Source organism: Giraffa tippelskirchi, chromosome 6 (assembly GCF_054371585.1).
Source record: "Giraffa tippelskirchi isolate mGirTip1 chromosome 6, T2T-mGirTip1v1.2.pri, whole genome shotgun sequence".
Lineage (NCBI taxonomy): Eukaryota > Metazoa > Chordata > Mammalia > Artiodactyla > Giraffidae > Giraffa > Giraffa tippelskirchi.
The window spans coordinates 99,839,565-100,331,405 of record NC_137280.1 but is presented as its reverse complement, the minus strand read 5'-3'; the positions used below and the strand labels follow the sequence as shown (position 1 = coordinate 100,331,405).

Here is a 491,841-nt window from a genome sequence, read left to right as displayed (position 1 = left end):
GTCCTCTTTCTGCCCAATAAGATTCAGAACTAAGCACACAGGGGCCCAAGGAATGAAAGTATCATCACCCACTCCCCACCCCCAACACACATACACACTCATATTTTGCATTTTGAACAATATTCTTATAGCAGTCTCCAAATTGTGATCACTTATTTTATTTATGAGAGCCAGTTTACCTTTTTCAATTAGTTCACACAATTTTATTTAGATTTCACATTCCATCTATTCCTAGAGCTCCAATTGGCTTCAAAAGACAAATAGTTGCCCCTTCAGTTTTATTGGTATGGCAATGCTATCCTCTTCCTTCTTCACTAAATATTATGATTCTTCAGCTCTGGAATTAACTTACCGAGACATTCTTTCTTTGGCCCAATATTACAAAATGGTTGGAGCCTTAGAATAATGTATTGCCCTGTGGTTTGTTTTTATAGAGAGAAAGACTATACTCCTAAATTTCTTGAAGATACTAATTTGTTACTAGATACAAACCAACATCAAAAATATCTGAATGATTTAAACTCTGTCTCAGAAGATTCATTCCTGCTATTCCCTTCTAATAGCAGCAAAGCGCGCGCGCGCACACACACACACACACACACACACACACACACACACACACACACACACGTTAAACTACTGGATTCCTAGAATACAGTAGGTGTGACTTGAAAACCACAGAGACAGTAACATACTTGTAAACATGTCTAAGTTTCAGAATTGCAGAATCCTAGTCACTCTTATGTCACTGCAAACTATTAAAGTCAGTGTTCCATCAGGACAGGAACAACACATTCTAACTCAATTATTCCTCTCTAAAAAAAATTGTGCTATTTTCAGGAGAAGAAAAAGATAAACGAAGGAATTTCCTTAGACCAATACCAATGTTCTCAAGTATTTTGTTCTTGGGATCCCTTTACCATCTTAACATTTAATCAGGACTCCAAATATTTGTCATATGATAAGTTAAAAATTAGAAATTGTTGCAATTTTAACTGGTATATAAATAACAAACCTATTATATGTTAAGATGAATAAATATTTTATGAACATAAATATATTTTCCAAACCAAATAAAAATCACAGAGAGTGGCAGAAAATAAAAGCTCTTCCCTCCCCATGCTGATACTTTATTGAAATCTATCAAACCAGACTTTCAAGACTATTGAAAGACTTGTGTCATTTTTACTCACTATGGACTTCTAAAAATCCACTGCTGGATACAATAGCCTTAAATTGAATTATAAACTGTACTTTTTATAAACTCACTCATTCAAGATACTATACAATGGGTTGGAAAAGGTGATATCTAACTTGGTTCTTATAAAATATCCTGAAATTTAATAAAAATAGGCATGAGAAAAAAGACAAGATCCCCTAATCTCTCCTCTTATGTTTATTCCGTAATGATAGTGTGACTATAAAGAAAAACATCATATATATATTCATTGTATATACCTGTATTTACATGCATACATATGTATCATATTTGTATTGATCAGTATGCATAATATTTATATATCAATACTTAAGAAAGTAGCACAATAAATCCTGTAAATGTTTTGAAATCCATTTGTCTTTTTATTATTCAAAAAATGAGCTTTAAAACTTAATAGAAATGGATATAGTGGGTAAAATAAAGTGTATTCTTTAGATTAACTTCACCTGTTTTTACTTTTTAAAATGTGGGTTCTAGAGAAGTTTTAATTGTATATGTGGATCATACTATATTTCTTTTCAACAGCAGTGATCTGTAGGACAGGAAAAGAAACCAAGTAATTTACAGAGTTTGAAAATTAAACCAGAGGAAAGATGGCATGTACATTTTAACTTTTTTAAGATAGTAAATTTTAAGTTGAAGTTTTTTAGTATTTTAGGAGAGTAGCTAAAGGAGAGAATTGAAATAAAAAATCTTTTTAGAATAAATTCAGATTGGTGATTAGAAGCTCTCTGAAGATCTTGAAGCTCACTGCCTAATCACAGACAACTACAGGAAAAAAACAAATCCGCACATCACAAACAGTGCTTCTTTATTTGTAAAAGCTTGATTGGAGTTTTGCTTATGTCTAGGAAACTGTCATTCGAGCCCAGGAGGGATCGGAGATAGGCAAGTGTTAATTCTGAAATGGTCACCTCTTAATCCTTTCTTAAGTGACAGCCATAGTTTCATTGTCTTCTCAGAGTACATTGATGATTCAAGCAGGTGGATCATGTCTTAGATAAAGCTTTAGGAAAAAAAAAACTGAATGTATGCTGATCTTAAACAAAATGTTTTCTTTAAACTTTTTATTATGGAGAATATCAAATCTACCCAGAGATAATCACCCAGTCCCAGTAATCATCAATACTTGGTCATTTAGTCCCTTCCTTCCCCCACACCCTACCCACTGCCATCCACTTAGCACCACTTTCAATCTGATATTATTTGAATTCTAGACATCATACTAGTAAATCTATAAATACCTCAGTATATATTTCTGAAAACTAAGAACTTCTCTTAAAAAACATAGTCACAATACCATTTATCATACACAAAAAATAAATTAATAATTCCTTAGTAGCATTAATTATTGTCAGTATAAAAATATTAACTATAACATTTTCACATTGATTAGCTAAGTGCAGATCAATAGTAGCTTTAAAACTTACAGTTTTATAATGTACTCTAAAAAATTACCTTTTCATGTTTCAGTATATGAGCTTCTATCATCCCCTTATGTGCTGATTTCTGGGAAATAAAAATATAAATGGTTACCTTACTACGTCTCTATGTTTATAATCTTCATTGGCAATGTCAGTACTATTTTACAATGCAATCTGTCCCTTAGAAACAAACTGAATTACATTATGATTATTAACCACTAGATGCCAGAATTGCTTCATGCAAATGAAATCAGCTTAGTCTTGATCTGTCAGGAAAAAAATGATAACATTCTAAATATCACAGTAAAATACTAAATCAAAGTGTCTTTGCTTACACCTTGTAACAGAAGCATGCATTGAACCAGATATTTAAATATTTACCTCTAACTTTTGTAACTGATCAGACTATGTTGCTGTTCAGTTGCTCAGTTGTGTTGGACTCTTTGTGACCCCATGGACTGTCCCTCACCATCTCCGGAAGTTTGCCCAAGTTCATGTCAATTGCCTCAGTGATGCCATCCAGCCATCTCAGCCTCTGAAAGTAAAAGTTGCTGAGTCGTGTCCAACTCTTTGCGACCCCATGGACTATACAGTCTATGGTCTGATGCCCACTTCAAAAAGATTGAGACAGAAGGAGAAGAGGGTGTCAGAGGATGAGATGGCTGGATGGCATCCTCCTTTTAAACTCACTTGAACCTTTGTCTGTTATTTTAAAGTTTTCACTAATTCTTTCCAATCAATTAAAACCTTCAGAACAGTCTGCTGAAGGGCTCTAAGTGTACCAGACTTGGTTTCAGGGTGGTTGACATAATGTCGTTCCAAAGCCAGGGACACACCCCTGTGAGAATTCTGCTCCAGTGTGAATCCAGATGGTCCCTTAGGTCCTAACAGCTTCAGCTCAGAGAAGGAGGCAAATGATTCGTGTGTTACAATAGTCAAATACGGACATGCTTGAAACTGTTAAAGGATTTGGAGAAGACAGAGAATCAGTTTTGTACCTTTTGCCTGTAAACTATTATAACTTACGAAATTTGTTATCATTTTTTCAAAATCTACTATTGAGGTGCTTCATAGAGATTTCTAATTAGGTGATTCACAAGTGTATATATTGAAACACTATTCTTTAAATCAGAATAGTAATCCTATCAGACATTTTTAGCCAGAAATATTGTACATTGACCTACATTTCTGTATTCTTTCTTCTGATCTGGCTATATTTTAATATGCATTTATTATGTTTATTTGTCTTCAGTGATAGCAAGTTTCCATACAAAGTTGTCAATTTTCATCCCGCTTTTCCAAATAAAATTTTTCTTAAACTATTCTTAGAATGTATTACTTTATTCTTTAATAAAAAAACTTAGTCCTTGGTCGATATTTCCCAGAAAATCATCTACCCTAAAAATCATGTATCTTCAAAATTAAAGTGAGTATGAGAAAATTACTTCACTGACTTCGGGAAATAACAAATAAATAGCTAGAGGAATCTCAATAAATATGAAGTTAAACTCATATAACAAACTTACCCAGTGCTTCTACTTATTTCAAGTGAGGAAGCGGTGCAGACACTATGGAAAGAAGGAAAGGACACTCTTTTTCTTCTGTTTCAAAGTCATGGGGTGATTTCAACAATGTTTTAAATGCTTTCCCTGAGTCTACTTTTGTTTCCCCTCTATTTTTTCCCCCATGAGAGCTACAGTGGTCCTTGCAAAACATAAATAAAAACCAAATCACCACTTAACACCTTCACTGTCACTCAGAATAAAAGAAATTCTTTTCAAATGTCTTCAGACATTTGAACATACAGCGTCAGAATATACACTGTCCAATAGAGTAGAACTAGTTACATGTATCTACTGAACATTTGAAATGTAGTTAGCTTGAACCGAGATGTGCTCTAAGTGTAAAAAATACAATAGACTTGGAAAACAGAACTTTAAAAAAAAATGTAAATTTTCACAGTAAAAATTTAATACTGATTACTTGTTGCCATGATAATATATTGTATATATTAAGTTGAATGAAATGTGTTATTAGAATTAATTTCACTTCTAAAAATTGTAGCTATATGAAAAATTTAATTGTGTTTATAGCTCACATTATAATTCTACTGAACAACACTGGCTTAAATAATCAGTAAGTCACCAACTCCGTCCAATTTTCAACTTATATTGGTCTCTTTGCTGTTCTAACATTTACCACATGTATCTCAGGCCTTTGTGTTGACTATTCTGTCTTCCTGGACAGTCTTCTCTTGGATATACCTGTAGTTAATTTCCTCACTTTGTTTTGTTCTCTGCTAAACTTATCAGAAAGAACTTCACTGACCAATACATTTAAAAAGGTCTCATCTGACACAAGTGCACATCCACTATCTCTATTTTTTTCAAAATAATTATCACCTGGCATATTACATGTAGAGGGGTTGTGTGTGTGTATAATCTCTCCTTAGTAGAATATAATACCCATGAATTCAAGGGCTTTGAGTGTTTTATTTACTGTTTCTCTAGAATAGTGTCTAGCTTATTGTAGACACTAAATAAATATTTGTTAAATAAAAAGTGGAACATCGTTAAAAATAAGCAAGGTGATATCGAAGAGATTTTATTATGAAGGGTTAGAAAATGAGAACAAACATTTCCTGAGTGCCTAAATGAACTAGATGCTGTGCTAAGAACTTACATATAATATCTTAATAAATCCCCACAGAAATGTACTTACATTCAGATGAGAAATCTGAAGCTCAGATAATTTAAATAATTTTCCCAAGGTCACTTAGCCAGTATGGAACATCATTTCAATTCTTTTCATTTTATTTCAGTATCTAAAAATGAATTCTCTGGCTCCCAGACTGAATTAGATGCTCTTGTCAATACCTTTTGAGTACTCCACACTTTCCCTTCATATCAATTGTCATCAGGGTAATTCATTTTGTATTGTGGTATTTAATATCTGTCTTCTTCATGGCACTATAAACTTCAGATAGGTGACAGTTAGTATCTTGTGACATTTCCGTGTCTAGAGCCTCCAATCTTGTCTCATGTTTCGTTTCGTACACATAGATATTGAATAAATGAAGTTCACTTTATCCCAAAATAGTGTAAAAGTTAACGAGTAATTTATCTGTGCCTGATGAGAATTAATGATTTTTTAGATCAACTACATGAACTGCATCCAGTGGAAGGATGACCAGCTGGATATCCTGGTGTGTTGGACCTGGACTCTTTGTTCTTCACAATGGACCACAGGTAGAGGGGCACTAAATATTATGAATTTCCTCTTGAAATGTGCTGTCCAACATGGCAACCCCATAATCACATGGAGCTACTTAAATCAATATTAATAATAAATAAAATTGAAAATTCCTTTGCCCAACCATTTTAGCCAACTGCTCATTGGCATTTGGTTGCCTTATTGGACAGCACAGATGAAGAAAATTCCATTGTAGGAGAGTTCTATTGAACAGCACTGCTTTAGAAAGCTTAAAATGTCTTTGGGAAGATGTAGTTTTAAATCAGAAGGGGCCTGTTTGTTTGATTAGTTTCGTATTCTAACTAACATTAAACTTCGAGAAAGAGTTCAGTAATCTGTATTCCCAAGTGTTTCTGGGAAAGACCTAGACATGGAAAAGGAGCTTCATTGTCCAGCAGATGAAACATTTAGTCAGACGTGCTCCTGCACAGCCAGTGACTGGTGTGGAAAGAACCACCCCTCCAAGGGCTCCAAGCAGGCCTACTGTTCCAAGGACGCTGCCAGCACCTTGCTGGATCCAGCCCTATGTCTAATGCCATTCAATACCATCCTTTTGCATTTGATGTACAAAACAGAAGACTTAAATTTGGAGAAGAGGAAAGGGCTTGGGATGCCAAATATACCTCAGACTGTAGTTAGATTCACAATTTCTAGAGAGAAAGCTTTTAAATATTCCCTTCTTCCAAATGTCAGTTATCTTCAGGTGATTTCTTCATAATATAACTTTTAAGCGATTTTGGCCAATAGTAGTTAATCTTTTTTGAGATTCTGTTGCTGGAGATTTTCCCTCCCTAATTGGAGAGGTAAAACATTTTCTGTCATTGCTTTAGTAGAGAAAATGCTTTATAGACACGAATAAACATTCTATTTTCTCTTTTATTTTCTGGTTAAGTTCCGGGGTGGGGGGATAAGAATTTTCTTAGTTTCAATCTTCTGGGTGATGGCTCTGTTATTTGTTCACATTTCTCCATCATTTGCCAATCCTTCTCAGCTAGTCTCTACCAAGACAGCAAATGAGTTCTAGCCATGAAACCAAAGGAGAGCTGAGGAGTGGACCACTAGGCAGTCTCACATGCCTCAACTATACAGGTGGGGAAGATGGAATGTTTATTGTCTTTGGGGATTAAGCCCCCACTCACTGTGACCTCCCCTAGCCTTTCAGGGTAGGTATTTCTAGTCCCTCAGAGATTTTCTTAGGAGTGACAATGGTGCTTCTGTGTATGGCTGGGGAGTAGCTTTGAAAGTGGTGAAGGATGCAGGTAGGGGCTGGCGAGTTGGTAAGGCTGGGTGGAGAGGTGCTAGGGTGGGACAGATGGTTTCCTGAGCAGTGAGCGGGATAAGGAGAGAGTAGACACGAAGTGGCAGCCGCGAGACTCAAGCGAAAAAGACCGAAAAACGCGAAGACCTGAGCCTGGGCGGACCTGGGCGGGGCAGAATGGGGAAGGGTCACGCCGGGACTTACCCGGCTGCGGGCCGGGGGAGACGAGGGGGGAGGGAGATGCGGGCGCTCGCCCGGAGATCTGGGACCCGAGCTCAGCCGATGAGGTCAGTGGAGCCGACGCGCTGGGAGGGGGGCGACGGAGCCCCCGGACGCGGGTGTGTTGCGAGGCCGGCGGAGGGGCGGGACGGGACGGGAAATGGGACGGAGAACTAGGACCGGGGGAGGAGGCACGAGGGGGCGTTGGCGCTGAAAGCTGGAGGCGGCCCGACCAGGATCGTTTCCTTCCGGAGAGGAGGCCGGCTCTGGACCGAGGCGCGGGCGGGGGGCGTCCAAGGGCGGGTAACGGGGAAATACCGCGGCCCGGCCCGCGCTTCCCTACGGCTGGCAGTGGTGGTGCTCGTGGCTCCTCCTCCGGGCCAGTCCGAAGCTTGGCGGCGGGGGGGTGGGGGGGAGCGAGGGCGGGGGTTCGGGAAGGAGGGAGAGGGAGGGACCAGGAGCGCCAGTGACAGGGTGGCAGCCTAGGAGCGGACGCGTTGCCGCCGCCGCCGCTCCACCTCCTCGTCCTCCTGCAGCTCCTCTCGCTGCCGCCGCCGCCGCCTCCTCCGGGAGAAGTTTCACTCCCGACCCTCGCTTGGAACCCGGACCCGGAGCGGAGCGGGGAGCTCGGCGGGCAGCTGCAACGCGCCGCCCGCTAGGCGCCGGGAGCGCTCCGACCCCGAACGGGCGTCGGAACCCGGGCAGCCGGCAGCTGCCGGGGCTGGGGGCGTGGAGGCGGAGGAGGGGTGGGTGTGAACCGGGAGACCCTCGCGCAGCGCCGCAGCCACTCAGCCAGCATCCGCGCCCCGGGCAGCCGCGATGGCCGTGCGCTCCCGCCGCCCGTGGATGAGCGTGGCACTGGGGCTGGTGCTGGGCTTCACCGCTGCGTCCTGGCTCATCGCCCCCAGAGTGGCCGAGCTAAGCGAGAGGAAGAGACGCGGTTCCAGCCTTTGCTCCTACTACGGCCGCTCGGCCGCTGGCCCCGGCGCACAGCAGCCGCTCCCCGAGCCTCATGCCCGGCAGTGGCCAGAGCAGTCGCCGCCCCCAGCGCGCCAGGAGCTCCGGGGGCCGCAGCTGCCTGAAGCAGCGCCCGGAGTAACCAGTTTTCGGAGCAGCCCTTGGCAGCAGCCACCTCCGCTGCAGCAACGGCGGCGAGGACGCGAGCCTGAAGGCGCGACGGGGCTCCCCGGAGCCCCGGTGGCTGAAGGGGAACCAGAGGAAGAGGATGGGGGCGCGGCTAGGCAACGGAGAGGCGGCCGGCCGGGGAGTAGCCACAACGGCAGCGGGGACGGGGGCGCCGCTGCCTCTAGCTCACGACCCCGCGATTTCCTGTATGTGGGGGTGATGACCGCGCAGAAGTACCTGGGTAGCCGCGCGCTGGCAGCGCAGCGGACTTGGGCGCGCTTCATTCCCGGCCGCGTGGAGTTCTTTTCCAGCCAGCAGCCCCCCAACGCTGGAGTTGGCCAGCCCCCGCCACCCCTGCCTGTCATCGCACTGCCTGGGGTGGACGACTCCTACCCTCCCCAGAAAAAGTCCTTCATGATGATCAAGTACATGCACGACCACTACCTGGACAAGTATGAGTGGTTCATGCGCGCCGACGACGATGTCTACATTAAAGGTGACCTCCCAGCGCCGGCTGTCCCGCCTCCCCGCCTCCTTTCTCTGCAGCCAGCCCCAATCCCTGCCCAGCCCCGATCCCTGCCCAGCCCCTGTCTTGCTTCTCTGCCAGCACGTGCTCCGGGCTCCTGCAGCCCCCAGCCGGTCGCCCCCACCTCTCGCCTCCGCCCACCATTCCAACTCCGCTCCTCCTCCTCTGCTGCGGGTATGGACCCTCCCCAGACCTGCCTGGCTTTTTTTTCCGCCTTCCTCACTCTTGCTGCTCTGGTTTCCGCCCATCGCTTGCTGCTACTTCTTACCCTGTAGGAAGGTGAGGAAAGGGACCTCGGGGTTAAACCTGAGGCTATTCCCATTCTACCCTGCCAGGTGGTGATAGTTTCCCACGTTGGCCCAGAGGGGCGTGTCCTCCGTGGAGAAAAGGAGGATGGAGAGAGAATGCCGCGAGAGCCAGATGGGCGATCGATGATCTTCATTATTCCCTTACCCTTTTGTTTTAACTAAATCTAGCTTAGTTTCGGAACTGGTGAGATCGAGGAACCATCCTTGTTGTCTCAAACCCTTTCCTGTGCGTTTCCTTCCCTTTCGCACCACCCGCCGCTCAGTGGGAGTCCTTGGGCACCCCAACCACTCCAGCGGGCAGCTCCTTCCAGCCACCACAGTGGAGCAGCAAGCCTTTCCCTACCCCTTGGCAACAGCTCAGTAAACCCCAGAGGGGATGACTGTATTGACAGGAATTAGTTGTGGGGGAAAAGGGGATGGCGCACGCGAATTATCCAGACCCTGGGAGCTCCAGTCTGTACCAGCACTCACTAATGTGGATCCCTTCCCGTCTGTCTCGGTGGTTGCTGCGTTAAGCAGAGGCTGAAGTCCTTCCCCAAACCACGCGCAGCCCCAGCACGAACAAACTTTGTCAGTTTTAAAAGAGGCGCCGTCCTTCACCCTGAGTGTGAGTGGCTCTGGCCAGAGATTGCTAAACTCAGCGCAAGAATGTTCCTTAGAGCAGTAGGAAATCTTTCCAGCCCTGTTCTTTGCAGCGAGGTACACAAGGGACGTAGCAGGCTTGCATTGAAGGAGGTGTTTCTTTCCACATTTGCTAGCTTCTTGGTCAAAGTGGGGCAGCCCTTACTCAGTTTACCCCACTCTGCTTGCAGCCTCATTGCTTTCTACTGATTCAGGCAGCATCATTTACATAACTCTTTTAGCAAACAAATAACAGACAGACACATTTTGGCACAAGGACTGAATGTAGAGTTAATAACTAGAGATTTCCTGGGTTTGGGTTGAGAGGAATGAAATCCTTAGGGCTGGTTGGCAGAGGAAATATTGATAATTAGATATGAAAATAAAGAACTGAATAATTTGATACAAAAATTTAAAAGTAATTGCGTTCCTGGTGAACCCACTGTCTCATAGGTAGACACGATATATGTAGATATCTTTATCTGTAGTGGACAGATCCACTATCTCACAGTCTCCATGTCTTTTGTGCCTCATTAAAATCACAAAGGTTTCCTGGCAGAAGTTTGCCACACTCTGCAATTTCCAAAATGCATTACCACCATCCATATAATATCTTTTAAGGAAAGACTGCCCTTCAGAACACTGAAATGCCATATTCTTTCCATTTCTATTAACAATGAAATGCATCTTGTATCAAGAACCCAATACTAGCTAAAACTCATTGAGCTCCAAGGGGGCGTGGCATAGGATCAAGATAATGACTGCAGATTCTGTGTTCATCAAAAATGATGGTAGAAATGCTGATTCGGAAAATAAAGGCGGCAACTACTTATTCCAGTGTATCACTTGGTAGAGTACCCAATGCTTTGGAACTGTTTTAGCTACAGAACCTTATTTTAAGATTCTTTTTCTTGATGAGCTTATAAACTTATAAACCAATTGTATTATATACATTTTAACAAATGTTAATTTTTTTCCAAAAGGGTGCTTTCCAAAGTTCCAAAGTGTTATATTTCAAGAGAAGTTTGATATTCTCACTCTCTCCCAGACTCCCTTTCTCTCTCTCTCTCTCTATATATATATATATGTGTGTGTATGTACATGTGTACACACAAACATCTACATTTTTTGGGTTGTTTATGGCTTGAGTTTAATTAAGGATGAAACAGTAAACTAAATCAATTACCAGGAAAAAATAATTACTGGGTGTCAATGATCTTTCTATCAGTGCTAAATATTGATATTTAATATTATGTTTCTGAGAATTTTATCACTACTTCATACATGTTAAAAAAAAACCTGTCTTTATTCTCAGCATTACTTAAGCTTTAAAAAAATCCGATGACTGTTAGACTTACTAAGGTTTTTCATTGACTAGAAGGTTGATAAAATCTAATTTTAATTTAATACCTATGAATTAGTATTTTTTAAATAATGAAATATTCAAAGAGGTTTTTCTTCTTTTCAATTGTATGAGACTTGTCAAGAGTTTATGCACAATATTGGGAGCTCTTTCCCTTACTTGGTGTGTTATAAACGATTATGAAATTAGGAAAAGGAGTGATTGTTGGTTTTTTTTTTGTAGGTGATAAGTTGGAAGAGTTTCTTAGATCACTGAATAGCAGCAAACCCCTCTACCTGGGCCAGACTGGCCTGGGGAATATTGAAGAACTTGGAAAGCTGGGGCTGGAGCCTGGGGAGAACTTCTGCATGGGAGGACCTGGCATGATCTTCAGTCGTGAGGTTCTCAGGAGAATGGTGCCACATATCGGTGAATGCCTCAGAGAAATGTACACGACTCATGAAGACGTGGAAGTAGGAAGATGTGTTCGACGTTTCGGTGGGACTCAGTGTGTCTGGTCTTATGAGGTAAGACTTGAGCTGTGCTGAAAATGTTCCCATTTTACAGGTAGGTGACAATTTACAGTCTGGGTCAGTGTTTCTATTTATTTATTCTCTCTGTATCTTTGTATCTGCTTGAAAATGATAGCAACAGCCAGTGATGGACACAAGGGCTATTGTGGGAGAGGCTGTTCTTAGAGCTAAGGTGTGTCTGAGGTTTTCTCATTAGTGTGACCTGTAACTTTAAGCAGCATCTTACACGTATAGTGATATCTCTTGAAGAGGCTATTTCCTGTTTATTTGCTTTATTGGTGTTTAAATACATTTCCTGTCTCTAACAGGAGGACTAATTTTAGGCTCTTGGGCTATAGCTTTAGCATTTTGTTCTTTGTTGTCATTTTGGTTAGGTATGTGATTGCATCTCTTTGTTTGCAAATAATTCAACTCTGAAGTTTCTTGGAAGATGCTTATATGGAATTTTAACATGCAGTGTTTTTAAAGCATAGAAAAAATTAACTTATAATGTTATATCACTTTTAATAGATTTATTCACAACATTTTAAAAGGCATGACTATCTGGTAAAACAGTTCTGAAGATGATAAGTAACTGCTTAATATTATGGCTGGTTCTTTAAAATTTTTTGTCTACCTTTATTCCATTTTTCTCAGTAGCAGCCGTTATTTAAATAATCTGAGTTTATCAACTGTTGCCTCACTGTAGTAATTAGTTTTACAAAATAATCTGAGTTTTTTTTTCTTCAGAAATTGGTTTTGACATGAAAAGCAGTTGTATTTAAAACAGGTTTCCTGAAAGTTAATATGAGTAAAAATTACTTAACACTTAAATAATGTATTGCAATTTTCAGTATACTTTGGTTTTCAAGTGTTTGGAGTTAAATATATTTTATCTACCCAGTGCACACTTCTGTAAATTATAACTTAACTCATGTAGGTATCTTTTCAAATTTTTCATGCTTTCTTAGTATAGAAGAAACATTTTATGAGAACATGTTCCCTTTGAAGTCATTATACCTCAAGATTACACAGTTCAATTCAATTTTCTTTTAGAAGTGTAATCCTACTTTCCTTAATTTAGCTTTTTTTTTTAATGATTCATGATATCTATACTATGGGAAGTATTTCTTATATTTATTACAGAGAGTAAATATTAATAACTAGTTACTTGTAATATGCACTATGCAAATTTAAAATTAGTATATACCTCATTCCTTGTATTGATAGAAATAGTAATTTTCTTTATAAAACTGGCTAATGACTACTTTTATAATAAAGATATAGGTAAGTACATTATAGATGAAAAATAGGTAATTTGGAATAAATTCAATGAAAAAGATTTGTCTCCATTTAATATAAAACTAGCTGGAAGGTGAGATGAATATTTAACATGAAAATCTCAAGTGATTTTTGTTTACATGAAAATATCATTTTGTAGATGTTGACTCTGTATGGATGAGTAAAAAAATCATCCACATTTTAAATAAAAGATGGAAATTATTGTGTTTCATCTGATACTGTATTGCCTTACTATCACATAGACAGTTTTAAAAAACCTTTTGTTTCATGTCCTTCCACTTAAGTTTTCACTGATTCTGCTATGAAGGTGCCATCCTCACAAAGCAGTCTACCCATTCATGGTCCAAGACAGTAAAGTATGCTCAGGTGACATACATGCTCAAGAATTGACTTAATATTTTATTTATAATATGGGTGTTTGTTCGCTTAAAAGGGAATTATCATAGATCTTTACCCTCTCTATTGGAATAAGTGGCATCTTGGGTATTTTCATTAATTGACATAAGAGAAGAGACAGAGGGGATGCCAAACCTTGTAGGATGTAACTTCGTGATCACCATATTTACATTAACGTTTGGTAATACATTTGAATTTTAGACTGACAATTGTCCATCACTAAGTTCAGAATCTATTTTAAAAAATAGTTTCTACATTTTTTTCCTAGCTTTACAAAGCATTATTTTCTAAAGAAATAATTGTTTCAGAATGTTGACTTGATGTTTTGCTAAACAATTGTATAGAATTTACTTTATTTTTGGATTTCAATGTTTAAAGGAGCAATTTAAACAACATTTATTTTAGAGCTAGCATAGATTTAATCCTAACTCTGACCCTAACCCAAACCACAGCTCTGTCTTATTTAAAGGAATGATGGAAACTGTATTATCAAGGAATATATTAAACAGTATCTGTTAATAAATTTAATAATGATAAGTATACAATTAAGTTATATCTAGGTATTTTAACATTAGGGTGTATTCTACATTAATAGATACCTGAGTAGGTAGACTGGGGCACAGCAAAATTAGGGCTTTCCAGTTTGGATTTTAGATTACTTGAAATGTCCAACTATGCTACTGTTCACATTATATTAAAAATTTAATTTATTCCATTCTGGGTTGTCATTCACATAAAGGTGAGATTTCACATCCAGTCACAGAATAAACTATGAAATTGCTTCATACTTTTGTTTCCATATTTCTTTTAAAAGAACCGTCTGCAAAAAAAATTTTCTTAAAATTCTGAATTTTCTCTGCTGAACTTTTGATGGATTTCAGAATTTTGTTTGACCTTTCCTCCTCATAAAAGTTCTTGCGAAGTTCAGAGGACTGTTAAAGAAACATGTTCACACTTTCTGAGTCTGAATAAATTGAACATGATGGAATGTTATCTTTTTTATAATATTTATTTATTTTTGGCTGTGCTGGGCCTTTTTGCTATGGGCTTTCCTCTAGTTGTGGAGAGTGGGGGCTACTTTCTAGCTGCAGTGTACAGGCTTCTCACTGCGGTGGACTTCAGTAGTTGAGGCTCTTGGGCTCCAGAGCACAGGTTCAATAGTTGTGGCACTCTGGCTTAGTTGCTCAGCGGCTTGTGGGATCACCCCTGACCAGGGATCGAACCCGTGTCTCCTGCATTGGCAGGCGGACTCCTCACCACTGAGCCACCAGGGAAGCCTGAATATTTTAAAAATGATAAACAGGCTTGCAGATCTTGTAGGAAGAGAATTGAGACAAAATATTAAAATTATAGATTGTATAGCATGTAGCTATTCTTGACTATAAATTACATTTTTTGAAACTCTAGGAATCTTCTAGTATTCTTTACTGTTAGATTGAAGTCTACTTTGTCTGTATTATAGATACAATTAAGCATAATACTGCAAGGGGGAAGAGAGAAAAGGAGTCGGGTGGGGGGAGAGATGGAGGTATAAACTTGAATTTGGATTTGAGTCACTAGTGTACCACTCATTAGTTTCATTGTCTTTTTAAATTACTTCTCTGAGTCTTGTTTAATTCAGTTGAAAGTTGATATTGTAATGGTGTCTGCCTCATAAATTAAGTGAATTGATGACATGATCCATGTATAGTTCTATATAGTTTTTACAGTATATATCTGGCACGTAGTAAATTGTCAATAGATATTAGTTATTATTGTCATAATGCTGAACAGATCATATACCATATTACATATAACACAATTCATCAATTTTATTCATTTAATAATTGTTAGTCATAAGTGATTCAATTATATCAAAAAAGTCAGACTGGAAATAAATGAAATTTTTTTCATTGAAGAATTCGAGTTTGAGGTTTTTTGTCAAAGAACAAGAATCCAGTAAGTTTCTATAATATTTTAGAAGTATAAAGAATCCAATATTAGTAAAACATAAAACATGGAAGACTTTAAGACACGCACTACAAATATTTGCTTCAGTCTTTGAACATCATATTAAATAACTAATCTTAAGGAGATGGTGGAAAATATTATTTAACAAGTGATATTTAGTAAATGTATTTAAGGAATCCCATACAGACTAGACTCTATCTACATTATAAAAAAATGACTGTGTGGCTTTCTAGGTTAACCTCCTTTTCTGAGTTTCTTTGGAATTTTCAGTAGGAAAGGAAGTCAGTATCTCATTCTGCAGTAGGTTCACAGGACCCGCCCAGGAACTTATCTCTCAAGGCAACTAGAACCCCATCCTGGGGCTTCCCAGGTATTTCAGGAACGGACATATAGCTTCGGTTCTTCCTCACCGTCTGGTCCTGGTGGTCTGGGAAAATGTCTTGCTTGTTGGTCCTTTGATCTGTTTCTTCCTCTGTCATCTCTACCTACTTTTTCTTTCTTCTGTCATTAACGATATATAAAATAAATTACAAATACATTTTGATATGCACTGCTCCTCATCAGGTTCTCAGTAAATTAAAGTGCTCATGATAGGCCAACCTTGATATTCCAAGACATCACTCATAGAGCCCAGGAATGTCTAGGCGTCTTCTGAATAGAGAGGCCTTTGGTTGCTGACAGATCTTAGACTGGTTCTCTCCATACTTGAGACCATTGGAGAGTCAGAATTGAGATTCTTACTTTCCCACTTGGAGTTAGAAACATCTAGTATTCAAGGCGGAGAAGGCAATGGCATCCCACTCCAGTACTCTTGCCTGGGAAACCCCATGGACGGAGGAGCCTGGTAGGCTGCAGCCCATGGGGTTGCGAAGAGTCGGACACAACTGAGCGACTTCACTTTCACTTTTCACTTTCATGCGCTGGAGGAGGAAATGGCAACCCACTCCAGTGTTCTTGCCTGGAGAACCCCAGGGACGGAGGAGCCTGGTGGGCTGCCGTCTATGGGGTCGCACAGAGTCAGACACAACTGACGCGACTTAGCAGCAGCAGCAGCAGCAGTTTTCAAGGACGTGTGGCAGATGTTCATAATCAACAGATTTCATGAGTTGCCGTTATACTTATTTATACCTCAAATTGTGTAAGTATAGATGACTAACTGAAGCATGATCGTGAAAAATTATTCTATGCTTTACACTCTATGAGTGTTAGATTTATTGGCATCTGCTCTCGGCTAAGTTCACATTTTTGGTTGAGCTCTATCTTGGCTACTGTTTTCTGGTTATCTGGGCTGCAATCTGGCAGTTTAGGAGGCTGCATATGGCTCTTGAACGTTGTTTGGCATGTAAGTTGTTTTAAGGTTTTTTAAAATTTTGGTTTTTGATGCCCTTAGCAGAGGCAGGCAGTCTTGTGTCCCTTCACGTCTTATTGTTGTGCACCAACCTCCCCTTGCATGCTTATTTAACTGCCTGGCCCAGATAAGTGTAAGAGTGTTATACTTTGAATCATTAATCCACATGCTGAAAATTTCATTAAAATATTCTCCAGGATATGAAGAAATTTTCTAGTGAAAATGAGATGTTTATTTTAAATAGTATACAGAAGAATTAATTTTTTCAAACTTGGCCTTTTAGAGTTGTATATCATCTAATATAGTTATACTTTCTGTGTTATAGGAATTTTTCGGTAAATAACTAGAAAGTTCTCACTGTTGAAAATTTCTTTATACAATTCGTAGTCCTTCTGTGTCTTACTAGAGTTGGAAGTTCCTTTTCTTTGGTTCTGGTTTTAGTAAGATCACTTATATTAAAGCATTAAAATAATTTAATTTCCATAATTCTTCTCCCTGTGAGGGAGTTTTGCATTTCATCTATCTAAGAGTCATTTTCAGAACAGTGTGTATTTATCTTTTTAATGTTTGCTGTTAAATGGAGCCAAAGAATATGTATCTTGATTTTGTCTAATTAAATGTTGTTTCAAGCCAGGCAGAGCTCCATGTTGATAGTAATATTTCTCTGTGGTTTAAAAAACCATTTCTTATGACTAAACAGATTTTTATTATATTTCTTAAAGAGTTAATTTCATACCAAAGTGTTTTATGTCTTATCTTGGCCCCCTAAAGGCTATAAACACCCTAGAAAATTCCATTATTTCACAAAAGGATATATTTTGGCAGTGTTTCCCTGGGCTTCTAATACCAGAGAGCTAAACTATAAAAAATTTAAGTGTATATAAGTTCTTTGTAACATAACCATTAAGGTTAAAATATGTGCCCCTTTCTTATAGGGCTGTTACACATCCTTCTTAGCTTCTTTCTCTTACTTATGAGCTTCCTTTTTCTATAATGCTAATTTTACTGTATCATGAACACGGTTTATGCCCCCAAAGTATATTAATATCTATGGAAAAGTATGGGATTTTATCTTAAATTCAGTCTTTCAAAAATCATTTCTTGGTTCTGATTCAGTCATATTTAGTTTTTAACTTCACTAAAAGCAGTAAGCTTCTCACACCTACTCTTCCCACCCCCATTCCACTTGTCAGATGAAATCATCACACATTGATTTTATGAAATCTCTTTCTGCCCCACTGTTTTCTTCATTGTACAAAATAAAATTACATTCTGAGTTGAAGGAGAAACTTGGTATAGATTTTCCGTGTTTTGTAGCCTTAGGTAGTTCATTTTCATTGTTAACTGGTGCCTTACCACCTGAATTATGAAAAATGTGTGCTTTTTAACAGTTATAGAAAATGCTAAGCTGGGAAGATGCTTCCATGCAATTTGAAATTAGCTCCATGATAACATAAGTTCTCATATTAGTTTAAAACCTTTGAATACTCTTCCTTCTTAATCAATCAAAAGTATTCTAACTTCCTAAAAAAAATCCAAGTCAATTTTCTGCTTGCACTTCCTTTGTATTGGTTTCCAAAAAGCTATGTGAGAAACATTTATTTCAATCTCTTTTCTATCTAGTGAATTGATGAATTAGGGTTCAACATACAAAGAAATGTAATCTGTCATATAACTGTACTGCACTTTACTTTGACTATAGCATGTTACTTCTTTTGCTCAAAATATATCAAGATTAACTTTTAATAAGGTGTTTAAGCTAAACATAAACTTTATTAAAATTTAAAAAATCAGTGTCTTGAATCATAAAGTCATTATTATATTACTGAACAATAGGAAAACATGTGAACTGAAAAGTTGAAGGGTTGCAGTTTCTCAGAATTCTAATGAGCTCTTCATTTACTGTCCTAATAAACAGTACTCTAGTTAAGGCTTAAGCACAAATAAATCAGTTTGAATCATGACAGACATTTAATGTTACCTTGTCTTTGAAAGGTGTTAGACATTTATAGTACAGTAAGCCTGATACATATTTCTAAATGAACTGAATCAAAGTAATATGTTTATTTTTAAAATTCAGCAGGCATTATTTTGGAACTAATGAATGAAATAGATATCTTGATTTTTTGAGATTTTAAAATCTTCACTCACCATTAATTATTTTGAAAGCCATGTCCTTCATTCTTCACAGTCGGTTTCTTTTCATATCCCTTTCTGTTTCTTTCATTTTTATTGTAGACCTATTTATTTATAGAGTACCAGTACCTTCAAAAATTGATGGTTTAAAGAAATATACAGATTAATAAACATAACATATAATAAAATAAGGGGGAAAAGGAAGATGTATAGAAAATACTTTTTTTCAAAAAGGAAAAATGCACGTTGAACTCCTTTTTTCATGGCATTAAAGAGAATACTAGTTTGACATTATCGGAGAAGGCAATGGCACCCCACTCCAGTACTCTTGCCTGGAAAATCCCATGGATGGAGGAGCCTGGTAGGCTACAGTCCATGGGGTCGCTATGAGTCGGACACGACTGAGCGACTTCACTTTCACTTTTCACTTTCATGCACTGGAGGAGGAAATGGCAACCCACTCCAGCATTCTTGCCTGGAGAATCCCAGAGACGGGGGAGCCTGGTGGGCTGCCGTCTATGGGGTCGCACAGAGTCGAACACGACTGAAGCGACTTAGCAGCAGCAACAGCAGTTTGACATTATATTAATACCTAAAAGAAGTCTTCCCTGTGGAGCAGACAGGGGCTATGAGGGATCATATACTCAGCACCACTTCTTTGATAAGTAGAATAGTATGATTGGCTTGGATGTTTCTTATGAATTCCCTCAATATAAACCTGGACTGGAGCACAGAAGGGCGATTCTTCAGGAGGAATTCTACTTGGAGATAATACAAGTACACCATTCTTTGATAATTTGCTTGACTTTATTTTAAAATACAGAATAGCCTTCAGAGAGCCCTCCATGGGTATTTCTTCTTACTTGAATGATCTATATTAGGTTGACCAACAGGAAGTTTGATTTATGCACATTGTTTGGTGGGAACCCAGAGTACAGCCACTGTGTCCTTGATTAAGGGAAGCTCTTTGTTTGTGCTTTGCTCATTAAGAGGAAGGTAGAGATGCCAGCTACAAATGGAGGAATAAAACCAGATCATGGACAGACAGTGGACCTCACCTGAGCCCAGGGTCAGGCCCAAGAGAATTCCTAACAACTCAGCCTAGAGTTTACCTAGCTTTTGAGCTGATTATTAGAAATGTCTTTATTTCATGAATTTAATAAGTATTATATATTATATAAGTTATATAATTATATGTATTTTAAATTTATTATATCAATTTTAATTTTAACATAAATTTTACATGCATAGATTAAGATTTAAAGATCCACATTTTAATGATGAAATGGCATATTATAATAATCTAATACTCTATTATACAAAAATAAATCTTAAATGAAATAATGATACTTAATATTCATGATGAGTATCTTAAAATGTGAAAAATATATAAGGTTATAATAAATTGGTGTTCTGCCTTAGAATTCAGTTATCTTACATCTTAAAAGCTAGCTCATTTCATTTGCTCAAATAGATCTATTGAGCACTTTTTATCAGCAGTGGGCACACACACCTTCCTTGTCTTTAAGGAGCTCCCAGGGAGGAAGAATCAGTCTTCTAACCAATCTCTGCTTTCATATGTGATATAGAGTTGGGTTTCCATCTCTGTCATCCTTCTCAGTCTTTTTCCTTCTAAATCATAAGCGCTCCAGTTGTGTCCAACAGTGGTACTTGTCTTGGAACTAGAATCAAATGATTCTTATTTTAATTTTCTTAAGTGAGCATCATCCTCTCTTGTTTGTATTACAATCTGCTGAAGAGGAGAAAGCTAAAGACATATTTAGCAATTTTATTGCATATTAATATATCTTAGATCTGTTATATGGGCTTCTCTAGCTCAGTTGGTAAAGAATCCGCCTGCAATGCAGGAGACCCCGGTTCGATTCCTGGGTCGGGAAGATCTGCTGGAGAAGGAATAGGCTACCCACTCCAGTATTCTTGGGCTTCCCTTGTGGCTCAGCTGGTAAAGAATCCAATTGCGGTGCAGGAGACCTGGCTTGGGAAGATCCCCTGGAGAAGGGAAAGGCTACCCTCTCATATTCTGGCCTGGAGAATTCCATTAACTGTATAAACCATGGGATTACAAAGAGTCGGACATGACTGAGTGAAGCACAGATCACTGGAATTTTGTTTTTTAATTAAGTCTGGAGCTAAAGTACCTGGCTTCAAACCCCAGCTCCACCGTTCACCAACTGTGTGACCTTAGTCAGATTATTTAACTTCTCAGTGCCTTAGTTTCCTCGTCTGTCGAGTTGATACAACAGTACTTACCTCACACCTCTGAGGTGAAGATTAAATGAGTTAATGTATATAACAGCACTCAGAATAATACCTGACAGTGGTAAGCATTCTGTAACTGTTAGCTATTTTTGCAGAACTAGAATAGCATGCAATAGTGCCAACTTTACAGAGCCATTGCAAAGAATGAAGAGATCAATGTATTAGAAGCTGTTAGAAAAATGCTTGACATATGCTAATTCCTGGATAACAACTATCATTAATATTTTCCAACTTACAATGTTAATATGCCTTTTTCCCCTCATGGGAAGGAAATCATGTTGCTTGAAAAGTTTTATTGCAATTGCCTTTTGAAAGATGGACCTGGCTGTAGTAGGGAGGGTGCTGGTTCAGTGGTACTTTATCCTGACTGCATGATGGGAGTTCTCTGGGGTCTTTGAAAAAATTCTGATGCTGGAACACATCCCTGACTCATTATATCAGAATCTTTTACAAGTGAGTCCAGTAGCATGGATAGTGTTAAAAACTTGTGATTCTCATGTGGCTTATTAATTTTCTGTTTTCAAATATACAATCTATCTTTAACTATTCCTTGACAGTTATATTTTTTCCTTTTTGTTATATTTCCCTTTTGGGAAAAATCAGAGAAGAAGAATCAGCAATTCTGCATTTTTTTCTAGTCTGCTTCTTGTCTGTTCCAAGTGAATATATGAATATATAAAATGAAAACAATTGTATGTTTTCTCATGGTCTTATTTTCATGGTTCATATATTACTCTTTTTGTTTTAGAAAAACACAAGATTTAAAACATTTTAAAAAAATACATTGTTTATCCATGCAAGGCTTAAGGTGTTACTGTTTTTATTTATTGCATTTGAATACTATATAGTAATAGAGCTCTTAAAATATAGATGAAAGGTTTCCATTGAATTATTTGCTTTAACAATGACTTTTTGAATTGGAGCTTGGCAGGGAAAAAGTTATCAGTGATCTATTTCATTGAGTACAGAAACCATAACTTAAAGGGATGACTTTAATTTAAGCCTGTCATTCTCAACTATTTCCTTGTCCACTGCTATAGCTGACTGCTATTATGGAGGAAAGTATAGGGTCCACAGGGGGCTTCTCAGATGGTGCAGTGGTAAACAATCCGCCTGCCAATGCAAGAGACACTTGCATTGGAGACTCAAGTTTGATTCCTGGGTCAGGATGATCCCCTGGAGTAGAAAATGGCAACATGCTCCACTATTCTTGCTTAGAAAACTCCATGGACAGAGGAGCCTGGTCTGCTACAGCTCATGCAGTCAGAGAGTCAGACTCGACAGAGCACAGCCCAATAGCGGCAGCCTAGGGAATACAGGAATGTAAGGGAAGAAGTCTCCAAAGAGAATAGAAAGATGCAGTGCTTCCTCCAAATGAGAAGTCATGTATAGGGACATTGCCAAGTAAGTGTGGATGTATGGGAAGTCAAGGGCAGAAGAATAGCATGGTAGAGAGTAGTGTGTTTGATTCAACCATATCTAGTGGCAGGACACATGAGACTCCAAAGCTGTTGGTAGAACTTGATTGTGAAAGGCCCTGTATGACATCCTCAAAAGTTTAGAGTATACCTTGTAGATGAGTGATTCTTAGAATTAGTGGGATTGATATAATTGATTTAGACTCAGTTGGTAGGGAGACCATGAATGCTGCTAAGTCGCTTCAGTCGTGTCCGACTCTGTGCGACCCCATAGATGGCAGCCCACCAGGCTCCGCCGTCCCTGGGATTCTCCAGGCAAGAATACTGGAGTGGGTTGCCATTTCCTTCTCCAGTGCATGAAAGGGAAAAGTGAAAGTGAAGTCGCTCAGTCATGTCTGACTCTTAGCGACCCCATGGGCTGTAGCCTACCCGGCTCCTCCGTCCATGGGATTTTCCAGGCAAGAGGACTGGAGTGGGGTGCCATTGCCTTTTCCGGAGACCATGAATAGTATGTTAAAAATCTTTCTGGGTGATTCTAATGAGCAGTCAGAGTGAAAAATCGGTTCCATAATGGAGAGCTTTGAAGAATTCTTCATATGTAGCCATGATCAGTTTACCCCTTAGTGGCCAGAGCACGGAAGGATAGATTGGAGGCTCTTGTATCCAAGGACAGTGAAACAAGACGGTTAGGAGGCTATTGCCCCATACCCAAGTGAGAGATGAGTCTTAGTCAAAGAGTCAAAGTGGAAGTGAAGGTGAAGAGATGAAATTGAGAGGTGGTGAGGGAAGAGAATTGACAGAGTAGGGGATTGGTTAGATGTACGTGGGGAATGGGGTTTAAGGTGACTCCTAGGTTTTGGTCTCAGGTGAGAGCAATATCTCTAGAGGGAGGGAGTAATGGAAGAAGGTAGTTTTCAGTGATTGGTTTCTCTGAGGCATGGGCAAAGGAGAAATGACTTCTATTTTGGGTACACTGAGTCTCACTCATCATTCATTTATTTAGCAAATACTTAAAAAGTAAGGCCCACATAACTTGAACAACTTTCCCAGATTATACAGGCAGGAGTATTGCTCGTATTATCAGACTATATAAATGCCTTTTTTAAAAACAAGCTTCACTCATAGATTAAGCAGTTATTGTTTAAAAAAGAAGAATCAAACCACAGTCATAGGATGAAACAGTTTAGTTTTTTTAAATTTAGTTTGTTAAGGTTAGTGATGTATCTTAAAATTATTTAAAATGTAAATTGTAGTTAGTGCTCTGAACAAGTAATATTATAAAATGGCTCAAAAAAAACACAAAACCTAAAAGCATAAAAATACATACAGTGAAAAATCTTTCAAATTCTGTTTTCCATCTGCCTGAAGATACCCTCCACCTATTAAGTATCCACTCTTTTCTTCTAGAGTTTGTCTTGGGTGTCAGACAACTGTGTATATACTGTATTCCTCCCAGTCACTAATTTTTGTGTGTCACAAGAGGTAGCCTATAGAAATATTGTTCTGAATGCTGCTTTTTCAGTAAAGAATTTTTTTAGAGTTATTCTTCTAAAATCATTTTATAAGGTTTCTGTTTGAAATGGCTTTAGTTCAGTGTTCCATAGCTCTTAGATACATGTCTTCCTTTGTCAAACTGGAGTTTCAGATTTATGAACATATAATTGTTTTGTGTCTTAATTGATTGCACTGTAGGTGCTTCTGCTACAGGTAGATTTAGAGCAGGATAATTTTAGATTATTACGTAGCATATAAATCCATCATACCCATATAATTGCTTACATTAAGATTCATGTCTTTACTCCAAGGTTTTTTAAAATTCTGCACTTCTCATATTTAATCTATAGCTTTCTTGCTTTCCCTGTTTTAAATTAAATATTCTTAAAGATTTACAAAGTTGTAGTCAATCACATTATAGAAGAATATCTCCTAACTTTGGAAAGCCTATAGAGAGACCCACCACAGTCAAAGAACCTTTGTTAATCAGTAGTTGTTCTTCTGACAATATATTTTTAATAGTGTTTGTGAATATTTATTTTCATTGGTTATAAATGTGTAACTGATGATTACTTTTTCTAGTGTGTATATTTGTTACACATACATTACTGTAATATATATTCAATTGAGTAAATTTTTTACATATGGACTGTTTAACACTTAGTCAATTGTAAAAATAATTTCAAGTCCATTTTAACTGATGTTTTTTCATTTAAAGAACATTTAACAGTATACCATAAATTAGTGTTTTGAAACCTAAGCAATATAATAAATGGTATTGTATTAATTTAAATATATATTTATTATAATTATGAATTATGCAATTAAAAAAGTCATGAAGCAAACCCTATAAATGTAGACATTTATAATGAGGTCCTATAAGTCCCTAATTTAAATAAAGTTTATTTTTCTATCCTTTTTCTTACCTAACTTCTAATTTTCTTAATCTTAACTAAAATTTAACTTTCTGTCCTTTGTTTACCTAATATTTCTATGTTTTCTAGAGTTCATAGTGTTCAGAGTGTGTTATCAGATTTTATTCTCCCTCAGTTCATTTTTAGAATGATTTCTAAGCTTACAAAGCTTGACCTAATAATCTGGACACATTATGAAATTTGATTATACTTTTCTTGTAAAACTTAATTGCCAGATTAAGAGAGAAAATATGACATTTCTGTTTGACATTTTTAATAAAGGGTCACATGGAGTGGGCTTTGTATTCATAGATGCAAATAGAATCCTAGCAAGCACTTTCAAAATACTCAAGGCTTGTAAAACTTAGATCTCAGTTGAATTAGACTAAAGTTCCGTTATGTCAAATACATCATTTTGAAGAATTACTTGAAACAGTTGATAATGGGTGTACTTGATTTTTACCAAATTTGACAGACAGTTGTAAAATGTGTATGAAAATAGCAGAAGATCTGTTCATTGCTTTCCAGGTGTTACTGTTTAGCAATTATCAGTTTTATGTAAAGTATGTAAGTAATAATACTGACAGTTCCTCCTTATGTAAAACATTTGTCCTTTTATTTTTTAAAGAGCTCCCACTTTCATCTTATTCTTTGTCCAAAGGTAGATTTGTGATTGAAAACACTATGTGAAAAAATATTTGAGGGGATTTGAGTGATGAATTTCTTTTTTGGTTTTCTGTTTCACTATCCTAGTTGTAAATTTTAGTTTAAATATATGTATTGATGTGATATAAACACAGACAGCCTCCACAATTCCTGTGTAAGCTAAATCAAGAATGATGTTAGTGGCATATTATTCTTATCACCATTTTATATACATTTGTTAGTTACAGATTTTGTAATATTAGAAAACTGTGAACACATTTTTGGGTTGGAATATTTGCCATATTTTTTTTTTTCTGTAGAATAGAACCAATGTGGCTTGGCCAAATTAATCTAGATTGGGTAAATAGATTTTCTTTTATTTTAAAAATTGATTAGTAGTGCTGGCATCATGTTATAGTGCTGTTTGATCAGATTATTTTTTTTATGCTATCCTTACTCTTGAAGTAAATTTGGATGCATCTCTGGATCTTTTAATAGTTAAGCTATATTGCTTGTGGAGAAAATGGAAGTCAAAAAAAGGACTTACTGTAGTGTAAAAAGCAGTGCAGACAGTGTGATCAAATGCTGGCCTGAAGCTTGGTGTGGTTTTATTAATTTCTACTCCATCTCATGAATATATGCTAGGAAATGTCTGAAATGTTTAGTATTTTATGATGTTTATGATAAGTAATAATCTGAGCTTTTTAACTTTTCTAGGTCTATAATATAATCAAATTAACCACCAAATTGATTTATATTTATATGAGCCATGAAAATAAATTATTGATCACTAGTTATGTAGCAAGCATTATACTGGCTGTAAGGGGGATTAAGTGACATGAAGTTTGCCTTGTCTCATGCTAGAAGTGGACAACAGGCTCAGCGCAATTCAGTAACTTGCCCAAGGTCACACAACTAGAGAGCTGTCAGAGTTTAGCTTCAAACTCTGTTTTATTTGATTCCCAAGACCATATTTTTCTTGAAATGTTCCATTCACCTTCTGCCTAAGGATTCAAAGAATGGCATTTCATTTTTATTTTGAATCTATGATGTCAGATAGGAATTGACAAGTTCAAGTATATTCAATATGAGGAAATTGGACAGAAAAGAGGTAGGCTGCAAAGGTCAGACAGTAAAGACCCTGAATGGGGAGGTACTGCCCTCAGTCTTAGCATTCTCTCCACTAGACATGCTTACCTGTTAGAGATAAAGAGCCTCTTAATCTTTCTGGTGGAGAAGGCAATAGCAACCCACTCCAGTACTCTAGATGTGAAGAGTGAATGAAATGGACCAAAATTGTTCAAGTTCTTCCAGTCCTTAGCATTTATGTTTACAAGAAAAATATCTAAGATTAAAGTTTTCATTCTCAATAGAAACAGAAAATTGTATATTTTACTCTACCTCAGGGCAAGAGTAAAAATGTAGGCTGTCAGTTTTATCTAAATTGTTTTCTCAGCTTTACCGTTTAGAAATGAAGTGCACATGGGCACATATATTACACTGCTGCTGCAGCTGCTGCTAAGTCGCTTCAGTCGTGTCCGACTCTGTGCGACCCCATAGACAGCAGCCCACCAGGCTCCGCCGTCCCTGGGATTCTCCAGGCAAGAACACTGGAGTGGGTTGCCATTTCCTTCTCCAGTGCATGAAAGTGAAAGTGAAGTCGCTCAGTCGTGTCCGACTCTTCGCGACCCCATGGACTGCAGCCTACCAGGCTCCTCCCTCCATGGGATTTTCCAGGCAAGAGTACTGGAGTGGGTTGCCAGTGCCTTCTCCATATATTACACTAGAATTTCAATTATTGGGGTGTATTCCGAGAGCTCATTTTATCTTAAAAATATTTCTTGTTCTGATAATTAGTTTATATTAGAATGAATATTTCTCATTTACTTCTCAAAAAAGCACACACATAGAGGTAATATCTCAGAAATGGTGAAATATATTTTTTTCAAAAAGAGTGAAGACTTTGTAAAAACCCTTATTGTTTCTGATATTTTTAATATGACTATTTCATAATTATTAGTTTCTAAGAGTGACTTTTACATGGACTTACATGGAATAAATTCTCATGAAAAGCCCTATGTGTAAATGGAGTTATTAACATACTTATTAGAATTAGAGTGAGCTGATTTGTGTTGAGGGCCAGTCGTACACTTAGCTGTAGACATAATACGAAAATAAAGATGGTGCTTCAGATAACACTTTTAGAAAGTTACAGCTACTTCTTGAGTTTAAACAAAATGATAAGTTTTACAGTAGAAATATCATGATATTAGACCATATCCTAGACAGCATATTAAAAAGCAGAGACATTACTTTGCCAACAAAGGTCCATCTAGTCAAGGCTATGGTTTTTCCAGTGGTCATGTACGGATGTGAGAGTTGGACTATAAAGAAAGATGAGCCCTGAAGAACTGATGCTTTTGAACTGTGGTGTTGGAGAAGACTCTTGAGAGTCCCTTGGACTGCAAGGAGATCCAACCAGTTCATCCTAAAGGAGATCAGTCCTGAATACTCATTGGAAGGACTGATGCTGAAGCTGAAACTCCAATACTTTGGCCACCTAATGCAAAGAGCTGACTCATTGGAAAAGACCCTGATGCTGGGAAAGATTGAGGGCAGGAGGAGAAGGGGACAAGAGAGGATGAGATGGTTGGATGGCATCACTGACTCAATGGACCTGAGTCTGAGTAAACTCCAGGAGTTGATGATGGACAGAGAGGCCTGGCGTGCTGCAGTCTGTGGGGTCGCAAAGAATCGGACATGACTGAGCAACTGAACTGAACTGAACTGAGACCATATCTGAATAAGTGTGTTTAAAGCACTTAACCATATATAAGAGTCCATGAATTATTCTTCCCTTGAAGAATTTAGGGTGTGGCTGGGAAAAAGGATAGTGAAGTTGATAATATTAATAGTGTGGAAATGAGCATGGAATTGATGAGTTGTATATAGATGAGCACTGTAAATGTTTAAAAGGCGCATCAATGAGGTCTATGCCATTTTGGCAGGAAGGCTTCATGGAAAAGTTGATCTTAACTTTAAAGAGTAGGTGGGTCAGTTTCCTCAGCATAGGTGAGCCAAGGTGGGCTGTGCCTGATGCTCTCTGGGTACTGTGTGGGCATTCTGGACCCCCTGAGGTCAAAGCTGTAGAAGAGGAGGTCATAGCATGAAAGAAGAAAATAGAGATATCTACCCACATAAGGCTGATTGTGTCAAGGCTGATTGTGAGAGCTGAACTGTTGCAAAAAAGCAGTACATAAGACTACAGACGAGAGCTGACAGATGGACCCTGAAAAGTATGAATGACAATCTTCTTCTCCCACTGGAAATTGAGGATCTCTTCTGGTTTCTCAGTTAAAGTCTTGGAATTCTGGGAAACCTTAAGCCATTGGATAAATTTAATGTACTCTGAAAACTCCTTTATTCAAATTCCTGTGCAATGTGCCTCAATCTTTCCAATCCAGTTCATTTTGAAATACTTTCATTTCAGCCTCCATAATCTTATTAAAATCTACCTCTAACCCTATTTTTTAGGGTCATATATCATGCTAAATAATTTTTTTTCATTTTTATTAATTCACTGAAAACAGCTTCTGATTTGTGCAGCTTTGTAAATAAAATGTGTATTTGTGAAAAGTATATCTAGCCTAAAAATGTGGCTACATTCTTATTTATTAATGCTGTTCTAGAACTATTTGTGCCTGTGGGTGAACTGACTTCTTAGTCTTGCTTTGTGGGTATCAGCTGATTAGCATGGTTGATTTCTTCCAGCATAGCTGTAAATGAGGCTTTTTAAAAAAGATACTCATTAGTTGTTGTCTCAGATTTTCATTAAGGAAATCATTGTGCTTAATTATACTCAGGCTTCTAATTTTTTACTTTTTAAAATTGTTTTTTACAAACCTGTTTATAAGGAAACAAATACTTACCAGTTTAATGCTATAAATATTGGGGTAGATCTGTAAAAGCCATTTTACAAGTTATTGTATCAGATAAGAATATGTTTGGCTAAAAAAAACAAAACTTGGCCACAGTGGCTTTTGTTTGTCAATTTTCCAGATATGTAGGTGAGTAGGCCATGACTAAGTAGATACTAAATGATCCATCATGGTCCCATGCTTTTACTGTCTTTCTGGTCTGCTTTTGCTAGGAGTGTTGACTCTGTTCCCCTGCGTATGGATTTCACACATCTAAAAGAGACTAACCCTAACCAGGTAGGAAGGGGGAATACTTTCTACTGGCTTGAGCTTAGTCCTCTTTCTCAGGGATTGAAGTCTCCGTAGACCTCTGCCTCCATATACCTGATTAGAATTATTTGTGACTGCAGGAGAGGTGGGTAAATTGAATACTTCTAGCTTCCATAGCCCAAGGAAAGAAAAGCAGAAGGGGCCTTAGGAATAGGTGTTAATAAATCTAACCTAGTATATTAGGGTTCTCCAGGGAAACAGAACCAACAGTATGTATGTCTGTCTATCCACCTATCTATCCATCTCTCTGTAGAGAGACAGAGAGATTTTAGGAATTGGTTCACATGATGTGGGAGCTGGTAAGTCCAAAATCTGTAGGAAAGTCTGATAGGCTGGAAATTCTGGAAGGGGTTGATGTTACAGCTCATATCTGAAAAGAGTCTGGAGGCAGGATGCCTTGATCTTCGGGGGACTCTTATTTTTGTCTCTGAAAGCCTTCAACTGATTGGATGAGGCCTACCCACACTGTGAAGTGTAATTTGCTTTACTCAGAGTTCACTGATTTAAATGTTAATCACATCTAAAAATACCTTTGTAACAATATCATAGACTGTTTGACCAAACAGCTGGGCATCATAGCCTTGCCAAGCTGACACATAAAATTAGCCATCATACCTACATTACTTACTAAGGTTTGATAATATCCAGTGGTTTAGAACATTTGCACACTCAAATCCTGCCTTACCCTCAGTGGATTGACATTTTTCATGTTGTAGTTCATGTGTATCAAATACAATAATTTTTTGTGTATTGTAGAAAATTGCCTATGCTAATCTGAAATGGATTTCAAAGACTACTGTTTATTTAAATACGAGAAATCTTAATTAAAAAAGATCTATGGAGATTTCTTAGGCTCTTGTGTATTTTAAGATGGTAAATGACAGATCATTTTAAGCAATAAGATTATTTTTGCCTAAATGACCAGGGAATGTAGAAGAGATAGTGGAATGTTGACTATCTTGGACGTGAAGAGACCTAGGTATTTATTAGGTATTTATAATATCTCTAACATCAGTTACTTTATCTCCTTGTCTTCCTGAATCACCTATAAAAGAGGACTAATAATAGATTTCATACCTTTTCTATTGGATTGTGACAGTTACATGAGATAATGGATCTAAAAATGCTTTATGAACCACAGAGTGATAAAAATATATTGAGACACTAAGATATAAAGATAAATGTCTCATAACAACCTCCTCTGTGATTGGAGGGTAGCATGGCTGATGAGTTGTCAAATGAAGGTTAGAGCTGAATGCAGACTCAGAAATGGTCTGGTCCAAACTGATGGGATAAACTTTAGCCTAGAGGGCCTCAAAAGAACATTCATTCCATGAGATTATGATTCTTCGGAAAGCAATAGGAGGCCATTCCCTGGCAGAATGAGGAATGTTTCAAAATTAACATCAGGCTGTTAGATTTGGTAGCATGACAGCTGTTTCAATCCATGCTTCTACTGCTCTCTCCTTTGGAAATACACAATTATTCAACTAATGCTGGAAAAATATAATTCAAGAAATATTTCATTTTAAGAACAAAATTCTGTAGCTAAATATTAATTTAAAAAACTAAATAGAGGAGGGAATCACAGAAGAGTTTATCTAATGTTGTATTAATGAAGAGCAGCTGTTAAATAGTCTTGAATGTTGTTACTTAATTTTTCTTATATGTAGAATAGTTAGGTACAAGTTAAAGTCATTGACAATTTCTTAATTCAGTGAGCCATCATTTCAAGCATATCAAAATCAAGTAAACTTCAAAAATAGGTGATAATAAATCTATCTATGCAATGGGATTTATGTAACTCTAACTAAATTTATCATTAATCTCTGACTTCTGTCATATAATTTTAAATGTCATTGGGAGAATGATTTTTGAATATGTTTTATATGTGATATGAACTTATTTATAAGATTTATAAGGTGCACCTAGCAATTTGATTCCTTTAAAAGTATTGATTTTGGACTTCTTAAACACTAGCTTTTAACACTTTTTCTTGAGGTTCATATGAAATGTACACTTAAAGTATCAAAGTTGATTTCAAGTATTCAATATTGGTTATTTGTAATGTAGCCTTTGTCCTGGTGATTTCACTTTCATCCGTTTATCCTAAAGAAAGCAGAGATGTCTTTAGATTTGTGAATGATACTTAATAAGTGAGAAAACATATAGAGGTAATGATGAAACTACTGAGCACCCTATGACAGAATTACAGTCATTAAAAATGATTTCCTACGTTCACTATATGAAACTGAAAAATACTTATGACATAATGCTATGTGAAAAAAATAGGCTAACAATGGAGTATAAGTCATTACCTCAATTCAACATATAAATTATATATTGCAATATAATTAGGACTTCAGGGACAGTACATTGCATGCTTTTATTCTTCACAAGAATATATTAAAATTAAAATACTGTGAGTACTCTGCTTAATGAAATTTAGAGTGATTTTTCATGTGGGGAAATGAATAAACAAATATGATATGTTTATTGCTGGGTAATGGGCATATAGTCAATATAGAAGAATTTAATGCAATATGCACTATCATATATTCTTCAGTAATTAAGTTCCGTGATTACAATAGTCTTTGAGGAAGATAGCCAAAGCACAGTATGTGGAAAATTCTAGAGGAGTAACTGGATTTGAAAAGGTAGATGGGAAGCTTTTGTTATTCATCTAGAATGGGTTGTTCATTGGTACTTAACTGTGAAAAAAGACTCAGTTTTAGTTCTTGGAAAACATAAAATTAAACTTAGGTATTTTACTTTGTTTTCAAAAAGTAATACATCTTTTTATTTCCAATAAATTTCTGATCTAAATGAGAGCAGAGAAGTGATGGGAAAACAGGTTGCTTTAAGAGGTTTAGCTTTGACAACTGGAAAGAGTTTCACTGTTAACAACCTACTTGGGAACATCATGGTACAAACTTAGGAGCACATAGTTTAAAGGTGGTGCTTAGAAATACAGAAAGAAATTCTTACTCATAATAAGAATTAGACCCTCACATTACATGAATCATACTGGGTTGGGCTATAAAAAGAAGACAAACTCCTAAAAAGAGCTATTTTAATTACTGTGCCAAGAAGTACATTTCTAGTAAAGATAGAATTTTCCTTGGTTGCAACATGTTTTTTTCTTGTGCAGTTCCCTCTTTTTTATTGTAAGAAAATTTTAATTTGAATATTCAAATTCCTTTTTCTGTGGTAGACTTTCTAAAATACTCTGAACAGTCCCTTTAATGTTTAAATAATCTCTTTCTGATCATAGCCATGAAAGAAGTTGTCTTATTATGTATCACTTTTCCTCCTAGGAGTCACATATAGTCCTATGAGATATATGAAATAAGATTTTTGTGTATTTTTGGCAATCTATATCCATTCTGTGTCCCTAAATTAGATTCACTGCACAGCCTTACCTCAGCACATTCATATTGCTTGCCGAATAAATAAGGGCAGACATTATTCTTGAGGCTACTTTGTCGTTCATCCAATTAAAAGGTGGGTTCTTAACAATCTATCACTTGGACAAATATTAATTTGGCAGAGTGTGCATTTTCATAGTTCATTCATGCACATCAAGGATAACAAAGGGAAATTCTCCATAAGCAGAATTGCCTGAATGAAAAGGTAGAATGCATGAAAAAGAAAACCTAAAATTGTTGGGCTTAGAAATGAGATGGGAATGTTCTTTCGATTTATGTATTTATTTATTTTACTGAGTTCTGAGTTGATCACATGGAAATACCGTATTTTTAAAGTTAAGTGTAAAAACACAGCATTTTCAGTTCTCAAATTCTAATCTGATGTGGACACATTCAGGTGCTAACTTATATAGCTTATAAATTACTGACCACTGTTTAGACAGTATTCATCTGTAAGGTTGGTGCAGGAAAGTATCCTCTTGAATGCTTTTTAAAAGCATATTGCTGCAGAGAAGTTTCTGACTACATGGATCTGGGAGTAGGAAACAACTTCTTTATTTGTTGATTCAGAAGACAATTTTGGAAAAAAAGATAAAGGTTAAAAAAAATCAGGATTTCAAAGCTTCAGTAAAATAATAATAATTAAAAGATAATCTGTATTCAAAAAAGATGATCTATATCTGGATTCTTTTTAACTATCAATTGAATAATACATATGTTCTTATGTAAAATTTTGGGAAAATTTGATCAACTTCATAAAATTCTTTAAAGCATAAGAGATAAAACACTTCTAAACTAAACCCACATTTGGAGAAAATTAACTTGCCTCTGATTGACTTTTGGTTTTATGAAAATGTTAGTCGCTTAATCGTGTCCAACTGTTTGTGACCCCATGGAGTGTAGCCTGCCAGGCTCTTCTGTCCAGGCAAGAATACTAGAGTGAGTAACCATTTCCTTCTCCAGGGGATCTTCCCAACTCAGGGATCAAACCCTGGTGTCCTCTGTTGCAGGTAGCTTCTTTACCACTGAGCAACCAGGGCAGCCCCTTTTGGTTCTGTATTCTCTACAAAAGGGTCAAGAACTTCTGAATGGCATATCAGCCAGGATTCTTGGTTGAAAGAGGAAGTACCTCCTCTGGATAGACAGAAGGGGACTTATTAAAGTATCTTGGGCATTTTACAAAATTCTGGCATACTCTGAGAAGCAGGTTGAGGCTAGGGTGCCAGGGACAGGCCCAGAGTTATGCTCCATTTGCTGTCTCGTGTGATGTTGTTTCCTTCTGTGGCTAAGCATACACCGGACCTGACTTACCAGACCCTGCCCTTGGATCCACAGCTATCTTCCCTTGCAGGGAAACAACCTGCATTGCTTATGCTTCTTCATGTCACCAGCTTACTGAATCATGTGGGGTGATGGGAAAATCCCTGGTGGATTTCTGGACCCTAGCTCTAAGGAAGGTTGTGAATGTGGCTATGTTCCATTCCTTGCTTCTTGGATAGGCTAAGATGGAGGATTCCTCAAACACAAGAAAGGAATATAGGCAATCAGAACCCATATATAAAATATATATGGCCTGCAAGGTCCTCACCTTTCAGCTCCATAGCTTTCTTTCTTCCACCCTTACCTTGACCCATACACCATGCATTCTGGCCATCAACTCTTCAGCACCCCTTAGAATTTTCTGACACTGTGGTTTTCCTACATTGTTCCCTGAGTCTGAAATTTTCCTTTTTATGTAGATTGTCCTTCAAGGGCTGCCTCAGTAACCACCTCATACACAAAATCTTCCTTTTTTCCTTAGAAAGAAGTGCTGTCACTTTGAGTTCACTCTCTTGCTTCCAGTCTTATTCTCTTTTTGGTTTCTGTCTTATTCCCTTGAGTGGAAAGCTCCTCCAGATGGCGAAGCTTCAAGTCATGTTGATCATTAGGTGGTATTCACTGGTACATTCTTTTGACTCTAGTCAAAAGAGTTTTTAATGTGACTCTTTAAGACTCTAATTTTGTAATAGTTGAATAAGAATTTACAATTTTACTTATTTCCTCCAAGCACTGTTTTGCATACAGCTTCAGGTATTTTCTCTACATGTAATTTGAAAAATAAAAAGTAAAACAAACCCAGAAATTAACATGTTTTGAATTTTTCTCCCTAAATACTAGTGTGTAATGTAAGTTGCTTTGGATTAAAACCAAGTCTGCCTGCCTGCTTGTTTAAATGTAGGTTCAGTGATAGTGGTAGGCTATCATAGAAGGAATTTTTCAGATTAAAAACAAAAGACAAACACAAACTGGGAATATTGCTAGATGAAGGCTTGAAATATGAATAGTCTTAATTTATAAAATGATGCTTTGAATTGATGCCATGTAGTGGACTTCATTACAGTGCTTGTGGATTTCCATTTGAGACATGAATAATCTTCAGCGGTATGATACACTGAAAATGATACACTGAAAACAAGGTGCTCATACTGTTTTAATGCAGAGCCCATAATATCAATTAATGTGGGAAATCTTTTTATAAGTACTGCCTCACAATGAGATGATAAAGTCTAAGTATACAAAGATGTGAAGATAAAGCATATCTGAAGTTCTGATTATTCTGTTTCCTATCATAGGGGCTGATATTATTCCCATTCACTGGGGACCTTTTTCTGTTATCTGATTTATAGAAGTATTAAAGAAAGATCTTGCTACATTATCTTAGATTCTAAGTAGTTTATGCTAATCAAATTATGATACCATTGAAAGGATTCTTTAAAGGCTCAACATCAAATAGAAATGTTCTAAATTCCTTTTGCCAGTTTGGGTTACTTTAGTCTTTGGGGACATAGGGAATATATTCTCACTGCCTGCAGCATCACACATAGTCTGTGGACAAGGTATGTGTAGTTGCTCAGTTGTGTCCGACTCTTTGTGACCCCATGGACTGTAGCCCACCAGGCTCCTTGTCTTGAGGCAAGAATACTGGAGTAGGTTGCCATTTCCTTCTCCAGGGGATCTTCCCAACCCAGGGATCGAACCTGGGTCTCCGGCATTTCAGGCAGATTCTTTAGGCAAGCCCCCACCTTAAGACCATTTTCTAGATCTAAAAGAATGTGGGAGTGGCATGTTGCTTGCTTTTTAAAAGAGAAAATGATATCTTTGTTTACTACCAATATAAGATGAGCTTCTGATCATTGAATTATTTAAGATGTGAGGAATCTTTTGATTCTTCTCCCTCATTCTTTTCACTTTTAGTGATAACTTACATGTGAATCAGAACATAAAATTTTTCAGAGAAAGTAGTTGTCAAAAATACATCATTAGACTTTTGCAAAAAAAATTTTATGCATATAGTCTTTAGCCATTATGTTAACTTTTACCAAAATACATTGAGAACAAATCTACACATAAGTAATTCTATGTAGATGCTTAAAAATGGAAAAATATGCTGGGGAGACTGGAATTACCTGAAGCTGACCTTGTTCATCTTTTTATAAATTCTACTTTAAAAATTTCACTTTTATAGATTTAATAATATGAAATATCTAGCAATCATTAAGTATTCATTAAACCCTGCATTAGGTGTTTTAACAAAAAGAATGAAGTAAGAGACATAGCATTGTGTCTTTTTATTCTCTACCAAAACAGAGTGGGGTTAGTAATTGTGTTAAAAATTTTCTTCCAGTTTGTAATTACCAGAAAGTATTATACTAAATCATATTACAAAACTATAAAAAATTTTCACTTTTACTTAAAAAAAAATGAGGTAGGACATATCTGTACATGTATACTATATATGTATTTATTATACACACTGTACAGATTAATGTGAAATTATATGTGTATGGATGAATATGTATGTATATTTTATGTTATGTATATTCCATATATATTCATTTAACTAAATAGTAATTACAGGTAAATATGTCTATATACAGCTTTCCCCAATGGCTCAGCAGTGAAGAATCTACCTGCATTGCAGGAGATGCAGGTTTGATCCCTGGGAAGATGTGGGAAGATCCCCTGGAGGAGGGCATGGCAGCCCACTCCAGTATACTTGCCTGGAGAATCCCATGGACAGAGGAGCCTGGCAGGCTACAGTCCATGAGTTCATAAAGAGTTGGATACAACTGAAGCAACAGAGAACACATATCCATCTATCTATCTATAGACATATATTTATGTCTGTAATTGTATATATGTTCACAGACACACACACATACACACACACAGAGCTTTAGTAGTAGACTGATTTATACCAGTGTCTTGATTATGATTTTTATACCATGATTCTTACTGAAACTTTCCTATACACTTTTGAAAACATCACTTTTGATGTTTTCATCAAAGCAAGCAAGGCCCACTTAAATTCTAATAAGGTGAATTCTAGCTCATATAACCCATCTAATATGTGAATATTACCAGAGATTAACACTTATTGAAATGAAAAGAGCAGTTTATTTATTTAAATGAGTACATTATTCTCTTAAAAATGTCTCTAAAATTTCTATTGTTATTTGTAAATTATATTTGTAGTTTTCTATCACTTTTCTAAAATAAGTTTACTCCATATTCTTGAGTACAAATTTTATTCTGGTACAAAAATAAAATCAAATAATAATTACTTAAAATTTTTCCCCAACAGAGATTATCCTAATTAACTGGAATAATGGAAAAAAACTTACATTTATTTAGCTAGGCACAGTGCCTAGCATATTTCATATTATTTTGTTTAGTTTTTTTGTAACCCTAAATGTATGTGTTTTTATCTCCATTTACAAATAATGAAAATTGATGCTTGCTGGTTAAATAATCTTACTAAAATCGGACTTCAAGGCCTTTACTCTTAGCATTTCTCCTTCCCAGATTGTGGTGCAAATACACATTTTGTTTTGAATTTTTAAAAGTATCTTTTATGTAATGATGGATTTTGGAGGAAGAACTTATGTGTAAGCCTCTCTTTACTTATGGCATGTTGCAAATAGTGTTGATAACAGTTTATGAGATTAGCTTCCTTTGATCTTTATCTTGCTTCCAATAAAAAGGTTCCATAGAGATATTTTTTTTTTTGACCTTATGGAATCAAGAGTTGATTTTTTTGAGTCTGAAAGTTCTTCATGGAAGTTATTCTGTGTTTTAATTTTGATTATAATAAAAAATATATAGCAGAACATGAATGGATTCTGGAAGGTTTGAATGATATGTTATAATAGAATGTTGGTGGTGGTGGTTTAGTTGTTAAGTCATGTCCAACTCTTGCAACCACATGAACTGGAGCCCACCAGGCTCATCTGTCCATGGGATTTTCCATGCAAGAATACTGGAGTGGGTTGCCATTTCCTTCTCCAAATAGAATCTTAAAGGATGTTATTATGCAGGATGAGTCTGTGGATTTTATACATAGTGATATGTTTGGGAAAGACTAGAGATCTCTTCAAGAAAATTAGAGATACCAAAGGAACATTTCATGCAAAGATAGGCTCGATAAAGGACAGAAATGGTATGGACCTAACAGAAGCAGAAGATATTAAGAAGAGGTGGCAAGAATACACAGAAGAACTGTACAAAAAAGATCTTCACGACCCAGATAATCACGATGGTGTGATCACTCACCTAGAGCCAGACATCCTGGAATGTGAAGTCAAGTGGGCCTTAGAAAGCATCACTATGAACAAAGCTAGTGGAGGTGATGGAATTCCAGTTGAGCTATTTCAAATCCTGAAAGGTGATGGTGTGAAAGTGCTGCACTCGATATGCCAGCAAATTTGGAAAACTCAGCAGTGGCCACAGGATTGGAAGAGGTCAGTCTTCGTTCCAATCCCAAAGAAAGGCAATGCCAAAGAATGCTCAAACTACCGCACAATTACACTCATCTCACATGCTAGAAAAGTAATGCTCAAAATTCTCCAAGCCAGGCTTCAGCAATACGTGAACCGTGAACTTCCAGATGTTCAAGCTGGTTTTAGGAAAGGCAGAGGAACCAGAGATCAAATTGCCAATATCCGCTGGATCATCGAAAAAGCAAGAGAGTTCCAGAAAAACATCTATTTCTGCTTTATTGACTATGCCAAAGCCTTTGACTGTGTGGATCACAATAAACTGTGGAAAATTCTGAAAGAGATGGGAATACCAGACCATCTGACCTGTCTCTTGAGAAACCTGTATGCAGGTCAGGAAGCAACAGTTAGAACTGGACATGGAACAACAGACTGGTTCCAAATAGGAAAAGGAGTACGTCAAGGCTGTATATTGTCACCCTGCTTATTTACTTATATGCAGAGTACATCATGAGAAACACTGGGCTGGAAGAAACACAAGCCGGAATCAAGATTGCCGGGAGAAATATCAATAACCTCAGATATGTGGATGACACCACCCTTATGGCAGAAAGTGAAGAAGAACTAAAGAGCCTCTTGATGAAGGTGAAAGAGGAGAGTGAAAAAGTTGGCTTAAAGCTCAACGTTCAGAAAACTAAGATCATGGCATCTGGTCCCATCACTTCATGGGAAATAGATGGAGAAACAGTGGAATTGTCAGACTTTATTTTTGGGGGCTCCAAAATCACTGCTGATGGTGATTGCAGCCATGAAATTAAAAGATGCTTACTCCTTGGAAGGAAGGTTATGGCCAACCTAGATAGCATGTTTAAAAGCAGAGACATTACTTTGCCAACAAAAGTCCGTCTAGTCAAGGCTATGGTTTTTCCAGTGGTCATGTATGGATGTGAGATTTGGACGGTGAAGAAAGCTGAGCGCCGCAGAATTGATGCTTTTGAACTGTGGTGTTGGAGAAGACTCTTGAGAGTCCCTTGGACTGCAAGGAGATCCAATCAATCCATCCTATAGGAGATCAATCCTGGGTGTTCATTGGAAGGTCTGATGTTGAAGCTGAAACTCCAATACTTTGGCCACCTCATGCGAAGGATTGACTCATTGGAAAAGACCCTAATGCTGGGTAGGATTGGGGGCGGAAGGAGAAGGGGATGACAGAGGATGAGATGGTCGGATGGCATAACCGACTCGATGGACATGGGTTTGGGTGGCCTCCGGGAGTTGGTGATGGACAGAGAGGCCTGGCGTGCTGCAGTTAATGGGGTCGCAAAGAGTCAGACACGACTGAGTGACTGAACTGAAATGAACTGATATGTTTGTACATATTTAGGTACAATAGAAATAAGCAGTTCAAGTCAACAACCATGATCCTTAAGAATTTTTTTCCTTTCACAGTGTTTTATACATAAACTTTGATGGAGAGTTGATTTGAATACTCCAAATGGCTTGAAGACAGGGTCCAGGTCTTTTTCAGAGCTCTAGAGAATAGATGCTTTCAATAAATTTGTGAATAATTGTGAGGAGAAATGAGCAGTGACCCTGCAAGAGACTGACCCAGACTTGCCCATGAGTGTCCAGGAGTCTCCGGCGGAGGCGTGGGTCATCTAACATGACCTGGTGACTGTCCACCAGGTGTGGCCTGGTGTAGGGTTGGGGGCTCTGACTGTGGCAGTTCATGCAAGGGACATTTTGAAGGAGGTTGTCATTATCTTCATTACCCCCACTATAGTTTGGCCTCAGGTCAAACGACAGGGAGGGAACACAGCCCTGCCCATCAACAGAAAATTGGATTAAAGATTTACTGAGCATGAGACCCAGTTTCCCCTTCAGTCAGTCTCTCCCACTGGGAAGCTTCCATAAGCCTCTTATCTTTATCCATTAGAAGGTAGACAGAATGAAAACCACAATCACAGAAAACTAATCAAACTGATCACATGGACCACAGCCTTGTCTAATTCAATGAAACCATGAGCCATGCCACGTAGGGCCACCCAAGACGGACGGGTCATGGTGGAGAGTTCTGACAAAACATTGTCCACTGGAGAAGGGAATGGCAAGCCACTTCAGTATTCTTGCTTTGAGAACCCCATGAACAGTATGAAAAGGCAAAAAGATAGGACACTGAAAGATGAACTCCCTAGGTCGGTAGGTGCCCAATATGCTACTGGGGAGCAGTGGAGAAATAACTCCAGAAAGAATGAAGAGACGGAGCCGAAGCAAAAACAACACCCAGTTGTAGATGTGACGGGTGATGGAAGTAAAGTCCGATGCGGTAAAGAACCATATTGCAAAGGAACCTGGAACATTAGGTTGATGAATCAAAGTAAATTGGAAGTGATCAAACAGGAGATGGCAAGAGTGAACATCGACATTTTAGGAATCAGTAAACTAAAATGGACTGGAATGGTTGAATTTAACTCAGATAACCATTATATCTACTACTGTGGGCAAGAATCCCTTAGAAGAAATGGAGTAGCCCTCATAGTCAACAAGAGTCTGAAATGCAGTACTTGGGTGCAATCTCAACAACGACAGAATGATCTCTGTTCGTTTCTGAGGGAAACCGTTGAATATCACAGTAATCCAAGTCCATGCCCCAACCAGTAATGCTGAAGAAGCTGAAGTTGAACAGTTCTATGAAGACCTACAAGACTAGAACTAACACCCCCAAAAGATGTCCTTTTCTTTATGGGGGACTGGAATTCAAAGGTAGGAAGTCAAGAGCTACCTGGAGTAACAGGCAAGTTTGGCCTTGGGGTACAGAATGAAGCAGGGCAAAGGCTAACAGAGTTTTGCCAAGAGAATGCACTGGTCATAGCAAACACCCTCCTCCAACAACACAAGAGAAGACTCTACACATGGACATCACCAGATGGTCGACACCGAAATGAGATTGATTATATTCTTTGCAGCCAAAGATGTAGAAGCTCTATATAGTCAGCAAAAACAAGACTAGGAGCTGACAGTGGCTCAGATCATGAACTCCTAATTGCCAAATTCAGACTTAAATTGAAGAAAGTGGGGAAACCCACTAGACCATTCAGGTATGACCTTAATCAAATCCCTTATGATATACAGTGGAAGTGACAAATAGATTCAAGGGATTAGATCTGATAGACAGAGTGCCTGATGAACTATGGATGGAGGTTCGTAACATAGTACAGGAGGCAGTGATCAAGACCATCCACAAGAGAAAGAAATGCAAAAGGCAAAATGGTTGTCTGAGGAGGCCACACAAATAGCTGAGAAGAGAAGAGAAGCTAAAGGCAAAGGAGAAAAGGAAGAATATACCTATTTGAATGCAGAGTTCCAAAGAATAGCAAGGAGAGATAAGAAAGCCTTCCGCAGTGATCAATGCAGAAAAATAGAGGAAAACAATAGAATTGGAAATCTCTTCAAGAAATCTCTTTCTTGAAGAGATCTCTTCAAGAAAATTAGAGATACCAAGGGAACACTTCATGCAAAAATGGGCACAATAAAGGACAGAAGTGGTATGGACCTAACAGAAGCAGAAGATATTAAAAAGAGGCAGCAAGAATATACCGAACTATACAAAAAAGATCTTCATGACCCAGTTAACCATGATGGTGTGATCACTCACCTAGAGCCAGACATCCTGGGTGTGAAGTCAAGTGGGCCTTAGGAAGCTTCAATATGAATGAAGCTAGTGGAGGTTATGGTATTCCAGTTGAGCTATTTCAAATCCAAAAGATGATGCTGTGAAAATGCTCCACTGAATATGCCAGCAAATTTGGAAAACTCAGCAGTGGCCATAGGACTGGAAAAGGTCAGTTTTCATTCCAATCCCAAAGAAAGGCAATGCCAAAGAATGTTCAAACTACTGCACACTTATACTCTTCTCACACTCTAGCAAAGTACTGCTCAAAATCCTTCAAGCCAGTCTTCAACAGTATGTGTACCATGAACCTCCAGATGTTCAAACTGGATTTAGAAAAGGCAGAGGAACCGGAGATCAAATTGCCAACTTCCGGTGAATCATAGACAAAGCAAGAGAGTTCCAGAAAAACATGTACTTCTGCTTTATTGACTATGCCAAGGCCTTTGACTGTGTGGATCACAGCAAACTGTGGAAAATTCTTCAAGAGATGGGAAATACCAGACCACCTGACCTGCCTCCTTAGAAATCTGTATTTGGGTCAAGAAGCGACAGTTAGAACTGTACATGTATCAACAGACTGGTTCCAAATCGGGAAAGGAGTACATCAAGGCTGTATATTGTCACCCTGCTTACTTAAGTTATATATCAGAGTATATCATGTGAAATGCCGGGCTGGATGAAGCACAAGCTGGAATCGAGATTGCCAGGAGAAATAGCAATAACCTCAGGTATACAGATGACACCATCCTTATGGCAGAATACGAAGAAGAACTAAAGAGCCTCTTGATGAAAGTGAAAGAAGAGAGTGAAAAAGTTGGCTTAAAGCTCAACATTCAGAAAACTGAGATCATGGCATCTGGTCCCATCACTTCATGGCAAATAGATGGGGAAAAAATGGAAACAGTGAGAAACTTTATTTTTTTGGACTCCAAAATCACTGCAGATGGTGACTGAAGCCTCCTTTGAAGAAAAGCTATGACCAACCTAGACAGCTTATTAAAAAGCAGAGACATTACTTTGCCAACAAAGATCTGTCTAGTCAAAGCTATGGTTTTTCCAGTAGTCATGTATGGATGTGAGAGTTGGACTGTAAAGAAAGCTCAGCACTGAAGAATTGATGCTTTTGAACTGTGGCGCTGGAGAAGACTCTTGAGAGTCCCTTGGACTGCAAGGAGATCCAAATCAGTCCTGAATATTCATTGGCAGGACCGATGTTGAAGCTGAAACTCCAATACTTTGGCCATCAGATGCGAAGAACTGACTCTGCAAAGGCCCCTGATGCTGGGAAGAATTCAGTGTGGGAGGAGAAGGGGACAACAGAGGATGAGATGGTTGGATGGCATGACCTAGTCAATGGACATGAGTTTGTGTAAGCTCCAGGAGTTGGTGATGGACAGAGAAGCTTGGTGTGCTTCAGTGCATAGGGTCACAAAGAGTCGGATATGACTGAGTGACTGAACTGATATATAGTGTAAATATAAATAGTATGAAATGTGCTATTAAAGAGACACTGGTCATCATACACATAGAACATAGAACTCTTATAGTAATGACATCAACTAGAAATCTCATGAATTAGATGAATGCTAACATGAATTGCATGGAGCTGGGGAGCACACAAGTATGAGTTATAATAAAGTTGCTTTCTATTAATATCTTTCTTCTATTCAGTGCTACCTCTCTTTTATAGTGATATCTCTTCAGAAGTTCTTATGAAATTTAGAGTGTTCAATTAGAAAGCAATAGTCAGGAAATTACCCCGTTTCCCCTGTGCTTCAACACTAAGTCTACAGCATCCCCTCCTATGGTGCTTGGAAAGGGGTTAGTTGAAATTTAATCTGAGGAAGAGTCAGCACCTTTAACCTAGAGATCTCCTTTCTTGGACTAGGTAGCCCAACTGGATACTCATGGTATTATAATTAGCTGGTGGTGGTGAGGAGGAGAGAGAAGACTAGTTAGTTGTTCCAGGCTGGTGATGTAAGATAACAAGGAAGAGATCCATTTTAATTTCCTTAAATAGAGTTATAAACTGTGTGCCAGATGGCCTTATAAATCACCTGTGTTAGAGGGTCTTCAAGTCACTCATTTGGGACAACGAAATTGGTTTAGTATTTTAAATTGTTGGCTAGAACATATGTTTGTAACTATGTGATCTAATTTTAAAGATCAATACACTTGCAGAAGTGTTACATTAAAACAAAGTTATCCTGCTTGTAGATGAAAATTCCAAGGTCTATGGTTTTTCTCTATAGTTTGTTTTACATTACAAAAGTAATGCATGCTTCTTATAAAGTAGAATTACTAACAGGTAAGTGGAACAAAGTCAGTCCCCTTTCTCTATATCTTTCACAATATGTGTTCGTATTTTAAACAATGGATTTTTAATTGAAAAACAAATGGCACAGCAAGGATGATGTTGTCATTTTCTTATAAAATGCTGATGTCAAATGATAATTTTTGTATACTAATATTTCCTGGTAAGATGTTTATTAGATTTTTAAAATTTCTTTAAATTTGTCTTCCCAAATTAACTGGATTGGAAACTAACATGAAAGGAGCCCACAGGTTGGACCGGTTGTGCTTCAGTAACAACAGAGGTCTGTTTAAATATCTCATTACTCCACTTTTCAAAGTCCCTGAATCATTCTGAAGCCTTCTGTGATCTACTGCCTTGGGTTTAGTAGGTAAAGATGGGCATTCAGACACTCGGTGGGACAGGAGGAATGCGGAACATGGTGCATTCACCTACTGGGAGAAAACAAAAACCAAAATCACTGGTCTGTTCTTTTCAGACGGGCTTGCTGCTGCCGCCGCTAAGTCGCCTCAGTCGTGTCCGACTCTGTGCGACCCCATAGACGGCAGCCCACCAGGCTCCCCTGTCCCTGGGAGTCTCCAGGCAAGAACACTGGAGTGGGTTGCCATTTCCTTCTCCAATGCATGAAAGTGAAAAGTGAAAGTGAAGTTGCTCAGTCGTGTCCTCCATGGGATTTTCCAGGCAAGAGTACTGGAGTGGGGTGCCATTGCCTTCTCCTTCAGATGGGCTTGAGCACCCCAAGAAAAGCCAGAGGAGAAATATGGCACAGTTTCCTGAAGTATCAACTCTGCTTCAAGTTTTGAGGGCAAAAAGTTATAATAAAATAGATGAGGTGTTAAGGAATAAAGTTAAATGCCTAATTTGTAGGAATTTTAAAATTTTAGCAGTAAGACAGGAGAAATTCTTTTTAAGCATTGAGCTTACATATCTCTGAGGTTATGTGTCCTGTCTGTTTGGGAAAATTTGAGTAACTCTGCTATATGATGAGGATGTAGAGAAAGAGAGGAGATTCATAGATTTTTCATTTCGGGTAATATGGGAGAAGAGATGAGTAGATAAAAATTGAGGATTTCTCACAGTGTGTAATAAAGTACCTTGCTCATGGTAGGACATGTAAAACTACTTGTGGGTTTTTTAATTTAGTTTCTCTTCTTATTAAGAAGCAATGATGCTGGTATTGAGCACTAGCTCCCAAACTTTGCTAGTAAGTTTTTCTTTAAAACTCTTCAACTGGCTGGTACTTTTTCTTCTTCTTTTTTTTTTCAATCCTGTGGATTTGAGAGGCTCTGACTTTCTCTGAGAAAAAAAGAACAAGACTTTGAGAGAAGTGAAACTATAAAAATATTATTGGAGCCACAAAACTTATTTTTAACAGTCTTCCCACACTTAGCAGTGACTTGAATAGCAACAGAGAAGCCCAGCTTGACTTGGTGAAATATAACACGGTGAGGGTACTTCACTCTGATGAATATTCCTATATTATTCACCAGCTGTTGCTTTTGCTTTTAACCACGTCTGTGTTTACGTATGTTGGCTGATTTTAAGTAAAATGATTGAAGTAAATTATTTCTTTTAGAAAAAACAATGTTTCTAGAAATTTTTATTTCTCATTTCATATCTACATCCTATAGAATGGTTCTGGGGACAGGTTAGGGGATTTTGGTAAGCATATTTCTAGAAGAGATTTCTCTAGATTGAGGCAATTATTATCCAAGATTAGGTCAAGATAAAATATTAGGTTATAGGGTTAAAACTGAAATTTTTAACCTAATAATATAAACACAACTATAAATTTACGTGAACTTGCTGTTTATGTTAGAATTTGCATTAATGTGTACCTTCTCCACTTTTAATTTAGAAAGATGTATTTAAGTTAGATACCTGCAGTTTTTGATTTGATATAACTGTGAGTTACATTAAATATACTATCTTGGTTTTAAGTTGCTTTTTATTATTTAATCTTTGGTATCAATATGAGTATATTTAAGTGATACATGTCTATATAAATAAATATGATTGGGTAGAAAAATTATTATGATAATTAATATAATTCTTTTGTGATTTCATTTCAGCACTTTTTGAGAGTTAATATTATTTCTCAGGTTTTTTTTCTAATCTGTAAATTCAAATGTGCTATGTTAGTGCAAGAACTGACATATAAAGTTTTCAATGTGACTGGCATTTTTGAAAAACAATTGGAAGGGAATAAATAAAAGCAGTGAAATCTATATTGCTTTAATTAATAGATATTTTAGAATAACATAGATAGTTTGAGAATAATGTTTAGAACATGGCTTCGTTCAAGAATAGTTAAATTAATACATATACACAGGTGTTCTGAAGATATTTTTAATCCTATCAATTTTCTTTTACCAAATCTAGTAATTTTGTGTAATCTTCAGCCGCTAACAGCTCAACAGTGTCATTCTTCTTTCTGAACTGCTACACAACCTTTCTCCTAGTGTTCATTGATGCTGTTTTAATCTTCATCTTGGTGCTAATATATTATGTCCATATTGAATCTAACTCTTTTCTGCTACCTTTATTTAGCTCATGATAATGAGGAGAACCCTATTTGGCTCCAGTGAAGGAGTAAACATGGTTGTCAATAGGCTCATACTGCCTGGTAGGACACAGTTATAATGTGCCGAGGTGTCTAGGTTCCTATTCATCTTAACATAAATACTTGTGCCCTTTCAATTTGGGATATTTTTCCACTATTGTGTCTTTGATGCATTCCTCCACTATACTTTTTCCCATTTTCCCCTGAAATTAATGCTTGTTATTCAGATCTTTTACCTGTTGAATCGATTCTCTGTTTTATCTTTCTTTCATGTTTTCCTCTTTCTTAGGTTTACATCTTGGGCAATATATTCGAATTTATCTTCCAGACCTACTATTGATCTTAAAGTGACTGTTGTGTAACTTTCTGAGTTTTTAATGTTCTCAAGTGGTTTCTTTTCAGAGCATCCAGTTATTTTTATGGGCATGACGTCCTTCTTGAGCATTTGCATGTTATTAGTTTATGTGTTTTTCTTTTATAGCTTGAAATAACCCTTTTATTCCTGTTTTTTTTTTTTTTTGCTCATGTTGTTGATTTTACTTGGAAAACAGGCGAATTTTTGGTTGTCTGCCATATTTGAGTGAAAACTTTGGTTGATTATTCTAATTAGGCTGTGTGGATTTCTTTCTAATGTCTCACTGGCCTCTCTCCTACTGGGCCTTTCTCTGGAGTAGACCATCTCCCTGGGACCCACGTGTGTGTATGAGAGAGATGAACTGACTGATGAGTATTACTCTGAGTGAGTGGGCAGGCAAGTGGATGACCTCCAAGCCTGCATGAGAAAGCTGTCCTCCGGATTACTTGATTTTTGGAACTTAAATGCTTTTGTTGAATCATTTTTGTTATTCATTAAATTTTACTTTATTGCAGGTTCTACATTCATGGAAATCCTACTTATTAACAATTTCAGTCAATTATTTTTAACCTGCAAAGCAGGGTTGAAAGTAAACAAAGAAAGGTACTGTGATTTCAAAATTTCTGTCAAAGAAACCTTAGAGAAAAATCAAGAACTTTATTTCTTACCTTCATAAAGCACTTCATTGATTTATGTGTTTCCCTGTTTTTCTAACCAGATTGCTTTCTTATTTCTTTACCCATAGATTTTAAAAAAGGATAAAATAATGAAAAGAGATATAGTTAGAAGTAGGTGCTCTGCTGGAGACCAAAAGTAAATAGAGGATGGAACTATAGAATTTGAATAAGTTATATAATTTCCAAGTTAAACTGTTTTCAATGCCTTCTTTCCAAAGAAAATAGAGAAGTAATTTCTTCTAGAGAGAGATTATTTTTGAATGGACAAAGAAACATACAAAGATTAATCCCTGAAAGAATGAAAGACAGAATTTGATATTTCCCTACTAGCCTAAACAAGTGAATTGCTGCCCTAGTTTGTTAGCCAAACATAGCAAAGTCCAATTTATCATTCAAAGGTCAGCTTGAATCTTGCCCCTTTTAATGAAGTCTTCCTGGACAAACCCCAGCTAAATGTGTTCTTTAATCAGTTTACATAATCACATCTTTGTTTCCCTCTCTCATGAGACTTATGATATTTTGCTTCATATGCAGATTTGTGTGCTAACATTGTAGTTAGTGTTAGCTGTCAATCTTGTTTGTGAAAAATATTTTATTTTTTATTGTCTTTGTATATTTCCAGGATATTTTTGCCTCATAGACATGTAAATAATACTAAGTGATTGGAACTATTCCAATCTTACCATTTTCCAATAATAATTTCTTACTTTTTTCTAAGCAAAATCATTGTTCATATGTGCAGAATATTGCTGCCTTTTGATGCAGTCTCTTCATATTTCCTAAGTTTATCTATGGAATTATAATTAATATTTTGATTATGGTTTACATCTTAAAATATGGATGTTACAAATAAAAATTTGAACAAAATCACTCTTTTCTCTGTTTTTGCACATTCATATTTATTATAACTCAGTAAAGCAAAAAAACTACTAATTTGCATATAAAAGGATGTGAGCTGTGTCATTTTCAATATGGATAAATAGAGAAAAATAACAATAAACATATATTTATGATCTGCAATAGTTGAGCTCATTGTTATTCAGCTTGAATGTGAAGCTTAAAGAGGCAAGATTTTAAATATAAGTGGTTTCCGTAGATAGCATTTTTAGGTTTATTTGCATTAAGATTTCTATGTCACCAGCATGGGAGAGATGCTGAGAGCTATACTAAATTTGAAAATTGTCTTCAGTCACAGTTGTACTTTCATGTACTTTTTGTTACAATTTAAGGTATTGTTTTTCCTTTTATTATACTTGATGTAAATCTTTTTTTAAAACATCTTGACAAGCATCTTAAAACTTCTGTTATTTTTTTTTTTCCTACATTGCTACAGAATTGAGCCTTGTTGAATATTTAAGCATTTCTTGTGCTGGTAATATTGTTTAAACAAACCTTAGAAAATCCCTAATCCTGAAAACGCTGAATAGAATTGGTTTTATGACAGTAGGCCACCATTTGATGAAATTAAAATGGCTTTTCTGGGACCCCATTAATGCCTAACTTTTTTCTGTTCCCAGAGCTCTGAGCACATCTTTCCAACAAGGTCATTATACTGCCTTGATTGGTTTTATAGTCCTCTTTATCTACTTGACTTTGTCCACAGGAGGATAGTTAGGGCTTGGCATATAGCAGAGATATAGAGAATAAATGAATGAAACTTGATTTTGTGAACACTGGAGGACCTTTGAAGGTTATTAACCAAAAGTAACATGGTAAAAATGTGTCTCCAAAATATTTATTTTCAAAAATTTATTTGCCTTTTAAAATGCCATTGATCTTGTTATTTTATTACTGAATACATTTTTTAATAAATAAAAAATTCAAAGGTTTATTTTTTCATGGAATGGCTCAAGTAAATTTATTTTTAATTTTAAAAGATGGCTGTAGTGAGTTGAGCAAGGATTTGGACACTATTTAAATACATGAGAAAATGGAAATTATAAAAAGGGTGATTTTAACTCCAGCTCTGGTTTTAGATTTATTTGTTTTAATGTTTTAAAACTCTTGATGTAAAATCTGTAATAATTTAGGTAAATGTGTAGTTGCATCAGCATTGTTTTAGTAATTCCATTGTCTTATATACTGTCACTTTTTTTTAAACAATGAGCTTGTTTCATTGTTTAAGAAATAAACTAATTTTTACTTTTCCTGAAGTCTATTTGGTAGATTTTATGAAACATTTTATATGTACTCTACTTTCAGTGTTAGCATGATTAAGGAAGAGTGTAAGAAAGGACTGCCCTTGTAGTAATTTTACTTTGGGTCTAGTGTTCTGAGTTATCAAATTGTAACTTATCTTCTAAGATATTCTAAATACTGTGTCTACCAGTGGTTATGCTCAAACCAGTAGAAAATTTCTGCAGCATGTTGTGAGCTGAAATTCTTCCCAGAGTGACTTGAATTGGAATGTTGGTGATTGCGGCAAGTCTGACTGGCTTTTCACCATAAATGGTACAGACGTGAGTTTTCAGAAAATGGGCAATGGAAATTACAGCTAATGCATGGAATACACCAAAAGGGGTAATTGCTTGCTTCCTTCCCTCTTTAAATTTAGTACTTCTGACATTACTAAAATTGCTCAAAATGCTTCCTTTCCTAATTGTAACATATAAAGTCAGTAAAAGCAGGAGAGGTGTGTAATAGTGATAAAAGGGTTTGAACTGAGAGAGAATAACATATGTGTTCACATTGGCCCATTATCTCTACAGTACTTTCATGTGAAACCATAGCAATATAGGGAAAATTTCTCCTCAGGATTGTCTGCAGTTCCCAAGTTGAACCCTTTCATTTGAGAATAAAATTTTAGATTACTTACCCCTTTTAAGGAAAAGTAGTCAGTGGTCATCACCTCCTCATCTAATATCTGAGCAAACTCTACACAATATGCGCTTAGCCCTGGGATGTTACTCTGATACCAGGGAAGCCGTTCTCTGACACACCAAAGCTCTAAACTGCTCCAGGCTTTCTCATCTCTCTGTGTTCCTAATTTTAAACACCACCTCAGAGAGCCCTTTCTCTGATAACAACATTTTCTTTCAGAATAATCATTCAACTCTTCCCTACTTTTCTTTCCACTAGCCATTTTACTGCCTTCCATCCTTTCATACCACCTGTGAGATAATGTCAGAATCTGCCTGCAATGCAGGAGACCTGGATTCAGTCCCTGGGTCGGGAAGATCCCCTGCAGAAGGGAATGACTACCCACTCCAGTATTCTTGCCTGGAAAATTCCATGGACAGAGGAGCCTGGTGGGCTATGAGTCCATGGGGTCCCAAAGAGTCGGACATGTCAGAGCCACTAATACTTTCTTAAGTATGAAAGGTGTTTTATATATATATATATATATATATATATATATATATATATATATATATATATATGTACACACACACAGACAGAGAGAGAGAGAGTGTGTGTGTTATCCCCATAGCATAGTCTACAGTTTCACTAACTCTTTGCTTTATCATAACTCCCTTTAAGCCCAAACTTTCTTACAAAATTACAACCTGATGTCAACTTATACAATGACTGTACTTTCCGTAATCAACATACTTTAACAAAGAAATTTTCAATAGCCATTCAAACCTCCTCTTATTTCTCATGTCATTTGCTAGAGAAGACCCTGTTTCTTCTATGCAAAAGAAAATGAAAGGCATCATAGGATAACACAGCTTCCCTCAACCCAAATCAGGAAGGGTTTTATGCATCTGCAGTCATCCTTTCAATTTTCCCCTCAGTTACAGAAGAGAGGTTCTTGCCATGTCATGCCAGTCTCTTCATCTGGGATTTGTTTTCTGTATCACCAGCTCTCTCAGGAAATTTCCCTTGTCAGATAAACTCTCTTCTCTTTCCCAAGCTAGCTGTTTCATCTCACTAGGGGTCACAAAAAGAATCACTGTTAAGCAAGCCTCAGCCTCAAACCTGCAGGATTGAAAGCCTGACTCTCAACACCATCCTCTGCTCGTGATCCCCTGGTCTCAGTGAGTAGCGCAGCTCCAAGCCAATTGCATAGAAACGTGGGTCATTCGTGAGCTTTCGTCTCGCACTTCCTGAATTCAGTCTGTCACCAAGTCTTATTGCTCTTGCTTCCTAAAGGTCTCCAGAATATCTACTTCTTCCCATGTCCCCTCCCTAAACACCCTCACCTAGGCTAGCATTACCTGCTACCAGAGAGATTCCAAAAATCTCCTAATTCTTCAAGACTGTTCTCCAATAGGAAGGTGTGTTTATCTTTTCTGAATATAATTATGACCCATTTCTCTTCTGCTTAACACTCTTTAGTTACTTTGAATAACGAACAAAATAAAAAGCAAAGTCCTTACTGTAGCTGTAAGATCCTACCTGGACTGGCCCCTGCCTGCATTTGCAGCCCTGCCTTTTTCTGACTGCTTCCCAATTTCCGGTCACACCAGCTTTCTCTCTCTGGCCCAGCAAAGGGATCCTGTTTCCTCCTCTTCGATGGTGACATCAGGTGTCATCGACTCAGGCTTTTTGTAGATGTTAACTCAGTGGTAGAATTCTGGCCTCAAGGGTTGCATTCAAAATAAGACTTCAGAAGTAAGAGAGGAGTTCTCTAGAATCATCTCAATGATCTAGAAGGATAAATTGACTCCGAGAGGTTAGAGCTCATGGATTGTGAACTAGATGATAGCCACGTTGAGTGATAGTAGCCGTCCTGGAGCAGCTGGTTCTGGTGAGATTTATGGTACATGTTGTGCTGCTGGAGTTCTGCCAGCCTCAAAGTGGTTTCTAGGAAACTCAGGTGGTTGCTGCAGAGTTCTAGCTTCATTGGTGAGGCCAGGATGACCAGAGTTGTCCATTGCTTATAATCCTCCCGGTGAAACTAGGATGTGGTATAGAGAGATGATCTCTGTGCTAAATGGTTAGAACGTTATTGATTATTAAAGGAAAATATGATCTTATTTTATTTCTCGAACTAGGGAAGTGGCTTATAGCTACTGCAAATAATTTACATTTCTATAGCATTTAGTGTTTATAAAACTATGTTTAGCTGCTACCTTGGTTTATATCTCAGCGCTTAAAGTGGGCACAGCACCATTTTCCAAATTCTTTTGGTATAGAGAAGGAAGCTAAAAGAAAGGTGTTCGATTCAACATGACTCATAAGTTTCAAAGCCAGAACGAGCAACCACACTTCATTTCTGTGCTGCACATAGTGGGGTTTGTATAAAATTCAACACTATTTCAATCACAGTGTGTACTATTAACATATTAGTGAAATGTAATGCAGTGGGAAAATAACTAGCAGATGACATTGAGGAGTCAATTTTCGGCTGCTTTTCACAATGCAGCCCTCTATTCAGCAGTTAAGTTGACCTATTTTTAGTTGGGTTTGGGACGGAGCCCAGAGCAGCACTGAGCAGTCTCTACAACCTTCTGCTTGGTGTTACTTGCCCTTAGTCATCAATTGAAAGTCTCTGATGTTTTCTGACTCAGAAAATACACATTTTCATTTTCTTCTATAGCATTGGCTCAGCTGATCTTGAGTCCTATAGAATATCAGGATTTTCTAAATTTTCTTTGAGAATTAAAAAAAAAAAACTAACAAGAAATTCTGCATATGTGTGTGTTTGTGTGTGTGTCCTGTAATTCACTTGCAATGAACTACTTCTGAGTCATGGTGGAGCTTCATTTTTCTATCCTCACCTCTCAGAATGTGGGTGCCAGTCAGCAGCAGATAAAATGGGTTATCTCCCCTTCAGGCCCACCTCATGGACAACAGAAAAGTCTATGCTGGGTAGGAATGAGAAAATCATTCCGTTTCTCCCTCAGGAGCCAGACTTTCTGTGTGGGCTGGAAGCTGCTTCAAGAGAAGAGAATCTGATGTGCCTTTTGGCATGTGATTCTAGAGTGACTGACTGCAGGTCTGATTTGACTCTGTGTGTATTTGTGTAGGAGGAGGGGTGAGTCCTTTTATAAGGTGAAATTCCCAGTAAGTACTGCCACCATGGACTTCCTTTTTGGCTCAGCTGGTAAAGAATCTGCCTGCAATGCGGGAGACCAGGTTCGATCCCTGGGTTGGGAAGATCCCCTGGAGGAGGGAAAGGCTACCCACTCCAGTATTCTGGCCTGGAGAATTCCATGGACTGTATACTGTATAAACTATATACTGTATAATTCATGGTATCGCAAAGAGTTGGACACGACTGAGCTACTTTCATTTCATTTCACTGCCACCATAACCTCCCTGGTCCCAACAATCAGGCTCTTGCCTATCTTGGGGAGGAGGTCAGTGAAGGTGCTAGTGATCCAGGAAAGAGAATAAGTATAACCTTGCTAGAAGCTGGGGGCTAGTGTAGCCCCAGTGTGCATCCATACACGGCTTGGGCAATTCTCATAGCTCCTAATCCATCCCTGACAATATCAGGTGTCTCTTTTCTGTTTCGGATCCCACATGGAAACAGTGCATGGGCTCCAATACTCCTTATTTTTACAGACACTATTTAACAATCTGCTGCTGCTGCTAAGTCACTTCAGTCGTGTCTGACTCTGTGCGACCCCATGAGATGGCAGCCCACCAGGCTCTCCCGTCCCTGGGATTCTCCAGGCAAGAGCACTGGAGTGGGTTGCCATTTCCTTCTCCAATGCATGAAAGTGAAAAGTGAAAGTGAAGTTGCTCAGTCGTGTCCGACCCTTAGCTCCTCCGTCAATGGGATTTTCCAGGCAAGAATACTGGAGTGGGGTGCCACTGCCTTCTCCAATTTAACAATCTAGGAATGAGTTATTTGGTATGATTTTTTCCCCCCGTGTATAGCAAATAGTAGGTACAGAATCTTAATCACTTTAGAAATAATCTTAATGACTAACATAAGATAGGTTATTAGTAATTCTGATATATTTAAAATTCAAATGAATATGAACAGTCTTTATTCCTCCCTGTACAAACTAACTCTTCAGCTATAAAGCTGCTCACACTGTAAACATTTCTTTACTTTTCTTTCTTGTTTTTTTTTTAACTTTTAGAGATGTGATTGAAAACACAAAATATTCTTAACCTTAACCTTTCTTCTCACACCCCCCAAATATTTTTTCTGTCATTCAAACGTGGATATGTTTTTGAAGTATGTTTAGTCTGCCATCAAAAATAAAGGTTGAACCACTTAGAGGGTTTCATTTCTACCAATTTAAACTTTTGATTTTTGTAATTGAGAAAAGGTTTACATGTCTCATGAGAATGCTGTGTTGGTATCTACCTTATTACCAGTCTAAACACAGTGAGCTGTGATTGTCCATCTCATCAGCATCAGGGGCTGTACATAGGCTTTTGTTTTGCCATCAGGACTCTAATCTTTGAGTGTTTTCTTGACTGTAGTTTGAAAGATAGATGTCAGTGCTGGTGGCTGTGCAGTGCCAGGAGGGGTGTGTGTGTGGGTGGGTGGGTGGGTGGTGAGGGGCTGAAGAGTGCTAGGTACTAGAAATTGTCAGGCTGTTCGGCCCCACACACATTAGGAGCCATCTCTGCTGATATCTACTTCTGTTGCAACTATATCATTTTAGCTAAAATTAATAGTTCTGATCTTATTGAAGATTTAGGTGACTGGGATTGTAATTATTCTTTTGGCAATTCATAATGTTAAGTTCATAATAGGAGATTTTTAAAAATGTGCTTTGTTGACTGGCTCTTATCTCCAGCACCTATATCCATATCTGTGTGGGTTCACAGTAAGCACTCAGTAAATAACTTTTCAATGAGTGAGTGAATGAATGAGCTGGTCTTCAAGACAAAGTGAAATACTAATACTCTGGAACTAATCCCTTTGCATCTAGCGTGCTAATTGATTTAGGTCATTGTCTTCTAAAATTTAATTTCAATGTGATATTTTTATAAATATATTATAGGCATTAGCATGCTTATTTTTATTAATGTAATCAGTTCATTTCAGTTGCTCAGTCATGTCCATCTCTTTGTGACCCCATGGACTACAGCGCGCCATGCTTCCCTGTCCACTACCAACTCCTGGAGCTTGCTCAGACTCGTGTCCATTGAGTTGGTGATGCCATCCAACCATTAATGTAATAATTTTTATAAATATAAGCATTGAAGGAAGCTTGATGTGCTGCAATCCATGGGGTCACAAAGAGTCATACAGGTCAATGACTGAACAATGACAAAACAAGCATTAACGTAAGCTTTGCATGTTAAACTTACTTGTTAAAAATTTCAGTGCCTGTTATATGCCAAGAAGAGTTTTAGGTGCAAAAGATTTCAAGATGAAGAAAACCAAATCTCAGCACTCTTGGAATTTGCATTTTAGTTCAGAAAGACAGACAGTGAACCAACAAATAAATTATTCTGTGTCAAGTGCTGCTGAGTGCTACAAAGAAAAATCAAAGAAAGCTCTCTCTGACATAACATGTAAGCAGAGACTAAAGCAAGTGTGATAGTGATCCCTGTGAATATATAAAGAAAGAAAGTTCTAGGCAGAGAAAGTACAGAGGCTTTGTGGCGGCCATGGGCTTGGTATACTCAGAGGCTTAACAAGCAGGCCATTAAGACAAGCGAGATGTGAGCAAGGCTAAGAATAGTAGTATGGAATCAGTAAAATCTTGGGGTATAAGCAGACCATTGCAGGCTTGGAATCCATTGTAAGGATGTTGCTTTTCCTTTGAGTGAACAGGGAAGCCAGTGAAGGCTTGCTGAAAGACTTAGTGACTGGAATCATCAAGAAGAGACAGTAGGACCTTCTCTGTCACCTTTGTGGGTGATTGACTAATGAGGCCACCACATTCTTGTATCCCTTTAGTATCTGCAGTATTGCTGTATTTGCCCAGGACAATATACTTATAATCAGAGGTAGGCCATGTGAGATCCATAGGTAAGGCAGGTGATGTTCCTCATGCCTTCAAGCTCTCAGCCCACGTTTATTTAAAATGGTTTTCCTTTAATTTTTTTTTTAATTCCAAGCTTCAACATTGCTTTGAATTCTCTGGGTATGAGTATTAGCAAAAGCTTAGGTTTAAGAGGAGTTTCCATTTTAGGAGTAAGAGGCAAGAGATGGGGCAGTGGTGTGGATGCATGTTATATCTGATACCCGTGTAATGAGTATCAGAAGTCTGGTTTTCAGGTCAGTTTCTGATAAACACATTTACCTTTGGGCAAATGGTGTTACTGCTTTAATACTTAAATTCATCATCTTAGGGCCTTCCCTGGTGCCCCAGTGGTTAAGACTTGGTCTAATATAGGGGAGAAGAAAGCTGAGCGCCGAAGAATCGATGCTTTTGAACTGTGGTATTGGAGAAGACTCTTAAGAGTCCCTTGGACTGCAAGGAGAGCCAACCAGTCCATCCTAAAGGAAATTGGTCCTGGTGCTCACTGGAAGGACTGATGTTGAAGCTGAAACTCCAATACTTTGGCCACCTCATGTGAAGAGTTGACTCATTGGAAAAGACCCTGATGCTGGGAAGGATTGGGGGCAGGAGGAGAAGAGGATGACGATGAGATGGCTGGATGGCATCACCGACTCGATGGACATGAGTTTAGGTAGACTCCAGGAGTTGGTGATGGACAGGGAGGCTTGGCGTGCTGCGATTCATGGGGTCGCAAAGAGTCAGATGTGACTGAGTGACTGAACTGAACTGAACTGAATACAGGGGCTACAGGTTTGATCCCTGGTGAGAGAGCTAAGATCTCACATACTTTGTGGCCAAAAATTATCAAAACATAAAACAGAAGCAATATAGTAACATTCAGTAAATACTTTAAAATTGTTCCACATCAAAAAACAAATCTTTGAAAAATATTGATCATCTTAAGATAAGCAGAATTTGGCTAGATCTGTTCCAGGGATTTTGATAGGCCAGAGGCTTAGCTTGAGTTTCTTAAACAAAATAAACTTAGGCTGGGTAGCTTAAACATTTGTTGTTGTTCAGTCGCTAAGTTGTGTCCTAGTCTTTACAACCCCATGGACTGCAGCCCACTGGGCTCCTCTGTCTATAGGGTTTTCCAGGCAAGAATACTGGAGTGGGTTGCCATTTCCTTCTCCAGGGGATCTTCCAGACCAGGGATTGAACCTGTGTCTCCTGCACTGGCAGGTGGATTCTTTACCCCCGAGCCACCAGGGAAGCCCAGCTTAAACAGCTGACGTTTATTTTTCATGGTTCCGGAGGCTCGCAGTCCAAAATAAAGGTCTAGGCCACTTTGGTTCCAGCTGAGAATTCCTGTCCATGTCTGTCCCTGTAAGGGCACTAATTCCATCACGTGGGCTCCACTCTCATGACCTAATTACCCTCCCAGTACCAATGAATTGAGGCTTCAACGTATGATTTGAGGGACACAATAGTCAGTGCTTTAAAAACAGCTAGTTTAAAATCTGTGACACCATCACATGTTATTTCATTGTAGTCAAGAATTTTCATGTTACCTGCAGCTCATCTAAAGTTTGTTTTAACTGTCAGTACTGACAGTTATATAAATATTGTGTGCACTTGCTTTATGGAAGTCTTGATTTTAGTTATCATATGCTATTTTGGTGCTAAAGTGGGCCTTGCTGTTGTTCCATTTAAACACATTGTAAATCAATACTTTGCTTCTGAGAGTAGTTGAAGAAAAATTTTCTCTCTACTGTTTTTCATTGAAGCGAAATAATTGACAGTTTTCAAAAAGAAACCTGGAATAGTTGGGAGGTTACTAATTCCAACATAAAATTGATAAAGGGTAATTTTCCACATTTGCCAGACATTTTCTTCTACAATAATTATTGTTGCAGCAGTAAGAAAGGAAGTGTAGGGAAGTCCCTTTTGGGGTCACCAGAGGCTTTGTTTTATATTATAAAACACTTGTTCATCACCCATTGTCACTTGTAAAACCTGCTGGTAGAAATACGTATCATTTAGTGAGATCAGAGTCTTAAATTCCAGTTTAAAAGCTATTTAGTGAGCAGTAGTTGACTGAGGAAGTCTTGTTATGCTCCATGAGTTATGGATTCTATTCATCAGAAACATATTTTGATAGGGGGAGATCTCTCTACACACGTGTGAAAATTAATGGTACAAGCTGTTGTGGAATATTTTTCTTCTACTTAATCTGTTCATCCAAGTAAATTTATCTTTGGAAATTATCCAGTGCCTTGTATCTAAAGGATATATATGGTGAGTAAGAGTAATCAAGGCCTCATTTCTTAGTGTACGATTCAACAGGTTGACAGGTCATCTGTTCAACTTGCTGCCCTGGAGTGGCTTGCCTCCTGGCTTTCCAACCTGCTTGTCCGATAGCCTTATCTTTCTTGAACTTCTGTGTGTTCATCGGAAAATGGAGCAATCATAAAACCCATGCCTTGGGCTGTTAGAAGCATTAAATTGGATAATAAGATATAAACAAAGCAATATAATTTTAATAATAGATATTTTGGGGGGGACTTAGCACATTTTAAAGAAATCGAAACAGAAGAACTCCCAGGATATACCCATCAAATCAGTTTAGAGTTTATGAAGCCTGCAAATTCAGCAGAAATTCTTTACTAAATTGGAGATTTTCAGTTCCATAAAAATGTCTGGTTTTATTCAGTGGCTTCTTGAAGGAGAGCCTGTAACTTGCTATTGAGGATCAGTTTTCTTGAAATGTGTTTAGCTCTGGCCTTAAAAACAGAAAGAAAAAAGGCAATAAGAGGTAACAATAAGAAGGGAGCTGCATCTGACTATTTTCTCTCTTGGTGCCCAGTTGCCTGTCTCACACTGGGCATGCTGTGAGTAATTTTATACTTAAAGTCAAAGGACTCCTTGTGTAGGATCTCAACGTGTCTAGTGTTACTTGAGTCGAAAGCAATTTAAGAAGGAGGTAAATGAATGATTCTGACCATCTTCTATTTATATGACCAATTTAGAGTGACAAGGTTGTAATGGAAAAAACACTCATCTTATAATCAAAGGACCTATGTTTAAAATCAGACTTCATTCCTCTACTGCTCTCTGTGTTTTAATCTGTAGAATAAAAATGTTATATTTCTCTTACTGATTCTCCAGTTTAATGTACTTCACCATTATTAAGTACCCCCTATATGTCAATATGAAACTTAATCCAGTTATTTGAGGTTGGCTTGATTCAAACATCGGTTTGCAGACATATCAAAAATCTAACTTAAACTCCTTTGAAGTTGTGGTCATTGGGGTGTTGCTCTGACCCATGATGTGTCACCATTGGTGTAACAAAATGGTTCTTCTATATATAGGAAGAGGAAATGGCTTAAATCTAGCTTAAAATAGGGGGGCTTACTTATTTCAATTTTCTTTATTTTTCAGAACTGAAAATCAATTACCTTTTGTTAAAATTGTTCAAAATGTAAATATTTAACATCATAGAGTCTTTCACATTACAATACTTTAAAAGTGCAATTTATAGCAATTCTCAAAATTGGGGATTGGATTTTAGGTGCTGAAGAATTAATAAAAGATAAATGAATAAGCCATAAAAAGCAAAATTTTTTTCTATAGCTATTTGTAATCTGTATATTCCTTCCTTAGAATTCCCTTCATTTCATTTTTTCATTAAAAAGGGAAGGGAAATGGAAAATTACCTCTCTCTTCAGATAATTGTATTTATCTAAATGAGATTGGCTGCATAAAATCAAGTTGATTGCAAAGAAGCTACCTGACTTGGGTACCGGTGACCTGGGGAGGACAGAAATGGATCGAGCTCCTGGAAGTCTTCAACATAATCAATAGGATAATGTTTGGTTTTATAGTAGAACTAGAAAGTGATTCCTGGGCACACTGAACTCAAGTGTGGAGATATCTGGCTCAGATAGGATTAGTGAACACAGCAAATCCTAAGAGAATTCCAAGCAAAAACTTGTCCTTTAATGCATATGGGTGGATGGGAAGAGAAGAACACTTTGGGGCATGAAGTACAGTTCAGAAAGTATGAGTTTAGGAAGGATGAGAATGAGGCTGATTCTACAGAATAGTGTATAACTTCCCAGGCCACATTTGTGTAGGGTGAGAAAAAGAGTCTGAAGGGAGATGAAATCAGTAAATGGCGTTTTTTCCCAGTCTGAAGAGTTAACATTTGATCCAAGAGAAATCAACTAATATGAATGAAAACTATTTTCAAATGATCCTGCTTGATAAAAAATGTTTATATGACATTTAAGTTATAGATGTGCACATATATGTGTACCTTGTTTTCTTTTAAATATCTTTTGAAGATAATAAAACAAATTTATTTTTGTCGAAATTAAAAATAACTTTGTTCTTTCTCTGACTAAATATGGCATTTATTTAAAAGGTCTAATATTTACCACTGTCTGCTACTATTTGGTTCCATAAAACCCTCCTAATTATCTGAGAAAGCCAAATGTGATCTGGGCTTTCTTGGCAAAAGGATATTGACTTTCATTAACACTGAATTGCAGTACAGACCTTTAGGCCTTTATCTGCATCTCATTAACTGGCATGTGATTTGGGAGAGTGGCTATTAATTATACAGAAGACGATGAGTGAATAGAAAGGATCATTCAAAGGCAAACCATGCTTAAACCTGACTGTGTCTTCAAGTGTTACTCACTTCATCTGACAGGCATTAATTTGCCTAAGTATTTGGAATCAGCCAGAGTAAGGGTTTTTAAAGGACACGTCTAGAAGCAGCATTAATGTCAAGTTTTTTTCATTTAATTAAATTTACTGCAAAGTCATTTTTCTTGAGTTTGCATGAATGCTTCAAGTGGCAAGAAAAGAGCATATATGATATAATAGGAGTCAATCCCGAGAAGCTGCCGATTAGTTTTTATGAACTAAAGGCTTCTTCCCTCATCATAAAGTAGAATGGTGTACTCTTCTAAAATCTATCACAAGTTAAAATAAAGTGTTTCCTTAGTATAAAGATAAAAGAAGAGGCAATCTTCACACCTATTGTTAAGATGTCAGCCAGTTGATTGTGTCATATTAAATATAAACTGTACTGGAAATCTGCATTCTGTTTTCCTTTCTCTTAGAGTAGCATCTTCTCATAATATATTTTTATAAACCCATCATGTATGCGTGCTAAGGTGCTTCAGTCGTGTCCGGCTCTTTGCGACACTATGGACTGTAGCCCACCAGGCTCCTCTGTCCATGGGGATTCTCCAGGCAAGAATACCGGAGTGGGTTGCTATGCCCTCCTCCAGGTGATCTTCTCAACCCCAGGCATCGAACCCAGGTCTCTTTTGTCTCCTGTATTGTCCGACAGGTTCTTTACGCTAGCGCCACCTGGGAAGCCCTATAAACCCATCATAAGTATCGATTAAAATGACTGTGCAATAAGCTCTGTGGATTCTCTGTTTTCAGTTTTGATTGTGCAGCTGATGTTTTTAAAATGTGGCCATGTGCTCTCAAGTTTGGCCTCTTTTTAAAGTTAAACACTTGTATTTGATTTTTGTATGCAAAATCCATATCATTTCCAATATTAAAATGATATGCCTTAATGTCATGTGGCAAACTTATATTGAATATTGTGTGCAAAATGCTTTGTGATATATTAAATTATTCATATATGTATGTGTGTGTATATATATATATGTATGTATGTATGCATATTAAATCATTTTGGTGGGTGGTTGAAATTTGGGACAGTTAGCATTTACCTTGGAAAGGCAGGGTAAGGAAGAGAGCATTTTCCCACCCTACTCATGGTGTGGATGGAATGTTTAGTAATCTTATCTGACCACTTGGTTTCTCATTGGTTTCTTATAAGTTGAGATGTAACTATGTCTGTAAATGGCAAATATTTCTCACACTTTGAGCAAAAGCAAAAGGGAATGAATAATTTTGATTGTAGATTTTTGTTAAATGATAAGCATTCTGGACAATAAGATCTTGAAGCAAATAGGCCAGAGTGTATTTAAACACTCTTCTTGAGATTTTCCAGGCTATATAATTCAGGCTGCTGATAGTCTATCTGCATCTGAAATATACGTTAATGCAGATTTCTTGACCCCATTCCAGACTTAACTGAGTCAGAATCTCTAAGAAGTGGAGCTAGGAAATCTACATTTAAACCACTTCTTCGGTAATATTTAACCACTGATTTAAGTTATCTTTTTAGCATTTGGGGGGTTAAGAATTTATTTCTCTGAAAAATGTTGATACTTAGTGGATATCACATTACAGTTTAATCAGTGTTGTTATGTATTGGTATACATTTTACAGAATTATTGTATCTTTCAAAAGATCGGAGAAGAGTGGGTCAGTGAAAGTAAATTGATGCTGTTGTGACAGATGTTTTCCTATTTCTTATAAAATAATACTTCAAAAAATTTACTTTGTATGGGTACACAAAACACACATGTGTTATTAACAGGTGGCATAGCCAGGGTTAAATAAGTTGGTACAAATTTGGGACCAGATTTCTGGAGTTGGTATAAATACCACTATATTTAAAGTAATTGGTACTACTTCTTTTATCAAGGTAATGATTTACTCATTAATGTTTAATGCTTAAACATTACTTAATGTAATTAAATGGATCATGTTTTATGATGCATATTTTCTTCAACTAAGCATTAGATAATTGTAGTTAAGTCATTAAGTATGCTGATTGCATGCTAGCCACATTTTCTTGCTCTTTATAGACATTTAATTTGAAATACTATAAGAAAAACTATCAAGTTTTTTTTGTTTTTTTTTTTTACCTATGACTGAACTCAGGCCTAACAGAAACTTTATCCTAAAGCATTTAATTCATTTCTCTTTACACAGAAGATGTGCAGTTTCAAAGCATGATGTAAGTGGATTTGCAAGATTCTTTGGAGTAGAAAATGTATCCTCCTCCCCAATTTTAAATTATTTTATTCAGCAGTGGAATCCTTTTGATAAGGTATTCTTAGTGCTTTGTCTATGATAGCTAATGGTCAGCCAGCATTATAAGCTTGAACAAAATGTTCTATTTTAATTAATTCATTAAGACAGTTTCTGTTGAATCAAGGGGAAAAAAAGAACTTACAACAAACCAATTAGTGAAGCATTATGCATGTGTTTATCTGTTGAATAAATAAAATGAAAACTGCATTTCTTTCAGTTTCTCCAATACTCAGAGCTGTTTTCTGTCCTTGGTTCTTGTGGCTCTGCCTATGCAAAGGCCCCCACGTTTGCAAAGCTCCCTTCTTCTCATCCTTTAGATTCCCACTTAAAGGTCATTGTCTCAGTCTGGCCTCATTTGACTACTGTATTTAAAGTAGATCTTCAGTTATAACCCTTTGTTTGCTTCTTTCTTAAGACTTGTTACATTTGTAATTGTTTTATTTGTCTGTAGACTCATTGATTGTCTTTTTCCACTGGGCTGTAAGCAGCTTGAGATTAGAGAAAATAGTTCTCTTTTAAACATTTGGATCGCCTGAGCCTAGCAGAAGGACTGGCACATAAGATGTACCCAATATATATATTTGACTTCAGGGTTGGATGGATAGTGGATGAGTAGCTGAATGAAAAGTGCTCTTGGGTTGAAAATGTTTATAGAGAGAGATCTTAAATGGCATGCTAACATGAAATACTACTTACATTTGATTGGTGTTGAGGAATGGAGAAAACTTCAGAGTAATTTTATATTTATCTAAGCTATTTAAGTGGAATTGGGCTAATAGAGCTGTAGCTTTTTGTGGCTTGTGTCATTTTTCCTGAGATCCTGTGCTTTATTACTGTGACTTGGTTGATACTGCAGATGAAATTTTCTTTGTATGGTGGTGGACATGCTTTTTCTCTGTTTTGTAAAAGAGACTTGACTTATGGGTATAATATGATTAATAATGCCACCAGCTACCCTAGGCTATAAAGCCACTCTGTAAAAAGTCATGCTGTGATTTGAATTTGGTAAATGTCTAAACTTGATGATACATAGGATGGCATTGGAGAAAAAAGAGAATTGATGTATGCAACTCTAAATTATTATTGGCATTTATCAGTGTAAATGCCTCTACTATGCCAGATAAATATATGAATTTGGCAGTTCTTTTCCATGAAGTGGAAAAGGCAATGGCACCCCACTCCAGTACTCTTGCCTGGAAAATCCCATGGACGGAGGAGCCTGGTCGGCTACAGTCCATGGGGTCGCTAAGAGTCGGACACGCCTGAGCGACTTCACTTTCACTTTTCCCTTTCATGCACTGGAGAAGGAAATGGCAACCCACTCCAGTATTCTTGCCTGGAGAATCCTAGGGATGATGGAGCCTGGTGAGCTGCCGTCTATGGGGTCACACAGAGTCGGACACAACTGAAGCGACTTAGCATTTCCAAGAAAGAAAAAGAAACTTTATTGCAGTAAGTACCTATAAAATGTATACTTAGCACATTCCTTTGTGTTCTCTTTAAAAATGCATGAAAGCATTTAGAGGAAAATAGACTTTTAAAATTGAAAGATAATGTAATGAACAGACCCCAGAGATTGAAAAAGAGAAGTTTTCAAAATTACTCTTTCTTCTAATGTATTCTAAGATAAAAGGAGCTCTGCATGTGTTTTAGTTTTAACAATAAGGTAAGAAACTGCATTTTAGGTTTGGCATCATTTTACTGAGAAAGATAGTAGATAATATGTTATTTAATTAGACAATATATAAGTTGTATTAAGGCATGCTGTTTTAAAGATATCCAAAGATAATAATAACTTATGAAGTTGGTTCTTAATTTTATTTTCACATGCTATTCTTTCAGCTTTATACATCTTCAACCATTGATTAATAAGGACTAGCATGAGAATACTATACACTATAAATGTAATTGTTTATTATATTATATTATCAGGCTCTGAGCTAGATAAGTTCTTTAATGTATCTATCTTCCCAGCAACTCTGCAAGTTAGTATTATTACTTCTGTTTTACAGATGAGAAAACTGTGACTTAGAGAAGTTATTGGTCTAAAGCCAGATCACTAAAAAATTGCTGAGTCAAGTTATTCTGCTTTCAAACCCGCAATTATTTATGATGTATTGCATTGCTTCTAGAAAATAGCTTCAGCAACTTAAAATGATATTCAGAGATATTATTAATGTAGCTTATGTTTTCCATTAGTCGTTGATAAGAAGTGACCAGGTACTAAATGAGAATTAGGAACAGTCTAAAATTGTGCATGAAATCTGTCCCCAAGGACTTTATTTCGGTAAGGAGAGACTGCCACTAGTGGCTATAAATTTCTGTACATGCTTGGGTTCTACTGGGAATTTAGCCGCACTGTTGCTTCAATTCTAGCTAATTCAAACTGCGAAAGTACTGCCTCCCCTAGAGCAACTCTCAGTGTGCCTTCTTAAGCAACAATGACTAAATCATTCCGGCAAGAGACAGATTTTCCCTTATGAATCAGATTGGAATTTTGACTGTATTAAAGTAGGTAATTTACAAAAATAAATTCGATATTGCCTGCTACCTATGGAGTAAATCTCAATTAGATTGACTTAAAAATACATCATCAGTTTCTAAATGTAAAAACATTCCAAATTGTCTCTAGATTACCACTCTGAGCCCTCAAATCTGAAAGGCCAATTATCTTCCTCCTTATGCCCTAAATTTGCCCTGGTGGTTATTGACACTCATTCTTTCCTGTAGGGTTCTCTGTGCTTGGAGTGTTTTTGCTGCTTTGGCAAATCTTACTTGTATTTCATGTCTGGCTCAAGTCAACTTCCTTGGCAAAGGCATTCTCAACTATTCCCATTACCTATTAATCATCCTTTCCCAGAACTCTTTTAGCCCATATTGTTTCACAGTTCTTTGTTCCCTAACCTTTTGTATCCTCATTCATCTCTATACTCAGTGTGTGACGATATTTTCAAATAGATTGTAAACATCTGATAATCAGGGATCATATCATACATTTTGTTTGTTTCTGTAACACCCAGCTGGGACTTTGGACACAACTGACTTTTATTTAATGCATGTGGGTTCAATTAATAAATCCATTTATTAGGCGAGGGCTTGTAATTTCTAGTGATGACCAGCTGTAATTATTTAACTCCTTTCAAGGTGAAACTTTATTAGACTAGGACTAGTTCATCAGCACTGAGCATTTCAGTTGGGAAAGATTTTACTTTTGACAATAAAGGAGAAATTCTAAGCAGAAGTACTTACTTGCTACCATTGTCAATTGCCTGTGAGAAAGGGACCAGAGCACAAACATTTTTAGCTGTGAAGAATCTGCAAGGAAAGAATTTGCATGTACACTTGGTTTGATTTTTTAATTTTGAAGATTCACAAAAGCAAAATTGTTTCCGTTTAAAAATGAGAAATCTCATGTTGAAAAACATTAAAGGCCTAATTGAACATAGGATGTGTTCATAACATCATCATTGCTAGCGTGAGGACTGTCATATTGTTCCATTCAGTCAAATTGTCTCTCCAACAGTGTCATCATGGCCTATATGTGTTTGTGTTTGTTTTTGCTTTTAACTAGATAATAAAACTTAAATGTGTCTAATTTCCTGTAATAACCGACTGTCAGGGTACCATCTGTAAACTTGTATATTTTCGTATTTTTACAATCCTGTTATGATCTGAGTAACAAAATCCATACATGATATATATACACCATAGAGCAATAATTCCAATATTTAGCTTTAGGAATTAACCACTAAAGCTGTGTGTTGCGTAGGAGATGGGGAGAAGAGTTCCTCAGTGTCTGGGCTGAGACAGTATCCTAAAAACATGTGCCTGTGATCTCTCTTTCAGTTGGAGTGACCTCTAACCACACATTCATTGCCTCTTCCTAAAAGTGAGAAAAAATCCTATGCATATTTGTTGTTTTGTGGTTAGTATTTTAGTCCATGTTCACCTTTAAAATAACAACATAAAAGTATTTTTTCTTTTAAATTCAAAATTTGTTAAGAGCTCTAGTGGTACCTAAGAAAAGCATCCTAAGAAAATCCCAGTGTCTAAAGAGATGTCAGAGTTCTAGAAAGATAAAAGGATGAAAAATCATGCAAGAGAGAGGAGATGACTTGAGGACACTTAACCTCTGTCCCTGGAATGTTTCCCTCCCCACTTTCTATTTCTAGTATTCCAGGATGTGGTGAAACAAACCCAGTTTAGTCCTCTCAGCCTGTGTATATATAGAAGGAGGTATCTTGATTTTTTTCATAACCTAAAGTTCATGACCTTATTAGCTCATTAAAACTCTTCATGTCTGTTTCAAGAGCTCTGTTCTGGGAAATCTGCACCATGAAAGCACCCTCTAGCCTATGTCTGCAGTTGTGTGTGTGTGTGTGTGTGTGTGTGTATCTGTTTATCTTAGATGAATCTGGGAAAATGCCGCTCGATTGAACTCTTAAAGGATATTTCTCCTCCACTCAAAACCTGACCTGTGACAGGCAAGAGGTAAGTAGGGAATCTCTCCTGTGTTCTTCTCCCAGTGCAGCTCCTGGGTTTGGCCATCATACGTACTCTTGGATACCTGTGTACTCCCATCACCTGTCTTAGTTATGTGCGGTGTGTCTTCTCATGCCCATCATCTCTGTCCTATAGTCTGGTCTCGCCTACTCTGCCCTTTTCTCCCATGTACCACCCTGTTCCTTCTTGTGTAGCTTTTAGCTCATTGACTGGATCTTGTGAGGGGTCACCCATCCCTTCTCATCTCATGATGAGTCTTATGCCTTCTGTTACTCTCACACTGTAGTTCTAACTCTCTTACATGATGCTTCCTGCCCCTCCATCTCCTTTGAGGGCTCTTTCATTACATGCCTCTCTTGTGAGTTCTTTTTCCATTCTTGTGTTTGTGCTCCCGCCTGTACCAACCTTTGGAGAAGGAAATGACAACCCACCCCAGTGTTCTTGCCTGAAGAATTCCACGGACAGAGGAGCCTAGCAGGCTACAGTCCATTGGGGTCGCAAAGAGTTGGATATGACTGAGTGACTATCACTATACCAACCATGTCTTATCAGGACTTTAGTCCTGTTAAGGCATATCGTTGATTCATATGTTACTCAGTGCAAGATTGTCAGCTTTCTGAAAAGAGCTCATTCCTATTTTATTTCTTCAAATTTTATGACACTTTTTATGAAGAATTTTAAAGAGAATCTAGAATCCTATCATACTTCCAGCTTAAAGACCTCTAACTGCACATTCAAGTGAACTGAGCGAATTTTGCCAATTTTTATACACCTCTGAATTATATTCCTGTATGACTAGCTGTTTTCTGAAAGATAAAACTCTTGTTCCTATTCAAATGAATATAAAGTGTTTCTTTTTCAACGTTTGCTAAATTTTTGAGGTTAATTTAAAATGTAGCTTAGTTTCTTTAGGATCTCACAATTTTTATTACTATTTTTCTCTCTATCTCTCAAATGCCCATGGCTGTTTGGTATGATTTCTGTTAGAAATTTTCAGCAGTCTGTATTGTCATTTTGTAAAATCTCTCTTCCATTTTTAGAGGCAGTGCTTTGATTAAAGGCTTCATTACCTCTCCCAGAGGATTGATGAGCTGCATCCTCACAGTCCTTCCCCTTTCCACACAATTGCTTGCACAGTAATCTTTCTAAAATGTGTCACTCTGGGTAAGGTGTTTTCATGCTGAGGGCTCTTCAATGTCTCCCTATTGACAAAAAACCCAGCTTTCCAGCAAGATCTACCCTTGTTTGCCTTCTCAATAAAATTTACCCTACTTGCTGTAAAACTCAAACCACTTGTGTTTTCTCTTAGAATGATATGCTATTACACAACACTATGACTTTTTCCATGCTGGTTCTTCAGTCTGGAATGCTTTTATTTTGTCTATTTGGCAAATTCCGATCTGCCCCACATTCTTCATAGACTGACCACCCCTGGAACTTTCTGTCATTGTAAAAATAACTCCTTAGCACAAGTACCTAGATATGACATGTTAGAAATACATTTCATCAAATGTATTTGGAAGAAAATGGGATTTCTTGGGCATGTAACTTCTTTCCAGTAGTTCTTCATGGGAAGGGGTGCCTTTTGAATTCTTGGTGCCTTTTATACTGATCTGGTTTCACTCCTGCCTGGACCTCCTTCTGATTCACATACAGGGGATGGAATGTGCCAGTCCGGGTGTGCAGATGATTACCACAGGATGGAGAAACTAACTAGCCCTTATGTGGACTGACTCTGGTTTGGAAATGCTGTCACTCTTAGTAAGGATTGAACCGTCAGAGAAACAGTAATTCCAAATGAAATGCTTAAAATGTGTTTATGCTCTCTCTTACCCTTCAGTGCTCTTGATATCATTATTTTGCTCATCTTTGAATGGTATTCTGAAGCACCAGAATCTTTTAAATTATCTCTGGTGAGATAAAAGTACCATGGTTGAGAATAAAAAGCAAAAGCCCCTGTGTACTTGTGGTTCTTCAGAGCTGTTGAGCTGGGTCAGTTGGTGCACCTCATGATTTCAGAGAAATTGCCAGGTGCCCCTGGAAACAAAGCTGAACAGGTTTCCTTCACTGGGGGTCCAGGTGAACAGCACAGCAGATGGTGAAGGAGTCACAGCTGTTCTTACAGATTTCATGCCACTGTGGAGTTGCCTATGTTCTTTTTGTAGAAAAGATCTAAATTTATAATTTGTACTGGAAAATAGGTTTCTGGCATAAAATAAGAGTGTACAGAAGTCATGTCAGGCATGATGATATTTAAAATCTAGTAAGACTGTTGCTTTCATTGTTTCTGATATTTTAGCATCTACTCAGAACTTTAGGGGCTTCCCAGGTGGCACTACTGGTAAAGAACCTGCCTGCCAGTGCAGGAGACAGAAGAGTGTGCTCCCTGGGTCAGGAAGACCCCCTGGAGGAGAATATGACAACCCACTCCAGTGTTCTTGCCTGGAGAAACCCCATGGACAGAGGAGCCTCGTGGGTTACAGTCCATAGGGTCATAAAGAGTCTGACACGACTGAGCAACTTAGTATGCACACAGAACTTCAGGTTTCAATCTGTATACAATTATTACTTAAAAATGGTTACTTTAAAATTTATATGACAAAATGACTTCTCTTTGACCCTAGATTTCTAAAGGAAGCAGAAAGCTGAAAAATGTAAGCAAAGCATTGATTATAAGTTGATTGTCAAGTTCTTTAATGTGAAGACAGTATTTTAATACAATAATGAATTATTAATTACTTCATATGTAACAAAGTTATTTCTTTTCAAATGTGTCTCTGATGGTCAAATTTAAATTTTAAATAGAAAGCACTTTCTCTAATCTGATGATTTGATGATTGTGTTTTGTTTTATAAAGCAGTTTTGGCAGAGACTATATGCCATTCTATGCATATTTAAATAGAATTTTCCTTTGAAACTTTCCATATGTTCTGCATAGTGAGGCATCAGTGTAATGAAGAAATTACTTTTGAACCACCTTTCTTGTGATATTTCTCTTTGGTGACAATGATGATAACAGTGATGATGATGACAAGGTGATAGTTATTGTGTGAAATTTGAGCTCACATTTTATGCATATCAGTGTCCCACGTATTTTGTGTAGGGCTATTACAGTAATTGAATGAGATAGTTTCTGAGGTGGTTGCCATCATTTTCTTCTTTGGGCAGGTAAGGAGACTGAAGCATGGGGGGTTGAAGTGACTTACCTAGGTTAGTAAGTGGCTGTAGTTAAGAGCTGTATTCCAGCTGGTCTGACCCAATTTACCATTCTGTGCATAAAAAAAAAAAGATAAAATGAAAGCTTCTCTGATTGAAATTAGGGGCACAACCTAGATCCAGTTGCATAGCATCTGCCCTGCATCTGTAGGTTCAATTCAGTAGTTTGAATCAATAGACTTGTCTAAGCTCTTTGTTTTGGAAGTTAAGACACTACCTAATTATCTCTTCAGGTAGGCCTAGTGACTGTCATATGCTTTCACTGGGTCACATACTGGTAGTCAGTTAGGAGTAGGATCTCATGACTGCAAATTAAGCATTGTTTCTGCTATATGATTTGCTCTAAGATTTCATTTGACTCTATTGCAACTTGTTATGTGATGCATAAGGCATTTATTAATTCAACATCTAGCAAATATTTGTCCATTTACCTACAGTGCAACAGGGTCATCTCTTTAATCCTGAAAGTTGACTTAGACACTTAATAAGGCTGATTAGTAGTTAAGACAGGGACTGAATTCACTGGCTCAGATGCCTGAAGCCATTATAGTAGCTCTCCTCTCCTCGGTTTGTGCAAGAAGGTCCCCAAGAGACGTGTGTCAGGACTGAAACAGTTGGCTGCAGTTTCATCTTGTTCAAGAATGTCTGCTGTTTCATTTGCTCTCTTTTTGATACAATAGTTGGTTTGAAAACACCTCTGTCTTAGAACCCCCACAGTTGTCAGAAATGAGCCCTGAAAGTCTCACAAAGAAGGAAGATGTGATCAGTCAGTTTGGAACTAGAATCCATCTTTTATAAACTGGAAGTTGTAGAGATAGGCAGAAAATTCCCAAGGAAGAAGTCTGAAACTTGGCCACCCAGAGCGCTACCTTCAGCAGTTTGAAGAGCCAAATGAACCCTTTTCCTCCACCATCAACAGATGTGGTGTCTTTTAAACTTATCTCCTCCTCTTGGTGGAGAAGGCAATGGCACCCCACTCCAGTACTCTCACCTGGAAAATCCCATGGACGGAGGAGCCTGGTGGGCTGCAGTCCATGGGGTCGCTAAGAGTTGGACATGCTGAGAGACTTCACTTTCACTTTTCCTTTCATGCATTGGAGAAGGAAATGGCAACCCACTCCAGGGTTCTTGCCTGGAGAATCCCAGGGACTGGGGAGCCTGGTGGGCTGCTGTCTATGGGGTCGCACAGAGTCGGACACAACTGAAGCAACTTAGCAGCAGCAGCCTCCTCTTGGACTCAGAGTATGTTCTCACAGTCAACTTCGTTCAGTAACCATCTCATCTTTAATGAACATTCCAAACTCTTACACATTGTATTTGGATGCAGTACTGATTGATCTTACCAGTAATCTGTTACCAATTCAGGTATTTCTGCTATTAAAGCTGTACACCTGAAACTAGCACAACATTGTAAATCAACTGTACTCCAGTGAAATTAAGGGGAAAAAAAAAACAACAACAAGCCGAGGTGACCATCCAGTGAGCAAATACCCATGAAGCTTCCAGAGCCTAAGCAGGCCAAATTCTAGCTGATTGCCTCACATCCTTGGAAACCAGGGATTCCTAAAGTTGAACCTAAATAAAAACCCATTTCACACACAAAAAAGTCACCCTGCTTACCTGCCAACTGAGCCACAAGGGAAGCTCAAGAATACTGGAGTGGGTAACCTATCCCTTCTCCAGCAGATCTTCCCGACCCAGAAATCGAGCTGGGGTTGCCTGCAATGCAGGTGGATTCTTTACCAACTGAGCTATGAGGGAAGTATTCTTGGGCTTCCCTTGTGGCTCAGCTGGTAAGGAATCCGCCTGCAATGCGGGAAACTGGGCTTTGATCCCTGGGTTGGGAAGATCCCCTGGAGAAGAGAAAGGCTACCCACTGTAGTATTCTCGTGGAGAATTCCATGGACTGTATAGTCTGTGGGATCGCAAAGAGTTGGATACAACTGAGCGACTTTCCCCTTTCACTTTCACTTACCTGCCAGGAAGGGCGAGATTCAAGAATTTACACTTACTTTAGAAGTGTAGTCATCATTTAACTTGTCAGGACTTTCTATAGGATGACTCATGTATTTCCATATGTATTTATATGAGTATATTGCTGAGATATTAGGTAACTAGGGTTAAAAATATTGAAAAATCTTTATGGATTGTCTTACTCATTCTAAAACATAATCATCTTTTAATAAATAAGAGTATAATTGAAAAATAAATAAATTCTCAATGTTTAGAGTGACATGCTCCAATTTCTGTAATATGGAGCATAATGTTTCCCTCTGAATTATTTGAGGAACATTAAGGACAGCACTAAAAAAAAAAAAAAGGAGAATCTGTAATCAACCCTGAACATTCATTGGAAGGACTGATGCTAAAGTTGAAGCTCCAGTACTGTGGCCAACTGATTTGAAGAGCCGACTCACTGTAAAAGACCCTGATGCTGGGAAATATTGAGGGCAGGAGGAGAAGGGGGTGACAGAGGATGAGATGTTTGGATTACCAATTCAATGGACATGAGTTTGAGCAAACTCAGCAAGATAGTGAAGGACAGGGAAGCCTGGTGTGCTGCACTCCATGGGGTCGCAAAAAGTTTGACACGCTTAAGCAACAGCACGACAAAAGCCTGTAAATTATAAAAAGTAAAATAAGGAAATATATAGTGATTTGAGGTCTGTAATAATTTCTGTTGTTTTCATATAAAACACCCCCGTGATTGTACTCAAATATTTGCTGTGACACATGTCTGCTTAAAATCACAGAGAATTTCCTTGGAACTTTAGATTCAAATGTTATGAAAGAGGGGTTGAATGAAGAGTATCTGAGGATCTTACCTTTTTTTTGAAATTATATCCTGTAGCAATATTTAATATCGATTTTTTCTGATTTAAAGATTTACATGTACATAAAAGTCTTCACACACAGGTCTTTGATTTTAATGGTGGGCTTTCAGGCGATGTATGTAATACTTTGCAGATGGAAGACTATAGCAGATTTTTAGGAACTGGCTACTTCAGGGGTTTTTAACCTCATGATGAAGAAATCTCTATCATTACATGAAAAGGATTTGTTAAAAAGAAGAGCAGAGTAAATCACTTTTTCTTATGATAGTCTCTAGGGATAGTTCCCTTGAGCAGTACATAAAAATATATATATATAAAAATTTCATCTTTGATTTGTTGAGAAAGCAACTTTCTTGCGTATTAGACATAGGTAAATTAGGTATAAGATATTTTATATAAGTAAGATTTTCTTGTTTATTTTAGTTTTGCTTTTTTGTTTCTCATTAGTCTAGTATTTTAATCTATATCATTTAATTGAGTAGCTACTATGAAAGTCACTGGTGATTTTATATATATAAATGTATATATATATATCACCTTTATAATCTGCAAAGGAACTACTTAGGGTAGAATTTATTAACCCTGATTTACTTACAAAAAAGCCAAAGTTCAGACAATTTTAAGTGAAGTAATATGTTCCAGAAGTCATGCAGGAAATGACGCTGTTGCAATCCAAACCCCAAGTCCCTTCACCCCAGATGTTGCACCGTTTTCCTGGTATCACACCAACCTCTAAGGACAAAATGAATCAAAAGAAAAAAAAAGCATTTTCAAGGGGAGATTGTATTTTGACCTACTGATTAACAAACAAAATGATAAAGTCTAATCAAGCTTTTAAGGACAGTGCTTTTATTTGGACACAGATTTCTTGGGACTAAGTGCCTTTGTGAGCCCTTCCTGCTCACTCCTGTGGCAGCTCCAGGTAAAGGGGTCCTTTGTGTACATAACACGGTGGTGGTGGTTTAGTCGCTAAGTCATGTCGGACTCTTGCGATCCCATGGACTGTAACCTGCCAGGCTCCTCTGTCCATGGGATTCTCCAAGCAATACTGGAGTGGGTTGCCATTTCCTTCTCCATGTGTACATACATAATATGTCTTTATTAAGTAAATTAAGTGCACATTTGTCTAATGTCACCCAAAGCTGGTTTAATTTATCTGTAAGAGAGTTAACAATGTAGGCTGAGAATAAATACATTATGCTGATGGTGCATCAAGATCTAGAAAAAGAATGCAGTGAACATACCTTTAAAGCTGGTATCTGCATTTCTATGGTAATAATCCCCCTTAAGTAAATATTCTTTTACTTTGTGGGGAAATAAAAGATTGAAAAGTACCATTTTTTATGACCATAAAACTGTCAAAGATTAATAATGATGAGATCATCTGTATTACAGTTTTAATTTAAAAAAAACATTTTAACAACATATGTGGAAATATCACACCATTTCCTTGATTTTGATGTGCTTAGTATTACCATTGTATGTATGAGTAAAAACAAAACAATTTACTTCAGGAGAAAAAAAAATAAAGGAGAGGTGGATTTCTAAGTGGGGATTATAGAAAGGCAGTCCTGAAAGAAATCCATCAAAACTTTCTTTCACCAGATTTCCCTAGTCCTTTTTCTTTTTCAGTTTTTGTTATATTTGTTTCTAGTTTAAACACAATTTTCTGTAAACGTGTTAAGTACTTACAGGAGTTTATAGTGCTATAAATTGAATATTAACATCATTTATTTTTGGATATTCCTAAAGTTCCAAGCTTGGGGTTCTGATTATAATATTGCCTTAATTGTTGTTTTTTGCTTTTGAAAAGAAAATGATCAAAATTATGCTTCTGATGAAATAGTTAATATTTATGCTGTGTCTTTGATCTCCAAACATAATAGTATCTAATATAAAATATTTATTTTAGTCATATCTAAGTTATTTAAAATATATCTTACCAATGGAGGTCGTACTAATGTGAGTTTTTTAATACCTTTATTCATATTCTTCTCTTAAGATAGGTATATTGAAAGCTCCTTGAGTTTTAAGAGTTAATTCATCTTTATATCTCCACAGAAATTAGTACAGTTTCTAAAATGCAGCAGGCTTTCAAATGTCTTATTATATTGAACATTAATTGTAAGAGTTTTCAAAGTAGCTGTATATTTATATCTTTGAAAATGTACATATACATATGTGAAAATTCTTTGTGAATTCTCTTGTGAATTCTAATGTGCCTACTTTCAGTACTGTAGTTCTTGTCTTTTACAACTTTCAAAACCAGAGGGAATTGAGCTTCATGTCTTCCTCATCTGAGTGCATTCTCCACTGGACCAAATTTAGAGGGTTTTTTTGTTTGTTTGTGTGTTTTGAGTAGTAATGTTGAGATATGTCAAAAGACTGGGTTAAATTTTTTAGTTTCTTTGCTGTTTTGATGTGGCTTCTTTGACTTTAATATGATAGATTTGAACGAGAGACTACATGTACGTAGAAAGAAATCATACGGAATTGCATCTATGTTACTTGTAACCATTGTGTGTATGTGTGTGCTCAGTCACTCAGTCACGTCTGATTCTTTGTGACCCCATGGGACTGTAGCCCACCAGGCTTCTCTGTCCATGGAATTGTCTTGGCAAGAATACTGGAGCAGGTTGCCATTTCCTACTCCAGGGGATCTTCCCAACTCACGGATCAACCCCAAGTCTCCTGCACCTCCTGTGTCTCCTGCATTGGCAGGCAGTCTTTACCATACCTAGGAATCCCCAGTTGTGACCATTGGTTGCATTTGTGCTAAGTCACTTCAGATGACTCTGTGAGACCCTGTGCACTGTAGCCCACCAGAATCCTCTGTCCTTGAGATTCTCCAGGCAAGAATGCTGGAGTGGATTGCCGTGTCCTCTTCCAGGGGTACTTCCTGACCCAGGGATCAAACCCATGTCTCTTACGTCTTCTACATTGGCAGACAGGTTCTTTTTACCATTAGACCACATTATTTTGAATTAAACTAAGGAAAAGAGGATTGTTCATATACAGAGGAAATGAAGATATGGAAAGTTGGAGGGAAGTTACAAATTATTACCAATTATGATAGGTATTGTCTCTGGGTGCTAAATAGTAGTTTAAAATAGTAAGAGATCCTTGGGTGCAATGTCAGTATATTTAAGGACAATCTTTAACCCAGCAATTTGACTCCTTGATATTTATTTTCAGGAGAAAACACATTGGCGGGTAATGTGAATGAAAGTATTTCTTGAAGCACTATTTGTAATAATGAAAAAACTGGAAACAGTCTATATGTCAATTACTGGGGTGTAAGTAAAAAAAAATCATGATATGTTGATAAAATGTAACATGATACAGGCACTGAAAAGTATACTGTCTGTTATTTATATTCATTATCCTAGAAAGATCTTTCTGATAATGCTATAGAAAAAAAGCACATGATAAAACATGTTTGGAATTGTTTCATTTATAAAACATATGTATGTATATATACAGGTCATCCTAAAGATAAGCTCATAATACTGATGGGATTTTCCTATGAGCACTGAGTATTTTGTCTTTTTGAATGCTTTTATGAATTTTCTACAGTAATTATATATTATCTTAGTTTACCTAAGTATATGAAAGTCTATCTGGCAGAAGAAAAAATACTATGTTTGATAATTTATTTTTTAAGCTTGAAATTATGGTTAACTTCCCAACTACAACTGTATTTATTTACTTATATATTTACTGACCTAAGAGGTCAGAATTGTCCATTTGTATCACACTGTCATTAGCAAAATTATTGTTAGTTTAGTAGTAAGCAGTGTAAACCAGAAAGTAATATGGAAAATATTACATTAGAAAGTTAATTCCTTCCATGGCAGTCCAGTGGTTAAGACTTTACCTTCCAGTGCAGGAGTTGCAGATTCCATCCCTGGTCAGCGAGCTAAGATCCCACATGCGTTGTGGCCAAAAAAACCAAAACAAAAACAGAAGCAATATTGTAACAAATTCAGTAAAGACTTTAAAAATGGTTCCACATCAAAAAAATCTTAAAAAAAAAGTTAAAATCATAAATGAGAATTAAAATGGACTTAAGGTTTAGATCTATGTTTCTTATATACTCTTCACTGGATGATATTATGTAGTATTTCAGTGGTTCAGTTCATAAAAAATGGTTCAATTAGAGTGCGAGTCTTGCTTGACTTTTAATAGAATTTGAGTGCCATGTATATTTTAAATTTTACCGATGTAAGTACTATCTTTTAGTAATCGTCTATAATTTGCTTTGTAAGTCTTCTTTTAGGTTCTTTATAATACACTATATACTTAATTCATTTATATGATAGGGAGTCAGTTTTCAATGATTCTTCTTTTTATGTATTTCTATATTTAACTATATTCTTCTGATATAAAAGCACCGCCCCACACCACCACCACCCCCACCATGATGACCTCTACACTAGAATGGTTGGCTTTGTTTTCTTTATAGACACAAATATTTTAAAACATAAGACAAAGACATAGTTTATCTCTTTCATCTATTTATTACATGTAGATGTGAGCATATTGCTTTAATCATCTTTTCTCCTTTGGAAAATAGAATAATGTCTTAAAAGCAGTTATATAATTTGATCAAAATTAGTATCTGGTATTATTAGCCCAGTGTGTAGTTTTTTTTGAACAATTCAGATCTATGGTTTAGAAAAAAAAAAATGGGAGAGAGACAGTTACTGTATAAAATAGAGTGCCTTTCATTCACTCGTTCCAATTTATTTTAGTAGTTTCATCAAATTCAAATGTAAATTAAACATTCCATCTCTAGGCTTTAGAAAATTTATATTAATTTAACTAAAGCAAAGTGTCAGAGGCAGCACTTAGCAAGTTCTATAAACATTAATAGAGTTAAATTTGATTTGAAGTGTATATACTTTTAGCTTTTGATTTAAATGTGAAGTTCAATTCACTTCCTAATGCTTCCTTATCTAATAGAAGCTAAAATGGTACCTGCTTCACAAAGTACTTTTAAGAATTAAATTAACCAATGTAGATAAAGGGATTGGCACAGTACCTGGCATACAATAAATGCTTAATAAATGGTAGCATTTATCAATAGTTAATGTTCATTATAATTTTCTGGTTGGGATTTGAATTTTATTTTTAATCTCTAACCAGTTTGTAACTTTTCATACTATATGGAAGCATATTCTTTTTTAAAATAAAAATTTAACTTTTAAGGTATACTTTGAAAAAGACTTGTTATACATCCACTGAGTTAAAAAGTAAAATTTAGTGGGTACCCTTTGTGTATTTTAAATTGTGTTTTTGCCTTACTTCTCTTCTCTGTTTCCTGAATGGAAAGACGAAATCTCTATGTGTTCAGGGTTTCATTCAGTCCTAAAGAGACCTTTAGTGCTGTGCTACATTGTCATTATTTTAAATTTATACTCACTGAGACTGTAATTAAATCTATATTTTGCCTAGTATTCCTTGTCCTCCTAGAACTATATTTGTCAATATTATAAATGTAAGCAATGCAATATATTAATTATTATGAAAGAAATTAGTTTATTATTTGCTCCATTTTTAGAAGCATATCAACATTCTACTCTGTACACTTAGATTAAGCTTAACTATTCTTTTGATCTCTGAGAAAGATGAAGTCTTTTCAGTTTTCTCTGATGTGGGCTGTGAATGACCGAGTTCAACACATATTTATTGAGCACCAACTGTATACTCTAACCATGAAAATTGCCTTAGGGTGCTTAGGTACATACAAACTCATTTCAGTGCAGTTTATGAAATGTAAGACCAAATCATGCATAAAATGCTAGGAAAATAAAGTCAGAAAAACACCTGATCTAGCTTCCAGGAAGTGAATCCAGCCCAAACAACTCTTCAGAAAGTAGAATGATAATTATATTCCTAATTATTCTTCTGAATTATCACTAAACCCTCAGTCATCAGTAAAGATTCACTTATGATCATGATAATTTCCTGAATATTAAGCAAAACATCCTAATGCACTTTAGTTAAAAAAAAATTAAGTATGATAAGTAAGAAGGGTTGTCTGCCTGACGATTAACTAGAAAGTGCATTAGAAGCCTCATTTTTAAAGAATTCTTCCTAATGAAGCATTCACACTTTATTTGATTGAGACTGTCTTTTAGTTCTTAATATATTGCTGAGTGTTTAAATACCAGCTTGATTGGTTTATTGCCACTTTCTGAATTATAAAAATTTTCTTATTAATGAATTTTCCTTGATTAAAGGAAATTGGAAAATAGATATAAAAACTGAAGCAATGTTTTTCACTTATAAGTATTTAAATTGCTAAAAATTTGCTTTTATTAAAGGTATATGTTATTCAAAGTTTGCTGGTTGTATTAGAACTTGATGTTTAACAAAATAAAAATATTAAAATAAAGAATGCAGAAAACATAAAGATTTATGCACTACTCTAGAATTCAGTTTGTGGTGGAAGGGATTCAGTTCATCTATCTTTTCATAAAGCTCTCTGGGTCATACACAGAGGACTCAATTTTATGTTATCTGTAGAGCGATTTGAAAAATAGAGGGATCTCTTTAATACAAGACTAATATCAAACAGCATCCCAATTAATGATGTTGAGAATGTAAAATCCTGTCCCTATTATGTGAAGTGGATATAAAATACTTTTATTGTAATAAACTTTTTTTTAAAAACTAATTGGACCTTAATATAGATTCTGTATAATTAGTGATAGGAAATGTTTCTTGATATCAGTTCCCTTATAGCCTTGGTGAGGGGTAATGTCTTAATTGAAATATACTGAGTTTCTAGCAAAGATATATATCACTTATGTTTAAAGGAATGACTTCTCAAGGAAAGTAATAATCTCATTCATAGATATTAGAGATTCAATGCTATTACCTGGCTTAGAAGATTACCATGTTAACTCCCTTTTCTCCTCCTGTCTTGGTCGTATGTGTAAGCTAGCATATTTGTGTTATATATGCTGCTGCTGCTAAGTCGCTTCAGTCGTGTCCGACTCTGTGCGACCCCATACACAGCAGCCCACCAGGCTCCGCCAGCCCTAGGATTCTCCAGGCAAGAATACTGGAGTGGGTTGCCATTTCCTTCTCCAGTGCATGAAAGGGAAAAGTGAAAGTGAAGTCGCTCAGTTGTGTCCGACTCTTAGCGACCCCATGGACTGTGGCCTACCAGGCTCCTCCATCCATGGGATTTTCCAGGCAAGAGTACTGGAGTGGGGTGCCATTGCCTTCTCCGTTATATATGAGTTGACCATAAGTTATACCTAAATGACTTTCAGTTGTTAAAGATGTGGAAAGAGTTGCTAACTCTAGTAGCTGCATCTGTGGCTCTGAAGTCATTTAATGTCAACTAAAGATTCCAATCCCAAAGAAAGGCAATGCCAAATAATGCTCAAACTACCACACAATTGCACTCATCTCACTCGCTAGTAAAGTAATGCTCAAAATTCTCCAAGCCAGGCTTCAGCAATAGGTGAATGGTGAACTTCTATGTTCAAGCTGGTTTTAGAAAAGGCAGAGGAACCAGAGATCAAATTGCCAACATCCGCTGGATCATCAAAAGAGCAAGAGAGTTCTAGAAAAACATCTATTTCTGTTTTGACTATGCCAAAGCTTTTGACTGTGTGGATCACCATAAACTGTGGAAAATTCTGAAAGAGATGGGAATACCAGACCACCTGACCTGCCTCTTGAGAAACCTGTATGCAGGTCAGGAAGCAACAGTTAGAACTGGACATGGAACAACAGACTGGTTCCAAATAGGAAAAGGAGTACATCAAGGCTGTATATTGTCACCCTGCTTATTTAACTTATATGCAGAGTACATCATGAGGAACGCTGGGCTGGAAGAAGCACAAGCTAGAATCAAGATTGCCAGGAGAAATATCAATAACCTCCGATATGCAGATGATACCACCCTTATGGCAGAAAGTGAAGAAGAACTAAAGAGCCTCTTGCTGGAAGTGAAAGAGGAGAGTGAAAAAGTTGGCTTAAAGCTCAACATTCAGAAAACTAAGATCATGGCATCTGGTCCCATCACTTCATGGGAAATAGATGGGGTAACAGTGGAAACAGTGTCAGACTTTGCATTTTTGGGCTCCAAAATCACTGCTGATGGTGATTGCAGCCATGAAATTAAAAGACGCTTACTCCTTGGAAGAAAGGTATGACCAACCTAGACAGCATACTAAAAAGCAGAGATGTTACCTTGTCAACAAAGGTCCGTCTAGTCAAGGCTATGGTTTTTCCAGTGGTCGTGTATGGATGTGAGAGTTGGACTGTGAAGAAAGCTGAGCACCGAAAAATTGATGCTTTTGAACTGTGGTGTTGGAGAAGACTCTTGAGAGTCCCTTGGACTGCAAGGAAATCCAACCAGTCCATCCTAAAGGAGATCAGTCCTGGGTGTTCTTTGGAAGGACTGATGTTGAAGCTGAAACTCCAATATTTTGGCCACCTGACGCGAAGTGATGACTCATTGGAAAAGAACCTGATGCCGGGAAAGATTGAAGGCAGAAGGAGAAGGGGACGACGGAGGATGAGATGGTTGGATGGCATCACCGACTCAATGGACATGAGTTTGGGTAAACTCCGGGGGTTGGTGATGGACAGGGAGGCCTGGCGTGCTGTGGTTCATAGGGTCGCAAAGAGTCGGACACAACTGAGCGACTGAACTGAACTGGAAGATGTCATAACTTCCTGTTTCAGATCATTCTCAAATGTCTTCCCTTTATACTTGTGCTATAGTTTATAATTAGCAGTTTGATTTTTTTTTTTAAATAATCTCTGTGTGTGTTTTAGTGAACCAGGAAGTGCAATAAAATTTTATAAAACATTTAGAGACACAGGATGACATTTGCTTCAAAATGACATTTGGATTCAGGGCTAAAAACAGGTTACTGTTCTTGTCCAGGGACATGTACTCTCCTGATAATGGCATATTGTTTCCTGAATTTGGATGAGTAATAACACCACAGCCATTTTACGTGTAAGTGAGTCTAAATCTCTTTGATTCTTTTAATCCTTTTCCCTCATTCAGGAGAGGAGTACAGGGGATGAAAACATTACTGATGGAAGGCTTACTTTAATATTCATCTAAAAGATTATCATTATTTTCCATTACCTTCCTTACAAGATGGCTTTCAGAAGCAGACCTATTTTTAAATAATGTTTGAGAATCAGGCAGTGGTAAGGGTTTCCATGAGGCCCCGTTCCCTTTCATGACTGTAGCCCTCCAGGGTCCGCTGTCCATGGAATTCTCCAGGCAGGAATACTGGGTTGCCATTCCTTTCTCCAGGGTATCTTCCTGACCCATGGATCGAACCCTGGTCTCCTGCGTTGCAGGCAGATTCTTTACCATTTGAGCCGTCAGGGAAATCCATTCACTTTCATAGTATTGTCTAGAAGTATTCTTTTTCTGTGTTGTTGTTAGTCACTGTTGGCCTCTGCTGTTTCAGAGTACATGAATTCATATACCATTATCCCTCAGTGTCCTTGCAGGGCATTGGTTCCAGAACCCTCGCAGATACCAAAATGAGTGGATGTTCAAGTCCCTATGTAACTGGCAAACCTATGTAGACCCTCTCAAAACCACCTCTGGATTACATATGATACCTAATACAATGTAAATGTTATGTGAATAGTTGCCAGATAATTCCAGTTTTGCTTTTTGGAACTTTCTGTATTTTTTTTCCCAATACTTTCGATCCATGTTTGGTTGAATCTGTGGTTGTGGAACCTGCAGATATAGAAGACTGGAGGGTTGACTGTGTTTTAGAAAGAGGATGGACAGCAATGGGCTCTGCATTTCCTGTATCGCCTTGTGTCATGCTTTGCCTGCTCTATCCTCAGAGTGTGTCTATAATCTCAGCATATAAGTAATGGTCTGGTTGCTGACTCTCCTTTCATGGTGTTGGGCAAAAATTATCATCTTTCCATTTACTCTCCAAAGCTATAACTTTGACTTGAAAGAGTCCTTTTCTGACAAGAGGAAAAAAGTTAAATATTAGCGTTTTAAGAACATGTATAAAAGTTTCAAAGGAAGAATCTAGCAAATAATGCATATAAAGCCAGAATGAAAAGCAGTATCTGTTAGCAGTTACTGTCTTATACCAACTGTACAAATAATAACGCTATTTTACTCCTCTTCATATTTTGATTTTGAAAGAGAAAAATGCATATTTGCTATATTTGTTTCATTTTCCTTTAAAATCCAGAGCAACATTTTTATTTACAGCTAGTTTAGAGTATAATTACGATAAACTTTAAGGATGACTCAGCAGAAATTTTTATTAGTTTTGTTCACTGCTATATCTCCAACATCTAGAACAGAACCTGTCACATTGTAAACACTCAATGTTACTGAATGAATGAATACATTATATATTTTCTACTAGAAGTGTCACTTGTGTATCAGTTAACTTTTATGAAATCATTTGGCTAAAGTTGAAGATTTAGCCATTTGGAGATACTTACTTCTCAAGAGAGAATTCTGATCTTGGCAATAATTACATTATTTTAATTACTCATTAAGACTTTTGAAAATGTGAAAGTATGTAAATGCTGCTATAGAATTTAAAGCTGGGAGGACTTTACAAACTGTTCTTCTGTACCAGTGTCATCCAAGGGGCATACCTCCTGGAAGGGCAATTTGGAACATTTCTGCCTGAAATGTTTCATTACTGGCTGTACTACTTCACAGAGCTGCATTCCAGTGAGGGAAGCCTCCAAACAAAAGGAAGTGCACATTAAGAGATTTTGAAATACAATAAAATCTGCTTGAAATCTTTGGTAATCCTGATACTTTCTAACAATTTGGCCCCAAAGCTTCATACTTTAGAAGCCACTCCCAAAAAGTGTATCATTGAAAGAAGAAAGCATCAAGCTTACCGATTACTTCCTCACAGATTTTACTGGATTTCATAACAAATAGCATGACTCTGAAGAAAACTGCTATATGTTTTATATAAATAATTACTGTTTATGAGATATGTACAGAACTATTCATGATTTAGAAAGCAGTTATTAATTTTAAAACTGCTGCTGCTGCTAACTGCTAAGTCGCTTCAGTCGTGTCCGACTCTGTGCAACCCCATAGACGGCAGCCCACCAGGCTCCGCCGTCCCTGGGATTCTCCAGGCAAGAATACTGGAGTGGGTTGCCATTTCCTTCTCCAGTGTATGAAAGGGAAAAGTGAAAGTAAAGTCGCTCAGTCATGTCCGACTCCTAGCGACCCCATGGGTCTGCAGCCTACCGGGCTCCTCCACCCATGGGGTTTTCCAGGCAAGAGTACTGGAGTGGGGTGCCATTGCCTTCTCCGATTTTAAAACTAGCAAACCATTAAAGTGAATCAAGTTAACTTGGATTACAAACACTCTGACAACTAGGTTTCCCAGTTTGCAGATACAAACTCTTTTCTCTCTTACGTCAGGTTTTGTAAAATTGATGTGTTGTAGTGGAAAATAGTATAGAGAGAAAGCAACAGTCAAGAAAAGTGATTTTGAGTAGTGTTCTTTGCTTAGATTCTTTATATTAACTTGACAGGCAGTGGTTAAAAAAGTGCCATTGTCTCAGCTCTGCCACTTGCTAACTTTGTGACTTTGGACAAATTACTTAATTTTTTGGTGCCTCAGTTTATCATCCATAAAATGGGAATAATCATGGTGCCAACTTTATAGTATTGTTTTTGTGATTCAGTGACTCAATATAGGTAAAGATCCTTGAGCAGGATTCAGCAAACTTTCCTGCAAAAGAAGAGATAGTAAACATTTCAGGCTCGTGCACCTCCTCAGCTCCACTGTTCTGATGTGCAAGCATCATAGATTATCCATAAATAAATAGATTATCCATAAATAAATGAATGTGAGTATGTTGCAGTGAAAATGTATTTACCAAAAGAGGCAGTCCAGAAGTCATAGTCTACTGACTCCTTGTCTAAAATTTTGCTTAGTATATGATCAACTTGCAAAATTATTATCTTCCACCTTTTGAGACTCTTCATCAATTAACTTATCATGGACACAAAGAGTTGCCCAGTGTATAAAGAAAAGAAAGTGTACTTGAAGATCTAATTTTTTTAAAACAAAAACACAAAATTATTATTGTGTGAAAGAATGTCTGAAGATTTCTGGCAGGAAACCTCAAATTCGTTGAAGGACATGATTAGAAAATATTTTTTAAAAATCTAAATGAAATTGTCTTAGGGACGCTTAGTGATTTTCTACAAGTCAAGAAGCTGGGAAACAGCAGGAATAGGGGCTGAGTTGGTGTGTGTACACTTGTGTGTGTGTGTACACACCTGCACTCACCCACTGCTTTCTCATCCTGTGGCCTTTCTATCAGCTAGTCTAAAGTATGATTGGATTCAGAATATTTACCTCTTGGCCAAATAGAAATGTAATATGAAGCAATGTGTATGTTTGAAGATGGGAAGGTAATATGTTTTCAACTCAGACTTTTGATTTTAGAGACCTTAATCTTTACTATCTGGTTGTAACTGACTTAGTATTAGAAATATTATGCCAGTCTCTTTTCCATTGAAGTTGGATTAATCTAATCAAACTCCATTGATTATGCAGTAGTGGTTTTCACTTATATTCATTTATATCTGGACTCAGTTTTTCCTTCATGAATTCATTTAGTAATAACTTACTGAGCACCTTCTCTTGGTTAGGATATGAGAACAACAGAATGAATAACAAAAAGCCCATAGTCCCAGCGATTAAGATGTTAACAGTAGAGTAAGAACAGTAGAGAAACAATAACGTGACTATATTTTGATTGACAAAGGCACCATAGCGAGACATCAGAGGGCTGGGATTATGCAGAGAAATGGCACACGATGTATAACATGACCTTCCCAAGGAGACCACACCTAAATAAGACCTAGTGGAGAGGTTATTGTTATCAGGTTTAAGGATGCCAGGAAAGGCATTTCAGACAGGTGGAACACCAAGGTTAAAGATCACGGAGGGACACCAAGTGAACTCATTAGGGGTGAGTTACGTGAGAAAGGACTGACAGGTTGCGCATCTCTGTATAATTACAGCGATGGTGACTAAAGTAAGTAAGTTGAGCAATAGCATCATTGTATTTGTTCTTAGGAAAACATCTAGTGGCAGGTGAGGAGTTAATTGGAAGAAAGAACTGTCTGGAGCTTGAGACAAATTAAGGGTTTTGTAGTGGTATCCATGTGAGAGACGATGTCAGCTTGGACATCTGAAAAACATTTACAAGGTAGAGATAAAAGATTTGAAGACAAATTCAAAGTGGAAAGGAAGAGTATAGATGGAATCAGGATGACCTTGAGATTTCTGGCTTTTATACCAGTGTATGCTTGGCATCTCAAGTATGAAATTTCAACATACATTAATTACCCTTTGTGTTCTTATTACAAAATAATGATAGTGCTGATGTGTTTGAGATTTTGTTCCTTAGATAATGTAACAGTAATAAAGGTAACAATAGATGAGGCATTGAGAGCCAATCGACAATCTTCCAAGTTTTTTAAAAAGTCAAGTCTTAACCAATTTCTGCCATAATGAAATCAATTGTGTTGCTATTGCTACAGCCATGAAGTTCAGACTCTATAAGTAATGTAACTTTGAAGCAGCCATGGGTAATGCAAAAACATGCTTGCATGGGTAGTCTGTCACTGGAAGAAGGAGTAGAAAGCAGAGAAGGAAGGGGAGAGGGGAAGGGGAAGAGTCTTGTTCTGGATTGGAAATCAGGAAGGTAGGTAACCCTTAGCCCTTAGATTAAAAAAGAATCCAAGGAACAGTGTTGTCCCTGGGATTTTTAGCAGAGATAAAGTTGCCTCTTGCAGTTCGCTAGGTAGCTGCATTGTGGTAAGTGCCCTCTCTATTTAGAGTGTATGGATAGACCCATCTTATAGTACACGCTACTCTTTGTTCTCCATTTAATTCTGTCTGAGGAACACTGGATACAGACAATCGTGGATGAAGAGAGTCTCATGTATTAATTGTTTTGTAGTTTTCCTCTGAAGTCTTCTTTTCTGGGTGCTCCTTTAGCAGTTCAAACCAGCCGTGTGATGATGTAAGTCAGCTTGCTGAAACTGACGACCTGTAAGCCTTCTCTTCCAGACTCTTACACGCTTTTGCTAAGACACATACTTTTTTTTTGTTTGTTTATCTTTCAGGCACAACAACAATAAAAGCAGATTAAAATCTGACTAGAGTTCAATAGTACATTACCTTGGCCTCACAACTAAATGATTTCCTTGATTAAGCCAATATGGTTTTCAGAAGGAATAAGAATATCTCTCCTACTCACATTTCTTTTTTAATAACATTTGCTTTTATGTAAACTTCAGAAACAGGAAATCACTGAGTTACTGCTATTTTTAATTATGAAAAGAAGATGAAGTAAACTACAAGTACAAGATAAGATACAGAATGGAAATAATTGGCACTCTTCGGAACATAAAGACTACCTTGAGTTGTTGAATACATTTCATAGTCTTTAGATTTTCAAAGGAAATGTATTTTTATATCATCCAGCCAAAAATGCAGGAAAGCATTCTTGATGTTTGTTATTGGCAGTATCAAAAGCAAAATAGATAGATTGCGATCAGGAGTCCTGTCCCATCAGTCACTCCTGTGTTTTATAGCTGGAGTGACTGTTTGTAGTCACTTTTACCCTTTGTGGCTTTGGCTTTTCAATCTCTGATCTGCCTAAAGGTTTTGTTCAAAAGAACCAAGTCATTTCTAATTGCAGCATGCTGGTCTATTTGTAGCAATTTCCTAGCAAATCCCCAGTCATGCCATGTTATGTCAAATTGTGCCCTAAATCTATAGTTCTATGTTTAATTCCCACACATATTCTTTATTACTATTATTAGAGATAAGTTAACAACAAAGGTTTGTTCAGTATATTTGAATTTTGGAGTTCACTGTTTTCAGTGTTTTGAAAAGCAAACTTTTCTTCAGTGTTCTGACACTCAGACTGTCCTAAATGCCTTATAAATATTACCACTTAATTTTCACCCCAAGTATAAGAAGTGGGTACTAGTATATGGTGCTTCAGATTAGAAAATTGAGCTCAGAAAGTTGAACTGACTTGCTAAAGTTTATGTTGCAACTAATATGTATTGGAATCAGGATTCTAGTTTTAGTCATTCATTATGACTGTAGCATCTGATATCCACTACATTCTGTCTTGTAAGAATGATCTGGTTCCATAGCATTTGTATATGTTAAAAAACGTAGTACATGTTCATAGAGGTTGCCTTTATTCCTTTTAGTAAGTGAATACGCACTAAGAGATTTCCATTGCATTCAATAACCCCCTCTCAATTCACATGTCAGAAAACCCTGGATTTATGTGTTTGGGCATTTCGTTTCTTTTTTTGTTTTTCTTTTGTTTCTTCTTTCTCTCTGCTTGCTTCCTTTCACCTCCCATCCCTCTCTCAACTTACAGATAAAGAGCACAGGGCTTGGAACCAACCAGACCTCATTTCAAGACCTGGTCTGTCTTTTGTTCACCACCTTGTTTTGAGAAAGATACTAAATTTCCTCAAGACTCAGTTTTCCCGTCTTAAAAAGAAAGTAATAATCCTTGTCAGAGTAATTTCTATTTAAATGATTTTGTATCTGGGAAGTTCTTAACCATGGTAACTGTTGTTATTATGATTAAATGTTGTTATTATTATCCATATTAATATTTTAGGTCACATTGGAGGCTAACTCTCAAAGCTGATGTCATTGATCACTCAGTGTAGCCCAGTTTCTTTGTCACCTCTCTAGAGCTGATGGGATAGTTTGCTCCTAAGATCTTTTGAGAGGCTGTGTTATTTCAGACACCATCTGTGAATGTCTTAACAAACTGTACAAGAAGCCAGTGGGACCGGATGGTGGTTTTGCCTCTTACAACCCTGGAGTTGTTTGGATATGTGGGATGTGTTTACTTACATCTTCCTACATTTTAAAATGTTGTAGAACTAAATGCCAGCAACAGTTTCTGTCTCCCAACTAGCATACTGGATTTTTAAATTTGATTTCCTCGTTCATTTTTAGATCTTGTCTTAAAAGTACACAGCCAGGTCCTGTCTCGATGAACATTATAGATGAATTTCATGTGGTCAAGTTTCTGAAGAAGAAGACTTCTGAACCAGATTGGGCGTTTCAAAGAATTTCTTATTATCTTAATGACAAACACATAGAAGTCCTGAGGTCTGCCCTCCCCGATGCACACACACGCTCACACATGCACACACATGTTCTTATATCATTGGCTTTACTTTTCTCTATAGCATTTATCCTGTCTGTAACCGTCTTATTTCCTTGTTTATGGTGTTTCCCCTCCATACTCAAAGACTAATAAGAGTACAGCTCTTATATGACGTGTTTTCAATATCCCTAGTGCAAAGCACAGCTGCTGAATTTATGAGTTTTTTGAACTAATGAATGAAACTATGTGACGTGCCAATGCCTGGCTCATAACCATGCCCCTGTAAATGTTTGTTCGTTTCTCTTTCTTGAATCGTCTTTGCATGAACTTCTGATGTTTGAAGTCCGCCAATGGATGCATTTCTCAGATGACTCAAAGCATATTTAAGAATTTATAGCTCTTTTGTTTCACTCTTGAGGATGACTTAAAAAAAAAAAGAACAAGTTAAAGAAAACCAGACCACCGTTTGCACTTACATTGTAAAATCAGTTATTTGAAAACATATGCTATATATATGACGAATATATAACACCCATCTCATCTTCTCTCAGACAATAAAGTTCTAGGGGCAGTACTCCTCCTTGTTTAAATTGATTTTTCTTAAGCTAGCTTTTTTTCCATAAAAATTCATATCCGTGCATGGATTTAAAAAGTCAAACAGTAACTGTACAATGACATGAAAGTCTCTTTGCCACCTCAGACCCTTTGGCTTCATGCCCAGAAATGATCAAGTATTTGATTTGCAGTAACTTAACAGTAAAATATTTGGAAACATTTTTAACTCTTATGCCAGCATCAACGTGTGTGAATGAATGAATACTACATTCACTGTTATAACCGTTGGTTATTTTTCCCCACTTAAAAGTATGCATCTTTAAGATGTTACTAGACTACTACACGAGGATTTACTTCTTTTTAAAAACCAACTGTGAGGTGTTTCATTGTGTGGACATAATTTCATTTATTGATTCAGTCTGTAAACGAACATTAAGATAGTTTTAGCCTTTGCTTTAAAAACAATGCTGAAGTGTTACTAAAATACTTTTATATACACATTTAAATATATCTACTGGGTGAATTTTTGAAGCAAAATGTTAGGTCAAAGGATATGTGCTTTCTCAGTGATAATAGACCTTGCCAAATTTTATTGCAAGTCAGTTGCCACAATTTATGTTCCTTCCATGAGTTTCTTCTGAAAGCACCTTTCATGCCAGCTACTCACCAATATTGTTTATGATCAGTCTTTTTGAATTTTGTTAGTCTGACTAGTGAGAAGTGGCAGGTCCCTCTTCAGCTGTTTTAACTTGCATTTTTTAATTATGTAAGAGGCTTTTCTTACTCATTTGTAGGAACCCTTCATTCGGTAAGAAAACTGGTCCTTTGCCATATGTGGCAAAATTATTTTTTCAGTTCGTTGTTGGCCTTTTAAAAAGTTTCTATAATATTCTTCATGAACGATTTTTAAAAATACATAGGTATTAAATTTTTCTAAGGTATCTGCTCTGATATCCCCTTCTCAGTGGTCTCTCAAGGCACCCATTAATAGCACTTAGCATAGTATATTCCATCTTTTCTGATTATTCATCTAATTTCTGTCTTGCTTGTTGGACTATAAACCCTACAAGGTCAGGCACTGTCTTTTTGCAACTCCCTGTCGTGCCTATCACATAAAATAGCGCCTGCCTACTATTAAGAGTCTCTATGGAAATGTTTGTTGAGGGAATAAAGGAGGGAGGTAATAAGTAATAACATAATTCATTAACCTCAAGTATGTGAGTATGTTCAGAGTGTCTATTTATCACAGGCTCAAGTCTCATTGGCATATAAATGTATCTTTAAAAAGAAAAAAAAATTATCCTCAATCCAGTTTATGTCAGTACAAATCTTTGAAAACTATATTTGAAATCATTTCATATTTGCTCTAAGAGCTACTGGTTTTTGTAAGGCTGTGGCTTATTTTGTTGTCATTTCTCTCTTACACAGAATCACTTTGTTCATTCAGAAACCTAAAATCTTTCGCCTGCCAAGAAATTTGTGATGAATTTCAGCATTATGTCTCACTAGCAGCTAACTTTGAATAGTGGTGAAAAATATTTTTCATAAAGATGATCACTGTATTCAAAGAACTCATGACTTTTTAAAAGAAGAGACACTTAGTTTTCTAAGATAATGATGAAGAATAATAAATATTTTACCTTCCGTTGCTTTTTGGGAGAGATAAGGGCATGCTTCCTGGAAAAAATCTCTTTTTCCATCTTAAGAGATGGAAACTAAGGTTTAAAAGCATCTTAGGATTTTGATGTAAACTTTTGAAAGTCTGCACTATAAAATAACACTTTTACTAACAGGTCCAAATAACTAGGTAAATAGAGTGAGGATGCATAATCTTTATTTGCCTGTCTGTAATTTAAGAGTTAATGACTAGAATTATCTCTGATTTTAAATTTCAAGTCAACCAAAACTTATACTTGATTTTAAAAATTCACATTATTTCTGCTAGTTTAAAAGATCTTTCTAACATGGATTTATATTCAGATGTATTATGCCTACTACCTTTTAATTATATATTCATTGTATTCATTATGTATTCATATTCCCTGTCACCCTCCCCCCCTCCTGCTCTTCCTCCCCAAACTAAGTGACCTACAGCCTGACAGTTATTTTACAGACTATAGTAAAAGCAAGGCACACTTCTGGGGTTCTTTTTGATGTGTGTGCTTAAAATTTAGGCAAAGGGCTCCACCTCTCAACCCTCAGTTTCCTTGGAGGTTGAATTCATTTTTACAGCAAAGAAAAGGCTATCTGAGAAATAGTCTTGATTCAAAACATTTTAGACTTAGGGTTTCGTTGGAATTCATTTTTTTTTAATTCTCCTTTTTCCTTTAAAGACATTCGGTAAGTGGGCCACTGAAGAAATTGCCAAATGATGGAGATGTTGACAATAACACATTAGGCAATGTCCTCTTGTGCCTGTGGCAGAGATGTGTACGAGGGTCCAGTGAAGGGCCTGGGATGGGAACCAAGATAAACAGGACCTCACTGAGTATGTCTTTACCTCCTTCCTTTGTTCCACAAGAAGAGTACTAAGTGAACATTCTGTGAGAATTGATGTGTTTCTTCTAGTAAGAGGGTAGGGTAATAGGTATAGAGTAATTTAAAAACTTGTGTATTAGCTGTTTTCCATAGTGATTTCATAAAAATTAATAGCATATTATTTTTAAAAGATCCTTATGCTCATAAAACGGAGAAGTCACTGGCAACCCACTCCAGTACTCTTGCCTGGAAAATCCCATGGACGGAGGAGCCTGGTGGGCTGCAGTCCATGGTGTTGCTAAGAGTCGGACACAGCTGAGCGACTTCACTTTCACTTTTCCTTTCCATGCATTGGAGAAGGAAATGGCAACCCACTCCAGTTTTCTTGCCTGGAGAATCCCAGGGACGGCAGAGCCTGGTGGGCCGCCGTCTATGGGGTCACACAGAGTTGGACACGACTGAAGTGGCTTAGCAGCAGCAGCATGCACGTAAAAAATATCATCTCTGAATATGCACTGACCAATAGCTTTCTGTGTTTTTCGGTTAGGGGACTACAAATGTCTGTATGCCTGCAACTGACAAAGATTTAACCCACACAGCCATAATCCTATGTAAACCAAAAAGGGCCCCCCCCCAAAAAAAAAGGTAGCTCAAACAGTTAAAATTCTGCCGTGTTGCCTTTATGTTATTGATGTGTAAGCCAATCCTCATATTTACATTTGAATTACTCTCTATACTCTTGTTCTATTCTTTTTAACCCATGACTTAATAGCAATGAAAGATGACATTCTATTGCCTATATATGAAGGTAGGGCAAGGTGGTTTCCTTCTATGTCTCTTAACTGTTGTCTCTTAAGAGAACCATTATGGGTCTCTGCCTTTTATAGCCCAGGGTTCAGGACAAATTCTACAAAGCCTTCGTAGTCAGGGGATAGACTTTATCGAGACGGTATCCCTAGTCAGGGATCAACAAGAGAAGAGCAAGTGCGGGGCCCTCGCTTCCTCCTGTTTGTTGTTGTTGTTCAGTCACTCAGTCATGTCTTTCTCTTTAAGACCTCAGGGACTGCAACACGCCCAGCTTCCCTGTCCTTTACTACGTCCTGAAGTTTGCTCAAACTCACGTCCATTGAGTTGATGATGCCATCCAACCATCTCACCCTCCGTCACCCTCTTCTGCTCCTGCCATCAGTCTTTCCCAGTATCAGGGTCCTTTCCAATGAGTTGGCTCTTTGCATCAGTGGCCAGAGTATTGGAGTTTCAGCATCAGGCCTTCCTGTGAATATTCAGGGTTGATTTCCTTTCGGATTGATGGGTTTTATCTCCTTACAGTCCACAGGACTCTGAAGAGTCTTCTCCAGTACCACAGTTCTAAAGCATCAATTCTTCGGTGCTCAGCCTTCTTTATGGTCCACCTCTCACATCTGTACCTGATTACTGGAAAGACCGTAGCTTTGACTATACGGACCTTTGTTGGCAAAGTGATGTCTCTGCTTTTGCTTTCCATAGAGAAATGTGTCAAGGCTGGGTGCTTCTGGGGACATTGTTTAGAGGAGGATACACAGGCTGATGGGTGCCAGGGAGCCTGAATTTAGGATACCAGCCGTTTAAAAATCTGGAAATGCCAGCCGCCCTGTGTTGCAGACGTTTCATCCTCTAAGATATTCCAATTCTCTCTGTAGTAGAGACAAGTCATGGGAAGCTGAGCCGCCTGGTCCCTCCTGTCAGGAGACAGGGGAACTCCCATCACAGCCAACTCAGTGTCTAAGCAGCCAGGATATTCTCAGAGTCATTTTCAGACAATCCTGAGCCTCATACTGTAATGCAGGGGCCCCTGAGAGCAGATTAGAGTCTAAAGAGACAAATTTTAATAGTTGGAACCTTGACATATATTGTGTTTTCCTTCTTTCTTTCTCTATCTCTTTCTCTCTCCCTTCCCTCCCTTCCTCCCTCCCTTCCTTCTTTCTTTCTCTCTTGGTAGGTTTTTTTTTTATTTTTTATTAATACATAGCCACCTTTCCAGTGTAACTGATGTGCTCCCAAATTGTTTTATAAACACTTTCATTTCTTTGTTTTTGAATTACTGTTTCTGATTCCTCTTTGTCTAAATTTCCTGTGTCCAGTCTCAGTTTCCTCTTGTCCCTTTGCACAGGAATGTTATCTGGATGTCTCAGATAACTTCCTACTCAAACTGATTTGGTCTAAGCTGTCCTGTATCAACTGATCTCAGCTGTGTGTATTGTGAGAAGCCGTGCCCTGCTTTCTGATGTTGTTATGGGATCGTTGCCCATTGAATTATTAGGACTCCAGATGGGAGGTCCATGACAGTCCAGGTTGTTGTTTTCAAAACTGTAACGTGGTTAGCAGCATGATTACTCAGGTCATGAGTTTTTCATAAGGAACATGCCATGTGATAATCAACTTTGCTGGTATGTAAAGGGGATGTGTGATGTCTTCGTTTCCTTTGGATGGGCCTGCATGCCTGCTGAGTCGTTTCAGTCATGTCCAACTCTTTGCAACCCTGTGAACTGTAGCTCACCGGGCTCCTCTGTCCATGGGATTCTCCAGGTAAGAATACTAGAGTGGGTTGCCATGCCCTCCTCCAGGGGATCTTCCGAACCCAGGGACCAAACCCGAGTCTCTTATGTCTTCTGCATTGGCAGCTGGGTTCTTTACCGCTAGTACCACCTGGGAAGCCCCATGGATGGGCACATGGCTTTAAAAGAGCCATATACTATGGTTCCTGGTGGGGGTTAGTGTGGTTAGAGTGACCTTTCACCCTCTCATCTGGTAGATGATTACCCTTAATGGTGAACTGATTATTAAGGAAAAATTTGCAGGAAGCCTTATCTCAGGGACCTTGTTGTAGTGGGGTGGCTCAGGTTAGATTTGGCCAAGGGCAGGGTAACACTGGGCCCTGTGGGTGGCCGTCTTGCTCCTGGGCAAAGTGGGGGAAAAAGATTCCATTCCCTTCTGTCCTTGGCTCATGTGCTCAGGAGGCAAAACAGAGAAGGGTGAGCCAGACAGGATAAAACAATATTTTATTAAAAAATAATCCCAAAGAATAAAAGGAGAAGAATTTTACAGTTCTTCTGTGGGCAACTTGAGATGTTGTGGTCCAGTTTTCCTGAACTTTTTATAAGGAGGAAAATTAAATGTCCCATGGTAGGGCTGGTTTATGAGCCTAATGCGCATGCATGCTAAGTTGCTTCAGTTGTGTCCAACTCTTTGTGTCCCTATGGACTTTGGCCCACCAGGCTTCTCTGTCCATGGGATTCTCCAGGTAAGAATACTGGAGAGGGTTGCCATGCCCTCCTCCAGGGGATCTTCCTGACCCAGGGATTGAACCTGCAACTCCTGCATTGCAGGCAGATTCTTTACTGCTAAATCACCAGGGAAATCCATATGTACCTTAAAGCACCCAAAAGTTACTTCTGACCTATACGGATTTTTTTTTGAAATACCATCCTTTAAGATGTCATGAATCAATTTTTATTTATTTATTTATTTTTTCCTGCTGGGAAATGTTTATTTGCCACTAAATCACCCAGGCATGCTACAATTACAAGAAAGGCACAGGTCATTTTTCCTTTCCATACTTCAATGTCGACAGCATCTCCTCAATCATAAGTATTACAAAAGAAGGTAAAAAAAAAAAAAAAAATCACATTTTACAGATCTTAGACTTGTCTTTAGCATTAGCTCAAATCTTACCATCTTCTAAAAACAGTTCTCCTGTCAAACTCATCAGCTAAAAGTTCTATCCAAGCAGTGAGAAGATGGCCTTTGCTAGCCCGTGGCAATTCTTTTCTGATTTGTCTTAGCTAGTTAGTGCTGAACAGCAGAATGAGGCTTGAACTGCAGGGGTGGGGGTGAAGGGGGAGCAAGAGTTAATTTCCCCCAGTACAAGATGACAGCTGAAGCTTGATGGGAGAGCTGAACTGGAGAGACTTGAGGGAAGGGTCCAGGCCCTGTATTCAGTCAGAGTCACTGCTGGAAGAGGAGGAGGAGGAATGCTTGCCATGCTTATGGTGTTTCTGCTTCTTTTTATGAGCTTTCTTCATTTTTTTGTGCACCTTCTTGTCAATCACTATTCCTGGTCCTACTATACCAGGAACCAATGGATTCACAGGACACATGCCAGGGCCAGGTGGTGGGTATGGAGGGGGGTAGGGACCTGAGGGCTGGCATCCTGGATATCCTGGCTGTGACACAGTATGACAGGGCCCACCAGGGGGAAAGGCTGGATTCCCCTGGGGTGCTCCTAGGGGAGTGGGAAAGGGGCCTGGAGGAAAGGGAGGGTTGGCAGGTGGTGGATGGGCAGGATTGCAACCTCCAGGATACCCAGTGTTAGGGGGGTGTGGAAATGGTCCTGGCTGCCTGGCATTGGGATTCCACATGTTCAGATGTTTCCTTTAGCCCAGGAATGGAGAAAGAAGGAAACTGGGATATCTAGATGTCCGGTCACTCTTACACCACCGCCTGGGCGGACTTGTGCTTCTTAGCCTCCCTCACTGCCTGGTAACCCGGAATCAATTTTTATATCTTTTATTTTTTTAGGATGATTTATTCCTTTACTTGTTGGAAAATAGATGTTAAAGAATTAGTATTTTTGATAACTTAGTATAGAATTTCATATTTACCTCATGTTTAAATCAGAAAAGCATTGATGCACGAGTTTTACCGGTAGTCAGTATAGCTATGATGCTCACTGTTGAAAAGTAGTGACTTCAGAGTTATGGTGACAATTACTGTGGTCATTTTAGTGCTGAGATTTGAGATTCAGAAAACTTATTTCCTTTATTAAAATTGATATATAGGAAATTCAGTAAATTTTTAATAAGCTAGAGTACATTTTATAAACATCTTATTCTTGGTCCACACTGCATAGAAAAGTTACTGTGTGAGAGATGTTCGCTTTTTTTTTTCCTTCAGCCTTTATTGAGGTCTTAAATGATGAATGAAATTTTAAGATTTTTAAAGTATGCATATATATATATATACACACACATTGTAAAAGGATTTCCTCCTCGATCACCTCCCATATTTATCTGTGTGTGTGTGTGTGTGTGTGTAGGAGAACATTTAAGTTTTACTCTCTTAGCAAATTTCCATTATAAAATACATATCATTAACTATAGTTACCATATAATACATTAAATCATCATAACTTGTTAATCATATAGCTAGAAGTTTACCAGCCTTTCCTTATTTCCCCTGTCCCCCACCTCCAACAATCCCTTTTCTACTCTGTTTCCAAGAATTTAGCATTTTTTCTAAAAAGGATTCCGCATATAAGTGATACTATGCAGTATTTTTCTTCCTCTGTCTGACTTATCTCACTTAGCATAATGTCCTCAAGTTCCATCCATGTTGTCACAGATAGCAGGATGTTCTTTCTGAAAAATAGTCAGAAATATTCATGGCTGAATGATATTCCATTTTATACATACCATATTTATTTTTGTCCACTTATATTGGTTCCAAGTCTTAGCTGTAGTGAATCATGCTTTTTAATGAACATGCGAGTACAGATATCTCTTTGAGATTCTGTTTTTATTTCTGTTAGGTACATTGCCAGAACTGGGATTCCTGTATCATATAATAGTTCTATTTTTAATTTTTTGAGGAACCTCCATACTGCTTTCTGTAGAGGTTGCACCAATTTACATTCTCATCAACAGTGCCAAAAAGTTCCTTTTGCTCCACATCCTCACCAACACTTATTATCTCTTGTGTTGTAAAGGATAGTCATTCTTAGGGGTATAAGGTCATACCTCAAGTGGTTTTGATTTACACACTCCTGATTAATAATGTGGAGCACAATTTTATGTACCTGTTGACTATATTTAATGTTTTCTTTGGGAAAATGTCTATTTAATAATCTTCCCATTTAAAAATTAGATTGTTTAGTTCTTTGCTCTTGTGTTTTGTGAATTCTTCATGTATTTTGACTAGTAAAGCATGTCATGCGGGAGTTACAGGTTCAATCGCTGGGTCAGGAAGATCCCCTGGAGGAGGGCAAGTAAGTTAACATGATTTGCAGTTTCTCCCATTCCATAGGCTGTCTTTGCATTGTGTTCATGGTTTCCTTTGCTGTGCAGCTTTTTAGTTTGACATAGTGCCACTTACTTATTTTTACTTTTGTTGTCTTTACTTTTGACATCAAATCCAAAAAAATCATTGCTAAGACTGATGTCAAGGATCTTAAGTTTTCTTCTAGGAGTTTTACAGTGATAGGTTTTACATTTAAGTTTTTAATCCATTTGGAGTTGATTTTTGTGGGTAATGTAAGAGAGGGGTGTAGATTCATTGTTTTGCATGTGGCTGTCCAGTTTTCAGAACATTTTTAATTGAAATTTTAGAATTGACCCAAATCTCTCATGTAATATGGATATTTATTCATTTAAAGACTAGTTTGATGGGATAGCCTTTTTGTTTTCTTTTTGTTTTTCCTTTGAGAATGTTATTTATTTGAGATATGTACTAGGAATATGTTTTGAAACATGTGAAGCTATTGAGAAGTTAAGCATTTTCTGAATATATGTGATCTTTAAACTTGCTTTATACTGTAAACTTTGAAATGCTAGAATGTAGGAAGGAATTTGCCTCTTGTTTGTTTTTGGATTCTCCATATAGTGACCAATCAACTACTTTTCTTAAATTAAACTATCCTTTTTTCTTATCTGATCCGTAGTATGAGATTGATTGTGGCTAATAGTGAATAATGCAACATCTTTTATTAAATAAACTTATATTTTGCAATATTTAAAATTTTTATATCTTTGAATGTCAGTGATATAGTTCTATATACTTGGAAAATTTTAATTCCTCTAGAGTAGATAAGTAAATAGGAACTTGATCTTTATTAATGACTAAATGATAAAGTAAAAAAGTGACTAAAATATAGAAGCTAGAGTTACCCAGCTATTTCTGTTTTTCCTATTTTTTTATTTGTTAATAACATCTGCTTGAACAGGGAAGAGATAGGATGAGGAAAACATATGAGATTTGATTAGGATGAGAATGTGAAGACCTAAATATATTTCAGTTTTCAAATTGGTATTTGTGGATTGAGGAAGTTCTGAGTTATTTATTTGCAAATCTCTAAAAATCAATCATTTTCAATATGAATATTTTATTTTAAAGTGATTTGAATACTGTTTAGGAGATGGGGAAATAAAATTTATGATACTAGAAGATAATAACATAGGACTTGAATATACTTGTCACTTTAAAATTATATTTATGCATGTTTTAATTTATTTTCTTTGTAACCTAATATCCTTACAATCTCAATCTTATTTTGTATGTAGCATTTTTTTATGATATATGAGTAACTTTATGCCATTATGTCAAGTATTGGATTAGGTGAATATTATTTCAATGTTATCTGAAGATGATGGTTTGTGTGTATATTTAAAATTAGTAATTTGAGAATTCTATTTCAACAGCACATGTTAAAACTCTATATAAACCTTTTAAAAGATAACTATAGAGTCTGGTTTTGCAAAAATCACCATCATTTAGATTAATAAATTAGCCAAGACTTTTAAAAGTTATAGTTTAAAAGAAGCTATTATTATTATTGATAAAAGTTAATTTTTAAAAGGTCACTTCTGTAGTAAATATTTCTGTATATGACTCAACACAGTACTGAATTTCAATTTCATTTTACATTAACATTCTGGAGATATGGAGCTTTAAAAACCTGTGATGTTTTAAAATTAATTATTTCTTTCTAACTGAATTTTTAATCTATAGATATTTCTGGTAAGATTTCAAATTAAAGTGCTAGAAAAGAGCCTAACAATCTTTATTATATCTGTTTAGAGCTACAGTCAGATAATAATGAATAACTTCTGCCCTAAGAACTTTGGCACTCTCAACTGCAAATTGGAAATGTGATCAGCTCTAAAGCTTTCTATTGAAGGAGGGAGGTATTGCACATGTAATTCCCCAAATAATTTATTTTTGGCTATAGAATACATTAAGTCATACCTTTTTTCTTTTTCATTTATCCTCATTATACTATCAACAGCACATACTCATCTCCTCCCTTGCCTCTTTAGAGTATTCCTAAAGGTAACAGAAATCCCAGAGGATCAGGCATGGAACTTGGTCTGCTTGGCAAATTGTACTTAAAAAGATAAAATAAAAAAACACATGATTACACACAGTGGTGTGTGTGGAAAATGTGTGCCAAAAATAATCTAAGTATTGCAGGAAGTAGGTGGGTATTTGGGATACTGGGGGTTTTAGAGTGGTCAGTGAACTCATGCTCTTGGATTTTATACTTGATTATCACCTTCAGGACTGAGCTCAAAAAGGCAGAAAACAAAGAGGAACATTTTCCAAACAGTGGAAATTTGGGTTAAGATGTCGAGTTAGGACTGTGCATAAAATGTTTGTCTGGATGAGGACGAGGTCATGTAGTGTGACACAAGGTGATAGAGATGGAGCGGTGTTAGGCTGCAGAGTTGGTTCTCTGGCTTCTGAAAGTCTCTGGGTTGAGGGCAACAAGTGCTAAAGAACCAGTTGTGTCATGAATCAGAAGGCGGTAAGCTTCATGAGGCTCTGGGCTGGGGTCATGTGTTTGAAAATGTTTTATGAGGTTAACAGTTTATGCTACAGATTTTGACAATATTTAAACTGTTAATAAAGTTTTGTATTTTCTAAAATACTGTATTGAATTACCCAAAAGATAGATGAAGCACAGGTGTGGCACATCAGCAAAATATCCTCAAAAAATCTTATAGAAGACTTTGATATCTTTAAGAAAGGCATTGCAGTATTCATTAGTGGAAAAAAAATCAGAGCTTTATACTTTAAAATTTTATTATTGTCATTTAAGTTGCATATAGGAAGGGTTTATATTTTTATTGTTTGAGGCCTCTAAGAATTTATCTAATCCTGTGTAGATATAATCAGTAAGGAGGGGTCCCTAACCTATAGTGTTGGATGACCTGTGTGGCTCAGCTGATAAAGAATCCATCTGCAATGCAGGAGACCACGGTTCGATTCCTGAGTGGGGAAGATCCCCTGGAGAAGGGAAAGGCTACCCACTCTAGCATTCTGGCCTGGAGAATTTAAAAATGATCCCTTTAAAGAAAAAGAATCAGACTCAGTAGGTCTGGAGTGGAGCCAGTCTGCCTTTCTAACAAGCTCACAGGTGATACCAATGATGTGTCCTTGGATTACACTTTGAGTAATCAAATGGAATTTTCAACAAGTTAGTTTCTTAATGCAGTCATGTAAGGATGTGAGAGTTGGACCAAAAAGAAGGCTGAGCACTGAAGAATTTATGGTTTTGAACTGTGGTGTTGGAGAAGACTCTTGAGAGTCCCTTGGACTACAGAGATCAAGCCAGTCAATCCTAAAGGAGATCAACCCTCAGTACTCATTGGAAGGACTGATGCTGAAGCTGAAACTCCAGTACTTTGACCACCTGATGCAAAGAACTGACTCATTGGAAGGGACTCTGATGCTGGGAAAGACTGAGGGCAGGAGGAGAAGGGGGCCATAGAGGATAAGATGGTTGGATGACATCATCAACTCAGTGGACATTAGTTTGAGCAAACTTTGAGAGATGGTAAAGAATTGGGAAGCCTGGTGCGCTGCAGTCCATGGGGTTGCAAAGAGTTGGACGCAACTAAGTGACTGAACAAGTTTCTTAATGTGCAGTGCATGGAAAACAATATACACCTTGTTGCTGGTGTTAATTTGTATTGAAAATACTGTCCTAAGATTCTATCCAGGTACCTTTAAATACTGTCAAAAATTCAGCATTCTCTTATGTTTTTCCTTTATGTCGTTTGTTTATTTAGTTACTAATCTGTTGTGAAGGGCAAAAAGTTGTAAAAGATGTTATCATCACCCTTAAGAAATTTCCGTTTAAAAGGGAAGATAAAGACACAATCAGGAAATTAGGCCGTGCATAGATTGTATGATAGATCCTGTGTGTAGAGTGAGTCGATAAAGCTGAGTGGCATACCTGATGTTTTTGTGTATCCACCATTTCATAAGTGTTAATGACAATTCAAGGAGAAGAGCCCTCGAGTGCCTGAAGCATAGAGATCACACTGAGGATTACTTAGACATGAGGCCAGAATGGTGTCTTTGACCTAGGATTTCTGCTTGCATTTTATTTAGTAGGCAATGGACACCATTCAGTAAAGGCTCTTGAGGTTGTAGAGGAGATTGGGGAGGAGGGCTGGTATGGGAAAGATGATCAAGAGATACATCAGAATGGGGTGTGGTATAGGTGAAGTTGGCGAGGACCTGAAGAGAGCTGGGTCTTAGGAGGCTACTGTAACCAACTGATCATGATAAGGAGGAACAGGATGAGGGCAAGAGCCAGGAAAATTGAAAGACACTGAGATAACCCAGATTTACCTTTTTTTTTTTTTTTAAACTACTTGCTTTATGGTATTTGAAGTCCTTTGAGGGAAAGCATAGCGTTGGCAGTATCTTTGTTTGCGGAGATGCAGATACAGAGGTTTGAGTGTGAAAGGTCTGCATTTAGGGTGCTGCCTGCCTCCAGATACTCTGGAGTTTAGTGGCTGTGCCACATTTGGATTCCTGCTGCTTGTTTTTCCCCAGTCAGAAACTGAGACTCCCTAACAAGCTAGTCTCTCGGTTGCCTCAGGCTTTCTTGAGTCATTAACGTCCCCCACTGCTTCTCCAGCAGGTCTTTTAGTGTCTGCAGGCACTGACTGGGGTGGTGGTAAGGATGGAGGTTCATCCTGATGGCAGGGGAAAGCAATGAAAGTGAAAATGTTGCTTCGCTGAACTGATCTCCTGAGAAGTCCTTATTATCTTTATTTTCTCCAATAAGAAATTTGACAGGCTCTCACAAAGTCTCTTTTCAAGGAAATCTCACCCCATATTCCTTTCTCTTGACCAGTGTTTACACTTACTTATTGTTTTCTTCAGACATCTTGAATGCTAAGGTTCTGAAACAAATTTTTTAAATGTCTCTAAACAATCTTTTGTTGCAAAATATAAAGCTTACTAAAACATAGCTTTGGAACCTATTTAAATACAAAATTAAACAGGGACATTAAGTGGATTTAACACAGGAAATTCAGAAAGTAACAAAAGTAACAAAAACAGCTTTGTTTCCACTTCCAGTATTGCCAGAAGAGGAGAAAATCAACCCTAACCCTCTTCAAGCCTCTTGAACAAGGAAACTTACTCTTGGGAGAATGGGGCTGAAGGACATGCAATTCCTTTGTAGTAACTGCTGTGTTTCCTGGGAAGTGGCCTGGGGGTTACAGCTGGGTGCCCGCTGCCTGGTCATCTCATGTGGGAATTGCCATTGAAGACTGCAGAGATGCTCTTTTTAGGTTCTCTTATTTTTAATTTTTTAATAGCAAACTTCTCCTACCTCAGCTGTTTTGCTTTCCTCCTTAAAGAGAGAATATGATTTGATATATGTTTAAATAAGTCATATTAACTCAGTAGAAAGCAGGTCCTTATTTGCTGGATGAATCGCTATGTCTCTTGCCTAGATAGACTTCTCCTGGTGTTTTAATGAGCATCCAGAAATGTTGCTTTTTACATTGAAAGCATCCATCTATTTCCAACTATTTAACATACTTGATAAATAATGAAATGTAATTGAGATAATAAACACTTCTGTAGTACTCTGCTTCTGGTTCAGCCTGTACTTTTCACAGGATGCTGTAACTCTGTCTCTTGAAGTGAACATATTCTTGTTATGAAAGACTTTGTGGTGATTCTGCTAGGTCAAACAGATTTCTTAGAGTTTGGTTATTTAGAAAAATGATTTGACATCCTAACTACCAGCCAGCCTTGTTGAATTTTTGTGGCTCTAGCCTAATATTTCGTCTAGAAAATATTTTTTTTTCAAAATATGTCATGTTGTCATTTAAATAACAGTCTCTACATCTGCTTATTAAAAAGCAGAGACATTACTTTGCCAACAAAAGTCTGTCTAGTCAAAGCTTTGGTTTTTCCAGTAGTCATGTGTGGATGTGAGAGTTGGACTATAAAGAAAGCTGAGCGCAGAAGAATTGATGCTTTTGAACTGTGGTGTTGGAGAAGACTCTGGAAGAGTCCCTTGGACATCAAGGAGATCCAACCAGTCCATCCTAAAGGAGATCAGTCCTGGGTGTTCATTGGAAGGACTTATGTTGAAGCTGAAACTCCAATACTTTGGCCACCTGATGCTAAGAACTGACTCATTTGAAAAAACCCCTGATGCTCGGAAAGATTGAAGTCGTGGGGAGAAGGGGGCGACAGAGGATGAGATGGCTGAATGGCATCAGTGACTCAATGGACATGAGTTTGAGTAAGCTCCAGGAGTTGGTGATGGACAGGGAAACCTGGCAAGCTATAGTCCATGGGATTGCAAAGAGTCAGACATGACTGAGCTACTGAACTGAACAGAACTTAGCATCTGCTTATTTGAGGAGTTCTTACAGCTACCATCAACATGGCAATATTATTAGACTGTAACATACATTCTAGAACAACTCATTTTGCCCTTGTCTGTCTTTTCCCTTGCCTCCTCTTGTGATCTTTATTTCCATGAATGGCAACATCAGCTTCTCCATCACTAAGCCAAGAAAACTGGGCATCCTTTGCCTTCCAGAACGCATTCATCTCCCTCAGTTATTACCTGATTGATCTTATCTCCCAAATATCTCTTATTTCCATCACTTCTCCACTCAATTCTTTCTTCCCACTTGGATCCTCTTTTCCTTAGTTCAAATCCCTCTCTCTTCTCACTTAGATTATTGCAATTTCTATCTAATTAATCTATTTCCAGACTGGCCAGTCTTTCTGTAGATTTATCCCACAGATGACAACCTGGTTCATGTTTTCCTGGTAGAACTCATTTTGGTTTTTGAAACTAAAGCATCATAGAATATTTTCATTTGATCTTTGGATTGGAAAAGTTTGTACGATTTTAATTTAGTAAAGATGCCTTAAGTTGAGTACCAGCTAAAAGTTTGTGCATCTTTGATATCACTGAAATGAGAAGCTATGATACTCTTCACAAAGCTTTGTGGTTTCACAATCATATTGTTCTATCTGGAAATATAATAATAGTCTGTAGGTATTTAAAATATGCTTTAGAAAGTCTGTAGTTATTTAAAATATGCTTTAGAAAAATGTTAAGGATTTGGGTTGATTTATTTATTATGCATTATAATTCTTTCCACTTGAAATAATGGAAAATAAGCTCCAATGAATGCTTTACTGAAGAATATCAGAACATCTTATTTTCATGGGTTATTGATGTTAAGAATGAGATGCATATACTTTCTCCACACTGTTGTCTTAGAGATCTTACTAAAACACAAATTTGATCCCCCCTATTAAATTTTTTCCAGTTCCCCCACATCTTACTGATTAAAGTTCATAATCTGCTCACTTGAAGAAAGCCTTCTGTACCTCCTTGAGACTTTCACATTGCCTTTCTGGTGGTCTTTTTCCACCCACAACCACATGTGTCTGAATCACCTGAGATGCATATTAAAATTTTTAATTCCCAGACTGTTTGCCAGATCTGCAGAATTAGAGACTCTGGGAGTGAGGCCTAGGAATCTGGACTCCACCCCAAGTTCATAAACATGAAATCACTGACTTTCATCCAAGGAGTAAATAACTTTGGCTGATGAAGTGCTTGTGTTGTTCCCCTGGGAATCCCTTTGCCTCTTCTGCTGATCCCCGCCCAGAGATGCTACATGTCTGCGCTCCGATCTGTCCTTGTACAGACTTTTATCTACTTTCCTCCACACCATAACATTTTCAGTTATTTACAGGTTTTTCCTTCTCAGCTTTCTTGTAGGCTCACAAGAAAAGGAGAAGGAGCTGTGTTTCATTCAGTGTCCCCAGAATTTGGTGTGCAGTGAATATCCGTAAAGAAGTGACTGTCAAATATTAATAGATAAATAAAATCGTATAATTGGATTTATAAGATAATAATCCTTGGAGGCAGGATATTTGTTTATTTGTTGCTATATTTATATTTATGTATTGCACTTTTGTTTTCTTTATTACTTGCTTAAGATGATGGGTTTAATCACAAGAATCTTGTCCTGATTCACTCTCCAATAAGTATATATTACCATCTACATAATCTTATTAATAGCTCAGGAATCATGGCTAAGTATGGGCTTCCCTAGTAGCCCACTGGTAAAAAAATCTGCCTGCAAAGCAAAAGATGCAGAAGACTCGGGTTTGATCCCTAGGTTGGAAAAATCCGCTGGGGAAGAAAATGGCAACCCATTCCAATATGCTTGCCTGGAAAATTCCATGGACAGAAGAGCCTGGTGGGCTACAGTCCACGAGGTTGCAAAGAGTCGGACACGCTGAGCAACTGAACACACACACATGACTAAGCGCTGTCCTAAGAAATTCTTGGTTTCGATGCCTATAGATGTAGTAATGCTATCTTTTCTACCACCACCGATAATGTGCCCCCAATAGTAATAGTACTTAATGAACAATATTGGAGCTTTTCATTACTATTATTTTGAGTCATAACTGAAATCCTGTTCTAACTACAACAGTGCAACCTGATTTTTTTCTTCATCTTGCTAAATATGAGAAGAGAATAAATGAAAAAAAAATTGTTTCTCTTGATGGTTTCCATGGTAATGGAGCCTTCTATGTGTTTAACCAGCAAAGAATGCTATCACAACCTGTTTTCTCTCTCTTTCTCACACACACACACACAATATATATGTATATACACATGCACACACACATTATCACATATATAACATACACTGTAAAAATTTATTCTGTCAAAATTTGTCAAAACTAGAATCAATGTTAATATTTCTTTTTGCTTCAGTTAATTTGCCTTACCAATGCTGTTTCCCTTTTCAGAAAAGGGTAAAACAGTATCTAAATTCATGTTACGATAAATATTTAGAAAGTAAGAAAGGAGCAAATGTGTCATATTTTCAAAATATACTACAACTTCATAAAAGTTATGAAGACTTTCACTTCTCTAATTATTGAGGTTTTTAATGAAATTAGAAAGTAGAAGTTTTTATTGCTATTGTTTACTTATTCTCTTGCCAGTATGCATTTTGTTTGTTCATTATCTTACCAACATGCATTTTGTGTAATTGTGTTCCATCTCTCAGAAGAGACACACGGAGTATGGTGGTAATTAACACATTATTCTTTATAGGTATGAATGATTTAGCTCATTTGATGGGGAAGTAGGTTAAATTTCTTCTGTCCTCTAAGCGCTGAATTTGCTTTTGGAAATACCTCCCCTCATTATGGGACCTGGATAGATTTGGTAATTTGGTTTATAGTTTTAATGTAGAAAACAATTTTAATTCTGTACCTGTGAAATTAGTGAATATCTATTTCTACCTATACTAGCTTATTATTGGCAGTTATTTGAATTGATTATGGCTACTAAAGATCTATTCTGCCTTCTTTTTTTGTTGTTGTTGGCTGCTCAAAAAGGTCTTTAACTTGGAAGACCAGTAAGCTTGCTAGAATAGCTCTGTTTTCACCATTCTGAGCCATGTCCTCTTGGAGAATGATGTGTTCTTTTAGTTTCTCCTAGTAATTTTTCTTAAATGGTAAATGCAGAATTATTCTGTTCTATTATTTTGGTTTTCTTTGGAAAGACGAAAAAAGTAACCACTAGTTTGTTATCTGTTATCTGTGAGCCTGTTTCTTTTTTTGTTACATTCACTAGTTTGTTGTATTTTTTTAGATTCCACATATAAGTGGTATCGTGTTATATTTGTCATTCTCTGACTTACTTAGCATAATACCCTCCAAATCCATTCATGTTATTACTAATGGCAAAATTTCATTTTTTTATGACAGAATAGTATTCCACTGTTTGTGTGTGCATCTATATGTATATACATATAGATATATAAGTGTGTGTGTGTGTGTGTGTATATATGTGTATATATATATATATATATATATATCAGTCTCATCTTGTTGATCCATTCATCTGGTGATAGACAGCTTGCTTCCATATCTTGATAATTGTAAATAATGCTGCTATGAACATTATGCTGCATGTGTCTTCTCAAATTAGTGTTTTCTTTTTTTTTTTCTTCAGATATATACCCAGGAGTGGAATTGATAGGTCGTATGGTAGCTGTATATTTAGTTTTTTGACAAACCTCCAATCTGTATATAGTGGATATACCTGTTTACATTCCCAGTAACAGTGTTTTGAAGTCACATAATGATGGACTTAAACTTGAGATACGTTAAACTTGACTTGAGGTAGACTCATAAACTTGAGACACTGGAAGCCAGAAACAGTGACTAGAATATCCCTGAATATTCCTGAAGAATACTTATCAAAATCCTTGAAAGACTTCATAATACCTCCTAGGATGTTCCAGGTTAGAATAATTTTCTCCAGGGCATACTCTTAGATAATGGGAGCCTCAACTCCCCCTTCAGATATGGGAAAGCCTCAACATATGAACTGCATAGTCTCTGAGTTTTTTACTTTATGTTTCAATTTTTAAATTTTCCCTACTCTGCAGAAAAACAACAACAAAAAAAAGAGGTTGTAGTTGTTACCACTGCTGGTGAACCCAGTTATATGGAATTTAGTAAATACCAAGAGGTTTTGGGTGTATACATTACTTCTACGGAAATTGTACAGTCCGCAAGGGACCCCAGTCATTCCTTTGATTCTGACTGTGCTGTGACTTAATTTCTCTGTAAGTCTGGTTCCCACTGTGTCTCACAATAGCTATCATGAAGCTAAATATAGTACAATAATAGTAATAAGTGCAAAATATAATGGAAAATAAATTTGGGAAATGAATAAAGAGTGTTTATGAGAATTTCATCAGCTGTTTAAAACCATTGTGTTTAACATACAAAGGGGAAGGGCCCAACCAAAGGTAAATGAGAGCTAATCATTGTGTCTTCTGCCTCCAATTTGCAAGTTTTCAATAAAACATATATAAGCAGTGACTATAGGACGTTGAAGTCTAAAACTATCTTCACAGGATATTAAAGACCATCCTAAGAACAGTGTGGTAGAAATTAACACCCAGGTTGTAATGTAACACCCTCCACTCCCCGCAACTCCGTTTTTTATCTTCTGTGTTATTAAAATGTGCAAAGAGGGAAAATGAGTCAGGCAATTTAACCTAACATAGGTGGATACTCTTGTTGTCTAAATATGCAGCATTAAAGTACACGCTATTTGAATCCAATGAAGCAAAACTTGTTAAAAAAAATGAAACTTGATGGCATGAATGACTATGATGCCTCAGAGTATCACATTTTCCTAATGTCAGGTATTATAAGCACCTCTCAAAAATTTTGAACAGTTTATTCCACATAAAATAACTAACCAGTATAGATGCTTTTCCTGGGTCCCACTTATACCTCCTGTGTACTCATCCAGTGCCACCCCCATCCTTCCCTGTAATGAGCGAGCCATAAGATACTGCAAACTGCCCTTGCTCCATGGAGGGCTCCCTCACTGCCTGTCTGGTAACTGTGTAATTGTATAACCCCAACCTCCAGGGAGATGTTAGTTCTTTCCACATTAGGAATAACATCATCAAGATTTTTTTTTTTCCTCGCTTTTCCAGCAGAGAGAGAATCCAATTTAAATGAGTTTGAAACAATTTCAAAATGACAGCAGTTCGCCTAAATATTTTTAATATGAAAGCCCAGTGGGTCTCTAATTTATTAAGCCTATACTTGGTTAGTGTAAGGGAAATGTCTTGAGTGCTTTGAACGTGCAAGCGGTTAGTTTGGGGAGGCTGCACTGTAAGAGAGAAGACTATGTATGAACCTGAAGCAGATTCCCTGCCTCATGCACCGTATGGCAGTCTCATAGCTGCATCGAGTCTCCATTTTAACTTCAGTCATGAGACAGTATAAGACAGTCTTAATCACACCATATTTTACAAAATGTATTTTTGCTGATTTCTTATAGACCATACAGAGAGTTAAGTTTTTTCTACATGCCTAGAAAAGTGGCGAGAGATTAGATGGTCTTTCTTACCATGGATAGCATGAAAGAAAATTAGATATAACATTGAAGAATCTGCAGTTTGAGACTGGCAAATTCTGACTGGTCCCTACCATTGCTCTGTCAACTACTATATATAAACTTGATTGACAGGGGAATTCAAAAGGTAACTGATATTATTTAGCACAGAAATAGCCTTCCAACCACAGCTCCTGTCCTCCCTGCAAAATGAAATATGTAAGACCTCGGTAGGAATTCACTGGGCAAGTTAATGATGTTGACAATAGTAAAAAGTATTTTACAGAGGTAAGATACCTTACATATTCACCACACAATTTAATCTTTGGTAAACACCATGAAGTCGGCTGGACAGCTATTATTTTAATTCCAGTTTGAAGAATAAGTTATCAGAAGTTCAGATCAGCACAGGATCAAAACTGAGAGTCGCAGCACTGTGATTGAATTCGTTTTATGATTCTGCAGTCATTCATTGGTTCAGCAGATGTCCGAGTCATTAATTTATGATCTGAAGCAAGTTTCACAGTGAAAAGGAAAACCAAGACTTTATCATTTGGGAAAAAATTTGATAAATACAAATTTTCTTCAGTCTATATTACTCATTCCTGTGTCATATTAGGGACCTTTATGGATGGGTCCTCTAAATATCCTTCCTGGCTGGCTGGCCCCTTGATTTGGCTTTGCATGAGAGAAAATAACAGAAGGATCCTAATTTGGTTTGGTGGAGTGATCAGTGAAGTCTTTCTAAAGAAGTAACCTTTAGGTTGAAAGCTGGTGAAGTAAGCCATGTGAAAAGTGCAGGGAAGTGTGCTCCAAGCAAAAGAAGCAACATGCCAAAGAGAACCTGCCTGAGAAAGGTGACCACTCTAGCTGTAGTGAAGGAAGCAAGGGAAATGGGGCCTCAGACAAGCTGGAGAGCCAAGAGGAGCCAGATTGCGTGGGCCCTTTTGGATCACCAAAAAGCTTTGTCTTTTAATGAAAGAAGCTGAGGAGTTATTAAGGCAGAAAAGTGGTATGTTCTGATTTAAGATCATCTGGGCTGCCAGGTTGAGAATGGACTGAAAAGGAAGCAAGGAGAGATCGGTTTCACGGTCACTCGTAGCACCATGCGGCATCTAGGTGAGAGATGGTGGTGCCTCTCGGGACCAGGGTAGTGAGGAGGAAGTGAACAGATGTGCAGGAAATCTGCTCACGGGACCACGTTGTCTCAAACCAAGGAAGGTTACTGTTCATCTTCCTTTTTTTTTGAAGGTTACTGTTCAAAATTTTTTCCTTAATTTTTTTCCCTGTAACCCCTGCATTACAGCCCTCCTTTTCTTGAACTTTCCATATTACTCTGAATTCCCTAGCAGTTTCCTATAGCATCTATAAATAGGAATTACTGTGTATCTGTAGTATTTCCTCTTAATTACCATTTTGAAAAACATCACATTTATTGGATAAGCATTAAAATATGAGTAATGAAGTGATTAAAATATCAACTGCTTTCACTATAATTAAATACTGCAGTAAAGGAGGATAATCATTTTTTAAATAAATTGCCTGCTGAAAACACTGGTGAGCAGGATTTCCTTCAATAGAATTCATTGCATTGTATCAGCAAAAAAAATATGATGGATTTATCAGGTGGGATCTATAAATAGAAGTGATATATTTTAGTGGTATTGTGTAAATGGATTTATGCCTCCTAATTTCTGGGCCTAATTTGCTAATTTGCATTCTTACAGGAAAATCATGTTTAACAACCATAGTCCAGAACTAATTCTTAGAAAATGGAATTTTGCTGCCCTTAAAATTGTATGTAACTTTTTGGGCATTTTGTACTAGGTTGTGTTTTTACAATTATGTTATTATAAGAAATTATAATTTAAAAATTACCTCCCTTCTGAAAGTTGGCAGATTAGTCTATTTAAATTTGTATTAAAGCATGTGAATGAACCAAAATGCTTATAATATTTTATTCTGTTATCACAGTTAAAAAAATACTACCTAGTTCACTTGTTTTGTTTAGTTTGTGAGAAGAAAATATTATTCTTCCCAAGGGCTTTATGTATACCAGTCTAACTTAAAGTAATGGACAGTGGGATGGTTAGTGTTCTCTTTTCCTGCACTTATGGCCTTAATCACTGAGAAATCCCTACCTCATATGACTTACCCTTGCAGCCCTTTAAGGAAATATGTGCCCAAAGTACCATGGTAAATTCAGCCTTTGGGATTCTCTTGCACCTGGTACTTCTGGATAAGTGGGGAGGAATTTTACGCTGGCGCTGACACTCTGCTTTGCATCAAACTGAGTGATTTTTATAACGTGAGTCTGATGAACACAGAACAGATTAAGGACCTAGTCTTTCATTTGGTGTCTAGAAAAGTCTAAACCCTAGACCAGTTTGGAGCAGAGAATATAGTTAGAAGAATAGCCATGGCTCTGCTGGTTATTAGCTGGTCATTAAAATGAATGTGATACTAGCAGAGGCCCTAAACCTCTCTGAACATTTATTTTATCTGCAAAATAAATGTGATCATAGGATTAATGTAAGGATTACATTAAATATGGCATGCAGCAAAATTCTAGATGTGTAGCAGTTTGCAATAATTAAAGATGACGATGTTGGTGGTGGTGGTGGTGGTGATGATTTGCTATTTACTTGAGCATCCAACATGTTGCCTGGTACATAGTAGCTGTTTAATAATTATTTTAAGTGAAACCCAATCTAAGTCTCTGTAATAAAAATTATAACGTATTGTCTCACATTACTGAAACATCCAGGGGTGGTACTAGTTCCTGATTCATTCAGGAAAGGTGCTGAGAAAAATCAATCAGTTTTCTCTCATGTCACTTTCTGTGATTTTGTCTCTTGATGTTTCTGTCTGTTTCTGTCTCTGCTTTTCTCTCTGCCTCTTTGTTTCTGTCTCTGTTGCTCTCTCTCTGCCTTTTCTTTCTCCTTACAACTGCCTCCCTTTATCATTTCTCCCATTGTCTCTTTCTTCCTGCCTCGATCTCTACCTCTACACGTTCTCTCTTTTCTCTCTCTCCCCTCGCCCTCTTTTCCCCACCTCTACTCTACCTCGTGTCTCTTCTCTTTCCCTCCTTCTCGCTGTCCCTCAAGGTGCGTCTCTTTGTCACCTCCTCTATTCTCTCTCCCTCCCACCTACTTTCCTGTTTGTTGGTTATAATTCTTGGCAGCCTCTGGTGTCAGGATGGCCTCCGGCAGTTTGTATGAAAATCAGTGCTTGTGATCCCATAGAAACAAGAATAGCACTTCTTCCATATCTCCAGCAAAAATCCATTTACCCCAGTCCCCCAGGAGTAAGTAAAATTCTGTTTTTCCCATATCTGTATCCAGGAGCTTTGTTTCACCCAGATGTGTTAGACTCAAAATGGATTCTGTGTGACAATAATAAACACTATAGTTTTAGGTATTTACTGTGTAGCAGACCCTGTGCTGCCTATCTATTATAATCTTGTATCCTCATAACATCTTTGAATGTTTATAACCATACTATCCCCATACAAAAAATGAGATTGAGGTTTAGAGAAAAATTAAGTAATGCAATCTCAAAAATGACAGAATGATCTCTGTTCGTTTCCAAGGCAAACCATTCGATACCATGGTAATCCAAGTCTACGCCCCGACCAGTAACACTGGAGAAGCTGAAGTTGAATGGTTCTGTGAAGACCTACAAGACCTACTAGAACTAACACCCAAAAAAGATGTTCTTTTCATTATAGGGGACTGGAATGCAAAGTAGGAAGTCAAGAAACACCAGGAGTAACAGGCAAGTTTGCCCTTGGAGTACAGAATGAAGCAGGGTAAAGGTTAATAGAGTTTTTCCAAGAGAACGCACTGGTCATAGCAAGCACCCTCTCCCAACAACACAAGAGAAGACTCTACACATGGACATCACCAGATGGTCAACACCGAAATCAGATTGATTATATTCTTTGCAGCCAAAAATAGAGAAGCTCTTTATAGTCAGCAAAAATAAGACCGGGAGCTGACTGTGGCTCAGAACATAAACAACTTATTGCCAAATTCAGACTGAAATTGAGGAAAGTAGGGGAAACACCTAGACCATTCAGGTATGACCTAAATCAAATCCCTTACGATTATACAGTGAAAGTGACAAATAGATTCAAGGGATTAGATCTGATAGACAGAGTGCCTGAAGAACTATGGACAGAGGTTTGTGACATTGTACAAGAGGCAGTGATCAAAAACATCCCCAAGAAAAAGAAATGCAAAATGGCAAAATGGTTGTCTGACAAGGCCTTACAACTAGCTGAGAAAAGAAGAGAAGCTAAAGGCAAAGGAGAAAGGAAAGATATACCCATTTGAATGCACAGTTCCAAAGAATAGCAAGTAGAGGTAAGAAAGCATTACTCAGTGATCTTCTGCTGCTGCTGAGTCGCTTCAGTCGTGTCCGACTCTGTATGACCCCATAGACGGCAGCCTACCAGGCTCGGCCGTCCCTAGGATTCTCCAGGCAAGAACACTGGAGTGGGTTGCCATTTCCTTCTCCAACGCATGAAAGTGAAAAGTGAAAGTGAAGTCACTCAGTCTCGTCCGACTCTCGTGACCCTATGGACTGCAGCCAACTAGGCTCCTCCATCCATGGGATTTTCCAGGCAAGAGTACTGGAGTGGGTTGCCATTGCCTTCTCCGTACTCAGCGATCAGTGCAAAGAAATAAAGGAAAACAATAGAATGTGAAAGACTAGAGATCTCTTCAAGAAAATTAGAGATACCAAGGGAACATTTCATGCAAAGATGGGCTCAATAAAGGGAAGAAATGGTATGGACCTAACAGAAGCAGAAGATATTAAGAGGTGGCAAAAATACACAGAAGAACTATACAAAAAAGATCTTCATGGCCCAGATAACCATGATGGTGTGATCACTCACCTAGAGCCAGATATCCTGCAATGTGAAGTCAAGTGGACCTTAGGAAGCATCGCTACAAACAAAGCTAGTGGAGGTGATGGAATTCCAGTTGAGCTATTTCAAATCCTAAAAGATGATGCTATGAAAGTGTTGCACTCAATATGCCAGCAAATCTGGAAAACACAGCAGTGGCCACAGGACTGGAAAAGGTCAGTTTTCATTCCAATCCCAAAGAAAGGCAATGCCAAAGAATGCTCAAACTACCGCACAATTGCACTCATCTCACACGCTAGTAAAGTAATGCTCAAAATTCTCCAAGTCAGCCTTCAACAATACATGAACCTTGAACTTCCAGATGTTCAAGTTGGATTTAGAAAAGACACAGGAACCAGAGATAAATTGCGAACATCTTCTGTATCATCAAAAAAGCAAGAAAGTTCCAGAAAAACATCTATTTCTGCTTTATTGACTATGCCAAAGCCTTTGACTGTGTGGATCACAATAAACTGTGGAAAATTCTGAAAGAGATGGGAATACCAGACCACCTGACCTGCCTCTTGAGAAACCTGTATGCCGGTCAGGAAGCAACAGTTAGAACTGGACATGGACCAACAGACTGGTTCCAAATAGGAAAAGGAGTATGCCAAGGCTGTATATTGTCACCCTGCTTATTTAACTTATATGCAGAGTGCATCATGAGAAACGCTGGGCTGGATGAAGCACAAGCTGGAATCAAGATTGCTGGGAGAAATGTCAATAACCTCAGATATGCGGGTGACACCACCCTTATGGCAGAAAGCTAAGAAGAACTAAAGAGCCTCTTGCAGAAAGTGAAAGAGGAGAGTGAAAAAGTTGGCTTAAAGCTCAACATTCAGAAAACTAAGATCATGGTATCTGGTCCCGTCACTTCATGGTGAATAGATGGGGAAACAGTGGAAACAGTGGCTGACTTGATTTTTCGGGGCTCCAAAATCACTGCAGATGGTGACTAAACCCATGAAATTAAAAGACGCTTACTCCGTGGAAGGAAAGTTATTAGACAGCATATTAAAAAGCAGAGACATTACCTTGTCAACAAAGGTCCATCTAGTCAATGCTATGTTTTTTCCAATAGTCATGTATGGATGTGAGTGTTGGACTATAAAGAAAGCTGAGCATTGAAGAATTGTTGCTTTTGAACTGTAGTGTTGGAGAAAACTCTTGAGAGTCCCTTGGACTGCAAGGAGATCCAACCAGTCCATCCTAAAGGAAATCAGTTCTGAATATTCATTGGAACGACTTATGCTGAAGCTGAAACTCCAATACTTTGGCCATCTGATGCGAAGAACTGACTCATTTGAGAAGTCCCTGATGCTGGGAAAGATTGAAGGTGGGAGAAGGGGACGACAGAGGATGAGATGGTTGGATGGTGTCACCGACTCAGTGGACATGAGTTTGAGTAAAGTCCCGGAGTTGGTGATGGACCAGGAGGCCTGGCATTCTGCAGGCCATGGGGTCTCAATGAGTTGGACATGACTAGCAACTCTACTGAACTGAACTGAAGTATTTTAACCGGGATATATTAAACAAGCAACTGAGATGACATTAGAAAATAGACAATCTGGCCTAAGGTCTTGTGCTCCGAATTCTACCCATGTCAAAGCCTCACAAGGCATTTAAATTCTCTGGGTCTTCCTTTCTTCATCTATAAGACAAGATGTTTGATTTAGATATTTATACTATTTAGTGCTTATAATACTAATGTTGCAGTTGATCTGAAGTATAGTGTAATTGTACTTAATCATGTTCTGCTTCTCCCCAGTAGCTCTTATTTCCCTTTCTTTTCTTTTTTTGTAACAATGCCTGGGGTATTATTTAACGCATTGTTTTAGATCATCCAGACTTCCCAGTAATACAGTCTCTTCTTGCTGTCAGAGAGCACATTTGCATCCATTGCCATTTTGCACACAGAGGAATCATGCCCCACTTCTCTCTTTCCTTCAGGAATAGAGGCTTGAAGCCCCACTTCCCCTTCTCAACAACATGCCAAGTCATATCTTTGTTGGAGAGCTGAAAAACATAAGAAGTAGTGTATTAGTCCTCTTTCCTCCGAATATTATAAATGAACACTATTACAGGCACAAACGTTTGCATCTGTCCTGTGCTTAATGTTTTTCCTAAATTACTTTTCTGATTTTTTTTTCTCCTTTTTCTGCTTACTTTCCAGAGATCCTCTAATTTACTCTCTAGTTTGATCTTTTTTATTATTTTGGATACTTTAACAACATTTGAATTTTCTCTCTTAAAATATCTTTATCATTGCTGATCTTTTGTTCTAGTCAACTGAAAAGGGAAACTTTAAATGTCATAGTTTTCCATTTCTGTGACATTTAGCTTTTTGTGCATTGCAGGTTTAGAAGAGTAATTTTTTTAAGACTTTATTTTACTTTTTTTAGAACAGTTTATGGTGCTTAGCAAAATTGAGGGGAAGGTAGCAGAGATTTCCCGTATCATCACTGCCTCTACATGCCCTGTGCATCGCAGACTGAGTGGTATATTTGCTACAGTTGGTGAACCTATATTGACACATTGTAATCATATACCGCAATCACCCAAAAGTCCATAATTTGCATTAGGGTTTACTTTTGGTGTTGCACATTTCTGTGGGTTTGGATAACTATAAAATGACATGTATCTACTGTTATAGAAGGAGAAGGGGGCAACAGAGGATGAGACAGTTGGGTGGCATCACCGACTCAATGGACTTGAGTTTGAGCAAGCTCCAGGAGATAGTGAAGGACAGGGAAGCCTGGCATGCTGCAGTCCATGGGGTCCCACAGAGTCAGACATGACTAAGTGACTGAACAACAACTGTTACAGTATCACACATAGTGCTTCCTCGCCCCCCAGATCCTCTGTGCTCCACCTATGTGTCTCTCCCTGTCCTCTCCAGCTGATCTTTTTACTCTCTGTATAGTTTTCAGAAGAGTTTTTTAATTTCCTCTAGCAACGGATTCAGCCTTGTTTAAATTTCCTTTATCAGGAAGTCCAAAAAAGTTATTTTAATTGTTAAAACTGCATTTCGGGGTTAATTCCCCCCAGAGGAGGCTGTGTCACAACTCTGATTCAAATACTCCTGCTTTTGTCATAGTTTAAAAAGAAAAATTTCAATGCTGCTCTTTATTATTATTTAGTTTTCTGAAAATGTTAATTCAATTGTGGTCTTTAAATAGTTTTTGAAAAGTGTTATATTAGTAATAATTATACATTTTAAATTCTAAAACCCACCTTTGAAATATTGTTAAGCTCATATCTGGCCAGGCTCTTTAATCAGAGTAGTTCTGTGTGGCTCTTGAGGATTCTATCTTACTCTCTGGAGTTGCTATTGAAGAATGCCTGTGAGCCCAGGCTCTTTGAATTTGCCTTTGAAGATTCAAAGATGGTCTGAGGATGGTAGTTAAGGCTCATTAGCATATTAGTTTCTTATAAAACATTTTGCTATGCAGAAAATGAAAAATTTTGCCTGATTGCTTGGAAATAGTTTTGATTTTCTTAATTTTAATAGCTAAATCAAATCTTTTACGAATATACAGTGAAAGTGACAAGTAGACTCAAGGGAATAGATCTGATAGACAGAGTGCCTGAAGAACTATGGATGGAGGTTCGTGACATTGTACAGAAGTCTGCGATCAAGACTATCCCAAGAAAAAGAAATGTAAAAAGGCAAAATGGTTTTCTGACGAGGTCTTACAAATAGCTGAGAAAAGAAAAGAAGCTAAAAGCAAAGGAGAAAAAGAAAGATATACCTATTTGAATGCAGAGTTCCAAAGAATAGCAAGGAGAGATAAGGAAGCCTTCCTCAGTGATCAATGCAAAGAAATAGAGGAAAGCAACAGAATGGGAAAGACTAGAGATCTCTTCAAGAAAATTAGAGATACCAAGGGAACATTTCATGCAAAGATGGACTCAATAAAGGACAGAAATGGTATGGACCTAACAGAAGCAGAAGATATTAAGAAGAGGTGGCAAGAATACATAGAAGAACTATACAAAAAAGATCTTCATGGCCCAGATAACCATGATGGTGTGATCACTCACCTAGAGCCAGACATCCTGCAATGTGAAGTTAAGTGGGCCTTAGGAAACATCACTATGAACAAAGCTAGTGGAGGTGATGGAATTCCAGTTGAGCTATTTCAAATCCTAAAAGATGATGCTGTGAAAGTGTTGCACTCGATATGCCAGCAAATCTGGAAAACACAGCAGTGGCCACAGGACTGGAAAAGGTCCCTTTTCATTCCAATCCCAAAGAAAGGCAATGCCAAAGAATGTTCAAACTACTACACAATTTCATTCATCTCATACTCTAGCAAAGTAATACTCAAAATTCTCCAAGCCAGGCTGTAGCAGAACATGAACCTTGAACTTCCAGATGTTCAAGTTGGATTTAGAAAAGGCAGAGGAACCAGAGATCAAATTGCCAATATCCTCTGGATCATCGAAAAAGCAAGAGAGTTCCAGAAAAACATCTATTTCTGCTTTATTGACTATGCCAAAAGCTTTGACTGTGTGGATCACAATAAACTGTGGAAAATTCTGAAAGAGATGGGAATACCAGACCATCTGACCTGTCTCTTGAGAAACCTGTATGCAGGTCAGGAAGCAACAGTTAAAACTGGACATGGAACAACAGACTGGTTCCAAATAGGAAAAGGAGTACGTCAAGGCTGTATATTGTCACCCTGCTTATTTAACTTACATGCAGAGTACATCATGAGAAACGCTGGGCTGGAAGAAGCACAAGCTGGAATCAAGATTGCCGGGAGAAATATCAATAACCTCAGATATGCAGATGACACCACCCTTATGGCAGAAAGTGAAGAAGAACTAAAGAGCCTCTTGCTGGAAGTGAAAGAGGAGAGTGAAAAAGTTGGCTTAAAGCTCAACATTCAGAAAAGTAAGATCATGGCATCTGGTCCCATCACTTCATGGCAAATAGATGGGGAAACAGTGAAAACAGTGTCAGACTTTATTTTTTTGGGCTCCAAAATCACTGCTGATGGTGATTGCAGCCACAAAATTAAAAGACACTTACTCCTTGGAATGAAGGTTATGGCCAACCTAGATAGCATATTTAAAAGCAGAGACATTACTTTGCCAACAAAGGTCTGTCTAGTCAAGGTTATGGTTTTTCCAGTGGTCATGTATGGATGTGAGAGTTGGACGGTGAAGAAAGCTGAGCGCCGCAGAATTGATGCTTTTGAACTGTGGTGTTGGAGAAGACTCTTGAGAGTCCCTTGGACTGCAAGGAGATCCAATCAGTCCATCCTAAAGGAGATCAGTCCTGGGTGTTCATTGGAAGGTCTGATGCTGAAGCTGAAACTCCAATACTTTGGGCACCTCATGTGAAGGGTTGACTCATTGGAAAAGACCCTAATGCTGGGTAGGATTGAGGGCAGGAGGAGAAGGGGACGACAGAGGGTGAGATGGTTGGATGGCATCGCTGACTCGATGGACATGGGTTTGGGTAAACTCTGGGAGTTGGTGATGGACAGGGAGGCCTGGTGTGCTGCGATTCATGGGGTCACAAAGGGTCGGACAGGACTGAGCGACTGAACTGAACTGAACTGATTGAGAGAAATTTATTTGAACAGAAGTATGCCCACGCCAAACATTCTGATATGTTACAAAAACAGGCTAGGGACTTTTAGGGGGAAGAAAATGATCTTTGACTAAGATGTACCTTAATAAATTTGCAATTTAAAAAATAAGAGAATTTAGGCATTCAGTGAAACACTTAGTAAATTCCAAGTGAATGCAGACTTGTGTTTCACCCATGACTGACCCCTGTTCCTCTACTACTTATTGTCTATAAATTCAGTTATATAACTACGTATGCATGGGTTTGGAATGTGTCTGTTGCATCTCTGTAGTCTGTCCTTTTCTCTATAGTTATGGTCTCTTATGTGAGCTATTTGCAAATTGTTTTTCCCCATGTATCAGAGATGTGTGACACTTTTAAACAGTAAGAGAGTGGTTCCCTCCTAAAATAGTTATTGTTTGAAAAATAATATTCCTAGCACCTGCACTCTATGTATTCCATTTCTAATAATGTAATAATATTTTGTTAGTGCTTATTTGTGTGATAGAGGGTTAAAATGCAAGCCTTGACTGAAACTCATTATCAAGGCAGATCTTGCCTAGGCTCCCCTCAGGGAGAAACTGGCTCTGAGTCAACATCTCCTAGATCCAAAATGAGAGGAGTGCAGGATTTAGCTCCTACCTGAGCCGAGTGACAGAGTCTTCAAGGAGAAGATTTGCCGGAGAGAGCTCTGCAGTGTCTTCTGGTCCCCCACCTTCTAAGGGGTGCTTCTCCCTTCACCTTGGGTTAAGAAAGGGAAGATTTAAGGAAACTACTCCGAGGGCATGAAATGAGTCCCCTGAAACTTCGAGACAGAGTAAACTACTGTCTAAAAGACGCCTGAGAAATCAAAGTTGAATACAAATGAAAGAGAGGTGGGTGCTATGGTAACACCTGTACTCCTAAAGTTGTTGGAGATTCCCAAGGTGAATCTTAAATAATTCTTACTGAAGGTTGGATTCTCCAGGAAGCAGGCAATAGGATGGAGTTAGTGAAAAAGGATTTATTACAGAGTTAACACATGTGAAAAGAAAAGGAAAGGGGCAGGATGGATTGATGGAACCAGGAAAGTCATCAGTCAGCCATGCAGACCTGATGAAGTCTCAGCCAGTCCAGTAGGAGCTCTGAGCAGAGTGTACTTGAGAAGCATCTCACGTTGGGTGGAAATGGCCAGGCCCTTGTACCAAAGCCTTGTTCAGTCATACACTGGGTACCACTCTGAAAAAATGGTGCCCTTGGCTTAAAAGCCAGGCAGACCCAGGTGAAGCTGACAGGTGGACGCCAATCATGCTGCTCATACTTAGGCTTCCAGTGCTTTCTTGGAGGGGAATCTGAATGGGGCATCTCCATTTGTAAAAATCCCTAGTATTTCCATTTGTAGTTATAAAGTCCTCCGTGTACTTTTAGTCATGAAACAGTCTCATTTAAGTAATTAAATCTTATCAATCTAGTGTAATAATTCAGAATTCTGAATTTTCTTCCAAGTTTCTCTTTTTCTTCCAACTCCAGCATGTTTTTGACCACACTGTTTCCGTCTTTTACTTTTTAATTCATCTTTCTCCCACTTGCCAGAGGTAGTTTCTCACCCTTTCAGTTTAAACACAGAAGGAGAGATACTGGTGGAAAGACGAAATACTGTTAGGGTCTCTCTGACGAATAGATGCACAATGACTGATTCTCTTCTCATGAAACTATTGTGTGATAAATGGAACTTTATTGAATGATGAAAGTATTAGATACTTTTGATGTGCTTTCACTAATCATAGTACCAACCACTGATTTGGCAGACACTCAAACACTCTACTAAGCACTTTATTTATAAACCTTGTTGAATGTTAACCCTTATATTAATCCTCACATATGAGAGAAAAAGCCAGCTGGTAAATGGAGGAGCTGGAATCTGAGTGTCTCAGGATCCCACAGTTTTTGTTCCTAGGCTTCCCAAAGGTAGGGTAGACTTGTTTACTTTCTATTTCCTTTTTTATTTTTAGTGCAATAAAACCCTTGGGTTTGATAATACTTATCAATTACTGCTCTTACTCTTAGTAAAATCAAGTGAGTAAATACAATTAACTATATCAGAACAGCAGGACTTCCTTGCTGGCTCAGTAGTAAAGAACCTGCCTGCCCACACAAGAGACACAGGTTCAGTCCCTGATACAGGGAGATCCCCTGGACAAGGAAATGTCAACCTATTCCTATATTCTTCCCTAGGAAACCCCATGGACAGAGGAGCCTGGCAGGCAGGCTACAGTCCATGGGCTCGCAAAGAGTCAGATATGACTTAATAACAGAACAACAACAATATCAGAACAGATTTATGAAGTTCAACTTGCAGTTCTCTGCATCTTTGGAAGATAGTTTTAAATGGAAAAATATGTTTTATGGCCTTAGGAAAATACATTTTAGTAAGTTTTGAAAAAGAGTGAATTTTTAGGGAAGATGTTGTTGAGGAGAGTAACATATCAAATTCAACTAAATCTTGCCTTTGGCTGTTGCTTAAGTGTGTCTAAAGTCTCCAGATGCTTGTTTGCAAATTGCTTTGGTGTTTACCAACTTGAAATAGAATTTACATTAATTGTGGCTAGTTCTACTTTTTCTTATGTTAGAATAATTCAGAAGTTAAGATTTGTGGGGGTTGCTATTATTGTTTACAAAGAAAGTAAATGAAATGGAAGCACGTTTTGCTTTCTTTTACAATGGGTATTCTGATGAGTTTTAGCTTTTAATCTTGAATGATTCTCCTATGGGAGACTCTAGCATTATTAATTTCAGGTTATTCAGAATTCATCTCTTCCATATTTATAAGAGGTACAGCTTTATATTTTTTTTTTAAAGAATGGTTCATTTCCCCAAATAGAAATCTGAGCACTGACAGTTTTAGCAACATTTCATTATAAGCATTTGTCACTATTCTCATCTTTGACATTTAATTGGTTTTCTTTCAAAACCAAGAAAGGATCCATTCCACAGATATTTATGGCACAGGCACAGATCTATGGGCTGTGACTGAACTTTGAACAAGACAGACAAAACTATTCACTGTACAGAACTCGTATTTATAAAAATGAGATAAACAATTTTTAAAAGAGAAAAATATTTAGCATACCTCATGGTAGTAAGTGCTATGGTGAAAAAATGAAGCAAGAAGTCGGAGCAGAGACTGCTGATGGGTGGGAGTGGACCGTGTGTTGTAAGATTAAATCAGAAAGTGGTCACTAAGAAAATAACATTTGAATAAAGACTGAATGAAGGTCAGGAAGCAAGTCAGACAAATACATAGAGGATGGACATCAGAGGCGGGGAGAAGAGCAAACGCAAAGGCCTTGAAACAGGAACTTCCTTGGTGTATTAAAGGAGGAGAAGGGAGGTCAGTATGGCTAGTATGGTGCGGACCGAGGAATGGACCAAAAAGATGATAAGCAACAGGGGCATGGTGGAGAAGGTCTTCCAAGTTGTCTTAGGAACTAGGACTTCTATGATGAGTGAGATGGGAATGCATAGAAGTATTTTGATCATAGGAGTGATAGTGTTCTCACTTCCATTTCAATATGTATTGAAAATATATCAAAACAAAGAAAGAAGCAGCGAGATTAGGTAGAAGGCTGTGGTAGCAGTCCAGATCCAAATGAGAGATGATAGTGACCTGAACCAAACATAGTAATGGAGGAGAGAAGGAGAAGAGGCACTTTTCTGGATATGTTTTGAAGATTGAGCCAGTGGGATTTCCTAGTGGACAGACAGCAAAACGAAAAGAGGAATCGGCCTGCCTTCAGGATCTTCCAAATGGAGACTTCCCTGGTGGTCCAGTGGTTAAGACTCCACGCTTCCGATTCAAGGGACGTGGGTTCGATCCTCGGTCAGGAAACTAAGCTCCTATATGCCACTTGGTGCAGCCAAAATATTTTAAAAAAGATAAAAGATTTTAAAAATGAAAAAGATGAGTTATCACAATATGTGAATATCTGTGATCCAGTCATAATCATGTCTGCATTTGGTGTTGGACACTCCATAGTATTAGGTATTGCTAGACAGGAGAGAGAAAAACAAACTAAATTGACTATAGTATGTAAAACAATGTGAGGCTTATAGACGATCTCAGGCTATACACAACACTGAGAAAATGCTCAGTGAAGGGAAATGAGTGATAACGTCAAATAGTCTCAAGATATAGGAAGCAGAAAATGAACCAAGATCAGCAGCAATGAGTAAAGAACACTGTGTGAAGGGGGTAATCAGTTCTGTTCATGAAAAGTCTGATAGATCCGATCTTCACTTTGAAAACAATGGCTTCTTGCTAAATTACTTTCTTTTAAAATTAAAATGGTGTCTTGAAATCTGTGCAGCTATTTGATATCACAGTGAAATAAAGAACAAAGTATGTAGTTGATCAGAATAGTGGCCTGCGCAGCATAATTTTAGAGCACCTTGCCAAGTTTGATCATTCATTCAGTACTGCTTTACAAGTACTTCATTCACATCCTGGTGTCAGGCATGGCTGTCTTGAATTTAAAAGTTGTAAATGCTTAAAATGTTCTAAGTCACTTTGCTCGACCCTGAGTGAAGACCATTGGCTTGGTTCCAGATGTACTGCTGGTCTTAACAAAACAGTGGAAGATGGATTTAGCATCTCAATATTATCCTGCACTCTGTTGTACCCTGACAATAATTCATGCTCACTTCTTTTACGCTGTTTCCAGGACACTGAAGAATTAATTAGACAATGCTCATGAAGCATGCATTCCTTAGGGACTGTACTCAGCAAATCTGTAGCAGTCGCCTTCCCAAACTCTTCATTAATTGCATCTCATATATCTTTCATTTTGTCTTGAAACTACCAAATTTAGAATTCGTGTGCATTGTTAAACTCTCTGGATAGTATTTTCCTAATTATATTCCTTCCGTGTCACTGCTTATATTTCATTAATTATCCAGAGCACCATATTTAAAAAGTATCTTAAATACACAAAGATTACTTTTGAAATTGGTAGTAATTACCATCATTTTAGTTTGATATGTTGTCAATCTTCTTTTTTGTATGTTTTTTCCAGTTTTATTGAGATATAGTTGGCATACAATATTGTATAAGTCTAAGGTGCATGACATAGTATTTGCTATATATGTATCAAATATATATGCATATACTATGAAATGATTAACACAATAATTTTAATGCTTAAAATATTCTAAATCACTTTGCTTGACCCTGAGTAAAGACCATTAGCTTCGTTCCAGATGCACTGTTGGTCTTAACAAAAAGGTGGAAGATGGATTTAGCATCTCAGTATTATCATAACCTCACATAGTTATACACTTTTTTCTTATGATGAAAATTTTTTAAGATGTACTCTCTTAGCTACTTTCATATATACAATACACTATTAACTATAATCACCATGCTGTATTTATATCCACAGATCTTATCACTATAAGTTTGTACCTTTTGACTCCCTTCACCCCCTTCTCCCACCACCTACCCTGTGCAACTGGAGACCAGTCTGTTCTTTCTTTCTATGAGGTGTTTTTTGATTGTTGTTTTTTAGATTCCACATGTAAGTGAGATCATAAAGCATTTGTCTTTGTGTAACTAATTTCACTTAGCATAATGCCCACTAGACTTATTCATATTGTCACTAATGGCAGAATGTCCTTTCTTTTTGCAAATAAACCATATTTCATTCATATATACAACATTTTCTTTACCTACACATCTGTCAATGGACACTGAGTATATTTCCATTTCTTAGCTATTATAAATAATGATGAACATGAAGATTACTATCTCTTTAAGACAGTAATCTTGTTTCCTTCCTATATATACCTAGATGTGGAATTGTAGAATCATTTGGTAGTTCTATTTTTAATTTTTTGGATGATCTCTATACTGTTTTCTATGGTGTTTGTACTAGTTTACATTCCCAACAACGATATGCAAGGGTTCTCTTTTGTCTCTATCTTCACCAGCACTTGTTAATCTCTTGCCATTTTTATAATAATCATTCTAACAGGTATGAGGTGATATCTCACATTGCATTTCCTTGATGATTAGAGATGTTGAATACCTTTTCAAGTACCTGTTAGTCATTTGAATATATATTTTTGGAAAAATGTCTATTCAGGTCCTTTGCTCAGTTTTTTAAGTTGGATTGTTTGGTTTTTTGCTATTGAGTTGTTGAGTTCCTTATATATTTTGGATATTAACTGCTATCAGCTCGATGGTTTGCAAATATTTTCTCTCATCTGTTGGTAGTCTTTTTAATTTGCTGATGATCTCCTTTACAAAACAGAAGCTTTCTAAGTGTAAGGTTTCTAGTTTGATGTAGTTCTACTTGTTCACTTCTGTGATATTTTATACAATAAAAACTTAATAGTGACTGTCTTACAAGAATGAGATGGAGAAGGTATTTTTCCTTTTCACTTCAGAAGCTCCTATTTTGTTTTCTTTGTTAAGAATATCATTTACTCTTCTATTATTTAACATATTTTAAATGAAGGACAGAAGTAGATATTCCTCAAAGTGGCCAGCACAGTACTGGGTTCATAGTGGACAGAAGAGTGTGTCCCAGAGTCTGATCTCCTGGAAGAAATAACCATCTCCTTGGGATGTTAGCTACTCAGCTGTTTGAATCCTCCCTTCACCTAAAAGTAGTCATCTGTTCATGTATAGAGAAAAGAGTGTAGATTGGTTTTTAATCCCAGGGTCATTAGTATTGGTAATGAGATACTTATTTTTAGAATCACTTAGCCTCTTGACCCTTAATTTGTGGTGCTATTTGACTGTTAAGGAATGGCTGTGAGAGGGTGGTAAGTGAGATAAATATTATTAACCTGAACTTGATCTTTCATTAGCCCCTGTGATATGCAGTGCTACTGAATTCAAAAGATACCCGTTTTGGTAGGTTAATTTCTGCAGCAGAGGGAGTTCCTGAAATTTACATTTCCTTTGTATTTAACTCTCCATAGGAAATGACTTTAAATACTTCTGCCTAGCAAAATGGCAGAATATTCATATGCTGTAATTATCCTTTCCTTTCTGTCCCCAGATCATTTTTCCCTGAAAAGGATTCAGTTAGAGTGAAAAGCACCCCTCTCTATGTTTATCTCCTTGCTGCTGCTGCTGCTAAGTCGCTTCAGTTATGTCCAACTCTGTGCAACCCCATAGACGGCAGCCCACCAGGCTCCCCCGTCCCGGGGCTTCTCCAGGCAAGAACACTGGAGTGGGTTGCCATTTCCTTCTCCAATGCAGGAGAGTGAAAAGTGACAGTGAAGTCACTCAGTCGTGTCCGACTCGTAGCGACCCCATGGACTGTAGCCCACCAGGCTCCTCCGTCCATGGGATTTTCCAGGCAAGGGTACTGGACTGGGGTGCCATTGCCTTCTCCTTTATCTCCTTGAGAAGTTATAAATCAATATTGTTCTGTTACCTTCTCATATTACAGCTGATTGTTATTAAACTTGAAAATACGCTTCTTAACTTACAAAGTGTGCTATTTTTGGTCATAATTATAACTTTATAGAAAAGGTTTTATAAACTTTCTCTGAAATATGACCATGAATTTGTATAAAGAATAGGTAACGTAGAGATTTTACATGCATAGATTCATACCCTGCATGCAGAGATTGGGAAAGAATGAAGTACATCAAAGCTTTAGTGATACTGTGAGGCAGCTAATTCAGTTGAGGGATTCTCTACCTTCCTCTGCACAGTGCATTGTTTGACTATTTTTGTCCTTTTGCCAAATGGTTATTTCCCTCTACATCTGTAACAGAAGACAATGAATGTTCTGTGGCCTGGATAGAAAATGTTTATCTGCACCTCACTATACAGTATGTGAACCATTATTGTGGTTAAGAATGAATGCCTGGTTTTAAGTAGAATTATAACAGAAGTCATTAGGAAAGAAGAAACAAACTTAGTTACAAGATTATCTTTACTTCCCAGGCTCTTTTCCTTTTCCGCCTATGGTAATTAAATTTACTTGAAAAACAAGAAACAGCATAACATTAATGCCAAAATTAGGAGGTTTCTATAGTGGAATGGTTCCTCAGAAACTAAGAGATGGAAGAAAAAAACTGAACTATTTTCCAGATTTTCAAAATGAGAAAAATGTCATGAAGATGTTATAACTATAATTTCTTATAAATATAACTATAATTTCTTATAACATCTTCATGACATTTTTCTGATTTTGATTTACCTCTAATTAAAGATACACCAAGAGCAAGGTGGCAATTGTGTGGCAGTTTCCCTTTCTAAGGACATCAGAGTAATTTAAAAGAAGTGTATCTACCAGGATAGAATTCCAGCAACAGGATAGTTCATACAATGAAAATAGATGATGAGATAGAGTGTGTGTGTGTGTGTGTGTGTGTGTGTGCGCGCGCGCAAGAGAGAGAGCCTATGTTAGGCAGGGAGTGGTGCAGCAGGAAAGACAGCTTTGTGATTATTTCATTGTATTCCTAAAGTTACTTTACTGAATGCTAAAGCATTTGATAAGACTGTTTAATATATCGGAATTTTGCTGAAGTCATTGTTTAGGATTTAGAGTTCCTCCCCATGGCATAAACAAGTTTTCTTTAACTACACACACATTGTGGCAAAGGGATTTGTCCTGTAAGAACTTTACTGCTGCCCTTTTCTCTTTGTGATATTTGATTTTCCAGCACTCTACTTTGAAATAGTCTGGATAGTAGTCTCAGTAGTTCAAATTTTAACACTGACACTATGGATTTAGGGAGGTTGACTTAGGTGAAATTAATCTATTTCTTCCATGAGGAAAGTGAAGTGTGGCTGTAAACATTTTGAACTTCAGTCCAGAGTTTCGTGATCTGTTGAACACGTTACTGATTGCTGAGAATCTAGATACTTGGAAGCTTGGATGCATGAACGCTAATTGAGGCCATTGGGTGTCTTTCCATTAAATTTGAGACAAAGTTGCTTTCAAGATAAATTGAATTTTCAACCACTAATCAGTGACCATTTTCATGGAACCTTGAGTAATTGTCTTGCATTTAGAGTGTACTGTGAGCAATCAAGTCTCAGGGGAAGCTTCTTTGTCCAGATGTCAGCCTTATATTGTCATCAGACTTCCAGAGTACCAATTTCCATATCTTGTGACATGATAGTCATCCTAAAATTTGCTCCCTCAAATTATTCAGACGTGTAATGATACGTATTTGAGACTGTGAAAAGGTTCCAACTATCCAAACTGCCTTTCTTTGCTCATATTTGATTTTGAGGCGGTGGGAGGTCTCAGACTAGCGGAGAATTTACTCAATAGTTTATGATGAATTCTCTATGGGTCTTACATTTTCAATATTATATTATGAAATGCTGTAAGTTATAACATGCAGCTATGATGTTGAAAGTTAGAAAGGCAAATAATTTGAGACTTCATGGGCACTCAAAATGAGGAAATGATTAGGTTTCAGAGAAATGGATTCTTCACATCAAACACCTAAATGAACAGTTTTCAACCTAAGTTGACACAGTATTTCTCAAGGAAAGAGACAAAGTGGCTCCTTTTAAAAGCCTCCTTTTAAAACTTCTTCAGTGTATATCCCATACAGATCATTTTGGGAGGCCAACTTATGATTAAATATACTAAGTCTGTTTGCTTTCAGAAGGAAAAATAATATTTAGTAAGATCAAGCAGAAAAAAAAAGTTTGGGTATTTCTTTAACAGAAGCAAATTCATATTGATGAGTAGGTATGATGGCTAAGGAAGACCTATTTATCTCCACTATTGGGCTACAGCTCACATCTTCACCTGTCCTGTCAGTGAAACCATCCAGAAGCTGCTGCAAGAGCTGACTGCTAACAGCTCAAACGGTCTGCTTCTCTGGCAATTGCTGTTGGCACAACAGAACTTATCTTACCCTTGAAGGAGGCATCCGTTTTTCACCCAGTGAAGGACTGATAAAGGGGTATAGAAGGAGGCCGTCTTACTTCAAGGTGAAATACATTCTGATGTGTAGGTGGCATCCATTTTTCTCCAGGCAGTCACAGTGCAGCTGGACTCTACTTGAGACCACATCAAGCTTAACCTCTTCTGCTCTAACTGCTTCCCTCACTCCCATTCATCCAAGGGTGCTCCCTCAGTAGACCTGTGCACCTGAACCACTGCCTCTGGGCAACCCAATCCAAGACAAAGGTCAATGCTGCGTTTCATCACCTCTGCTCTTAATTGCTCATATCAAATGTAAGAGACACTGGAAGTGACGCACAAGCTGTCTGTTGCCTAGCTCCAGTCATCATACTAAACTAACAATGATCAAAATGATAAGTGTTTTCTGAGAAGTATGTTCTAATTCTGTAAAGATGAGGCTCAGAGAAAGAGAAAGGCACAGACAGTGACTTTAAGATACTGATGTATGGGTCATTAAATTTCCATTTTTGACATTTTAATAAGATTTGCTTATTTTGAAAGTCATGAAGCTATATTCTAACATAGTTATAGGTAAGCAGTACAGCGATGGAGATTAAATGGATAACCATTGCATTCCAAAATTCAGAGAATGTAAAAGTATTTCTTACATCTTTTATCCATGCCTGTGTCTTTCTAAATTATAAATTGGAAAGAGTCCAAAAAGGGGACCCTGATAGAAGTGATAAAATCTTTCTAAGAAATTTTAAGGAAGGCTGGCATTAAGATTCATGAATATCCTGTTACCAGATATCATTACTACCTTCTAGATTTTAATTTGCATATGAATTTATTGAAGCATAGCATCTAACTAATATGCATTTCCCCCCAGACAGTAATTATTCAGGCAAATCTTTAATTAGATCAAGGGAAAATAAAGATTCATATACCCTAACTTTGAATTATTTGCACCTTCTATTACAATTTTTAAATGATAAATGCTCCTCATGCTATCAATTCCTTTCTGTCTACTGACTTGAACAAGCCAAGCTCATCATTTTGTTCCATCAGCATCTTGTACATATAACACAGTTTCAATATTTGTTTTTTGTTGCTATATCGTGTTTATGTTCTACGTTTGATAAAAGTGCTCAATAAAATTGTTTTTAATTTTTCTAAGTAACAATGAAATCAATCATTTGAGGTGAAATCAATCACTTTCTTTTCATGTAGGGACATGTTTATAGTGGTTACAGTTAGCAGGACTGTTATTATGTGGTAAAATAGTACCCTGATGTTTTTAATCTTTCTCGCTCCTCATGTAGCAAATAAACATTAATTCCTTATTTTGTTCTTGTGTGAAAAGCCCTCGAGCAGTTTGTGCTTGTTTTAATGGCGCATATTATCTAACTCTCATTTGTAGAGACACAGGACTGTTTTTAGAAACAGAGTTTAAATTTCTGGTTCCTCAGCAAGCTCATGAGAATAACTTACAAAATCCTACCTCAAGAACTGACAGCACCAAATTTGAAAATAGAGTTAAGTAACTGACCTCAGGTAGTTATCCTAAAACCTGAAACCCATCTAGAGCTATAACTGACCTAGTGAGCAAGCTGAAATGTTTTCCTTAATCTTGATATAAATTTTAGGTTAACAAACAGTCCTCTTGTTTTCAAGAGTACCTCTCCTAACTAGATCAGAAAGGCTAAAATATCTTCCGTGTTAGAAATTAACTTTAATTAATTTATTTTTTTTAGTTAGTTTGGTCTTTGTTTTGTTTACTAAACTGTAACTTTAATTATTGTTAAATGTCTAGATAATGTTAATTGTTCAAATTGTTCACCTATTTTCTTGTCTTATAATCTATAATACCAGGTGAATGATTCACCAGATCTTTTTCTGAGGATAGATTTTAATAAAGGGATAAGCGATCAAAGGGCTTCATTGAGGGCCCAGCTGGTAAAGAATCTCCCTGCAATGCAGAAGACATAGGAGATGTTTGTTTGGTTCCTGGCTCAGGAAGATCCCCTAGAGGAGGGCATGGCAACCCTCTCCAGTATTCTTGGCTGGAGAATCCCATGGACAGAGGAGCCTGACAGGCTACACTCTAGAGGGTTACAAAGAGTGGGACACAACTGAGAGACTAACACACTTTTCAAGGAATCAAAAGGAGATTTTGCATGGATTTGGATGTCTGGGATGGGGAAAACCCAGAAATTGGAGATAGGTAGCAAAGTTATTTGAGATATTTCCCATTTCACAGTCTTCCCTACATAGGTCTGCTTGCACTGTCTGTTTTGGAAGACAGGAATAATGCATATACTTTCTCTGAGTCAAGTGTTAGAGCGTTAGCCATCTACAATCCTAAATGAAGGGTGCTGACTCTATGGTTATCTTTTGCAGTACTACTGCAGAGTGTTTTGCCTTCTAATTTGAAAATAAGTCACATATAACACAGATTATCCATTTGTGGAATTTGATATAATGTAGCAGAATCAGTTTAAGAAATCATTGGAAAATAACTGAAGTATGCACATGTTTTTACAATGTTTATGACTGTGCTAAAGATCATGGTACAAGAGCAGCCTTTAAAACATCTTTCAAGACAAATATTGGCTTCAGAATTTAATTACAATTTAGTTCTAGATTCAGGATCAATGTAGTTTTACAGTGAAAACCATTTCACCATGTAAGGCTTCTTTTATCAGCTTTGTGGTTGTGTAACAAATCTGTGTGCTATAAATGAGAATTTTGAACAGGAATTTGATGATCTCATACATTCCTTCATTCATTTTGTTCATTAAGCAAATATTTATTAAGCACCTACCCAGTGCTCTTCACTGTGCTCAATTCTGGGAATACTGAGGTGAAAAGGAGAGCAGATACCTGCCCTAATAAAACTCAAGGTCTTTTAGAGGAGACAGATAAACAGGAAAATAAACAAGATAAGTATAAATCTTGAAAATGCAGTGAAGGGAGCTAAGGAGGTGATGTGAAAGAAAGGAATGGGCAGAGATAACTTTCTGGAAGTTGTTTAGTAATGAACCTGCCATGGGTGACAGTTGGTGTATCTAAGGAGATGTACAAAGGCCAGGCTTCCTGGTGCACGCTGAGTGGTACTTCAAGCCAAGTTGTAGCACAAGGCTGGAAAGGTAGGCAAGGCCCTCATCTTTTGAGGTCTTATAGCCAAATGAGAGGGTTTTATTGTAAAGAAAGTGGAAAACCATTCATAGTTTTCTAACAGAGAAGCAATGTGATCTAATTGCACTTCCCTAGAAGCTCAGCTGGTAAAGAATCTGCGTGCAATGCAGGAGACCCCGGTTCGATTCCTGGTTTGGGAAGATCTGCTGGAGAAGAGATAGGCTGCCCACTCCAGTATTCTTGGGCTTCCCTGGTGGCTCAGCTGGTAAAGGATCTGCCCGTAATGCGGGAAACCTGGGTTTGATCCCTGGGTTGGGAAGATCCCCTGGAGAAGGGAATGGCAATGTTTTTAAGAGATGTCTCTGGATTTCTCTGGAGAAATAGAATAGAGGCACAAGGTTGGAGCCTGGGATATCAGTTAGGCTGCTGAGATGCATGCATATGGGCGTGAGAACAGTGGAAATAAGTAATACATGATAGCAATTTTTGGAGATGAAACCACCAGAACCTGCTGATTTTAAAACAGAGAAGAAAAACAATAATTAAAGATATCTTCTATTTATTTTTTAATTTGAGCAACCTAGGTGAATAGTAGGGTCGTTTATTGAGATGATGGATACCAGCCTGGGGAGGCAGTATCAAGATGGGGATCAAGACTTAGATTTGGCCATGCTGAGGTTAAATTTCTTGTTAGACATCTGATATGGAGATGGCAGGTATACAGCTGAATTGAGTCGATAGCATAGATTATAGATCAGAGTTAAAAAAATGTTATACATATGCTAGAATGTATACATTTTCAGTGGCAGTTAAAGGCCCAGGATCAGGTAAGTTTGCTTCAAGCAGACAATGTAGATCAAGAAAATCTGAACTAGACTGATGTCAAGGAATTCATTGTTTAGAAGTCAAGTAGAGAAGAAAGAACAAGGAAATAAGCCCAAGGAGTTACTGAGAAAGAAGGATAAAAATCAGCAGAATATGGTAACATGGAGAACAACGTAATTGGATATTTAGAGAAGGACACAGGAGGTCATCTGTGACTAAGAAATGAATCTAGAGACATTGTCATTGAATTTAACAACACAGAGCTTGTAGGTGACCTTGATGAGGAATTTCAGAAGTGCGGTGGACAGACGTCAGATTGACGTGTACTGAAGCATAATTGGTAGGAGAAAAAGAGGACAGAAAGAAAGTTAAGCCAAATCTTTTCAGGGCTTTTGCTTTGAAATAGGGACAAGAAAAATGGTTGCTGGAGAGAAGATGAGGTCAAAGGAAAGTATATTTTTTAAAGATAAAAAACTGTTAACCATGTTTGTGCATACTGATGAGACTGACCTAATAGAAAGGAGAAATTCAAGTTACAAGACAAAGACAGTATCTTGCAAAATCCCAGAGGATACAAGGCAGGGTGCGATGCAGAGTTAGAAGTTGAGAAGAGTTGGAAGAGGAGAAGTTGGCCTTTAGGGAGAAAAGAAACTCCTCCTCCATTGTGACAGGAGGGAAGGCAGAGAGGATGAGTACAGATGCAGGCAGGTTTGTAGATTCAGTGATAGGAAAGTGGGGAATCCTCACCTAACAGCTTCTATTTTCTCAATAAAGTAAAAGGTATAATCATGAGCCAAGAATGAGTAAGGGAAGGAATGGGACAGTTTAAGGGAGAATAAAATGTGTCAAATAATCTTTCTGGAGAGTAGAAAATTGACGTTATTAGAAAACAAAAGGACTTCATAGTACTTTTGAGAGCCATCTGATATTGGCTGCTGTGAATCTGATTTGGAAGCAGTCAGCCCATTGTGTGATTTCTTCCAGCAATATTAGATGCTCAGATATAGATGTAGATAATGGCAGAAAATTGGGTCAAGGTTTTTCTAGGGTGGCCAAGAAGTTGGAATTATTTATAAGGCAGCAACTATAATGATGGATCATGGAATAAAAGTCAGATGAGGAAGTAAGTGGGCTTCCCTGGTGTCACAGTGGTAAAGAATCTGCGTGCTAATGTAAGAAATGCAAGAGACCTAGGTTGATCCCCGGGTTGGAAAGATCTCCTGGAGAAGGAAATGGCAGCCTACTCCAGTACTCTTGCCTGGAGAATCCCACGAACAGAGGAGCCTGGAGGGCTACAGTCCATAGAGTCACAAAGAGTCAGAACATGACTAAGCGAATGGACAACAACAACAAAGGAAATAATTAGAAGTTGAGAGAGTGATGATGAGCAGTGAAAACAGTAGATGGGTCAGTGACAGTAGTTATGAGGTAGTAGAATTTTTGAGTTGTGTGTGAGTAAATGAAAAGGTTAGGAGGATGTTGTCAGAGTAAGATACTTGTATACAAGATGAAAGGAGGTAGAATATTCTCAGTTGAAAACTAGGATATTGGGGGAGCCTAAGAAGGAGAATAGGGAAAGATTTAGAAGTGATGAAGTCAAGGAATTAAGACATCAGAGTATTAGATGGGTCATTTACAGGATGTTGATCACCCAGAAGGATGACAGAGGAGATACCCATGTTGTCAATGAATCACCCGAGTTTGATGAATTACCCTAGTGAGAAAGTTTGATGTATGACATAGTTGGTTGGCATAAGGAGTTAGAGTTTTTAATGGGATTAATTGTAGTACAAATATGAAAACGGGTCAAGAACACACATCCCCACCTCCTGGCCCCAAGGCACACGGAGTATAAAAGAAAATCGAAAGGCGTTCACTAGGAGAGGCTGGTTTAAAGAAACAAACAAACAAACAACAACAACAACAAAAAACATGTGCTCAAAGTTGGGTATAGCAAGGTAAAAGAAATAAAGAGAAATTTGGAGTTGAAGAAGGTTTGGTCATCATAGGTATGGGATTTTAGAGCACACATGAAAATGTTTAGAGACGTGGAAAATTAGAAAATTTGCAGAGAGTCAACTGGAGATGAAAGTCCGGGTCAGAATGAGTGATTTGATCCAGGAAGTTTGCTTTCTGCTGGTTGCCAGGAATGTGCAGGATGAAATTAGTCCTGAGCATATCCACATGAAAGGAGGACCAATCTGTTCTGTCCGGGGGCCTGAAGATTTCCCTGGTGTAGGGAAGGTGGTACTCTCTATGGGAGAAGATGGTATGCCAAGGCTCGATGAGTACCATTACCAGCTAAGGATGTGGGAGTGTTCTTTAGTTTGCCTCAGCCTGGGTCCTGCTCAATCAGGCAAGTCTTCTGAGACAGAAAATGTCACTCTTATGCACGCGCATAGGAACACCCTGTGCATGCTCAGAGTGGGTCACAGTTCTCAACCTGCCAAGTGAAGTGAAAGCACTCAGTCGTGTCCGACTCCTTGCGACCCCATGGACTGTAGCCTACCAGGCTCCTCTGTCCATGGGATTTTCCAGGCAAGAGTACTGGAGTGGGTTGCCGTTTCCTTCTCCAGGGGATCTTCCCGACCCAGGGATTGAACCCAGGTCTCCCGCACTGTAGGCAGATGCTTTACCGTCTGAGCCAAGTGTGCTTCAAACTTCTTGCTGTGGAAAATGCTCTGTGCTCAGCGGCAGGGCAAGGAGTGAAGCAAATTAACTTTCGTTCAGTGTCTATCTGTGCTGGTTCTTGACAATCTTGTCTCATTTATTTTGACTTCAGTCTACTTTTCTGCACATTTTGTAACCAGCAGTCCCAATTCTTCTATGATCAGTAAGGCTAGAGACTGGGGAACAACTATTATGACTCCTGTCATTATACTAACATTTTTAAAATTACCTCATTACAGGGGAAAAAGTACTGTCCAGGGAAGCCACTTTATTACTATCAAATTACATTTAAGTAGAAATGATCCTGCATTTAGACCTTGAATTTCTGTGTCCTAATCTTTTCGAAGGTTAGGAAGCAGTGGGGCTTATAGTGAAGGTGAACTACATTATCCATGACAAAAATTAAACTGGCTAATAATTAAATGCCATGTGTGCTGTGCTGTTCTTTTTGTATATGCTAAAGTAAATGGTTGCAGTTTGAGGAGATGTGAGGGATGTCATCATGAAAAAACAAAATTAAAAATTGTTTAGTTATTAAGGTACTTCAAAACTTGACATTTTCGTTTTGACCTTAAACTTGTAGACTAATAGATTTAGTCTTAGGATTGTCCCAAATAACTTTTGACCAACTAATTTTGAGGGAAGCTGTATCTGGCCACACAGTATTAAATATGACATACTTCCTGACTTGAATGAACTTACCATCTAGTAAAAGATGCAATTGGATGGCACCTTATCATCCTCATTGGAAGAGCAGGGAAGCTAAACTTGTCAGGACAGACCTCTCAGATGAATGGAGATCTAAACATCAATAAATAATTTTCTCTGTGACCTCGGCATGAAATTAGAATCTCAATTTTTAAATTTACTATTAAAATGGTTATCTAGAAAAATTGGACTTTTGGTGACATCTTAATTGGTAGCAAGTTAGTTATAAATAAGTTCAGTGTATTCAGTTGTTATCTATATGGAAGAGATTAGATTTTAATTATGTAGTTATTAAATTAATACATTAATTGTAAAATTTGCTAAAATAAAAAATTTAAAAAATAGTACTGTTTCTCCTATCTTATTTCGATGGGTACATGTTTTCCCATATCTTCTGTAAATATAAGAAGCATAAATAAGTCAACTTTAAAAGTATATTTGAGAAGCTGTAAGATATGATTCTGCAAAAACCTCAGGATAGTAAAAATAAAAGAGAAAGTATTTTTAATTTTGTCATTGACCATTGTGAAATGTTTACATGTTCAAGAATGTATTCATATAACTTTAACTCAACTCACCTTTTATTTGATATTTCTTCTTTAAGATTTAACTACTTTTAGAAATAGTAATGACTCATTCATCCAACAAATATTTATTTTCCCCTACTGTATGTAAAGTACCATGTGAGTTCTTACTATGATATGAAGATAAACAGACAGGAATCTCCAGCCACAGCTTCTTACAAATACACTCTAATTCCAAGTTAAATACAGTCATCTCTCAGTACCCTTGACGAGTATTTGTCCCAGGACACCCCTTCCCACTCCAGGATAGCAAAGTCCACGGATACTCAAGTCCCTTAAAATGATGTCATGTTTGCCTATCATTGTATTATATATGTAAATATTTTAACTAATTTTGTAAATTCAGTTTTTAATATAATGTTTCCCTTTTTGTAATTATTGAATAGTATATTTTCAGGTGTTTGTTTAACTTGCAACTTGAGGAGTGTCCATCCTTTTTCTTTCTTTTTTAAGTAAAAATAAAGTATAACCTCATCTGCTTTGCATACATCTGGCTTTAAAAAAGGAGGAAGCAAAGAAAAAAAAAAGGAAGAGGAAAAAGTGAAGAAGTCAAGTATTTTTTTAAATATGAAGTGAAATATGTAGCACAGTATTCTTGTCTGGAGAATCTGATGGACAGATGAGCCTGGTGGGCTACAGTCCATGGGGTTGCAGAGTCAGACATGACTGAGCTACTAAGCATGCACGCATGTACTTCCCATATTCCTACTCCTTGGAGACTATTTCTGTGTACTTTGTAACTCCTTGTCCCTATTTTATTAATCAGTTTATGATTTTCAGTGTGTGCCTCTGGAAATTGAGCACTCTGTATATAATTATTTCAGCAGAAGCAATTCTTGTATCCCTTCAAATGTATGGAGCACAGATTGGGGTAGAGGCACAATTGGGTGGACAGATTTATGTCTCTACTTGTCTCTGGGTGAACTCTCACCTCCAGTCAGGAAACAAACACCCCATGTCCAGACTGGATCCTACCCTTTCTTCTCCTCTATTTTTCTTCTTCTTTGATCTTGTTATGTAAACTTTGTCCAGGTTCTTCTCTTTCTAAGTCCCCTTTTAATATGTGAGATGATGAGCACAGATACTAGGATTTGGATTGTGAGCAAAACCCAGTTTTCAGCCCTCTTATTTTCTCGTTTACCAAAGTTGCAAGAGGAAAGATGGGATAGTGGTTACATAACTGATATGTATAATTTGGCCCTAAATCATGAGATATATTAATATATTTCTAAACTGTCACTTTAGAACTTGATGTGAAATTTCTAAATAAAAGATAAGGTATGACATTTGTTTGGCCAGAGTTGAGAATTTTGGTTTTCATGGTTGGCAAGAAATGTTCACTTCAAGAAGATATTTTTTTTAATTATTTTATTGACAGAAACTGGAGCTTCTCTTTATGTCAGCTGGGAACATGCTTGCGTAGTACAAACCTGCTCTTACGAAATAAAATAATTCATTAAAGCTGTGTCCCCTTTCACTTTGCCGACAGATAGCTGGCACATGCCATGAAAAAGAACAAGAAATCATTCTCAGATGTTCCCTTACATGGTGTCCAAAGCCAAAGGCCAGTATGTAGCAGCTCCTCTAAATTAGGAAGTCTAAGTAGACTTCTGGGAAAAAACTTTCAAGGTGTTCTGACACTGAATATATATATATATACATATATATATATATATACATATATATATATATATACACACACACACATATATATGTGTATATATATGCATATAAACATATACACTGAATATATATATGTATACATATACATATATATGTAATACATACATATTTTAATTAAAAGAGGCACTATCAAAGGAATAACAGGAGAAATTTGCTTAATTAGGATGAACTCCACTAGAATTTGCTTTGTAAATGTCCTGATAAAATGCTGTTTGATGCACTCATTAATTAATGCCTACTTGGGTGATTCTCTTCGATGACGAGCAATCAGTGAATGATAGAACATTTCCTGCTCATCTTCCCATGTCCTTAATTGAGAATGTCAGTAACTGTGTCCTTCTCATGTCAATTTGCAGATAAGAGGAAATAAAGTTCTTCTGTACCATAAAGTTGGTACAATGAAGGAAGGAACTTGTCATCCCTTTGCCCTCTTGGTTGGGTAGTAAAATTCCTCTATGGTTTGTATTTTTGTGAATGCCTTGCCAGGGGAGTTTAAAGTACAACCTTGTATTAGTATCTTAAGAGTGTTTTCTCAACCTTTCAAAGGCACATAAGAGAATCTTTTGTGGGTATGATGTGTGAGCTCTAGCTCTGTAATGTTTGAGCACTAAGAACCAAAATATTACTACTAAGCCACCTGGTGTCTAGTCCTGGCGTGGATATTCCCGGGAGAGGAATGAAAGTGCAGCCGTAGTTGGATTGGTTCTGGGTGTGGCTCTTAGGCCTGTGTTTCTCTTTCCAGTGTTGTTCAAGTGCTGCCAGTTGCATGTCCGTTATCTTCTATTATTTCTTTTTAAAAGCTTTTGTAAGAATAATTCAAATTAGCTTCCATTTGTTATGTTTTCTTGTTTAAAAATAATTTACATTTCATCTGTGGTCTTTCCAAACAATATATTATTGTTAAAAGGGGAATTTGTAAATGATACCATCTGCTAGCTGACGGAAAGCCTAGTGCTCTGTCTACACAAAGAATACCAATTTTTGTTATGTTGCATAATCTTGATTTAACTGACTGCTTTTTTGAAATACCAGCAATTTCTAAAGAAATAATAATTTAAATGACTAGTACACAATAGCTAGTTATAGATACAACTTTACTCATTACAGAAGATTTTATAAGCGCTGACATTTAGGAACAAAAACAAAAAAAAAATGTATAAAAGCTGGAAACCTGATAACAATGAAAGAAGCATGGACACTGGAATCACACATATTTGGATTCAAATTCTAGATAAGGACCTGTCTTCACTGACAAGGGAATGAGAATTGTAACTTAGCTTATGTAAATAGACTCATTTCCAATATAGACATTCTATAGATACAAATAGGCAAGTGAGACACATCAAGGTTTGAGGAAAACCAACTGGTAAGATGGTCACCAAACTCAGCTGGCAAATGAAATCACAATTTATCTTTTTTCACTGTAGGATTGTTGCAGTAGCAACATGGCTGTGTTAATTGTTACACATCTGTCTTTGGACTATTAATATAGTTATAGCAAAGAATATGGTATATTTACATGTATTATTTATTATAGAAAGATAAATATAAAATATTCTTAAACAGCAGACAATCAATTTTAGAGTTCTATAAAGCATGATAATTTTTTGTTAACAAAATATTGATACAAAAATTATTCATATTTACAAGTAAATCTTCAATAAAAAATCTGGAACAATGTACATGAAACTCTTACATCGATCTCTTCTGTGGAAGGAGGTAGAAGGGGAAGGGGAAGGTGGTAGTGTACTGCATGAAGGGAAGCCTCATATTATATTCTGTACAAGTCTGTATTATTCAAATTTTTTTTTTACTTTATGCAAGCTCTATTTTAGTTGAAATACAAGAAGCAAAATAGAAATCAAAGTTGATACCTCTCACGTTGTACTTTAGTGTCAAGAAACAGAGATTCTTAATATACACCTAGGTAAGAGGGAGTGGGAGTGCTGGCGTTCATTCTTCTTTATTTTTTTATTGGCGTATAGTTGATTTGCAGTGTTGCATTAGTTTCTGCTGTACAGCAAAGTGAGTCAGTTATATATATACACACTCTTTTAGATTCTGTTCCCATATAGGTTATTACAGAGTACTGAATAGAGTTCCCTGTGCTATCTATACAGTGGGTTCTTATTGGTTATCTATTTTACATATAGTAGTGTGTATATGTTGAATTTGTTTTTAAGGTAAAGATATATTCATATGTTGCTTCTGTAAGTGAAATATAAGGAATATAATTGTAAATCACCAAAACCAGTAAGTTTAGTTATTAAATCACTGTATAAAATTTTTAAAGGAAACTAAACTTCTTGAGATACTGTACATCTATCTTTAAGATCCTAGAAAGTTGTTATTCTTTCTAGCCTATTTTACCTTCCTAATCCCAGAAAGACATATTTTTGAGAAGAAAGGGAACATTTCTTACTCAGTTCACTGATTGGGAGCCCACAGTGAGCCTGAAGTATTCACATGCAATCATTAAATACCAGAAACTCATGCAATCATAAATACCAGAAACTCATACCACATACTCTTGCCTGGAAAATCCCATGGATGGAGGAGCCTGGTAGGCTACAGTCCATGGGGTCGCTAAGTGTCGGACACGACTGAGCAACTTCACTTTCCCTTTTCCCTTTCATGCGCTGGAGAAGGAAATGGCAACCCACTCCAGTGTTCTTGCCTGGAGAATCCCAGGGACGGGGGAGCCTGGTGGGCTGCCGTCTATGGGGTCGCACAGAGTCGGACACGACTGAAGCGACTTAGCAGCAACTTAGCATACCACATAGATGTATATAATAGGACCCAAAAGAGTGAGTTAGAAAACTATCATATGGAGTCATAAATACCTGGGTGGGAGTGGGAAGGGACATTTTCTGAGGTGAAAGAAATCTTAACTACCTAGAGTGAGAAGCCACAATCAGGCATTTGAAGAAAGAGACATTCTTATGGGCAAAGAGAGAGGTAGCATTTAAGGCATATTCATGGAGAAGGAAATGACAAGCCACTCCAGTGTTCCTGCCTGGAAAATTCCTTACTCCCTGTGGCCTGTAATCCATGGAGTTGCAAAGAGTCTGACGCCACTGAGTATGCACACACAAGGAGCCGAGGTCAAGACAGATGAAATGCATTTTGAAGAATCTAAGGGGGAAAAACAAGCTGAAGTGAATTGTGAATGGGCTTGTAAATTGTAGAATTAGAGCTGCCAGCGGAGGTGACAAGTGGCATAAAAATAGATGCCATACATTGAAATGACAGAGCAAGTTTGGAGGAGAATTGAGAATGACAACTGTGTGCATTAGGTTTTAGGAACAAAAGTGTAATATACTGAAAGGATTAGAGCTGAGCCAACCAAGAACTATACTCTGCCTCCTCTTGGCTTTTCTGGGTGTATCTGTGTTATCCTTTTTTCTGTCTCAGCAGATGAGTTTACAGGGACTCTCAGTTCACACTGCCACAGATGGTCACTTCCCCAGCTCCCTCTCTGCATGGTATACTACCATACACAGAAGTACTGGTACCCCCTCTCACCCAAATCTCATCACTAAGAGAGAGAAGTCTGATTAGCCAAGCTTGCTTCTAGAACCCATGCAGTCACCCTCCAGTGAGGAGTTGTGAGCTGCTGCTTGTGCAGTCATGACTCCTGTGCATTAACCCCGATATGGGAATGCAATTCTCAGAGAAAGTGGGAAGTTGAGTTGTCAGCCAGATACTTTCTCCCTCTATTAACTGTATAGCTATTCACCATATAATAGCCATTGTAGATATTTCCCTTTTGGAATGATGATTAATAAGAATAGTTCTAAGAAATATTTCGAGATGAAGCATTGCTCCCATGCCTCTGCTCACACCAGTTCACCACCAATAATAACTATTTTTACTTTAGAAGTTCTCTGATCAGAGAAAAAATAAACAGGGATTTTAGTCAAAAGGAAAACAGACTTCTGTCCAATCAAGAAAAATTGAAACCAATCTTGGATTTTTTTTTTCAGTTTTCAAATGGAACCTAATTTAGCTATTGCATTCTACATCTTAATCTACTTGAATGTAATCAGCTAATATCTACGGGCTCTGATTATTCTTTGCTGCCCCTATTTCACAAGTGGAAAACAGAAGCACCTAAATTGTCTCAAAGCTACATGAGACTGAGAAAAATGGACTCGAATCAACAAACCCATCACTTTACATAATGGAAAAGGCTCTGATGCTAGAAAGAATGCCTGGGAGAGACAAAAAGGTATAAACCATGACAAGTAAATGATATAAAAAGTTAATAATTGTGAAAGACAGCTAGTGAATGGGTGAACTGGACAGCAAATGCACAATTAACTAGTGAGTCACTTGTATGGTGATAAAAGTTCAGAGGAAAGTGATATTTAGCATGATTGGAGGTGTTCAGCAATTTATGTATTCCCGTGTAGTGAGAATTCCCTTAAATTGAGCAATTAAAACAGAATTTGTTGTAAAAAGGAAAATAGCTGCTATTTATAAGACACAGTCACATGAAGGGGACTGGAATTACAGAAAGTGAACGTGTTAGTTACTCAGTCATGTCCAACTCTTTGCTACCCCATGCTCCTCTATCCCTGGGATTCTCCAGGCAAGAATACTGGAGTGGGCTGCCATTCTCTTCTCCAGGGGATCTTCCTGACCCAGGGATCAAACCTGGGTCTCCTGTATTGCAGGCAGATTGTTTACCATCTAAGAAGTAAATAAAATAAAAACTAGGAGATGTAATTGATTTGCAGTAACACATGAATGGTCTAGACAATGAGGGCAAAGACAAAGTAAGGACCAAAACCATAGAAATTCAAGAAAAGCAAGAACTGTAATGAAGTAGAAGCTGTTGCAGGAAGGGGAACCCCTTCCAGGGCCCGAAACTCAGCTCTTGACTAACACTCGGAAATGAATTATCCGAGGAGACACATGTGCTGACAAAGCAAGAGATTTTATTGGGAAAGGGTGCCCGGGTGGGGAGCAGTAGGGTAAGGGAACCCGGGAGAACTGCTCTGCCATGTGGCTTGCAGTCTCCAGTTTTATGGTGATGGGATGAATTTCTGGGTTGTCTTTAACCAATCATTCTGACTCAGAGTCCTTCCTGGTGGTTCATGCCTTGTTCAGCCAAGAGGGATGCCAGCAAGGATTCTGGGAGGTGGTCGGACATGTGATGTCTCCTTTTGATCTTTCCCAAATTCTTCCAGTTGGTGGTGGCTTATTAGTTCCGTGTTCCTTACCAGGACCTCCTGTTGTAAAACACAACTCATGCAAATAGTTACTATGGTGCCTGGCCAGGGTGGGTGGTTTCAATCAGTGTGCTTCCCCTAACAAAGCTGCACAGAATGAGAGGTAAAATTAGTGAATCTGTGGTAGGAAGCCCAAGTAGGCAGATTTATAGAAGGAATTCATAACGTGGAACTGAATATGTTAAAAGTGAAGATCATTCCTTGTTTTTATGATTATCAGAGCCATAGTTACTCACTTGGTTCCAGAGCTGTCCTCCAGTTCCTAATGGTGAGACCAGGCTGGGGATACCTCATGATCGTGAACTTCCATATGATCCCCTCACTTTTATAGCACCACATGTGTCTTTATAATGAGTCCTGGCCTGGCCTGAGTCAGTCTCTGTTCTTTATAACTGAAAGGGCCCAAGTAGAATAAAAAATAAGTATGGTCAATTTCTTAACTTGGGCTGCCACAGCAAAATACCCTTAGACTTTGTGGTGTAAACAGCAGAAATTTATTTCTTCACAGTGCTGGAGGCTGGATGTCTGAGACTAGGGTACCAGCATGGTCAGGTTCTGGTGAAAACTCTTTTTCTGGATTATACTTTCTCATTGTGTCCTTATGTGGTGGAGAGAGAGGAAACTTGGTATTTCTTCTGATAAGGGCATTAACCCATCAGGAAGTCCTAACCCTCATGATTTGGTCTAACCCTAATTACCACCCAAATGCCCCACTTCCACATATCATCACACTTTGGAGTGAGAGCTTTAACATATAAATTTGCAGAGGGCATACATCAGTGTATAGCAGTCAGAAAAGAGAAAAAGTAAGGAAGGCTTTCATTGAAGGTCTGGGTGATTGGAAGAATATTCATATTGGTGATAGATATGGTGAAATTAAGATGAGATGAACCTATTTAGATTAGGTGAGCCCAATTTTAGATATGTTTTAGTTATGATAACTTCAAGGTGATCAAAAGCAGTGAAATACTAATGTTTAAAACTCTGGAAAGCTTATGCATGATGTGTTAAGATACGTTTGTTTAATTTATTTTACTAAGCATTCATTGGGACTTCTAAATCTGAAAACTTAAACCTGAAACTTTCCTCAGTTTTAGGACATTTTGTCCTGTTATTGCTTTACATTGCTTTATTTGCTTACTCTCTGTTTCTGGAAAGCTTATTGCCAAGTATTAGAATCAGTCTTCCCTACGTTTGGCTTTTCTTTCATTCTTTCTATGTCTCTGTATTTTTAATTGAGAATTCCTTAGCTGCTGTTGTTTGTTCTTCAGCTGTAAGTTACTCTGATTCAGCTTATCTATTGCTGTTTCTTGTTTGTTGCTCTGTGTGGTTTGCAGTATCTTAGTTCCGCAACCAGGGATCAAACCATCCCCCCTGCAGTGGAAGCACCAAATCCTAACCCCTGGATTGCCAGGGAGTTCCCTTATCCATTGCAATTTAAATGTCAACAATCATTTTTGTCATTTCCTGGAAAACTAATTGACTCTTTGTGGATGTTATAGGCTTTTATATCCCTGATGACATTAATTATACTTAATCTAAATTTTTAAGCAGTTTCTTCTGTTAACTTTGTTTCCAGATATATTAATGTGTATTACCTGTTTTTCATGGCATTGGCTTTCCTCAGCTGTCTGTGCACTCACCTTTGTAATTGAGATTCCTTGTTAGCTCATGAAAAAGTCTAGTGAAGTGATTAAGGGTACAAAGTCCAGAGCCCCAGAGCTGGGGATGTGACTAATGACTTCACATTTCTGCACCTCAGTTTCCTCATCTTTAAAATGAAGGCCATTATAGCCCTTACCTATAAGGTTTTGTGAGTGGCTCTAATTAAGTGGCTAAAAAAACAGCTTTATAGTAAAAAAAAAAAAATGACTTTCATTGAGCCACAATTAAGTGGCTTGTGAGAATTAAATGTTTAAAAGTTTTGAAAGACAGCCTACCACATACCCCGTCCTTAGCACTCAACCAGTCAGTCTTAAAGGAAATCAACCTGAATATTCCTTGGCAGGACTGATGCTGAAGCTGAAGCTCCAGTATTTTTTGGTCATTTGATGTGAACAGACAACTCATTGGAAAAGTCCCTTATGCAGGGAAAGATTGATGACAGAAGAAGAAAGAGGCATCAGAGGATGAGATGGCTGGTTGGCATCACTGATGCAATGGACATGAAGTTGGGCAAATTTTAGGAAATGGTGAGGGACAGGGAGGCCTGGCATGCTGCAGTCCATGGGGTTGCAAAGAGTCAGACATGATTAGGTGACTGAACAACAACAGCAGCATTCAATAAGTATTAGCTTTTAATGTTATGAGAATAATGGAGTGTTTATTATTAATAAATATTAGCTGTTGGTATTATGTGACTGCCGAAGTGTTTTACTGCAGCCAGACCCCAGTGATTGTGTGAGAAGCTAGGATGTGCTGCTGGGGGGAGTATACCAGTAGTTTGCCTTCTGAGTCTGGGGACTTTCTGTTCCTATTGAATGTATTCATTCACCTGGGGCATTTACTGCTCCAAACAGATGGCTGGAGACTGAAGATGCGAGTGGGCAAGCATGGTGGCTCTGTCTCACTCCAAGTGTGTGTTGAGGTGGAGGGCTACCAGCTACTCCAGTTTGACATGACTGCTCTTCACCGTACTGGCAGTGTGTCAGCCTGTGGGTCTCTCTATTCTGTCATTTGTAAGGATTTATGATGAGAGAGTGAAGTGAATCCTGCGCTCTGACCTGTTTTCTTGAGCAGATCCTCAGTGGCTGCTTCTAATGTGAATTGCATAATCCTATTTGACAAACAGTTGTGTAATTTTGACATAACCTTTTCTCTTCCACTCAGTCTTAGTATTTGCCCCCTGTCAAAATTGTCATTTTTAGCTATGGACATGTGGCAGTCTACAAAAGTGTTATAAACATAAGGTCATTATTTCCATTCTGTAGTTTAGGATATGTGGCTGTAATGTCTAAACAGATCCATTAATACCACAGAGTATGGATTTTTCTTTGTGAGCTGAGGTTTTCATTAATTGATTTAGAAAAAAGGCTTGGGAAAAACTGGAAAGCATCTTAAGTCCTTGGCTTTTTTGATGAACTACTAGAAGAGACGTAAGATTTCCTTCACCTGTTCCTTAGATGAGCTTTCTTAATTATTTTCATGGAATCAAATAGCATCATAAAGGCCAGAGAATGAGAAGATGAGAAGACATAAGTACCCTGAGAGCATCAGTGTTTTCCCTCCACATCCCGAAGAATATTCTGAATAGGGGATTAGTTGCACAGCAGCAGCAGCCGCCACCAGAAGCACTGGGTTGGGAGTGGACTCAATTTTCCAAGCAGGGTGCCAGCCAGGCTCTCGGATATTTTGAAGAGATGATGTAGTCAGTGTCTGAGCTCATGCAGGGTGATGGTGGTGGTGCTTTCATCCCTTCCCTGCAGAGCTGTCATTTTAGCAACTGATCAAAATGATTCTGGTGGAAAGACTTGGAAGGAAGATGAGAACTGATGTTGATTCTCTTTCCCTTTTGAGCTCGTAAGTGTTCTTGTTGCCTGGAATTTGCTGCTCATTAAACCTCTCCTTGGTAGAGAGGGGAATGCCTGTAATCCCATACCTAAGGAGTGAGGTTTGTGTGACATGCTTTGAAACCTCATACTGTAATTTCTTTTCTCTGGCGCATCTAACTTCTCTGAGTTGGATCTAAGTCATTGACCCAAAAAGTATCTGATGGCATCAATTTGGCACTGAAACTCTCTGACTCAGCTGGTTCAAGAAAGTTCTGGTTCATCAGAAATAAAAGTTTAAAATTAAACAAAAAATTAAAAACAGAGCAATAAATTTGACAGCTCAGTATTCAGTTTGGTTTAAAAATGTGCTGCCTTTTTGTTAAAATGATAGCATTTTCGTTTATGATAGTTCCCATCTTCAGTTTTTTGTTTTTTGGGTTTTTTTTGGGTAAAGAAAGAAGAGGAATTTCAGAAGGAACCAAGAGATGACTTTTTCCTGATTACACATGCAAAGGATAAAGGGAAATTTGACTTTCATAATTAATCTTTTTGTTCTACAACTTGTTTCCACATCAGTTAAAAAGGAAACTAAGTCATTCCGCACCCGTCACATTCTCCCAAGTGAAACAGAGTGCATAAAGTAGTAGAGTTTAGTGATTTGGATCATGAATGAAGTCCTGGTTCGCTCCCATCCTGTCTCTAGTTGGCATGAGCAAGATGCTTACCCTTTCTGAGATTCACTGTCCTCATGCAACATATACTAGAAATAATTGTATCTGCTTTACATACAGCATTGTTCAGAGGACCACATGAGCCAGTATACACCAAGCACATGCTTGTTGCATGGAAGCACCATGTATGTGTTTGATATTGGTATTTCTTTTAAAGGAAGCACCTGAAATTATGGGGAAGCTTAAGTACTTAGACTATCTAAAATGAAATTATTTCTGAAACTGTTTGTGAAAATATTTTACATGTAGTAAATTATTACCAAGTAGCTTCCAAACTACAATGAGGATGCATGCTAATTACACAGTAATAGTTCTTATTGATATCATTGTTTTCTGAAATTAAAATTTTTTCTTTCCTTTGGATGACTCAGTGTAAAAGTACAGAAAACATAATGTGTTACCTTTGAAAGGAAAATATTTATCAGTAAGCCAATAATACTACTATTTGTCATTAATATTATGGTTCATTATTGACTGGGGGATTTTTGCAGCAACTAATGCCTGTGGCTGGCAGTTTGTTATGTACGTGAATATTGAAACACTCTAGTCAGTAACATTTGGTTAACAAAAGGTGTATTAATACATCTCTGGTCAATATGTTGTTGATTCATTTTCAGAGCTGATAACAAAAAAAATAACATTAAGCTTTTGCATTTGTTAAATGATGATGACCTTTAAGGTAAATATAAAAAGACTAGTGACAGAATCACCTATGATTCTTAGGCAGTTTTCTCTTTGTATCTATCTTATTAACTGTCAATGAAAACCAAGGTGTCTATCTAACCCCTCAAATTCAACATATTTGAAACATCAGTCTTAATCATTTATGTCTGTTTCCCTCTTTACTCCTCCAGCTTTGCCCCTGTGCCGCCTCCATCTGCACATGTATACACACGCATCTCTGCCCAACTTCCTTGTCAGATGTACCTTTGTTTTCCTAATTCCCAGTCCCAAAGATTGTGCTTAGTCACTCAGTTGTGACCCCTTGGACTGTAGCCCGCCAGGCTCCTATGTCCATGGGCATTCTCCAGGCAAGAATACTGAAGTGGATTGCCATGCCCTCCTCCAGGAGATCTTCCCAACCCAGGGACTGAACCCAGGTCTCCTTCATTGCAGGCAGATTCTTTACCAGCTGAACTACCAGGGAAGCCCACAAAGAATAGATTGATTCATAATTTAATTTATAATTTTTCTATATTACATTCATCCAGCAGGCAACTAAACCTTAGTGAATGTTCCTTTAAAATAGCCGTTGTTTATATTCTATTTCAGTACCTCAGAAGGACTCTTGTTAATATCCCTTCTTTTTCATCACCTTTCATGACTTAAGACAGAACCCTCAATTTCTGATTGTCTTCTTCCCATATTAACACTGTATTCAGCAACCTGTTTTTGTTGATCAAATTATATTTTATTAGCGAATCCAGATGTCAAGATGCTCGTTGTCTTAAAAATGTTGCATTGGTTAATTATATTTTATGTATGGGTAGATGAAAAATGGACACAGGATGATAAAAAATCATATCATTATATCATAAAATAATATTCAAGGAAGTTTAGATTGTGCTTGGCTGTGCTCAGTTGCTTTAGTCGTGTCCGACTCTTTGCCATCCATGGACTGTAGCCACCAGGCTCCTCCATCCATGGGATTTTCCAGGCAAGAATACTGGAGTGGGTTGCCATTTCCTTCTCCAGGAGATCTTCCCAACCCAGGAATCGAACCCATATCTCTGGTGTCTCCTGCATTGCAGGCAGGTTCTTTACCCACTGCCACCTGGGAAGCCCCCTATATCATAAAATAATATTAGAAGAAGTTTAGTTTAATTGGCTGATTGGGGTAGATATTAAATTTCTATTTATAGCTAATGCATTAGTTTCCTGTGCTAGTGCCTTAAAACAGAAACTTTTCCCTTTAGTTCTGGAGACCAGACTTCCAAAATCAAGGTGTCAATATGGCTGTTCTCCCTGTGCAGCTCTAGGAGAGAATCTGTTCTTTGTCTCTTCTAGTTTCTGGTTGTTGCCAGCTTCCTTGGCCTGAGGCCACATTTCTCTGCCTTATCTTCATCTGGCCATCTCCTCTGTATCTGTTCTTTTTTGTGTCTCTTACAAGGATACTTGTCTTTGGATTGAGGGCCTGCGAGGTTTCATTTTAAGTGTCAACCTGGCTAGGCGCTGATGCTCAGTGTTTGGACAAATGCTAGTTTAGGTATTTCTGCACAAATATTTTGTATATGTAATTAACACTTATTTATAATCTGTTAAGAAAATTATCCTTAATAATGTGGGTGGACCTCATGCCATTAGTTGAAAGCCTCAGAGCTAAACTGGAGGTTTCTAGGAAAAGAAGAAATTCTACTTTAAGACTAACATAAAAAAATTGCCAGCATTTCCAGTCTACTGGCCTGCACTACAAGTATGAGTCTCAAGACTGCAGGACCTCTTAGTTAAATTTCTAGACCTACTGTATGGATTTCAGACTTACCAGTGAAGCTCCAGTATTTTGGTCATGTGATGGGAACAGGAGACTCATTGGAAAAGCCCTTGATGCTGGGAAAGATTGAGGGCAGAAGAGAAGAGGGTGTCAGAGGATGAGATGTCTGGACAGCATCCCCAATGCAATGGGCATGAACTTGGGCAAGCTTTAGGAGGTGATGAGGGACAGAGAGGCCTGGTGTGCTGTAGTCCATGGGGTTGCAAAGAGTTGGACATGACTGGGTGACAGAACAACAACAACAACATTTGCATGAGCTAATTCTTTAAAATTCATCAGTCAATGTCTATCTCTGTCTCTCTCTGTCTCTGTGTCCCTATTGGTCCTGTTTCACTAGAGAACTGACTAATACAGGACTCAGCCAGATAATCCAGGTTGACTTCATCTCCAAATTCTTAACTTAGGTCCTTTGCAAAGGACTTTTATCCAAATAAAGTAACATTCACAAGTTTCAGGAACTTGATGTGGGTATCTTTGGAAGGGCATTTTCCTTCCTACCACAACTACTCTGTAAATTAGGAATTCCTGATTCTACCTAAGGAATACCACAGAATGTTAACAAGTTTTTAAGAGGTGAAACAATTCTCAGAACAAGTATCAACACAAAACAATTTTATTTGCATCAGTGAATGAGTGTGTATGCCAGGTGGAATTTACAAGAGAGAAGAATGTCTTAAGATGGATTAATAGTTTAGTGAATTATAACTTTAAAGTTCATGCATATAGCTATATTTGTTAATTAAATCTAGAATCTGAGCCACATTAAAAAAAAAGAAAGTAATTTACAAGGAAACCCATATTTCTACAAATCAGACACTCATTTCTAAATATTAGGCCTAGAGGTTAGCACATGTTATATTTGTTTTATTAATCTGCATATTTGCCAGAGGTTATGAAGAATTTTTTCCAGTGAATAAGTTACTCTGTCTCTTATGTATCAGACTGAAATATGACCATGCTTTTAAGGTATGTATTAATTCCCCTCTGCCTGTCTAATTTCTTTTTTAAGCATGTTGAGAAAATACAGATTTTTTTTCAGATAGGAGTCAGTGACCAAATAAAAAACAGATTTTAATTTAAAAATTTGCATTCAGTGGGATAATAAATAGCTTTTGGATTTTGTTGAAGGTGGCTTCTTTTGGTATTCTCTTCTTTCTTATTCAAAATCTCTTCTTTTGAGATTCAAAATAGAACTTCGTCTTCTATATGAAATAGCTGCATCTGGTTTTTAATTTTCTCACCTTTTGGAAACAACATAAATTTTAGAGATTCTCTTGTTATGTTGAAATAATTAGAGCTGTAGTTTTGTGAATATATGTCCACTGGCCTGAATTTCATCAGGTATTTGATTTCAGGGTAGTATGGAGAGCAGCTGAAAATGAAGGGAAAAAAGGATTCTAAGCATAAAGGAATAAGCTGTATGACTTTTAAAATAGCCTTTGGAGCTCAACTTTCATCCACAAACTTGGATGCATTTCAGTAGCACAATTTCCACTGTACTAAAATATTCTTCTTCTGATTTATTATTGTTGGGACATCTCAGGCATACATTTGTGTAGTACTTTTGTATCTCCTCTCTTCCTAAATTTCCATCTTTATTCGCCTTGAGAATCTGTCATTTTTCTTACTGTTATTAAGTATCTGATAAGAGTGTCCAATTGTTGCAGGAAGGGAGACCCCTTCTAGGGCCCAAACCTGGGCTCTTGTCTAACACTTGGAATTGAATTGTCTGAGGAGACATATGTGCTGACAAAGCAAGAGATTTTATTGGGACAGGGTGCCCAGTACTCTTGCCTGGAAAATCCCATGGACGAAGGAGCCTGGTAGGCTGCAGTCCATAGGGTCGTGAAGAGTCGGACCCGACTGAGCGGCTTCACCTTCACTTTTCCCTTTCATGCACCGGAGAAGGAAACGGCAACCCACTCCAGTGTTGTTGCCTGGAGAGTCCCAGGCACGGCGGAGCCTGGTGGGCTGCCGTCTGTGGAGTCGCACAGAGTCGGACACGACTGAAGTGACTTAGCAGCAGCAGCCCGGTGGAGAGTAGTAGGGTAATGGAACCCAGGAGAACTGCTCTGCCATGTGGCCCACAGTCTCAGATTTTATGGTGATCGGATTAGTTTCTGGGTTGTCTTTAGCCGCTCATTTTACTCAGAGGCCTTCCTGGTGGTGCATGCCTTGTTCAGCCAAGATGGATGCCAGTGAGAAGGATTCTGGGAGGTGGTCAGACACGTGGTGTCTCCTTTTGATCTTTCTGGACTGGTTGGTGGTGGCTTGTTAGTTCCCTGTTCCTTACCAGGACCTCCTGTTGTAAAACACAGCTCATGCAAATAGTTACTATGGCGCCTGGCCAGGGTGGGCAGTTTCAGTCCTGTGCTTCCCCTAACACAATCTCTTTATAAAATTAGCATTTTCATTTTCCTGGTTAATTAGGGAAGTGAGTACTGACCAGGAGGGTTTCTAACAGTGAGAAATCTCTTTGCCTCTTTTCCGACTCCAGAGAAAGAGAAGTTCCAAGAGGCTTGCCAAATTAACGCAGTGATGTGTTAAGGAAGACTTAGAAAACAACTGACTTGGCACTTGAGATGGAGACACCTTTACATTTAAAAATATTTCCATCATTAGCCAATAAGTTGCTAGATAGTCTTATCTAATAGTATTACTAACAATTATCTTTAGGTACATAGATAGGCTCTGTCAGAAACGTGCCAAGAATTTTGCATATATTCTTTCCTGTCCTCAAATAGGGATAAGACTCATTTTACATAGATTAACGTCCACAGAGGGTATGAAATTTGCACCCAGTTATACAGTGGCTGAGCCAGGCCTGGAGGTGAAATCTGTTTATTGCTCCAATTCTTCATTGGCCATCTATTTTGTTTGGGAATAAAGGTGGTGGTTTTGAAATGATCTTTATTTGCTCTAGGCATGTTTTAGGAGCAAACCTACTTCTGTGATACATGTTAAGAATTTAGAAAACAGTTCAAATTTGGAAAACAGATGAAAATCTTGTCTGCTATTCATTGACTTCATATTTAACATTATGCATATATGATGTTTAAATCTGCTTATGCCTGAGTCTTCACCTATAATCAACTCTGAGAAAGTTTCCACTGAAAGGGCTTTTTCCAGAATTCTCCCAAATAATTTGCGGGGTCTAGAAAGTTAAGTCCAAAATCATTTACCGTGAAAAGAGAGGGAAAAACTGAGTAGATTACCAAATAAGCTTGCTTCATAGAAAACACAATTTTCCTTTCCCTTCTTTTGATGCTGCCTTTGTGTTAAGTTTAAGAAAGTATGCTTCTCTGGGTAGCTGCCTAGGAGGAATATCTTTATTTTGGAACATCAGGGATCCACGTATAGTTTCTCCTTTGCATGCATTAGTTTGCAAGAACAGTTTCTTTTTTCTTCTTTTCTTTACTATGTGCACAATGATTTCCTGCATATGCTGCGAACAGAACTTGTTTTCTGTAGCTCATTCATCTGGAAGAAGTCCATTATTTTGCTACTACTGAGTCAACAGATGCAAATGCTTCACAACAATTGAATTTATTTAAAAATCTGTTGTTTTTTTGTGATGGCTGTTTGGGTTTGCCTTTAAATATGAACTTCATGTTCACGGCTTTGAAAGAATAAATTCACTTTGCAGGAAGAACACTGTTGCTGACTAATAACAACTTTGACATTTAGAACTGGTTTGTAAGGTTCTCTCTTAACAATGTTTGTATATTTATAGAAGAATTGGTAGTAGCTCTAAGCCTGTATCTAATGCTAATAAAAAACAAACAGAAAAAAACTAGGCATGTAGGTCAATGGCCCTTCATCTCTTCCTTTCCATAGAAAATTCTGATTATGGGACAGTTTTAAGGATTCATGTAAAATGAGGTTGCTTTTTCTTGGTTGTGTGGAGTTCACTAAACTCCATCCATTAAATAACTCTTTGCTCTTCCCTAGAGCAGCTTCTTGTTCTTGGAGGCATCTGACAAATTGGTGGGGATCACAGAACTACCAAAGACTCCCCCTGGGAACCTTACTCATTAACTTTATAGTAAGTCAAGAAAAGCTGGTGAAGTATGAGGTGTCTTGGTTTCCCAGGTGGCGCAGTGGTAAAGAATCCACCTGCAGTGTAGGAGACACAGGAGATGTGGGTTTGATCCCTGAGTCAGGTAGATCACCTGGAGAAGGAAATGGCAACACGCTCCAGTATTCTTGCCTGGGAAGTTCCTGGCGGGCTACCGTCCATGGGGTCTCAGAGAGTCGGACACGACTGAGCCTGCATGTATAAGCTGTCTAAGCTCTCACTACTGTTTCACTACAGTGTGAAGGGATCAGAGAAGGATGTGCTTTTAACTCTTACACTGGACTCAATTTGTTAATATATTCCTAAATTTATTGTCTAACTTCATTGTTTAATCACGGCTATTCATCGACTTTTCCATTTTGGTGAGATTCCAGATTCCTAAACTGAAAGATCTGCTTCACACAGAGTACTCTCCCTTGTCACATTGGTTCAGGGCCCACAATTTTCCTAATTCTAAACAATTCCCTTATTCACTCTGCTTTATATTATATTAAAGTCTCCCCAATGTGCTTTTAGTTGAATTGCATTAACTCATTGTTCCCAAACACATACTGGCTCCTTCCATGGAAAATAAACCCAAAATTGGACACACAGTGTCCTGAGGCTGCAGCAACACAGAGTCATGGATCTTTGCCTTCCTTTCTCCATATTTCCCCAAGTCAGCCTTTTCTATCACTTCTGTGAGAGGTTTCTGTTAATCATTACTTCTGTTTTAATATCTCTATACATATTTCTTTCTTTTCTCATAATCTAGAAGATACATAGGTGATTATTGAGTTTCTACCAAAATCTTCTATCCCTTTTGATTTCACAGACAACTATGTTGGGTGTTATTCTGAAACATTTGAGTATGATCTTTTGTACCCCCATAACCACCCCCCCACCACCAAAATGATAGAGCATAATAAGCACATAGAAGCTACTTGGTCAACTTCCTTTCTTTTGAAAAATAAGAGAACTGAGGAGAATCAAAGCAAGAGCCTTGGCCAAATATCTAAAACTAATTAGTAACAGAGATGAAATTTGAACTTAAGACTCCTTGCTCTAAGTCCAGTATTATTTCTATACTGTTCCACTCTCAAAACAAAATGGAACTTGGATGTTTGGTACAGTGAGGTTTGACTACCCTAAAAGCAGTGTGAGGAAAACCCTAAACATAGCTTCCCTAGCATCTCCAAAGATTTCACCCAGTCCTCAGGCAGATAAAACTTTATTTAGCTTGCACTTTTTTTTTTTGTAATTTCTATTTAACGTGCAGAAGCACTTTGGCTTTTTCTCAGGCGATTTTCTTGATAAAATCTAACATTTCTATGAAGAAAATGAAGACTCATCTGTTCTGGGTGTTCTGGTAAAGACCCAAAATGCAGACAAGGCAGTGAGCCCGGGAGCATCCTCACAGTTCTGACACTTCTTAGCTTATTCAGGGTCTAGGTCATCATAGACTCATGGTGGCTACTTTAGTGAGAGTGCTGTTTTATCCTGTGGTGGACAACCGTCAGCTAGGTTAGGGTGCCATATTCCTTTTTGTTGTTGTTTAGCCACTAATCAAATCCAACTCTTTTGCAACCCCCTGAACTGTAGCTCACCAGGCTCCTCTGTCCATGGGATTTCCTAAGCTAGAATACAGGTGTGGACTGCTTTTCCTTCTCGAACCTGGGGTCTCCCACATTGCAGGCAGATTCTTGACTGTCTGAGCCACCAGGGAAGTTCTAAAGTCTTCTCTAATTCCACTGGTCAAATAGTTCTCTTCCTCTTCAGTATTATAATCATTGAATATGTAAGTTTCTGTATGATTTTGATACTTTCTACCTTTTTATTAAATATGTCTCTATAATTCTGTATTGTAATATGTTTTGTGTGCAGAGGCCATTTCTAATATTGGCATATCCTTTATAAACTTAGCAGAATGGTTTACATGCAGTGGACACTCAAACATCTAATTGAATGACTCTTTGAGATAATGAAATTCTGTTCCCTCTCCCAACTTCTCAATTAGCTGTGTAATAAAAACTTGAAAAGAGTATTTATATTAAAACAGATGTTTTTGGTGGCAAAAATGTTCATTTAGAAGATTTAAAACTAACCAGGAGAGAAATCAGAAGGAAACTAGTCTTTGAGTAATTAGATAAAATAATGGCTATTGTTAGGTGGAAATTTGGAATTATTTGTGTTCCCCTTCCATCTTTATCGTACATGCAAAAACACTGTGCTAATCTAAGCATGACCAAAGAGATTATTTCTAAGTGTCATTTTGCTGTATGATTACTTTCTGCTGGAACAAACTACAAATTCAACAGGGTATGTGCCAGCCTGACATCTCAAACCCTTTCTTGAGATTTTCTTCACATTTGGAAATGGAAATAAGTCATAGTGTGGGGTGAGGCAGAAGACACTGATGGGTGCCAATACACAAAGAACTCTACAAAGGGGCATTTACTTCGGGAGTTACCATAGCTGAATCGCATTATATCCATTAGTGTCAATGTTAAGTCAGTGCATTGATGAAGAATCTTCTTGGATCAAAATAAATTCACTGACACTGATGTCAAAATGCAGCTTACTAATTACAAGTAATATGTACAATGTCAAGTCCAACATATTTACTCAGTGATCTCTACATTCTTTGCCTGTAAGCGAGTATCTGGGATGCTCAATTGTAACAACAGTTGCTTGTTGAAGCAGTAAATTAAAAAACTTAATAAAGGGGCATTGACATTGAAGTTACTTGTTGTTGTTGTTCAGTCACTCAGTTGTGTCTGACTCTTTGCGACCCCATGGACTATAGCACGCCAGGCTTCCCTGTCCTTCACAATCTCCCAGAGCTTGCTCAAGCTCATGTCCATTGAATCAGTGATGCCATCCAACCATCTCATCCTCTGTCGCCCCCTTCTCCTCCTGCCCTCTGTCTTTCCCAGCAATAGGGTCTTTTCTAATCAGTCAGCTCTTCGCTTTAAAGTTACTAGTCAATTATGTACCAAGTAGAAAGTTACATGAAACTATAAACGACTAAATATTTTTATAGAGAGCATGAAATGTGAAGGTGGTAAGTTGTGTGATTCAAATATTTAAAACCATCAGAATCAGACTGTGAAACTCTTCTGGATCCACCTATATTTTTGTCTATACCTGCCAATTAGACAGATCCTTGCAGGGATATGATAGAATGTTCTCTTTTCTGGATTTTTTGTCATAGCTTCTCATGTCAAGTTTTGCTCTTGTGGCTTTACTTTTCACTCCTCCTAGCTAAATTGACCATCCTCATGTTTTTACCATCTTTTCTTTAAGCAGTTCATAAGGTCCCACTTTCTTTGTTATGATAATTTAAATGCCAGATTGGGATTGAGATATACGCATTACTATATATAAAAGAGATAGATATAAAGGACCAATGCTCTTTTTATAAAGATATAAAAGAGATAAAGACCTACTGCACTCAAATCTCTGTAATGACCTCTACGGGAAAAGAATATATATACACATACATATGTATAACTGATTCACTTTGCTATTAACCTAAAACTAACACAGACATTGTAAATCAACTATGCTCCAATACGAATTATTTTAAATTTTTTTTTTTTTTTTTTAATTTATACGTCATCCATCCTGAGGTTGTGAGCCATGTGGCTAGATGGGGAGAAGGCATCCAGGCACAGGAACAATTTAGAACAAAGGTCCTGGCTTATACTTGGATTATTCTGAGAAAAAGGAAAAGGTTAGTATGGCTTTTGGGCACTGAGTAAGAGGGAGAATAGTAGGAGATAATATGTTAAAAATACCACACGATGGCAATACATGAAGCTGCTGCTGCTGCTAAGTCGCTTCAGTCGTGTCCAACTCTGTGCAACCCCATAGACGGCAGCCCACCAGGCTCCGCCGCCCCTGGGATTCTCCAGGCAAGAACACTGGAGTGGGTTGCCGTTTCCTTCTCCAGTGCATGAAAGGAAAAAGTGGAAGTGAAGTCGCTCAGTCGTGTCCGACTCTTAGCGACCCCATGGACTGCAGCCTACCAGGCTCCTCTGTCCATGGGATTTTCCAGGCAAGAGTACTGGAGTGGGGTGCCATTGCCTTCTCCGATACAGGAAGCTAGGAATCTATTAATCCATAGAGGAAATGATGATGGCTTGGATTGGAGCAGCACCAGTACAGGTGGTAAGAAGTAGTTAAATGGTTGTTTTCCTCTGAAGAGAATCAACAGGATTTGCTGATGGACTGAATGTGGTATGTGGAAGAAAGACAGGAGTCAAAAATGACTCCAGACATTTTGACCTGACCAACTAGCAAGATAGAGGTTGCCACTGAGATGAGGGATGACGTGGAAATCAATTTTTTCCTCCCATCTTGTTCAGTCATACAAGTACAAAGTAAGTGCAGAGTAAGCGCAAACTGGATGTGTTCATAGATGTGTCTTTAAAAGAGGAGTAAGTGAATCAAGAGAGTGGCAATAGTTGAGAGTATGTTTTATTATGAGGATTATATTAATGGACCATGGATCATTTAAGGAAGGAGGGAAGTAAGGACATAAGTAAAATACTAACAGGATCAATCATTGGTCCTCTAGGTGTTAAATAATTGTGGTGTTATTAAGAGAGTATGTTGGAATGATAGAAGATGCTAGTCATAAGAGGGGATAATGGAAAATGAAATTATGGATGGGTTACATTTATTTGTAATAAGATGACTTGGAAGTGAAGGTCTAACATAAAGGGATGATAAGATTATTATATTATTTGAGGTGAAGAGGATAAAGATGTGAGAGGCCAGAGTATCATGAAGTTGGTTTTAGTGGATGTTGATATTACAAAGAATTATGACAGGATTAAAGATATTTTCAGAAACTCAAGAGCTTAAATTTTCAAGGATTCAGGGACAGTGGTCCAGATTTGCTGTAGCTGGCTGTGGTAAAGGGGGATAGCAGACATGATTTGATGACAGCAAATGCAAAATTGGCTGTTTTTGTAGAGGAAAGACAGGGCATGTATATAGTGGCAGTTAAGGGACCTACAAAACGTTTATGCTTGATGATACTAAGCTTTAGAAGAGTAACTCCTTGTAAAGATTCCAGGGAAAGTGATGCCCTTGTGGGAGAGATTTTAGAACAAGGAGATGAAAGGAATGTTCAGGGTAGAAGTTAAGAATATGAATTATGAATGTTGGCATATCAGCTTTTTTAACTCGATTGTGATCGCAGAGATGTAGACTGTATTTTATTCATCTTTGGGTTCCAAGAGTCTATCATAATAAAGCATGGTTGAAGGATTTAATGTTGTATAGGTTCCCCAAGATAATCTAGAACTCTTTAGAGAATAAATCTCAGTCATAGTTTAGGATTGTGAAAGTGTAATGTTTGTCAGTCTATAAATAACTGTCCCAGCGAATAACTGGACTCCCAGCTCATAAATAGCCAGGCATTTATTGTGTGTAATTATTTAATATTTAAGTTGCCAGCACCTCTTTTCACTCCTTCTGCAATGTAGCCTATTTTCATATTGAACTTAATTTCATTTGTAATTCTTTATTGGTTTTCCAGCCAACAGCTAAGTGTTATTATCATACACAGAGCACCACCAATTCCTGTTAATTAGCCCTATAATTGCAAGTGAAAGAATTGAATACACTTGAGTTTCCCATGAAAATTAAAAAATAAGATGGAAATTCACTAATTGCCTATTTCACTTTCAGAAGATTTTATAATTACTGAAGAGTCTCTCTGCTGCTTTGAATTGATGCCTCTGACTGTAAATTATGGTCCAGGTGCTCACAGGATGGGCTGTTTTCAGTTGTGCCGATTTCCTATTTGTTAGTTGCTGCTGCTGCTGCTGCTAAGTCACTTCAGTCGTGTCCAACTCTGTGCGACCCCATAAACGGCAGCCCACCAGGCTCCCCCATCCCTGGGATTCTCCAGGCAAGAATACTAGAGTGGGTTGCCATTTCCTTCTCCAATGCATGAAAGTGAAAGACTGGAAGGAAAATAGCACTCCTCTGAAGCAGGAAAGACTATGGAACAAAATTTCTACTCCCTTTCCCAATATAAAAATCTCTGACTGTGGGAAATTCACATAACATCCTTGGGTATTTATTTGGAGGTTCATGGCAGGGCAAAAGGGATTCCAAGCACAAAAGTCTGGATAGAAAATAGGAAATAAGATCCCACCATACTGTATCTGTATGAAACACGGTCTAATTCTATAAAAATATTTTCTAAAAGATTTCATCAATTATGGTGGTATGTGATGTTTTGTTTTTGTTGTTCAGTCACCCAGGCATGCCCGACTGTTTGCAACTCCATGGACTGCAGCATGCCAGGCCCAAGTTCATGTCCATTGAATCAATGATGCCATCCAACCATCTCATCCTCTGTCGCTCTTTTCTCCTCTGCCTTCAATCTTTCCCAGCATCAGTGTTGTCAATTAATTTGTAGTTTGCCACAGTCAAGGTCTAGATCAAAGAGCTGATCTTTCGTTTTAGGTGAGCTGATAGTGTATTAAAATTAATGAACACTATTTACTGGCCAGTCTCTAAATGCCAAATACTATACTAAGCACAGTCTATGTATTATTTCATTAAGAGGTTTCATAGACAGGTGTTAAATGGTAATGTGTTTGTCTGTCTATTTGTCTGTGCCTTTTAACTATCCTATATATATATTTTTTCAAGATGGTACGAGCATAACCATGTGGAATCTAATCTTACGCCCAACACTGACAATAAATTAATGCAGTGTTCTCTCGGTAATAGCACTGCTGAGATATAGAGAGCCTCATAAGCACATTATTGTTTTTTAACTAATTGGAAAATCAGTAAAGACCCATTTTTATTACTATACCATAAGTAGCACTTGTGAAGTAAATATTAACTAATTCTTTGTGGCATAGTCTTTTAAATTGAGATGTCTGCATGGAAATGAGTTAAGGTTTCCATTCAAAATTAATTTCCCAACCTGTTGTTTTCATACTGTTAGAAGAGGAATTCGGGCCCATCCTTTGAGCAGTTTGAACAATATAAATAAATGAGTGAAAACATTCATCATGTCTGTGTGAGAAAATGAAGCAGTTTATTTTCACCTCATAGCATGGAACAAAGTACAGCAGAGTAGAAAAATATCACCATTGGCAAAATTGTATTGGAATCAAATATAATAGTATTCCCCACAATTTTCATGTTAGACAATATATTGTATATAGTTTCCAAAGCACGTTCACATTTATTTCTCATCTCATAGCAGACTTCACAAATAGGAGAAATGAGATACAGAGATTGAAGTGACAAACTCATGTTTGCAGAACTACTACATAAAGACTCGTATTCTCCACGTGGGGATTAGACTTATTTAGTTCATCTGACTTTTTGTTTCCTTGTCTTTGTTCCAGTAAAATGATATCACACTGGACAATCTAACAGCTCAATTATGGCTACTATGCAGCTATCCATGGCTTAAGTTTTCAGCTCTTTTCTTTAATAGTGTTCTGCCTATTGGAAGTTATGGTACACATTTCTAAAAGACACGGCAACACAGTTGAATAAAGCTGTAAACAACAAAAGGGAAATAAGAGGATAGATTTGGGTGTAATCCCTGTGGATATAAATTAACGCTCTTAAAATCTAGAAACTGCTGAAAATAAAATATTGATAGCATGTGAAATTGCTGTATAATCCCAGCCCATAGGGTCGCAGAGAGTTGGACATGACTTAGCGACTGAAAAACAACCCCCCAATAATATACATATATATATTATTATATATATATATATATATATATATATATAAGATCCAACTATGTATGTATGGGAAATATTTGGAATACTCTTATTTATTGGTTGTGAAAATAGGAGACAGTTTGCCCTAGTAAATGTCTTGGGAAAAGAAATGGTTTATTAAAGATTATAAGACTTCATTGTGTTTTTTACATTAACCTAGTAGTGCCCATAAATGTGAGTACTGCCATACAAAAATATCATTACTGCACTTAGAATTCAATATTTTTTTAATGCAATTGGAAGCTTTGATTTTATACTTTGATTTTTTAAATTTTTTTAAAACGCTGAATTTCTTAAAGGAACCATTGGAGCTAAAGAAACAAATAATAATAATAAAGAAGTCAGAATGTGGGAATCCTTTACCAAACTTGTTGACTTAATAGCCACATAACTTCAGACAAGTTACCCTGAACTTCAGTTTCATCATTTGTAAATGAGAAAAGAATTCCTTTCTCATTGGAATGTTGTCAGTATGAAATAGAATACAGGGCTTTGAGAACATTAAGTCTCACTTTGAGATGCTATAACATTTATTTGAAAACAACTTCCACTGTTTTCAACAACAGCAAAATGATATTGTGATAAGCATACTTTAAAAGGGCTTAAAATATTTCAGGCCCAGTGATATATCCAGCTTATTATCCTCTCCTTGCTTTGCAGAAAAAATTCAAACACTTTGCTTTTTTATGCAATTAAAATTACCAAAAAATTATAAAATTTTTTGTAAAACAACAACCTAAAATTAAAATTATGCAGTAGTCTTCCAGTTCCAGCCTTGTCTGTCTCTCTATCGGTCTGATCGCTTGAATCTATTTGTCACTTCCACTGTATAATCATAAGGGATTTGATTTAGGTCATACCTGAAAGGTCTAGTGGTTTTCCCTACTTTCTTCAATTTAAGTCTGAGTTTGATCTGAGCCATGGTCTTGTTTTTGCTGACTCTATAGAGCTTCTCCATCTTTGGCTGCAAAGAATATAATCAATCTGATTTCGGTATTGACCATCTGGTGATGTCATTGTATTGAGCCATCTCTTGTGTTGGTGGAACAGGGTGTTTACTAGGAGCATTGCCTTCTCTTGGCAAAACTCTTGTTAGCCTTTGCCCTGCTTCATTTTGTACTCCAAGGCCAAACTTGCCTGTTACTCCAGGTATCTCTTGATTTCCTACTTTTGCATTCCAGTCCCCTATAATGAAAAGGAAATCTTTTTTTGTTGTTGTTGTTAGTTCTAGAAAGTCTTGTAGGTCTTCATAGAACAATTCAACTTCAGCTTCTTCAGCATTAGTTGTTGGGGCATAGACTTGGATCACTGTGATATTGACTGGCTTGCCTTGGAAACGAACAGATAAATTCTCCAAGTGAGGCTTCAACAGTACATGAACTGAGAACTTCCAGATATTCAAGCTGGATTTAGAAAAGGCAGAGGAACAAGAGATCAAATGGCCAATATCCATTGGATCATTGAAAAAGCAAGGAAGCTCCAGTAAAACATCTACTTCTGCTTTATTGACTACACCAAAGCCTTTGACTGTGTGGGTCACAACAAAATGTGGAAAATTCTTAGAGATGGAAATACCAGACCACTGTACTTGCCTCCTGAGAAATCTGTATGCAGGTCAAGAAGCAACCGTTAGAACCAGACAGGGAACAGCAGACTGGTTCCAAATTGGGAAAGGAGTACGTCAAGGCTGTATATTGTCACCCTGCTTATTTAACTTATATGCAGAGTACATCATGAGAAATGCCATGCTGAAAGAAGCATAAGCTGGAATCAAGACTGCCAGGAGAAATATCAATAACCTCAGATATGCATATGACACCACTCTTATGCAGAAAGTGAGAGGAACTAAATAGCAAGACTGCCAGGAGAAATATCAATAACCTCAGATATGCATATGACACCACTCTTATGCAGAAAGTGAGAGGAACTAAATAGCCTCTTGATGAAAGTGAAAGAGGAGAGTGAAAAAGCTGGCTTGAAACTCTGCATTCAAAAAACTAAGATCATGGCATCTGGTTCCATTACTTCATGGCAAATAGATGGGGAAACAATGGAAACCGTGACAGACTATATCTTTTTGGGCTCCATAATCACTGCAGATGGTGACTGCAGCCATGAAACTAAAAGACGGTTGCTTCTGGGAAGAAAACCTATGACCAACCTAGACAGTAATATTAAAAAGCAGAGACATTATTTTGCTGACCAAGGTCCATCTAATCAACGCTATGATTTTTCCAGTAGTCCTGTATGGATGTGAGTGTTGGACTATAAAGAAAGCTGAGTGCTGAAGAATTGATGCTTTTGAACTGTGGTGTTAGAGAAGACTCTTGAGAGTCCCTTGAACTGAAAGAAGATCAAACCAATTAATCCTAAAGGAAATCAGTCCTGAATATTCATTTGAGTACTGGTGCTGAAGCTCCAATCCTTTGGCCACCTGTTTTGAAGAACTGACTCCTTAGAAAAGACCCTGATGCTGGGAAAGATTGAAGGCAGGAGGAAAAGGGGACAACAGAGGATGAGATGGTTGGATGGCATCACTGACTTGATGGACGTGAGTTTGAGCAAGCTATGCTAATTGGTGATGGACAGGGAAGCCTGGCATGCTGCAGTCCATGGGGTTTCAGAGTCGGACACAACTGAGTGACTGAACTGAACTTCCCTCTATGAAAAAACATTCCTTTTTGAATATACCAAAGTGTCTCTTTGTTCTTTTTCTCTTGACTTTATTTAGATTCTCCAGACAGACTTGTTTCCTTCCTCATTCATTCAAGCTTTTATTTTTCAAGTGGTTGGTACAGAGAGAAGACCTTTTGCTAAGCACCGTGATGAATAACGTGACAAAACATATAAATCTTGACCTCAAATTGCTTAGCATCTAGTAGGGTAAAGGTAATCAGTTGACTATACATATGAAAGTACAAAATGCAAAGAAGACAATAATGCCTTGGAGAAAATGGAACAGTGCTTACTGTGCCATCTCTGGGAGCAGAGAGCAGTGTCAGGAGCATAAGATTAAATAAGACATGTACCACCTGAGGTCCTTTTCATCTAGGCCAGTATAACTTATTCACACTGCTTATGATAGTTTCTGTTGCTCTCCTAGTACCTCAAATTCAATGATATACAACCTGAATTTATCATGGTTTCCAAAAATACTATTTTTGTTTAACCTGATTTTCCCATTTCTTTCAAGGATACCGCCCTCATCTCAGCTATGGAGGCTTAAAGTCTTTGTAGTCTTTAACCCTTTCCCATTCTCCACATCCAGTCTCTGTAAGGCCAGGATCCGTATCCCTGGAAACTGAGCTTTGTGTGTCTGTTGCCTTCCTGGTTCCAGCCTTGCTTTGAACTAACTATCCCCACTTTGTGAACACACCCTATGCCACTGGTCTTCTGCAGCCTTGCATATCTATTTTCTAACACCTGGAGTGCTCTTTCTCTACAAGTAATTACTAGAGGCTATAAACAGCTGACTCAGATGCAACCTTGTCCATGAACTTTGCCTGTCTTTTCTCACCGTATGTTTTGCATCTGGTTTCAGCACATCCTGCCCTCACAACTAAGAGCGAATCTCATTTCTTCAAAGCTGACGGACCCTTAGGTGGGAACTTATTTCCACCTCTTTTGTGGCTCCATCCCATGCTACAGCACAGTATAATTATTTGAGAGTATTCTTTACCCCTTAACTAGTTTAAAAGGGCCTTAAGGAAAAGGACTGTTCCTTTTCACGTTGGTGTCCTGAGTCTTGAGGAATAGGCTAGTAATAAATATTTGTGCATGAAAAATTAATGAATATATGAATGTATAACTGTAGATAGTTTCAGGTTTACATTATAACATTTCTTGAGATTAATATTTTTGGAAATATTCCTACATGTACACTTTCCAAGTTCTCTAAAAGAAAAATATAGATTTAGATACACATACATAATAGAGTTTTAATTTTCTTGAAATTTACTCAGTATGAAAATAAGCACATCTTCTTCCTAAGGAGGCTATGTTGCTCCTACTAGGATTTAAATGTAACATTTGAGATTGAGGAGTCAGTGGTCGTTCCTTGGAGGTAAAGATTTTAGACTAAGAAAATAGTGATAAAAATAGTCGAAAGATGGGGTGGCCACATATATACCTATGACCAGTTTATGTTGATGTATGGCAAAAGCCATCACAACATTGTAAATAATTATCCTCCAATTAAAACAAATAAAATTTAAAAAAAATAGTTGGAAGAGATACACAAATAGTGCCCACGTGTGACTGGAAGAAATGAACAGCCTGCTTCACAGAATATTCAAAATTCCACTGCTATATCCCTACTGATTTTGCAATTTGGTTTAATTTCAGCCAAATATACAATAGAAAAGTATACTGGCAACTCCCCATAGCCATAATATGGCCAGTGTGACACAGCCAAGATGGGAATTTTTAAGAAGATTAGCTCCATTCTCATTGTGGAGCTGTTGGTCCAGCAATACCTAGATATGCCATATTCAAAAGATATATGAGACAGAATTAATCATCTCCAGTATTCAGGACAGTATTTTTAGTTCAGAGAGGTAGGCAAGAGGAGGAGTTGAAAAAACTTATTGTATATTATACCTTGCAAACCAGCAGAAATTCTGTACTGGTAAATGGAAATTTGAGATTATCAGGGAAATCTAAAGAAGTACCTCTAATAGAATTACCTCTATTACCTGTTAGCAGATCCTTTAACCCTTAATGCCTAATTATTGTCTAACTTTTAAATTAACCTTTTAGTAGTTTTCCCATGGATGGAGAAGCCTGGTAGGCTACAGTCCATTGGTTTGGACATTGGTTTGGGAAGATGCCAGTGAGCACTTGCCTATGGAGCTGCCACATAAAGAAATACATGCCGTGGGCCCTGCAAAGCTGCCCCACCTCAATAATGTGATCCCTTTGGGATTATAAAAGGCATTAATTTCTGAGATCCTTGTTTGAGATTTTTAGGATTTAGTTCACAAGTCAGTTTTGTCACCAGTGGGCACTGACACTTCAACTTTTTATCTGATGTTCAAAAACCACAGACATTATTTGGACTTACTGGCCTAACCAGTCATTGCTAAGACAGATGGCTCTCCTAGTCACTATTACAGGAATGATATTAAAAATGACTTGGATATAGGATGCATAGCTCGTTCTAAAAAACACAAAATACAAAACCCCAAAGTAAATTCCTGTTCACTTCATCAAAGCAGCCTGATTGTTTTTGTTCAGTGCTTGAATCTTTGCTGGGGCCCTGCTGGGATCCAAAAGGGAAGGAGGAAAACAGGTTAGGTGCCCCTCTGGGAGGCCCTGGGGAGGCTGTGCAGAACACTAGAGGGTAAGATGGATCTAGTGGTACCTGACCTCAGCCCCGCCTCTCATCCCCAGCCTCTTTCTAATCACCCACCCCTCTGGGCTCACTTGTGTAATGTGCTATAGTCATCAAAGCAGGACAGTAAGTACTGAGATTTCTTTTCCTCCAAAAGTTATTCTGAGGATTGATGAGATTACATTTGTGAAAGATTCCAGAAAACATCAAATGAAAAGCACTGCCTGAATATCAGGAGCTGCTGAATTTGAAGCAAAACAACGTTCTTTTCCCCTTTTTTATCTTGTCTGCCTCTGAGACCCGTGGCAATATTCATCCATCCATTTTCCCAGCCTGGATATAGATCGTAAGGAGGACGAAGTGCCAAACTGAGGCCAGAGCTACTTTCCATAGACATTTGGTAGTCTGACTTGTACTGCTGTCATGTCTTCTAAGGAGACCATTTTCCTTCAAATATATTTTATGCCCCTATAAATAAATGGAAATTTCTTTTTTGAAAGACTTGAAACCATATCTCACAAGGAAGACTTTTTCCAAATATGGTCTTTTTTCTCTTTTGGACATTGGGATAGATTTCAGGCTGTATGTATATGGAAGACAGAATGTTGTCTTGTTAGGTTTAAAAACAAATATTTTTGCTACTTACGTATGGTTTCAGTGATTGTTGTCATGAGTAGAATGAAGTACTCCTCTAGGCTTAAAGAAAATGGTTTTGAGAGAGAGAGAGAAAAGGATAACACAGTGAAGAACACAGATATACATGTTACAGACTTAGCTGAAACACTAGATAAATATGACGCTAGCGCCCTGACTTCAGGCAAACATTTCAACCTTTTTATATCTTTCTTTTTTCTATGAAAGTAGAATAATAACCATTTTTGTTGCACAGAGATGTTATGCAGAAACCTGATAGTCACATGAAATACTTGGTATAACTGAGTACATCAATGTGAGAACTGGAAGGCTAACATTTCTCTCTCTAGCTTCCTTCTAATGATCCAAGTGGTATTGTGAAGCCATTAAATTTTTCTGTTGTTTTCCGACAAGCTCATAACTGGCCTTACTCAGGGAAGTATTTTTGGCCCTAAAGAAATATGCTTGCATATTTTTATATATATGCGTGTACTTAACAACTTATTGACCAGAAACATATTAATACTTCTTTTGTTACCTGAATATTATTGATTGGAGACATTGTAATATTCACTTACAAACAAATGGCCAGCCACATGCATTAATTTCTGCAAAAATCCCCTGACCAATAATGTGTTAAGCATATACATAAAATTTCTGTATGTACATATATCTGTCTCTCAATCAATCATGTGGAGAAGGAAATGGCAACCCACTCCGGTGTTCTTGCCTGGAGAATCCCAGGGATGGGGGAGCCTGGTGGGCTGCCGTCTATGGGATCTCACAGAGTCAGACACGACTGAAGCGACTTAGCAGCAGCAGCAGCAGCAATCAATCATGAATCTGGTTCTACAAGCCAAAAAGAATCCAATCTATTTCATGGTTCTATTGTCAAAATTAGTCGATTGGCCCCCAGTTTATTCATCTATAAATGGAAAGATATAAGTGGATGAACTCTCTACTTTAAATCTTTAAAAATTTTAAACTTATCCTTTTTTTCATATCCAAATCTAGTAAAATAATACAGTTTTATAAGTCACTTCACTAAGGAAGTCTTTTTTTACCTTCTAACTAGGTCAAACCTCCACGATGCACTTCCATTGCACTGTGTACCCATCCCTCTTTGTGTCCAAAGTCTATAATTTTTAATTTTTGGTCAGAGCATCATGTGATGCTATTTATTACTACTTTTAAAATAGTTTCTCTTATTTAAAAAAATTTTTATTGAAATGTGGTTGATTTATGATATTAACCCTGTTGTGTACAATATATCCTTATTGCTCATATTATTTATTTCCCTTCCCTCTCCCCACTGGTATCTACTAGTTTGTTTTCTATATCTGTGAGCCTATTTCTGTTTTGTTATACATTCATTTATTTTTTTTTTACATTCCACATATAAGGGACAGCATAGGGTATTTATCTTTCTCTGACTGACTCATTTACTAAGCATAATATACTCTAGATCTATCCATGTTGCAAGTGGAAAAATTTCATTCTTTTTGTGGCTGGGTACTATTCCATTATATTATATATACCACATCTTCTTTACTCATTCATCTATTGATAGACATTTGGGTTGCTTCTGTATCTTGGCTATTATAAATATTGCTGCTGTGAACATTGGGGTTCATGTATCTTTTCAAATTAGTGTTTTATTTTCTCCAGATATATACTCGCGTAGAATTGTTGGAGCATGTGGTAGTTTTATTTGTAGTTTTTTGAGGAACCTCCATACTGTTTTCCATAGTCTGTCTGTCAGTGCTGTGTGCTCACTTTTGTCCGACTCTTTGTAACCCCATGGACTGTGTAGCCCACCAGACTCTCTGTCCATGGGATTTTCCAAGCAAGAATACTGGAGTGGGTTGCCATTTCCTCCCTCAGGGGATCTTCCCTACCCAGGGATTGAACTTGCATCTCCTATATTGCAGGCAGATTCTTAACCAGTGAGCCACCTGGGAAGCCCCATTTCCCATAGTGGCTGCACCAACTTTTGTTCCAACCAACAGTATATAAAGGTTCTCTTTTCTCCACATCCTTGCCAACATTTGTCATTTGTGAACTTTTTGATGATAGCCATTCTGACAAGTGTAAGGTAATATTGTGGTTTTGGTTTGTATTTCTCTAATAATCAGTAATGTTGAACATCTTTTCATGTGTCTGTTAGTCACTTGTGTATCTTCATTGGAAAAATGTCTATTCAGATCTGCCCATGTTTTTAATCACTTTATTTTATCTAGTTTTATTTATTTATTTTTGATTTTTTCGCTGCACCATGTTCTTGTTGCTGCACATGGGTTTTCTGCAGTTGCAGAGAGTAGGAGCTACTCTCTAGATGCAATGCATGGGCTTCTCTTTGCAGTGGCTTCTCTTGTTGCAGAGCACAGACTCTAGGCGCACGGGCTTCAGTAATTGTGGCACAGGAGCTCGTTAGTTTTGACTTGTGGGCCCTAAAGCACACAGGCTTCAGTAGTTGCAGAATGTGGGCTCAGTGGTTGTGGTTTACAGGCTCTAGAGCATGGCCTCAGTAGTTGTGGCTTATGGGCTTAGTTGCTCCATGGCACGTGGAATCTTTCCGGACCAGGAATAGAACCTGTGTCTCCTGCATTGGCAAGCAGATTCTTATCCACTGTGCCACCAGGGAAGCGGATGGTGGTACCCACTTCCCTGCCCAGGGAAGTCCTGCCCATTTTTAAATAGGGTTCTTTGTTTGATATCGAGTTGTTGAGCTATATATTTACTTTTCATATTAACCCCTAGTGGGGATAACCCCTGTTGGTTGTATCATTTTAAAATATTTTCCCCCATCTATACATTCTGTACATTCTCCCATTCTCCCATTCTGTCCCATTCATTGACAAAATGAAAAGACAATGGTTTCCTTTGCTGTGCAAAAGCTTTTAAATTTAATTAGATCCTATTGTTTATTTTTGCTTTTATTTCTTTTGCCTTTGAAGACAATACCAAAAAGTATTGCTTCGGTTTAAGTCAAAGAGTGTTCTACCTATATTCTCTTCTAGAAACATTATGGTTTCTGGTCTTACATTTAGGTTTTTTATACATTTTGAGCTTATTTTTGTGTACGGTGTGAGGGGGTGTTCTTCACTGATTGCATGTAGCTGTCCAGCTTTTTCTCAGCAGCACTTATTGAAGGGACTGTCTTTTCTCCATTGAATATTCTTGCCTCCTTTGTCATATGTTTAACTGGTGATAGGTGTGTGGGTTGATTTCTGTTTTATTCATCTATATGTCTTTTTTTTTGTGCCAGTATCATGCTGTTTTGATTAATGTAGCTTTGAAGTAGAGACTAAAATCTACAAGCACAATATCTCCAGCTTTGTTCTTTTTTTTTCAGGATTGCTTTTGGCAATTTGAGGTTTTTTATGGGAAGTCTTTGACTTTTGTCATATTTATTCTGCCCATCACCAGCAGGGCCTGAACATAGTAGGCACTCTGTCCATATGGATTATAGGACTGCTTTATAACTGGGCTGATTTCTATGAGTTGCCAATTGAAGCCCAGTAGAATTTGTTTCTTCTCACAATTTATTTCTGCAAGCAGGGCACTTTGTAATGAACTTATTATTTTGTTTACAGTATATTGTCCTTGTTCTTAGGATATTAGGTAAAATATGTGAATGTAAGCTCAACATTCAAAAAACTAACATCATGGCATCCAGTCCCATCACTTCATGGCAAATAGATGGGGAAACAGTGAAAACCGTGGCTGACTTTATTTTTGGGGGCTCCAAAGTCACTGTAGATGGTGACTGCAGCCATGAAATTAAAAGATGCTTGCTTCTTGGAAGGAAAGTTATGACCAACCTAGACAGCATATTAAAAAGCAGAGACATTACTTTGTCAACAAAAGTCCGTCGAGTCAAGGATATCGTTTTTCCAGTAGTCATGTATGGATGTGAGAGCAGGACTGTGAAGAAAGCTGAGCGCTGAAGAACTGATGCTTTTGAAGTGTGGTGTTGGAGAAGACTCTTGAGAGTCCCTTGGACTGCAAGGAGATCCAACCAGTCCATCCTAAAGGAGATCAGTCCTGAGTGTTCATTGAAGGACTGATGTTGAAGCTGAAACTCCAATACTTTGGCCACCTGATGCGAAGAACTGACTCATTTGAAAAGACCCTGATGCTGAGAAAGATTAAAGGCAGGAAGAGAAGTGGACGACATAGTGGATGGCATCACCGACTCAATGGAGATGAGTTTGAGTAGACTGTGGGAGTTGGTGATGGACAAGGAGGCCCGGTGTGCTGTGGTCCATGAGGTCGCAAAGAGTCGGACGTGACTGAGTGACTGAACTGAACTGAACTGAACTTAATGGGAATGTAAACAAAATTTCAACAATTACTTAATGTAATCCTTGGAAAATAGTCAAAACCAGAAGTCAGTGTGTGCTGAGCTAAACAGATTGGCTTCTCTTTAAAAATGATCATCTATATTGTTTCATTCCATTACTGCCTGAAAATTATGGGCAGCACCCAAGCAGAAAAGAGCGAAATGGTTCTAAGATGCTTCCTTTTTTTTTAATAAATTTATTTATTTTAGTTGGGGGCTAATTACTTTACAATATTGTAGTAGTTTTTGCCATACATTGACATGGATCAGCCATGGGCTTACATGTGTTCCCCTTCCTGGACCCCCCTCCCACCTCCCTCCCCATCCCATCCTTCTGGGTCATCCCATTGCCCCAGCCCTGAGCATTTGTCTCATGCATCTAACATGGAATGGTGTTCTGTTTCACATATGATAATATACATGTTTCAATGCTATTCTCCCAGAACGTCCCACCCTCACCTTCTCCCTCAGAGTCCATAAGACTGTTCTATGCATCTGTGTCTCTTATTCTGTCTCACATATAGGGTTATCGTTGCCATTTTTGAAATTCCATATATATGCATTAGTATACTGTATTGATGTTTTTCTTTCTGGCTTACTTCACTCTGTATAATGGGCTCCAGTTTCATCCATCTCAATAGAACTGATTCAAATGTATTTTTTTTAATGGCTGAGTAATATTCCATTGTGTATATGTACCACAGCTTCCTTATCCATTCATCTGCTGATGGACATCTAGGTTGCTTCCATGTCCTGGCTATTATAAACAGTGCTGCAATGAACATTGGGGTACACGCGTCTTTCAATTCTGGTTTCCTCGGTGTGTATGCCCAGCAGTGGGATTGCTGGGTCATATGGCAGTTCTATTCCCAGTTTTTTAAGGAATCTCCACACTGTTCTCCATAGTGGCTGTACTAGTTTGCATTCCCACCAACAGTGTAAGAGGATTCCCTTTTCTCCACACCCTCTCCAGCATTTATTGCTTGTAGACTTTTGGATAGCAGCCATTCTGACTGGTGTGAAATGGTACCTCATTGTGGTTTTGATTTGCATTTCTCTGATAGAGTGATGTTGAGCATCTTTTCATGTGTTTGTTAGCCATCTCTATGTCTTCTTTGGAGAAATGTCTGTTTAGTTCTTTGGCCCATTTTTTGATTGGGTCGTTTATTTTTCTGGAATTCAGCTGCAGGAGTTGCTTGTATATTTTTGAGATTAATTGTTTGTTACTTCGTTTGCTATTATTTTCTCCCATTCTGAAGGCTGTCTTTTCACCTTGCTTATAGTTTCCTTTGTTGTGCAAAAGCTTTTAATTTTAATTAGGTCCCATTTGTTTATTTTTGCTTTTATTTCCAATATTCTGGGAGGTGGGTCATGGAGGATCCTTCTGTGATTTATGTCGGAGAGTGTTTTGCCTATGTTTTCCTCTAGGAGTTTTATAGTTTCTGGTCTTATGTTGAGATCTTTAATCCATTTTGAGTTTATTTTTGTGTATGGTGTTAGGAAGTGTTCTAGTTTCATTCTTTTACAAGTGGTTGACCAGTTTTCCCAGCACCACTTGTTAAAGAGATTGTTTTTTCTCCATTGTATGTTCTTGCCTCCTTTGTCGAAGATAAGGTGCCCATAGGTGCGTGGGTTTATCTCTGGGCTTTCTGTTTTGTTCCATTGATCTATATTTCTATCTTTGTGCCAGTACCATACTGTCTTGATGACTGTGGCTTTGTAGTAGAGCCTGAAGTCAGGCAGGTTGATCTAACATGCTTCCTTTTACTGTGGATCTTGGTGAGTCAGAGTCTCTAAGCCCCTTTTTCCAAACTGAAGATTATATATCCCATGGGCATGGTGTGAGGATTAATTTAGGTATGTTGTGTAATGTCTCAAAAGAGCACTTTGCATCCAACATATGTTCTTTTCCTCCCTTTTAAAATATTTGCCACAAAGATTTAATAGGAGAATTAAGGAAAACAATCCCAAGTTATTGCTTAAACTAGAGATTATCTCTATTTATATGTCTTTAATCAGAAGTACATCTCAAAAGATATTCGGCACTGAACATAATCCTTCTCTAAGGAATACCCACAGACTGGTGTGCACATTATAGGAATACAATGGAAAATTGTATTTCTTACCTCAGTCCAGGATAATGCAACTCTAACTGTTAGCATTAGTCATCTCCATTGGAGATTCATGGAATTTTAATGATAATGGCCCCATTTCAAAAGTCCAAAAGAAATGGCATTTAGAGTAAATTGCTGAATTTTTGTGTATGTGTTACATGATGAGCTTTAACTTTAAAAAGTAACAGTTATTGGCAATTACCAAATGATTCATTACATTTTTAAAAATATCAATTCTCTGGAAAAATTAATGCATGAGATTCTGGATATGACAGATTTGAGATGCGGTTATTATTTTATTCAGAGGTAAGAATTTAAATCACAATAAAGTTTATTTTCAAATCATGAGTTTGATCTAATAAGACATTTCCCCACAATGATTTATCCTTGGTATTCAATGCTGTCAAGGGAATCTTTCCTTTTCTATTGTTAAGAGAGATTATCTGAATAAATCTCACTAATGCTGATCCCTAATTAAAGAATCTGATCAAATTCCCTGCCTGACTTGTTTTAAATGACTGTCACAACAAACTGGAAAATTCTTAAAGAGATGGGAATACCAGACCACCTTACCTTCCTCCTAAAAAAACCTGTATGCAAGTCAAGAAGCAACAGTTAAAACAACATGAAACAATGGACTGGTTCCAAATTGGGGAAGGGGTACATCAATGCTGTATATTGTCACCCTGCTTATTTAACTTCTATTCAGAGTACATCATGTGAAATGTTGAGGTTGGATGAAGCACAAGCTGGAGTCAAGATTGCCGGGAGAAATATCAGTAACCTCAGATATGCAGATGACACCACCCTTATGGCAGAAAGTCAGAGGAACTAAAGAGCCTCTTGATGAAGGTGAAAGAGGAAAGTGATAAAGTTGGCTTAAAACTCAACATTCAACAAACAAAGATCATGGTATCCGTCCCATCACTTCATGGCAAATAGATGGGGAAACAATGGAAACAGTGAGAGACTTTATTCTCTTGGACTCCAAAATCACTGAAGATAGTGACTGCAGCCATGAAATTAAAAGACACTTGCTCCTTGGAAGAAAAGCAATGACAAATCTAGACAGTGTATTAAAAAGCAGAGACATTACTTTGCCGACAAAAGTCCGTCTAGTCAAAGCTATGATTTTTCCAGTAGTCATGTACAGATGTGAGAGCTGGACAATAAGAAAGGCTGAGTGCTGAAGAATTGATGCCCTTGAACTGTGGTGTTGGAGAAGACTCTTGAGCGTCCCTTGGACTGCAAGGAGATCAAACCAGTCAATCCTAAAGGAAGTCAGTCCCGAGTATTCATTGGAGAACTGATGCTAAAGATGAAGCGCCAGTGCTTTGGCCACCTGATGGGAAAAGCTGACTCAGTGGAAAAAGACTCTGATACTGGGCAAGTTTTAGGGCAGGAGGAGTAGGGGATGACAGAGGATGAGATGGTTGGATGCCATCACTGACTCAATGGTCATGAGTTTTAGCAAACTCTGGGAAATGGTGAAGTGCAGAGAAGCCTAGTGTGTTGCAGTCTATGGGGTCGCAGAGTTGGATACAACTGAGTGACTGAACAGCAACATTTCCCTATTGAGCATGTTGTATCTTATCCCCAGGTATCAAAAATGGTTGATTTGGGGTGGAACAGGGGTGAGAAGACATGTTTACATGTGTTTGGCCGTGCTTACAAAAAGTCTTCAACAAACACATGATAAATCCAAGTTTCCCAATTACAGAAATAAAGTATATTTAATTACTTGCACATACTTGGCTGAAAGGAGCTCTCCCAAGAGGCTGGAGAACATTTTTTTTAAGACTATATTTTTTAGAGACATTTTGGGGTCACTGCAAAATTAACAGGGATCTACAGAGACTTTCTGTATGCATTCTGCCCCGCACATGCTTGGCTTCTCCTATTATCAACATCCTCCATCAGAGTAATACATTGGTTACAATTGACGAACCTACATTGACACATCATAATACTCAAAGTCTATAGTTTGCATTACAGGTTACTCTTGGTCTTGTATATGCCATGAGTTTGGAGAAATGTCTAATGACATTTATCCATCATTATAATATCACAGAGTATATTCACTGCCCTAAAGATTCTCTATGCTCTACCTATTCATACCACCCCCCCCCACATTCCCCCATTACACCATGGCAACCAGTGATCTTGAGAATCTTTTTTATAAGAGTAGGAATTATTTAGTCATAGAAACAGAGGTGACAGAAATAGGAGCTTCAATTATTTCAGTGTTGCAAGTTCCCATTGAATACAGTGTAGAAACAACTTGCCCAAGACCTGAATACTTGTCTGTCCCTATTACAAGTGATTACTGTGCTCAAAAGCACTGTTTGGTCTCATTTCAATTATTTTATTTTGTATTTAGGGGTTGTCCATTTGATCATCAGTAAAGCTAATTCATTTCTCAATTCTTCATCTTACGTACATACTTATGTTAGAACAGAGAAAGTATTGAGCTGGTAAGGCATCTTTTTTTCACTGGAACCTGTTCTATTATTTTAAAAATGTCTCTGCTAATGTTAGCATTTTATGGAAATGTGTGCATAAGAAAATACATCCTATCTTTCTCTTTTCTCAAAACTCATTTCCACTGACCTAAGGCTAACAATTCTATGTTATCAGGAGGTATAAGTATTATTACTTAGCCATAAATATGACAAGAAAAGTATTACAATCAATTTGAATCATCACATGTGGTAACATCTGATTTATGTGGCATTATTAAGAAGCTAGATAATAAATATAGATGAATATTTTATATAATAAAGGGTTATTTTATTCTGTGCTTTTCCATTTTAGCAGGTTTTCTCCAGAGCATTTTTCTAATATGAAGTTATATTAGTATGAGTTCTTAAAATACCTTTTTCTAATTGCCAGCAAACATTTTTATGATGATTCAAGATCATTATCATAAAAATATTGTTGTTCTTTTTGCTTGTTTCTATCTGTATTGAAATTCCTCAGAAGCTTTTAAGGAGTATACTTTTTGGGGGCATTTTTATAAAAAGATTTGTGCTGATCTTTGTTTTATTTCTATTTTACTTTTTAAGTTGGAGATTATATTTCATTGTTTTCCTCTCTCTAAATATGAAATATGAATTTTATTAAATAGCCCTACTATCCAGCACTCATGTTTACCTTTCTTCTCTATAACCAAATAATTAATCATGTTAAACTAATTGATGTAATTTAGTCACAACTGAAGTTTACTACAAACTAAGTATTTTTTTATAGTTGCCTTAACATGATTTATGTTAGTTCTATATGATAACCTTAAAGAGCCCCTTTCTCTACTTTCTTCTGCTTTGAAGATTATGTTACAGATATCCGGAATTACTGAAAATTTTTTCTCTTCAACAGTGGGAACATTTTATATCAGATTTTTAAACAGGAAAGTGTAATACATATTATGAACCAAATAGTGAACAGGATATGTTGATATGTAATGGAGCCTCGAAAACATCACAGACAAGATAAATGAGTCAGCTCAGTGTCAGAAATTCTGTCTATAATTATGATACATTTTAAATCAGAGCATTTTCTATCTTGGATGATATAGTTATTTTATTCAACAATAGAAAGCTCATTTAGTTAATTAAGCATCATATAATGACCAAGAGAAGAAAAAAAATGCTGCCTTCAAATGGGTGTTAAACTTTGGTTACCAGTAATTTCAATTTGCAGATGGTACAAAATGTGTTTAGTTGTATAAACTTGACTTGAGTTTCCAGTATCTGATTAGTTTGTAATAGTGAAGATACAAGTATTAGTTGAAAAATATTTGCTGAACTGATTTTAGAGGAGTCAACATTGCCTGACTTGAGTATGATCGTTTGATTTCTTCTAATCTATTTAGAAAACTGGACTCCAGTTACTTATTTGTGTGTGCCTAATTATATATTTCTCCCTGTGTGGATATATGTAGGCAGATGGGTAAAGGAAATGCGGAGCTCTGTAAATTGGCATCCATGTAGTTCTGATGACAAGGGAAATAGAAGCTTATTATTGTCAGCATGTGTCCAGATGACAACTGTGGGCTAATAAGGTTGTTCATCCAATATTTACACTTCAATGTGAAAATGCAGTTGTAACTGGTATATTGAACTAGTTGAACACAGTAGGGAACACACATCTTCATTCTTGCATGCCACCGTCTTTCCTTCATGCTCCTGGCTAAAGTCCCTTACAATTGCCGTGGCTTTCGCATTTACTCTAGGTATCAAGTGGTTTTGTTTTTCAGGCGATAAAATGTTCACTGCAGCCTAATATCAAATTTTTACTAGCTTGAAATTTACTGTCTTCCCCTGCTTGGGCCTGCCTTAGCTTCTTCACACTTTGCCCTCCTCTTAGACTCACCCGGGTGCCTGTGCTTCGGAGAGCTGGATGAGGAGGAGAGAAGGCAAGGTAAGGGGGCAGAAAAGGCTGGGATGATGTCATACAATTGCACATTCTTTTTCTTATGAAGCGCTTTTGTGTGTTCCTCCAAGAGCCCTTCACTGGAGGTTCCTGCTTCCCTGGAATGCTGAAGTCCGTCTGGCTAGCCCCCCTGGCTGTCAGCGCTTCCTTTCTGGTCACTTCTCTTAACATGTGTCCACTTGGGTGGAATCACTTCAGGAAAAATGCAGTGTTGGCTCCCTTCCTGGAGGGTCCACCTCTCTTCTCTCTCTCCTCTCCCCACTGTTACTCTCTCCTCGTTTTGGGCTCTAGAAGGTCTATTGAGCATTTAAACTTTTCAGCTGTGAGCTTGTACTGATCCCTGCATCCTCCAAAGTCTGGGGAACATGTATCACATCGCAGGGCCCACCCATCTCTCTCCCCAGTGATTACATTCAGTGCTCATGAATCTTAGTGCGCATAATATATTTACTCAGGATACATACAGAAAACACGGAGTTGTTCCTATTTAAGACTGTCGTGCTTGTGATAGTAAAAATATCACAAATAGTTCAGAAGGAAGCAAGTGCTCCCTCTCAAACTGGTACTTCCCAACATGTGGACCTTATAAATCTTCTTTGAAAATAAAGGGCCTTACTTGGCTTTTGCCTATGAAACGAGTGAATGAATACTCTGTATGAAGAATGCTGTTGGTAGAGCCTGCTAGAAACTATCTGTCTGCCACGAGGATGCTTTCTTCTCTTTCAGATCTTTTTTCTTTTCATTTGGGATGTTCTGTTTATGAAGTATTTATAATTCCTATTTACCAGAAATGAACCTGGACCGTTGCCAGAAGTACCAGGTCTGCTGTTTCTGAACTTGAAAGAAAAAACGTCTTTGCTTTTGTTCTGTTTAATTATGTAGGCTTTTGCTCTCCTGTTATCAGGACCATGATTCAGTCCTTCTAGTGTGTAATTATCCCAAGCGTCCTCGATTTGCTAAAGTGAGAATCTCTATATTTTTGTCAGAAAGCCAAGGGTTGCTCAGCTTTGGAAACCTTTTACAGCATTTTGTTTTCAGTTGTACCTTTGTGATCCTGAATGTAAACACATGAATTTGAATTCCTACGTGGTAGAGAGAATTAATCTTGAAATAAATTAACAAAAAAAAAGAGGAAAATTTGAAGCATCCATTGCCTTATCTGCAGAACAGCTGTGAATAGCTTAAATGTTGGATGGCAGGATTAAGTCATATAAATGCTCATTTGAAGATCTTTCTGAAGGTGCTAAAAAGTTTTTTTTTTTTTTTTAACCTTTTCAGTTTTCATCCTCTTTATCTGGAGGATTAAGGTAATTATACTTCATAAAGTTCATAGGAACGTTGTATGATGTTAACAATGCCTAAAACACAACATGAAATAAATACTATTTTCTCTAATAATGTGTAACATTTAGATATTTAAAAAAAAATAAATAAACTTTTAAAACTGTGCTTGAAGAAAGGTTTTTTCTTCTTGGGAGGAAACTTCCTTTCTGAGGAAATTTTCCCAAAATTCCAATTTTACTGGTTTTGTTGTCCATGGGCATTGTTTTGGTTTTTTGCACAGTTAACTGATGTTTCTAGGTCCTCCATGCTACATAAGGTTAACTAGCCTGAAGGATAAAAGGAATTCCATTCACGGTGAAGATGCCTGTGTTGCTGACACTGCCCCAGCAGTTAGATTTGGGAATCCCCAGAGGGAATGTGGTCTCATTTGTCTGCAGCAACAAACCCAGTCAGTGACTGTTTGGACTCTGTCATCTTCTTCCTCTCTGTTCCTGTGTTGAGTGAGGTCTGTTGCTGAGCCCTGTGTGTGAAGGCCCCACAGTGTTTCCAATCCTTCCTTGGAACTCTCCACGCCTGGACTCCGCTGTCACACATCATCAGGAAGGTAGAGGGGACCTATCATCTTTGAAACTCTAAAAACCCTGAGCCCACCTTGGCTTCTCGCATATAACATGAGAAAATGCTTTTTTCCCCATCCTGCTACATTTTATCACACTGCAGAGAAGAGGTCAGTTTAGGGAGAAATCGGAGTTACAAATGCCATAATATAGAAAGTACTGGCAGACCTCCCCTACTAGGAAGCCAGAGTTGTGTAAATTGGCCAAAACCCACCGTGAATTTGGCACAGTCTTGACCCAGGACTGCTGCTATGATGATGTTTAGGTTTGAGCCTCTTCCCTGGTGACTGAGACAGTAAAGAAACTGCCTGCAATGCAGGAGAGCCGGGTTCAATTCCTGTGTGGGAAAGATCCACTGGAGGAGGGAATGGCTAACCACTCCAGTATTCTTCTAAGACCGAGGTGACTGAGCACATGAGCACCACTTGGACAGTCCATGTACAAATACTACTACTACTACTAGCTTATGTTATTATTGTATACTTGTTTGTTCTAGGTGCTTCATATGCTTTAACTTAATTATCACAGCAATCTTAATAGTTGTATATTATGTGGGGTATTTTTTGTAGAAGGAAATGTGAGAGAGATGTATTACGTTTCACAGATCACACAGCTGCTGGTCTAGGGCAGCTGTAGGGTCTGTGCTCTGCTTGATTGGGCCGCAAGGAGACAGCATCCTCTCGAAGGGTGGGTTTCTTTTCCTCCCTGTATTTATTTGTAACCACAGATAGTAACTACCAAGAAACACACTTTGAGAAATTTCTATTTAAGCATAGAAAAAGTCCACATTGTAATTTAAAGTGGTTTAATTTTTTTTTTTCTGCTGACTAAAAGATATAACTACATATCTCCTTTGCTGCCTTCTCTTGACATCCTGCTAATCACGGTCTTCCATCCCATTTCACCATGATCCACAATTGCCTGCAATAATAACAAAGTAATGAGATACACTGAAAAAAAAAACCCGAAATGCTGGTCCTCTCCACATAGGCCATTTGGTGTTAGCACAGCCTCTGAAGGGGCTCGGTGGTGACACAAGTGGTAGTCCTTCTAGGGATCTTCAGTGAGTAGCTGACTGCTTTCCTGAAGTGCAGTCTTTCACCATGTGGAGGAGTAAAAGAGCAGGCAGATTTTTTTAAATTGCTTTTCTATAAATAGTGATTCTGGACTCTGGATGCCTTGGGAGATTCCAAATGTAAACATCCAAAGAAGGAAAAATTAACAACAACAAAAAATCCATGGTGTGACTTTTTGAGCTGTTTAGATCCAGTTAAAGGTAGAATCTAAGCAGTGATGTAGTTTAGAACAGCAGCAGCTTACAGTTTTACAGATTAGGTTTTTTCGCTATACTGACATTAGATGCATTATTCTTATTACATGCCTAAACTGCTCTATTTAATTCTAATTAATTCCAAACCATATACCGGGATAATTGAAGCATAAGCTTGCTTTGATAAAGGTTTGGGGCAGAGAGTTTTCTATACAGAGTTAGCACAGAGAAATCTGGGGGGTTGATGAAACTGTTCTATATGGAACTGTGGAGGTAGATATACAGTTTCACACTTTTGTTAAAATCCAAAGAACTGTACACCACAAAAAGCAGACATTGCTCAGTAATTAAAAAGGAAAAAGGAGATGCAGGAAAAATAGAATGCAGACAGTGACAAATGAGTCTACCTGTATCACATGTGAACCACATACCTACATTGAGGAGGATGGGGAAGAAAGTTTGTAAACAACCAACCAAACTGTACACAAGCACTGTCATCTCATAAATTTGTTTCTAATAGGCATATTAGCAAGGAATTCTGTATACTAGAGTTGAAGAAATACAGATGATGAAGGCCAGGTTTCCCCCTATCAGAATAAGGAGTTACAAAAAGGAAAAGAAAAAGGGAAAATGAACCCAGTGGTACAGGGTTAGAGGCAGAAGTACCTATATGGATGCATAAAATATATATACACATCATGTGTACATGCATATATTTGTTGTTCAGTTGCCCAGTCATGTTTGATTCTTTGAGACCCCATGGACTGCAGCACGCCAGGCCTCCCTGTCCCTCACCATCTCTAGAAGTTTGCCTAAGTTCATGTCCATTGCATTGGTGATGTCATCCAGCCATCTCATCCTCTGACGTCCTCTTCTCCTTCTGCTCTCAATCTTTCCCAGCACTGGGGACTTTTGCAATGAGTTGGCTGTTCGGTGACCACAATTCTGGATGTTTCAGTATCAGTCCTTCCAATGGGTATTCAGGGTTGATTTTGCATGAGACTGACTGGTTTGATCTCCTTGCTGGCCAAGGGCCTCTCAGGGGTCTTCTCCAGCACCACAGTTTGAAGGTACCACAGTCCTTTGGCACTCTTCCTTCTTTATGGTCCAGCTTTCACAACCGTACGTGACCACTGGGGATACCATATCCTTGACAATATGGACCTTTGTTGGGAAGAACATAACCTTGACTATGCAGATCTTTGTCAGGGTAATGTCTCTGCTTTTCAACACACTGCCTAGGTTTGTCATAGCTTTCCTGCTAAGAAGCGATCATCTTTTGATTTCATGGCTGCAGGTACCATTCACAGTGATTGTAGAGCGCAAGAAGAGGAATTCTGTCACTATTTCCACTTTTTCCCCTTCTATTTGCCATGAAGTAATGGGACTGGATGCCATGATCTTAGTTTTTTAAATATTTAGTTTTAAGCCATCCTCATCAAGAGGCTCTTTAGTTCTCCTTCGCTTTCTGCTGTTAGAGTGGTATCATCTGCATATCTGAGGTTGTTGATGTTTTTCCTGCCTATCTTAATTTCAGCTTGTAACTCATCTGTATGGCCCAGCATTTCTCAGGATATGCTCAGTGTATAGGTTAAATAAACAGGATGACAGCAGACAGCCCTGTCATACTCCTTTTTCAATGCTAAACCAATCAGTTGTTCCATACAGGGTTCCAACTGTTGCTTCTTGACCCGCAAATACAGGTTTCTTAGGAGATGGGTAAGATTGTCATCTCTTTAAGAGCTTTCCACAGTTCATTATGATACACACAGTTAAAGGCTTTAGCGATGAAACAGAGGTAGATGTTTTTCTGGAATCCCCTTGCTTTCTCTATGATCCAGGGAATGTTGTCAAGTTGATCTTTTGTTCCTCTGCCTTTTATTACGTACACACAAAAGTAGATGCAGAAATACACGGGCTTGTGCATACAGAGTTAATGTATACAGAGTTAATGTACATACACAAATTCCTTAGTTCTCTTCAGTGAAGGGGCTAGAATCAGTCATTTCCTCAGTGGCAAGGAGCACAGTGAGTGCTCATATAGTCCTCTCTAAATATTAATACATTCTGCAATGAAAAAACGAGGGATCCATGGAGACTTGATTGATTCTAGGATTGGAGCAGGGAAAATACAAGATGAGTATTGAGCATCTTGTGACTTCTGTGATGCAGATAGTGAAATGTGCTAAAAGTAAGGGGAGGTGAGGCATACTGAAAGTGGCATAGGAGCCAACCAGAAAGAACTTGAGCAACAATGATAGTACTGGATTATAATTTAAGGAAATAAATAAATATTCATGATCCTATACTGATATAAATAAATAACTGAATAAATAAGAGGGATTAAACAGCAACTCTTTCCTGCAGTTATAAATGTAGAAGGAAGGACTTTATTAGAAATACAAAAGCATAAATAGAAAATCACTAATAGGCTATCACAGTGATAATTGGTGCAGGCAGGATCCATAAATGGATGGTAAAATTCGTTTAAGCCAGGTGGCTTAGTGGGTAAAGAACCTGCCTGCAGTGCAGGAGACCCAAGAGATATGGGTTCAATTCCTGGGTCAGGAAGATCCCCTGTAAGAGGAAATGGCAACCCACTCCAGTATTTTTGCCTGCAGAATCCTGTGGACAGAGGAGACTGGCAGGCTACAGCCCATGGGGTCACGAAGAGTCAGACATGATTGAAGCGACTGAGCACAGAACAAAGGATCTCCCCCAAAATATTCGGCAATTACAAATAGAAAAATATTTTTACCATGGACTAACCTGGTAGCATATTAAAAATCAGAGGCATTACTTTGCCAACAAAGGTCCGTCTGGTCAAGGCTATGGTTTTTCCAGTGATCATGTATGGATGTGAGAGTTGGACTATAAAGAAAGCTGAGCGCTGAAGAACTGATGCTTTTGAACTGTGGTGTTGGAGAAAACTCTTGAGAGTCCCTTGGACTGCAAGGAGATCCAACCAGCCCATCCTAAAGGAAATCAGTCCTGGGTGTTCATTGGAAGGACTGATGCTGAAGCTGGAACTCCAATCCTTCGGCCACTTGATGCAAAGAACTGACTCATTTGAAAAGATCCTGATGCTGGCAAAGATTGAGGGCAGGAGGAGAAGGGGATGACAGAGGATGAGATGGTTGGATGGCATCACTGTCTCAATGGACATGAGTTTGGGTAAACTCCGGGAGTTGGCAATGGACAGGGAGGACTGGTGTGCTGCAGTCCATGGGTCTCAAAGAGTTGGACACGACTGAGCAACTGAACTGAACTGATCCTGGTAGCGTGATCTTAGCCAAGGTTAACATAACCATCAATAATAAATGGTCATAATGAAACCTCTGACATGGTGCATAGAGGACACACCTGTGTGGTATCACTCCAGGTAATGCATAGTCTCACTGTTACCATGAGAAAGCATCAGATAAAGTGAAATGGAGGAACAATCTATAAAATAACCCAAACAATCCTTAAAAAGTATCAAGGTCATGAAAGGTGAAGGAGGTTGAGGAACTGCTCTAGCCTTGAAATGACTTAAGGAGACATGACAAATAAATGCAATATAGGACCCTGAATTGGATCCAGAAACAGAAAAATTACTTTCCTGGAGAAACGGGAGAAATCGAAATAAGTTCTCTTCTGTTCTTTAGTTATTAGGATTGTAACAGAGCTCTTAGTTTTTATGTCTCTTCTATGGTTATGTAAGACATCTAAAGAGTAGATGGGCATAGGGTATATGGGAATTCTCTGTACGATTTTTGCAACTCTTCTGTGAATCTAAAGTTATCTCAGAATAAAATGAATTTTTTAATCCTTCTATCCATAATATAGTATAAAACTTTGCCAAACATTTTTTAGTACCTTTTTTAAATGAGCGATCACCACCTGCAGTGAGAAGCAGTTGTACCATCTTTCATTTGTTGTAAAGTTCAGCTTCTTCATCCCAAGTATAGAGCCGGTAACTTCGAAATGCTTTTGATGGAAAGAAGTACCTGGAAGAATTACCTTAATAGAGACCTTGGGTTATCCACAAGTCATTTTTCTCCTTAAAGTATTAACATTTTTACTGCTTTCTTTCTCTCTCTTTCTCCTATTATGATTTGTAGTCGATAATATTTTGGTATTTAAATACAATATTTCAATATGCTGCTTTCAAGGGCCAGATCTGGGGTTTTGCTCCCCTTTGGGATGCGTACATGTGCACACACACACATAGAGAAGTTTTCTTTGATAACTTTGTGACTTAACTAAAAATTTGCTAAGAAATTTGGAATTATTGATTGCCCATGGAGCCCTAAGCTGCTAGATAGTATGTCAGATGTAGAATAGTACATTCTCTTCTGCTTGCAGAGTGGCCTCTTCAGAGTCCCTAGGTCACCAACTATACTGTCATTTTCTGAGTGGTTCCTTTTATAATCCTGACACAAGTTATTGGGTACATCTAATAACAGGCTTCCCAGAGAAGCCAGTCAGCCCATAAGGCCAGACAAGCCTTGGAGAAAGTCTCCCATCTCTCTGCTTGTCTCCCTCTGTGAATAGACCTAGGAAGGAACCGTACCAAGACTGGCTGCCTTTGCTCATTTTCTCCTCTTGGACTGTCACAGAGGAGCCTCCAGGAGGGGCTGGGAATCTCTTGCTCCCTGTGAGGATGACTGAATTGAGAAAGTGCTTCTGTGGGGTTTCACTCCCTACCCCTGGCTGCTGTATGGGCTTCTTTCCTGGGTTTAGATTTTCAAACATGGTCCTGGCTTTGTAGTTTTATTTAGTTTGTATTTACGTTAGTTTTGTGTAACTATGTGGGAAAAATGCCTGCACCATGTTTAAGTAAATGTTTTATTTTGAGATAATTGCCGATTCATATGCAGTTATAGGAAATAACAGAGAGAGAGATCTTGCATGTCCATTACTCAGTTTTCACCCAGTGGAAATATCTTACAAAACTAGAAGGCAATATCACAATGAAAGTGTCTCAGTCCATTCAGACTTCTCTGACAAAAAGTACCATAGACTGGGTGGCTTAAATAACAAACTGTTCTGGGTGCCAGGGAGACCAAGATCAAGGCACTGGCAGATTTGGTGTTTGGCGAGGATCTATTTCCTGTTTCATGGGAGGCTTTCTTGCTGTGTCCTCACATGAAGGAATAGGCAAGGGAGCTCTCTGGGGTCTCTTATAAGGGCACTAATCCCATTCATGAGGGCTCCACCGTCATGACCTAATCGCCTTCCAAAAGACCCACCTCCAGATATTATGGGGATTAAGTTTCAGCATATGAATTTAGGGGGTTGAGGGGACAAACTTTTAATCTATTGCCCAGGTATTGGCACAGTCAAGATACAGAACATGTGTATCCCCTGAAGGATCCCTCTTATTATCCTTTCACACCCACCTTGCCTCCCCTTCTACCCCACCTCCTTCTTAGTCCCTGACAGCCATTCTTCAGTTCTGTATGTTTGTAAGCACTTAAAAAAATAGTTAATAAAGAATAATTGATTTGCCTGCTTCCCAATGAAAGGCAATCTTTCTCTCATAACCTGGCAGGGTAGGTACTACCAAGTTTATAGACCTTAACCTGTAAGGTTGGGTACTTGTGAGAGTTGTGCACTGATGATTTGGTGGTAAATTCACAGGGATCAGCAACCAACTACCAAGGATAAAATTATCTCTCTGCCTCTTACTGACTCTGTGACCTTGGACAAACTGGAGACTTCTCTGAAGCAGGGTGGATCAGAGAAGAATAATGGTACTTACCTTAAGGTATTGGGGACAGAACTATAGGAGGTGATTTAAGTAAATTGCTCAATGTAGCAACTGGAACATACTAATCCTTCTGATGCTTCTGGAACTCTTACCTGACGGAGGTGTCTCTGACAGAGTTCAGAAAGTGAGGGAAACACAAGTGACATCTGAAAACCCTAATTCCTAACTCTATTTTCTCAGGCCCAGGAGAAAAATTATCAAGTTTATATGAGTTTATTTCCTTAAAAGAGCCATCAGGGTATTTAAAAAATATGAAATTAGAATTAAAATTAGAAAGAACTCTTGATCAGTATTTTAACTTTAGATAACAGTGACATTTGCTTTTCATCATCTATAATCAGAGCCTATCCATTAGTGTCTCTGAAAAATTTTAAATGTTTTAGAATGCTCCCTTAAAACATGTCTTTATTTTATAGTATGGGCTTGACTTGACTCTGCAGCACAACCCTAAATGTGCACCTGGACAGGTTTAAATTCATTCTCTACTAAGCATGCGGAGCTCAGGAGCAGTTAGGCAGAGCAGTGTCTGTAATTGATACAACATATTGGTAAATCAACACATTCATTTTCCCCCCAGTGAGTCATACAACTGCATACATCTAAAATAAACCTTGACTCTACCTCCCACAGACTGGTTTGGAGACTGTCTGAAAATGTTTATTTGGTAGTTGATAAAAATGGAATAATTGTATTGAATGTGTTTTTCTTACTGGCATTTCCAATGCTTCTTTCCAAACAAGTCTCTTTGAGAAAATATTTGAAAGGCAGTGCTTTCCATTTCTCCACACCTCCTTTGGCATGCTGGTTAATGATATGGAGGCAAGTAGATATGTTCATTATTAGTAATATTTTAACTAAAACTGGATCATATTTTGCCACAGAGGCCAGGGTTGTATGGCCATATAAAGTCTTATATAGTTCTCAAAAATTACATAATTTAACAATGACAATGAACTAGGAATTTCCCCTGCCTTTATAAGTGAAGGGGAACATTTCATGTTGGCTCACACATGAAATGTGTGAGAATAATTGTATTTTGAATGTAATTTATTCTCTTTATATGCAAGTAATTACCTATAAATGTGATGTTAAGCATTCCATCTTTTCATTTCTTTTATACTCACATGAGGAGATGTCTGTTATTATCAACTGGATTTGTGATTCTCAAGTTAGGTCAGAGTCAAATGACAAAATATTCCCAGAGGATCATCCTTGCACATATTCTCAGGTTAAAATCATGAGTTAATCCGTGGCACATAAGAGCTATGTCAATCTCTTGAAGCCAGAGCTGCCAAGCTTTCAGAGCTGACTGGTGATTGTAGTGGAAACTTTGGTACAGGCTAAATCAGACTCAGTCATAGTCTCTGCTCAGATCGCTAAAGAGTGCCTGGACTCATTAGTCATCTGCCATTTATTGTTCATTTTATTTAAATATGATCATAAGAAATAGAGAAAGTATTGCAGGAGAAACTTGGAAAATACATACTATATTTGGGAAAACCCCAAACGTTGGTAGGAGAATGTTCTTATGAGCACAGGGAGAAGGGATGAAAATATTTCACAGAAGGACAGAGAGAAAAAGAAGGTTTTCAGTGTATTCTTTCAACATAATTTGAAGATTTAGACATATAATTCATTTATATGTTTTATATTTTTATGTACCTATTTATCAAAGTATCTGCTAAGTCGCTTCAGTCGTGTCCGACTCTGTGCGACCCCATAGACGGCAGCCCACCAGGCTCCGCCATCCCTAGGATTCTCCAGGCAAGAATACTGGAGTGGGTTGCCATTTCCTTCTCCATCGCATGAAAGGGAAAAGTGAAAGTGAAGTCGCTGAGTCGTGTCTGACTCTTCGCGACCCCATGGACTGTAGCCTACCAGGCTCCTCCGTCCATGGGATTTTCCAGGCAAGAGTACTGGAGTGGGGTGCCATTGCCTTCTCTGATCAAAGTATCTAGTAGTTAATTTTTCTCTAGATTCCACCTAAAGCTTGAATAGAAGAGTTAAATTTAGGCCCCTTAGTGATAATAGCTAAATAATGTAGCTGTTGTTAAGTGCTTATTATTATTCTCCAAGCACTGGGTTAGTGCTTTGCAAAAATTGTGTGATTTAATCCTCAAACTAACCTTATGAAAGTGATATTTCTTAAAAACACATTTTGGTGCAGTATAATTGATTTATGGTGTTGTGCTAATTTCTGTTGGACAGAAAAGTGATTCAGTTATACATTTATATATGCATTCATTTTCATATTCTTTTCTATTATGATTTATCACAGGATATTAAATATAGTTCCCTGTGCTATACAGTAGGACCTTATTGTTTATGCATTTTACATAGAATAGTTTACATCTGCTGATCCCAAACTCCCCATCCATCCCTCCTTCACCCCTTTCCCCCTTGTAAACTTGTAATTACCATCAACGCTCTTAGATAGACTTTAGAAAAAAACAGTTGCTTAACTTTTGATTTAATCAAACATCAACTATACCAGTCATGAAAAAGCTCATCTCAACTTTGCCTTGAACTATAAAATTTTCACTTATCTGGTCTAAATTTCTCTAGTTGAGTTTCCCCAGAGGTGTGAACAATCTTTTTGAATCAAAATATAATAAACAATCCCCAAAGTGCTCTTTAATTGAAAACTAAGACTGCTAGCAATTATCTGACAGCTGGAGAATCTCGGACCAGCTGGCATTCAGTGGACTATTTCTTTATACTCCCATTTTCTCACTAGTGATTGCACTGCTGCAAAATCTTGAAATACACCTCATGATTTTGATTTGCTTTGTCAATTTAACATTGTCAATGAATAATTTCAGCCAGATTAATGACCACAAAAATGCCATTTTTTACTTTATCACTTCCCCCATAGGATAATATATATATATATTTCTCATCATTATTCAGCAATTATTACAAGCCTCTGAGAAACACTATACAGCCCAAAAGGTTCTCCTAGGGAAAAAAAAATCACCAAAAACACATGGTCTTGTCAATCAAGCCTATATTTTTCATAGTATTTCATTCTTAAAGGAGAATACTGGGTAAATAGCTCAAATAATCCATATATTTAGAAACTCATAGGTACATAATTCTGTCATTGTACCATAATAGAGAGTTGGGAAATCACCTAATTACAACTACCTTAAGTATTTTGATTTAGGAAGCATTTAAAATCTGCTCCTGGGTGAAAATTAAGCCATATTAACTCTATATCATTCTTTAATTTTTAATGAGCCTTCTCAAAATTCAGTTGCTCCCTCTGAGTTTATTTTAAAGGATCAGACTCTTTCCAAGCACCATTTTACTTTTGCATTTCGCAGCTTGTAATGAATGTTGAGAACAAGACTGTACTAAGAAAAACAGCATTGTTTATGGTATTATTATATTAAAGTCCTTCATTATTCCATTTAAGGGTCATTTTTTTCCCACCAAGATGTTAGTCAAAAGGTACAAACTTTCAGTTATAATACGAATAAGTCCCGTGGATCTACTGTAGAGCATAGTGACTATAGTTAACAACACTGTATCATATGCTTAAAATTTACTAAGATTGTAAATCTTAAATGTCCTCCCCCCAACACAAAAGTAATTGTGTAAGGTGGTAGAAATATTAAGTAACCCTATTTATAATAATCTTTTTGTAGTATGTAGAAACCATCGTGTTGTATACTTTAAACTTATACTGCGTTGTCAATTATAGCTCAATAAAGCCAGAAACAAAAAACACAGATACACACACATGAACACAAAGAATTGAGCTCAAAATCTATCACAAGTGTGAATTCTAATATATTTTTGTTATATCCTATCAATATATCAATTTTAAAATATTTCAAAAATTATCTTTTGTTATCAATCTTGAATACTGTTATGATTAAACAACAGTAAAATGTTTACTGTTAATGTGCATGCACGCTAAGTCGCTTCAGTCGTGTCCGACTTCTTGTGACCCTATGGACTGTACCCTGCCAGCCTACTCTGTCCATGGGATTCTCTGGGCAAGAATGCCGGAGGGGGTTACCATTTCCTCCTCCGGGCGATCTTCCTGACCCAAGGATGGAACCTGCATCACTTCTGTCTGCTGCATTGGCAGGCGGCTTTTTTTTGTTTGTTTGTTTTTACCACTACTACCGCCTGGGAAGCCCATTACTATTAATAAGTCAGTGTAATTTAAAATCTTTTAATATAATTCAAAAAACTTACTGGGCATTAACTATCAAAGAAGACACTCTTTGTGTTTTTTAACTGCTTTCCTCCTACAAACAGAAATTCAACCTAGCAAGCAGTAATATCTTTAGTCATTTGATCAGTGACCATGTTTGCTTGTTCTATGGCAGGAGCAAGGTGATTTCACTCTGAGTTGGGGTCATTTACCTTGCTGGTGTTTAAGCCCATGGCTGATATTTTATCTACTAGATTTAAGAACATGATTCATAGGCTGAGATAAAGTTGGTGACCACATATAATTCTTGAATCTAAAGCCAGTACATGAGTTATGAACATAGTTTAATTAGAATTTAAGCTTCTGCATATTGGCCCAGTGATGGAGAAAGAAGATGGAAACGGTGCCAGATATCTTCCAGCCCATGTTATTTCAGAACTTCGCTCTCCCTTTTCTATCAACTGTCTTGCCTTCATGTTTTCCTAGCAGCTTGTTCGCTGAGAAAAGTTATTAAAATGGCTCTAGCAGAGTGTTCCAGTTGAAGAGGAAAGTATTTACCAAGGAACTCAAAGGGCAACAGCACAGTTATTTATTTGCCTAGCAAAAAATGAATCACATGCCTGCCTAGGAAAATAGGACTGCTCAGACTCCTTATGCCTAGATGCAACTATGGATATAGCCAGATGAACATATGGCAGAGGCTAATTAAGAGACTCCTATTGGGAACAAGCCATGCACTAGCAGAACCATTTCTAGAATGTAGAAAATTTCTAGCAACAGCATACTCTGTGGTCTTGTTTAGCCTTCTGGTCATGTTTGAAAGTTGTGAGGCAAACCTACTTATGCAGGAGATGGGTTGTATGCAATCTAGATGTGAAGGGATCTGTGGAATTCTGAGATTAACATATTAGGAAGATTATATTAAAGTGATTCCATTAAGTCTTGTGCTTCTATGATATTGTACCACAGTGAGAGGAGAAAGTAAGGTAAATGTATGAAGGCCAAGTGTGTCTTGTAAGGCATTCTATGCTGCAGTTTCATTATTATAATTATCTTCCTTTTATATTTTGGTTCATTCACGTTCCATCTTTTTGCAGAGCATACTTGAGACTTAGAAAATGGTAGCATTGTGTTATCAGATAAGAGAGGAAAATCTGACTGGTGGAAGGAAAATAGATATGTGTATGTATAATATGGGTGTATAAAAATATTTACTGAAAATGAAACATTTTTCTCTGTGAACAATTTTATAGTGCATAAACACTTACTACTACAAATAGGGAATTCTTAATTTATACATAAGTTTACCTGAGGGCATTAGCTTCTAATATATAGGCAAATTTTGCTTTTTGTATTTGCACTTCACTCTGTTTATAAAATACCTTACTAATTCTGACTGTTCTTTATACCTGCCAAGAAGCACATTTCTTGACCTGGTGAAGATACATTGTTTACTCAGAGATAATTCATTACTGATAGGGTTGCCAGGAGTCTCTTATATCCTCATAGTGTCTTATATTTTAAAAGCAGCAGCTTGTTCTAGGCAGAGAGTAAATGGACTTTCAATTTAAGCATTCCTTTTTCATAAATGGCCAAATGCACCTGCTGTTTTGGTGGTTAAACTTGAAAGCACATTTTTGTATTAACTTTAGGGTTTTTTTTAAAGTTGATTTTTACTTTAGGAGCTTACCTTTTACAGTTTATATCACCAGTCTATGAAACTCAGCAGAGGCATAGATAGCTTGCTTATTCACATTAATAAAAGAAATACTTCTGCATATTTGCCAGCAGATTAAAATTGAAGCTGTTGATTAAACACAAATTTCAGTGCATCTCAGCTGTGATTTTTTCTTATGGGAATCCTTTCTCACCAAAGAATACTCTCACACATACTTATGCGGCTTCCGGAATGAATTAGCATTCTTGATCAAATTAACTAAACGTGTTTTCAAATACCACCTTACATCATGATGATGTGCTTTGTTGGTGAAGCATAATGAGACTCAAAAAGAAAAACTGGGAACTTGGGAACTGGAGGAAGAGATTACCTTCATCTCAGGAGAGATTTCATACCAAAAACCCCAGCAGAGGTCCAGGGCTCCTGGTCTCATAGCTTGAGATGTCAGGTAACCAGAGAGAAGGAAGAACAGTGCAATAGCAGTACCCTGAACAAAGGCGTGGGGTAGGGTGGATTTTCTAGGACCTCTTTTTTAAGATGCTGTTATAGATGCTAATGTGAGACTAATATGATAAGTCCAGGCTATCAAAGGCCTCAGTTGATAGGGAAGTTTGAATTTGATGCATCAAGTCAAAGCAACCATACTTACTATTTGAGCAGGTGGTGTAGTAGTTTTTAGGGATAATTAATGTGACAACAATGTGGCAATCAATTGAAGTGGAAAATATGAGTTTGAGATTAAGGAAAACAAAGTTGAGATCTTTATATCAATACAGCCCTATGCATATCCCCCGCCCCCACCTTTTATCCCATATGTCCCATTATAATTCTGTCAAAATGTCTTTTCCTAGCATTGCCCTGAGAACTGAAGTGTTGGTTTTTTCTTTCTATTGAAGAGAGCTTTAGGGTTTTATTTTTGGTTTCAGTTTTTTGTTGTTGTGAATACCTGAAAGTGTTTCATTCTGAGACTCTTATTCAGCCTCTCAAAACAAACAAGCCCACATGGATTTAGATTTGAGAGTGTCTCAGGTTCCTTTTAGAGAAATAGCTACCAGATATGTTATTTTACTGCACCGCATGATGCATTTAATCAACCACGATAATTGAAAGGGAATTTTATTTTATTAATAGTATGGAAAGACATTCCTTAGCTTTTCAATAACCCTGGGTGGGGAAGATCCTCTGCAGGAGGACATGGCAACCCACTCCAGTATTCCTGCCTGGAGAATCCCATGGACAGAGGAGCCTGGCAGGCTACAGGTGATGGGATTGCAAAGAGTTGGACACAACTGAGAGACTAACACTTTCAGGTTAATTCAGTTCAGGGATACAGACAGTAACCCTATTACCAAATAAATAAATGTGATAAACTTACATAAAGGAAAAGAGAGTGAAATCGGCATAAGAAGGGATTGTTGGCAGGAAGGTACTGAACACAGTTTAACCTGTCCTTGGCATCATCTGCTATAAATATTCCTGATTGTATGACACATTGGTATGGTTATGTTTGTCTGTCTCTAAAGACAGTTTTCTAATCTCAACTGTCACTGTTCTGGGGGTCATGAAACCTTCCTCAAAATGCATCACTTACTGTATTATTAGCTGCATGGACAAGAAAGCCTGGAAATGAACCTGATTAGAAAAATTACAATAAGAATCAATCCATCTTTGGATGAATACTCAGGGAGGTTGATAATTTTTGTCAAAGCAGCTTTTATGTGGCATATGCTCAGAATCTCAGTGATCTCTTTTATCCATGCTTTGATTATTCTTTGAAGAGCTGAGATTGAGTGACAGTTAATTATTGTCATTTTGTTCCCATAACAGTCCATTTCTGGCTGTGCCATTGAAGGATCTTAGATCTTTTACTAAAATATGAGTAACTGAGGTTATTAATATGCTTAATACAGCATAACAATGATAATGGTTCTTCATTTAATGTTGTGTTTTTTTCAAAGAAAAATGATTTCTACTTGTGTAGCGTGTATTATTTGGATCAGAGCCTTAATTCTTTACTCTTCATCTGTAAAAACAGAGGTAAAACTGATCTGAATTGCAGTTTTACCATCTGAGCATTATATAAAGGGTAAATTTTCCTGGCTTCTTCATAATGTTAGTAATGTAGAGTTCCACTAGCTCAGCAAAATGAATAGTATATATATATATATTTTTCAATTAATCTATTTATTTTAATTGGAGCCTAATTAATTTAGAATACAGCAGCAGCAGCAGCTATGGGTGTACACATGTCCCCTATCCTGAACCCCCCTCCCACTTCCCTCCCCATCCCATCCCTCAGGGTCGTCCCAGTGCACTAGCTTTGAGTGCCCTGTTTCATGCATTGAACTTGGACAGGTGATCTATTTCACATATGGTAATATACATGTTTCAATGTTTTTCTTTCGTATCATCCCACCCTTGCCTTCTCCCACAGAGTCCAAAAGTCTGTTCTTTATATCTGTGTCTCTTTTGCTGTCTTGCATATAGGGTCATTGTTACCAACTTTCTAAATTCCATATATCAGTTCAGTTCAGTTCAGTCGCTAAGTTGTGTCCGACTCTTGGCAACCCCATGAACCACAGCAGGCCAGGCCTCCCTGTCCATCACCAACTCCTGGAGTCCACCCAAACCCATGTCCGTTGAGTCGGTGATGCCATCCAACCATCTCATCCTCTGACATCCCCTTCTCTTCCGGCTCTCTATCTTTCCCAGCATCAAGGTCTTTTCAGTGAATCAGTTCTTCGCATCAGGTGGCCAAAGTATTGGAGTTTCAGCTTCAACATCAGTCCTACCAATGAACACCCAGGACTGATCTCCTTTAGGATGGACTGGTTGGATCTCCTTGCAGTCCAAGAGACTCTCAAGAGTCTTCTCCAACACCACAGTTCAAAAGCATCAATTCTTTGGCGCTTAGCTTTCTTTATAGTCCAACTCTCACATCCATACATGACCACTGGGAAAACCATAGCCTTGACTAGATGGACCTTTGTTGACAAAGTAATGTCTCTGCTTTTTAATATGCTATCTAGGTTGGTCATAACTTTCCTTCCAAGGAGTAAGCATCTTTTAATGTCATGGCTGCAGTCACCATCTGCAGTAATTTTGGAGCCCAGAAAAATAAAGTCATCCACTGTTTCCACTGTTTCCCCATCTATTTGCCATGACGTGATGGGACCAGATGCCATGATCTTAGTTTTCTGAATGATGAGCTTTAAGCCAACTTTTCACTCTCCTCTTTCACTTTCATCAAGAGACTCTTTAGTTCTTCTTCACTTTCTGTCATAAGGGTGGTGTTATTTGCATATTTGACATTATTGACTTTTCTCCCGGCAATCTTGATTCCAGCTTGTGCTTCATCCAGCCCAGCATTTCTCATGATGTCCTCTCCATAGAAGTTAAATAAGCAGGGTGACAATATACAGACTTGACGTACTCCTTTTCCTGTTTGGAACCAGTCGGTTGTTCCATGTCCAGTTCTAACTGTTGCTTCCTGACCTGCATACAGGTTTCTCAAGAGGCAGGTCAGGTGGTCTGGTATTCCCATCTCTTTCAGAATTTTCCTCAGTTTATTATGATCCACACAGTCAAAATTCCATATATATGCATTAGTATACTGTATTGGTGTTTTCCTTTCTGACTTACTTCACTCTGTATAATAGGTTCCGGTTTCATCCACCTCATTAGAACTGATTCAAGTGTGTTCTTTTTATTAGCTGAGTAATATTCCATTGTGTATACATATCACAGCTTTCTTACCCATTCATCTGCCGATGGACATCTAGGTTGCTTCCATGTCCTGGCTATTGTAAACAGTGCTGCGATGAACATTGGTGTACATGTGTCTCTTTCGATTCCAGTTTCCCTGGTGTGTATGCCCAGCAGTGGGATTGCTGGGTCGTATGTATTTTTAAATAAAGGTGACTTGCTCTGAGTCCCTTTTACTGTATATTAATAATTAAGCATTCCTCAGAGGGCTATTATTTATCTACATAAAGAGAAAGGTACCAATATTAAAATAAATTTGAAAATAAGTTGACTTTCTTCGGCTTTATACATACATATATCACTTTTGCAAATGTGTTGTTAGGTAGCCCTAACTCCACTCTTACAGAACTACATAATATGTTTTGAAAATATGTTTTGGCAATTTATGCCACAAACTCTGGTAGGACTCAGAAGTTAAGAATTAGACTGGAATAGATACAACGTAAAACTTTGTGATATTTGACCAGTCCGGTCAGTTCAGTTTAGTAAGTAGGTCTAATCATTGGTATCCTGCGTTTAAAGCAACCTCTAGCCTCTCCATCTCTATTCACAATTAATCGATTAACTAGTTTCTGCTCTCATCTCTCTGACTCCCTTTCTCCTGAAGCAGAAGAGCAGGAGGTTATGTCTGTTTCACTATTTTACACACTCTTTCCTGATGCGGGTAGATGCCTTTAGCACTGACAGAATGAGAAATGTTTTTTATTAAGAAAGCAAGAAATTTTTTTTTATTGTCAGAAACAGTTTCATTATCAGAAAACAGAAAACGATTTTATTTTCAGAAAACAATCTGATACAAGCATGACAACTCCTGAAAATTTTATAATTCTTTATAAAAACTTTGATACATTCTTTTTTTTTTTTTTTAAATTTTGGTACTCCCAAAAGTCTTGAAAGCTAGATCAGGCAAGAATTAACATCCCTTCCTATTTCTAGCTTACACACTATAGTTATTGGACATATAATTTTAAAATGCTTACAAACACTTTTATGTAATGAAAATTCACACATGCATATATATTTAAATGTGTTAGTGATATATTTGAAGTTATCTGTAAGCATCATGCTCCTGTGGAATTTCTATGATTAATTCCAGAGAATACTTTTAAGAAATTATCCTCCTGCATTAATGTTTTATATTATAGTTTTATATTTATGTGTACATTTTACATTTATAGGGCAATCCCGAGTCTATGTAAAGTATCTTAATACAAATAATTTTCCCTTTAGCCAATTTATTGTAAGTGGTAATTTCCAGTTATATGAGATTGGATTTTTATTCTTTCAGGAGTAACACTTGTTCAGTATTACATAGAATGATAGAAAAATATAAAATTAACACTTAATCTAAGTTGTAATGCATTATCGTTATATTATCCTAAAGATTCAGTCGTATGTACATGAGGTTGTGAGGTTCCTGTGAGGTTTGGCCAGTTTGTTGGGACTTGCTTTGTAAATGTGGTAAGGTTTTATGACATTTAAAAGAATAACTGCATTGGTACTTAGACTTTTCATTATAACATTCACATGCTATATTATGAACTCAGAAGTGGATTCACACATAGACAGTAATTTTGCATTTTTATCTAGAAGTATTTTTAAAAGTTTATTAATGAAATAGAATCTGTCCAACACCCAGAGTAGTCCTGATATATAGCATCCATTCAGTAAAAAGGTAAATGTCTATTTCATATGTTGTGAACACTTTTTTCTTCTTCAAACGGGTCCAAATAATCTGAAGAATGAGTATTACTCATTTGCCTGTCTTTACCTCAAGTTTCTTGGGCAGAAAGAAGATAACAATCCACTACAGTTACAGTCTATAAGTAACCATTCTTTGAAAATGAAAAAAAGTTCTAATGAAAATAGATGTTGACTTGTGAATTAGGATGCACACTGGTGGTTCAGATGGTAAAGAATCTGTCTGCAATACAGGAGACCCAGGGTCAATCCCTGGGTTGGGAAGGTCCTTTGGAGAAGGGAATGGTAACCCACTCCAGTATTCTTCCCTGGAGAATCCCATGGACAGAGGAGCCTGGCAGGCTACGGTCCATGGAGTCGCAAAGAGTTGGACACAACTGAGCAACTAACACACTAAGAAATTTTAAAACTATTTGTCTATTTTTATGCAAATTCAGACTTACTGTAATTTTGAAATGTATGTTGATTACATAGTCCCCCTTCAGTCTTTGCTTAGGAGTATAAACATAATTTTAAGTGACGTGAATTTCCTTCAAATTTACAGAAATATATACTGCATCTCCACTAGGGGGTGATCTACTATTGAAAGTAATAAGAAGAGAAGATTTGAAAACACACCGTGGACCTACCATTGCAAAATGGAAATTCTTGGTAGAAAACCCACCAATAAAATGTTTTAAGTAAAAGTAAGAGACAGATTAATATGTTTGAAGTTGGGTCAGCAAGAAGAATGCTAAAATCTTTATTAAGCATAAACAAAGCACACAATTTTGAGACTTAAATGTAGATGTGTTGGTCAACCAATTTTTTTTCTCAATTTCCAAATTTCAGTTCAAATTTTTTTTTTTTTCCTCAGCAGTATTGAGTATAAACAGCGTGTCCATCAAAGACTGTATCTTTTTGCTTCTTTAAAGAACAGAGTTTCCTGTTGTGGAGAAAGTAATTTTCAAAAACAAAACTTGGCATATGTAATACTTCATAAAGCAATGTGGAAATGAACATACTGGGTGGGAACTTGATAAGAGATTGAACTTGGATAATTATCTAGAATCTAATCAGAGCTGTACACTGAGGTAGGCAGGTTTCATACATCATCTCATTTAGTCTTCACAGTCTTCTTGTTTGACTTGTAAGTGGTTTGGAAGCTGCAGAGCCTCATAAGGGGAGATGGCCTAGAGACTGGATATAGAAGTAGGATAGAGAATGGGAAGTGTAAAATTGCTTGGGAAACCATTGCTTATGATTTCCCACAGAAAAAGGCTTTTAACTGTTGGGGTTGGAGATACCATACGGTCTGCAACTTCTTTGATAAAGAGAAACATTGAGAGATCATGATTATCAATAGCAAACCTAGTTGCTTCTGAATTTTTTTGCTGGGATTTGTCTACAAGAAATGCTCCAGAACCTTATTTTTGTAGTGATTTTGAAAATTTGCCTTGGCTTTGAGTGAACATGGGTTTGATTTAGTCACTAGTGTTTCTCATTTAATTTCTTGAGAAAAAGTTGAATAAATTTTTGCCGTTAGTTAAACTTCCACCACAATGAGTTGTGTTTTCAATGGAATGGATAACTCAGTTTAGGATTAAGAAATATATATCTCCATCTGATTTTTTTTATCCTGCCAGCATGCCCACATTAACACAGAGAGGGAGCAGCTATGTAAAACTGTTGCTTCTTTAGCTTTGATAATTTATTACAAATATGTTCTAAAATTTCTCAAGAGAAAACCCAGGTAAACCACAGTCTAATCTGTGGCTTTTCTTCTGCCTAGGGGGGTTTATGCTGGCAGTTGTGAAGCTCAAATTTCATAAGAGCTGTCTTGAGGCTTAGGGAGATACAATCTTCATAGTAGATGGACATTTTCATGCAAGTTTTTCCTAACTTGCATAAGTGCATCTAACTCCTGTTTTATGTAAGAAGTGTTGTTTCTTTTCATTTCATTAACTTGGAGGATTTATTAAATCTAATGAAATATGTGGTATTATAAGAGATCCTTAAACTCTGTGTATACTGCATCCTTGATGTCTTCAAAAGGAATACTTGTAAGATTTTTAGAAATCTCCAGAATTGGGAACATGAAAGCGTTTGGACAGGCATCTGCTCTTGTGAAATACTGATTTTTGCTGTGAGTAGCTTTTTATAGCTACTGTTTCTACTTTCATTGAAACTTGACATATTTTTTTAAGCCAAGAATTTTATTTTTCATTTTTAAAAAATAAATGTTATTTATTTATCCTCTGTGCTGGGCCTTGGTTGCTGCATGGGCTTTTCTGTAGTTGTGGCAAGAGGGGGTGACTCTCAGGTTGCAATACGGGGGACTCTCATCGCAGTTTCTTCTCTTGTTGCTAAGCACAGGCTCTGGAGCACGCAGGATCAGTAGTTGCGGCTCCCAGGCTCTAAAGCATAGGCTCAGTAGTTGTGGCACACAGGCTTAGCTGTTCCGGAGCATGTGGAGTCTCCTCAGACCAGGAATTGAACTGTTATCGTCTACATTGGCAGGTGAATTCCTTACCACTGAGCCACCAGGGAAGCCAGACTTTTTTTTTTTTTTTTGTATGTTGCCCATTGTTGTTAAGTTGCACAGTTGCATCCGACTCTGAGACACCATGGACTACAGCACACCAGACTTCACTGTCACCATCTCCTGGAGTTTGCGCAAACTCATGTCCATTGAGTACTTGATGCCATCCAACTATCTCATCCTCTGTCGTCCCCTTTTCCTCTTTCCTTCAATCTGTTCCAGTATCAGTCTTTTCCAATGAGTCAGCTCTTTGCATCAGGTGGCCAAAGTATTGGAGCTTCAGCTTCAGCATCAGCCCTTCCAATGAATATTCAGGATTTATTTCCTTTAGGATTGACTGGTTGGATCTCCTTGCAGTCCAATGGACTCTCAAGAGTCTTCTCCAGCACCACAGCTCGAAAACATCGGTTCTTCAGTGCTCAGCCTTCTTTATGGCCCAACTCTCACATCCATACATGACTACTGGAAAAACCATAGCATTGACTATATGGACCTTTGTCAGCAAAATGATATCTTTGCTTTTTAATATGCTGTCTAGGTTTTTCATAGCTTTTTTCCAAGAAGCAAGCTTCTTTTAATTTTATGGCTGCAGTCAGCATCTGCAGTGATTTTGGAGACCAAGAAAATAAAGTCTGTCACTGTTTCATTTTTTTCCCATCTATTTGCCACAAAGTCATGGGACCAGATGCCCTGGTCTTAGTTTTTTGAATGTTGAGTTTTAAACCAGCTTTTTTACTCTCCTCTTTCACCTTCATCAAGAGGCTCTTTAGTTCCTCTTCACTTTCTGTCGTAAGGGTGGTGTCAGCTGCATATCTGAGGTTATTGATATTTCTCCCAGCAATCTTGATTCCAGCTTGTGCATCATCCAGCCCGGCATTTCACATGGTGTACTCTGCATATAAGTTAAATAAACAGGGTGACAATATATAGCCTTGACGTACTCCTTTCCCAATTTGGAACCAGTCTGTTGTTCCATGTCCAGTTCTAACTGTTGCTTCTTGACCTGCATACAGATTTCTCAGGAAGCAAGTAAGGTGGTCTGGTATTTCCCATCTCTTGAAAAATTTTCCATAGTTTGTTGTGATCCACACAGTCAAAGGTTTAGCACAGTCAAGGAAGCAGAGGTAAATGTTTTTCTGGAATTCTGTTGCTTTTTCTTTGATCCAACAGATGTTGGCAATTTGATATCTGGTTCCTCTATCTTTTCTAAATCCAGCTTGTACAACTGGAAGTTCTTGGTTCATGGAGTGTTGAAGCCTAGCCTGAACATTTGAGCACCTTGCTGACATGTGAAATGAAGGCAGTTGTGCAATAGTTTGAACATTCTTTGGTGCTGCCCTTTTTTGGGATTGAAATGAAAACTGACCTTTTCCAGTCCTGTTGCCACTGCTGAGTTTTCCAAATTTGCTGGCATGTTGAGTACAACACTTTAACGGCATCATCTTTTAGGATTTGAAGTTGCTTAGCTGGAATTCCATCACCTCCACTAGCTTTGTTAGGAGTAATGCTTCCTAAGGCCCACTTGACTTAGCACTCCAAGATGTCTGGCTCTAGGTGAGTGACCACACCATTGTGGTTATCCAGGTCATTAAGATTATTTCTGTACAGTTCTTCTGTGTATTCTTGCCACCTCTTCTCAATCTCTTCTGCTTCTGTTAGGTCCATACCATTTCTGTCCTTTTTTGTACCCATCTTTGCATGAAATGTTCCCTTATATCTCTAATTTTCTTGAAGGGATTTCTAGTTTTTCCTATTCTATTGTTTTCTTCTATTTCTTTGCATTATTCACTTAACGCTTTATCTCTCCTTGCTATTGTTTGGAAGTCTCCATTCAGTTGGGTATATCTTTCCCTTTCTCCTTTGCCTGTTGCTTTGCTTTGCCCTTATCTGTACACAAACCTCCATATTTTCATCGCTGAAAACGTGATGTGGGATGCTGGCAAAGGATGCTACCCCATCGGCTATGCTCACTCGCTAAAGCAGCTCGAATTCATTTTTCCAGCTCCATGGCATGACTCCTTTGAATCTGTGTTTCTATAAAGTACAAATCCCTCTAGCTATGGACTTTCAGGATGAAAAACTGATAACTTTAAACCCTTAAATGCCAAGAATTTGCTATATTTGCGTTTTCACTAGTATTGCTAGGATTGAAGAATCACTTCTTCAATCAATAATCAGGTGTTTAAAATTCTGTACACATCAAAGTGAATTGCCTGAAAGTATACATTTTATCACCCTGAATGTACATGGTTTATTTTATCCTAAGGCCTGAGATATGTCAAGATCCAGGTGTTTTGGGGTTTGCAAGCATATTACACAATCAACCTAAGTTTTTAAACAGCTCTGTATGTGGCACTAGAGCTTTGCTCTATTCGGTATAAAAGTCTTTATATTGATTCACAAAGGATGCTAAATATGGCCAATGTATTCTAGAAACGTACCACTTATTTATAAGTTAAGGTAATAGTTTCTAATCCTGGTTGAACATTGGAACTTCCTGCAGAGCATTTAAAATATTCTAATACCTGAGCTTCAGTTTAGATCAAATAAATCAAAATCATGAAATCAGTAAATTTCAAAAAGATCCCCAGGTGATTCTAGTAGTTGATAGTTACTGGAAACTACTGGGTTAAACTGACTTCCTCTGCCATCTGGAAATAAATGCAGGCAGAATATAAGCAGGTAAACTGAATTGAGTGTGTGAATAAAATATAACAGATGCATTGGATTTCACACACTTTATTTTTTGAAAAACAACATATATAGGACTAAATAAATGTCAGGCAGAGTTTTAAATGGTTAATTCATTTAACCTTTGATGCAATTCTGTGACATATTCACTACCTCAGTCCCATTTACAGATGAGAAAATTAAATTCAAATTCTTCAAGTTAGTCACAGCTGGTGAAGGACTGGGCCTAGCTTCAGAGTCTGTGTTCTAATCCATCAGCTCCTAAGTGTGATTCCTGAATGAGGTACATCAGTCTCAGCTAGAAGCTTGTTAGAAATACGTCCTCAGACCTCCTCCTTGGAGTTTCTTACTCAATAAACATGGGGTGGAGCCTGAGAATTTACATTTCTAAGTTTCAAGGTGTTGCTGCTGCCCATCTGGTAATCACCTGGAGAACCACTGAGAATCACTATACTCTGCAACACTGCTGCTGCTGCTGCTGCTAAGTCGCTTCAGTCGTGTCCGACTCTATGCGACCCCATAGATGGCAGCCCACCAGGCTCCCCCGTCCCTGGGACTCTCCAGGCAAGAATACTGGAGTGGGTTGCCATTTCCTTCTCCAATGCACGAAAGTGAAAAGTGAAAGTAAAGTCGCTCAGTTGTGTCTGACTCTTCGCAACCCCATGGACTGCAGCCTACCAGGCTCCTCCGTCCATGGGATACTCTCCTACACTACCCCTCCAAATTGTCCCGTGATGTTCCACTCTAGAATAGTCTTTTTAATTAAGAATAATATAAACATAAAAGTTCAAGTCTCATTATAAACAAAATATTTTTCTACTCAGAGTCACCTTTGTTTAGTTTGTAGAGGCAGGGGCTGGCATTGTTTGGAGGTGATAAATCAGTGTGCTAGTTCCACAAGCTACCATTGGGTTCTTGATTAGAGATTGAACAAACAAAAAGACAATGAAAGAGAAAGACTGTAAATAGAGAGTATTCTCATTTTACTTTTCTTTTTTTTTCCACCACAATTCAACTATTTCCCCTTTTAGGCACTGTGTTCCGTAGCATCCTTACTCCATTTTCCTTTGGCTCAATATTTCAGTGGTTAGTAATTCAATGCAGAAAATTTCTGTTACGGACTCATTTGTAGCTGATATTGAGAGACAACTACAAGTCACTTTTAAGCTAGTTGTATTAATCTTTTCTTGGGGGTGAGAGATATATTAGAATTCTGTGATTATGAGTCATCCTGTGAATGACACAATAAAATATATGTATATACATATATGGGGAGAGAGAATTTCTGTTAAGAATATGAGATAGAATGTCAGCTAACATTCATAGCAGGGAAATTGACAAATGATGAATTTATAGATTATCTTTCTGGTAATATTTCAGCTCCAAAACATCAGTATTTGTGTAAATCAAGCGTAATGTCCCAATAAATTTTTTTGTCAAGGCTTAGATCTTTAGTCGGAGAAGGCAATGGCACCCCACTCCAGTACTCTTGCCTGGAAAATCCCATGGACGGAGGAGCCTGGTAGGCTACAGTCCAGGGGGTCGCTGAGAGTCGGACACGACTGAGCGACTTCACTTTCACTTTTCCCTTTCATGCACTGGAGAAGGAAATGGCAACCCACTCCAGTATTCTTGCCTGGAGAATCCCAGGGATGGCAGAGCCTGGTGGGCTGCCGTCTATGGGGTCGCACAGAGTCGGACACGACTGAAGCGACTTAGCAGCAGCAGATCTTTAGTATGCCCTTGTCCAACACAAGTGTGAGTTTTGACTTCTGTAAGAATGCATTTTCAGGACAATTTTATGCACTTCATTATCTCTCAGTCAATAAATGTCATAATATATATTTAATCTCAGAAGCAAGATAGAGCTATTAAAAGAACATTTTTATCCATTCAAAAGATCATGTTTTCTACAAAACTAGTAATCCAGAATTAAAATAAAAATAATCAGAACTAGCAGTTCAGAAACATGGATACATTTTTATTCAATGACTTGGCAGAGAGTAGACATCAATGTCTGGTGAGTTCTGCTCCTACTGCGTGATTCCTTTGTTTGGCATGCAGCTCAGTATCTCCTTTTGCTTGGTCTCTCCTCTTCAGTCTGATGCAGCCCAGGGGTTGCAGGAAAGGAAGATCTACAGGGGAGAGCACACACACACAGACATACACAGAAGACTCTGCACCATCCATAGCTGTTTCACCCACCATAAATATCAACACCCAGAGTCATTTTTGTGGTGCTCTTTTTTCACAGTTACATAAAAATCAACTATTTTTTATTAAAATATATTCCATCAGAAAATACCACTAGGAAGCATTAAAGTGCTAAAAGTTGTCTCTTTTAATGGAGTCAATAAGAATTAAATATACAATTCCTATAATTATACTCTCCTTTTTTCATTGCCAACATGAGAGCTTCTTTACTGCCTCTACTGTTTTTTTGTCATTTGTATCATTTTATGAGACTCAATTTTTATTAATAATCCCTTTCTTCCTTGTTGCCATAAATCACTGAATGAAATAGTCTAAGAAAATGTCATTGTAGGTTTGAAAATCCCAGATGATGGTTTATCCCAAATATGACTGTTGTTTTAATTGTGCTTCTTAATATTGGCTTACAAGGACAGCAAAACAGCTAGAAGACTGGAGAGTTTTCCAACTAGAGAATTGTGATTCAAGTTTTTAATGTGATGGTGGTTGATATAGAAGAGAAGGCTTGGGAAAGTATGTATAACATGCATAGTATAGTAAAGTCCTGTTGGACATTGCTGTTCTTCTGACTTCTTAAGATCCCAAAGCACCTAAATGAAATTAGAAATGTGAAAACATGTAGTACTTTTTAATTTCCATACTGAGAATAATAATAGCATCCACTTCATGGAGGTGTCATGAATACCTAGTAGTGCCGTGGAAGTGTTTGATAAATACAATAATGAATTAACCAGAAGCAGACTCCTTGAAAGCTTCTTCATGTGATGTTCCTGAAGCAAAAAAGCTTTATCCTTTTATTGCCCTTGCCATTTTCTATATAGCTGCAAGGACTCTTCAGATGATGTCCCTTTCTAGCTGTCCTTCAGGATGTCATCTAGCAGTCCCAGGCTGAGTGATGCGATCCTGCTCCCTTTTCTAGTACCTGTTTCTCTTCCTGTCTTATTGCCTCCAGGAGCATCTGTCTTTAGCTTACTCCTGAAGATGCCACACTTGTATGGAACAGTTCTCCTCAAATAAGTCCTAGATCTTTCAACTAACAATGGCATCTGTAGCTATCACTTTGCAGTGTGCAACTGACATGTCAAACTCCAAATAAAGCCAAAATATTGTGTGTAAAATACAATCACAACTGTGAAACATTGTGTGCTGTGTATGTGTATATATATGTATATATACACATACACACATATTTATGTATTTATGTATGCATTTATATATAGGGTTTCCCTGGTGGCTCAGTGGTAAAGAACCCACTTGCCAATGCAGGAGATGAGAGTTCGATCCCTAAATTGGGAAGATCCCCTGGAAAAGGAAATGGCCACGACTCCAGTATTCTTGCCTGGGAAATCCCACGGACAAAAGGAGCCTGGAGGGCTATAGTCCATGGGGTTGCAAAAGAGTCGGACATGACATAGCAACTAAATAACAACAAATATATATATATATATATATATACATACATTTATATGCAGAAAAAATTAAGCAAATATTAAATAAGGTTTATTAAAATTTAGATCATTTTATTTCTTTTCTCAACTTTTTTTGTATCTTCTACAATGAAATTGAAAGATTATAGTATGGATGACTGCAGAGAGGATTTTTTTGTTTTCAAATCTCATCTCACACCCCCTCAAAAGAAAAGTTTTAAATTTTTTTCCTTCCATGTTTTTACTTCCATAAATACAGAGAAGGGAATCATTTTGTAAGCAAATAGTCAGCTTTAATGTTTTGATGATAATGTTTATATTCCTAAATTGCAATATGAGATCTGAAAAAAATCACTTCAGGGCAATGCATGAATTTCACAATTTCCCAGTTTCCATAAAGTGTTTTTCCATGTTGACATTTTCTAATATTTTTGCTTATGTTTTATATCTTCATGTTCCCACAGCTTAGCACATCAAATTCTTTTCTGCTTCTGATGTTCCTTGAAAGTAAAGGCCCTGATCATTCTGCCTAAGCCAGAATTTGACACTTTTCTGTTCTTTTCTCCTCATATTTCTTAACGATTCAAGGTTTTCTATATTCCTACAATATCTTTCACTTCTGCATGATTGTATGTCTTGATCTTTATTACATCACTGTCAATATCTTCTTTAGAGTCCAGTTGTCGATTTTTCATGTGGGATGATTGTAGCATGGTCTTTGCTGACTTCCTGTCTGTGCCCAGATTGTATTAGTGAATTTCCAGCAATTAAGAACACAGTGCATGCAGCCTTTAGTCCTAAATAACATTTGATCTGAGCTCAGTCAGGTTACGTGATGATACGAGGACACTTTTTAAGGCAGCACTACTCTTTGGAATGGCAGCATCCTGGATATTTCTTCCAGACTTGCAGCCTAGGGAGGCCCAGGATAGCCCACCACGTGGTCTGTCCATGTCCCATGTCAAGCGCCCAGCACCACATCCAAGACTCCGCTCCTCTTCTTCCCACTGTCTTCTCACTAATCACACCAGAGGGTCTCATATCTTGCCGAGGGGGACTTCAAACCCTCAGTTCATTATCTATCCCAAAGTGACTCAGCCAGCGTGCCTCGGTACCCCTTCCTTCTCAAGAATCTCCCTGGTGATTCCTTCATTTGGCTCCTGGAGTTATTTTTGAAAAATCTTTCTGGGAAGTTTTAAGAAATTTGACCCAAATAGCAACAACATTTCCAGCACTTTAAAAAAAAAATGTTAAAAAAAAGGGTTATACTCCCACAGCCTTAAGCAATCATACTAATTATCTTAGAGGAGCTCTCAAAATGTGACAAGGACAGAATGGTAATTGTAATGTTCATTCTCTGATACAATCTAGCTATAAATACTGTCTTCTAAATCAGAGCAAGCACCATGCTTTTAAATATGTTGTTGAAATAAGTTTGTCACTTTTTATATCCAGTGTTTTTAATTCTTCTGGAATGTTTGTTCCTATGGACTAAACAGGAGTTCATATGAATTAAAGAGAAGGAAGATTCCCGGGCAGTATTAATCCTGTTAGAAATTTCATTGGCACATGCTTTTCTTTACCCTGATGGAACAATCGCTGTAGTTGGCTGTGATGAATTATTCCACCTCTGTGGGCAGTTGGCTGGTACCAAGTGGAGTGGTGCATCCTGATTTCATTAGTCCATTACTCTTCCTGAAATGGAGCATTTGCTACCTCCATGAATTGCCTAGGGTTGCACAAAGCCCATCTGTGTGCCACTTGGAGGAATGTCAGCCTGAAGGCAGCAGTAGCAGGTAAAGGTCAAATGATCCACTGTGACCTGTTGAAGCCAGACTTTCAAAATTGGTTCTCCTGAAAACTCACTCAGGAGTATCATAAGGGAATTGACTAACCTACCCCAAGTGGAAATCATCTTTCAGCTCTAGCGTAAATGGTTTGACTGAAGAATTCATTGTGCTAAAAACAGTAGTATTGACTGACTGGTGTTATATTTTTGCAGTTTATGTGGATCCTTTGTCCTGGGGAGGTGGACTACCTTTTGGAGGACGGAGGAGAGGGTTGAGATGGGAAAAGAGAGCTTTCTAATTCTTACAGTGTGTCCCTCCCCTACCTAGCAGCTCCTTGTCTCTCAAGTGAACCTAGAGGTGAGCAGGTCAAGGAGAATGCAGAAACCCTCCACAGGGGTGTGATAAAGAAGCAAAGAGATGCCAGTATAGGTACCTTCTTGGTGGAACATAAGGACTTGGTGGGAATGGAGGGGTGATGGTGTTGATGTGCCTCCAGAATGCAGAGGAGCCTGAAAAATGTGTCATGTGTTAGTAATCTCTAAACTAAGGAAGCATGCAGTCATGGAACTTGGGTGCTGGAAAGAATGTTGGAAACAGGGGCTTCCAAACTATTTAGTCTATAGCCAATGAAACTGAAGCCCAAAGAAATCCCCTTGAGATCTCATGGCCAGAGAGTGACAGAGCTAGGAGTAAACAACTCATCTAGTGTCACATATCCCTTACATGCTTATATCACTTACATATCCCTGCAATGCTGATGTTTCCAGATCCTTTACCTTGATGCTCAGTGAAACACTGTTGCGTTTCCTTGAAATTCTCGGGCATTAGTAACTGATACTTCAGCTCTGTTTTCACCATATATGAATTAGGGCATTTACAGTGTTTTAAATGCAAATAGACTTACCGAAACAATCAGAATTTGCCGAGACGTCTTATCATTAAACCAGGTTGTTCTAAGTAGACAATTGCTAGCTCACCCAGGATTACTACGTGTGTTAATAGTGATGATCCACATTGCTTTTCAGCTCTTGCTGTGTATATGGAGAGGGTGGATTGGAGCAGGTAAGCATATGCTGCAAAGTATGATACTTTCCAGCAGTATTTTTGCAAATTACCATCAATTTCCTTTCTCCACATGTCACCTTAAAATGGAGAATTGTGCCTTTTCTTTTCATGGAAGTGAAATTTTATTCCCTAGATTACCATGGGCAAAGCACTTTGCTAAAGTGATTCTTTAGTTAAGTGTCCATGAAGTAGGAATGCTGTGATGCTTTTGTGTTTCAGGTGTGTCATTAGGTGGGGCTTCATTAATGAAGAGCTGGCCAATTTCCTTTCTTTCATGCACAGATAGGAGAGGGGAAAGTGATGGCTAAAAGTCCAGGTCTGGCTTGTCACACATCTTTTCATCTAATATCCCCATGATTAGGAGAGAGCATACCGTTTTCTTGCAAACTCACACATCTGAGAATGAAAGAGAGCACTTAATAATTAATCAGGAGCAACAGCTGTTTAAAAAAAAAAAAAAGTCTGTCCTGGAAACACGGGGAAATGCGGTCATCCTATGTTTGACAACTAGACAGGAACATCAGACCCCTACCTCCATTGCACAGGTAGGAAAACAGTTTTAGAGAGAAGCACTTTGCCCAAGGTCATATTTAGAAAGTAGAACATCCAGAATCTCAAGTCTGGACTGACTCCGACCATTTGCTGTTTGTTCTCTGCTCTCTTTTTCTGCCATTCAGCAGTTCCCAGATTATTTACATAAACAGGCCGTTTTGTGGCGGTGAATCCAGGAGTAAGGGTTGAATGCATGAGGAAAATGGAACTCTAGCTATTGCTTTGTGCCATTGATTCATTGCATGGGTGTTCAATGTGTTGGAATGCCTCTGCACGACCTCCGACCTCAGGGAGGGGCTCCCTCTTGGACACTCATATGCCCTCTCCCACGCAGAGCAGCATGGGCTCCTGAATTTCCATCTTTATTTCAGGCTTCTGCTTGACACATTCAACCTGATACTCCCAGCAGAAGGGATTATCTGCCCCTGGTGGAAATTCATGGCTTGTATTCTTGACTCATTGTCCTTGTGGTTTCCTGGATTAGAAATATCCACTCTTCCGCTTACCACCCCCAGCCATTTGTCCAGAGAGCCTCCCAGTCATGCTTCTTGGTGACCTTCACAGCCTCCCAGGGTCTCATTACCTCTTGCTTAGATACTCTGAGGGGTTTCCCTTAAATATCTCTGCTCTGTTTTTTTTTCCTTCTTACATTGCTTCCATTGCTTCTTGCATCATCTTCCTGTAAACAAACCTGAAAACCTGATCATAAGGTAAGTTGGGCAGTTCTTATAGTGTCTTCTTTGGTCTATAGTTAATGTTCATTCTTCCCAGAATAATATACAATCTATTCTTTGGGGTGTGCTGGGAATGGGGGCTGTCAGTCTCTCTTGAAAGAGAGAAAGAGAACAAGACAGGGAGAGAAAGAGAAAAGAGGGAGGGAGGAAGAAAGACAAAAAAAAAAAAAAAATGACTATCTCAGGGACACACTGTACAATACTTCTAGTGGCACAAGTCACTTAGTTACTTGAATCCGGCCTGCATGCTGCTTCCTGCAGCCCTGAGTCCAGGCATATGGATGAGACTGCCTGGTGGAAGAGGCTCCTTTTTCTAATTTGTATGAAAACACGTCTATTTGCCACATCATGTGCCCACCACTCTTCAGCCATATGGGGATCAGTACCTTTTAAAAAGTGTCTAGGACCTTCCCTGGCAGTCCAGTGGGCAGGACTTCACCTTCAAGTTCAGGGCATGCAGGTTCAATCCATGGTCCCATATGCCTCACCACCAAAAAACCAAATGATAAAACAGAAGCAATATGGTAACTAATTCAATAAATACTTTTTTTAAAACAGTGTGTTGAGCTATCAGCTTCATATGAAAAAAAATTGTGCCCAGCTGCTCTGTTCAGGCAGGCCGTGGCCCTGTCTGTTTCCTGACAGGTTTTGTAAATCTCAAGGATGGGGACCATATTTTCATGGTATTTCCTCAACTTTAATTTGAGTATGGATCACTGGGGGTCTTGTTAAAAGGCAAGTTCTGTTTGGTTCTGCTGCTGCTGCTGCTAATCCACACTTTGAATGCTATGCTAAGCTGCCTCAGTCATGTCCTACTCTGTGCAACATTATGGACTGTAGCCAGCCAGGTTCCTATGTCCATGGGATTTTCCATAACAAGGTCCTAAAATCTAATGGTGTTCATGGCATGGAGTAAGGGCTCCATAAACAAACACTGAGTAGATAGGTAAATGGAAGGAATGAGGAGAGAAGGAGGGATGGAAGGGGTGAAACCATATTCACACAGATCAGAAACTGAAAGATCCATTTTTCTAATGTATTTAGAGAGAAGATGTCAAGTGAAGGTAAACTGATAGAGGAGACTGGTGAATTTTTTTTCTTTAGGTAGTTTTTCACAATTGAAGGCCAGACTATAAATTCATTAGAGGGGTTCTCTGTAATTTCTCTGCGAGCTTCTCTGTAGCTCTAGTCATAAAGCTTGGACATTGACATATATAGATAAAGGGGGTACAGCCCATGTTAGATAACTACAGTAGAATGTTTGTGTGCTGTGATGTATATGTGATTTTTGAGGAATTTAGGGTAGTGATCTTGTTAAATAGGCTTGAAATCATTCATTCCGATGTTTATTTGTTTTCTTCTAAGAAATAACAAGTACGTTCTTCATCATTGCGGAGAGGCAAGCAATAAGAGTAAACCCACTGTGTTTTGTTGGGCCACATACATCTTCAAATTGCTTATCACATTTTAGAATTGGGGAAAGTAAGGCTGCCGAGAAGGATGAGGCTTGGCTTACGTAATGGAGCCAGCAATGGGCTGAAAGTGAGAGACTGACTCTGATGCTTCATGTCCAAGTGGCCCTAGATAAGTCTGTCTAGGCCTCAGTGCTCTTGGCTGCACATTCCATAGATCCACTGTATATTTATTGTGTGCTTACTGTGTCTTGAGACTCTCTACACAAGAGGATGTGTGTTGAATTAGGTGACCCCAAGCTCCTTCAGTTTGCCACTATTTTGGTTGTTCCCCCCATCTCTATAATTAGTAGACCATATATTTTCTTGAAGTGGAAATAGACTTATTTTTTTTTGCATTTTAAGATAAGATTTGTGCAAAACAAAAGATGGATCTAATCCAAGGAGAATTCTTGCTTTGTACTGCTCTTTAGGTCTTAGTGGTGAATGTTGTTCCACACTTGGACTCTTTCTTGAAGCCTTTCAGAAAAAGGAAAAGCAAAAGAAATAGGAGTATACATTTTTGTTCTCTTATCAGCCAGTGGGAAGGAGCACAAAGGCAGCACTCAGCTTTCTGACAGCATTGTCTTGAAGGATGTGTTTGTGGCAGTTTTCAAAGGGAGGCGTGCAGACAGTTGCGTGATCGTGGATACATGACAGCCAGTGTTTGCTGGTAGGTTGAAGGTGGTGCTGTTTATGCTGCTTCCAAAGTTTTGAGTATTTTCTGGGGAAACTCAGTATTTTGGCTTATGTATATATTTAAAAATACAACTCTAGGAGTTGGTGATGGACAGGGAGGCCTGGAGTGCTGCGGTTCATGGGGTTGCAAAGAGTCCCACAGGACTGAGCGACTGAACTGAACTGAACTGACTAGACGGACCTTTGTAGGCAAGTAATGTCTCTGCTTTTTACTGTGCTGTCTAGGTTGGTCATAACTTTCCTTCCAAGGAGTAAGCGTCTTTTAATTTCATGGCTGAAATAACCATCTACAGTGATTTTGGAGCCCAAAAAAATAAAGTCAGCCACTGTTTCCCCATCTATTTCTCATGAAGTGATGGGACTGGATGCTGTGATCTTAGTTTTCTGAATGTTGAGCTTTAAGCCAACTTTTCCGCTCTCCTCTTTCACTTTCAGCAAGAGGCTCTTTAGTTCTTCTTCACTTTCTGCCATAAGGGTGGTGTCATCTGCATATCTGAGGTTATTGATATTTCTCTCGGCAATCTTGATTTGAGCTTGTGCTTCATCCAGCCCAGCGTTTCTCATGATGTACTCTGCATATAAGTTAAATAAGCAGGGTGACAATATACAGCCTTGACGTACTCCTTTTCCTATTTGGAACCAGTCTGTTGTTCCATGTCCAGTTCTAACTGTTGCTTCCTGACCTGCATACAGGTTTCTCAAGAGGCAGGTCAGGTGGTCTGATATTCCCATCTCTTTCAGAATTTTCCACTCTTTATTGTGATCCACACAGTCCAAGGCTTTGGCATAGTCAATAAAACAGAAATAGATGTTTTTCTGAAACTCTCTTGCTTTTTTGATGATATAGTGGATGTTGGCAATTTGATCTCTGGTTCCTCTGCCTTTTCTAAACCAGCTTGAACATCTGGAAGTTCATGGTTCACGTATTGCTGAAACCTGGCTTGGAGAATTTTGAGCATTACTTTACTAGCATGTGAGATGAGTGCAATTGTGCGGTAGTTTGAGCATTCTTTGGCATTGCCTTTCTTAGGAATTGGAATGAAACAACTTTTCCAGTCCTGTGGCCACTGCTGAGTTTTCCAAATTTGCTGGCATACTGAATGCTGCACTTTCACAGCATCATCTTTAAGGATTTGAAATAGCTCAACTCGAATTCCATCACCTCCAATAGCTTTGTTCGTAGTGAAGCTTCCTAAGGCCTACTTGACTTCACATTCCAAGATGTCTGGGTCTAGGTGAGTGATCATACCATTGTGATTATCTGGGTCATGAAGATCTATTTTTTGTACAGTCCTAATGTGTATTCTTGCCACCTCTTCTTAATATCTTCTGCTTCTGTTAGGGCCATGCCGTTTCTGTCCTTTATAGAGCCCATCTTTGCATGAAATGTTCCCTTGGTATCTCTAATTTTCTTGAAGAGATCTCTAGTCTTTCCCATTCTATTGTTTTCCTCTATTTCTTTGCACTGATTACTGAGGAAGACTTTCTTATTTCTCCTTGCTATTCTTTGGAATTCTGCATTCAGATGGGTATATCTTTCCTTTTCTCCTTTGCTTTTCACTTCTCTTCCTTTCCCAGCTATTTGTGAGGCCTCCTCAGACAGCCATTTTGCTTTTTTGCATTTCTTTTTCTTGGGGATGGTCTTGATCCCTGTCTCCTATGCAATGTCACGAACCTCTGTCCATAGTTCATCAGGCACCCTGTCTATCAGATCTAGTCCCTTAAATCTATTTCTCACTTCCACTGTATAATCGTAAGGGATTTGATTTAGGTCATACCTGAATGGTCTAGTGGTTTTCCCCATTTTCTTCAATTTAAGTCTGAATTTGGCAATGAGGAGTTCATGATCTGAGCCACAGTCAGCTCCTGGTCTTGTTTTTGCTGACTGTATAGAGCTTCTCCGTCTTTGACTGCAACGAATATAATCAGTCTGATTTCGGTGTTAACCATCTAGTGATGTCCATGTGTGGAGTCTTCTCTTGTGTTGTTGGAAGAGGGTGTTTGCTATGACCAGTGCGTTCTCTTGGCAAAACTCTATTAGCTTTTGCCCTGCTTCATTCTGTACCCCAAGGCCAAATTTGCCTGTTACTCCCAGTGTTTCTTGACTTCTTACTTTTGCATTCCTTTCCTCTATAATGAAAAGGACATCTTTTTTGGGTGTTTGTTCTAGAAAGTCTTGTAGGTCTTCATAGAACCGTTCAGCTTCTTCAGCATTACTGGTCAAGGCATAGACTTGGATTACTGTGACATTGAATGGTTTGCCTTGGAAACAAACAGAGATCATTCTGTTTTTGAGTTTGCATCCAAGTACTGCATTTTGGACTCTTGTTAACTATGATGGCTACTCCATTTCTTCTAAGGGATTCATTACCCCTTCAAGCTTAAAACCGATATAAAGATGAATGAATGTACATTTATAAAGGCATGACTTACAGAACACATCGTACAGGAAAATGACTTACTGATAAGATGTATGAATTATGATCTTTAGGAAATAATTACTCAAAGCTGTTCCCATCCTTGTAAGGCAGAGGCTGTGGCATGTACCAATGTTGTGCAGTGCAAAGAACCATGGTCCATTAGAAACACTGGAAATACTCTATTGTGGCTGCAGTGCTGAGAGTGAGAGGGAGCATGGTGTGAGGTATGGCTGAAGACACAAGGTTGGCGATAGATAATAAAGAGGCAGTCCAGAAATAAGCTGAGTGAGTTAGAAGTGCCCTTCAGCAGCTCTGGCATAGCATAGTTCTTAAGTCACCTCTCACATTTTCCTCTCAACATCAGTAAAAATTCTAGCAGAGAAAATGATTTAAAAAAAAATGGATTGAGTATTAGTCATGCTGCATTTTTCTTCTTTTTCACTTCATCCCTAGAGCACAAAGGGGAATAAAGGTTAGAAATGAAATGCTGAGCTGTAAATAGTAAAATTTCAATATAGAGACAGTGATGAACTCCAATAAATATCTAATTTAAGAAAAGAATAATGGGATCAAAATTTAGCCTCTTGTTCCCCATTTTGATCACACATCTGTGCACTGCTGTGAAGGTCACTTGAGAACAGGTTTGTTTGCCTTTGAATCTGTTGAATCAATGGTGGCAAAACAAAAATGTAGAAGAGAGAAGTGATCCTGAGAACTGCTCTTGTAAGGATGGTGCTGTCTTAGGTTTTCTAGGGTGACAAGCATGAATTTTACATTTTATTCAGTCTTTCTCCTGATTGTGGAAACTGGCCCCAGAAATGTCATCCGTCTTACTCTATAGCCGATAAAATGAATACAATTCATTGGAACATTTAAGCTGACTATATCCTCCCAGCTCTCAAGGTGTCTCCCTTACTGACTCTTCTGATTTACTTCCTGCTGATTATCATGATAATACCTTGGATTTATCTTTTGCAAATGCCTGTTTATATTCTTGTTTTCTCATTGTTCTTTGGCAAATGCTATCTAATTTAGTACTCACATTTTGAGGTGGCATGAGAACTGATTTCATGTCTTCTCCCCGTATAGTTTTCTTCACAATACAGAGTCCCTAATACATTACAGTTAGTTGATAAACATGCTAGTATTATTTTCCTGCTGAGTGGTCTCTGCTGGGCTCATTAACCTTACCTGAGGAAGAAAGACCAATGGTTACTGGTTATATAGGTTTAGTAACAAATGCCAAGTCTTAGACTGTAATGTTAGATAGTCTGCTGCTCTGCTTCCAAATGCCATTGTAACATGTTGGGCTTGTGTTTATAGTCCTTAAGTTACCAACTCTGAATCAGTGAAGACATAATTGTGCTTTTGGTATTAAGTAGAATTTCCTAGTAAGAATGGTGCCCACCTTTTTCATTTTTCCTGTAGTAATAAATTGGCCTGTAATTTTATCATGAAGGAGAGAATCAGAAAATGAGAGAGCCGGGAAGAGAGACAAGGACTCTGTCTGTAAACTGAGTACCTGTTGATCTTATGAATTTATGATCTTATGTCTTTGGCCTTTGTTCTGGTTAGCCAGAACTTGAATGGTCAGATCGTTCACATTTCATTTCTCAGCTTTTTTTTTTTTTGTCATATGATTTAATAGTAGCATGACCTTATGATAGATCATATGAACCAAGATGTTTTGAGGCTAAAAGGGTCACTTCTGTAATTATCTAGAAATGAAAAGTACCATTGGGAGCTGTAGGGTAACCTTGTCCTTATTGTCTTTTTTCCTTTAACTTCTTACTTCGCTTGTGAGCCACCCTGTCTGACTTCCAACAGAGGCAATAAAGGGCTTTGCCATGGTTCTGTTGCTCGTGGCCTGTGTGGCTCTGCTAAATGTTTTCTGGCTTTGTATCAGTGGAACATCACTCCAAGAGACAAGAAAGATGTTGTCATCTCCCAGCAAAGGCTCTATGTGTTTTCCTGTGATATGTATGCAGACACTCTCGTGGAAGCTAATCGGAATCAAGCAGCAACCTTGTTCTCAAAGTATAAGTTGTCACCATACTGTGATGATACAAATGCTGTAGCATTAGTCGGTATGACTTCATGCCAATGCTTCTCTCGAACCAGTCCTCATAGACTTAGACTTTTTAAAAAATCTCAACTTGTGCGTAACTATACTAATATTTCCAAAGTCAGCCCCTATTTTATGCCATACATTCTGCTGCTTTCTTACATTATATTTAATAATTTTTCTAAAATCTGTGAGCTGAGTGTCATCTCCCCGTGTGAAATCTGAAGTAAAAGAAGAGCAGAGAGATTAAGAAAATTGCCTCATCAATAAAATGTAGGTTCTGGTTTCCATCTTATTATAGAGCTGTCTGCCTCTAAATCCATGTTCTTTCTGCTAAACCCTGATATCGCTTTAATTAACAAGTACCTCAGCTTGTAATAATAATATAGTAATGTCTCACTTTTAGTTGTTACCTCAGAGAAGTCATATTCTGTAAATCAATGAATAAACCGTGGCTGATCAAACGGTAAGGAATCTACCTGCAATGCAGAAGATCTGGGTTCAATCCCTGGGTTGGGAAGATCCTCTGGAGAAGAGAATGGCAACTCATTCCAGTATTCTTGCCTGGAGAATCCCATGGACAAAGGAGCCTGGTGGGCTATGGTCCAGGGGATCACAGAGTTAAACACAACTAACACTTTCACTTCACTTTCACTTTCATGAATAAACCTTTTTGTTTATTTTCACATAACTTACAACCATTACCAAGTCATAAATTAGGAAAACTTGACAGTCACAAAATTAGTAAGTTCTCAAGTTTGGGTAAATAATTGAAAAATCATTGATCCTGAAACTGTCAACACAGCAGCAGCTGCATAAGGGTTAACCTATTTCCCGTGCTTTTTCTCCATGAAGATGAACTAACAAGGTTTTATTCTCTTCTAAAGAAGATTATTTCAGAGCGTAGGATGCTTTATTATGATTATACACTATTAGTGTTCTCAATTCTATAAATATATACTTTGAAATATAGCAGTGAGGTAGACTTTCAGCACCTTATCAACCAAGAAAGGAAGTATGTACCTAAATTATCATCACCGCACTGACAATTTGCAACTTTAAATTATTCACAAAGTTTGAAAGAAGTCGATCCCAACTTTATGGAAAATTTAATATGAAAAGTAATGTTTTTTATCTTATTGCAAGGAAATGTTTCCAGTTCTAATACTGAACACATACTGAAGAATGAAAATAGCAAAATCTCCGAGTGAAAAAAAAATACAAGTCTCTTTCAACATTTCAGCTCTCAGAAGTGAGCAGGATTAAAATAAATTTCCCCAGCAACCTTTATTTCTCATTAAAGGAGGGGCACACACATGTGTATATTAAAGATACTATGAGATCTTTTTCCCCCCCTTTTCAACACCTCTGACTGGAGAATGCTCAAGCAAAGTTATGACTCTTCCAGTTGGTCAGTCCCCTAGGGAAATGCATGCAGGCAAACACTTATCCCCTCAGTACTAGCGATATACATCTCAACTGCAGTGGACACTGGAAAGTCCTCTGTATCAAGTTTCCTAAAGATAATCAAGGCCAGGACTTTCCTGGTGGTCCAGTGGTTAAGACTTTGCCTACCAATGCCAGTGGTCTGGGTTTGATCCCTGGTTGGGGAGATAAGATCCCACATGCCTCAGGGCCAAAAAACCAAAACGTAAAACAGAAGCTATGTTGTAAAAAATTCAATAAAGATTTTAAAAATGGCCCACATAAAAAAAAAATCTTAAAGATAATCATGGCCAATTATGCGGATGGTCCTCAATTCTTTGTTGTATTGCTTTCCACTCAGTTCAGTTCAGTTGCTCAGTCGTGTCCAACTCTCTGCGACCCCATGGACTGAGCCTGCCAGGCTTCCCTGTCCATCACCAACTTTCATACCTTGCTCAGACTCATGTCCTTTCAGTCGGTGATGCCATCCAACCATCTCATCCTGTTGTTCCCTTCTCCTCCTGCCTTCAATCTTTCCCAGCATCAGGGTCTTTTCTAATGAGTCAGCTTTTCACATCAGGTGGCCAAAGTATTGAAGCTTCAGCATCAGTCCTTCTAATAAATATTCAGGACTGATTTACTTTAGGATTGACTGTTTTGATCTCCTTGCAGTCCAAAAGACTGTCAAAAGTCTTCTCCAACACCATAGTTCAAAAGCATCAGTTCTTTGGTGCTCAGCTTTCTTTATGGTCCAACTCTCACATCCATACATGACTACTGAAAAAATCGCAGTTTTGACCAGACAGACCTTTGTTGGCAAAGTAATGTGTCTGCTTTTTAATATGCTGCCTAAGCTTATCATAGCTGTTTTCCCAAGGAGCAAGCATCTTTTAATTTTATGGCTGTAGTCACCATCTGCAATGATTTGGAGACCAAGAAAATAAAGTCTGTCACTGTCTCCATTGTTTCCCCACCTATGTGCCTTTAAGTGCTGGGACCAGATGCTGTGATCTTAGTTTTTTGAATGTTTAATTTTAAGCAAAATTTTTCACTCTCCTCTTTCACTTTCATCAAGAGGCTCTTTAGTTCTTCACTTTCTGCCATAAGGGTGGTGTCATCTGAATATCTGAGGTTATTGATATTTCTCCCAGCAATCTAAACTCCAACTTGTGCTTCATCCAGCCTGGCATCTCATGTGATGTACTCTGCATATAAGTTAAATAAGCAGGGTGACAATATACAGCCTCGACGTACTCCTGTCCCAACTTAGAACCATTCTGTTTTTCCATGTCCATGTCTAATTATTGCTTCTTGATCTGTATACACATTTCTCAGGAGGCAGGCAAAGTGGACCGGTATTCCCATCCCTTAAGAATTTTCCAGTTTGTTGTGATCCACACAGTCAAAGGCTTTGGCATAGTAATAAAGCAGAAGTAGATGTTTTTCTGGAACTCTCTTGCCTTTTCTATGATCCAAAGGATATTGACCATTTGATCTCTTGTTCCTCTGCCTTTTCTAAATCCAGCTTGAACATTTGGAAGTTCTCAGTTCATATACTGTTGAAGCCTGGCTTGGAGAATTTTAAGCATTACTTTACTAGCGTGTGAGATGAGTGCAATTGTGCGGTAGTTTGAACATTCTTTGGCATTGCCTTTCTTTGGGATTGGAATGAAAACTGACCTTTTCCAGTCCTTTGGCCACTGCTGAGTTTTCCAAATTTGCTGGCATACTGAGTGCAGCACTTTCACCGTATCATCTTTTAGGATTTGAAATAGCTCAGCTGAAATTCCATCACCTCCACTAGCTTTGTTCATAGCGAAGCTTCCTAAGGCCCACTTGACTTCACATTCCAGGATGTCTGGCTCTAGGTGAGTGATCACACCATCGTGGTTATCCACGTCATTAAGATTGTTTTTTTTTACAGTTCTGTGTATTCTTGCCACCTCTTCTTAATATCTTCTGCTTCTGTTAGATCCATACTATTTCTGTCCTTTATTGTGTCCATCTTTGCATGAAATGTTCCCTTGGTATCTCTAATTTTCTTGAAGAGATCTCTAGTCTTTCCCTTTCTATTATTTTCCTCTATTTCTTCACATTGATCACTGAGGAATACATTCTTTCCTCTCCTTGGCTATTCTTTGGAACTCTGCATTCAGATGGGTATATCTTAACCCTTTCTCCTTTGCCTTTAACTTCTCTTCTTTTCTCAACTGTTTGTAAGGCCTTCTCAGACAGCCGTATTGCCATTTTGCATTTCTTTTTCTTGGGGATGGTTTTGATCACTGCCTCCTGTACAAAGTTATGAACCTCCATCCTTAGATCTTCAGGCACTCTGACTATCAGATCTAATCCCTCGAATCTTTTTGTCACTTCCACTGTGTAATTGTAAGGGATTTGATTCAGGTCATACCTGAATGGTCTAGTGGTTTTCTCTACTTTCTTCTATTTAAGTCTGAATTTAGGGGTTCAGACAATAAAGAGTCTGCCTGCGATGCGGGAGAGCCAGGTTCAATCCCTGGGGTCAGGAAGATTCCCTGGAGAAAGAAATGCCAACCCATTCTAGTATTCTTGCCTGGGAATTCCCACGGACAGAGGAACCTGTAGGCTACAGTCCATGGAGTTGCAGAGAGTTGGACATGACTGAGCGACTTTCCTTTCCTTTCCTCAGCAATAGAGTTCATTATCTGAGCCACAGTCGGCTCATGGTCTCTTTTTTGCTGACTGTATAGAGCTTCTCCATCTTCAGCTACAAAGAATATAATCAGTCTGATTTTGATATTGACTGTCTGGTGATATCATGTGTAGAGCCTTCTCTTGTGTTGTTGGAAGAGGATGTTTGCCTTGACCAGTGTGTTCTCTTCAGAAAACCTGCTCTCCACTAATGAATACCTAAAATATAACACCAATAAAAGATGCCATCATTTTAACTTGAATCTTCCCTTGACTAAATGACCATGTAAGGTGGTTAGATCAAGGTTTGGCCACACTGAAATGTGGACTTGCTCTGAATATTTGGTTAAACAGGGCTTCCAAGCTCTGTAAACACCATGTGCTGCTAGCTGCACATAGTTAAGGATCCAGAGCTTTTAGGTGAGCAATTGAATTGCTGTCTTTGTTAGGAATACTCCCTTGTTTCAGATCAGTTCAGTCACTCAGTCGTGTCTGACTCTTTGTGACCCCATGAACCGTAGCATGCCAGGTCCCCCTGTCCATCACCAACTCCCAGAGTTTACCTAAACTCATATCCATTGAGTCGGTGATGCCATCTAACCTTCTCATCCTCTGTCGTCCCCTTCTCCTCCTGCCTTCAATCTTTCCCAACAGGGTCTTTTCAAATGAGTCAGCTCTTCGCATCAGGTGGCCAAAGTATTGGAGTTTTAGCTTCAACATCAGTCCTTCCAATGAACACCCAGGACTGATTTCCTTTAGGATGGACTGGTTGGATCTCCTTGCATTCCAAGGGACTCTCAAGAGTCTTCTCCAACACAACAGTTCAAAATCATCAATTCTTCAGCGCTCAGCTTTCTTTATAGTCCAACTCTCACATCCATACATGACTACTGGAAAAACCACAGCCTTGACTGGATGGACCTTTGTTGACAAAGTAATGTCTCTGCTTTTTAATATGCTGTCTAGGTTAGTCATAACCTTCCTTCCAAGGAGTAAGCGTCTTTTAATTTCATGGCTGCAGTCACCATCTGCAGTGATTTGGGAGTCTAAAAGACTAAAGTCATCCACTGTTTCCACTGTTTCCCCATATATTTGCCATGAAGTGATGGGACCAGATGCCATGATCTTAGTTTTCTGAATGTTGAGTTTTAAGCCAACTTTTTCACTCTCCTCTTTCACTTTCAGCAAGAGGCTCTTTAGTTCTTCTTCACTTTCTGCCATAAGGGTGGTATCATCTGCATATCTGAGGTTATTGATATTTCTCCTGGCTATCTTGATTCCAGCTTGTGCTTCATCCAGCCCAGAGTTTCTCATGATGTACTCTGCATATAAGTTAAATAAGCAGGGTGACAATATACAGCCTTGACGTACTCCTTTTCCTATTTGGAACCGGTCTGTTGTTCCATGTCCAGTTCTAACTGTTGCTTCCTGTCCTGCATACAGGTTTCTTAAGAGGCAGGTCAGGTGGTCTGGTATTCCCATCTCTTTCAGAATTTTCCACAGTTTATTGTGATCCACACAGTCCAAGGCTTTGGCATAGTCAATAAAGCAGAAATAGATATTTACATGGCCCAAATTAATTTACAACATATAAGAATTTCATTGCTCTGTTTATCTTCCTAAGTCTCAAAAGAGAATGATAAACCTTCCCTTACATGGATATACATGTACTGTTTACAACACTAATAAAATGTTTAGGCCTTTACTTTCTTTAGAGATGCGATGATGTAAATATACATAGAAGTTTAGAAAAGTGAGTATTTAAGTTAATTTTAAATTTTGTCCTGAAAGTATATTGTAATGGAAAAGCATGTACAGTCTGTTAGAAGCTCTAGCCCTGGAGCTGTCACTGCATCTTACTGGCGTGAGTGCCTGTGTACTATGTATATGGGTGTGTGTGTTTGTCACTCAGTCATGTCTGACTCTTTGTGACCGCATGGACTGTAGCCCACCAGGCTCCTCTGTCCATGGGATTTCCCAGGCAAGAATTTCAGAGTGGGTTGCCATTTCCTGCTTCAGTGTATTATGTATAATAATATTTAATTATAATGTAATATGTCATGATGTTATTGTAGAATAACCCACTATTTATAGAATGTAAGCCACAGTACCAAAGTTCAAGTTGATATAAGTAGCTAGGCTATTTTCCAGTGGGCTGTATGGATATATAAGGCACTTGTTCAACTTCAGCTTCTTCAGCATTACTGATTGGGGCATAGGCTTGGATTACAGTGATATTGAATGATTTGCCTTGGAAACGAACAGAGATCATTCTGTCGTTTTTGAAACTGCATCCAAGTACTGCATTTCAGACTCTTTTGTTGACCATGATGGCTACTCCATTTCTTCTAAGGGATTCCTGCCCACAGTAGTAGATATCATGGTCATCTGAGTTAAATTCCCCCATTCCAGTCCATCTTAGTTCACTGATTCCTAGAATGTTGATGTTCACTCTTGCCATCTCCTGTTTGACCACTTCCAATTTGCCTTCATTCATGGACCTAACATTCCAGGTTCCTATGCAATATTGCTCTTTACAGCATTGAACCTTGCTTCTATCACCAGTCACATCCACAACTGGGTACTGTTTTTGCTTTGGCTCCATCCCTTCATTCTTTCTGGAGTTATTTCTCCACTGATCTCCAGTAGCATATTGGGCACCTACTGACTGGGTATTTCCTGTTTCAGTATCCTATCATTTTTCCTTTTCATACTCTTCATGGGGTTCTCCAGGAAAAAATACTGAAGCATTCCCTTCTCCAGTGGACCACATTCTGTCAGACCTCTCCACCATAACCAGTCCGTCTTGGGTGGCCCCACACAGCATGGCTTAGTTTCATTGAGTTAGACAAGGCTGTGGTCCGTGTGATCAGATTGGCTAGTTTTCTGTGATTATGGTTTCAGTGTTTCTGCCCTCTGATGCCCTCTCACAATGCCTCATGTCATCTGGCCCCATCACTTCATGGGAAATAGATGGGGAAACAGTGGCTGACTTTATTTTCGGGGGCTCCAAAATCACTGCATATGGTGATTACAGCCATGAAATTAAAAGACGCTTACTCCTTGGAAGGAAAGTTATGACCAACCTAGACAGCATATTAAAAAGCAGAGACATTACTTTGCCCACAAAGGTCCGTCTAGTCAAGGCTGTGGTTTTTCCAATGGTCATGTATGGATGTGAGAGTTGGACTATAAAGAAAGCTGAGCGCTGAAGAATTGATGATTTTGAACTGTGGTGTTGGAGAAGACTCTTGAGAGTCCCTTAGACTGCAAGGAGATCCAACCAGCCCATCCTAAAGGAGATAAATCCTGGGTGTTCATTGGAAGGACTGATGTTGAAGCTGAAACTCCAATACTTTGGCCACTTGATGCGAAGAACTGACTCGTTGAAAAGACCCTGATGCTGGGAAAGATAGAGGGCCGGAGGAGAAGGGGACGACAGAGGATGAGATGGTTGGATGGCATCACCGAACCAATGGACATGAGTTTGTGTGGACTCCAGGAGCTGGTGATGGACAGGGAGGCCTGGCGTGCTGCGGTTCATGGGGTTGCAAAGAGTCGGACACGACTGAGTGACTGAACTGACTGATTGAAGGCGCATGTTCTGTTAACTGACCTTGTTGGGGTTAAATTACAGTCTTCCCTTTGTCTTTCAATAGGAAGATGTCCTTTGGCTTGATTTTGACCTTCCTCATAGAATAAGTAGCAACTTGCTTGGCTCACTGTATTGCTTAGTGATTCTTCCTGTTGGGAGCTTTTTCTCAAATGCTGCCTTCTGCCACAGCAAAAATAACCTCACAGTTGAACTTTTCAAGAAGGTACCCTTTCTCCCATTTATGCTGTTCTCCAGCCTTGTTCACAACATTTCTTGTAACTCTTGTGTCATGATTTCTTGTATCTCTGTGTTTAATTTTATTTTGTTCTTATAGCATTGGCCCCTAGTTCTACAAAGGTCTGGTTTCACCCTCTGCAGGATATCATACTTCCACTCTAATTTACTTTTCTTATCTTTATTGTCTTTGGTTGATCAATAATTGGTCTTAAAAATTAAGCACCAAATATCTGTTGAGGGATCACAGCAGATGTCAGTCATACAAGATCCTTCACAGGAAATGATGCCATGTCCAATCTCCCTTCACTCTGCACCACAGGCTTTCATACAGGTGTGTGTATGTGTGGAGGGGGTATATAAACCACATGTGTATCTCCCTATGAAAATATCAAAATAGCCAATACAGTAGATAAGATTTACAGTGGACTAAAGTCCACAGTGAGAAAATAAACAAGAAAGAGAATAATTATTGCCATGATGACGAATACCTTGTCCTAGTTTTTACGCCAATCAAGAAATTAAAGCAAAACAAAATCAAAGAAGCAAACAAAAGCTTTATTATTCAAAGTTTTCATTCCCCTAGCATAACAGGTGGCAGCATGAATAAACTACTTCCAAAATATGTTTCTAGCTGCTGATCATTTCTTTAGAAAAAGAATGAATAAATTGATGAAGCGGAAGTGAAAATCGTTCAGTTGTGTCCAACTCTTTGCAACCCCATGGACTGTACAGTCCATGGAATTCTCCAGGCTACAATACTGGAGTGGGTAGCCTTTGCCTTCTCCAGGGGATCTTCCCAACTCAGGGATTGAACCCAGGTCTTCTGCATTAAAGGCAGATTCTTTACCAACTGATCTATCAGGGAAGGAGTAACAATGTTAGTTATCAAACAGTTTTAAAAGATCAGACCTTCCCTCACTCCCTGGAAGGAATTAGACATGTAATATGTGTACTCCTTTAGAAAGTGAATAGGCTTACAGAAGCAAGAATTGATTTGATTAATACAGATAGTGCAGTGTTTCTCAGCTAGGGTATTTTTACCTTCCACTCCAGGAGGTGTTCGGCAACGTCTGAAAACATTCATGATTGTCACACCTAGCAGTTACATCTAATCAGTAAAAGCCAAGATGCAACCAGACATCCTACGTGTGTAAGTTGACCCCTTTCACACATCAACACAAACACACACACGGACACACACACCCCAAATAATTTTCCAGCCCCAAATGTCAGTAACACCAAGGTTGGGAAACCCTGAGAGAGCCCAATTCAGTCCTCAGAATCTGACTCTCTAGTCTTTCCCTAAAGGCATCATAAAAATTACAGTTAATATTTTCTAAGCCCCCTTACTGGGTATAATTCATTCAGAAAACCTTTATTAGAAATTCCTATGGGCGTGTAAGATATGTCCCTCCTCGACTTCTTCTGCAATACAACTGGACATGTTGGAGGGGTGTTGTTAGTGCTGAGTCCTGGGAATTTTTTGTAAAAAATTATATAACCATTTACCCATTTACCAAAAGTTCATCTTGGTAGACACAAGAAGGACTCAGTCTCAACACTGTGACAAGGACCAGAGTCAGAAAGTTTTAATAATTTTGCTTCCATTAAATTCTCAGTCATCGGTGAGATAATTGTGCAGATTACTTATAATATATTTTTTCTCCTCCAGTCATTCTTGAAATTGACCCCTTGCTGTGTATAGACATGCATGATTATTGGGTAGCTTTGGGTGCCATCTGGGACACATAATTTATACTTTTAGCTGTCAGGAACTTGGAATTAATGGAATGTTATGACTTCTACCATATCTCAGAAATTAGGTTTCAGAAGAGATAAGACTGTAAGGTATGGAAACAGTGAAAGGGTCTCCTAATGAGCTGCCACCCTGATGGAGAGCAGCGGTGGAGATAACTTGTTTAGGTTTGCTCCCAGACCATACTCCCTTTACTTAGATTACTTACTCTCCTCCAGTCCTTGATTCTAGTTCTTGATTTCCAGTTGTTTCATATGAACAGTGCTCTGTGTGTGTGGGTGTGTACTCAGTTGCTCAGTTGTGTCTGACTCTTTGCAACCCCATAGACTGTAGCTCACCAGGCTCCTCTGTCCATGGAATTTTCTAAGCAAGAATACTGGAGTGAGTTGCCTTTTCCTATTCCAGGGGATCTTACCAAAGCATGGATCAAACACACATCTCTTGCGTCTCCTGCATTGGCAGGCAGATTCTTTACCACTGTGCCACCTGGGAAGACCGCATGAACAATACTATTGATATATTATTAGGATTAATAACTATTGTAAGTATTAGTGTTACCATATTAATAACATTTGAGCATCTACTAAAGGCCATTTACTTAATGTTTTATTTATATTTTCCCAAAGAGAAATGCTTTAAACAACCCAAAGAGACATGTTCCCTTTATTATTGAAGGAGAGAGTGCTAATGTGTACATGCTCAGTCATGTTCGACTCTTTGTGACCCCATGGACTACAACTGGCCAGCCTCCTCTGCCCATGAGATTCCCCAGGCAAGAATACTAGAGTGGGTTGCCATTTCCTTCTCCAGGGGATCTTCGTGACCCAGGGATTGAATCCGGGTCTCCTGCATTGCAGGCAGACTTTTTACCATCTGAGCCACCAGGGAAGCCCCTGAAGGGGACAGTGAAGCTTTTGTAAGCTGTTTTGCTTTACTGGGGTTACAGAGCTTGTAAGTGGCACATTTTCGTTCAAGCTTAGGTTTGTCTGACTTTGTACACAGGCAGTGGTCCTTCTCTACATTATTACTATACTTAGAGTTCGTGGTGATTTATTTGAACATTCCAACAGTTTTTTTGTTTCTATCAGGCAAGTCATAAGTTTTGTGTGAACTTTAGAAGGGGAGGCTTAGAAATCAAAATATTATATTCCAGTTACGTATTTTGGTAAAGGCACAATAAGGATTAGGATCGTTAATTTAACATTGGCAGATAGCCGTCAAGAACATGTAACATTTTTCTGAATCCTGTCGACAGTCACTGATTATAATCTTTAATTATGAATTCATGTGACACCCAAGTTACATACATATGTTGAAGACATTTACTCTCTTGAAAAGGACCTTTATCTCCTTGGAGGACAAACTTAGCTAATTTTACTGTTCCTAAAAATGATCGAATCCTCTTGAAATTACTAATTACTATTAATACTCCTATACTGATTTATTTAAGATCTTATGATTGAAAATTTTAACTTAAAAAATATATAATTTTATATTTTGCTTGCAACATTAGTGTACACACAGTTGAAATGTTATAGTTCAGTGTTTTAATGGTAAGGATAACTGTAGTATAGAGTTTCTTTAAAACAAAGTGAACAATTAAATTGCATGGTCATCTCTGGTTTATTTACTTAAATGTTCTTCCACATTTTGTGTTTTTTTCCCTCTGGTGATTGTGTAACATGTGGCTAATCATTCACAAGCTACTGCAAACGGGTAAACTGAAAAGTGTGTTGTTTCTCTCCATCACCAGACCCTAAAGAACATTCCCTGGAGTTACCCATTTGTGAATCTAATCCTTCCAGAAATATTTTTTGTATGTAGATATAGATGGGCATAGATATACACACCTTTACAAATATAGACACACATCTACATATATTTGAATCTATATGTTCTCTTCCTTTTGGCTATGAATGTGAGTATATTATATAAATACTCTCCTGTACTTTAGTTTTCTTTCACTTGGTAACATCTCTTAAAACACTGCATACTGACAGATACAGTTATTTCATTCCTTTTCAGGGCTGCAGGGTGAATTGCTGAAGAGACATTGAGATTTTTCTTTGGAAAACCAGACCAAGAAGCATTGTAGCTGTTTAGAATCAACTTTTAATTCCTTTTACATATATTTTCATTTGTTTCAGTTTGTAGCTCATGCCAGTCATGTTCTTTCATGACTCTCCACACTCCAAAATTTGATTTTATTTGTTGTTTGTTACCATCATTTTTCTCCACCTCCTCATATCACAATGAATTGGTTTCCCTGAATGTCAAAACTGTCACTTAAATGCTGTTTAGAAAGCTCTCAGGCTTTGAAAGTAGTGTTAAACTCATTACTCATTTCTCTGGAAATAGTGTTTCATACAAGCGACTATGTCTTGATTACATATTTCCTAGTAAAAGTAAAAAGACAGAAGATTATGTTGTTGCCCTCATTAATCTTCAGACTCAAAAAAAATCAGAAACATCCATTGTTATTTTGCTTATATAATTGTTCAGAGACCATATGTTATCAATATATTAAAATTAAGAACATTAATTTTTCTCCGGTTCTTAGAAATGTTTATGGAAGGCCCTCCATTTCCTAGGCATTATGCCATTGTGTCAAAGATTCATTTTAAGAAAAATTCCAGACTTCTGCCTTCCATGAAGCTGATAAAGGAGACAAGCAAGTCAATGAAAAATAATAGCATGTGTTTTTTTTTAATCCAGGTATGCACTGAATACTGTGGGAATCTGTAGAGATGTGCAGCCAGGTAGGGGTCAGAGGAAGGCTTACTAATTAGGTAATACTTGATTTAAATCTTAATGGCTGAGTCCTTTAAGCCAGACAGAGAAAGGATTGGACAAGGAGTGATGTAAGAGGTAGAGAAGAAACGAAAGATTGAGGCAGAGGAATTAGTTCAGTCCAAAGCAAGAAATAAATTTGGGAAACTCCAAGTTTGTGTAACTGAAGTGTACTGCGCGTGTGATGGCTGCAAAGAAATCCAGGGACGGTCATGGATCTTCATGCCAAGGGGCTTTGAGCGGCTTAAGTTTTAAGGCAGGGAGCAATGTGAGAGGATTTTAACTCTGGCAGCTGTGTGGCAGATGGACTTGAAAACGATGAGAGTGGGCCATTTCAGAAGCTACTGAAATAGTCCAGGCCAGATCTGATGAGACACACATCTGAGCTTTGGCAGGGATGATGGGGGGGTGGGGGGGAAGCTTGAGATTTATCTAGAAATTAAACAGACAGATCTTAATGCACTTCTGAGTCATTCAGTACGAAGGTAGTCACAACCCACAGGATAGTAGGTTCTGTCCTAAATAAGGAGGATCAATGGAAGATATGAAGAAAAGAGGCAAATTATCAAATAAGAACAACAATATTTTCCATGCTGCATTGGAAGTTTATACTAGTGCAATGAGGACAGAGAGAGTAATGATTCTCTCTGGGGAACTGCCAGTCTCAGTTCGGCTGAAGCCTTGCATGTGAACAGCATGGAAACGAGTCAGGGAACAGAGCCCAGAGGCTTTACATGCCTCATTAAGAGTTTGGACTTTATCCTCTAGGCAAGGCAAGCAATTGACGAGTTTTAAGGCAGACATGCCCTTTAAAAAGTTTCCTGTAAGAATCGTGTGCAAGACAAATTAGAGGTGGGCAAGACCTGAGGCAGGCAGAACAGCAAAATAGACCAGTTTAAAAATTATAGGTGGGGTGACAATTACTAAGGAAATGGCAGGAATGGAGGTCAGGACATAGGTAAGACATGTTATGAGTTAGCATAAGTAATACTCAGTCATGAACTCGAGGAGTGAGTGGAACAACAGAATTGAGGCTGACTCCCAAATTCTGCAGTGATCAACTCGGTGAGCAGGGGCAGGGACCCCACAGAAGGGGCTGTGTTGCTGGGGAATGTGTGACGTTTTGGTTCTGTAGAAACCTGTGTGAACATCAACTGAGAAGCTGGCAGGCTGAATTTATGTGACTGTCAGCAGTGTTGTCTGGTGAAAGATACAAAAAGATATGAGAATTATTGTGTGTAGTTGGCAGTTGTATCTATGGAGGTGTTATCACAATGTGCATGGAAAGTGTGTAGACTGTAGAATGAGGCCAAAAGAATTTGATCAACAAACTTCTGAGAAACTTCCCCATGATGGGCAAGGCCACCTGACCTCCACTTAAACAGGCTGTCAACTTCATGGCTTCAGCCAGATGGATCTGGTTCTGTTTTTCAGATACGCCAACCTTGGTCCCATTCAGGGCCATTGAATTGACAGATTTTTTTCCCTCCAGAAAATATTGTGCTTAATGGCTACTTCCCCAGAGATGCCATCTCTGACCTCCATGTATCACTTGCCCCTTTTCACATCCCTGTCACCTTCCCCCTAGTTTGTTATCTTCTGTCACCTTCCCCTGGTTTATTATCTTCATGATTTTGATTTATCACTTCCTTAATATCCTATTTCCTCTCCTAATTCTCTTCATCTTAAATCACCCTGAAATAGGATCCTGCCTATTGATTTTGCCATATACTTCCAGCCACAGACTTGTTCCTGAGATATGATAGCTTGAGAAATATTTGAACTATGTTAGAATGCCAAATTCCTTACACCAAATGTGGCTTTATTTATATATATGTAAGGTATGTAACTGTTGACTTTATTCCTATTTTGACCATATGGCCATTTACAGAGAGACCATGACAATTTTTTTTTAAGTTCCTATATCTTATATATGTTTTTTGTCTTAACAACATATATTACTACAGTACCTGACTTCAAATGTTTTTATAGTTAGATTTTATAATCTAATGGAGATGTTGATTATCTTTAGACTTGAGTCAGAATCTCATTATTTGCAACACATGAACCACAAAACTTTTGACAGTTCTTTTCCAAAATTGATTAAATTTTACTTGGAAAATGCTTTCTATTTTTGAATTATTTTGTGCATCAAAAATTAAAAAAAAACTTATTTAAAATATAAGGTATAATAATAACAAACATTTTTGGACTTATCATCCAACTTAAACCAGATCATCATCAATAAATGATTCTTTCTATTTCTCCCCTAACCTACAACCATTGCCTCAGTATAGTATCTATTATATTATATTGGGTTTCCTGCTTTAAACACAAAATTCTTTCATGTTAGTATGTATACCTTAAAACTATTTTAATTCATTCATTCATTAACTAGTTAATGAATGAGTCAATTATATGTATTGAGCTTTTTAAAAATGGTGCCACACTGTATAGAACTCTCTGCAGCTTGCTTTTATTGCTCAACATTACTTTTCTAAGATTCGCTCATATTATTTTGTATTATTATAGTCCATTAATTTTTACTATTGTTTAATATTCCATTGTGTTAGTATACCATAAGTTACTTATCTAGACTTCTGCTAATGGTCTTTTTTGTTAGTTTGTTGGTTTCAGTTTTAAGGGTTTTGCTATTACTGTTTTGCTATCACAGCAATATTGACATGGTTGTTCTTGATAGCCTCTCTAGTGCAAAAGCTGTCTAGGGTCAAAGTATCTTTGTTGAATGATCAGTTTCATTTTTCTTTTGTTGTTTTATTTTTAGTACTTCAAAGATTAAAAATATTATTTTGTAAAAGAGATAAAATTAATTTTTAAGAAAATAAAAAAGATATTAAATCCAACCCTGATATTTTTAAAGTCTTTATTGAACTTGTTACAATATTGCTTCTGTTTTATATTTTTGCTTTCTTGACCATAAGGCGTATGGGATCTTAACTCCCTGACCAGGGGTTAAACCCACTCCTCTTGCACTGGGAGGCAAAATCCTTACCAATGGACCACCAGGAAAATCCCTAAGCCTGATTTTTAATTAGGTTTATCACAAGTAAATTTACTCTGTCAACTTGTTATTAAAACATGTCAATCCCAAGCTCCCTATCTGTCCTTCCCCTGCCCCACCTCGGTAACCATAAGTTCATTCTCTGAATCTATTTCTGTTTTGTAAGTTCATATTTTTTAAGATTCTGCATATAAGCAATATCATATGATATTTCTCTTTATCTGACTTACTTAACTCATATGACAATCTCTAGGTCCATCCATGTTGCTGCAAATGGCATTATTTCATTCTTTTTAATTTCATTCCATTGTGTGTATGTACCACATCTCTTTATTCATTCTTCTGTTGATGAGCATTTGGGTTGCTTCCATGTCTTGGCTATTGTAAACAGCCTTTTGTTTATTATTCTGTTTGGGTTATACTTTTTGTGTATACTGTATGATAAATGTGTCTCTATACGTATTACAGATATCTTCTCCCAGTTTGTGACTTGCTTTTTCACTTTAAAAGGAAAAAGTTTTTAAATTGTTTATTTACTTATTTTTGGCTGTGCTGGGTCTTCATTGCTGCTCAGGGTTTTCTCTAGTTGTAGCGAGTGGGGGCTACTCTGCATTGTGGTGCAAGAGCTTCTCATCATGGTGGCTCCTCTTGCTGCAGAGTACAAGCTCTAGGGCATGCAAGCTTTAGTAGTTGCAGCTCCTGGGGTCTGGAGAACAGGCTCAGTAGTTGTGACACATGGGCTTAGTTGATCTGCAAGTGGTATCTTCCTGGACCAAGGATTGAACCCATGTCTCTTGCATTGGCGGATGAATTCTTTACCACTGAGCCATCAGAGAAGCCCAGAAGGCAAGTTTTATTGCATCAAAAGATAATCATTCTCATACTTCCAATAAATTATTCCTTTCTGTGAGAAAGCATAAGATATAGATGATATTATAGCTATGTGTATGGTGTCCAACAGATGGAAATTTTACGCATATTTTTAAAACATGTTCAGATGAGCAAAATAGTATTTTTTTTTCTCTTTAACAAATGAGGAAGTGTGGGCTCAGCAACATAAAGAAGATAGAACTCAACTGGTTCTTGAGATAGATAGATAGATAGATAGATAGATAGGTAAATGAATAATCCCACTGTCTCACGTAATAGTGTACAGATACACTGCAAAAATGGACTAGCTAATACATTGTATAACCAGAAAACAAAGTCTTGAAATTCCCATGGAGACATCAGTCCTCAAGACTTAGATGTGAGAGTGAAGGCTGTAGGACTGGTAATAAAATGAGTTTTTCCCTTTTATCTTTGACAATATTTTTTTTTTCTATTTCTGTATTTTCCTGACATTCCCTCCTTCAAAGATAAGAAGTTAGAACAGAAAAACAAACAATGAAACTGTGTAGAATGTGAATGATCTCTGCAAGACTGCAAAAATAGAATGTTATTAAAATTGTCTATTAGAAACTCTGTTACTATGTATATGATTTTGAAGAGTCTCGCTCATCACCCTGGGCACAGGCTGGTCTTCTCCTGAGAGAGTGGCTCCATGTTATAGGCTGTGACAAAGCACCAACCACGAAGATCAGATGCATTCCAGACTCAGTAAAGCATCTCCATATCGTGTTAGAGAGAATTTGATTTGTATAGCTATATATTTTGTGAAGGTGAATTTGTTTTTCTTACAATTCTTCTTCTGATTTAGAAAATATATTAAATGCTTACAATCAAGTTGCATCCTAATAACTAATGATCCATATAATATATAGTATTCTGTGTGAGGGAAATAAGCTTTGAGATGTTAATGTAACCCATAAGTATATGGGGATTTTGAGGCAAAACAAAGCCGAACAACTGAAATTACCTGGAGCCACACGTAAAAATGTTATCAGGATAGTGATATAAATTTCTTTAATAAAATCTGGTTGATCTTTCAGCAATGCTTATTAAACTACCCTGTCTACATGACTTTGGGGTGTCTGCTACAGACCCAGAGGAGATTTACACCTTAGCCCATAAAACTTAACTTACATATGAAGAGAAAAAATAAAATGGAAATTATTGCATTTGAATTTTCCATTTTTTTTCACTGAACAAAAAGCATTCCAAAGTAAAAGATTTAAATGATATGTGCAGAGTATTTTCATAGGGATTATTTTCAAAGGCAAGAATATGTTTGTATTTAAAATGACTGTAATTAAAAAGAGATACATTATTTTTGGTGATCCTAGCATATGCCTAAAGGAAGTGTGAAATAGCCTTGCTTTGATGCTTAACAAATACATAAGTGGTAGGTGTCTTTATGATTAATCACCTTAGAGTTTGTTCCAGGAATTTTTTTCTCCTGCAGAACTTGTACCTTATAATAGGAAGACAAAAGTGTATTGTCTCTGAATTAAAGAGTTTATTTCAGTGCCCAAAACCTTATAAGCCTCAGGAGGCCTAGTATGCCTTCAAAGTTCTTGGGGTTGTTAATCTTTCACTGGATCCCAACAATACTCTGTATTTAAAACTGTTACTTAACTCTCATTCTTGCTTCAGTTTTCCTTTACACATCCTTTATCCAGCCTCCACTCTTCAGAGAAAACTGAGGGAAACACCACTGTTCTTAATACAGTGTCTCCTGCCATTTAAAAATCATAGCCATTTGGTGCTGAAAGGAAAACTGGAGTCTAGATGTCCCTACAGACCCTGGTGGCACACATTCAGGGATGTAGAATCTTGTTGTATCCTGTTGTTTTTCATACTATTTAAAACAGCCCAAATACATCTCCCTACAAGCCCTTCCTCAATATTGGCCCTCTAGAACCACAAAGACAAAGTTAGTGCTTCTTCTAATAGCTATTCAGACATGAAAAGATTCTAAGTTTCTAATTTCTAAGTTTTCTCTTTTCCAGCTAAATATCCCACCAGGTAGCCTCAGTATTTCTGCTTGATTTTGAATCCTTTCACCATCTGAGCCTTTTGCTTAAAGCACTCTATCATATGGGTCAAAAACGTGAATGCGAACAGGAATCAGGCAGTTAAGGTGAATGTGTGAATTTGACTGGAGGTATATCAGAAATGTTGCAAATTAAACACTTAGGAATGGAATGGTCTTCTCTTCCCTTGATAGGTATGTATCCTCTCTCTCTGTCTCTCTCTCCCCCTTTCCTCCCACCTTTGTGCTGTGTGCTAAGTCGCTTCAGTCGTGTCCAACTCTTTGTGACCCAATGGACTGTAGCCTGCCAGGCTCCTCTTTCCATGGGATTCTCCAGGCAAGAATACTGGAGTGGGTTGCCATTTCCTTCTCCAAGGAGTCTTCCCAACCCAGGTCTCTTACATCTCTTGCACTGGCAGGCTGGTTCTTTACGACTAGCGCCCCCTGGGAAGCCCTTTTTAAGTCAATCATTTGTTTTCCCACTTGTAGAAGAGACAGAGGTAGAAGAATATATAAACTTTCCACTCAAATCTTCCATTTGAAAAAAAGCAGCAGTACAAACGTAACCACAGACATTGACATTTGACTGTGGTTGAGAGAGACAATGGACTACACATCACTGGTAACATCTGGAGAGAGAAATAACACAACCTGAAGAATCAAAGACTGCTCATTTCTGGTAGAAAATTGTTATGTGCCAATGTGGACCCAACATATGTTATAGCTTCCACCTTCCACCTTCTAACCAGCCTTGAAACCCAGTTTTTGATTTTTGTTTGTTTGGGGGTTTTATGTGAAAATTTCTAATTCTTAAATGTTAGTAGTAAGGTTTTTTTTTTTTTTTTTTTTTTAAAGAGAGAAAAATCTGTGTATCAACACTGTGCTGGCCAAACAAAATACATAAATACATCTGTATGCCAGACATGGCAGGTTTGTTACTCCAGCTTACCGATCACTGCTGCAGATGTTGTTTTTCAGAATTGAGGCTCATTTGGCCGAATTGTGGAGCCAAAGAGGCACAGCTGGGCTGAGGAAGCTGTGTGAGGGCCAAGCCAGCCCCAGGTGCCAGGGCATATGTAGATGAGCCAAGGACAGCATCTCCTTAGGAGTCTAGTGGCAGGCTGTGGCCAGAGATAGACATAGGCTATCAGCAACAGCCAGGAAATCTCACACCCACCTAAGGGCAGGCACACTTTCCCTCTAAAGCTGGTAGAACAAGCAAGGGAGGACCCTGTGCATACACGGCACTGGTAGTGTGCATAGCTTAGAGGTAGGGAATTCAGAGGCAGTCAGCCAGGCAGAGAATCTGAAATGGGAACCCATTTACATGGTGGAAAGTGAATATAGGGAAGAAGGCAAGACAGAGAGTGGAAACTAGAAGAGCAGGCAGCAAAGCAGACTTGATGCTGAACTATTAGCCTAGAGTCCTTTATATTCTTTATAGGATTGGTCCAGAGCTGAGAATGAAGCTGAACCCATGATGGGTATAAGATGAGGGATGCTGTGAAGGTGATGGAGAGGGAGGAAGGAAATGTAGAATTGTGGTAAAAAACAAAATAGGTACAGTATCACAGAAACAATTTTATTCTTTACCTAAATGCCTGGGGACTAAAGACTAGTTGAAATGTACAAATGGATGATACATAGATATAGACAGATCTTCCCGTTTGTTCAAGTAGAGCAATGATGAAGTTATCAAAGGAAAACATCCAAGATATTGACTCAGCCAAGACTATGTATGTGTGTGAGTGTATTTATATGTATGTATGTATATGTATGTGTGTATGTATGTCTATGTATATATATATGAGAGAGATACATGATATGTATTATTTATAGGTAATATATAATCTCCCTAGCCTATGCTTATTTTATTTAAAATAGTCTATATACATAAAATATCCCTACAGCCCAATTTCTTGAAGAGAAATATTTGTATGCAATATTTCCAGAATGCCAGCTTATTCTTTCTCTCTTGACTAATCTTTTTTTTTTTTTTTTAAATGAAGATTTCATAAGGGAAACAGAGATCCTGGGGAGGAATGAGCATTTGGGAAAGGAATCCTGAATCAGTAGACCCCTACTGTAGCTATAGTTCCAAAATTTTTCTCAAACAGCTCTTAATCTTTTCCTTAGGAAGTTATGTCAGTAGGGTTATAACTGTAGCTATTTTTGAATGGAATATGCTTCAAAAACTCTATAGGGTTGTGTGAAATTATCTCTTCTCCAGAGATAGAAAGGGGTCTCAAGAATTTTACGTTATTACAATCACTTTCATCTATGCATATTAACTTTAACCAAAATATGGTAACTGAAAGAGGTAACTGATTTTATAATTTCAACATTGATAATCCCACTAAAATTCTTAATCCAACTGTATGAAAAGGGAAATAGCCTAGTGAAAAGTCTGAAGGGCAGTATCATGTCACTGAGTCTGCCTCTATGTATCTAGTCTGGTTTGGTACATGGTGTACATTGGTGCTTAATTAATATTTGTCAAATGAATGAATTTTCACAATGTGGCAAGTGGTTTATGGTCTTCTAAGAGAAAGATAAAAGAAAACTCCCGCTTAATTTGGCTTGAGAAAGATGTATTTTTATTGTTGAGAATGATGATAAATAACAGGTTGAGATGATTTTGATTTATGGTGAAAGACTTTCCAAGGTTAGCATTTATGTTATTTTTACTTCCAGATCCAAAGTGGTTAGGCTAATCCAAGAAACAAGAAAAAAGTCAAATAAATAACCTAACTCTACACCTAAAGCAACTAGAAAAGGAAGAAATGAAGAACTCCAGGGTTAGTAGAAGGAAAGAAATCTTTAAAATTAGGGCAGAAATAAATGGAAAAAGAAACAAAAGAGACCATAGCAAAAATCAACAAAGCTAAAAGCTGGTTCTTTGAGAAGATAAATAAAATTGACAAACCATTAGCCAGATTCATCAAGAAACAAAGGGAGAAGAATCAAATCAACAAAATTAGAAATGAAAATGGAGAAATCACAACAGACAACACAGAAATACAAAGAATCATAAGAGACTACTATCAGCAATTATATGCCAATAAAATGGACAACTTGGAAGAAATGGACAAATTCTTAGAAAAGTACAACTTTTCAAAACTGAACCAGGAAGAAATAGAAAATCTTAACAGACCTATCACAAGCATGGAAATTGAAACTGTAATGAGAAATCTTCCAGCAAACAAAAGCCGAGGACCAGACGGCTTCACAGCTGAATTCTACCAAAAATTTAGAGAAGAGCTAACACCTATCCTATTCAAACTCTTCCAGAAAATTGCAGAGGAAGATAAACTTCCAAACTCATTCTATGAGGCCACCATCACCCTAATACCAAAACCAGACAAAGATGCCACAAAAAAAACTACAGGCCAATATCACTGATGAACATAGATGCAAAAATCTTTAACAAAATCCTAGCAAACAGAATCCAACAACATATTGAAAAGATCATACATCATGACCAAGTGGGCTTTATCCCCAGGATGCAAGGATTCTTCAATATTCACAAATCAATCAATGTGATACACCACATTAACAAATTGAAAGATAAAAACCATATGATTATTTCAGCATATGCAGAGAAAGCCTTTGACAAAATTCAACATCCATTTATGATAAAAACCCTCCAGAAAGCAGGAATAGAAGGAACATACCTCTACATAATAAAAGCTATATATAACAAACCCACAACATTATCCTCAATAGTGAAAAATTGAAAGCATTTCCCCTAAAGTCAGGGACAAGACAAGGGTGCCCACTCTTACCACTACTATTCAACATAGTTTTGGAAGTTTTGGCCACAGCAATCTGAGCGGAAAAAGGAATAAAAGGAATCCAGATTGGAAAAGAAGAAGTAAAACTCTCACTGTTTGCAGATGACATGATCCTCTACATAGAAAACCCTAAAGACTCCACCAGAGAATTACTAGAACTAATCAATGAATATAGTAAAGTTGCAGGATATAAAATTAACACACAGAAATCCCTTGCATTCCTATACACCAACAACGAGAAAACAGAAAGAGAAATTAAGGAAACAATTCCATTCACCATTGCATTCACCTAAGAATAATATACTTAGGAATATATATACCTAAAGAAACAAAAGACCTATATATAGAAAACTGTAAAACACTGATGAAAGAAATCAAAGAGGACACACATAGATGGGGAAATATACCATGTTCATGGATCAGAAGAATCAATATAGTGAAAATTAGTATAATACCCAAAGCAATCTATAGATTCAGTGCAATCCCTATCAAGCTACCAATGGTATTTTTCAGAGAACAAGAACAAATAGTTTCACAATTTGTATGGAAATACAAAAAACCTCAAATACCCAAAGCAAACTTGAGAAAGAAGATTGGAACTGGGGGAATCAACCTGCCTGACTTCAGGCTCTACTACAAAGCTATAGTCATCAAGACAGTACAGTACTGGCACAAAGACAGAAATATAGATCAATGGAACAAAATAGAAAGCCCAGAGATAAATCCATGCACCTATGGACACCTTATCTTCAACAAAGGAGGCAAGAATATACAATGGAGAAAAGATAACTTCTTTAACAAGTGGTGCTGGGAAAACTGGTCAACCACTTGTAAAAGAATGAAATTAGAACACTTTCTAACACCATACACAAAAATAAACTCACAATAGATTAAAGATCTGAATGTAAGAGGAAAACATAGGCAAAACACTCTCCAACATAAATCCCAGCAAGATCCTCTATGACCCACCTCCCAGAGTAACGGAAATAAAAGCAAAAATAAACAAATGGGACCTAATTAAACTTAAAAGCTTCTGCACAATGAAGGAAAGTATAAGCAAGGTGAAAAGACAGCCTTCAGAATGGGAGAAAACAATCGCAAACAAAGCATCTGGCAAAGAATTAATCTCAAAAACATACAAGCAACTCCTGCAGCTCAATTCCAGAAAAATAAACCACCCAATCAAAAAGTGGGCCAAAGAACTAAACAGACATTTCTCCAAAGAAGACATACAGATGGCTAACAAACACATGAAAAGATTCTCAACATCACTCATTATCAGAGAAATGCAAATCAAAACCACAATGAGGTACCATTTCATGCCAGTCAGAATGGCTGCTATCCAAAAGTCTACAAACAATAAATGCTGGAGAGGGTATGGAGAAAAGGGAACCCTCTTACACTGTTGGTGGGAATGCAAACTAGTACAGCCACCATGGAGAACAGTGTGGAGATTCCTTAAAAAACTGGAAATAGAACTGCCATATGACCCAGCAATCCCACTGCTGGGCATACACATTGAGGATACCAGAATTGAAAGAGACACATGTACCCCAGTGTTCATCACAGCACTGTTTATAATAGCCAGGACATGGAAGCAGCCTAGATGCCCATCAGCAGACGAATGGATAAGAAAGCTGTGGTACATATACAAAATGGACTATTACTCAGCCATTAAAAGGAATATATTTGAATCAGTTCTAATGAGGTGGATGAAACTGGAGCCTATTATACAGAGTGAAGTAAGCCAGAAAGGAAAACACCAATACAGTATACTAATGCATATATATGGAATTTAGAAAGATGGTAATGATAACCCTATATGTGAGACAGCAAAAGAGACACAGATGTATAGAACAGTCTTTTGGACTGTGCGGGAGAGGGCGAGGGTGGGATGATTTGAGAGAATGGCATTGAAACATGTATATTATCATATGTGAAATGGATCGCCAGTCCCGGTTTGATGCATGAGACAGGGTGCTCAGGGCTGGTGCACTGGAATGACCCAGAGGGATGGGATGGGGAGGGAGGTGGGAGGGGGGTCAGGTTGGGGAACACATGTACACCTGTGGTGGATTCATGTCAATGTATGGCAAAACCACTACAATATTGTAAAGTAGTTAGCCTCCAATTAAAATAAATAAATTTATATAAAAAATGTAATCTATTAAAACATAGTCCTAAATCAGCAACCTTTTGAAAATCTATCTTTTGGGGAGTAATCGTATGTAACAGCTATGTTCCAATTTGACTGCATTTCATAATCATCGGCAAAGATAATGTAATAGAGATAATAGAGGCCACATAAAGAATAAACCCTCAATCTGCTTTAACAATCAGCAAGATATTGCTAAAATAGTCAGGAATTATGAGATAAAGATATATTAACTCAAGAGCTCATACAGTTCCTGTTGGAACTAAATCACTTTCATTAAAATAGAGCAGGGGTAAGGCAATGGCAACCCACTCCAGTACTCTTGCCTGGAAAATCCCATGGATGGAGGAGCCTGGTAGGCTGCAGTCCATGGGGTCGCGAAGAGTCGGACACGACTGAGCGACTTCACATTCACTTTTCACTTTCATGCATTGGAGAAGGAAATGGCAGCCCACTCCAGTGTTCTTGCCTGGAGAATCCCAGGGACATTGGAGCCTGGTGGGCTGCCGTCTATGGGGTCGCACAGAGTCGGACACGACTGAAGCGACTTAGCAGTAGCAAGATTCTCAAAGGAATCTATCCAGCCAAGGCTAGTCATCAATTGGCTCAAGAAGATCCCTCGGGCAAGACACATGGCAACCAACCTTGAAGAGAGAAGTAACGATAACAGCAGGTGATTGTTTTTCCCACTTTGTAAGTTCAGAAGCTGAGAGCAAGCTGTGTGGGCACTGTCATTCTTTGGCAGGACACTGAAGTTTTAGTGTGAGCTACAGGTCCGAATGAATGTGATAAAGTTACATCTTGTCACTAGTCAGGGAAAAAGCTGTCAACCATAATAGTTAAAGCAACACTTTGTTAGAAAATCTGCACAAAAATAATTTTTTAGAATAGGATCCTCTTCATTTTGAGTTTGAGCTTTTCTCCTCTCCTGGCATTGGGACGCGTGACTGCCTTCTGAGTTTTTACAATAGAATATCAAAACCATGCAGTTCTACTTGAGTATTATATATTTGAAATGTGGCAAAGAATACAATAATCATAAGATGTGTCATTAGAATAGATGCTGACTAGTGTGAAGCAACTGGAAGCAGAATGCAATATTTTGAAGGTACTATATTACTGCAATGCTTAATAGTATGACTATTTTTTTAATTTATTGGAATATAATTGATTTACAATGTTGTGTTAGTTTCAAGTGTATAGCAAAGTGATTCAGTTATACATATACATATATTCATACTTTTTCAGATTCTTTACTCATATAGGTTATTACAGAATATTGGATAGACTTCCCTGTGTTATGTAGTAGGTTCTGGTGGTTATCTAACTTATATATAGTAGTATGTATTTGTTAACCTCAAATCCCTAATTTATTGCTCCCCTTCTCCCACGTTTCCCCTTTGGTAACAATAGGTTTGTTTTCAAAGCCTGTGAGTCTATTTTGTAAATAAATTCATTTGTATTGATATCATTTTAAAAGTTAGATTCCAGATATGAGTGATATATGATATTTGTCTTTCTCTGTCTGACTTACTTTACTTAGTATGATAATCTCTAAGTCTATCCATGTTGCTACAAAGGGCATTATTTTGTTCTTTTTTATGGCTGAGTAATGTTGCATCTTATATATGTACCACATCTTCTTTATCAGTTACTCTATTGATGGGCATGTCTTAGCTATTACAAATAGTGCTGCAGTGAGTGCTGGGGTACATATGTCTTTTCGAATTATGGTTTTCTCCAGATACATGCCCAGGAGTGGGATTGCTAGATCATATGGTAGTTGTATTTTTAGTTTTTTAAGGAAATCCATACTGTTTTCTATAGTGGTTATACAGTGTAGAAGGGTTCCCTTTTCTCCACACCATCTTCAGCCTTTATTGTTTGTAGACTTTTTGATAATGGCCATTCTGTCTGGTGTGAGGTGATACCTCATTGTAGTTTTGATTTACATTTCTCTGATAATTAATGATGGTGAGCATCTTTTCATGTGCTTTTTGGCCACCTGTATGTCTCCTTTGGAGAAATGTCTGTTTAGATCTTTTGCCCATTTTATGACTGGGTTGTTTGTTTCTTTGACATAGAGTTGCATGAGATATTTGTGTATTTTGGAGATTAATCCCTTGTCAGTCGCTTCATTTGCAAATATTCTCTCCCATTCTGTGGGTTGTGTTTTCATTTTGTTTATGGTTTCCTTTGCTCTGCAAAGTCTTTTAAGTTTAATTAGATCCCATTCATTTATTTTTGTTTTTATTTTCATTATTCTAGGAGGTGGATCAAAAAAGATCTTGCTACAATTTATGTCAGTGTTCTGCCCATGTTTTCCTCTAAGAATTTTGTAGTGTCCAGCCTTACATTTAGGTCTTGGATCCATTTTGAGTATGATTTTAAAACAATTTTTAGCCAATGATTGTGTTTATAATAGACCTCACCTCAAAAGTGTAAATGCTTCTCACAAAATTTAGTTGTGAAGTCGGGTGCAGTGACAGGGTTTGAAGCCTTTTTTAAAAACATTCCAAACATTATGGTTTTCACATCACTAGACTAACAATCAGTATTTCCTGAATCTTATTTAGACACTGGCTTATATGGCCAAGCCACAAACTGAGGAAATAGGAATCTTAGTGTACTTTGCAACTCTCTCTCTCTCACACACACACACACACACACACACACACATATGCAATGATTTCATTTATTTAAAGTAAATCATGACTTCACTTGGTAGCAATGATTTTATTTGCTGGCTCTCAAATATGTATTCTCTGATGTGAGAATCTTGGCTTTTAGCTTATAATTTTTATTTTCCAATTGGAAAGTTGAAACCTTTCTTTTCTGAAATGTTACTCTTAGCTAAATAAGAAATAAAATATTTCAATGTGATTAAATTTGAAGAAAATATTTTGAAGTAAGGTATCAAAATCCATCTTGTTTTAAAGGCTTTTGTTGTTGTTATGGGAATTAATTACATAATGTCAAGAGACAATGAAAGCATAAACTTAAGATCATCAAACTCTTACTTTTAAAGCTGTTTCTGAGCGGAAATTATCCTGGCAGTTGCTGCTGCTTTTAAATGTGTAGGGATCTTTTAGACCATCTGGTTGAAAGTCTCAAATCTCTCCTTTCCAAGGGTGGAAAAGCAGCTTAATAGCTGCTTTGGTGAGTTTTCAGAGGGGCCATGCCCCAGGAAACAGGGCAGAATCAAATGATCCTGTGTGGGTGGAACTTAAGATTTCTCATCAGCCAGAACACAGGAGATAGCAGGAAGCAAGGTGGACAGAAAGAAGAAAGGGAGCAATTGTGAAAGAAACAGAAATAGTGTATGTGAAACTGACCCTGCATTCTGTCTTCTGTAAATGTCTGGAAATGTGTGACACTTCAACACACAATCTGTCACTTGCTAATAATACTGTTTTCTTACTAATATGCATTGCTATGAATTCCACCTGTACTAAAAAAAAAATCTATAATTACAACAGAGAATGTTTTTGTAGATGAAAGTACAGTGATAGCTAAGCATAAAAACTAGCTAGGTCTTCTTCAGACTGTTTCTTTCCTTTGATCATTGTCACAACTGGTCTGATGACACTGGCTTGAATTCATCAGCTGAAGCAGAAAGGGACTACTCCTCCAGATTTAGTTAAGTGTGAGAACAGTTGTAATAGCAAGACATAATACTGAATTTACTAATAAAAATAAGCCAAACAGAAAAAAAAAAAAAAACACCTTAAAAGACCCTCTAAGGTACTACAGTTCTAAGCAGACCAAATTAATCTCAGCTGTTTGAACTTTAAATCTATGAATTCATGTAGTTATGCTTTTTTGTATCTGGCTTCTGTCATTCCGCATTACATTTGTGAGAGTCATCTACATTGTTGCATAGAGTTATGGTTCATTCATTTGCATGATACATTCATTCATTCTACTGGTCGATAGATACTTGGACTATTTTCAATTTGGGGCTATTTCTACTCTTGGCAGCTATTACGTACTATTGCTCTTATGAAAAATTTTATACATGGCTTTTGGTGAAAAGATGCACTTTTTTTATATAGATTAAGGAGTAGGATCAGTGGTCATGGGATATATATATACTTAGCAGTACTGTATACTACCAAACAGTTATCCAAAGAGGTTGAGCCAGTTTTGCAGTCCTACCAGTAGTGTGGGAAATTAAAGATGACCTTATATTCAGGGAAAAATAATACCACAAAATAGACATCAGAATGGCACCTTTATATTGCTCTATCTTCTTCTTTTTCTGAAGTCAGTCTAAGGGCAACTAGATACTGGTGAAAATGACTTGTAGGTGATCATGGGTCACTATTAAAAATTACTGTAACCATGGGTCACTGTTGCTTAAAAGATTCTACAAGTGTTTATTTTATAAAGATATTTTTTCCAAGCTGAAAAATATTCAGAAGCACTTTCATATTTGCTAATGGCAGTTTTAATGACTTTTTATTTAAGTAATAGTACTTCAAAACACAGAAAAATCTTCCCAAAACCTCCAAAGTTTTTCACATATTGTTCAGTTCAGTTCAGCTCAGTTGCTCACTCGTGTCCGACTCTTTGCGACCCCATGAACCACAGCACGCCAGGCCTCTCTGTCCATCACCAACTTCCGGAGTCTACCCAAACCCATGTCCATTGAGTTGGTGATGCCATCCAGCCATCTCATCTGCTGTCGTACCCTTCTCCTCCTGCCCCCAATCCTTCCCAGCATCATGTGTCAACTCTTCACATGAGGTGGTCAAAGTATTGGAGTTTCAGCTTCAACATCAGTCCTTCCAATGAATACCCAGGACTGATCTTTAGGATGGACTGGTTCGATCTCCTTGCAGTCCAAGGGACTCTCAAGAGTCTTCTCCAACACCACAATTCAAAAGCATCAGTTCTTTGGCACTCAGCTTTCTTTATAGTCCAACTCTCACATCCATACATGACTACTGGAAAAACCATAGCCTTGACTAGATGGACCTTTGTTGGCAAAGTAATGTCTCTGCTTTTTAATATGCTATCTATGTTGGTCATAACTTTCCTTCCAAGGAGTAAGCGTCTTTTAATTTCATGGCTGCAATCACCATCTGCAGTGATTTTGGAGCCCCCAAAAATAAATTCTGACACTGTTTCCACTGTTTCCCCATCTATTTCCCATGAAGTGATGGAACCAGATGCCATGATCTTAGTTTTCTGAATGTTGAGCTTTAAGCCAACTTTTTCACTCTCCTCTTTCACTTTCATCAAGAGGCTCTTTAGTTCTTCTTCACTTTCTGCCATAAGGATGGTGTCATTTTCATATCTGAGGTTATTGATATTTCTCCTGGCAATCTTGATTCCAGCTTGTGCTTCATCCAGCCCAGCTGTTCTCATGATGTACTCTGCATATAAGTTAAATAAGCAGGGTGACAGTATACAGCCTTGACGTACTCCTTTTCCTATTTGGAACCAGTCGGTTGTTCCATGTCCAGTTCTAACTGTTGCTTCCTGACCTGCATACAGGTTTCTCAAGAGGCAGGTCAGGTGGTCTGGTATTCCCATCTCTTTCAGAATTTTCCACAGTTTATTGTGATCCACACAGTCCAAGGCTTTGGCATAGTCAATAAAACAGAAATAGATGTTTTTCTGGAACTCTCTTGCTTTTTCGATGATCCAGCAGATGTTAGCAATTTGATCTCTGGTTCTCTGTTCATTTCCAAGGCAAACTATTCAATATCACGATAATCCAAGTCTATGCTCCAACCAGTAATGCTGAAGAAGCTGAAGTTGAATGGTTCTATGAAGACCTACAAGACCTTTTAGAACTAACACCCAAAAAAGGTGTCCTTTTCATTATAGGGGACTGGAATGCAAAAGTTGGAAATCAAGAAACACCTGGAGTAACAGACAAATTTGGCCTTGGAGTACAGAATGAAACAGGGCAAAGGCTAATAGAGTTTTGCCAAGAGAACACACTGGTCATAGCAAACACCCTCTTCCAACAACACAAGAGAAGACTCTACACATGGACATCACCAGATGGTCAACACCGAAATCAGATTGATTATATTCTTTGCAGCCAAAGATGGAGAAACTCTATACAGTCAGCAAAAACAAGAGTGGGAGCTGCCTGTGGCTCAAATCATGAACTCCTTATTGCCAAATTCAGACTTAAATTGAAGAAAGTAGGGAAAACCACTAGACCATTCAGGTATGATCTAAATCAAATCCCTCATGATTATACAGTGGAAGTGAGAAATAGATTTAAGGGACTAGATCTGATAGAGTGCCTGATGAACTCTGGACGGAGGTTTGTGACATTGTACAGGAGACAGGGATCAAAACCATCCCCATGGAAAAGAAATGCAAAAAAGCAAAATGGCTGTCTGAGGAAGCCTTACAAATAGCTGTGAAAAGAAGAGAAGTGAAAAGCAAAGGAGAAAAGGAAAGATATTCCCATCTGAATGCAGAGTTCCAAAGAATAGCAAGGAGAGATAAGAAAGCCTTCCTCAGTGATCAATGCAAAGAAATAGAGGAAAACAATAGAATGGAAAAGACTAGAGATCTCTTCAAGAAAATTAGAGATACCAAGGGAACATTTCATGCAAAGATGCACTCTATAAAGGACAGAAATGGTATGGACCTAACAAAAGCAGAAGATATTAAAAAGAGGTGGAAAGAATACACAGAAGATCTGTACAAAAAAGATCTTCATGACCCAGATAATCACAATGGTGTGTTACTCACCTAGAGCCAGACATCGTGGAATGTGAAGTGTGCCTTAGTAACCTTCACTATGAACAAAGCCTAGTGGAGGTGATGGAATTCCAATTGAGCTATTTCAAATCCTGAAGGATGATGCTGTGAAAGTGCTACACTCAATATGCCAGCAAATTTGGAAAACTCAGCAGTGGCCACGGACTGGAAAAGGTCAGTTTTCATTCCAATCCCAAAGAAAGGCAATGCCAAAGAATGCTCAAACTCCTGCACAATTGCACTCATCTCACACACTAATAAAGTAATGCTCAAAATTCTCCAAGCCAGGCTTCAGCAATACATGAACCAAGAATTTCCAGATGTTCAAGCTGGATTTAGAAAAGGCAGAGGAACCAGAGATCAAATTGCCAACATCCACGGGATCACATATTGTTACCTAATGATAATACTGTTTGCCCCATTTTCATATAATGCAGCTGAGATCCAGAGAAGTTAAAAGGTGAAAATCTTTGTTTGCAGAGTATCATTCCACATCAAATCTTGGCCAATGATTGAGATTTTTGTGGTATAGCCTGAGATCCTGTTTTTCTCAGTACAGGCATAGTTCTGTGAGCCAGTCTTAGAAGTATATGTGAATTGTGATTGTTTTTGCTGAACTTTATTTCAGGTAGTCAGTACCACTGCTGATTTTCATGACAGCTTTATCTTCATTTATACATCATTTTCCCTTTTTAAAAGAAATTAGAAATCAAGTCATATGGAGTAGGAAATGGCAACCCGCTCCTGTATTCTTGCCTGGAAAATCACATGGGCAGAGGAGCCTGGTGGGCTACAGTCCATGGCACTACAGAGAGTCAGACATGACTGAGTACACACAAACATTCTCTGCTTACAGTTACTGATTTATTATTTACTGAGAAATCTACATTAAACTCTCCTACCATAAGTGTGGATTGCTGAATGGGTGTTGTAATTCTTTCAATTTTAAATTTCCTATGTTTTGAAGCAATAATGAAAAGATTTTTGACAGTTTATTTAAAGAGAATAAATCAAGTCATAGAAAGATTAAGTACTTTGCTTAATGTTACTAGTAGGTGATATTCTATTTTTGAAGTTTCAGTTAAAATGTCTTTAACTTCTAAAACATCCAACATTTTAGCTGCACGTGTAATGGCTTCCCATTATGATAGATTATCATGTTAAATAGAACTGATTTATTTGAAGAATGAGGACTGCATTGTGGACAAACACCTGGTGTGTAACGGTCAGATCTATTTCCCAGCATGGAGTTACACAGAGTTGCTGCTTTGCATTTATTGCTAACAACATCGGTATCTGTGTCCAAGTTTCTTTAAGAAAGTGGGAAGTTGCAGTAATTTTTAAATATAAATTATGATTGAAATTTTTATGCAACCATTAAGATGTTTATGGACTATTTGAACTAGCTAGCTTTAAAAGTAGATTGTGAAGTTGCATATGCCTTATATACAACTGTATACAAATAAATAGATAAAGATTGAAAGTATGTATATAAAAATATTAATAGTGATACTCATCTGATTTTGGAAACATGGATATTTTGACTACTTTTTTATTTCCCACATTTTGTAAAACAAGTATTCATTATTTCAAAATGAAAACTGGAAGTAATGTGCTAGAGAAACCATTGAAAATACCGTCGATAAACAGAGAAGTATGCAGTCAACCAGTATTGATAAATAACAATGCTTCAATATATACTATCAATAGAATTCCAGTGATTACACAATATTTAGGGCTAAAACAACCTCAGAAGGATTTTTTTAGCCTGGTGTTAAGAGCACTGTGAACTTTCATGCTAAGTGTGCTAACTTGCAGGATAGATTAGGACCTCAGAACTCTAAACTGTATTAGTGCTTATGTCCTTACAAATGAAAAGCACATTTGAAGTGGCACTGGATCAACTCCAGTGGTTAATGCCATAGGTTTTCCATCTCTTCTGAATCTCTAAGGAGGAATAAAACTTGCAACTGTATTGGTTTCTTCCTCTGTGTTTTATGTAACTTGAAGGTTTCATAAAAATATTTCCATGTGCCCTAGAGAAATAATAAAAGATTTTGTAAAAGAAATCATGTGTTTATGTGGGCCTACCCAACCCCACCCCCTTCACCTCTAGTTGCAGTTGCAACATCACACCAAATTGGTTGCAGAGCATGACTGAACTAATGCAGAAACATTTCACAAGCTCACAAGATCTGGAAAAAAAGGACCTCTGTGGTTCAGTATCATTCAGATGTACACAGCATTGAACTAGGACTATGGGTGCCATATCTTGTATGATGTGTTAGAGAAAGCATTTGGAAAACAGATGCTGATGCATCATAATCCACTCAGGTGTTGCAAGTTTGTCAGATATATTCTCATTTTGTGAGTGGTCAGAGAAGAAAACTAATCAGCATTAATGTCAAGACTGCTGATGACTTTGCAGAATGTCACCATTCTGAGCCTGCCAGTGCGTCTTTTGATGAATAGGTTGTGACATGGCTCCGTTACCTGACTGATGTTTAATTTGAGACAGAGGACCAAGTAAAGGGTATGGAATCTAGAAGCAACTGCTGACACGGTCAGTTCATTCTTTCATGAATTCACTCAACAAATGGTTGCAGAGTCCCCACTTTGTGCCAGGTGCTGATCTCAGCACTGGGTACATGACTGTGAACAGGTCAGACAAGTCCATTCCTTCATGGAACTCGCATTCACTGGCATGATCACTGTGGATATATCTCAGAAGTTTTTAATTTCCTTGAAGATTCTTTTGGGCCAGACACTCAGTGCATCATCAGCCCAGCATCACTTAAAATGTAATTCTGGGGCCATTTGCATCAAAATCACTTAGGGCTCTTTTGAAAAATCAGAATTCTATTGTATTTAGATAAGACCTGGAAATCTGCATTTTTTTAAACAAGTGCCTCTCCCCCAGCAGCATCTTCACACTGAAGTTTAAAACTACTGATCCAAGAGGGTAGTTCTTTTTTTTTTTCTTAATTTTTTCTTAATTTTTAATTGGAGGCTGATTGTGTTACAATGTTGTATTGGTTTCTGCCATACATCAACATGAATCAGCCATAAGTACACATATATTCCTTCCTCAACCTCCCTCCCACCTCCCATTCCATCTCACCCCTCTAGGTCGTCACAGAGCAGCAGGTGAACTCCTTGTGTTAAACAGCAACTTCCAAGATGGTAGTTCTTAAGTGCCCTTAATACACATTACACACTGTGCACACACAGACTATAATAATAATAAAACAGCAACAACAGGGATGGGGGGAACCTTTAGGAGGTGATGACTCTGTCTGTGGCCTTGATGGTGGCGTTGGTTCCATGGATGCATTAGTCAGTTCAGTCACTCAGTCACATCCGACTCTTTGCGACCCCATGGACTGCAGCACGCCAGGCTTCCCGGTCCTGGACTTCCCTGGTAGCTCAGCTGGTAAAGAATCCATGGATGCATACCTGTCCACAAACTCACAAATAGTATACATCAAATATGTACAGCTTTTTACATGTTAATCACACCTCAGTTGAGTGATTCAAATTTTTAAAACCTTTAAATTTGAAAACTCAAAATAAATTTAAAAAACCTTTGTTCTAGGCATTTATTTCTAATATTTACTATGACAAAATAATAGCAAAATATTTGAAGGCCAGAGAAATTTGCAAACCTTGTGACCGTAACCAAAATCGTTGACTTGCCATGAAAGCTGTAGTCTTCCCATTCTTACCCTCTGTATTCAAAAAGAAGCAGCTGCAGACTGACTACATTACTGATTTCCAGAGCACACATTGAAAGATAAAATATGCTTAACAACATGTTTTAATACTCTAATAAACTTCATCATTTCTCTTCTTTCTGAAATTTTTGTAGATATTTTTGTGTTGAGCTTTTTTCTTCACCAAAGAGCGTTTAATTTTTTTTTCTATGATAGTAAGTAAGAGCGAAATAGCTATTTAAGTTCCTAATCAATGCTTTCTCACTAATATTGGAGGTTAAATAAATAATTTAAAATCACAGATGGAATACTTACAATTAAAATTACAGATATAGCAATAGACATAAAAGTTTCCCTTAAAAAGCAGCAAATAAAAGAATCACAGCTGTTTTTAAAAGCTGTTTAAGAAGAAATATGAAGTCAACTTGATTGATAATATTTAATGTCCCTTGAACATCTGTTAAAGGCCTTTCTTTCATTTTTTGGTAACGTAGGGGAGGCGAAATAATTTCCCTCAACCCTGCTATGTTCTTGGCTGAGACCTGTTCCCATACTTACCCTCACCCCTCATGACAAAAGACAGATTAACAGGAGGAAAGTAAGTAGAAATTTAATAACATACATACCTCCTGTATACATAGAAGAGACCCAAGAAAGCTAATTGACCCAAGTGAATGTGCTCAGTTCCGTCTGACTCTTTGTGACCCTATGGACTGTGTAGCCCACCAGGCTTCTCTGTCCATGGGATTCTCCAGGGAAAAATACTGGAGTGGGTTGCTATGCCCTCCAGGTGATCTTCCCAACCCAGGGATCGAACCCACATCTCCTGTGTCTCCTGCGTTCCAGACAGATTCTTTACTACTGAGCTACCAAGGAAGACACAATTGGCCCAAGTCACCACCTTAAATACCATCTCCAGGGGTAGTGGCGGGGGCGGTGGTCAATTATAGGAGGATACCAGGAAAAGTACAGAAAACAAGGGCAGATTGGCATAGATTTAAGTTCTGCTTTCTGCATTGATACAGGTTTCCAGAGATTTAGTCATCCTCCTCTTCAGAGGGAAAGAGAGGGAGACACTCTAGCAAATGGAGCTTTCCCTTATAAATGTAAATGTCTTTCACAAAAGAGTAACTTCTTACTTGGATTTCAAAGCGTTTCCTACATCTGCTATTTCTTTATGTGAGTTCTTTGGATTGAGAGCATGTCTGTTTCATTTTTTAATGAAATGCACATAGTAAGATGTTCAATAAATAGCAACAGGTTCATTAACTTTGACAGGAGGTGTCAGTGTGGTATGGCTTTGTAACTCTCAGCTTAAATCCTTTCTTATTCAATATTATATTGTAGCCATTCTCTTCTCCAGGGTATCTTCCAAACCCAGGGACTGAACCTAGGTCTCTCACATTGCAGGTGGATTCTTTACCAGCTGAGCCACCAGGGAAGCCCTATATTGTAGCAGGAGGATTTAAAGTTATTGTTAGGACTGCGACATAATACAGTTGAACTACTAAGGGAATTAGAAGTCTTACTAGGGAGACAGAGAGTTGGACTAAAAGTGACTAACTCTGTGCACCTAGAACTTGAACTTGCATCCAGGCCATTTGGGAATCTTGAGAAACTGTGGCTTCTGATTCTGTAGGTCCAGCATGGGGCCCAAAAGTCTGTATTTCTAGCAATCTCCTAGGCAAAACCTTGAGTGCATGTCCGACGTATTTGATCCTTTAATAGAGAATTTAAATGTTGAATAAGTGGGAGACTTCCTCTCCAGGACACATTGCTATCTGAATTAAGAGCTGTAGGAGGCGTTTCCATGAGTTTATTTTGCTTGTAATTATTTAGTGTGCTGAGAAAACCTAGTACTGAACTCTGGAGAGGAAGTTCGTGGTGAGGCAACGGATTCCCTTTGTGTCCTTTACATATTTAGGAAGCCATCACTGTGAAAAAATGCTCACATAAAAGAAGGCCCTTTGATTTCAGTTCAAGGGCAAGCCATCTGGCCCTGTTCTTACATAGTAATCAGGCTAATAGTGCCAGTGGCTTCATTGGAGAAAGCATAGAATGGCACTTTAAAATCTGTTCAAGGGCCTATTTTTAGATTCTGGCAGCTCAGGAAGGCATGTTTATTTCATGTTTAATGCAACCTTCCACTTCAAACTAAAAACATTGCTTTTCTGCTACTGAGTTTGTATCAAGTCTCCTAAGAAACACTGCCAGCTTTGCACATCCCTATCCTCTAAGATGATTAACTGTTTAAAATTGAAAAGCTTGGAAAATACAAATCCTGCCACAGGCCCCTGGTGGGGTAAAAAGGACAACTCAAAATGTTCCAGATGGTTTAGGCATTATGTTCTATATGTCCTGGGAGCAAGGGGTGGGGGGATCCTACGCTGGATGAGATGGTGAAAAGTCATTTGGAGGAATATTTAGCAGCTTCCTTTTCAGAAGCCTCTGCAACCCTCCGCCTAGTTCTAGGGTACCAGTGCATCAGTGAGATTCTGCTAAACAGCTGTTCAGCTCCGGTAAGGTCTGCCTTAGCAGAAGGCTGAGATAACTCGAGTTGTCTCTTGTTTTTGAACCATTTTGCTTATACTCCTAATCTATTTGGCAATCCCCAAAATGTTTTCTTACCCTGACAGTTTAGAATTTGACAGCAAGTTGTATCTGTTGATCCAAATCAATGGCTCTTATTGCATGAGTAGAGTACTGTTAAACCTGTATTGGTAATATTGAGTTTTTACAGAAAAGAGTCTTGAACTGTCAGATTTCTTAGCATATCATATTCTACCTGGAGTCATTTTATTCCCGCATGTGCAGTTTAGTAACTTCTCTTTCTGACAATCCTTGAAAGTACATCCTGTACCTTTTAGAAAGAGAGACATTCAAGTTACTGCTTATTTCTAGCTTTCAGTCACAAAATCCGTAAACATTGTGTTGCTTCAAAAGAGAGTGAGAGTATGGGTTTTGAGCAGGTGTCAGATTGTTTATAAGGTTTTCCAGTTTGAGCAAGACAAGGCCGTTTCAGCAACTAGGACATGTTACTCCCAAGTTACACTTGTCCTCTGTTGAATACACATATTTAGCCTTTAAAAAGCAATTTGTGTTTTCAAAGGGTTTCATGAACATTAATTAGCATTTCTTCACAGCCTGCCTGTGAGATGGGTCAATATCATTATCACTATTTTATAAATCAGAAAAGTGGGATGGCAGAAGCTGAGTAATTTGGATGAGGAAATACAACACATCAAAGTCAACCAGGAATGGATTCCTAGCACCAGACTGGGGGATCACACCACATATCACACTCTGAGCATCAGTGCCCCTGCACCCAGTGCTCAGATGACACATGATGTTATTAAATGCAAGGATAGTTTTGTTTAAGTAGTGAAGAGACAAATTATTAGAGAGTTTAGTTGATTACTAAATGAGCTAGGTGTGCCACATGCAAGCACGCTGCATTGCAGGGAGAACTCCTGACTGAAACTGGAACCATGGGCTTTTTGACAGTCATCTCTTGTGACAATATCATCAAAAGCTTTTTTTTTTTTTTTTTCAACAGCAAGTACTTTTTCTTAAGCATCTACTCTGTGTGTAGATGATCTTAGAATCTACAAATGTCACTGCTAAGATGTCTATGAGGAGGTACTCTCATTCCTAACTTGAGAATTTAAAAAACGAAGTTCAGTGGGTTAAATTTCCTTGTCCGGATCACTTGTCTAATTGAAAGTGAGGCTTAGATTCAAACCTGAATTTTTGAATGGCTGTTTACTTGTGGTACCCAGACATGCCGATGATGACAGTGTTGGTGGAGAGAGAGAGCTTTGTAGGCATGCTACCCAGTGTTGACTTCTCTCTCTCTTGTTCTTATGCGTGGCTCAGGTGGAGGTTTGAAAAGGAAGCACATCATGTTTAGGAACCCTGTGAAGATTAAGAGCATAAATGTTAGTTAAGAGAATAAGTATACAGTACATTTTCAAAAGGCCAAATGGAATGCCGTTCTGATCAGGCCATGCTTGGAGTGCGGTTGGTTATTATACTTGAAGAGGACTAAAATCCAGCAGAACTATGTTTAGAGATGAAGAACTGGTGCACCAATAGGATCTATTTAGGCTTCATTGCAGCAGACTTAGTCATAGTCATCATTCATGTGAAAGGATGTTGTGTGGAATAAGGAATCTCATCTGCATTTGGCACTAGAACACAAGATATTAGAACGAAACACCAGCGGTTAAGAGTTAAAGGGCCAAAGACTAACAGAGAAAATTTTTCTGACTCAGATCTGTTCAAGAAATAAATCAGTTAGCCAGGAAGGTACCTAATCCTAATCATTAAAGTTTCATTACACTGATTGAGTCGAGGAGCATGCCTTTGGAGTCTGACTTGCCAGAGTTTGAATCTCAACTCTACCATCTTCTCTGATGCTATCTTGCTCCTAAGAATCGGATAACAATAGGGTCTATTCTATGTTAAATTTACTGGAGTTCTTCATGGCCAACGAGAGCACCTAGTAAACATTTAATGTCAGTTTCTCAGTTTAGATGGATTAAGGTTTAGATGAGGTATGTTCTAAAGACCTGGACAAATTTTGATTTCTAAATCGGGGCAGCCATTAATCAGGGGGATGAATTTTGTAAATGGTGATATTTCATAAAGGAAAGTACAAATGAGTTGAAAGTTTGTTCCGAAGCTTTTGCAACATAACCTGGAAAGTATTAAGTGTAAACGAAGAAAGAGAAAATGTAGTCAGAGATCTTCAGTGTATTAAAAAGCATTTATTCCTTAATCCTGTATTAAGATGTTCTAGAGAAGGTTTCACACAAAAGTTGTTATTAAGATGACTTTATGGGCTTCCCTGGTGGCTCAGGCGGTAAAGCGTCTGTCTGCAATGCTGGAGACCCCGGTTTGATCCCTGGGTAGGGAAGATCCCCTGGAGAAGGAAATGACAACCCACTCCAGTACTCTTGCCTGGAAAATCCCATGGACAGAGGAGCCTGGTAGCCTACAGTCCATGAGGTTGCAAAGAATTGGACATGACTGAGCGACTTTACTTTACTTTATACGTATTTATATATTACAATGACATATACACATGAGGAATATTATTCAGCCATAAAAAGGAACACATTTGAGTCAGTTCTAATGAGGTGGATGAACCTGGAGCCTATTATACAGAGTGAGGTAAGACAGAAAGAGAAAGACAAGTACTGTATATTAGCACATATATATGGAATTTAGAAAGATGGTACTGATGATCCTACATGCAGGGCAGCAAAGGAGACACAGATGTAAATAATAGACTTTTGGACTCAGTGGGAGAAGGGGAAGGTGGGATGATTTGAAAGAATAGCATTGAAACATGTACATTACCACATGTAAAACAAATGACCAGTGCAAATTCGATGCATAAAGCAGGGCACCCAAAGCCAGTGCTCTGGGACAACCCAGAGAGATAGGATGGGGAAGGAAGTGGGAGGCAGGTTCAGAATGCAGGGGACACATGTATACCTGTGGCCAATTCATGTTGATGTATGGCAAAAACCATCACAATATTGTCAAGTAATTATCCTCCAATTAAAATAAATCAGTTAACTGAAAAAAAAGAACTAAAAGAAAATGACTTCAAGTTACAACCACTTTTGTTTTACATATTATATTTACTTTCCTTTATCAACACTTTCAGTTGAGGCATAATAAGTAAATGAAATAAATGCTTGAATGCAGTATCTTAATTATAAATATGAATTTTCTTTGTGAGATGGCAAATTAAATCTAATAACTTTACACAACTGAATTAGCATATGTCAGTTATACTATTATAGCAATTTTGCACACATGACTAGATTTGTGAGTGGTGAGACTTAGGATATTGGTAGTGATTGGAAGGGCAAGTAAGAACAGGAATGGGCATCATTAATTGCTATAAGGCAGCCAAGAAATGCATCCAACATAATCTTTTCCTGGGACATTACCATGGGACAGCTTATTGGTAGAAGTGCCCATCTAATGTGACACAGGACATTTCCAACTAAAATTCTGTATTAGCAGGCTTGGGTTTTTTCCCTCTAAATCATAGGCAGCACAGTGGTTTGGAAAGAGTTTGAAGATGTTACCCTGCTTTCAGAAAAAAAAGAGGCATATGTTTTGGAGATATACTCTATTTTGAGATTCATTAGCACCATTTAAAGACAACTTCATCTTAGAAGATGATTTCTGTCAAATCTTTCATACCACTTTGGATCTAAATCTGGAACAGATTGAATTTTTGCATCCTATTTTTGTTCAAGGGAAGATTCTGAAAGTTATAACTACAGCTTTACTCATTTCAACCAAGAAGAGTTAAATTGTGAACAAGCAAGTTCTCTGACCATCTTACTCCCAATATTCTATGCTACTTAGAAATAGTTACTTATAAGACATGCCACGGGCAGTCCCTTTTCCACCACCTGACCTTCAGTCCTGCCTGATTCTGCACCCTTTTCTCCTCATTCCCTCTTACTGTAACACAGGAAATGTCTTTTATCCTAGTAAAGGCCTATCCATCGCTGGTGTTTTGGGTCTCATTTCTTCTCAGATGCCTGTCTCCTTCCCCTTCTGATTTCCTCCCTTTGCCTCTTGGCTTCATTCTCTCAAAATCCATTAAGCAGTTTGGCGAGCACCTACTATGTGCTGTCCTGGTGTCTTCTGCATTTGGAGATGCTTCTTTGGGCTAGAGAGTTTTAATTCTTTTATTCTCACAGAGGGGAGGAGTCATGGAAATCTCCTTTCTGTTTCTGGCATTAAATGCACCCCTTAGTAGCAGAAAGAAACCTCCCCTGGTTTCAGCTCTGTGCTTTCAAAAAGGAATCTTCAGTTCCTAAAGGAAGGTTCTCATCTAAATGGTGTTGCTCACTTGGCAAATGAAGGTAGGAGTAGAAGATGAGAGGAGACACCAGCAGAACTCACAACAGCTACAGTTAAACCTTTGGAGGGAATACCAGGGACACCTCCAGAAAGTGGAATGAAGTCCAGGTTGTTTTTATTATTACTTTCCAGGCAGCATAGTCTATGGGCTCTCTGTGATATTCAATCATTGCTAGTATTCATGGTGAAATATTTATTGAGTGATTACTGTGTGCCAGACATTCTCCCAGATGTGTTGGGTATACTAATTAATTTTCATGATCACTACAATATTTTCTACCTTTCACTGGTAGGAAAATTGGGATAAAGGAATACTGAATGATTTATGCTAGATCACAATAGGTAGAGCAGGATTCAAACCCAGATAGTGAAGGACAGAGGAGCTTGGTATGCTGCAGTTCTTGAGGTCACAAAGAGTCCAACGCAACTTAACAACTAAACAACAGTCACCAGATCCCATAGCCAGTCCTCTCACCCCTGTGGCAATATTCTCCATAATCCATTTAGGAAGACAATACCAAAAAGTCTGAACAAATAGTTTCCTGCCTTCCCTCAGGCAAATGTATTCAATGACTTTGATACAGCTTATTTAAAAGAACAAAGAGTGAAATTTATTCATCTGAGTCTTATGAAAATAAAGTCCCAAAGTGGCAGAAACAAAGAATTCTTGGTTTCCATTTGGTGCTTTTTCCCGTATATACCCTTAACATATGTAGTGTTTTCCTCTTTGAAAATCTTTTCTCTCTTTATTCAAAGTAGACTCTGAAGTTTACGATTTTTTTTAAAAGATAAGGAGGGAAAAAGTAATTTATTCTAATACATCTATAGTTTTGTATTTCTGCATATAGATTATTAATCATCTAAAACTTATATTTCTGGGTGTGGTCTATATTAGGGATCAAATTTAATTTTCCTAAATGATGAACAGTTGTCCTAATAACATTTGTTGAATGATTTATCCTTTACCTACCTATTAAAATTACTAAATTACTACCTTTAGTTTACTCAAATTCTGAATATATGTAGGACTCTGTGGATTGTTTATTCTACTCTGTTGATCTATTTGTCTATTCTTATACTATTACCACACAATTTAAGTTACTCAAGGAAATTTGATGTCTTCCTTTTCAAGCCTTTGTTAGCTAGTTTTATTCAACCAGCATAGATATTTTGGGATAGGCCTATCAAGTTCCATTTTTTTTAAGCTGATATATTTTCTGGAATTGCATTGTATTTTAAAAGAAATTATAATAAATTTAATTAATTAATCAGTTTTTAACTAACTTAGAAATTATTTCTTGAAGAATTGCTTATTCAGGATTACAGTAGGTTGGGCAATTTATTCAGAGTTTGCTCTTGTGTTCTTAAATTCTCTTTAGTAGTTGTATACATTTTTATTAGGATTTTAAAGGTACATCATAATATTTATCACAAAGTTGGCATGGTTATTTTGGAAAGGATATCAGTCAATTATACAGTTACTACAAACTCATTGCAGTAAAAGAAGGCTTATTGCATTTTCTCACCACTTTGGACTTAGCATAATGTTTTGATGTAGAACTGAGTGATTTTATTTCCTTAAAATGTAGTTTGATTATTTTGCCTTACAAAAAATGCAAACAAATTATTTCAGGGATTCAGAAAGAAGAAAACATCTAATTTAAAACCACTCTTAGTTTTCCTGATGGAGTTTTAAGAAACCCAAAGTTCTAAAGCAAATTACTGAAATCCGAGTTTCCTTTTTTTTTTTTAAACTAATTTACTAACCTGATGTCCTTCTTTGCTGTTATTTAAAACTTTAGATTGAAAAAGTGTGGTAAAAATAATGAAAACACTGATAATTTTAGATTATGTTTTATTCAAACCATAGTATCTGTATACTTTACCCCAAATTCTAGTATACTGTTTTTCCATTGAGGATTACTGATTTCAATTGAACATTCAATTTTATTTTATTGAAAAATACTAGCTGAAAACTCAAAAGCATCCTTGAATAATGTTTCAGATTTATACCAAAAAGGACTTGATTTTACTCCCTGATAGATCTTTCATCTATAGATCAGTTCAGTTCATTGCTCAGTTGTGTCCAACTCTTTGCGACCCCATGGACTGCAGCACATCAGGTTTCCCTGTCCATCAACAACTTCCGGAGCTTGCTCAAACTCTTGTCCATTGAATCGGTGATGCTATCCAACTAACTCGTCCTCTGTTGTCCCCTTCTCCTCCTGCCGTCAATCTTTCCCAGTATCAGGGTCTTTTCCAATGAATCAGTTCTTCACATCAGGTGGCCAAAGTATTGGAGTTTCAGCTTCAGCATCAGTCCTTCCAATGACTATTCAGGGCTGATTTCCTTAGGATTGACTGGTTTGATCTCCTTGCAGTCCAAGGGACGCTCAAGAGTCTTCTCCAACACCGCAGTTCAAACGCATCAATTCTTCAGTGCTCAGCTTTCTTTATGGTCCAACTCTCACATCTATACATGGCTATTGGAAAGACCATAGCTTTGAGTAGACCAACCTTTTTTGGCAAAGTAACCTCTGCTTTTTAATATGCTGTTTAGGTTGGTTGTATCTCTTCTTTCAAGGAGCAAGCATCTTTTAATTTCATGGCTGAAGTCACCATCCACAGTGATTTTGGAGCCCAAGAAAATAAAGTCTGTCACTGTTGCCATTGTTTCCCCATCTATTTTCCATGAAGTGATGGGACTGAATGCCATGATCTTCATTTTTTGAATGTTGAGTTTTAAGCCAACTTTTTCACTCTCGTCTTTCACATCAAGAGGCTCTTTAGTTCCTCTTCTCTTATCTCTAGATATTTCTGTGTTTATATCATTCTTTGCCTTGTTGGGACATTTATTAGAAATTAACATTTAATCCACGATAAATTTTTCTGTATCTTTTCTTTAAATAAGCTGCTTATTTAAATAACATATCATGTATAAGAATATATTTAATGTTTTCACATAATTGTTCTTCTCTGACCTTCACACCAATATTGTATATTTGAAAGGCAATGGTTTATTCTCACCATTTAATGGGTAACAAGATTGACAAAAATAAAATTGCTTGCTCACTATCACATAGCTTATTAATAGATTACCAATCTGATGGTCTTTCTTGTAAAATCAACTCCTTCCCAATATTCCTTTTTAAAAAGCCGTGAAACCACCTCTCAAGATTCCTGTCTTTGTTTTGTTTGTTTTTAGTTTGTATGCTATTTCTCGTTACATTTTCTACAAGTGCCAGTTTTGGAGCAAAGCTGTGAGGACACCCTAAGAATGAAATCTTGAGGGGTGATAGAAAAGCCACATAGCAATTATAATGTGGATGCCACAATAATACAGAAGGAATAAATTACAGAGCTGCAATCAAGTTATGTCTAAACTCAGGTGATGTGAATATAGCAATATTGTACCTTCTCTATGTAATTGCAATTACTTTCAAGTTTATTTTGTCATCAAACAAGCAATTTTTCAATCAGTGCAGCTTCTGCAGATAAGCACTCTGGTATATGAATTACTGAATTCATTTATCAGGCACTACTTAATGCTTAGCCCCACCCTTCCAAAAAAACAAGAGGATCAAGAAGTTTGAGGAAGGATTACATGGAAAGCAAACATTTGGAGGACAAATGTAATATCACATTTTATCACGTAATATCACAGTGGTTCTCATTCTCAAAAAAAAAAAAGTTGAAATTTGAGAAGAGTAGAATAAAGCTTTTAGTGTCATACATGATATTATTATATAGAGAAAATATTTGTCAAAATGCACATAAAGTATATTTTATGCTTGGTTAATTTTTTTTTTCTTTCAGATAACTTACATAAACATACATAGGAACTATTTGTTTTGACAAAGCAGACATTTAAGCAGAAACAGTGTGCCTCACATTTCATGTCCTTACACAAATGACAAAGTCAGTCCCATGAGACTCACTCCGAACTTGTCAAAGCACTTTTCTCTTCAACTTATGAAACTTTCTCAACTTACAGTCCCAAAGAGCTACTCCCATTTATTCTAAATTCCGTGGTAGGAAAAATCTATTTATTTTTCCTAAGATAACATATTTATTTTTTTCTTCATTAAAAACATTATCATTTAATCAGATTTCATCATCCTTAATTACCCAACACTAGTCATAGTGAGTTAAATTCAAAATCTGCTAGGTAGTTTCTTTGCCAAAATAAATTTACAATCTAACTTTGGATAGGAAAGGAGTGAAAATAAGTAAATAGCTAATTAGCTAAATGAATGAATGAATGAATGAATCTCTATTTGACAAAAGAATAAATTGGAAAACCAAGTACTATAGTAAATACCAAACTGTGTGATACAGTGAGCTCTGTCATACCTTGCAAAAAAGAGTCAGGCTGTCCTGGAATTAACAGAAGATACATTTGTGTGGTTGACATTTAGCTAGATTTAAAAGGATGTATAATGTTTGAATTGGCAAGGGTATGCGGAAAGGGCAACTTCCGGTGATAAGGAATAGTGATTTTTCAATTGTTTTTTCCTGTTTGCAGAAATTTTTTTCAAATAAGCTGTTACTTTAAAACTTAATATATAATAATACAAAGCAGAGCTGCTCTGCTTGAAGTGAGGAGAGACATGGGCTCCAGAGTCCTGTGAAATTTGTCCTCTTGGTTTCTCCTGGAGTTCTGATTTAAGCATGTTCAAAATCATACACTTATATTTCGTCTTTTCTGTATCTTCTGTGGCATCTTTGAGTATTACTGCCTGTGTCCATAATGGAGGTGTTTACAGTAATCCAAACTTGAACCAGGGTCCAAGCAGTAAAAGGGAGGAAACAAAAGGATAATTAGGAAGTGGTTGTAAAAGAAATAAATACAATGTGTTGAAAGGGATTGCTGGGAAGAGGAAGAAAGGAATCTGCAACATTGCTGAAGTAATGAGTATATGTATCAGGAAGAAAATCGGTGGTACTAGGCAGAGAACTAGAAAGTCAGGAGAAGAAACTGTGTTTGTTTCTTTTAGTATGTATATGTTTTATTCATGTTTTCCCTTTCACTTTATCACTGTGCTGAGATAGGCTTTAAAGCAGAGACTTAAAGACCAGATTTATTCTAGTAGGATCTTTAAGTCTCTGTCTTTTCTGAAAATCTGGAATCTACTCAGAGGCATGTGATTACAGACAGCCCTAGTCCTGCATTACTTACAGCATAGTGTGAAAGCGTTAGTCGCTCAGCCGTGTCGGACTCTTTGCAACCCATGGACCCTGCCAGACTCCTCTATCCATGGAATTCTCCAGGCAACAGTACTGGAGTGGGGACCTTCTCCAGGGGATCTTTTGGACCTAGGGATCGAACCTGTGTCCTCTGCATTGCTGGCAGATTCTTTACCATCTGTGCCACCAGGGAAGCCATTTACACCATAACAGGGACTGAAGATAGAGTGAAACTATGACATACTCTTAGACTTCAGAAAACTCCCAAATTTGTGGTAGAGACATATATTTAGATGAACAAACTATGTAAAATTAAAACGAGTCAAACAGTGGGGAAGAATGGTGCCTGGTACCAGGGGAATATATCCCAGGCCTAATCTTTTCAGAGAAGTTATCCATGAGGCAGGGATATTCAAAGTGATAATTAAATGGAAGAAATGGGAGTGAGAGATGGGAGATGATTACACATAGCAGGAAAGCATGTGCAAAGGCAATAAAGAGAGAAAGGAAGCCAGTAGGACTAGAGCATAGAGGGTAGCAGGTAAGAGAGAAAGCTGGAGAGGAATGCATGGTCATTCTAAGAGCATTGGCTGTCATCGATGGGGAAAAGGAGGGTCACGTGATCATATATGCATCTTGGAAAGTTGACTCATGTTGCATCATAGAGAACCGTTTGGAGAGTGGTCAGATGAGACATAGTCAGAAAGGTGATTAGTACAGAAATATAGAGGAAGTTTTTGGTATCTTGGACCAGAGTGGCCATCCTGAAGATAGAAGAGAGTTAAGATTCAGGTGATAGTTGGGAGATGGAAGAGATTGAAATTGGTGATGAGGGTTAAAGGAGAGCAAAGATAGATTAATGATATATTAAGGATAATAACTCTTGACATGGCATCATTATTACAAGAATCACTTTTCCAATTTAATATTTGGTTTTAAGTTTTATTTATGGAGTTTTGATATGGTGATGTTTTACAGTTAATATAGTACTACATATAATTTTTATTTATGTTTTTGCTTATGGTTTTGTTTTTGCTTAAGGATTTATCTATGTGCTTAGAAAATGTAAACGTTTACCTACATTTTTCTGATTCTTTTACAGTATTTTTTCTTGTTTTAAGGGATGTCACTAGTAGGATTTAGATCTTTAATACATCTGAAATACAGACATATGTACACACATACATGTATATAATGTAGTCAGTATAAAACATGAGGTAGGTGAGGATCTAAATTTATTTTTCCTTGTAAATAGCTAATTGTTCTATAATTCATATATTAAATTGTGATTCCAAGTCATTTAGCTATTTATGAAGTATTTTTACAAAGAATGTGCCACTGAGATTAGCCCTACAAAATACTAAATAATTAGACATAATATTCATTAAATAAGTGATCTGTTTTCTTAAATAACCCTATAAAAATTATGTAGAAAATATTTTAAGTGCCCTTCAGTATTGGGAGGAATAGTAATGAATAGTCATGAAAACAAACCTCAAAGCTAGTGGGATTTGGGGTGTATAATTTTGCTTATTTATAAAATACATCTTTTTAAGTCATTGCTTGTATGAAGCATAGTTGTATTGCTCAGCTCTCATCTGTTTTCTTCTTGGAATTCTACCTTTGCTTCTTAGGACTAAAAATAAGTCATTTATTTTATATGCTCAGACAAGATGACTTTTTAAAAACTCCTTTTAACCTAGCTTGAAAGATAACTCTGCAACTTGAAACCCAAATTATCCTTTCTCTTTTACTAAAGCTAATGAGTGTACTATGACATTAACTGAGTATCATGAAATAATTTTATCAATCCCTAAAACAAATTACATTTTTCTGTTTTGTCAACTTGACATATGTGATACCGAAATGCCATATACCCAGTCTCCAGTAAGGAAATATCAGTGTAATTAGAAAGGTCAAAATGACTCAAATTGTAGTCTTTTCATTTCCAGAAAACTTGACTTTTAAAAGATGATGCTTTACTTATTTTTAGTTTAGCATCATCTTGGAAACACCTACCTGTTAATTAGAGCTGTGATTCCCTTCCATTCCCACAGCAGTGCTGAGCCCATTGAGAAGTCTACAGCACTATAATTAGGAATTTTCTTCTAAGAAAAACATTATAATAGACATCCTGCCATGCTTATTTTATTTTAATTGGATGTTTAGCTCTAGGGATCTTCATAATTTTTCATAAAACTTTAATGTTAATAAAATCAGCTGGAAGGAAGCACTACTTATCTCCTTGATTATACCATAAGGAGCAGGATCTTAATTTGAACCTTTCTTTTCTTTTTTTTTTTTTTTTTTTAAGCTAATGAGAGCAAAGAGTTTTAAGTGAATCAACACAATGCATCACCAAGTACTGCTTATGACTCATGTGAAAGAAAAATTACACATGACAGAGTTAAGCAGGGCAGGAAGACTTGATTCAAAACTGTTGCAATAGAGAAGAGAGACTGAATTCAACTACCTCTGAAACACAAGGCAGGAGAGTTTGTAAGTGCTAGGGTGAGGTCATGAAAAAGTTCTGGAGGACTTTAGCATGGACATTGGTCGGTGACATCAGACCATCTGTGTTTGCTAATTGGTGCTTATGGAAGTAAGCCTCCTACCCTTCCCTTAAGATAGGGACATAGAATTTGTCTTTCTGGATGATTACATTTCAAAGGGCTACTTGATTTCAAAGGGATACTAGCTACTTGATAAAGAGTCCTGGGTTATAAAACTGGCAAGAGGCTGAAAGATTTATAACTCAAAGGAGCAGAGGCACCATTTACAATCATGAGTTTTCTAAAGTGAATGTTCATCCAAGCACTGTTAACAATAGCCAGGACATGGACGCAACCTAGATGTCTATCAGCAGACGAATGGATAAGAAACCTGTGGTACATATACACAATGGAATATTATTCATCTATTAAAAAGAATGCATTTGAATCAGTTCTAATGAGGTGGATAAAACTGGAGCCTATTATACAGAGTGAAGTAAGTCAGAAAGAAAAACACCAATATATTAACGCATATATATGGAATTTAGAAAGATGGTAACGATGACCCTACGTGCAAGACAGCAAAAGAGACACAGATGTAAAGAACAGACTGTTGGACTCTGTGGGAGAAGGCGAGGGTGGGATGATTTGAGAGAATAGCATTGAAACATGTATATTATCATATGTGACATAGATTGCCAGTCCAGGTTCAATGCATAAGACAGGGTGCTCAGGGCTGGTGAACTGGGATGACCCTGAGAGATGGGAAGGGGAGGGAGGTGGGAGGGGGGTTCAAGATGGGGAACACATGTACAACCATGGCTGATTCATGTGAATGTGTGGCAAAACCACCACAATATTGTAAAGTAATTAGCCTCCAATTAAAATTTTTAAAAAATTAAAAATTAAAAAAAAAAATAAAGTGAATGTTTCAAGAGAAGAGAGGTAAGGGACCTTAAATCAGGCAGAAACCTGTCCAGAGTTTAGTCCAGCTAAAGGGATTATCAGGGCCATTTTGGTCACCCATTGATGATCTACTAGATTTTAGCTGATGATCTGGAAACTGATCTAAAAGTACAAGTCTTTTCTTATAGGCAAAGTATATACAATTTAAAAATCTTTACACTTTATATATACTAAAGGCTACTCACGAGTAACCTATCAAATTAGATGTTAGCATATAGCAGGAAAGTCTTTGAATCTGCTTTAAAGTGCCAGAAATTTCACTGTCTAGAGTTTACGAAATAATAGTAATAAAGATACCCATTGATGCCAGACACTATTTTAAGCATGTTTTGTATAATGTACACAACAGTCCAGGAACTCTTCTTTTCCCAGAAGTTGTAATTTGTCCTGTGTCAGATGGGGAATGGAGGAGCAGATCTCAAAACCAGGGCCATGACCCCAGAGCCAGGATCTTGGCTCAAAATAGACATGCATGAGCACAAGCTGAAAGAATGAGAGAGGAATGAGCAGGAGAGGTTCATTTTTCTTTCCTTTAAGTAACTGAAATGTACCCCCAATCCAGTTCTAACTCCACCCACTTTAACCTTAGTTGTATCCTATTTCTTGAAAGGAAGACTGCTGTGTCTCCATGCAGGTGTCAAAGACCTTCTTCCAGCTTTGCTTTCATTCTCATTTTCCGTGGTCTCTCAGCAGCACTTCATTTACTTGTGCAGGAATTATTAATGTGACAGAGGCCAGCCTGACTTAGACTCAGTTTGGACTCTTACGATCATTTCACACTCCAGTGGCACAAAGCAGGAAAGATGATGGGTGTCCTCGACCTTTCACCCTGCTTGGGTGACTACATCAATTATGAAAATAGTAAAAAGATGTATGACCACCATCAGTTATGGTCTAACAGTATTGGAATACAAGTGACTACTTAAGTGAGATATAAAAGCTTTAAGATATGTGCCAAATCTTGTACAACACAGATGTGTGAAGACTTCTGTTACATTGCATTTTTAAACTTAAAGAAACATTCAAAAGCCTGAGAAATAATGCAGAATGCTGAAAATTTTCCATTAGAGAATCAGAGTTCTTAGAGTAAATGTTTTGATTCCTGTTTTGGTTACCAACTAGTTTGGGAGTGAATATGTGAATTTATTAAAAATTAATTATAAATATTTTATTAAGTACTCTACCCAGGAGACCCTGGAAGCGGGTTGTCTAGAAAGGCATATAGTCAAGTAAAATAACAGGTACCAAATTGCATAATTAATACACTTGTCAAAATCAGACAGCTGTTTATGAGTTTGTATATTTAGTGCTTGTCTCCCCCAGTAGGCAGTCAACTCCTTGAGGGCAGGGAATAGACTTCTTTGTTGTTCTACCATAGCAACTGACATGTTGTAGAAACACAATGAATATTTTTAAATGAATGAATGTGTCATTCATTCTGCAATTATGAGAGGCAGCCAAAATGATGGAAAGGATTACATCAGGAATGGTTTCGTCAGGGAAAGTTACTGAAATTGTCATACTTTCATAGATATGTTATCTTTCTCAGGTTTTCAAAAGTTTTATTAATTGGATTCCACTAGGTTTCCCGAGCATCTGCTATGTACATAACATTGCACTATGTTCTTCTACCCAATTTATCCAATAAGACTGTACTTTATAATGTACTGACAGCCTAAGTCAACTTTCTACATAATGAATATTAAATTTTCATTCTTTAATCTTGAGAAATAATATCTTATTTTCATTTCAGAGTAGATTTAAACATAGACCTACTGACATTAAACATAGACCAACTAACATAAAAAAGTTAACATTAAACTGCATGATGCCTTCCTTTTATTTGTTGGAAGATCATCAACTTATAGCTTCTTACAAATGGTGCTCCAAATTACCCTGAAGTTACTTCCCTGGTGGCTCAGATGGTAAAGCATCTGCCTACAATGTGGGAGACCCAGGTTCAATCCCTGGGTTGGGAAGATCCTCTGGAGAAGGAGATGGCAATCCACTCCAGTACTCTTGCCTGGAAAATCCCATGGACAGAGGATTGTGGTAGGCTATAGTCCATGTGGTCACAAAGAGTTGGACACCACTGAGCAACTTCACTTTCACTTTCTTTATTTGAAGAACATTAATGATGATCACTAAAAATGGTCCTGTAGCCTAAGTTCATAATTATAGAAGTATATGTCATTCTCTAAGTAAAAAACCATAAGTCTGCTCCATTCTTGTACCTTCTACCTTAGTGGATAATATGATGTTCATTCAAATTAATAAGCTTATGATCAGTCTTTTGGGCTTCCCTCGTGGTTCAGATGGTAAAAAATCTGCCTGCAATGCAGGAGACCTGGGTTTGATCCCTGGGTCGGGAAGATCCACTAGAAAAGGAAATGGCAACCCACTCCAGTATTCTTGCCTGGAAAATCCCATGGACAGAGGAGCCTGCAGGGCTACAGTCCATGGGGTCGCGAAGAGTCAGATGTGACTGAGCAACTAACACTTTCACTTTCAGTCTTTCATGAGGGTAAATGATTGGTAGCTTGAATTTGGGGAGAATGGAAATAACAAATCATCAGCAATAACAGCAACAACAAAAGTTTTTAACTGTAGCTTTAGCATCTTTATAGTTAAAGAGGAAACAACTTGGGCTTTCAAAGCTTTCATAGCTGGAATAAAATTCATGAGCTAGAAAATAGACTACTTTCTTTTTTTTATTTGGAAAGCAAGGTATAATTTTATGCATGATCAGTTCCAGCATATAGTTAATATGTTTCCTTCAGAGGATAAGATTCATTAATTGTGTTCATGTCTTTCAAAATTGCATGGCAACGACTATCTTTCCATTTGTCTTTCAGAGGTCTTGAAAGTCTAGTTTGGAAGTGATAACCTCTTTCTTTCCCATTGTCTCATATAAGTTATTGTGTGGTAATTAAATCACCAGTGAAGGGCACAGTTAAGTTATATTGGTATGAGATCAAGAAAGAAGGTGTGTAGGTTTGCAAAGAGGCAGCTTGAAAATTTCTTCAAAATTCTTCTTTGTTCTTCACTGTAATAAATTGTGAATAGAATAAAAGCTTTCAGGTAATAATTGAATGCAAAAAATTTACTTGACTATTTACCAGATTTAAAAATATCTACAGGGGAAGTGAACTGTATAGGTTTCAACAATCTTCTGCTATTATCTTAACTATAATATCAGGAAGCATTTGTATGATCACTGCCTGAAAGTGGGTATGTCAGGCTAAATCTAGCAAATTGATATGCAATCAAGTTCAATTATCATTAGTTTTATTTAATCATAGTATTACTTTATTTCTAACAGGGTAATTTTAATTAAGGTATATGGATTTATTTAAACTAACAATTGATTTATGTGCCATAATATTATAAACTGAAATCTGATGAACTTGGTGATTTTTTTTTTTATTTTAAATTCCTTTGAAGTTTGCCTATAATGGCATGTGGGAAATCTGTATCACTTGATGATTTTCTATGTTGTCTGAAAGTATTTTTAAACTGTTGCAAATATATACTGCTGAGAAAACTTCATCACAACTAGGAGTATCTGGAAGCTATTTTCTGTGTTGTCTGACAGGTTGTTTTTTCTTAAACTAAAATAGCTAACAAAATTAAATGTAACAGAAAAAAAAGTACCAGTTTTAATGGTACAGATTGCCCATATGAGATTGTTTAGGATTTCAACCAAAATTAAACTAGCTAATTAAACAGAGGCAAATCATACAGAGCATTAATACAGAGCTAAAATTAAAACATATCCATTTACCAGATTGTTTCTGACAGGATTCCTTTGGTTGCAAATGACAGAACCACAGCTAAACTACTTGAATGAGAGATGAAACTACTGTCCTAGAACACTAGGAAGTCTGGGGGTAATCTTAGGTACAGCTCAGAATGTGTTCAGTGCTCTCAACAGTGCTGTCTTTCTTGTATTGCTTCTCTGCCCTTGTCTGGGTGCAAGGTCTGCTTTTCTTTCTGAGGAATTATAATATGCAAAATCTGAACCTGTAATCAAATGGAAAGATTTTTTTGCTCATACTCAAGAATGAAACTAATTTGCCTGCAAGGTAAAGAATCTGCCTGCAATGCAGGAGACCTGGGTTTGATTCCTGAGTCAGGAAGATCCCCTGGAGAAGGGAATGAATGCCAACGCACTCCAGTATTCTTGCCTGGAGAATTCCATGGACAGAGAACCTGGCAGGCTACAGTCCCCATGGTGTCGCAAAGAGTCGGACATGACTGAGCCGTTAACACTTTTCACTTACTGCATATTAATTGACGAGATTGTGATTTGTGATTGACCAGATTTCCTGTTTAGGAAAGGTGAGGCTCATGTGGAATAAAAGGAAAAGATTTTTTTACTGTCTTTATCATTTTCAAGGGTACAGTTCAGTGATGTCAGCTATATTTACATTGTTGAGCAACAACAGAACTTTTTCATCTTTCAAAACTGAAACTCTGTACCCACAGAACAATTCATTTCCCGCTCCCCCAGCCTCTGGAAACTCCCATTCTAGTTTCTGTCTCTATGAGTTTGACTACTTTATAGATCTCATAAAAGGAGAATCATAGTATTTGTCTTTTTGTAACTAGCTGATTTCACTTAGTGTAATGTCTTCAAGGTTCATCTATGTTGTGGCATGTGACAGAATTTCAAAAGGAGAAGACATTTTGTGATTTTTTTTTTGTTACTTTAAAAGGATAGTCAAGAACACAAATGCCCTCAAGCAACTTTAAATTCATAAAACAAACGCAAAGAAACTTTATGGGACTGAAAATTACTGGAAAATACACTGCTCACTTAAGATTTTTCAAGTGTACTCAAAAACACTGGGTTTATCAAGTAAAAAAAGGCAAAGTCACAGTTTTGGACCCACAACCGTTGAACTATAAGTTTTAACACCTCTAAGTAGACTTTGGGATGATTTTTTTAATGATATGATTTTTAAGTTTTGCACATATATTTATTAAATCTTTAATTTTCAGATAATTATTGATTCACATATAGAAGCTAAAAAATAATGCAAGGAAATCCCATGGATTTGTTAAAGCAGTTTCTCCCAATGGCAAAATCTTACAAAACTATAGTGACATATCCCAGCCAGGATATTGGCATTAATATATTCCACTGATCTTATTTAGATTTCTCAAGTTTTACTTATGTTTACACATTCAGTTTCATGCAATTTTATTACTTGTGTACATTGAATTTTTTAACTAGAATTTGTAGATTATATGTAGCTATTGCCAAGGTGCTATTATTTTTATAAGTCTTTAGTGGCAAAATATGTAATGCTCTCAATTTTATGTGACAAGCATGAAGAAGGGTATATCTTATCATATTTAAACTAGTTCTTTGCTGTCAAGTTCCAAAACTTATTCAAATTGTATACCTTTAACATTTTTTCATTCTATTTGTAATTATAGAATGATATATGGATATTTATTTTTCCCGAACTTATTTCTTCTCCTTAATATTTAGAATTAGGTGCTGTTTTCATTGTGTCATTATTACCAGAAAGGCAGGACATAGTTTAGGAACTTTACTGTTAATATGTGAAGATAATAATTGAGGAAAAGTAATAGTATTAATTCAAAAATTCACTATTTTGCTCAGAACCTTTATATATACTAATCTTAAAAAATAAAAGAAATATCACTAGGTATTTGCATCAAGGGTACTAAGACTCTCCCTTTAGTTATGTGCAACTGCATAACTAAATCCTGAGTAAAAGGAATTAAAATATTTGCAAGGCAAATTTCCCAGCCCTTAGGTACCTAGTCACCATTATATTTTACACATCTTTGATGATTTGTTATTTCCTTGTTCACCTTCATAAATTATTCTAATTTGCGTCTGTACTTCCTCGAACAAGGATACCTTCTTTTCCCAAATCCTCCTTAGTCTGATATATAGGAAGAGATTTAAAGAGAATTTTCTAAATTAGAGAATCCTTTTTAGGAAAAATGAAGTAGCCTAATGGGGACAAAAGAACTTATAATCAATTGAAATAGGTTCTTTATATAAATAAAGACATTTTCTCTTTCATAGAGAAAATAATTAAATTATTTTCTTAATAAAGAACACAAAACTTTCTGATAATGGCATGGCCTTTTATTTCCACTTCATTTCAACGAAGACCTCTTAAAGACAATTCAGTCTCTTAGTTTTTAGATGATGATCTGAAGTTAAATGATGGCTATACTGAGCATATTTGAGTTCTTTTCTAAGGAAAACAAGGCCATTCTCCTTTACTCATTTATTCAATACTTACACTAATGATAATAGTAGTTAAAAAAAAAAAAGCAACAACTATAGTAATAATAATAGCTTACTCTTATTATAACTCTTATTAATAGCAGTTACTCTAAACAAAGTACTTTTCTAAGTCCTGAATTATTTCTCTCTAAACCATCATAACTTTATTTATATTTCATTTTTTAGCTTTCTTAATTTCCATCTTTTTTTCCCCTTTACTGAGCCTTCCACAGTGTTTATTCTTTATTTTTCTTATGATTTAATTTTCACATCTCAGTTTATTTTGTATAATATACAAAGATATATATATATATAACAAAGATATATAATAAAGATAGTCTATCTTTATTTCTTAGTTCTGTGAACTGGCATTTCATCTCTACCATCACATCCCTGAGATCTTATATTTCTACTTTGTTGTTTTCCAAGAGAGAGGAAAATGTTTCTTATGACTTTTAGAACTGTCCGTTAATATTTTCCTCAGTTGCATGAATTCTTTTCTTGGTGGGGTGAGGCTGTTTTTCATCTAGTCTTTTTCTCTTGCAGAAACTTTGAAACATAGAAACTTGCAGAAACACTGAAATCAGTCAGGACCCATTAATGTCAGTCCCTTCTGTGATTTTGTTAGTATGAAATGATTTTTACTTTCAATATAAGGTTGTGGAGGTACCATGAAATCAACTGAAAATTCTATAAGGGAAAGGAAATCCTGAATTATTTCAAACAAGCTAATATAATTTTAAATGTGTATTTTATACTTTTTCTTAAAACAGTTTTGCTGTATTCAAAATTTTGTATGAGAAGTAGCAAAAGTGACTGCTTATTGTAGTTTTGGTCATAATCTCATTACTCTCAGTAAACCCTCGGTTAAATCACTTATCCTTCTTGAATCTTGGTTTCCCAAAAACCTGCACAATACTTTTGTAGTAAAATGTTGACAATTTTTGTTAGCAGAAGGTTCCTCAGTGGCATGCTGATACACTGAAGCCCTGAGTGTATATGGCTGAATTATAACTGTTCCCAAGCATTTCCAGAAATGGACAAAGATGAAGCAAGCCTGGAGAATGCTGCTCTCATTCTCTGAAAACTCCTAGTTGAAAAGAGGAATCTCAGGAGGAGGCTGGCAAATCCTTGTCTTGATCGTCTTGATTGATACCAGACATAGTACTAAGCAGTGTATATATATATATTTTTTCTTATTGAGCAATATTTTAATGTACATTGAGGCAGTTGGCATTTTCTTTATTATAAATTAGGAGACTGAGATTTAGATAGATTGGTTAGAAAATGGCTTAGAAATGGTAAGAGCCAGTACTCAAGTCTAGATCTGGCTAATTTCACAGCCAGACTCTTAAATATTTTCCTGTCTATGCTGCAGAGCTTGATCCTCCCTACATATAAACAGAAAATTTGGATATACTCTATGTTTCTTAATGGAAAATATAACATGAATTCAAGATGATCTTATCATTACCACACTACCTAGAGTATGTATGAGTGTGCTTTTTTTAAGGAGTGCCCCCCTCACTGACTTTGCCTGTAATATTTCTGCATAGGAATACACTAGAGAAATAAACACTATATAGGGAACCTGTGTTATCATGATAATGAGTGGTGCAAGTTACTTAACCATTTTAATACTGATAATTATTGTTCTATAACAAATGTCACCTTTATCAAGTTGTGCAGTATTAATCACTTCAGTATCACTAAAGGAGCTAGATAAGTCTGCAGTTTAACAGTTCACCTCTGAGCAATGTCTCCTATTTAATTTAGCATGTTCCTGTTTTGTTAGTAATTTAAAGCAGGCCTTGAGAAAGAATAGTTTCAGAGAGCCAATACTTTGTAGAGGTGGTAAAATTAGTATTCTATATGCCATTAGAATTTTTTATCTTGTTGTATACCAAAAAACCCCTGGAAAACTACCTAAAGTAATATGTTGAGGCAATTTCAGGTGAAGGATAATACAAAAATAGAGATATAATAGCCCATTCATATTGATTTTATTTGATTTAACATCAAAGTTTCAAATAAAAATTGTATATGTTTTTAGGAAAAAATATTGGCTGTAACTAAACTCTCTTGAATCAAGTCCAAAATCTATCTCAGAATATCTGCTGTTACATTCTTCAAGGTCAGATGATATTGATTTGAAAATCTATGAGTATAGAATAAGAACCAGGTGAAATACTGGAGATAAAGAATCTGCCATGGTATTGGTCTTACATTTTTTAGATCACCTTCACTAGGAAAACTCTGATATTCATATTCTCTCTCTCTCTTCTCACATATCCACACACATCTATGTACATATACATATCAAAAAACCTATCTGGTTTTACATGCATGTATATGCATATTTTTAAAAGAAAGTTATTTATTAATTGGGGGATAGCAAATACATCTTAAGTAATAGTTGAGTGAATGTTCACAAATTAAATGCATATGTGTCACCATGACTTAGATCAGCAAATACAGTACTGTTAGCACTGCAGAGCTTCCTACCCCCTTTCTGGATTTTTGATCTGTATTCTTATAGCTAACTGCATCGGTTAGCTGTACCTGTTTCTTAATTTCATATGAATAGAGTCACATAAAATGTATTCATTTGTACGTGGCTTCTTTTACTTGTTTCTAAGTTTGTCTGTGTTGTTGAATAGTAGTATTTCATTTATTTTAATTGATGTATTATTTTCTATTAGATTTATTTATCAATTCTTGATGTACATTTAGGTTGCTTTCAGTTTGGGTGTACTATGAATAATACTGCTTTAAAAATATATATATATATATATTTAGGTAAATGTATGCATGTATTTGTATTGGGCATATTTCTAAGAGTAGAATTACTGAGTAATAGGGAATGCATATGATCATTTTAGTCAATACAATTTTCCACAGTGGTTGAACCAAGTTACATTCTCACCAGCCATGTATGAGAGTTTCAGATCTGCTATTAATACGTTGACAGTGCATTATGTATCATTAGCCATTTTTGTAGGTTAAATATCACATTGTGACTTTAAATTGCATTACACTGGTGATGAATGAGCTAGAGAAATGTTTTGTATATTTATCAGGCATTTACATATTCTCTTTTGTGAAGTGCCCATTCAAGAGTTTTTCCCATTTTTCATATTTTACAAGTCATTTTTGTTATGAAATACAGTATAAGTAATTCTTATGTAATATTTTAGTTTAAATGTTTTATTGCTTAGTTTCTTTTTCAATTTATTTTAACATCTTGATTTTCTTCCACTTTTCAGATGCAGCAACTGTTCCATGAAAATTATGAACACAATCGGAAGGGTTATATCCAAGACCTTCACAACAGCAAAATCCATGCAGCCATAACACTTCATCCAAACAAAAGGCCCGCCTACCAATACAGGCTTCATAATTACATGCTCAGCCGCAAAATTTCTGAACTGCGCTACCGCACCATCCAGCTCCACCGGGAGAGTGCGCTGATGAGCAGGCTCAGTAATAGCGAAGTGAGCAAAGAGGATCAGCAGCTGGGAGTAATGCCTTCTTTCAACCACTTTCAGCCTCGGGAGAGAGGTGAAGTGATAGAATGGGAGTTCCTGACGGGGAAACTCCTTTACTCAGCATCTGAGAGCCAGCCTCCTCGACAAAGCATCAACAGCATCCTGAGGACAGCACTGGATGATACCGTCCTACAGGTAATGGAGATGATCAATGAGAATGCCAAGACTAGAGGACGGCTCATTGACTTCAAAGAAATTCAGTATGGCTACCGCAGGGTTGATCCGATGCATGGGGTGGAGTACATTTTGGATTTACTTCTCTTATACAAAAGACACAAGGGGAGGAAACTGACTGTGCCAGTAAGACGCCATGCCTATCTCCAGCAGTTGTTCAGCAAGCCTTTCTTCAGAGAAACTGAAGAGCTAGATGTCAACAGTCTTGTAGAGAGTATTAACAGTGACACGCAATCATTCTCCTTTATATCTAATTCTTTAAAGATACTATCTTCTTTTCAAGGTGCCAAAGAAGTGGGAGGGCACAGTGAAAAGAAAATACACATTCTTGTTCCTCTCATTGGAAGGTATGACACTTTCTTGAGATTCATGGAGAACTTTGAAAACATTTGTCTTATCCCAAAGCAGAATGTAAAACTGGTCATCATCCTTTTCAGTAAGGATTCTGGCCAAGATTCCAACAAGCATATTGAGCTTATACAAGAATATCAGAACAAGTACCCCAAAGCAGAAATCACCCTGATCCCCATGAAGGGGGAGTTTTCCAGAGGTCTTGGTCTTGAAATGGGATCTTCCCAGTTTGACAATGATACTTTGCTGCTGTTTTGTGATGTTGACTTGATCTTCAGAGCAGACTTTCTCCAACGATGTAGAGACAATACAATTCAGGGACAACAGGTGTACTACCCCATCATCTTTAGCCAGTATGACCCAAAGGTAACCAATGGGGGGGACCCTCCAACTGATGACGACTTCGTCTTCTCAAAGAAGACTGGATTTTGGAGAGATTATGGATATGGAATTACCTGTATTTATAAAAGTGATCTTCTGAGTGCAGGTGGATTTGATACCTCAATACAAGGCTGGGGACTGGAAGATGTAGATCTCTACAATAAAGTCATTCTATCTGGCTTAAGGCCCTTCAGAAGTCAAGAAGTAGGAGTGGTGCATATTTTCCATCCAGTTCATTGTGACCCTAACTTGGACCCTAAGCAGTATAAGATGTGCTTAGGATCCAAGGCAAGTACTTTTGCCTCAACCGTGCAACTGGCTGAACTATGGTTGGAAAAACATTTGGGTGTCAGGTACAATCGAACTCTCTCCTGACAATCCAGGCAACACATATTGCCTTTTTAAAGGGGAGTTTACCTCATTGTTGGTTGTTGTTGTTTAATTTTATTATTGTTATTTTTATTATTATAATTATTATTGTTATAATTTTATTTTGTTGTCCAGGTCTTAAACTACTCTTGGTTGTCTTCCAAAGAGTGTTTGTTGACCTCAAACAAGAAGAGTCTGCAGTTCACTGATATTTCAGATTTCTACTGAAGTCAATAGGCATATTACTTTTATATATCTTTATTTGAGATTGAGTTAAATCGTGGCAATCAAATGACTTTTGAAGCTCATTCAACATGAGAGACCGCTTAGAAGAATGTTCTCTTGGGGCTTTAAGATGCAATATCGACTTTTCTTTCGTGTGTCAAATTCAATGTGATACAAATATTTACTGGTGAAAGGTACCACAAAAGTGCTTTATGCTTCCTATGGGGAAGGGACTCTGTAACATAAACTTGAGTTTTGTAATTTATACAAGGACTTAAATATATAGATAATAATTTTCTTCATCTTTAGGATTTTTAAAGTAAATGAACACTTATGATTGTAAGTTTATTTTTTAAAAAAAGTTTTAAAAATTTGAGGAGTTTTGTTCCACAAGCAACCGGTACTGGCTACCCTGGTCTTATGACAATTATCTTACTCCTCACAACTGTCTGCTATAAATGCGAATGAACTTTATTTTCTCAAGGAAATATGATTTAATTAAATATTCATGTACATTTTAGAAGCTTTATGAAACAATGTCCTTCATTTGCTGGCAAGAAGATAAAATATGACAGAACCTGGTTATTTATAATAAAACAGGTATGACAGTATTCTTTTTCAAAAACACTGAAAAATTTGTGTTGTTTCCTTTTGGTCAAATTTGATGTATTTCTTAATGGTCATAGTCACCAAAGCATGCTTGCTACAAAGGCTGTAAACATTAATAAGGGATTATGGGCATGATATTTATATCAATATGCTTTAAGTTCTAGCTTTCATAAGTGATTAAAATAAACAATATTTTAGTCAATAATTTACAATATGGAGGAAGTATTCCTCTTCAATCTCATGAGCTTTGTGATCAAACTGAACCAAGAACAGGTCAAAAACAGCAATACAGGTTGGCAGATGGCACAAAGATAGGAAAATAAATGCAGAAATTATAAATATAAAATTAATTTTACAATTATATTGCTATTTATAAAACACATAGGAAAATGCTTCCTTTCTATACCATTCTTTCTCAAATCTGAATCAGTAGTGCCCAGTTTGTAGAAAAATATAATCTTATTCAATAAATGTAAGAAAAAATGAAAATCTGTATAAGAAGCTCTTGTGAAAGCATATTTTTAAAATTTCCTCTTGTAAATAGCTAATGTGTTTGCATAGTTCCAAAATCAAACAAGAATTTCAAATGTCTACCACTGTCAGTCTCATTCTCTATTCACCCAGATCTGTTCTTAACTGCACATAACCACCATTTTAAGTGTATGTATGTTTGTGTGCATTTTTTTCTACAGTTTCATAAGCAAAAAAGACATATATTTATTTTCTTCTCCCTTGATACACAAAATGTAGCATATTATACATGCTGTTTTACACTTGGATTTTCTTTTTTCAAACTAGAACACTAAAATTTGCACCAAAGTTGATTTGAAAGCAATTGTAAGTTATTACCATTATTTGGAACTGATTGTCTTGAGGTCGTATAGCATTCACCTTAGTAATGACTTTCTTATGTGGTAACCATCTCTTTCAGCAAAGACCTTTTAGGGGTTTCAAAAAAATAACATTTCTTAATATTGTGACAAATATGACACTTTCCTTGACTAAAACATATAATCTTAACAATGTAAGATTCATTAGAGAGGAATTAATGGTACTTTTAGATGTTAAAAATCTTGACAAGCCCGACATTTCAGAGTTGATCTCTGCCCTTAAGTTGTCTCTGTCCTTCACAAACCTCCTCTAACAGCTCTTTTCCCGCATTGTGTTCTTAGCTCTTTTGCAGATTTTATTTTCCATGTAATAAGTATACTTATATTCAGTAAAGATAGTCATTTGGGAAGATCTATTACTAAATAATAATTATTACTGATGTTATTAATGGAGAAAAGAAATCAAGATCTCCTCTTTAATTAGGGCAACTGAAATAGCAGAGTTTTACTGAGGAATAAATGCAAAGGCCTCATTTAAAACCCCCCAAGTGTTAGAAAGTCATGAGGCACCTGCCCAGGGATGAGGTGGCATTCTCCACTTTCGTCGTTTCTCTGATGAAATTCTTCTGATGAAACAAGGGGATGCAGAGATCTCATTTGGACTTAATTACACATATGCATGCTGTACTGAAATTAATATAAATGTACTTAAATTCTATTTTATAATTTTGCAATAAGCTTTCCTATGATTTTTTTCAGGTACTGCAATATTTCTTGACTGAAAATTTATTGAAATGATACTAGCAAAACTAAGAGTGTTTTTCTGTCCATGGAGTATCTATTAGTTAAAACCCCATGGTTGAAGGGTAACACAATGTGAATGCAGCCTGAAGCACATGTGTTATTGGCATTACTTTGTTTGGACAGCTATGGATGTTCTATTTAAATATCAGCTCAACAGCCATTTCATTAACCTTCAGCATCCTTATTGATCACCTTCTGTTCACTCAATATAACACTGTACATTTTACTTATATTATCCTTTTATATGTAATCCGCTTGATAGCTCTCAGAATATTGATTATCTTTCTTCATTCAACAGATATGGAAACTGAGGCCGTGAGTCATGAAGTAACTTATTCTGAATTCACACAGTTGGCTTGTTTTAGAATTAAGAAATTTATGCTCATTACTGTCTGAATCGAAAGCACCCGTCTTTCTACTGTAACCCATGGCTTCTCAGTTGTTGGGGAGAATGTAGGGGACAACGGGGGAGCAAAGATCCAGCCGACCCCATAGCCATATTTAATGCTATTCAGCTTGATTTGCTCTTTGCTTGTTCTTGACAGGCTTTGATCCCAGTCTTTGCCCACTTTGCCAGCTTTCTCTGAGTAGCACTGTGTTCGAGAAGGATTTCTTCTATCTACTTGCTTGCAAGTCATTGGACCTCAGCTAGCAGGAAAAATTTTTCAGAACTCCCAATGCCAGCAGCAGCCCTTTACGTGGGTTCAGCCAGCTAAGAGCAGAAGCTGTCCACAATGAGTGCCACTGCATAATTGCTTGACTGTTTATGTCACTTTACCCTTACAGACTTAGCATGATGAAGCTGAGATATTTCTGAATCTAAGAGTTGAGCCCTTTGTGCCTAGTTAATAGATGGGAACTACTGGAATGAAATATCCGAGTGTGTGGACTGATAGTCCAACCAAGAGAGTAAATGCTCACTGGAAAGGTAAGTTAACAATGTCCCTTTGTTTTTCATATGAGAAAGCCAAAGCCCATCTCTAGTTAGCAGCCCCATAGCTGGGCCACTGACTTTTCAAGATTGCGTTTTCAGATTATCCCTGAGCAATTCCTTCTTCTGGGAGGAGGACTCAGAAGATGAGGCCCTTTTTCTTTTCTTTTTTCCTGTTTTTTGATTTATTTTTTAACTGGACTATGATTACTGTACAATGTTGTGTTAGTTTCTGCTGTACAACAACATGAATCAGCTCTTAGTGTACATGTATCCCCTTCCTCTTCAGCCTCCCTCCCACCCCTCTAGGTCATCACAGAGCATTGAGCTGAGCTCCCTGTGTTACACAGCAGCTTACTACTAGCTGTCTGTTTTACACATGGTAGTATATATATGTCAGTGCTATTCTCTCAATTTGTCCCATCTTCTCCTTCCCCTACTGTATGCACAAGTCTGTTCTCTATGTCTGTGCCTCTATTCCTCCCTGCAAATAGGCTCATCGGCACCATTTTTCTAGATTGCATACATAAGTGTTAATATTGCTCAAAGAGAGGCGGCAGTGTTGCCAGGCCTATTGAGCCCTCACCTAGAACTGCCTTGTCCTGGAGGGAGTAGCCTAAGGTAGACCTGGACCTAGAAAGAGACTTAGTATCTTCCTTCATCTCCTCTTTTTACCCAAAAGAAAACATGTTTAATCAGGTAAAAAAAATAATATATTTAGTCAGGTAAAATATATCAAGATGAGTCTCAAATAGCCAATAAAATATTTGTAGCTTCACCTGGGGCACAATGATGAGATGTGCATGGGGGAATGAAGGTATCACCATACTTTTCATTATGTGGCCATCTACCTTTCCTTCCCTACCTCCTCATGCTTTCTGAGTCTCTGCATCTGTGGTTCTACACCCCATAGGAACTTAGTGTGAATATCTAAGAGGGGACTGTAGGTAATCTGGGGAACTGGCCACTTAAACTCCCATTTGTTCTTAAATATTGATGGCATATCTCTTCAGAAGTTGTCTGTGATCATGGATATTATGGGGCAAAGTAGTGTCCTGAAGGATAATAAATGGATCTGTCCTCAGTTCTTAGTGCTGCTGACTTGCCTACCTTCCCCATCTGTACTTTTATTAGCATCCTAATCATTGTCAGGCATGTAGTACAGATAGTTTGTGCTGAGGCCAGAAGTCTCCTAGGCCTTCCATTTAGAGCAGCAACAACAGTAGAGGCAGGATGGAGTCCCCGAATGTACTGGTGGGCTCTGCCTCTGTGCCCCACAGCGTCGCTCAGCTGCCAGTCACGCTGCTGGGGTTGACTCAACAGATGGTGGGATAATGAGGCCTCGGCAGTAATTCATGCCCCCAGGTGATGACACAGCCACATCTGCAGCAGGCAGCAAACCACCTGGCGCTGGCACAGTGAAGCCAGGATATTAGAGTATTGCCTACAGCTTGACATCTAGTTGTTAGTCTCCCTTTTCCTTTCCCTCATCAGAACCTGCCAACCTCTGTGCCATATTTGGAATTCTCCCCCATGCAGGATTTTATTTCAGTTAAATTCAACCACTGTTTATTAGTCCATAGGTTGGTATCAAAGCTGAGAGTGCTGAGTTTTGATTATCCATCACGCATTGGTAAGCATTCTTGCCTTTCTATCAGCACCCAACCTCAGTCTTTATAGAATCAGTTCTGAAGGAATCGGTATGTCTAAGATTATAAGGACAAATTTTTATTTAAATTGGATATAAAGAACGACTTCAACAGGAAAGGGTTTTTTTTTTTCTTTTACCCCTAGAATATTTGCTCTTATCTGTATGTTAATTGGTTAGCAAACATTTATTGAGAACTTGCTTGGGAATAATGTTCTCGAGTGAAAAATTTAAGACTGTGAAAATGTACATTACCTGAAAGCAAACCTCTCCCTAGTATTAGGGTTGCTTCTGTGGGGCTGGTCTCCATCTCATTCTCAGTTCTTCCTCAAATTCTATTTCCTAAATTCCCACAAGCATCACATTTTCTCATTCTCTCTTAATGGGTAGAAGTAGGTGTATACCTAGGTGAATTTCAAATACAGACATATGAATCTGCCTTGATTCTTCTGACTGGATCTTGGCATCAAGTGTTCAACTTGACGAGAGTCAAAACTAACTCAGTCCAAAAGTTTATATGAAAATGAAAACAAATACAACAACTTAAGGATTGATCAGTTGATCACTTCAGTTGCTCTGTTGTGTCTGACTCGTTGTGACCCCATGGACTGCAGCACACCAGGCTTCCTTGTCCATCACCAACTCCTGCAGTTGCTCAAACTCATCTCTATCGAGTCGGTAATGCCATCCAATCATCTCATCCTCTGTCGTCCCCTTCTCCTTCCTTCAATCTTTCCCAGCATCAGGGTCTTTTACAATGAGTCAGTACCGTCCATCAAGTGGCCAACATATTCGAGCTTCAGCATCAGTCCTTCCAATGAATATTCAGGACTGTTTTCCTTTAGGATTGACTGGTTTAATCTCCTTGCAGTCCAAGGGACTCTCATGAGTCTTCTCCAACACTACAGTTCAAAAGCATCAATTCTTTGGCGCTCAGCCTTCTTTATAGTCCAACTCTCATATCCATACATGACTACTGGAAAACCATAGCTTTGTCTAGACAGACCTTTGTCAGAAAAGTAATGTCTCTGCTACTTAATATGCTGTCTAGGTTGGTCATAGCTTTTCTTCCAAGGAGCAAGTGTTTTAATTTCATGGTGGCAGACACTATCTGCAGTGATTTTGGAGTCCCAAAATATAAAGTTTCTCACTGTTTCTATTGTTTCCCCATCTATTTGTCTTGAAGTGATGGAACTGGATGCCATGATCTTAGTTTTCTGAATGCTGAGTTTTAAGCCAACTTTTTCACTCTCCTCTTTCACTTCATCAAGAGGCTCTTTAGTTCTTCTTCGCTTTCTGCCATAAGTGTGGTGTCATCTGCATATCTGAGGTTATTGATATTTCTCCCAGCAATCTTGATTCCAGCTTGTGCTTCATCCAGCCCAGCATTTCACGTGATATACTCTGCATATAAGTTAAATAAGCAAGGTGACAATATACAACCCTGATGTATTCCTTTCCCAATTTGGAACCAGTCCATTGTTCCATGTCCAGTTCTAACTGTTTCTTCTTGACCTGCATACAGAGTTTTCAGGAGGCAGGTCAGGTGGTCTGATATTGCCATCTCTTGAAGAATTTGCCACAGTTTGTTGTGATCCACACAGTCAAAGGCTTTGGCATAGTAATAAAGCAGAAGTAGATGTTTTTCTGGAACTCTCTTGCTTTTTTGATGATCCAATGGATGTTGGCAATTTGGTCTCTGGTTCCTCTGCCTTTCCTAAATCCAGCTTGAATCTGGAAGTTCTTGGTTCATATACTGTTGAAGCCTGGCTTGGAGAATTTTGACCATTACTTTACTAGTGTGTGAGTTGAGTGCAATTGTGTGGTGGTTTGAACATTCTTTGGCATTGCCTTTCTTTGGGATTGGAGTGAAAACTGATCTTTTCCAGTCCTGTGGTCACTGCTGAGTTTTCCAAATTTGCTGGCATATTGAGTGCAGCACTTTCACAGCATCATCTTTTGGGATTTGACATAGCTCAACTGGAATTCCATCACCTCTACTACCTTTGTTTGTAGTGATCCTTCCTAAGGCCCACTTGACTTCACATTCCAGGATGTCTGGCTCTAGGTGAGTGATCACACCATCATGGTTATCTGGGTCATGAAGATCTTCTTTGTATAGTTCTTCTGTATATTCTTTCCACCTCTTCTTAATACATTCTGCTTCTGTTAAGTCCATACCATTTCTGTCCTTTATTGTGCCCATCTTTGCATGAAATGTTCCCTTGGTATCTCTAATTTTCTTAAAGAGATCTCTAGTCTTTCCAATTCTATTGTTTCCTCTATTTCTTTGCACTGATCACTGAGGAAGGCTTTCTTATCTCTCCTTGCTATTCTTTGGAACTCTGCATTCAAATGGGTATATCCTTTCTTTTCTCCTTTGCCTTTAGTGTCTCTTCTTTTCTAAGCTATTTGTAAGGCCTCCTCAGATAACCATTTTGCCTTTTTGCACTTCTTTTTCCTTGGGATGGTCTTGATCTCTGCCTCCTGTAAACTGTCACAAATTTCTGTCCATTGATCTTCAGGCACTCTCTTTATCAGATCTAATCCCTTGAATCTATTTGTCACTTCCTTTCTATAATCATAAGGGATTTGATTTAGGTCATACCTGAATGATCTTGTGGTTTTCCCTACTTTCTTTAATTTTAGTCTGAATTTGGCAATAGGAGTTCATGATCTGAGTCACAGTCAGCTCCTGGTCTTGTTTTTGCTGACTGTATAGAGCTTCTCCATCTTCGGCTGCAAAGAAGATAATCAACCTGATTTTGGTATTGACCATCTGGTGATGTCCATGTGTAGAGTCTTCTCTTGTGTTGTTGGAAGAGGGTATTTGCTATGACCAGTGCATTCTCTTGGTAAAACTCTGTTAGCCTTTTACCTGCTTCATTTTGTACTCTAAGGCCAAATTTGCCTATTACTCTAGGTAGCTCTTGACTTCCTACTTTTGCATTCCAGTCCCCTGTAATGAAAAGGACATCTTTTTTGGGTGTTCATTCTAGAAGGTCTTGTATGTCTTCATATACCCATTCAACTTCAGCTTCTTCAGCGTTACTGGTTGGGGCATAGACTCAGATTACTGTGATATTTAATTTTTTGCCTTGGAAACGAACAGAGATCATTCTGTCATTTTTGAGATTGCATCCAAGTACTGCATTTTGGACTCTTTCGTTGACTGTGAGGGCTACTCCATTTCTTCTAAGGGATTCTTGCCCACAGTAGTAGATATAATGGTCATCTGAGTTAAATTCACCCATTCCAGTCCATTTTAGTTTGCTGATTCCTAAAATGTTGGTGTTCACTCTTGCCATGTCTTGTTTGACCACTTCCAATTTACCTTGATTCAGGACCTAACATTCCAGGTTTGTATGCAATATTGTTCTTTACAGCATCGTATTTTACTTCCATCACCAGTCACATCCACAACTAGGTGTTGTTTTTGCTTTGGCTCCATGTCTTCGTTCTTTCTGGAGTTATTTCTCCACTGTTCTTCAGTAGCATATTGGGTACCTACTGACCTGGGGAGTTCATCTTTCAGTGTCATATCCTTTTGTTGTTTCATACTGTTCATGGGGTTCTCAAGGCAAGAATCCTGAAGTGGTTTGCCATTTCCTTCTTTTATACTTATAAAAGGAAATCCTTTTATAGGTGATAAATAACATTGTAATTAAAATCATAATACTCGGACTTCCTTGTTGGTCAAGTGGTTAAGAATTCACCCTCCAGTGCAGGAGACATAGGTTTGATCCTTTGTCCAGGAATATTCCACACGCCACAGAGCAACTAAACCCATATGCCACAACTGTTGAGCCCAAACTCTACAGTCTGTACTCCGTGAGAGAAACCACCTCAGTGAGAAGCCAACGCACTGCAACTACAGAGTAGACCCCGCTTGCCGCAATTAGAGAAAGCCCGCAGGCAGTGATGAAAACGCAACACAGCCAATAAAAAAATGCATAATACTAGGAAAATGGGAAAGGGGGAGAGGGGAGATAGTGCATTGTGTCTGTTTGCATCATTCTTTTTCACCTGCCTTCTAGTTTTCATGCCATTCCAACATACTGATGACTCACTTCTCCTTTTAATAGTTTCCTTCCTACTGCCAGTAGATTCTTCCCTGTCTCCCACACTTTACTTGATACGAGCGATGTAATGTTTAGACTACAAGTTTCTAGTATTGGTTTTGAGAAATTACTACTGTATAAATCATGAGTTTGAAGGCTGAAGTGAACCTGTTTTTCAACTCTTTATTATTAGCAACCATGGTCTATTTAAAGTATGCTGGAATTGTTTATCCTCCTTGTTAGCCAACCAGAATCCCAAGGGTATGGATCTTATGCTGACTCTTGAGTATTTAGACTGGAGGCAGAGAAGTTTGAAATTCTACTATCCCCTAGGAGTGCTTCCAAGTGCTCAATTAATCTGTTCGACATTAAATTCAGGTTTGTACTTTAATAGGAAAAGCATTGCATCAAAATATTTATTGAATTAATTTTCAGTCATTTACAGGAAAGGAGACTTGATGAATAAACCTTACTGTGTACTTTTAGAAATCATTTTGCTTTTGCATATATTTTATATTATTTTTCTGGTAAGATTATTATATGGAGATTAAGAATATCAAATAATTGCATGATTTATACAGTTACCACTATGCTTTCCTAATATCAGTAATGTTTATGTTTTCATATTCTACCTAAGACAAACAGAATTCTTTTTAAAAGGCTCAGAGTTCAGAAAGGGCTCAGAAGGAAAAGGAACCATTATTGTTCTCATTAATCTTTTGTCTTACACTTGCCCCTTAGACAACGTGCAGTTTATTTAGGGAAAGTTCCCTCTGTCCCCAAACATTTCTCCCATTTGTCACTTCATACAGGAAGCCATTTTAATAAGGAAGGGGAAAAGGCAACATGATTTGTTTATGTTATTTGACTTACCATTATAACAGCAAAACAGCTTCCATTCATTAAATGCTTGCTTACTCTGCACTGTTATTTGGGGAAACAGCATCTCCTTTGAGCTTCATCAATTCTTTTTTTTTTTTTTTAATAAATTTATTTATTTTAGTTGGGGGCTAATTACTTTACAATATTGTAGTGGTTTTTGTCATACATTGACATGAATCAGCCCTGGGTTTACATGTGTTCCCCATCTTGAACCCCCCTCCACACTCCCTCCCCATCCCATCCCTCTGGGTCATCCCATTGCCCCAGCCCTGAGCATTTGTCTCATGCATTGAGCTTCATCAATTCTAAAGTAGGTACCACATCCTCATCTTATAGGTGAGCAAAGTGAATTTCCCTTCTTCTTTCTTTTGATAGTTCCTCACTTAACAAACATACACTAATGACTTATTGGAGACAATATACCAAGATAACATCTCATTATCTCCAAACCACTGCCTTGATAGCATCAATCTCCACCAAATGACTGGGTTGTCCATAACTAAAATTCATGTTTTCAAAACATCTTAAAGGTGAGAGTTAATATGAAAACGAGACTCACAAATAGTGGGACAAATATCTAAAAGAAAGACTTTAAAGCTGCACAGAATGAATAGTTTTTTGTAATGAAATCACATACTTTTATATGTGCTTTTAAAATGCATAATTAACTGTTCTTACTCCTTAAATAAATGAATATATCAAACATACTACTTTTTGCTTCTAAGACATGCTTCATTATTTCTCTCTAATAGCTCCTGGATATTCTTTTAATTTTATTAGTATTATATCATGAAATAACTTTTAGTCTCTGAATCATATGGGAAAATGTCAAAGTCACTTATGAAACAATAGATATTCTGGGAGAATTCATAACATTTTTGGTTAAAAAAATCCTGTTATGAGTCAGTTGCAGGTATAATTTCGTTGGGCATTCTCAGAAAAGAAATTTTCTGAGTTTAAGAGTTTAAGAAATTCTTTACAAAAATTAGCTGCAAGGAAATGGAAGGCCGTTTAGAGAAATTTGCATGGTAATGAGTCTCTTTTTCCCATGCATTTGTGTGTACTTTTGTATTTCCTTTATTCTTTGACCTTTTTGTTTCTAGCACTTTTCTCTTTAGATGGGAACTTGTTCCTAAACCAGGAACTCTAACCTGCAGCTCATTATTTCTTCTGTTCTTCATAGCAGTCTCTCCGTCACATGGGCAGAACAGCTGAATTCATTTCTCATTCTAATTGATTTCTTTGGTATATTCAGAAGTTTGAATATTACATTACACACTTTAAAATTCTTTCAGTGGATATTTAATAAAATGTTTTATTAAACACTAGGATACTTTTTGAAAAAATATATTTTAATCTCAAAATTTATCAAAGATGCACAGTACTAACCTTGTTTTCCTTTCCATTGAAGCCAAATGTAATTTTTTAAAAAGTAGTTTGAACACCTGAATTACTTTAGAAATTACAAGATTCATCTTTGGTGTTTTTGTTTGTTTGTTTTTGTTTTTATTGAAGTACAGTTGATTTACAACGTTGGTATGAGTTTCTGGTGTACAGCATAGTGATTCAGTTATATTTGTGTGAATAGAGAAAGAATACATATATATATATTTTCAGATTCTTTTTCATTATAGATTGTTACAAAATATTGAATATATAGTTTCCTGTGCTATATTGTAGGAGCTTATTTTTTATCTATTCTATATAAAGTAGTGTGTACCTGTTAATCCCAAACTCCTAATTTATCCCTCCCCCACCACTTTCCCTTTTGTTTTCAGAATCTGTGAGTCTGTTTCTCTTTGTAAATAAGTTCATTTGTATCATTTGTTTTTAGATTTCACATATAAGTGATATTCTAGAATCATTTTTTGTTTTGAAATAATACCTAAGGACAGTCTCTATTTCCATAAGAATCTTCACTGAGTTTAGAAGACCTAAGTTGTTGCTTGAATTAGCATGTTATACAACTCCAAAAATAAGCAGAATTTTGATTATGTATAGTTTCATTGTTGCTTCTCTTTTTAAAAGTTTCTAAAGTTTTCCAAATATACTGAGAATAAAACCTAAACTCCTTACGCTGTCACGTAGCACCTGCCTGGTATTATCCGCCCCTGCTCCGCTCCCTTCTCCCCTCCTTTACCCCCAGCTTCACTCTGTTCCCATTACTCTGGCCTCTACTTGGACTTGGAAGCATGCCAAGCTCGCTCCCACCTTTAGGCCTCCGCTGTTCTTGTTCCCTGAACTTGGAAAGCAGGTCCTAGATATCTTCTCCTAGCTGACTCCTTTTTGTAACTCAGGTCTCATCACAAAGGTCGCTTGGTGAGAGAGGCTTTCCTAACCACCTAGTCTTAAATCTCTTCCTCTGACCCTCCCCCTCCAAGTTATGTTTCTTGACCCGTTTATCACTGGTAGATAATTTTCATCCCTCTGATAGAGCAGCTCATAATACCTTTATCTAGCATATTCCGTTCACAATGAACCTGGTATTCTCATTGTTTACTTTTTCATATACCAATCTTTTCTTCTCTGAGATAATCCACTCCATGAAAACAAGGACAGTAACTGCCTTGCTCACTGCTGGGCGCTTAGGCTCTGGAAAAGCATGGAACTGAATTCATTCACTGGCTCAGGGATCTCAGTGCCAGAAGCGTGAACCCGATCTAGGGCATCACTGCTGTCTCCTGCTCAGACTCAGCTCTGTTCTCCTTTTTTCCCTTTTTTGTCTTCTTTACTCCACCCATCTTTACTCTTTTCTCTTTTTTAATTCACCCTTTTCACTTATTTTAGCTTTGTGAATTTCTGGCTTCAGCATTATTTAGTGTCATGCAACATTTTGTTTCTTTACTTTTTACACCACCCCCCACCCCCAGCCCATTCATCAGCAGGTTGTCCGTCTTTTAGTATATCCTGAGTATTTGTTAAATACTAAGCAATGGAGGTAAAAAAAAAAAAAAAAAAAATCCCTGTCTTATGGTAATAAAAAGACACAGAAAAACCCCAAACCTTTATTTAAAAGTGTCCTTCAGGATATCAGCAGGGATACTCTGGCTCATTTCGATCTTCTACTCTGCACAACTGTGGCAGGGATTCCTTTTTTGCTTCTAGAATGTTAAAATAATCCTCGTCTCTGGCTGTCATTGTACCATCTCCTAATCCATGCTCTCTCAAATCTCTCCTAGGTTTGAAGCTTCAGATCAAAGATTGTGACTTAAGAGGGTCTATACTTTTATGGAATCTGAATAGCTCTGGGTTTTCATCAGTGACCCTTGTGGGTTCAGGGCTCCATCTTATTAATGGACTTTGAGCAGATTTTGAGAGGATTGATCTGTATTAGCAAATTGTACAGGGCACAGTATTCCAACTGGCTTGCCAATTTAGAGATAACAGCTGCCAATTAATTCACAAGGGCATACTAGTTGGCCTTGTATTGTTATCTTTCCAATATCCAAAGCCTTCTTAGAAGCAAAATTTAGGGTGAAAGTTTGTCTGGTAAGCACGTGTTTGGAGTTAATGGAAATAGATGATGGTTTTAAGCCACATTGCCATCAGATTTTGAGAGCCTGAAAGTCAGAGGAGCCTTTACCTAGCAGGAAAGTAGATACTACTTCCCAAGGCATGGACCTCCCTAGACCATGAGCCTTTATCCTAGGTAACAGTATTCACCCTTACATGGCTGCAGGAAGTTTCAGTCTCTTTACTCAATACAGGTTAATATATTTCTGCTTCATTCATAAATGCTATTGAAATGAACCATCTAGTCTTTGTGTGTATCCACCATTTTATTTAGAGGGTGAAATGTTTTAGCCTATTTCACTTTTGTAATTTATTAAACTATATTTTGTGAACTATCAATTTGGGCAAGTTGAAAACTTGCATTATATGCAAGAGAAATTATTAAAAAACTACATTCTTATGAATGAACATCAGTGACTAATGGTCAGGCTGGGGGGAAAAAAAAGAGACTAAACATAATCAGAAACCTGCAATGTCTTGATCTCCTGTTATGTAGGCAGTTATTCTTTTTTCTTTTTTTTAATTGAAGTATAGTTGATTTACAATGTTGTGTTAGTCTCAGGTATAGAGCAAAGTGATTGAATTACATATCTATTCCTTTTAAGATTCTTTTCCATTATAGGTTATTACAAGATGCTGAATACAGTTCCTTGTGCTATACAGTTGTTCTTCTTGCTTATCTATTTTATATATACTAGTGTGTATTTGTTAATCCCAAACTCCTAATTTATCCCTCACCCACCCCCTTCTTTTGGTACCATAAATTTATCTTCTATGTCTATGAGTCTATTTCTGTTTTGTAAATAAGTTCATTTATATCAATTTTTAGATTCCACATATAAGTGATATCATATGATATTTGAGATAGTTATTTTAAGTTAACTGTTCAAACTTTACAGTTATATATATATATACTTTGCAAGAAGTAGTACATGAAGGTTGTATTTTTTAGGTAGTCAGTTGAAAAAGTGTCTAGCCACAGCTTATGACTAACAGTTAATTGATATGTTATATCCATCACACGAGTATGAATAAATGAAAGAAAATTGAATTACGAAAAAAAAAACTAATTGTTTGATATATATCTTTTAACTTAGCATTTCCTAACTCCAGCTCTATTTTCTTCACTGTGAGCATTTTGATTACCAAGCAGCCCTTTAATTACCAAGACTGCTTGGATCTCCTTGCTGTCCAAGGGATTCTCAAGAGTCTTCTCCAACACCACAGTTCAAAAGCATCAATTCTTCGACGCTCAGCTTTCTTTATAGTCCAGCTCTCACATTCATACATGACTACTAGAAAAACCATAGCTTTGACTACACAGACCTTTGTTGGCAAAGTAATGTCTCTGCTTTTTAATATACTGTCTATGTTGGTCATAACTCTTCTTCCAAGGAGCAAGCATCTTTTAATTTCATTGCTGCAGTCACTGTCTGCAGTGATTTTGGAACCCCCCCAAAAAATAAAGTCTGTCACTGTTTCCACTGTTTCCCCATCTATTTGCCATGAAGTGATGGGTCCAGATGCCATGATCTTAGTTTTCTGAATGTTGAGTTTTAAACCGACTTTTTCACTCTCCTCTTTCACTTTCATCAAGAGGCTCTTTAGTTCTTTGCTTTCTGCTCTAAGTGTGGTGTCATCTGCATATCTGAGGTTATTGATATTTCTCCCAGCAATCTTGATTCCAGCTTGTGCTTCATCCAGCCCAGCATTTCTCATGATGTACTCTGCATATAAGTTAAATAAGCAGGGTGACAGTACACATCCTTGACGTACTCCTTTCCCAGTTTGGAACCAGTCTGTAGTTCCATGTCTGGTTCTAACTGTTGCTTCTTGACCTGCATACAGATTTCTCAGGAGGCAGGTCAGGTGGTCTGGTATTCCCATCTCTTTAAGAATTTTCCCAGTTTCTCCAAGCCAGGCTTCAACAGTACGTGAACCGTGAACTTTCAGATGTTCAAGCTGAATTTAGAAAAGGCAGAGGAACCAGAGATCAAATTACCAACATATGTTGGATCATCAAAAAAGCAAAAGAGTTTCAGAAAAACATCTACTTCTGCTTTATTGGCTAGATTACAGGTGATTTTATGTTAGTTTCATCATTACATTGAATCTTTGTGATTTGGGATGGGTCTCTAGTCACATATAAACTATCACAGGAAAAATTACCTATTTGATTTACCTCCATTAATGTGTACTGATTGCTAGCTAATACAAGGCACTGTGCCAAGACTGTAAACTTGGCAAAACCTGAACCCCACTCCCAACAATCCCACCCATTTTGTGTAAGAGAAATAATTTTCCACTTTACTAGTGACCATGTTTCTGCCTTTGTACTCAAACTCTAGTGATGCACAGAATTTGGGGTCTAGCTAGATTTTTTATGCAGTTCTATTAAATGCTTAATTTCATTTTAGTGATATTTCTAATATATAATTAACCTTTATTAAAATATTTTATTTTTCAGGGATTATAGAAAGGAAAGAAATGGACTTCCCAGGTGGCTCAGTGGGTAAAGAATCAGCCGGCAATGCAGGAGATGCGGGTTTTATCCCTGGGTCAGGAAGATCCTCTGAAGGAGGGCATGGCAACCTACTCCAGTATTCTTGCCTGGAGAATTCCATGGACAGGGGAGTCTGGCAGACTACAGTCCATAGGGTTGCAAAGAGTCAGACACAACTGAAGTGACTGAGTACACACACACATAGGGAAAAAATAGGATAGAAATTTGATTGAGAGAACTCAGGGATTTCCAAACCCTAAGCATAGTTCTCACCACAAATATGGGAGATTTTATCCTATAGACCCCAGTCCTGTTATGTTTTTATAGCTATATTTGTTTTGTCCTGACAAAAGACATGAGTTTTCTCACTTAAATAACAGATTGTTTCTTTACACAACATCTTGCACTGATTTCCCATACCCAACCTCCTACAAGTTGAGGCAATACAAGCAGATAAACCTGACAGATGCAGAGTGGGGCTCAGTATCACAGGACAAGAATTATGAAATTATGAATCTCAGAGCTTTCGTAGGATGCCTGGTAGAGCTGCCCATCGTCAGGACAAGGAGAAACCTTATCTTTCTCTAAAAAAAATCATCTCTGAGGAAATAAGGACAGGGACTCTAGAACCATTATCCTTGTAATCTATTAAGCAAAAGAGGCCAGGGGAGATAAAATGTAAAGCATTCTCTGAGGGATCTGACTTGAATTTCCAAAGTGTGCTCATCATTCATGCACTTTTTACCCAGGTTGCTAGCACTCTTGGCTTAGTAAGCTCTGACCATGAAGAGAGATGAAAATATTCATGGAACGTTGACTCCTGAACTCCAGTGTACTCTCTCTTAAAAATCACTGAGTGATCTGACGGTACATGACATGCTTGGCAGAGTCTGGAGCATGAAACTGGGTTTTCTATAAAGGTTGGGAATTAACCATAATTTCTCTTAGTCCCTGTTGCAAAATGATTTATTTTAATTTCTGGTTATCAGTGTATCTGGGCTTCTCTTTTTGTCTTAGTTATTTTACCTGCCAATGACTCAAGAAATTGGGTTTTGGAAGTCCCACTTTTATACTGATTTAGAAAACTAAAAAAAAGCAACATAATGCTTTATTTTTTTAAGGGGGTTAAAAATCAAGGCTGACTCAATACTTCTGCCTCAAAAATTCCTAGGAACTTCCTCCTGAAAGAAATAATGCTCACTTGTATCCAGTGGGTATTCTTTCTTGTTTCACTTTACAGTCCTCTACCATTCATTGGAATTTATTGATCAGGCAGAAATGTGACATTTTTTGTGTGTGTTAAGTGTCCTCGCTTTTAAGTTAAAAAAAAAAAAAACAACTTCGTCCCAAATGAAAGTTTAGCATTAAAGGCTTATTTTCAATGGGAATGGAATTTCAGCATGAGAATTTTATTTAACTTATTCCTCAAATGAAAGATTGTCTCCTGACAGAAATTAATGCATCTGTTAATGACAGACGCATTTGTCATTTTTATGAACTTGACATCCTCTTTGCTCATCAATTTTCAACCATGTCAAAAAAGCACAAACTGTTCTGCAAAAATTTTCAGGTAGTTAGAACTGCTGACACTTTATCATCCCTTGGGGAAAAATTAAGGAAGGATCTGAAGAATATCAATTTTTGTTATTGCTATTATTTCCATAATTAAAAGTCAAATTTTAGTTGAACACTCTCTGAGTGACCTATTACATGCAAATTAGATAATTTTTAATTTAATAATTGTTATTTATCCAGATGGTCTACTGAAGCTGAAGTAGAAAGCAAGATTGATTTTACAAAAACATCTTAAGCTTTTGGTAGATTCCCAATTGTTCTGGTTAACTATTGCTACATAACCAACTATTCCCCAAATTTTGTGGCTTAAAGCAGACATTTTTTTATTCTTCATGATTGTGTGGGCCAGAAATACAGGAAAGGCTCTGCTCATTCCCATGGCACTACTGGGATGGCTGGGGATGGAGGATACATTTCCAAGATGGTGCCTTCACTCACATGTCTGGAGCTGTGGTGCTCTTGGTTCTATGTCTCTCTCTCTCTTCTTTCCCTCTCTTCAGTGCATGGTGTATCGTCCTCCAGAGCCCTCTTCGTGTGGCTAGGGATTCTCAAAGCACGATTGCTCCAGGGTAGTTGAGCTTCTTACAAGACAGCTAAGAGCTCCAGCAAAAGTTTTAAGTTCCCAAGGCAGAGTATGGAAGGCTTCTTAAAAGCTAGCTTCAGAAGTCTGCCATGTTCTATTCATTAATCAAGTCGTGAAGGAGGGGGAATTCCACTTTATCTCCCAATGGGAATAATTACAAAGAATTTGTGACCCTTTTAAACCTATCACATATTCAAGATACTTAGAAATTGCTGAACTCTTTCTCTCCTGAAATTGGGAGTTAAAACTAGGGAAAGAAATACTGACTCTCTTCAAAGCTTGAAAGTTCTAATCTCAATACAAGAGAAACTGAAACAACCAAAGTGATGTACTTATAAAAGGGTCAAGAGTTAACTGCTATTATTTTTCTCAAGCGGAAGACAGGTGTATGCATGGAAAGCAGGTTTAAAAGGCACTTCACAGAACACTGTCAATCTCTCAGACACAAAGAATTTCTAGTGGGTTGGAAATGCCATAAAAGGAGGATGTGTCAATCAAGAGTTTTGATTAGACCAAAGTGTTATATTGACACAGGAAACTGAAATCTCAAAAGAGTATGTTTAATTGGTTCCTTTACCTCTCCAGTGATTTTCAAACACTTTGAAGAACTTAGCAAGTTCACAGAGGCAAACCCAGCATTTTTGTTGACCACTAGTTCATTAAATAACCTAAAAAATAAAAAGAAAATCTTTTTATGTAAGAGAATGATAGATATAATATGTATTTTAAATTTTCCTACAACCAAACAAGATCATTGGTACTCCAATAGAAAATATACACTTAAAAAAAAAAAACTAGCAATTTTTCTCCTTGTCATTGTTTCCTTACTTCTGTCATCCTCTTCTTTTCCCTGGTTTTTTTTTTTTTTTTTTAATAATTTAGAACAGTTCTGATTTATATGCATTTCAATATTCCTGGTTTCCAACAGTTTTAATTTTCAAGGATGGAATTTTAAAATTATTTTTCTTCTTTCTGTTGTAGTACGTAATAATAATAATAACAGCAATCTTTTTTAAACCTTAAGCTCATCACACTTCATTATCATCATCTTTCTTTTTCTTAAGTAATCTTTGATGAGTGGCTCTAAATAGCTGCTTGTTGCTCTGAAAATGATAAATGGAAAGCGGTTGCTGTATCTTTATTTCTCAGTATCCTTTCCTTAAGCAGATGCTCACTCTCCTGCTCTTCTTATTATACATTAATTTATAGTTACTGTTTCTGATAATTTTAGACAGCTGTGTATGTTCTCTGACTTTCCCCCGCCCCCTGTGTCTGTTAATTTTAGGCTTCTAAGTAGTTATTCATTCAGGAAATGGTTTTTAAGTGCCTATTGTATTCCTCTAATCATGGTACTAATTTCTGGTCAAAGCTGATTAAAATAAGGCTGGTGTTCTTAAGGAACACATAGTCTAGGAAAAAAGGAAGAAGAGCAAAGAACTACTGCAAAACACGTGAAATGCCATGGTCCAGGAATGCATTAGAACTTCAGTGGAGTCAGTGTAAATTCTTTGTGGACCAAAGAGAGCAGGTAAGTTTCATCTTCTTAAAAAAAAAAAAAAGGCCTAATAAAGACCTTTCCTGTCATACTAAGGACTTTGGAATTTATTCTGTAAATGAAGGCTAAATGGCGAATGACAAAGACAAATATGCATTTAAGATTCTTTCATAATCAAATGTTAAAGTCCATGACCTTTATCTTCAATTTTGTGATAAATTTCAGCATATTGTTTATAAAATTGTCTCCACACATGTATATGTGTGTATAAAGTGTTCTCCCTTCCTCACATCTTTCCAGATGACAAATCTAAATGAGTTTGCCTCCCTAAATATCTTCTCTTAATTTTTAGAATAAACCTTCAGAAATATTTTACTAAGAAATCACTATTTGTTATTTATGGCCTTCCTTACAACAGATACATGGGCTATTTTTAACAAATATTTATATATGAAAAGGATACAGGTTTGGATAATGCTGCAAATTATAATGATAATAAACATTTGTTGATATCTACTCATTTTCCATGCACTCTAATAATTATAGATATTTTCTCATTTGTCCTACAATAATACTGTCAGGTAAATACTATTGCTATCTCTCTTTTACATACAAGAACACAGAAACACAAAGATTAAGTTACTGTGCCCAGATCCCACAGCTAGGAGGTGGGGCATCAATGATTGTAACATAGACACCAAGATTCTAGAATGTATAAACCATTTCAAGAGCCACTTAATAGATATTTTCCTATATCCTGGTAACAGCTAAACAAATCATATTTACTATTTTCTTATTAGTTTTATTTTTTATTTAGCTGTATTATCCTGAAAATTCTAAAACATCTTGCGGTAGTAGCCTATGTTAAATATATCATTTTATTCATTGCAATATAATTTGAATTCAGTAAAATACACACATCTTAGTGTACTGCCTGATGAATTTTTATGTACGTGCACACATATTAACTGTACCCAGATCAAGACATATTCCTTTTCCCCAGTGGTTTCCCTGTGAAGCCTTCTAGTAAATATACAGCTATGTACCCAGAGGTAACCATCATCCTAAATTCTATTACCATAAATTAGTTTTGTTCTATTCCTGAATTTCATATAAACAGAATCATGCAGTAAGTACATTTTTAGTCCTATTTCTTTCACTCAACATAATGTTTTTTATGATTTTCATGTAGTTATATGTACCAGCATTTTTTTTCTTTTTCTCTGCTATGACATATCCTATTCTCTGCTATATAGTAGCCTATCAAAATTTTAAAGTAAATTATACTATGGGTAGATGTTTGAAATGTTTTCAGTTTGGAACCATCATGAATAAATCTTCACAATTTGTGTGTGTGTGTGTGTGTGTGTACATGTTCTTGTCCTTTGCTAAGGAGCAGAATTGCTAGATTGTAGAAGAGATGTATGTTTAATTTTGTGCAAAGGGTTGTTCAGAGTGATTTATTATTTTTTTACACTCCTACCAGCAATGTATAAAAGTTATTTTTCTTTACAATGTCTCCAGTACATAGCTTTCTAATTTTAGCTTTTCTGATATTTCATTTTGGTTTTAACTTTTCATTTCACTGAGCCATCACTGAATCATGATAAAAGAGCAGATTGGGTATTGCAAGAGAAAAAACCAATCCATTGGAATTTTTATTTCAGTTATTGCATTTTTAAGATCTAAAATTTCTTCTTAGTTCTTTTTTAGAGTTTCTATATTTTTCTTGAAGCGTCCCATCTCTTCACAGATTATATCCATATTTTCCCTTAAATTATTTAACATATTGTTAATAATTGTCTTAAGGCTCTTGCCTGCTAATTTCAGTAACTTGCCTATCTGCAAGTCTGCTTCTATCAACTGTTTCTCTTGGTTCTGAATCACATTTTCCTCCTTCTTTATGTTTGTAATGTATTTTATTATATTCTGAGAATTGTGTATGAAGGAATATTGGAGAGTGAATATTTTTTTTTATTTCTCAGAGAGTGTAAGCCTTTGTGTGTCCCAGCTTGTTTGAGGGCTGATCATTCATATTCCTCCCAAGAGGATATGTCCAGTATGTTGAATATGTAAATAGATTTTCACTTGTGATTAACTCAAGCCCCAATTTCCTGAGGTGCCACCTCTTTGATATATTCAATATTTGTGTAGGGACAGGATTGGCAGAAATTTTGGATATTTTTAGCTCACCTTTAGATTCAACTCTAGATGTGTTACAGAATCCAAGAACCTTGTTTTGCTCATCAGCCCCTCCCCTAATGTTGTATTCTGAGCAAAACTAAAGGATGATGGAGGAGAATTAATGACCACTTGTTTGTCCTTATGTTTGACTCTCTTCCAGGTGCAATCTATCTTCCCAACCCATGTTGTCGAAAGCTCAGATGATTTCACTTTCTGCATGCAGATTTCTCCAAAGTCCTTTGCATTCCCACCTGTATCCATAGCAGGCACCTTTCTCAAAGTATGAATGCTGATATGGCTCTGCTTACCTATAAAAACCTTGCTTTACTCTGGAATTTAGTGCAATACTATGTCTGCTAATGATAGAAAACTTAAATATGCCAATTCAAGTGACTTGGTCATGCTTTAGAATTCAGTCACATTGGATAAATACCCAAGTCAATTCAGGTCCCACCCCCTCTTTCTCATTTTCATCTTGTTGGTTATGAACCCAGTATCTAACATGCTGGTTATCATTCTGGCACTGAAAGATAAGTATATCATCACATCACTCTGGTCTTGGTTCTGGCTTCTGTTATGGAGAAGCATCTTATCTGATCCCTGTCATTTTAAGCTACAAGATAATGCTAATGATTTACAGGTGTCATATCCTTGTAATCTGTATCTTCTCTGCCCTCCTTATTCTCTCGGTCACATCGCATTCCCTCTTGGAACTCTAAGCCATTGCTTTCTTCACTGCTATAGGAATCTGTTCTCTGGACCTCTGTCTACATTATTCAGTCAGTCATTTCTGAGTACTGTTTCGATGCACATTGTTCTAAGGCACAAGGACCTTCTTAGACTACATAAAGTGAAGAACAAGTTTGTCTGTTCACCTAAGCCTATCTGGAATTTCTTTCAACCTGACCCTGGGGATCTCAACCCAAAGGAGTGGAAGACATGATTTCTATTTGCATCTATACTCTTTTCTACTTCTTATGTATCTTTCTCTCCAAATACCACCTCATCCTCCTCCTGTAAGTCAACAGAAGTCTCCCCCTTCCAGAAAATGCTCTCAAATTATAATCTGGAATATTTTCCTGTTTTATGGTTTATGTTACTAACCCATATTTAATTTGCTCTGGCTCTTGATATGAGGAATCAACCACTTGGAATTCAAGAAACTCTTTTCTCTAGCTTTTGAAATTCAGTTGTTTTTAATATTATTAAATATTTTATATTATAGTATTATTATAATATAATAGTATAATAATTATATATACTAATAATAGTATAATAATACTATTATTATAATAATATTAAATATTTTAATATTATTATTTCTGTTAAGAGCTTAACTTTTGTCTACTTATATTTGCCATTCACATTAATCAATGATTAATACAAAGCTATTCTGCTAATGGAGCAGTGGGGTAGGTTAGTTAATGGTGCAAAGAAACATGAAAACACTTTATAAAACTTCAATATATTATCTCTATTGGTCAGGTTTCTGTCAGAAAAGAGATGGCATGCTCAAAATGCAAAAACGAATTAAGTTTAAAAGAAAATGTATTCCCTATGTATGAGCATGGTTGAGGGACTCCCACCTGAGATGATGAAAGGAGAAAGTATCATCTCTGAGTGAAGCGAATGGTTTTTTGAGAGAGAGCAGCTGTGCTCTTCCATATAGTTGCGGGCAAGAAATGAGCATGTTTAGATCAGTCTTAAACTGGATTTGAGAACTGTTGGCATCATATTCAGACTTTAAAAGACTAAGAGATCATGGCAAATATTAAGGGTTTTATTTCAAGATCCTCAAGTTCTCTAAATTTAATGTGCCTGAGAATGTGCCTTCCTCAAGTCCTCACCTCGAGGTGAATGGAGTCTTAAGATATTACAAACTATGTTGAAATGTTCTAAGTTCTAACGCATCATGTACTGAGGCAGAGGGAATCCCTCCACATGGACTGCGCTGTCTGGGGGGTTCAGACCCACCCAAGACTTACTGAAAAGATGTGTACTGCGCATGCGAGTCCTTGAGGTTCAGAGAAAGCAGAGATCTTAAAGAACTCAAGGGTCGTGCTGCTGCTGCTGCTGCTAAGTCGCTTCAGTCGTGTGGGGCCGGATAACTGGAGCTGGTTCACGGGGGACCCAATACGGCTACCTAAATCCAGCCCCAATCCCACCGAACGTCGCCTATTCCCCATGAAGACGGAGTTCGGGGAGCTGCTGGGGGAACTCAAAAGTCTTGCCGGGGCGGGGGATGAGGGTGGGGGGAGCGGCTGGCTGAAGGATCTTTGAATAAGAGACACCACCTGGGAATCCTCGTTGCTGAGGTGGTCGTGGCTCGGCGAGGCCCGGGAGAGAGCAAATGCGCCTGCGTGTCTTGGGCAGTTCCCCGGAGCGGAAGGGAAAGACACGCCAGAGGAGTCAGTCTTGGCCAGAAGCAATTCGGAAGAGGTCCGGTTACTTTCCGGGACTCTTGGGGGAAAGAAACCAGGCATCTGCCAGTGTCCGAGCTCACACTTGTACAGAGCCTCTCATTCACTCTGAAGCTGCATGTCATGGGGAACACCGAGGCCTTGATAGGTGAGACGGACCGGTCGTAGAATGAGAATCACCTGGGAGTCTTGGTTCGTGGTGAGGCCCAAGGACCCCATCAGCAGCACGATCTAATGGGGACTCACTGGCGTTACATTTTCAACCCCAGTATTGCAACGGGGACCCTTCTCCCCCATGACAGTATCCAGGTGGTTTTGGAAAGGCCATGGCCACGCTGATCTGGAGGGCCAGCCGAACTGTAGCTCACTGCTCATGTGCCTGCTGTTAGGTGGTTAATGCGTCTGCTCTTCAAGCGTTTACTCGAAGATGCTGGCAATACCACCCCTTCCTCAACATTGGTCTATGGGCGCATGTCAAGATTACCAAGACACAGTTGACTGAGGAAGAACATAGCTGAGCCTGGTTTGCAGGTAAGTGCGCACAGTTTGATGGTAGTAACCAGAAAAGAACTGTTGCGGCCTCCTATCCTTGGACTACAGTGAGGAAGCAATAGTGTCCTGTTAGCTGTGTCTTCAGGTGATATATCTGGAGGGTGTGGAAATGGGTTGGCAAGTATGACTGTATACTGATCCATAAATAGTGGCTCAATTTTAGATGGAATGGTCCGGCAACAATATTTAAGCCGGTTTGAAATATGGTCTCCTCAGAATGTGCCTGGAGTATAGAATATATGTGTTTTGTATGAATATTCATGAAAGACATATTGCAGACCAGACTTTCAGTAATCAGATAGACTATAAGATGCATTCTAGGGATGTCTTTGTGACTCTTTCCTCTTACCTCAGTGCTTGTTTGTTATTCCACCCCTGCTGGAATAAACATTTGTTTTTCCTGAGTATAGATTATCTTTGTTAGACATCCTGAATCCCATACTTCCCATAATTGTATCCCTTATACATTGTTTTTAACAAAGAAACTCTTTGATGGTGAAAATGACAAGACAGCCTGATACTTAAGGGATTTATTATAAAATGGTTGAGTGATCAGTAAATTATTCAGTATGATACCAGCTGGTGACAATGACTTGTAAATTTGAGGTGCTATCCTACGGGATGCTCTATAAACCAATAATCAGTATCTATTTTATTTTGCTTTCCATAGCCAGAATATAGCCACCAAGGGCATGGTACTTCTCATTATTTCTCTTAATGAACCTTTTGTCAAGATTGGCTTTCATTCTCTCTAGCTATACTTTTGGCAGTTTTGGATTTTTGGTTTCCAAGGCAGGAAATCATGCACGAGGGCATAAAATAAGTATTCACTTGACCTTGATGCTGAGGTTGCCAGCTGAATTTTGGGGCTCTTCCTGCCCTTGAAGCAATGAGGAAAGAATGGAGTGGATAGATTCTCTGTAGTGACCGACCAGAGAGTGAATATGATTGATATTATTACACAGTAGAAGGGGGAAGTATATCTGAAGTCCACAAGTTTCTCTAGGATGCTTGTTAGCACTTCTGCTTCACTTGAAAAGATTCATGGAGTTTGAAAATGAGCAATAATAATAAAAACTACTAAGTCTCATCCCCCACAGGGAAAAAGGTTTGTATCACTGTATCATTCAACCCTACCAGCTGAAGAACACAGAAATTATAAATACCAACTATCACTTTAAGACTAGTTGAAGAAAGTTAAAACAACCACCTATGGTATTTTTGTTTGCTTGTTTGTTTTTGATGTTGCTAATTCTCTATTTATGTATTTAATAAATTCCCCACTTTTTCTTCCTTTCTCTTACTATTTCATCCAAAATATGTTGGTAATAGTTAACATTAGAACTTAACCTGAGTTTTCAGTATAATAAAGTAGCATTATAATAGAGTATGGAAGAAGAATAAAAAATACCCAGACATGGAAATGGTTAATAATGGAATGAAGGATGTATTTGGATATTTAACAAAGTTGTGGACTTGGTGGATGTTTTATTCAAGGCATAATGATAAATAAAAAAAAGAGTACCCTTTTAAGTAATGAAGTGCATGCAGTCTAGAATAAGGATATAACTTTCAAACATCTTTATTTACCAACTATCACATCATAAATATACATAAAGCAAAAGTGCTTGTAGAAATTCACAGTAGTTGTAGGTGAATTTAAATAAACTGTCCGATCATGATTGATGAAGCAGACCAAAATATGTAAGAGTTCTTGTAATATAATAAATCATGGTTGACCTAATCAGTGTGTCCCAAACACAGTACCCTCACAATACAGAATACTGTTTCTTTGTGTATTCCCATGGAACTCTTAAAACAACTGATTACATATTAGACCACCAAGGAAACTTCAGTAAATTCAGAAAGATAGAAATCATGCTGATCACATTGATAACAAATAATCTAAATATTCTCTTTTGTTTCATATTCATCTAACTCCCCTGTTCCTTTTAGCAAACATTTTGCTGTTAAAATGCTTAATAGAGGACTTGGAGAAAAATAATGGAAATGCTTATGAGGAAACTGCTTCTGGTTTCTGCAGTGGAAACTGCTTCTGGTTTCTGCTTCTGATTCTGCAGAATCAACTAGTTGCATATTTTCCCCCTAGGGAATAAAAATAATGCATTCCTCCTCTTAAAACAAACAGAACCTTTTACAAATCTTTCATTTTCTCTTAATAAGCCTTCAAATCAATTCAGGCTAGTATTAAAAAGCAGAACGTTCCCTGGGGGAAAATATTTGGAAAAATTATTAGCTTAATCCTATTTTGTGCTTAATTATTTTATTCATTATAAACCAAGTCTCATAATATCCTAAACTAAATTAAACAGGCTTCAATTATAAAAATGGAGCATCCCAGCTACTAAGGTGAATCACATAAAAGAAAGAAGAGTCTACTTAGGTCCCCCAAATTTCAATATATTTAGAAAGTTATTGACCACTCTCCACATTCTGGATGAACTAAGTGGACAGAAGATATCTCTGTATATGTCTGGTTTTGCACAAAAATGTATATTCTTTATTCCTCTCAGTATTCTCTTACCTGAGAATGCATTATATTTTTATGTAACAATATGTATTTGTTTATCCATTTACTTTTTCATTCTCATATTGGGGTTCTGCATAATCTCATTACTCAAATGTGGCAATGTAATACACAAAACAAATGAGGTGTGAATGTGAATTGCTCTGCAAATCTGAGTGTAATGAGCAGCACAGGAAAGTATCAAATGCCTTAGATATTCAATCTTTCAACAATATTTAATGAAGACCTAGTAAGTGCCATGTATTATTCCAGGTTCTGGAGATAAAACAGTAGCCAAAACAGAGTACTGTGCCCACATTCCACTAGAGGAAACAGAAAACAAAGTAGGCACAAATGTCAGAGTTTATTATGTGCTATGAAGAAAAGTAAAGCAAGCTAGGGAAGATAGTGCCAAAGGGAGAGGAGCTTTCTCTTTTATACATGCTAGCCTGAGAAGGCCTCTCTAAGAAGGTGACTGTTGAGCAGAGATTTAAATTAAGTAAGAATAGACTGATGTGTGAGATAAGAATTTCCTTGGCAACGGGAAAGCACGTGCTATGTCTTAAGGTGGGACTGTACCTGAAGTTGGAGGAACAGCAGAGACACATGTGGTTACAAAACAGTAGTAGGGGTGGAGTGTATGAGAAATGAGACTTCAATGGTAGTTAAGAGCCAGCTCATAGAGGGCATTGCAAGATGTAATGACTTTGGCTTTAACTCAGTGAGATGGGAAGCCTTTTGGAGAGTGTAAGGAGAGAAGTGATGTGATCTGACTTAGGTTGTAAAAGACTTCAGGAAAGCTCAAATATGTGAGAGGATGGACAGATATATCAAATTTGCCTGAATGCTGTCACACTGTATAATGGCATCTACAGTGGACAAATGAAATAGTGGCTTTAGTGGAAATAATGTGGGGTCAGTAACTTTTGAATGGAACCAGTGAGAAAGAATGAAATATGGGGCAGCAACCAAGTCCTGGTTGTAAGGCTAAAAATTAGACCTGTGGAATCGGAGCATTTGGTGACTGTTGTATTATAGGCAGCTTTAGCATTCAATCCTCAGAGTGATCAGGTGGTTCTCCTTACTAACTCTTCCAAGAAAGAGAAAGTCACTCACCAACATGCCTGAGCAGATGGAAGACTGTTTCAGAAACAAAACTGCGTAGGACTTGGGGCCAGATGTTGGTGAGATGGTTACCTGTGGCTGATGAGATCCAGGAAAATAAATGAGTCATCCTATTGAAATTGACAGCCAATGACAGGCTGGGGACATTTCTTCTCTGTAACTTTCTCCAAGATCCTCACACCATATAAAACTTGTGAAATGATTTTGTACCATTCTTGGACCTTGACAGCATTTCCACATACCTCTTTTAGGATATTCTGTGTATGTTGACATGTTGCATTACAGATATTTATTGATATGTCAGTCTTCTGCACTAAATTTTGAGCAAGTTAGATACTCAAAACCATGTCTTACTATCTTTGTATCTCTCTAGTGCAGCTTTTAGCATGTAGGATTTACTACTAAATAGTTACCTATTGCTAGGAACAAAGAAGCAAATAAATGTAACTTTTTCCTGCAGGCTCGATTAAAAAAAAAAAAATCACCTTGTTTTTAGTCGCTAAGTCATGTCTGACTCTTTTGTGATCCCATGGACTATAGCCTACCAGGCTCCTCTGTTCGTGGGATTTCTCAGGCAAGAATACTGTAGTGCGTTGTCATGTCTTTCTTTAGGGAATCTTCCGGAGCTAGGGATCAAACCAGTGTCTATTGCATCTCCTGTACTGGCAGGCAGATTCTTTACTTCTGAGCTTCTGAGGAAGCCCCTAAAACTAGTTATCTACCCTTAACTGGATAAAAACTCTACATTGCCTTATCATTGTTGTCATTATAGAGGGTTTGTAGGATTTCTTTCCCTAAAAATTTTGAATGAGATAACTAAGTTTTTGCACTAAGAGTTAAGCTTTCAAATGAGTAAAAACAAAATTGCTTTAAAGGGGCAAAAAGGCATTCTGCTGCTGCTGCTAAGTCGCGTGAGTCGTGTCCGACTCTGTGCGACCCCATAGACGGCAGCCCACCAGGCTCCTCCATCACTGGGATTCTCCAGGCAAGAATACTGGAGTGGATTGCCATTTCCTCCTCCAGTGCACGAAAGTGAAAAGTGAAAGTGAAGTCGCTCAGTCGTGTCTGACTCTTCGCGACCCCATGGGCTGCAGCCTACCAGGCTCCTCCGTCCATGGGGTTTCCCAGGGAAGAGTACTGGAGTGGGGTGCCATTGCCTTCTCCCATTCTAGGTCCGTATAATTTTAAAAGAACCTGCCTGAATATACACACACGTATGGGTAATTATATAGAACAGATGACAATTATAAAAATATGCCTGTAACACATCAAATTAATAATAATTTTTATTGATTACTTTATGACAGTTATTCTAAGTTCTTTATGTACTTTTTATTACTGAAATCACTTAACACTATTTTCAATTTTGTGTGTCAGTAAATTTGGAAATATAGAAGTAGATCATTTTCTATGAAAATCAACATTAATATATCCATTTTATGGATTGATAAATATGGTATGAGAATTTGGAAAACTAGTGAAAGATCTATTTCCCAACTTTTAATTAGACTCAGAGGGGTGAGTTTTTACTCAGTCTCTAAGTAATAGATAATCCTTGATTCAACATTTCTGATAAAGAAAACTGAAATATTTCCAACTTATTTTATGAGACTAACCAAAATCAGGCAAGGATATAGCACAAACTAAAAACAGTCCTTAAATTTCAAGTACAAATTAGAACAAGTAAGTTTTTTTTTTTTTTTACAGAAACCCAAGATGGCTCAGCATTCTGAAATTTGCTACTGTAATTGACTGTATTTTCAATGTAAAATTAGATTTTTACATTGTACATTATCAATATCCAATTTGCTTATATGGATAGGTTAATAAAAGCTGATGAATACAATAAATCCTAATTTGATAAGTAAAGGGCTTCCCTGGTGGCTCAGATGGTAAAGAGTCTGCTTGCAGTGAGGGAGACTTGAATTCAATCCCTGGGTCAGGAAGATCCCCTGGAGAAGGGAATGGCAACCTACTCCAGTATTCTTGCCTGGAAAATAAGTAAACAAGACACTTAGCAATCTAAAAGTAGAGGGAAAGACCCTTTCCAAATCAGAAATATACAACAGATTTTGTAATTAGAGGTAAAACATTAGAAACCTTCCTCTCAAAGCTGGGTATAAGCAATGATTCCTACTGTATAACATCCTACTGCATTGTAGCTACTGTGGGGAGAGAAGATGAGGAGGTAAAAATATTGGTAAGAAAATATTTCACTGATGAAGGGTTTTTGTTAATATCTATTCCACATTTTCCCCAAAGGCAAAATATGAAAATATGGATATTAATATCAACTTTACACTGTTTTTAAATATACTTGATATTTTTCCCTGTAAAGCATTTTGTAGAGTATTTTATACAGAAGAAGTACTTAATTCCTATCATCACCATTGTCACCATTTACTCCCTGAGCCTGCGAGTTTAAAGACCCAACCAAAACCATGGTAATTTCTAATATATTTAATGGAGTTAATCTGCATCAAGTTAAAGGTAGAGATTAAACCCACCCATCTTTAATAGGTATAAATTCACAAGGACGTGGAGAATAGGAGAGGAGACAGTGTCAAAATTTTGGAAGCTGGAAATTACTTGAATAGGTCAGACATTTAAGCAGAATAGAAAATTCTCCAGTGATTTGGGAATTGTTGGGCTAGGAACTTTTAGAAGAGGGTATGTATGGAGTATGGGATTGAGGTAGAGAAACTTGGTTAAAAGAAGTTAAGAAGCCAGATTTATAAATTCTCTGCCTCATACCCCAGCTCCTTCACCTCTCTCCAATCCTCACCACAAGATGTTGGAGACTTTTTACTTATGAGAATAATTTACTTGAGAGACATCAGCAGGCACCTTTGAGGTTGGGGGTGCTGTGCTGCAAACAGGGGGATTAACTTGATGTGTGCATTCCACATACAGAGACCATAAAACCTCTTACCTTCTTCAGCTGGAATGCAGGTCTTTACCTTTTAGGCAGTTTAGAAGAATTTCCTCTGGGAAATCCAGAAGAAATTTTTTTAAATACAGCTAAGGTTTTCTAAAATTAACCAGTTCGGTCACATTACTTTGTTCAGTTGCATTCATGTCTTCAGAGCTTCAATCTAATTTTATACTAGTGCACATATATACAAGCAGGTAAACAAGAACTACCAAACATCGAAGGAAAGTTTCTAACCTGAACAAGAAAAGAAGGCAGAAAAAATAACCAGAGAAGAAGAGACCTGGAGGAAACAGAAAATACAAGGAGAAGAAAGCTATAACAACATGACCAAAATCCCAAAATGAATGAAGTACAAGTTACCATGAAAAGGAACATTCAGAAATTAAAACAAGCTCTTGGAAATTTAAAACATCATAGAGCTAAAATAACTCAATAGAAGGGCTGGAAAATAATGATAAAGGGAGATTTTTAAAATAAAGGAAATGAGATGATTCTATAAGCTTCCAGACAGAAGAAAAACAAATGTTACAAAGGGCAAAGAAATCAAATGACTTCAGAATTCTGAATCCTAAAAGATAACGAAATGAAGCAATATCCTCCCTGAGGAAAAATTAACTTGATTCAAAAGTTTCCATGCTCAGACAAGTTATCAGCCAGTGGAAGGATATTCTTAAGACATTTTGATACACATAAGATCTCAATCTCTCACTTATTCTTAACAAGCTACTAAAAGAGGGGCTCAGCAAAATATGGATGTAATTGGAGGACAAGGAAGACATGAAATTACGGGGAGCTTCCACTCTAGAAACCAAGTGCATTCCCAAGGGATAGGAATGCGTCCTGGCTTTTTATGCTTTGTACAGTGTTGGTCCAAAGAGGGTTTTAAAAGTTTTAATTGGTTGTCAGAATCTAAAATTGGGAGTTTCACATAAAAATAGGCCTTCCAGTATCTGCAGAAAATTCAGGCTGGCGGCCCTCTCTATGGTGGCGGACGTGAGCTGAGAGTGAGGAACCACGCCCATGGTGCCTGGGTCACGACCTCTTGCGCAGTACTATCCTCTGCACGGCCCCTCCTGTTCTTGCTGTTTATTTGACAGTGAAACAAAGTGTCTTTTGCCATTTATCATTGTACTTACTTGTGCTCTTACTTTCTTACAGTGGAGTTCAGAGAAATATTTCTCTCTCAGAATTGAAATGTAAAAGTAAGAGGGCAATATATTTTTTAAAGAAAAACCGAAGCACACATATTTCTTACTCTGATTGAAGAGGATGCTGCTTGTTCAGTGTGCAAACCAAATGTGGCTGTGTTAGAAAACTGCAGAGTAAGTCATTATTATGAAACACAATTATTTTGGACAGAATTATGATGCATATTTGAAACTACTCATGAATAAAAACCTCAATGCCCAAGATAGCAAAGACTTATTATTAAAACATTTTTTTTTCTATGTGAAAAAAATAGTACTACTGTGGAATAGAATTGTCTTAAGTAAAATTATTCTCCATGTATTCAAAGCCTCTGGCAGATGAGTATGTCTATTGAATGAAACAGTGATAATGAAATGAGACCACAGATAATAATTTCTAATTTAATTCTTACAGAAATAGTATTCATCAGCATGTTGAAGAGGTAGCTGAGAATTTCCCGGACAATTGCGTGAAAAAGTAAAATTGTTTGTGGCATGTTTCTACTGCAGGTTTTGAGAATGTAGATACAAATAATCCCACCTCGACAACAGTATTTATTATGACAGATTGTTATATGATCAAAAAATTTTGAACATGGTACCCATGAGAAACACAGCATTAGGAACTGATTTAAACTTTGTTTTACAAAGCATCTTATGAATTTTAGTATAGACTGGTAAAAATTGATAAGAGTGCCTACAGATGGTTCAGCTAAGGAATGGTCCTTCAAACACTGGAGAAATTTGAGGAGAAAACATTTTGCAGTGCTGAATGAACATAAATTCATGCATCATTCAGCAGGGTAGAATTGTGTTCAAAAGTTCAAAGTGAAACTTCACCCATATCATATAGAATCCTATCAACTGCAAGGAATAGAAAATTCCAACTCAAATTGGCTTAAAATATGAAAATTAATAATTTTATATGTAGAAAGGGAAGGTTTAGGGTTGATGGATTCAGTATCTTTGATGTGTCATTGAAGACCATATGCTTCCTCCATGTCAGTTTTACATTCAGGCTGATTAGATGCTGGACATATTTTTCAAAACTTTACTATCCAGTGGAAGATGTGAAATCTTTCCTAAAACCAATCACTGGTAAGAGGAATTATATTAATACCAGTAAAGCCTGCCCTGGAAGCTGGAAGTTGAGTCACTGTCCCCTGAAATACATAAACAGTTAGAAGAGGTTGATTTTCTAGGGGGAAAAAAATCAGGATTATATTGTGATTAAAGAAAAGGGATAGAGATATTTGGTAAGAACAAATGCTGTTATCTTAGTTGTGTTCTCCTGGCTTGAACTGGAGACAGTTCTGTCTTGATTGATGAACTGCAAGTACAATGTGGTGGCTGGCTCTGTTCAACTGAGGTTAGGTGGTTTTCTTATGAAGTGGTACTGAATCATTTTATGGAAATTTTAAAGCAGTGAAAAGCAGCTAACCAGTGAAGACTAGATCAAACATTTTCAGATGAACATTTTAACCTACTGAAATTCCTTTGACTGTTCTCAGCAAAATCTTCAAAAGAATTTATACCATTATACCAATGTATGTTTTAATTTGCTCTTTTCTAGGGAAATTATGACTTTGGGAACTTCATTAGGCAGGGCCCAATTGGTCTGCTTTCCTAAGCAGAGATTGGTTTTCAAAAGGAAACTAATGGCTTGAGTTGCAGTCTAAAAATTTGGAGGTTAAAACACAGTTTCAAAAATACAATTCTTTAATTTCAAACTTTATGAAAATAAACTATAATTTTCCAGTTCACTTTCCTAAGTTTGAAAATGTGAATGAAAAGTACTAATGGATGTTACTGAATTATAGCATCACATAGTACTAAAACTAAGTAGAATAATAGAAACCAAAATTCTGTAAATATCCTAGGAACTGATTCCCTAAATACAAATCATGTTGCAAGATTTTATCCATGTTCATGAGTAACTACATTTGTGTACCATTCTTTTCAACCAAGAAATCGCTTAAAAATAAGAACTACTCCAAAAGATCAAAACTAAAATGATACTTGATTTTTATATTACGGTACCACAGAAATAAGTCTTCCCAGGTGGCACAGTGGTAAATAATCCACCTGTCAATGCAGGAGACTCAGGAAACAAGGGATCAATCCCTGGGTCAGGAAGATCCTCTGAAATGGCAACCAACTTCAGTATGCTTGCCTGGAAAATTCCATGGACAGAGGAACCTGGCGGTCTACAGTCCATGGGGTTGCAAAGAGTCAAACATGACAAAGTAACTAAGCATGCATGCACCACAGAAATATGTGAGGTTTCTGATTGGAAATCAAAATAGTAACACATCATTAAAGAAAAGTTTTATGAGTTTAATTTTTCTATAATTAAAATTGTAAGTTCAGTTCAGTCACTCAGTCGTATTTGACTCTTTGTGACCCCATGAACTGCAGCATGCCAGGCCTCCCTGTCCATCACCAAATCCTGGAGTCTACCCAAACCCATATCCATTGAGTCGGTGATGCCATCAACCATCTCATCCTCTGTAGTCCCCTTCTCCTCCTGCTCTCAATCTTTCCCAGCATCAGGGTCTTTTCAAATGAGTCAGCTCTTTGCATCAGATGGCCAAAGTATTGGAGTTTTAGCTTCAACATCAGTCCTTCCAATGAACATTCAGGACTGATCTCCTTTAGGATGGACTGGTTGGATCTCCTTGCAGTCCAAGGGACTCTCACAGTCTTCTCCAACACCACAGTTCAAAAGCATCAATTCTTTGGCGTGCAGCTTTCTTCACCATCCAACTCTCACATCCATACATGACTACTGGAAAAACCACAGCCTTAACTAGATGGACCTTTGTTGACAAAGTAATGTCTCTGCTTTTTAATATGCTCTCTAGGTTGGTCATAACTTTCCTTCCAAGGAGTAAGCATCTTTTAATTTCATGGCTGCAATCACCATCAGCAGTGATTTTGGAGCCCAAAAAACTAAAGTCAGCCACTGTTTCCACTGTTTCCCCATCTATCTGCCATGAAGTGATGGGACCGGATGCCATGATCTTAGTTTTCTGAATGTTGAGCTTTAAGCCAACTTTTTCACTCTCCTCTTTCACTTTCATCAAGAGGCTCTTTAGTTCTTCACTTTCTCCCGTAAAGGTGGTGTCATCTGCATATCTGAGGTTATTGATATTTCTCCCAACAATCTTGATTCCAGCTTGTGTTTCCTCCAGCCTAGCGTTTCTCATGATGTACTCTGCATAAATGTTAAATAAGCAGGGTGACAATATAAATTGTAATATTGAATATTATTCAAGTTTTATTTTGCTGAATGCTTACACTGAGATATTTCTCTAGTAGTTGTTGTTGTTGTTTTTTTAGCACATGTTCTGCTTTTTGTGTTTCAAGTACTGCCTATAGACATTTAATTTGCTATCTGTTTTGGGTCTGAATGAGGTCTTTTATCTTTAAAAACTTTGGTGAAAATTGTGTGTAGGACTGGGTAAAGGTTCTGCCTTGACCTTATGAAGATTTATTTCTTATTCTCAGGGTGGTAGTGAGACTGTCTCTTTAGGGATTTAGTTATATTTTCTGATGGTGCTACCTTCATTTAATTCTAGATCTTGTTGGGTATAATGGTGACTTTGATGTGGCAGTTTTGTCTGGCCATGGAGTTCCCATGTACTTGGTCAAACATTATTCTGGGTGTGCCTGTGAGGATTTTTCTAGGTGAAATTAACATTTGAATTGCTAGACTGAGTGAAATAAATTGTTCTCCCTAGAGTGGGTGTGCCTTATTCAATCTGTTGAAGACCTTTAACAGAACGGAAAGGCTGAGTAAGAGGGTATTTCTCCTACCTAACTCCTTGAGCAGGGACTTTGAGTTTTTTCCCTGCCTTCATGCTTGAATTGAAACATCAGTTCTTCCTAGGTCTTGATCCTGCTGGCTTTCAGACTGGACTGTACCTTTGGTTCTCCTAGTTCTCAGACCTTCAGACTTGGACATAAACTGAGCTATTGACTTTCTTGGGTCTCCAGCTTGCCAAATGCAGATTTTGAGACTTGTAACCTCTATGACTGCATGAGCCAATTCCTTAAGGATATCTATCTGTTAAAACATATATTTTGAGAGAGACAGAAATTTTTTAGAAGGTCTTGGCTAATGCAGTTAAGGAGGCTGACAATGAGAGAGAGCCAACGTCATAGTCCAGCCTGAAAGCCAGCAGGTTCAAGACCCAGGAAAGCCAGTGTTTCAGTTTGAAGATAGATAGATAGATAGGTCTTTCAGTTCCGTTTCTCTGGCAAACCCTGACTGATACATTGGAAGTAATTTTTTTTTTCTTGTCCTCTTGCTTCCAGCCAAAATTACCTTAGGTAAGGATTGGTTTCGTGCTTCTTCTCTTGACTTTAGCTAGATCCAACATTTCTGTATAGTCTATCAGAGTATTACTTTTCAAAGTTGGGGATCTTGTTTAGATGCAGTTCTCGTATCGTAAGTCTGGAGTAAGGCATTCATTTCTGCATTTCTAGGAAGCTTTCTGGAGAAGGCAATGGCAACCCACTCCAGTCCTCTTGCCTGAAAAATCCCATGGACGAAGGAGCCTGGTGGGCTGCCATCTATGGGGTCGCACAGAGTCAGACACGACTGAAGCAACTTAGCAGCAGCAGGAAGCTTTCAGCTGATACCAATGTTGCTGACCCCAGAACCACTGTTTGAATAATAAGGTGTTTGAGGATTGTATTTTTACAAACATTTGATACCCCTAAACTTTGGCCATATATTAAGGCTCACTTTCTGTAGCCTTTGTCTACAGATTTGCATCTTGGCATTTCAACACAGAAGTACCTTAAATGAGACCATGTCTTTCAGAACCATCTGTTGCCACCTAATGACAGCTTAGAAAAACAGTGAGGGTGAAGTCTTGTTAGAAAATCATACCATAACTGTATCCTTATAGAAAGATAAATATCTTCAGAGGAAATTATCAAACCTGATTTCCCACAAAGTTTCCAGAAACATTGTGACTTCTCCAATAGAATTAAGTTAGATTTTAGAAATTTTTCTTTTGTGTCCCTCACTTTACACTCATCATTCACCATGTGTGGAGTAATGAAATAAACAGAGGCTTCAGAGTTAGACATAACTTAGGAAATAACTTCTTTGGATTTCAATTTATTATCTGTCAAGTGAAATGTACTCTTTACTACCACATAACTCCTATTTTATTTGGAACCCTTACTAAAAATATAAGGGCTGCATAGCAGAAGCAATAGATTGTAGAAAACTTTGGATATTTTCATTTATTCGTTTGGTATTGCCAAATTCACAGAAGCAAGAGAGTGTCTAAGACCAAGTCTGACTTGGAGAAAGAGTCTTAAGGCTGATTTTTTTTTCACTACAGATAAGTTCTTTAATTCTTTTATTATTTCATCTCCCTCAAACAATACTCAACTGTAACCATTTATTTCCATATGAAGGGAACATAGAGGAAGAATTAAGGTAGAAGAAACGTTACCAGAGATTTTTGCTATTTATGATTTGTTCTGAAACTCCTGTTCTCTCTTAATCTGATTGAAATTATAACACTTCATAATTTTCATTATTTGCCTATAAACTCTGAAGAAATCTGGCTTATCAGAATGCCCTGAGTCAAACCATAAAATCTATTTCAATATTACTCCTTAGCATAATTAATATTATTTAACTCAGTGGTGATCTCTCTTGAAGTTTAATAATATAAAGAAAGATTTTGATTCTTGAGGAAAAGAAATTAAGGAAATAGACACATTTTTTTACAATGATATAGTGTGTTTTTTCCCTTTGCTACCAGATTCTACGAGTGTGTGTGTGTGTATAAAAAATTGTGCTGTGGTGATGCACTACTGCCTTTGCCTGGGTCTTTTAAAGTAAAACTGGAGGCGAGAATTAGGTTGGCAATAATTTGGGAGAAAAGTACAAGCCTTAGGCATTGAGAGTGAGGAAAAATCAAAATGAAGCAAGAAATATGATGTGATACATATAGCAAGTCACTAGGCAGACTTGTTTACTTGGGCAAGTACAGTGCTTCTAAGGAATGCCTACAAAAGGAATTGAACTTGGAATAATCTATACGAGAGAGAAAAAAGAGGGTATTCACCTGGTTAGTTCCTTCCTGTTTCCCATTTCTTAGTGGTCACTATTAGTTCCATGGGGACTAAGGATCCTGGATTGCATCATCTGGCCTTTCAGCAGCCACTCAAATAATGAGGTTCTGTAATCTACAGTGGTGTTTAAACCAAGTTTGAAAATATGTAGCAGGATTACCTGGTACAGGTGGGATACTGACCAAGACAGAGAAAGAAAGAGGCAGTTGTTGGAAACCTACTGAGAACTTCACCTTAGAATATCCAGGTATTACAGACTGTTTCACACAGTAATGTGTATAGCACTTTAGTAACTTATCCAGAGGTTTAGTTAAAATCAGGCTTTTTAATAATCATAATGTCATTTGTTTATCCAACAGTTAAGAAATATTTTTATTGCCAAAATGCTTTGATAGTGTTATCTTCTCACAGGAAAAACATCCTTATAAATATTGACAGCAACTATCCCCTGTAACTTTGCCAGATGTCTTATCTTGTCCTTTCTAATCCATAATGATTTACCAAGAACGTCTTTCTTAATTTAAACTTAAGTATTTAGTTATATTCCTTTATTTGTCCTGCGACAGTTCTAAGAATGACTTTCATTCAGACTTTGCAGCCTGAAGAACCATGTAATTTTGGGGAAATGCTAACTATTTTATTTAAACAGGTCAAATTGATACATTTTTCTAAAAGCAAGTGATGGCCCTCTCCTCATTTTTCACACAGTATCCAGATGTTCTTGGCAGGTGTTGTCTTGTCTCAGGAAACAGTGATTGATATATTAGGAAATGGCTTTGACAATAGCCTAGAATGGAGCATGTGAAATTGAATTGCCTCTGTAATTTTCTTTTCTTATTCCTTTATTATGTGGTTTCCAGGAGATGGTAAGGATAGAAACACTACCAATTTCTACTATTCAATGATTAATGAAATTTAAAGTGAGTCAGTTATAAAGAGTCAAAATTAAAGTATCTCCAAGGTTTAGGTTAATTTGAAAATGACCAAACATTTTGAGTCTTAAAAATAAATATTGTAAATATTTTATTTCATTTTTAACCACATACACCCCTCACATGAACATATTTGTAAAAACATGTTTCTATTTCACAAGAAAGCAGTGAACATAATTATGAAATCTAGTATACTCTGAATTGATGTACAAAATTATAAAGAGAAACAAAATCAGTTAGCCAAGCTAAAACCGCTTTTGCAAGAATTCCCTTTTATTGGCTATAGGAGATATGGTGAGATTGAGAGGGCAGGAATGAATCAGCTGCCATTAGCTCCTATGGTCGGTGTAAGGTACCACCTGTACTAGCACATGTTGTTGTTGGTCTCTAGCCCATCTCTTTGGGATGAGGCAGCAACCAATGAAGCTGCTACCCTTGACCACTATGTTTGACCACACTTCCTTTGCCAATAGACGTATTCTTTCCCTCCCGTGAAAGGAGTTTGGTCTCCCTTTACCTCCTTCCCTGGTGGTAGTTTCCTTGGAAGGGACTGCGGATCTTTCTAAGGACTTTTCATTGTTTTAGAGCTACAACTCAGGTACAAGTCCCAAAGGATAAAGTATAAAGTATCATTTGTGAGACGTCTCAAACACCAAAAATTCCAAGATTTTGCTAATTTATATTGATAACATGTCTAAGGGACATATATGGGAGTGGTCACCAAGGAATGTTGCATCAAAATAGAAGGAATATATAGCTGGACTTGGCTGAATTTGTTAATATGGATGTACTAAGCAGAAGCTGTGGATTCATTGTGTTAACCTGGACCGCTCGGAGTAACTCTCACAATTTCTTCTGTTGGTTGACTGAAACTTGGACCCAAAGTTGACCCACACTGAAGAAAAAGTTGAATTGTTGAACTTTTTGTGCAAGATAGAGATAAGTATCTAAAGGTGTAAGGATATCAGAACTCTAAAGTGGATTTATCATATGTTAATAACTCCCGTACCTAGCTCCTAACCATTTCTTCCAGAAAGGTCTGGAGAACCATCCCTTCATCAAGGTTGTAAGAAAGAAGCATCAGCGTCCTTGAAGGTCTCTGTTGCAGCTGTTGTTGGTAGGTGATATGTGACATTAGAAACTGCTGTCAGTCAAACTCTAGGCTTGATTTCAGCGGAGATAGTAGGACCCCAGAGTGCTGGAGGTCAAGTGGTAGCACAAAATTTCCAGAAAGAAGTTGGATGTAGTCACTGTTAACAGGCAGCAGAGAGTGAGTAAGGATAGTGGTTTGATCCTTAGAGATTGCTGCTATTGGCTAATTGATTCAGCTGTTTCAGATCTGAACTATGTGAAGAAATCTGTAAAGCGTTACCTGATTTGAACAACTAGGCAGTTTCTAGTTCGGTAAACAAGTCTGAATTTAATCCCTTCAACCATCCCCAAACTTAGGCCAATTCAACTATACCTGACCATTGAATGGAAGAGAGGACCCTGTTATATTACCCTGCACTATTAACAATTATACTGATAAAATAAAGATGATAAAATAAAATAAAATGATCTCACTTTGCCCTTGTACAACTCAGCCTCGACTAGTGTTACGTTAATCCCTGTTGTATGCTATCTTTATATAAAATTTTGATATTTTATTCATCACAGAGTTTTACAGTAATTTGACTTTTAAAGTAGCTTATTAAAAGGTTTATCTTGATTACTAGGTGTTTTTTCGTGTGTGTTTGTGTGTGTGTGCCTGCGCTATGGCAGAGTCTTGTCTGACTCTGTGACACTATGGACTATAGCCTGCAAGTCTCCTCTGTCCGTGGAATTTTCCGGGCACGAATACTGGAGTGGGTTGCCATTTCCTACTCCAGGGAATCTTCCGAGCTCAGGGAATTGAACCTGGGTCTTCTGCATCTTCTGCATTGGCAGGCGGATCCTTTACCACTGCGCCACCTGGGAAGCTTCTTGGCTCTCCATGAAGTTTTGTACCAAGGACTAGTGTCTCATTCAGTTCCCAGCCTTGTATCCAGCTCTTTCCAGATCTCTTCCAGCTTTTCTGCTTCTGGGCCAGACACACGCGCAGTTCTGTAATGAAGGGTACCAATTTCTTCTGGAGCTCTCCTGCATGGTTGAGATTGGAGGTGGTGAGAGAGAGAGACAATGGTCAAATTTTGACCATGTGATTTCAGTTTGTTGGTGTTTCAGGTTCTATTTATCCTCATTCTCCCCTGCTTCCTGTTGCGCTTTTCAAGCCAAATTCTGGTCCTGCTGACTGACAGTAAATCCAAGCCCACCACCAGACATAGAAGTAACAGCTTTTTGTAGATTGCTTCACCAGATCCCACAGTGGTGTAAGATCTAATCTCTGTACTAAACCCTTTATTCCACATCGCTCATAACAGCCCTGCTTCTCTGCTTCAGCCCTAACTAATGCACCTTCAGAGTGCCTTGTCCTCTTTCTTTAGATTTTTTTCCCCTTAAACATCCCTCTGTACTTCCTGAACACTGAATTTTTTGGTTCCACCCTGATAGCTTGCCAGATATGTACTGACGTCTTTGAACTTCGGCAGCTTATATTGCTTGAGTTCTTTGCCAGCAGAATTTTTAGCTCTCATTTACATAAGCATCTGGCAGATTCTTTCTGACTGTTCAACAGATGTGACCAGGCATATCTGGCTTTCTTTTTGTCAAGCTGTAAACCCAGACTACCTAATATTTCACAACTCTTTGAAATGCAACCCCAATTAATAACCTAGAATATGTCCTCTAAAGCTACTCAGATAAGTAGATACTCTCTCCTATGTATTGCCCCACCAAGGACTTGAAAGTTGGTTTGTAATGTTTGTAATCATACTTCTCACCAGCATATTTTTTTGTAGGTGGAAGATCTGTTCCTCAAAAAAATATAATTTTCTAGACTTACCATCTGTATTAACTTCCTCGGGTTGCATAACAAAGTGCTGCAAACGGGGTGGCTTAAAACAAGAGAAATTTATTGTCTCATAGTTCTGAAGGCTCCAAGTCAAAAATTAAGGTGTTGGCAGGCCCACCCTTCCTCTGAAACCAGAGGAATCCTTCCTTGCCTCTTGGTAGTTCCTGGTGGCTTGCCAGAAGTCATTGGTGTTCTCTGGCTTATAGCTCCAATCTCTACGTTTATCATCACGGAGCTGTGTGTGTGTGTGTGTGTGTGTGTGTGTACACCTAATAGCATCATTGTCAGCCTCCTTGGCCCTATCTTGCAGCATCCTTAAAATGTGGTGCTAAGTATCAAACAAAATACTCTAAAAAGTTTTGATCAGAGCAGAAAATAGTGGAATTATTACTCTGTTCTCTTACTCCCTTCATTATTTCACTTATGCGATGAATATTCATTGAGCTTCTATTCCATGTCTCACGTTTTGCTTGTGTTGAGGATACTCTATAGAGTGGAAAAGAGATAAAGCTGCTGTCTTCGTGGAGTGTACATTCTAATTAGGGATGGTAGACAGTCAGCACCCAGACTTATGCTAGAATTCCAATTATCTCAAAGTGCTATGAGCAGGGTAATTGAAAAGCAGTGATGGGAGTGTTCTTTGAGAAAGGAATGTCTTTGAGAAAGCAGGCAAAAAGACTTTCAGGTGGGAGTATGGTGTATATGGGGAATTGAAGGTACAGCAGGGAGGCTAGGCTGGCTGGAGGACACAAAGGAATGACAGGAAAGAAGGAAGGAGAGGTCATCACAGCCTCATCCACAGCAGGACTGTGGACTTTTGTCCTAGACGTGAATTTAGTTGAAGGCTTTTAAGCATCTGAGTCGCATGATACAACATTTTAAAAGATGATTCCAGCTGCTGTATTAGAATAGGCTCTTGCAGAACTCTGAAGAGAAAGCTGACATATCTATTTTGAAGCCATTTACAAAAGTGTAGTTGAGAGATAATGGTCACATGGACTAATGTGATAGCCATAGTGGTGATAAAGAGGTCAGATCCGGGATGTGGTTTGAAGACATAGGCCTTCAGGATTTGCTGATGGATTCAAGCATAAATGAGGGAAAAAGGAAAGTGAAAGGAAAGGAGAGTGAAGTCGCTCAGTTGTGTCTGACTCTGCAGCCCCATGGACTGTAGTATACAAGGCCGTTCCATCCATGGGATTTTCCAGGCAAGGGTACTGGATTGGGTTGCCATTTCCTTCTCCAAAATGAGGGAAAAGATAACTATTAAATAGACCTCTAGTATTTAGAGGTTTCAAAGAAAAAGAGGCCTCTTTGGAAGATATTGAGAAGAAGTGGCCTATGAAGCAAAATGGATCTAAGAGTGAGGCAAATAGCAAAAGGCAAATAGAGAATGTATACTCAAAGGGAGGATGTTGTCAACTGGGTAAGTGCTCCTGTTAGGTCAGGTTGCATAAGGACAAAGAAATTACCATTGGGGGTCATTGGTGAGGTGGCATGAACAGTCTCTGGAATTTGAAGAGAAGTGTGAGCTGAGGTAAAATTGTGAATGAAGACAACCGTTATTACAATCACGACTGCAATCCAAATTATTGTCGAAACACATACCCATGAGTTTCATTTCCACAAGTTAACTCCTTTCAGATTGTCTCACCAGCTGTTCTTGAAGCTTTCCAGATGGCTGATGGGCATGTACCCAGGAGCAATTTCCTAAATGGTTGTCCGCTCAGCCGCCTTATCTGTTCTCTGCTGACTAGTTATAAATATTAGTTTTCATAAAAACTAGATGAAACACAACATGTTCCAAAGATACTTTATATAAATTTTCATAAAAGCTAGAAAATTAGATTCAATTCAGATTCCCCCACACCTTTATTGCCACGATTACTTCATAGGTAGTGTTGTGTATTAATAACTTTCTTCAGGAGGTGTATATTATTTGGTTATTTCTTTCTTCCTAGTGTTGCAGTAGAAAACTGTTATTTTTGACTTGTCATATTTTATTTCCATGATTCGGAGGTATCTAGTAGTTTTATTTTAATGCCTAACTTAATTTTATAATTTTTCAAATTGAGGTGTAGTTGATGTACAACATTATGTAAGTTTCAGATGTACAACACAGTAATTCACTGTTTTAAAAGGTTTTATTCCATTTATACTTATTATAAAATATTGGCTGTATTCTGCGTGTTGTATTATAAGTCCTTATAGGTTATTTATTTTATATACTGGTTTGTATCGGAGAAGGCAATGGCACCCCACTCCAGTACTCTTGCCTGGAAAATCCCATGGATGGAGGAGCCTGGTAGGCTACAGTCCATGGGGTCGCTAAGAGTCAGATACGACTGAGCGACTTCACTTTCACTTTTCCCTTTCATGCACTGGAGAAGGAAATGGCAACCCACTCCAGTATTCTTGCCTGGAGAATCCCAGAGATGGCAGAGCCTGGTGGGCTGCCGTCTATGGGGTCGCACAGAGTCGGACACGACTGAAGCGACTTAGCAGCAGCAGCAGCAGCACTGGTTTGTATCCCTTAATCCTGTACCCCTCCTCTGCTTCTCTTCCTTTCCCTCTCCCCACTAGTACCACTAGTTTATTCTCCGTATCTTTGAGTCTGTTTATGTTTTGTTATATTCACTAGTTTGTTGTGTTTTTTAGATTGCACAGATAAGTGATATCATACAGTATTTTTTTTTCACTCAGTATGATACCCTTCAAGTCCATCCATGTTGTTGCATCAGGCAAAATTTCGTTCTTTTTTATTTATGGTTGAGTAGTGTTCCTTTGTGTGAATACACACACAGTACAGCTTCTCTATCCATTCATCAGTTGATGGACACTTAGATTGCTTCCATATATTGGCAATTATAAATAATGCTGCTGTGAACGTTGCAGTGCATGTGTCTTTTTGAATTGTTGCTGTTATTTAGTCGCTAAGTCGTGTCTGACTCTTTTGCAACCCCATGGACTGTAGCCTGCTAGACTCCTCTGTTCATGAGATTTCCTGGGCAAGAATACTGAAGTGGGTTGCCATTTCCTTCTCTAGGGGATCTTCCTGACCCACAGATCTAACCCAGGTCTCCTGCATTGGCAGGTGGGTTCTTTACCACTGAGCCACCAAAGAAGCCCATCCTATTTTAATTTAGTGGGTTTTTTTTTTTTTTTTTCAGAATTTATACCCAGGAGTGAAATTGCTGGGTTACATAGTATTTCTATTTTTACTTTTTGAGAAACCTTCATACTGTTTTCCACAGTAGCTGCACCAATTTGCATTCCTACCAACAGTGTGTGAGGGTTCCCCTTTCTCCATATCCTTGCCAACATTTGTTATTGTGTTTTTTTTTAATTATAGTCATTCTTACAGGTGTGAGGTGACACCTCATTGTTGTTTTGACTTGCATTTATCTGATTACTAGTGATATTGAGCATTTTTTATGTACCTGTTGGCAATCTGTATGTCTTTAGAAAAAGGTCTTCTGCTCATTTATTTAATGAAGTCTTTTTACTTTGTTGAATTTTGTGAGCTGATTATATATTTTTGGATATTAAGCCCTTATTGGTCATATAATTTCCAAATACTTTCTCCCCTTTAGAAGGTTGTCTTTTCATTTCACCATTGGTTTCCTTTGCTGTGCAAAAGATTTTAAGTTTAATTAGGTCCCATTTGTTTTATTTTTGCTTTTATTTCCTTTATTTTAGGAGACAGATCAAAAAACTATTGCTACGATTTATATCAAATAGTGTTCTGCCTATATTTTCTTCTAGGAGTTTCAGATCTCACATTTAGCTCTTTAATCCATTGTGAATTTATTTTTGTGTATGGTATTAAAGGATATTCCAATTTCATTCTTTTACATGTAGCTGTTCAGTTTTCCTAACACACTTATTGAACAGACTGTCTTTTCCACTGTATATTCTTGCATCCTTTGTCATAGATTAATTGACCATAAATGCAAGGGTTTATTTCAACTCTCTATTCTGTTTTATTGATCTATGTGTCTATTTATGTGCCAGTACCATACTGGTTTGATTACTGTAGTTCTGAAGTCAGAGAGTGTGATATCTCCAGCTCTGTTCTTTCTCAAGATATTTTTTGGCTATTTGGAGGCTTTTGTATTTCCATGCAAATTAGCAAATCATTTATTCTAGTTCTGTGAAAAATGTTCATGCTAGTTTGATAGGGATTACATTGAATTTGTAGATTGCTTTAGGTAGTGTGGTCATTTTAACAATATTCATTCTTATAATCAGTGAACATGGAATATCTTTCCATCTGTTAGAGTTGTCTTCAATTTCTTTCATGTCTTGAAGTTTTTTGAGTACAGGCCTTTTACCTCCTTAGCTGGATTTATTTCTGGGTATATTATTCTTTTTGATGCAATTGTAAATGAATTGTTCCCTTAATTTCTATTTCTGATAGTTCATTGTTAGTATATAGAAATGCAAGAGATTTATATATATTAGTTTTGTATCCTGCAAGTTTACCAAATTCATTGATGATTGTTGTTCAGTTGCTAAGTCATGTCCGACCCTTTGCAGCCCCATGGACTGCAGCGCACAAGGCTTCCCTCTCCTTCACTGTCTCCCAGACTTTGCTCAAATTCATGTCCATTGAGTCCTTGATAGAACCATTCTATTTGATATTCATTTCTAAAGTGCTAAGGATCAACAGTTAACACATTAGTGTAAAGCTTCAGGAAACCACTTTTCACCCCAATTTAGAAACTTTTGACCAGTTTCCCAAACTTCATTTATCTTTACAAAAATGTAAAAAGTAGCTAATGACTTATAATTACATATGCAAATCTTTCCATTTTTCTTAAATATGATTTTGTGGGGAAGGTCACTTCTAATCTCTAATTTCATGTCTTCTAATCTCTAATGTCATGTCTTCTGACCTATGAGTGGCTCTTTACAATGTGTTCTCTATGTTTTCCAATTTGAATATGACTTTTTGGAGGCAAAAGAAGGAAACAAAATAGGAACAGAGTAGTACTCCTTGTTTATGTCTCCAAGTTCTAATGTAGCAAATTATCTTTCCCATGTGTTGTTTATAGTCTACTTTGCTCACCTCCTCCTTCCATTCTCCTTTCAATATAAGCATCATGTGTACAGGAACTTTGCTTCATCCCTTGCTGCATTTTTAGCACCTGGGTCATCCAGACACCAGTAGAAGCTAAAAGAATAGTGAAGGAATGAAAGTCTTTTAGTAGCGTTTTGGTTATGCTTTAGAAATTTTTATTGTATCAGAGAAATTTTACAATAAAATTTCCTGAGAAATCTTGAAACCTCGTACTGCTGTTTCTCATAAATTCCATGCATAATCCTTCCATGTGAAACTTTTCTGTCTTACTTAAGAACATATTTTGACTTTATTAATTATATTAAATAACCCTAAAAGATATTAGTAACCCCCAAATGAATTCTTAATAACACCTATTTGATTGCTGAACACGTCATAGATTTTCCTTAGTTAGCTTAGGTCCAGCCTCGGACCCTGCTATGTGGAGAGTCTTGGTCAAAATTCTCTGAGGATTGTCAGTTTGACTTCTAGCTCAGATATTTATTTTGGCTGCTTGTCTTGTCACATCTTTTCTGACAACTTTTTAAAGCCAGTTGTTCAGCAGTTCAGTTGTACTGCAAGTATTTTTGTTGATTTGGAATTCTTATCAAAAGAAACTTCAATTTCACTCTGCAGATCCAACACTGCTTTTCCCTTTACTTCCATTTCTTTGCACTTAGAAACAGGGGTGAGAATAGTGTTTATGTAAGCCTCCTCCTTATTTCATAGTTCTGTTTTCTTTACTCACACTGAAACAGTCGAAATGTGCTCTTTTTCTTATAAACACTTTCTCCATTTATTTTTATAAACACAATCTCAGAATTGATATACTATTACTGATTTAAAAACACAAGAGTCTCTCAGTTGAGTCAGTAATGACATAAAAATGCTTCAAGGATATATAAGAAACTTAAGGTAGGTGGTGGGAAGTCTCAGGTGGAGAACAGGCTGAGAGAAACTTTTTTTTTGCCATATACTTTTCTGTGTATTTTTATATTAAGAACCATGTGAAAATGTTGCATATTTAAAAATTTAAGAGAAAAAAGCCAAGTAATTTAATACTTTACAAGAATACTTTTGTTGTTCAAGCTCTTAAATGACTTAACAAGAAAGGACCTACATTAGGACTATTGAGGAAGTTTAGAGTCTTAACAGTTGATAAAGGGTAACATCAGAGGTAAATCAACCATTTATGGATTCAGTTTCAGAATAGTTCAATCCCTATGAGGTTGTTTTCTCTTCATAGTATCTCCTGCTTTGAGCTCTTCCTCTTTATCTCCCAGAGGACCACTTCAGTGCTCACCTGTTTCCTCACACCTGTATTCCCTAGCTTCTTCTTCCATGTCCTCATCCATTAGCTACATCTCACTTCTAGTCCAGTCATTGTCAGGATGATTTCATTGTGTCACCAGCTGATTTAACATCTCTAATGATTCTTTGCTTCCATCTACAATAAACTGAACTCCTCTAATTTAACTAGGCTGGGGCTTCTCAACCTTGCCATTATGACATTTTGGTCTGGAAATTCTTGTTTGTGGAAGGCTCTCTTGTGTATTGCAAGATGTTTAGCAGCAAACCTGTCCTCTACCCCCTGAACTCCCAAAATGTCTCCAAACATTGCCAGATATCCCTGGCGGTGGGGTAGGGGCGGCGGGGTTGGGGGAGAGGAGAGGCAAAATAATTCCTTGTTGAGAGCCACTGATCAAACCCTGTCCTATTTGTTAACTCAGTTTCTCACTGGTTAGTCTCTTTGCTTTTCTATTAATAGACTATGTTCATTGCAAACTTGGTTCAGATGGTTCCTGTCCCCAATCTTGGAAAGTTTTCTTTTCTTCCAATTAAATAGTACCACTGATTTCATAAAAATGTTATGGCCCTTACTTATGTATGAAGGTCTTTCACCATCAGCAATGAATTAATATATTTAAAAATAGTTCATTTTGCTTCACCAACTTCAGTAAATCTGTTTCTTTAGTTAATAATTCAGGCCAGTGACTTAGTGTCTACCAATAACTTGCTTTTTAAAAAGTACTCAGTGATTTTTTTTTTTTTTGCTAGTGATTCTTATATACATCAGAACAGTCTTTTATTGGTAATCTGAATTACCTCAGAGCAATCAAAATGATTATTCATCAGAATATTTCAGTCTGCTTTTATGTATGATACTATCTGAACTACAATTTTTTGAAACTTATGAGCCAGACAAAACTATCTGGCCGTTTCTCTAAAATTACTTCATGTGGTTTACAATAGGATTCTGTGCTGAAGGTTAAAATTCGATAAATGAATTCAGAATCATCTGCAGCAGATGCTTCTCCTGATATATACCAATTTTCCTCTGTGTTTAGTATGCTTACCTCTCTATGGCTTCTTCTTCTCCGTTTTAGATTAAGTCCTAAGCAAGCAGAAATGACATTTTTGTTATTGCACACTTTACCCTCAATTTCACTGCACCATCCACTCTTATTAGAAGGCAGTTTACTCCTCATTACAAATGCCTAGCATGAACCTCCCCCTCCTCAACTTGCCACCAAAGAAGTTCATTCTGTTGAAACTAACTTTACTGTATTAGCAGAGACCTCATAATTGATAAATCTCCTGGCTTAATATAAGTTCTTCTCAAATAAGTAATAAAATGAGGTATGTGAATCATCACCTTTTATTCTTTTATAAATGTATCAAATATTTGGCCTCCAGATGGTCAAGTTTAACAGAAGCCCATCTTAAGAATTATTTAAGGAAATCTTCCCCCTCTTTTTGGACAGGTGAGAATCCTGGAGCCTGAATTATTTAAAGACTTACAAAGGGCCTTGGCTCTTTCACTATGATTGAAACTTGTCACCATCTACACCATTTCTCATGCTAGATATCTAGTGTTTCACAGATATTTCTTCTTCAGTTCTCATATTCAGTTGATTAGAGTCTATCTTGAAACTGTTGACTTTCTAGCCACACTGTCATTTTCTTAATTTAGGCTCTTATCAACTCTTACATTTCAAAGTCCTTGTTGCTTGTTGTTTAGTCTCACAGTCATGTCCAGCTCTTTGCAATCCCATGGACTGCAGCACCCCAGGCCTCCCTGCCTTCCACTACCTCCCTGAGCTCACTCAAACTCATGTCCATTGAGTCAGTGATGCCATCCAACCATCTCATTCTCTGTTGTCCCCTTCTTCTCCTGCCTTCAATCTTGCCCAGCATCAGGGTCTTTTCTTGTGAGTCAGTTCTTCACATCAGGTGGCCAAAGTATTGGAGTTTCGGCTTCAGCATCAATCCTTCCATGAATATTCAGGACCGATTTCCTTTAGGATGGACTGGTTCGATCTCCTTGCAGTTCAGGGGACTCCCAAGAGTCCTCTCCAACACCACAGTTCAAAAGCATCGATTCTTTGGTGCTCAGCCTTCTTTATGGTCCAATTCTCATATCCATACATGACTACTGGAAAAACCATAGCTTTGAATAGATGAACCTTTATTGGCAAAGTAATGTCTCTGCTTTTTAATATGCTGCCTAGGTTTGTCATAGCTTTTGTTCCAATGAGCATGCATCTTTTAATTTCATGGCTGCAGTCACTATCTGCAGTGATTTTGGAGCCCAAGAAAGTAAAGTCTGTCACTGTTTCCATTGCTTCCCCATCTATTTGCCATGAAGGGATGGGACCAGATGTCATGATCTTCATTTTTTGAATGTTGAATTTTAAGCCAAGTATTTCACTCTCCTCTTTCACTTTCATCAAGAGGCTCTTTAATTCCTCTCTACTTTCTGCCATAAGGGTGGTGTCATCTGCATATCTGAGGTTATTGATGTTTCTCCCAGAAATCTTGATTCCAGCTTGTGCTTTATCAAGCCTGGCATTTTGCATGATGTATTCTGCATATAAGTTAAATAAGTAGTATTTATACAACTGCTTGTATAAATATACAGTATACAACCTTGATGTACTCCTTTCCCTATTTCTGTTGGTTCAAAGTCCTTACGATAATATAATTGTACCTATTTTCTCGAACCTTCATTCTCTCTTCACACACAGTTATACTTTAAAAATAAAACTTGAAAAAAATAAATAAAACTTGGAGTCTAATGTTATCACCTGTATTGTATTATTAACAGAGTAAATTGGACTGTTCTCTATCTTTTGCCCCATACTTCAAGCTTGAGATGGTTTCTTAAGACTTTTCTTTGATCTCGTCTGTATAAACTTGGGCCAGTGATCTGATGCATTTGTCTCTAAGGGTCTTAGAGTCCATGGCTAATCAAACATTTCATCTTAGTTTCAGAGAATCCAGCAGGATGAGAAGGGGTTGCTAAAGCCTCTACTCTTTGAGGACACTAATGGAAGAGCTTGTTCATTTTAATCTAGGTGAATTCTAGAGCCTTTTGCTAAAGTGTGCTCCCTTTTAAAGTGGCTAGTTCATTAGTCGCTGTATCTGTGAGATTAAGTAAAATTTGCAAATGAGAAATTGATTGCCTCCATAACCCAAAAAGAACTAAAAGTTGTTGCACTTGTATGTCCTTGATGAGTGTGTGAATCAAAACTCCTTGGAGAAAAGACTGATCAGTATAATGTTAGACCTGTGCTCTGAAGAAAGACACACGCAGTTAAGATCTTGTCTGTGAAGTTTGTGTGGTGACAAAGCTGCTGAGGTCTTCCATGGCAGCCTAGTAGAGGTGCATTTTGCCTTGCACCTGAAGGCACCTCTGTGAAGGCATAGAGGTGCCTTCAGACATGAAGGTGAACATTGACTAACAAATTGTTGAAACAAGCATTGAAGGAGAACATCTGAGCCAAATCTGTAATAGTAATGTATTTTTCAGTTATTAATTAGATGAGATTAATAATTTTAATAATACTGGGTATTGGGTTTGGGGCCTTAATGGGTAGGACCACAGCATTAAGGTAGCAGTGATCCACCAAGAGGCACCATTTATTTTTTCATATTTTAGAGCAAATAAAATCAGCTTTCAAATGCACAAGGAGTGGGCTTAAGGACCTGCTAGTTAATTAGGTCCTATTTAAATGTCCCAACCCAGGAAAGTGAGGCTCGAGAGGCGTATCCTTCTATTGCCCTGAGATGGGCCCCTGCTTGGACTGGTCTCAGTCCCTGGAGTGTATCTGGTTAGCATAGCTCATTTTGAATATCCCACAGAGAGACCGGCAGTCTTTTCTGGCAGACACAGCAGTAGGAAGCAAGGCTATCCAAATGGAAGCTCAACTTCAAGTCCAAGCCACTACTCTCAGGGTGCTTGAGAACCAATGAGTGAACCAAGAGCAGAACCCCAGAAAGTTACTGAAGAGTGAGTGGTCTTGGCCATGCCATCCTGCTCACAGTGTTGATCGTCTCATATGACTTAAAGATTATTTTGATGTTGAGACATCAACATTGACAGTTGGATAGATGAAAGATAGAACTTTTGCCACTTACAGGTCCAGAGGAGACAGAGCGGCCAGGTAGGACCCGCAGTGGGTTCCAGGCTGGGACAGAGCAGTGGCAAGCTGCAGCACTTGAGGGCAGCTCTCCTATGGCAGGTGGGACAAGGTTAGTAGGTTTGCGAGGACCCTGGGGATTGGCTGACTTGAAGAACTTGCGGGGGGGGTTCCAGGGTTTTGGTGCTCTTCGTAGTTGTCTGTAACCAGGTCCTGAAGCAATTGGGATGGTGTTTAGTTGCCCAGATTGCGAGCTTCAATAAGGATAGTAATTGGGTCATAGACTTAATCAGTTGCTCAGAAAAAGAAATTGACAGGCCTGTAATCAGAACCTCAAAACTGGGTCAGTATAGCATTGAGAAATGAAACAAAGCAACACTATAGTATACTTGTTTTTTTGTTTTTTTTTGTTTTAAAAAAAAAAGCTTGTTACTGGGCCCCTCTCCAGACCTCCTGAATTGACTTTCTAAGGCAGGACTCTGTGACTCTTAAGCTAATTTACAGTAAGATTTCTCATTGTTCAGGTTGGGCTCTGGAGTTAGCCTGTTTGGGTTACAGGCTATATCTACCAGCCCAAGTCCCTGGATTTGGATTTGTTACTGCACTTCTTTAGGTCCCAACTTCCTCACTGTAAAACTGCATGTAACAGTAGCACCAACTTCCTAGGGTTGTACTGACCTAGCAGAGTGTCTGCCTCATTGTAAGGGCTTATGTTAACCTTCAAGATGCATGAATTTTAAAAATTCTTTGAAAGAGAAGGGACTACAGATATTTGAAATCTTGAATCAGTTTATTTGAAAAGATTGTGATACTTGCATCTTTTTTTTTTTATTTTTTTATATAAATTTATTTATTTTAGTTGGGGGCTAATTACTTTACAATATTGTAATAGTTTTTGCCATACATTGACATGAATCAGCCATGGGTTTACATGTGTTCCCCTTCCTGGACCCCCAACCCACCTCCCTCCCCATCCCATCCCTCTGGGTCATCCCATTGCCCCGGCCCTGAGCCCTTGTCTCATGCATCGAACATGGAATGGTGTTCTGTTTCACATATGATAATATACATGTTTCAATGTTATTCTCCCAGAACGTCCCACCCTCACCTTCTCCCTCAGAGTCCATAAAATTGTTCTATGCATCTGTGTCTCTTATTCTGTCTCGCATATAGGGTTATCGTTACCATCTTTCAAATTCCATATATATGCATTAGTATACTGTATTGTTGTTTTTCTTTCTGGCTTACTTCACTCTGTATAATGGGCTCCAGTTTCATCCATCTCAGTAGAACCGATTCAAATGTATTTTTTTTAATGGCTGAGTAATATTCCATTGTGTATATGTACCACAGCTTCCTTATCCATTCGTCTGCTGATGGACATCTAGGTTGCTTCCATGTCCTGGCTATTATAAACAGTGCTGCGATGAACATTGGGGTACACGCGTCTCTTTCAATTCTGGTTTCCTCGGTGTATATGCCCAGCAGTGGGATTGCTGGGTCATATGGCAGTTCTATTCCCAGTTTTTTAAGGAATCTCCACACTGTTCTCCATAGTGGCTGTACTAGTTTGCATTCCCACCAACAGTGTGAGAGGGTTCCCTTTTCTCCACACCCTCTCCAGCATTTATTGCTTGTAGACTTTTGGATAGCAGCCATTCTGACTGGTGTGAAATGATACCTCATTGTGGTTTTGATTTGCATTTCTCTAATAATGAGTGATGTTGAGCATCTTTTCATGTGTTTGTTAGCCATCTGTATGTCTTCTTTGGAGAAATGTCTGTTTAGTTCTTTGGCCCATTTTTTGATTGGGTCGTTTATTTTTCGGGAATTCAGCTGCAGAAGTTGCTTGTATATTTTTTTTTTTGCATCTTTTAAAAAAACACTAACACATGCTCCAGTAATGTTTAATCTTAAGACCCACTGATCAGGGTAGCCATGAGAAAATCATCTCCCTCCATTCTAGTTCTGCTGCTGCTAAGTCGCTTCAGTCGTGTCCGACTCTGTGTGACCCTATAGACGGCAGCCCACCAGGCTCTGCCGCCCCTGGGATTCTCCAGGCAAGAATACTGGAGTGGGTTGCCATTTCCTTCTCCAGTGCATGAAAGGGAAAAGTGAAAGTGAAGTCGCTCAGTCGTGTCCGACTCTTACCAACCCCATTGACTGTAGCCCACCAGGCTCCTCTGTCCATGGGATTTTCCAGGCAAGAATACTGGAGTGGGGTGCCATTGCCTTCTCCACCTTTCTAGTTCATCTTGATTTAAATAAATTGTCTTTAAATTTTGGAGCACCTGTATCTTCTTGACATCTTTAACCATGTTGATACTTTTATAACAAAAAAATAGTTTTATTAAAAGCCTTTAATGTCCATTCCATCTTGAGAGAACTGATTATACTACATGCTTGCAACTTTAGAAACTAGAATGATCTCCTCTTGGTATTCCCAAGATCTGTTTTTCTCTTTTCACTTTTTAGCCACACTGGAAGCAGAATTGTCCAATAATGTAAGGACAGTGGTCTGCAAGAAAATCTGAAATGACATTTCTCTATTAATAAGTATATTCCTTTCTCAAAGGACAAACCTCCTTGACTGTTGAAGAGGGTCTGATATCATAGTTAATCTTAAAATAGTGATAAGATTTTTACTCTTTGTTCTGTTAGCAAAGAAATTAGCAGACTTCTACCTGTCCTATTAACTTTTAATTATAATTTTAGTTGTTAGAATATAATTGTTAGTACAAATAACTACAGTTTTAATGTACTAACTGTACAGGAGCTCCCACTGAATAAGTAGAAAGCTATATTTCTTCCTAATTGATTAAATTATATGGAAATTCCTTTAATAAATTTTTTATACTTGTTATTAAAGACAGTGTCTATCTAGTCATTTTAATCATTGAAATTAGAAAAATGAGTAACATTTGACTTCTTAAATGTTTACTAACTTCAAATAGTTGATAAAAGTAAAAGGAAACTTATAACAAAGTTAGTGAAGGAATCTTTACTTTCTTATTGGTTATAGTCTATGTGATTTAAATTTTTACAGACTACATACTTTTAAAGAAGATAAGTGTCTTTCTCATATCTTAATGAGTAAACATTCCTATACTTCTTTCTATACCAAAATTCTCTCTGGGATCATATTTGCTGTTTTTTTTGTTTTGTTTCATTTGTTTGTTTCTTAAAACTTCAAAATCTGTAATTTTTCAAAACTCCAGAATTTGTAATTCCCATCGCAGTGCCTGGAACATGGCTGGTGTTGAAAGAATATGTTTGCTATATTCTATATCAGAATAGAATTCCTTTGCTATATTCTATATGTTTGCTATACATTTTATATTTTTCATGTTAAGTGTTACCATCATTCATCTAAACCCTGTAGGTGTCTAGTTCTTATATATATATCAGTAATCGTCATAATAGGATACAAGCAACTTAGCCAGCATTTATTTTGTGCTCACTGTTTACCAAGGCAACAGCCTAAGTGTTTTGCATAGCTGCTATTTTATTTATTCCTCAGAACATTCCTAGGATAAAAATACCATAATCTTTTTCCAAAACAGAAGGGTGAGGGATTAGATTAAACAATTTGTCCAGGGTCACATAATTCTTAAGTGGAACTCGACATTCATACCCAACCCCTTAACACTGCATTCCCTTATTTTTTTTAAGTTATTTATTTATTTATGGCTGTGCTGGGTCTTTGTTGCTGTGTGGGCTTTTCTCTAGTTGCAGTGAGTTGGGACTCCACTCTAGTTGTAGTGCATGGGCTTGTCCTTGCAGTGGTTTCTCTTCTTGCTGAGTTTTAGGCACATGGACTTGGTAGTTGTGGCTCCTGGGCTCTAGAGCGCAGGTTCAGTAGCTGTGGTGCACGGGCTTAGTTGCTTTGCAGCAGGTGGAATCTTCCCGGATCAGATATCGAATCTGTGTCTCCTGCATTGGCAGGTGGATTCTTTACCACTAAGTCATCAAGGAAGCCTACATTCCCTTCTTAAACCATCACCCAAAATAGTTTCCTCTGTGGAGAAAGCATCCTTCTCTCAGGATGCCCACATCCAAGTGGTAAGATTTGCTACCTGTTTGCTCTAAATACCAAAAGCCTCTATTCTTTCTGGCTTTTGATTTGAAAGGGCATGGCTTACTTTATGGTAGAAATATAAATGGCCATATTAAAAGAAACACACAAAATAAATTTTATTACTATATTTTAACTTACCTAATACATTCAAAATATTATTATTTCAGCATGTGTCGCTAGCTGTATTTCATGCACCCATTAGCCCCTGTGGTGGGTAACCATCTTGGAAGGTACAGTCTTCTTCAAATTAGACTATCCAAGGAACTCTTGGTATAATATAAATTGCCTTATTACAGATTAAGGAGTTGAAACGATCACATTTAAAAATCACAGGTCTATTTGGTAACAATTTGTTATTCTTTGTAAAAATCTTTCGATGAGCATTTTATTATAAAATCCATTAATGAAGATAGCAAATCATCTATCCAAGAAAATGCTGATCACAGAGGCTGAAAATCAGGACAGCATTTTGGAGGGAAGAACAATGAAAGCTCACCATATTCTGGAGCATCTTCAGGTTACCCTTCCTGGGAGCCCAAATCATGATATGAGGCATCATTGTAATTGGGGGTTACACTCAGGACACTGCAGGCGTTTCAGCATTTACAACTTAAGGGTTTCCTGTTTGATTATCTTCAGAAATGACCTTTTTTGCTTTTAGCAGTTATTGGTGCAGTTAAGGTACTAATAGGAGAGAGTTTGTTTTCAGATAATTTGTATGGAGAGCAGTAGTTTGATAATTCATTTGCTCGTTATTGCAGCAGTATCTTATGTAATTTTAAAGTAAAAAACTTCAGAGGACTTCACCATCTTTAGTTTATCCATTTTTGTGGCACTTCTTAACTGCATCCAACGTGCAAGCTCCAGTAAGCTTCACCAAAGCTTTTAGTGAAATGCTGCATGAAATTTAATATTTTTAAATAATTAAATATCACCTTAATTTTATAAAATGTCCAAAATGGCATTTATTATTATGTGCTATTATTGGCTGTTATTAGTGAAAACTGAGTTATACTGAATATAATTACTACATCATGTTTATTTTCTGTAACAGCTTATATGTTTTCTATATCCCTCACTGTCCCCTTAATCTGTAAAAGTCAGCAATCAGTTATTTGTCCCTTTCTGGCATCAGTAAAAGAAAAATATGTAAGTGGAGCTAATGAACTGTCAAAATGTTAAAGTGACATTTTGCTTTTCGTGTATGCTAAATATACGCTCTAAGGAGAGAATATGAAAAAGTATTTTTTAGAAAAGAAAAATGCATCTAATCTATGAAGATTATCTTTTATGACAGTCATTCTCTGGCTGCAAAATTCCTCAAATTTTCCTTACTTCTGATCTGTCCCATGGGCTGATTTGTGAAACTAAAAAACAATGCATATGAAGTTCTTACTCATTACTGATAATATAAGCATGTCTCAAGCTGGTTTCTCTCCTTTCTTCTCCCCTTTATCTGCTTTTTCTTCATAATTGTCATCATAATTATAATGAATTCTGCTTAACACCCATTTCAGTGGTGTACCATAGCTGACTTGCAAGATCAAATTGTTAAATTTGCAGGGATTTTGTGAACCTGCTATTAAAATAGCCATTATGAAAAGTTAAACTTTATAAACTTACAATTATACAAATGTATTAAAACTTACAATTAAATTATACAAATGTATTAAGTACTAAAAAGATTTCTCTTCCTAGTTATTTTTATTACATTTTATATTATTTGTGCTCTTGAGGTTACTGAGGTCCATTGCAACTATGTGGTAGAAATACAATGTAACAGTGTGCTACTGCCTGTCCTTACCCAACTCTCCATACAGTGACAGCATTTTGGTAGCTTGAAACTGGCAATAGTGAAGTATTTATAGCACAGGAAATGGCAACGCACTCCAGTATCCTTGCCTGGGAAATCCCATGGATAGAGGAGCCTGGCGGATTACAGTTCATGGGGTCTCAAAAGAGTTGGACGTGACTTACTGACTAAGCAACAACAGCAAATAGCAAATGCCACAAATTGAGGCTTTTTCCCCCCACTGGAGAGCCACTTAAAATTTTTACCTGGGACAGGAAATATAATAAATACTCCTGGAACATCTTATAGTTCTAGATTCTATCCATCCATCCATTCCACAGTGATGGAGGTATATCCGAGTGACAGAGACCCCCAACTGAAAGAGCTCTCAGGAGCCAAAGCTGGAACAAATTGAGCAACAAAATTAAGTAGTATTGTATTATAACACCAAGTATAAAATAAATATTCATGAGTCCATACTGATATAAACAGGTGATTGAATAAGTAAATCACAGGGAGAGAATAGTCAAATCTTACCTGCAGAAAAATTCCAAATAACTTATATAGATACTCCACTCTCAAGGAGATGCAAGAGAGTTTCCTGCTACTTAACTGTGGGCTATACATGGTGACTTCCTTCCAAAGAGTGCAGTTTAAAAAAGGGTAGAAAGATAGTAACTTTAGAGAAAACTGACACACACTACTTCAGCCAGGTGACCAAGATCAACATCAACAATACTAAGTCATGTTGACAGTGTGTGTCCTTGATTGAGGTGGTGAAAATGGTCCTATACCTCTTTTGGTCTTCTTCCCAAATCCAATAACCCCTCCCTGATCAGGAGAAAACATCAGACAAATCTCAGTTGAAGGACATTTCACAAAATATCTCACCAGTATTCCTCATAACCTTCAAGGTCATCAAAACAAGGAAAGTCTGAGAAATTGTCACAACTGAGAGGAAGCTTATGAGACACAGTGACTAAACATAAAATAGTGTCCTGGAAAAGATCTTGGAGCAGGACAAGCACATTAGGTAAAAACTAAGAAGATTCAGGTGAAGTGTGAATTTTAGTTAATAATAATGTATCAGTATTTATTCATTCATTCCAACACACATACCATACTGATGTAAGATGTTATTAGTAGGAGAAATTCAGTATGGAGTCTATAAGAACTTTGTGTGATCTTTACAATTTTTCTGTAAACTGAAAACTATTCTAAGATGTTCATTTAAAAATAGAAACATTTACTCACACACAAGTGATCTACCTAGGTTATTATTCGAGGTTCTGTCCCAGGTATCACCTACTTAAGTTTTATGTCAGAGCTTGATAACTCTGGGCAGACATCAAACCATTTTGCTGATAGGCCCCTGGCTCATCCCTCAAGTATGTCACGCTGAGAGGCCAGAAAGGAAACTTTGTAAACTAGGCACTAATTGTTAACTAGTTCCGTTAAACAAATTACACATCCACATCACATAATTTTAATTCTTGTCAAATCACCATTGGTCTGGAATAGAGAAACCCAGGGTGGCAAACAGAAATAGATTAATTTTAATACGTGTACTTGAATGTATAGGTTAAAATTCCCTGCCTTTAACCTGTATTTTACTCACTGTAGCCAGATTAGGGCTCTAAAGTTGGGGTGCAGATGCAGAACCTTCAGGGTTAGGCTGGTAAAAGGGTCGATTACCAGGGTGAAGGGCTTCCCTTATGGCTCAGCTGGTAAAGAATCTGCCTGCAATGTGGGAGACCTGGGTTCGATCCCTGGGTCGGGAAGATTCCCCTGAAGAAGGGAAAGGCTACCCACTCCAGTATTCTGGCCTGGAGAATTCAATGAACTGTATAGTCCATGGGGTCGCAAAGAGTCAGACACGACTGAGCGACCTTCACTTTCACGTTCACTTTCACCAGAGTGAAAGACAATAGGGCCTGGTAGAGCTGTCTGTCACACTAGAGAGATATCCCAACTTCGAAGTGTTCAAGTCAAATGTATAAATGCCTTTTAGACCAAGCACAATTTGTCTCTATTTTGGCAGGAGCCCCTGGTTTTTGTTGTTGTTTTTTTAATTAAATGAATGATTTTAAAGATTCTATAATGCTTTATGATTTTGAAAAATTTCTCACACATGATTTCATTTAATGACCCTTTTTTTCCCCTCTACCTCTATATTGTCCCTCCCTTCTTCCCTCAGCCTGTTGGTAGACATTAGTTTGTTCTCTGTATCTCTGAGTCTCCTTTCTGTGTTTTATTCACTAGCTTTATTTTTTTTAGATTCCACATATAAGTGATGTCATACAGTATTTGTCTTTCTGACTTATTTCACTTAGTATAATGCTCTCCAAGTTTTTCCATATTGTTGCAAATGGCAAAATTTTATTTTTTATGGATGAATAGTATTCCATTGTGTGTATATATATATGTGTGTGTGTGCGCGCACATGCATGTGTATCACAGCTTCTTTATCCTTTCATTTGTTGACGAACACTTCTTAGCTTACTTCCATACTTTGGCAGCTGTAAATAATGTTGCTGTGAACATTGGGGTGCATGTGTTTTTTTTGAATTACTGTTTTTGTTTTGTTCTGGATATATACTCAAGAGTAGAATTGCTGGGTCATATGATAGCTCTGTTTTTGTTTTCTGTTTGTTTGTTTGTTTTTGAGGAGCCTCCATACTGTTTTCCATAATGGCTGTACCAATTTAACATTCCCACCAACAGTATACAAGGGTTCCTCTTTCTCCATAGCCTCATCAACATTTCTTATTTATAGGAACCTCTGCTTTAAATTGTCAGTTAAATTCCAAAGGAATTCCTTCCACAGCCTTGAGTGAAATTATGATTTATTTTGTTCATAGTCCATATTAAAATGTAAATCCTGGGAAATTTTAGTACATTCTAGTGAATTTCTCTATTTTAAATATAGTTTGTTCAGTGTGTTGATAAGTATTGTGCATTTTTATACCAACTGGAAAAAAAGCCACTTTCCACTATCTTTGTGAAAGTCTGTCTCTAAGGCATATATTCTTAAAAATTCATTAGCAAAATTTAGCATATTTTGAGCTTCATATTATTGGAAAGTCAGTGGTTTTTCTGTTTTGTTTTTTTATTAATTTTGTTTCTTAGTTTAGCGCTCCCTTGGGCCTACTTCCTCAGATAATACACTGACAGTCTTTTACCAGAAAGTCTTAAAAATAATAAATTCCTAAAATGATGAATTAATGCCTAAATACACAGCAATTATTTTTCTCTAATACAAGTGCAGTTACTAAAATCAGTTAAGGAGAATATACAAGCTAAATATAAATCATTATTATAAAAGACTAGTGAATTAAGATTCCCAACCGTGGCTTAATACTACCAAAATATTCCAAAAAAGAAAATTCATTGGCTAGATTCCTTTGTGATAAAACAATATTTCCTATTATAGGAGCTTCAGGGGATACACAGAAATAATGATATAAGTCTTGTGAAAAAATAAATCCTTTTTAATGATTATATTGGATAAGATTCTTTGTGTTTGGGAGCACCTCAAGATAATATCTTTTACATTTCTTAGTAGTTTAAAATAGCCTTACAAAGTCCTGAAAAAAAAATCACCAATGACCTCCCTGTAACTAAATCCAATCGATACAGGTCAGTTCTTGCCTTACGGTGCCCACAGCAGTATTTGATTATATATTTTTCCTTCTTAAAACACTTAAAACCTGAGTTCTCACATTTAATTTGCCTACTACCTCTCTATCTTTTGTCACCATTAATTTTTATGGCAATTTTCCTTCCTGGCCTTCTCTCAGTGTTGATATTCTTAAAACTTTCTTTTTCTCTCCTTTTCCACATGGCCAGATGGCTTTATCCATTTTTGTGGCTCTCCAACAAAAAATATATTTAAACATTGAAATTGATTTTTCAGTTTCCTGCGACCAAAGATTTTAAGAGTGAAAATATTTATTCTGAATTAAACTAGCAACATAGCTATTAGTAGTTAGTAGTCAAACAAAACAACATATATGGGCAGTTTGAGGTTGATAGTAAATATCTGACTTAAAAATTAATAACTGATTGGAAACACGTCCCGTAAATATATGAATGGCATTTTCTTTTTTTCCCATAGATATATAAACTGAGAAGCTTCATTATCTTGGATAAGTAGAGGGAATGAAAGAAATTGTGTTGGTCCAAAGTCATCCAATTATTTGAACTCTTGAGCTAGATGACATTATTGTTGTTTAGTCACTAAGTTGTGTCTGACTCTTTCCAACCCCATGGAGTGTAGCCAACCAAGCTCCTCTATCCGTGGGATTTTCTAGACAAGAATACTGGAGTGTATTTCCTTCTCCAGGGGCTCTTCCTGACCCAGGTGTTGAACCTACACCTCCTGCCTCTTTTATAAAAAGTTGTCTTTAATTTGAAAATATAACCTTGATCTTTGAGAAATAAAATTAGGAATTTTAACCTTTTTGTGAGAAACACAATGCAAAACATGCAAGACAGTGACGTTAGACAGTTCTCCCCCAACTTTTTCTTAGTAAGAAGTCAGTATTGAGATTATTTACTCCTCGTTTTATAGGAGACTAGAGAAATCTCATTCTAGGACAGAGGGACAAGGCACAGAACTTTGCCATGGGTGTGTCATAAGGAGACATTAAAGTCCTGCTCTGTTCCATATTTCTTACTAATTCTCTCCCTCAGTAATGACATATTTTTAGAAAGTCTAATAAGAAAAGCAGCAAGATCTTTTATTGAAAATTGTCATTATTCCCTCTGTCCCACTATACAATACCTTGAACTTTAAAGGATCCCAGTACAGGCCATAAGGCCCCAAGTCTCCATACATTATGGGGCCTTAAAAAAAATGGTGCTTTCTCAGGCACAACTGTTTTCTGAAAACAACTTTAGAGTATTGAGGATATTAAATCCCTTAATATTTACCATGTGTTCATATGCTTTCAAAGTCTAAATACTTAGCCAGAAATACCCACATCAGGTTTGTAGACCACAGCTCTAGCACACTACTTGTGGTTTATGAACATGGCCATCTCTTTCCCATGGCTGGTTATATGAAAGCACAAGCTGTTCTCTGCTTTTAAAAACGATCACTTCACCCTTTCAGCTCACATTTCTTCTTTGTATGGAAACTGTCTTAACCCTGGAGCAAGAGGAGCAGGGGTGTTGGTTAACTTCATCTTCTTCACTGTTCTCAATATTCTTTGCACATAAATTTTTATGTGGTTACTGTTGGGAGGATTTCTTCCTCTATCCCTCTTGAGTTCTTATGGCTGGACTAATAACAAAATTGACACAAGATAGATTAACGGGAGAAAAAGAAAGAGATTCATGCGTGTATGGTGGTCTCATGGAAGTAGAAACTAAGAAGTGGCCAAAATAGGCAGCTTTTTTGCTTTTTAGATGAAAATACAATAAAGTTGAAAGGAATCGAAAGAACAAAGAAATTCGATTGGGGTGCTTAATTAATAAAGAATTCAAGCAAAGTTTGGACTTGGATGGTAAATTACTAAAGTAACATGATTTGTTTATACAGGCTTCTTGGCCCTAAATTCCCATCTCTGATAATAAGGACATCTTTCTACCTGCTGGTACAGGGAGGGCACCTTTCTATGGGAGTTTTATTTCCTGCTGTCAGGGAGACAGAGGAAGGTCTAAATGCTTCTCTTGAATCAGCTATTTCTTGAGTAACTTTAATTCAGAATAATCAATATGCCATTGAGGCATACTTACCGGCAACTTGCCCTGGGTCCCAATATTATCATTACTATGCTAATAATCATTTTGTGTGTCTGTCTCTAAATTAGGTTCTAGACTGAGTTGCACTGGGGGGAAGTGGTCCTCCATATACCACCAGGCAATTCTCTGGATGGTAGCTGGGTGTCCTACAATTCATCTCAATTCTAACAGTGTCTACTTGGAGATAGCATCAGATTCCAGGCTGAGGGCTCACTCCCACGCACCTGCCCCCCTCCCACTTCAGAAGCCAACTGCAAGTCCAGATTATCACCTGTGCTTCTGATTAACTGGCTATATATTGGAATTTCCAAAGACTCCCTCCTTGGATTTGATTAATTTGCTGGAGCAGGTTACAGAATTCAGAGAAAAAATTTACTTACTAGTCAGTTCAGTCGCTCAGTCATGTCTGACTCTTTGCGACCCCATGGACTGCAGCAAGCCAGGCTTCCCTGTCCATCATCAACTCCCAGAGCCTACTCACTAGATTACTGGTTTATTACTGAAGAATATAAATCAGGAACATCCAGATAGAAGACATGTGTAGCTCTCTGAGCTCACCAAAGTCTCGATATTTCCATTTGTTCACCAATCCAGAAGCTTCTGAACCTAGTCCTTTTAGGGTTTTTTGTTTGGGTTTTTTTTTTGAGGCTTCATTATATAGCCATTACTAAATCATTTGCCATTGGCAGCAGATTCATCCTCCTGCCTCTTTGGCCTCCCCAAGGTTGAGGGATGGGAGTGAAAGGCACAAGCCTCTAATCACAGCATTGGCTCCTGAAGTGCTATCCAGTGCTACAGCCAGCCCTATCCAAATGTAACAAAAGACACCTTTATGGCTCTTGTCACTTAAGAAATGCCAATGGTTTGGGAGCTCTGAGCCAGGAACTGTGGAGGAAGACCAAATATCTGTTTCTTACTAGAAATCACAAACCGCCATCTCTCTCCATTTGATTCAGAAATTTTCTATGAGGGAGACTGAATAACACATGCTCCTTTGCCCAACATTTTGTACCATGCCTATCTTAATATTGATGTTCAGTACTTAATATTGGTGGCATGAGTGGTTGTGGCTACTAGCACAGCCTCTAGAGTAATGTTAATTGCTCATCAATAAAAAGAATCTCTTTCAAAGCATTCTCACATATAGTACCCAATTTTTACCCAGAGATAGGTATAGTTCTGTTAACACTGCTTTCAGTTGTTACTGTCATTATTTAGGATTCAGGTGTGTATCAGTGTAACTTTAAAAATATATCTTAAATTCTGCTATCTGGAGAAATAAAGTGTACATACCAGTGCTTTTTCATGGAATTTGTGTTTTCTTTTACCCTTTTCAAAACACAGTTATTTAAGTTCAATATTCCTTACTTATTTCAAATATTCTAAATATGTCATGTTTATCAAACAATTCTGGACAATTGCTTCTGTGTCCTTTTTCACATAATTCTTTTGAAATATGACAGAGGGATTGAAAATATTATTTTAGGTATGAAGTCATCAGCCTAAATTAGCATGGTGGCTACATGGTCTCCATAATTTTGGTTTAGTCATTCTGTTATATGGCCAAATGACAAATATTGAACTAATGTTACTTACTGCTTAAAAAACTACCACATCTTAACTTTATTATCCATGCCTGTTATGATGGCCTTTAAATTAAAATGTAGTGCATTTTTAGAACCAAACCCTCCTCTGATCCACAAGCTCTGGTAATTAGTGATCAGTTTTCTCTTCTTGTAGTTTTACTTATTACAGAATGGTGCATAGTTAGAATTAAATAGGTTTGGCTTTTGAGTCTAGCTTCATTTTTAGCCTGGTAGATTTGAAATTCATCCATCTTGCTTCCTGTGTCAGTCTGTATCTTTCCATTGTTGAATAGCTTTTTGTTGTATCACTATACAATGGTTAGTTTATTAGTTTACCAGCGAAAGAAAATTTGAATTATTTCTAATTTTTGGTGATTATGAATCAAGTTGTTATAAATATCCACACATGGGTTTTTTTGTAACATAAGTTTTTTTTTTTTTTTTTTTTTCACTTGAGTACATTCCTAGTAGTAGGAATAATGGGTTATGTAAGTGCATATTTAATTTTACAAGAAATGCTGAGCAGTTTTCCATTCCGTTTTCTCATCAGCAATGCTTAAGAATTTTCCTTGTTCAATTGGAAGATTCAAGTTGCATAGCAACCTCATTAGCATTTGATGTTTTCAGGTTTTTATTTTACTAACTTTATTATAGTCATTTTAAATTGTGGGTAGTGGTATCTCACTGATTTTAATTTATATTTTCTTAGGGTTTAACTCTGAGCAGTATCTTTTCTAGTGCTTATTTTCCATTCATGTATCTTTCTGTCCACATCTCATCCATTTATATTCTGGATATATATGTGTGTTTTTTCAAATATGTGTTTTGTAAGTATTTTCTCAAATTCTGTGACTTGTTTATTCATTCTTTGAATGCTATCTTTCAAGGAGGAGAGGTTTTCTAGTTTCCATGAAGTCCATTTTATAAATTTATCATGTTTTTTCTTTATGGGTTATTCTTTTGATGTCATAACTAAGAAACAAATTTTTCCTTCATTTTCTCTAGAGGTTATGCAGTTCATGTTAAATTTAGGTCTTTGATCTGTGGATAGAGGTTTATTGTTTTTGCATATGAAATATTCACTGTCCAGCACTGTCTGTTAAAAATTATTTCTGTCCATTGAATTGCCTATGTCAAAAATTAGCCTTTGTCAAAAACCAATTGACCACTTACATTTGAGGCTTATTTTGGATTCTTTATTCTGTTACATTTATCTGTATGTTCATCCCTTTGCCAGTATTGCACTCTTGATTACTCTTGCTTTAGAGTAAGTAATAATAGCTGTTGGTATCATTCTCTGCCCTTGTTCTTCTTCAAATTTATTTTTGATTATTCTGGATAATTTGTTTTTTATTTTCATTTAAATCTTAGTAGACACTTCTCAGTTTATGGGGAAAAAAACTGGAAAGTTACTGGAATTTTTTGTTGGGATTGCATTGCATCTGTAGATCACTTTGGGGACAAATTACAATACTGAGTCCTCTATACATGAATGCAGTATGTCACACATTTCAATCTCCTTTGTTTTCTTCGTGTATTGCAGTGAACAGCATTTATATTTTATAAAGGATTTGTTATGTTAATATCTAAGTATTTCATGTTTTTCTGTTTTATAAAAATAATTTTTTCAATTTTTAATTTCCAATTCATTGCTAATACATAAAAATACAATCAATTTTGTATATTGACTGTATTTTATTACCTTTTTAAAACTGCTAATTAATTCTAAAAACTTTTTTGTAGTTTTATTGGAATTATTTACATAGGCAATCATATTTCTGTCAAAAGAGATGGTCGTATTTCTGGCTTTTATTTCTTTCTTTGTGCCTCCTTGCATTGACTAGGCTCTCCAATAAAATGTTGAATAGGCGTGATGAGCATGGGCAGGATACAAGGTTAGTACTGAAATGTCAATATATAGCAAGAAACTATCAGAACATTTTATTATAATCTAACTTGGAGTACCTTTAATGTCCCAATCCTGTATAACTCTGACAAGGCGCTCAGTGTAGGTAGGCAGAACTGGCCATTTTACATGAAACTCTTCTGCACCAGGGTATGGAGAATTTTGCTTTTGAGCTCCAACATTACTCTCTCTGCCCCAGATTTTGCTAGATAATAAATTATACCTCCTTAAAGGAATATGACATTTTTCCTTTTGCTTGGCTTCTAAGTGAATGACTGTTGCACACTGTTCATGGTATAGAGAAAGAATTGTGCATCGTTTTCATGCAGAGGCTTGCAAACATTCTTTCTGCTTTCAGCCCATGACTCACTGTGAGCACAGTCATACCTGCTGTCTGACTAGAGTACTGCTATGAATTTTTCCAGACAACCTATTCCCTCCTCACCTGCTATCCTCTCTTCACATATTCTAGGTTATTATTTCCCATGCTCTGTCATCACCCATCTATTCCATTTATTGATACTTTATGTTTTCTGATGGATCTCCCTCCTACTGCTTTATTATGATGTCTTATAAATTGTTAATCTAACTATTTTCTTTAATGAGGCCTTAGAGAAAAGTGTGAAAGCTTGTTCCCATTACAAACCAAGAGCTACAGATCACAATATTTGTAAATTCATAATTAAAATATAAGAAGAGAAAAAAGTTGAAATTGCTCTTGTATGGAATTCTCTCCACATTGGACAAAAATAAGTTGAAAATTTTTATATATACTAAGTTGTCATAATAGATGTTAAATAGTGACATAAGGCAAAAATATTATACTTTGTCTCTTGGAATGGCTTCAAACAGTATAGTTTTACTATTAAACTAAATTTTTATAGTTTTTTTTAAGTCTTTGATTTCATTTATACATGCTAATTGGAAAACTATGACAGTATCTAAAAAAAAACCCTGTGTTTAAAACAATTACTTTTGCCTTAAAAATACAGAAAATATGAATATCTTTTAAAATGAATTTAGGTTTTCAAGTATCTAACTATCTGCTACAAAATTTTACTTTACACTGTAAATTTTGTAGCAGAATATGGACTTAGGTTTTGAGTAAAAACATTCCTGTGAAATTCTGAATGAAAATTTTTACAGGGAAGAGTAATTTCTTTAATATAGTATATACTTATTAATAATGAGTATTTTAGTGGAAATGGTAAAATACTTAATTGGAATTGCTTACAATTTTACTATAAGCTATGTTAAGAATCTCTTACAGTTTTTAGAAATATGAAAAATTGGTATATAAACATATATTATTTTGGATCAGTTCAATTATTTAAAAACTATTATTTAGCATTAGGAAGTGATTTCAAAATACATTTTATACAAAATCCTTTTTAACTATGTATTTTATCTTCTTTGGTAATGGAATTCTTGGAGTGCCTAAAGAAAACCACTGATTGTTGCCAGGAAAACATTTGTATGCCAAATATACCCTTCTCTCTTAGTTCAGTGCAGGAAGATTTAGCTACTTAACCTTTTATACAAAGAAAAACAATTGTAATGTTACCTCCAAAATGTTCATATTTGAAATAACATTGAAATGCATTCTTGGGGAAAACAGACTGTCAGTGCACTGGCAGGGGCAAGCCCTCTAAGAACGGGAACTGTGAGTAGTCTGCCTTCAGTGACATCACAAGTGTGACATTGGAAATAAATTTAGTAAGGAAAAATAATGACACGGTGTCCAGAAAGGCTCTGTAATATGTGTCTAAAAGGTTTTGAAAACATTGAACAATTACAAGCTTTTTTTATAATGTATATTATCAAATACACTTAAAACTGACCTAAAATATCATTAGCAGTTAGTTATTGCTGCAAGCTTATAAAGGATTGCAAAGCAAACCCTTACATAGCTATGTATTCTTATATCCTCCTATCCATAAACAAATTGAGGGCTGAAAAGCTTTTTATGCTTTACCAAACACCTATGCTCTCTCAAGCGTAAAACAAAATGGAGAAATGAGAAAGAAGTGTAAAATGGCAAAATTGAAAAATGGAGAGTTGAGTAGTAGTAACTCACATGGAAGATCACCATTATTTAAAACCTGTATTTTAAAGTAAACTCTTTTAGAATAATTTTAGATTTACAGAAAAGTTGCACAGAGAGGTCCTGAATGCCCTTCAGGTAGTTTCTCCTCATGCTACTGTCTTATATAACCATGATACATTTATCTAGATGAAGAAATGAATACCTAAGCTGAGGACATTATTTAGATTTCAACAGTTTTTCCACCAACATCCCTTCTCTGTTCCAGGATCCAGTCCAGGGCACCACATTGCACTCAGCTGTCATGTCTCTCTTGTCTCCTCTGATTAGTGACAGTTCCTCAGACTGTCTTGTTTTTCATGACCTTAACTGCTTTAAAGCATCAAACAAACTTCCTTGTTTTTATGAGGTTGACAGACTGAAAAGTCAAGTTTGCAGACTGTGCCTCTCAATGTGGTGTCTTCCTACCGTTTAACTGGGCCTATGAGTTTTGGGGAAGAATACTACATAGATGAAATATTCTTCTCACATTGTATTAAATGGCATCACTGGTGATCTTATACTTGGCCACTTGATCAAGGTAGTGTCTGCTAGTTTACTGTGAAGTTACTATTTTCCCTTTTCATATTCTGGTTTTTGGAAGCAAGTCACTAATTCTAACCTATGAAACATATTTTAAATATGAACATCTTGAATATTTTAAAAACTTCACTAATATTGAATAGCACCAGTATATTCACTGCCATCTTCAAATGGAAAAGGAGAGCAAAGACACATTCCTGATCCTTGAAAGTTAAGGTATTTTACAAAAGCAAGGAAGGACTAGAATTTTTATTGTATGACTTCTCTTTGTCACTGTTACGTTCTCAGGTTTTTGCCATACTTCTAATGAGTTTGCCAGTAATCAGAAACTCTAATAAGAGTTTCAGGACTGGACACTCAGGATCCCTATATGACAGAGTGTCTGTCACATAGTAAACTAAATAATGAGTAATTTTATCATTCACTGTTTCACTCTGGGCACTACTAGGCCTTTGAAGTAAATGGTGCAGTAAGTAAATGTGTCTAGGGAGGAAATAAAAAAAACAGAAGGGCATTCTGTACTGGAAAAGGATACATATATTTTTTATTAGACCAGATGTCTCAAAAATAAAAAGTATTCCACTGATAAATTTGAATGGCCTAGGCATAGCTCTTATGGTTAAGTTTGCTTCCTCAATATTTTAGCCAATTTCTGAAAATATGGTGAAAATTACTAAAACTTCATAGAAATTATCATATATATATTTCAGTCATAAATCACCCAATGATTTATTAGATGGCATGAGCTAATGATAATTCATTAGTTTAACTGTTTGATATCGTATCCCATTTTCATGATCTTTTTATGAAAACTTTGTCAATTTAAATTAAATCTGTGGTGAAAATAATTGGTTAATAGAATTAGGTAAGATGTATTAATGATCTATAAGATTTCTTGACTTAGCATTCTAGTAACATCATAAAAGAAATGTTAAGACTCAAATGGCCTCAATAAGAATACATGTGACCAATGATAGATCTCATTCTACAGTTTCTCTTTTGTTTAGTTGCTTGGTCATGTCCAACTCTTTTGTGACTCCATGGACTATAGCCTGCCAGGCTCTTTTGTCCACAGGATTTCCAAGCAAGGATACTGGAGTGGGTTGCCATTTCCTTCTCCTGGGGATCTTCCCGACCCAGGGATCAAACTGAGGTCTTCTGTGTTGGCAGGCAGATTCTTTACCACTGAGCCACCAGGGAAGCCCATAGTTTCTATAGTTCTACAAATAACACTTGTTCATAGCATTAAATTGCTACTTTTCAAATCTATATATCAATATCATTCCTTAATTAAGTGATAAAAGAAATATTAAAGAAAAATCTTCCAGAAGCTTTGTGATCATTAGTCTCTTTGATAATTCAGATATTACTTTAAATATCACTGTAACTCAATCTAGTGTTTCATTAATGAACTGTAATGTATGATGGAAAAAACACTCTGTCAAGACAGGTTGTGCCTGTCAAGACACTCTGCTTTATTGAGATCACATCTAAAATATCATGTTATGTCTTTAGATGATTATGAGAAGAAAAAAACTTCTGTTCACTTTAAAACTGTTCTTTTTCTGAAAAAACTCACTCCCACCTTCAAATCATAGATGAATTCCTGCTATCAAGTCAAATTGACTGAGTCAGTAGATGTCATTCCACAGTCTAAGCTAATTATATGTGTCCTCTGGGAATTTGGTATTAGGACACAAAGACTAGTTTATTTATCAGTTCAACAAGAAAGTCTGTAAAATGGCATCTGAGTTAACCATGCTGGACCAGAGAAATTAACTCTTTAGAGAGAAAGAAAACTGAAGCCAATCCACTCAGAGGAACAGAGGTGAAAAAAATCCTAGTAGTGACAGTAACACACACACAGAGCATAGATGCCTGTATGCCTAGTGACTTTTACTCCCTGTTACAATCTGTTGAGGAACTTGTCTGGCCTTCCCTTGAAGTCTCTGATATATCCCTATAATTCTCTTTAAAAGTGTCATTTTTTTTTTGTTTAAACTAAATATGTTTTGTCCTAACTGAGTGACTTCACTTTCACTTTTCACTTTCATGCATTGGAGAAGGAAATGGCAACTCACTCCAGTGTTCTTGCCTGGAGAATCCCAGGGACGGCGGATCCTGGTGGGCTGCCATCTATGGGGTCGCACAGAGCCAGACACGACTGAAGCGACCTAGTAGCAGCAGCAGCAATCTGTGCTACTAAAGAAATCACTGCCTAGAGAAATATAGACCAATGCATTTATTCCCCAAACAATGGAAAGTAAATAAATCAAAGTTCAGGATGAGGGAAGAGAGTGTGATAACTGTACTCTAATGGTTAAAAGGCCCACATTTGCAAAAAAAAAAAAAATAGGTAACAAAAGACAGAAGTCCAATTAGAGGAATAGAAGAATTCAAGCTTAATATAATGTAAAAATAAACAAAAGATTTTTTGAAAAATTTAATAATTAAAAAATGAGAAAGGCTTCCTTATGCTCTCCAGAATTTTCCTCATCAGGACTCTTCCAGAAGGGACCTCATATATCTATCCTGGAATGTTTTGCATTGAGTGAGAAGTATGTTTCGGTACCTTCCATGTGTGCTGTGATGTTAAGTGTTAATGAAACGATTACTCTATTTTGGCTATTATTCAGTTCAGTTAGGTCGCTCAGTTGTGTCTGATTCTTTGCTACCCCATGGACTGCAGCACACCAGGCTGCACTGGCCATTATTGGGGGATGCTTAATGATGTTGCATAGGAAATGTCATGATACTCTAAAAATAAGGAATCTATTTTCATTTCAGGCTACAAGTAAGAAAAGATCTTTTCCTCCTTTTAAAAACATACCTTCCATTTTAACTGTATGGAGAAAATATATCCATTGCAGCAAAGGTTGCTCATTATCAAACGCCAAGCTCAGGGAGCCAGAACTGAAACGTGGTGTCATCATTTCCAGAGTGAACTTTAGACCTATAAACCTGTTATTAAACAAATCTTAAGAATTAGCTGATGTAGTAATAAAAGTCATAAGAGTGACGTATCTATTCAGTCAATTCCAGGATCTGTATAAATCAAGGGCATTGTGGAAGCCCCCATACCTCCCCAGTTAAGAACCCAGAGACTCTTCACCTAGCCATTTCAATTAAGCATTGTCATTGATGCCTGGGTGCTGAATGCCTAGATGTTGTTAGCAGAATCCATTGGGTATTATTTGTAACTTGAGTTGATTAATATGTCTGATAAAATGTACATAACTCTTCTTACATAAAGTGAGTTTAGCCTATCAATAATTAAGCCTTCAGTTCAGTTCAGTCGCTCAGTCATGTCCAACTCTTTGCGACCCCATGAATTGCAGCACGCCAGGCCTCCCTGTCCATCACCAACTCCTAGAGTTTACCCAACTCATGTCCATCGAGTCAGTGATGCCATCCAGCCATCTCATCCTCTGTCGTCCCCTTCTCCTCCTGCCCCCAATCCTCCACACAGTCCTAAATCAATCAGTCATTGTAAATTTTGTTTTAAATACTGATGATTGAACACCAGTTTCTTTTTGTGTCTGTGTGTGTGTGTGCACGTGTGCATGCATGCACACAAGGGTAGTGGGTTCTCATACCATTAAGCAATTCTCCAACACCAGGTGGATGTTCTACAATTCAACTCAATTCTGACACTATCTACCTGTAGATAGTGTCAGATCCAATATTAAGGGTTTCATCCTACAAAATTGCCTTCTCTCGCCTGCAAACACAAGTTGCAAGTCCAGGTTATCACCCTTGTTTCCTGCCAACCAGCTATAGATTGAAGGTTCGAAAGATAGCTCCTTGGGTTTGATTTACTTGGAAGAACAGCTCACAGAACTTAGAGAAACATTTAACTTACTAGTTACTGGTTTATTACTAAAGGAACAGCAGATGGAAGTGATACACAGGAAGAGGGTATGAAGCTTCCATGCTCTCTCCAAGTGCATCACTCTCCCAATATGCCCATGTGTTCATCAACCTGGAAGCTCTCCAAGCCCCATCCTTTTCAGTTTTGTGGGATACTTCATTGCAGTAAATATTGATTAAACCATTGGCAATCAATTTAAGTTCTATCCCCCTCCCCTCTCTGGAGGTGGGCGTGGGAGATGGGGAATGCAACCGGCCCCCATCCTTGCATTACCAAGGTGCTTCCCCAAATCACCTCATTAACCTAACAGAAGACACCTTTATGACTCTCTTCTCTTCAGAAATTCTAATGGTTTTAGCAGCTCTGAATCAGAAATGAGGACAAAAACCAAATATATATTTTATTAACCTAAAACACATAGATAGACTGCCAGATGTTTCTCCAGTGAACATTTGGTTTTGTTTTTTTTTAACTTTTTATTTTGTATTGAGGTAGAGCCAGTTAGCAAAAATGTTGTGATAGTTTCAGGTGAACACCAAAGGGACTCAGCCATACATATACATGTATTCCCCAAACTCCCCTCCTATCTAGGCTGTCACATAACATTGAACAGAGTTCCATGTGCTCTTCAGTAGGTCCTTGTTGATTATTCATTTTAAATATAGCAGTGTGTACATGTCCATCCCAAACTCCCTAACTATCCCTTCCTCTCATTTTTCCCCCAATCCTGGCAACCATAAGTTCTCTAAATCTGTGAGTCTCTTTCTGTTTTGTAAATAAGTTCATTTGAATCATTTCCATTTAGATTCCACGTATAAGGGATGTCATGTAATATTTCTCCCTCTCTGTCTGACTTACTTGACTCAGTATTACCATCTCTAGGTCCATCCATCTTGCTGCAAATGACATTATTGCATTCTTTTTAATGGCCAAGTAATATTCTGTTGTACATATGTATCACATCACCTTTATCCATTTCTCTGTCCATGAACATTTAGGTTGCTTCCATGACTTGGCTGTTGTAAACAGTGCTGCAGTGAACACTGGGATGCATGTATCCTTTCGTGCTATATTTTTCTCCAGATATATGCCCAGGAATGGGATTGTAGGGTCATATGGTTAGCTCTGTTTTCAGTTTTTTAAAGACCCTTCATGCTATTCTCCATAGTGGCTGTACCAAATACATTCCCACCAACAGTGTATGTTTTTGTGTGGATTTTTTGATGCTAGCCATTCTGGCTGGTGTGAGGTAATATCTCATTGTAGTTTTGATTTGCATTTCTCTAATAATTAGTAATATTGAACATCTTTTCATGTGCCTCTTGGCCATCTGTATGTCTTCGTTGGAGAAATGCCTATTTAGTTCTTCTGCCCATTTTTCTTTGGGGTTGTTTGTTTTAATACTGTGATGTATCTCGAGCTGTTTATAAATTTGGGAAATTGATCACTTGTCAGTCACATCATTTGCAAATATTTTCTCCCAAACTGTGGATTGCCTTTCATTTTGTTTATTATTTCCTTCCAGCAAAGATTTATTTGGGATCAGCAGAGAATCACAATTTAGGGTCTGCAACCACGGTGAGTCATATGCAAGTTCTCCATATGCAGGTTCTCCACACAGCAAGGAAACCAGAACACTTTTACAGAGTGGGAGAGGAAGCTGAGAAGGCTGAAGTAAACAGAGTCCGTGGCTTTTCATTGGCTGAGTCGTTTGCTGGGAAAGAAGGGGAGTCTTTCTTCTTCCTATTAGTCTTGGCTAATGTTGCAGGGCATGAGAGTTCCTTCCTCAGGTCTCCTGAGTCTGTTAGAGGTTTCTATTCATTAATTTTTTTTTTTTTTTTACAATTTCTTATTATAAATTACAATATCACAGATACTGTCTGCATTGGCTGGACCTTACCTGTCTGTTAGATACTATCTGTGATTTCCAAGAGTGAGCCTAGTCATGTAACGAGTATCCTTGTGGGACTTTGGTTCTGTCTGGTGTAAAAAACTTCAGAAAACTATGAAAAAAGAATTTGTGTTAAGTCAAAATTTTAAGCCAGTGGGATGTAGGAAGAGCTTAATTACATTAAAGAAGACATTTCCAAGACTATTTCATTTGGACATGCTGTCTTTTGTCCTCAGGCAACTCTCTCATTGAGAACCAGTCTTGGATTAAATTCTGTTGAAGCAGGGTCACCATTTCGGTTTAAGTTCCTTGCTAATGGTATTAACCCTATTTCATCCAACTTTCTGATGAAATGTTATACAACTTTACTTTCAGGGATATTTAACTTCACTAAGCTGTGACAGATTTGATGTAACTAGGTTAATAATCTCTACTGATATATATATATATATATATATATATATATATATATCAGTAGAGGAATTCAATTTTCTGAAAAAAAAAAATTGGGGTCCTATGAAAGGATTAGAGAGTATCAGTGACTTCCTTAATCAAAAAGCCACAGAATAATAGGGAATTGCTATGAGCATGGTGCATACTGATATCAGGTTTCATTTAAATAACATAATCACCTAATTCTGGTGAGAAGGGGGAATGAAAGTGGTATAATGCCTCTTATAAATAATCACGTATTGACCCAAGAACTCCTCTGATCCTGGTGAGCTCCTCAACTCATAATTTTAATTTCTGAACTTTTCACTACTCAAAATTTTTGTGAATTTCAAACTCTGATACTTGTTTTTCTTTCTAACACAAATTTCATTGCTTTAGGCACCTTGTGACAGCCCTGGGTAACAAACAGGAAATGTGACAGGAGCAAGTATTTATTTAGTTCTAGGCACAGAATTTTAGGATGACCTTTGTTAGGTGAATACAGGCTCCAGTTCTTAGGATCTGAAAGTGAAGAAACAGGATTTGATAGTGAATATATTTAATTTAACTTTAAAGGTTGATATGAATGCTTTACGTTATTTATTTTTAAATATTTATAGTTATCTCTTATTCATAAAAGAAATCATGTTGGCAATTTAGTATGTCATCTATTCTCAGTCTTCTTAACACATGTTTATTTACATAAAATAAAATTAATTTCATTATCTTGATTTGATATCCTATAATTTATACCATATTTATACTCCTGTCAGAATTTCCATCTTCACTCATGTTGGTTTATAGACAGTATGAGTGAGAGAACCACATCTGAATATCTGTTGCCTTAATAGATTATGAGCAAGCTCTTGAAAGTAGGACACGTTTTCTTCTTTATCTCCTCAGAACCTGACTTTGTTTCTACCCCCAGATAGGTTCTCATTAAGAGTGTTATGAATAAATATACAGTGAATCATTTCTACTGCCATTTCATCTCATAGATGAACATGATCAGAAGTGCACATTTCTGTGGATTTTAAAATTTTGTCGCAACTCTCTTACTCCTGGGGCAATGTCTTAAAATGTTCTTGTTCTCATACAGCAGTAGTGGAAAAGGCAATGTTGTTAAACACAAGGATGATTCAGAGTACTGCAGTATGACTATGTATGGTGTTGGAATGGGCATGCAATACAGAGGAGTGTTTGGTCAGAAGTTTGTCATATTGGTATTGATCAGTGAAACATAGAGGATGGCTGAGAGATGAGGAGGAAATAGAAAAAGGATGGGGATAGTGAGTCCTTGTGATATAAAATAAATATTGGAATTTAGGTCCTAAGAAAGCTATGACCCAAGGAAAGTTAGGAAGAGATGAAAGAATGAATTGGAGTTTAAGATTTCCTGATGGGATGTGATTAATGTATTCATTTATGCATAACTATTTAGTTAAGCACCTAATATGTACTAGATGCTGTGCTAATGGATGATGATGCTGTTATCAGCCCTAGAGAAACTGCCCCTGTCCTTAAGCAGCTTGCTCTGGACGGTGTTCTGGATAATAACTAGGTTCAAAGTAAGGACATGTGTGTGAGGTTACAGCAGAGTGGAGCTGAAGATTTTGGAGCTGAAGAAGTGAATAAATTGGAGGTCGATGTTGCATGAATCACCTCATGCATGGAGCAGTAACAAAATTAAGAGGGGGAGCTGCCCAAAATACAGGATATGTCCAGGACAGAAACATAGGAGGGCTTTATGCCATTTGGACCTGTAATAGAAGCTCAGAAGTGCAGAGATTTTAACATGAGGCATGGGCAGTGATCTGTCAAGAAATGACAGTGTTAAACGAGAAGACTGCCCGTCTTGTCCCAACCTGACCCTCAAGGTAAATGGAGTATAGAAGGCTGAAGGGCCATTTCAGCAGAAAATGCAGAGTAAGTAGTATTCATTTAAGCCAGCAAAGGGCACGAAACATTCAGTGAAGTGAATAAAGATGGCAGAAGAGGAAATCTTAGGAAGGTGAAAGGCAGCAGCAGAGAAAAACAATGTAATCTGTCTTCCATAAATTAAGAGGTGCTGGATTTTTCCTGCTATCATATATTTTCAGTATTGAACTATATGACTGCATCTAGTTGACTCACTGTTTTTTGGTTTTTAGTTACTGCTGAATTGAATTCTGTGTTAGAAAGAGTTTCTTTAAAAAGAAAATGTGCTGTGCATTTCTATCAAAATGCCTGTCCAATATATTCTTAGCATTTCCCAAATGCAAATAGAATTAAAACAGCTGTACAACTTTGTACACTAGGTGATATTTGGAACTGCATGATGAGGCATGTTTATTTTAGATATAACAAAATTTGCCTTTGACCTTTTGAATATTTTACCTACCCATTTTCCTTTTCAAAATGACTACCCATTTTTAATTCCAAAAGTTTGCTAGGGTTGAGCTATATTCTTATATATCCAACCCATTCTTGTTAGTGTTATGTGTTCTAAAGTTCAAGGCACTATAATAGCCAGTTAAAATCATAATACCATGAAATTTTTTCCCAGATTTAGGCCATCTCCCCAAACACTTTCAGAAAAACAAGCAGTGCGATGTGGGTGGTATTTCCTTTTCTAGACTTTTTTGTTTTAAAACACAGCTAGGAGGGACAAGTGTATGGGGACAGCATCTGCTAATTATTTTAATTTAAACAGAATCACATTTCAGTTTAATTGATATAATTAATTATTAAAATCATTTTACTAACTATAGCTGCAGTGAATCTTTGCCTTAGAGTGGCAGCTTAGTACAGTGATTAGTAGAACATACCAGGAGACACACTCGTGTGGGTTATAATTTCAGCTTCATTTCTTGCTGGGTGTAAGAAACATCCCTATATCTGGTTTTCTTCTGTACTAAATCATGGTAGTATTACCAACTGCATGGATATTGTGAGGTTTAGATAAATTACTTTTAAAAGAACATTTAGAACAACACTTAGAACCTAGAAAGATCCATAACAGGGTTACTGTATATATTATACATATACATACTTGTGTATATGAGCTATTAACATAGAAAATGCTTTTAAGGTTTATGATTTAAGAACTCAGGTCTTTTCAAGAAACATGTAATAATGTATAAATCAAAGAAAGTAAGTATAAACATAAGGAAGGAAAGAAACCAACTTTTGAGTGCCTAATGTGTGAAACATATATGTTATGTTACATAGTTGAACTTTCAGAGTAGTATTCTGACCTATGATTATCTCATTTATCAAATTAGAAAACCAAGGGTAAAAATTCATTGTTTCAAGGTCTCATGCTAGTCACTGGTTTAGATAGAATTCAAATCATGATCTGAAAAATGCCAAAATATATATATATATTTTTCACCATTCCACATGAACAAACCTTGGCTGTATAAAATGTAACATTTTAAAATTGGTGTTTATTAAACATCAGTTAGGTAAAATATCACAGGGTTTCTTGTTCAGCTTCTATTTCATTCTTGTATTTTTATAATGAGATATTCACAAGGAGGAAATATTTCTTCTTTCCTATTCTCTAGTTAACCTTCAAATAGAATCACATTCCTTATAGTTTTTTCACTTCCATTTCCCCCTACACCTATAGTTCCAACCATGTCAGGGACAGAGATATAGAGTGGAAAACCCTTGCATTCCTGTTTCAGGGACACCTACAGGGTGATGCAGAAATATGAATTCAGAAATCACCAGTTGCTGGGTGGATTGGATAGATTTAAAGAAACTCATCTCAACACGAGGCAGAGTCTTGCACCACCCTCTGAATCTGGCATGGTCATGTGACTGGTTGTGGTCAATATTAGCAAACATACCATGTCAACTCACTGAATTGTGAGAAATAACACATGTTTGTTGTTTTAGTCAATAAGTTTTGGAATGATGTGTCATGCAGCAAAGGCTTTCGGATACAGTAGACATGTGCTAGACACTTGGCTTGTCACTTTGAGGGGTTCAGAGACAAGTACTTGTCACTACCTTTTCACTATCCTTATGGATGTCATAGTTGAAGGAGGAAGTCAAGATAAAAATGTCATAAAATCTGTCACAAGAGCAAATGATTAAGTAATACTGCGTCCTAGTACTAGAAAAGATAATCAGTAAAACAAGCTCAAATTCACCTTGTATAAGGAATCTATAGAAAACTTTTTTCCTAGGAATCTCAAAGTCAATGTAAGAAAAGGAGAGTATTTTCAAAGAATTTTGGAACTAAATTTTTAAGGCACAAGCAATCTTAGTCTAATTCTCACACTCCGCAGATGGGAAATGGAGAGTCATGGCAGTGCAGGAGCCTCATGCTTAAATTTCTGTAGATGGGTGCCATTCTGTATTAACTGCCTCTGGATGAAGGAAGAAATCTTTCTCCTTTTGCTTACACCCAAGTCCTTCTTGGGAAACCCCACACTTCACCCATCTGACCAGGCCCTGGACTGTGGTATTCCCTATGGTGGGTGGAGGAGCCAGCATCCCCATCCTAATGCGCTGACAGGTTCAGAAGCAGAGAGCAATGCCCTTAGACTGCTTTTCAAGTCATTTGCTTAGGAACAGGCAGAGATGGTCTCCTGGAGCAAACTTGAGATCCTTTCAGCAGCAGGCAGGAACCGCGCCAAGGGTGTGCATATGGAACAGCACGTTAGCGGTGCCTTGGCTTTGGAAGATGCAGATATCAGATTGGGACTCCAGAATTCTGCACCAAAAGCTTAGTCACTGCCCTGGTCCACTCAGAGTCCTGGAAGGCTTTTTACTTTTTCAGCCTGAGTGGCTACCGTCTACGGGGTCGCAAAGGGTTGGACACGTTGGAAGTGGCTTAGCGCAGCACAGCACATGCATGGTTCCATCCCCGTTCTGGCCTTGGGTGGGTCTTCCCTTGCACAGCATTTGGGTCAGCGTGCGTTCCCCCTCACCTGGGCAGACGCCTGGGCCCAGGTGACACCTCAGGGTTTGAGGAATCCACAAGCATTGGGGATTTCATGATAGATGGTGTGAGCCAAACTCCTTAGAGTGGCGCCTGGGGAGAGGAGCATTCTGCAAGTGGCACCCAGGTGTTTCTCGCCCGGGGCCTCCCCTGTCAGCCGTGCCCCCCCCCCCCCCCCCCCGCCGAGATCTCCCAAGATTCCGCGAGATCGGGTTTCAGCTGGGCCTCTCTGGCTTGGTTCCACCATTCTGTGAGCCAACCCTGAAGCTCTGTTCCTCTCAGCCCATCCTCTCCAAAAGAAAAAAAAAAAATAGTTTCCTAGTAATTCAGAACTTTATTCACTTATTTGTTTATCCTCTTCAGATCCCTTACTGTGGATTATAAATTTTCACATGGTCTTGTTACGGCTCTCCTCAGCAGCCTTCTGTCTTGTCGCTTCCTCCCTTTGTCGGGCGTCTCAGCGCCTGTACTTTCTGTGTCCTGTGCTGGGGACTGTTAGCCCTTTCCTCTCCTTGACCAGCTCCCAGAGGTCCATGGACCGTGAAGCTAATGCCTAAGACCTAGGGCTCCACACGTGCACCGGCTTCCTTCAAGGAATTGTGCATAATTTTTGATATGTATGTATGTATTTTTTTCCCCAAAGAAGTCCCCAAGAATTGGTGAGGAAAGTACTTGACACTGTTTTTCCTGCTCCCCGCTTGGTGTCTCAGCCTACTAGAGGTAAGAAGCCTCAGGGTGGGTCACGGTAAACAGGGGAATTAGAGGAAGGAGTATGTGAAAGATTTAATGGTTCTGCTGCATCGTCAGTGATTTGGCTCCTTATTCCATGCTATACTTCTACAGCTTTTAATTTTATTGTTTTGTAATGTTTTCAATTTTAAATTAAATCATTTGATAGCAATATAGTTTAAAAAACAAAAGCATATATTTAATGAAAAAAATGAATGCATCATGCTTGTTAGTCAATTTTAATATTGTAGGTTTGATTTAAAATGTTTGTGGACATTTACTATCCACCAGGGTCACAATAGTGATCACATTGACTCTCAAAACCAGAGAACGCATCTGCTTAAGAAGCCTCCCCATCTTAAAACTTAATAGTTATTTTAGGACTGTGATCAAAGACAATGATTTAATACATATAGCTACAAAGGTCAGTTTGCTTATCACTCCAGAAACATGACTTTTCATTTCAGTTATATAATTGTTCTTCATCAGTATTAATTTTGCTCATTATGACTTTAAATTTTCTTGTATGTGTACATAGAATGAATGAATGGCTATTAATGCATTAGCAAAAGGGGAATTGCTCAGTTATATAGATTTTATGTCAATGTCATCAGTTTGCTTGAAATAGAAACCAGTGGATTCTAACAATGGTTCCATTTTTTAAAATCCAATTCATGGAAGAAAGTAAAGCTTTCAAAAGTTAAATCTGTCAGAAGTGACATTATTAAAAGAGATATGACTTTATTTGGTAGTGAAAAATGCTGTTAAAAGAGTTTCTTTTGTGTTGATAATATGAATAGAGATTTCGGTAGCTCAGAACATTATAGTGAAAAAAGGGTTATTAATAAAGTGTTTATGGAACAGAAATCAGCTTGAAATTGTTTGAGGTGTATAATGCATCCAAGTAAGTGGAAATGCACTACCAATCTTCAAGCAAAATGTTAAAATCTGCAAGTCACATTATGTACGGTAACTGGACTTCAAATTGTTTCCTAAGAAAACCATATTGTATAAAAATAAATACTTCAGCATGACTTTGTTTCTCTCTGCTACCTGTCATCAGGCAAATTTTAGAAATACTGAATCTTTGGAGAATATTTAAATTTCAATCTAAATGTTCTACAGTAGTGTAAACCATTACTACAAAATAAATTTTGGTTACATTTTAAAAACAAGTTAAAGGTCTTTAATAAAAGTACTCAACAGATGGAGCACCATAAATTTAACTTTATTAAGTTGAATTTTTGAAGACAAAGCTTGCAAACAGAGCGATTGAAATATTTCCCTGCAACAGCAAGGGAGGAACTAAAGAAATTAGATGATGGGAATTCAACTGAGGTATAGGATAAATTTTGAAATTCTGTAACTGTGTTTTGGAATATCTTATGAGAAGAACATTTGATTGAATTTCTGTTTATAGTTGTATAAATTGATATTCTGTTCTGGAATGGGTTGAAATTCAGAAAGCCTATGATTCTTCAGCATATAAACTTGTTAAATAAATTTTAGGGAATTTTTTTCCTTAATCATTATTTTAAAAAGACTAATTCTTGTGGCAACAAAATATTTCAGAAATTATATAAAATTGTTTTCACTCTCAAAACTGTCCTGATGTAAATGAGAACTATATGGTCACCCCATATATAAGGTACGAGAAGGTTGCCTGGGTGTTCCCCCTAGAGTGATATGAGTGTGTCCTGCAGGCATTGGGTTAGCCACTGGGAATAGTAAAGTGAATAAAAACTTTCTCTTCCTTCCAAGAGCTCACACTCCAGTGGAACACACACACAAAAATCATAAGTTAGTGTTAACTAGTTTTATTTCGGAGCTGGTGAGACAGAATCGGGTATAATGGCTGGAGTGGGTATTACAGGGGTTTTTGACAATTTGATTGGAGAGTAGAAGGTAGAGCTGCTAGAAACTTGACCTTACAGCAGTGTATTTCTAAAAGAAGTTCCTCTGAGATGTCAAAGAAAATTGCACCTGATGGATATAAACAGACAAGGTAAACTTATTAAGAGAATTGTAAGAGGGGAGAGAGCTTCAATTCAACTCTTGTTGAAAAAAAATAGGTGGGAATGTTTTAAACACTGAGGTGCTGACTTAAAAAAAGTACACAGCATGAAAATTGTGAGTTGAGTTTTATTTGGGGCAAAATGAGGACTATAGCTCAGGAGACAGCATCTTAGATAGCTTTGAGAAACTGCCTCAAAGAGGTAGGGGGGACCATCAGTGTATATGTGGTTTTGGTGAAGGAGGAGTACATGCAATCAAGCACTTTTTTTTTTTTTTGAGGTTTTTTAAATTAATTTATTTTTTATTGAAGGATAATTGCTTTACAGAATTTTGCTGTTTTCTGCCAAACCTCAACATTAATCAGCCATCAGTTCAGTTCAGTTGAGTTCAGTCGCTCAGTCGTGTTTGACTCTTTGCGACCCCATGAATTGCAGCACTCAAGGCCTCCCTGTCCATCACCAACTCCCAGAGTCTACCCAAACCCATGTCCATCGAGTCGGTGATGCCATCCAACCATCTCATCCTCTGTCGTCCCCTTCTCCTCCTGCCCCCAATCCTACCCAGCATTAGGGTCTTTTCCAATGAGTCAGCTCTTCATATGAGGTGGCCAAAGTATTGGAGTTTCAGCTTCAACATCAAACCTTCCAATAAACACCCAGGATTGATCTCCTTTAGGATGGATTGATTGAATCTCCTTGCAGTCCAAGGGACTCTCAAGAGTCTTCTCCAACACCACAGTTTAAAAGCATCAATTCTTCGGTGCTCAGCTTTCTTCACCGTCTAACTCTCGCATCCATACATGACCACTGGAAAAACCATAGCCTTGACTAGACGTACTTTTGTTGGCAAAGTAATGTCTCTGCTTTTAAATATACTATCTAGGTTGGCCATAACCTTCCTTCCAAGGAGTAAGCGTCTTTTAATTTCATGGCTGCAATCACCATCAGCAGTGATTTTGGAGCCCCCAAAAATAAAGTATGACACTGTTTTCACTGTTTCCCCATCTATTTGCCATGAAGTGATGGGACCAGATGCCATGATCTTAGTTTTCTGAACGTTGAGCTTTAAGCCAACTTTTTCACTCTCCTCTTTCACTTTCATCAAGAGGCTTTTTAGTTCTTCTTCACTCTCTGCCATAAGGGTGGTGTCATCCGCATATCTGAGGTTATTGATATTTCTCCCGGCAGTCTTGATTCCAGCTTGTGCTTCATCCAGCCCAGCGTTTCTCATGATGTACTCTGCATATAAGTTAAATAAGCAGGGTGACAATATACAGCCTTGACGTACTCCTTTTCCTGTTTGGAACCAGTCTGTTGTTCCATGCCCAGTTCTAACTGGTGCTTCCTGACCTGCATACAGGTTTCTCAAGAGACAGGTCAGATAGTCTGGTATTCCCATCTCTTTCAGAATTTTCCACAGTTTATTGTGATCCACACAGTCAAAGGCTTTGGCATAGTCAATAAAGCAGAAATAGATGTTCTTCTGGAACTCTCTTGCTTTTTCGATGATCCAGCGGATATTGGCAATTTGATCTCTGGTTCCTCTGCCTCTTCTAAAACCAGCTTGAACCTCTGGAAGTTCACGGTTCACGTATTGCTGAAGCCTGACTTGGAGAATTTTGAGCATTACTTTACTAGCATGTGAGATGAGTGCAGTTGTGCGTAGTTTGAGCATTCTTTGGCATTGCCTTTCTTTGGGATTGGAACGAAAACTGACTTTTTTCAGTCCTCTGGCCACTGCTGAATTTTCCAAATTTGCTGGCATATCGAGTGCAGCACTTTCACAGCATCATCTTTCAGGATTTGAAATAGCTCAACTGGAATTCCATCACCTCCACTAGCTTTGTTCGTAGTGATGCTTTCTAAGGCCCACTTGACTTCACATTCCAGGATGTCTGGCTCTAGGTGAGTGATCACACCATCGTGATCATCTGGGTCACGGAGATCTTTTTTATACAGTTCTTTTGTGTATTCTTGCCACCTCTTCTTAATATCTTCTGCTTCTGTTAGGTCCATACCATTTCTGTCCTTTATCGAGCCTGTCTTTGCATGAAATGTTCCTTTGGTATCTCTAATTTTCTTGAAGAGATCTCTAGTCTTTCCCAATCTGTTGTTTTCCTCTATTTGTTTGCACTGATCGCTGAGGAAGGCTTTCTTATCTCTCCTTGCTATTCTTTGGAACTCTGCATTCAGATGAGAATATCTTTCCTTTTCTCCTTTGCTTTTCGCTTCTCTTCTCTTCCCAGCTATCTGTAAGGCCTCCTCAGACAGCCATTTTGCTTTTTTGCATTTCTTTTCCATGGGGATGGTCTTGATCCCTGTCTCTTGTACAATGTCACGAACCTCTGTCCATAGTTCATCAGGCACTCTGTCTATCAGATCTAGTCCCTTAAATCTATTTGTCACTTCCACTGTATACTCATAAGGGATTTGATCTAGGTCATACCTGAATGGACTAGTGGCTTTCCCTATTTTCTTCAATTTAAGTCTGAATTTGGCAATAAGCCTCTCATGATCTGAGCCACAGTCTGTTCCCAGACTTGTTTTTGCTGACTGTATAGAGCTTCTCCATCTTTGGCTGCAAAGAATATAATCAATCTGATTTCGGTGTTGACCATCTGGTGATGTCCACGTGTAGACTAATCAGCCGTAGGTATACATATATCCCCTCCCTTTTGAAACTTCCTTCCATCTACCTCCCTGTCCCACCCATCTAGGTTGATACAGAGCCCCTATTTGAGTTTCCTGAGCCATACAGCAAATTCCTGTTGGCTATCGATTTTACATATGGTGATGTAAGTTTCCATGTTACTCTTTCCATACATCTCACCCTCTCCTCCCCCTTTCCCTATGTCCGTAAGTCCGTTCTCTATGTCTGTTTCTCCATTGTTGCCCTGTAAATAAATTCTTCAGTACCTGTTTTCTAGATTCCATATATGTGCATTAGAATATGATATTTATCTTTCTGCTTCTGACTCACTTCACTCTGTGTAACAGGTTCTAGGTACATCCACCTCATCAGAACTGACTCAGATATGTTCCTTTTTATGGTTGAGTAATATTCCATTGTGTATATGTACCACAGCTTCTTTATCTTCATCTGTCGATGAACATTGAAGTTGCTTCCATGTTCTACCTATTGTAAATAGTGCTGTGGTGAACAATGGGATACATGTGTCTCTTTCAATTTTGGTTTCCTCAGGGTATATGCCTAGGAGTGGGATTGCTGAGTCATATGGTGGTTTTATTCCTCGTTTTTTAAGGAATCTCCATACCGTCTTCCATAGTGGCTGTATCAATTTACATTCCCACCAACAGTGCAAGAGCCTTCCCTTTTCTCCACAACCTCTCCACCATTTATTGTTTGTAGACTTGTTGATGATGGCCATTCTGATTGGTGTGAGGTGATGTCTCATTGTAGTTTTAATTTTCTTTCTCTAATAATTGAGCATCTTTTCATGTGTTTGTTAGCCATGTATGTCTTCTTTGGAGAAATGTCTAAGTCTTTTTCCCACTTTTTTTATTGGATTGTTTGTCTTTCTGTCATTGAGTTGTATGAGCTGCTTATATATTTTGGAAAGTAATCCTTTGTCAGTTGTTGCATTTGCTATTATTTTCTCCCATTCTGAGGGAGGATTGCTACTCTAGCTTTCTTTTGCTTCCTATTTGCATGGGATATATTTTTCCATCCTCTCACTTTCAGTCTATATGTGTCTTTAGGTCTGAAGTGGGTTTCTTCTAGACAGCATATATATGGGTCTTGTTTTTGTATCCATTCAGCCAGTCTGTGTTTTTGGTTGGAGCATTTAACCCATTTACATTTAAAGTAATTATTGATATATACATTCCTATTGCCATTTTCTTAATTGTTTGGGGTTGGTTTTGTAGATCTTTTTTCTTTTGTTGTATTTCTTGATTATATAAGTCCCTTTAACATGTGTTGTAAAGCTTTGGTGGTACTGAATTATCTTACCTTTTGTTTGTCTGAAAAGCATTTTTTTCTCCATCAATTTTGAATGAGATCCTTACCAGGTGCAGTAATCTTGGTTGTAGATTTTTCCCTTTCAATATTTTAAATATATCCTGCCATTCCCTTCTGGCCTTCAGAGATTCTGCTGAAAGATCAGCTGTTAAGCATACAGGGTTTCCCTTGTATGTTACTTGTTGCTTCCCCCTTGCTGCTTTTAATATTCTTTCTTTGTGTTTAGTTTTTGTTAGTTTGATTAGTATGTGTCTTGGTGTGTTTCTCCTTGTGTTTATCCTGTATGGGACTCTTTATGCCTCTCGGACTTGATTGACTGTTTCCTTTTCCATGTTGGGGAAATTTTCAACTACAATCTCTTCAAAAATTTTCTCCTATCCTTTCTTTTTCTCTTCTTCTGGGACCCATACAATTCTAATGTTGGTGCATTTGTTATGGTCTCAGAGGTCTCTGAGACTGTTCTCAGCTCTTTTCATTCTTTTTTACTTTATTCTACTCTTCAGAAGTTATTTCCACAATTTTATCTTCCATCTCACTGATTCATTCTTCTGCTTCAGATATTCTGCTATTAATTCCTTCTAGAGCATTTTTTAATTAATTTATTTGTTTTAATTGGAGGCTAATTACTTTACAATATTGTGGTGGTTTTTGCCATACACTGACATGAATCAACCATGGGTGTACATGTGTCCCCCATCCTGAACCCCCCTCCCACCACCCTCCCCATCCCACCCCTCAGGGTTGTCCGAGTGCACTGGCTTTGAGTGCCCTGTTTCATGCATCGAACTTGGACTGGCGATCTATCTCACATATGGTAATATACATGTATCAATGCTATTCTCTCAAATTATCTCACCCTCACCTTCTCCCACACAGTCAAAAAGTCTGTTCTTTATATCTGTGCCTCTTTTGCTATCTCACATTTAGGGTCATCATTATGACCATCTCTCTAAATTCCATATGTATGCGTTAACATACTGTATTGGTGTTTTTCTTTCTGGCTTACTTCACTCTGTATAATAGGGTCCAGTTTCATCCACCTCTTTAGAACTAATTCAAATGCATTCTTTTTAATAGCTGAGTAATATTCCATTGTGTGTATGTACCACAGTTTTCTTATCCATTCATCTGCCAGTGGACATCTAGGTCACTTCCGTGTCCTAGCTATTGTAGACAGTGCTACGGTGAACATTGGGGTACACGTGTCTCTTTCACTTCTGGTTTCCTCGGTGTATATGCCCAGCAGTGGGATTTCTGGGTCATATGGCAGTTCTATTTCAAGTTTTTTAAGGAATCTCCACACTGTTCTCCATAGTGGCTGTACTAGTTTGCATTCCCACCAACAGTACAAGAGCGTTCCCTTTTCTCTGCACCCTCTCCAGCATTTACTGTTTGTAGACTTTTTGATATCAGCTATTCTGACTGGCGTGAGATGGTACCTCATTGTGGTTTTGATTTGCATTTCTCTGATAATGAGTGATGTTGAGCATCTTTTCATGTGTTTGTTAGCCATCTGTATGTCTTCTTTGGAGAAATGTCTGTTTAGTTCTTTGGCCCATTTTTTGATCGGGTCATTTATATTTCTGGTATTGAGCTGCTTGTATATTTTTGAGATTAATTCGTTGTCAGTTGCTTCATTTGCTTTATTTTCTCCCATTCTGAAGGCTGTCTTTTCACCTTGCTTATAGTTTCCTTCATTGTGCAAAAGCTTTTAAGTTTAATTAGGTCCCATTTGTTTATTTTGGCTTTTATTTCCGTTACTCTGGGAGGTGGGTCATAGAGGATCCTGCTGGGATTTATGTCAGAGAGTGTTTTGCCTATGTTTTCCTCTAGGAGTTTTATAGTTTCTGGTCTTACATTTAGATCTTTAATCCATTTTGAGTTTATTTTTGTGTATGGTGTTAGAAAGTGTTCTAGTTTCATTCTTTTACAAGTGGTTGACCAGATTTCCCAGCACCAGTTGTTAAAGAGGTTATCTTTTCTCCATTGTATATTCTTGCCTCCTTTGTCAAACAAAGATAGGGTGTCCATAGGTTTGTGGATTTATCTCTGGGCTTTCTATTTTGTTCCACTGATCTATAGTTCTATCTTTGTGCCAGTACTGTACTGTCTTGATGACTGTAGCTTTGTAGTATAACCGGAAGTCAGGCAGGTTGATTCCTCCTCTGGAGTATTTTTAATTTCAGTAATTGTGTTGTTTGTCTCTGCATGTTTATTTTTTAATTCTTTTAGGTCTTTGTTAATTGATTTTTACATTTTCTCCATTTTGTTTTCAAGGTTTTTGATCATCTTTACTATTATCATTCTGAATTCCTTTTCAGGTAGTTTGCCTATTTCCTCCTTATTTATTTGGACTTCTGTGTTTCTAGTTTGTTCCTTCATTTGTGCAGTATTTCTCTGCTATTCATTTTTTTTTTTTTTTTAAGTAATTGTATTTGAGGTTTCCTTTTCCCAGGCTTCAAGGAAAGTTGAATTCTTTGCTTGAAGAAGGTTGAATTCTCTCTTCCTTTTAGTTTCTGCCCTCCTAAGGTTGGTCTAGTGGTTTGTGTGAGCTTCATATAGGGTGAGATTTGTGCTGATTTTTTGTTTGTTTGTTTTTCCTCTGATGGGCAAGGCTGAATGAGGTGGTAATCCTGTCTGCTGATGATTGGGTTTGCTGCAAAGGGTGCTACTGGTGGTTGGGTGATGCACGGTCTTGTATTCAAGTGGTTTCCTTTGTGTGAGTTCTCACTGTTTGATACTCCCAGGGTTAGTTCTCTGGTAGTCTAGGGTCTTGGAGTCAGTGCTCACACTCCAAAGGCTCAGGGCTTGATCTCTGGTCAGGAATGAAGATTCCACAAGTGGTTTGTTACGGCATTAAGTGAGATTAAAACAAATATCCAAAAACAAGAAAGCAAAGATGAACCTCAGACAAATGGCAGTTACAAAATCAGGCAAATGATAATTAAAATAATGGAATATACACATATACGTATACACTCATGAGCAAAGTGAAAACAGTCCAACAAAAATAAAGTACAGTAGACTGACCCGGCAAACAGAGGAAATAAAAAATTTTATTTACCAGTTAAGAGCAAAACTAACTTAAGCACAAACTGGAAAACAAAACTAAAGCAAGGTGCCAATTGGGGAATAAAGCAATGAAAATAAAACTAAAAAATATGTTGAGAGGAAAGGAGATGAAAGAAAGACTAGATATGCAAAGTTAAATAGAGGTAGATAAAGAAGATTTATATACATTAAAGATTAACTGCAATGGGAAAAGAACAGTAGGAAAAGCAAACAAAGGAATAAATGTAGAAAAAATAATAATAGGTTTAAAAAATTAAAAAATAAAATTAAAAAAATAAAAGAGGAAAACTCCACAGAACTGCAAAAGCCCAATGTAGAGGCAGAGGTTTATGACAACAATAAAGAATATTACTGAGAAAAAAAAAAGCTCAAAAGTTTAGTTGGATTTCTTACTGCCAATAAAATCGACAACTACAACAGAGCGGAGGGGTGGGGAGGAAAAGAAAAAAAAGAAATCCAAAAGAATCTACAGAACAAGTCAAAAAATAAGAATAATAAATGTTTTTTCTTGAGTCACTACTGTCAAGAGTTCTTTCCCTCGCTGGGAGTCACAGTCCACCTCACCTCCCTAGGATATGCCCTCCAACACTGTGCTGATCTCTGGACCTGCTGTGGGGGCAGCTCAGATTCTAATTTGGTCCTACTCCTGTGTGTTCTTGCCTCCAATGTCTACTGCTATGAGAACTAGTGCATTTTCTTTTGTGGGAGCGCCCAATGACCCTTTATATATTCCATAGACACAGAGTCTGCCTAGTTGACCATGTGGATTTAATCTTCAGCTTGTATAGCTGGTGGGAAGATTTGGGGTCTTCTTCCTTAGACACACTGCCCCTGGATTTCAATTGTGGTTTTATTTCCACCTCTACATGTGGGTCATCCACTGGAGTTTAGCACCTGAGGCTGCCCTTGGAGGGCTTGGGTTTGTCCTTGTGAGAGCCAGGTGTGGAGGTGGTGCAGCTGCTTGGGTCGCAAGGGTTCTGGAAGCACCAGGTACTCAGGGGGGTTGGCGGCTAGGGCAGCAGAAAATACAGTGCTCTAGTATGGCAACCAGTATTGGCCAATACACTCCAGTATTCTTGCCTGGAGATGCCCCCTCTCCGTTTGAGGCATTTGATGGACCAGGCTCTCTGTTGTTCAGTTTCCAAGGCTGGCCTGTGGGGAAAGAGAGGTTATGGTGATGACTCCACCCCCTACACGTGACTCAGCAGTATCGCCTTGCTTCCATGGCTGCCTGGCTTTCCTCCACCAGCATTTCCCACCACAATTTCCTCCCTCACATCCCCTCAATCCATCTCTCCACAATCAACAGCAGCCCTCGCCCTGGGATTGTTCCACCATCCCTAAACTCCAGCTCCCAGCCGCTATGCCTTCCAGGAGACCAGCGTTCCTGTCCGGGGTGTGTATGGCTGTGGCAAGGAGTCTGATTCTTATTCCATTTAGGCTGCCACAGATAAGCTGTTTCACTCTTAGCCTTAAATGTTTCTCCTCTGACTCAGACAATTCCCCCACTGTGGGGATCGGACCCCTGCTTCAGTTCCCCCACCTGCTGAGGGCAGGTCCAGTCCTACTAACACTCCTATTTTTCCCCCTAGTTCCTTCGTCCTACTGAGTTTTGCATGGTTCTCTATATTCTTTCCCACTTGTCAGGTACTCCTGTCAGCTCTCAGCTGGTATTCTGTGTGCACTTCTGTGTCTAAAGGTGTATTCCTGATGTATCCATGGAGGGAGATGTACTTCACATCCACCTACTCCTCCACCATCTTGTTCTCATCCAAGCACATATTTTTGCAGCAGGTTTCTGCTAGCCATGTAACGATCACTGCTAGTCACAAGGAGCAGACATCACCATGAAGGGTTTTAGTGCTTTTCTAGATATGAGGAGACATAAGAACTGGACTAATAAAATTGGCTTCTGAAAATAACTATCTGAAGACCTGTTCTGCCACTTTTTCAGTAGCACAGAATGCCTCATTTCTGCTCTGCATCCTGAACTCTTTTCAGGAGGTGTTGAAAATCACCTTGCCAACAAAGGTCCGTCTAGTCGAAGCAATGGTTTTTCCAGTAGTCATGTATGGATGTGCGAGTTGGACTATAAAGAAAGCCAAGCACTGAAGAATTGATGCTTTTGAACTGTAGTGTTGGAGAAGATTCTTGAGAGTCCCTTGGACTGCAAGCAGATCAAACCAGTCCATCCTAAAGGAAATCAGTCCTGAATATTCATTGGAAGGACTCATGCTGAAGCTGAAACTCCAATGCTTTGGCTACATGATGCGAAGAACTGACTCATTTGAAAAGACCCTGATGCTGGGAAAGATTGAAGGCAGGAGGATAAGGGGACGACAGAGGATGAGATGGTTGGATGGCATCACTGACTCAATGGACGTGAGTTTGAGCAAGTTCCAGGAGTTAGTGATGGACAGGGAACCCTGGCATGCTGCAATCCATGGGGTCGCAAAGAGTCAGACATGACTGAGCAACTGAACTGAACTTAAAATCAGCAGCTGCAGCAGCACATGATTTAAATCCTTGTAGAGGTAGATGGCAAGTTCCAATGTGTAGTTGACAAAGGTAAACTGGTGGAAAAGTACTAGAAGATGTTGGAGAATGGGAGATTGATCAATGTGATTAGACCACTTGTGTTTGCTACCTGGCTCTTATGAGAATTTGGCTCCTATCCTCCCACAGAGACTGAGAGTTAGAGGCTGGGGCTCTGACTGATGATTACATTTCAGTTGGAGAATTGGCTCCCTGGGACTTTAGAAAGACTTCCCTGGGTTGTGAAACAGGAAGGTGGGAGAAGATTGCCATCTCAAGGAACAGAGAAAGAATTTAGAATTTTAAATTTTCTGCAACGAATTCTCTAGGAAAAGGGAGTTCAAAGTCTTATATAGGCAGGAAGAAACTTAAAGTTTGGTCCGAGGGGAATGTTAAGTCTCTAATTCAGTGGATCTGTAAGCATCACTGTATAATTGACTGCAACTTAAACATAAGGAAAACTCACTCATCTGGGTTCTCTCTTCATTAGTTTTCTTAGCTGGGGCAGTTTATTCTTGTCTGCCAGGATAAAATCCTGTTTGGCCCTTTAAAGCCTGGTCATAGGACTTTGTGGCATAGTGGTCAAGAATCTGCCTGCCAATGCAGGAGACAGATGCTGTTTGATCCCTGGGTTGGGAAGATCCCCTGGAGGAGGAAATGGCAACCTGCTCCAGTATTCTTGCCTTGAAATTTCCATGGGCAGAGAAGCCTGGTGGGCTACAGTCCATGGGGTCACAAAGAGTCAGACACAATTGAGCACGTGTGTAAGACTTTAAGATACAGCATAAATAAATACTTTTCATGCTGTTTTGGTCAGCTTGGGAATAGGCTCTTTCCCTTGGACAGATGGCCTCCAGGGTTCCTCTTTTAGGAAAGATCTTACTTTTCACAAATTAAAGCCAAAGGAACTGTATTTTTCTGCAAATATGATATTGACAGGATCTAACATCTGCTTTATAACAGACAGCTGCAAACAGTAGCTCCACACTAAATTTAACCTATCCACTAAATCTTAGCTGTGTTCCTGAGGAAACATGAATAAAACCATTGCCTTAGCTCATTCCCAAAGATGGGAAATCTAGTAAAGATGCCAAAAATATTTTAGTGTTATTTTTATCTTTGACATTTGAAAGCAAACCACATTTACTGATGTTTTAACATCTTTACTAATTGCCTTCAGTGTGCTAAAAATCTGACTTTTAGCAATTATCTTTCCTTTAGAAGGTATTTGTGCTAATTACTGAATTCAGAGTAACCTATTCAAGAATAAAATGAGGCTCTATATTACTCCAATCACATGCCTTCCTTTTCTTGTTGTACGAGTTTGCTCAAGCTCCTTAACTTCTATTAAGTTTCTCCCTGATAAAATGGAAATAATGGCAGTTCCCAGGTAGGGTTGTTATGTTTGGGGATTGTGTGTGTTAAATTCTTGAAACATGGTAAGTGTCCAAAAATGTATCATTATTGATATGAAATGTTCATGTGCAGTTTGGTTATCGGAAGAGCATGCTCTTGTTTTACAACTGTAAGGCAATTTTGAATATGCCCAAAGGTTTTCTGAGCTCAGATCTTGTCAATGAATTTTCTGTATTCTTTCTCTTTTCTTGGAAGAAAAAAAAAATATTTTGAAGCTGCCAGTACCAAGCCATGACACTAAGTTACGCATTCAAAAGTGGAAGGATCATATCTGTGACCTCAAAACTCCAAAGTCAGAACTCTTCAAGAGGATACAGAGATGATATCTATTCCTTGATGCAGGATTAAGCAGCACTAATACTTGGCCAAATTTTTCGTAGGCAGTATCAAACCTTGAATATCTGTGATGTGATGAAACCAAAGATGATATTGGGATGACTCTAGAAGATTTAGTCATTCGTTTGTGCATGCACAGCATGCATTTATTTAAAAAAATATGTATGAAGTGCTTTCTATTGCTATATAACAAGCACTGGACAGTTGTTAGAAATAAACAAGAATGATAATAAACTGATTCTTATTTAACCCTGCTAGTACCAAGATATGGTTCGAGTGTTTGTGTTTTAAAAACTCATTTACTCCTTAATACTTAACGTGAAGTAAATGTTATTGCTGTCCCATTTTATAGATGAAAACATTGAGACAGAAGTTAAATAACTTATGCATGGTAACATAAAGTAGGGAAGTCAGATAGTTTGGCTCCAAAACCCATGCTTTTGAGTACCACTCCATCCTGTTCTTCTCAAGTTACAGTAAGCAAAGTGGACATGGTACTTGGCCTTCACTAGTGATGGAGAAAGAAATTAATCAAACAATTACAGTAAATATATGATTATAAAATATCATAATGGGGTAAGTCCAGGAGTAGGAACTGTAGAAACATAAAGAATATGAAAAATTGAATGAAGGTCAGCATGACTGGAACATGAAGAACTAGAGGAGAAATGATGCACAGTATTGCTAGAGAGATAAGATTTTTAGATCCTCTAAGCCTTATCTTTGCTGTCCCGAAGGCAGACCTGTGTTCTGGTTCCGTTTTGTCATTTTTTGGCTGTGCGCTTTGGGCTAGGTACTTAATTTCTCTGAGCTTGTTTCTTTATTTTACAAATAGAGATAATATTAGAATCTAACTTACAATGTTGCTGAAAGCAACAAATGAAATATTTTATCTGTGGTACTTAGCAGAGTACTTGGCATGTTTAAAAAATATATAACATTTAGTTATCATAATTATCCCCAAAACTAAAAATATTTACAACTTCCAGTTCCTTATATCTTGTCTAATTCTTTTTCCTACCCTGAACTGATGTTCCATAATTTATACTCTCAATATCCATAGAGCAAGATGTGAGTTAAAATGTTCTTTCTTAAACAGAGCTTGATCTTAAAAAACATTTTAAAAGTTTAAAATTTAAAAATGTGCTGGTTTCTTGAGACAACTGAATTTCATAACTACATAACCTGTAGGTATGCACACATGCACATACGTGTGTGTGTGTGTGTGTATGTGTGCAAACTTTTTATATCCCAGTGGGAACCAAACCTGTAAGTCTAACATGGTCCAGGTCACCATGTTATTCCCTAAAGAACAATTATGTTGAAGTCCCTATTCACTATCTTTACTGCTCCAGAGTTGTTAAAACAATCCAAGGAGAACCAGGCAAATGAATGAATTTCCAAATTTAGCTTTAGTGATTGTTGAGAGAAGTGACTAGCATTCTCAGGAATGCTGTGGTTTAGTGCAGTAGATTGCCAAAGTAGGTGGCACATTTTATCCTAATACAAGACTAAGGCTGTTAGTGGGATCATACAAACTCATTGGTAATACAATTCTTCATTTATTTTGTTCCATGTAAGTAGGAGAAAGGAGAGATTATCTTTTGTGATCAAGGGAAAGGTAGCAATTATACTAAAATCACTTCTCAAAAAAGACAAGTGGCCTGAGCTAACCCAGTGGCAGAGGTAGTGGAAGTCTACCAGGCAACCCTGAACAAAAGGCTTTTTTCAGTGAATGGAAAAATCAGATGACTTCCTGTACAGGTTATTGCCTTACTGGGTCCACTGTAATAAACACCTTAGGAAAAATTTATTGATAGCACAAAGTAATAATAGGCAGAGGCAGCCAACTAAGTAGGTGAGGAGGGAGAGTCTGAGGAAATATGACACTCATAGATAAGGGAGGAGTGCTAGCAAACTGGGCACCTGGGAAGATGCCATACCAAGATTTGGCCCAGGGCTGTAACATTAAAAAATATATAGATGCCTCATTTGGGAAAAGTTCTTCCTTTCCTGATTCCTGCTATTGAGGGAGGCCTCTCCTGAGGCTATTGCCAATGTAGTCACTTCATCTCAGGAGCAACTAGCGGCACTGTGAAAAAGCCCACCAAAATATGGGTATTAGTTGTTTCTGACTGGGTATATGGTCTAATCAACAAGCTGTGCAAGTTCAAGAACTTGACAGTGCCTCCAGGAAGATTTGCTGATGCCTTGTCTCCCTTTCTAGTCTGTAAATCTTGAGTTCTGCATGCAGCTGTTCACATTAGCTTGTTGTCTCTATGTCACTGGACAAGTCGTGGGAGAGACCATGGAATGCAGCTGAGTACCAGGTTCCTCAGTAACTGCTCCAAATCCAAATATGACAAAATTTGTGTTTGGAATAACCAACCAGAAACTCCTGGTATCAATTTTAAGTAGTAAACATTTATGGAATGTTGGCACAGTTCCAATTAAAGTGCTGTATCTTTTACTTTGTTAAAGAGGAAAACTTTTTTTTTCGTTGTGTTTTTGGAAATTTCTGATCGTTATGTTTACCTGTCCAAATTGTCTACAGAGAGTCAAATGGATCAGTCTTTTGCTACAGTTATCATTAGTAGTGTACTAAATGTTTGAATATCTAATGGCTTTCTAAATGCATGCATGCATGCTCAATTGCTTCAGTCGTGTCTGATTCTTTGCGACCCTATGGACTGTAGCCTGCCAGGCTTCTCTGTCCATGGGATTCTCCAGGCAAGAGGACTGGAATGGATTGCCATGCCCTCCTCCAGGGGATCTTCCCAACCAGGGTGTCTCCTGCACTATACTTTAAAAGTGAATATGATTTTAACAGAAATATTCTGCTATTGGTAATATTTGATGTTCCATTAAATTGAAAATAATGGATATTCTTGCCTTTAAAAAGGGCTGTAAATCTATTGAGGATTTGAACTTCATTCTTTCTGAAATGTGTACTTACTGATTAATTCAATTTTGAATTGAAGTAATTTATCACTTTTATAAATTAAGTGACTTTCCCCTTTCCTCTCATGGTGAAGTTGTTAATCTAATGGTGCTGCAATGTAATGGTCTCTCTAGAAAGAACACTTTAGGCAGTTTTATTCTGATATGCTCCTAGAGCCCAGGAAATCTGATTAATTTACAGTGCTCATATAAGTGACCTGTAAAATTATGAAAAGAAAAAAGCACTCTAATTTGCCACTTTGATTGGCTTTTTATTATTCTGTCCAAAAATTCATTTGAACATTCCTGTAATATTTTAAAATGAAAAAAATCTTTCTTGACTCTTCTCATTACTCAGTATTTCTTATGATTTGTCTGTAATTTTTATGAATATTATTAATGACAATGATAGTGACCATTTTTGAGGAATTGCTATATGACAGATACTATATTTAGTAATTGATACAGAGCAGCATTTAAGTACATTGGTTTTAAGTCATAAAAATGCTGTTTTTCATTGCAGCTTTAAGAAGTACATCTTCATCACAGTACATAGTTTCAAGAGTAGCATATTCATGTTTTAGGTGAAGCCTATGTAATCCTTTGTAACTCAGTTTCTTTATCTGAAAAATGGAGATGATAACACCTACTGTATAGGATTGTTTCTTTGATAGGGAATTTATGCAAAGCAATAAGCAGATTTTTTAGGAAATGAAATTAGTGAGAGACAGACCAAGTCTTCTTGTTTCTAAAGGTGAAATTGAGTGATCCAGAGGGATGGGAGGGGGAGGGAGGTGGGTGGGGGGTTCGGGAAGGGGAACACATGTAAACCCATGGCTGATTCTTGTCAATGTATGGCAAAAACTATTACAATATTGTAAAGTAATTAGCCCCCAAGTAAAATAAATAAATTTATAAAAAATAAAAAAAAAATAAAAAAAAATAAAATAAAATAAAAAATAAAAGTGGAATTGCAACAAATCAAAAAAAAAAAAAAAAAAAAGCCATTTGCTTATGAAAGAGACAAAAGTAGTGTTTTGGTTTCAGTTGTTCAAATAACGACAGTACTCTTCCATTTCAGTTCTTTTACACAGCATGGCATTTGGCAAGTAGGCAATTTCAAAGTGTTAAATTACTTGCTGGAATTCACTCGTGTCTAATGATATGCTGAAAACTTGTCCAGCTCAGTAGTATTAAGTTGGTTAACCATATGCCTGCTGTCTGGAGTAATTATTATATATTTTGGGCAAAAATTTATATAGCCACTCTCTATATAGGCACTGTTAAAATACTGAAATAATTATTAATAAGCTTGTTCATGCTGAAACTGAATACTCTAAGCAAAGAAGATATAATGATAATATTGCTATACTTTTTCAGTATAACTGTGCTAAACCTAATTTTATGGAGACTCAAAATTACAAGAAGTACACAGATAATATTACCCCTTTTTTAGATTAAGCCTCTGAGGTTCAGAAAAATAACAACTGCTCTGTGTTATTTAAGAACTAAGCAGAGCTGACCAGTTGGCTCCCTGTCCAGAGCTCTTCTTAGCCCCATTGTTTGTTTCTTCATTCTTGGAAGACAACTACAACAGGGAAGTGACAGAAAGAAACAGAGAAAACAACAAAAAACAGGGAATGGACAATTTTTTGTATAAAATTGTAATCGATTAAACTATGAGCCACACTACCTTCACAGTGTGTACAGAACAGGTAGGTCCGTTGGTTCTGTTCATAGGCTTTTTAATGAGGGCAGTTCCTTTCCTCTTTCCTTCCCCTCTCATAATTTGCTCAAAAATTATAGATGGCTAATCTAGAGATCAGAGGCCATCAATGCAACATCCTAATCATGAGAAAATGCATGATGGTGTGTAAAACAAATTACACTTTATGTTTTGCACTTTTGATTTCCCTTTGACTTTATAGTTTTTGACTTCCATGATGACTGCCGACTTTTAAATGTTGAAATACTGATTATATATAAGCAAGACTCGGATTGTCATTAAGCAAATAAGAACAGGTACATCAATCAGTCACATTTGTTTTCATTCTCCTGTTGGACTGTTTTGGTTTTGGTATTTAGTGATACGTAAATAGAACTTGTATGAAAAGAAAATTTCCTCATTTTTAAAATAAATTTTAATGAGCTTTGAAATATTTTCACCTCAACTTTGGAACAGACCAAGAAGAGGCAATCGTTGTTTTCTGAACTTTTATTCAGAAAATAAAGTTTATTCTATAACTAAGCATAGAATAAAATCATTAATATTTAGGAATGTATTAAAACTGTGAGCCTCATACATCTTAATTTGCATAATTAAGAAAAATAAAATTCATGACTGTTAGTACAAAATGTAAGGAATTCAGTACATCTGTACACTCCAGCTGTGTTAACTATATAAGACCCCTTACTATTTGTATGCATAAAAAATAGTAGATATAGATAATTTTATTGTATTGTGATTACCTTTATTTTATTACTTACATAAGGAAAGACTTTCAATTAAAATAATTATGTAAAAACCGAGGAGAGCTAACCAAACCTTCCAAGTGAGATGATAATACCTGATGAAATTTACGAAGAAGGGAGCAAGCTCATTTCCAGGGATAGATTGTCTTGGTATTGTTTCAGTTGTTGGTAGCCTAAAAACTGCATTTGAGTGTTATGGAGTTTTTTTGTAAGCTGACACATGTATAACACTCTTTTGCCTCTCTTGTATTTGATGGTAGTATACTTAATTTTATTTTGATTTAAGAGTATACAAAAAATATGGAGTATGGCTATTGGGGGAAGCAATGTAATCCAATTAATTAAAGAAAAAGATCTGATCTGTGACTTGGGAAAATGGCAAAATGATTATTTGTTGTTCATTGTTGATCAACTGAATGATTCATTTAAATCCAGGCTAAAGAGGAAGCAAGTGAGATAGAAGCTGAGGGGACTATAAAATAATTTGTTTTGAGAAGAGTTAAGTAAGTGCAGTAATGTTAGATAGTATCTGGAAAGGAAATTAAAGAGACACTTTTACATAGCCTAAATGAGCCTAAAGAAAACCTTACATTTTATGCAAATAAAGTATGCTGTAAGATAAATTATAAATAATTTTTAAAATACAGGGAAATATAAAGAAAAGAACTATATCATTGGTGTCAGCTCCTAAAGAAAACTTCAGTAACTGTTTTGATGTGTTTCTGTGCATAGATTGTAGTTTACTTTACATAGTTGTGATCAAACTTTACATGTAAAAATTTTTGAGCTAATTTTTCTTGGTTTATCATTAGAATAGTTTTAAGATTTTCAAATTACTCTAAGTTTAATAAGCATCTTTAATTCCTATACCATATTTCTTTGAGGATATCCACAAAGATAATTTGGTGACTCCCTTATTATTTAGATTTTTTTCTCTTTTCACAAAGATAAATAAGGATATACAGATATACCAGTTGAATTCATTGGAGGACATACCTAAAATTTTATTCATACTCTTGTTCTTGACACTGTTATAAGCTGTGCACTATAATCACTAGTAAGTGAAAATACTTCTAGTGATATACCATTTAATAGTATGACTTTTTATTCTTGCTCATTTGTACAGTGATTAATTTCATCATTAGATTGCTGGAGGCATTTTCTGTCCTTATATATTTCTTATCTTGCTCTATTTTATTATTTATCCATAGTTTGCTTTGTGTTTTCTCTATGCATCTATGGAGTAAAGTAAAGCACTCTTTACTTGCACCTTTATATTTCCCACTAACTTGTATTCTGAGACTTTTCTTTGGAAAACCTGAATTTATCAAATTTGACAAGTTTTGACTTGAAATCTCTTTTCCAGATTATAACAATACTTGGTGCTTACTGAGCTTCCAGTTCTTCCAGAGGCTTAGAAAATTCATCTAGATAAATTCTTAATTAACATGAACCAGAACATACGTTCTGATGTATGTAGTCAGATTTTTCTATTTTCTTGCATTAAGACAGAAAAAAAGGGAAACTATCTGTTTTGATATTCATCTCACTTTAGGTTTGTGTTGTTTCATTCAGCCCTCTTTGGAACACATCCACCTACAATTACTAGTTAAAAAAAATACTCTGCTTAAAATTTTCAAAATTTTAATTTTTTCATAGTCATCTTTGGAAACTTTAGTTTGATCCCATTATATGTATATATTAATTCATACATGTCATTAGGAAACAAGGAGGAAAAGCAGTATCTCTCTGCTTGTGAAGAGTCTCTGAAAAGTTGTGTTTTTGCAAGGATACTGTTTATGGTGCTTTTGAAATGTACATTCTTGTGACATAGAAGGATCTTCAACAAATGGCAGCAAACAGCTCAAATTTGGGGAGATAAAGCAGGGGTCAAAGTCTAACTGCATCTAAATTTAAATTGTATCAGTGGCACCAGTGACATTTCTTGGCCTATTCTGAAGGGCAGTGAGTGTCTGTTGCACAGATTGTTAGTTTTAATATGTTCAAATGTGTTTTCATTACCAATTGGTACACAGGTGGTGAAGGGAAACAGTCTTTGGAGGCAGAACAAATGGACAAATGTGTTTTTTAGTTCCTTCTACTGGCAGCTAGTTTGATATCCCTAAGGAGATGTTTCTTGACAATAATTGTATGAAAAATACCAACATTTGATTTCCAGATATTTGACAGAATGGAAACTCTTCTATTTGCCAGGAAAATGACTAATGGACCTTCTAATCTCCATATTTAATAGAGGTTTTAAGAAAAGGCTATAAGGGAGATAATACATGAATTGTGTCCCAAGTAGTTTGTAAAGTTACTCTAACAGATATCTGGATTTGTCAAGACCTATTTGTGGGTTTTCTTAGAACTTTGGGGTTTTTTTTGGTTTGTTGTATTTATTTTTCCTCCATTTCTCTAACTCATTGCATCTTCTTCGTTCTTTTCTCTTTCGTAACTTGGAAATTATACATTTAAAAAATCTCCTAGTAGTTACTGAGGACAAAATTTAAATATACTAATTTTGGTATCAAGCTAGCCTTAAATTTTGAAATTTTGAAACAGTTCAATAAAATAAATTTAATACATGGAATTAAATTTACTGTCACCAATTCTTGGAGTCTTTTTCTTTTTCCAAGTAAATGTTAATGAGAAGAGTGGCAGGAATAAAAGTAACCACAACAACTGGCAGATCTAATTATTTTTCTAGCTTTTAAAGTTTATTTTAAATAGGAAAGGCAAAAATATAGTTCAAATAAGTACCACCCAACTAATGAAGCACATTTGAAAAAATCACAGTGACCTCAAGTCTTCTGTCACTTGATTTTGTTAGACTTTGCTCCTTTTTCTTTCTTTCTATTACACTTGATAATACAAATAAAGAAGATACACAAATTGAATGTGACTCAAGATTAAGTTTTTTCCATAAATCAGAAATCACATTACATTCTGCAGAACTCCTTCACTGGCTCTATATAATTAACATCTCCCTATGTGTGTTAGTTGCTCAGTCATGTCCGACTCTTTGTGGCGCTGTGGACTGTAGCCCATCAATCTCCTCTGTCCATAAAATTTTCCAGGCAAGAATATTGGAGTGGATATCCATTCCCTTGTCCAGGGGATCTTCCCAACCCAGGGATCAAAACCCAGGTCTCCTGCATTGAGGGCAGATTCTTTACCAGGTGAGCCACCAGGGAAGTCCAACATCTCACTGGAAAGTTCTAATTTTTACAAGTCTGATAAATTCTTGGGATCAATAGAAAACTATTAAGTTTGCAATTTTATTGTATCAAAAATTAGCAGTGAATGGATATTTGTTCAGCCAGTTCATAATTATTTAGTTCATTTCTTGTTAGAAATATTGTCTGAGTAAACATAAATTTTACTGATTTTTCCCAAAATACTTGATAAGACATTAAGCCTTGAAAGTGGGTTATTCAGAGCTTGTCATCTGAGTGATCTCACAGTTTTTCCTTTTCTACTGTCAGTGTAATATAAAATCCAACAATGGCCATCCTTTGTTTTTAATACCACACTGGGTGATGGTTCTTTGTGGTAAAGAGAGGCCATAAAAAAAAAAAAAAAATGAACATCTCAAGATACTAAACTAATTCCACATGATGAATATTTACTGCATTTGCTATTTAGATGTCTCGGAGGGTTTTCAGATTCATTTCATTTCAGATTCATAACATAGGGAGACTAGCAAACATCATTCAGCTTGGAGAAAACACTGATTAAAGTAATGAAAATCAAAGACAAGCCAAAAAAGGGGACGAGAAGGGTAATGCTTTCTCACAAACTTGTTTTGGAAATTTCTACAAAAACATTCTGACCATTAGTCAGCATAAGAATGTTTTTCAGATTTTTTGGATCCTTATATATTTACCCAATAAAATCATGCTTTTATTTTTAAAAATTGGTACATGATGATAGACTTGTACTTAAAAAGCAGGAAGAGTAATTTCTTGGTGTCCATGCTCATTCACATTTTGTTACAGACATACAGTTATCAGAGAAGTACAAGGTAAATGAATGTGACTTAAAAAATGGTAAGTTCTGTAGAACTATACTTGGACATTTTGAAAATATGCATTAATTGGTAGGAATGCCAAACTGATAGAAATATGGAATCGATGCAAAAAAATAAACAAAATTGTGTTCCAGCTGCTTAAAAATTCATGGCAAATGTTAGAAATGTTAAGCTTTATTTTCAGTCATTCTACAAATATTCTGTGAATATGTAGAAAGATCTTGGCACTGTGCATGCATTAGGACTAGAGAAACGAATAAGTTATGGCTTCAGTTCTTTAAGGGTTCAGTATAAATGTAGGGAAATATCAATCTCACTTCATTTTAGTCTAAGTTGGAATTTTGGTACCACACTTTTAAAGACTCTTTCCTTTGCATAGCTTCAATTTTACTTTCCATAGAGTATCACAAATTAAGCTAATTTCACCAAATGTTCTTCAGACAAATAAGTATGTAATGGTCTGCTGCCAAACCCATCATCGGTGGTTCATATTTTTTTTTTTTTTAGGGTCACACATTTTTATTTAGCAAATTAAATCTATTTCATTAAAAGAAGTTCTATCCCATCCATGATAATAATTCATAAATAGGTAACAAGGAATCATAGTCCTAAAATGGAAGAGCTTAAGAGCTGCTGCCAAAGTCATAACAAATGCTTAATACATGCAAGATCTACTGACACATATTAGTAAATTGTGTATGTTATTTAGAGGCTTGAGTATAGAATGGTTTAAGGAATACAAAGCTAAAAGCAAAAGAATGACAATAAATTTTTAAAAAATGCCTCTAGTATCTTGTTCTCATGTATGACTTTTGAAATTGTGCCAATCTGCTTCTGTCCAGAGCAGAGATGGCTTGTTTTCTTTTAAATACATAGTGGGAATCATTCAGATTGTTCTTAATGATTATCTGATCAAGATGTCATATTGAATATGTGGTATTAGCTTTTCTTTCTGTTTCTAAATTCCTTTTGAAATAATAAAACACTGCTAAAAAAAAATGAGTGGTAGAAATCCATGACCAAAAAAATAAGAGGAAAACAGGAATAGCTGTCTTTTGAAGAACTTTTGGAAAATAGTAAAAATATGGTTTGGAATTGATAGGGAAATTGAAAATTTATCATTATGAAATGATCCTTTTCCCAGGTAATATTTTGCTCTAAAGTCTAATTGATGGTAAAATATCCTCTCTAGTCTACTTTGATTACTGTTAACTGAGCATTACATGTGTTTTCCCATCAATTTTCAGTTAACTTACTTGTAGCTTTTTAATTAAAGAGTGTTTCTTGGGCAGCATGTAGTTGAGTGTCACCTTTCTATCCAAGCTGACTGTCCTTGCTTTATAATTAAAAAGGGCTTCCCTGATTGCTCAAGTGGTAAATCATCCACCTGCAATGCTGAAGACCCAGGAGATGCAGGTTTGATCCCTGGGTCAGGAAGATCCCCTGGAGGAGGAAATGGCAACCTATTCTAGTACTCTTGCCTGGGAAATCTCATGGACAGAGGAGCCTGGTGGGCTACAGTCCATGGTTATTGGAGTGATTAGACTATTCCCATTTCTATCATCATGCTATAAATTTCCTATTTCCCTTCTGTTCTTGTTCCTTTTTGTTCTTCATTGTCTTCTTTGAATTACTTATTTTTTATTCTATTTATCTCTTTTCTTATCTTAATATAACTTTTTGGAATTATGCTAGTGGTTCTTTTGAGGTTATATGATGTACATAGTTAATGTATCACAATCAACCTTTAATTGGTATTACGCCACTTCACAGATAATATAAGGACCTTATAGTTAGATACGTTCATTTCCCCTTGCCTGATTTTGCACTGTCATTGCTATATATTTTATTTCTTCATGTATTAGTGCATTGTTATTCCTTTTGCTTTAAATTCTCAATTATCTTTCAAAAATATTTAAATAATAATAAAAATAAATTTTACTTAAACCTTGAAGATACCATTTCCAGTGTTCATTCTTACTTTGTATAGATTTATATTTCCATCTGATACCATTTTCTTCCTCCCTGAAGATCGTCCTTAAACATTTCTAGAAGTGCAGCTCTGTTGGTAATATTTCTTTCAGATTTTGTATAATGAAAAAGCTTTAGTCTTCCTTAGTTTTAAAAAATATTTGCTAGAAATAAAAGTCTAGATTGAAATCCTCCCCTGACCCCTCACCTCAGCCACCCCAGTACTTATTTGCATTGTGTCCAGTGAGAAATACACTGTCATCTGTATTTATTTTCATCTGTACATTTTGTATTTTTTTCCTCTGGTTGATTTTAAGGTTATTTCTATACCACTAGTTTTAAGTAATTTGATTAATATGTCCCTTGATGTAGTTTTGCTTTTTGTGATTGCAGTTATTTGAGCTCTATGGGTCTGTGAGGGTTGTAATTTTCATCAAATTTGAAAATTTTTCAACTATTATTTCTTCAACTATAGGTCTTTTCTCCTCATCAACTATATGTTATTTCTCATCTTTTCTTCATGAACCGTGTATATTAAGCAACTTGAAGTTGTTTATTAACTCACTCATGCACTGTTACAATTTTTTTTTAAGTCATTTTCTTCATGTGTTTCATTTTGTAGTTTCTGTTGGTTTTCAAGTTCAGGAGTCTTATTTGGCTTCAGTATCTGATCTGCCATTAATCACAGTGTGTTTATTTTTGACATTATTTTCATTCTAAAAGAACAATTTGGGTCTTTTTTTCTATATCCTCTTTTTTTCCCTAGTTTTTTTAAAATACGAATTACAGTTATGAAACTATTTTAATGTCCTTGTTTACTAGTTCTGTCATCTTTATTCTTCTGTCATTTTCTTTTGATCAATTTTTCTCCTTAATGTGGGCCTTGTTTTCTTTCTTCTTTGCCTCTCTGGTAATTTCTTACTGGAAAGTGAAAGTGAAAGTCGCTCAGTCGTGTCTGACTCTTTGCAACCCCGTGGACTATAGAGGCCATGGAATTCTCCAGACCAGCATACTGGAGTGGGTAGCCTTTCCTTTCTCCAGGGGATTTTCCCAACCCAGGAGTCAAACCCAGGTCTCCCACACTGCAAGCTGAGCCACAAGGGAAGCCCCTTTTTACCGGATGTGAGATATAAATTTTATCTTATTTAGTGTGCGTATTTTTGTATTTTGTTTATTTTTGTTTGTTAAGTTTATCATTTTGTCTGGAATAAGCTCAGTACTTACTCTCTCTACTATTTTTCTGGTGATTCTTTTGTCTGTCTTCAGACAGTTTCTTCACACAAATATGCTGATCAGTCCTCAGCTAAAGACTTGAGGGGAACCTCTGCAGGTCTTCAGAGACTCTTGTTAGTGCAGTCCTCTTGTTTCTGAGATACTGCCCTATATATACAGTTGTCTAGGATTCCCTGGACTCACAGCTGTGTCTTCTCACCTTGGGGAACCAAGATCTAACTGAATGCCTAATCAGTGTTCTTGGCCTGGTAAACTCTATCCAGGAAGTAAACTCTTGAGTCATGGGCCTCAGCTCATTTATTTCCTGCCTCTCGGGAATCATTGTCTTTCGTTTCTTGATGTTTAATATACTGAAAACCATTCTTTCATGTATTGTGTATGACTTTAATTTATTTCACACTGTGTGGTGAATCTGCCTAGACAAGGAAATCTAGTTTTATGTTTGTTGTTTGATTTAACCTGTTGAGTACATACTGCTCTCTGCAACCATGACCTGATTTTTTTTAATGCATTTTAATTCTCCACCATTTCTTTTCCAATCTTTTTCCTACCCATCTTTTATCTCCTCTCTTTCTGCCCCTCCAGTTACACATATACATATATTGTACTTTTTCTTTGAGTTCTGTAAGAGTTTTACTCTTCCTTCTGTATTTTTCATTTATTTCTTCTTTTTCTTTTGAAAACTGCCTCTCCATACTTTCTTCTGGAAGTTTTCTTCTGATATATCTTCCAGTGAGTAATTATTTTTCTAATATGCTGTTAAACCCATATTTACAGTTCTTACTTTTGACTTTATAGTTTGCAGTTATAGAAATTAGATTTTTTTTTTGTTGTTTTCTTCCATGTCTTGTTTTGTTTTCTTGTTATTTCCTTGAACATAGTAGATAGGTTTATTTTAATTATGTTTCTTGTGCCCTCACTATTTGTATTCCCTGATTATGCACTGTTATTGTATGTTGTTTCTCTTGGTTTATTTTATACTTGAATGATGTTCTTCCTTTAGAGAGGAAGTTATTTGCTTCTGTCAAATGGCTAGCAGTACCAGCAGGTCAAAATTAGAGAGCCAGTATGATTTCACACTTATTCTTGTTTCAAGACACTGTCTGGATACCAGCATAGACAATGGAGAGATTCCCAGTGCCACCTCCTGGTATCTTCTGACTCTGTTATTTTTTCCCACTAGCACAAGTTTATGAAAATCACATTTCAGCTCTTAAGCTTCTCAACCTCCTCCTTTCAATTCAACAAACACATTTGGAAAAATGCTCCCAATATTGAATTTACTTCTCTGGGGTTCAGCCTTCTTTTCAATCTTGGCTTCATAATTCTGCACTGATTTCTTAGCTTTCCAATACCTTCTAGCAGATATTTTTAATATTTGGTCCAGCTACTAGCTTTTCTCCCTGGGATTGTTCATACTGCCTTGCTTGTGACTGTTGGAAAAGAAAGTTCCATTGTCATTCTCACCTTTTACAAGTACATGTGACCCTTTCATAAAAATAAATTTATAATTAAATACTTTCAGAAATAAGTAAATTTTACTTACCCAGAAGTAGAAAACCACTGTAAGTTCTAGTTCAAGACAGAGACATGAAGAAAATATTATCGGTTTAGTAGGAAAACTAGTTCCCATTCAGTTCAGTTAAGTCACTCAGTAATGTCCGACTCTTTGTGACCCCATGGACTGCAGCACGCCAGGCCTCCCTGTCCATCACCAACTCCCAGAGTTTACCCAAACTCATGTCCATTGAATCGGTGATGCCATCCAGCCATCTCGTCCTCTGTCGTCCCCTTCTCCTCCTGCCCTCAATCTTTCCCAGCATCAGGGTCTTTTCCAATGAGTCAGCTCTTCGCATCAAGTGGCCAAAGTATTGGAGTTTTAGCTTCAACATCACTCTTTCCAATGAACACTCAGGGCTGATCTCCTTTAGGATGGACTGGTTGGATCTCCTTGCAGTCCAAGGGACTCTCAAAAGTCTTCCCCAACACCACAGTTCGAAAGCATCAATTCTTCAGTGCTCAGCTTTCTTTATGGTCCAACTCTCATGTCCATACATGACTACTGGAAAAACCATAGCCTTGACTAGATGGACCTTTGTTGGTAAAGTAATGTCTGTGCTTTTTAATATGCTGTCTAGGTTGGTCATAGCTTTTCTTCCAAGGAGCAAGCGTCTTTTAATTTCATGGCTGCAATCACCATCTGCAGTGATTTTAGAGCCCAAAAAACTAAAGTCAGCCACTGTTTCCACTGCTTCCCCATCTATTTGCCATGCAGTGAGGGGACTGGATGCCATGATCTTCATTTTCTGAATGTTGAGCTTTAAGCCAATGTTTTCACTCTCCTCTTTCAATTTCATCAAGAGGCTCTTTAGTTCTTCTTCATTTTCTGCCATAAGGGTGGTGTCATCTGCATATCTGAAGTTATTGATATTTCTCCCAGCAATCTTGATTCCAGCTTGTGTTTCTTCCAGCCCAGCGTTTCTCATGATGTGCTCTGCATAGAAGTTAAATAAGCAGGGTGACAATATACAGCCTCGACGTACTCCTTTTCCTATTTGGAACCAGTCTGTTGTTCCATGTCCAGTTCTAACTGCTGCTTCCTGACCTGCATACAGATTTCTCAAGAGACAGGTCAGGTGGTTTGGTATTCCCATCTCTTTCAGAATTTTTGCACAGTTTATTGTGATCCACACAATCAAAGGCTTTGGCACAGTCAATAAAGCAGAAATAGATGTTTCTCTGGAACTCTGTTGCTTTTTCTGTGATCCAGCAGATGTTGGCAGTTTGATCTCTGGTTCCACTGCCTTTTCTAAAACCAGCTTGAACATCTGGATGTTCACAGTTCATGTACCGTTGAAGCCTGGCTTGGAGAATTTTGACCATTACTTTGCTAGCGTGTGAGATGAGTGCAGTTGTGTGGTAGTTTGAGCATTCTCTGGCATTGCCTTTCTTTGGGATTGGAATGAAAACTGACTTTTTCCAGTCCTGTGGCCACTGCTGAGTTTTCCAAATTTGCTGGCATATGGAGTGCAGCACTTTCACAGCATCATCTTTTAGGATTTGAACTAGCTCAACTGGAATTCCATCACCTCCACTATGTTCGCATTAGTCACGATGAAAATGCACCTACCCATAGCAAATTCTGAAGACATAAAATTGTACTACTTTTGCTCAAGGGAGATTCTGGCTATACAGTATTTAAATATAATTTTTTGTTACCAAATATCTTAAATTATTGAGTTTGAATATTTCTTTTATGATGTATATATATATGAAATAGCTTTCTAAAATGTTATAACAATATATCATCAAAATCATTTTTCTGGCATGGCCAAACACATTAATAATTTCAAGTAAATAATTTCATATAAATGTGTTGGGAATATAAATTGCCATTAGTTATGTTGAAAACACATCTGTCCCATAACAAAAGAGTGTTTTGTGAGATTTTATTAGTCAGCCTCTACTATATTTTGGCCCTATTCTAACTGCTCAACATAAAGCAGTGAGCAGGAAAGAGAATGTGCTTCCATAGAGAGCTCGCATTCCAGGGAAAAAGAAGTATCCAAAAAAGAAACAAAAAAAGGTAACTCATTGTTAGAGATTGTACTTTTACTTTCTTAGACAGTGAATGTCACATGTAAGAAATTTCAAGAACATTGTTTATAATAGTGATTATGTAATTTATTTTCTAAACCAGGGCACTTTAGAGAATAAAAAGAGATGCTAAAATAATTTATGTAATTAAAATTTAATTAATGAAATATAGCTGATTTATAATATTGTTATTTTCTGGTATACAACACAGTGATTCAACAGTTTGCTAGATTTTACTCCATTTAAAATTACTATAAAATATTCGCTATATCCCCTGTGCTGTAAAATATAGCCTTATAGCTTATTTATTTTATTCTTACTGGTTTATACCTCTTAATTCCTTACCCCTATCTTGCCCTCCCTAGTTCCTCTCCTCACTGGTAGCCACTAGTTTGTTCTCTATATCTGTGAGCCTATTTCTGATTTATTATATTCATTCATTTTAATTTTTTTTATATTCCACATATAAGTGATAGCATACAGTATTTGTCTTTATCTGTCTGACTTATTTCACTAAGCATAATACCCACCAAGTCCATCTGTGTTGTTTCAAATGGAAAATTTTCATTCTCTTTATGGCTAATATTCCATTGTGTGTGTATATATTTATACCACATCTTTATCCATTCATCTGTTCATGGACACATTGGTGGCTTCCATATCTTGACTATAGTAAATAATGCTACTGTGAACATTAGAGTGCATGTATCTTTTCAAAATGTTTTCTTTTTCTTCAGATAAATACTAAGGAGTGGAATTGTTGGATTATATGGGAGTTCTACTTTTAGTTTTTTTTGAGGAATCTCCATGAAGTTTTCTATATTGGCTGCAGCAATTTACACCCCACCAACAGTATGCTTGGTTTCCCTTTTCTCCACATCCTTGCCAGTATTTGTTATTTGTAGACTTTTTGATGATAGCCATTCTGACAGGCATGAAGTGTTACCTTATTTTCTCTTGATTTGCATTTCTCTGATGATTAGTGATGTTGAGCATGTTTTCATGTGCCTGTTGGCCATCTGTATGTCTTCTTTGGAAAAACGTCTATTCAGGTCTTCTGCCCATTCTTTAACCAGATTTTTTTTTTTTTTGACTTGATTTATATATTTTGGATATTAACCCCTTATTGGTCATATCATTTGCAAATATTTTTCCTTCAGTATATTTTCTTTGCTGTGCAAATGCTTATAAGTTTAATTAGTTCTCATTTGTTTACTTTTGCTTATGTTTTCTTTGCCTTAGAAGGTAGATCCAGAAATTATTGCTGCAATTTATGTCAAAGAGTACTCTGCCTAAGTTTTCTTCTGGGAGTTTTATTGTTTCTGGTCTTAGATTTAAGTCTTTAATCCATTCTGAGTTAATTTTTTTATATAATGTGAGAAAATGTTCTTATTCATTCTTTTTTTTTTTAAATAAATTTATTTATTTTAGTTGGGGGCTAATTACTTTACAATATTGTAGTAGTTTTTGCCATACATTGACATGAATCAGCCATGGGTTTACATGTGTTCCCCATCCTGGACCCCCCTCCCACCTCCCTCCCCATCCCATCCCTCTGGGTCATCCCATTGCCCCGGCCCTGAGCATTTGTCTCATGCATCGAACATGGAATGGTGTTCTGTTTCACATATGATAATATACATGTTTCAATGCTATTGTCCCAGAACGTCCCACCCTCACCTTCTCTTACGTGTAGTTGTTCAGTTGTCAGAGCAACATTAATTGAAGAGACTATTTTTCCTTTACTGTGTATCCTTACCTTTTTCTCATAATTTACCTAAGTGTGTGGGTTTACTTATGGATTTTTCCATTGATCTATATGCCTGTTTTTGTGTCAGCACCATATTGTTCTGTTTACTGTAGTTTTGTAGTCTGCATGGTCTATAGTCAGGTAGCATGATACTTCCAGCTTTATTCTTTGGTTATTATGGGTCTTTTGTGGTTCCATATAAATTTTAGGAATATTTGTTTTCAGTTCAGTTCAGTCGCTCAGTCGTGTCCGACTCTTTGCGACCCCGTGAATCGCAGCACGCCAGGCCTCTGTGTCCATCACCACCTCCCGGAGTCCACCCAAACCCGTGTCCATCGAGTCGGTGATGCCATCCAACCATCTCATCCTCTGTCATCCCCTTCTCCTCCCGCCCCCAATCCTACCCAGCATTAGGGTCTTTTCCAATGAGTCAACCCTTCGCATGAGGTGCCCAAAGTATTGGAGTTTCAGCTTCAACATCAGGCCTTCCAATGAACACCCAGGATTTGTTTTAGTTCTGTGAAAACTGTCATGAGCATTTTGATAGAGATTACATTAAATCTGTAGATTTCTTTTGGTATTGTGGCAATTTTAGCAGTATTAATATTTCCAATTCATGAATATGAGTTACCTTTCCATTTTTTTGTATCGTCTTCAGTTTCCTTCATCAGTGTTATAAAGTCTTTGGAGTATAGGTCTTTCTCTTATTGTTTAAGTTTATTAAGTATTTTATAATTTTTTATGTGATTTTAAATGGGATGGTTTTCTTGCTTTCTCTTTCATTGTTAACACTATAAAAAGCAACATATTTCTGAATATTAGCCTTGTATCCTCCACCTTTACTGAACTCAATTTATTCTGATGATTTTTTGGTGGAGATTTTAGGGTTTTCTCTTTCTGGTATCATGTCAGCGATGACAGTTTTACTTCTTCTTCTTTTTTTTTTTTTCTAATTTGAATACCTTTTCTTTCTCATGTCTGATTGCTGTGGCTGACACTTCCAAAGTTATGTAAGATAGAAGTGGTGACAGTGTGCATCCTTCTTCATGATTTGAGAGGAAGAACTTTCAACTTTCTCCACTGAGTATATTATCTGTGGCCATAAAATACCTTTATGATGTTGAGATATGTTCCCTTTCTTTCAACTTTGATGAGACTTATTATCATGAATGGATGTTGAATTTATCGGATGTCTTTTCTGCATCTGTTGAGATAGTCCTGTGATCTTATCCTTTCTTTTGTTGGTGTGGTGTATCACATTGGTTGATCTGTAGGTATTGAACCATCCTTGCATCCCTGGAATACAACTCACTAGATCATGGTGTATGATCCTTTTTGTATATTGTTGAATTTGGCTTGCTGATATTTTGATGAAGATTTTGACATCAATATTTAATAGAAATATTGGCAAGTAATTTTCTTCTTTTGTAATTTCGTTGTCTGGTTTTGGTATCAGGGTAATGTTGTCTTCATAAAATGAATTTGAGGGTGTTCCATCCTCTTCAGTTTTTTGGAATTGTTTGAGAAAAGGAAAAATTTAATTTTTAAATATTTATTTGTTGACTACAAAATTAGTTTTATTATATGTGTGAATCTATAAGATACTTTTTCTCAACAATTATTTTTAAGTATAATTTTCTTAAAATGAAACTAACATGCACTTATGTACATAAAACTATTTTTTTAAATCATTGATTATCCAACATTAAAAACAGCATTATTTATTTATTTATTTATTTATTCTTGATACATATTCATCTACTTTAATTAGTTTGAAAACTTTATTAGTCTGTAATAGTATGTCACTGATATTCAGCTGGTCTTATTTTTCCAGGTAATTCAAATACTTTAAAGTTTAATTTTATTGTTAGTAATTTTGAAGATATTTGACATTTTTAATGAGCTCTTCTTTGAATACCATACTAATTTTAATGGAGAAAATATTCTCTCTGTATATGGTTTTTTATTTAAAATCCAAGCAATATTTTTTTATAAATGGCTGATATTATCAATTTTTGTTATTTCCATATTAAAATTTACATATATGTTAACCCATGTATTTCTGCCAGTACTGCATTTTTGCTTCCTTTAGAATATCTTTTTTCAATAAAAAAATTTTTTTCAAGACTATTCTCATAAATTCTCTCTATTTCTAATCCTTCTGAAATTTTACCAAATGCATATGCAAATCATAGGCCTTCTCATGTAAAATTTTCCAATTAAAAATAGAAATTCTGTTAAAAGAGTCTTCCAACATGTCAAGATATCACACAAAATATAGTTATAAGAATTGCAGAATTAAATCTTATAAACTACATGATCTTTCATCATTTTTTTCACTTCCTCACTTATTCCTGTATAAATAATTTTTATTTTCTGATTTGCAAATTTGGCAATAAGTGTTGATAGAATTCAAAAGAATGGCTGAGTGTTGAGTAAAGGAGTGAACAGGAAAATTTCTGTAGTTTGTATCTCATTGGTATAATCATTATAGAAATGAATCCTTGTATCAAAACTCATCAGTGGACACCTAACATCTGTGTATTTCTCTGCATGTAAATTTTACCATGATCAAAAAATTCAACCAAAAAACCCCACTCCAAACTATGTGCTTATACGAGAAAAGTTAGAAAACACACCAGAATAATTTATATAGCCTAATATATCTTGTAGAGATTAAAAATACATCACCTTAAAATAAGAATTACATGTTTTATAAACACATACTGGACATGGAACAACAGACTGGTTCCAAATAGGAAAAGGAGTACGTCAAGGCTGTATATTGTCACCCTGCTTATTTAACTTATATGCAGAGTACATCATGAGAAACGCTGGGCTGGATGAAGCACAAGCTGGAATCAAGATTGCCGGGAGAAATATCAATAACCTCAGATATGCAGATGACACCACCCTTATTGCAGAAAGTGAAGAAGAGGTAAAGAGCCTCTTGATAAAAGTGAAAGAGGAGAGTGAACATTCTTCTCAATGTAATAAAGAGTCATAGTAGATCAATAGAATAACTCATAGAAGATTCTAAAATACAAATGACTAATCTTTAGTAAGAAAACAGAATGAGGAAAAATCTGTCAAACTATAAAATGAAAATGTGGAATATCTAAATGACAGTTTTATTTAAGCTTTCGGGCACTATTGAAGCACATTTCAACCTTAAGTGTTGATCCAGGCAGAGACCTTTGAAGTAAATTGTTTACATTGATTTGCAATCCAATAAGCCTTTGTAGTAAGCTATCCTCTTTGAATTTACAACCTTGCTTAATTCAGCAGAAAATTGCTCTGCCTGTTTCAGAGACCCATGTAGATGACTTGAGCACAATTAAAAGAATTAAACTTGTGATGTTGGTGAAAGAAGGCCTGAGAATCCCTTTGATGACTAGCCAGACACAAAGAGCAGTCGTTGCTTATGAAGAACTGAGTCTGACTGAAGGAGTTGAGAGATCAGAAAGTATTTACCTCAGCTCTTGGCGCAGGATAGGCACTCAAACTCTCATTCCTGTAAAACAGCAGCAAGGAAGCTTACCTCCACAAAAACTCATCTTTAGTGAATGGATACAGAACTTAGATACTTCTGGTGTTTAGGCACTTTTTAAGTGGCAATTTATGTACTTTCAAAAGATTCAGTATGTCAGAGTAGCTTATAGCATGTAGAATTTTAAAAGGGTTACAAGCAGTATCCTAAGAATACCTAGAAGATAAGAAGCACAGCTTTTATGAAACCAAATGTGCTACTGGAAACGTTTTTTAAGAGTATTAAAATTTTCTTCAAATTTACCCTCCAGAAATATGAAAGCGAAAGTTGCTCAGTCATGTCGGACTCTTTGCGACCCCATGGACTATACAGTCCATGGAATTCTCCAGGCTAGCATGCTGAAAAGGGTAGCCTTTGCCTTCTCCAGATCTTTCCAACCCAGAGATCAAACCCAGGTCTCCCACATTGCAGGCAGATTCTTTACCAGCTGAGCCACCGGAGAAGGCAACTGTCTAGTATTTCAAGATTAAGAAAATATACAAGGTCCTTCTTTTATCATTCCTGCAGTCCTTGGTGTACTTTTCGTTCTGAAAAGTCATATTGAGAACCTTCTATGTACTAAAAGAAGGACAGTTTGTAGAGAGGTGAATATACCCACTCAGCAGCAGACAACTCTGAGTCTAAACTCCAGGTCTTCCATTTACTAACCTCTTAAATAGGAATGCTGATAATAGTTGCCTCATAATGGTTGTTATGAGGATTAATAAATCAATGTACGGAAAGCACTTAGAATCTGGCATGTGACAAACACTGAATAAATGTTAACTATTATTAGTATTTTGTTATTAATTCACAGTTTAGTTCAGTCGCTCAGTCGTGTCCGACTCTTTGTGACCCCATGACCACAGCACGCCAGGCCTCCTTGTCCATCACTAACTCCCTAAGTCCACCCAAACCCATGTCCATCGAGTCGGTGATGCCATCCAACCATCTCATCCTCTGTCGTCCCCTTCTCCTCCTGCCCTCAATCTTTCCCAGCATCAGGGTCTTTTCCAATGAGTCAGCTCTTCGCATCAGGTGCCCAAAGTATTGGAGTTTCAGCTTCAACATCACTCCTTCCAATGAACACCCGGCACTGATCTCCTTTAGGATGGACTGGTTGGATCTCCTTGCAGTCCAAGGGACTCTCACAGAGTCTTCTCCAACACCACAGTTCAAAAGCATCAATTCTTCGGCGCTCAGCTTTCTTTATAGTCCAACTCTCTTGTCCATACATGACTACTGGAAAAACCATAGCCTTGACTAGACAGACCTTTGTTGGTAAAGTCATGTCTGTGCTTTTTAATATGCTATCTAGGTTGGTCATAACTTTCCTTCCAAGGAGTAAGCGTCTTTTAATTTCATGGCTGCAGTCACCATCTACAGTGATTTTGGAGCCCCAAAAAATAAAATCAGCCACTGGTTCCACTGTTTCCCCATCTATCTGCCATGAAGTGATGGGACCGGATGCCATGATCTTAGTTTTCTGAATGTTGAGCTTTAAGCCAACTTTTTCACTTTCACTTTCATCAAGAGGCTCTTTAGTTCTTCTTCACTTTCTGCCATAAGGGTGGTGTCATGTGCATATCTGAGGTTATTGATATTTCTCCCGGCAATCTTGATTCCAGCTTGTGCTTCCTCCAGCCCAGCGTTTCTCATGATGTACTCTGTGTAGAAGTTAAATAATCAGGGTGACAATATACAGCCTCGACGTACTCCTTTTCCTATTTGGAACCAGTCCTTATTCCATGTCCAGTTCTAACTGTTGCTTCCTGACCTGCAAACAGGTTTCTCAAGAGGCAGGTCAGGTGGTCTGGTATTCCCATCTCTTTCAGAATTTTCCACAGTTAATTGTGATCCACACAGTCAAAGGCTTTGGCATAGTCAATGAAGCAGAAATAGATGTTTTTCTGGTACTCTCTTGCTTTTTCGATGATCCATCGTATGTTGGCAGTTTGATCTCTGGCTCCTCTGCCTTTTCTAAAACCAGCTTGAACATCTGGAAGTTCACAGTTCATGTCTTGCTGAAGCCTGACTTGGATGTAAGAGCAAAGCAAAGAATCTTTGATTTTTTTAAGCAGGTACATACTTGAGTTTATCCCCCAGAATTTCCTTCAAATGTAAGAGATTCAGAAATTGAGAGATTAGTTTAATCTGCTTTTTAACTTGCAAAATTTCTGCTTAAAGAAAATAACTGGTTTTTATCAGGTGATGTCAATCCTTGATGCTATCACTTTCAAGGCTTTTCTTTTTGTTTTTTGTCCCATCAAGAACATTTACTATTTTATCTGACAAAGATAATTTCTACCTTCTTGTAAGTTAGATCCTTCGAAATTGTCCCTCGCTGACAAAGAGACCAATCATCGTCCACCAAACTTGACGAGGGTAGTGTGAGCTATGATTGGTGAGGCAGCCAATGTATTAGCTGAATGTTAAAAAAATAAATTAATAAAGGCTAAGTGATCTTTTATGTGGGAGTTAATATTATAAATAATAGATGATAAAGGTGTATTTTACTCTGAGATCAGAAGCTGGCATCGGGTAAACCTGAGGCTGTCTGCAGTATGGCCTATAGCTGAACAACAAACTAACACAAGAACACAAAACCCCCCAAACAATCTGATTTTAAAAGGGCAGAAGAACTGAATAGACTTTTTTCCAAAGAAGAAATACAGTAGACCAACAGATACATGAAAAGGTGCTCAACATTACCAATCATCAAGGAAATGCAAATCAAATCCGCAGTGAGATATCACCTTCCACTTGTTAGACTGGCACATTTGTTATTACAAAAGCAAGAAATAAGAAGTGCTGGGGAGGATGTGGAATAAAAGAGACTAACTCTTGTGCCCTCTTGGTGGGAATGCAGATTGGTGCAGCCACCATGGATAGCAATATAGAGAATCCTCAAAAACTAAAAATAGAACTAAATAACTAAATGGCAGTTCCACTTGTGGGTATATGTCAAAAGATTTGAAAACAGGATATCAAGCAAATACCTGCACTCCGTACTCATTACAGCATTATTATTCACAACCACCTGATGCTCAACAGTCCCCTGTGCTGTGTTACACAAGGAGTAGTTTTCTATATTAACTGTGCTTTTCACTGGGATGAAGTTTGGGGCAGATTAGCTTTCTTTCACCATCACAGTTTGTAATTTTATATTTCCATTATTCAGAAGCCAACACGACCTTTTAGGTTGGTAATTGGGGACAAGGATAAAATCTGCATGCCAATTGCTAAGGAACATAAAATACTCAGATGATGCCTGGATTCAAAGTTCTTACTAATAAAAATTCTGGTCTTGGTTGTTAGGTAACAGAGTTTGTAAAAGCAAAATTGATGGAGAACCAATAGAGTTCCAGGAGGTGAACTGTCGGAGAAATCTGAGGCAGGCATCCAAGGACCTCTGATTGTTCAATACCTCTGCTGATTTTTAGGCCATAAACCTGGCAGCAACAACATCTGGACTGCTGAACTGGCATGGTCACCAGCAGTGGTAGTCTTTGTAGTATACCTCTCAAGTATCAGAAAGAGATATTTACAGTAAGCAGAGCAAGAGGCAGCCAGTTAGGCAGAATAAGTAACTTGTACTACATCCAGAATAGGAAACCTCTGCTTCTCGGGCCCATCTGGATATGATGTAAATCCTGGACCTGAATCACTACTACCAGGACCTATTCCTCCATTTCTAAATGAGAACTTCTCAATCTTTCCTCCCATTGAGGTTTGAATTAATGGGATCCCAAGAAACCATTTCTGAATCTGTTCAATTAGAGATCCTGAATTTGGAACTGGGTAGAGGAACATATGTTATTTGATGATAACTAGATACTACTGGATAGAGAAAATGGTTGTTACCCTTTGATGAGGGAATAACTGTACTTTCACTTATACATTGAAGTTAGTTGGGACATTTTTGAAATTACAGGTATGCCTGTAAGGTTCAAGGAGGAAAGAGAAATTGAAAAGATACAATTTAGACAGTTCAACATTTCCAGAAACAATCAGAACACACACACACAAATTAAGAAAATGGAATCAAAATCACAAGTATATCAGTTCTTTCTCATATCATACATCAGTGGAATTCAATTTAAATTCCATTAGGGATTACAATGAAACTTGACCAACTGATTTTAAAAAAGAAAATAGTAAACTGTGTAAGAATGCCAAATTTTTCTCCATTAAAAAAGTTAATAGCTTTATTTAAATATATTGACATATGATAAGTTGCAAATTTTAAGTGCATATTTTGATACATTTTGACATAGGTACATACCTGTGAAATAACCACCATCAAGACAATGAATATATTCATCATCCACAAAGGTTTCTTCCTTTCTGTAGTTTTGTGTCCCTCCTGAATCTCCCTGCCCTTTGCTAAGTATAGATTTCTATTAATAAGTTGATTTTTTTTTTTTTTAGTACTTTAAAGATGTTGCTCCACTCTGACCAGGTTCATATTGTTTCTGATAAGAGATATTTTGTCATCCTTATCTCTATTCCTTTGTATGTAATGTGTCTTTTTTCTCTGGCTGCTTTTAATATTTTTGCCTTTATCACTGGTTTTGAGCAGTTTGATCATGATATGCTCTGGTTCAGTTTTTAAAATGTTTCTTTTACCTTTTTCCTTTGTAAAACTTCATGCTGTGCACTAGACTTTTCATCAAATTAGTAAAAAAATTAGCCATAATTCTTCATATGTTTTTTCTGGACCCCCTGTTTCTTCTCTACTTCTGGGACTTTAATTGCACCTATATTAGGTTGCTTGAAGTTGTCACATAGCTCATTAATTCTCTTCATCATTATTTTAGACTTTCTGCTCTCCTTTTCATATTCTATAATCTCTGTTGCTATGTCTTCAAGTTCATCAATTATTTGTGCTGCAATATCCAGTCAGCCATCAATCCCATCCAGAGGATTTTTCATTTCTGACATAATAATTTTAAGCTCTGGGATTTTGGTTTGGAGTTATTTGGATCTTTTTTATATTTACCATGTCTCTATTTAACATGCTCAGTTTTTTCTTTAACTTATTAACCATGTGGAATATAGTTATGACAACCAACTTAATATCACTGTTAATTTTAATATCTGTGTTCTTATTTGCTTTTTTTTTTTTTTTTTTTTTAAGGCAGAGGTTGCATCCATTTGTTTCATTTTTATTTTATTCTCTGTGAGCGGGTGAAGGGATTCAAGAAAAAGTATCCTGGTGAACAGAAGTAGGTTCAGCAGCTTTGGAAAGATGAGGACATCTTCCTCCATCTGGGTAATGGCCATCTGGTTAGACATGCCCTCAGTTTTGTGTTCTGCGTTAGAGTTGGAAGGAAGAAATTCCATAGGCAAGTGGAGAAGCTGCAGGAAGGTGCTGTATTGGGGAAAGAGCCCAGTCCTTCCACTAAGAGGGCCTCACTGTGTACGGCAAAGATGTGTAATCACCTTTGGAGGACCTGGATGCCTGCTTCCCCTGCTTTACAACCTGCAGGCTTACCGGAATATCCAAAACTTCTCATAGCAATCTCCATACCACAGGAGGAGCTCTTGGTTCTGGTAGGTCTCCTTACAGCTTTCATAAAAATCTGCCCTTGACATAGTATGGCCACAAGGTTCTGCTCCAACAGGAAATGGGCACAGCTGACATAGGACGTCCAGTTCCCTGCAACTCCTTTTCCATCAATAAAGTGGCTCAAATGACCATCTTCAAAGAGCTCCCATGTATTAAGGAATTGTCTCCGTGTGTCTTGACTTCGCTGGTGTTGACCACTTTATGCTGAAAGATCCCAAACCTGACTCCTTTGGCCACAAAGCTACTATAGAACACCCCCAAATCTGGGACTTCACTGAACTTCATCTGCTGGAGGTGGAGACCTTCTGGTAGCTGAAGGGAGTCGTTATTCAGAGTCTAAGGAAGAAAATCAGACCCAGAGCTGTCGGTGGGGATCAGGAGGCTGGAAATTGCGTGGTGCAGGTGGGCTGAAAGCTGCGGGCTGGGAATGACCCAGTACAGAACTAAGTGCGGGTCTTCCTGGGTAAAGTGGTAGCGGTGAGATGCCTTCCCCTCTTGATTCACGAGTTTGGGGCTGGAGAATTCCATGAACAGAGGAGCCTGGTGGGCTACAGTCCGTGCGATCACAAAGAGCTAGACACAACGACTGAGCAGTTAACACTTTGACTTTCCAGACCTCACTCTGGGACTCAGATAACAGCAGGGAGGGCTTTGGCCTCTCAGGTAATAGCAAATCATCCGCGGGCAGCAGCGAAATGAAAATTTCAGGTTCCTGGCACTGTCCACCATCGCAGTTGCTGCCGGTGTGTCCCAAGTCTTCGCTGGTGGTGACTGCCATTCTAGAAGTGTGCCACCTCCTTGGGGAGGTGGGGAATTGGGTATCAAGTTGGCAGCTTGCTGTACCAGAGCAGGTCATAGAGTGCCTCCCTTGGCAAGGCTGGGCCAGTGCACACAGCAAGGGAGGTGCTGTCCAGAAGCCCATGTGGCCGGGGCCTGCAACTGCTAGAAAGGTTGGAAACCCTCCTCCTTGGGGGTTAGGGTGTTCCTATAATGGCCATAGCTGGGGGTGGAGGGTAAAGGTGCGTAGTAGGCAGCTAGGTGTTGGGAGCTGCTCTGGAGCCAGTCAGGCAGGTAGCACCCCTTGTCCTAGGGTCCAGCCTCCCCTGGCAGCCACAGGGCCATCCCAGGCCACCCCAGCATGGCGAGTCCCTTGGAAGGCTCGCCACCTCAGGTGTGCTGGGCTTTTCAGATCTTCTTGTTTGCTTTTGATTGGTATTTTCCACCCCCTAATTTGGGGTTGTCTTTTCCTGGGTTTTCCCAGTGCCAGACATTGTGAATTTTGCCTTAATTGCTGCACATTTTTGCATTGAAGTCTGATTGAGCTTTGTTCTGAGATGAAATTAAGTTACTTGGAATAGTTCCTACTTTTGAGACTTGTTTGATAGTAACAGAGCAGCGTTTGGGCTAACTATAGCCACTCAGTTTCCATTTCCATCATCTCAGGTCAGGAAATCTTCCAGGCTCTGCCTGGGTTTTCCCTCCCTGTTCTGTTGCCTGGAGCATTCAAGGTCATAAAGCTGTGACAGTTGTAAGCCTAAATTTGTTTCCTTTCTCTCAGTGATCGTTTTCCTTTTTTGCCTGATGTTCAATGTCTTGAAGACTATTGTTTGTATTTTGTCCAGTAGTTCTTCTGGGAGGATAAATCCAGTCTCTGTTCTAGCTCAGTTGAAAGTAGAAAGCAACTGAGATGATTTAGAGCAAAAAGTTTGAGAGCATTTGCTCTAACATAAAATAATTAAAACACTGGTTATTTGATACAGATGTAAAAAACTGATCACTTTGACAGAAAGTGACCTATCTATATGGAAAGTTAGTTATAAAAATAATTTTAACTCATTTGAATTGGCTGAGAACTTTTAAGCTACTTAAAGGTAGTGCTGGAAATTCTGATAAGTATTTGGCAAAACCACAGTTAAAGATCTTCTTCACTTGAGTCATAAAAATAAATTCTAGTTGGATTAAAGTTCTGAAACGTAATAAAATTATTACTTTTAAAGAAAATAAATCAAAATCTGGGGACTGTGGGTTATGGAAGCTCTCTGTAAACCAAAATTAGAAGCCATAAAGTTAAATTGCTAAATTTGACTATATAACATTTTTAAAGTCTCTGCAACCAATACACTTCACTATAAGCAGTGTTAGAAAGCAAGTGACAGATGGAAAAGAATATACAAATAACGAACGCTGGATTAATAGTAAAATGTGTAAATGGATAGCCAAATAATGAAAATCACAGACTAATGGAAAACAGGGAAGAAAATATAAACACAATTTATACAATTTCTTGTTATATACCCAGTTTTAATATTGTATTTCAGAAGGAATAAATGAGTATTTTCATTGCAGTATTATTTATTACTGTAAAATAGGAAGCAGCCTGTATTTCCATTAGTGAGAAAATAAATTGCAAATAGATTATGGTATATACAGCCAGGACATACTATATATCAGGTTTGAAAATGACATGGCAGACTCCTCAGGGGGCTTATGGTGGTGGGCGAGAGGGAGAGGGATGGAAGCAATTTTTATATTACATGAAGTATGACTTTTCTGTGAAAAACACAAAGATATGCATGCATACGTCAACACTGTATATTTCTCTAAAAACTTAAGTGTATATGTGCATGTATATTTAAAGAAAAAAAAGCCTGTAAATATAATCTGATAAACTGGGATAAAAGCAGGGGTTGCTTGTGGTAGTCGAAGTAGGTTTTTACTTTCATCTATAATATTTCACCTCTTAACACTGAGAATGCATTCTTCATTCCTTGTAATAATTGTGTAAATAATGCTGAACAAACACTTAAATGAATTGTGTATTTGGAAGGAAGTATGTATATAGCAGTTTGTGTATGCATGCAAGGGGGCCGGTCAGTGGAATACAGTGGGTACCTGCTGTTACTGTAGCGCAGCATCTCTTCTTCTTTTTCCAATTATAGAGTCTTTTAGTTCCTTTTTTGTTTTATTTTGTTTTGTTTTGCTTAAACTAGTTGAAATTGAGTTTGCATTATTTGCAAATGAACAAATTCTTAATTTTCTCACAAGGACATTTTTTTGTTCTGTTGTTCATTTTGTTTTTAAAAAAATACATAAAAACAGCATGTTACTCTTCAAGAAATGAGTCACTAACCAAGTATGGGGCATAATTTTAATATCATGGAATTAGAAGGGTAGATTGGGGAAGGAATGGTGCTTTGGAAGTTTGCTTTTAGAAATGTCTTCATGATTAAATAAGAACAAAGTTTTTGTTTCTATATTATGTCGGTGAGACTACAGATCTGAGCTGTATGGAATTAAAATGATAGACTAATACATTTAAAGGTGTTAGGTAGTTAGAATAGGAAAAAGACGTCCAAAATGGCAGTGACTAAAAGACAAAGAAGGAAGAAGCCTGCAAAAATGGAACAAAGGAAGGTCCGAGGACCAGAGTGAGAACTTCAGGAGAAACAAATACACCCCCTTCTTGGCCAGCCCAATTTGCACAGGGCAGGCTCAAGGGGTGGGGGCGGGGAGGAAGGAGGAGACAAACATAAAAAGAAGAAAGCCAAGATGGATTGAGGCCTCTTCTTTTGGGTTGGTCCGCCCACATGCCTGAGGATGTAGTTTCCTTTGCTTGCCAAATAAAACCGAGCAGTAACACTGGTGTGCTGCTTCCAATTTTTGCTGCAGCAAGACAGAACCAAGGAAATTATACACTCCCCCAGTATATCTGGTGCCGTGACTCAAATTTAACCTGGCTGAAACAACCTCACTTTGGCCCCCAAGAAGCAGAGGCCAAGCACAGCAGAAGCCCAACTCAGCGAAAGCTCCCGCGGTGGAAGCTGAACACAAAGAAAACCCCGTGCAGTGAAAGTGACAAGAAGACCAGCATGCCGGAAACCAGGACAGCAATAACAGATTTGGCATCAAGCTCATGCAGCTCAGTCTTAGATTCCAGTAGACCTCTGGTTAAGGTAGGAGGTCTTTGCTCATATGGCTGGAAGGATATATGGCTAGCAAAATCTTAATTTCTTTACAATCTCTCGATTCTTGTTTCTCGAACCCCCTGCAAACAGGCGAGTGGCAGTGGGTGCAACTGAGGGACTCTGGCAGGGTTTACTCCTCAATGTGTCCCAGAGGCTCTACTATCTGCTGCGCCTTAGTAGCTGTTGCCCAAGTGCGTGAGGGTTCCTCTTTCTTTAATCTTCTTTGTGCCAAGGATCAGGCCAAATGAAAACGGTGAGGAACTTAGCAGATTTTCTGGCAGATTATGAAGGGGATTCCTCGACATGTTTTTCTCACTGCTTTTGCCTCCCGTCCTTCAGCTCCTCTCTCCATCTATGCCACTGCTTACAAAATATTGGGCAGGTCATCATCTTTCCTGAAGGGGAAAAGTTGTGTTTGAAACTGTTTACCTAAGATTAGGACCCAAACCCACGTGGCAGGGACTCTGTGTTATGCTTAATCACTTAGTTGTATTCTACTGAGTATTGAGCCCAGCCAAAACCCTCGGTGCCTGATTTTAGGACCTAATGAAGCTCAGGTTCTTGATGTCTCATTGCAAAAAAAATTCAGTGAGAAACACAGTGACAGGTAAGAGGTGGATTTGTTCGGATTCAGAGAGAAACACACTCCAAGAGTGTGGGCCATCGCAGAGGGCAAGTGTGATGGCCATGGAATGTGGTGTGGTTAGTTTTTTATGGGCTGGGTGATTTCATATGCTAATGAGTGGGAGATTCATTCCAACTCCTTTCGACGGTGTCTTGGAACTGCCCTGGCACCTCTGGTTGTGTCATTTAGCTTGAATATTGAGGATCAAGTTTTAGTTGAATTTGACTGGTCATCTGAAAGAGGAGAGTGAAAAAGCTGGCTTAAAGCTCAACATTCAGAAAACTAAGATCATGGCATCTGGTCCCATCACTTCATGGGAAATAGATGGGGAAACAGTGGAAACAGTGTCAGACTTTATTTTTTCGGGCTCCAGAATCACTGCAGATGGTGATTGCAGCCATGAAATTAAAAGACGCTTACTCCTTGGAAGGAAGGTTATGGCCAACCTAGATAGCATATTTAAAAGCAGAGACATTACTTTGCCAACAAAAGTCCATCTAGTCAAGGCTCTGGTTTTTCCAGTGGTCATGTATGGATGTGAGAGTTGGACGGTGAAGAAAGCCGAGTGCCGCAGAATTGATGCTTTTGAACTGTGGTGTTGGAGAAGACTCTTGAGAGTCCCTTGGACTGCAAGGAGATCCAATCAATCCATCCTAAAGGAGATCAATCCTGGGTGTTCATTGGAAGGACTGATGTTGAAGCTGAAACCAATACTTTGGCCACCTCATGCGAAAAGTTGACTCATTGGAAAAGACCCTAATGCTGGGTAGGATTGAGGGCAGGAGGAGAAGGGGATGACAGAGGATGAGATGGTTGGATGGCATCACTGACTCGATGGACATGGGTTTGGGTAGACTCTGGCAGTTGGTGATGGACAGAGAGGCCTGGCATGCTGCAGTTCATGGGGTTACAAAGAGTCGGACATGACTGAACGACTGAACTGAACTGAACTGAACTTGGACCCATTTGATCTTAATCAGTTTATGTTATGCCCTTGGGCTGTGTCATTCTTTCAAAGTTGTGCCCTGCCCTCTTCCCTCCTATTTCATGCTCTTTTCCTGAGCCCCTTCTGTGCCCACAATGTTTCCTCTACAATATTCTGGAGAGACAACCATAAAATAGCTGGCCCTTGGGAGGGAAACGCTATATAATATCCAATCCCTCTAGATATGCAGGCCTTCATCTTCCATGTTTCTTACAACATGTGCAACAACAGCATCTCTCAGTGAACCCTCTAGGTCGGGTGTCAGGCACACAGTGCCTGCTAGAAGTCCATCTGTTGGTAGCATCCCTTCAAGGGCAATTGGGCTTCCAGGGATAATGTTTGCCACTTGGGAATTAGCCCCGCAGGCCATTTGGGCCCAAACCTTTACAACCCTTCTCCTAAAGTTACAAACATACCCCCCGGATCAAATCTCCACCCCACTTTTATGGAACATCCGGTCTGTTGTCTCTTATCGATTTGTTCTTAACCTACTTCCTAACTCCTACAACCAGGACCCTGCCCCCTTGTAGACAACATCACTCCACCCCACTTATTATTAAAATACTCTTAATGACCCTAACAGAACCAGATAACCCAGTCCTTTGTCATTACTTCTGTTATTACCTAAAGTGGTTCTATGACAATAAAATGTTTACCATTGGAAACACCCTAAACTGCTCTTGTGGAGAACTAGGGAAGAAATCAGTTACCTACATTCCCTCAGAGCAATAACAGGATAAGGCTTATGGCTTTTGCACCAGGTTCCCAGGCTCAGGGCACAGGCTTGGCTTTTGCACCAGGTTCCCAGGCTCAGGGCACAGGCTTGGGTTGCTTTACATCATAGTATCTATTCCCATCCGTGGTGGACAAAGTAGCAATGAGTAAGATTACAACCCCTTAATTCTGCCCAGCACTAGTCACACTGGAGACCTTGGGGATGCCCAACTCCAGAGTGGGGGGTCCCAGGAGGTCGACCTGCCTAGACCTGTCTAGGGATCTGGTCCTCAAGAGGTTGTCATGCCTCAACCTGCTTGGGGATCCACCTGTCCAGGGGTCCCAGGAGGTCGACATGCCTCGACCTGCCTAGGGACCCAATTCTCGGGAGGCTGACATGCCTCAACCTGCCTAGGGATTCAATCTCCAGAAAGTTGTCATGCCTCAACCTGCCTGGGGATCTGTACCTTGACTCAGGGATGTTCAGCTCTCAGGTTGCAACAGTACTGGGTAGGATAAACTTCAGAAAGACTCATCTCTATGGAAGTCCACCCATGGAAATAGAAGGATGCCTATTAGTTGTGGGACTGTGTCTGGTCTCAGCAGTAACTCAGAAGCCCAACGAGAACCCCATTGCCTTTCTGGAACATCTAAAAAAGGCCCTTCAAAAGTTTACCAACCTGGACTTGGACTCTTATGAGGGACAGCTGATTTTAAAGGACAAATTCCTGTCCTAATGTGCATCAGACATCAGGATAAAGTTAGAACAGCTACAGCAGCAGGACCCTGCTGCCTCTTTAGATGACATGGTCCAGACAGCCACCAATAACTTTTATAACAGAGAACAGGAGAGGGAGGCCAAGGCCCAGGAAAGGGAGAGAAGAAAAGAGACAAGGCCTGCCCAGATGCTGGCCGCCTTCCAGGGAAGTCCTATGGCAAACCCCAAGTCCTTGAAGGACAGGCACAAGACAAATGCCTAATCTGTAGACAGGCCAAAGAGTGTCCAAACCATGACACATCTCCTCAAATGGCTTGCTACAAATGCCATCAACTGGGACATTGGGCAGCACTTTGCCCTTGGGACCCAAAAGCCTCAAGGTCAAGCACCAAGCCTTCCCTCACAGTGGTTCAACAGGCCTGAAGTGGCTCGGTCCAGGCAGCCCGCCTATCACAGATAACCATCACAGGGCTGGAGCCAAGGGTACAACTGCATGTGGCAGGTAGATCTGAGGATTTCCTGTTGGACACAGGGGCTACCTGCTCTGTCCTGACCTCCTTCTCCAGAGCCTTCTCCTCCCAAACCTGTGCCGTTTTGGGTGCTACAGGAAAGACAATTACAAAAAGATGCACCAGAGCACTTTGTTGCTGGGATGGACAAATATTTTCCCACCAGTTTCTGGTGGTCCCTGAGTGTCTTATTCCCTTATTAGGAAGAGATCTTTCCCTGCCTTCGAAATCTTGCAGCTGTTGCAGTCCTGATAGAAGATGCTTTAAAACTCTCTCTTGGGGGCAAACTATTTTTACCAGCCACCAAGTAAAACAACTCCTGAATTGGAGAGGCCATTTACGGATGTCTGATAAAAGGATCATCAGATATTAAGTAGTGCTGATGGAAAATCCAGTCCTGACTGTATCCCCTTGTGAGGTTCTTAACCCAGCTGTGTTCCTGCCTACCCGCAAGGGCTCTCTCCCCTTTTACTCTTGCCTAGAAACTTTGGGCCACTGTATAAAACCCCGAGGGGGATTGTCAGAAGATCCTCTGACCAATCCTGAGGAAATCTGGTACACTGATGGAAGCAGCTTTGTCCTAGATGGAAAAAGAAGAGCTGGATATGCAGTAGTCTCCAACTTTGAGACCATAGAGGCTAAACCTTTGCCACCAGGTACTTCAGCCCAATTGGCTGAGCTCATAGCCCTGACTTGAGCTCTAGATCTGGGAAAAGGAAAAAGAGCATCCATTTACACTGGCTCCAAGTATGCCTTTCTGGTGCTACATGCACATGCTGCTATTTGGAAAGAAAGAGACCACTTGACCATCCGAGGGCTCCCCGACCAAATATGGTGATCAAAGACTTAGGCTCTTGGAGGCAGTCCATCTGCCCTTTGAGGTTTCAGTCTCCCATTGTAAAAGACACCAAAAAGGGAGCACGGAAGGGGCACGAGGGAACCAAGTAGCTGATCAGGCAGCTAAGAGAGAGGCACTACAGAACAATGACCCAATAGGGTTTGCCACGTTAGTTCCACAGACTAATTTGCTAGAAACTCCTTCATATACTGAAGGTAAGATTCTTAAAGCTATGAGTGAGGGCTTTCAAGAAGATCATATGGGGTGTTCCAAAAGGAGGGACTCCCTTTTCTGCCTGGGAACCTCCAATGGAAGTTGGTTAACTCCCTACATGCCACCACTCATTTAGGGGAAATGGCCCTCCAAAAATTACTAGAAAGTTCCTTCAGAGGAACTGGCTTCCAAATGACTATAAGGCAAATGATCTTTTCTTGTTCTACTTGCCAGTTAAACAACCCCCAAAGAGCTCGAAGACCCCAGCTAGCCCAGCCCATCCAATGGCATGGGGCCTACCCAAGAAAGGACTGGCAGATGGACTTCACCCAGATGCCAGTTTCTCAAGGGTATAAATACGTACCAGTCATGATAGATACATTCACAGGATGGATTGAAGGCTTTCCCACCTGGACTGAGAAGGCTGAGGAGGTGGTAAAAAAACTGCTCCATGAAATCATTCCAAGATTGGGTCTGCCCAGGTCATTACAAAGTGACAATGGGACATCATTTACTTCTAAGGTCACCCAAGGGGTCTCTAAAGCATTGGGCATTACTTATTATCTCCATTGTGGCTGGAGGCCTCAGTCTTTAGGAAAAGTAGAAAGAGCCAACCAGTTCTTAAAATCAGTGATAAAAAAAGATAACCCAGGAGACCTCCCTGGGATAGAAGGAGGCTTTACCAACAGCTCTCCTCAGCACCCATATTGCCCCTAAGGAACAGGTTGCTCTTAGTCCTTATGAGATGCTATATGTGAGACCTTTTGTTTATGTCAATGACCTCTTCCCAGATCCAGAGGCTCAGACCCTCCAGTCTTAAACCATGGCCATTGGGCAATTCCAACAGGATATACGCTTGTGGGATGTCAACCAGGACTCAAAAGATTCTAAAGAGCCACCACTATATGCTTCAGGGACTCAAGTCCTAATTAAAGTCTGGAAAGATGGATCCCTAAAGGCTCAACTCCAGCTCACGTGGAAGGGCCCCTACCCTGCAATACTTTCTACCCCAACAGCAGTCAAGGTACCAGGAAAGAACTCCTGGATTCACTACTCAAGAGTCAAGCCATGGAAGAAAACAGAAGAGGGCACTCTACACCTGTGAGCCCCTGGGAGATCTCAGACACCTATTCAGGACTACAAATGAGTGCCATTCTAATGAACACCCCCAAAATTAAGTTTCTGGGGATAGGATTTCTCAGGACAGCTCTAAAGAGCCAACACAGCTTGGCAGGGGTTGTCCTCCAAAATAGGCAGGAGATAGATTTCCTGATTCCTGAACAAGGAGGGACTTGAGCCATCTTGAATGAGACATATTGTTTCTGGGTAAATACCTCCAGCTAAGTTAAAGAAAGTCTCACAGTCCTCAAGGAAAACATTTAGATCCTATGAGATCTCAAATAATGAGCTGGAGAGTTCTTGCTGTGGGGAAACCAATAAATCACACATTTTTTTGGTTCCATCTTGAATTTAGAACCAATTGAGAAATAAGACTTGGAAGACAGAGTGACAGAGATCAAATACTGGCTTTAGTATTAACAAAGCTAATTAGAGACTATGACTTTCATTTGCTGACCAAAAGATTTCCTAAAACTTACCAAGGGAAAATTTGAGTTAACCAAACAGATATACTGACCTTGGATAACTGTCCTGAGTGGGAAAAAAAGAAAATTAATCTCCAGAGCCCATAGATGTTTAATAGATGAGCTCTGCTAATTAAAATACATGAATCAATGCCTGTCATACCCTTGCCCAGTCAATCACAAACACTTCACTTCTTCTATATGAGTTGAAATAAAGAAGGGATGAGGAAAGAGGACTGGGTATTATACAGGGATGAAGAAAGAAGATTGGGTATTACAGGATTATTGTCATTCTGCATGGAAAAACAAAACCAGAGAAATGGAGGTTCCTTTCTAATACTGCATATTAGTCATTACATGAAACCTCTCTAGAAACTAAGTGCATAGCTAAATGTTGCTGTACGCTGTAATCAAGATAGTTTTAACTTAGTGGTTAAAAATCTGTGGTAATCACTTATGCCTATATCGAAAGTGATGTAATCATCCTTAGAATATAAAAAATGAACTATTAAGACACATTAATCAGCAGTTTGGTGGTCTGTATAAGCATTGAAGTATTAATCATTTCTGCCTTTCAAATAGACTTTATTTAACAATCTGATCCCAAACTTCCAAAAATGTGCATTTCTCTTACAGTTAATACTGAGTAACTCTGAGGTACTATGCAGAAACAAAAGAAAAAGCAGTTCTGATATGTACACTCTGCAAACGAGAAAACTTGGCCTTTTTTTCCAAGCTAAAATTTAAAATATATTATTATAAGATTGATATGTGAGCAATTTGGAAAGGAAACAGGATCATTAAAGCCAGCATGGTCTCATTAAAACAAGCTATGTCAGAGTAACTACAGTTTTTTTCTTTCTTTTCCTGACAAGGTTACAATTGGTTATAGAACTGCTGAGGACAATAATAATAGAAATAATAATTGGAAGGAAAACAACAAAAATTGCAATGTTCACTTTTCTTTGAGCTCTTATCACATAAATTAATAGATTTAAGCTTGGGGAAAATGCTGCCTAATACATAATAACGTCTGGAATAAAATAAGCTATTTTATGACTGTTGCCATTGTTTTAAAAGAAGCTTTAGATAAAATATACTAGGCGCTTCCCAGGTGGCACAGTGGTAAAAGAATCCGTCTGCCAGTGCAGGAGATGTAAGAGACTCGAATTTGATTCCTGGGCCGGGAAGATCCCCTGGAGTGGAAAATGACAACCCGCTCCAGTATTCTTGCCTGGAAAATTCCATGGACAGAGGAGCCTGGGTGGCGACAGTACATGGGATTGCAAAGAGTCGGAGATGACTGAGCAACTGAGCACATATACACAGGGTGCTCTAGGCTAAGTATTTCTGTACCCCTAAAGTTCAAACATTGAAATCCTACTACCCAACGTTATAGTTAGTATTAGGGGTCGGGGCCTTTGAGATGTGATTAAATCATGAGGGCAGATCCCTCGTGAATGAAATTAATGCACTTAAAAAATGAGTTCCTTTGCCTGTTCTGCCAAGTGAGGACAGAGGAAAAAGTTGATAGTCTGCAAACTGGAAAGGGGCTTTCACCAGGTACAGAATGTGCCAGCTCTCTGACCTTGGACTTCCCAACCTCCACAACTGTAAGAAATAAATTTCTGTCATTTATAAGTTACCCAGTTTATGGTATTTTGTTATAGTTAACCCAAACTATAACATTTTGGAAAGTTTTCAATATTATCTAAACTGATTAAATGGTGAACTTGTAGCTGAGATGACATCAGAAGAATTTAGTGTAAAGAAATGTTTTCAGTGACATAGAAAATGTCTGTGATCTAGATTTTTTTTTATTAAACATTTTCATTAATGATTTTCTGAAGGCACATCTATTCATTATTAGATGAAGTAAAACTGAAGGGTAGCAAATCAGGACCCCAAAGATTTTGTCATTCTAGAATAGGCTAAATAGAATGAAATCAAATATGATAGATTGAAGAACGGTGTGCTCAAGTTAAAAAGACGCACAGAGAACACTGTCCATGTGCATTAAGTGGGGAAGCATTAGTTAGCGTCAGTGTTAGAGACTTAGATACTAGATGAAAAGAAAGCTTATTATGAATCAAAGTGTCAGATGACTTGTCAATAAAACAAAGCAGCCCTGTGTTTCACTAAATTCTAATTTGTTATACATGTTAGAGGTACAGAATGAGCATCAGTTGAAAGAGGTTGAGGGAAAACCAATTTTTGCTCAGTCACTAAAATTGATCTTTCCAATGATCAGTTGGAGCTAGCCAAAGAGGGATGCTCAGCCTTGAGAAATAGTTTAGTCTCAATCTTTGAAGTATTTTCAGCAATAGCTTGAGATCCTATAGAGTCAGAGTTTCATAATCAAAGATAACAAACAGAAGGGGAGGTTGTTTATAAAATATGAATAGCTAGAACCCACTCCTTTATATTCTGATCCAAGAAGCCTGGGATGAACCCAGGCATCTCATCTGGATTTTCTTTTTTTATTTTCTCACTTTTCTTCTTTTTTCAACAGTGTTCCTGCTGATAACCCAGGCTTGAGCATTTGATCTTGACTATGGATCAAACAAGACTTTCCTAAAGCACTTAACACTCTTGATTGAGATCTGAAACATAAGTATTAAAGAGAAGTAAGATGACTCTTCCAGGCTGATCGAGTATCATGCACTAAAGCTTTGTGACGCAAAAAGCAGAATAGGATAAGCAATTCAGTGAAAGCCAGGGTGGCCAGAATTGGAGCATGAAGGAGAAAATAGTGAGATGAGACTGAAGAAGTATATAGGAATAAGACCACCTATGGCCTTGTAACTCTCAATAATTTTGATATTTGCCTAAGAACAGTGGGAAGCCACTGAACAGTACCAAATAGCAAAGCGACATGATTCTATTATAGTTTTGAATGGATTATTCATATCTTCAGGGTGGTAAGAAGATGAGAGAGGGACAAAAGATGATACCAGAAATTCAGGTAGGAGGCTGTTTCAGAATCAGAGACTCTTAATCTCAATTAAGAGATTAGTGTTATCTGGCAAGGTAATAGAGGAGATGGAAAGAAGTAGATATATTCAAAAGATATTTATAAATTAATGCCAACAGGATTATTCAACATTAAAACAGTAAACAATAGTATTCAACAGTAAAAGATTGAATATAGGATTGGAATAGTAGGCAATTTCAAGAATGTGTTCATTTATTTATGGAGTCACTACCATTTGCTGGGCATTCTTCAGTAGCTGAGGATATACCAGTGAACAGGATCGACAAGGTCTCTGCTCTTGTGAAGCTTACAGTCCAGTGGAAGGGACAAATAGATATACAAGAAATGAATAAAATATATGAAAATGATATTTATTTTGAGGAAAATAAAATGCAATGATAATAGTGGCTGAAGAAATATTTTTACTTAGAGATGTCTAGGGAGTAGGTAAGAGTTAAGCTGACATATTAATGACAAAAATGACCTAGTCACAAGACATAGAGTTGGAGTATTCCAGATCACAATAAAAAAGCCAGTGAAGATGCTCTAATTAAAAAAAAAGAGAGAGAAAAAACTGAATATCATCAAGTAAATAAAGGCCACTTTGGAAACTGGTGAACAAAAGAGTAATAGAAGAAATGAAGTTGGAAAGGCAGGCATGGCTAAACTATGTCGGACCTGGTGTACCAAGTTCAACAGTTTAAATTTTATACAGTGCCTAGGAAAAGGCATAAAATTGTTTTGAAAAGCAAGGTGATCAGATTCCATTTGCAGATGGGAGATGATGGTGGTGACTAGTATGTCATTGATGAAGATAGAGAAAACAAATATACTTTTCGGGTTATTTTTGAGGTAAACAAGGAAGGATTTACTGTTGGATTAGATGTTGATGATCAAGAAAGAGATCCCTCTCTGTTTTGGGTTGAACAACTACATAGGTCATGTTCTTAGATGGAAGGATTAGACCTGGGGAGGAATAGATTTTCCAAGGATAGAAGGGAGAGAAAAGAACTTTTGATCATCCAAGACTTTGTTTATTTAAGATACCTATTAAATATCCATGTGTACATGCAATTTTGATGAGGGTTGGGAATATTGTTTGCACATCTACATAGATAGTGGTTCCATTTATTCAGAAAAGAAATTCTGTCTAAAGTTTAACTGAATGGCAACTTGTGGTCTAGTGGGATAAAAGTGAAAGTGTTAGTGGCTCAGTCATGTCTGCCTCTTAGTGACCCCCTGGACTGTAGCCCACCAGGCTCCTCTGTCCATGGAATTCTCCAGCCAAGAATACTGGAGTGGGTTGCCATTCCCTTCTACAGGGGATCTTCCTGACCCAGGGATTGAACTCTGTTCTCCTGCATTGCAGGGAGATTCTTTACCATCTGAGCCACTGGGGAAGCCTAGTCCAATGTGACACTAAGTAACAAAAGCAAAGTATTATAAGCTACTGAATTCATTAGCCACAGCCCTCCTATATATAGTGCTTTTGTCATTCCTGGAGACAGAAGGCTGCCGTTCCTTTGGAGATGTTAACATACCGTTTCTATTCATTAATTTCCCCTCTAACCTTTATTAGGGCTTCCCAAGTGGCACAGTTGGTAAAGAATCCACCTGCCAATGCAGGAGACACAAGAGATGTGGGTTTGATTCATGGGTTGGGAAGATACCCAGAGGAGAAAGTGGCAACCATCTCCAGTATTCTCACCTGAAAATTACATGGACAGAGCTGGGCTACAGTCCATGGGATTGCAAAGTCAGACATGGAGGAGCACACACACTCACACACACACACACACACACACAACCTTTATTTTTTCTTTCCTTCTACTTACTTTAGTCTCTTTGGTTTCTTAGTGTCTTATGTAGAAGTGTAGGTTATTGATTTGGATCTTTCTTCACATAGGCATATAGCTATACATTTCTTTCTTTTTTTTTTTTTTTTTTTTACACTTACTTCAATAATTTCTACATGGAAGTTTTTTTTTTTAATTTTTTTAATAAATTTATTTATTTTAGTTGGAGGCTAATTACTTTACAATATTGTAGTGGTTTTTGCCATACATTGACATGAATCAGCCATGGGTTCACACGTGTTCCCCATCCTGAACCCCCCTCCCACCTCTCTCCCCATCCCATCCCTCTGGGTCATCCCATTGCCCCAGCCCTGAGCATTTGTCTCATGCATCGAACCTGGAATGGTGTTCTGTTTCTAAGCAACGTATTTGTTGCTGTTGTGTCTTGTTTTCATTTATCTCAATGTATTTTCTGATTTCCCTTTTGAGTTCTTTTTTAACCCATTGGTTATTTAGGAGTGTGTTGTTTAAACATATTAATGAGTTTTCCAAATTTTCTCTTACTACTGATTTCTAATTCCATTCCATTGTGGTAGGAGAACACAGTTTGTATTGTTTCTAACCTTTAAAGTTTATTGAGTCTTGGTTTATGGCCTAGCATATAGATTATCCTGGAGAATGTTCAGTCAGCATATATTCTCTTGCTGTTGTGTGGAGTGTTCAATAGATATATTAGTCTAGCTGGCTTATAGTTGCTGTAGTCTTTTATTTTCTTGTGGGATCTTCTCTCTAATTGTTTTGGTCTAGTTGTCTGTAGTTATTCTCTCTTATAAATTACCCAGCCTACTGGTTTGAAAGTGAAAGTGAAGGTCGCTCAGTCGTGTCTGACTCTTTGTGACCCCATGGACTGTATAGTCCATGGAATTCTCCAGGCCAGAGTACTGGTGTGGGTAGCCTTTCCCTTCTCCAAGGGATCTTCCCCACCCAGGGATCGAACCCAGGTCTCCCGCATTGCAGGCGGATTCTTTACCAACTGAGCTATCTTGTCTTGAATTTCCTCCCAGTTGCCTTTCACTGCAACTTCCACTGTTTTTGAGAATGCCCTTAGGCTTGACCTTTTCCAGTGAAATCAGTCCGGGAAGTGATTTGGAGCTGTTTTAGTTTGTCCACCCCAGGCAAAATCTCTAACCTGAGGCTTAAGAGTTAAACTGGGGACAGTGGTATGCTTCTCTTTGAGTGACCCTTCTCCCTCTAGGATTGGAATCCTGAGAAGTCAGGATAGAGGAGCCAGAAGTTCCTGGGTGCTTATCTCACCTAACATGGGACTACTGCTTCATGAACCAGGGCAAAGGTAAAAAGAGCCTCCACTCTCAGGCTGACAGTATCATGTAGTAAAGTCTCTGTATCATGAGTGAGGCCTGGGCAGCAGCCCCTCAGTGACATTCATCCAGGATATAGCCTCAACAATAGGTAGCTAGGGGGCAGGGTGAAACATCTTACTCTACCTTGAGGGGAATTTGCTTAGTGACAGGGAGCTGGGGACGAGGAGCCCTGTGTTCGAAGCTGCGGCACTTTGGAATGGAGTCCCCACCTTGCTCATTTGGGAGGTGTAGTGAGTGAATACTCTTCTTCGAATACCACAAACTCTTGTCCTTTTATTTAAACCAAATTTTCAAAATTTTCTTTAGTTGATGTTTCTTCATTTACTGTTTGTCTTTGGGTCCATTTCCATAGTTTGGTTTTTTTTTATGTTTTTGTTCAATATAGTGTTCATCAGTTTCAATGGGGAGTGGGTCAGCACAGCTTCTCAGTTGTCATGTAGACAGTCAATCTCCAATAATCTCCAAAGTTTTAAGCCCTTTAACTGTGGCGTTCAATGTTTATAGCTATAATTCTGTAGGAGTTGTCTGAATAGATGTTGCTTGGCCCTCAGATGAAATAAGAATTCTCTTCTGGGTTAAAAAAGTTAAATTGAATTTGTTTTCAGTCACTTGGCATAAGTCTGGGGTGGTTCATATTATTTGAATTTCTGCCTCATCACCTTAATGGAACTGACACGTATGTGCTTTCTTTCAGTCTTGGTATATTGGCTGGTAAGAGGTTTGCAAATTGCAGCCAAAACAGACCTTTCCTTCCATGTTCTAAAATTCTTTCTGAAATTGACTTCTTTTTCTAGATTTTTGTGGTTGATTCTTGCGAAGTGTTTTATTGAGAAAATAATACTAAAGTAGGCAAGTTTCTACTTTAGTCCTTGACCATAAACCCGAGGAGTCAGTTAAGAATATGTTTGGCTTATTGATAATCAATTGCCCCTACCAAAAATGTGGCTGAATTGTAAGCTCTTCTGGCAGTGAGTTAATAGCAGTGTCTTCACAAAAGAAGCCAGCAGCACAATGTCAGAATCATCATGATCACTTGTCCTCTGTCAGGGAGAATCTCCTCCATATAAGGACCATTGTCACTGAGTACATGAGAAGGACATCCTGGCTTCAGAGATTGTACAACATAGTAGAGAGAATACTGGAAATCTGTGTTTTCTCTCTAAATTTGAAATTAACTCTGTGACCTCTAGAAAGTCATTCAAACTTGTAGATCTGTTTCTTCATCTTTGATGTGAAGGTGTTGAATGAGAGGATCCTGTCAGCCCCAGTAGTTTATGACTACATGTAATGTTAGTTGCTATGGTGGAACACTGGAAAATAGTACCAATGGTCCCTAAGCACAGACTGGAAAGATATAATACGATAATAAAAAGAATATTTAAATATACAAGGGGGTATGGTACATGTTAAATAAACATTATAGAAAATAATTCTCTCATGGACAATTAATTATGTCCTGGATGTAAATCACCTATAAGCTCCACTTCTCTGTTGAGCTTTCATTACTACCAACTAGTTAAATTATCAGAGAAGTCACTTTCCCAATTACAAAATGTGAGGTCTGAGGAAATCCCCAGGATAGGGGGACAGATTCCTAACAAGTCATAACATTTCAGAATATGCAAGTAAATTGAGGTATATAATTGTAGTGACTTAGAAGTAGAATTTTAATTCAAGAATCTAAATGCAGTGAAAAATCTAGCTGCAGCATAATTCAATACCGACACCTTGGCCAATAACACATTTAAAATGAAGCAGCAAAAAAATTGATTTCTAACTGTAACTACCTTGGGTTTTTCTTTTATTGGTTTAGTGATGCAGGTACAACAGAATCAAACAAATAATTGCCGATGTCCTCAATGAGCAGCTTCCTGTACCTCCAAGCTGTCAGAAGTGGAAATAGTTGCTCTTATGGGTAATGGCATATATGGGACCATTTGTCTGTTTTGAAAGCTTTATGAATCATTTTCAAGTGATTTCCCTTGATACTTTGTAATACCAGCTATTACAGCTCTTCTCTCCTTGTTGACTTCCTTTTCTGTGCTCATTTTAACATGCACCTGAGTGTACTAAGTGTGCCATAGTAAGTCACTTTTCATAATTAGGTTAAGAGAATACAATTTTAGTGGCTTTTCCTGTAATTTATTTTCTGAATAATATGAGAGAGAGATTTGAATGTGGTACAAATTTTTTAGATGCTAAAAGCCAGTGTAGTTGACTCATGCAGTTAGATGAATTTGGTGCTAGGATCTAATATAAAACTTTGTATTGCATGTATACTATAATTAATGTAACAAAAACATTTTTGTGGAACTATTATCTACATTATAAAACACTAAGGGCTTATAAGCAGTTAAACAAGGACAGAAATAAATGAACTAGAAACAATGAGTAAAACCTATCTTTTAAAATAGAAACTTGCCAACATCTATATTTTATTATGAGCATCTGCCCTATATGCTGCAGGAAAAATATCCCACTCATTTGGAAGTAAAATCCCGAGTCAAGTTGATTATTCACTGTATATGTTTTTTTAATAGTACTTTTTTTTTTAAAGTTAATGGGTTGAATTCAGTTAAGTTAGTATGTTCTGAGTATGAAAAAAGAAAGAAAATGAAAGTGAAGTCACTCAGTCGTGTCCGACTATTTGAGTCTCCATGGACTGTAACCTGGCAGGCCCCTCTGTCCATGGGACTTTCCAGGCAAGAATACTGGAGTGGGTTGCCATTTCCTTCTCCAGGGGATCTTCCCAACCGAGGGATCAAACCCAGGTCTCCAGCATTGGAGGTAGACTCTACCATTTGAGTCACCAGGGAATCCCATTCTGAGTATGAAGGCACACTTTTTTGTGTCTGCAGAAATTCAAAATATATAGACTAATGTAAAGATAAAATTCCATTGGCCTATAAGATCAAATGTCTAAAAATGGAGTTTTAACATGTTTTATAATAAAGCTCTAGACTGCCTTACTGCAGGCAACTCATTCTAGATGTTTTCAGGAAATTCAGTTCATTTCAAAGATTTCTTGGCCAAATTTAAATTCTGTCCTTCTTCTGTTAAATTTATTCCTATGTCTTTTATTGTTTCTGATGCTGGTGTAAATAGCATCATTTCCTTAATTGTTATTTTTATTATTCTGGGAGTCATTCTTGATGGTCTTAGACCCAACTCATTCAGTTCTTTGAATGTTAGTTTGATTATTTTTATTAAACCCCTTCCTTTTTGAATACCTTGAGTGATATCTATTCCCTGCAGTGAATTCTAAATGATAAATGATGGCATTGTTGTGTTGTAATTCATGAGTGATATTAGATTAATCTGTAAGATTGAGAAAATGTTGACCTGTAGGAATTTGGATTCTATGTCACTTAAGACAATGAGAAAATAACAGCCCATTAATTTCATGCATATGTGTTAAGTATTGCCTGAAAGATGTGACGTGAAGAAACTTATTTCAAGATGCAGACAGTATCATACCATATCAAACCGGTGGTAAAATTTATTTAAATGTTTTAAAATGGACCTATGTTGGAAGAATTATCATGTGGCAACTGTTCTCATATGTGCTGTGAATAAAAGGAATGTTTATACTCTTTGATGTTTAGGAAAAGACTGGGTGCTGTAAATTGAAGACACTTGATCTTATAAATAAGCTTAGGAAAGCTGAACTTACTTGAAGATGAAACAGCTATTTGGCTATATAGGTTAATTTCAAATTTTTCACTTTATACTAAGAGAAAAATATAGAATGAAAGGTTAGAAATCCCAAGCTGTATTTTATTTAGTTAAAACATTTTACAGACCAGATAATTTTAAGCTAAAAAGTTGCATCACATTGTGCTCAGGAGCTTTCCCTACCATGCTTCAGGAGTTTTTATAAGATATCTAGTAGATTTAATAACAAGCTTCCCTTGCGGCTCAGATAGTAAAGAATCTGCCTGCAATGCAGGAGAACCGAGTTCAATCCCTGGGTCAGGAAGATCGCCTGGAGAAGGCAATGGCAATGTACACTCCAGTATTCTTGCCTAGAGAATCTCATGGACAGAGGAGCCTGACAGGCTACAGTCTGTGGGGTCCCAAAGAATCGGACACAACTGAGTGACTATCACTTACACACTTACTCTTGTTAAATGGTATGTTTATCCTTAAAATGTGGGAGCTGCCAGATTTCATTTTCTTGGGCTGCAAAATCAGTGTGGATGGTGACTGTAGCCACAAAATTAAATGATGCTTGCTCCTTGGAAGAATAGCTATGGCAAACCTAGACAGTGTATTAAAAAGCAGAGACATCACTTTGCCAACAAAGGTCCATATAAGTCAAATCTACGGTTTTTCCAGTAGTCATGTATGGATGTGAGAGTTGGACCATAAAGAAGGCTGAGCACCAAAGAATTGATCCTTTTGAACTGTGGTGTTGGAGAAGACTCTTGAGAGTCCCTTGGACTGCAAGATCAGACCAGTCAATCCTAAAGGAAATCAACTCTGAATATTAATTGGAAGGACTGATGTTGAAGCCGAAGCTCCAATACTGTGGCCACCTGATGTGAAGAGCCTACTCATTGGAAAAGATCCTAATGCTGGGAAAGATTGAGTGCAAGAGGAGAAGGGGACGACAGAGGATGAGATGGTTGGATGGCATCACTTACTCAATGGACATGAGTTTGAGCAAACTGCAGGAGATGGTGAAGGACAGGGAAGCCTGATATGCTTCAGTTCATGGAGTTGCAGTCAGACATGACTTAACAACAACCACTTATCCTGTTGTCTTCTTTTTTTTAATCCTGTCTTCTTATTCATGTACAAATGTTGATAAGATTGGTGAGGTTATCATTTATGTTGCATACTAAAGTTTCTATTAACATGCTTTTTAAAGCAAAAAGTAACAGTCAAATATCAGTTTTAGGATGTCAGATGTTTCTCAAATGGAAAGAATGTTATTAAATCTTAAAACAATTTTTAAAAAGTACTAACTAAGATGGTATGAATATTAGCTTGATTTTTGTACCACCTGTGAAAGATTTGATTAACCTGCCTCTTTTAACATGAATCAGAAAAGCAGAGAACATAGAGTTCACTGTATTCATTATTATTATTTTTACTTTTTGGGTTTTTTTAAATCAATTTTTTTATTGAAGTATAGTTGATTTACAATGTTGTGTTAGTTTCAGGTGTATAGCAAAGTGATTCAGTTTTCATATTATTTTCCCTTATTGTTTATTTCAGAACATTGAGTATGGTTCCCTATGCTATGTAGCAGGCCCTTGTTTGTTATCTATTTTGTATATAGTAGTATGTATATATCAATCCCAAGCTCCTAATTTATCCATCCCCTCTTCTCTCTTTTGTAACTATAAGTTTGTTTTCTATATCTGTGGGTCTATTTCTGTTTTGTATATAAGTTCATTTTTATCATGTTTTTTAATATTCTACATGGAAAAGATATCATGGTATTTGTCTTTGGCTTACTTCACTTAATATGATAATCTCTAGGTTCATCCATGCTGCAAATGGCATTATTTCATTCAACTTAATGGCTGAGTAATATTCCATGGTGTAAATACACCACATCTACTTGGTTCACCTCTCGCTGGTCATTTAGGTTGTTTCCACATCTTGGCTGTTGTAAATAGTGCTGCAGTGAACATTGGGGCACATGTATCTTTTCAAATTACTGTTTTCTCCAGATACATGCTTGAAGGATCACAGGGTAGCTCTAATTTTAGTTTTTAAGGACCCTCCATGGCAACCCACTCCAGCATTCTTGCCTGGAGAATCCCAGGGATGGCAGAGCCTGGTGGGCTGCCGTCTATGGGGTCACACAGAATTGGATATGACTGAAGTGACTTAGTAGCAGCAGCATACTGTTCTCAATAGTGGCTGTACCAACTTATATTCCCATGAACAGCATGAGGAGAGTCTTCTCTGATACACGCTATGAGATCCTGGTTAAGGACCTGGAGGTAAAACTTGCAAAAATGTGGACCTCCCTCCCCCGCCACCGTCCCAATACTGAGCCCTCCTGGACTTCTAAACTATAAGTCTTGTCCACTCTGAGCCTCTTGCAATTTGTCAGCTACAGTTATTTTCCTATCAGAAACTGGTTCCCAGAGAGGTTTTCAGCTCATGAGTTCTACTCATGTGAGTTGTGATTCTTTGTATGTTCTTGTTAGTCTCTCCAGTTTTGAGAGCAGCAGTTTGCCTGGTGACCTCATTTCTCTTATGGCTCTAAGAAGAAGTTTTGAATTTTCAGTGTTCATCTTTTTACTTCTTATAATGGAGTGACAACTTCCAAACTCATTACATGAGAAATCAGATTCTGTATCATATTTGAAATCCTCAGATTTGGGATCTTTTTGTAAAGATTTGATTGATAGAGTGAGCTCATGATAAGGTAGTTTTGTTAACCATAGCCTAAGGTTCCAGAAAACAAAAAGGAAAAAAGAAGCCAAGAAGCAGTGAACAATTTGTGTCAAGCAGGAAAGGAGTTGCTAGTTTTCAGAATGGCAGAAGGAGTGTGAAGTTTGGGGTTCTCTGAGTAATCCCAATACACCTGCATGTCTCCATTTTAATACCAAGGATGCCACTCTTCCAACCATGGTTCTGATTCTCCCATAAGATCCCAGGTGATATTTCAAATTAAATTGATATAATTTAGCAGTTTACCAAAAAATATGATTTTTGTTTGTTTTTGTTTTTAGTTCCTTAAGCACTGTGAAAGAAAGAAATTCAGAAGTTTGTTTCTAATTAGTCTATTTGTCAGTGTGTTTGTTTTATCACTCCAGTATAGAGAGGAAGAGCCTTGTTCCTTTTTTACTGTTCATAGGTAGCAATTAAAAGGTCTAGAAGTTTTATTGTGGGTTGCCAGAGTCACACGACCAAGTGTTAATTCTCATGTCCTTCAAGTTCTGCTTTCTTCTGAAACTGTTGGTACCAATTACATTAGTGAATTTTCTTAATTTCAAATGGCACAACCTGTCATAGGTAGTTCAAACAGAAAATAATGTCATTTTCAGATCAGACTATATGTCAGGACTGAACAGTCAGATTTGGAGCATTGTAAGGAGCAGCATGGACGAATTATTTCATGGAGGCAATCCTGCTATCACATTGAACACAATGTGATATCAGTTGAAGCCTATCAGTTGAAGCCTTCCTGCTATCACGTAAGAACACAGTCACCAGAGTTGTGTCTCTGTATTCTGAGGTCTTGATGTTTAAATTTCTGCCTCTTCACTCACTGAAGACTGGTAAAGACTGGACATCTCTGTCAATCCCTTATTAAAAGGTTTTGACTGCTTCTGCACATTATCTATTTTCAGGTCTTACAAAACTGTATCTGTATGGCAGAGTCTGCATCGCATACATGGCTGAAAGGGAAGCTGGAGAAGTGAGTTGGGGATTTCTGCTTTGGGGATACAGATTCAGAGACAAAAAATTCTCCAAGCATAAAAGGGATGTACAAAAGGTTTAAAGCAGTTGAAAAGCATAATATTTGTCTCCTGTATGTACCATTTTCTAACGTAAAATTAACTACTCAGAGTATTATTTTTCATCATGACTTTCTTGTACAGCTGTCCCCATTCTGCACCTCTGTAGTTTGTAGATGATGAGAAGAGGAAGATAAGAGTTATCCTCTTTTTTTCCTTGATGAGAAGAAGAGGATAAGAATATATCCCTAAGATTGTTCATCATATACATCTTATTATTTGTTGCAGTAAGTCTGCTTTCTTTTTAAAGGTATTCTTAAAATTTTAAGACTTCCCTCATCCATTTTGGACCAATTTTTCAGGTTTATTGCCCAGCTATCTTTCCTCACATTTCTTCAATTTGTTCTTGTGGTTATCTGTCCTGTTTCTTGGATTTTATATACCTTCTATCTTGGATATCTGTTTTTATAGAATGTACTCAATAAATTTCCTCAAAGAGTGCATGGGAGGGAAACTTGCTGAATTCATAACATGTCTTGAAATTATTTCATTTTTCCCTTTAACTTGATTAAAAATTTGTCTTTGTATAAAATTCTAGATACAAAATTCTTTTCCCTCAGAGCTGCTAGAGAATAGAGACAATGTAAATTAGATATATCTGTATACACATACATACCTATATATACATATGCATATTTATCACAGATAATTGGCTTACATAATCAGACTGGTTAAGTAGCCTTTTTAAAACTGTATCTGTCTCCACATCTGTTACTGGAGCGTGAAGGTCATAGTCAGGCAGTTAGGAAGGGAAAATCACAAGTGAGGGGGAACCCAGTGAGAATGTGCTGAAACCCCTGGAAGATACGCTGAGACTCTTGTCCATTCTTGTTGTCTCTGACGTTGGTGAAAATGGTATCCTGCAGAAGGCATTATAGAGCTAAATACACACCTGGCCAAAAACCAGAAAAAACTGAAGGTGAATCCAGAAAAAGTAGAGAATTGCAGGTTAAATTCCTGCCTTGTACCTTTGAGATGAATCAGCCAATCAGCTATATGAGTCAGTGACAAAATAGCTGTCTGATGTTCCTAATTCTTTCCAATCTTGAAAGCTTCTTCTCCTGGTTTGCCCTAATTGGAAACTTACAAAAAGGGGAATTCTGGGTAATATAGTTTTCAGCTTAGCCAAGTGACCCATTACATAGCCATCACAGTTTCCCCCAAATGATAAATAATTTATCCTGAAATTTTATCCACCACAGGTAGAAAAAAGAACTTAGCAAAAGGCCATTAATATGATTTCTCCACATGTCTAGCAGAATAGTTAGTGCCAAAATTTTCTATATGAATTTGTTTAATTCTGGCTTTTATTTTTTATTTTTTTTATTCTTTTTTTTAAATTCTGGCTTTTAAAATATTCATCAATGGAAATCTTTTTTGTTGAATCTTTTTTTGTATCAGTAACTTTTGAATCATACAGCTTCCATTGGTTCAAAACCTTGAGCAAAACCAGGTTGTTAGCATACAAAATTTTTCTGCTTTTTATTTGCTGTGGTAGAAGAGCCGTCTTTTGATTTATCTAAAAGTGTCATCACATTATTATCAGATAATTTAAAATCACATTAAATTATAATCTCTTTAGTTAAGATACTAGTCCTAATTTCTCCTGCTCTGATGGTGTCATAAGCACCAAGACTTTATATAAGTATCGATAATTAGACTCACAGCTGGGTCTTGTCAACACAATCAAAGACTAATAAAAGTTGAATTAAAGCTGAAAGCAATGGTTGGAATGGTTCTGGAATCATTCTGCTACTGCTCATATAGCCAAAACCATTACATGGTGCTCCAAATGTGTAGTCCAAAATGGAAGGGAAATGAGATTCAGCTGGTCTTCAAGAGACACAGGGGGCTTGATGAAAGTATTGTAAACAAACCAGTAGACTAGTGGAGTCTATCACCAATTGTAAGACATTTTTTACTAAAACAAAGGACCTGGCAGAGGAAGTGCCAAAATGCTGTTCTTTAATAATGAGATGGAGCTGATAGTTTGTTCAATTTACACATCAATTTGTTCAAAAGCTTTTTCTGAAAGGCAAGAATGTTTGAATACTAATCACTTATATTTGGAAGGTGCCTAAATCTTCAGTCATTGTGTACTGTGAAGAGATTAAAATGTTCTTAATTTGGTAAAGGCTGAATTTACATTAGTGGATTTGGAAAATAAAATGTAATCTCCTATGGATAAGGCTGTCATTGAAATATCAACATGATTATTTTAAGGCTTTGACTTGTCACCTCTTGTGTTGGTTTTGATGCCAAAAAAATTTTTTTTTTTTAAATTTGAGAGTTACCCCCCACCCTGTAGGTTCTAGATAAATTTAATTGTACAAAAAATACCTTGTATGCTTTTACGAAAGTGATTTTATGGCTCATTCTCTCAAGAGATAACTATTTTAGTTGGTATTATGAAGCTAAATTTCTTGAAAAGCTTCTTTGACTACCCTAACATAGTAGCTAATACATTTGTTTAGGGGAAAATGTGAGAGCAAACCAGGTGTTGAGCCACATTCAAAATAGCTAGTGGAGAATGGGAACTTTAGTATATTTACCCTCACCAGACTAATTAGAAACTATATTATATTTATTTCAGTATTTTTATGGGTAACTCTTTCTTATAAATTTATGATTCAGATGGATGGCAGGTCTCTAGAGGGGGTTCAGGATGTCACCAAATTAATTTGAATTTTATAAATACATTTATACTATTAAAGGTATAATTTAAAACATAAATGTGCTATGTAGCATGGTTTAGCATATTAAAGATGATCAGTATGCTAATTTTATGTTGGATTTATTTATATTTATGCAATTTTCAAGGAGAGAAATCTTTTCTTGCCAATTCTTCTTAACTGAAGAATATCCTAAGATTTCAAGATAGACGATTAAAAACATTCTACCATAACCACCCATTTGCCCATGTAAGTCCAAATTTTAAATGTTCATCAAAAACTCACATTGATGTTTTTTTTAATTTCTAAAGAAGTAAATATTATCGATATATCCTGCATTGTTAAATAATATTAATAAAATTCTGCTTTTTTCTCTTGATTTTTGGGATCCCACACAACATTTTTTCTAAAAAAGGATTTATGCTGCTGGGGACTGAAAATTTATGTTTCAAATTCTGTTAATGTTGAGTAAGTCACTTATTCCCTTTTATGCTCTGGACAAGAAAAAGCCTCTCTTCCTGATTCCTTATGCCTTCATGGCACTGATTATACCCTCCATAATAAACTATAGCCCTTTACATCCTTTATAGCTATACTAACCAGGGCTAGCAAATCAGTTTTAAATAACCGAGAGCTTTAGTGAAGACGGGAGGCCATATTAACCTGTGAGCTCTTTTGCATAGGCATAAACATCCACCCCATGCCCACAGAAAAGGCAGGAGATTGGAAATTGCCCTCTCCACCATCCAGGTGTGCAAATGATTATCAGCTGCCCCTTGAGTCACACAAAATACCAACTGCTTTTCTAAATACTGCTGCTGCTAAGTCACTTCAGTCGTGTCCGACTCTGTGTGACCCCATAGATGGCAGCCCACCAGGCTCCTCTGTCCCTGGGATTCTCCAGGCAAGAATACTGGAGTGGGTTGCCATTTCCTTCTCCAATGCATGCATGCATGCTAAGTCGCTTAAGTCGTGTCCGACTCTGTGCGACCCTATGGACAGCAGCCCACCAGGCTCCTCTGTCCACGGGATCTCCAGGCAAGAATACTGGAGTGGGTTGCCATTTTCTAAATACTACTTTCACATAAATGAAACCCTAAGGGCCTTGAGAGAGGATTTTCTCACACCTTTCCAACCCCAGGGCCTAGATAAAAAAATACTGTTTCCAGGGAAGGGCAGATCAGAAGACTTCTGCCTTAAGGGAGAAGGAGGAAAATCACTTGGTTCCAGGCTCTGCCATAAACAAAAAAAAAGTCTGCTTAATTAGAGCAGGAAATTTGTGTCCAAGACCCAGCACAAATACAAGAGCTTAGTTGTCAAATAAAAAAAAGGAGAAGAAATACTTAAAAGATCTCATTTCCAAGACCCAGCACAGGTCTACACAATACTGAAACTGAACAACTTCAATAGAACTGAGTACTTCCTTGCTGCACCATCATGAGCCCAATAGTCTATTAAAGAAGAATTAGAAAATGCCCTCTCTGTGGCACAGACGTTCAGGACCTATTAAAAGTCAAAGGTGAAGAAAAAAGCACAAGGTGATAGAAGACACATAATGATCAAGGGATCAATCTGAAAAGAAGATGTAACAATTGTAAATATATATGCACTCAACATAGGAGAACCTCAATATATCAGGCAGATGTTGACAGCCATAAAAGGAGAAATGGACAGAAAAACAGTAATAGTGAGGGACTTTAACATACCACTTCTGTCAATGGTCAGATCATTGAGACAGAAACTCAGTAAGAAAACAAAGGCCTTAATGACTCATTAGAGCAGATGGGTTTAATTGACATTTACAGAGCATTCCATCCCAAAGCAGCAGAATACACATTCTTTTCAAGTGCACATGAAACATTCTCTAGGATAGATCACATGCTGAGCCATAAAGCAAACCTAGGTAAATTTAAGAAAACTGAAATCACATCAAGTATCTTTACTGACCACAGTGCTATGAGATCAGAAATTACAACTGTATTGTAAAAAAAAACACAAAACCCAGAAACACATGGAGGCTAAACAGTATGCTACTAAAACAAATGAATCACTGAAGAAATCAAAAAATAACCTAGAGACAAATGAAAATGAAAACAGGATCCAAAATCTATGCGATGCAGCAAAAGCAGTCCTAAGAAGGGAGTTTACAGCAATATGATCTTACCTCAGGAAACAAGAAAAAATTCCAAATAAACAAACTAACCTTACACCTAAAGCAATTAGAGAAAGAAGACCAAACAAAACACACAGTTAACAGAAGGAAAGAAATCATAAAGATCAGATCAAGCAGAAATAAATGAAATAAGAGACAAAACAGTAGAAAGAGATCAATGAAACTAAAAGCTAGTTCATTGAAAAGATAAAATAGATAAAACTTTAGCAGATTCATCAAAAAAGCACTAGGAAAGATAAAATCAGGGTAAATATAAAAGACATTTTTCTTCTGATTACTCTGAAATATAATTAACAATTTCAAGTTTAAAGAGAACAGTGTATGTGAGGGTTATATAATACCAGTGAATGGGTATTTTGTTTAGTAGCAAGATTATTAATATGTCTGCTGGTTGCTCCATCCCATGTAATTGCCCCAGATTTCAAATCCTCAGTGAGGCCTTGAATTTTTAAATTTTTATTGGATTTTAGTTGATTTTCAATGTTGCGTTAGTTTCAGGTGTACAGCGAGTCTGTTACACATATACATATATCCACTCTTTTTGATTCTATTCCCATATAGCTCATTACAGAGTATCGAGTACAGTTTCCTGTGCTCTATCAGTTGTTATCCGTTATCTGTTTTACATATCGTAGTAGGTAGGTTTATCAACCAGTCTTTATTTGTCATATGAATAATTGCAGCTTTAACTACTCTTTGTAGCACTTCTTCCCCTAAATATTTTATCATTCAGACATCTTCAATATAGTGTGTTGAATTGTTTTGGATAATTATCAATTGCAAATTGTTGCATACTTGATTATGACAGCATACTGATAAAGTCAAATAACCCTGTGGAAAAAACATACATGTATATTGAACACCATTTAATAAAAATCCATATTATGTTTGATGGGACTCTGAGATAGAAATGGAAAAAAAAGATAATTGTCAAACCTACTATAGTATATCTACCAACTTGCCCTGTTGTACCTCTTTTGTAGTCTTTATTATGTGACTACAACTGAATTAATAGGGACCACTATGATTCATCCTTGTAGTCTACTTCCTGTCTCCTGAAGGTGCCTTGAGTTCTGACAATATAGGACTGTTAGAGAGTTTTTGGAATCAGTACCCCACTTTCAGGCATTTTCCCAGTTAGGGCAGTTAACTGTTGTTCTCTCCTGGAAATCCATATTTCTTACACAAGGAAATTGGAATAAAGTCATTAGCGTGTTTCTAAGGAGATCAAGTGCCCCTTCTCCATTTGTCAGTGTGGACTGATGCACATATCTCTGCTTTATCCTTGCTTCCTTCCTCCATGTCTCCCCTCTTTACTCCTTCTTCTCCTTCATCTTTCCTTTTCTCTCTCTGCTCTCTCTCGCTCGCTCTCTCTTTCCTCTCTGTGTCTCATCCTTCTAGTACAGTGGGTAAACTTTGAGATACCAGTCTGAAGATCCCTGCCAGACACAGGGAAATCTCACCAGTTTTTGGTTGTTTTTTTTTTCCCATATCCAGGTGATGTACATGCATGAAGCTATGGCTTTGTCCTTCATTCTCTCCTTTTCATCTGTAACTAGAAAGATTAAAACAAATGCTGTATTTTTCATATAACAAGGGTACAAGTGTTTTGTTTTTTTTTTTCTTTTTCTTTCTCTTTGCCAAACATTAACATCTTTCCTACATGGTAGTGTAATTTTCTTTGGCAAGTTTAAGCTCTTGTTTGCACTTAGTCACACACTTCCAGATGCATTTTTGTCACGGAAATGTGATTTTGCTTTAGAGAGACCATCCATCCTAGTGATCAGGAGCTGAGGTCGGGACCCCATTTTTCTATTCCAGCTCTTTCTGGAGCATTTTCAGCAGTTGTATTCCTCACTTATTATTTGTCTGCATTCTGCCAAGAGTTTTAGAAACTATTTTCAAAAATTTATTTAACTCCCAGGACACCATAGAACGTAGTCTGTGTTGTGATCTCCATTTTATACTTGGATGCGTTAAGTAAGTTGCCTAAGATCACACAGTTAATAGAAGATTTTAGGGGAAATGGCATTTTTGTCACCGAAAATCCATTTACCTCTCTCTAGTAATCGAATTTAATTTTCATATCATGTATTTTTTAAGCTCTGTAAGCCTGTCATCTTCATGGCTGGGTTTTACTCTTGAGAGAATATGGAGCTTTAACCATTTTCCACCAAATAAATAAAATCATAGTGGGAAAGAGAGAGAAACATGCCAAATGGTGAAGAAAATTCAGTCCTGTTAGCTCTGTTTGTGGAAAAGGCAATGGCACCCCACTCCAGTACTCTTGCCTAGAAAATCCCATGGACGGAGGAGCCTGGTAGGCTGCAGTCCATGGGGTCGCTAAGAGTAGGACACGATTGAGCGATTTCACTTTCACTTTTCACTTTTCACTTTCATGCATTGGAGAAGGAAATGGCAACCCACTCCAATGTTCTTGCCTGGAGAATCCCAGGGACGGAAGAGCCTGGTGGGCTGCCGTCTATGGGGTTGCACAGAGTCAGACACGACTGAAACGACTTAGCAGCAGCAGCTCTGTTTGATCCCTGAATTCAGCTGAGCCTAACTCCTCCCTGGACTTGTTTTTAGCTTTTTGAATATAATCGACAAATGAAAATTGTTTATATTTAACATATGTAAACATGATGTTTTGATACACATATCCATTACCTCACATAGGTACCTTTTTTGTTGTTTTTGTGTGAGCATTTAAAATGTCTTAGAAAATTTCAAGTATGTAATACAGTACAGTTAACTATGGTCACCATGCTGTACATTAGATCTCCTAAATTTGTTCATTTTGCAGCTGAAACTGTGAAAATATGGTAAATATGCAGTGGAATATTATTCAACTTAAAAAAGAAGGAAATTCTACCATTTGTAAAAATATGGGTGAACCTGAAGGACATTATGCCTAGTAAGATAAGACTGAGGAAGACAAATACTGTATGACTTCATTTATATGTAGAATCTTAAAAAACTCAAATTCGTAGAAGCAGAAAGTAGATCATGCATTGCCAGGGCCTAGGGGAAGGGGTCAGGGGTGGAATAAATGTTGACCAAAGGGAATAAAGTTTCAGCTATGCTAAATTTTTTAAAATTATTTGCACAAAGAGATTTTCAAAAGTTGCTTAGACTAGTTTAAACTGTATTTTCTGTCACTTGTAATGATCCAGTATTGGAGCTAGAATTTGAACCCAGAGCTGCATGGCTCCAAACTTTTACTATAATCCATAGGCTGTAATACCTTTCAATGAGTGTTATACTGAGGACACTGGAAGTTCAAGGGGATCTTCACCAATATCTAGTGACTTCAAGGGAAAGATACTCTAAATTTCCTTCACTATTAAAATAATGAGAATTTTGTCTTGTACAAATTCAAATGCATCTGATGTGACAATTTGTTGAGGAAGTGCAAAATAAGATATCTTTCTCAGAGAGATATATGATGAGTGAATTTTTCATTACGAATGCCATTATCAATTTTCTGTAGATTTGAGGTGTATTTTACTTTAAAAGTCTTCGTGAAGAGAGATCTCAGTGTCCTTCTCATCTTTTCCCTAAAGGAATCCTCTGAAATGTCACCATTTTTCCCTAGGTCAAATTATGTAAATGTTTCTTAAAGAGAGTTACATGTATGGCCTATTTGTTTTACTTCTCTTTTTTTGTAGTGCCAAATCAATATATTCTAGTGGTGGACAGATGACTCTAGTATATCTAGGAAGATCATCTTTGTTAATTCACAACAGATAAAAACACACGCCATGACCATTCAGCACTTATAAAGTCTAAGTAATTTCAAATAAAATTATTGCTTAGCTGAATGCTTAGGCAATTTTGGATTGCTGGAGTGCATCAAAGAATACTTACAATGTAAGCTCATTTGGTTAACAAGAGAGGTGTGCTGATTTAATTCAAGTGTTCTCCAATTCATTTAAACCTCATCCTCTTTTTCTTACTTTGGATTACTAGATGCTATTGCTAATTCCATTTGGTAAACTGCATCTAGTCTTGTAAATTAACTTTTTTGTGAACTGTATCTTCTTTAAAAAACCTGTTAACTATAAACCCACTTGAATCATGAGAAATCATTAAAAATGTTTGGTCCTTAAAAGTACTTCTTATCTCTATCTACAGTATCTCACAATCTACAAAATAAGTTAGAAACTTCTATATGATTTTAACCATTATGATGGTTTATATATGATAGCTTCCATGTGATTTTTATATTTGATTATAAAATATGATAAAATTCATTGCAGGGTTAATAGATACCATGATTGAGTTTTCATTTTATAGTTTGGGACTTTTAAGGGAGACAGAAAAAACTTTAATTTCTTATTCTGCCACATAACGTTTCCCTTATTGTGACAAAATATATTATTTTATATTACAAACATTGCTCTAAGAAGGAGTTTCTCTTTTTTCTATAAAATATATGTAAGTTTGCATGAGGAATGTTGGTCATTACATATGTATCTCCTGGCTTTAAGATTTTCAGTTCCAGAATCCCACGATTACTCTATCTAAACCCATTTGGGAAAAGACCTATATCTCCATTTAAGAAATTACTTAGGACTTTACACTAAATGACATTATGGCAGTATATTAATTTTACCACTTACCTTACTTCTGTTCTCTTAGATCATAGTTGTAAATGTAGACTGGAACATTGAACTCATTGTTTAGGCAGATAGAAGTTGTGATCCACCCTCTCCTCATTTTGTCTGCCCCTACCATATTGAAATAGTGACCAGGTGGTGCAGTGGTAAAGAATCTGCCTGCCAGTGTAAGAGATAAAGAAGATGCAGGTTCAGTCCCTGATTCAGGGAGGAGTCCCTGGAGGAGGAAATGGTAAGCCACTCTAATATTCTTGCCTAGAGAATCCCATGGACAGAGGAGCCTGGCAGGCTACAGTCCATGGGGTCTCAAAGAGTCAGATATTACTAAGTGACTGAGCACACATACAAACACCGCAAGAGCTTGGTGGCCAAGACTTCATGGACCATTGAATTTGCTACTGCTAAGCAGAGATCCTCTAGAGTGTCATGAATAGTAACTGAACATGGTATACATGTTCTTTTAATATAGAGTAATAAGAAATATATTATTTTGTGTCCTGAAGTTTTTGATTCATAGCAAGTAGAAAAATCACAATGAGATTTGTCCCAGAATGAGGGGCAGTTTTGTAACCGAAAGATTAAAATCCAAAATGTCTTTCAATAATGTAATTCTTTCACAGCATCATTTTTTAGGAATAGCCCAACTGGAATTCCATCACCTCCACTAGCTTTGTTCATAGTGATGCTTCCTAAGGCCCACTTGACTTCACATTCCGGCTCTAGGTGAGTGATCACACCATCGTGATTATCTGGGTCATGAAGATCTTTTTTGTACGGTTCTTCTGTGTATTCTTGCCACTTCTTCTTAATATCTTCTGCTTCTGTCAGGCCCATACCATTTCTGTCCTTTATTGAGCCCAACTTTGCATGAAATGTTTCCTTGGTATATCTAATTTTCTTGAAGAGATGTCTAGTCTTTCCCATTCTATTGTTTTCCTCTATTTCTTTCCCCTGATCACTGAGGAAGGCTTTCTTATCTCTCCTTGCTATTCTTTGAAACTCTGCATTCAGATGGGTGTATCTTTCCTTTTCTCCTTTGCTTTTCACTTCTCTTCTTTTCACAGCTATTTGTAAGGCCTCCTCAGACAGCCATTTTGCTTTTTTGCATTTCTTTTTCTTGGGGATGGTCTTGATCCCTGTCTCCTGTACAATGTCACGAACCTGCAACCATAGTTCATCAGGTATTCTGTCTATCAGATCTAGTCCCTTAAATCTATTTCTCACTTCCACTGTATAATCGTTAGGGATTTGATTTAAGTCATACCTGAATGGTCTAGTAGTTTTCCCTACTTTCTTCAATTTAAGTCTAAATCTGGTAATAAGGAGTTCATGATCTGAGCCACAGTCAGCTCCCAGTCTTGTTTTTGCTGACTGTTTAGAGCTTCTCCATCTTTGGCTGCAAAGAATATAATCAATCTGATTTCGATGTCGACCGTCTGGTGATGTCCATGTGTAGAGTCTTCTCTTGTGTTGATGGAAGAGGGTGTTTACTATGACCAGTGCAATCTCTTGGCAGAAATCTGTTAGCCTTTGCCGTGCTTCATTCTGAACTCCAAGGCCAAATTTGCCTGTTATTCCAGGTGTTTCTTGACTTCCTACTTTTGCATTCCAGTCTCCTATAATGAAAAGGACGTCTTTTTTGGGTGTTAGTTCTAGAAGGTCTTGTATGTCTTCATAGGACCATTCAACTTCAGCTTCTTCAGCATTACTGGTCAGGGCATAGACTTGGATTACTGTGATATTGAATGGTTTCCATTGGAAACGAACAGAGATCATTCTGTCATTTTTGAGACTGCATCCAAGTACTGCATTTCAGACTCTTTTGTTTACTATGATGGCTACTCCATTTCTTCTAAGGGATTCCTGCCCACAGTAGTAGATATAATGGTCATCTGACTTAAATTCACCCATTCCAGTCTATTTTAATTCATTGATTCCTAAAATATCGATGTTCGCTCTTGCCATCTCCTGTTTGACCACTTCCAATTTGCCTTGGTTCATGGAGCTAACATTCCAGTTTCCTATGCAATATTACTCTTTATAGCATCAGACCTTGCTTCCATCACCAGTCACATCCACAACTGGGTGTTGCTTTTGCTTTGGCTCCATCCCTTCATTCTTTCTGGAGTTATTTCTCCACTGCTCTCCAGTCACATATTGGGCATCTACTGACCTGGGGAGTTTATCTTTCATTGTCCTATCTTTTTGCTTTTTCATACTGTTCGTGGGGTTCTCAAGGCAGGAATACTGAAGTGGTTGGCTATTCCCTTCTCCAGTGGACCACATTTTGTCAGAACTCTCCACCTTGACCTGTCTGTCTTGGGTGACCCTACCTGGAATGGCTCATAGTTTCATTGAGTTAGACAAGGCTGTGGTCCATATGATTAGATTGGTTAGTTTTCTGTGATTGTGGTTTTCAGTCTGTCTGCCCTCTGATGGAGAAGGATAAGAGGCTTATGAAAGCTTCCTGATGGGATAGACTGACTGAGGGGGATACTGGGTGTTGTTGTGATGGGCGGGGCCATGGTCAGTAAATCTTTAATCCAATTTTGTGTTGATGGGAGGAGCTGTGTTCCCTCGCTGCTATTTACCTGGGGCAAAACTATGATGGAGGTAATGAAGATAATGGTGACCACCCTCAAAAGATCCCATGCATGTACTTCTAGAGTTTGTGCCCCTCAACCCTGTAGCAGGCCACCAGAGACCCAGGCCTTCACCAGAGACTCCCGGACACCCACAGGCAAGTCTGGGACAGTCTCCTGTGGGGTCACTGTTCCTTTCTTCTGGGTCCTGGTGCACAAGGTTCTGTTGTGCCCTCCAAGAGTCTATTCCCAGTCCAGTGTAAGTTCTGGCAGCTCAATGGTGGGGTTAATGGCGACCTCCTCCAAGAGGACTTATGCCATACCCACACTCAGAGCCCCTGTCCCTGCAGCAGACCACTGCCAACCCGTCCCTCCACAGGAGATGCTCAAACATGGTTCTGTCTCTGTCACTGTGGGGTCCCTGGGTCCTGGTGCACACAAGATTTGTTTGAGCCCTCTGAGCATCTCTTGCAGGAAAGGGGTTTGGTTCTAAATGTGAAGTCGCCCCTCCTACCATCTTGCTGGGGCTTCTCCACTGCCCTTGGACGTGGGGTATCTCCTCACAGCCACTCCAGTGCCTACTATCTTACTGGGGTTTCTCTGACCTTGGACATGAGCTATCTCCACATGGCTGGTCCAGCGAAGTGCAGCTACCCACTCCTGACTTTGGACAAGGGATATCTCCTCACGGCTGCTGTTCCTGACCTTGGACATGGGATATCTCCTCTCGGCCGCTCACCACACCAGTGCTGCGCAGCTGCTGCTTGCCACTCCAGGTTGGGAAGCAACAGTGAAAACTGGACATGAAACAACAGACTGGTTCCAAATAGGAAAAGGAGTACGTCAAGGCTGTATATTGTCACTGTGCTTATTTAACTTACGTACAGAGTACATCATGAGAAACACAAGCTGAAATCAAAATTGCTGGGAGAAATATCAATAACCTCAGATATGCAGATGACACCATCCTTATGGCAAAAAGCGAAGAAGAACCAAAGAGCCTCTTGATGAAAGTGAAAGAGGAGAGTGAAAACATTGACTTAAAACTCAGCATTCAAAAACAAAGATCATGGTATCCGGTCCCATAACTTCATGGGAAATAGATGGAGAAGCAGTGGAAACAGTGGCAGACTTCATCTTTTTGGGCTCCAAAATCACTGCAGATGGTGATTGCAGCCATGACATTTAAAGATGCTTGTTGCTTGGAAGAAAAGTTGTAACCAACTTAGACCAGTATATTAAAAAGCAGCGACATTACTTTGCCAACGAAGTTCTGTCTAGCCAAGGCTGTGGTTTTTCCAATAGTCATATATGGATGTGAGAGCTGGACTATAAAGAAAGCTGAGCATCGAAGAATCGATACTTTTGAACTGTGGTGTTGGAGAAGACTCTTGAGAGTCCCCTGGACTACAAGGAGATCCAACCAGCCCATCCTAAAGGAAATCAGTCCTGAATGTTCATTGGAAGGACTAATGTTGAAGTTGAAACTCCAGTACTTTGGCCACCTGTTGTGAAGAGCTGACTCATTTGAAAAGCCCCTGATGCTGGGAAAGATTGAAGGCAGGAGGAGCAGAGGACGACAGAGGATGAGATGGTGGAATGATATCACCGACTCAATGGACGTGAGTTTGAGCAAGCTCCGGGAGTTAGTGATGGACAGGGAGGCCTGGTATGCTGCAGTCCATGGGGTCGCAAAGGGTTGGACATGACTGAGCAACTGAACTGAATGTAATTTTGTTATTATAAACACTACTTTGCCTCATAATAATGCAATTGTTTGCTAGGTTCTATAGAAGAGAGAAAAATAAATGTGTAAATGTTAAGATTTATCCCATTTCATACCTTGTCTAGAATGGTTTGTTCTCAAATTACTACTAACATAGTGTTTTTCCTAGCACTCTTTCCCCAATAAATTGAATTGTAGAGGACACTGATTGAAATGAATTTCCATTTTAACTTAAGGACAGACTCTTCAATCTTATAATTTTTAACTGCCCAATATACACTGAGTCTACCTCAAAACAAAGGAATAAAATGGATTTACACTTAAATTTTTTTCTATTTCTATCACATGAAATTTTCAGCCAGAATAAAAATCTTATTAAGACCTGAGTTATATTTGATGTATTGTGTTGTTTAATTTAACCCAAAACCAAACTATGAAACATAAGCATGTGTAGAGTAGCTTTTAGTTTTCTCAGAAATCTTGACTATTCTTTCATGAGATTGGAAAAATTTGAAATACTCTTTCACACCTCATTTCAAAAATGAGCAAATGCTATTTACAAACAATTTTTGATCAATAACCCACTGGCAAATAGAAGTCACTTTTAAATTATGAGGTTAAATGTGAAATTAATAGATGAAATTTGATATTTTAAGCAGTTCGTTTTTCTGAAATTAATTGTAAACATCAACCTAGTTTGAAAGTAGCAAGTCTCTTTTACCATCCTAATGATTGACATTTTGGAAACCTTTGTTTTTATCTGGTATAGCAGAGATTACTAAGGTCTGCAGAGTAGTGTTATATTGAATTATTTATTACCTTCACCATTTTCCAGCATTATTGAGATATGACTGACAAGTAAAAATATATATTTGAATTATACAACTTGATGTTTTGGTATATGTAAACATTGTGGAATAATTCCCACAATCAAGTTAATTAGTATATCCATCACATCAAATAGTTACCATTTTTTGTGGTGAGAATACTTAAGATCAATTTTCTTAGAAGGTGGTGCTAGTGGTAAAGAACCTGCCTGCTAGTGCAGGAGACATAAGAGATGCAGGTTCAGTCCCTGGGTCGGGAAGATCCTCTGGAGAAGGAAATGGCAACCCACTCAAGTATTCTTGCTTGGAGAATCCCATGGACAGAGGAACCTGGCAGGCTACAGTCCATAGGGTGGCAAAGAGTCATACATGACTGAAGTGACTTAGCATAGCACAGATTTTCTCAGCAAATTTCAAGTATACAATACAGTATTATTAATATTCACTGTAGTCACCATGCTATATCTTAGATCCCCAGAATTTGTTCATCTTATAACTAAAAGTTTGTAGCTTTTGACCAGTATCTCCCCATTTCCCAATACCCTGCAACCCCTGACGATCACAATTCTATTCTTTGGTCCCATAAATTCAACTTTTTAAGATTCCACATATAAATGAGATGATACAATGTTTGTCTTTCTATGGTTGGCTTATTTCACTTAACATAATGTCTGCCAGGGTCATCTGTGTTGTCACAAATGGCAAGATATTTCTCTGTCGGAATAATATTCCTGTGTGCGTGTGTGTGTGTGTGTGCGCGCGCGCAGATCCACAGGCATGTGCCAGATTTTCCTATCCCTATTTTTCATTCATTTTTCCAGGAATGCTGATGTTTGCACATCTTGGCTATTGCAAATGGTGTTGAAATGAACATGGTTGTGTAGATATTTTTTGAGATACTCATTTCATTTCCTTTGATTATATACCCAGAAGTAGGATTGCTAGATCATATGGTGGTTTTTTTTCTTGAGTTTTTGAGAAATACTCAGACAGTTTTTCATTATGGTCATTCCAATTTACCATCACCATTGAACCTAAAATTGTATTGATTGAGTGTTTCTTTGTTTAAATACTAATACTTATATTCCATCTTGTCTCAATAAAATTTTAAGAGTAAATATTAATATTAGTATGATTTACATTAAAGTATTTTTTCAAAGTACTTCAGAGAGCTATATGTTGGTAAATGTACTCAAAATCTGCTTATTTGATAATAAATATTACTTGAGTACCTATTATATTCCAGGAGCCATGCTAGTTGAAGTAAATGTAGTAGTGAATCTAAAAGGTGTGGTTTTTGTTCTCACAGAATATAAGAAAAAGCATAATAGCTAGCAAATGAAAGAGACTTTATAAATTGTGACAAATACTATGAAAGCAATGAAAATTGGGTATGGGGTGAACCAGTAACTTACATGAGAAAAAAACTTATTTGAGAAGTGGATGTTTAAATTGAGAATTGAATAATTAGAAGCCATGTGAAAACTGGAATGGATGACAAACAAAAGAACTCAGGAAAGAAAAATGTTGCAGGAGCATAGTGATCAGTGAAGGTGTATTAAATGATAAGGATGGAGAAATAAATCAGGGTCAATGAAAGAAGGATCAGGAAGTGCAGGAAGTCTTTGGAATTTTTATTCCAAGTGTGATGGAAGCCTTTAAGGGGTTTTAAGCAACAAATGAACAGGGTCTTCTTTACATTTTAAGATGATATATAGGGAAAGATTACTGGTCACAAAGGAAACAGTTGAGGGGTGGCTGCAAAAATTCAGATTAGAAATATGATTGATAAATGCCATAGGTATGGACATAGGAAGGTAGAGTTACTCATATTTTCAAGGTAGATTAAAACTGGATGGCAAATTGGATGTAAAAGTAAGCAGGGGTTGGCAACTAACTGGACAAAAATAGACTTCTGCCTTAAAAAACTAGGTATATGGTGGAACATTTACTGATATGTGGATATTTGAATGAAAATGAAGAGTTCTCTTATACATGTTAAGTTTGACGAATTTGAGGCATTAAATTATAGATGCTAAGAATTCATGTAGAAATGGCAATTTTGAACTCAGGAATGATTTGGGCTACAAATACATGGTTTGGTATAGTAGTAAGTAAGTTGCTTTTTCAGAATTACCTGTTTTCTTTATTTCCAAACAATATTATTGTCTCCTGTGTCCCACTGTCAACTGATTTAATCAGATAATTGGCTAATATTTGGTTCTCGTGAGTTAAAATGTCATCTTAAAGCAGATATTTGCTTGTTCTGATCTGCATGGCTCCAGTTGTGTTACCTCACATAGGCAACCATGATCCACCTCAAGCCCTGAGTCCTCCAAATTCCTCTCCCCCTTTTACTTATTTAAATCCAACTTTCAAGACCCACACAAGCATTTACCCTTCCTGAAATCAAATTGAAACCAAATTGTACTAATGTCCTTCTTCCTAAATTTTCCAAGGCCCTTGCTGAATACTTATATAATTATTGCTCCTTTCTGTTTTCCTAAATGTATTCGATTTTCTAGGAAATCTTTATGATTTGGATAATGACTTACAACTCATTGTTTCTCTTGGAACCTGCATAACAAGCACAGGGCTGAGTTTAGAAAGATGTTTAACAAAGAGTAACTGAACAGAACTTTAACAGATGCTTAGTACAAATATTAAATGGAGTGATATTTAGGCAGAAATTTCACATTATTGTAATTGGTAGAAATAAATATTTAGCAGTTGATAGTCTTCTTGACACTTTTTCATTAAAACTGTGTTTGTGGTTACTTAACATTTTCACAAGGACAGTTTTACACAGAATTATACAGAATAATGCAAGGCACTGTTTGACACGAAACAGTACAAGACACGCAAAAATGGAGTTTTTCCTTTTTTTTAATAGTAGATAATGAAATTATGCTACCCAGTATAAAGTCTCTATAGAATAGCCTAAAAGATAAACTTCTATTACACCATTGCTTTTGTTTCTGTTATCAAATATCCTCTTGATTCTGAGGACTTGTTGAGTTCAATAATTAATCAGAATTTTTGGAATTATTAATTTTATCTTAATCTAGCCATATTTTTCTTTTCCCTTGTACTCATATGCCAGTTGAACAAATAGAGTATTATACCAACAAAACTCTCAATTATTCTATAAGACATATTTATAATAGCAGCTTTCTGTAACAAGGATACTACACAATAAATTTATTTGGGTCACCCACTAATCAGCTGAAATAAGAGTCTTAAATTTTGTTTAAATAGATAATATGTGATCACTATTTAGGTCGAAAGAAATCATTAACATCTGTCACATGATAATTTAGTATATGCACAGGGAAAGGCAGTAGGGATACAAAAATGGAATAAAATATTTTATCAGCACTCAAGAGCTCAAAGGGAAAACAGATAAGCAAACAGCTGTAGTATCATATAAGTGCAATAATAGAAACATGTATAAATTGTTTAAGAAATAAGTAGTATGCCCAGAAAGCTAGCCTTGAAAAGTAAGTCAGAATTCACCAGAAGAATAAGGAGAACTGCAGATAGGGAGAGTAGCATGAGCAAACGTGTAGATATGGCCACATAGGAAAAGCTGGTTCTGGGCCCACTTTCCTTCTTTTCCCTCCCACACCTATACAACCTTATCCAGCTCCATTCTTTCATACAGCGTCTCTTCCTTAGTCATTCCTATAACCTAGGGATGATCACGCTGGAGATGTGATCTACATTCTGGAAGGTGGGCCTGGGGAAGGGTTGGTACAGGCCTTGGATATAGGCTTGGCACCATTTGAGCAGGGAATTCCAGCATCTCAGGCACCAAAAACATGGTGAAGAAGTGGGGAAACATACAGTATCACAGTGAACTTGTCCCTTGGCCTCCTAGCTTTTTGCCCTTATGGCAAAATGAAAGGAAGACAAGGGAAGGGCCTTCTCAAGTACTGTATCCATGCCTGGGAGCCCTCTGCATTGGTTCAAGAATTGTACTGGCTGCAATCATCTATGTATTCTCTGCTTATGGGAAGTGTCTGTGTAAATGCAAATCATCACTCCTGAAGACATTTTCCCAGTTTTGGTCATTGGTATTATTGTATTCTCCAAAACAGTATGGTCAGTAATGGATAGCTTACTGAGACAGTGAATAATGAACAAAGTTATTTGAAATAAGTGAAGAAAATGTGGCCCTGCCAGTAGTTTATCTTCATTTTGTAGATTATGTTTAGTTTTCTCTTGTAACTTAATAGGACTAAATATAATAAGATGCTTTTCCAAATTTCCAAATAGTGAGAGTCTGACACTTTTCTCTAAAAGTTCTGATAGTTAATAATAGTCTGTGACCTTCTTTGCAGGAAAACAGTTCAATTAACTGCTGCATTAAAAAGTCATTTGCTGTGAAAAGATAGTACTCATCTTGATTCCATCCCATTTTCATAGTTCTTTGTAACACCTTACACATAATGGAAAACAAATAAATACACCAGACAATTTACTGAACCAAACAGGAGTTCGTCCTCTTTCCTCTCATGTATTTATCTTGCCATTCCTGCTTGAACATTTTATCCTTTGGGTGAATGCTTTATTGTTAAATTGTTTTGAGGAAAGCTTAACAGAGATATGAATAATCCAATTAAAATACTCTTGCTCCTGTAACTTTGTTACCTATTGTAGAAATGTAATTCTTGTATAAGTTTGGTGGATAAACATGTTAATAAGAGATTTTACTGAGAAAAATTAAAGCTTATGGAAGAGATATTCCCTATACACAATAGCCTTCTCTATAAATGATAATTTTTTACAATTTGCTTCATGAAAATTCTAACATGTCCCCAATAATTAAATTCCATGGTTCTCTAATAAAATATTTTATCTTTGCTTTAATATGAATAATCAGAGAGGCTCAGCATACTTCTTACCCTGTCAGCTAACATTTAGTTTTCAGATAATGGCATCTGTTATTATTGGTTTTAAATATCTGAGCATTGTTACACATTGATAGTTAACTAATAATAACAACTAATTGATATTAACTAATGTTTACTGTCCAAATCATTATTTATAAAATTTATTTCTATGTGAAATAGAATTTTTATATACACTCACTGATTTTTACCTTTGACCACTTATAGTACCGTGAAAATTATATACCTATCTTGAAAAAAATGTGCTGATACCTTTTAATATAAACAGCAAGCACAGGAAACAGACACACATAATATGCAGAGGACTTGCTGTCCAAACCAGAAAGTTACCTGGATTTGATTGATTCTTAAGAATATTTTTGTTGCATTCTTTTGATTTCAGCTATTCATGTGAAAGGCCCAGAGCTGATGGTAATATTTTTCTCTGAGTAGTTGCTGTTATTTAATATAAAGTTGTTGAACCATCTATGAGCTGTATCCTGGCAAAATACACTGTGAGGAGCACCTAGTTTATTTTTCTCTGGAGTTGTTCCCATATCCTTGATGGAGATCTGCCCATGATTATCAAACTTCATCTGGGGAAATGAACTCTATTTTCGGTTCACAGTGTGATGGATTTGGAGAATGAACAAATCTGGAAGGATTTATAAACAGATTCTGTTTTAAATCATGGGCATGTAGCGGGGGATAAAGTGGCAATAAATTCTAAGCTTCTGCATCACATTTGGCATGATTGTGAAAGCTAAAGCAGAAGAAAAGTTTAACATTTCTCAGAGAAGGCAAAGAGAAACAGAAGGCAGAAAACCCAAGGATTAACACTATGTAAAGGACAGGCTGAAAAGAAAGCTCTAGAGAACACCCAGACTGAGGTTTATGTGAAGGAAGGCGTGGTGACTGGTGTGAAATGCCATTGAATGGTTAAATAAGAGGGATTGAAGATTTCCTCTTTGTTTATGAATTTGGAATTTTGAGTAACTTTTTAAAGATATTTCAGTGGGATGATAAACCACAAATATAGAATAACTAAGGGCCTCAAATGGGATAAGACAGAGTGCACAGTCAAGAGACTAGCTTTAAGTTTGAAAAAATTAGCTCTTTGAGTGAATTAGTTTCATCATTTTTTTTTAACACTGACTCTATTATAGGACTTTACATTTTTAACAGAAAATTTTAATTTTTACATGAATTTTACTAGATGTTATATACTTTTTAAAAAGTTATACGGTAAATAGACAACTACTCTGTTTCTTTTTCAGTTTGCATGATGAAGTTATTTAGCAAAACTTTACTGACATACATACCTTATCTAATTTAACATCATGTCTAATTAATTTTATATTTTTGAGTAAGATCTAGCTCTGATTCAAATGTTTTATGATTTGTTAGTTTGCTTACTTACAGTGGGCTTCCCTCATGTCTCAGACAGTAAAGAATCCGCCTGCAATGTGGAAGACCTGGGTTCGATCCCTGGGTTGGGAAGATCCCATGGAGAAGGGAACAGCTACTCATGCCAGTATTCTTGTCTGGAGAATTCCATGGACAGAGGAGCCTGGCAGGTACAGTCCACAGAGTCGGACACGACTGAGCAACTTTCACTTTTCTTAGAGTAGTATTAGTATAGTAAACTTCCTGAAAAATAAGAAAAATGTGTGTCTGGCTAAATCATACTTTTTGGTGTGCAGTGTACTTAGAATTGTAGATATCAGTGATCTCTATAAACTCATTAGTGTATCAGTTTTTAAAAAATAAAGATGGGTATCAGAGTTTTTCCCATACCCACAATGCCAAAAGCTTCCTACAATTTGATTCTAATGATGTATTATAATTCACACTTTAATTCTGATACTTTTGTCTTAATTTATAACAGTGAGAAAAGCATTGTTCTAAAGCATAACCTAGACCTTAGATACCGCATTATTTATTGGCTCCCATTATATGCCTTAGTCAAATTTCCAGAAATTAAATGATTATTTGATAAGGTTAAGGGCCATACAGTCTCACTTGGTCATTATCGATGTCGGTGATCTGAAAGGTGGAGGGGGAAGGAGGAATCTGTGAATTCATTCAGTCTGCACATGTCTGAGCCCAGAGAGTCTTAGGAGAAAAAAAAAGTCACTAACCTTCAAAGCAAAGAACCCCAAGTTTTTCAATAACAAGAGTCATCTCTTATTCTGTCAGTGTATCAGATGAGGAAGGAAGACAGAGAATCAAGATCTGCCATTTTGCGTTCAAGAATTTGGATAACAAAGTGTTGAAAAGAAAAGATTTTGAGAGAAATTCCTCATTAAAAAAAAATAAATCCTCAGTCTGTTGCCTGAGGAGCTATAGCAGATGAAGTCTTGGATTTGTGATGAGTGGACATTGGATTGAGGATATATGGACAAAATAGAATGCAGATTGCTTGCATTTGAACAGTATTCTGAATAAAAATATGAACAATAAGTATCTAGGCAAAGGTAAACAGGACAGGTTTCTCAGGTATCCTGATTTTAGGTGAAAGGAGGTCAATCCTAGCTCCAATTCATCCTGAGTCAAATAGTACACTCACCAAATGGCATTGATTCTTGTGTGATCAGTAGAGCTATGGGATTTTCCAAGAGGGTTTTACATTACATTTCTATATGTTTTAGGACGTAATTTTGCTCACACTATCTCTTAGTTTTTTATATGCAACATAAATAGTGCTAGCCACTGTTTGTTACTCATTACTGATTTTTGTCATTATTTTATCTAACCTAAATGTTTATACCAGTGAAAAAAAGAAGCTCTATCATATGGGAATGAAATGAGGGAACCTCTCTATGATGAATGATATGTGTTCTTTAGAAAATATGTGTGTTCATAGAATTTCTAAACTAACAACTTAGTAAGCTTCCTAGAATTTGACAATCATATTGAAAACTGTCATTTTATCAGTATTTATTGCTCTTTTTTCCCCTGTTAATTTATCAGAGTGGCATAAAACACTAGTGCCAGCTGTTTTTTTTTTTTTTTCTTTAAAAATTTTTTTAATGTATTTTATTTATTTTTGGCTGTGCTGGGTCTTCGGTGCTGTGTGCGGGCTTTCTCTAGATGTGGTGAGTGGGGGCTACTCTCTAGCAGCAGTGCACAGGCTTCTCTTATTATGGAGCACAAGCTCTGGGGCGTATGGGCTTCAGTAGTTGTGGCTTTCGGGCTCTAGAGTGTGGGCTCAGTAGTTGCAGCACACTGGCTTAGTTGCCTGCGGCATGTGGGGTCAAACCAGTGTCTCCTGCATTGCAAGGCAGAGTCTTAACCACTGGACCACCAGGGCAGCCCTGTTTTGGCTTTTTTAAAGCCTGATACAAGCAAGATTTAAAAAAAAAAAAAAAATACAGTACATATGGTTTTGTGTTTCTCTTCTTTTAAGCCTGGATTTATTGTGATGCTTCTTAATCTGTCCCCCAAATTAGGACTCTGCTACTTATCATATACTGAAATTTATATAAATAGAACATACAGACTATTTCTCAATGTTACATCTCCATTTAATAGCAGCAGATCATGTGGAAGCTCAAAGCATTGAGTTGTGAAACAGATGAACTGTTTACCCACAGTGGTGACAAGACCAGTGCTTGGAAAACCATGTGCATATATTCTTTACATACTTTGTAAGGAAATGAGGATTTAAGTGCCATTATTGTTAGTGTTTTAATTAGAGCAAAGTCTTGGCCTTTTAGTATGACCTCCTTTCTTTTATACAGAAGGAACAAACTTTTTGCTTTTATTCTCTTTGAAGAAAATTCACTGTAGGAAACCTATGGAAAATTAAATTTGTTCTCGTATACTAAGCTCTCTTATAGTTGTTCATCTCATTCTCCTGAGCACAGCCCAGTGTACTGTGTACAAACAAGATGATTTTTAAATTTTAAGTAAAGGATGTGATGAGATAGTGTTTTGCACTGAATCTTCTAGTTCTAAGTGTGCCCAAGGCATAGATAACTGGTAGCAGATGTAAGAACATTGACATACTGGGAATTTCTATAGATTTTATTTTAACTGCTGGTTCTGGTATAACTTCTTATGATGGAAAGGGAAAGTCGCTCAGTCGTATCCAACTCTTTGTGACTCCATGGACTATACACTTCATGGAATTCTCCAGGCCAGAATACTGGAGTGGGTAGCCTTTCCCTTCTCCAGGGAATCTTCCCAACCCAGGGACTGAACCCAGGTCTCCCGCGTTGCAGGCAGATTCTTTACCAGATGAGCCACAAGGGAAGCCCAAGAATACTGGAGTGGGTAGCTATCCCTTTTCCAGCAAATCTTCCCAGCCCAGGAGTCAAACCCGGGTCTCCTGCATGGCAGCTGGATTCTACCTATTTTTACCTGTTCCCCCAAAATATAATCTTTATTTTTAAATTAAATAATCTGAAATACTTGTTGTGAATAGGAAAATAATGCAAATTCTAATCACTCATATAAAGTAATTTATCCTTTTTTTTGTTGTTTTTTTTTTTTTTTTTTTAGTAATTTATCTTGTCTCAATACTACTGATTGATTTTCTAGACCCTCCCCAACTTGCCCAGTAATAAGCATGTGGGTTCTTCAGCAGATATGGTCAATAATCATAATATAAAAGAGTCTACAAAAATAATCCACTGCTCAGAGAAATGCTCCCTATACTCAGTTTTAAAATATAGTTCCAAAAGGTTTAAACCATTTCATAGCATCAACTTTGCCTAATGAAAAAGAAAAAAGTCAGGAAGTTGGATTCATATGCTTGAAGGAAGCATATTAAGTTACAATCTAAGGAAATGTTTCTTTTATTTTTAGTGATCATATAGCTATTTCTTTTAGAGTATTTAACTTTTTACTTGATTATGGTTTATTCTTTACCAGCTATGTTCCAGAGATCTGACAATATATTGGACATAGTAGAGATTTATTATATATCTCCAAATTCATATTAAAAGTGTTGTCCTTTTAATAATGGGCTTCCCTGGTGTCTCAGTGGTAAAGAATCTACCTGCCAATGCAGAAGACATGGTTTCAATCCCTGGGTCGGGAAGATCTCCTGGAAGAGGAAATGGAAACCCACTCCAGTATTCTTGACTGGGAAATTCCATGGACAGAGGAGCCTGGTGGGCTACAGTCCATGGGTTCACAAAGAGTCAGACATGACTTAGTGACTAAACAATAACTACCTATTAATAATATAATTCTCAAGTAAGCTTTGTAAGATATTTCAAAGTACAGCTATGTTTATTTTTTTCAGGGAATAACTTTCATATGAGTAAAGATATTTTCTTTAAACTATTTAACATTTAAGGGAAAAAATTTACCTGGTATGCAACTTTTATCTTGAAACATTGTGATCAAAACAGTTGTGATATATGAAGTAAGAGTAAATAGTGAAAATATGGTCACCATATTTGTTGCAGTTGAGTTTTTATTTTTTTCCCAAAACATTTTTTATGATGGCTCTTCCAGGACATTTTAAGCTATTCTGTCCAGGTGGTGCTATTGGTAAAGAATCTGCTTTTCAAAGCAGGAGGCACGAGAGATGTGGGTTTGATCCCTGGGTCGGAAAGATCCTGGGAGTAGAAAATGGCAACCCACTCCAGTATTCTTACATGGGCAGAGGGACCTGGCAGGCTACAGTCTATGGAATCACAAAGAGTCAGACATGACGGAGTGCATGTGCACACGTGCGCACACACACACACACACACACAAGTGAAAATACTAATTTCTAAAATATAGTAATGATTGTTTCCTAGAGGAATCTGAACTGCCACCTTCATTTTCCATTGGAACATTCATGAAAATGCACATGCCTATGCAACATCACTAAAGTTCTAAAAATTCAATTTAAATTTAATTATCTGCAAGATGTAAAAGGAATTTTTACTCATCAAATCACAAAAGGGCTTCAACCATGGGAAGAAATAGAATATTTCCACTACCCCTTGCAGAGGGGTTTTCCAGAATCAAAAACTTATATCCTTCCAAATGGACCATCTTGGTACAAGAGCCAGAAAATCTAGTAACAAAACCTCATAAACAAAAAGTTTATATATATAAACATAAAACTTTAATATAAAGGTAACAAATAATGGTAAGATATATCTGTATATAAAATCCCAGATTTTCTTAATGAAATGTAGAGCTGAGTGTGTGAGTGAGGTTAAGTAAAATGATGCCTGATTCCTTGTCTTGTTGAAATAAAATGTAAATGAATAAGTTATTCTTTATATTACTGACTGATAAAATTTATGTATTTTTAAAAAATAAAACCTCTACTAGGAATTAAGATTTAAAAATATTTATACACACATGCATAGAAACTTAGCTTTGATTTAAAAATGAAATCTTAATAAATGTTGTTTCCTGAGGAAAAAATACATTTTGAAAAATTGAGCATCAAAAGATATGCTTGAAAGACAGAAATTTGAGACCTTTGTAAAAATACCTCTTCTAAGATAATTGTATTAATTTGTTATTTTAATTTAAACATTCTTAATGTAAAACTTAGGATATCTTGGTAGGAATACTGAAATATCCTTCATTAGTAGTTTTCTACTATAAAAGTGTGATATCACAGACCATGTGGTCATGATTCTCTAGTCACTCCAAACAAATAGGAAAAAAAAAACCTCCTAAGGAATTAGGTATTATAGTATGTCATTCTTTTTCTCCCCCCTCACCCCCGTAACTTGAAAACATTTAGCCAGAAGAAAAAGGTTTTACTATTAAAGAACACAGCATAATTATTAAGAAGAACATATCCTCAGTTGTTGCAATTGGGTGTTAGATTTTATTGTATAAAATCAAGAAATATATCTAATATTTCCTTTTGATAAAAGTGTGTGTATGTTTTTTGAAATGAACTTGCATTCCTATATCTTCTTCATGATGAAGCATACAAATATAGTCAAGTATAGATAAAAATATTCCTTCAAAGTACTTACCATTCATCTTTGTCTAGAGAAAAGAAGTAATGCTCACTCAAATAATTTCAAGGACATAGAGATCCAACTGAGAAATTAAAAGGGCCTTGAATATAACTTGCAGTGATGCACCTTAATAAGGTTTAGCTTCAAATTTTTCACGGTACAGTAGAAAAAGCAATATTCTACATGAGAATTTTGGAATGCTTTTTTGGTAGCAGAGGACAAATTGTTTTACCTTTCATCTTTCCCTGGTCTCTATTCCAAAGTTGCATGATACAGTGTAGCTCCAAAGAATTATATTTGATTAAAAGTTAAGATTTTCAGTGAAATCTACCATAAGCAAAATTTATAAGCTTATACAAATATGCCATCATGTAGTAGTAAAAACAGTTTAAGGAAATGCTGTGATGATTCATTTGCAGGAAATTAAGAACTAAAGTACATAAGGTCTTGTGAAAAAATGCCTGATGGTAATATCAACTGTATTTGAGATTCACTGTTAATTTTTGAAAAAGATTAAGTAATGACTGTTTAGTTCTTAAAATAAGTTACTACATAAAATAAAGACCAAAAAAAGAAAGAAATTTTGAAATTGATAATAAAGAAAATGTACCTGTAGTATACAACACAGACTGCCAAACTGTGTCCCACAGCCCCAATCCAGCACACCTCATGATTTTGAAATGAAATTTTGTGGTAACAGATCCACTTATTTGTTTTGTCTAGGACTTCTTTCCTACTGCAACTTTAGAATTGAGTAATTGTTACAGAAACTGGCCCACGTATAATGTTTTTTGCTGTATGGCTGTTCATAGAAAAAGCTTGTTGATATCTGGTATAGAAACATTCAAAGCCAAAATATTAATTAATGCCATACTAAAACATAACCAGCTAACTCTTATTTTGATTCATGTCTTTAGGCTTCAGTATAAATAAATATACCTCTTATGATTAAGAGATCTTGATTAAGACACCAGTTTGGATCCCTAATATTTTAGTAAAATAGTGACTCCTTAGAGATGTAAATGTGGAACAAAAGTGAATTGTATATCATTTTTGTTCCACATTTGCAACAGTTTTTAATGCCTCATTTTATTTAAGCTGTTAAAAGTCAGAAGATTTTACATTACGCGTGGTATAAGATTGGTCTACTTCTGAAAGAAGTTTCATAGTCATAAATTACAGTGAAAATGTATTTTTTGAATTACAAAGTCTTCACTGTCATTTTTTCTCCCATAGAGAAGCCTTCCATTCAGGCAGAATCCTGGTATTTTTAGTGCCTAGCCTGGCATTTAGCAGATGCCCTATACATATAAGTTAAATGAATTTCTTTTGATAACATTTTGTAGCCTTTGTCTCACTATCTATGAAGGGAAGATTTTCGTAGCTATTCAGTTTTCTGCAGACAGCATTTGGCAAGGAAATAAAAACAGGCCGTGTAAATTATATTAATCATAAGCACACAATTTCCAGAGATTGCCTTTCACTTGGAGATAATGAAACAGCCATGGCTGGTTAGCTTTGATTTACTTGAAGTTTCTATGGCTGAGCTTTCCATTTAAACAGATTTGTGAGTCTCTTCCTTAGACATTGAATTTATCCAGAAACACTCTCTCTTTCCATGATGTTAAATTAATATTGATTTTTCTTTTAGTTTTAAAAGCCATCAATTGAGTTTTAAAATGTATCAGTGATTATTATGAGAGTTAAGTAGTACAAGTAAAATGAGCAACTTTAATTAATCCAGTTGAACAGTTAATGACCACATCTTTTACATGAAGCTCTGTTCCCTTAGTTTAGTTAGTCCAGTGGCATTTCGTCAGGAAGAAGTGCTCTTGAAATAGTACAGAGTGTCTGCATAAAGAGCTTAACATAGGAACTCTGTAACTAATCTTTTCAGAAGCTGAAAGAACAAAATTAAGGAAGAATGAAGACAGTGGGTTGTCCCCTTAAAAATAATTTATAATTCAGGAGGTAAAAAATTAGGCTCTTTGTCTTCCTATCCTAAAGTTTTTACATTTGAAAACTAAAAGGAAATACTAACCAGTCCTTGAGGAATGTGTCATAATTATTGCCATTTAAAAAATGAAACAACAGTGGATTTTTTTTGTTTGGATGGTTTTTTAAATTTTATCTTAATTTTTTATCACCAAAAACATTTTGTATTGGGGTATAGCCAATTAACAACATTGTGACAGTTTCAGGTAAACAACAGAGGGACTCAGCCATGCATACACATGCATACATTCTCCCCCAAATCCTCCTCCCATCCAAGATGGCACATAACATTGAGCAGAGTTCCATGTGCTATACAATAGGTTTTTGTTATTATCCATTTAAACTTAGCAGACATCCCTTATATGTGAAATCTAAAAAGAAGTGATACAAATGAACTTACAAAACTTTCTAAGTCACAGACTTAGAAAACAAACTCACAGTTGCCATGAGGAAGGGATAGTTAAGAATAGTGGATTGTTAATTTTACTTTATTTTCTTGTACTTGCTGTTATTGATATATTCAAATAACTACCTGTACTTTTCTCCTGAGAATCAGCGTTTCTTGCCTTTTCATTTATTTAAGCATGAAAATTGGTCCATTAAGAGCTTTAAGGGCTTTTATTCCAAAATCTAGTTGAAATCAGATCAAGTCATGGGTGCAAATATCAGACTCTTGAGAAGACCCTGATAAATTTGAGGTGGCCCTTATAGCTTCTCCGCTAGCAAAGGGGTTCAAAAAGTTAATACATTGCCTTATAACCTTACTTTTTCAGCCAGAAGTAGAAATGATCAGGAATTAAAGATATATACAAGTATGGCTATAATCTAATAGACTGGATTATAGTCTAATATACAGAAAGTCAACAAAACGTTTAAAGGATTTGCTGTATTTTGGACTGAAAAGGATAGAGATTGTTGAAAATGAAAAGAAGACTCTTAGGCCTCAGTCATCTAAGGGGAGAAAGCAGTACTATAGAACTGCTCAGATGGAAATATGAGCCATTTCTCATAGAATAAGAATGAGTCAGAGGACCCAAGATTACAGAGAGCAGAGTCAAAAACCCTTGGGAACTAGTCTCGAGAAGCCAAACTAGGTTCTAATCAACAACATTTCCTACCTCCAGCATTGTGGTAGTTGCAAAAAAGGCATTTGCTTTCAATATATGATTCCATATATAATTATAATACAAATAGAACAAACACTTAGTAAATTAGAAATAGATAGGAATTTCCAAAGCCTAATACGATTTTATCATGAATATAGGACAAACATCATCTTAAATAAAATAACAGTAGAAGCAACCCCTTAAAAATAATGTATAAGTCAAATATGTGCACTACCACCACATCTATTCTGTGTTTATTGGAGGCTCTAGATAGTATAAGAAGAAAAAAATATATATTAGGGGCATAGGATAGGAATTTTAAAAAGTTATTTGGAGATAATTTTTATCATTCACATAGAAAATGTGAATAGCTTTGTAACGCTGTTTTAGATTATACATAAAGCGATATCCTATGATACTTCTCTTTCTCTATCTGACTTACTTCACTCAGTATGACAGTCTCTAGGTCCATCCATGCTGCTTCAAATGGCAGTATTTCATTGTTTATGTCTGATTAATATTCCATTGTACTGAAGTAAAATACATATGGTGAAATACACAGATTTTTAAGTGTTCAGTTTTGAGCTTAACAAATACATACGCTCATGTAATAACCATCCTAATAAGAATACAGAATATTTCCATAGCATCAAAAATTTCCATTGTCCCTTTGTCCAGACAGTGTCTTACCCCATAGAAACAATAGCTTGATTCCTGTCACCACTGATTAGTTTTGCCTGATTTCAACTTCATTCAGATGAAATCGTGTGATATTGACAGCATGTACTGTTTTGTATCTTGTTTCTTTCTCTCAGCATAATGTTTTGGGGATGCCTGCATTGGTAACTTGATTGCTTGTATTACTTGATACTATGTTTTTTACTCTACAAAGATTTCATGAATTATCAAATCTCCCGTTGAAGGACATTTTACTTGTTTCTAATTTTGTGCTGATTTTAATAAAGCTGCCATAAACAGTATTGTGAAAGGCTTTGTGAGGGTATATGTTTTTATCCCCTTGGGTAAATCCAAGAGTTAAATTTCTAAGTTACAGAATAAATGTGGGTTTAAATTTATAGGAAATTGCCAAATAATTTTCCAAAGTGGTTGTTCCACTTTATACAACCACCAGGAATGTATAAAAGTTTCTGTTGCAACATATTCTTACTAACATTTCATTTTGTTTGACTTCTAAGTTTTAGCTTTCCTAATGGGTTTAAAAGTACTGTCATCATGGTTTAAAAAATTTTTTCCCTGAAAATTAAAAATGATAAACAACTTTTGGCATACTATAAATAACAAGTCTTTATAACATACAAGTTGATATCTTTGTTGCATATATGCACCCATGAGATCTTGACAACAATATAATGAACATTTTGTTCAGTTGCTCAGTCATGTCTGTACTTTGCAACCCAATGGACTGCAGCGTGCCAGGCTTCCCTGCCCTTTGCCATCTCCTGCAGTTTGCTCAAACTCATGTCCACTGTGTCAGTAATGCCATCCAGCCATTTCATCCACTTTTGCCCCCTTCTCTCTCTGCCTTCACTCTTTCCCAGCATTTCAAATCAGTTCAGTTGCTCAGTAGTGTCCGACTCTTTGTGATCCCGTGGACTGCAGCATGCCAGGTTTCCCTGTCCATCACCAACTCCCGGAGTTTACCCAAACCCATGTCCATCGAGTCGGTGATGCCATCCAACCATCTCATCCTCTGTCATCCCCTTCTCCCGCCTTCAATCTTTTCCAGCATCAGGGTCTTTTCCAATGAGTCGGTTCTTTGCATCAGGTGGCCAAAGTATTGGAGTTTCAGCTTTAGCATCAGTCCTTCCAATGAATATTCAGGACTGATTTCCTTTGTGATGGACTGGTTTGATCTCCTTGCAGTCCAAGGGGCTCTCAAGAGTCTTCTCCAGCACCAAAGTTTGAAAGCATCAATTCTTTGGTGCTCAACCTTCTTTATGATTCAACTCTCACATCCATTCATGACTACTGGAAAAGCCATAGCTTTCACTATATGGTCGTTTGTTGGCAAAGTGATGTCTCTGCTTTTTAATACGCTGTCTAGGTTTGTCATAGCTTTTCTTCCAAGAAGCAAGTGTCTTTTAATTCCATGGCTACAGTCACCATCCACAGTGATTTTGGAGCCCAAGAAAATAAATTCTGTCACTCTTTCCATTTTTTCCCCTTCTATTTGCCATGAAATGATGGTACCAGATGCCATGATGCTTGTTTTCTGAATGTTGAGCTTTAAGCCAGCTTTTTCACTCTCCTCTTTCTCCTTCATCAAGAGACTCTTTAGTTCCTCTTCTCTTTCTGCCATTAGAATGGTGTTATCTGCATATTTGAGGTTATTGAAATTTCTCCTGGCAATCTTGATTCTAGCTGTGAGTCATCCAGCCCCGAATTTCATGTGATGTGTAGAAGTTAAATTAGCAGGGTGACGATGTACAGCCTTGACGTACTCCTTTCCCAGTTTTGCACCCATCCATTGTTCCACGTCTGGTTCTAACTGTTGCTTCTTCACCTACATACAGGTTTCTCAGGAGGCATGCATGGTAGTCTGGCACTCAATCCATCTCTTGAATTTTCCACAGTTTGTTGTGATCCACACAGTCAAAAGCTTTAGCATAGTCAATGAAGCAGAAGTAGATTTTTTCTGGAATTCCCTTGCCTCTTCTACGATCCAGCCAATGTTGGCAATTTGATCCCTGGTCCCTCTGCCTTTTCTAAATCCAGCTTGTAAATCTGAAATTTCTCTGTTCATGTACTGTTGAAGCCTAGCTTGAAGGATTTTGAGCTTTACCTTGCTAACGTGAAATGAGCACCATTGTACAGTAGTTTGAACATTCTTTGGCATTCACCTTCTTTGGGATTGGAATGAAAACTGACCTCTTCCAGATTCTGTAGAACCTATCAAATCAAGGCACTAAGATTGTGGAACTGAGAGCTTTGAATTGCCTCATAATGAATAAGAACCAGACTTGTGAGCCAAAAGATAGAAATATAATTTCATAACTTATGTTTCACAAAAATGCTAATAGTTCATGTATATTAGAGTGGAATTTCAAAATTATGGCTTTTGTGAACTTTCTGAATTGTTCCAGAGTATCTTCATTTAAGTTTTTAATGAAAAAGTACAGTTTATGAATGAAAAGTCAGAGAATATTATTTTATTGAATCTGTGGTAGCAATGCTGTTATCTCTTAAATAAATCAGATGACAGCTTCTTCATTAGCAGCTAGGATGTCAGTATTTAAAACTCTTTCATTCTTGGGCCCATGGAGATACCATCTCTTTCTATGATATCATGACTTGTAACCTTGGAAATAAGATATGTATATTTTGGTCTTTACTGCAAGAACAATTAGTTACTAGGCAAGTGATCACATTTGGACTGTTGTTAAAGATGGAAAAGTAAATTCTGCATGCTTTTGCTTGAGAAGAACCAAATGTAAAAGTGAGAATGAAAACAGCAAACTCCATTACCTATGAAAAAATGGACCAGCCATGCTTCCAAACCATTATCTATGAAATGCTTTTGCCAAAAGGAAAAAAAGGTAAAGTTGGGGAAGAGCTAACCCAGTAGAATCTTCTTTGAATTCATAGAGGAACTTAATCATTAAAGAAAATAATAATTCTTCCATCATTAAGTCCCTGGGAAGTCAAACACAGAGATTTAGAATTCTATTAGTCAACAGACAACCTTTAAACCAGATTTCTATTGTGCTAAATGTGGTATGTTTGATTGCCTTTTTTCTCCTTGTATTGTGTCTTAAGGCATTACTTGGATTCTTGACTCCCCAAATGCATTGATCATGCTTCATACCCATTAATAAAATTACTACTACTATAAAATACAGTGTATAAAGTCTCATGTATTCTCACTGATCTTCTTGGCCTTCCTCTTTCAACTCGCAAAATTGTTTGTGGCCACTTCACATAGCTGTATTTTAACTATCTAAAAGGAAATTTCTAATAGCTCATATTGTCTTCCAATTTAAAATTTTAAGAGATTGACTCTCAGGGGGTTCTTGGATCCAGTTTCCTTTGGAGAAAATAACTTAATAGATTGTGGATGCAAGATTTACCATTTGAAATACATTCTTTTTAATAAGGGTTGATTTTGACGTCTGAGAGCTGAAGTCTCCTCTGAATCATCTCCCTTTTTAATTTTGTCACCTAATAATCTTCCAGTTTGCTCTCTTATTTTCTGAAGTTCAGTTGTATCCTGAGATTAGTTCTTTATTCATGTAAAATAATATTTGAGCTCTCTTCCTACTATACTAATCCCTGCTAATCAAAATACTGTCCTTAGATTGACATTGTCAGTATTATATGGGCATTTGTTAGAAATTAAAATTTTCAGATCTTTCAGATTATACCTACTGAATTGGAACCTGAGATTTTTAGCATGATTTCCAGGTGATTTGTATTTATATTAAAGTGTGAAAAGTACTGACCCAACCAAATCAATTCTAATATAATATTTAAATAATTTATAAGCTTAGTAATTGCTTTTCTATTTAAATTTATAATAGTTTTATTCAGTTTTTTCCTCCATCTCAGTCCAGTTGGTAGTCACAAATTACATGAGTCTTATAAGCGTGTTTCTTACCTTGAGGAAGAAAGAGAAGAAGGGGTGGAGATACTAGTACTTTCTGCTACTCCTGGAGTTAGGGCAAAATGCTTTTGAAGATCGCCAACTTTGGTATTGGATGAGTGAATTAACATAAAATCTCTGGTAGGTGGGGTTGTAATAAAAGTAATATACATTAAAATTGGCTGATTTTTGAGATGTATAGACATAGTACAGCACATCTATCAGCTTACTAACACATTCACTCATCCTTTCCCCATCTTGTTAAATGACTACATCAGTGTGTGTTCTGAGTTCTTAGCTCCAAAGCAATTTTTAAAATAAATTACTGAAGCTTGATTAATTTATTGATACAAATTTCAGTTGTATTAAAATACTTTTAGGAATTTTGCAATAAGAGATGCTTCTGGGGACTTAATTATTAATACTCTCTTGTGCCTAAATCATTGGGTATAAAAATTTGTCATTAGTAGGACATTATAAGTAACCTTCTTATCAAAGAAGTGAACACGAAAAAAGTGTGCATTATAGCGTTAGAGAGAAAGTACCTTTGGTTTGTACTTGTTTTTTTTTTTTTTTTTCTGTAATATTTGTGTTTAAGTCAACATCAGTTACCCTGAAGTGAAGCAAGAGTGAGAGAAAAGAGATGGGAAGTACAGACAAATTTTGATGACTCCATTAGAAATTTCATCTCCATTCAAAACCTTTATACATTTTAGTAACATGTATAGTCTGAGTTGATGAGTCTGGATAAAATCAGAATTGAAAAGATTTTGCCAGACTTATTTGTAACTCATAAATTATAGGCTAACCATTACATCTATAAACGTATGTTCACATTTTTTCAAAAAAGGCAACTTTATACTCAGGCTGAGAAGTGGATCCTATTTTTGCATCTTAATCTTATTTTGAAGTAACTTTTCTTGCATAGTTTTTGTGTTACCATCCAGTGTTAAACTTTTTACAAATTTATGTTATCTATATTTTATAGAAGAATTTCTTATATTTGAGTGTTTAACTATGGGCCAAGCACTGTTCATTTCATTCTCCTATAACTTTATAAGTTGTAGATAATATCATTAGCTTCCTTTTACAGGTGAGGGAACTGAAATAAAGAGGTTATATCACTTGACAGTATGTGATTAAATAAAGATGTTTATCTCAAGCTACATGATATGTGCTATTATTAAAAATAAATTCCATTAAAAGAGAAGTGTAGTAAATAGAACAAATATTCTGTCATTTTCCTTTCCTCAATTCCATTTTCAGTAATAGAAGTAGGCACTACTAGTCGTTTTGCCAATATTTTTAGATCTTTTAAAAATATTTAGACATAACCACATTATAAACACAATTATATATATTAACATTTTCAAATATGACTCATTTTCTATGATACAGTAAATATTCCTGGGAAGCAACATGACACAATCAGAATAGATGACCCATTTTTAATGTTTTGTATAAATACTAAATCACACAAAAGTAAAAAAGCCATTTCTAAAATACATGTCAGGTTTAAAGAAACACCTTGGTACCCATGCCCAGTTACTTTAAAAGACCATTACCAAAAACCTTTTAGAGTTCCTTGTCTCCTTCCCAGTCCCATTTTTCCACTTCCTAACCTAACCTAAATTTTGTGGGCTCTTTCCTTTTGGCTTTACTTTATTTTTTTGTTGTTTTTGTAATATTATGTATTTATGTATTTATTTTTCATTAAAGGATAATTCCTTTACAGAATTTTTCTGTTCTGTCAAACCTCAACATGAATCAGCTATAGTTATACATATATATATGTGTGTGTGTGTGTGTGTGTATATATACACATATGCTTTACTTTATATGTTAACCATCTCTAAAATAATATTTAGTTTTGAATGTCCATGTACTGAATGTAAGCACAAAATTACAGTGTACATTTTTTCTGTGACTAGCTTTTCTAAATGATTCTTATGTTCCTGCAGTTCAGTCATATCATCTTTTTCATTTCTGAATATTAGTAGAAAATTCTTTATCCACTCTATTGGGTAAAGTTGAGTGGTTTGGAAATTGTTCCCATTGTGAGAAGAGTCACTATAAACGTTTTTATGAGTATCTCACAATACTTATGTATAAGATTTTATAAGTTTATAAGCTCTTTTAGGATTGATTAATTGATTACTATAAAATTATTTTCATAGTGGTTATACTAATTTATTCTCCCACAAGCAATGAACAAGAAATCTCTGCTCTATGTAACTGCTAACACTTGGTATTACTTGAAATTTTAGTTTTGACAACTTGGTTGATGCAAAATGGTTTTCCATTTTATTTCAGTCATTGTGTCCCTGATTATTAATTTAGTTCAGAAGTTTTTCTTGGTAATTCATAATATTGATTTCTTCTTATGTGAAGTGTCTATTAAAATGTTTTACCCTTCGCTCTTTTTTGATGAATTGAAATTTTTATTACATTTAAGATACAAAATATATCTTAAGATACAATATATATTTTATTATTTTCTGTGCTATAAATATTCTCTCTCAGTTTTTGGATTATCTCTCAACTCATTTAATTGTGGATTAGATCAACATGTTTTTTTTTTAATGTAATTAACAAATTTTCTATGTATATATTGATTTTTTGTGTGTATAATTTGAACTATCCTTCCTTTCCCCAAGTATCTAAGGATAATCTTGTATATTAATTTTTAAACTGTAACAAATACTGTTTCACAATTAGGTCTTTAATGTTCTCAGAATAGATTTTTGTGTATCTTATGTAGTATGGGGTGTGATTTTATTTTTCCCCTATTGACTAACCATTGGTTGAATAACATGTACTGAAATTTCTATTTTTCGCTGATCTGCTTTACCAACTCTACTCTAAATCTTTCCATATTTATACTTCATTAGTCAGTGTTTTTATCACTATGTCAACACCACATTCTCTTAATTAATATAAATTTAGAGAGGTTTGTATATTTAGTTGAACAAGCCTCCACAGTCCTATCTTATTACTGACCTTGAAAACTATCTTGATTATTCTTAACCTTTCCTTCATAATATTCATAAGCTCTTCCTTGTGAATATTGAAATTAGCTTGTCAGATTTCCAACCCCCATCCCCAGTTCAGTTCAGTCGCTCAATCATGTCGACTATTTGCGAGCCCATGGACTGCAGCACACCAAGCCTCCCTGTCCATCATCAGCTCAAACTCATGTCCAACAAGTAGATGATGCCATTCCACCATCTCATCCTCTGTCATCCCCTTCTCATCCTGCCTTCAATCTTTCCCAGCATCAGGGTCTTTACAAATGAGTCAGCTCCTCACATCAGGTGGCCAAAGTATTGAAGTTTCAGCTTCAACATCAGTCCTTCCAATGAACACCCAGGACTGATCTCCTTTAGGATGGACTGGTTGGATCTCCTTGCAGTCCAAGAGACTCTCAAGAGTCTTCTCCAACACCACAGTTCAAAAGCATCAGTTCTTTGTCACTCAGCTTTCTTTATAGTCCAACTCTCACATCCATACATGACAACTGGAAAAACCACAGCCTTGACTAGATGGACCTTTGTTGGCAAAATAATGTCTCTGCTTTTAAATATGCTATCCAGATTGGTCATAACCTTCCTTCCAAGGAGTAAGCATCTTTTAATTTCATGGCTGCAATCACCATCTGCAGTGATTTTGGAGCCCAAAAAAATAAAGTCTGACACTGTATCCACTGTTTCCCCATCTGTTTGCCATGAAGTGATGGGACAGGATGCCATGATCTTTGTTTTCTGAATGTTGAGTTTTAAGCCAACTTTTCTACTCTCCTCTTTCACTTTCATCAAGAGGCTTTTTAGTTCTTCACTTTCCGCCATAAGGGTGGTGTCATCTGCATATCTGAGGTTATTGATATTTCTCCCAGCAATCTTGATTCCAGCTTGTGCTTCATCCAGCCCAGCGTTTCTCATGATGTACTCTGCATATAAGTTAAATAAGCAGGGTGACAATATACAGCCTTGACGTACTCCTTTTCCTGTTTGGAACCAGTCTGTTGTTCCATGTCCAGTTCTAACTGTTGCCTCCTCATCTGGATACAGATTTCTCAAGAGGCAGGTCAGGTGGCCTGGTATTCCCATCTCTTTCAGAATTTTCCACAGTTTATTGTGATCTGCACAGTCAAAGGATTTGGCATAATCAATAAATCAGAATTAGATGTTTTTCTGGAACTCTCTTGCTTTTTCGATGATCCAGCGGATATTGGCAATTTGATCTCTGGTTCCTCTGCCTTTTCTAAAACCAGCTTGAACATCTGGAAGTTCACGGTTTACGTATTACTGAAGCCTGGCTTGGAGAATTTTGAGCATTACTTTACTAGCATGTGAGGTGAGTGCAATTGTGTGGTAGTTTGAGCATTCTTTGGCATTGCCTTTCTTTGTGATTGGAATGAAAACTGACCTTTTCCAGTCCTGTGGCCACTGCTGAGTTTTCCAGATTTGCTGGCATGTCAAGTGCAGCACTTTCACAGCATCACCTTTGAGGATTTGAAATAACTCAACTGGAATTGCATCACCTCCACTAGCTTTGTTCATAGTGATGCTTTCTAAGGCCCACTTGACTTCACATTCCAGGATGTCTGGCTTTAGGTGAGTGATCACACCATCGTGATTATCTGGGTCATGAAGATCTTTTTTGTAGAGTTCTTCTGTGTATTCTCGCCACCTTTCTTAATATCTTCTGCTTTTGTTAGGTTCCTACCATTTCTGTCCTTTGTTGAGCCCATCTTTGCATGAAATGCTCACTTGGTATCTCTAATTTTCTTGAAGAGATCTCTAGTCTTTCCCATTCTGTTGTTTTCCTCTATTTCTTTGCATTGATCGCTGAGGAAGGCTTTCTTATCCCTCCTTGCTATTCTTTGTAACTCTGTCTCTTCCCTATTGCAAAACTTTGTTACAGTAGTTCTTATACCTATATTTCATGGTGGTCTTGAATAAAATCTGCCTAACTATTTTAATGTGTCACTGTAATTTTATCTTTAACATAATCTATGTAGTGTGAATTTCTATAGCAATGTATGTAAGGAGCAGCCTATGGTTATGAATTCTAAAAATTCTTTTTTCCTCCTACACTCAGTGCCAGAATTTGAAACAGGCAATTTTCTTTAAGGGTAAAATTTAACCACTAAGTTGTAGATGTAACCTTAGGCATCTTGTTTTATAATTGAGATCTTCTTTTACACGCCTCAATTCGGATGAGCCCTGGGCTTAGTCTAATAGCCTTTGAATTCTGGAAATGCTTCAAAACTTCAGCTCAATTTAACCCCATCTTGCTGAATATCTTATGGAGAAAAATCAGTTTTCATGTCCACTTTTATCTGCACCAGCTGATTATTACTTATATTTTGATCAGTTCTTAGCACATTAAGATGATTATAAAATATATTTATTTTCCATTTTTAGTTACGGTAATTAGGTCTGCAGAGAATGTACTGCCATATAATGGACATCCATCCATAATGATATCTTAACATGGAACAGGAAATTTTTTTATTGTTTTGAGTCTTCGATGTAAGAAACATAGCTATAATATTTATCTGAATACCAAATATGTGACTCTGTAGATGTAATACTTTGTATAAGTAAAATTTCATGTGGTTTCATTACTCACATATATAGACCTTGTATTTGCTTTTGCATCTCAAACTCTTTTTGTTTTTACCAGTGTCTTGGGTATTTTAGTACTCTTAATCAACTCCATTCAAATATAAAGGGACATAGGGAAATGAAAGAGCAGCAAAGAGCAACACTTACCAGCTTAGACTCTAGACGTCTTGGATTTTCTACTTAATGGCTGTGAGATCTCTGAAGTTATTCATCACTATATACCTCATTTTCTTCATTTGCAAGAAAGAACGGAATAATAATGATATCTAAGCCATAGGATTTTTCTAAGGATTAAGTGGGTTAATATGATTAATATTTTCAGAACACTGTCTGGCACATAGTAAGTGCTATGTAAATACATAGTGTCATTATTACAAAGAAGAGCATTTTAACCCCCGGACATATTTTTCTAAACTTTAACAATTAAAAGGGAAAAAAATAACTAATAAAGTTACTTGTTTATTCTTAGATTTTATTATTCATGGCTTCTTTTCCCAATAATAAACACAATGAGAAAGTTAGCTACTGAAAACTATCTTGCATTTGTTTTTTGACTCTTCTCTAGTCATTAACATAAAGGGTCATCGTGGTTTTGTACTGGAGGTGCTACTGGTGGTAATTTCATTATGGAACTTCTAAATGTGGAGACTGCTTTCAGAACATCCCTGACAAATACTCCGTAAACCTCAGATTTGCTGTAACACTTGAAGAGATGGGAATAACTCTGGTTTTAAGGCAGTCTGCACTGTTGTTGCTGGATGGCTGTAATTTTTATGAAGTTCTACTTTATATTGTATCAAAAATAATGCTTCCTTTAACTTCTATGCAGTGTATTTTGTTCTGCCACCTAAATAATATGTCCACTACATCTTGTATCAAAAAGGAAGCATACTACTTCCTTTACAAATACATGAATCAACTATTTTAAAAGCATTTATTTAGCAAAGCTCATTGGACCAAATAGGTATTTAAAATATTAGTTCCCCGTCTTCAACTTGCTGCTTCTTTTTAAAATATGTCTTTCTGCTCATTCCTTTCTATCTCCTGCTCTCCTTTCCTCATTTTTTTATTCCCATTGATGTCCTTAGAAGATATATATTACATACCTTCAAAACTTTCCTTCTATACAGTCTCCAAGCCTTACCTTTATAGTGTGGTTTCACTACTAATTGCCATCCTGTTCTGACCTTTCCTTTCATCACTTGAATTTCTAATTATATCTTAACATGTAGCTCAAAGTACTATAGAAAGCACTAATCTCATTTCCTCCATTGTGCTAGCCATGTACCGTGATGCTGGGTACCATAAACCTTCACTTAGCTTTTATTTACCTAATTTAGGTTGTACAGTGAGCTGAGGCCCTTCAAAATCTGCAAGGGCTTTTACATCAATTGCTTTTATTTAAGGATTCCAACTTTCAGATTGCAGTTGTACAATTGAATATTTAGCCTAAAGTCAAGGCTTTATATTTATTCCTATTGAATTTTAATCTTATTATTACTTCTGTCTATAATTTGGGCCTGTCAGGATATTTCCATCTTGATTTGACAATTCTTCCCAAGACATACCAACAGGAAATTTGAAAAATCTGACTTGCATTGCCTTGTCCAAGTTATTGAGCAGGTTTTCCAAATACACTTTTAGAACCACTCTCAAAATACCAACCTATTGATATACATTATTTCAATACATTTATTTAAGCTATTATACCTCTGAAAACTCTGTTATTAATACTATGTGAAAACATTTTGAATGCTTTCAATTAGGATGTATTGAAAGGCTTTACCTGTATGACGTTCATCTGACCTGCTAATCTGGAAGCTGCTTTCAAAAAGCAAAGTATTTAAATTTTCCGTGACATTCTAAGTCAATTTATTCCCATTCCTAGAAAATGTATCTTTATTTAAATGTTCACAAGCCATCTGTACAAAAATCTTTGCTAGAATTTTGCCAAAGTATAATTTAGAGGTATTTAACAGTAGCATATGAAATCCCCCTTCCTATGTCTGAAAATCTGGAGCAACATGTGCTAGTGTTTCGCTCTCTGGCAGATCTCCTATCCTCAGTGTATTCCCAAAACTTACTGAAAATGCTTTTATGTTCATTCACATCTGATGAATATATTTTCTCAGGACCCTATTACTTAATTCCTCCAAATATAGGTGCTTTGAATTTGTTCAGGAAGGTATACTACCTCACTATCTCATTTAGTAGGTCATGTTTTAATCACTCTATAATCTTCATAAAATCTTTTCCACTCCTTCCAGTTTGAAGATAATTCTTCCAGATGGAGAAGATGAAAGCAAATGCATCTTATATAGTGTTATTTCTTTTTTCTCATCTGTCTTTAACTTTATGAAAAATTGAGGTCATCCCTTCTATTTTTATTTTTTTTAACCTTACTCCTATGTGTGTAAAATTGTTTTTAGTCTCCTTAGTTTTTTCTTCAAAGCTTCAGTACATTGTGGCCACTGGTCTAGTGAATTTCAGCCTCTTAACATTGGTGTTGCTCTTTGATCATGTGCCCTCGGTTTTTCAGTAGTCATGTATGGATGTGAGAGTTGGATCCTAAAGAAGGCTGAACGTTGAAGAATTGATGCTTTTGAACTGTGGTGTTGGAGAAGACTCTTGAGAGTCCCTTGGACAGCAAGGAGATCAAACCAGTCAATCCTAAAAGAAATCAACTCTGAATATTTATTGGAAGGACTGATGCTGAAGCTCCAGTATTTAGGCCACCTGATGTGAAGACCCCAATGCTGGGAAAGATTGAGGGCAGGAGGAAAAGGGGGTGACAGAGGATGAGTTGGTTGGATGGCATCACTGACCCAATAGACATGAGTTTGAGCCAACTCTTGGAGATAGTGAAAGACAGGGAAGCCTGGCTTGCTGCAATCCATGGGGTCGCAAAGAGTCAGACATGACTTAGCGACTGAACAGCAACGTCAGTTTTCTAATTCTTCAAATCTTAGTTTATTAGCAGTTTTCTTATTTGGGTAATTTTTAATTAATTGGCTACTTTTTATCCTCTATATTTTATAAAATTTTATTTGAAGACTTTCCCACCTTCAGTCAAACTATACTTTAGAATTTCTTGTCATGAGATAAAACATAGCTTTTCTCATATTAAACGTTCATCTGATTCCTAAGGCCTAGCATCTGTGTACCTATCTGAATGTAATCATCTCAATTCCTTTATTTTAGAAACATTAAAACTATATCTTAATTTTCTTCCAAGCTTTCTATACTTTATTATAAGCCATTTCTTCTTTAACTCCAGAAACAAGTCTATATTAATAAAAACCCTTGATCCTTCTAACTTATGAGATCATTTTTAGCAGAAGATTACTGTGTCCAGACAGTTGATATTTTTAAAATCACAGATTTGTTTTGCTGCTGTTCATATTCTCTATATGTCTAGAATATCTGTAATCTATTAATTTTTCCCAAAACATTATCCTTTCTTCCACAGAATTAACTTGAATATAGCTTATGAGCCCCATTCATACTAAACCCCACAAGTCTTGAATTTTTGTACAGATAAATGCAGTATTTTTCCTTTTCTAAGTGATTTTATTAAAAAGAAAAATGAGCTTTTAGTATATATTTCTATAGAAATACCTATTTCATCTGACAGTGTGATTGTTATTAACCTCCATTGCCTGTGTATTTCTGGTTCTGATATTCAAGCCATAAATAGTGTTGCAGAAGTCTCAGGTACACTCATGAGAACATATACATCTTTGTTATTTTAGAAACAAGCGTATTTCACCTTCTGCATTCTTTGCAGTGAGACGCAGATATGTATGTATGACATAAGTATTGTATGTGTGCATATCTGTGGCACTTATCTAACATGAACAGACATGAGTATTGTTCCTGACCATCATCTTTAGTTTCATCCTGATAATTAAATCTTTTCCATAGATTTTTTCCTTTTTTATAATGCAACTTTGTCCTACATAGTATATAGTTGCTCAGTGTAATTTAGGATTGTGTGCTCTTGGTTTTAAATTTCACTTTGATGTTTTAAAAATAGTTCATTCTATTGCCCATCAAAATATTGATGCTAATTTTCTGAGGAGTACTTTCCACTTGGCTATAGGCCACCATTTAATATTCATCTATGAATAACCTTGTCTGCAATGTCAAATATGTATTTTAAACACTACTAATTCAACAAATGATATAGTAGTTTCTGGGGATGCAGTGGTGTCAAGATTAACAGGGTTCCTACCCTCATGGAACTCATGCTCCTGCGAGGGAGACATGTAGCAAATAACTATACATGTAAAGCAATTATTGAATTTGATCAGACCATAAAGGAAATATGCAAGGTGATGTGAATGGAAGAAACTGAAAAAGGGCGAATTGTATTAGAGAAGGTTGGGACTGCCAGAATAGGTCTCAAGTAGAAAAAAGAAAGAGAAAATTAGTGTTCTTATTCTACTCTTGTTTCCTTCCAGGGATATTAAAGAGACTAGGGATACATTTGCTACCATGTAAGTCAGCTAAAGTCAGTGAGTTTGAAAATTTCATACAGGGTTTTTGAATATGTTAATAATAAAGACAGCAACCATAATTATTGTATCTACATCTACTTCCATATCCATGTTAGAGACTCATAGGCAATGAAAACCCATCTTTTCTCAGTGGGGTTGTTAAAAGGATCTAACCATTTTTACATGTGACTGCTTGTTCATCGTAAGGTTATATTGGATGCTTGATGCTGTTACTTCCTCAAAACATTCCTACTTATTGCTCTGTTCAGTGGGAAAATATAAAGTTCAGATAGTGTAACTTTCCTCCTCTTTTCTTCTATGTTATCTTATTTCCTTCATCAGTATCTTGATGCTGGCTTTGGCTTTCTTCTGTACCTTTAGATTTTTTCTTTTTGTAAAATCTCTTCCCCTTTGTCTAATAAAATTCATCATCTTTATTTAAAAGTGAAGGATAGATATGTGTACCTCAAGGTCACTAATTATATGCACAGTTAGTGATTTTCATCTCAATCTAATATGGGAGGCTCACAAAGAATCTGTACCTCTGCTTCTGTGCATTCCCACCCTCTGGAAAACAGCCAGTCAGGTAACTGAATCAGGGCTAATATGGGTCTATCAGTTCAAAGTTGCATGTTCTTTCCAACACACAACACAGTATGAAGTGGAGATTTGGTAAGTTTCCAGTTTAGCAGACTGCGTACTGAAACTGGATGGTGAAGATCCCCCCAGTTCATATTGGGTTCTTATTCATTAGGTTGTAAACGGGTGGATTAAATAGAGTGGGTGATTTCCAAACTTTATAAATTTTTTGCAACGTGGAAGAAGTTCATGACAAAAAAGGACACAGCATGTAATGATTAAATGAATAAACTTGGGCATCTGATTAAAGTTCTGAAATTATGGTTCAGCAAATTATGATGTCAAGCAGTTAAAATAATTATAAGTTAAAAGCCTTATTTTCTTAAGATGTTGACTCTTTTATTTATTATTTCTTACCATGTATTTGTTAAATATTTCTGGAGGTCAATATGTCATGTGGACATATGCATATCAAATCCAAAGTCATGGTGATTTTTCAGTTTATTAATATTATAAAGAACTCACAAAATTGAACTCTTAGGATATTTTAGTAGTAGAAATATGGAATTCTATAGATCCTGAGATAATCATTTGTCCCCTGTAGTAAACACTAGGTAAATTTATCCTTTTATGGCTTTGGAGATCTGACATAAAAGCTTAATGACTGTGGTATGTTATTCTATGATGTATATTATTTTCTCAGGTTATGTTTCTAGCTTACTTGTAAGGAATTTTAATCATAAATACAACTTTTAAGTGCAATAATAAAATAGATTATTATTGATATATTAGTAATAGAAAGTTAGAAAATTTAATGTTTCCCACTATTAAGAAAAAAGTTAATTATCCCATTAAAATTGTATCTTTTATTTTAATGGTTTATTACTTTTGCCTAGAGGTTTCCCACCTTTTCAGAAAATTGGGCATTATTACAGGCAGATGTATGCCTGAAGAAAATTTGATCTATTATTAATATTTGTTTTATATGCCATTATTTTTTTTAATTTCCCCATTTTAGAAAAGTAAAACAGTACATTACTATAAATAGTGTTCAAACTAAGTGGAGAAGGCAATGGCACCCCACTCCAGTACTCTTGCCTGGAAAATCCCATGGACGGAGGAGCCTGGTAGGCTACAGTCCATGGGGTCCCGAAGAGTCGGACATGACTGAGCGACTTCACTTTCACTTTTCCCATTCATGCACTGGAGAAGGAAATGGTAACCCACTCCAGTATTCTTGCCTGGAGAATCCCAGGGATGGCGGAGCCTGGTGGACTGCTGTCTATGGGGTCGCACAGAGTCGGACACGACTGAAGCGACTTAGCAGCAGCAGCAGCAGCAGTTCAAACTAAGTGCATGTCAGATTGTTCACCGGAAAAGAGAAGATAACTGAAAACTCTTCTGTCATTTTGCGAGACACAATATGCAGGCAATCTTTCTACAGGATGCTGTTTGCAAATATATAAGGTCACCTTGTGTGAACTCTAACTTACTTTCCTTGCTCTGCTTTATTCAACTAAGTCCTACTGTCAGTCAAAAAGCATAAATGTGTTGGGATCACTGGGCCAGTTGATATACTAAACTATAAGGTTTCTTTTTGTGTACTGATGGATTTCTCAATATTGAATCAAGTGCCAGGAAGAAACCACATGTATGTATTAAGCTCCATAATCTTTAGAATTTTTAATTATTATATAACTAATGATACATGTCCATTAAGAAAATTAGAAAATATTCTATAAACAAAATGAAAAAAATTAAAAGGATTATTGTTTTACCAATGAGATATACCGTTTTGGTGTATATGCATTTTCATATTTTATTTTTTTAACTTATGTATTTTTAGTTGGAGGATAATTGCTTTACAATGTTGTGTTGGTTTCTGCCATACATCAGCATGAATCAGTCATAGATGTGCATATGTTCCTTCCCTATTGAAGCCCCCTCCCAGCCCATCCCACCCTTCTAGGTTGTCACCGAGCACCAAGTTGAGTTCCCTATGTTAATCAGCCACTTCCCATTAGCTATCTATTTTATAAATGGTAATGTATATATTTCACTGCTACTCTCTCAGTTCATCCCACCCTCTCCTGTCCCTGCTATGTCCATAAGCCTTCTCTCTGTGTCTGAGTCTCTATTCCTTCCCTGCAAATAGGTTCATCAGTACCATTTTTCTAGATTCCATATGTATGCATTAATATATGATACTTGTTTTTCTCTTTCTGACTTATTTCACTCTGTATAACAGATTCTAGGTTCATCCACCTCACTGGAACTGATTCAAATCTATCCCCTTTTGATTTCAGAGTAATATTACATTGTATATATGTACCCCAACTTCTTTATCCATTCATCTGTTGATAGACATCTAGGTTGCTTCCATGTCATGGCTATTGTAAATAGTGCTGCAATGAACATTGGGATACATGTGTCTTTTTAAATTATGGTTTTCTCAGAGTATATGACCAGTAGTGGGATTGCTAAGAACTATAAAAATAATATTTTTATTCCTAGTTTTTAAAGAAATCTCCATACTCTTCTCCATAGTGGCTGTATCAACTTACATTTCCACCAGCAGTGCAAGAGGGTTCCCTTTTCTCTACACCCTCTCCAGCATTTATTGTTTGTAGATTTTTTGATGATGGCCATTCTGACTGATGTGAGGTGATACTTCACTGTAGTTGTGATGTCTTTCTCTAATAATAAGTGATGTTGAGCACTTTTTTTTCATGTGTTTATTAGCCATATGTATATCTTTTTTGGATAAATGTATGTTTAGGTCATCTACCCATTTTTTGATTGGATTGTTTTTTTTTTTTCTGATGTTGAGCTGCATGAGCTGCTCACATTTTTTGGAGATTGATCCTTTGTGAGTTGCTTAATTTGCAGTTATTTTCTCCTATTCTGAGGGTTGTCTTTTGTCTCATTTATGGTTTCCTTTCCTGTGCAAAAGTTTTAAAATTTAATTATGTCCCACTTGTTTATTTTTGTCTTTATTCCTTTACGAGGCTGGTCATAGACATTTTCTTTTTTAAATATAGTTAAAGTAATTTGGAATTTTTATCTTAGAGTATTTTTTTCCTTTATTTTCAGTATTGCTCCTCTTTTTCTCTATCACCATCTCTTCCATGTAAAAAGATTTTAAAATACCTAAATGCTGGTAAGAAAATGATGTTTAATAGGCAATGATAGAACCTAAAATATTTTTAAACTACATAATGGTGACAACATTTACTGAAAATATGTTTAAGCATTACTTTTAGAAACTTCCTAGAAATAGGAGCCAAGCAAAAGGCCTTGTACTTATTCTTCATATTTGATTAAGTAACCTTAGGAACACACAAGATGGTGGAGATGACTTTGTACATACAAGATGGCAGAGTAGAAGGATGTGTGCTCACCTTCTCCTGCAAGAACTCCAAAATTACAACTTACTGCTGAACAACTGTTGACAGGAGAATGTTTGGTGTTGGTTTAGACGCTAAGTCGTGTCTGACTCTTGCGACACCATGGAGTGCAGCCTGCCAGGCTCCTCTGTCCATGGAATTCTCCAGGCAAGAATACTGGAGTGGGTTGCCATTTCCTTTTCCAGAGGATCTTCCTGACCCAGGAGAATGTTGGATCCCACCAAAAAAAGATACCTCACATCCAAGGGCAAAGGAAAAGTCCCAGCAAGACTGTAGGAATGGCAAAATCATGTTTAGAATCAAATCCCATACCCGCCAGAGACATTCGGAGGGCTCAAACAAACCTTGTGCACACCAGGACCCAGAGACCCCACGAGACTGAGCCAGAACTGTGTTTGAGTGTCTCCTGTAGAGGTACATATCAGCAGTGGCCTACCACAGAAGCAGGGGCTCTGGGCGCAGCAGACCTGGGTATGGCATAAGCCCTCTGGGAGAAGGTCACCATTAACCCCACCATAGAGCCACCAGAACTTACATGGGACTGGGGAAACAGACTCTTGGAGGGCACAAACAAAACCTTGTGCACACCACGACCCAGGAGAAAGGAGCAGTGACCCCACAAGAGACTGACCCAGACTGGCCTGGGAGTGTCCAGGAGTCTCCAGTGGAGGTGTGGGTCAGTGGTGGCCTGCTTTAGGGTTGGGGGACTGAGTGGATCAGCGCGTGCACTGGTCCTTTTGAAGGAGGTTGCCATTATCTTCATTACCTCCACCATAGTTTGGCCTATCACAGCCCTACCCATCAACAGAAAATTGATTAAACATTTACTGAGCATGGCCATGCCCATCAGAACAAGACCTAGTTTCCCCGTCAGTGAGTCTCTCCCATCAGGAAGCTTCCATAAGCCTTTTGTTCTTATCCATCAGAGGGCAGACAGAATGAAAACCACAGTCACAGAAAACTAACCAAACTGATCACGTGGACCACAGCCTTGTCTGACTAATGAAACTATGAGCCATGCCGTGTAGGGCCACCTAAGACGGGTCATGGTGGAGAGTTCTGACAAAACATTGTCCACTGGAGAAGGGAATGGCAAACCACTTCAGTGTTCTTGCCTTGAGAACCCTATGAACAGTATGAAAAGGCAAAAACATAAGACACTGAAAGATGAACTCCCCAAGTCAGTAGGTGCCCAGTATGCTACTGGAAATCAGTGGAGAAATAACTCCAGAAAGAATGAAGAGACAGAGCGAAAGCAAAAAAAATCACCCAGTTATGAATGTGACCAGTGATGGCAGTAAACTCCGATGCTGTAAAGAACAATATTACATAGGAACCTGGAATGTTAGGTCCATGAATCAAGACAAATTGGAAGTCAAACAGGAGATGGCAAGAGTGAACATGGCATTTTAGGAATCAGCAAACTAAAATGGACTGGAATGGGTGAATTTAAGTCAGATGACCATTATATCTACTACTGTGGGCAAGAATCCCTTAGAAGAAATGGAGTAGCCAACATAGTCAACAAAAAAGTCCGAAATGCAGTACTAGGATGCAATCTCAAAAATGACAGAATGATCTCTGTTCATTTCCAATGCAAACCATTCAACATCACAATAATCCAAGTGTATGCCCCAACCAGTAATGCTGAAGAAGCTGAAGTTGAACAGTTCTATGAAGACTTACAAGAACTTCTAGAACTAACACTCAAAAAAGATGTCCTTTTCATTACAGGGGACTGGAATGCAAAAGTAGGAAGTCAAGAAACACCTGGAGTAACAGGCAAATTTGGATTGGAGTACAAAAAAAGCAGGGCAAAGGCTAATAGGGTTCTGCCAAGAGTACACGCTGATCATAGCAAATACCTGTTCCAACAACACAAGAGAAGACTCTACACATGGACATCACCAGATGGTCAACACCGAAATCAGATTGATTACGTTCTTTGCAGCCAAAGATGCAGAAGCTCTATACAGTCAGCAAAAACAAGATGGGGAGCTGATTGTGGCTCAGATCATGAACTCCTTATTGCCAAATTCAGACTTAAAGTAGGGAAAACCACTAGACCATTGAGGTATGACCTAAATCAAATCCATTACGATTAAAAAGTGGAAGTAACATATAGATTCAAGGGATTAGATATGATAGACAGAGTGCCTGAAGAACTATGGACAGAGGTTCATGACATTGTACAGGAGACAGGATGCAAGACCATCCCCAAGAAAAAGAAATGCAAAATGGTTGTTTGTGGAGGCCTTACAAATAGCTGAGAAAAGAAGAGAAACCTAAAGGCAAAGGAAAAAAGGAAAAACACACCAATTTAATGCAGAGTTCCAAAGAATAGCAAGGAGAGGTAAGAAAGCCTTCCTCAGCTATCAATGCAAAGAAATAGAGGAAAGCAATAGAATGGGAAAGACTAGAGATCTCTTCAAGAAAATTAGAGATGCAAGGGAACTTTTCATGCAAAGATGGGCTCAATAAATGACAGAAATGGTATGGACCTAACAGAAGCAGAAGATATTAAGAAGGGGTGGCAAGAATACACAAAGAACTATATAAAAACGTTCTTCATGACCCAGATAACCATGATGGTGTGATCACTCACCTAGAGCCAGACATCCTGGAATGCGAAGTCAAGTGGGCCTTAGGAAGCATCACTACGAAGAAAGCTAGTGGAGGTGATGGAATTCGAGTTGAACTATTTCAAATCCTGAAAGATAATGCTGTGAAAGTGCTGCACTCAATATGTTAGCAAATTTGGAAAACTCAGCAGTGGCCACAGAACTGGAAAAGGTCAGTTTTCATTCCAATCCCAAAGAAAGGCAATGCCAAAGAATGCTCAGACTACCACACAATTGCACTCATCTCACACGCTAGCAAAGTAATGCTCAAAATCCTGCAAGCCAGGCTTCCAACAGTTTGTGAACCGTGAACTTCCAGAGGTTCAAACTGGATTTAGAAATTGCAGAGGAACCAGAGATCAAATGGCTAACATCTATTGGATGATTGAAAATCAGAAGAGTTCCAAGAAAACATCTACTTCTGCTTCATTGACTACGCCAAAGCCTTTGACTGTGTGGATCACAATAAACTGTGAAAAATTCTTCAAGAGATGGGAATACCAGACCACCTGACCTGCTTCCTGAGAAATCTGTATACAAGTCAAGAAGCAACAGTTAGAACTGGACATGGAACAGCAGACTTGTTCCAAATAGGAAAAGGAGTGCGTCAAGGCTGCATACTGTCACCCTGCTTATATAATTTATGCAGAGTACATAATGCAGAATGCTGGGCTGGATGAAGTACAAATTGGAATCAAGATTGCAGGGAGAAATATCAATAACCTCAGATATGCAGATGACACCACCCTTATGGCAGAAAGCAAGGTAGTACTGAAGAACCTCTTGATGAAAGTGAAAGAGGAGAGTGAAAAAGTTGGTTAAAACTCAACATTCAGAAAACTAAGATCATGGCATCCAGTCCCATCACTTCATAGCAAATAGATGGGGAAACAATGAAAACAGTGAGAGACTTTATTTTGGGGGCCTTCAAAATCACTGCAGATGGTGACTGCAGCCATGAAATCAAAAGACGCTTCCTCCTTGGAAGAAAAGCTATGCCAAACCTAGACAGCATATTAGAAAGCAGAGACATTAATTTGCCAACAAATGTCCATCTAGTCAAAGCTAAGTTTTTTACAGTAGTCACGTATGGATGTGAGAGTTGGACTGTAAAGGAAGCTGAGTGCTGAAGAATTGATGCTTTTGAACTGTGGTGTTGGAGAAGACTCTTGAGAGTTCCTTGGACTGTAAGGAGATCCAACCAGTCCATCCTAAAGGAAATCAGTCCTGAATAATCATTGGAAGGACTGATGCTGAAGGCGAAACTCCCAATACTTTTGCCACCTGATGTGAAGAACTGACTCATTGGAAAAGACTCTGATGCTGGGAAAGATTGAAGACAGGAGAAGGGAATGACAGAGGATGAGATGGTTGGATGGCATTACTGATTCTATGGGCATGAGTTTGAGTAAGCTCCAGGAGTTGGTGATGGACAGAGAAACCTGGCGTGCTGCAGTCCATGGGATTTCAAAGAGTTTGACATGACTCAGCGACTGCCCTGAACCCTAGGAAATCTTTCTGAAATTAATTGATCTTAGTCTTTTACATTTCAAATATATAAAATTTATGATGGTGATAATGGAAACAAATCATCCTCTGTTCCACTAAGCATGTAATGTAAATGGTTATATAGTATGCTTGCTGCTTTTGCTGCTAAGTCGCTTTAGTTGTGTCCAACTCTTGGTGATCCCATAGATGGCAGCCCACCAGGCTCCTCTGTCCCTGGGATTCTCCAGGCAAGAATAATGGAGTGGGTTGCCATTTCCTTCTCCAATGCATGCATGCATGCTAAGTCGCTTCAGTCGTGTCCTACTCTCTTCAACCCTATAGACAGTAGCCCACCAGGCTCCTCTGTCCACGGGATTCTCTAGGCAAGAATACTGGAGTGGGTTGCCATTTCCTCCTCCAATGTCGTATGCTTATTTTACTTATAAATATTAAATGTGTTCCTTTTTAATATAATAATTTTTAGGGAGTCCTCCATTGCCCATTGAGTACACAAAAAGTTTTGTGACATAGAAGGCAAAATAACCAATAAGTATAATTTGTGCTGGCCCCATTGCTTCATGAACATTCAGTCAATTTCCTCAAATCTCAGCAAGTTTGAGTTACCAGAATTATGAAAAATGAAACACAGCCATGCATTTACAAACTAAATTTTGAAACAGAGCATTATCTGTACTCCACAACCCTCACGTTCCTTCCTAGTCACTAATAACCCTTCTCCATTCCTCAGGTTTATTCCTATGTTTTGACATCTGATACCAAAGATTAGTTCTAAACTTTATATCAATAAAGTCATATGATATATGTAGTCATCCTTTTTTTATTTATATGCATGTATTTTAACCAAATTGCTCCAAGTGGCAGTAGTCTATGCATTTTCATCAGTGAATCATACTCTCTTTTATGAATATAGCACAGTTTATTCATTCCAGTAGGAATAATGCTGTATTGTACATTGTGGTATTTTTCTTTTCACAACACATGTACCTGTTTCTTTTGGATATTTACCTTATAATCAAATTGTTGGACTTTGAATTATATTATGTGGTCAACATTAGATTCTATAAAATGGAATTGATAATTAATTATATTAGTTTACATTTCCAGCAGCAGTGTAGGAAAGCTTCAGTTGCTTTATGTCTTTACTAGTATTCTTCAATATTTAAAAATTTTAGCCATTATGATAGATGTAAAGGAGTATTTCATTCAGATTTTAATTATAATTCCTAATGACTCGGTTAAGTACTCTTTCATTTGATCATGTTCTTTTGTAAAGCGCCTGTTCACATATTTTCCTATTCTTCTGTTGGTTTGTCCATCTTTTTTTCATATTGGCTGTAGGAATCTTTATATAGTTGGATAAAAGATTACTGTGGGTTTTATGTTTTGCAGATATTTTCTCCCATCACACTGCTTGACTTTTCATTCTTAAGGGTAGCTTTTTGATGAGCAGATTTCCCTAATTTTAATGTAGTTCAGCTTATCAGTCATTACTGTCTGTTTTGGGCTTTGTGTGACCTATTTAAGAAAGTTTTAGTTATTTAAAAATCAAGAAGTTATTTGTATGTGTGATTTTCTAGATGCATTATAGTTTTATCTTTCTTATTTAGATTTATAACCCCCCTGCAATTGACTTATATTTATATAGTATAAGGAATGGGTGAGGTTTAATTTTTCTATTTAAATATCCACCTGACTAAGGTTTTTGTTTAAAAAAATTACTTGCTTCATTTCTCTGCACTGCCAACTTTATCATAAATTGAATGTATATAAATATGTTAATCACCAGAATCTATTCTGTTTCATTCATCAATCTGACCATCCTTATAGAAATACCAAAAAATTTAAAAATAATGTGGCTCTGTTTTAGGACTGGCTATTCAGTAGCATACATCTTTGATTTTGTTCTCCTTCAAGAATGTCTTTGCTTAGCTTGCTAAATGGGAGAAGATGTTTCCAGCTGATATATGTCATAAGGAGTTAATATTTATACAAAAAGTCACACAGTTCAGCATCAAAAAAACAATCTAACTTTAATGAAATTTTTCCTTTTGTGACAACATGAATGGGCCTAGTGGTTATTATGCTAAGTGAAATAAGTCAGACAGAGAAAGACAAATATTATATGATATCACATGTGAAATCTAAAAAAACAAAACAGAAAGACTCACAGATACAGAGAACAAATGGATGGTGCCAGATAGGAAGGGGTTCAAAATAGGTAAAGGGGATTTAAGCGGTACAAACCTCCAGACATAATAAATACAATAAATAAAGATAGTAAGGCTTAGGACTATAACAAACAGCTTAAGGAATATGGCCATAACATTGTAATAACTTTGTATGGGGACAGGTTGTTACTAGACTTATCGTGGTGATCATCACTTCATGATGTATGCAAATATCAAATCACTATAAGGTACACCTAAAACTGATATATGTCAACTGTATTTTAATAAAAGCAAATAAATCATAAGTAAATACCTTTGTTAGCCTTAGCTCTTGGTATTTCCATATAAATTTTAGAAATTTCATGTTAGTTTCCACAAAGAGCCTTGCTGAGATTTTAAATGTGATCATATTAAATCTGTAGATAGTTTTGAGGTATTTTACAATCTTGACTCTTTTATTCCATGAACTAAGTAGTTGGTCAGGTAAAGCCTAAACATGTTACCTTTACTAATTTTCTGGGCAATCACTCTGCTTTTCAGTGGGTGTTAATAATTCTCTTGTCAGAGACATATATCCTAATGATCAGGATTAAAAATATGGCATGCTGATATGAAGCATCATCAGCCTCAACAAATTTAAAAGAACAAATATCAAGTTACCAAATCTTTCATTCAATGGGGTAAAGGCTAGAGAGTTTTAGACTTGGAATGACACTGTCATTTTCCCTGTATAAATTTCAAATGTTAAACGTATTTGAATAGTTCGAAGTGTTGAGCTATAAAAAAGCAAACATCACTATTAGGTAATCTGCTGTTTGATTACACAGAGCTTTTGCTCAAGAATTATGGACTCCATTTTTCTAACACCATAAGCAGTATTTTGAGTTCATTGCCTGTTATCAACTTTGTCATCCATTGAAATGGATAAACACAGACAAAGCCACTCAGAAAAAGCAGTCTCTTTTTTAAATGCAACATTTCCCTTAACATATTGTTAGTCCATAATCTTGAAGTTTCATTATTTCATTCATTTATTCATCAAATATTTGTTGAACATTTACACCAGTTTGAGCAATATATCATGTAATGAAAACATAGTTACTGGCTTATAGTCTGGCTGAGAAAATAAAATTCACATACATGAACAAATAATAAAATATTTCTTTGATTAATTTACTTCACATTGTTCTCTCCATTTATTATCATTCAGACTTCTTTACCCACAGCCACAGAGGCTTGTGGAAATCTTTTCTAGCTCTTCACTTGTATGCAGTGCGTCTCATTTTTATTTCCAAAGTATACCCTACCATCATCTGTGAAGGACTAAATTCAGTGAGTTCACTTACAAGTGTCCTTTTTGTTGAGTTCCATTTCCACATATCCTCATGCTTCTCTGTTATCTCTACTGAGAAGTTCCACAGTGACTTTGAGCTCAATAAATCTATGCTGAACTTCCTGTATTTACACTTAAGCCTTCTCACTTCCTAATCTCAATGTTGGTAAATAAGAACATATTCCAAATAACTTTACAAACCAGACTTGGAATTGAATCTGGATTCTTGTCATCCTCTTGTTCCTATATTACTACTCTTAACGGTTTAAATCTTCACCTTACTTCATTTTACTACTGAGTATTTTCATATGTGTAGACAGAAACTGAGACAAGAACTAGAGAGAATCCTGGCACCATTTTTTTTTTAATAGCTTCTAGTTCCCATTCCTTCCAGAATCTAAACTGCTATTTCATTTGTGAACATTGGAGGTTTCAGTCCTTCATTTTTAACCTAAGTTAGCTAAGGCTGATACCTAAAATTTAAAACCAAATGATCCTACCTCCTCCATGTTCCAGATAGAATGAATTGCAGTCTTTCTCTATGACCGTTATGTTTTTATGCAAATGCTTATAGCACCTATAAAAATGTTGCCTTTTCCTTTTCCGTGTTTTGTTTTTTTATCCATAGTAAAATTTTACTGGGATTCTTGAGGACAAAGATTTCCTCTAGTTTTTATGTCCCCAGTACCTGCTCCAGGTCTCAATAAAATATTTCTTTAATTGATAAATGTGTGGATGAATATATAGATAAGTCATTCAAGTTATTTTTTTATGGAAGTCTTAACCTTGCCATTATGTTTTTATCTCTAGTACTTTGAAGAGATGATATTTATTATCTGTGTTCTTCAACAAGTAATACTTTAAAACTTTTTATTATATTGCCTCTTAATAATTTTTATACTAATTCTGGAACAAATTTAAGCACAAAATATTTCCATCTTTAAAGTAATTAATAAGGTATTATACTCAGGGAAAATATACAGTATTTATAAAATTATTCTTAGGTTGTTAGATAAGAGTCACAGAACTGACAAATACATAAAGCATAGAGTTATACTTAATAATTGTATAAATATTGACAGTGGATTCCAGAAAGTTTTTCAGTGTCTTATCCAAGGAAACAGGGCTAGTTTGTAGAGCTGAACCAACATTGACAATCAGCTAAATGAAGGCAAAACATAGGCTTTTTTCCCTTAAAGTAGATGAATTATTTTACATCCTCACCAACATTTTATGAGAATCCAGACACTCAGAAATCCATTTCAACAATTGCTGTTGCCATAGGGATGGTTGTTTAGTGCTAGCTCATTGTCTTTGAAGCATGGGCTTTTAAAATAACAAGACTTTTGATATTGCTATGCTTGACATTTTAACTAGTGCTTCATGTAAGCTACATCTGATATAACTTAGGACTTGATAGGATACATGAAGTTAAGGTGCTACTGTTCTGGGGGAGATGGGAGATGATGAATAGTACAGCAATGAATTGTCTCAACTAACATGAGGGATGGAGACAGAAAGGAGAGTGGTGTTGAAGGAGGAAACAGACAGAACAGGCTCCATCTTGAAAGCAGGACTCCATCTTGGGCCGGACTGTGGACTTTGAGCTATATGCCCAGTATCTACAGAAATGACATACCAACTAGAAAACCAGACCCCCTGGTTGGAAGAGCCCAAGAACTCATACCTAGACTCTCTGTCGCCTAAAAGAATACCCTAACTATCCATGTAACCAAATAGAATCATAAATTCTATTATGCTTATTGGGGTATGACCACAGGCCTGTTGATAATTGTCTACTGTTAACTACCTAGGCTTAAGGCATATGAATCACGGGTTAACTTTGTTGTTCAGACTAGTTTCAGGAAATCAGGGGAGGTGGGCTTGGGCACGTAACTTAGAGTATATAAGGTTTTCACTAAAACTTGTCAGGGTCCTTGGCTAAGAGGAGATTCTGCCTTCGGCCCACCAGTGTAATAAACTGCACTCCACTATCTACATTGTCCTGAGTGAGTTTGTTTGCTGGAACATGTGGCTATGACAGTGTTTTTGGAGGGCGGAAATCAGAAAACCAAGGTAGAATTAACTAAGATAACAGAAAAAATTCTCTTTGAAATGAATTAAAAATGAGTAGTCCATGGAGATTTGGCAATGGCCAGATATCACTGACTAGCCATACTAGTTTTAGATAGGAGGAATTCAGAGGGTCCTGAGGTTGCTGCTTATAAAAATTGAAGTGAATTTCCTGAAAATTTATTACAGTTCATAAATTAATGTAGGCTGTGGGCTCCAAACAAGAAAACTTAAGGTCAGTGAGAGAGTTCAAACTGCAAACTTGAACAGTTTTCAATAGTAATAGAAAATACAGTTTGCAAAATGTAACAATTCTCTGGACTACTGATGCTTACTTGCTGCCAAATTATCTGTCATTTTTAAAGAACTGAATTTGTTTCTTTTTAAATGAAAGAATTTTTATTTTTTTACATGATGGAGGATAGATGTGTGAGCAAATTTAATTTTTCAAATATATTGAAAAAAATAACTTCTTTTTAAAATTTACTTTTATTTTTGGTGTACTGGGTCTTTATTTCTGTGCTCAGGCTTTCTCTTGTTGCGGGGAGTCGGGGTGGCTCTTCGTTAGTATACTCAGCCTTCTCATTGTGGTGGCTTCTCTTGTTGTGGAGCGCAGGCTCTAAGTGCATAGGCTTCAGTAGTTGTTTCAGCATTCAGGGCTCAGTAGTTAGTTGTGGCTCGCATGCCCTAGAGTGCATGGGCTCCAGTAGTGGTGGTGCACGGGCTTTAGTGGAATCTTCCCAGACCAGGATCAAAACCATTTCCCCTGCATTAGCAGGCAGATTCTTATCCACTGTACCACCACGGGCTGCATCCCTCCAGGCTCCTCTGTCTCTGGGGATTCTCCAGGCAAGAATACTGGAGTGGGTTGCCATGCCCTCCTCCAGGGGATCTTCCTGACCCAGGGATTGAACATGTGTCTCCCACATTGCAGGCAGATTCTTTGCCATCCAAGGCATGTCATAAAGGCAGAAAAAGCATCTAGGATGTACTGTGACAAAATATGTTGATAAATTCCGAAGAATCTGAAAGTGAGAATGATATCCGCTCTCTTGCTTGATTACCTGAGTGACCTGAAGAAGGCCACAGACACTAAAGTAGGTCACAGTTTTCTAACACTTTTAAGAAAAAATTACAAATTTATAATTGACTTCTAAACACTTTTTAAAACTGCTTTCATTGAGTCAGATCCACACACACATAACATACACATTCACACACACATACTTACACACACACACACACATAATTTAATCCAAATTTAATATATAATGACAGAGCGCAAATCAGTGGGTGCCTGGGGATAGAGGTGAGAATAAGAAAAGGATTACAAGGGAGTATGAGGAAACTTTTAGGGATGATGAATATACTCATTATCTTGATTATGATGGTGATGTCACAGATACATGCATATGTCACAACTTATCAAATTGTACACTTTAAATGTGTGCAAAGTTTATCCTTTATCATTTATACCTCAGTAAACCTATTTTTAAAATATCCTTCAAAGATTACATTATCTACACTCCCTTCTGAAACAAATACTCTATTTTTTCTCCTTTTAATGTTATCCTAGACACTTTCAATGCATGTATCACCAAGAGTAAATATTTTTTTTTGTTAAAGTATGAGAACATCTTAATATGCCTCAAATTATTTTTATTCTTTATTGTTTTCTATCAACTAATCCTAACACAAATTCTGCCCTATTTTAACATGCTATTTATAGACCAGATGAGTGAAAATTACAGCATTTTCAATGGAAATTTAACCTAATGACTCCTCAAGAGAAGAGGGGAGATTTATAGAAGTTGTCCAATCATCTGATTTCTCATAAGAGCTGCTTTTCTGATAAACCGTGTCTTGTCCACTGTTCCTGATTAAATGAGCAGTAGTGCTTTTTATTTTCCCTCTAGCTTCACTTTGAATCTACCTGAGTAGAAAGTAATGCATTTGAGAAAACAGAACATCTAGAAAACAATTTCAATTCTATAATAAATTGCTGATCTCAGTAAAACTTTCTATCCCCGTGAGACTTGTTTTCCGTTTAGGTAAAGTAGCAATAGTCATACTTACTCTGTAACTACTTCACTGGTTTGATTTAAATGAAGGTAAAAAGAGATAAAGTTTTCCTTCAGAGTTTTCTTCTCAGAGCATTAGGAAAGTCTGGACTCTCCTCTGCTATTTCTGGCAAATTTATCTTGAGCATATTAATCTGCATTATAATTTCTTTTCTTCCTCCATTGGTAGGTATTTAACATGACTAAGGTTTGCTTATATCCTCTATAATTTTTTCTTCAAAGGCCACATAAACTTCCAGGACATCTAATATCACTGCTGTACAGTTGAGTTAAAGTCTGAAACTCAGACTGTCTAGAATTCTATTCTTACTTTTCAGTGCTCTAGATTTTCCTTTGGATATCTTGGTGTCATTCAGATGTGACAAATAATGCATATTTCAACCTAGTTATTATTCCCGACATACTATTTCCACTTACAAAACATAACTTCTAATTACCCATGCTCAGCACCTCAATGTTAAGCACCGTGTTAGGGCCAAAAAAGAGTCTCAGTAAATATCTACGGATGTTCCACACTTTTTGTCTTCCTCGGGAGCCTCAGCATGGTTTGTTTAGAGCACCACATCGCTTTGGATAGAGCTAAAATGCTAAGGGAAATTAAGAGTGAAAATCATGAGTGTTGATGATAAAAGGTTATGTCTATGCATCAATTAATGGAGACGCTGGAATGTTGTGTTAGTGTAGATATTCTACAGAGTGGGCACAGTTTCAGAGAGACATAAATGTTATAAGTCTTTATAA

At 37.4% G+C, this 491,841-nt stretch overlaps 2 protein-coding genes and 2 pseudogenes across 2 annotated transcripts in view; 2 read left to right on the top strand and 2 right to left on the bottom strand.

Annotated features, from left to right (window-relative positions):
* Positions 1-7,691: 7,691 nt before the first annotated feature.
* Positions 7,692-284,235, top strand: CHSY3 (chondroitin sulfate synthase 3). The gene is made up of 3 exons (XM_081500280.1): positions 7,692-8,993; positions 11,538-11,821; positions 282,634-284,235. Exons 1-3 carry the CDS (start codon positions 8,192-8,194, stop codon positions 284,194-284,196), a joined length of 2,649 nt encoding a protein of 882 aa, XP_081356406.1. The 5' UTR covers positions 7,692-8,191; the 3' UTR covers positions 284,197-284,235.
* On the bottom strand, positions 97,983-98,732 carry LOC145511212 (proline-rich protein 13 pseudogene; annotated as a pseudogene).
* A 36,299-nt stretch (positions 284,236-320,534) lies between the features above and the next one.
* Positions 320,535-408,403, bottom strand: LOC145510872 (PR domain zinc finger protein 14-like; annotated as a pseudogene).
* LYRM7 (LYR motif containing 7) overlaps positions 366,310-491,841 on the top strand; it is a 620,686-nt gene continuing 495,154 nt past the window's right edge. The window contains exons 1-2 of the mRNA XM_081500261.1: positions 366,310-366,819; positions 452,008-452,141. The gene's annotated coding sequence lies outside the window, so the exon portion shown is untranslated. The remainder of the gene's footprint in view (positions 366,820-452,007; positions 452,142-491,841) is intronic.

Bases quoted from the DNA above. Each gene is read 5' to 3' on its own strand.
- CHSY3 (XM_081500280.1), top strand. From the start codon at position 8,192: ATGGCCGTGCGCTCCCGCCGCCCGTGGATGAGCGTGGCACTGGGGCTG. The intron at 8,994-11,537 runs GTGACCTCCCAG...TTTTTTTTGTAG, and splicing joins CGACGATGTCTACATTAAAG to GTGATAAGTTGGAAGAGTTT. The intron at 11,822-282,633 runs GTAAGACTTGAG...TCCACTTTTCAG, and splicing joins AGTGTGTCTGGTCTTATGAG to ATGCAGCAACTGTTCCATGA.